Source organism: Salmo salar, chromosome 01, assembly GCF_965601325.2.
Source record: "Salmo salar chromosome 01, fSalSal1, whole genome shotgun sequence".
Taxonomy (NCBI): domain Eukaryota; kingdom Metazoa; phylum Chordata; class Actinopteri; order Salmoniformes; family Salmonidae; genus Salmo; species Salmo salar.
Window position 1 is genome coordinate 54,899,533 of NC_138291.1, and position 477,413 is coordinate 55,376,945.

The 477,413-nt window shown below is 42.3% G+C and overlaps 3 protein-coding genes and 1 long non-coding RNA gene across 6 annotated transcripts; 1 reads left to right on the forward strand and 3 right to left on the reverse strand.

The window, feature by feature from the left end:
• The first annotated feature begins 2,143 nt into the window (after nucleotides 1-2,143).
• LOC106605336 (uncharacterized) lies at nucleotides 2,144-6,060 on the forward strand. Of its 2 annotated transcripts, XR_014379074.1 has the most exons (3): nucleotides 2,304-2,444; nucleotides 2,808-3,069; nucleotides 4,739-6,060. It is a non-coding gene; the product is annotated as an uncharacterized LOC106605336 (long non-coding RNA). The 2 variants fall into 2 exon arrangements; XR_001328832.3 differs by lacking the exon at nucleotides 4,739-6,060 and having other exon boundaries at nucleotides 2,144-2,444; nucleotides 2,808-3,414.
• Nucleotides 6,061-24,602: 18,542 nt separating this feature from the next.
• vox (ventral homeobox) lies at nucleotides 24,603-25,903 on the reverse strand. The gene is made up of 3 exons (XM_014200847.3): nucleotides 25,486-25,903; nucleotides 25,123-25,355; nucleotides 24,603-24,995 (listed from the first exon to the last, which is right to left on the reverse strand). The coding sequence occupies exons 1-3, from the start codon at nucleotides 25,766-25,768 to the stop codon at nucleotides 24,750-24,752; spliced, it is 762 nt and encodes a 253-aa protein (XP_014056322.2). The 5' UTR covers nucleotides 25,769-25,903; the 3' UTR covers nucleotides 24,603-24,749.
• Nucleotides 25,904-29,951: 4,048 nt separating this feature from the next.
• LOC106604928 (kinase non-catalytic C-lobe domain-containing protein 1) lies at nucleotides 29,952-109,989 on the reverse strand. The gene is made up of 30 exons (XM_014200072.3): nucleotides 109,459-109,989; nucleotides 104,738-104,936; nucleotides 91,227-91,285; nucleotides 89,457-89,603; nucleotides 88,787-88,904; nucleotides 87,893-88,674; nucleotides 86,173-86,287; nucleotides 85,831-85,902; nucleotides 85,557-85,618; nucleotides 85,292-85,450; nucleotides 84,754-84,831; nucleotides 82,133-82,220; nucleotides 81,811-82,003; nucleotides 80,874-81,631; nucleotides 80,438-80,576; nucleotides 78,593-78,864; nucleotides 72,338-72,690; nucleotides 58,969-59,062; nucleotides 58,766-58,863; nucleotides 57,601-57,800; nucleotides 57,149-57,265; nucleotides 53,611-53,758; nucleotides 53,219-53,389; nucleotides 52,402-52,617; nucleotides 46,943-47,025; nucleotides 46,561-46,714; nucleotides 43,053-43,175; nucleotides 36,108-36,167; nucleotides 33,922-34,079; nucleotides 29,952-31,194 (listed from the first exon to the last, which is right to left on the reverse strand). The coding sequence occupies exons 1-30, from the start codon at nucleotides 109,561-109,563 to the stop codon at nucleotides 30,963-30,965; spliced, it is 5,553 nt and encodes a 1,850-aa protein (XP_014055547.3). The 5' UTR covers nucleotides 109,564-109,989; the 3' UTR covers nucleotides 29,952-30,962.
• A 28,509-nt stretch (nucleotides 109,990-138,498) lies between these two features.
• Nucleotides 138,499-425,759, reverse strand: adgra1b (adhesion G protein-coupled receptor A1b). 2 transcript variants are annotated; one of them, XM_014200092.3, is made up of 20 exons: nucleotides 424,938-425,759; nucleotides 386,223-386,294; nucleotides 352,611-352,682; nucleotides 349,138-349,209; nucleotides 348,887-348,958; nucleotides 348,566-348,729; nucleotides 336,675-336,888; nucleotides 315,594-315,758; nucleotides 314,189-314,408; nucleotides 313,733-313,882; nucleotides 309,306-309,467; nucleotides 308,545-308,751; nucleotides 207,460-207,667; nucleotides 206,740-206,948; nucleotides 178,124-178,251; nucleotides 175,418-175,541; nucleotides 162,070-162,215; nucleotides 156,620-156,661; nucleotides 142,826-142,921; nucleotides 138,499-142,217 (listed from the first exon to the last, which is right to left on the reverse strand). In XM_014200092.3, the coding sequence occupies exons 1-20, from the start codon at nucleotides 425,153-425,155 to the stop codon at nucleotides 140,780-140,782; spliced, it is 4,179 nt and encodes a 1,392-aa protein (XP_014055567.2). In that variant the 5' UTR covers nucleotides 425,156-425,759; the 3' UTR covers nucleotides 138,499-140,779. The 2 variants fall into 2 exon arrangements, with proteins under 2 accessions (XP_014055567.2, XP_014055577.2); XM_014200102.3 differs by lacking the exon at nucleotides 156,620-156,661.
• Between the last annotated feature and the right edge of the window lie 51,654 nt (nucleotides 425,760-477,413).

A 477,413-nucleotide genomic window follows, 5' to 3' on the forward strand; every position in this document is an offset into this window, starting at 1 on the left:
TTGACCCGTTCAGAGTTCCTCTCAAAGGGGACAGTGTACAACTGCTTCATCCTGATTTGATGTTGTTTCAGGACTCTAGAAATAGTTGTTATGCTTACATTGTGAATATTTCCAAATGTAATGTTGGCTGCCAACTGTCCCGAATCTCTGTGAGTTTTATGCCATTCTTTCTGATGACCATATCAACGATTGCAGTTTCCTGCACAGCAGTGAAAATCCTACCTCTCCCGCCTATGGGAGGTAACTGTTGGGTCCTAAGCCGAAATGCAAAAACAATTACACACAAGTGGGTTTGGAGGCTTTGCTCAATTTACTTCTGTAATGTGCAGTTCAGTCAGATGCCCTTGCAAAATGCACATCTTACTTGTTGTTTTGCCAGAAATTTCTCACAATAGATGCCACTGTTGAGCGTTACAGATTTGGATTGCACTCTCAGACCAGTGTCGCTCATTGATAGACCATGATTTATTACATGATAAATTATAGTAGCCCTAATCTCACCTGAGACTACAGCTCTTGATCTTCCTCTCAGTCTTCTTCCACCACGCATACGTACTCCTCTCCCTCTCCCAGCCACTCTTCTTCCTCTGGCAGCCACTTCTCTATCTCTGTCTGGGTCCATGTTTACATTACAGTACAGCATTATTCCTAAGATGTCCCCTTTTGTATAGATGGTAATGAAATTGAAAGAGTAACACCTGGGTAGGTGTTCAGCTACAATGGGAATCAGCCGTGGTTGGTCTAATTGTTTTGATAGTATTTAATTTTTTATATTTGAATAGATTTCAATACGATATTACTGTAGCAGATTGCTGTCTTATTCAATTTTGTATAATGTTAGGTTTTGAACTTAAGTTTAACAGTTTTGAAAAGAGTATGTAAACATGTGCAAATTGGCATGTAGGTACATAGAGTTTTGGTGGTGGTTGTGTCTGAGTGAGAAAATAATTCATGACATTTGAAAGATGTAGTCATTGAATGCATTTTGTGCCAAAGCAATGAAAAATGATCCACAGTTTAGCCCAGATAGACTGCTGTTGTGCGCGCTGTGTGAAGAGTTTTGAAAAAGTGACCTAAGTATTGAGGAATGGGTCCTAGCAATAAAAAAAAAAAAGAACTGTAACGCTGCAATTTTTTCCAGAGAATTTTACACTCTGCATAAGAGCAACGCTGTTATCCAGGGCTTGAAGCTGCTGCCCCCTAGTGGTGCTCGTGGAAAGCTGGGTCAAATGTTGAACATTGTGGATGGTGGAGAATGAGTTCAGCCAAGTGGTTTTCACAACATGGTATATGTGTCTTACCAAGGGTCTTATTAAGTTCCTGAGTAGACTGACACATTCATATCTGAAAAAGGTATTCAGATACAATGTAGTTGTATTATTCTATATGGGGATATTTTCCCAGCTTGTTATGATGCACACAAATGTCCACTGTGAAATCGAATAAATCTACATATCACTACAATAGGCCTTAATATATTGACTCCAAGACATGGTATGCCCATAACTGTTTAAACCCTGTTCTTAGTCTGACAGAGTTAATTCTAAAGAGTTCCCCACACTGCGATTCAGAAGCTAAACTTGGACATACTTTACTGGACTGGTTAGGCAAGGGTATGGTCATGTAAGGATATGGTCATGTATGACAGGACTTCCTTTATTAACTCCTATGATACATGTCCACCTCCCTTAGTGCAAAATCAGAAGAGGAGTGTGGTTTCACACAGTTTCATTTCTAGCTGGTAAGAGGGTTTGTACTGGCCTCTGGCCTTGACATGCCAGAACATCCCACTTTTACAGTGTGTGTGTGTGTGTGAGAGCCTCAGTGCGTGTGCAATGCATGTGTGTCTGTGTATGCTTGAGTGTACATTTGTCTGTGTGTGTCTGTGTATGCTTGTGTGTACTAAGTTGGTGTGTGTGTGTGTGTGTGTGTGAATGTCTCACTTCAGCACACCCTGAGAGTCCTTGTCTGAAGACCTTGAGGAGGCTAAAGCATGGGGCCCCTCCTGGGAGAGGGAGAGAAAGAGACCCTGAACCGATAAGAAACTTTTCACTGGTAGGAACTAGGTGTTCTAACTTTTTCCCTCTTTCCTCACTGTGCTGTTGACATCTGAGAAGAAGATAGCAGCTCGTTATGTAGCAAGTTCACCCTGCGCTACAATGGTGAGCAACGACAGCCAATCAACCTTAGCCGAGACACTGAGGCTTTGTCATGTTTGTTGCTTGTTAATTTCTAATGTTTTTTTATTTTTTTTTAGAGGGTTGCGCTGGCCCCTGCAAGTGCATGATATGCCATGGCCTGAAACCAAGGAGGTGGGCTGAGTGCTGACAGAGAACAAAAAACAGCTACTCTATCTTTCTCAAACATCTTCAAGGTCTCTGGGGAGGAATAAATGCCCCTGAGGAGGTGTTTGCTTTAGGGAGACAGCTCTGGAGCTGTACAGGGTAAGTCAGCTTTATTTATAGGATCTTCACCTGATGCATTTTATAGAACTAAAACCTCAAACAGGCTCACACAGAATATAAAGTCTCTTTAATGTTTTTCACATTTGCTGTTTAGCAAATGATTAAAGTATAATTATTAAATGATTAAGAATTTGTCAATTTGCAGTTATTGTCTTATCCAAATGATTGAAGTCCTGAAAATATTGTTTTGCGTATTCTAAAGTATAAGTTACTTGTGCAAAATCAGCTGTACATGATAAAATAGGAATGACTTGTTTTAATGTTTTTCTTTAAATATCATTGTATAAGGTTTAATATTCAAAGTGTTCATTCTGTGAGGTTGTCTGTGTCTCTCCCTTTCAGGTTCACAACAGCAGTGGATTCGAGAGGGGTATCTGCACTCGCTGTTCCTTTTTCCTATGCATATACCGCTTTGAGATCTAGCTTTAAAGAGGCATAGGGCATGGGAAAATGGGGCTGCAGAGGTATTTCACCGACCAAACTACCCCTGATTGGTCAACTACCACAGCCCCGAGTTCTCCCTGTTGGACCTGATCTAGAGGACTCCAGAATAAAAAGACCGCAACAAGACCACACCCTGAACTCAGTGGAGAGACCATACCTCGTAAGGAGAGACTGGATTTTACAATGTCCTGAAACGTTCTGTTGTCATCGGATAGCTCCTTTATTTATGATGATAGTGCTGTAGTACATTTCGTAGCTGTCCAAGCTGTTGCTGTATTGCTGACTTTTTATACGAATTAATGTTTTGCAGTGTTTGTTGTCCACCTAGTGGGTGGAATTGTCTGCCTGTTGATGTTCAGTAACAAAGTGTGTAAAAAAAAAAACAAAAAAAAAAAACAATTAATGATCTTCAAATGTTTGTCTTATTTTCTATTATAGTACAGATGTATCCTTTAAACTGAATGACCCTGAATAGTTAGTGATAATAAAATCTTTAAAAGATTTACATTGTAGTTATTCTATGACTTAAAAATAAATACCACCATACGACCTTGTATTTAAAGTATGCAGGAATTACGATATAAGGTTTTTAACGGAACATTTTACCGAACAAGATTTCAAAGAATGGCAACCCTTTTAAGGTCAAGGGCTTTGCAAAAGATGGTTTAGATCCCAGTAAAGTCCCCCATTAGCTAAGCTATGGAAAGGTTATACTTGAATAATTATACAGTCATTTTTCCTCAATCCTATGAGATTTTAGGAAGCATACCCACATAAAGAGGTAATGGTAAAGAGAAACGTTTGAAATAGTGTGGTTCTGATCTTATCAGTCACATTTCCCACAAAACAGGAATTTCAGTGATTTGCCAAAATGATGTGAAGTTCTAAAAACTATGCGAGGTTCTAAGAACTATGCATGGTTCTCAGAATCTTGCCTTTTGATTCTGATAATTCCGATGGCACTAGTTGATTGTACTTGCAGAATGTCTCCTGTATCAGAGCATCTGTAGCCTAGGATAAGATGGAAGAGTGAATGATGGGAAAAAGACAAAAGTGTACATTATGCAGCAAACAGCCATTGGGTCTATCATTGGGTCTATCAGCCACAGAGCTCTTAGCAGGGCAGTTAGCACATCCTCACCTGATTGCCACTAACATGCCGTTCACTGAATAAAAATGTACAGTAATCCCTATTTCCCGTCCACATGTATGAAGGCGTGCATTAGGCATGTTTGAATAACAACTGGGGGACTTTACTGGAATCTAAACCATCTTTTGCAAAGCCCTTGACCTTAAAAGGCTTGCCATTCCTCAAAATCTTAAATAATGTTAAAAACCTTAAGGTCATTTCTGCATGCTTTAAGTACAAGGTGGTATTGTGGTATTTTACCTGCAATGTATCGTCTGATTATTCCCTAACTATGGATCACTGAAACAGTTATTATTCAAACATGCCCAATGTATGCCTTCATACATGTGGATGGGAAGTATGGACTACCATATATTTTATTCGGTGTATGGCTGTGCGCTAATCTGTCAATTAGTTATGTAAAATTGTGGACATCATGTCCCTGCTTGGGAGGGTGGAGGGCAGTTTGTAGTATCTGTCATTTACTTCACTATATTGTAACGTGTGTGCAGGGTTGGGGAGTAACGGATCACGTGTAAGGGATTATTTATGCTGCAATATTTTGTGTCGGGGGGCTAGTGTCATTCTGTTATATCTGGAGTATTTCTCCAGTCTTATCCGGTGTCCTGTGGGAATTTAAGTATGCTCCCTCTAATTTTCTCTTTCTCATTGTCATTCTCTCTCTCTCTTTCTCTCGGAGGACCTGAACCCTAGGACCATGCCTCAGGACTACCTGGCCTGATATGACTCCTTGCTGTCCCCAGTCCACCTGGTCATGCTGCTGCTGCTCCAGTTTCAACTGATCTGCCTGCGACTATGGAACCCTGACCTGTTCACTGGATGTGCTACCTTGTCCCGGACCTGCTGTTTTGGACTCTCTCTCTTCCGCACCTGCTGTCTCTAACTCTGAATGATTGGCTATGAAAAGCCAACTGACATTTACTCCTGAGATGCTGACCTGTTGCACCCTCTACCACCACTGTGATTATTATTATTTGACCCTGCTGGTCATCTATGAACATTTGAACATCTTGGCCATGTTCTGTTATAATCTCTACCTGGCACAGCCAGAAGAGGACTGGCCACCCCTCAGAGCCTGGTTCCTCTCTAGGTTTCTTCCTAGGTGCTGGCCTTTCTAGGGAGCTTTTCCTAGCCAATGTGCTTCTACATCTGCATTGCTTGCTGTTTCAGGCTGGGTTTCTGTACAGCACTTTGTGACATTGGCTGATGTAAAAAGGGCTTTATAAATACATTTGACTGATAGAAAAAAAACGGTAACTGTATCCATTAAGTTACCAGCATAATGTTATAATCAGATTACAGATACTTTAGAAAAACTAGATTATTTCGAGGATTACTTTTAAATTCAGAAAGGATGTTTGGGGGAAAAAATCTTTGACACTTCTCTGTCTTCTCGGTGACATTCAAATCAGCATTGAAAAAAGCCAAAAGTTTACATTTGTTCCACCTGAGCAAGTCTTAACACAAGTCAGAGACCACTATGATGACACACCAAATGTGTTTGATGGATCACGGGAAAAGAGCAGGAATAGGCTTTTGTAGGGTACAGTCCAAGGCATGTCTTCCAATGGTGTGACTGCTTTCAAAGATTATCCATCTTGAATTAACGCTTGGAGGTAAGGATGACAGCAGTGGTGTGGTCTACAGCGATACGGCTTTAACTTATTATTAATGTCTACATAGCGTATTGATGTGAATCACACTGCTGCTCTCTCATTTAGTTATTTGCGCTTTAAGGATTGTGGTTGTTGTGGATGGCTATTCACAAATCTTAATGTGTATTTGAACCCAATGATGGTTGAATTCAAGTCGTTTAAGTTGCCTATCAATCATTGTTTTTGAAACCAGTGGACAGCCAGTGAAAAATGCGCTCTTGCAACAGCTGCATAGTGCGGATCCCAGCATATGGAATTAAAGTGGGGATTTTATTGCTCAATCTAATTAATGCTGATAAAAAAATATTATCCACAGGCCTAATGGACAGATGCTCAAACTCGCACTGTCCATTAAGGGGCAATCTGCAATTATAAGTCCATTATTGGATTTATATATTGTTATATATATATATATATATATATATATATATATATATATATATATATATATATATATATATATATATATATACAGTTGAAGTCAAAATAAAATTTCCACCTCCAGAAATGGGCCAAATAACATATTGGACCATGTACAGTTGAAGTCGGAAGTTTACATACACCTTAGCCAAATACATTTAAACTCAGTTTTTCACAATTCCTGACATTTAATCCTAGTAAAAATTCCCTGTCTTAGGTCAGTTAGGATCACCACTTTATTTTAAGAATGTGAAATGTCAGAATAATAGTAGTGAGAGTGATTTATTCCAGCTTTTATTTCTTTCATCACATTCCCAGTGGGTCAGAAGTTTACATACACTCAATTAATATTTCGTAGCAATGCCTTTAAAATGTTTAACTTGGGTCACACGTTTCGGGTAGCCTTCCACACGCTTCCCACAATAAGTTGGGTGAATTTTGGCCCATTCCTCCTGACAGAGCTGGTGTAACTGAGTTAGGTTTTATAGGCCTCCTTGCTTGCACACGCTTTTTCATTAATACCCACAAATGTTCTATAGGATTGAGGTCAGGGCTTTGTGATGCCACTCCAATACCTTGACTTTGTTGTCCTTAAGCCATTTTGCCACAACTTTGTAAGTATGCTTGAGGTCATTGTCCATTTGGAAGACCCATTTGAGACCAAGCTTTAACTTCCTGACTGATGTCTTGAGATGTTGCTTCAATATATCCACATGGTTTTGCTTCCTCATGATGCCATCTATTTTGTGAAGTGCACCAGTCCCAACCGCAGCAAAGCACACCCACAACATGATGCTGCCACGCCCGTGCTTCACAGTTGGGATGGTGTTCTTTGGCTTGCAAGCCTCCCCCTTTTTCCTCCAAACATAACGATGGTCATTATGGCCAAACAGTTCTATTTTTGTTTCATCAGACCAGAGGACATTTCTCCAAAAAGTACGATCTTTGTCCCCTTGTGCAGTTGCAAACTGTAGTCTGGCCTTTCAGGTTGTGTTGATATAGGACTCGCTTTACTGTGGATAAGGATACTTTTGTACCTGTTTCCTCCAGCATCTTCACAAGGTCCTTTGCTGTTGTTCTGGGATTGATTTGCACTTTCCGCAACAAAGTACGTTCATCTCTAGGAGACAGAATGCGTCTCCTTCCTGAATGGTATGACGACTGCGTGGTCCCGTGGTGTTTATACTTGCGTACTATTGTTTGTACAGATGAACGTGGTACCTTCAAGCGTTTGGAAATTGCTCCCAATGATGAACCAGACCTGTGGAGCTGATTTCTTATGATTTTCCCATGATGTCAAGCAAAGAGGCACTGAGTTTGAAGGTAGGCCTTGAAATACATCCTCCAATTGACTCAAAAGATGTCAATTAGCCTGTCAGAAGCTTCTAAAGCCATGACATTTTTCTGGAATTTTCCAAGCTGTTTAAAGGCACAGTCAACTTAGTGTATGTAAACTTCTGACCCACTGGAATTGTGATACAGTGACTCATAAGTGAAATAATCTGTCTGTAAACAATTGTTGGAAAGATTACTTGTGTCATGTACAAAGTAGATGTCCTAACCGACCAAAACTATAGTTTGTTAACAAGAAATGTGTGGAGTCGTTGAAAAACAACTTTTAATGACTCCAACCTAAGAGTATGTAAACTTCTGATTTCAACTATATATATATAATATTTATATCCATTTATTCTTGAAGAATATAACTTATAAATGCCTCATGAGCTTAGTTCAACTGTCACACTCCATAAGAACCCCAAAAATAAGTTTGTTTTTCCTCCAACGTTTGTAAACGTTGTAAATGTAAAGAACACTGTATTGCCTCATAACATGATTAAAACAATAATTTTGATATCATGGATGGTCAGTCCTTGCATCCATAGCTATGTCTATTTTCTTATTTTACCTTTCTTTAACTAGACAAGTCAGTTAAGAACAAATAATTGTTTTCAATGACAACCTAGGAACAGTGGGTTAACTGCCTTGTTCAGGGGCAGAACGACAGATTTTAACCTTGTCAGCTCGGGGATTCGATCTTGCAACCTTTTGGTTACTTGTTCAACACTCTAACCACTAGGCTACCTGCTGCTCTGACCACTCTATTAATCTGAGAGTGGTTACATTTTGGGGCGGCAGGTAGCGTAGTGGATAGTGTGTTGAGGAAATAACCGAAAAGTTGCTGGATCGAATCCCTAATTTCCAAGTGCTATTCTTGAAGATCAAGAGGTATAACATGGAATTCTGTTTTTTTTTATGTAAATATAGAATTTAATCGTATTATATTTAGTAGAAAGCGATGAGTTAGAAGAAGCCTACATAACCAACCCATAAAGTAAAATTGTACATCCATATATGGCCAGCTATGTGAACTTTAACATTGATTTATCCTGCAATAGATGTCGGTCAATTGGTAACATACATTTTTGTCTTCGAATGCCTCTTAAGGGTAAAGTAATCTAAAAGTAACTGAATAATCAGATTACGTTACTGAGTTTGGGTAATCTGAAAGTTACGTTACCGATTACAATTTTGGACAGGTAACTAGTAAATGTAACAAATTACATTTAGAAAGTAACCTACCCAACCCTGCGTGTGTGCATAACGCAATTTTATCAAAACAATTTTATCAAAACTAACAATACAAATACAGTCACTTTTATTTTTACCTAAAGACCTACGCTTTACATTTAGCCAATACAATACTATCATATTTTATGGCTGCGAATGAATGTCAATCAAAGTTACTTTCAGTAGCTAGCCAGTTTTCCTTGAGTGCCGCAACACCACTCTTATCTGCAGATCACAATTGCCATTTTAGTCATGTACAAAAATAGTTACTCTCAGTCTACAGACAAGAGGGGAAAGGAACAAAAGATTGACTCATTGGTTGTTATCTGTGTCAATCCAAACGAATGCAAGAAGCTGAACTATAGAAAACTGTTTATGAGATTTTTTTTGCAGAGCCCAATACCAGTCTTGTCTTTAATGGCCCAATATCCAATTGCAATAGGTGTCAGTATCCCTCAGATCCATCAATGGTTTATGCAAAAAATATCATTTAGGCCTATTGTTTGGAAACATGAAACTCAACATGTGTTTGTTTAACTGAGTGCACAGTCAGGGACTCAATACCAGAGCTGTGATTTTGCAGGACTGCCCACTTGTCCATAACATCATATGTAGGCTACAAAATGTACAGTGCATTCGGAAAGTATTCTACCCCTTCCTTTTTTCCACATTTCGCTACATTACAGCCTTATTCTAAAATATATATATATTTTTAAATCCTCATCAATCTACACACAATACCCCATAACGTCAAAGCGAAAACAGATTTTTAGAAATGTTTGCACATTTATTAAAAATTAGAAAACAGAAACATATTATTTACATAAACTTTGTTGTGAGACTCGAAATCGAGCTCAGGTCCATCCCGTTTCCATTGATCATCCTTAAGATGTTTCTACAACTTGATTGGAGTCCACTTGTGGTAAATTCAATTGATGGGACATGATTTGGAAAGGCACACACATGTCTAATGTCTGCAGCATTGAAGGTCTCCAAGAGCGCTGTGGCCTCCATCATTCTTAAATGGAAGAAGTTTGGAACCACCAAGACTATTCCTAGAGCTGGCCTGGCCGGCCAAATTTAGCAATCAGGGGAGAAGGCCTTGGTCAGGCAGGTGACCAAGAATCCAATGGTCACTCTGACAGGGCACTCTGACAGAGCACCAGAGTTCCTCTGTGGAGATGGGAGACCCTTCCAGAAGGACAACCATCTATGCAGCACTCCACCAATCAGACCTTTATGGTAGAGTGGCCAGACGGAAGCCACTGCTAGTAAAAGGCACATGACCGCTCGCTTGGAGTTTGCCAAAGGGCACCTAAATGACTCTCAGACCATGAGAACCAAGATTCTTTGGTCTGATGAAACCAAGATTGAACTCCTTGGCCTGAATGCCAACCTACAGTGAGGCATGGTGGTGGCAGCATAATGCTGTGGGGATGTTTTTCAGCGCCAGGGACTGGGAGACTAGTAAGGATCGAGTGAATGATGAACGGAGCAAAGTGAGATAGATCCTTGATGAAAACCTGCTCCAGAACGCTCAGGACCTCAGACCGGGGCAAAGGTTCACCTCTCAACAAGACAACGACCCTAAGCACACAGCCAAGACAATGCAGGAGTGGCTTCAGGACAAGTATCATTGTCCTTGAGTGGCCCAGCCATGGTCGGACTTGAACCCAATCGAACATCTCTGGAGAGACCTGAAAATAGCTGTGCAGCTACGCTCCCCATCCAACCTGACAAAGCTTGAGTGGATCTGCAGAGAAGAATGGGAGAAACTCCCCAAATACAGGTGTGCCAAGCTTGTAGCGTTATACCCAATAAGACTCGAAGCTATAATCGCTGCCAAAGGTGCTTCAAAGTACTGAGTAAAGGGTATGAATACTTATACTCTACGGGATTGGTGTCCCTAACCCGGGACAGTTGTTGCTCAATATGTGACAATGAGACTAGAATGACATTGTATACAACAGCTAACTTTCCGGGAAATAGACATGTATTTTATAGGCAGAAAGCCTAAATCCTTGTTAATCTAACTGCAGTGTCTAATTTACAGTAGCTATTACAGCAAAAATAATACCAAGCTATTGTATGAGGATAGTGCACAACAACAAATCACTTTTATCATGGCAACTGGTTTGATACATTCACCTCTGAAGGTAAATAATCTACTTACATTCAGTAATCTTGCTCTGAAGGCACAAGGCGAGACCCAAATGCAGACACAGGAGGCAGATGGTTGGAGTCTTACAATGTTTATTAATCCAAAGGGGTAGGCAAGAGAATGGTCGTGAACAGGCAAAAAAGGTCAAAACCAGATAAGTGTCCAGGAGGTACAGAGTGGCAGACAGGCTCGTGGTCAAGGCAGGCAGAATGGTCAGGCAGGCAGGTACAAAGTCCAGAAAACAGGCAAGGGTCAAAACCGGGAGGACTAGAAAAAGGAGAATGCAAAAAATCAGGAGAAAGGGAAAAACGCTGGTTGACTTGGAAACATACAAGACGAACTGGCACAGAGAGACAGGAAACACCAATTGACTCTGTACCGGTACCCCCCTCTATATAGTCTTGCTATTGTTATTTAACTGCTGCTCTTTAAAAACTTGTTACTTTTATTTGTTATTCAGATTTTTTTTTAAATGTTTATCTGCATTGTTGGTTAGGGGCTCGTAAGTAAGCATTTCACTGTAAGGTGACCTGTTGTGTTTGGCGAATGTGACTAATAAAATGTACATTTTACATTTTAGTCATTTAGCAGACGCTCTTATCCAGAGCGACTTACAGTAGTGAATACATACATTTCATTTTCATTTCATGCATTTTTTTTCTTTTTTTGTACTGGCCCCCCGTGGGAATCAAACCCACAACCCTGGCGTTGCATATACCATGCTGGCGTTGCAAACACCATGCTCTACTAACTGAGCCACAAATTTGATTTGATCCATTATGAATGATATTCCTGGGAGTGTGTAAACTTCATTTTTTTTATTACCATAGCATTGTTGTATGTTCTCTATAGTTATGTACTTGAAAATGTATAAATTGACCAATTCGGCACATTTGGGCAAACTCCTGGCAGACTTGATACAAAATATTGTGTAGTGATGTTATTCTTCCCTGGATCAGTCTGAAACGTTGCACACACATTGCTGCCATCTTGTGGACAACATCTAAATGACACCTATAATCCTATCTCAATGTATGACCTTTCTCTTGCATTTCAAAGATGATGGAACCCCCCCAAAAAATTGAAACCGCATGTTTTTTGGTTTGTATTATCTTTTACCAGATCTAATGTGTTATATTCTCCTACATTTTAGGCGGAAATTGAAAAAAAGGGTCCGATCCTTGTAAATGTGATAATTTCATATTTTTTCTTTTTTTATAAATTTGCAAACATTTCTAAAACCTGTTTTTGCTTTGTCGTTGAGGTATCGTGAGTAGAATGATGAGGGGGAAACAATTTAATAAATTTTAGAATAAGGCTGTAACCTAACAAAATGTGGAAAATGTCAAGTGGTCTGAGTCCTTTCCAAAACCAATGTAAAGTTTTCAGGCCCCTTGACTTTTTCCACATTGTAAATAAGGTATTTCTGTTTTTTGTTTTTAATACATTTGTAAACATTTCTAGCCTGTTTTCGCCTTTGTCATTATGTGGTTTTGTGTGTAGATTTGCTGAGGAAATTGTTTTATTTAATCCATTTTAGAAGAAGGCTGTAAAATGACAAGGGGTCTGAATACCTTCCGAATGCACTGTACCTAGGCATGCCTTAAACATAGCCCCCGGCCCTGATTCCTATCTGGGTAGGCCCTGATTCCTATCTGGTCATGTTTGGCCTCAGATGCACTGCGCGCCTTGAGTGTAGTGTAAGATGTTTGGGTGTTTTAAAACAACTCCACTCAGAACTGGTTGAGATACATTAAGCATCATCCGATAAGAGGTCACTTAATGAGACCTGTTTCAACATGCATTTTCCATTGGTGAATGGTTTGGACAATCAAATAAGTCCAGAATTGTTTATGACTGAATGACACAATCAGCCACCTATTTAGCTGGTATCAACTAATGACATTGAGGTGAGGCAATATAGTCCTATACCTCTTGCAGACATTAGGGCGCCGTTCCCTGGTGTCTCTCTAGTAAGTGCGAATCTTCCGATTGAGAGACAATAAAGCTCAATGATCTTGTAGTTACCTCCTCTTTGATGTCTCTTTCAGCCTCTCTGAAGATGCAGTCAAGGCTCGGTGCCACAACACCCGACGCCATCGGGAAATATTTGCCTACAGCATTAGGCAAACAGACGCATCCAAATGCAGCTACATGCTGCTCTTAACAGACGGAATGAACCATACTGCCATATATCAAACGTTGAAGTGCACCCTTAAAGTCGGTATTAGATCATGTAACAAATTGCTATTTTCTTGAGCTGTGAAATTGCAAATATTTAGTGTTTTTGTATGTGTTCCTAAAATACATAACATAATTTGTTACAAAAATAATACATCAAAAAAGATATCCATCAATATAATCCGTTATTGATAGGTCCTCTCTTACCATTGAGGATAATTATGCTCATGTGTCCGTAAAAAGGTGGGTTGAAGAAACGCACCACATACACCCGCCCCCCACTTCATTCTTCCCTTTGAGAAGGCACCCAGTCATGCCAGCTGGACATTATATTTGCTAAACCTATAGATGCCATGGGCGATACAAAATCAGCATAAGATATCAAGACTGTTTCAAGGACAGCTTTTTTCCATCTATGTAACATTGCAAAAATCCGAAACTTTCTGTCCAAAAATGACGCAGAAAAATTAATCCATGCCTTTGTTACTTCTAGGTTGGACTACTGCAATGCTCTACTTTGCGGCTACCGGGATAAAGCATTAAATAAACTTCAGTTAGTGCTAAATACGGCTGCTAGAATCCTGACTAGAACCCAAAAATGTGATCATATTACTCCAGTGCTAGCCTCCCTACACTGGCTTCCTGTTAAGGCAATGGCTGATTTCAAGGTTTTACTGCTAACCTACAAAGCATTACATGGGCTTGCTCCTACCTATCTTTCCGATTTGGTCCTGCCATACATACCTACACGTACGCTACGGTCACAAGACGTGGGCCTCCTAATTGTCCCTAGAATTTCTAAACAAACAGCTGGAGGCAGGGCTTTCTCCTATAGAGCTGCATTTTTATGGAATAGTCTGCCTACCCATGTGAGAGACGCAGACTCAGTCTCAACCTTTAAGTCTTTACTGAAGACACATCTCTTCAGTAGGTCCTATGATTAAGTGTAGTCTGGCCCAGGGGTGTGAAGGTGAACGGAAAGGCTGGAGCAACGAACCGCTCTTGCTGGCTCTGCTTGGCCGGTTTCCCCTCTCTCCACTGGGATTCTCTGCCTCTACCCCTATTACAGGGGCTGAGTCACTGGCTTACTGGTGTTCTTCCATGCCCTCCCTGGGAGGGGTGCGTCACTTGAGTGGGTTGAGTCACTGGCGTGGTCTTCCTGTCTGGGTTGGCGCCGTGGCGGAGATCTTTGTGGGCTGTACTCGGCCTTGTCTCGGGATGGTAAGTTGGTGGTTGGAGATATCCCTCCAGTGGTGTGGGGGCTGTGCTTTGGCAAAGTGGGTGGGGTTATATCCTACCTGTTTGGCCCTGTCCGGCGGTTTCATAGGATGGGGCCACAGTGTCTCCTGACCCCTCCTGTCTCAGCCTCCAGTATTTATGCTGCAGTAGTTTATGTGTCGGGGGGCTAGGGTCAGTCTGTCACATCTGGAGTATTTCTCTTGTCTTTTCCGGTGTCCTGTGTGAATTTAAATATGCTCTCTCTAATTCTCTCTTTCTCTCTTTCTTTCTCTCTCTTGGAGGACCTGAGCCCTAGGACCATGCCTCAGGACTACCTGGCTTGATGACTCCTTGCTGTCCCCAGTCCACCTGGCATTGCTGCTGCTCCAGTTCCAACTGTTCTGCCTGCGGCTATGGAACCCTGACCTGTTCACCGGACGTGCTACCTGTCCCAGACCTGCTGTCCCAGACCTGCTGGAACCCTGACCTGTTCACCGGACGTGCTACCTGTCCCAGACCTGCTGTTTTCAACTCTCTAGAGACAGCAGGAGTGGTAGAGATACTCTCAAAGATCGGCTATGAAAAAGCCAACTGACACTTACTCTTGTGTTACTGACTTGTTGCACCCTCGACAACAACTGTGATTATTATTATTTGACCATGCTGGTCATTTATGAACATTTGAACATCTTGGCCATGTGCTGTTATAATCTCCACCCAGCACAGCCAGAAGAGGACTGGCCACCCCTCATAGCCTGGTTCCTCTCTAGGTTTCTTCCTAGGTTTTGGCCTTTCTACGGAGTTTTTCCTAGCCACCGTGCTTCTACACCTGTATTGCTTGCTGTTTGGGGTTTTAGGCTGGGTTTCTGTACAGCACTTTGAGATATCAGCTGATGTAAGAAGGGCTATATAAATACATTTGATTACTTATGGCGATTACATATCAAAAGTTTGCTGAAATTATACAGTTTGTTGCTTGACCTTATTCATGGCGGTAATGACAGGGGTTTATTAAACACTAAGGCATTGTGTTCTTTCATACACGACCAATCCAGGATGCAAGCAAACTTCTTTTTTTCATTTAAGGAGATAGTAATAATAGAATTAAGGAGATTGTAAAAATACAATTAGGCTATTTCAAGGACTGAACCGAAGCTAATGTGGAATAGTCCATGCATAATGGCGAAAACAAGCAAAAACCAGCAAGCTAGTAAAAATGCGCATTTCCAAATGTTTACATATATTGATAATTATATAAATATAACTTAGTTCTTTGCAATTAATAACAATGTCTAAAATCCTCTCAAAAAGGAAAATGATGAAAACACATCTAGATTCTAGATACGAATTCCCCCAATCAACCAGATGTGACTCAAATAATAAAACAGAAGTTCAATAATAAAACAGAAGTTGAATTATAAGAATCCGTCTTTAGGATTGCAGTCCAATCAGTAGTAAAAGGGCGCCAGCATCATGGGGTGGATTGGCTGCATGGGAACTCGCTCAATGTGATGCGGGTACAGCACTTGTGTGCTCTGGGCGAGGGTCGGGAGCTGTCCACCAAGCGCAATGTGCTGTAATGACGGAGCGGCTGCGTAGACCAGTGGTGGAAGCAGAGATGCTGGAGGAGCGAAGAATTCTGGGCCCATGTCTTGGACTTCGCGCTTCAGCTTCATCCTTCTGTTTTGAAACCATGTTTTCACCTGAAAGGAAGGCATACCATTATGATACATTGGTGAATGCTAACTTTGTAATGTTGTTCTTGATCATATCATACATCCAAGTCTTGAAGACATTACATCGCTTTTCGTGCTCTAGCGTCTGTCTTCGCCTGAGTTTCAGAGAGATTCAGTTTATCAGCATTCTTTCTCCTCTGAGTTGCACCGAGGTACTTGTGTTTGTTGAAGGTCTGTTCTAGCCTGCAGATCTGATCAGAGGTGAACTTGGTTCTCATCCTGCGGTGTAGTGCAGACTCGCCCTCACTATCGTCCCCCACCTCGCTCTCAGAACCTGTCGTGTAGCCACAGCTATCTGGAAAGGTTTTAAAAAAAACATTGTCAATAATCCAGAAATCACAAGTGCCTATTGGAACACACTCCACCATGAAATGCTCAAATTGATTGTTTTGACAAGGAAAGTATACACTTACTGTTTGGAGATGATGGAGTAAGTGTACACTTACTGTTTGGAGATGATGGAGTGTAGTCTTTAGTCGACTCTTTAGCAAGTTCTTCAATGTTGACATGAAGTATCACTTCAGTAGGTACTTTCGGCTCAACTGAAACCTCTTTATAGGTTGATGGAAGCCGAGGAACAACTACACAAGGCATGCGAGACCTTGTAATGCCATGTCTGCCATATTGTGTGCCTTCTTCGACGTCCACTCGTTCCGTTGAAGTGTTGTAAAAACGTTTGAGATAGCCATTCTACTGAGAATTTCGCCATGGTGTGCGGCGTGCGGTCTAGTTAGCTCGCAGGTGGTCTGTTGTAGGCCTCTTGACTCGGGACCTCGCTCTATATAGGAGACACCCCACAGTATTTGCATATGTAAAGGGTTCTCAACGGAACGATACAAACTTGGTCGGTGTAACTGAAATGAATAGATGTTGCCGTTGTGGGTTTTCACACGTTCAATAGCCTCGTTGATATCACCCGGCGCCACCATGTCTGTGCAGGCTATCAAATTCCGTTGTGCAGGTATAGCCTCTTAGTTGCCCATCTGATAACTACATTATTTATGTATGTCAGTCATTTCTTTAAGAGTATGACTTCATTATAGGCCTATACGAGATTCGAGTAGACTGGGGTGTGAACAAAGCTATATATGATTATAATACATTGTTTCATTTGGAAAAGTAAATAAAATGTGTCAATAGCATTGGCATGATTTATTGATAGGCTACATTCATCTTATTTTTATAGGGAAGGTATGCCCATGCAATGCAAATATCACCTAAAAATGCATTGCTTAATGTGACATACCCTTATGCTGGCATATGGGCTTTTTTCTATACGTTAAATTCTCTTTGCGACTGATATTCTATGGGACCATGAACGGATCAATTAAAGTGTGTTCATTTTAAGGAGGTAGGCTAGGATCACAAAACCACCCATACAGATAAATACTGACATATAGCTAAAATGTGGAGGGCAAATACAGTAGGCTATATTATGCAATTATGAAACATTATAGTGATTTTGGTCTACTGATGAGACCGGCGATGCCTTTGTGAGACCATTGTTCCAGATGTAGACAGAAGCGCCCAGCGGTCTGCTCGCCAACGTGAAGCTGATTGCTGATGAAGACCAATTGGCTCTCTGACAAAGTGGGTATGATTGCTAGCAGCACGCCTAAACGGAAAGTGAGAGAACCACATTTGATCTCTGTTTACTTGTGAATTTGAATAGGCATTTGCTATAAGCCCCCGGCGCATTGTGAAACTGGTGACCATGTTCCATACCAGGCTTTAATGCAGTTCCTAAATTTAATTCATCGCCGGTCTCATCAGGACACCAAAATCACTATAATGTTTCATAATTGCATAATATAGCCTACTGTATTTTCCCTCCACATTTTAGCTATATGTCAGTATTTATCTGTATGGGTGGTTTTGTGATCATAGCCTACCTCCTTAAAATGAACACACTTTAATTGATCCGTTCATGGTCAACTAGACAATGGCTGGTTTTCACATTTATTTATATAGACAAAGGTGTGCTATCAATTCCCTATTTCAAGGCACAGGGGCTCAGCAATCATATCACATAATCAACGTGTGTCCTCAGGCTGAACATCAAACCTGAGATCTGGCTCTCCAGCACACAAAACCCCAGACTCTATGGAGCTGGTCCCTATGGCTCATGTGGTAGGTGTAAACTCGTCAATGACCGGCTCAATTAGAACTAATTGTTGAGCATAATCTTCCTGTTAGCTAACCTTTGAAGTACCGCATTGGAGACAAACAGACGCACACATTAAAGCACAGTATGGTGTCACTGCTGTGGTGGACAAGAGGGAGGTGACGTGCGTGCACCCACACCCAGTAGAGTTTCTGGGGGTGTGTCAGGAAGGCACAAATGTAGCATATATAATTGGGTGCTTACATCACTAGGCTATTGCACTGGATTGTGAATGATTGCTCACGATATAGGTATAGAATAAACGTATGTAAAGCATATTGTAACGATCCTCGCTATATTTGTCACTTTAATAATGTTTACATATCTTGCATTACTCATCTCATATGTATATACTGTATTCTATGCTATTCTACGGTATCCTAGTCACTTAATATTTACATATCTGGCATTACTCATCTCATAAACTCAATCAAAACTCATCTCATAAACCTCTCACTGTCAACTGCGTTTATTTTCAGCAAACTTAACATGTGTAAATATTTGTATGGCCATAACAAGATTCAACAACTGAGACATAAACTGAACAAGTTCCACAGATATGTGACTAACAGAAATGGAATAATGGGGGGCAAAATCAAAAGTAACAGTCAGTATCTGGTGTGGCCACCAGCTGCATTAAGTACTGGTGGCCACATGGACTGGTCCTCCTCATGGACTGCACCAGATTTGCAGGTTCTTGCTGTGAGATGTTACCCCACTCTTCCACCAAGGCACCTTCCCGGACATTTCTGGGGGGAATGGCCCTAGCCTTCACCCTCCGATCCAACAGGTCCCAGACGTGCTCAATGGGATTGAGATCCGGGCTCTTCGCTGGCCATGGCAGAACATTGACATTCCTGTCTTGCAGGAAATCATGCACAGAACGAGCAGTATGGCTGGTGGCATTGTCATGCTGGAGGGTCATGTCAGGATGAGCCTGCAGGAAGAGTACCACATGAGGGAGCAGTATGTCTTCCCTGTAACGCACAGCGTTGAGATTGCCTGCAATGACAACAAGCTCAGTCCGATGATGCTGTGACACACCGCCCCAGACGATTTATTGCCCTGGCCACATCTGCAGTCCTCATGCCTCCTTGCAGCATGCCTAAGGCACGTTCACGCAGATGAGCAGGGACCCTGGGCATCTTTCTTTCGCTGTTTTTCAGAGTCAGTAGAAAGGCCTCTTTAGTGTCCTAAGTTTTCATAACTGTGACCTTAATTGCCTAACGTCTGTAAGCTGTTAGTGTCTTAACAACTGTTCCACAGGTGCATGTTCATTAATTGTTTATAGTTCATTGAACAAGCATGGCAAACAGTGTTTAAACCATTTACAATGAAGATCTGTGAAGTTATTTGGATTTTTATGAATTATCTTTGAAAAATGGGGTCCTGAAAAAGGGACGTTTATTTTTTTGCTGAGTTTATGTATATACTGTTTTCTATGCTATTCTACGGTATCTCATTCACTTAATAATGTTGACATATCTTGCATTACTAACCTACTGTATCTTGGTCTTGTGTGTATTGGGTATATGTTGTGTAATTTGTTAGGTATTACTTATAGATATTACTGCACTGTCGGAGCTAAAGCATTTCGCTACACCCGCAATAACATCTGCTAATCACGTGTATGTGATTTATAAAATTTGATTTGATTTGATGAGCCACGTTACAATCTCACAAGTGGGATTTTTGTATTTCAGTTTTATTAATTCAGGGAAACCCATTGAGACCAGGGTCTCATTTATGCTGCCATGAGGACAACAATGCAAACAAAATGATCAATACAAATAAAATAAACTACAAATTACAGATTCAACCATACAGCTTCAAACACCACAGATACAATTATTCACATTCAATCCAAACATTTGCAATTCTCATTCAATGAATTCAACATTTGCGTACTAAACTGCCCTAAAGTCACCAGCGAGTCAAGATGTAGGGAGTTTTGTAGGCTATTCCAAAAATTGGGGGCACTAAAACTGAAGGCGGATTACCTAGATCACTATGTACTAGTGGAACCTCGAGTTAACCGTCCCTGTGAACACGTTTGGTGTCTCATGTTTAAAAAAATGAACAGTGAAGTGAGGTTGGTCGGAAGCTTGCAAAGCTCTGCTTTGGTGCATAATAGGGCTTTTCAGGCATGGTTCCCTTGAGCGCATTTAATATGTTTAATTCAACAGCTGAAAACCCTCCCACTTGCTGGCCAACAGATTATCTCGTGGAGTTTTCATTCAGTAGGGTTTTCAGTACATTTATCTTAAACCATCCTTTTAAATATGGTCTGCCTTTTAATTAGAATTTTGTCAACAGACTCACTAGAATACATTGAGAGAAGGGGTTCAGAATGTAGGGATCAATGATATAAAGCCATCTAAATATATGCATATTCGTCTCTGTTTCAGCACCAACTGGTAGATTTAAAAATACTTGGATCTTGTATATTATTATTTAGGCACATTTTTGGGTTAGGAAAGTATGTATTGAATCATAAGGAAAACAATGGTTTGAACGGTCTTTACACAATAAATATATTGAGGAATCAAAACTTAGTGGTTTGATTTATCCTGAAAGTTGTCACATTCAAGTTCCATGCATGAAATATTGGAACATGGAAAAAAGTGTACAATAAGGTTTGAACAATTGTCCTATAAATCTACCCTAATCCTTTCTAATCATCAGTTGTATGACAAAGGTCCAATCATCATGAAACGTGCTACATGTGGTCTGAGTTCCATGATTCAAATAGGCTACAAATGATTGCACAACGTTAGCCTAATATGATCCATTAATGCTAGCATCCTTCAGGAACAACTACACAGACTTGACAGAGGAAAGAAAGGTCAACGGAATGGAATGACGCCAAATGTAAGCTACAAATTGAAGAATACTGACACTAAAGTGACAGCTATAAATGTATGTGGGTACTACTGACAGTGGTTCCCGATAGTGGCTAATACTGAACATGATACAAATGGTAAAAAGCCCCGGAGTATAATTAAAATGTTCTAAACCACAAACATCAATTTGGCAGGTTCAGCTCTAAAGAAGCCTATACCTTGGGTCTCCAATTTTCATCAACGCAAATTATCAGGGTACACAGTTAATATTCTGGATAATGGCACGACTATTTATAGCCTACTTCACTGTGTAAAATGGGCAGCAATTACATATTACGTTGATATATGATTTTCAGTTTGCGTCCATATGGCTGGTTTCACATTCATCATTAGGGATCATAAGGAAATTACCATTCCAGTGTTTTACTTGCCATATTGTATTTACTTTGCCACCATGGTCTTTTTTTGCCTTTACCTCCCTTATCTCACCTCATTTGCTCACATTGTACATAGACTTATTTTTCTACTGTATTATTGACTGTATATTTGTTTTACTCCATGTGTAACTCTGTGTTGTTGTATGTTGTCGAACTGCTTTGCTTTATCTTGGCCAGGTCACAATTGTAAATGAGAACTTGTTCTCAACTTGCCTACCTGGTTAAATAAAGGTGAAATAAAAATAAATAAAAATAAAAAAAGTATCTAAAACAATTATGTGTATTTATAAACGCCTTCTCAAAATGGATTACTAATTTACCTAGCTCTTATCAATAGTTCTTATCAATTTATAATTTACAGTTCATGAAGAATGCTATTATTTCTATCAGAAAAAATAAAGTAGATGCTTTTCCCACTTAGACAGGCATGTTTGCTCGACCTTATTCATGGTTCCTCCATGTCTAAAGGTGGTGGAGTTATGAGAGAATTAAGTCAAGGTCAGAATATGGCATCTGTAGACACAACTCTGCCACACCTTCATTTCTTAGATCTCCACCCCAAACATTCTATTCTCATGATTAAATTCAAGGTCACATGACTGGGAATACAGAACTTAAAACAAAGGTAGGGGCGTGGATCAGAAAACCAGTCAGTATCTGGTGTGACCACCATTTGTCTCATGCAGCGCGACACATCTCCTTCCATAGAATTCATCAGGCTGTTAAATGTGGCTTGTGGAATACTGTCCCACTCCTCTTCAATGGCTGTGCGAAATTGCTGGATATTTGCGGGAACTGGAACACGCTGTTATACACATCGATCCAGAGCATCCCAAACATGCTCAATGGGTGACATGTCTGGTGAGTATGCAGGCCATGGAAGAACTGGAACGTTTTCAGCTTCCAGGAACTGTGAACAGATCCTTGCGACATGGGGCCGTACATTATCATAAAGTGATGATGGGCATGACAATGGGCCTCAGGATCCCGTCAGGGTATGTCTGTGCATTCAAATTGCCATCAATAAAATGCAATTGTGTTCATTGTCCATAGCTTATGACTGCCCATACCATAACCACACCGCCACCATGGGGCAGTCTATTCACAACATGCACATCAGCAAACCGCTCTCCCAAATGACGCAATACCTTCCCGGTACAGTTGAAACCGGGATACATCTGTGAAGAGCACACTTCTACAGCGTGCTAGTGGCCATCGAAGGTGAGCATTTGCCCAGTGATGTCGGTTACAACGCCAAACTGCATTTAGGTTAAGACCCTGTTGAACATGCAGCTTTCCCTGAAACGGTTTCTGTGGAAATGTTTCAGTTGTGCAAACCCACAGTTTCATCAACTGTCCGGGTGGCTGGTCTCAGACGATCCCGTAGGTGAAGAAGCTGGATGTGGTGTGGTTACACATGGTCTGCGGTTGAGGCCGTTTGGATATAATGCCAAATGCTCTAAAACTACGGCGGCTTATGGTAGACAAATTAACATTAAATTGTCTGGAAACAGCTCCGGTGGACATTCCTGCAGTCAGCATTCCAATTGCACACTCCTTCAAAATTTGAGACATCTGTGGCATTGTGTTGTGTGACAAAACAGCACATTTTAGAGTAGCCTTTTATTGTTCCCAGCACAAGGTGCACCTGTGTAATGATCATGACTGTTTGATCAGCTTCTTGATATGCCACACCTGTCAGGTGGATGGATTATCTTGACAAATGAGAAATGATCACTAACAGGGATGTAAACACATTTGTGCACAAAATTTGAGAGAAATTATATTTTTCTGTGTATGGAACATTTCTGGGATCTTTTATTTCAGCTCATGAAACATGGGACCAACACTTTACATGTTGCATTTATATATTTGTTCAGTGCATTTCTACTACTGTACATTGTATTTTAGTTCAACTGTTTTGTACAAACAGCATATGTATTTATATACTGGATTGTTGACATAGCTCACTCTAATCGCTCTTGCACTGGCTCTATGCACACTCACTAGACTCTACCCACACACTCACACATACTACACTGGCACTCCAACACACACTACATACGCTCAAACACACACACACACATGCATATTGACGCCACACACACACACACACACTCACACACACACACACACACATACACACTTTTCACATATGCTGCAGCTACATGTTTATTATTATATCCTGATTGCCTAGTAATTTTTACCCCCAACCAACATGTGCATACAGTATTACCTCAACTACCTCCTACCCCTGCAATATCTACTTGGTAGTCATTGTATATAGCCTCTTTATTGTTATTTTCTTGTGTTATTATTTCCTTTTTTATTTAGCTTTTTTCCCCTTACTTTTTAACTCTGTGTTGTTGGGAATGGGCTCATAAGTAAGCATTTCACTGTTGTATTGGGCGGCATGTGACCAATACATTTTGATTTGGTTTGATTTCATATATCTACTGCTGTACATGTCATATATCAAGTTCATCCGGTGTAGCTATGCAGAGATTGCATTTGGATTACTGTTATAGTGCTATTTGTGTTGTTAATTGGATTTTTTCTGAAATGTCTTAATTTCTTTCTTTTTAATTTTGGGATTATATGTGTATTATTTTGTACTGCTATGTAGCCTATTACTGCATTGTTGGAGCTGCACCTGAGTTAACATCTGCAAATCTGTAATTGGGAATAATAAACGTTGATTTGGGTTTGATTTATCTTACACTTATCAGAATTAAATTAAGCTATGCACATGCCCGTACAGAGAAGATTGCCGATGTACATACTGACAAACAATAGGTTACATCTAAACCACAACATTTGTGTGTGTAACCGATGTGAAATGGCTAGTTAGTTAGCTGTGGTGCGCGCTAATAGCGTTTCAATCGGTGACGTCACTCGCTCTGAGACTTGCAGTAGGGTTTCCCCTTGCGTTGCGAGGGCCGCGGCTTTGTGGCGCGATGGGTAACGATGCTTCTTGTGTGTCTAGTTGTTGATGTGTGCAAGGGTCTCTGGTACGAGCCCAGGTTGGGGCGAAGAGATCGACGGAACCTACACTGTTACATGTGCATAAGCAAATTGTTCAGCTGGAAGTTGTTATGCAGTGTTGTAACATTACACACGAGTAAGACTAAATAGAAAAGAAAGGTTGTGATATAAGATATACTTGAATGATAAAATAGACTTTAATCTCTGCACATCTTTAAACAAATTATTTACAAACATCCCACCCAAGATTTAAAAAAAAAATGGATTGCACTTTGGATTTGTAATTGTTTGAGTCGAAAGTTCAGTCTGTAGTCTATAGTCTTTAGTAGAAATGTGCGTTGGACATCATTGGGTGGGGGTGCTGATGATAAGAAACCATCTGTTGCACCATGTACATCGCGTGGTTGGCAGCGGTGTATGATAGGTGCTGTCCACCGAAGCCGTGGTACTGAAATGGGCGTATGGGCTGGAATATCATCGGAGACTGGGCGGGAGCGAGGTACTCAGCGCGGAAGTCTTGGACTTCCCGTTTCTGTTTCATCCTCCTGTTCTGAAACCAAGTTCTCACCTAAAACACGAAACACAACATAAAAGCCATTAGAACCAAAGCAGCACTAGTATAATCGAATGAAATAGTCTTACAGCACAATGTATAATGTGCATAAATTACATTGAGTTTTGTATTCTAGTTTTACCTGAGTTTCAGAGAGGTTTAACTTCCGTGCCGTTTTGACTCTATTTCCAACATCTGGATATTTGTGCTTGTTGAATATCTTCTCCATCTTTTCAATCTGCGACGGTGTGAACCTAGTACGCACACGTCGTTGGGCTCCGTCTCTCTCTTCCTCGCTCTCCTCTTCCACCGAGGGGCATTCCGAGGAGGCAGCCTCACTATCATACCCCGAGGAGTACTCACTGTTTTCTGAAACTGTGAAAAAATATCAGTCAATAAAATGTTCTTCAATAAAAAAAAACACGATTTAAATGTGTTGCAACACCACGTTTTTACATGTAAAATGAATATAAATGTTAACGTATAGTAGCCTACTTTAACTTACGATTTGGGGAAGAGCAGCTTGACGGATGCAGAGGTGAGCTCCATCTGGATTCCAGATTTGTGGGTTTTTCAGTGGAATTCGTGAATTCGAACCTTGTGGTCTTTGGCTTTGGCTGGAGGTAGACCTTGTTATAAGAGGTTGGCGGTCGAGGCTGGACCATGCAAGGAACATGGGGTTTGAAGTGGGTTAGCATAGTATCCATAGGTTCTTCTTTCCTGATGGTGTCGTGATGGCTCTTCGCCAACCAGTCTACAGTGAAGTTATTGAATATGTTTGCTTCCATGAGCTCAGCAAACTGTCCGAGGATGGTCAGAGAATATTGTGAGATGGCCCGCCATATATAGACCTGGCCCTCTTCAAGATTTGCATTTGCAAAAGCGCGTTAACGCCTGATCGATTCCCAATGATTAGGTCCTAATGGGTCCTTATTGAAGTCTTCACATACTGTGAGTGTGTGAAAGCCTGGCGCCACCAAGTCTGTGAGAACCAGTAGTAGTGCTCACTGGGCTAAGACGTCAGTTCAAGGACTAGTTTTGATTTACATTTGGTTGAGTAGTCACTAATGTGAAATCAACTAGGAAAACAACGTTGATTCGACCAGTTTTTGCCCAGATGGGTTACATTTGTCCACCCCAGCTGAAAATATACAGAAATATCACATTGAGAGTCCACCTCTGCTTCAGAGTTCTAAGGTTATGATATGTTGAGGCAGATAGGCCTACAATGACTTGACGTTTAAATTGTAGCCTATTCCAGAACTAAGATCACACTGAAAACAGCAGACCAATTAAAACCACTTTCTAATCAAGATAACAGGCTTTGCCACACACCTACTAAAACAGAAACCTAAATATGACTGAACTTGTAACATCATGCTGCAACATGTCAGTGTCTATATCTGAACACTCTTAGGAAGAAAAAGGTGCCATCTAGAACCTAAAACGGTTCTTCGGCTGTGCCAACCTGTTGAAGAATCATTTTTGGTTCAATGTAGAACCATTTTGTTTCCAGGAAAAAAAACTTTGTGTTCCATGTAGAACCCTTTTCACAGAGGGTTCTACCTGGAAACAAAAAGGGTTCTATTTTGAACCAAATAGAGTTCTCCTATGGGGACAGCCAAATAACCCTTTTGGAACCATTTTTTCTAAGAGTGTACCTTGTGATAATTGGCCTAAACTTAATTTCCAGGCAATGACTGTCTGTAGCCTCTATTTACTTCTGATTTAGGATTGGAAGGGAATACTATTTTATTATAGTTGACCGTTCTGATATAATAATCAACATTGCCAAACTTGTATAAGCCCATTGTATGGTAGTCTGATCATCTGCATAATGCCTTTCTAAATGTCAGCCCTTTCCCCTACACTAAAATCAAATGTAAAATAAAGGCAAGTACAACACTGCTCTTATGGTTTAGTATTAACACCTATTTGATACCCCGGTGAGCACTGGCGCCACTGGCCCAACAACCAGCATTTTGCGCAGTCGGTTGAAACATTACAGATCAAAGGTATTACAGTAGCAACACCATTGTCTGCCAGTTGAAATGTAAATTGTGGAGAGCAAGCTGTAAATAAGTCGGAAAAACGGCTATAATTGCTACATTTTTGGTTATGCATACTACTAAGTAAAGTATCCCCAAATAGGCCTATCCAAAATGACATGTTCTGGAAAAAGAATGTGCCAAAAAATCAAGAAATGGAACGTTGAAGAAATTATCCAACCAGGCCAATGTTGCCGGGTGTCCTTTCTCTGTACGTGAAACCCTTCAAGTGTTTCTGCCTCTTCAGATGGAATTCCCCCAGCAGCTGTCGGACAATAACCCTAAAAGGATCGCTTAGCTATGACAGTGCAGATAAGGATATATTGAACGTCTCCTTTGTCGATGATCTGACTGTTCCTGTGATGGCTTGGGTTCTCAGCCTCCCAATTACGACCATTTATCTCGTGTGCTTTGAAGATGCGTCCTGGGCCCGTCAGATAACAATACAAGCTGTCTGGTCGTCACGGGATGCCGCCGGGGGAAGTCCCCTTCATACAGAGCATTTCCTCGCCTCTATGGTAAGGCCCTATTAATAGTCAGAGACAATTTGGAACCCCATCTATCACACATCAACACACGCGCACAGTGAGTCTGCCACTGTGATAAGCTCTCCTCTCCGATCTTCAGTGATCAGGTATATTTATATAAATGCATACAACAACATAAGTACAACACTTCTACAATACATAATTTTAATAGATTGAGTTTGCTACACATTTTGAGCATGGTAGGCCACATCCTTGTCCTTGGTTGATTATTGACATAACATCGTGAGAAAAAAAAATGTTACGTCACAAAATATGTGGAAAAATACAACAAATAGGCATAATCATACGAACATATTTAACACATTGACATCTTATTAAGTTATATTAATTGCCATTAAAATGATGTATTTAACCTATATGGTAATTAGTAGTTACAAGTGCAGTAGTTACAAATGTATGCCTCCTTGCACAATGTCAAGGATTTAAAAAATTCAAAGTAAGCTACCTTGTAATCTTTGATGTTTCAGACAATTCATTTCAATTTGTTTACAAATCACACAAATGTCATCTTTGCAAGCGTGCCTATGCAGCAGTTTGTAGCGTATACTGTAGTTTCATTCCAACATGACCACAGTTCGTTTTAGAAAAACTATAGCAACTATTCAGGCATTTGTATTCATTTAGTCCAGGGATGGTCAACTTTGATGGGGGTGGGGGCCACAAATAATCTGAACTCATGAGGGGCCTCAGTGGCTTGAGCACCCACATCCATACCCACACATAGTCAGAGCTGTCTTTAGCCGTCTTCTACACGTTTTGCTATAGGGTGAAGAGAAATGTTTGCAGTTTTAATATATTTGAGTTAGAGTGAATACAAAAATCAATAGCTGGCCACTCGACTAATTTACCAATCAAATTTTTTTGGGCTGACATGGGTTAATTGAGTGACTGTCAGTGACTGAGAAAAACTCCTGATGCACAACCAATTTTTGAAATTGAACTTATCTATTCTACTATTCTAACTCTCAAGAGTAAGCAGAGACCCCGACTGAGTTCCAATATATACAGTATTCCAGGGTTTTTCTTTATTTTCGAAAATGTTCTACATTGTAGAATAATAGTGAAGACATAAACTATGAAAGAACACATGGAATCATGTAGTATCCAAAAAAGTATTAAACAAATCAAAATATATTTTATATTTAAGACTCTTCAAAGTAGCCAACCTTTGTCTTGATAACAGCTTTGCAGATTCTTGGCATTCTCTCAACCAGCTTCATGAGGTAGTCACCTGGAATGCATTCCATTTAACAAGGTGTGCCTTGTTAAAAGGTAATTTGTGGAATTTCTTTCCTTCTTAATGCGTTTGAGTCAATAAGTTGTGTTGTGACAAGTTACGGGTGGTATATAGAAGATAGCCCTATTTGGTAAAATACCAAGTCAATATTATGGAAAGAACAGCTCAAATAAGCAAAGAGAAACGGTATGAAGGTCAGTCAATCCGGAGAATTTGAAGAACTTTTAAAGTTTATTCAAGTGCAAAACTATCAAACACTATGATGAAACTTGCTCTCATGAGGACCGCCACAGGAAAGGAAGACCTAGAGTTACCTCTGCTGCAGAAGATGAGTTACCAGTCACAGAAATTGCAGCCCAAATAAATGCTTCACAGACACATCTCAAAATCAACTGTTCAGAGGAGACTGCGTTAATCAGGCCTTCATGGTTGAATTGCTGCAAAGAAACCACTACTAAAGGACACCAATAAGAAGAAGAGTCTTGCTTGGGCCAAGAAACACGAACAAAGGACATTAGACCGGTGGAAATCTGTCGTTTGGTCCGATGAGTCCAAATTTGATATTTTTGGTTCCAACCTCCGTGTCTTTGTGGGACGCAGAGTAGGTGAACGGACGATCTCTGCATGTGTGGTTCCTACTGTGAAGCATGGAGGAGGAGGTGTGATGGTGCTTTGCTGGTCACACTGTCAGTGATTTATTTAGAATTCAAGGCAAACCAGCATGGCTACCATAGCATTCTGCAGCGATATGCCATCCCATCTGGTTTGTGCTTAGTGGGACTGTCATTTGTTTTTCAACAGTACAATGACCCAACACACCTCCAGGCTGTGTAAGTGCTATTTGACCAAGAAGGAGAGTGATGCAGTGCTGCATCAGATAACCTGGGCTCCACAATCACCCAACCTCAACCCAATTGAGATGGTTTTGGTTGAGTTGGACTGCAGAGTGAAGGAAAAGCAGCCAACAAGAGCTCAGCATATGTGGGAACTCCTTCAAGACTGTTGGAAAAGAGTTCCAGGTGAAGCTGGTTGAGAGAATGCCAAGAGCGTGCAAAGCTGTCATCAAGGCAAAGGGTGGCTTCTTTGAAGAATCTAAAATATAAAATATATTTTGATTTGTTTAACACTTTTTGGATACTACATGATTCCATGTGTTATTTCATAGTTTTGATGTCTTCACTGTTATTCTACAATGTAGACAATAGTAAAAATAAAGAAAAACCTTCGAATGAGTTTGTGTGTCCAAATGTTTGACTGGTACTGTATATATATTTAGAAATTGATCCCAGGGACTACAAAAGGGCTGCGGCACGCGACCCTCCAGTTGGCCCATCCCTGATTTAGCCGTAATAGCATATTACATCATGAGTTTGATCAATTTTTAGTATCTTGAAATACTAATTATCATGTCAAGTAGCTATTGGCAATGCATTTAGATGGTGCTCCGGAGAGTTGAAAATGGTAATTACCCATCTGTGGTTATATCAAAATATCGCACTTTTCAAATCTAGTTGAGCTATAATACACGACGCTCAGTGAATTAAAAGACCTGATGTCATCTCTTTATGAAACATTATCATTATTATGTTGTCTTAGAGACTAGCAATCAAAATGGTGTACATGAGAGAGAAGTGTGATCCATATGCCTCCACCAGATGGATTTTAAAAAGTCCAATACTGTTTTCCCTCTTCTCACTCCAATATCAAAAGAAACAATTATATTTTTCAGATTACTTTGTACTCTACTTTGGAGATAATCAAGGAGTTGGAGGTGTGCAGTGGGTTGTCAGGCTATGGGGTGCAATGTGGGGGATTGAGCTGGACTGCTCACTGTATAAAATCAGAGTGAAGTCAAAATGAACCACCTTGGATGCCTTCATGTGGCTCTGTCATTGTGTTCAAATAAGACCGTCCTCATAATGTCTAATCAAAGTTATTACCAATAAATAGACACCCACCCAGTCTCTGCTACCAAAGTAACTCAGTGGGGTATGGGAGGTTTGGGGTCTGTTGAGTAGTTGTCTGACCAGGGCCTAATTTCATAAAGCATTATGAGTACTGATATAGAACCAGGTCCCCTCTGTCCATATCATCATATTCATAATGATCTGAAAGACAAATCTGATCCTAGATCAGGCAAGGCTGTAGTTCATTGGAAGGTGGCCTTCACCCTCTTTAGTGTGTCCTGGATCCTGCGGGTGTGTCGTTCAGTGGGGGTGTGGTGGAAGTTGGCCTCGTTGTCTGCAGCCAGCAGGGGGATGTCACAGCCGCTGAGGTGGGCGATGCGTAGTCTTAGGTAGGCCTGCAGCTCCAGGTCAGGAGTGAAGGAGTACACTGTCTCCTGGAACGCATGCACCTGACTCACCACCTTCGCTATGGTCCTGGAGAGTGAGGAAGGAGAGAGCGGGAGAGAGATAAAGATATAGGGGGGGGGGGGGAGAAGATAGAGCGGTAAAGAAGGGAGACAAGAAAGTACATAAAATTAGGACAAAAGCAGAGGTTGAAGTTGCAGCCACCATGGAGTTGGAGGACAAGACAGAGAGAGTGAAAAGGAGAAATATGAGTTTGCTATTGTTAATCTGCGGCAGGAGCATACTCATAATTTGGCACCACGTTACTAAACACTTGCATCATATACAGTACAATAAGTGACCTGATTTCCACAATAGTGGGGGAACCTAGGGTCTGTCATAACCAGCTGTGACGCTGCCTCTCACCGTGACCCTTTATGACCCCAGCATCTGTCAACATCAATGCATCTCAGAACACCTGGCGTGCCACATCTCCCAAAATCACACACCATCCCGATACACCATCTGGCTGTGTGCTAGCTTTAGTAGAGGAACCCAAATCCTACACGACCGCCATGGAATGAGCAGCTGTGTCATTACCGTCCGCCACAACTTTCTGTGAACCCAGCATCTGGCCGCCATATTTGAGTGGGTAGAAGGACACAGGGAATCTCGTTTGGTGGCAACTTGGCCCACTTCATTACATCAAGGGAGAAAGTTAATATCAAGTTTACAACATTAAAGAATGAGTGTCAGGTTGATATCCATGTCATTGCAAAAGGCGACCAGAGTAGATTCATTAATCTCAATTGCAGATAAGTGCAAATGAATGCTATAGGCCAGTAGTTGGATGAGTGTATAGGCCTAGTGTAGGCTATAAGATTTTCCAGACCCAGATCACAAAGCATCTCAGAGTAGGAGTGCTGATCTAGGATCAGGGTATCTCTGTCCATATAATTGACTTTGGTTCATTGAAAAGAGCTATATACACTACATGACCAAAAGTATGTGGACACTTGCTCGTTCAACATCTCATTCCAAAATCATGGGCATTAATATGGAGTTGGTCCCCCTTTGCTGCTATAACAGCCTCCACTCTTCTGGGAAGGCTTTCCACTAGATGTTGGAACATTTCTGTGGGGACTTGCTTCCATTCAGCCACAAGAGTGTTAGGGCTCCTGAGTGGCGCAGCGGTCTAAGGCACTGCATTTCAGTGCTAGAGGTGTCACTACAGACCCTGGTTCGATTCCAGGCTGTATCACAACCAGCCGCAAAATTGGCCCAGTGTCATTGTAAGTAAGGGGCGGCAGGTAAACTAGTGGTTAGAGCGTTGGACTAGTAACCGAAAGGTTGCAAGATCAGATCCCCGAGCTGACAAGGTAAACATCTGTCATTCTGCCCCTAAACAAGGCAGTTAACCCACTGTTCCTAGGCCGTCATTGAAAATAACTTTTTCTTAACTGACTTGCCTAGTTAAATAAAATTAAAAAATAAGAATTTGTTCTTAACTGACTTACCTAGTTAAATAAATCCAAAATAAATAAAAGTGAGGTTGGGCACTTATTGGGCGATAAGGGCTGGCTCGCAGTCGGCGTTCCAATTCATCCCAACAGTGTTCAATGGGGTTGAGGTCAGGCCTCTGTGCAGGCCAGTTAAGTTCTTCCACACTGATCTTGACAAACCATTTCTGTATGGATCTTGCTTTGTGCACTGGGGCATTGCATTGCTGAAACAGGAAAGGGCCTTAACCAAACGGTTGCCACAAAGTTGGAAGCTCAGAATTGTCTAGAATGTCATTGTATGCTGTAGAGTTAAGATTTCCCTTCACTGGAACTAAGGGGCCTAGCCCGAACAATGAAAAACACCCCCAGACCAATTTTTCCTCCTCCACCGAACTTTACAGTTGGCATTATGCATTGGGGCAGCTAACATTCTCCTGGCATCCGCCAAACCCAGATTTGTCTGGTGGACTGCCAGATGATGAAGCGTGATTCACCAATCCAGAGAACGTGTTCCCACCACTCCAGAGTCCAATGGCGGCGAGCTTTACACCACTCCAGCCGAAGTCTTGTGTGCGGCTGCTCGGCCATGGAAACCCATTTCATGAAGCACCCGACGAACAATTATTGTGCTGACGTTGCTTCCAGAGGCAGTTTGGAACTCGGTAGTGAGTGTTGCAACCGAGGACAGACAATTTTTACGCTCTACGCACTTCAACACTCGGTGGTCCCGTTCTGTAAGCGTGTGTAGCCTACCACTTCGCGGCTGAGCAGTTGTTGCTCCTTATACGTTTCCACTTACAGTTGACCGGGACAGCTCTAGCAGTGGAGAAATTTTACGAACTGACTGACTTGTTGTAAAGGTGGCATCCTATGACGGTGCCACATTGAACGTCACTGAGCTCATCAGTAAGGCCATTCTACTGCCAATGTTTGTACAATGGAGATTGCATGGCTGTGTGCTCGATTTAATACACCTGTCAGCAATGGATGTGGCTGAAATAGTTGAATCCACTAATTTGAAGGGGTGTCCACATACTTTGTATATATAGTGTAAGTCACATTTATTAATATTATTCATTATGATCTAAAAGGCTACATTTATCCTAGATTACCACTCCTACTCTGAGATGGTTTGTGAATATAGGCCCAGGACTTTATGAGCTGGTTTCCGCAGACTCTGAATAAGCCTAGTCCTGGACTTAAACCACGTACAATTCTCCATTCAGATCCTCCATAGAACATCCTTTTGATTCCAGGACAATCCTAATCTCTTTACAGAAAACTGGCCCTGAGATGTTGCATTACGCTCAATCACCTAAGTTTTGGCCACTTATAGGCACCGCTGGTCAGAGTGAAGGCTCCAATCTCCAGCTGCTGGATGTGCATGGCCAGGATGTGGGCAGCAGGGAGGGTGGGTCTCCTCCTCACATGATCTCCTCCCATTAGACACAGGTTATCACTCTTCAGAAAGACCTGACAAAGATGGAGGGGAAAGGTGAGAGATAAAAAAAGAAGGATAGAAAGAGAAAGAGGGGGAGAGATGACTTACTCTTCCCTTGATTTATAACATCTTGAAGTTTTCATGAAAAAACAAGATATGAAGTTTGGCAAATTACTTTTCCTCATCTTTGCAGTCGGCATATGTGTTCTTTGAGAATATATCGCATCAAGTCTACAGTTGAAGTCTGTTTACATACACCTTAGCCAAGTACATTTAAACTCAGTTTTTCACAATTCCTGACATTCAATCCAAGTAGGTCAGTTAGGTCAGTTAGGTTCACCACTTTATTTTAAGAATGTGAAATGTCAGAATAATAGTTGAGAGAATTATTTATTTCAGCTTTTATTTCTTTCAACACATTCCCAGTGGGTCAGAAGTTTACATACACTCAATTAGCATTTGGTAGCATTGCCTTTAAATTGTTAAACTTGGGTCACACGTTTCAGGTAGCCTTCCACAAGCTTCCCACAATAAGTTGGGTGAATTTTGGCCCATTCCTCCTGACAGAGCTGGTGTAACTGAGTCAGGTTTGTAGACCTCCTTGCTCGCACACACTTTTTCAGTTCTGCCCACACATTTTCTATAGGATTGAGGTCAGGGCTTTGTGATTGCCACTCCAATACCTTGACTTTGTTGTCCTTAAGCCATTTTGCCACAACTTTGGAAGTATGCTTGGGGTCATTGTCCATTTGGAAGACCCATTTGCGACCAAGCTTTAACTTCCTGACAGATGTCTTGAGATGTTGCTTCAATATATCCACATAATTGACCATCTATTTTGTGAAGTGCACCAGTCCCTCCTGCAACAAAGCACCCTCACAACATGATGCTGCCACCCCCGTGCTTCACGGTTGGGATGGTGTTCTTCGGCTTGCAAGCGTCCCCCTTTTTCGTCCAAACATAACGATGGTCATTATGGCCAAACAGTTCATTTTGTTTCATCAGACCAGAGGACATTTCTCCAAAAAGTACGATCTTTGTCCCCATGTGCAGTTGCAAACCGTAGTCTTTTTTATGGCGATTTTGGAGCATTGGCTTCTTCCTTCCTGAGCGGCCTTTCAGGTTATGTTGATATAGGACTCATTTTACTGTGGATATAGATACTTTTGTACATGTTTCCTCCAGCATCTTCACAAGGTCCTTTGCTATTGTTCTGGGATTGATTTGCACTTTTCACACCAAAATACATTCATCTCTAGGAGACAGAACGCATCTCCTTCCTGAGCGGTATGACGGCTGTGTGGTCCCATGGTGTTTATACTTGTGTACTATTGTTTGTACAGATGAACGTGATAACTTCAGGTGTTTGGAAATTGCTCCCAATGATGAACCAGACTTGTGGAGGTCTACAATGTTTTTTTCTGAGGTCTTGGCTGATTTCTTTTGATTTTCCCATGATGTCAAGCAAAGAGACACTGAGTTTGAAGGTAGGCCTTGAAATACATCCACAGGTACACCTCCAATTGACTGAAACGATGTCAATTAGCCTCTCAGATTCTTCTAAAGCAATGACATCATTTTCTGGAATTTTCCAAGCTGATTAAAGGCACAGTCAACTTAGTGTATGTAAACCTCTGACCCACTAGAATTGTGATACAGTGAGATATAAGTGAAATAATCTCTGTAAACAATTGTTGGAAAAATTACTTGTGTCGTGCACAAAGTAGATGTCCTAACCGACTTGCCAAAACTATAGTTTGTTAACAAGAAATTTGTGGAGTGGTTGAAAAACGAGTTTTAATGACTCCAACCTAAGTGTATGTAAACTTCTGACTTCAACTGAATATAGCCTCCAGCCGTTCTCAAAAGAGAATACGGTGTGATGTCTGGTAGCATAATAAAAAAAAGCATTTAACAAAATGCTGGCCAGCTGTGAGTGTGTCACAGAATTTCACACACAGATGTGCTGCTTGAAGGTGTTTTTCTTTTGGCATATTTGCCTGAAGCCCCACACGTGTCTCTGGTACAGCAGAAGGCACTCACACACACACACGCCTTACCTGCACGGCTCGCAGCTCCTCTAGGACCTCACACACCTTGGTAGACAGATGTTTCCAAGCCTATCGGCAAGAGAGGAGGTGTTTAATTTAGCAAGAACTAATACATCTGTCTCACGCTTACGGAAGCTTTACTCCCATTAAGAGTTTTTTTGTATCACTTTGGTGCAACTTTCACAAGCACCTGGTATATTTTCACAGCTCTTAGTACACAACTCAAAACAGATCATCAAAAATTCAGTTGTTTCACAACTCTAAGCACATTTTTAACCCTTGTGTGGTGTTCATGTTTTTGTTATTCATCCAATGTTTGCGGGTCTGATGGACCCACAACATTATTGGGTTTTTAAAACAATACAGCCATAACCATTTATGTAAAAATACCAAACGTGCTTTTGCGTGGATTCCGCGAGTTCTAGCTGGTTGTACTACAGACACCTGTCGTCGTCCTGGGAAAGACTCATTGTTATCTTTTCGTAAAACAACTGGTTGCAGTAAAGAGCCAAACTGGATACTAAGGAGATCCTGAGGGAAATCGACGAGTACCAACAGCTTTATGTTATGGAGGAACAACCTATTCCATCATGGAAAGATCCGACTACCTCACTAAATAACTTTAACCCGACAAAAAAATGAAAAACAGATTAATCTACAAACACGGACGATTTACTTACCGGTGAAGTAGAGGCTAGTGCTCTGGCTGGAATACACGCAACACTGGAAAAGTTGTGTGAGGAGGTAGCAGGGCTGAGGGGGAGTTTGGAGTTTAGCCAGAGTGAAATTCTCACGCTCCAAGGAGAGAACAAGGCACTCACAGCCAAGGTTAAAATCCACGATTCCAACATGGATTGTCTACTCAGGGAAAACAGGGTGATGAAGGAGTTGCTACTAGACATACAAAGTCGTAGCATGGGTGAAAATCTATTTTTTTCTAGGATTCCTGAGGACGCATCCAATAATCCAGAGGATTCATGAGAATTCATGCAATCTGCCTTGAAACTGTAAACAAGGTGGCTTTCCACTGAGTACACAGACTTGGAGCTCAGAGCGACAAGACCAAGGGTCCCCAACTGATCATCGCAAAATTTGAACACTACCAACAAAAGGAGCTGATCAAAAGCAGGGGAACGAAGCTAAAAGGGACCAAATTCGGTCTCAATGACCAATTTCCAAGGGAGTTAAACGAACGTCGTAAGAGACTGTATCCGCTACAGAGGCAACAGAGGGAGAAGGGTAAGCATGCCTTTCTCATTGTGGACAAACTCTTTATAGATGGACAGCTATTCCGAGACAGCTCCATAACATCATGGCTGTACTAAATTCTACAGGGACTTCAGGTTAAGAAAGTATGGGAACTGTAAAAATATCTGAACACTATGAAGTGGATATGAACACACGTACTCAATTACATGCTCGCTTACACATACGGATTTATACATACACACACACCTAATCTCGCTCTCTTCTCTCACTCTCTCTCCTTCTCTTCTCTCCCTCTATTGTCGAGAACTGTTTTATAATTGAATATGTTTCTTGTTTTTCTATCTTTTTTATGTATTTGTCTACAAGTAATATATGTTTACAACAAGCAAGGGGAAGATATCAGAATAGGGGCATTGGGGAATAATAACATATTGTACGGGATACATTTGTACTGTAGTGAAGCCGTCTCTAAAGTAATGCAAGGCCTCTTTCATGATCATGTGAAACGTCAATTGCTATGGAAATGCTGGGATGTGTTTTTTCAATAATGTAATTATGATGCAACTTTGACGGTGATACGATATGGATACAACTATCATCATGAATATTAAGCCTATACGCACTACATGTTACACACATAGACACTCAACCATGCAAATTGGCAGAGTTATTATTTATTTGAACAGCACACATTATAGTCATACTCTTATACAGACATCGTACAAACTCTCACTAAATCACATCCAGTATCATACACATCAACCTACTCAGATTTACAACACACATAATACCTTGTCTCAATTTGCTAACATCTGTGGCACTGGCTCACAAGCAAACAGGCAAGGGAATAAAACAAATATTGCTAGGACCTATTTCTTGAATTCTAAATATCTGACATTTGAAAGCTCAAAATTTGACCGTCATAATACCTCTGATGGCAATAACTTTACAAGCACTAATTATGGTCAATTTAGACTAACAATAGTATCTAGTTATGGTAAGGGGTGAAATAAGTATAGCCAGTTATAATTGTAAGGTTATATAACCTTTAGAAGGTTATAGAAAAAGAAGATCAGTCTTTTCGTGGCTAAAAGAAAAGGAATATAACATATACTGTATACAGGAAACTCACTCTACATCCTTAGATGAAGTTGCGTGGAAAAAGGAATGGGGTGGTGAAATAATTTTCTGTCATGGACAAAAGAACTCAAAAAGTATGATGATATTAATTAACAAAAAATTGATCTGAATGTGCAAATAGTCAGGAATGATTCGCAAAGGAAGGTGGATCTTTTTGAATATGAAAGTGGATGAAAAAGAGATTTGGCTCATTAATCTATATGGTCCAAATCAGGATGATCCATACTTCTTCAAAAATATTTACACCAATTTATTAAACTTACAGGTAACAAATGATTAAATCATTATGGGAGGAGACTATAACACAGTGTTAAAGAAATCACAAATATTATGGACACATTAGAAATAGTGGATATTTGGAGACTAAAAAACCCCGACCTAGTGAGATATACATGGAGGAGACTTAATCAAGCTAGTCGTCTTGACTACTTTCTTGTCTCTTTCTCTCTTGCATCAAAGGTTAAAAAAGTTTTAATAGGAGACAGAATGCGATCGGATCATCATCTAATTGTCCTTCATATAACTCTTATAGAATTTCCACATGGACGGGGATATTGGAAATTTAATCGAAGATTACTGGAGAACAATTTATTTTTAACAAAGACAAAATAATTTCTAACTGAATTTTTCCAGTATAATATACAGTTGAAGTCTGAAGTTTACATACACCTTAGCCAAATACATTTAAACGCAGTTTTTCACAATTCTTGACATTTAATCATAGTAAAAATTCCCTGTCTTAGGTCAGTTAGGATCACCACTTTATTTTAAGAATGTGAAATGTCATAATAATAGTAGAGAAAATTATTTATTTCAGATTTTATTTCTTTCATCACATTCCCAGTGGGTCAGAAGTTTACATACACTCAATTAGTATTTGGTAGCATTGCCTTTAAATTGTTTAACTTGGGTCAAATGTTTCAGGTAGCCTTCCACAAGCTGGTGTAACTGAGTCAGGTTTGTAGGCCTACTTCCTCGCGAAAACCCTTTTTCAGTTCTGCCCACACATTTTCTATAGGATTGATGTCAGGGCTTTGTGATGGCCACTCCAATACCTTGACTTTGTTGTCCTTAAGCCATTTTGCCACAACTTTGGAAGTATGCTTGGAGTCATTGTCCATTTGGAAGACCCATTTGCGAACAAGATTTAACTTCCTGACTGATGTCTTGAGATGTTGCTTCAATATATCCACATTTTCCATCCTCATGATGCCATCTATTTTGTGAAGTGCACCAGTCCCTCCTGGAGCAAAGCACCCCCACAACATGATGCTGCCACCCCCATGCTTCACGGTTGGGATGGTGTTCTTCAGCTTGCAAGCCTCCCCCTTTTTCCTCCAAACATAATGATGGTCATTATGGCCAAACAGTTCTATTTTTGTTTTGTCAGACTAGAGGACATTTCTCCAAAAAGTACAATCTTTGTCCCCATGTGCAGTTAGTTGCAAACCGTAGTCTGGCTTTTTTTATGTTGGTGTTGGAGCAGTGGCTTCTTCCTTCCTGAGCGGCCTTTCAGGTTATGTTGATATAGGACTCGTTTTACTGTGGATATACAGTGGGGGAAAAAAGTATTTGATCCCCTGCTGATTTTGTATGTTTGCCCACTTACAAAGAAATGATCAGTCTATAATTTTAATGGTAGGTTTATTTGAACAGTGAGAGACAGAATAACAACAAAAAAATCCAGAAAAACGCATGTCAAAAATGTTATACAATTATTTTTATTTTAATGAGGGAAATAAGTATTTGGCCCCTCTGCAAAACATGACGTAGTACTTGGTGGCAAAACCCTTGGTGGCAAAACCCTTGTTGGCAATCACAGAGGTCAGACGTTTCTTGTAGTTGGCCACCAGGTTTACACACATCTCAGGAGGGATTTTGTCCCACTCCTCATTGCAGATCTTCTCCAAGTCATTAAGGTTTCGAGGCTGACGTTTGGCAACTCGAACCTTTAGCTCCCTCCACAGATTTTCTATGGGATTAAGGTCTGGAGACTGGCTAGGCCACTCCAGGACCTTAATGTGCTTCTTCTTGAGCCACTCCTTTGTTGCCTTGGCCGTGTGTTTTGGGTCATTGTCATGCTGGAATACCCATCCACGACCCATTTTCAATGCCCTGGCTGAGGGAATGAGGTTCTCACCCAAGATTTGACGGTACATGGCCCCGTCCATCGTCCCTTTGATGCGGTGAAGTTGTTCTGTCCCCTTAGCAGAAAAACACCCCCAAAGCAAAATGTTTCCACCTCCATCTTTCACGGTGGAGATGGTGTTCTTGGGGTCATAGGCAGCATTCCTCCTCCTCCAAATACGGCGAGTTGAGTTGATGCCAAAGAGCTCCATTTTGGTCTCATCTGACCACAACACTTTCACCAGTTGTCCTCTGAATCATTCAGATGTTTATTGGCAAACTTCAGACGGGTATGTATATGTATTCTTGAGCAGGGGGACCTTGCGGGCGCTGCCGTTTTCAATTGTTTTCTTGGTGACTATGGTCCCAGCTGCCTTTAGATCGTTGACAAGACCCTCCCGTGTAGTTCTGGGCTGATTCCTCACCGTTCTCATGATCATTGCAACTCCACGAGGTGAGATCTTGCATGGAGCCCCAGGCCGAGGGATATTGACAGTTCTTTTGTGTTTCTTCCATTTGCGAATAATCGCACCAAATGTTGTCACCTTCTCACCAAGCTGCTTGGCGATGGTTTTGTTGCCAATTCCAGCCTTGTGTAGGTCTACAATCTTGTCCCTGACATCCTTGGAGAGCTCTTTGGTCTTGGCCATGGTGGAGAGTTTGGAATCTGATTGATTGATTGCTTCTGTGGACAAGTGTCTTTTTTACAAGTAACAAGCTGCGGTTAGGAGCACTCCCTTTAAGAGTGTGCTCCTAATCGCAGCTCGTTACCTGTATAAAAGACACCTGGGAGCCAGAAATCTTTCTGATTGAGAGGGGGTCAAATACTTATTTCCCTCATTAAAATGCAAATCAATTTATAACATTTTTGACATGCGTTTTTCTGGATATTTTTGTTGTTATTCTGCCTCACTGTTCAAATAAACCTACCATTAAAATTATAGACGGATCCTTTCTTTGTCAGTGGGCAAACGTACAAAATCAGCAGGGGATCAAATACCTTTTTCCCCCACTGTATGTACATGCTGTCACTGTGGGGACGACATCATCGATGCACTTATTCTGTCTCTCACTGTTCAAATAAACCTACCATTAAAATTATAGACTGATCATTTCTTTGTCAGTGGGCAAACGTACAAAATCAGCAGGGGATCAAATACTTTTTTTCGCTCACTATACCCCAACCAGAAGCCATGTATTACAGGCAAAATCTGCACTGAGCTAAAGGCTAGAGCTGCCGCTTTCAAGGAGCGGGACTCTAACTCTAGTTACTTTTATTTTTTTTATTTTTTTAAACTGCATTGTTGGTTAGGGGCTAATAAGTAAGCATTTCACTGTAAGGTCTACACCTTACTTGTATTCGGCGCATGTGACTAATAAAATTTGATTTAATATTTCCTCATGTGAAAATAGTGTAATATACTGTAATTTACCGTACTGTAGCATACTACATTCAAGGGACAATTTTGAAACATGTATCTTACATTTTTTGCTATTGAATGAACTGGTTGTTAAAATGACTAAATTGAGAAGATATCATTTAAGTTGTGTTTTGGTGACTAAACCAATCTACTCATTATATTTCACAATGAATGCACAATGAAAGGTTTTTAATGTAAGACTGGCATACTCCTTTAAAAGACCTTCGCTTGAAAAACAAGAAAATAGCAGCAATATTACTGTTTGTCCATTTTGAGAACCATAGCCAGTATATACTAATCTCAAGAAATAGATGACTCAATATATCTGTCATTAATTATGACGTTTTTGCAGAAGAGATCTTCGTCTCACAATTTTACTAAGATGTTTGGTGCAGTCTCTCATTGAATTAAAACAAATAATTTATTGAAGAATCCCTAATGTTGACCAATCACTGACAAAGGGGCATAGACTTCGGCTCCAAACTTCTTGTGCCCGTGCAGCCCAAAAACCCCTCACCGAAGTCCAAAACGAACAAAAATGTCACAATGTCACATCACATAACATGTCACATAACGAGCTCTACCAAACTGTTTTGACTGAGAAGCATGCGAATGCCTTAACAAGTGTTACCAGTTTGGAGTTTTCTACTAATAGTTTAGAAAATTCACCACATACTTGTGAAAATAGTACCAAAGCGATATAAAGTTCAGTAATAACAAGAACAGGGAGAGTATTATTAGAACATGGACAAACAACAAGAATACATAATTTCAGTTGTTACACTTTATGGCACTTCATAAGGTAAGCACCCATTTTAGGTGCTGTTACGTCCACCTAAATTTGATTTGAACACAAATTCTGATGTTCATCTAACTCAGAAAGGAATAAAATATCCACTGGATCCCATAACAGCAGCATAAAACCTACATTTCACTTAAGGGCCAATGAGTATGTTATTTATTTCATGGGTGCTCCCTACATGACTCTGGTCAAAAGTAGTGCACTACAGTATATAGGGAATAGGGTGCCATTTCAGATGCAGGCATGCAGACTTACGGGTAATTGCCTGACAAAAACATTCTCCAGACCTCCAAGGAACTGCATGGCTGTGGCGAAGTCTCTCGATTCATAGCAGTGTTTGGCAATTAACAGAAACTTGGTGAGCATAGCCGCTTGGATCTGCAGCAAGAAAAGAAGAGGAGAGATTCTATGGTCAAGTATTCACACAAATCATTGTAGAAATCAATTAAAACATCACAGAAGTGCATCTGATGGCTATCATGTAATTAGATTTAATGGACAATGACTGACTTTGAAAATAAATGAATATTAGTGTTATCAAATCAAATTTTATTAGTCACATGCGCCGAATACAACCTTATAGTGAAATGCTTACTTACAAGCACACAACCAACAATGCAGATTAAAAAAAATACAGACAAGAATAAAAGATAAAAAGTAACAAGTAACTAAAAGCAGCAGTAAAACAACAATAGCGAGACTATATACAGGGGGGTAACGGCTAGTTGAGGTAGTATGCAAATCTAGGTAGAGTTATTGAAGTGACTATGCATAGATGGCAAAAACAGAGAGTAGCAGCGGTGTAAAGGGGGGGGGGGGGGCAATGCAAATAGTCTGGGTAGCCATTAGATGAGATGTTCAGGAGTCTTATAGCTTGGGGGTAGAAGCTGTTTAGAAGCATTTTGGACCTAGACCTGGCGCTCCGGTACCGCTTGCAGTGCAATAGCAGAGAGAAAAGTATATGACAAGGGTGGCTGAAGTCTTTGACAATTTTTTGGGCCTTCCTCTGACACCGCCTGGTATAGAGGTCCTGGATGGCATGAAGCTTGGCCCCAGTGATGTACTGGGCCATTCGCACTACCTACTGTAGCACCTTGCGGTCGGAGGCCAAGCTGTTGTCATACCAGGCAGTGATGTAACCAGTCAGGATTCTCTTGATGGTGCAGCTGTAGAACCTTTTGACGATCTGAGGGCCCATGGCAAATCTTTTTAGTCTCCTGAGGGGAAATAGGTTTTGTAGTACCCTCTTCACGACTATCTTGGTGTGCTTGGAGCAGGTTAGTTTGTTGGTGATGTGGACACCCAGGAACTTGAAGCTCCCAACTTGCTCCACTGCAGCCCCGTTGATGAGAATGGGAGCGTGCTCAGTCCTCTTTTTCCTGTAGTCAACAATCATCTCCTTTGACCTCCTCCCTATAGGCTGTCTCGTCGTTGATCAGGCCTACCACTGTTGTGTCATTGGCAAACTTAATGATGGTGTTGGAGCTGTGCCAGGCCATGCAGTAATGAGTGAACAGGGAGTACAGGATGGGACTGAGTATGCACCCCTGAGGGGGCCCTGTGTTGAGGATCAGCGTGGCGGATGTGTTGTTACCTATCCTTACCACCTGGGGGCTGCCCGTCAGGAAATCCAGGATCCAATTGCAGAGGGAGGTGTTTAGTCCCAGTGTCCTTAGCTTATTTATGAACTTTGAGGGCACTATGGTGTTGAATGCTGAGCTGTAGTCAATGAATAGCATTCTCACATAGGTGTTCCTTTTGTCCAGGTGGGAAAGGGCAGTGTGGAGAGCAATAGAGATTGCATCATCTGTGGATCTGTTGGGGCGGTATGCAAATTGTAGTGGGTCTAGGGTTTCTGGGATAATGGTGTTGATGTGAGCCATGACCAGCCTTTCAAAGAACTTCATGGCTACAGACGTGAGTGCTACGGGACAGTACTCATTTGTGCAAGATTTCTTTGTGTTCTTGGGCACAGGCACTATGGTGTTCTGCTTAAAACATGTTGGTATTACAGACTCGGACATGGAGAGGTTAAAAATGTCAGTGAAGACACTTGCCAGTTGGTCCACGCATGCTTTGAGTACGCGTCCTGGTAATCCGTCTGGCCCTGCGGCCTTGTGAATGTTGACCTATTTAAAGGTCTTACTCACATCGGCTGCGGCGAGCGTGATCACACAGTTTTCTGAAACAGCTGGTGCTCTCATGCATGTTTCAGTGTTATTTGCCTTGAAGCGAGCATAGAAGTAGTTTAGCTCGTCTGGTAGGCTCGTGTTACTGGGCAGCTCTCGGCTGGCTTCCCTTTGTAGTCTGTAATGGTTTGCAAGCCCTGCCACATCCGATGAGCACCAGAGCCGGTGTATTACGATTCGATCTTAGACCTGTATTGATGCTTTGCCTGTTTGACGGTTCAAAAACAAGGACATTTCTAAGTGACCCCAAACTTTTGAACGGTAGTGTACATACGATCACTGTGGGGACGAAATCATCGATGCACTTATTGATTGAGCCAATGAATGATGTGGTGTACTACTCAATGCCGTCGGAGGAATCCCAGAACATATTCCATGTCTGTGCTAGCAAAACAGTCCTGTAGCTTAGCATCTGCTTCATCTGACCACTTTTTTATTGATCTAGTCACTGGTGCTTCCTACTTTAATTTTAACTTGTAAGCAGGAATCAGGAGGATAGAATTATGGTCAGATTTGCCAAATGGAGGGCGAGGGAGAGCTTTGTATGCGTCTCTGTGTGTGAAGTATAGGTGGTCCAGAGTTTTCTTCCCTCTGGTTGCACATTTAACATGTTGATAGAAATGTAGTAAAACGGATTTAAGTTTCCCTGCATTAAAATCACCGGCTAGTCAGAGGCGGCTCTGGGTGAGCGTTTTCTTGTTTGCTTATGGCGGAATACAGCTCATTCAATGCTGTCTTAGTGCCAGCCTCTGACTGTGGTTGTATGTAAACAGCTACGAAAAATATAGATGAAAACTCTCTAGGTAGATAGTGTGGTCTACAGCTTATCATGAGATATTCTACCTCAGGCGAGCAATAGCTCGAGACTTCCTTAGATATTGTGCACAAGCTGTTATTTACAAAAATACACAGTCCGCCGCCCCTTGTCTTACCAGATGCCGCTGTTCTATCCTGCCGGTATAGCGTGTAACCACCCAGCTGAATGTTGATAGTGTCGTCGTTCAGAAACGACTCCGTGAAGCTTAAGATGTTACAGTTTTGAATGTCCCGTTGGTAGTTTCATCTTTTGCGTAGCCCGTTGATTTTATTCTCCAAAGATTGCACGTTTGCTAGCAGAATGGAGGGAAGTGGGGGTTTATTCGATCACCTACAAATTCTCAGAAGGCAGTCCACCCTTTGGCCCCTTTTTCTCCGCCTCCTCTTCACGCAAATCAAGGGGATCTGGGCCTGTTTCCGAGAAAGCAGTATATCCTTCGCGTCGGGCTCATCAGAGTCGTGAAAGGAAAAAAAGGATTCTGCTAGTCCTTGTGGAGTAATCGCAGTCCTGATGTCTAGAAGTTATTTTCGGTCATAAGAGAGAAATTATAAGTTACAAACAACGCAAAGAAACGAACAAAGACACAATAGGTTGGGGACACGTAAAACATCTGCCTTCCTCTCTGGGGCCGTCTTGTGTGTGTGTGTGTGTGTGTGTGTGTGTGTATGTGTGTGTTGAATAAATGACATACATATAGATATAGAGATCAAACAGTAATGTCCAACATAGTTGTATCCCCATTACTAGCAGATCTCACCTTTATCGAATCACAGATGACAATTTCAGCAGAGACCCAGTTGGAGACGCTGTCAGCATATCTCAGTAGCTGTTGGAGGTGGCTGTTCTGTGGCATCTCCTCATTAACAAATAAACTGCAGCCCTCTACTGGAGGTATAGAGTGTGACACATGTCTGTGGGATAAGAGAGAGGCAATCAGACTAGAGATTGAGCTGTGAATGAACGGTTGATTTTATGTCAGAGATTGTCAAGGATGCAATGGCTGACTGTCACATACGTCTCATAATCTAGCAAGTGATGTTTGTTTCAGATTATGCATTCTGGTATACCCATTTTGTACTTTAAACAAATATGACGAGAATGCCACTGCAATATTTGAACCAAAGGGAATATTTACTCACTTGGTGACACTAAAAGCTTTGTCCCCGACTCCTTGAGCTCTAGAGTTGAGGAAATTATTGGGGTGACAGCCTTGAAACATTTCCTGCATTTAAAAAAAACAAAACAAGAACTTATGTTTCACATTTATATATACAGTTGAAATCGGAAGTTTACATACACATAGGTTGGAGTCAATAAAACTCGTTTTTCAACCACTCCACAAATTTCTTGTTAACAAACTATAGTTTTGGCAAGTCGGTTAGGACATCTACTTTGTGCATGACACAACTAATTCTTACAGCAATTGTTTACATACAGATTATTTCACTTAGAATTCACTGTATCACAATTCCAGTGGGTCAGAAGTTCCAGTGGGTCAGAGTTTACACACACTAAGCCTTTAAACAGCTTGGAAAATTCCCAAAAATGTCATCATGGCTTTAGAAGCTTCTGATAGGCTAATTGACATCATTTGAGTCAATAGGAGGTGTACCTGTGGATGTATTTCAAGGCCTACCTTCAAACTCAGTGCGTCTTTGCTTGACATCATGGGAAAATCAAAAGAAATCAGCCAAGGCATCAGAATATTAATTTTTTTAGACCTCCACGAGTCTGGTTCATCCTTGGGAGCAATTTCCAAACACCTGAAGGTACCACGTTCATCTGTACAAACAATAGTACACAAGTATAAACACCATGGGACCACACAGCCGTCATACCGCTCAGGAAGGAGACGTGTTCTGTCTCCTAAACTGCCCTCCCAAGCAAAAAGGCAGTAACTGCTCAAAGTTGAACTGAGAAAAATAGCTTCAAAGTTGAATTGTCCAGCCAAATGAATTCTAGGGAGATCATTGGAGATGTAATGATCTGTTGCCTTACTATAAGTATATATATTTTTTTATTCATGTTGACCCTGACCTCTGACATGACCTTTGACCCTTAAACGGCAGTTACTGCCTTCTTCCTTAGCATGTGTTATAAATTGCAGGGTAATACCAAAGCAAAGAGCAGTATCTGCCATTTTCCTTTGTTAGTTTACTATACTTCTCATTTATGCTATTAATATAAGAGCAGTGTAATTACTGACAGTGTAACAGAGTTGAAACTGCATCCTTTGTGTGTCTTCCACTAAGATACCAGTTGCATTTACATAGAGTTGTAGGTTCTGCGTCAGTCACATTACATACTGTGTGACAAGTAGCCCATGTCTTGTTATAAGAATAAATGTGAAAAGCAGCACTGAAATTGTTTGAATTACATTAAATGATTACCTGTCTTGTAATATATAATGATGGAACATGATAGAAGTATGACGTAGGGTAATACAAATGATAAAAAATGACCATGAGATTGCTAATTAAAACATTTTATTTGTATTTTTTCAAATTACACATTTGAATGAATGAATAAATAACAGCTTTAAGAATACATTTTAAACATATTTACATGTTCATAAGAGGACCCAAATGAAATTTAGCTACAATTGATAAAATGCTGAATAGTTACATTTCATTTTCCAGTAACATTTCATTTTTAAGTAAAACTTCTTCAGTGCTCTTCCATATCACTCCTCATCCTCAGCAATGCTGTTCACAGCCAAGGCATTCCAGAACTGCCTTCGATTTGCAGGCATCAGAGGACACAGCTTGGTGATTATGTCCATCTTCTTGGACTCTTCTATCCCTCTATCCTGTGTACGTAGCGTCGTGGGTGTCTCTAGAGTGACTTTCTTCATGATAAAGTCAAGCTCTTTGAAGTCCTTTTCTTCATGGGAGACTTTGTAGAAGAGGCTCCTGGATCCACCCCTCACCTGGATCTCAGCCATCTCTGCCAGCTTTGGTGCCGCTGCCTTCTTCAGCTTGACGATGGAATGGCCAGCTTTCCATGCCAGGATGTTTTCCTTTTTCATGTCGACCACCTCCACCTTGCCTGCATTGGACGTGGCGACCACATGGAGGAAGTCCCCGAAGTCGTACACCACACCTCCAGGTCGAGCTTTCATTTCCTGTTCCACGCCATGGTGGAAACTGTCTGCACTCATGAAGGTGTGTCCTGGCTCGAAGAACTTGAGGGTGATGTCCTCCATCAAAGTTGAGTCAGCATTGACACTCACCAGTGATGTTAGGAGGCACCAGTTTTTGTTTTGAGAAGTGCAGTTATCCACCCAATACACTGCATGCTTGACATCTCTCTCCCTCTCCAGTGTTGTTACGTAAGATGAAGTAATCTCCTCTGCCTTCCGACCAGCTGTTCCTTCATACTATACCACTGAGATTGTTTTCTACTTCTTTTGAGACTTCTTTGCAATAGTGGCGAATGTCTCGTGATAGGCAACGATTCTTCTTGTGAACAATGCTGTTTTCACACCTGGCATGCGAGGGAGCATGATGACTTTTTGCATATCAACGCTCCTCACAGACCAGTCCTCAGGCCAATCTTTCTGTGCATCAGTCTGGTAATGGCTTCTGCTCTGCCCTGCAGACATCTTATGTTCCTCATATTTCCTACATTGCATGCAGTCGGGGATGGGGATGGTGAATTCACGTGCTGCTTGACTGTTGTCTTGGCAGGCTTGGGTTTCCACGGCCTCATTCTCCCTGTGCTCCATCTTCAGATGATGACCCTGCAGCAAACAGAGCTCGCATTCCTTTACCGCCTTGCGATAGGTTTCATAACCGCAGCTGGCATCTTTGTTCTTCTCCATCTTTGTTCTCCTCACTAGGGAGGTAGAGGCGATATGGGGCATGTTCTCGTCTGTAGTGGCTGATTTGGGGATGGAAGGACTCAATGTGTTGTAGGATTGGATTCATGTTCAATTTGCTCGCTGAAGCTTTCTTTCCCCTCTGATCCTTTGGTGGAATCAGTTTGGTGGTGATTGACTTGCCCATCATCATGACAATCAGCCTGTCTAAGGAGTCAGAGACCACCCACTGGTTCTCCATTTCTTCAAATAATGTTGACACTGTGACTTCAGTTAAACGGGGTCGATCAGGAATCTTTGTTGGAATGTGGCCCTCAAACTCAACTGAAATAAATAGAGCAAATAATCAGGGACATGCATCCTAATGATTCTATTCTGTCATGGATGATAATAATACTGACATTTTGTGGTGTGCAAACATATAATCATAATCCTTTTCAGTTATTCTATAATATAGGATATAATCAATGTTGATTTTAACTTGTGCAAATATTATCATAATCATTTTCACTGTCATAACTCAGTTCATCTATTCATTTCATACCTGCTCGCAAAAAGGCTCTTAAATGTATCTTTATTTAAAAATATAAAAAAATTGCATGGATGGACATTGACAGGAATAAAACCTAGTATTGACGTGGGTGCACTGTCCAAATACACCCTCACATGGCAACTTTGATCCACATGGATACTAATCATCTAGACCACAGGGATTGGTGGAAGACATGCAAAACCGTTTTTTTTTCTGCATTCATGTAATGATGGCACTGAAGCAGACACATTGAGCACACATTTGGCATGTCAAAGCTTGTACTAATTACATATGCCACCAACAAAGGTGGTGGATACAATTTGGGATTTTAACTTTCCTGACCGGGACAGTCACGCAATACTGGAATATAAAAAAGAACCAGAAACCCTGAACATTTGAGTAGATATAGTATTAATGAGCTAGCAATGCTGTGTGTGTGCTCATCTGGAAAACGAGTGTGCGGGGCATTTGACAATTCAGTATGGGGTGCACGTCCAACTGACCGTCAGCTGGCTAGAGATCGTGTGTGTGGTGTAACGTTACAGATTCAAATAACACATGGAATGTCAACCATAATTTTCCCACGGGAATGCTGTGCCATGGTGTTGTATCCCTAGATTAGCTATGTGTGTGTGTAGCTGTCAGTCAGTGTCATACAGGTTCGATTGCATCAGTATCAGAATAAAATGATATGAAACCAAGGTCAAACGCATTAACTGCAGCCAATGGCAGGTTGAAACCAAGCTAAAAGGCAGTAAGTTCAGTTACTGCCATTTACCTTGGTTTCACAGTAACTTTTTGCAGTTACTGCTAATACGACCCCCATTTTCTCCAAAACACAATAGAGGCAGGATACTTGTCCACATGATTAAGCATGCATTTAATGTAACAAAAATGACATTAACTCATTTTCGACCAAATGAGCAGTTACTGCCTTTTTTCTTGGGAGGGCAGTAAAGATGAACATACTTTGGTGCGAAAAGTGCAAATCAATCCCAGAACAACAGCAAAGGACCTTGTGAAGATGCTGGAGGAAACAGATACAAAAGTATCAATATCCACAGTAAAACGAGTCCTATATCGACATAACCTGAAAGGCCACTCAGCAAGGAAGAAGCCACTGCTCCAAAACTGCCATAAAAAGGCCAGACTACGGTTTGCAACTGCACATGGGGACAAAGATCGTACTTTTTGGAGAAATGTCCTCTGGTCTGAGGAAACAAAAATAGAACTGTTTGGCCATTATGAACATCGTTATGTTAGGAGGAAAAAGGGGGAGGCTTGCAAGCTGAAGAACACTATCCCAACCGTGAAGCACAGGGGTGGCAGCATCATGTTGTGGTGGTGCTTTGCTGCAGGATGGACTGGTGCACTTCACAAAATAGATGGCATCATGAGGGAGGAAAATTATGTGGATATATTGACGCAACATCTCAAGAGAGTTAAAGCTTGGTCGCAAATGGGTCTTCCAAATGGACAATGACCCCAGGCATACTTCCAAAGTTGTGGCAAAATGGCTTAAGGACAACAAAGTCAAGATATTGGAGTGGCCATCACAAAGCCCTGACCTCAATCCTATAGAACATTTGTGGGCAGAACTGAAAATGCGTGTGCGAGCAAGGAGGCCTACAAACCTGACTCAGTTACACCAGCTCTGTCAGGAGGAATGGGCCAAAATTCACCCAACTTATTGTGGGAAGCTTGTGGAAGGCTACCTGAAACATTTGACCCAAGTTAAACAATGTAAAGGCAGTGCTACCAAATACTAATTGAGTGTATGTAAACTTCTGACCCACTGGGAATGTGATGAAAGAAATAAAATCTGAAATAAATCATTCTCTCTACTATTATTCTGACATTTCACATTCTTAAAATAAAGTGGTGATCCTAACTGACCTAAGACAGGGCATTTTTACTAGGATTAAATGTCAGGAATTGTGAAAAACTGAGTTTAAATGTACTTGGCTAAGGTGTATGTAAACGTCCACCTTCAACTGTAGGTCTGTGAAATTGTTTTCAGTTCATAAAGTAGTGATTTGTCTCCCCCCAGTGTCTATAAATAACAATGTGTTTGTGAGTGAGTGTGAACGCATGAGAGAGGGAGAAATTGTGCAAGTCTGTTTATCTGTTGCTGCAGGATGATTTGGTGGGCTGTGTGTGCGTGCATGTCAATGTGTGTGTGTGTGTGTGTGCGCGTGTGTGCATGCAGTGTGTGTATGCACATTCGTGCGTGCACATGTGTTTACCTGCTGCAGTAGAGTGAGTTGCTGTGCCGTGTGTTGGGCGCTATGTTCACTCTGACTAAAAGGGTGTCTTTCCTCGCTTCTGAGGCAGCCACTGGAGATGTCATCCATAAGGGAGGTGTAGCAGGGGCGCGGCAGGGCTGCTGCTAATGAGTAGGCCTGGTCTTTGGTCTGGGTCGCCTGGGGCTCCACCACCCTGGATATTCTCCACTGGAAACTCTACAGAGATACATCAACTTAGAAAGGTTCCATCTATGAATGCATATACTGAACTAAAATATGAACGCAATATGCATCAATTTAAACAATTTCACTGAGTTACAGTTCATATAAGGAAATCAGTCAATTGAAATAAATTCATTAGGCCTTAATCTATGGATTTCACATAACTGGGCAATGGTGCAGCCATGGGCCCACTCAATCAGAATGTGTTCCCCCACAAAAGGGCTTTATTACAGACAGAAAAACTCTTCAGCCCCCCGCCACTGTATACACCATTGTCGTACTCATTAGGTCCGACTGTACTAAAAATGATAACAAAAAGTGGTTCTTATTGGACAAGGCAGGTAGTCTCTCCTGGATTCAGTCTGGTTTCTTCTGTTTGGTGCTTATGTTTGGTGTTAATGTAACGTATTCATTCATGTAATGAATATGACACAGCTCTGATGGTCTCCGTCAGTTAAAATATATATTAGTGTAAATGGGTTCCTTTTGAGCCGGACAAACTTCCAGTACTTTGGACCAATCAGATGCTTTTTTTCAGGTAAGACAAACAACATCACCAACATAATAGTACACGTATAATAATCCTTATATGGACCTTCTTTCCAGAGTCCTCAACATGTGATTTTCTGCATATGGTATGGGCAGACAATGCATCATCGTCTTCCTGCATGCTGATTGGGCTCCCACAGCTTTGGCTCCACCTCCTCCTGGGAGAGCTCTGAAGAGTGGTCAGAAGCCTCTCTCCTCTGCTGTCTACTGGAGATACCTAAAGAAGAACCAGATCATCACAAAAACATTGTTTAAGAGTATTGTATTTATAAATACTCTGAAATCGACAACAAAAGCAACCACAAAAACAACAACTATACTGCTACAGATTTAGCTGATAAGTTGAGACATTCATTTAATGATGAATTGACTTGCTTGAGTGATTGGTTTTATCATTCGATTACTTTGTCATTTAATCGATGATTGATCTTTAATTACTTCATTGGTGAGGAAGTTTTCCAGTGTGATCAGCAGGATGGACTTGGGGCTGAAGTCCACCAGTCTGCAGTCAGTCAGCCAGGTTTGCAGCACATCCAGACTCCGATGGTACACCTTAGCACGGTCCCCTGACACATTTGGACCACCTCTGGTAGAAAAAGGATAACCACAAATAACCACAGAAATATAATTACTAGACCTGACATTCTAATTACATAGATTATGATGTGAAATATGAAAATGAGCTATATTCGAGCCTAATATATTTAAATCTTTGGCATACATACTTTTACTCTCTCGGACATAGCTCAGTTGTGGTTTTTGAGAGATTAAAAAAGCTGTCATTATTACAAAAGAGTAAAATAAATTCAGGACAGCTATTTCTCAGAACTCCCCTGGAAGTTTTGATTTTCAGCCCGGGTCAGGCCTGATATTCTGAGAACTGATTTGGGCCTGGGCTTGGATTATTCGACATCATTCCATGTTTGGAGACCAATGCTACTGTAGTAAGAAATAAAGGTGTGCCTGTAGCCTCTCTCTCTCCCTCTCTGTGCCAGACATGAGCCTGCAACTCCCTCTCCAGCTATCCATCCAGCCCAGAACCCAACTTGCTGTAGAGCAGCGTTTCTCAATCCATTCCAAGAGGTGCACATTTTTTGTTCTTATCTATTCCAGACCAAAACCCCATCTAGCTGGCGTCGCTATTGTCCATTTCCGGAGTTAAAACTATGTAGAATAGACTCCCTCCAGTTCTCTCTCAATGTCTCTGAGGAGGTGGTTACGCCTGAGCACTGTAAGCAGGAGTGGAGCCCAGTCTGGTGCAGGAGGATGCAGAGCCCACACATATTAAGGAGGAACTTAGGACCAGTCAGGAAGAAGAGCAGCTTCAGGGGCTTTTTGAAACCAAAGACTCCATATTCACTCCTCTCTTTGTGAAAAGGGAATGTGATCAGGGGAACAGAGTGAGTGAGTCTAAACCATTGGATCTCAAACCCTTTCGCACTGTGAGCCCCCTAAATAGATCTCGACATTGCCTGTGACACTCCAGATAATCAAAGCAATAAGCAGTGACCCAGTAGGACTTGACATCAGCCTACCATTGGATCCCAACCCACCATTGGATCCCAACCTAGCATTGGATCCCAAAACACCATTGAGGAAACCCAGCACTAAACCCAGCCTCAAGTCTAAAAAAATGGCAACAAAAGAAATGCTTCACTTAGATCGGTATGCTGAAGACCCATTTGAAGATTCATTCAGATGACAAGCCATTTAGCTGTGGTTACCGTGAGAAATGCTTCAAGTATTTGTGAAACCTAACCAAACAAATAAGGACTCACACAGGAGAGAAACAATTTATTTGTGGTGACTGGGAAAAGCTTTAATTGCAAGGGGACCCTGAACAGGCACATACTGATTGTCCACAAATAAAGAACACATGACAAAAACGGGAACTCTGTATCATTTTTCTGTGGGTGTCAGATAAATGTACAGTACTCATTCAAGGGGATTATTTATATATTTTTTAAACATTTGTAAAGTAATAGTGAAGACATCAAAACTATAAAATAACACATATGGTATCATGTAGTAACCAAAAACGTGTTAAACAAATCAAAATATATTCTTCAAAGTTGCCACCCTTTGGCTTGATGACAGCTCTGCACACTCTTGGCATTCTCTCAACCTGCTTCATCAGGAATGCTTTTCCAACAGTCTTGAAGGAGTTCCCACATATGTTGAGAACTTACTGGCTGCTTTTGCTTCACTCTGCAGTCCAACTCATCCCAAACCATCTCAATTGGGTTGAGGTCGGGTGATTGTGGAGGCCAGGTCATCTGATGCAGCACTCTCCTTGGTCTGATGCATCACTCTTCTTGGTCAAATATTCCTTACACAGCCTGGAGGTGTGTTGGGTCATTGTCCTGTTGAAAGAAACAATGAGAGTCCATTGCACAAACCAGATGGGATGGTGTATCGCTGCAGAATGTGTGGTAGCCATGCTGGTTAAGTGTGCCTTGAATTCTAAATAAATCGCCAGCAAAGCACCATCCCACCTCCTCCTCCATGCTTCACGGTGGGAACTACACATGCGGAGATCATCTGTTCACCTGCTCTGCGTCTCACAAAGACACAGCGGATGGAACCAAAAATCTCAAATTTGGACTCATCAAACCAAAGGACAGATTTCCACCAGTCTAATGTCCATTGCTTGTGTTTCTAGGCCCAATCAAGTCTCTTCTTATTATTGGTGTCCTTTAGTATTGGTTTCTTTGCAGCAATTTGACAATGAAGACCTGATTCACGCAGTCTCCTCTGAACAGTTGTTGTTGAGATGTGTCTGTTACTTGAACTCTGAAGCATTAATTTGGGCTGCAATTTGTGAGGCTGGTAACTCTAATGAACTTATCCTCTGCAGCAGAGGTAACTCTGGGTCTTCCTTTCCTGTGGCGGAAAGGAAGGAAGTTTCATCATCGCGCTTGATGGTTTTTACGACTGCACTTGAAGAAACTTTCAAAGTTCTTGAAATGATCCGGATTGACTGACCTTCATGTCTTAAAGTAATGATGGACTGACGTTTCTCTTTGCTTATTTGAGCTGTTCATGACATAATATGGACGTGGTCTTTTACCACAAAAATGGCTATCTTCTGTATACCACCACTACCTTAATAACACAACACAACTGATCAGCTCAAATGTGTTAATTAAGAAGGAAAGAAATTCAATAAATGTACTGTATGTTTAAACACCATTTATAGAGTATGACATACACTTATAGATGATTTGTGAAGCATTTATGTAGTGCTTATACTGTAAGTTGTACTTCATTCAAAATGGAACCTATCCTATATAAATACAGTTGGATTTTAATTATGCAATGATCAAACAGTACAGAGTTTTGTTGAAATTCTGGATCCAGCTGAATGGCTAGTTTAATTGTATGGCCCAATCCAACTTTGATAATAACAGTCTATTATTGCAACAAAGGACTTCCATTTTGGATTCATACTCAAGAGGGTAACAAATTCATAACATTTCAAACATGGTGGAAGAATGTTGGACTTATCCCAGGAGCAGGTTACTAGTTCTGAATGATGTTGTCATAGTTAAACCATTCTGTTCAGTTTTCTTGAAGTAAAGTGAATATGAAAAGTATGATAGACTGCAGTTAAAAGGTAGCTTTCATGCCAATATAATTTTATGTGAACAAAAATGTGATCCTCATTTATACAGGCCCATGTTTACAGTTTTCTTACTTGACAGTTATAGTAGTACTGTCATTTTGACTTTTATTTTGAATTTTTTACATGAGTGACCACTCATTTTCTTATTGTTTCTGACAAAAGCCAATTATATTATCTCAATTAACATTTTACCATAGAACTAGAATTACTTGACCAGACATTCTAATTCCACAGAATCAAATAACCATAGAAATAGTATGACTAGAAATGACACCATCCAAAGAGCATGAAATGAATTTGTGTTTTATGTCTGTCTGTCTGTCTTTATTTCTGCTACAGTAGCCTACATACCCTGCTGCTACAGCACTGGTGAATTTTTCCATCAGGAACTGAAGGAGTTCTTGAGGGGTGCAGAAATAGCGGTATGTGTACAGGAACTGTTGGATGTAGCCCTCCAATGGAGCATTTCTGTCAGAGGAGATAGAACACAGAGTTTAGTATGGTAGCTGTCTAAAATAATTAGGACAAATCACAATGAAACACGTTTGGGCACAAATCTAAATAAACAGAAATGTCTGTTTGTGCCATATGTAGGATATAATGTAAAATGTTCAGCAATCATAGGCATGATGGTGGACAGTAAAATGTGGTGCTCAGTTTAATAACACATTGTCCACTAGAGGGACACTATTTAAACCATACGTGCTGATACACTGTTAATCACACTCATGGGTTTAATAGTTCATGTTTTACTGTAACCTAAACGTGTTACTGTAAGCTAATATATAGTTCATTAGTGTTACCTGGCATAGAGGTAGGACATGAGACCCAGGGGTGTGGCGGCCTGCAGGCTGCTCTTCCCTCTCTCTGCCCCAGACAAAGACACCAATCCCAGCACGGAAGGCTCCTCTGAGGGCTGGAGATCCAGAGGGCTCCCTGGACCAGATACTGCCAGGGAGGGGAGGAGGGACATATCCATACCCCACTGATCCACACTCAGAACCTGACCAAAACAACCAGGCAGAGATGCACACTAAAAACAAATGGTTACATATAGTGCCAAATAAGGGTTATTTGGCTTGCAACCATAGCGGAAAACCTTTTAGTGGAACTTTCTTAAAACGTTCTATAAAGAACCATGCTCATAAGGTTCTAAATGGAACCTGTATGTTGCTATAAAGAACACTTTCCTAAGGTTCTATAAAGAACCATAAAAAAGGTTCTATACTCCGCTATGGTCACAACCCTTTTTGGGGCTATATAGAATCATTTTATATGCTACTCTATAAACATTTAAGGGAGAATGGTTCTATTAAGAACCTCTCTCAATCTCAAAGGTTCTTTGTAGAACCATACATGTTCTTTTATTCTAGTTTAATAGCCATATTATATTGTTAAAATTCCATAGGTTTTATTATTGTGTTTATTAACAAGTTGAATCTAATGATGGGTCATTCGCTCCCTGATTTGTATACTGCTACTACCGTTTTTATAGCTTAAAACAACTTTTTTCTCCAGATAAGTTACAAAGTAATTCTCTAAAGAGAGTGAATCCTCACTGCAAAACAATAAATAGTGGGGAGAGCGGATCAATCTGGCCCACTTAGATTGTTTCAGTGCGTTTAAAAAAATAATAATTGTAAGCCAAAAACATTTAGGCTTTACATTGGAGATCTGCAATTTTTTCATGGTTCTAGGTTGATTTTTAAGCATATTTTTTTAAATTAAGAGTTGTTTGGGAGCCAAATGAGCCGGCTCATTTACGTGAAGCCGACTCAACGAAAAGACTCGGAATGCTGATGACTAGTTGAATCAGGTGTGCTAGCTATGAAACGGTTGGGGGTCCCTGAGGTAAGAATTGAGAACTTGTAATTTAGTCAACCATTCTCTATTGACACAAGGCCATACATAAGTCTTTCACAAGACACAGGGCCGGATTAAGAAATCATCTGTTCAACCTGTCCGCACCTCAAGATATTTCTTTACACAGTCTAGGAACTCCACTTTGGACCTCAACTCCTCAAGCTGGACCTTGAGTTTGGACAGCATCAATCTAGCCTCCGAACCTTCAGAAGAAAAACACATAGAAATATTACATTTATTTATTTCTTTATTTATCAACCAATAGTAGACATTGGGAATTATAAAAGTGATGAGGGATTGATTTGTACCTTTATTTTTTCTCTCTTGGTGGAGCAGCTTTTGGTAGAAATTCCGGGTCTTTTTCAGATTCTTCATCTCGATCATGCGCTGCTGTTGAAGCTCCTACAAGGAGAAAATGCAATACATTAAATATAAAGTAGACACCAAGCCATTCAGATCACACACTCTATAAGGCGCCACTCGCCTGCCCACTAGTCATTCGCAAAACATGCCTCTCTTCCTTGCGCACTGCGAGAAGGGAAATGTGGTGATACATCTCACTCATATATGACCCGATTCAGGAAACTAGGTGTATGTCGCAAGTCACGACTTCACAGGAGAGCCGTTTGAACGTAAAAAATATTTTTGTTTATCAAAATGCGTTTTTTGGCAGAAATACCTTCTCGAACATGTGAACTTTTATGTGCCTTAATAACAAATATGTATGCCATCTGTAAATATGAATAAAATCATTAAATTACGAGCCTTGTTGGTTTAGCCACAGAAAAAGTCAGCAACCTTCCCACTAGCCATGATTGGCTGAGATAATGAGTGTGCTGGACATGCCGAGAGAGGAGTATGGATTGGTCTACCATACAGAAGGCTTCTGTCTATTTGAGCTGGTCAGTCTGTGTTGGTAATCTGTCGAATGTATTGTGTAGTGGAGCTGCATAAGTGATGCTCTCCACTTTCTGGAGGATCAAGTTTTGAAATCAGTGGAATTAGAGTATGATAGCTAAAGAGATGGAGAAAACACCTGTCTCCGGATTACATCTTCAAACTAAGGGCAACCGTGGCATGGCATTTGTGACAGGGAGACGCGTCCATCATGCATGATGATGTATACAGGTAAGATAGTCTATAGCTAGCTACATTTTCAGATATTACACATTTCTAATTTTGACAGAAAGTGATTTCATTTGTAGCTAAAGTGTACTGTTAGCTAGCTAGTTAACCTGTTGGGTCTAGGGGGCAGCATTTGCACGTCTGGATAAAAAAAATGTACCCGATTTAATCTGGTTACTAATCCTACCCAGTAACTAGAATATGCATATACTTATTATATATGGATAGAAAACACTCTAAAGTTTCCAAAACTGTTTGAATGGTGTCTGTGAGTATAACAGAACTCATTTGGCAGGCAAAACCCTGAGACATTTTCTGACAGGAAGTGGATACCTGATGTGTTGTATTGACTTTAAACCTATCCCATTGAAAAACACAGGGGTTTAGGAATATTTTGGCACTTCCTATTGCTTCCACTAGATGTCACCAGCCTTTACAAAGTGTTTTGAGTCTTCTGGAGGGAGATCTGACCGAACAAGAGCCATGGAACGATGATGTCCCATTAGACACCTGGCGCGCGAGTTCATGTTGGGTACCCTCGTTCCAATACGTTATAAAAGAGTATGCATTCGTCCACCTTGAATATTATTCATGTTCTGGTTAAAAAAGGCCCTAATGATTTATGCTATACAACGTTTGACATGTTTGAACGAACGGAAATATATTTTTTCCCCTCGTTCATGACGAGAAGTCCGGCTGGCTTAGATCATGTGCGAACAAGACGGAGATTTTTGGACATAAATGATGAGCTTTTTTGAACAAAACTACATTCGTTATGGACCTGTGATACCTGGAAGTGACATCTGATGAAGAGAATCAAAGGTAATGGATTATTTACATAGTATTTTCGATTTTAGATCTCCCCAACATGACGTCTAGTCTGTATCGCAACGCGTATTTTTCTGGGCGCAGTGCTCAGATTATTGCAAAGTGTGATTTCCCAGTAAGGTTATTTTTAAATCTGGCAAGTTGATTGCGTTCAAGAGATGTAAATCTATAATTCTTTAAATGACAATATAATATTTTACCAATGTTTTCTAATTTTAATTATTTAATTTGTTACGCTGACTTGACTGCCGGTTATTGGAGGGAAACGATTTCCTCAACATCAATGCCATAGTAAAACGCTGTTTTTGGATATAAATATGAACTTGATAGAACTAAAAATGCATGCATTGTCTAACATAATGTCCTAGGAGTGTCATCTGATGGAGATTGTAAAAGGTTAGTGCATCATTTTAGCTGGTTTTATGGTTTTGGTGACCCTGTCTTTGACTTGACAAAACATTACACACAACTCTTGTAAATGTACTGTCCTAACATACTCTAAATTTATGCTTTCGCCGTAAAACCTTTTTGAAATCGTAAAACGTGGTTAGATTAAGGAGATGTTTATCTTTCAAATGGTGTAAAATAGTTGTATTTTTGAAAAATTTGAATTTTGACATTTATTTGGATTCAAATTTGCCGCTCTTGAAATGCACCTGCTGTTGATGGAGTGCACCACGGGTGGCACGCTAGCGTCCCACCTAGCCCCAAGAGGTTAACACTAGCTGGCTGGCTTCCTAGCTGACACTATTATTTGTATCCTAGAGCCATTTGCTTTTCTAGCTAGAGCCTAATGTTAGCTAGCTAACATTGAACCTGGTTGGTTAGCTCCCACCATATTCATGCAGGGTAGTAACGACATGATTTGGCACTGTGTTCATTGTTGTTTAACTAGCTAACGTTAGCTGGATGGCTCGTTAGCTAACGTTACGCAACGTGTGTGATCTTACACAATGTTTACCTAGCTAGGTTCATTGTTTAGCTAGCTATCTACATGTCTTAAGCTAAAGTGTACAACACCAATTGAACATGGCCAGTGTCAATAAACGTCTGCAAAAAAGCGTAATGAAATTGTTGCCAACAGAGCTGGTTAGGCTGTTTTCATTTTTTTTTTTGTCATTTTAGCAGACGCTCTTATCCAGAGCGACTTACAGTAGTGAATGCATACATTTCATACATTTTTTTCCCCCCGTACTGGTCCCCCGTGGGAATCGAACCCACAACCCTGGCGTTGCAAACACCATGCTCTACCAACTGAGCCACACGGGACCACATGTTATCCATAGGTAAACAAATCATCGGCCAGAGCGTCAAGTGTGCGCTCTGAACGCTCTGAGAGCAAAACGAGATGGGTGGGGCTAAAGCTTAAGAGGGTGTGAACAATGTTGAATGGGTGTAGACAAAGAGCTCCTCACTAGATACCAAAACATTCAAAGGCCATTTTCTCAAAAGTGAGTTTACAAGTTTATCAACATTCAAAGCAGAATTACTTTCCCATTGTTCCTCAAAAATGCAGTGTATGATATACTATTTTGTAGCTCTGAGTCTCTACTTTTATCCAATGTATAAAACACCATTTCAAATGTTGCTACCTAAGACCCGAATCCAAGTGGTGAGTAACATATCATATAACCGGGGTTAAGAAATTAACCTTGAGTTCTATTTAAAATATTTGTTGAGATGTATCACTTATGGTATATGGCCAACTCTCGTATCATAGACATGCCTTTCGAACACAGGTAGTCATCCAACACATTCCTCCCTCAGAGATTCTGACACTGAGGACATTATGCAACAACGAAGGTGCAGTAACATCCAGTCGGCACAACTTAATAAAAGTATGAGGGGTAGCCCAACAAGCCATATCACAAATGCCTTTAAACAGTGCCCAAGAGGTAGCCATGCCTCTGGTGGAATGAGCACTCAGGCCCTCCAGGGGCTGTAAACCTTTGCTATTATAAGCCAATATAATAGCCTCCACTATCCAATGGGACAGTCATTGACCCTTGAGGGGGGCACTCAGGAAACAAAGAGCTGGTCGCTCTTGCGTAGTGCTCTAAATCTATCCAAGTAAATGCACAACACGCGTACTGGACACAAACGGTGTGAAGGGCGACGGGTGGAAAACCACAAGCTCTAAGGCGAGACAATTCTGTTTTGCAACGTAAGGGCAATCAGTAAAGCAGTTTACATAAAAGATATTTCATCTCCACGCTTTCCAGCGGTTGCTGTGAAATAGCCTCAAACACAATAAACAGGTCCCAAGACGGGGCTAAAGGTTTGGAGACTGGGCGTAAGCAACTTGCTCCCTTCATAAAATGACATAACAGAGGGTGCTGTGTTGTATAAGCCTATATGGCAGACCGAGATAGCAGCTAAACAGACCTTTACAGTGGAGAAAGCTTTCACTCTGTCCAAAAGGTCTTGCAAAAAGCATCAAATCATGATACAAAGCACTGGTAAGGAATTACAGTTGAAGTCAGAAGTTTACATACACATAGGTTGGAGTCATTAAAACTCGTTTTTCAACCACTCCACAAATTTCTTGTTAACAAACTATAGTTTTGGCAAGTCGGTTAGGACATCTACTTTGTGCATGACACAAGTCATTTTTACAACAATTGTTTACAGAGAGATTATTTCACTTAAAATTCACTGTATCACAATTCCAATGGGTCAGAAGTTTACATACACTAAGTTAACTGTGCCTTTAAACAAGCTTGGAAAATTCCAGAAAATGATGGCATGGCTTTAGAAGCTTCTGATAGGCTAATTGACATCATTTGAGTCAATTGGAGGTGTACCTGTGGATGTATTTCAAGGTTTACCTTCAAACTCAGTGCCTTTTTGCTTGACATCATGGGAAAATCAAAAGAAATCAGCCAAGAAATCAGAAAAATTAATTGTAGACCTCCACAAGTCTGGTTCATCCTTGGGAGCAATTTCCAAACACCTGAAGGTACCACGTTCATCTGTACAAACAATAGTAGCAAGTATTAACACCATGGGACCACGCAGCCGTCATACTGCCCAGGAAGGATACGCGTTCTGTCTCCTAGAGATGAACGTACTTGTGAAACGTGCAAATCAATCCTAGAACAACAGCAAAGGACCTTGTGAAGATGCTGGAGGAAACGGGTACAAAAGTATCTATATCCACAATAAAACGAGTCCTCTATCGACATAACCTGAAAGGCCGCTCAGCAAGGAAGAAGCCACTGCTCCAAAACCACCATAAAAAAGGCAGACTACGGTTTGCAACTGCACATGGGGACAAAGATCATACTTTTTGGAGAAATGTCCTCTGGTCTGATGAAACAAAAATAGAACTGTTTGGCCATAATGACCATCATTATGTTTGGAGGGAAAAGGGGGAGGCTTGCAAGCCGAAGAACACCATCCCAACCGTGAAGCACGGGGCTGGCAGCATCTTGTTGTGGGGGTGCCTAAAACAGGGAATTCTCATGAGGATTAAATGTCAGGAATTGTGAAAAACTGAGTTTAAATGTACTTGGCTAAGTGTATGTAAACTTCCGACTTCAACTGTATCTGTCTCTGGTCACACCACTTCTCAAAAACACATTTACATTTTAGTAGACGCTCTTATCCAAACACGGCACTTGATTCAATAGAGTGAGCATGTAGAAGGGGCTCTTGCACTCTGGATAGCCTCAAAGCCTGTTGCATTCAGATTCATCCTTTCTCGGGCTAGACCCGGGGGTTACTGGATGAGGATGGAAAATCTTTCCATTTGCTTGGGTCATCAGGACCCTGCGTAACGGTAGTTTCTCTGACTGTAGAGGGGCTACCAGAATGAGGAATAAGCCTTGGTCACTCGCTCTGACCAAATGCCGTCCATATTATCTCCGAAGAGAATTCTCTTCGGGTTATTGTCACAGCAGCGTATATCCCCCCTCAAGCCGATACCACGACGGCTATCTAGGAACTTGAGTGGACATTAACTTGAGTGGACACTGGACATTATGAAAACTTGAAACCATATATCCTGAGGCTGCATTTATTATAACTGGGGATTTTAACAAAGCAAATGTGAGGAAAAGGCTACCTAAATTCTATCAGCATATCGACTGTAGTAATCTCGCTGGAAAAACACTCGATCATTGTAATTCCAACTTCCGGGATGCATACAAGGTCCTCCCCCGCCCTCCAGCAAATCTAACCATGACTTCATTTTGCTCCTCCCTTCCTATAGGCAGAAACTCAAACAGGATGTATACGTGCTAAGGACTATTCAACGCTGGTCTGACCAATCGGAATCCACGCTTCAAGATTGTTTTGATCATGCAGACTGGGATATGTTCCGGGTAGCTTCTAAGATTAATATTGATATGTACACTGAGACGGTGACTGATTTCATCAAGAAGTGTATGGGAGATGTTGTACCCACAGTGACTATTAAAACCTACTCTAACCAGAAACCGTGGATAGATGGCAGCATTAGCGCAAAACTGAAAGCTTAAACCACAGCATTTAACCATGGCGAGGTGACTGGGAATATGGCAGAATACAAAGAGAGTAGTCATTCCCTCCACAAGGCAATCAAACAGGCAAAACATCAGTATAGAGACAAAGTGGAGTCGTAATTCAATGGCTCAGACACAAGACGTATGTATGTGGCAGGGTCTACAGAAAATCCCGGACTACAAAAGGAAAACCAGCCATGTCGTGGACACCGTCGTCTTGCTTCCAGACAAGCTAAACAAGTTCTTTGCCCGCTTTGAGGATAACGTTTACATATCTTACAAAATAAAGGAGCCGATTGTGGACTACAGGAAACAGCAGAGGGAGCACCCCCCCATCCCCCAAAAAGATCATCAAGGACAACAACCACCCAAGCCACTGCCTGTTCACCCCACTATCATCCAGAAGGAAAGGTCAGCACAGGTGCATCAAAGCTGGGACTGAGAAACTGTTTTTCAGTCTCTATCTTAAGGCCATCAGACTGTTAAATAGCCATCACTAGCACAGAGAGGCTGCTGACTACATACACAGAAATCCTTGGCCACTTTAATAAATGGAACACTAGTCACTTTAATAATATGTGCTCCTAAAACCCGACCCATTGTGCAGCGATTCATTCCTATGCGTACGGAGGGGGCTCACTCTTTCCTCCAAGTGCCCTCGGTGTCACAGCTCTCCCTTTGGCTCTTCTCTAAGTAGCTGAGGCAGGAAGACCATTTGTCAGTCGCCACCAAGCAGTGTCCCCCGTTGTGATGGGGGGGTGTCTGTGCTCCACCAGCAAGAGGACAGGCCAGGACATCGTGTGAGCTGTGCACTGTCCATCTCTGCTGCTGGGGACTTACCTATGTCGGGCGCCCCTTCTTCCCTCCAGGGGAAGGACTTGGCAGGAATTGCAGGAAGTCTGTTTTCTCCTTGTCTGACAAGCTGGACAAGTTGCGCCAAAGGGCTCTCTATCCTACCACACCAAGGCTCCTGGAGTGCACACAGGCTTGAATGGCACTTCTGGAGGATGAGATCTGTAACCACACAGATCTCATCCCAAAGGTCTGTGGCCGGATGTGATTTTGACCAAGAGTTTGCCCATCTCTTGTAGCAAATCAGCCTGGTAAGCCAGCAGCAGGGATGTTACATTTAATGGCCTTTACTGAATGTGCCACAGACACTAAGACCTTCTGGAATAAGGAGGAGGTGAAGCGCTCCATCTTTCCAGGGAGAGTAGTGCCGGCTGTAGCCGAGGCATTGGGGTTGAGGTGGCTAGCCAATGAAAGCTCGACCACCGGCGGCTTGCCGAAGTCAGTCTCCTCCATGCCCTGAAAATCCATGCTTACAAAGTGTCAGGTTAGGACTTTACTGGACAGGGGCTTGTCCCAAGATGGGACCGCTGGGAGTAGTTGCTTCCCCAGGATGGTGCGAGAGGGGAGCTTCCTCCCGTCGATCCAATCCCTCTATGTGCTGCCACCCCCCATGGTTGCGGGCCAGTCAATACCAAGCATGGACGCTGCCCATTTGGAAACATCGACAATCCCGAATATTTTCATCGAATGCAGATGCTCCGCTGAGTGAGGAAGAGGGCCTCGTGCTATGGGGTTGGGCTTCCTCTTTTTCCTCGCTGGCTTTAAGGAGTTCGTATTCCTCCTCCATTGCGAATATCCAAGACCCCGCCTACGCTGCTTCTGTCTGAAACAGAGGACAGAGATAGTCCAAAACCTCGTCCCAGGAGGGCTGGGTAGCCTCCAAGCCCGGAGGCTGTACTGGCGACGAGTCTGGTTTAGGGGCTGCTCTGCGCGCTCGCCGTTTGAGGACACTCGCAGGCTGTGCCCTAAAATGCACACATGACTCTGGGATAGCGAGAGATGCTTCTGCGTCCTCAAGCCCCATGCAGGCGGCACACAAAGAGTGTGTATCCTTGCCGGAAATAGTAGCCTTGCATGGACACAGGCGTGCCGGTGCTGGGGCAGGAGTCCTGCTCGTAGTAACAGGCTCCATGGCTACGAGATTCACTTTTGCCATAGTTCTCATGCAAAGCTAGCTAGCATTCACCTCGTGAGCTAATAGCCTAGCTAGTTAGCACAATACTAGCCGGAGAAAGCTCATGCTTTCTTTGTCTCTCGATGAACAATGTGTTTCTCTCGGCTGTCAAACTGTAAAGCTAAGGACGGACAGTCTAGTCAACACGACACAAGGGGACATGGGTCGAACTAAACGAGAGAGAGGAGAGCTAGCGATTCTACCTCGCCAGGAGAAAAGCCAGTTGTATAGCAAGCTTTCCAGCAAGCTAGCTAGGTTAGCCAAGCCTTCTGGCGAGAGCTAGCCAAGTTTCAGCAACTAGCCATGTGACGATAGCTACCACTGGAGACGTAGTGAGTAGAAAATTCTGAGAATTCTACACGAAGCAAAATAACTTTCCTTACAGTCAGTCAATAATAGGACTGAGGTCGAATGTTCAACAGTGTTAACCTCACGGTTCGACTAGGAACTGTTTAGCAGGAAGACAGGTTCAGGTCGTGCTGAGGAGAGCTTCAGGAGCATAGTGACTCTTTGCAAGGAAGAGAGTGCGAATGACTAGTCGCTGGGCAAGTGACGCCCTATTCACCACTCGACCTGTCTCCGACAGACACTATGTGATTGGTTTCTAACATTGTGGATCGCTGCTCTTACCATACCATAAGTGATATATTTCAAATACTTTTTTCGATGTAACCCTTTTTGGTTCCAGGTAGAACCTTTTCACCAAAGGGTTCTTTAAGCGTTTTTTGTTGGGTGAAAATGTTGTCCTAGTAGGGATAGCCGAAGAACCCATTAGGGTGTAGATGCAGCACACAAAGAGCCTTTTAGAATGTCTCCAATGTATGTACAGGGCTGGCTCTCTGCTTGCATCACTCACTATGGTAACAGAAATCAATAGATCTTTTGAAGTGAGAAACGGGGCACATCTAATACCGATTTGGAGCCATGGCTCTTAATGTGTGAGAGTGGGGCGGTCAGACTGTTCCAGTGAAGGAGCAGATAAAAGCCCACATCATTACCATCAAAGCATACACAGACAAATACAGCTCATTGTTATTCTATTACACATGATAATGACCTTTCTGTCGAAGGTCGGAAATATATCATATTAATATTCAATAACAGTTTGGAGAACATAATGTGTCAATTACCCTAAAACCCCCAACTCCTTTCTTCCTATCCACCTCAAATCATGATCATACCATGATTTGCTACAGCTATTAATGTCGTTTTGCTTGGTTTTAAACAAATAATCTCGTAGACTTTTCATGAAATCCATGCACTTATCCAATTTGACTGAAAGTGTAATTACTATATAATCATAAATGTATAGTAATTTATTAAAACAATGTTATTTGGTGCATGCTGACAATAAAAAAATTATATTATAATGTAACTCAAACAGAAGGAGTTGCAAGGCAGTGGTACATTCTCTACTATAGGCCATTACTCAATCCAATAATTTTAAATTAAGGCCGAGGCTGCGGATCTGAAGGCAACCACCCCATTCCGCCCGTCCCACCCCCCCTGGAAGCCTCTTCCCCAGAGTCGAGAGTCTGAAATCACGTTCCGCTCATGTGTTTCTTTACCTCTACTTTACGCACTATTTTTTATGGTCACCCTCTCTTCACATTTCTCACTGTCAATCGTGAATAATAATTCTTTAAGTTTTACCATGCAGCATCCACATGCCAACCATTTGATCTCAATCAGTGTCATGGGAATATGCATCGTCTCGAGTTATGTACAATGTTGTTTTGAAGTACAATGTTGTTTTGAATTATGTACAGTGAGCGAATTTTAGAGCGGATGATGTTAACAAACTGTAGCATACCTGTGTTTTGTTTCAAACAAAGCACATATTTTGACTAGTGGCTCGTGTGATGTTGAGTTTTGGGTGCTTGAGAGAAAGTTGCGACCATTCGCACAATGATCCCAAATTCTCATAAGAAATTAAGTGGTGTTTTTGTCTTACAGTAATGTTACACTATGCTATTACAATTGATTCTGTTATGGAGAATATTACCATTATGTGTTCTTGCAGACATTGATTCAGCTTTAATATAACTTTTCTAAACAAATAACTCACTTTATTTGAATTAACTTTATTGGGTGTCTTGAAAAGTGCATAAATTAAAATGTATTATTATTAAAATAATAGCACCATTCTCCATTCATCACTGAATATTCGCCAGAGTAGCCTGTTTTCCGGGTAGCTGAAACGAGCAGAGCAGAGACTGTGCGTAAAGTAGAGAATCCCGAACATGTGCACAAACTTTGGACCTTTAGCTGTCGGGAAGAGGGTTGCAGAGAATTCGGATCCACAGCCACTCTGTTATATCAAAAATGCCACTCCTATGTAACTGACATTACACAATGTCTGTATCGTCATAAGAAATGAATACAGCTTGACCATTGGCTGCAATGCAACAAACAATGCCAGGATAAAATTGTGTTCAAAGAGAGAGGAGGCCTTTTAATATAGTGAGTTGAACAGTAGAATTAGAACAGCCTTAGGCAATGACACTGTATTACAGTTTTTTACAATCGCTAGGACCCATTTCTCAATACTTAGGTCACTTTTTAAAAACTCTTCACACAGCGAGCACAACAGCAGTCTATCTGGGCTAAACTGTGGATCATTTTTCATTGCTTTGCACAAAATGCATTCAATGACTACATCTTTCAAATGTCATGAATTCTTTTCTCACTCAGACACAAGCACCACCAAAACTCTATGTACCTACATGCCAATTTGCACATGTTTACATACTCTTTTCAAAACTGTTAAACTTAAGTTCAAAACCTAACATAATACAAAATTGAATAAGACAGCAATCTGCTACAGTAATATCGTATTGAAATCTATTCAAATATAAACAATTAAATACTATCAAAACAATTAGACCAACCACGGCTGATTCCCATTGTAGCTGAACACCTACCCAGGTATTAGTCTTTCAATTTCATTACCATCTATACAAAAGGGGACATCTTAGGAATAATGCTGTACTGTAATGTAAACATGGACCCAGACAGAGATAGAGAAGTGGCTGACAGAGGAAGAAGAGTGGCTGGGAGAGGGAGAGGAGTACGTATGCGTGGTGGAAGAAGACTGAGAGGAAGATCAAGAGCTGTAGTCTCAGGTGAGATTAGGGCTACTATAATTGATCATGTAATAAATCATGGTCTATCAATGAGCGACGCTGGTCTGAGAGGGCAATCCAAATCTGTAACACTCAACAGTGGCATCTATTGTGAGAAATTTCTGGCAAAACAACAGGTAAGATGTGCATTTTGCAAGGGCATCTGACTGAACTGCACATTACAGAAGTAAATTGAGCAAAGCCTCCAAACCCACTTGTGCGTAATTGTTTTTGCATTTCGGCTCAGGACCCAACAATTACCTCCCATAGGCGGGAGAGGTAGGATTTTCACTGCTGTGCAGGAAACTGCAATTGTTGATATGGTCATCAGAAAGAATGGCATAAAACTCACAGAGATTCGGGACAGAGTGATGGCAGACAACATTACATTTGGAAATATTCACAATGTAAGCATAACAACTATTTCTAGAGTCCTGAAACAACATCAAGTCAGGATGAAGCAGTTGTACACTGTCCCCTTTGAGAGGAACTCTGAACGGGTCAAGCAACTCAGGTCCAATATGTCCAGGTAAGATGACTATAAAATACACAACTGGTTTTGAACAAAACCAAACAGGGCAGAGTTTTTAGGTATAATGTAAACTACCGTAATAGCCTAACTCTTATGTTGCCTTGTGGATTTATTTTAGATAGTCATGGAGATTGAAGCCAGGCAAACACCCCACATACTCATCTTTGTGGATGAGGCTGGTTTCAACTTGGCCAAAACATGGTGGTGAGGAAGGAATGTGATTGGGAAACGAGCCACAGTGGATGTCCCGGGCCAGAGGGGTGCCAACATCACAATGTGTGCAGCAATATCCTCTGATGGATTGCTGTTACACAAACCGCTAATTGGGCCATACAACACCGAGTGTCTCATTTCATTCCTGGATGACCTCTATGGAAGGGTTGTGCCAGGTGAGTAAAGGGTTGCAGTGAGGCGAAATCGGCCAACGTTTGTAATTGTATGGGACAATGTGGCATTTCACCACTCCCGTGCAGTCACAGAGCAGTATGCAACCCATCCCAGGATGGTGTCACTTTTCCTCATGGAGGTGGAAGGTTTATGACCACCATCCACATGATCAAATGTCCCTCCTGGACACAGTGAATGCTGGATGCCTGGACATATCTGCAGAAGATTGCCAGGGATGGACCAGGCATGCCAAAAGATTCTTTCCTAGGTGTATTGCCCAAGATGACATAAGATGTGATGTGGATGAGAACCTGTGGCCAAATGCAGAAGACAGGGTTGACTAGCATTGCTACTGTATCTGTATCGGTAGATGGTGTATATACAAATTCTTGTATTTTTGAATCCCTTAATGCCAAAGAATGACATAAAACATATTGAAGCATATTGCATCATGTCTGATTCATTCCTGTAACATATACTGCAGTGAATTCTAAACAGTAGAGAGGTGTCATTCTTGTTTTGTAAAGGAATTTGACAAAAGAAAACATTGTGTAATGCTACCTGTTGTTAGTGTTTTTTTAGGTCGTTGTTTTATGAGTGACAACGTGTGCTTGTTGGGTGACAACCTTTGCTAGTGTTATGGAAGAATGAGTTGATTTGAGACATGTATGAAGTGTTTTGGTAGTTTTAGTGCGTTTTGGATGTGAAATTAACTGCTGTGCCGAGCTGAATGTTGGTTAGGAGAACAGGGTGAAGAGTTTTGAAAAAGTGACCTAAGTATTGAGAAATGGGTCCTAGGGATTGTAAAAAACTGTAAGACATAAACATGATTATGCTTTACTTTGGTCTACTTGTATGTATATAGACTTACATAATAAGTGCTTCTTATTTATGTCAGATAAATGTAATCAAACATCATTATGTGCCTCTTTCATTACATACCATTTGGTAGAAAGTAGTAACTAATTATGTTGTAATCTTTGAAGCAACAGACAGTATACATTGTTGCCATATGTCTTCTAAAATCAGCTAAAATGAGAGTATAATATAAACACATTTACAATAAAGCACTATTCTAAACATTGAGACCATGGTATACTATATGGTCAGTCACGACTCAGCTGGTCTATTCTATTTAATCTCAATAGCTTTTCCTCCCAGTTTACCCACCTGTGTTTTCAGCTCCAGGCACGGTGACTCACTGTGCTGTCCCAGGGTTATAGCATATTCCACCACATCATGACTAAAACAGTCTTCTCCATAGAAGGCCAGGCCCCAGGCTGGGCTGAGGCTGTGGCTAGACTCCTCTGCTCCGGAGCAGGGGGAGAGGAGACGCTCAAACACCAGCGATTCTGTGTCCTCCATGTCCTTGGAGCAGCTCATCTGGCCTAGGTGGCCCACCCTCAGTGGCTCGTCCATCCCACACAGAGAGTCAGCTTCAGGGGGGCTTTCATCACTGACCCACACTGGACGCTCAGCACTCTCCATGGCCTCCTTACCCAAACACTCAGCTGCTCTCAATCCTGGACCAGGAAACAGGCAGATAAGGAAGAGAGAGAAAAAAAGGGATGGGTCAGGCAGTGTGCGTGTGTGTGCGCGGGCAGAGATTTTGAGAGGTGGCATTCTCTCAAGGCTGAAGTTTCTTTCATTAAAAGGCTCTTTTAAATTTGTTTGTTGCCAAGCAGTTAAATGTTAATCTTGCTATATTGTTAGATTCTGCATCACAGGCGTACTCCACCTACCAATGTGAGCAGCCTATTTTTGCTCTGATTAATCATCTCAAACATAACGTCTTTTGTGTGAAACTGAAGAGTTATGTTTGTGTGTATGTGAGTGTGCAGTGTTTGTTACCAACGTGTCGTTGGTGTGAGTGTGTATTATGCTAAGTGCATGTATTGGTGTGTGTAGATGGAGAGGAAGTAACTGTTACCACAACAACCCTCTCCAGCTGAGGAGATCATTGTGACATCGCAACACGATTTGGGCTGTCTTGAATAAACTGTGCTCTTAACAATTTAATCCAACAGCCAGTCATTCCTCTACCAACTTGATCCAACTGCCATTCAAAGCTGGATTTGTCACAACATCTCGCTTCAGTAGACCTATACAACCTAATCTAACTACGTCATCTCACAGACGTTTATCATGATAACGGTAAAAGTGATGACAGTTGTGAAGTAATGCTAACAGCCCAGCTAGCACATAATGTTCTGACAACAATATGTTTCTTAGAGCTTGGTAAGAGTGTGATTGTCCTATGGTTATTTTGCATGCAACCTTCGAACAATATTCTGGGAATGCTGCAGGATACCCAGCTAACACATAACGTTCTGAGAACCATATCTTTCTTAGGTGGGAATTTCAGTACTTCAGCATAACGTTTCCTACATGTTTCCTCATCGTTCTATTTAAAGTAATGATCTCAAATTCTTCCGAAAACATTAAGAAACGTTCTTCAGTGGGAATTTCAGTACTTCGGCATAATATTTTCTACAGGTTTTCTCATGGTTCTATTTAGTCATGTTCTCAGAACTTTCAGAGTACGTTAAGAAACAACAATCCTCTGTGGGAATTTCAGTACTTCAGTATAACGTTTTCTGCAGGTTTCGTCATGGTTCTATTTAAAGTCATGTTCTATGAACATTAAGAAAACTTTTCATAAAAACCACAAGAAAACATTAGTAATGTTCAAATAACGTTCTAAGAATGTTATTTAAAAACATACATTCCGTTCTCAGCGTCAACAAAACTCTCTCTATTGTTAAAGGAAAAATCCACCTAAAACCAATCATTCCTATAATTTACAGTATTGCATAACACTAACATGTGGGAACAATATGTTTTTTTTAACACATTTTTCCTTTTTGCGTTATAATAAGGTTGGTGGCAAAATGTGAAAATCATTGTTGAAATCTGCTGCAGCTCAAGTTGACTACAAAAGGAAGCTAGCTACCAAACATAGCTACACACAATAATACCAAAGTCAATATCAGTATGTGACATAGCTAGTTAGCTGTAAAATCACCTAAACAAATTGCACTATAAATTTAAAAGTCTACAATTTCACCATGTTCAACCTGCAGATCGATGTGCCTCACAGTGTGTGACATTCGCAACGGCACCATACAATGCACCCTGGACCGAAGAGGCAGACAAATAGGAGAAATGTGTTAGACCCTCTGTTAAATTACACATTTCTCGAAGTAGGAATATCGCAAAAAATATTATTAATGGCTTATTCGAGAGAGAAGGCATCTTCTCGCGTTATGACATCAGCCAGTATTGAAATTAGACGTATGACAGACGTTTTCGCGATCTAAAAGTCATATTCTTATTAACTTCCAGTAGTGAGAGCAGCTTTATCTCAAATCTACGTCATCCCGGACAAATTTCTACCTGCTCAGATGGCAATAGCTCAGATATACAGTACCAGTCAAAGGTTTGGACACAAATACTCATTCCGGGGTTTTTCTTTATTTTTACTATTTTCTACATTGTAGAATATTAGTGAAGACATCAAAACTATGAAATAACACATATGGAATCATTTAGTACCATGAGGTAGTCACCTGGAGTGCATTTCAATTAACAGGTCTGCCTTGTTAAAAGTTCATTTGTGGAATTTCTTTCATTCTTAATACGTTTGAGCCAATCAGTTGTGTTGTGACAATGTACGGGTGGTATACAGAAGATAGCCCTACTTTGAAAAATACCAAGTCCATATTATGGCAAGAACAGCTCAAATAAGCAAAGAGAAACGACAGTCCATCATGACGTTAAGACAAGAATTTTGACATTTTCTTCATGTGAGGTATCAAAAACCATCAAGCGCTATGATGAAACTGGCTCTCATGAGGACCACCACAGGAAAAGAAGACCCCGAGTTACTTCTGCTGCAGAGGATAAGAACATTAGAGTTACCAGCCTCAGATTGCAGCTTCACAGAGTTCAAGTAACAGACACATCTCAACATCGACTGTTCAGTGGAGACTGCGTGAACCAGGCCTTCATGGTCGAATTGCTGCAAAGAAACCAATACTAAAGGACACCAATAAGAAGAGACGTTCTTGGTCCAAGAAACATGAGCAATGGACATTAGACCGGTGGAAATCTGTACTTTGGTCTGATGAGTACAAAATGTGAGATTTTTCTTTCCAACCGCCATGTCTTTGTGAGACGCAGAGTAGGTGAACGGATGATCTCCCCATGTGTGGTTCCCAACATGAAGCATGGAGGAGGTGTGATGGTGTGGAGGTGGTGGTGACACTGTCGGTGATTTATTTAGAATTCAATGCACACTTAACCAGCATGGCTACCACAGCATTCTGCAGTGATACACCATCCTATCTGGTTTGCACTTAGTGGAACTATCTTTTTTTTTTCAACAGGTAAATGAAACATATACATCCTGGAGGGGTTAAGGGCTATTTGACCAAGAAGGAGAGTGATGGAGTGCTGCATCAGATGACCTGGCCTCCACAATCACCCGACCTCAACCCAATTGAGATGGTTTGGGATGAGTTGGACTGCAGAGTGAAGGAAAAGCAGCCAACAAGTGCTCAGCATATGTGGGAGCTCCTTCAAGACTGTTACTTCATGATTCCATATGTGCTATTTCATAGTTTTGATGTCTTCACTATTATTCTATAATGTAGAAAATAGTTAAAAATAACGAAAAATCCTTGAACGGGTAGGTGTGTCCAAACCTTTGACTGGTATTGTACATTAAAAAATATTAAATGAACCAGGGAATCAATAGAACATCACTCAGAGATGCAAAAAAACAATACAACATTCAAAATAGGTTAATCTTTTCTTTAAATGTGTTCAGGTGTGTTGGCCGTGCCTACTAATTGGCCACACTTGATCTTAATGAGCGCTTGTTTCCTTTGAAACAATGTCTGTTTGAATAGACACAATTTAACAGCTTTTTATTAGTTAAAAAAAACATGGCAAGCTAGCTCCATCCTAGTGGCGCAGTGGACTAATTCCATGGATGGAAAACAGAAGATCATAGGTTTGAATCTCACTGAAGCTGTGCAAAACAAAAAAATAACTGTTTGCATGATTAATGCCTAAGTAAATGACAGTAAACACAAACTAAGCTATCAGTGTTATTAAAAGCCTTATTGAAAAATTATTTCAGAATGTTGTTTAATTACCTTCAAATAACCTATCATTTCTGTTCTCAGAAGGTTAATAAAACCTCCCAGGAAAACTTTCAGGGAACCATAATAAAACGTTCTCAGAACCTCCCTGCAACCTAAATATTAACGTTCCAAGAACAGGCTAAATTTTCTACTTTTAAACTCAGACAAAACAGAGATGCTAGTTTTAGGTCCCAAGAAACAAAGAGACCGTCTGTTGAATCTGACAATTAATCCTGATTGTTGCACAGTCATCTCAAATAAAACTGTGAAGGACCTCGGCGTTACTCTGTCATAAATACATTTCATTGATTGATGTTCTCGTCTGTCCTTAAAAAACATTATCTCTCTTTTGACGAAAATATCAAGACTGTTTCAAGGACAGCTTTTTTCCATCTACGTAACATTTCAGAAATCTGAAACTTTCTGTCCAAAAATAACACAGAAAAATTCCTCCATGCTTTTGTCACTTCTAGGTTAGACTACTGCAATGCTCTACATTCCGGCTACCTGGATAAAGCACTAAATAAACTTCAGTTAGTGCTAAACACGGCTGCTAGAATCTTGACTAGAACCAAAACATTTGATCATATTACTCCAGTGCTAGCCTCTACACTGGCTTCCTGTTAAGGCAAGGGCTGATTTCAAGGTTTTACTGCCAACCTACAAAGCATTACATGGGCTTACTCCTACCTATCTTTCTGATTTGGTCCTGCCGCACATACCTACACGTACTCTACGGTCACAAGACGCAGGCCTCCTTATTATTCCCTAGAATTTCTAAGCAAACAGCTGGAGGCAGGGCATTCTCCTATAGAGCTCTGTTTTTATGGAATGGTCTGCCTATCCATGTGAGAGACGTCTTGTGAGAAGTCTTTATTGAAGAGACATCTCTTCAGTAGGTCCTATGATTTAGTGTAGTCTGGCCCAGGAGTGTGAAGGTGAACAGAAAGACACTGTAGCAACGAACCGCCCTTGCTGTCTCTGCCTGGCCGGTTCCCTTCTCTCCACTAGGATTCTCTGCCTCAAAGCCTATTACAGGGGCTGAGTCACTGGCTTACTGGTGCTCTTCCATGCCGTCCCTAGGAGGGGTGCTTCACTTGAGTGGGTTGAGTCACTGACGTGATCTTCCTGTCCGGGTTGACGCCCTCCCATTGGGTTCGTGCTGTGGGGAGATCTTCGTGGGCTATACTCGGCCATGTCTCAGGATATTAAGTTGGTGGTTGAAGGTATCCCTCTAGTGGTGTGGGGGCTGTGCTTTGGCAAAGTGGGTGGGGTTATATCCTGCCTGTTTGGCTCTGTCCAGGGGTATCGTCCTACGGGGCCACAGTGTCTCCCGAGCCCTCCTCTCTCAGCCTCCAGTATTTATGCTGCAATAGTTTGTGTCGAGGGGCTAGGGTCAGTCTGTTATATCTGGAGTATTTATCCTGTCTTATCCTGTGTCGTGTGAATTTAAGTATGCTCTCTCTAATTCTCTCTCTTTTTCTCTCTCTTTCTCTCTCTTTCTTTCTCTCGGAGGACCTGAGCCCTAGGACCATGCCTCAGGACTACCTGGCCTGATGACTCCTTGCTGTCCCCAGTCTACCTGCTCGTGCTGCTGCTCCAGTTTCAACTGTTCTGCCTGCGGCTATGGAACAATGACCTGTTCACCGGACGTGCTACCTTGCCCCAGACCTGTTGTTTTCAACTCTCTAGAGAAAGCAGAAGCGGTAGAGATACTCTCAATGATCAGCTATGAAAAGCCAACTGATATTTACTCCTGAGATGTTGACCTGTTGCACCCTCTATAACCACTGTGATTATTATTATTTATCATCTATGAACATTTGAACATCTTGGTCATGTTCTGTAATAATCTCCACCCGGTACAGCCAGAAGAGGACTGGCCACCCCTCACAGCCTGGTTCCTCTCTAAGTTTCTTCCTAGGTGACGGCCTTTCTAGGGAGTTTTCCTAGCCACCATGCTTCTACACCTGCATTGCTTGCTGTTTGAAGTTTAAAGGCTGGGTTTCTGTACAGCACTTTGTGACATCAGCTGACGTAATAAGGGCTTTATAAATACATTTGATTGATTGATTGATGTTCTTGTCCGTCCTTAAAAAACATAATGTTTTACCAGTCAAGAAACGTATGGCTTTGTTCCCAGAACCAATGGGAAACCAAAAAGGTACGTTGCCACAACTTCCAAGGAACCAAATGTGCTTGCTGGGAGACATGAGAGTTGTGAAGTAAGGTAACAGTGATGCCAGTTGTGAAGTTAATGTATATTCTTTCCTACCTGGGCAGCCATTATGTTGACCTTCCTCTGATACGGCATCTCTATGTTCAGGTCTAGTCTCTGTTACTCTGTATGTAGACAGGGGCTTCTGGTCTCTCTGAAATTCCTCCCATGCATCTGAAGCTACAGGTCCACTGTGGTGCAGGTTGCCATTCAGGTCGACATGACCATGCCGGGGTGCATCCCTCTCCTCCCCTCTCCAGCCAGCAGCACTCAGGGGTGAGGTGGATGCCCTTTGCCAAGGCTTTGATGGTGACTCTTCATTAGAGCCTCTGCATGTGGCACACCAGCAGTCAGAGAGAGAAAGAGAGGGAGACCGAGATCACAACACAACAGTCAGCCAGTCACAGCTAGCCACAACCATCACAGCCACAGACAGACAACTAGACAGACACATAACAAACACAGACAAAAGCACAAAGAACTCAGACAACTTTCTTAGACAAAACACAGGGAACTTCGACAAAGCACACTAATTCAATAAAACAGAACGCAGACTACAAGAGCTCAGACTGAAAAGTAATTGAAACATCACAGACCGTAATTAGACACAACATAAACAATGCAGACAAAATAGTGAGAATAACAACTCAGTCAATATGAAAACACAGACAAATAATCATATTATGAGTAATCTAGACATACAATTGAGACTAGAACACTCCTCACAGGCATAATCAAAATAGTTAATTAGGCCAACACATATGAATGAATCAAAACAAACCAATCAATAATTAGCTATCAAAACAAACAAATCAAACCCTTAGTGGCTCCTTTAGCAGCTTCCTGACAACTGAGGTTGAGTTGTCCAAAACGGTTTGTATCCAAAGCAGAGTGTTCCAGCAGCATCAGGACTTCTCCATGGACCTACCCTGGGGTGACAGTCTAATCCAGTTTACAGTCTAGAAGTCCCACTCAGAGGAGAGTATCTGTCTATTTGTCTGTCTGTCTGTCCAAGGCTGTGATGTCTGTCTGTCTCATTACCACAGCAGATTAAAGGTTCTCTCAACACACTGCCCCATGTGTTAAGAGCATGGCAACCATGGGACAAGCTGCACATCTCCTCAACACACTCTCATGTGCCCCTCCATCTGTCTTTGTCTACAGATTAGTTAACAAAAAGGGGCAAGTCCTTATTTCACCTTTTCCTTCATTTATGTACACTCCTCCAGGATCTTTAAGATTGTTTCAAAGACAAGGCAGGAAGAACCATAAGCAGCTCATCAATGGTGCCAAGCCAATATTCTTGAGACAAACAAAAACACGAGATGAGCTATTACCACAGGGACATTTCTTGCTGGAAAAAAAAGGAGCGACCGGAAGTGTGTCTGAAGTGAATCTTCTGTGAATGCTGATTATGAGTGGAGTGTCTGAGTTTGTGTGTGTGTGTGTGTGTGTAAGGGGGGAGGGGTGGTAGAATCTAAATGGTTTATTGTTGTTGAGGACTCACATGAGCGAAATTAAAATTCTAAACACAAACACCGCCAATTTTGGGCTTCTCCCCTGCTCATAGAGACAAACTAAGCTTGTTGACTGGATAAGCTTGTTGACAGAGAATACTTTTGAGGAGAGCAAAAACCTTCTGATACTATTGACAGTCAGTTAAAGGCAGTTTTATAACACAGGCATTATTGTTTGCTTAACCAAGAGTGTAACTTAAAGTGTTACTCGAGATAAAGTGTTGTCCAAAAGAACAGGATCAGTGGTTGCTAATGCTTTCTGTCTATATAAATGAAAGTGTGACTTTCTTTTTCACTTGTACCGTTTTTCTTGTTAGGCTTCTGTTATTGAGAGAAGACCTGTGTTTGTATCACCAATAAAACAGGCAATCATTGACATACTCACAGAGAGAATTGGCTGTAGTTGATCACACAATGTAGCACTCCCAATAAGTCCTCATCCCAGTAAAGGTCACAGAACTTCTCTTTCACAACATTGCAGAACGTCTGGTACTGTAGGTCCTTCAGAGACAAGATATACTCCCCTTTGAACACATAAACATGAGAGACAGAAAGTTTGTCATACAAGTTCACAGCAGTGATCATGTATTTAATGACACAACTGTAGTATCTCTCTACAAACCAATTAACCGAACCAAATCCACCAGGGGGGAAAAAAACAGAGATCGTAGGCTACTAGCCTGATGCCATATCTGTTTGTTGTGTCTTACCAACTGGCGTGACGAGAACCGTAGGAATTGGCAAAACAGCCTAAACAGATCTGGGACCATAAGCTAAATGTGATGTTAGAGAGAGTGAATATTCATCTCTATGTTACTTACCCATTGCTAGATCCTCCAAGCCATTCTCCAGATAGCCATCAAAGGCAAACTCTGCCCTGAGCAGGCCAATAACTTCCTGTAGGGAAGGGTGCATCAGATGGGAGTCTCCCTGAGGAGGTCCATGGGACTCTGATAGGGGTTCATCCTCACGTTCTCCTGTCTTTGGACCTTCCTCTCCATTATGGGACTGGGACATTGACACTAAGGAGTCCAAGGCTCTGCTGCAAGCGCTTCCATTAAGGCAAGACAGCAGGGGTTCAGCTCCCTGACCAGGGGTCAGATGGTCTCTAGGGCCCCCTGGATGTGTAGGTTGACCCTGGAAGAAGCTGGAGCTTGAGGTCAGGGGCAGATTGAGCTCCAGTCCATGGAGGGAGTCAGCGACTGTTATCTGCACCGGCACCAGGGTTAGGTCCCCTGTTAGTGGGTCATGTCGCAAGAGGAAGTTGTTGAAAACACCACCACCAGTCAGATGAGAGCAGGATGACAATTGGCAAGAGGAAGACAAAGACAATTGGGTGGTCAGTTCGGGGGAGGCGGGAGGTGGAGAGTTGACCAATGTCCTGCTGCTGCTGGAGGCAGTGGAGGAGGAGTGACGTGTGACCACATTCTTTTGATTGACAGGGCTGTCCTGTCCGTTGTCCTGTAGGTCTCTATCTGACTGAGGTAGGGGTAGGTCTTCAAGGTGTAAGGGGGTTTCTGGGTGCTTGGCCTCTTGCACAGGCTGGATCTCACTGCCTCTTGTGACTTCACTTATAGTTCTGCAACACAACATGTGATAATTCAAAATGCATTCTTGAAATCAGTGAACAAATGGAATGACATTTCAATAATCAATAAATAAACTATGGTTGGATCCATCTTTCAAAGACATCAATGGTGCTTGAAATAATGCCATGACTGGTACCTTATCTCCATAGAAAAGAAGCAAACTGCTTACCCCTCAATGTCTGAAGCAGACAGGGGAGTTTCTTCCTCAGTGTCCCCCTCCCTGGTCAGGACGATGGGGGTGAAGTGTGTGGCAGGGGAGGTGAAGGCCTCTGGAAGCTGGGGGGCTCCACTGATTGGATAGCTATGGGGAACAGGGCCAGGTACGGGAGCCAATCGGCTCTCAGTAGCCATGGGCACAAACCCTACACACAGTTAACAACCACAGTTAAAATATCAATACAATTTGATCACAAATCTGTATGTAGATGTACTGATAGTAAGGTCAACAAAATCGCTTGAGCATAATGTCTGAAAAGATGAATGAATCATACCACTCATGATGTGTGTTGATTCCTGACTTGAGCTTCCCCTACTGTCCAATCCATTCTGATCCTCTGCATCAATGTCCTTTGTGAGTGGCTGAAAGGTAAGGGAGTTATCCTCGACAGACAAGAATGGAATAGCAATGTGTCCTCCCGTTCACTTTCAATGGGCAGTATGTGTCTCACTACCCCTTTCAAACAGTTGCTACAGTCCCAGCTAGCACATTGTATTCCATGGAAGTTGTGGGAACGTACATTTTTGGTTTCCCATTGGTTCTGGGAACGAAGCCATAAGTTTCCTGACCGGTAAAAGTTTCCTGACCAGTCTCAACGTGAACAGTGAAGAGGCGACTCCGGGATGCTGGCCTTCTAGGCAGACTTCCTCTGTCCAGTGTCTGTGTTCTTTTGCCCATCTTAATCTTTTCTTTTTTATTGGCCAGTCTGAGATAAGGCTTTTTCTTTGCAACTCTGCCTAGAAGGCCAGCATCCCGGAGTCGCCTCTTCACTGTTGACGTTGAGACTGGTGTTTTGCGGGTACTATTTAATGAAGCTGCCAGTTGAGGACTTGTAAGGTGTCTGTTTCTCAAACTAGACACTCTAATGTACTTGTCCTCTTGCTCAGTTGTGCACTGGGGACTCCCACTCCTCCTTCTATTCTGGTATACAGCATTGTACGGGATCTTTAGTTTCTTGGCAATTTCTCCCATGGAATAGCATTCATTTCTCAGAACAAGAATAGACTGACGAGTTTCAGAAGAAAGGTCTTTGTTTCTGGCCATTTTGAGCCTGTAATCGAACCCACAAATGCTGATGCTCCAGATAATTAATAAGTCTAAAGAAGGCCAGTTTTATTGCGTCTTTAATCAGAACAACAGTTTTCAGCTGTGCAAACATAATTGCAAAAGGGTTTTCTAACGATCAATTAGCCTTTAAAAATGATAAACTTGGATTAGCGAACACAACGTGCCATTGGATCACAGGAGTGATGGTTGCTGATAATGGGCCTCTGTACGCCTATGTAGATATTCCATAAAAAATCTGCCGTTTCCAGCTACAATGGTCATTTACAGCATTAACAATGTCTACGCTGCATTTCGGATCAATTTGGTGTTATTTTAACAGGCAAAAAATGTTATTTTCTTTCAAAATCAAGGACATTTCTAAGTGACCCCAAACTTTGAACAGTAGTGTACATACGGTCACTGTGGGGATGACATCATCGATGCACTTATTGATTAAGCCAATGAATGATGTGGTGTACTCCTCAAAGCCATCAGAGGAATCCCAGAACATATTCCATGTCTGTGCTAGCAAAACAGTCCTGTAGCTTAGCATCTGCTTCATCTGACCACTTTTTTATGATCTAGTCACTGGTGCTTCCTGCTTTCATTATTGCTTGTAAGCAGGAATCAGGAGGATAGAATTATGGTCAGATTTTCCAAATGGAGAGCGAGGGAGAGCTTTGTATGCGTCTCTGTGTGTGGAGTAAAGGTGGTCTAGAGTTTTTTTCCCTCTGGTTGCACATTTAACATGCTGATAGAAATGAGGTAAAACAGATTTAAGTTTCCCTGCATTAAAATCACCGGCCACTAGGAGCGCCGCCTCTGGATGAGCGTTTTCCTGTATGCTTATTGCGGAATACAGCTCATTGAGTGCGGTCTTAGTGCCAGCATCGGTCTGTGGTGGTATGTAGACAGCTATGAAAAATACAGATGAAAACTTTAGTTAGATAGTGTGGTCTACAGCTTATCATAAGATATTCTACCTCAGGCGAGCAAAACCTCGAGACTTCCTTAGATATCGTGCACTAGCTGTTGTTTACAAATATACTTAGTCCGCCCCCCTTGTCTTACCAGACGTCGCTGTTCTATCCAGCCAGCTGTATGTTGATAATGTCGTCGTTCAGTTATGACTCCGTGAAGCATAAGATATTACAGTTTTTAATGTCCCGTTGGTAGTTTAATCTTCCTCGTATGTCATCGATTTTATTTTCCAATGATTGCATGTTAGCTCGTAGAATGGAAGGCAGTTGGGGTTTATTCAATCGCCTACAAATTCTCAGAAGGCAGCCTGACCACCGTCCTCTTTTTCTCTGTCTTCTCTTCACACTAATGAAGGGGATTTGGGCCTGTTCCCGGGAAAGCAGTATGTCCTTTGAATGTTAGTAATGTTTTCTTGTGGTTTTTATGGAAAGTTTTCTTAATGTCCTGAGAACATGACTTTAAATAGAACCATGAGGAAACCTGTAGGAAACATTATTCTGAAGTACTGAAATTCCCACAGAAGAATGTTATTTGTTAACGCTCTCTAAACTTTCCCAGTGTCAAACCAGTTGAAGAACATTCCTAGAACATTACCAAAATGTTTTATTAAATGTTTCCAGGTTTGAACTTTTAGGAAACGTTCTGTTAAAGTAACGAAATACCAATAAAATAACATTGTTTTGTCAAGTTCCTTAAATGTGCTGAGGATGTTCCAAATCCAAGCAACTATCCTGCAACATTCCCTGAACGTTGTGGGAAGGTTGTATGCAAAATAACCATAGTACAACCACACTCTCACCATGCTCTAAGAAAAATTTGGTTCTCAGAACATTATGTGCTATCTGGGGTAGTACAATGGAGTGGTACCGGGTGGACTCTGTTGATCAGCTTCGTCCACACTGTCTCAGCGTTCGTTCCTTGGCATGATAGATAATCACGACAGCTCTGTAACAGCAGAAACATAATGAAACACATGAACATCTGTTACCTCAGCACCTAAGCTACTTCATTCATTCACTTATTTATTAATTCATACCTTTGTTCATCAAATCAAACTTTATTTAAAGTGCATTTAAAATCGCAACACACTTTACAGTAAAGACATTTTGCTAATTTGTTCATTCATTCACTTTATTTCATTCACCAGGATAGTCCATTCAGTAACAATTGCCACTGCTTTCCTACAAATACTTTCATTTCAAAGTGAGATAATTGAATTATTAGTAGTTTCAATACAATCACTTTTACAAATTAAAAGGTGAACAGTACAATATTTTGTCAGGATTGCTGTCCATTAAAATGCAAAGATGTTACATACGTAAATAGTGTTACTAACACATTGATCAAAATAAGAATAGATAGATGTGCTTTCAATAGAGTGGTTGACAGCTGAAACTATTAATACCTTTTTAGCTATGACAATGGAAGGTCTCTCGAAGGGCGTCTTCTTGGCCATCTCCAGCAGCAGCCTCTTCAACTTCCTGGGCATAGCAAGTTTTTGGTTGGCTGACAGATTGAACTTGGCAGTGGCCCATAGGATGGCAGCCACCCCATAGACACAGGCCTGAACATACAGACAGATGAAACCCACTTAATCAGTATTCAGAAACATCTACTTGATGGAAAAAAACATTTATTTAAAAAAATGATAGTCAGAAGTTGAGGCAAACCTTTTCAGTTACGATTCCATGCTCCTGGAATTCAGGGGCCAGATAAAATGCATCACAGGATCCTACAATAACATTCATGTTGAATTATTGAATGTGATAACATTTCAAAGAAATATTGCCTCAGACACTTTACTCAAGAGCACTTTTGAATATTTTAAGTCAAAACAGTTGTAAATAAACAGAGACAAAGAATATATGGAAAGTGCTGAAGTAACTTTATCATTCCAGACAGAGACAATTGCTGACTACTGTGGATAAGCAAAAAGAGCCATACCTGTGTTTTTAGGTTTCAAGAAGAGAACTTCTCCCTCACAACCCACGTACATTGTGTCCAAGCATAAGTATGCTTTCAGAGAGGAAATAAAGAAAAGGAAGAAGAAAGAACAGTAGGCCTTAGAGGTTAATACATTTGTAAAATGTATGTCAAACTGAACAAAGTTCTGAATGATTCATTGCCACTGCCATATTGACGTTTCTCATAATAATTTAATCAACAGAAAAGTGGTTTACAGAGACCAGAGAATGTGAGGGATTGGATGCTTACGGCTTAGTAAATAATGTAATTGGTTTACACAGAGCAGAGTATCAGTGGAGGGTAGACAGATGTGTCACTAACCTGGGTAGTCTATGTACGTCTGCAGTGTGGAGAGGCAGGTATGACACAGGGCCCATAGCTCATTAACAGACAATCTCTGCCCACTCCGTGTGAGTAGATCCCTCAGAGAGATCCACTATGTCACAATCAATCACAAACACTGTTAACATCTCCCTCCCTCCCAAAGGGCACACTACAGTAGAAAAATAAGTGCCAGTTTCCTTGACCCAGATTAAGCCTATTCCTGGACTAAAAAGCATGCTCAATAGAAAATCACCACTGAAAGTGCTTTTTAGTCCAGAAATAGGCTTAATCTGGGCTGGGGAAATCAGCCTGAAGAGTTGAAACAAGGCATTTTCTGAAACTAAGGCATGTAAATCTATGTACAGTGTTTCCGGAATGTATTCAGACCCCTTTACTTTTTCCACATTTTGTTACCTTACAACCTTATTTTTTAAAATATCCCTCATCAATCTACACACAATACCCCATAATGACAAAGCAAAAACAAGTTTAGATATTTGTGCAAATGTATTATTTAAAAAAAAATTAAATACCACATTTACACAAATCTTTACTCAGTACTTTGTTGAAGCACCTTTGGCAGCGATTACAGCCTCGAGCCTTCTTGGGTATGACACTAGAAGCTTGGCAAACCTGTATTTGGGGAGTTTCTCTAATTCTTCTCTGTAGATCCTCTCAAACTCTGTCAGGTCGGATGGGGAGTATCGCTGCACAGCTATTTTCAGGTCTCTCCAGAGATGTTTGATCGGGTTCAAGTTCGGACTCTGGCTGGGCCACTCAAGGACATTCAGAGACTGGGTGCGAGGCCACTCCTGCGTTGTCTTGGTTATGTGCTTAGGGTCGTTGTCCTGTTGGAAGGTGAACCTTCACCCCAGTCTGAGGTCCTGAGTGCTCTAGAGCAGGTTTTCAACAAGGATCTCTCTGTACTTTGCTCAGTTCATCTTTGCCTAGATCCTGACTAGTCTCCCAGTCCCTGCTGCTGAAAAACATCCCCACAGCATGATGCTGCCACCACCATACTTCCCCGTAGGGATGGTGCCAGGTTTCCCCTTTTGGAAAACTCCAAGCGGTCTGTCATGTGCCTTTTACTGAGGAGTGGCTTCCGTCTGGCCACACTACCATAAAGGCCTGAATGGTGGAGTACTGCAGAGATGGTTGTCCTTCTAGAACGTTCTCCCATCTCCACAGAGTAACTCTGGATCTTGTTCACCTGCCTGACCAAGCCCCTTCTCCCCTGATTGCTCAGTTTCCCCAGATATGTGCCTCGCCACAATCCTGTCTCGGAGCTCTACGGACAATTCCTTCAACCTCATGGCTTGGTTTTTTCACTTACATGCACTGTCAACTCTGGGACCTTACATAGACAGGTGTGTGCCTTTCCAAATCATGTCCAATGAATTGAATTTGCCACAGGTGGACTCCAATCAAGTTGTAGAAACATCTCAAGGATGATCAATGGAAACAGGGTGCACCCGAGCTCAATTTCGAGTCTCATAGCGAAGGGTCTGAATACCTATGTAAATAAGGTATTTATGTTTTAAATGTTTAATACATTTGCAAAAAACATCTAAAAACCTGTTTAGACTGATGAGGATTTTTTTTCAATTAAATACGTTTTAGAATAAGGCAGTAACATAACAAAATGTGGAAATAGTCAAGGGGTCTGAATACTTTCCGAATGCACTGTAGATGTTCAAAGCAGATCAATTGAACTCACCTCATCTTGTGATTCTTCATTGAGGCACAGCATGCTTTTAGTCATGTGATTATTTGGAGTGTAAATGTTTGAGTTTAAAGTCACGTTGCAGGCAGAGTCAACCGACACTTCTGGGTCTTGAGCTGGGCGGGACAAAGTGGAATCATCACGTGTTCCACTTTGACCGTCTGAATCTGTTTTACCACCACATATGGGCATGTGAGAATGTCTGTCCCCTTCTGACATTTCATTGTCTCTTACTGAGCCCCATTGCTTGGAGTCACTGCACTCATAAGGGGCTGTCTCTCGATCCCCTCTCTTGCTCCAAACAGACCCGTGCCCCATGCATTCCTCAGCTCCTATCTCCGTGAGGTCCGATACATTGACACTGATATCCTCGTGGGGCGTGGGTGGGAGTGTGGGGGGATTATTGGAGTCTGGGACAGAGCAGGAACGATTCAGAACCCCCCTTACCCTCCCAGCCCTCTCCTGAGCCCTCCTGCGTACAGGGGAACTGTTCTGAGATCTGCTATCCAACTGCGAACCAAATATGTCCTCCTCTATGACACATCCATCCTCTTCCACATCCCCCATACCATCAGCCCACAGGGTGGAGTCCCAGGCCCCACATACATGATGCCGGAGAATTCCGTTGGGGTCGTTTGGGTCCTGATTCTCAGCCGTGGTCTCTGAGACAATGCACTGGTCTTTGAAGCTACTGTCCTCAGAGCTGATACTCTTGTGGAGCTGCCAGTTGGGTTTGGGCTGCTGCCATCGAGCCTCCCAAGAACCATCCCACCCATCTGTGGATGGTGGATGGATACACAGTTAGTATGGTTATGGCCACAGCGGACTACAATAGAAATTGATTTTTGAATAGAAATACACAAAGATATCTTATGCCTAAAGGCAAACCTTGAAATGTTGCAACGGATTCGATTGACAGGACTCTTCTTCCTATAGAAGAGAGTTTCCGGCACAGGGCTGTGGAAGAGGTATGTTCTAGCTTTTCCTCTGCAAGGGATAGGATGTCCTGAGGGCGAGATACATATAATATTGTAGCTATATTAGCTAACACAAACATACGTATTCTATGACGCAACTTGTCTTTATTACGTTTCATTTCATCGTTGATGCTTCAATGTTGAGGACTCAGTGTTGAAACAGTTTAATATGTTTCCCAAAAGAAAATACATCCTGTAACTGGTATACACTTAATGTTAAAGTTTTATCCCCTGTGTAGTATTCTGGTTTCATGCATGACTGTAACATCATCAATTTTTTATGTTTTTCCCTATCTGCATTGCACTGTCATTGCTCTTCCACACAGTGCTGCTCACGTTCACTGTCTGTGCACATCTACAGTATTACAGTTGCATATCAGTTTGTCATGTCTCTTGTATCTGGTTGCCAAAGGGTCTATAGTAGGCCTATTACTATTCATACTACTATTGATAGTGCTATCATTACTACTTGAGAGAAAATCCATTCTGATATTTCTTACACCATATTACCTGTAATAATTTGTATAATAAGAGTGTAAAGACAGCACTACATTAAAGGTCATCCATGATGGTGACCTTACCTGGGGGTGTGGCCTGTCCTCCGGGCCCTCCTCCTGCATCTGCTCCAGCAGTCTCTGAATCTCCTCCCCCAGCTCTGCCTCCAGTTCTGGCTCAATGACGAAGTCCAGCGCAGCAGAGAGGGTGGAACCTAGAGAGTACATGTGTCCCTGGAGGAGACACAGAGAGTCATTGACCTTAAACTGACCCCTAGAACCGGACACATGCAATTGTTTATCATAAAATATATCGACTAGACACTGCTTGGACATGTTTGCCTTCAACATAAAATATGTGTCATTTATGATCTCATGTCAGCGCCTTGTGTACCAAACAAACAGCCATAAAGCACTACTGTATCCCGTGATCACTGTAACCTCAAATTATTAGTATATGTAGCACAAGTCCTTTGGGCAACTCTGTGGGGTCTTACTGGAAACCGAGCCTAGTTGGCATGCTGTTGGTTGAGGAAGTAATTCATCAGGCCATTAAGAAGTAAATAAAGCTGCAGCAGGCCAGGCCAAGACCAGGGCCAAGTTGCTCCCTCATTTGACCACCCTCAGATGAATCATGTCTGACAGGCAATGTATTCTGGGGCCTTATCTAACAAACACATAATCATCCCTCTATATTGCCTTGGATCTCATCTCATTGGATGAAAGGCTGCAATACCAGGAGTCAGTGGAGATGAAATTACAGCGCGTATATGGGAATTTCACCAGAGCCTGTCTCTTTGTATGCCGTGAGAGTTCCCTTTTCTTGTGCTTTACTTGGGGGAATGGAGCTCTTTGTTGCAATTATGGCTTACTTGTTGGCTCCTGAAAGAATCTGAACTAGGTGTTTTTAGGCCAAATCTCAGACAAGATACAAGATTCCAACCAATTAAAAGGAATGTGACCCGTACTTATGTGTTGGATATGGGAAAGGCAGAAGATCCAGATCTCAAAGTGTGAGACATAACAAAAATAGTTAGCTGAAGCCTCTCTAAGTCAAAATGTCTGTCTCACATAAACAGAGCCAACATGTTAAATCCACCAGCTGCGGTAAGGACATGTTTAGTTCCTGTTGTGTGTACAAGCAGGTCCCAGCGATAGAAATAGAATTACTATAATTAATGGCATATCTATGGCCTCAGCTGCTCCACTTGGAGTACATACATTGGAAGACCAGATAAATTAGACAAACATAGACACACAATGGTTTATTTAGTACTCAATGACACACACATTAAACCTGCAATTGATCAACTGATAAATGTAGTCTAGGCAGGAAATCAATTTATAGGGCTACATGGTTACAATGAGTGACAACGCAGAGGGAGAAATTACAGAGAGGGAGTGAGGGAGATCTGAATTAGAATAAGTGAACGCGAGAGAGAAGAGAAGAGATTATTCTTTATTTATTTTCCCCCCTTATTAGCTCTGACTTTGCTTATAGCTACAGTACTTTATTGAGGGAAAAGATGTACTTACTATGACTGCGATATGTGGTTGTCCCACCTAGCTATCTTAAGATGAATACAGTAACTGTATGTCGCTCTGGATAAGAGCGTCTGCTAAATGGCTCAAATGTAAAAGTAAATGTAACGAGTTAATATGACAGAATGAGAGCGATAATAAAAAGAGAGTGAAATCCTTTCTTAGTGAGACATATTGTTATCTTCTGTATTTGCTGCTAAACATAGAGAGGATTTAGATTTCTTTGATTTCTCCCATGTTTGTTTTGAGCATCTGCTATAGTGAGAGGCAATACAGACTGCGAAGTAGCCATTCATAGTGAAATAATCCACTTACCTCAAAGGTACTGCCAGTCTTGTCAAACTCTGGAGGTATAAACGATCCCTCAGGATCATCTGCAAGACAAACATACAAAAGTATATCTAATTTTTCTTTTAAAAAGTATATCTAAAGTCTTTTAAGAACAAATTCTTATTTACAATGATAGCCAACCGGGGAACAGTGGGTTAACTGCCTTGTTCAGGGGCAGAAGGACAGATTTTTACCTTGTCAACTCAGGGATTCGATCAAGGAACCTTTCGGTTACTGTCACAACGCTCTAACCACTAGGCTACCTGCCTGACTGTGTGATACATTTTTTATTATATGTGGTGTTGGTAGGCCTACTGTCCCTCAAAAATATGATGAAGGTGCTAAGCCAATGAAACCACTTGTAACCAGTCATCGACATAATTCAGTCCAGCAGAAATAGCACACAACAATACAGCTCGTTAAAATGTTTAATAAATGTGTTATTACATGTGGTGTTGGTATCGGTCTAAATTGACAATATGGGGCCTATTATAAAACCATGTGCTAAGCCACAAAACATTAAGAACACCTGCTCTTTCCATGACAAAGGGTTTTTCACGTTCAACAGTTTCCTGTGTGTATCAAGAATGGTCCACCACCCAAAGGTCATCCAGCCAACATGACACAACTGTGGGAAGCATTGGAGTCAACATGGACCAGCTTCCCTGTCAAACTATTTAGAAACAACTCAATATTAGGAAAGGTGTTCCTAATGTTTGTAAACTCAGCAAAAAAAGAAACGTCCTCTCACCGTCAACTGCGTTTATTTTCAGCAAACTTAACATGTGTAAATATTTGTATGAACATAACAAGATTCAACAACTGAGACATAAACTTAACAAGTTCCACAGACATGTGACTAACAGAAATGGAATAATGTGCCCCTGAAAAAAGGAGGGGGGGGGCAAAATCAAAAGTGACAGTCAGTATCTGGTGAGGCCACCAGCTGCATTAAGTACTGCAGTGCATCTCCTCCTCATGGACTGCACCAGATGTGTCAGTTCTTGCTATGAAATGTTACCCCACTCTTCCACCATGGCACCTGCAAGTTCTGGGGGGAATTTCTGGGGGGAATGGCCCTGGCCCTAGTCCTCACCCTCCGATCCAACAGGTCCCAGACGTGCTCAATGGGATTGAGATCGCGGCTCTTGGCTGGCCATGGCAGAATACTGACATTCCTGTCTTGCAGGAAATCACGTACAGAACGAGAAGTATGGCTGGTGGCATTGTCATGCTGGAGGGTCATGTCAGGATGAGCCTGCAGGAAGGGTACCACATGAGGGAGGAGGATGTTTTCCCTGTAACGCACAGTGTTGAGATTGCCTGCAATGACAACAAGCTCAGTCCGATGATGCTGTGACACACCACCCCAGACCATGACAGACCCTCCACCTCCAAATCGATCCCGCTCCAGAGTACAGACTTCGGTGTAACGCTCATTCCTTCTAGGATAAATGGGAATCCGACCATCACCTCTGGAGAGACAAAACCGCGACTCGTCAATGAAGAGCACTTTTTGCCAGTCCTGTCTGGTCCAGCAACGGTGGGTTTGTGCCCATAAGCGACGTTGTTGCCGGTGATGTCTGGTGAGGACCTGCCTTACAACAAGCCTACAAGCCCTCAGTCCAGCCTCTCTCAGCCTATTGCGGACAGTCTGAGCACTGATGGAGGGATTGTGCATTCCTGGTGTAACTCGGGCAGTTGTTGTTGCCATCCTGCACCTGTCCCGCAGATGTGATGTTCGGATGTACCGATCCTGTGCAGGTGTTGTTACACGTGGTCTGCCACTGCGAGGACGATCAGCTGTCCGTCCTGTCTCCCTGTAGCGCTGTCTTAGACGTCTCACAGTACGGACATTGCAATTTATTGCCCTGGCCACATCTGCAGTCCTCATGCCTCCTTGCAGCATGCCTAAGGCACGTTCACGCAGATGAGCCGGGACCCTGGGCATCTTTCTTTTTGTGTTTTTCAGAGTCAGTAGAAAGGCCTCTTTCGTGTCCTAAGTTTTCGTAACTGTGACCTTAATTGCCTACAGTCTGTAAGCTATTAGTGTCTTAACGACTGTTACACATGTGCATGTTCATTAATTGTTTATGGTTCATTGAACAAGCATGGGAAACAGTGTTTGAACCCTTTACAATGAAGATCTGTGAAGTTATTTGGATTTTTCCAAATTATCTTCGAAAGACAGGGTCCTGAAAAAGGGACGTTTCTTTTATTGCTGAGTTTATATTATTCAATAGCTCAGAGACAAACTCAGACTAATGAGACTGCAGCTATCTCCTGATCAGAGCCTTGGTGTCACGATGCGGAGCCTTTTCAGTCTTAAGTAGGCCATTGTTTGTGCTGGGTTGAAAGTAGGGATAATGCCTCTTCCCACAGCTAGAGACTGTTTAGTAGGTCAGGTCTAGATTTGGGGCTTGTCAAGTTGACCACGCGGTTGAATTTTAACAGTGAGGAGGCAACAATGCAGATCTGGTTCTTCATGCCCAGAGTGAGACTTTTTATTAGCAAAGTGAGGATTAGACTTAGCATAGCTGACAAGACTGTACAAGTACAGTGGCAAGAAAAAGTATGTGAACCCTTTGGAAATACCTGGATTTCTGCATAAAGTGATGGTAAAATTTGATCTGATCTTCATCTACGTCACAACAATAGGCAAACACAGTCTGCTTAAACTAATAACACACAAACAATTCCACGTTTTTATGTCTTTATTGAACACACCGTGTAAACATTCACAGTTCAGGGTGGAAAAAAGTATGTGAACCCTTCGATTTAATAACTGGTTGACCCTCCTTTGGCAGCAATAACCTCAACCAAACATTTTCTGTAGTTGCGGATCAGACCAGCACAACGGTCAGGAGGAGTTTTGGACCATTCCTCCTTACAAAACTGTTTCAGTTCAGCAATATTCTTGGAATTTCTGGTGTAAACTGCTCTCTTGAGGTCATGCCACAGCATCTCAATCGGGTTGAGGTCAGGACTCTGACTGGGCCACTCCAGAAGGCGTATTTTCTTCTGTTGAAGCCATTCTGTTGTTGATTTACTTCTGTGTTTTGGGTCATTGACCTATTGCATCACCCAACTTCTGTTGAGCTTCAATTGGCAGACAGATAGCCTAACATTTTCCTGCAAAACGTCTTGAAAAACTTGGGAATTCATTTTTCCATTGATGATAGCAAGCTGTCCAGGCCCTGAGGCAGCAAAGCAGCCCCAAACCACGATTCTCCCTCCACCATACCTTACAGTTGGGATGAGGTTTTGATGTTATTGTGCTGTGCCTTTTTTCTCCACACATAGTGTTGTGTGTTCCTTCCAAACAACTCAGCTGTAGTTTCATCTGTCCACAGAATATTTTGCCAGTAGCCCAGTGTGTCACGTCCTGACCAGTAGAGGGAGTATTTGTATTGTAGTTTGGTCAGGATGTGGCAGAAGGGTATTTGTTTCTTATGGTTCGGGTTGTGTGTGTTATTAAAGGGGTGTTATATTTATGTGTTCCGGGGTTTCAGTGTATGTTCTGGTTCTGGTTTTCTGGTTTGTCTATTTCTTTGTTTTCTGTGTGGCTCCCGATCAGGAACAGCTGTACGTCGTTGTTCCTGATTGGGAGTCATATATTAGGAGCTTGTTTTCACCTGGGGTTTTTGTGGGTAGTTGATTTTGCACTGCTTATTGTTAGCCTGCGAAACTGTTATCTGTCGTTCTTTGTTTTGTTGTTTTTCCGTGTTCTCTTTACTTAATAAAGATGAGCATTCACATTCCCGCTGCGTTTTGGTCATCGCTACACAACGACAATCGTGACACAGTGGAACATCCAGGTGCACTTTTGCAAACTTCAGACGTGAAGCAATGTTTTTTTGGAGAGCAATGGCATCTTCCGTGGTGTCCTCCCATGAACACCATTCTTGTTTAGTGTTTCACGCATCGTAGACTCGTGAACAGAGATGTTAGTATGTTCCAGAGATTCCTGTAAGTCTTTAGCTGACACTCTAGGATTCTTCGTAACCTCATTGAGCATTCTGCACTGTACTCCTGCAGTCAACTTTGCAGGATGGCCACCCCTATGGAGAGTAGCAACAGTGCTGAACTGTTCTCCATTTACAGACAATTTGGCTTACTGTGGACTGATGAACATCAAGGCTTTTAGAGATACTTTTGTAACCCTTTCCAGTTTTATGCAAGTCAACAATTCTTAATCTTAGGTCTTCTGAGATCACTTTTGTTGGAGGCATGGTTCACATCAGGCAATGATTCTTGTGAATAGCAAACTCAAATTTGGTGAGTGTTTTTTATAGGGCAGGGCAGCTCTAACCAACATCTCCAATCTCGTCTCATTGATTGGGCTCCAGGATAGCAGACTCCTGACTCCAATTAGCTTTTGGAGAAGTCATTAGCCTAGGGGTTCACATACTTTCCCCAACCTACATTGTGAATGTTTAAATGATGTATTCAATATAGACAATAAAAATACAATAATTTGTGTGTTATTAGTTTAACCACACTACGTTTGTCTTGTTGTGACTTAGATGAAGATCAGATCAAATTTTATGACCAATTTATGCAGAAATCTAGGTCATTCCAAAGGGTTCACATACTTTTTCTTGCCGCTGTATTTACAAACAAAAATAACAAACTGGTGGTTGATCAAAGCCAAACTGAACTGAATCAAAGAAAACCCAGGCTCAATAACGCCTGTCAACGGCAGCATGCCAACCTTACCCTGTCTCTCTCTCAGGGGCGAAAATCTGATATCAACTTTGGGGGGGACAATTACATGACATTTTCTCAAGAGCAATTCCTGAGGGGGACACCAAAAGTAGTGCTGTAACACATAGCCTACATTGTAATATGGTAAATGTATATTGAGGAACCAAAGAAATAAGGTGTTTGCCGTACTCCTAACTACCGGTACCCAAAACTACACAACTACTCACAACAGCAATACCATTGCCTTTAACAAATCTTAGTTCAGTCACCAGTTTAAGTTGAGAGTGGGGGTATCCATGGCATTTTCCAATTATGTTCCTATTTTACAAGTAAAAAAATGGAGAACCTTTCATAATGTTGCCAAACAAAGACTCAACAAACTTACATGAGACTCCCTGTCTCTGCCAGTCTGTCCCTGCATATCTGTCCCCAACTCTGCTGTCTGTGTGCCATCTGTTGCCTAATCTGCCTAATGACATCATTGTGAAACATTTCCATTAGAATTTCATTTCTTTCTTATGAACATTTTATCAACTAGTCTTTGAGATATTAGGCTACTAGGGTTCTTACTTTGCGTTTTGGTGTACTGAAAAATACTCTGATGTCCGTCTTTTATTTTTCTGCCATTTTTCTACCTGGCTGGCTGGCTACACACACACACAGTGTGTAGGCTATTTACAGTAGGAGATGGGCTTCTATCATCTTGTCTTTTATCATTCTATTTGGGCTTCGATCTAAAAGGTAGCTAGCAAATGTGAAACGGATTAAAATGACAAGAGTTGACAGCTGTATGAGTTCACCATTTACACAACATATGCTGCAACCTTTTGTAATTTTAATAGTTTGTTTCATATTGGCTGGCTTCCAACAATAGCTGAATTTGCAAAGCTAGCGAGCACCAATTCAGTTTCAGTGGTGTTTGCTATAATCTTTGCTACCCGGGTTAAATAAAATAAATAAATAAAAGTTCCCTTCTGACAATTTAGCTTTTGCAACGAGACCATTAAATATATTTAAGACAATGGTAGAAGAGAGTGTAGTTCTGTTCAGTTTGGACTTCAGTTTATCGCTAACCTTATCACAGGGACTTTGAAGCACTAACTTACAGTAGATACACCCCTCTGTTACCTTGCCAGTGGATCAAACCATTGTGAGGAAAAGGGTGGGGGGGGTCGCAATCTTTTGAAACTTAAAAACGCGCTATTAAGTGTCTATAATCAGCATAATTGCTTTCATTGCGTATTATTAATATTATTTAAATTACATAGTTATGTTTCAGTGATATATTGGGGGGGGACAAATCATATTTTTCCCAGGATGGGGGGGTCGTGTCCCCCCCGTCCCCCCCGCGATTTCCGCCCCTGCTCTCTCTCTCAAACAATGAAAGGACAGGGTTTAAATAGGACTACCCGTCATGCCTCTGACCAATGAGAACAAGATGTCATTTCACATCATGAAAACTATCATTCATAAGTAATGAAATACAAATACATGTTCAGATCATACATATCATAAGCAAAGAACTCAAAGTGCTAAACCATGCTGTCACGGTTATCGTCGGTAAAGGAGGACCAAAATGCAGCAGGACTGTGTTTGTTCATTTTGAACATTTATTAACTCAAAATGAATACAAAAACAACAAAACAAACTCACGATCACCGAACAGTCTTCTCAGGCTCATACACGCTAGACAAGGAACAATCTCCCACAAAACCTACACCAAACAATTACCCATATATAGGACTCTCAATCAGAGGCAACGAGGAAACACCTGCCTCCAATTGAGAGTCCCAAACCCCAAAAAACCTAACATAGAAATACATAAACCAGACTACACATAGAAATACATCAACATAGACCATAACTCAAAACCCGGAAATAATAAATCAAACGCCCTCCTAACTAACACACCACCCCGAACCACATAAAACAAATACCCTCTGCCACGTCCTGACCAAACTACAATAACAATTAACCCTTATACTGGCCAGGGCGTGACAGTACCCCCCCCTAAAGGTGCTAACCCCGGAAGCACCTCAAGAAAAACAAAAAAAACCAAACAACAACAAAAAAATCCCCCTAAACTAAAGGGAGGGAAGGGAGGGTGGCTGCCGTCACTGACGGCACTTGTGCTACACCCCCCCCCCCCAATCCACCTATGCAGGTGGTGGTTCAGGCTCCGGCCTATTGTCTTCCAGAGTGCCGACCGACCCGATCAGCCTTGGACCGTAGGCAGACTCCCCCTGCTCTGGATCATGGGCAGACCTCCACCTCTCCACCCTGTATGCAGACTCATTAATGAAACCGTTAATTACTTTAAGTTCTGAAATGTCAGGCTTACTCAGTTTAGGGTTGCTGCTAGACTCCCTTGATTCTTGGTCATCAGCAGGCTCTGGGCAGTCGTGCCACTCTGGCCTCTCCGGGCATTCGGGCCACTCTGGCCTCTCCGGGCAGTCTGGCGACTCCTGACTGGCGGGCGGCTCCGGGCAGTCTGGCGACTCCTGACTGGCGGGTGGCTCCGGCGACTCCTGACTGGCGGGCGGCTCCGGCGACTCCTGACTGGTGGGCGGCTCCGGCGACTTCTGACTGGCGGGCGGCTCCGGCGACTCCTGACTGGCGGGCGGCTCCGCCGACTCCTGACTGGCGGGCGGCTCCGGCGACTCCTGACTGGCGGGCGGCTCCGGCGACTCCTGACTGACGGGCGGCTCTGGCGACTCTTGACTGACGGGCGGCTCTGGCGACTCTTGACTGACGGGCAGCTCTGGCGACTCTTGACTGAGCCGACGCACTGGAAGCCTGGTGCGTGGTGCCGGTACTGGACGTGCCAGACCGGGAACACGCACCTCCAGGCTAGTGCTTGGAGCAGGAACAGGACGAGTCGGACTGGGCTGACGCACTTGAAACCTGGTGCGTGGTGCTGGTACTGGACGTGCCAGACTGGGAACACGCACCTCCAGGCTAGTGCGGGGAGCGGGAACAGGATGAGTCGGACTGTGCTGACGCACTTGAAACCTGGTGCGTGGTCCCGGTACTGGACGTGCCAGACTGGGAACACTCACCTCTAGGCTAGTGCGTGGAGCGAGCGGGAACAGGATATATAGGACCGTGGAGGCTTACTGGCGGTCTCGAGCTTAAACCTGACATCGCCCTTTCTGACTGAATGCCCACTACCCCCTGGTAAATACGGGGCGCTGGTATAGCGCGTACTGGCCTAAAAACACTTGGCCTCGCCATAACACCCATTACCCCGAAGCACGAGACCTGTCCATTAACTGGCCTCCGAGAAACAGTCCGGGGATTTGGCCTGGGGCTCCAAACTTGCCCCGCCAAACTACCCATATGCCCCCCCAAAAAAATTATTGGGGCTGCCTCTCGGGTTTAATCGCCAGTCGTGTTCCTCGGTAGCATTCCCGGTCTTTGCGCCATTTCTTCCATGGGCCCTCTCCGGCCATAACTTGCTCCCATGTCCATTTTTCCCGTTTGTCCAATTCAAATTCCCTCTGCTCCTTACAGTCCACCTGTCGCTCCTTCCTCTGCTGCTTGGTCCTTTGGTGGTGGGAGATTCTGTCACGGTTATCGTCGGTAAAGGAGGACCAAAATGCAGCAGGACTGTTTGTTCATTTTGAACATTTATTAACTCAAAATGAATACAAAAACAACAAAACAAACTCACGATCACCGAACAGTCTTCTCAGGCTCATACACGCTAGACAAGGAACAATCTCCCACAAAACCTACACCAAACAATTACCCATATATAGGACTCTCAATCAGAGGCAACGAGGAAACACCTGCCTCCAATTGAGAGTCCCAAACCCCAAAAACCTAACATAGAAATGCATAAACCAGACTACACATAGAAATACATCAACATAGACCATTACTCAAAACCCGGAAATAATAAATCAAACGCCCTCCTAACTAACAAACCACCCCGAACCACATAAAACAAATACCCTCTGCCACGTCCTGACCAAACAACAATAACAATTAACCCTTATACTGGCCAGGACGTGACACATGCTTAATGCATAAATATAACATAGGGCTTCAAACATGACCTTCCCCTCTGGGAATTATCAACTTCTGTATTACCCATACTCCTGAATAAACTATGCACTCTTGAACACGCCCACCGTTTGACGATGGAAGCACTAACCAGGTAATGGCCAGATAACCCTCTGCAATAAACAAGTAATACAAGGTAATAATTTACATTTCTACCTTCACATTTAAATTTTTACACATTATCACAATGTAGTAGTAATGTTTTCTCATCAATTGCATGAACAGAAAGAGTTAGGCTATATTCACTGGAGATGCACAGCAAAAGCTTTTAGCGCCAAACCATTTGTCTGAGTTCGACCACCAACTCTAAACATGTTCCTTTCCTTTCACGGGTGATCAACAATCAAGACATCGGATTACATGACTACCCCACATTATTACAATAAATAAATGTACTTCTCATAATAGCTTGATTTCTATCATGTGTGCATACAGTACATGATCAGGCAAGATTTTAGACTATGTGATGGAGGACATAAGCCAATCGTCACGGTGCCATCTCGGACTACTGGAGTTATGACTGAGGTGCTCCCAACCCAGGTGGAGGGCAAACCAGAGACACTACAGAGGGTTAGAACGAACGGCCAATGAGAAGTGAACACTACTGGGTAGAGACAAAGACAGAGGGAAGAGAAGAGAGGAGAGGTCGGGATGGAATTGTGGAGAGAAAGAAAGAGGGGAAAAGGATGAGAAAGGGAGATGGTGAGAGGAAAGAAAGAAATGGAAATATGAGTGGATTGTACTACTGCAAAACGAGCAATCCATAAGAAAAGAGGGAAATACCTGTATAAAGTGCTGTTAATTATTTGGTTATAAAAAATATTTTATTGAATAACGGCAATTGCAAATTCACTCAATCTGAATATAGCACTTTACTCTATTCCAGGTGCATCAAGAGCTACAAGGTAAGGCCAGATCACAAGTTAGCTCGGTCTATAATATAACAAGAGAGGCAAACACATACATATTGTAGGAAGGAGACTACAGTGAACTCAATGAGTGAAGGAATACTCCCTGCTAACAATATGATTGCAAAAAACAACCTACATTAAGGCTCTCATATTCTCTCAGATGGGACTGGAGAGAGCTAATATTAAAAAATGTATGACATTGTGTAATGCCATTTTCTACCAAATCTGACCATAATTCTATCCTCCTGATTCCTGCTTAATAGCAAAAACTAAAGCAGGAAGTACCAGTGACTCACTCAATACGGAAGTGGTCAGATGACGCGGATGCTACGCTACAGGACTGTTTTGCTAGCACAGACTGGAACATGTTCCGTGATTCATCCAATGGCATTGAGGAGTATACCACCTCAGTCACCGGCTTCATCAATAAGTGAATCGACAACGTCGTCCCCACAGTGACCGTAAGTACATATCCCAACCAGAAGCCATGGATTACAGGCAACATCTGCACCAAGCTAAAGGCTACAGCTTCCGCTTCTGCTTTCAAGGAGCGGGACACTAATCTGGAAGCTTATAAGAAATGCCCTCAGACGAACCATCAAACAGGCAAAGCGTCAATACAGGACTAAGATTGAATCCTACTACACCAGCTCTGACGCTCGTCGGATGTGGCAGGGCTTGCAAACTATTATGGACTACAAAGGGAAACCCAGCCGTGAGCTTCCCAGTGACGCGAGCCTACCAGACAACCAAATGCCGTTTATGCTCACTTTGAGGCAAGCAACACTGAAGCATGCATGAGAGCACCAGCAGTGTACTCAGAACATGTACGGACCAACTGGCAAGTGTCTTCACTGACATTTTCAACCTCTCCCTGACAGAGTGTATAATACCTACATGTTTCAAGTAGACCCCCATAGTCCCTGTGCCCAGGAATGGGAAAGGTAACCTGCCTAAATTACTCCCGCCCCACAGCACTCACATCAGTAGCCATGAAGTGCTTTGAAAGGCTGGTCATGGCTCACATCAACACCATTATTCCGGAAACCCTAGACCCACTCCAATTTGCATACCGCTCCAACAGATCATGCAATCTCAATCACACTCCACACTGCCCTTTCCCACCTGGACAGAAGGCACACCTACGTATGTGAGAATGCTGTTCATTGACTATAGCTCAGCGTTCAACACCATAGTGCACACAAAGCTCATCACTAAGCTAAGGACCCTGGGACTAAACACCTCCCTCTGCAACTGCATCCTGGACTTCCTGATGGTGGTAAGGGTAGGCAACAACACATCTGCCTCGCTGATTCTCAATACCGCGGCCCCTCAGGGGTGCGTGCTTAGTTCTCTCCTGTACTCCCTGTTCACCCACAACTGCATGTCCAAGCACGACTCCAACACCATCATTAAGTTTGCTGAAGACACAACGGTGGTAGGCCTGATCACCGACAACGATGCGACAGCGTATAGGGAGGTCAGAGACCTGGCAGTGTCGTGCCAGGACAACAACCTCTCCCTCAATGTGAGCAAGACAAAGGAGATGATCGTGGACTACAGGAAAAGGAGGGCCGAACAGGGCCCTGTTAACATCGACGGGGCTGTAGTGGAGCAGGTCGAGAGATTCAAGTTCCTTGGTGTCTACATCACCAACAAACTATCATGGTCTAAACACACCAAGACAATCGTGAAGAGGGCACAACACATTTTCCCCCTCAGGAGAATGAGGAGACTGAAAAGATCATCTGACCGACTGGGGCCAAGCTTCCTGCCATCCAGGACCTATATACTAGGTGGTGTCAGAGGAAGGCCCCAAAAATGGTCAAAGACTCCAGTCAACAAAGTCATAGACTGTTCTCTCTGCTACCGCACGGCAAGCGGTACCGGAGTGCCAAGTCTAGGTCCAAAAGGCTCCTTTAACACTTTCTACCCACAAGCCATAAGACTGCTTAACAATTAATCAAATGGCCACCCGGACTATTTGAATTGCCCCCCCCCCCTTAGTTTTTTACACTGCTGCTATTCACTGTTTATTATCTATGCATAGTCACTTTAACCCTACCTACATGTAGAAATTATCTTGACTAACCTGTACCCTCGCACATTGACTCGGTACCGGTACCCCCTGTATATAGCCTCGTTATTGTTATGTAATCTTATTGTGTTACTTTTTATAAACCATTTGACTAGTTTATTTAGCAAATATTTTCTTAACTCTATGTCTTGAACTGCATTGTTGGTTAAGGGCTTGTAAGTAAGCATTTCACGGTAAGGGCAATTCGGCGCATGTGACAAATAAAATTTGATTTGATTTGAATGGATACTGCTCCATGAGTAATACCACTGCTGCATACTGATTGTTAATTGGTCACGTAAGGTCACTCTGAATGCTCAGTTCCTAAGGGGACACGCGATGATGTCCCACACACATCAGTATTCAAAAAACAGCTTGATTAAACCTAATCAGTGCAGGGGAGAAAAGTAGTATTGGGGTATAAGTGCTGCTTAGTATTCCAACATGTGCACAACAAAGGACATGTGACAGCACATCTTATTGCGTCTTAAACAAATTAACTCAATTAGTAATCAGCAATAGATTCTAATGTGAATCCAGGGTGAGTCAAAGGCACTGACAGCCAGCTGACCGCCAGAATATCGGTTACCAGGGCAACAATCCCCTTGGCAACACGGACACTGTTGATCTCATCAATACTTATCAATTACTGATGTTGACAGGGAGAAAATGGGAGGCTATCCCTGAACTGTTATGTGTGTGCGTGCGTATGTGTGTGAGCGTCCGGTGTGCATGTATGTCTGTGGATCCATGCATACGTGTGTGTATGTGTTGGCGTGCCTGCCTGCCTGCCTACCTACCTGTGCACGTTTGTGTGGAAGGGACAACAGGGGTGAGTGTGACAGGCGGTGACACAACCTTGTTTGGTAAAAGACAGATGATTGCGGTTCCCTGAGAGGAGAAGAAGCTAGCCTGTTGCCAGAAAGGATTTCTCAGTATGTCTGAGGGACAAGGTGAGACAGAGGCATAGTATCCTGAACATGAAGGATGTGACTGTTTCACCAACCCTTTCCATCCAAATGAGATGAGGAGCTGCAGACGACTGCAAAATCATATCACACAGATGTAATCACACAATAGCTCAACATTTTAAATGCAGCCATTTTTTTCATTTTTATTATTTTGGGAACAGGTGGAACTTTCTAGTTTGAAACGTATACTGCTGACCAAAAGAGAATATGATGAGGTTTGTAAACAAACTTGTCATGGGGAGAATCTGAGGTCCTATTCATTAAGCATCTCAGAGTGGGAGTGCTGATCTATGATCAGTTTGACCTTTGAAGTCATAATAAATAGAAGGGGGGACCTGAATACGGGCCCTGATCTTCATGACCCTTTGACTTCCGATAGGGAGGACAGATTGACCTGTGACCTCAGGATGCCATGATTTATCAGATCAGACTGATTGATCAGTGGAGAGAGTGCTGCCTCAGTCTTTTACAATAGCAGACAGCACTTACTAACAGATTAACTGTATGAGACGAAACACCATAGAATCCACTGAATAACTGACAGACCTAGGTTGTGTTCAATATGCACTAAATGGAAGAAAATAAAGTGAAGCAGGGAGGGAGTACTTGGACTACTTGAAATACTTGCAAAAAGGATAACTATTTTTTGTTTCTTGTTACAAAACGTTTTTTAAAGCGTTTTTGAGTGCCCTAATGAACATGACCCTGAATGGACAGGGAGACTGGATCATCTCTGAGGTAGAGAGGGCTGTGTTGACTCACCACTGAGTTGCTCCATAAAGCACACATTGCCATGGGCGTTGAAGGCCAAGGTGTCGGGTGTGATGCACAGGGTGTGGAAGAGGGGCGATGGGGCGATACTCTGCAAGGCCAGGACACACTCCACACACACTGCCCACACCTCCTGCTCTGTCAGACAGGTGTCCCGCAATGACAGGATATCTGCCAGGGACACGTTCTCCTGTGGACACATGCATGCACACACACACACACACACACACACACACACACACACACACACACACACACACACACACACACACACACAAGAGTAACACACATGCACACACAGGCACAATTAATACGGTATGTGTCATGCAGCAATACACACACTTACACCCACACCCTCATATGTCATGCTGCAAACTGTGCAAAGCCAAGCAAGCACATTTCGTCTTATGAAGAAGCCTTATTACATCAATGAATACGAAACAACTCATGGCATGTTTGACATTTTCAGTGCTGAACTTCTGTGTGAAGAAGAGAGGATCTTTTGTTGCCTTTGCACATGAGCACAAAAGCCAGTCTTTGATGGCACTGAGATAGAGAGACTCCATTGTGATGATGTGTCCCGTACTCTGCATTTCCATTACATGCATGTGACTGAACAGTGGAACAGACCACTGTCTTTTCACAAAAGTCTCATGGAAGTCTCATGGAACATAGGCATTCACATGTTGTAATTTTAAACACTCTTCAAAGTCCTATCTAGAACCTAAAAGGGTTCTTCAGCTGTCCCCATCGAATAACCCTTTGAATAACCATTTTTGGTTTAAGATAGAACTTTTTTGGTTCCAGGTAGAACCCTTTTGGGTTCCATGTAGAACACATTCCCGCAGAGTGTTTTACATGGAACCCAAAAGGGTTCTACCTGGAACCCAAAAGGGTTCTACCTGGAACCAAAAAGGGTTCTCCTATGGGACAGCCGAATAACCCTTTTTTTTTTACCGTTTTTTTCGAACATTTAAAAAGATGGAACTGGGGTGAAGACAGAATATTCCTCTTTAAAGTACCTCTTCAATTGATCTGAGAGAGATCTAAAAGATGGTTGTCTGTCAGTTACAAAATATTTGTTTCGGAAGGTGAATAAAGCGCACCTACAATGCTGTAGAATATGGCACAATAATAGGGCAGAAAACTGTCACTTTAAGCAGCAGCAAAAGGCCATAAATAGACTGTTTCCCTTGAGAACAGTGCAGAGAAACATTGAGTCTCTCCCTCTCTCCTCAAGTTAAATTTGCAGGTCTGCGTAACTTTCCCTCTCACTCCAAGAGCTCTAAATGAGACCAAATCTGCACTGGTGGAACTCCTCAAAAGTTTAGAGAAGGAGAGAGAATGTGAGGGAAAGAAAAGAAGAGTGAACTAGTGAGTGATTTTTTTTGTGGTTGGGCTTCTAAGTGGGTGACTAAGTAATCGAGGGAAATCATGGTGAATTGTTAGTGGTTTAATTCATCCCATAGTACTCAAAGGTCAAATGTGACTAAGTTTACACTTGTTCCCCTTGTGTGTAGGCTACAGCTGAATGCATCTGGCAGGCTGACCCCACACATACCGCCTTCCACTCAAGATTACCCTGCAGTGTCTCTGCGGAGTCGCCACACTTGCAAAAGCCCTTGCAGCTCAAAACTTCCAGAGTGAAAAACTGTGAATAACTGTTCTGCACAGAATCATACTGCACACTGTACATTGCTTAACATTGGAACTATAATTACTTACAATATGAGTGAAATAGTTTTCCTTCCAAAAAATGCTGCTTCAGTATGTTAAAAGGTAGCTTTTCTGTGTTGGAATGGTGTATGCGTACCCTGGGGCGGCAGGTAGCCCAGTGGTTAGAGCGTTGGACTTGTAACCAAAAGGTTGCAAGATTGAATCCCCAAGCTGACAAGGTAAAAATCTGTCGTTCTGCCCCTGAACAAGGCAGTTAACCCACTATTCCCCAGTAGGCCGTCATTGAAAATAAGAATTTGTTCTTAACTGAATTGCCTATAAATAAAGGTAAAAAATATATATATATTTAAAACAATAGAATGGTGTGGACATACAGTACCAGTCAAAAGCTTAGACACACCTACTCAGTCAAGGGTTTTTCTTTATTTTTACTATTTTCAACATTGTAGAATAATAGTGAAGACAGCAAAATCATGAAATAACACATATGGCATCATGTAGTAACCAAAAAAGCCTTAAACAAATCAAAATATATTTTACATTTTAAATTCTTCAAAGTAGCCACCATTTGCCTTGACGACAGCTTTACACACTCTTGGCATTTTCTCAAACAGCTACACCTGGAATGCTTTTCCAACAGTCTTGAAGGAGTTCCCACATATGCTGAGCACTTGTTGGCTGCTTTTCCTTTACTCTGCAGTCCAACTCATCCCAAACCATCTCAATTGGGTTGAGGTCAGGTGATTGTGGAGGCCAGGTCATCTGATGCAGCACTCCATCATTCTCCTTCTTGGTCAAATAGCCCTTACACAGCCTGGAGGTGTCCTGTTGAAAAACAAATTATAGATCCACTAAGCGCAAACCAGATGGGATGGCGTACCACTGCAAAAAGTTGTGGTAGACATGCTGGTTAAGTGTGACTCTAAATCTAAATAAATCACTGACAGTGTCACCAGCAAAGCACCCCCACACTATCACACCTCCTTCTCCATACTTCACGGTGGGAACCACACATGCGGAGATCATCTGTTCACCTACTCTGTATCTCACAGAGACACGGCGGTTGGAACCAAAAATCTTAAATTTGGACCCCCTCAGACCAAAGGACATAATTCCACCGGTCTAATGGGTCTTCCCATTAGGCACAATGTTTTTTTTTATCAATGTCAATGCCAGCTTCTTTTTGCTCTGATGAATAGATTCTAAGAAGGCCCTGACATTATTTCAGATAACAGAAGGAGCAATGAAAGGGGGTCAAGGATAGAGGGAGAATGACAGCACTGGAGATGACATGAAAACACTAGAAAAGCCTTCAAAGAGAGAATGTGTACATTATATATTTTTTTGTGTACATTTGTGTACATTTGTGTACATTTTTTTTTTTTTTGAAGAAATTTAAAAAAAGTACAATAAAGCCTCTGAAATCAGGCCAAGCGCCACTGCGGGAAAACAAGTGCAATTGATTCCGGAACATTCAGCTTCAAAGAAGACAGACCATTGATTAAATAAAGCGACATTACTAGTAGTGCCTTCTATGGCGGTCCTCATGAGAGCCAGTTTCATCATAGTGCTTGATGGTTTTTGCGACTGCACTTGAAGAAACTTTCAAAGTTCTTGAAATGTTCTGCATTGACTGACCTTCATGTCTTAAACCAGCCTTCCCTGTAGCTCAGTTGGTAGAGCATGGTGTTTGCAACGCCAGGGTTGTGGGTTTGATTCCCACGGGGGGCCAGCACAGAAAAAAAAAAAAATGTATGAAATTGTATGAAATGTATGCATTCACTACTGTAAGTCGCTCTGGATAAGAGCGTCTGCTAAATGACTAAAATGTAAAAAATGTTAAACTAATGATGGACTGTCGTTTCTCTTTGCTTATTTGAGATGTTCTTGCCATAATATGGACTTGGTCTTTCACCAAATAGGGCTATCTTCTGTATACCTTCTGTATACCTTGTCACAACACAACTGTTTGGCTCAAACGCATTAAGAAGAAAATAAATTCCACAAATTAACTTTTAACAAGTAACACCTGTTAATTGAAATGCATTCCAGGTGACTACCTCATGAAGCTGGTTGAGAAAACGCCAAGAGTGTGCAAAGCTGTGATCAAGGCAAAGGGTGGCTACTTTGAAGAATGTAAAATATGTTTTGATTTGTTTACTACATGATTCTATGTGCATTATTTCATAGTTTTGATGTCTTCACTATTATTCTACAATTTACAAAATAGTAAAAATAAAGAAAAACCCTGGAATGAGTAGGTGTGTCCAAACTTTTGACTGGTACTGTATATCATATATGTGCGAGTAGACCACTGATTGGCCAGCTCATTCTCCTCAGGGAGATGACATCATGTTCTATGAGGAAATAGCAAGCATTTTTTTAAACGGTTAGTTTGAGATACAAGGTAAAGGTAGGGTTTTTGTGTTTTTTTTCCTCCAATTTATGCTTTGGCCACAAATATGAGTATAGGACGAGTCAACCACATTATTTGGATATGAGTTAACAGAATATTAACTTTGAAAAGTTAGATTTTCACGGGGCAGGTACTTTAAAACTAGAACTGGGAGATGAAAACAGGACAGGGTAGTATTTTAATGTTGTAATGAATCTCCAGATTATCAATTTAAAGCCATGAGAGGACACAGCAGTGGTCAATACCTATGTCCCACAGTATAATTATGGTCTTTGATCACCATGAGAGTTATAAGGAAAGATCACAGACATTAATCTGATCTTAGTGTCCTGAGACTGAGAGCATGCTGTTGATTTGATCAGACCTTATAAAACAACATGTCTTCTTCAATCATTAAATCACTTGGTGAAGAGCATATAGGTTAGCCTATCTATTGGGACTGCACAAGTAACAAAGCCCAGGTGCATATATTTCACAGACAATAAAGTCTGTCCCTTGGGGACCCTCAGTCCACAATATTGTTGGTAGCCTACATTATTCAAGCTTAGTTAATATATGCCAATGAGAGAACAATAATATTTATGATGATAATAATGTAAACATAAATATTCACTCTCACCTCATCTTCAAGGAGTGCAGGTAGATGCTCAAATTCATAGTATTCCTCCTCTTCTTCCTCATCTTCCCCTGAGAATTCGAATGCATCAGTTCCAGATGTCCCCATTGTATTTAGTTTTGAACAAGACTCTGGATATTTGTAGAATTGGGTGTGTGCAGTTTCACACTCATAGCCCTTAGCCTACTGTAGCCTAAAGCGTTTCCTCCCTTGGTGTCCTGGCAAAACTGTATTGAGTCAGGAAAGATTACATGCCTGAATACGTGGTCCAAACACGAACACTGCGGGCTACTTTTTTAGAATGTTCCCCGTCCTTCCACTACCACCCGCAACATGATGCGTCATTCAACAAAACGGTCGGTGTCACTGCAGTTATTTTCATTCCAAAACAAGCGAAAGACAGCGTTTGAATGTGGACTGCCAATAATCAATAGCAACAAGGGAGTTTGCCAACTATATGCTGTCATGGCAACGACTGCCACACCTCCACAAAAATAACCGACATTGCGATAATGAACTGCAGTTCCCAAGTCCTCCTAGTAAGGGCTACGAAGCTACACTATGTACTATAATTTGTTTTGAAGAAGGGTAGCCTATTTACATGATTCCATTCACGTACGGCGCCGCGATCTGCATCAAAGCAATAGTGGAATAGCGTGCCATTAATTTACTTAGAACGGTATAGCCTTTGCTGCAAATTCTGTCCTACATTTTTTTGCACTCATTCTCATGAGTGACATTAATTGCAAACTGCGTTGTTAAGGTGTTACTCATGTATCGCCAAGTGCAAAATCACACCTGCTTGCACTGGTTACTTATGCTGCACTGGTATTATTTAACATTTAATTGCCGAAATTGTAGGCTAAGTCAATATAAATAAATATAATAGGCCTAAATGGAACATTGGGATACATGCACCCAGGGGCGAAAATCTGATATCAACTTTGGAGGGGTCAATTATATGAAATTTTCTCAAGAGCAATTCCTGAGGGGGACACCAAAAGTAGTGCTGTAACACATATCCTACATTGTAATATGGTAAATGTATATTGAGGAACCAAAGAAATAAGGTGTTTGCCGTACTCCTAACTACCGGTACCCAAAACTACACAACTAATCACAACAGCAATACCATTGCCTTTAACAAATCTTAGTTCAGTCACCAGTTTAAGTTGAGAGTGGGGGTATCTATGGCATTTTCCAATTATGTTCCTATTTTACAAGTCAAAAAAATTGAGAACCTTTCATAATGTTGCCAAACAAAGACTCAACAAACTTACCTGAGACTCCCTGTCTCTGCCAGTCTGTCCCTGCATATCTGTCCCCAACTCTGCTGTCTGTGTGCCATCTGTTGCCTGCTCTGCCTAATGACATCATTGTGAAACATTTCCATTAGAATTTCATTTCTTTCTTATGAACATTTTATCAACTAGTCTTTGAGATATTAGGCTACAAGGGTTCTTACTTTGCGTTTTGGTGTACTGAAAAATACTCTAATGTCCGTCTTTTATTTTTCTGCCATTTTTCTACCTGGCTGGCTGGCTGGCTGGCTACACACACACACACAGTGTGTAGGTTATTTACAGTAGGAGATGGGCTTCTATCATCTTATCTTTTATCATTCTATTTGGGCTTCGATCTAAAAGGTAGCTAGCAAATGTGAAACGGATTAAAATGACAAGAGTTGACAGCTGTATGAGTTCACCATTTACACAACATATGCTGCAACCTTTTGTAATTTTAATAGTTTGTTTCATATTGGCTGGCTTCCAACAATAGCTGAATTTGCAAAGCTAGCGAGCACCAATTCCGTTTCAGTGGTGTTTGCTATAATCTTTGCTACCCGGGTTAAATAAAGGTGAAATAAAATAAATAAATAAATGTTCCCTTGCGACAATTTAGCTTTTGCAACGAGACCATTAAATATATTTAAGACAATGGTAGAAGAGAGTGTAGTTCTGTTCAGTTTGGACTCCAGTTTATCGCTAACCTTATCACAGGGACTTTGAAGCACTAACTTACATCATCTGCATGCTGATCTTGGAATAAATTGACGATAGCAAAGATTCCATCTTTGACGAGGCCACATAAATGGAATAGGTACTAGCTAGCTTAATAGTTAATATTTGCGCGCTAGCTCTGCATATTCAGCTAGTGTGTGTGCGCGATTGACTGGATTAACCTCACCTCTGTCACGGTTGTCGTTGGTAATGGAGGACCAAAACGCAGCAGGTATGTGTATACTCATCTTCACGTTTAATAAATTCAAAATGAACACCAAAATAACAAAAGAACGAACGATCAACAAAACAGTCTGGCAAGGCACAAGGCTAAACACAGAACAATCTCCCACAAATGACAAACAAACACACCCTAATATATGGGACTCTCAATCAAAGGCAAAGAGAAAACACCTGCCTTCAATTGAGAGTCCCAACCCCAATTAATCAACCATAGAAACACACTAACTAGACTCCACATAGAAATACATAAACATAGACCATAAACCAAAAACCCGGAAATACTAAATCAAACGCCCTTTTACCAAAACACCACCCCGAACCACATAAAACAAATACCCTCTGCCACGTCCTGACCAAACTACAATGACAATTAACCCTTATACTGGCCAGGACAAGACAGTACCCCCCCCCCCTAAAGGTGCTAACCCCGGAAGCACCTCAAGAAAAACAAAAACCCCAAACAACAACAAAAATCCCCCTAAACTAAAGGGAGGGAAGGGAGGGTGGCTGCCGTCACCGACGGCACTTGTGCTACACCCCCCCTCCCCAACCCACCTATGCAGGTGGTGGTTCAGGCTCCGGCCTATTGTCCTCCAGAGTGCCGACCCCGATCAGCCTCGGACCGTAGGCAGACTCCCCTTGCTCTGGATCCTGGGCAGACCTCCTCTCCACCCTGTATACAGACTCATTAATTGAACCGTTAATCATTTTAAGTTCTGGATTGTCAAGGCTTACTCAGTTCAGGGTTGCTGCTCGACTCCCTTGGTTCTTCGTAATCGACAGACTCTGGGCCGATGGGCCACTCTGGCTGATCCTGGCCGATGGGGCAGTCTGGCAGCTCCGGGCAGTCTGGCCGCTCTGGCATCTCCGGGCAGTCTGGCGGCTCTGGCGGCTCCTGACTGACGGGCGGCTCTGGCGGCTCCTGACTGACGGGCGGCTCTGGCGGCTCCTGACTGACGGGCGGCTCTGGCGACTCTTGACTGACGGGCGGCTCTGGCGACTCTTGACTGACGGGCAGCTCTGGCGACTCTTGACTGACGGGCAGCTCTAGCGACATTGGACTGGGATGACGCACTTGAAGCCTGGTGCGTGGTGCTGGTCCTGGACGTACCAGACTGGGAACACGCACCTCCAGGCTAGTGCGGGGAGCGGGAACAGGACGAGTCGGACTGGGCTGACTCACTTCCGGGTCCGCACGAGAGACAGGAACTGGAAACACCGGGCTATGGAGGCGCACAGGCGGTCTTGATCTTACCTCCTGCACAACCTGTCCTGGCTGGATGGAACTAGTAGCCCTGTACGAGCGGGGTGCCTGTACAGGGCGGACTGGGCTGTGCAGGGGCCTGATGGTAGCCGTGCGTAGAGCGGGAGTTGGGTAGCCTGGTCCTCGGAGCCGTACCGGCGACCAGATGCGCTGCGCAGGCATCCTCCTACCAGGCTGGATGCCCACTCTAGCACGGCACCTGCGAGGGGCTGGAATAACGCGCACCGGACTTTGCGTGCGTATGGGTGAGATAGTGCGCTCTTCAGCGAAACATGGCGCCCTCCACCTCATACGCTCCTCCATATAACCACGGGTAGCTGGCTTCTGGCTCTTCCTTGACCTAGCCAAACTACCCGTGTGCCCCCCCAAAAACATTTCTTGGGGGTGCCTCTCATGCTTCAACGCCAGTCGTGTTCCTCGGAAACGTTCCCGGTCCTTACCAGCCATTCTCCATGGGCCCTCTCCGGCCATAACTTGCTCCCATGTCCATCTCTCCCATTTGTCCAATTCAAAATCCCTCTGCTCCTTCCTCTGCTGCTTGGTCCTGGTTTGGTGGGAGATTCTGTCACGGTTGTCGTTGGTAATGGAGGACCAAAACGCAGCAGGTATGTGTATACTCATCTTCACGTTTAATAAATTCAAAATGAACACCAAAATAACAAAAGAACGAACGATCAACAAAACAGTCTGGCAAGGCACAAGGCTAAACACAGAACAATCTCCCACAAATGACAAACAAACACCCTAATATATGGGACTCTCAATCAAAGGCAAAGAGAAAACACCTGCCTTCAATTGAGAGTTGTAATAAAGATAATCTAACGTTTTACCTAATGATATATAAGGAGGGCATTTGCACAACATGTTTCACAACAGCACACAACAAAACTCCAGAGACATATTGAGCAACCAACTGATACCAATCACGACCACACCCAGAGACTGATGGCGGACTAAGCACTCACACAAAAATGTCAAGACATGAAAGCACCCTAGCCACACGAACTGACCACTGGTGTAAAGAACAACATTCCATGAATATCGCAAGCACCCAGACACGAATTACCAGAAATACACACACACACACACACACACTTAGGTGTGTTGGACTCCGAGGACAAAGGACACTTTCAAGGGCCAATGGGAAGTCGACACCACCTGGAGAATGGACCGTCCCTCCACTCATCGACCAGTCAGGAGAGCGGACCTACTAGACTCAACGTCAACACACTGTTATTTCATTGTATAAATTGGATGTACACTATGTTTCGGGGCTCTCTTCTGCTAGTTCCCTATGAGCTAAACGAAGGAGTCCGTGCACGCTTTGCCAAATATCTTTGTCTCATAATAAACTGCCTTACTATAAACTGAATCCACCCGGTCCAACGTCTTGACTTGGTCTCCTTCTCAAATAACTAATCATCAACAGAGTCCCAACCCCAATTAATCAACCATAGAAACACACTAACTAGACTCCACATAGAAATACATAAACATAGACCATAAACCAAAAACCCGGAAATACTAAATCAAACGCCCTTTTACCAAAACACCAGCCCGAACCACATAAAACAAATACCCTCTGCCACGTCCTGACCAAACTACAATGACAATTAACCCTTATACTGGCCAGGACGTGACAACGTCAGTTACGTTCATTGAGTGCCTTTCAGACAGTGGATGCGACCCCTCTGTTACCTTGCAAACTAAGGAACTGGCAGTGGATCAAACCATTGTGAGGCAAAGGGTGGGGGGGTTGCAATCTTTTGAAACTTAAAAACACGCTATTAAGTGTCTATAATCAGCACAATTGCTTTCATTGCGTATTATTAATATTATTTAAATTACATAGTTATGTTTCAGTGATATATTGGGGGGGACAAATCATATTTTTCCCAGGATGGGGGGGTCGTGTCCCCCCCGTCCCCCCCGGGAATTCCGCCCCTGCATGCACCACTGTCAACCTCATTGTGCTGTAATTACTAAAAACGTTTGAAGAAACCAGTTGCACTTAATATACAGTTGAAATCGGAAGTTTACATACACCTTAGCCAACTACATTTAAACTCAGTTTTTCACAATTCCTGACATTTAATCCTAGTAAAAATTCTCTGTCTTAGATCAGTTAGTCAGTTAGGATCACCACTTTCTTTTAAAAACATGACATGTCAGAATAATAGTAGAGAGAATGATTTATTTCAGCTTTTATTTCTTTCATCACATTCCCAAGTGGGTCATACATTTACATACACTCAATTAGTATTTGGTAACATTGCCTTTAAATTGTTTAACTTGGGTATAACGTTTTGGGTAGCCTTCCACAAGCTTCCCACAATAAGTTAGGTGAATTTTGGCCCATTCCTCCTGACAGAGCTGGTGTAACTGAGTCAGGTTTGTATGCCTCCTTGCTCGCACACACATTTTCAGTTCTGCCCACAAATTGTCTATAGCATTGAGGTCAGAGCTTTGTGATGGCCACTCCAATACCTTGACTTTGTTGTCCTTAAGCCATTTTGCCACAACTTTGGAAGTATGCTTGGGGTCATTGTCCATTTGGAAGACTCATTTGCGACCAAGCTTTAACTTCCTGACTGATGTCTTGAGATGTTGCTTCAAAATATCCACATAAATTTCCTCCCTCATGATGCCATCTATTTTGTGGAGTGCACCAGTCCCTCCTGCAGCAAAGCACCACCACAACATGATGTTGCCACCCCCGTGCGTCACGGTTGGAATGGTGTTCTTCGGCTTGCAAGCGTCTCCTTTTTCTCCTAACATAACGATGGTCATTATGGCCAAACAGTTAATTTTTGTTTCATCAGACCAGAGGACATTGATTGGGAGTCACACATAAGGAGCAGGTTTTTCCTTTGGGTTTTGTGGGGGATTGTCTTCTGTCTCGTTCGTTTTTGACCAGACAGGACTGTTAGCTTTCGTTGCTGTTTGATGTTTTGTTTATAGTGGTTCATTTTATTAAATATTTATAATGAATCCACAACCTCCGCTGCATCTTGGTTTTCTTGCGACGACAGCCGTTACAGACCCACTGGGAATGTGATGAAAGAAATAAAAAATCTGAAGTAAATCATTCTCTCTACTATTATTCTGACATTTCACATTCTTAAAATAAAATGGTTATCCTAACTGACCTAAGACAGGGATTTTTTTTTTTACTTGGATTAAATGTCAGGAATTGTGAAAAACTCAGTTTAAATGTAGTTGGTTAAGGTGTATGTAAACTTCCGACTTCAACTGTGTCAAAACCCACATTTATTCAACAAAAATGTTTCCCTGCCAAGAAGTTTCCTTTGTTTGAACGTTTGTTTCTTAAATCCTTTGTTGTTGTTTTAATGAATTGTTTACAGTCAGGTTTAAAAAAAATCGTATTTCAAAAAGCTTGTAGAAAATACACTTTGGGTGTGTTCGTAAATTCACTCTGGAGTGCCCGAGTGTGCTCGGTGTGCACCCTGGTCGTTGTAAATTCAGAGCTTTGTCAGATTGTCCATTGGTAAATTCAGAGTGTTTTGCTTTGGGAGCGTTCAGAGCGTCAACGGCAGTCAAGCACCCAAGCTAACTGGCTAAAGTTGGCTAGCTTTCTAGCTACTTCCAGACACAAATGAGAGAGCACCTCACTCTGACCATTTGACTTGCCCTAGCAGAGCTGGTTAGGCTGTTTTCATGTTATCTAGAGTGTTGGTGATGGTAACTGTGCTGCTGACCACAATTTAATTAAGTTTTTTTGCTGATGTTCACTGACACGGCCATATTCAACCGGTCTTGTGGGTTCGTAAATGCATCAGTTATTCTACGAACACACCCTTTATGACACTGTCATGAAGCATTATGACCATCCTGTGTCACTTTACTCGGACTAAGAAAATACCTTTTATGACACTGATAAGAAGCATTATGACCATCATAATCATATAAGCCAGATAGGCTTATCACAAACATGCCCTTATATCAGTTATCAGTCAAAAAGAGGGTGTCTTCTCCTGCTCCTGAAATCTGCTCCTGCATTCATCCCAGTCATCAGCAACAGAGCATTGGGGTAGGTGCATGTCTGACATCAATGTGTGTGCGATTACAATGATAATTTAATATGGTAAATAAAAAATACAACATAAACATACTGTTGACAAGTAGGCTATGGTGTAACGGAATGTTTTGTCTTGTGTAGTAGGTTTTGTGGGGTTTTACATTCTTATGTAGGTGTCATAACCAGCCATAAAATAACATAACAGGTCTAAATAGATGTGTCATGACAGTGTTATGACACATATTTTAACAGGTTATGACACGTTTTGTTGGCTTTTATGACATATTATGACATGGTTATGACTGTGCCATAACGTGTTATGATGCTGGGTGTCAAGTAACGTGTTACCAGTTCACTTGTATAACTGCTGACACAACTGTCACCTCACTGATACAGTAGCCTACGTCAAAAGTCTTCATTATGCCATGATGACATATCATCAGATCCCGTGGTATGATAACTCCCTCCCTCCCTCCTCTCCCTCTCTCTCTCTCTCTTCCTCTTTATTGTCTCCATCTCTCTCTCTTCTCCTTTGTCTCCTTCTTTCTCTCTCACCCTCCTTCTCTCACACATCTTCCCCCTCTATCTAATCAGCTCTGCCAACTGCCTCCCTGAGTCACTCATCCTGTCAGTCACGGCTCACCCTCATGTTGCACTAAACAAACACACCAATCCCTCTTTAGAACACTGCCTTTTCAATATGGGTCATGGCTCTGAAGCAGATCTGAGCCTGGCTGTGTGGATTCATTACTCACTTATGTACCAGTCTTGCGGAACCAGACATCACACCGAATTCTCGTTCAAGAAGCAGGGAATACCAACGCTGTAAGCACCTGACACCAGCCGCCAGCTGATATGACAAAGCCTACCATGATTCGGCCTTCATATCTAACCAGTGGTACATTGTTTCCGCAATCCATTGAGGTGCATGGCATACATTGTAGAGGTAAAACGCCTTTTCGCAAGATCATGATAGCCAACATCATTACAAAATCCATTTGAGCATAATCCCGTGCCGTTTTTTGTGGATTGAAGTCGAGTCCGTGCCTTCCGAGATGGGGGTGGCAGGGCAGGTGGCAGGGAATGAGATTGCAATTATGTTGGCAGTGCCCTGTAGCTGCTCAGCAGTGATGTATAGGTCTGCCCTGGCTGGACCGGGGAAAACACTATTAGATTTGTTGACTGTTCAGCACTCTGGCATGTTGAGATATTGGGGCAACACTTTTTATGAGGTTAGCTGCCAGACAATTAATGGGGAACACACACATCTGCACATTACATTAACTGGGTAATTCATATTTTATCATAGCTGGCACCCCTCCGGCTACAAACTCAAGTCTCATATTCACAGCATATTTCCTCATTGGGATTATGGCTGTGAACCCAGGAAATGCTTCAGCTGCTCTGCTGCTCCCTTTGGGAGCCACAGTATACAAATGAGCCAATACTTGGCAGGCCTGAATTCAACAATGGCAGCTGGAGGCATCTGATAACACTGAGGCAGTCTATGGCGACCTTTCTGATATCCTAACCAGGGATATATACACCACATCCAAACACAAAAGATGAGCCAGTGAAATTGTTGTGTTTTTGTGGTTATGCAAGGGCACGCATGCACCCTGTGCGTGCACGCACACACAAATCTATTGAACCAAAAGGAGAAGAGCAGATACATTTTAAGTAGGAAAGATAAGTGATTAGCTGAACAGAACTCTCCGGTTTAGTATTTGGAGGAAGAAAAAAAAGTCATTACTGCTCATGGCATCCAGACCCAAACTAACACTATTTCCTCTCCTTGAAAATATGTGCCGTGATTTAGGACAAGTAATCTAGTCCACAAATCAAACCATACAGAAACATCTGGTTTTCAAACATCTGGTTTCCGTAAACAAGGTTCAATGTGAATGAAAATCCATTCTGCTTTCTTTACCGCTAGCTCTGTGGTGGGATCTCTCGTTACAGCCAGAGTCTTGAGGCTCCCTAATGTTTTACGCAGTATACTGAGCTGTGACTTATAAACTTTTAGGGCTCCGACTTTCACTCACTGTGATGAGATAGCTCCCGGTAACATCTCGGGTATTACATAATTAAAACTGTTGAAACTAATTAAAACAATTACATCTGCCAGACTTGATCATTCTGGGAGTTAGCGCTCAAATGTGAAATTCAGGTCAAATCATATCTTGCTTCAGGGTTCTGGCTAACATAAGATGGCGAGGATCAATGAACACAGCCCCTCCATCTGTATATCCATCTTATCAGAGTGTAGTAATAACTGGTGATGGCATATTCCAAATAACTCTTGTGTACCCTCTAATAAACCACACATAATGTATACGCATGATAGCTTCTCTGTTTAACTGAGTACTACTGATGTTTTGCTCTGTTTAGACCAGGTGTGCTGATGTTAGATGTGTGTGAGTATATTTTGTGTCTGTGTGTGTTTTCCTCTGGGGTGTTTTTACAGCTTTAAAGTCATACTAGCATGCACGCAGGAAAAAACAGAGAACAAGGCTACATATTCATCAGGCCTTCCAGAAAAATCTGTCGAATTGCCCTTCAGCAAGGTACTTAACCCTAATTGCGCCTGAAAGTCACACTGTATAAGAGCATCTGCTAAATGACTCCAATGAGATGCGACATCCAACTGCAAACTGCCTTAGGGATATTTTGCATGGGGACAAACATGTTGTTTTGTGGAAGGCCCTAGAATGCCCCAGCCCCAATGTAATGCGGGAGGAGAGGGAGAAGGAGGGAAGAGGATAGGGAAAAGGAGGGGGTGAATGAGTCTCAGCAGCAGCCTCTGGAGGTGGTTCGGGTCCCAAATTGTTCACATTCATTGGAACACTTAATTACTTCAGCTAGCTAATCTTTCACTTAATAAAATCTATTAAATTAGGCTGTCAGCGTCGTTAGTGGGCAGTAACTTAGAGAACTGGAGCACTGCCCTGGTTTTTCTGCCACACTTGGCCAAGACATATTTCATGTGTTCTAGTAGCTGCTGCATTTGCCACTGGAGTCATTTTACCTCAAAAAGCACAAGAGGATTTTGACAGCCACCATCTGAAATTGTTCTGAAATAATTTCTGTAGTTAGAGACAGATGAGATTAGCATTCCTGAAACATTACTTTGTTGAAATATTATTTGATCCATTAGAAATTAAGCTAATTGTTTGCACCCAAATTGGCCATTTAATTTATAGGATTCCTATCATATTCAATAAATATAGTACCTAACATCCAATTTGGACGATAATTCTTCCTAGCAATGAGAAAGACACAATCAAAATAATAAAATATCAAAAGCCACCCACAGACACCCAACACCCCACGCCTATCCCACCCTAACAACCAGTATACAGTATCTGTTCTCAATGTCTGACAAGTAGTATGGAGCTGCTGCTTGGAGTATTTCTTATTTTTTTCTTATTTTTATTTTATTTAACCTTTATTTAACTAGGCAAGTCAGTTAAGAACAAATTCTTATTTACAATGACGGCCTACCAAAAGGCAAAAGGCCTCCTGCGGGGACGGGGGCTTGGGATTTAAAAAATAAAGAAATAAATACAATATAAATATATGACAAAACACACATCACAACAAGAGACACAACACTACATAAAGAGAGACCTAAGACAACAACATAAGGCAGCAACACATGACAACACAACATGGTAGCAACACAACATGGTAGGAGCGCAAAAACATGGTACAAACGTTATTGGGTAAAGCCAACAGCACAAAGGTCAAGAAGGTAGAGATTACAATACATCATACAAAGCAGGCACAACTGTCAGTAAGAGTGTCCATGATTGAGTCTTTGAATGAAGAGATTGAGATAAAACTGTCCAGTTTGACAGTTCTTCATCCTTTTGTAATGTATTTCCTGTGAATCTGGAGATGTTTTTTCCCCCTGTTCAGAGAAATTAGCCAATGAAGTCGCTTGCATTATTTACTGCACAGCCCACAACCGCAGGGCTCTCCAGAGGGTTGTGCGGTCTGCACAACGCATCACCGGGGGCAAACTACCTGCCCACCAGGACACCTACAGCACCTGATGTCACAGGAAGGCCAAAAATATTCATCATGGACAACAACCACCCGAGCCACTGCCTGCTCACCCCGCTATCATCCAGAAGGCGAGGTCAGTACAGATGCATCAAAGCTGGGACTGAGAGACTGAAAAATTGCTTCTAACTCAAGGCCATCAGACTGTTAAACACAGAGAGGCTGCTGCCTACATATAGACTTGAAATCATTGGCCACTCTAACAAATGGATCACTAGTCACTTTGTTAATGCCACTTTAATAATGATGTTTACATATCTTGCACTACTCATCCCAGATGTATATACTGTATTTTATACCATCTACTGCATCTCGTCTATGCAGGTCGGTCATGGCCCATCCATATATTTCTATGTACATATTCTTATTCCATTCCTTTACTTAGATGTGTGTGTATTGGGTAGTTGTTTTGTGGAATTGTTAGATTACCTGTTAGATTTTGCTGCACTGTCGGAGCTAGAAGCACAAGCATTTCATTTCGCTACACTCGCAATAACATCTGCTAACCATGTGTATATGACCAATCAAATTTGATTTGATTCAACATAAATTATTGTGAAAGTACCACATTTTGCCCAGTAGATGCCACTGTTCCTGCTACTGCCACCACACCCTTTTATCCATGTTGCTGGTCTCTTGGCTGTAGCAGGAATAGCGGCGTCAAAATGGTGTGGTGGCAGTAGGTGGCTTTTGACTATTTTATTGGAATCCTCATGTCTTACTCAATGATTGGAAGATTTTTTTGGTGCAAATTGGATGTTTGGCACTATTCTGTTGAATATTATGTGAACCCTATCAATTAAAAGGGACAATGTGGGAGCAATCAATTAGCTTAAGTTCTCAGAGATCAAATTACATTTCCACAAAACTATGCTCGAGGAATGCTAATCTTACCTGTTTCGAACTACAGAAATTATTTCAGGACCATCTGAGATGGTGTGTGTCATGGCTTGCTGAAATGACATGGAATGACCCATTGTGTATTATGAACAGTGTCCACTTTTTACTTTTTACTTTGGCCCTGTCCAGGGGTATCATCGGATGGGGCCACAGTGTCTCCTGACCCCTCCTGTCTCAGCCTCCAGTATTTTATGCTGCAGTAGTTTATGTGTCGGGGGGCTAGGGTCAGTCTGTTATATCTGGAGTATTTCTCCTGTCTTATCCGGTGTCCTGTGTGAATTTAAGTATGCTCTCTCTAATTCTCTCTTTCTCTCTTTCTTTCTTTCTCTCAGAGGACCTGAGGCCTAGGACCATGCCTTAGGACTACCTGGCATGATGCTGCTCCAGTTTCAACTGTTCTGCCTGCGGCTATGGAACCTTGACCTGTTCACCGGACGTGCTACCTGTCCCAGACCTGCTGTTTTCAACTCTCTAGAGACAGCAGGAGCGGTAGAGATACTCTCAATGATCGGCTATGAAAAGCCAACTTACATTTACTCTTGAGGTGCTGACCTGTTGCACCCTCGACAACTACTGTGATTATTATTATTTGACCATGCTGGTCATTTATGAACATTTGAACATCTTGGCCATGTTCTGTTAAAATCTCCACCCGGCACAGCCAGAAGAGGACTGGCCACCCCTCATAGCCTGGTTCCTCTCTAGGTTTCTTCCTAGGTTCTGGTCTTCCTAGGGAGTTTTTCCTAGCCACGTGCTTCTACACCTGCATTGCTTGCTGTTTGGGGTTTTAGGCTGGGTTTCTGTACAGCACTTTGAGATATCAGCTGATGTAAGAAGGGCTATATAAATACATTTGATTGATACTGTTAATCAAAGCGCTTTGCAGTTATCGGCGGTAAATGTAAATGGAGATGGTTCTGATTTATATGACTATTGCATACACATATAAAACAAGAAAACAAATGTATTATTTTATTGCTGTGGCTGGTCATATACTACTGTAAGCTGACCCGACTGTTAACCTCAAGTCAAACCCACTGCTGCTGATATATAAGTGACAAAAGATACTGTAACAAATCTTTGACAATACTGTACTGTAACAGCATGTTATTGTGCCTCTTCACCACCAGAGGGAAGCACGTCACAGCTTTTACTTTAACATACGTGTTTCACCAAATATGCCGGGTTTTTATGCAATGTGTTTGACTTATTTGAACCATTCAAAACCCATCTTTGCCTACTGACATCATTGGTAATTTCATAATTTTTACTGATAATATGAATCAAAGACAGTTTTTGTTTTATGATTCCTATGAAGGACCAAAATGATCGTTTATTTAGTCATCCCTGTCTCCAAAAATGCACTTAATGACTAAAATAATACTTCTGTATGAAACTCACTGAGACTGACTTGTCTCCTTACAGCTGTGTTGACATGACCTCTGCACATCCTTTAAACCCACCAGTAAGAGTGAGAGTGACGGAAAGAGAGATGGAAAAAGAACAAGCGAGAGAGAGATCGACAGTCAGTCAGAGAGAAATGGGTAGAGAGAATGAGAGAGAGAGAGAGAGAGAGAGAGAGAGAGATAGAAAGAGAGACAGCAACAGCAGCACAATTAGACCCAACCAAATCATGAGAAAACAAAAAGATAATTACAGGCCGCCGTAGGCAGACCTGGCTCTCAAGAGAAGACAGGCTACATGCACACTGCCCACAAAATGAGGGCAGTGTGCTGCACTTCCTAACCTCCTGACAAATGTATGACCATATTAGAGACACATATTTCCTTCAGATTACACAGATCCACATAGAATTAGAAAACAAACCCGATTTTGATAAACTCCCATAACTACTGGGTGAAATACCACAGCGTGCCATCACAGCAGCAAGATTTGTGACCTGTTGCCACAAGAAAAGGTCAACCAGTGAAGAACAAACACCATTGTAAATACAACCCATATTTAGGTTGATTTATTTTCCCTTTTGTACTTTAACCACTTGAACATCATTGCAACACTGTATATATATACATAATAAACTCAGCAAAAAAAGAAACGTCCTCTCACTGTCAACTGCGTTTATTTTCATTCAGCAAACTTAACCAATGTAAATATTTGTATGAACATAACAACATTCAACAACTGAGACATAAACTGAACAAGTTCCACAGACATGTGCCTAACAGAAATTTAATAATGTGTCCCTGAACAAAGGGGGGGGGGGGGGGCTGGGGGGTCAAAATCAAAAGTAATAGTCAGTATCTGGTGTGGCCACCAGCTGCATTAAGTACTGCAGTGCATCTCCTCCTCATGGACTGCACCAGATTTCTGGGGGGAATGGCCCTAGCCCTCACCCTCCGATCCAACAGGTCCCAGACGTGCTCAATGGGATTGAGATCGGGGCTCTTCACTGGCCATGGCAGGACACTGACATTCCTGTCTTGCAGGAAATCACGTACAGAACGAGCAGTATGGTTGGTGGTATTGTCATGCTGGAGGGTCATGTCAGGATGAGCCTGCAGGAAGGGTATCACATGAGGGAGGAGGATGTCTTCCCTGTAATGCACAGCATTGAGATTGCCTGCAATGACAACAAGCTCATTCCAATTATGCTGTGACACACCGCCCCAGACCATGACGGACCCTCCACCTCCAAATCGATCCCGCTCCAGAGTACAGGCCTCGGTGTAACGCTCATTCCTTCGACGATAAACGCGAATCCAACCATCACCCCTGGTGAGACAAAACCGCGACTTGTCAGTGAATAGGGCACTTTTTGCCAGTCCTGTCTGGTCCAGTGACGGTGGGTTTGTGCCCATAGTTGACGTTGTTGCAGGTGATATCTGGTGAGGACCTGCCTTACAACAGGCCTACAAGCCCTCAGTCCAGCCTATCTCTGCCTATTGCAGACAGTCAGCACTGATGGAGGGATTGTGCGTTCCTGGTGTAACTCGGGCAGTTGTTGTTGCCATCCTGCACCTGTCCCGCAGGTGTCATATTTGGATTTACCGATCCTGTGGAGGTGTTGTCCACTGCGAGGACGATCACCTGTCCGTCCTGACTCCCTGTAGCGCTGTCTTAGACGTCTCACAGTACGGACATTGCAATTTATTGCCCTGGCCACATCTGCAGTCCTCATGCCTCCTTGCAGCATGCCTAAGGCACGTTCACGCAGATGAGCAGGGACCCTGGGCTTTTCAGCGTCAGTGTTTTTCAGAGTCAGTAGAAAGGCCTCTTTAGTGTCCTAAGTTTTCATAACTGTGACCTTAATTGCCTACCGTCTATAAGCTGTTAGTGTCTTAATGACCGTTCCACATGTGCATGTTCATGAATTGTTTATGGTTCATTGAACAAGCATGGGAAACAGTGTTTAAACCCTTTACAATGAAGATCTGTGAAGTTATTTGGATTTTACGAATTATCTCCTGAAAAAGGGACATTTCTTTTTTTGCTGATTTATGACATTTGTAATGTCTTTATCCTTTTGGAACTTTTGTGAGTGTAATGTTTACTGTTCATTTTATTGTTAATTTCACTTTTATTATATTATCTACTTCACTTGCTTTGGCAATGTTAACATATGTTTCCCATGCCAATAAAGCCAGTTGAATTGAATTGAATTGAGAGAGAGAGAGAGAGAGAGGAAGAGGGAGAGGGAGAGAGAGAGATTGACAGTTTGAGAGAAATTAATAGAGAGTCAGGGAGAAATGGACAGAGAGAGACAGAGGGGATGGACACCAGTCCATGGCAATGCTGTCAGATTGTCTCAGCACTGCTAACACACTAGAGTAGTAATCTCCTGTGCATTCCCCCCACCACCCCACCCAACCACACAGTTCTCAGCTGCCCAGGGTCCCCTCAATGACGTGGCCCTGGCTGGCACTGCTGCTCACTGGATATTATTGTGTATTAATACACACTGCATGATTAATACGTTTAAATTATATATTTACATTAAAAACCAAAGTCTAGCATCACCACATTGTTATAAATAACATGGGTAGGGATGAGGGAGGGAGGGAGGGAGGGAGGGAGGGAGGGAGGGAGGGAGGGAGGGAGGGAGGGAGGGAGGGAGGGAGGGAGGGAGGGAGGGAGGGAGGGAGGGAGGGAGGGAGGGAGGGAGGGAGGGAGGGACGGAAGTGTGGGGGAGGGAAGGAATGGGCTAAGGCTCAGACAGTGCAGCAGAGACTGAGACTGGCAGACGATTGGTTCAGTGGTAACCCTGCTCACAGGCTTTAGGTTAGATAGCAGTATTCACATGTACATGCGTATGCATAGGCTCACATAGCAGTATTCACATGTGCATATATGTTTTGGCTTACATAGCAGTTATATAGCAGTATTCACAGTGGATTTGATAAACTAACTGTCTGTATAAGGTAATATAATAGCACAGTAGGAGGCACCAAGTGCTCTGTCAGGACTACAATGACGAGAGAACGTTTGAACTTGTCACCTATTGAGACGCCCTTCATCCGAAGTGAAGTTAGTCACCTTGTTATGTCCTACAATAGAAAGATAAGGTAATGCATTGCAAAACAGACACAGTAAAGAAGTAAAATCTGACAAAACAGTGAAGGGTAAGTGAGCAATGTAAAATAGGTTGGGTAGAATTATGAATTTGGTTCATTCCTTGTGTTTACTGAGGGAGTATCTCTCTACTGAGATCTCCTCAGGGTAAGCAGGGAGAGAGACTAACTGGGTGGCAAAGGCTGCCAAATAAGAAATACTAGGGAAGAAATCTAACAGAAACCACATTTTCATCACAGTTTTTATGCGAGTACAGTAATACTGTATATAAAAAAAGCATAACAACTGTGATGGAAACAAACAGAAGCCCTGAAGCCCATGGCCCCCCCCAAAAAAACAAAACACTTAAACTCCTGGCATTATCTCGTTTGAACGATTAAGTATCTTGTTTGAACGACTTAGTCTAGCTCAAACGAGACACTAAGTCGTTCCAACGAGATACTAAGTCGTTTGTACGACGAATTATCTTGCTTGAACAACGCAACTGTTCTTTTGTCTAATTTAGCCTCATTTGTTGTGCAGCTTGTCAGACTGTGTAATGGTTGCTGTAGCCATTCATCCACTGAATCCATCCATTTATATGATTACTCATTGCCGTTCTTTGATAGCTTAAAGCCGGGCTGCTTCTGAATGCCAGAGCATGTAAGTGAGTGTGGGGCGAGGAGCTGAGTGTAATTCAAGCAGATTTTAAAAATGGTGTTGTCCTTCTCTCCCACTCCAATTTCACTCTGGTACTGCTAAGCCACAAGCTCTGGGTATGCCCTGCCTAGTATTTTTGTTTCCTTTATCACTATTCCTTTAATTAGGCCTATTTGGTTGTAATTATTTAGCCTACCCCATCCACAGTAGCCTATATCTAGTTAATATTTTACTTTCTAACATTAGGATATTTAGTTTCTATTTACTTTTGTTTTTCTTGGAATAGAAGCACCATAATATAAATCAATTTACTTAACATAAAATAGCGGTCAAATGCAGGGGTCAAATGATTTGCTCGCAGAACCAAGCATCAACAAGCTTCACATGTGCATTGAGTGTGGGTAATTCACTCTACAAATGAAATAGTATTATTATTATTAGAAAGACCGAGAAAATACACATGTAAAATCTTAATTACCGGTACATAAAGGAATATTAGTGGGAATATAGCCATAAAATAAACAAGAGAAAAGAGAATGGAATATATTTGAAAATCCTTGATTTAGATTTGACTATTCTTTAAGATGGTTCCAACAGATATGGCAGCTCTGCTTTTAGCTCCTAAGAAACATTGCAGTATTTTGTTTTTTTTGTGTGTTATTTCTTACATTATTAGCCCAGAATTTTTGGGGGGCTATTACATACATCCGGAAATATCTTTCGGATATCAGAGCGGCGGTAACTCACTAGCATTACGACCATGAATACATCTTTTCCGAATTGGATCCTTTGTTCATACCCCCCAGGGCAATTTAACTTATTCCAGAGGCTGCTCCAAAACACAGCCGGCGGAGAAAAGGTATTCGGAGTAGACTTCGAGTCCGACTCAGGATAATAAAGTAGACGAGCTCAGGGCAAGGATCTCCTTCCAGAGAAATATCAGGGATTGTAACATACTCTGTTTCACGGAAGCATGGCTCTCTTGGGATATACTCTCCTCGTCCATTCAGCCATCTGGGTTCTCAGTACATCGCACAGACAGGAATAAAGAACTCTCCGGTAAGAAGAAAGGCGGGGGTGTATGTCTCATGATTAACCACTCATGGAGTGATTGTGATAACCAGGGTTGGGTAGGATACTTTAGAAATGTAATCTGTTACAATTATTAGTTACCTGTCCAAATTGTAATCAGTAACGTAACTTTTGGATCACCCAAACTCAGTAACGTAATCTGATTACATTCTGTTACTTTTAGATTACTTCCCCCTTCAAACGCATTAGAATAAGACAAAAATGTATGTTACCAATTGAACAACATCTATTGCAGGCCATATATGGATGTTTTACTTTATGGGTTGGTTATGTAGGCTTCTTCTAACCCATCGCTTTCTACTATATATAATAATACGTTTAAATTATATATTTACATTAAAAACTAAAGTCTATCAGAATTCCAGTCATTCCAATAAATGTTATACCCCTGGATCTTCAAGAATAGGACTTGGAAGTCTAGATTAGCCAAATTAGAAATATGGAAGTATAGATTAGCCAAATTGTTTTACCTGAGCATAACCCCAAAACTAAGGACTTATTAGCCAGCCCTACTCTGTTGTTTATGATTTTGATGTCATGGAGGACTGATTGGGCTCATTGATTGATTCAAGTTGAAAAATAAATACTGCGCTCATGGAATGGCATGCTTTGAGCATGACTGAAAAGTGCTATTTACATGTGAAAATGAATGCAATATGCTGCATTTGCTAAAGGCCTATTGTTCACCTTTTTATTTGTGACACTTTGATATCTTGATTATATGCAGGTGTTTAAAGGGCAAATCCACAGATGAAACAATAACAAAATGGCCGCCCTGCCTCTGTTTTGGTAAAAAGCTGAGGGATGGGCCTGGACAAATATAACCACTCTCAGACTAATAGACAGAGCTATGGATGCAAGGACTGAAAGCTTGTTTTAACCATGCTATGAGGCTATACAGTGTTTGTTTACATTTGCAATGTTTACTAACATTGGAGAAACACAAGTTTATATTTTGGGTTCTCATTGAGTCTGACAGTTGAACTAAGCTAATGAGGCATTTATAAGTTATATTCTTCAGGAATCAATGGATATACAGTACTAGTCAAAAGTTTGGACACACTCATTCCAGGGTTTTTCTTTATTGTTGCTCATTTCTACATTGTTGAATAATAGAGAATGCCAATAGTGTGCATGTCACGCCCTGGCCATAGAGAGGTTTTTTATTCTCTATTTTGGGTAGGCCAGGGTGTGACTAGGGTGGGCATTCTATGTTCCTTTTTCTATGTTCTTTACTTTCTATGTTTTGGCCAGGTATGGTTCTCAATCAGGGACAGCTGTCTATCGTTGTCTCTGATTGGGAACCATACTTAGGTAGCCCTTTTCCCTCCTTGTGTTGTGGGAAGTTGACTTTGTTTATGGCACATAGCCTTTAGCTTCACGGTTTGTTGGGTAGTGTTTATTGTTTTGTTCGGCGTCTTTTCTAATAAAAATAATATGTACACTCACCACGCTGTACCTTGGTCCTCTCCTTTCAACTGACGTGACAGTGCAAAACTGTCATCAAGGTAAAGGGTGGCTACTTTGAAGAATCTCAAATATAAAATATATTTTGATTCGTTTAACCATTTTTTGGTTACTACAGGATTCCATATGTGTTATTTCATAGTTTCGATGTCTTCACTATTATTCTACAATGCATAAAATAGTAAAAATAAAGAACAACCTTGGAATGAGTAGGTGTGGTACTGTATATATATAGTCCTTTTGTTCACCCAACCTAAAATACCTCACAATCAAATGCCGACCGTATTACCTCCCAAGAGAATTCTCTTCAGTTATAGTCACATCCGTGTATATACCCCCTCAAGCCGATACCAAGACGGCCCTCAAAGAATTACACTGGACTTTATAAAAACTGGAAACCACATATCCTGAGGCCGCATTTATTGTAGCTGAGGATTTTAACAAAGCAAATATGAGGAAAACACCACCGAAGTCCTACCAACACATTGACCGTAATACTTGCGCTGGGAAAATATTGGACCACTGCTACACAACTTTACAAAAGGCCTACAAGTACCCTCCAAGCTTATCATTAAGCTCGGGGCCCTGGGTCTGAACCCCGCCCTGTGCAACTGGGTCCTGGACTTCCTTACGGGCATCCCCCAGGTGGTGAAGGTAGGAAACAACACCTCCACTTTGCTGATCCTCAGCACTGAAAAACAACTTCTATCTCAAGGACATCAGACTGTTAAATAGCCATCACTAGCCGGCTTCCACCCGGTTACATAACCCTGCACCTTAGAGGCTGCTGCCCTAAATATATACTGTACAGTGGCAAGAAAAAGTATGTGAACCCTTTGGAAATACTTGGATTTCTGCAATAATTGGTCATAAAATGTTATCTGATCTTCATCTAGGTCACAACAATAGACAAACAGTCTGTTTAAGCTAATAACACGCAAACAATTATACGTTTTCATGTCTTTATTGAACACACCGTGTAAACATTCACAGTGTAAGGTGGGGAAAGTATGTGAACCCTTGAATTTAATAACTGGTTGACCCTTCTTTGGCAACAATAACCTCAACCAAACATTTTCTGTAGTTGCGGATCAGACCTGCACAATGGTCAGGAGGAATTTTGGACCATTCCTCCTTACAAAACTGTTTCAGTTCAGCAATATTCTTGGGATGTCTGGTGTGAACTGCTCTCGAGGTCATGGCACAGCATCTCAATCGGGTTGAGGTCAGGACTCTGACTGGGCCACTCCAGTAGGCGTATTTTCTTCTGTTGAAGCCATTCTGTTTTCATTTATTTCTGTGTTTTGGGTCATTGTCCTGTTGCATCACCCAACTTCTGTTGAGCTTCAACAACTAACATTCTCGTGCAAAATGTATTGAGAAACTTGGGAATCCATTTTTCCGTCGATGATAGCAAGCTGTCCAGACCCTGAGGAAGCAAAGCAGCCCCATACCACGATGCTCCCTCCACCATACTTTACAGTTGGGATGAGGTTTTGATGTTGATGTGCTGTGCTGTGCCATTTTTTCTCCACACATAGTGTTGTGTGTTCCTTCCAAACAACTCAACTGTAGTTTCATCTGTCCACAGAATATTTTGCCAGTAGCGCTGTGGAACATCCAGGTGCACTTTTGCAAACTTCAGACGTGCAGCAATATTTTGGGGGGACAGCAGTGGCTTCTTCTTGTTTAGTGTTTCACGTATCGTAGACTCTTCAACAGAGATGTTAGCCTGTTCCAGAGATTTCTGTAAGCCTTTAGCTGACACTCTAGGATTCTTCTTAACCTCATTGAGCATTCTGCACTGTGCTCTTGCAGTCATCTTTGCAGGACAGCCACTCCTAGGGAGAGTAGCAACAGTGCTGAACTGTTCTCCATTTATAGACAATTTGTCTTACCGTGGACTGATGAACATCAAGGTTTTCAGAGATACTTTTGTAACCCTTTCCAGCTTTATGCAAGTCAACAATTCTTAATCTTAGGTCTTCTGAGATCTCTTTTGTTCGAGGCATGGTTCACATCAGGCAATGATTTTTGTGATTAGCAAACTCAAATCTGGTGAGTGTTTTTGTAGGGCAAGGCAGCTCTAACCAACATCTCCAATCTCGTATCTCATTGATTGGACTCCAGGTTAGCTGACTCCTGACTCCAATTAAATTTTGGAGAAGTCATTAGCCTAGGGGTTCACATACGTTTTCCAACCTACACTGAATGTTTAAAATATGTATTCAATATAGACAAGAAAAATACAATCATTTGTGTGTTATTAGTTTAAGCACACTATGTTTGTCTATTGTTGTGACTTAGATGAAGATCAGATCAAATTTGATTACCAATTTATGTAGAAATCCAGATAATTCCAAAGGGTTCACATACTTTTTCTTTCCACTGTAGTGTAGACTTGGAATCACTGGCCACTTTAATAATGGAACACTAGTCACTTTAATAATGTTTAAATAATGTTTACATTCTGCTTTACTCATCTCATATATATATATATATATATATATATATATATATATATATATATATACTGTATTCTATTCTACTGTATTTTAGTCAATGCCACTCCGACATTGCTTAATCTAATATTTATATGTTTCTTAATTCCATTATTTTACTTTAGATTAGTGTGTATTGTTGTGAACTGTTAAATACTACTGCACTGTTGGAGCTAGGAACACAAGCATTTCACTACAACCACAATAACATCTGCTAAATATGTACATGTGAGCAATACAATTTGATTTGATTAGATTTGTATTGATTGGAGAAAGAAAACAAGTACACCCTCAGGTCATGATACAATACTGCCATCTGCAGGAAGATAACGAGATTCCACCATGCCATAGTACAGTAGTACTACATTACATTTAAGTAGGGACTGGCACAGAGTCCAGTAGGATAGTGTCACAAAGCTATATAGTCATAGGCCTAGACTTCACTGCTGGAGGGAATATACAGCCACCCTTGATTGTGAGCTACAATTAAATGTTGAAATAAATGTTTGCGATGTAGAGAGAGGTAAGGTGATATCACAAGGGAATCGCTTAGACTTACCAGTAGGACTAGACCAGTTATCTCACGCGATCTCGTAGAGAAGTAACCTATGTGAGCGCTTTAATAGTAGCCTAAACATACAATTAAAGTCTCCATCACCAATAAATTAATGAACTTCAGCGATAATAGGCTGGTTTATGCTGCGAACAACATGCTTTTATTAGCCTACTAGAATCGCCTACAAAATAGGTTTGTGATAGGCCTTCAATTGAGAGGTTTAACGTGTTATATGTATAACAGGAACAGGAACAAATAAATGTAATCACCAAAATACAATTAAGAGATAATAATTACGAGATAATAAACTTTCATGATGACACTTCGTTTCAATCTTTGAAGTGTTGGCTAATGTTTTACTCAAACATAAGGAAGCTATCCGATTTTCAATAGCACCGATGACAACAATCTAGCTCCTGAGAAAGAAGCGCTCGACAGAAAGAACCATGTGCAGTGGATGGATTTGGCAGACGGGTTGCAAAATAAATCCTCACAATGCAGGGATAAACTTGCTGTGGCAGTTTTATAATCTGCAGTTTTAAAGCCAGTAGTAGCAATAATAATAGTAATAATAATAATAATAAGAAGAAGAAGAAACGATTACTACCTTACATGCTGACCACACCACTCGTACCGCATGTGCTCATGTTGCAAAATAAATGTACACATACATGTTATTCAATCATTGCACCCACACTGCTCCCGTGCGCCAACGAGTGTCTGCGTTGCCAGGCACTAAAATAGAAGTCAGTTCTATTTGTGACGCTGAACGCGGTGCAAGTCCTGACTCTCCCGTCTCCTCATTGGTTTATAGAAGCAGATACCCATGTGCCATCTCCTCATTGGTTATACCCACGTGGGTGATTGAAAGATGAACTGAGGTCGGTTGTTCGTGGTAATACACCTTACTATGAAAGTAGATGCCAATCGCCATATAAAGTCCTAAGAAGAAAAAGTCAAAGGAGGAGAGAAGACTAAAAAATGATTAGGTTGACCGTTTTATGTGTGGATTAATTGTCGGAGTAGAGGACCTTGTGCATTTCAGGTAAAATAACAACTCAACGTTTATATCCCAGGACAAATTACTAGCAACAGCAAGCTTGCCAAATAGGACAAATTAGCTAGCAACTGCAAGCTAACTAGCTAAATTGCCATAAATGTTTAATGCTTTTCGACCTGTCCCCAAATTAATATAATTGGTTCAGAGTTTGATATTTCAACATGCATGTCATGATCCCGTTTGGTGTGGGGGAACAAAATCAATTTGCGCACGATGGCGCGCGTCCGGTTTGGGCATGGTGTGAAGCTACCATTAGTCAAAAGCCACCTACTGGGCAGAAATGTCTGAGGTGCGCATGGATTATATGGACAATACTGTTGTGTGGAGTCTTTTTTATTAGCAGGAATAAGTTTAACTAATGTCTAATTGTGGGGTCTTTGGTAAACAAAAGTGTCACAATACATATTTATTAATCAGGGCTTTTGCAGCCTAGCAGAGATGGGGGCAGCTTCATCTCAATGTATTTTTGGATTTTAGTATTTTCAAATATATTACATTCTCCTTTCTGTTGTTTATATTGATGGCTATATTCTCACTGATATTCCTTGATTAAGCTTTAACATATGTATTTTTCTGTCTTTATAATAAAAATTAATTTTAATCATATAACATTTGTAGACACTGGTTGAATCAACGTTATTTCCACATAATTTCAACTAAATTACCTTGACCCAACATTTTTTTATATTTACATTTTAGTCATTTTAGCAGACGCTCTTATCCAGAGCGACTTACAGTAGTGAATGCATACATTTCATACATTTTTCATACAGGTCCCCCGTGGGAATCGAACCCACAACCCTGGTGTTGAAAACACCATGCTCTACCAACTGAGCCACACAGGTTCAACATGGAACAGACATTGAATTGACATCTATGCCCAGTGGGAATCTTGTTGGTGCTTGCCTCTGTGAGCAAATAATTTGACCGCTGCAGTTTGAGATGATTTATTCCCTTTTACGTAGGATAAGTTGAAATAAGTTGATACTGGCCTTTATTAGAAAATATACATATATATTGTAGCTTATTTAAATGTATTTATATTATGGTGTTTCTATTCCAAGAAAAACTAGAATACGTTTTACAGTACCCTATGTATTGCCTACATAACGTTTAAAAAAATAATAATTGAAACGACATATCCTAATGTTACAAAGCAGAATATAAACGAGATCTAGACTGCTGTGGGTGGGATAGGAAAGATGATAAAGGAAAATAAAAATGTTCTGCAGAGCATGCCCAGAGCTTGTGGCTGAGCAGTACCAGAGTGAATTTGGACCAATTTTTTTTCTTCATCTGCTTGAATACTGCTCTGTTCCTCGCTCCACACTCGCCCACTTACATGCTCAGGCATTCAAAAGCAGCCCTGCTTTAGGCTACCAAAGAACTGTCATTGAATAATCATATCAATGGATGGAATCAGTGAATGAATGGCAGCAGCACAGACTGGCAAGATACATAACAAATGAGGCCTAATTAGACAAAATAACAATTAAGTCTTTCAAATTAGATAAGTCGTTCAAACAACTTAGTATCTCGTTTGAACGACTCAGTATCTGATTTTTTTTATATATAGGTTTTTTTGTCACTCGGGAGGCCTCCATCGAATTTTCTACTTTTTGTCTTATTGTCTTGGGCTTCAGGGCTTTTGTAGAGGATTGTTTTTTGTTCAAACGAGATACTAAGTCGTTTAAACGCGATAATTCCAAGAGTTGCGTTTAAGTTTAATTTTTTGTCTTGTTCTTCTATCGGTAAAAGTAATTATGCGAGAAATGGGGGTGGAAATGCCTTTGTGTGTAAATATTGATATCATAATCATCATATCGAAGTAAACTTGGGAGTCACGCAATGACATGTTGTGTGGTTCTCCCACTATGACTCGCGAAACCATGCAGTTTATTAGCCTACAAATTAAATAAGTGATGAACTTCACAGGGGTGGTGAAAGTGCAGTGATGAGCTTGATGCTCATTTCCAATAAATATTGAGGGTCTTATTCTGGTGACATGATGATTGAAGCCTAATTGCCGTTTGACAAATAAAACAATTCTCGCTCTTATCCATAATAATCTCATCATGTAGAGTAGCGTACCCACACACCCTACCAGTGGAGTTTCCTCAGAGGAGGAAGGAGAGGACCATCCTCCTCATTGAATTTCATAAAATAAAAATAGTGAAACATAAAAAAAAGTTATCCTTTTTAAATAAAACTATACTAAATATATCCACGTCACCAAATAATTGATTAGAATTATGGTGTAGCCAGAGGACAGCTAGCTTTTGTCCTCCTCTGGGTACATTGACTTCAATACAAAACCTAGGAGGCTCATGGTTCTCACCCATTCCATAGACTTACACAGTAATTATGACAACTTCCAGAGGACGTCCTCCAACGTATCAGAGCTCTTGCAGCATGAACTGACATGTTGTCCACCCAATCAAAGTATCAGTGAATTAATCTAGTACTGGAAGCATAAACTACAGCTAGTTAGCACTGCAGTGCATAAAATGTGGTGAGTAGTTGACTCAAAGAGAGAGAAAGACAATAATTGAACTCAACCGCCACACAGGCTGATAGCTACTGTACTGTACAGCTCAGTGGGGAAAATAAACAACCTGTTCCTCTCAAATCGGTAAGAAGCACGAATGCATGAAATAGCAATGTGCCTCGTGCTTATTACCATCATCATTAGCAGTAGCAGAGCAGCAAGAGCATTACAAACGGTCAGATCCCAGCACTAATGATCATTCATATGCACACACATGCAGATACCGTGTGTGAGATGCTATAAACACAAAAGCAGTCACATATGCAGAGTTTTCTCCCAAGCTTCACTGTTACTCTGTGGAGCTGATGAGCTGTCGTCGTGACAGCAGGGTCATTCCCTTTCTCTCTCTCATCAACAAAATGAAGTCTTCCCATCACTATTCTCTCCCTCATCCTACTTCCTACGTTTCCCATCTCTCTCTCTACATGTTGCCTGCCCCCCTCTCTCCCTCCCTTGTGTGTACATTGAGTCAAGGATGACATTAGCATGGTAATCACAGTGTACTGTCAAGAGTCTTTCAGAAACATATCTCTAGTATCATGAGGTATACCTACAAGCAGAGGAGGCTGGTGGGAGGAGCTATAGGAGGACAGGCTCATTGCAATGGTTGGAACGGAATCAATGGAATGGTACCAAACACATGGAAACAACGTGGTTGACTCCATTCCATTGATACCATTCCCAGCCTATACAATGAGTCCCTCCTCCTATAGAAACTCCCACCAGCCACCTCTGCTACAAAGAGACAAAAACAATTATGCTTTGAGTGTACATGATGCCATATCACTGTGGAGGGATACGGCAGAAGTAATACAGCAGTTACGGTGAGATATGAACATGCATAAAGCCTGTAGTCTCCGTAGCAAACCTGACTGTTGTTGTTGAGCACTTGACAGCATTCGTCGGGAGCTGATGCCCAACCAGGAAAACACAACATGCCTTATTGTATCATAAACATCATATTTGTCGTTTCTTAAATCAGATGTATTTTTTTACGAAACAGAAGCAACTGTCTTGGAGTGGAGGGCTACCGCTGCATGTTTTCCTGTGGGTTGAAATGCACCCTTCGTCCTCTGTCTGTTGCTCTCCATCTCAGACAAGGATTAGGGTACTGCAGTCTGAGGTTCCATCAAAAGCAGATTCAGGAAAAGATTAATTGACTCAGATAACCCCATCTAATTGAACTGCAGGCTGAAGTCCTACCAGCAAATCCCTCCACCTCATGCCCTGCATTCAGTATCTCCATAATCATCAACACTTGACTCATCTGGCAGTGAACCACTTACCACCCTGTCGTCATCAACACACGCACGCACGCACGCACACTGTCATCAACATCGCACAACAAATATTTACAGTACTGTATGTTCCCTGTTGGGTGAATCAGATCACCTCTCTAGATATGACTCACCATATACACCAGTGATCGACCTTGAATGCCTCCCACAAGGTCACACAGAAATCTCTGTCAGAGTCTGTCTTCACAGCTGAATATAAAGCCAGGGCCTGGGTTTTAACTTGCTCGAAGTTACAGGAATAATCTGATGGTGGGGAGGGGGCTGAGTGGCGTGTGGCCTCCAGCTGCATATTAAATGTGCTCTGGCGTTTCATGGCCCGTCAGCTCTGGCCTGCTTTGTGATGCACAAAAGACACACATTCTCATTTTCTCGCACTCACTCCCTCACATACCGTACATATATACACACGCACGCTAACACACACGCACGCTACACACACACACACACACACACACACACACACACACACACACACACACACACACACACACACACACACACACACACACACACACACACACACACACACACACACACACACACACACACACACACACACACACACACACACACACACACAGCAAAATATGCTGTTCATTACATGGTGAAAAAAAGTAATTTATTGGTATCTGTGTTGTTGATGTAGAAAAAGGTGATAATAATGGCAGAGATCTGACAGGCTAATCCAGCTAGCTAAATAGGCAGTACTACTGCTGAATGATGAGACAGGTGGTAGATAGAGGCCTATGGTACCAGGTCCACATACACGGAGAGCTATTTTTGCTTCTAAGAACATATTTTAAAGTACAAGAAGTACAGAAATTAGACCAAAGCAAAATACTCTCGCATAGACATGTTTAATGCAGGATGATTTTAAAAAGGAGATACCAAGGATGTTAGGTGTTTTTAGTGAAGCTGTTACAAAGCTCATTGATCCAGACAACATAGCTATGACGTCAAGCTTCATCTGACGTAGTCTTGAAGTCTCATGGGGGCTCATTACTTTCATGCATGTATCTCTAAGAATGCTCTCTTTCAGAAATGCTAAAATATTTCATATTCAAACATCACTTTCTGGAATCAAGTCACTTGTTGAGGAGACACACTTTGAAATTCAATTCACAATTCAAACACAGTCGACATGTGTGACACCAAGTCCTGGTATCCCTTAGCTGTTGGTGCATTTGTGTGTCAAATATAGCAAAACATATGGCCAGTTTGCATACCTTATGAAAGATCAGAGCAAAAAATATAAGCGAACAGAACAACGCACCAAAAAACAAATCACATTTTCTAAACTCAGATACTGAGCATTAACATTGAGGTCAGTCTTTCCCATACATTTTCTTCACATATAGATTTATTTACTATTAAATATCGTAAATCTTTTATAAAATAATTCCTCGGAATTCATTCTATGTACATAGACAAGAGTGCACAAGATGGATTGATGGTGTGACATGCCAAGGTGTTTTGGCCAGGCAGGAGTTGCTGTATTCTTGTAGATATTGATTGTTTCTCTCTTAATAACCTGGTCTGTTCTCTCTCACTAGGGAATGACTGGTTTCCATACCATAACTACGGTGGCCCTAAGGGGCAAAGTAGATTTTTTAAAGCTAATTTAGCTCCTTAGGGCAACCGTACATAATACCACTAATAAATATTAAACTCAATTAACTTCCTGCATGCTCTCAGCCAAGGGACAACACTTCAACATGACGATGACCAACTCGGTGACAATAATAGCAACACTGAATCTCAGCCCTGTCCTCTGTCCCCTCATCAGAACATGGTTTCAGGACTATCCACAATAATGGATACTAAAACCGTGTAAAAATATTATTGTTTGTTTTTCCGGCATGTTATAGCTCGATCAGCTCCATAGACAAACAGAGATGGCGTTTTTCATTAATGTGCATTGAAATACAAGGCAAAAACACACAGCACATAGCTACATACAAGGCCTGCATGCTCTGTTGCCTATAAAAATAAATGGTTGCGCTTTAGCATTGATCTCTGATATGACCTCCCACCATTTTTCTCCATTTTGTGGATCCTTACCAGAAATGGGAGATGTCGGCTTGGGTTATTTAGACGATGGCAATGCTGATGCTTGGCACCGGAGCAAAGTTTCTCCTAGTTAGAGATCTAGGCTCAGCTTGCCCTCCCACAATCCTAACCTTTAGTGGGGAAAATGCAAAACTGACCAAAGATCAGTGTTTGGGGGCAACTTCAACCTACACCTGTTGGCTCGGTCATGGTATACAATGACATGAATGGCACTATTGCTCCAACACTGCAAATATACACAATGACAATGTGATTGTTGTTGTTGTTGTATACTTCTCTCCAAAAAACACAACAGTAAGACATCATACAGACAAGAACATTCAATATCAACCTGTGACAGAATACTTCATGTGGTTTCGGGTTTTCTTTTGGGTTGTTAAAAAAAAAACAAATCACAACGTATCGGCATCCACAGAACTCTGACGAGAGCAGATATCTCTGTATATTACTAAGAAATGTTTAGCTGATAATCACAGTATATTATAGTAAGTATGCTTGTTGTTCAAAATGGCAAAAATACTAATGACTCTAAATTGCTGGTGTGTTTGCCTAAAACACTAGTACTGAGCTTCTTGAAGCACTGAAGGTACACATCAGAGAGTAGCCGATGGATTTAGTGACTCACAAAAGAGAACGCAATCGCGTGGAGCTTTTGCTTTGGGCGAGGAATAAACGCGCGTGTTCTGTTCACACACATCCGTATTGTTTAGATTTGTAATGATAATATCATACTATAGCGGTAAACATACCTTCAACAAAAGGTGCTGTATCTTGTGGTGTGGGACTCACATTCCTTTAATTAAGGAGAGAAAAAACGGTTCTGTGTACGGCTGCTCGTTGGGGGGGCTTATACGACGATGTCGAGAATGCATGAAAACAAAACAAAGAATGAAAGTTTTTAAAAAAACAACTAAAAAAACACACAAGTCGTGATGGAATAGAGCTATTCATTATTATTTGTTGTAGTTCCTAAAAAGGTGGTGAGGTTTAGAGGGAGGGATGGATGGAAGGGAGGCTGGGGCTGTCTCTCTCTTCCCCCAGTCTTTAGACTACACAGTAGTTTCATTTCTCCAGGGTCCAGTGCGTATATTCCCTGTGCTGTCTGATGCGAACACAAAACCCTCATGCAGGCCGCCTTTAAGGATCCCATTCTGATTGGGCGGTGGGTTCTGGGGGTAGGATTGTCTGCGCGGGTGCATCTCCAGGTGGTGATGCGGCACGATCAGATCCTCCTCATTGGCTTTTTTGCCACAGCCGCACAGAAAGGTGCCCGTGTCGCCCGCCTCCGCCTGGCACAGAGTGGGGAACAGGTCCGCCTTGGCACAGCAAGACACGTGCCGGTGGCAGGGGGCGTGGCACGCCAGCGCCGCCTCATGAGCCACCGCCGCTGCGGACGCATGGCACGTGTGGTGGCCTACTTCGTGGGGGGAAGCAGCCAGGTGGCAGATGTGTCCGAGGCGCTCGTGTGTGCTGTGAGGGCTGTCTGTGTGGGAGCTGTGGATAGAGCCTCCGTCTACGCTAGAGGGGATGTGGTAGGCGTACTCCCTCTCTGCCACCCCTCCTGTGCCAGCCTGCCGGTGGCGGCTAAAGTGGCGAGGCTTAGTCCTAGTGCTGCCCTTCAGGCAACGATGCAGGTGGATGCCTGGCCGGTAGCCCTCTGGGTCAGTGTGCAGGAGCACATGCGCCGTAGGCTCCTCCTCCATCAGCTGCTGGCTGTGCAGAGCGGTGCAGCAGGGCGCCACGGGGGACAGGCATGTCACATGGTTCTGTGCCGGCGTCAGGGTGCCATGCTTACAGTGACCCAAGGTGCCACTTTGGGCGTGTCCTCCCAACAGGGCCTTACCTGGGCACGGCGAATCCAGGTGGCAGTGCCCGTGCCCATGCCCAATTGTATCCCCATTTACATTAACTTTTGGACACGAGTGACCATGACCGTGGCAACCGTGGTTGGTGCGTCTCCCAGGGCAGCAGGCGCACCAGCAATGCCACACGTCGTCCCGCTTTGCACAGTGGTGGATGAGCACGAAAAGGCCCAGCGTGACGGAGAAGGCACCGTACAGGCAGCTGAAGATCATGTCCAAGAAGTGGCCCTGCGACACAGCCAGCGCCCCGAAGGCCCACGTGGCCACGAACAAGAAGAGGGTGAAGGCTGCTGTCCTCAGCTGGGCCTTGAACGAATGCTCGTTGGCCAGCAGAGAGGGGTTGATGGCAATGGCTGAGTGGCAGCCTGCGTGGCACTGCCCTCTGTTGGGCGGTGGTGGCAGTGCTCCGGGCTCTCCTCCCCCTCCCTGGTGGCAGTGCCCGCCCATGCATGTGACAGACGCCAGTCTCTGCTGCTCCTGAGTCAGGGCTTTCAATTCGTACTTCCTCTCTGGGTGGCGCCTCAGCTGGATGAAGGTACACAGGAAGTAGACACAGGTGACCAGGACGATGAAGGCCACAGGGCCATAGAAGGCTCCCAGGCTGGACTCCCACGCCATCCAGCAACTGCAATACACACACACACACACACACACACACACACACACACACACACACACACACACACACACACACACACACACACACACACACACACACACACACACACACACACACACACACACACACACACAGTAGGCTAAATTAACATCACTGTATGACCTCAGTGTGTTTTTAATAAACACTGAAATACATAAACACAGAGAAGAGCCATAGGCATCTTGAAGCGATAAATGACCTTCAGTGATAAAGATAACAAAGGGGGGTGGGCAACATACACTGAAGTGTGACTCATATCATCAGATCTATCTGCATCTAATCCATTTTGGAGGAAAATAGTCGTTGCAGGATATCGGTACATGGAGACTAGACACAGCTGTTGATGAGGCGTCCACATTTTCTAATTTCCACTTTAGAACGTGGAAAAAATATATCTACCCTTACAAAAAAATGTCCTTTAATTTTAATCCAAATCATAATTCACATCTCCTATTGCTGCAGGATTATTTTCCTGCTGTAGCAAACGGGCTAAAATTAAGATCCTACCTGTGTGTGTGCGTGTGCTTAAAACTGTGACTGTGACCTTGAGAATAGGGGACTGCTGGGTGACTTACTAGGGTGACGTCTCCCCACTGCCATAGTTGTCAATATTGACGCCTGCTGTGATTCCACAGATGATGAAGGGCACTCCGCCACTGACTAAATAAAACCTGAAGAAAGAGAGAGAGAGATTATAAAATGTGTGACATATAAAAGTCACTTTACAACACCAATATCCTCTGTTTTCTGGGCTGTACTGCCAGTAATCAATAGCAGGGAGCCAGAGAGAGCCAGAGAGCCAGAGAGAGAGAAAGAGAGAGAGAGAGTCAGTGAGACAAATAGTCAGTGAAAGAGATAGTCAGTCAGAGAGATAGTCAGAAAGAGAGAGAGAGAGAGAGAGAGAGAGAGAGAGAGAGAGAGAGAGAGAGAGAGAGAGACAGAGAGACAGAGAGATAGTCAGTCAGAGAGAGAGAGAGATAGTCAGTCAGTCAGTCAGAGAGAGAGAGAGAGAGAGAGAGAGATAGTCAGTCAGAGAGAGTGAGAGAGAGAGAGAGAGAGAGATAGTCAGTCAGAGAGGGATAGAGAGAGAGAGCATGAGAGAGAGAGAGAGAGCGAGAGGTCATGATCAGATGAGCTCCTGCATTTTTCAGCATGTTCTTAAAAAAAGATAGATTTAGAGTTAGATAGACTTGGATTTTTTGTCAGGAACATATACAGGATGCTATCCTCTACAAAATACCCTTCACTCCAAATCAAAACTCAAAACCTTCAACCTGATTTTGGACGGAATTACGGAATCACCTGGAAGGCTTAAAACTACCAAAGATTACTATTCCAACGCTATACAGCAAATGCTATGGAAAACAACAGAAACCGGAAAACACCATCCAACCTGGAACTGAGTGAGTCATGTTTAGTCTGAAGCTATATTTTATTTCCAAAAGCCAAGAAGAAAAATACATTACATTACTTTATAAGGACTGAATGCTAAATTAAGACTGCCAAGCCTGATACAACTTAAATTAGCACTGACGTGTCAAGCGAGAGGTGTCAAAGCCCTTTAGCCCAACAATGGCAGGAGAGTCGCACAGTCTGCTCCAACCAAATGCAGAGGACTTAGAAGCTGCCTCCCGCCGCTGTTCAGAGGTAATTCAAATACAGTACCCTGTGTATGTAAAGAATGATAAGTGAAGAAAAGGTCACAAAATGAAGCTCCTTATGGAAAATCAAGAGACACTTTTTGCTGACTATTATAAAAATGGGAACATCAGCAACTTCATCTTCCACTCAAACCATCCCCTGGCATGGCATAGAGCTATATTATCACACTACCCCTCTGTTAAGAGAGGGGGTGTTAACGAGGGGTGGAAACTCAGGATACTAGACAACGAGGACACAGTCAGCTAATATAAATCTCTATAAGTCTGGAACAGTAATGGTACAGGGCAACCCCAAACAGTTTCAGCTGGACTTTCACCTAATCAAAGAATTAGCCCAGTAGGAGAAGATCTCCCTTGAGAAAGATACCTCCACCCCGAGCGGGTCAGACCAGACCTCTTCATTATGTAACCCCACAGACGAGCAACCCCAAGCAGAAAGTCAATCTCCCAGCACAGAGTACTACCTCATTGAAATGAAGGATACATTTACCCAGCTGGAGGTAAGGCAGGTGGAGCTGGAACAGCAGGTGATTACACTCCAGTCAGCACAGACCCAGACAACAGTCCAGCACAACAACACTCCTTTAACCAGACCCAGAGAGCTGGAGGTGGAGAGAGACATATCTGCACTCTGGACTGTGGTGAGACAACTTCAACAATATAAAAAGCAAGAGCAGGAGAAAAACAGAGCACTAGAGGAAAGGATCAGTGCTGGAGGAGAGGTTGAGGGGGATGGCGTGTGACAGAGAACAACCCACTAGAGAGGTGGCCTCCCCCTGCTGGCTTCTCTGCGGACAGCCCACCTCAGCTCCCAACAAAAGTCTCGACACCACAGCAGAACAGTCCACACCAGATCATGAACATGGCGTCGACATCACAGCAGAACAGACAAATAAAGAACCCCAAGCCCAGGGGATCTCACCCCCTCTGAGCACCCCCCCTGACAGCCACCCTGATAGCCCTCCTGACAACCCCCCCACACCCACTGAGGACAAACACAAGACACAGATTGTACTGCTTATGCTCAAATGGAAAATATATACAAGTGTGTCTAAACTCTGGTGTCCAAACACCCAGCGCACCGCAGACCTTTTGTCTGAGGACAAACTAAGTTCACCTAGCCACATAATAATACACACAGGCACAAATGACCTGAGAACACAGCAGGAAAGAGTGGCCACAGCACTGAAGGGAGTGATTGAAAAAGCTTTTTCTACTTTCCCCAATGTACAAGTGGTTATCTCCACCCTGCTACCATGAAAAGACTTCCACTCTGCTACCATACAGCGGGTAAACGCAAGTATTTCCCATGACTGTGCCTCAAAACCAAATGTTTTCCTGGCCCACTCCACCCTGGACTTGAACAGTCTCTATGACCAGGTCCACCTATACAAGGCAGCAGTGCCCACCTTCGCCTGGATTCTGAAGGACATCGCTCTCAAACGCAGCCCCAACACTTCACACAGAAGCGACAGCTCAATAGACACCCCGCCCAGACCAGCGAGATACTCTCCCAGACCCCACCCCCACACAACCCACCCCCACCCCCACCCCACCCACTAGCCCAAGCCATTGGCATGTACCAGATGCTCAGCAGGCTCTGCTTACACTTACTGGCCTGAGGCCAAACCACACAACCAACAACATTGGACACTTTATGGAACACAAAGCACAACTATGACAACATAACCAACAAAAACGGGTTACAACTCCTGCAGCTCTGTCGCACGCTGGGTATGTTCATAGTAAATGGTAGGCTTCGAGGGGATTCCTATGGTAGGTACACCTATAGCTCATCTCTTGGCAGTAGTACTGTAGACTGCTTTATCACCGACCTCAACCCAGTATCTCAGAGCGTTCAGTCAGCCCACTGACACCCCCATCAGACCACAGAAAAATCACAGTCTACTTGAACAGAGCAATACTCAATCATGAGGCATCAAAGCCAAAGGAACTGAGTAATATTAAGAAATGCTATAGATGGAAGGAAAGTAGTGTGGAAACCTACCAAAAAACTATTAAGCAACAACAAATTCAACCCCTTTTAGACAACTTCCTGGACAAAATGTTCCACTTTAATAGTGAAGGTGTAAACTTGACAGTAGAACATTTTAACAGTATATTTGACCTCTCAGTTTCCCTATCAAATCTAAAAATCTCAAATAGAAAACCGAAGAAAATTAACAACAATGATAAATGGTTTGATGAAGAATGCTAAAATCTTAGAAAGAAATTGAGAAAACTGTCCAACCAAAAACATAGACCCAGAAAACCTGAGTCTATGCCTTCACTATGGTGAATCACTAAAACAATACAGAAATACACTACGGAAAAAGAAGGAACAGCACATCAGAAATCAGCTCAATATAACTGAAGAATCCATAGACTCTAATCACTTCTGAGAAAATTGGAAAACACTAAACAAACAACAACACGAAGAATTATCTATCCACAATGGAGATGTATGGGTAAACCACTACTCCAATCTTTTTGTCTCTATAACAAAGAACAAACAGCAAAAACATATACATGATCAAATTAAAATCTTAGAATCAACTATTAAAGACTACCAGAACCCACTGGATTCTCCAATTACCTTGAATGAACTACAGGACAAAATTAAAACCCTCCAACCCAAAAAGACCTGTGGTGTTGATGGTATCCTCAATGAAATTATCAAATATACAGACAACAAATTCCAATTGGCTATACTAAAACTCTTTAACATCATCCTTAGCTCTGGCATCTTCCCCAATATTTGGAACCAAGGACTGATCAACCCAATTCACAAAAGTGGAGCCAAATTTGACCCCAATAACAGCAACCTTGGGGAAATCGTCTGCATTATCTCAGCGTACATTTCCTCAGTGAAAACAAATGTCAAATTGTCTTTTTACCAAATTATCGTACGACATACCACGTATTCACCCTGCACAGTCTAATTAACAAACAAACAAACCAAAACAAAGGCAAAGTCTTCTCATGATTTGTTGATTTCAAAAAAGCCTTCAAATCAATTTGGCATGAGGGTCTGCCACACAGTGGTGTTGGGGGAAAAACGTGACATTATAAAACAACAAGAGTGCGGTTAAAATACACAAAAAACACACATTTCCAAATGGACGTGGGGTGAGACAGGGATGCAGCTCAAGCCCCACCCTCTTCAACATATATATCAACGAATTGGCGAGGGCACTAGAAAAGTATGCAGCACCCAGCCTCACCCTACCAGAATCTGAAGTCAAATGTCTACTGTTTGCTGATGATCTGGTGCTTCTGTCACCAACCAAGGAGAGCCTACAGCAGCACCTAGATCTTCTGCACAGATTCTGCCAGACCTGGGCCCTGACAGTAAATCTCAGTAAGACCAAAATAATGGTGTTCCAAAAAAGGTCCAGTCGCCAGGACCACAAATACAAATTCCATCTAGACACCATTGCCCTAGAGCACACAAAAAAACTATACATACCTTGGCCTAAACATCAGCGCCACAGGTAACTTCCACAAAGCTGTGAACGATCTGAGAGACAAGGCAAGAAAGGCATTCTATGCCATCAAAAGGAACATAAAATTCGACATACCAATTAGGATCTGGCAAAAAATACTTAAATCAGTTATAGAACCCATTGCTCTTTATGGTTGTGAGGTCTGGGGTCCGCTCACCAACCAAGAATTCACAAAATGGGACAAACACCAAATTGTGACTCTGCATGCAGAATTCTGCAAAAATATCCTCTGTGTACAACGTAGAACACCAAATAATGCCTGCAGAGCAGAAATAGGCCGATACCCGCTAATTATCAAAATCCAGAAAAGAGCCGTTAAATTCTACAACCACCTAAAAGGAAGCGATTCCCAAACCTTCCATCTTAGGGATCGGCGTCCCGTTAGCGGGACAGTTGTAAATCATGCAGCGCCTTGTGTCACGATCGCAGATTCTAGGGAAACAAAATGTCGGTACATATAAGTGTCTTATATTGTCTGAAAACTTAAATTATTTTTAATATAACTGCACTGTCCAATTTACAGTAGCTATTACTGTGAAAAAAATGCCATGCTATTGTTTGAGGAGAGCTCCTAACAACAAAACACTTTTTTCATCACGATAGGTTTGATAAATTCACCTCTGAAGGTGAATTGTGTACTTACATTCTGAAATCTTGCTCTGATTTATCATCCAAAGGGTCCCAGAGATAACATGAAGTGTCGTTTTGTTAGATAAAATAATTTTTCATATCCTAAAAAGGTCCATAAGCATGCACAATCGATTTTGTATTTCCACTCGTTCAGTTTGTAAAGAAAGGAATCTGTGTAAATCTAACCCTAAATGTTGTTTCAACCAGTCAAATCACATTTGTATGTATTCCTCAGAGATCCTAGAACGTAACCAGACTTCACTATATCATTAGGGGTGTAGTATATCCTATATGACACCAAATTTGGTCAGAGAGCAACGCCTTCATGGCACGCCGATGACGCAGGCAGTCTTCACTTGATCGACTCTATCTTTGTCAAAGCTAGCTTTGTTTGACCGGGGTCAAACAAAGCTAGCTAGATAGCCAATAAGCTGGGCTTTATGGGAGTATCCCATAAATCCTGTATCTGTCGCAAAATGTAGCTGCTAACCTTGTGTGACAGCATGCCTTTTCCTTTTTTGACAAAAATTTGAAGAATATTCAGAGTTATGAAGTCATGAAAACTGGTTGTTTTGCAAATGTTGAACTTATAATATGGCTACTAATACTGGAAAAGCTAAATCAAAGTCCAAGTATACAGATTTGACGATATTCTTGCAGAACAATGTAATATGAATGCAAATGTCTCCTTCATGATTTGTCCAAATGTACCTCGGTGACTTCACACTAAATGTCATGTAGTTCGCTCATACTTCAAGTTATCCATCTGAAACTTTGCACATACACTGCTGCCATTTTGTGAACACCATCGGAATTACAACCAGAAACGGTTGTTTTTTTCTTTGTATTTTCTTCTACCAGATCTATTGTGTTATATTCTCCTACATTCAAAGTGTTTCCTTTCAAATGGTACCAAGAATATTCATATCTTTGCTTCAAGGCCTGAGCTACAGGAAGTTAGATTTGGGTATGTCATTTTAGGTGAAAATTTAAAAAAAGGGGGGTATCCCTAATTACAACAAAGCCATCACCTACAGAGAGATGAACCTGGAGAAGAGTCCCCCTAAGCAAGCTGGTCCTGGGGCTCTGTTCACAAACACACCCCACAGAGCCCCAGGACAGCAAAAAAATTAGACCCAACCAAATCATGAGAAAACAAAAAGATAATTTCTTGACACATTGGAAAGAATTAACAAAAAAAACAGAGCAAACTAGAATGCTATTTGGCCCTAAACAGAGAGCCTAAACAGAGACCCAAACTTAAGGAAAGCTTTGACTATGTACAGACTCAGTGAGCATAGCCTTGCTATTGAGAAAGGCCGCCGTAGGCAGACCTGGCTCTCAAGAGAAGACAGGCTATATGCACACTGCCCACAAAATGAGGTGGAAACTGAACTGCACTTCCTAACCTCCTGCCCAATGTATGACCATATAAGAGACACATATTTCCCTCAGATTACACAGATCCACAAAGAATTAGAAAACAAACCCGATTTGATAAACTCCCATATCTACTGGGTGAAATACCACAGCGTGCAATCACAGAAGCAAGATTTGTGACCTGTTGCCACAAGAAAAGGTCAACCAGTGAAGAAAAATTGTAAATACAACCCATATTTATGGTTATTTATTTTCCCTTTTGTACTTTAACCATTTGTACATCGTTACAACACTGTATATACACATAATATGACATTTGTAATGTCTTTATTCTTTTGGAACTTCAGTGAGTGTAATGTTTACTGTTCATTTTTATTGTTTATTTCACTTTTGTATATTATCTAGAGAGAGAGAGAGAGAGAGAGAGAGAGAGAGAGAGAGAGAGAGAGATAGTCAGTCGAGAGAGAGAGAGATAGTCAGTCGAGAGAGAGAGAGATAGTCAGTCAGAGAGAGAGATAGAGACTTTGACTTTTTGTCTTTCTTTAATGAAATATTCTCATTTCATTAAAACCTCACCCCCCCCAAAACACCAAAAAATATCCTGTACTGCATACATGTACCACTCACCTTGCCCTCTACCCCACGATACAAAACAACACCACACATCACAATAACCAAAATCCTCACCACTTCTACAACCGTATATCCAAAACATCTTCCCCAGCTATACAGACAGCCCCCCCAACACACCATATCTCCCGAAACATCTCCACACTTTTTATAATTTTATAGAACTCAAATTCTACCCTAAGGCACGCAGAGACCATCCCCATTAAATACTAGTAAAGGGTCTGTTATCCCCCCACCTTTGACCCTGTTCCCCCTTGTTAGCCAAATAGCCAACTTTGCCTGAGCAAACAGAAAATTCAACAAAACACATTTGGCCTTCACCTTATTTGAATACTTGTACCCCATTATAAACATCCCAACAGTAAAAACCACCCCCAACCTCTCACACAGACATTCCAACAGAGACATTAATGGCATTAACCTGGCGCACACAGAAAACACACAAATCACAGTTTCTCTCATAACACAGAAAGGACACACCTGACCAATTCCTGGTTCAACCCATGCCCACCAGCTGTTAGTGGCCAGGGCTCCGTGTATAAAACCCTCCACCGGAGGTCCCCTAAAACCTAAAACCCACCATACTCTCCGCCCCACATACCCCCTGCCACCGATGTGCCTTCACTCCTGTTAGGCTCCTAATGTTGCTTAACTTAATGCAGAGGTTGTAGAGGGCTTTACCTCCCCACCCTTTCTAACTCCCCCAGGCTCAGAGTGTTAAAATCTAACAAGTCCTCCAGACCCCCTTGCCAGTCCCCAGTCTCTGCCGTCACCTGCAGTGGTGGAAACATTGGTGGCCCCTCCCCCTTTGGCCGCTCAAACATCCCCCTTACCGGCTCAGACAGTGCCTCCTGGACCTCCTCCAGGAATTTCTCCAGCAGCCTAAGAGACGTTATTCCTGTTTGTTGTGCCAGGACTTCCGGGGATTTCCACCCCACCCGCTGCCATCAGTTGCCTCTGCAGGGTGGCCGACTGAACTGATCTCTAAGGGATGGCTGGGTTGTGGAAGATAGACTCCTCCCACACCCACAGCCCAGGCTCCACACCCCCTTCTCATGTGGGCCTTAGCAGCTGCCAGGCCCTCAGCACTGCAGAGTAAAAGTCGGAGAGACCTGCTGTACTCAGCCTCTCCAGCTTCATGAGGAACAGCTGCTGGTCCAACCCTAATCCGCCAGCTCTTTTCAGCAGAGCGCATGCTGGTTCCCTCCAGCCGACATCAGTATGGTACAGCAGTCTCTGCACTGCCTTTAGTCAGAAAGCAGCCACCCTGCTCTCCAGTTCCACCAGGCCCTGTCCTCCTTTGTGAACGGTCATGTACAATATTGCCGCCCTCAGCCAGTGATGGCCCGACCAGAAAAAGTCCACCAGCTTGCGTTGCAAGTCTGCAAGCAGACCGGCAGGGGGGTTGAGGACAGCCAGTTTATGCCAAAGGGAAGATGCCACCAGGTTGTTGATTATCAGCACCCTCCCTCTATATGACACTTGGGACAGGAGCCACCTCCATCCACCTGGCCAGTCTTGACAGCACTGCCTGTGACAGCCCCTCCCAGTTCTTCCTTTACCCACCTCTCCGAGCCCAGGTACCACCACCCCCTCCCAACATTTTAAGCCCTTCACAACCCCACTGCAAACTCCCTGGAAGCAGAGGGGGGGCCCTATCCCCCCATGCCCCAGTTTACCTTAGCTGACGAAGCTTCCTCGTACACCTTCAGACTAGTCTCTAGTGCTTGCATATCCTGACCATCACAGAAACATCATCTGCATATACTGACACTGCTATGCTTGTTAACACACCCATGCCTGTCCAGCACACTCCCCGCAGTCTCCAAAAATGGCTCAATGGCTAGTGTATATATCTGCCCCGATAAAGGGCATCCTTGTCTAATGCCCCGTCTCACCCAGACTGGCTTACTGAGCCCCCCTTCCACCTTGACCATACATGACGCCCCAGCATACAACATCTTCACATAGGTCAAAAAACATTTCCCAAACCCAAAATAAGACATCACATTAAACAGATACTCATGGTCCACTCTATAAAAAGCATTCTCTTGATCTAAAGAGACCAGTCCAAAGTTCACATTAGAACCTCTCGATAAGTCCAACATGTCCCTGATTAAGAACAAGTTGTCCGTGATTGACCGGCCCGGTACACAATATGTTTGGTACTTGTGTACTATACAGTCCAGATGGGACTTCAGTCTGTTAGTGAGGACCTTGGCAAATATCTTGTAGTCCACACAGAGCAATGCCAGAGGCCTCCAGTTCTTAAGTTCACACAAGTCCCCTTTTTTGGGCAGGAGAGTCAGAGCCGCCCGACGGCAGCTCATCGGCAACTCTCCTACTCCGACGCATTCACGCAACACGCAAAAGAAGTCCAGTCCAATTATTCCCCAGATTTTTTTATGAAACTCCACTGGGAGCCCATCGACCCCCGGTGCACGGCCGGGGGACATCTGGGTTACGGCCTCTGCCAGTTCATGGGACAATAGAGAAATGTCAATTTCATCCCTCTGTGCCAGAGGGAGCTTAGGGAGTTCTGCAAACAAGACCTGGGCACACATAGGATCACACAGTTCTGCCCTATACAACTCAGTGTAAAACTCCACAGTACGCTCCTGCATCTCCCCCACCACAGAGGTCACCCGCACATCAGACAGCCGTAGACAATGCATACCCTTGGCTTCACCGCTCTGTCTTTCTAAACCAAAGAAGAAGGAGCTGGGAGCATCCATCTCCTTGAGCATGGAGAACCTAGCTCTTACAAGTGCTCCCTTTGCTTTAACCTGGAAAAAACTGCCCAGGATCCTACGTAATTCAGCTAAATTAGCCTGGAGGCCTACATTGCCTTGCCCCACCATCTCTACCTACAACGCTCAAGTTCCCCCAATACTCTCCTAGCCTCTGAGGATGAGAGAGCTGTATACTGTTGACAGAAAAGCCGAATTTGGACTTCCCCACATCCCACCATTGACTCAGAGACTCATACTCCTCTCTTTGCTGCCTCCACTTTTCCCAAGAAATCTGAAAACCTAAGCAAAAAGTAGCATCTTGTAAGAGCTTTACATTAAACTTCCAATAGGATGCATGCTGAGGCCCTGGTGAAATAGACAGCCAAGCCATGGTTATGTGGTGATCTGAAAACCCCATTGGGAGAATGGTAGCGCCCAACAGCCTATTGCTCTGATTCCTGGACATGTAAAAACGATCATGTCGGGCTGCACTCACCCTAGCTCCAAAGACCTTCACCCATGTATCCTGTCTTGTGTCAGGATGTTTAGTTCTCCAAACATCTACTAGGTCGAACTGATTAATGATGTCCCTTAACACTCCCACTGACCCTGAATGAGGCTCTTCCCCATTTCTGTGTTTCGTAAAATCCATTGTACAGTTCCAGTCCCCGCCAACCAACAGCTTCTCCTCATGCGCTACCTGTGAGAGTTCCTGTCTAAGACTCCCAAATAGAACCCCCCCCTCTCTTCCTGTGTTAGGTGCATACACATTTATTAAACCCATGTTGTTCATTTCTGCTTTTTCAACAAGCAGCCTAGCCCTACACACCTCCTTTGAGGAGCAAATTTTTACAGACAGACCCGGTACAAAAAGGACTGCCACCCCTGCACTAAAATTTGTCCCATGGCTCAACACACTTGCCCCTTTCCAACAGAGCCCCCAATCAATTTCATTCACCATATCACTATGCATCTCCTGCAGAAACAACACTTGTACTTTTTTTGTTTTTGTTTTGTTTTGTTTTGTTTTGTTTTACATATTCACCCAAAACACTCCTCTTTCCCGCATCTCTGGCGCCATTTATATTAAGAGTCTCCATAAGAAATGGGAGAAAAGAAAAGCCAGCAAAGAAAGAGATCAATAGCAAAGCTAAAAAAAAGAGTGCCAGAAAGAAACTATTCATCTAAACTGTGTCTGAAGATAAACCTTTACACACTGTTGTGACCCACTTTCTCAACCTAAACCATTTCCTGGGTAAGAGGACACCATGCCCCTCATTTTTCATAGCATGTTTTACTGATCTTACAAACTTTCTCAGATCAGAAAAAAAGCCTCAAGATGAACTTTTTCCCCCTTGGTCTCATTCAGGAACCTTGTCAGTTCCCTCACCATATATTTTGACCCCTCTGCTTGACTGGCTGTCAGCTCTGGACCCATTGAAGAGGGTCCAGAGCTTGACACCCCCCCCCCCCCCCCCAGTTTCTTACACTTCCCCACAATACTCTCCTCATCCACTAGCATAACCTGACTAGGCCCAGCCTCAGCTACGCCACCATCTCTAGCCTGACTAGGCTCAGGCTCATCTACACCACCATCACTGGCATGACTAGGCCCAGCCTCTGCTGCCTGCATCTCATTGTCCCCTGCACATTGACCTCGATTTCCCCCACTGGGGGCGCTTGTACCCTCACCTTGTCTATGGCCTTTATGTGGGCACGCTAAGCTCTTATGCCCCAAATCTCCACACTCAAAATACTGTAGACCATCTGTGCTGGCAAACCCTGCGTAGAGCCCCTCCCCATGCCTTACTTTAAAATGCACATTTAGCTGTTGCTCATTGTTATTCAGAAACATGACACTTGCCTCCAGAACAAAACAACATGCTTAACGGCATCTGCCTGAAAACCTGCCGACAGTACACGAAAACCGCGAGCAAACTTACCAGAACGACTCACTCTTTCCTGATTTGATCATCCGTAATAAACGGAGGCAAATTTGCAACTACCACCCTGGTCGAAAGGGGTAGAAAGAGGCGAAATTTGCACCAACACACCCCTTACAAATATTCCACTAGCAATTAGCCTAAGAACCAAATTTGCTCTTTTCATGAACACAACCACAGATTTGTTCATTCTAGAAGCGGAATGTATAAATTCAGCTCCTACCTGTTCACCGACTGCGAGCAGAACCTCCTCCACTTTAACTCCATTCTCAGGAACACACCTGAATCCATGCCGTATCAACAGCGTCTCCTCTGCGCTAGGCTGAGAAGCCATCGCGCACACCACACCTTCCAAACCCCAGGAAACTAACTCTATCCTCTTCCACCCTAACTTTGAAAAAACCTGTGAATACCGCTAAAACAAATAGTGCATTAACCCTCCTCCAAAGAAAATACAAATTGAAAGAAAAGACAAAGGACAGAATCAAGAAAATAAGTAAGGACAGAGCCCTCCACATCAAACACTCAAACTCCCCCAAAAAATAGTCAGCGAGAGAGCGACAGTCAGAGAGAGAGAGAGAGAGAGGGAGAGAGAGAGAGATAGTAAGTCGAGAGAGAGATATAGTCAGTCAGAGAGAGAGAGATTCAGAGAGAGAGAGAGTCAGTCAGTCAGTCAGAGAGAGATAGTCAGAGAGAGAGAGAGAGGGAGAGAGAGAGATAGTCAGTCAGAGAGAGAGAGAGAAAGATAGTCAGTCAGAGAGAGAGCGATAGTCAGAGAGAGAGAGAGAGAGAGGGAGAGAGAGAGAGTCAGTCAGAGAGGGAGAGAGAGAAAGAGTCAGTCAGAGAGAGAGCGAGCGAGATAGTCAGTCAGAGAGAGAGATAGTCAGAGAGAGAGAGAGGGAGAGAGAGAGATAGTCAGTCAGAGAGAGAGATAGTCAGAGAGAGAGAGGGAGAGAGAGAGATAGTCAGTCGAGAGATAGTCAGTCAGAGAGAGAGAGAGAAAGATAGTCAGTCAGAGAGAGAGCGATAGTCAGAGAGAGAGAGATAGAGAGAGGGAGAGAGAGAGAGAGAGATAGTCAGTCAGAGAGAGAGAGAGAGAGAGAGTCAGAGAGAGAGAGAGAGAGATAGTCAGTCAGAGAGAGAGATAGTCAGAGAGAGAGAAAGGGAGAGAGAGAGAGAAAGATAGTCAGTCAGAGAGAGAGCGATTGTCAGAGAGAGAGAGAGAGAGAGAGGGAGAGAGAGAGAGATAGTCAGTCAGAGAGGGAGAGAGAGAAAGATAGACAGTCAGAGAGAGAGAGATAGTCAGAGAGAGAGAGGGGGAGAGAAAGATAGTCAGTCGAGAGAGAGAGATAGTCAGTCAGAGAGAGAGAGATAGTCAGTCGAGAGAGAGAGGGAGAGAGATAGTCAGTCAGAGAGAGAGAGAGAGAGAGATAGTCAGTCGAGAGAGAGAGAGAGATAGTCAGAGAGAGAGAAAGATAGTCAGAGAGCGATAGTCAGAGAGCGAGAGAGAGAGGGAGAGAGATAGTCAGTCGAGAGAGAGAGAAAGATAGTCAGTCAGAGAGAGAGAGAGAGATAGACAGAGAGCGAGCGATAGTCAGAGAGGGAGAGAGAGATTGTCAGTCAGAGAGAGAGAGAGAGAGAGATAGTCAGTCAGTCAAGAGAGAGCTAGTCAGTCGAGAGAGAGATAGTCAGTCGAGAGAGAGATAGTCAGTCAGAGAGAGAGAGAGAGTCGAGAGAGAGAGAGAGATAGTCAGTCGAGAGAGAGAGAGAGAGATAGTCAGAGAGAGATAGTCAGTCAGAGAGAGAGAGAGTCAGTCAGTAGTCAGTCAGTCAGTGTGAGAGAGCGCGAGAGACACGAAGAGAGAAAAATAAGAAAAAGAAAGAGACCTGAGGATGTGCTTCACTCTGTGTGCCGGCTTGGGTTGTAGACTGGAGATGAAGGGACAGAAAACAGAGGGAGAGAGAAAAAAGAGAGAATGAGAGACAGCATGAGAGAGAGGAAGAAGTACAAATTGACCTCCAACTCTCCTCTCTCCTGTTCTGCACAGTATAAACTCTACAACTCCTCAACATGAGAACAGCTCTGAGACACAGTATAACACATGACAAGTAGACAAACAGCTTAATTCGTGCTGGAGCATGTTCACACTGCTTGGTACATCCACTTCTCCTCAAATCGGAGATGTCTCTATTACTGTTTGAGATATTTTCCTATCACTGTTTCAGCCCTGGAAAAAACACAAAGCAGGAACATGCAGTCCCCACCCTCTCTCCCTCTGTCTGTCTTGCTATTGCTCTCTCCCCTTTACCCAACCCCTTCTGTCCCCACCTCTCTCCCTCTTCCCCCATCCCAAAATTCTATTACAATCAAGATGTTTGGGCAGGCAGGTGGAAGCGGGAGCATCACCGGGGCTGTCATTATCTGAGTGGGAGTGATTCCCTCAGGACACTCCAACAGAAAGTCATTTACACACATGACAAGGAGATAAGCATAAAGACGAGAGGACCAGGGGATGTTAAAGCCTAGTGCTTTATGACCCCTATTCCCCGTCTCTATCTCAACCAATCACCAGTCTACAACTCCAGCCTTCCATGCCAGGCTGACACACACATAATCACGCATGCACAGATACACGCACGCACGCACGCACACACACAGGAACACATCCTTACTGTAGGTCTTTCTCTCTCATTCCCCCCCCCTCTCTCTCTCTGTGTCTCGCTCTCGTTCTCTCTCTTATCGTATTGCTCTCCATTAAAGAGTCATTTAAACTCACGACACAAAATGGCAGACAGTGCAGAGGGCGGCCACTTTTGAGATCAGTTTTGGGGAGCAGCAGTAATCATCAACTGATATAAATAGACATCCAAAGACCCCGGAGTGAGAAGTGCCTCCTCCTGCTCTCCTCTGTCTATGTACTGTCCTCTGTCTATGTACTGTCCTCTGTCTCTGCTCTCTGGCCCTGGACATACTACAGAGAGTGGAGCACTCAGGCCAGTCCACATGTTGTGATATTAACCGATGATGGAGGAAACTGGTGCAAAAACGGGTGAATAAAGCCGCATTGTGTAATTGGTTGCTGTGCTGCTTACCGTAACGCGCTCTATTTTTGGGTCACTGAATACTGATGCAGACACTGCATACTGACACAGACACTGCACCACTGAAGTTATTACTGTATTGCAACAACAACAAAAGAGAGAATATAGCCCAGTTCAACTGCAATTTTTAATGAAGTGAAGTGAGTGTTCAGTGAGTACCCTATCTCCTGTACTTATTTGCATCCTAAGCATTAAACCAGTGGGGCCGACACATCACACACAGGGGTCAATTGGACAAAGGTCACCGTGACAGAATGCCGGATTATCTGACAGCCTAAATAAACCGCTGCCATCAGATTCTGTCACCTGGCTTTTTCTGGGCTGAGGAGAAGGGGGGATAGGAGAAGGATGAGGAAAATGGATTTGTCTCCAGAGGCTAAGTCTCATTGCCTGGGCCCCTCTGATGGCAAGCATTAGACACACACCTCCAGAAAATTCCAGAAATCCCCCTCCCTGTGCTGCGCAGGTGGTCGAGGAGTGTGAAGAGAGGCTGAGGGTCCTTGTCCTCAATGACTTTCACTGGCATCCAGCTGCAGATGGTTCAGGAAGGAATGTGCACCGAATACCTAATGTTGACATTACAGGCTTCCTGGATTTCATATATTGTACCATACAATAATTGAAAAGGAGGGTGTAATCAACTTTTTATTCAAGATTTTCCATGAAGCTTCTTCAAAAGAAAGAATGATGCAAGAGGAAGGTTCCCAGAACCAAACTGATACCATAAACAGATGAACATCCAGAGAACGTAACGTGCCAGCTGGGAAGTTACTTCAGCACTTTCTATTTATTCTTTGTCTCCGTTTATTTATTTACTGTTGTGACTTCAAATGTTCGACAGTTCTCCTTGAGTAAAGTGTCAAAGCCTGTGGCAACATATCTTTAACGCTACAATGACATTGCCATCTTCAAGATTCTATGGTAAACCTGGTGTTGGTGTGCTATCTGTCCGTCTGTCTCCCATCACCACGCATCAACCTATCTTAGACCAACAGGCTTTCCTGTCGAATTTGCTCAAATTGAGTTACACAGTAGAGTTGTGATCGGCAAAGCGCACACACAGCACTTTCCTCCAGCGAGCAAGGAGTGTCTCACTGTCCCAAAGCTGATGCCAAGCATAATGAGTAATGTTGCGTTCACGTGCTATCGGAGTTTTCGGGAAGCTCTGAGAAAAATAAAGGACACACCAACATAAAAAAAGGTGTCTTAATAGGGTGTTGAGCCACCACGAGCCAGAAAAGCTTCAATGCACCTTGGCATAGATTCTACAAGTGTCTGTAATTCTATTGGAGGGATGTGCCATCATTCTTCCATGACAAATTCCATCATTTGTTGATGGAATTTTACACACACTGAGCATTTTAATACATGACCCTAAGCATGATGGGATGTTAATTGCTTAATTAACTCAGAAACCACACCTGTGTGAAAGTACAGTACCTGCTTTCAATATACTGTGTCCCTAATTTACTCAAGTGTTATCTTTATTTTGGTAGTTACCTGTAGCTAAACTTTATTATTAGCAATGTTAGCAAGCTTATCAAGCTAGCTAAAATCGGATTGGTTGAAGAATTGTTCAAACTTCAAAAGCACTTGTTCGCAATCATGTCGGACCTACCACTTCTTAGTTCCCAGTTTCTATTTCCCACAAGCACGTGAAGCCAGCATATGCAGAAACAGAAATAAGTAAATTAATATAACACAGGAAGTGACGTTAAATCGGATGTGTGCACTTAAGCGGATATGAATTAAAGCCATGATCAAACATTAAACAGATTGAGATTTGTGATAAGGTCACAGCTCTGAAAGCTGACGTACAATGCAGGCTCAGCAGGCTCAGCAGGCTCAGCAGGCTCAGCAGGCTCACAGGCGATTGAGGCAATTGTGTCGAGCCTTGGGTGGGCACCATGGTAACAGGTAATAGTTTAAGTCTGCTCTCTCTCTCCTTTCGCCGGATCAACACTATTTCCTCTTCTCTCTCTCTCTCTCTCTCTCTCTCCACTATTGCTCTTCCCTCTCCCACTCTCTCCCAGCGAAGCAGTCTCAGCCAGAGGACTCAGCCAACACACAAACCAAACCCATTTATCATCATCGAAACCAAACAACTTCCTCTGTCTACCTCAATAGGTACTTGGACTCAAAACCATAAGAAGAAAAAAACGGAGGGTGAGAGTATGAGTACCTCTATAGTTTACTCTGACCCATCAGTCACCTACTACTTGGCACAGACTCTCAGACTTTTCCCCGTATTTGAGTTTGGAATATAATTCATTGAGTCATATGTGTAACACGTCAGTTTGCAAACCATCCTTGCACAGTCACCGTAATTTGTTATCCTGCCAACGAACCGACACGTCCTGTGAGATACATTTTCCCACAGCGGCTTCCCCTCCATTTCCTACGGTTATATTGATGACAAGACGCTGAACAGTGACTGTGAAAGCGATAATGACCGGGAGATGACGATGATAATGCATATGATGATGTTAATAAACACATGTTCCCTGGACAAACGTCAGTATCTTCTCCCTCCCTACCTCCATGCTTAGTGATAGTTGCTAAGCAGCAGACAGCTCGTTGAATGGCATCTCTACCACACTAACAGGAGTCTCTAAATTGAACAGGCCCCATTTCTGAAATGGGTTTGATTAAAAAGAATATCCTCGGCTCCCAGCAATCTAGGGTATTTATCAGAGTCATTTCCAAATGGTGTGTCATATTATTCAAACTAAAAGTTCTTCCCTAAAGCAGAGAGTGACTCAAGTTCAACATTTTACTTCCTGACATTAGTAAGTGTAAGAGAAGCACTAGCTAATGAGGAGCCAAACTGTATACATTTGGTGCAGTGACAGTAATATTACAATAAAGTGCATGAAGTGAACAAAGCCAAAAGGCAGGGAATGTAAACTAGCTACAGACGCCTCTTCAGATAAATGAACCAGTAACTCTCCAAGTGAAACCCATGGTAATTGTGCTATTAGAAGAAAAGACAAAAACAGACACACACAACTAAGGTTTATACAGAATCTACCAAGCATGTCTTGCTTATAATATCCTTCATTTCAAGTAACCTCCAAGTTCCTTGGTGTCCACATCACTTAGGACTTATCATGGCCCTCACACACCAGTACCGTCGGGAAGTAGGCACAGCAGTTCCTCTTCTCCATCAGGAGGCTGAAACGATTTAGCATGGCCCCTCAGATCCTGAGGAACTTTTACAGCTGCTCCATCGAAAGCATCCTGACTGGTTGTATCACCTTCTGGTATCTATTTATCCTTCTACTGGTCACTATTAATCCTGTTTACATGTATATATTACCACTAATATATTGCCATAAGTATTTACATATTCCTGCTACTAGTCACATTTCAGCCCGGTTTACATGTATATCTGCCTATCATGCCTACCCGTACAGTCTTGCGCGCACACACACACACACACACACACACACACACACACACACACACACACACACACACACACACACACACACACACACACACACACACACACACACACACACACACACACACACACACACACACACACACACACACACACACACACCTTATGCTGCTGCCATACTGTTTAGTATTATTATTTATCATCCTTATTTATCATCCTTTATCATGTACATATCAACCTCAAATACTCCAGTATCCCTGCACATTGTACATTTGGTATTGGCACGGACCCTGTATATAGCTGCCTCTCTCATTTCTTATTTCTTGTGTTTTCTTTACTATATATTTATTTATTTATTAGCTATGCTATTTTGATATTGCTTAATGCACTGTTGGGTAGGGCTTGCAAGTCAAGCATTTCACTGTACTTGTGCGTTTGACAATACAACTTGAACCTACTAAACTACAAGGCTAATGATCATTCTCTCTGTAGCTAACAGCGTTTCAGAAACAGAACATTAGAGGAAGGTTAAGACAAAGGTTCAAAATCCACACCCTCTAATAAAAGAGAAGCAGTATCCAAAGGCTTGAATTAAGTGGGAATGAAGATTTAATAAGCACTGGCAAAAAAGAGCAGGCCAATACTATTGTGTACAGTATAGCAGGGAAAGAAATTAAATAAGAAAGCATAGAATTGTGCACCGAACCAATCTTTGACCTAAAAAAGATACCAACAGCACATTCACAACAAGCACGATCAGCTGCACGTGCACACACACACACACACACACACACACACGGGGTCACCCAGAGAGGAGGATTGTGTTTACCTCAACATGGGCTGTTTGGGGTGAGCAGGCGGGTCACTGTCCTGGTGTTGAAGGGGCTTTTTGGTCACCTGCTTGTAAATGTTCCGGGCCATCACCCCCAGCCACAGCATGGTGGAGAGGGACGAGTAGTGTAACACCACGCCAACCTGCACCAGGGGACACAGACAGACATGGGTTACTCACTGTATCTATCTTCACATCATAGAAGGCTCGTCTTCACATTCTTCATGTCCCTCTCACTTCCACTTGTTCGAACCCAGTTGATTCACAGAGAGAGTTATTTTCCGGACACAAGGAGCATGTCATGAAATGTCACTTCAAGTGTCTTTCCAGAGATCAATCCCAGCAGGAGCAGGAAGACTGTGACTTTTTAACTCATGCAAAATGGTTTGCGCGCCTGCGTACTCGGGGACACACCCGTCATCAATACCGTTAGAGGACTCAGGACAGTTACCTTGAGCCGTCAACAATAAACAACAATATGAATGTCAGTCACGTCTACAATGGTCTTTACAAAATGCGATGCTAGTTTTCTAAACAGACATTGTATTCCATCCTCTCTTGTTCTTGTATTCATGAATTATGCTTGAATGTGAATTGATCTCGCATTGTTTTGAGGCTTCATCAGGAGAAATAAAGACAGCTACGGGGAGAGGAAAAGAGTGAGAAAATAGGAAAGAGAGAGAGAAAATTTGAAATTCATTGCGTCTTTCTTTTCCCAATCACACTCCTCAGTTTGCTCAGCAGACCCAACACTAAGAGGCATCCAATCAAATAACTCGCTCCAGTCTGCTAGGCTTAACCAACTCTACAGGGACTAAAGGAGCCATACAGGAGTCAGACATGATACTGATTGGAAATAACCTTGAGGCTGGTTAATGGTGGAAGAAGCTCACAGTGAGTAGGTGGTGGTCTGTGATTCAATCATAGCTCTAACCCACACGCTTTGGACTGAAAGGAATGCTGGCTGAATGGACAAGCAACCACTAAGGTAGGATGGAATGGAACCCAAGTAAAAACATTTCAGGGAGTGAGTCTTATTGCCACACACTGAACCAGTCCTTGACCTCAAGAAGATATGAACAGCACATTCACAAGAGAGTGGCACAATTACCGTATAACCGATGGTTATGGATGGAGACCGTCATGAAAATAAAAGAACCGTCATAACTGAATAATTTTTATTTTTGTCGAACGAACATCTGACTGAAGTGACCACAATGTAGCAACAGCACACATAGAAATAAAAATGAATAGAACAGGCTTGGAACCTCTAACCCTTGCAATTTGACTGTTAAACTCATGGGTACACTAGCAATGGCTGCCTGATATTGTGATGCAATAATTTCCATGGTAATGTAGAATGTCATAAAAATGATGTTAACTGATGACGTTAGCTCTTGCAATAGAATGTATTTTTTGTAATGTCAGTTGAGTTGAATCAACAAATCAGAGCACAAATTTTACTTCCTGCTTTGCTCCTATGGTAGAGTGTTAGGTCACGTGACAAAATCTGGACGCTGAGTGAGAATTATACTGTTTGACGCTCGTGCTTATTATGATAAACACTGATTTAAATAGATTTGTTTTGCATTAATATTTGTTTTTATATGTTGTGAATACTTTTTTCTTCCCAATTGGTAGTTACAGTCTTGTCCCATCGCTGCAACTCCCGTGCGGACTCGGGTGAGGTGAAGGTTGAGAGCCATGCATTCTCCGAAACACGACCCTGCCAAGCCGCACTGCTTCTTGACACACTGCTCGCTTAACCCGGAAGCCAGCTGCACCAATGTGTCGGAGGCAACCGACGCCAGCGTGCATGCGCCCGGCCGCCACAAGGAGTCGCTAGAGTGCGATGGGACAAGGACATCCCAGCCGGCCAAACACTCCCCTAACCCGGACGACGCTGGGCCAATTGTGCGTCGCCTCATGGGTCGCGGCCGGCTGCGACACAGCCTGGGATTGAACCTGGATCTGTAGTGACGCCTCTAACACTGATCAGTGCCTTAGACTGCTGCGCCACTCGGGAGGCCCAAAACTAAAATAAACTTCAATAAACTTAAACCTCAGATTCTTAGGAACAATTAGATATGCAGCAATTGAGACTGCATTTAGAATCGCTGTTTTTAGCTAGTCCGCTAACGTAGTTGAGGGGGAGAGAGAGAAATGTTGCTTAGCGCCTGTCCCTCGTCTCTCTCACACACACACACACACACACACACACACACACACACACACACACACACACACACACACACACACACACACACACACACACACAGGAGAGAGAAAGGAAGGAACAATGGAGAGTAGGGGAAAGAGAGTAGTAGGCAGAGAGGGATGAGGAGAGATAGAAAGATGGGGGAGAATAGATTGGAGGGAATAAGAGGACCACTGACTGATAAATTCCCTCAGCAAGCACTACCAGTCCACCCACCCACCAACCCACCCACCCACAAACACACACGTAAAATTACAAATGCTCATTCTGTTTGTTTGATATTAATAGGCCTGTATTCTTCCCATGTTTAACACATATCTTGGTTGTCTAGATGGCTTCTTCTACCCCTCTTCTGACCAATTAGTCTGTATAATTTAAGTATACACAAACCCACACACACAGTAGCCTAAGTCTATGTGAGGGAGGGGCATAGCCGGTGCTTCCATAAACTGAATTACATTGATAATAAAGCCTAATTAGCCTACTCCTGTCTTCACAGAACTAAATCAAATCAATCCAAATAGGCTACTACACCAGAAAGCATGATTTGGCCACACAAGACCATAACCTTCTTTAATAAAAGAAAAATAAGCTGTGGATTGATTTAAATTGCATTTCCTACATTCTGAAGGACATTTGAAGGAAAACATAGTTTGGAAAATTGCTATTGCTGTAAAGTGAAGACAATGAAAATACTGTAATCTGTCTTTTACCCACATAAAAAAGTATATAATATGGTATAAATACTGTAGTATACACTGTAGTATAGTGCAGTATTTACAGTTAACTATAGTATAAATACTGTAGTATATACTATAGTAAATAATGTGGTGTTTTTGCAGATTGTAGTATACTGTAGTATTTACTGTAGTGTTTTTGCTGACATTACTGTAGTACTTGTACAGCGTTTTTGTTTTATTATTTTTGACATAGAAGTAGAGGCTTTATCCTTGAGGAAACCTACTGGAGAAATACTAACATAACACATTTTCCATAACCTGTAGGTATGTAGGTAGGTAGGACTGGGGTCTGAGCAGATAGTTTTCTATAACCTGTAGTTAACAAAACATATGCTCTATACTTGGCATGTAGGTCTATCAATTAAGGGTGGCACAAATTGGGATATGAGGGAGGGAAATGGGCAGGGTATATGCAAATTAAATACAGTAGTATTTACTATAGTTAAAGTGTAGTGTTTTTGCGGACATTACAGTGGTATTTCCTATAGTATTATATAGTTTACTACATGATTTTATAGTAAGTACTGTAGTATTCTATAGTAAACTATAGTATTTTTTTCACATGGGATAGTTATCAAATTTGTCGACTTAATTGAGCAAACAGTATCTTATTGACACCAGCAGAGAACATCGGCCATATCCCCGGTGAGTGCACACATTTACGCTTTATCACTAGCTAGGTTTCCATCCAATTGGTGACAGATTTCCATGCGAATATTCTAAAATCTACAGAAAACATTTCCCCACCAGAGGTGTTCCCATCATACTGACTTGTTGTGGATAAAACGCTGTGCTTGATGACGTTGTGCACATAAAAATAACTTTTGTGGTTACAGTCCCATGTACCAAATAAACATTTTTGTTAAATGGGTTTCCATTGCATTTTCAACTTTACTGATGGTTTTGTCACAAAAAACTAGAGCGTTAAAAAAAGTGCCCACTCCGGTATTGATACGTGCGCTCTTGCCAACAACTCGCATATACAGTACAGTGTGGGTATTGCCTACCTACAGTTGAAGTCGGAAGTTTGCATACACCTTAGCCAAATACATCGAAACTCAGTTTTTCACAATTCCTGACACTTAATCCTAATAAAAAGTCCCTGTCTTAGGTTAGTTAGGATCAACACTTTATTTTAAGAATGTGAAATGTCAGAATAATTGGAGAGAGAACGATTTAATTTCAGCTTTTATTTCTTTCATCACATTCCCAGTGGGTCAGAAGTTGACATACACTCAATTAGTATTTGTAGCATTGCCTTTAAATTGTTTAACTTGGGTCAAATGTTTTGGGTAGCCTTCCACAAGCTTCCCACAATAAGTTGGGTGAATTTTGGCCCATTCCTCCTGACAGAGCTGGGGTAACAAGTCAGGTTTGTAGGCCTCCTTGCTCGCACACGCTTTTTCAGTTCTGCCCACACATTTTCTATAGGATTGAGGTCAGGGCTTTATGATGGACACTCCAATAGCTTGACTTTGTTGTCCTTAAGCCATTTTGCCATAAATTTGGAAGTATGCTTGGGGTCATTGTCCATTTGGAAGACCCATTTGCGACCAAGCTTTAACTTCCTGACTGGTGTCTTGAGATGTTGCTTCAATATATCCACATAATTTACCTTCCCCATAATGCCATCTATTTTGTGAAGTGCACCAGTTCCTCCTGCAGCAAAGCACCCCCACAACATGATGCTGCCACCCCTGTCCTTCACGGTTGGGATGGTGTTCTTCGGCTTGCAAGCCTCCCCTTTTTTCGTCCAAACATAACGATGGTCATTATGGCCAAACAGTTCTATTTTTGTTTCATCAGACCAGAGGACATTTCTCAAAAAATTACAATCTTTGTCCCCATGTGCAGTTGCAAACCATAGTCTGGCTTTTTTATGGCGGTTATGGAGCAGTGGCTTCTTCCTTGCTGAGCGGCCTTTCAGGTTGGGTCAATATAGGACTCGTTTTACTGTGGATATAGATACTTTTGTACCTGTTTCCTCCAGCATCTTCACAAGGTCCTTTGCTGTTGTTCTGGGATTGATTTGCAGTTTTCACACCAAAGTACGTTCATCTCTAGGAGACAGAACGTGTCTCCTTCCTGAGCAGTATGACGGCTGTGTGGTCCCATGGTGTTTATACTTGCGTACTATTGTTTGTACAAATGAACGTGGTACCTTCAGGCGTTTGGAAATTGCTCCCAAGGATGAACCAGACTTGTGGAGGTCTACAATTGTTTTCCGAGGTCTTGGATGATTTCTTTTGATTTTCTCATGATGTCAAGCAGAGGCACTGAGTTTGAAGGTAGGCCTTGAAATACATCCACAGGTACACCTCCAATTGACTCAAATTATGTCAATTAGCCTATCAGAAGCTTCTAAAGCCATGCCATAATTTTCTGGATTTTTCCAAGCTGTTTAAAGGCACAGTCAACTTGGTGTATGTAAACCTCTGACCCACTGCAATTGTGATACAGTGAATTTTAAGTAAAATAATCTCTCTGTAAACAATTGTTGGAAAAATTACTTGTGTCATGCACAAAGTAGATGTCCTAACCGACTTGCCAAAACTATAGTTTGTTAACAAGAAATTTGTGGAGTGGTTGAAAAACGAGTTTTAATGACTCCAACCTGAGTGTATGTAAACTTCCAACGTCAACTGTATATTATAATGGACAAAAGAGCGAGAGTATTTTTATTTGTCAAATGGCAGCCAAGCATCAATGATCATGTCACCAGAATAAGACCCTCAATATTTATTGGAAAGGAGCTTCAAGCTCATCCATCACCTTGCACTTTCACCACCCTGTGAAGTTCATCATAACTTATTTCATTTGGGAAGTGGGAAGACCACACAACATGTCATCGCGTGACTCCCAAGTTTACTTCGATATGACGGTTATTTTATAAATATTTGTGAATAAAAGCGTTTACACCTCCATTTCTCACATAATTAATTTTACAGACACAAAAAGATCCCACCTTGTCTAGCGCGTTTTGTTTTGTCGACATTTGGAAAGTGTGCCGACACATTTGCTGTTTACATCAGGACTGTCGTGACATTTTTTTTAATGCAACATGTACTTTACTCGCATAAAAAGGTTGGAGAGAAACCTGGTTAGTCTTGGGTGAGTACCACTTGAAAATGTATTTTTGGACTCTTAATGTCCTCCTCCAGGTTAGATTGATGTCATATTGTATTTGTGTCTTCCCTTCTCGTAGACATATTATATGGATCAGACAATGTTGTTTTTATTGATCTGTTTGTCAGTGTCAGCAGAGCAGACAGGCCTGTAATTTGTGTCATATTATAAAACGATTCTGCTAATGTCTCCAGTCATATAAAGTGTAGTAGAATTGCATGAAATATGCTTATAAAAAGGCAACAAAAAAAATCCTGTGCAAACAAAGGAGAAGAAACGTGTCTGATATAGCCTATAGGCTATAAAACGTCACAATAGCGTTCGTTTTGGCTGCTGGGGGGCAAGGAGACCCCCCCCCCAGCTTCGCTAAAACCATTGACAACTACGTGCTGTTTGGTTTTAATAACTATTTTGTTTTAATACCATCAACTCTTGAAGAGCATAGTCAGAACTACACATTTCTGAGTATTCCACATTTAGCTCCATCATCGGAGTTTTACTGCAATCAGTAAACATCAATTGATCATAGGGCGGGGCGGTATTACGTTTTTTACTATATACCGGTACTGACGCATGGACCGGTTTGGGTTTTTACTTTACCTTCTATAATGGTATTTCAATGTTTGGTTTGTTAAATGTGATACACAACTCCAGTGAGTGCAATGTCTGTTTTTATAGTTTACTCCCTTGTCTTTCTCCCTTCTGCTACATGCCGCTTTCCACTCCAAGCCCTGCCCACTGTCACTCAAGGAGAGAGTATTTGCTCAGCAACAGAGTCAGGAACACTTTCTTGCCGTTCACTCTGCAGTCTACATGGTCAGATAGATGTAACAAGATGTTGGAGACAACAATGCTGCTTTCCACAAGCGTTCTATAATTACACTAGTAGTTTGAGTAGCTTACTGTCTGCAAACTGTCTGCTAGTTTGTCTTTTCTTAGCAAGTTGTGGCTATAATAAATACTGTTAGCTGCTAATTCTACTCGCTAGTTAGCTGGCTAGCTTTGGTTCCTACGCTGTCAGTAATTCCTTCCTGGCTTATTCATTCGTTGTCATGTCAAACAACAATGTATTCAAGGTGCTGCTAGTGCTGTGTCGGCCATGACATTTTGTCAGCCGGGTTATTGTCATGTAAAATAATGCAGGTCTCACGGTGATTGACTGTTAATTAACATAAACACGTTAAGCATCTCCAGGCCTCCATGCATACAAGCCGCTGATACGTGTGTCTACATTTAAAAAAGTTTAAAAATCTATTTAATATACACCATAACAATAAATCCATTATTTATTGTAGGCAGGGCATTATGATATGAAGAAAATGTAATTCAGAAGAACAAAATATGAGTTGGCCTACTGTATGTTATCTGGCTATGCACCATGCCATAGGCTGTAGGCTTGTTCATTTAGCAGACAAAATGTGTTTATAAATCCTTTGCGACTATTTTATATTATATGCTTTTATAGTAAGAAGAATATAATTGAATTTAGCTGAATACAATATGAATTATATTTTCCCCATTCCAGAGCGAGTGCGCACACATGTGGCAATGTTGGGCTTAAAAGTCATCATTTGTAACAGGTCCTCTACACTAGATTTAGCGTTATTTGGAAACTTTAGTTGTGAATGATACAAACCTTAGTATGTCTTAGAAATCAAAAACATATATGGCCTGCATGATGCGACTTGCTATTGATGATTTGAGAAAAGTCGCTAAAAAATCCTGCTCTCTGTTCCTTGCCTCATGATGCACAGGCCAGGGACAGTGACATCCATACACCCACAAAGTTTTTTAAGATTGCAGTTATGTTGTACAAAAGGTAATCTTGGCTGGTTTTGCTTGTAAATACTTTTTACATGAGACTATTCTCAATTTAATCTTGTCTTTACTAATATGTAAAATTAGTTTTAATTTACAATGGCCCATTATCAACTGGGCAGAAAGAGGGGCAGGGGGAAAAAGAACTGCCATCCGTATGCACTCAAATAACTGATGGAGCCACTTGCCCGCTGGTTCCTTTTCGTACTCATGACAGTTAGGTGACCACATTTAAAATACCCAAATGCGGGTTGGATGGCGAGCGTTGCTGCACAGCTATTTTCAGGTCTCTCCAGAGACGTTCAATCGGGTTCAAGTCCGGGCTCTGGCTGGTCGTGGTCCTGTTGAAAGGTGAACCTTCGCTCCTGTCTGAGGTCCTGAGTGCTCTGGAGCAGGTTTGGTTTTCATCAAGGATCTCTCTGCACTTTCCTCCGTTCATCTTTGCCTCGATCCTAACTAGTCTCCCAGTCCCTGCTGCTGAAAAACATCCCCACAGCATGATGCTGCCACCACCATGCTTCACCCTAGGCATGGTGCCAGGTTTACATACTTGACGCTTGGCATTCAGGCCAAAGAGTTCAATCTTGGCTTCATCAGACCAGAGAATCTTGTATCTCATGGTCTGAGAGTCTTCAGGAGCCTTTTGGCACAGCTGATTGGTGGAGTGCTGCAGAGATGGTTGTGCTTCTGGAAGGTTCTCCCATCTCCACAGAGGAACTCTAGAGCTCTGTCAGTGACCATCAGGTTCTTGGTCACCTTCCTGACCAAGACCCTTCTCCCCCAATTGCTCAGTTTGGTTGAGTGGCCAGCTCTAGGAAGAGTCTTGGTGGTTCCAAACGTAATCCATTTAAGAATGATGGAGGCCACTGTGTTCTTGGGGACCTTCAATGCTGCAGACATTTTTTGGTACCCTTCCCAGATCTGTGCCTCGACACAATCCTGTCATGGAGCTCTACAGACAATTCCTTCAACCTCATGGCTTGGTTTTTGCTCTGACATGCACTGTCAACTGTGGGACCTTATATAGACAGGGTGTGCCTTTCCAAATCATGTCCAATAAATTGCATTTACCACAGGTGGACTCCAATCAAGTTGTAGAAACATCAAGGATGATCAATGGAAACAGGATGCAGTTGAGCTCAATTTCGAGTCTCATAGCAAAGGGTCTGAATACTTATGTAAATAAGGTATTTATTTTTTTATTTTATATTCTTCAAAGTAGCTACCCTTTGCCTTGATGACAGCTTTGCACACTCTAGGCATTTTCTCAACCAGCTTCACCTGGAATGCTTTTCCAACTGTCTTGAAAGAGTTCCCACATATGCTGAGCACTTTTTGGCTGCTTTTCCTTCACTCAAAATCAAATCAAATGTTATTGGTCACATACACGTTTAGCAGATGTTAATACGAGTGTAGCGAAATGCTTGTGCTTCTAGTTCCAACAGTGCAGTAATATCTAACAAGTAATCTAATAATTACCCAACAACTACCTAATACACACAAATCTAAAGGGATGGAATAAGTATATGTACATATAAATATATGGATGAGCGATGGCCGAGCAGCATAGGCAAGGTGCAATAGACGGTATAAAGTACCGTATATACATATGAGATGAGCAATGTAACATTTTAACATTATTCAAGTGGCATTGTTTAAAGTGACTAGTGATCCATTTATTAAAGTGGCCAGTGATATGAGTCTATTTATTTATTTAATTGTGCATCTGTAAAAGTTTGTCAGGGTTTTAGGTGTCAAGAGAAATTACTTCAGCACTGTTGCGCCTTCTTCACCACACTGTCTGTGTGGGTGGACCATTTCAGTTTGTCTGAGGAACTTAAAAAACTTGCCTCCTTCTCCACTACTGTCCCTTCGATGTGGATAGGGGGGTGCTCCCTCTGCTGTTTCCTGAAGTCCACGATCATCTCCTTTGTTTTGTTGACGTTGAGTGAGAGGTTGTTTTCCTGACACCACACTCCGAGTGCCCTCACCTCCTCCCTGTAGGCTGTCTCGTCGTTGTTGGTAATCAAGCCCACTACTGTTGTGTCATCTGCAAACTTGATGATTGAGTTGGAGGCATGCATGGCCACACAGCCATGGGTGAACAGGGAGTACAGGAGGGGGCTGAGCATGCACCCTTGTGGGGCCCCAGTGTTGAGGGTCAGCGAAGTGGAGATGTTTTTTTTTTCGACCTTCACCACCTGGGGCTGCCCGTCAGAAAGTCCAGGACCCAATTGCACAGGGCGGAGTTGAGACCCAGGGCCTCCAGCTTAATGATGAGTTTGGAGGGTACTATGGTGTTGAATGCTGAGCTATAGTCAATGAACAGCATTATTACATAGGTATTCCTCTTGTCCAGATGGGATAGGGCAGTGTGCAGTGTGATGGCGATTGCATCGTCTGTGGACCTGTTGGGGCGGTATGCAAACTGAAGTGAGTCTAGGGTGGCAGGTAAGGTGGAGGTGATATGATCCTTGACTAGTCTCTCAAAGCACTTCATGATGACAGAAGTGAGTGCTACGGGGCAGTAGTCATTTAGTTTAGTTATCTTTGTCTTCTTGGGTACTTGAACAATGTTGTCCATCTTGAAGCATGTGGGGACAGCCGACTGGGATAGGGAGCGATTGAATATGTCCGTAAACACACCAGCCAGCCGGTCAGAGCATGGTCTGGGCCAGTTGCCCTGCAAGGGTTAACACGTTTAAATGTCTTACTCATATCGGCCACGGAGAAGGAGAGGGGGGGGGGGCAGTCCTTGTTAGCGGGCCGCGACGGTGGCACTGTATTATCCTCAAAGCTGGCAAAGAAGGTGGCAAGTTTGTCTGGAAGCGAGACGTCAGTGTCCATGACGTGTGGTCCAACTACCATCATCTAAAATTCCATGACCATCACAGCCCTAACAGTGGGTGGAGGAAGGGAGCGAGAGAGGAGGAGGAGACGCAGAGAGAGAGAAGAGAGAGAGGTATGGGAGAGAGAGAGAGAGAGAGAGATGGAGAGGGGCAGGGGATATAATTGGTGGAAGGAGGTTGGTGGAGGAAGGGGATTTGCATTTTCTTTAAGTGCTGACTGAGGTTTCCAGAGTCAGTTCCAGGGCTCCTTGAAGTTTGCCTGTCAGAGGAGGTGGCGAGTAGCAGTTCCCATGTGGGAAGTGGATCCCTGCTGGACCTGAGAGGGATCTATCCACAAGTGGGGCAGAGGTTGGAGGGGTGGAGGAGGGTGGTAGGGTGTGTGTGATCACACATATCCTTACAGCCAGCTCCTCCAGTGAATGACCATGTAATCATCCCAGATACTGCCACCACTGCTGGGAACAGGGGAACAGCCTCAAACCCATCGGGATGAGAGGAGGGGTGGACCCAAAGAATCAAACTGGACCCAAAGAATCGACTTAGGCTGTTACCCATTAAAAATGCAGTGTTTCTACATTAGGCAACCTGATTAAATCAGAAAAATAGCCAGGGGTGAGGAGCACCAGAGGCATGTGCAGAATAAACACCTGCTGTGATGATTACATTGAGAGATGGGTAATATTTACATGTGTGAGAGAAGCATGGAGATTTGATCGATTGCAGTAGTTTCTTTACAGGCATCTCTCAAGCGGTGGCATCTCGGCAAGATGGCTGCTCATAAACGTGTTGCTAATGCATCCATGTAGACAGCGAATCTGATGGGGAATATGCTAATTGTCCCGTAATAATGCGCCATTACACGGCGGGGGAACAGGTGGGTCAATAGGGGGGGGGGCGCGCGTTTCATGCCATTACACCGGCCGAAATGTGTCATTGGTAGACGTCAACACTCGCTTGACGGGCGTGACATGAACCAGAGGCTCCTAGCCTAGCTAGCTGTCTCTCTGTGATGCCAAGACTCCTGACAGGCAGCCAAAGCACGCCAGGCACTGTTGGCTTCCATAAGATAAAGTGAGCTACAGAGATCTGTGCAGCTCTATATTGAGGTGGACTCGTTATATTTTAGAACAAGACGATGTCTAAACTTCTCGTGGACGGGATGGAGAGGCAGCAGCCTCAGCAGTGTCCCAAGTGACTCTGCCTGGTTCTGAAGAGAGAAGAAGAGCCTTGATGATATAAATAGAGGATGAGTTGGAAGCCTTTGAAACCTCAACTGAAAGGTAGAAAGAAAGAAAAAACAGAAATCTCTCGCCAGCTAAATGCCCACATGCTGAGGAGAGATATCCTCTCTCGGCTGACATGTTCCAATTGATGTATCAAATTTATTTTGAAAACCTACAGTATCATCTAGATATCAATCTCCCAAAACTTAACAATGTGTCTGGTCTTCTTACTCCTTATTTTGTCAAGACACGATTGAGTCTATCGCTAACCCTGACATTTTAACACCAACCATTATATCCATCTACCTATCATCGTCCTATCAATCTTCCCAAATCAACAATATGCATGCATACCGGAGTTTGGTTTTCTTAAGACTTCAGCATCAGTTAAGCCAACGATTGATGAAGAGGTTAGCATCTCTAGATGTATTTAAAAGCTGGAACATCTCTTACCTGGTGTCTCCAATGAGCTGCTTTATCTAAGTAAGGACTCAAGGACGCCCCTCATGCCCCAATTAGCCAACCCAACGTTATCCTGCTCTTGCTGCCTCCACACTCTCCTCTAAAAACAGTATATATGGCAGGATCCTCTCACAGTGACACATCTCCCATGATCTCTTCCGTTTTAGAACGTCTCAGAGCCAAGCGGTATTGCACCCAGCAGGAGAGAAAGCACTCCCGTTAGCTAACCTACACAGGCATTCAGGCCCCGCAGTGCTGGCTGGTGCCTCTGTGTCTCTCTCTCTCTCTCCCCCTTTCGCTCTCCCTCACTATTTTCTCTCTCTCTCTCTTGCCCTCTCTCTCTCTGTCTTTCTCTCTCTCGCTCACAGCCTCAGGCTAAGAGATGGAGGTGCCAGCCACAGAGGCAGGCAGAGTCAACCAGTAGGCGACAGCAGTAACGGCAGCCATACTCCTACTCCCCCGGAGAACGACAGCAAAACAAAACCCTCATTAGGACAAAAAACTGCTAGGTACAAAGCCCCTGGTGGCCGGGGCGGGAAACCTGGAGGGACAGGCAACATCACAGTATAGGTACGGCCAACCAGGAAGACAGCTAGCTAGCTGTAGCATTCATGTGTGTACCATAGTGGTTGGGTATTAAGCTGTGTGGACTGTATTGTCTCACACCGTGTGTAGGGAGTCGTGCCGAAGCCTTGGTGGAGCCTATTCATCAGAGCATCAAAGAAGGACAATAGAGAGAGAGAGAGCAAGCGAGAGAGAGAGAGAGAGCGAGAGAGGAGGAGAGCTTGGAGTACTACACCGTGCACACAGAGCATCACAACCACCGCCACAGTGCACCTCAATAGACATTCATAATCAATTCCCCCAGAGAGCTTTGAGAGGGCAGGAATGAAAAGGCAGTGCACTTACTGCTTGACAGATGATGGGGTATTTGATTCGATTGATGCCTCCGGCAAACACAGTGAAGGTCAGAGCTGTGTGGAAACAGAAGTTGAGGAGCATGTGCCATCCCTTCCGACTGATGCGGATTGTGCTGCCAAAAGAAGAGAAACCCACACCGAATAAATAGTCAGTCAAATAAATATGAATGGCACAGAATATCAGGGGAATGGATTAAACATGGACGCAGAGGACGTTGAAATTATGAGCGTTTAAAAAAAGAGCCGGTTCATCATTCAGATCATTTACGAGGATACAAGGGGGGCGAGGTGTAAATCTGGTGGAATGCATTGCATCGTTTGCAAATGAAATGTTGTAAATAATCTACATATCCATTTTGATTCAATGAATGTACCGACTTCAAAGCCCAGCCATGTCATACGATTCATCGTTCAGATCAGGGATGAAGAGACAATAGGGGGATGAGAAATAAGGAGATGAAAGTTCAGTCAATTGGGTCCGCTCAATATTAAAAAAATATATATTAAAACTGATTGATTCCAGTAGACTGAGTCAATTGACATGCAACACAATAGAACCCCATATTGTGAAATAGGAAATCAACTAGTGTTATGCACCCTTGGGCATGCCACTTAACCTATATTGCTACTCCTTGTCCAGCTGTTGCAAAAAACACTAAGGCTATATGGATCAGCCAATCCAGACGCAATATCCAGGGCAAATAAACTAGATAGAAACAAACAACATAAACAATTATCCTGACATCTATCCAGTATCCTAAATCAGCATTATCCTCATCATGTTCACCAGTGTGATTATAAATCAGGGGGGAAAAGTGTACAGGAAAAAACCTCTGTTGTCTGTGAGAAACAAACTGGCAGAGAGGGAGCGAGAGAGAGACCAGAGAGTGAGATAACAGAGAGAGAGAGAGAGAGAGGCCAGGGAGAGAGAGAATGAGTGAGAATGAGTGAAAACAAGCAAGAACAAGAGCGAGATAGGCAGATAGACAGATATATATATATATATATATATAAAAAGTGAGAAGTAATGAGATAACGAATGAGAGGGAGAAAGAGAGAAAGCAACAATAACCTACGAGGCGTGTCTGAGTGTTATGTGCCAGAGAGGAGAGGAAGAGCTGCTGTTCAGGTGCTGAACTCGACCCAGGAGGCTCCAGGAGAGGCCCATAAATCACTGCAGCCTCTACCTGCCTCCCAGTGTTTTTCATGAGCTTGGCTATGGGCTTTCACAGGTTCAAGTGCATTAACCTGGCACCCCTCCACTTCATCGTTTCCCCGAGAAAGCATGTGGCTAAACTGCCCTCCCGCTTGTTCTCCTTGGCCGAAGGGAAAGGAACGTTCTGAAGGGTGAACTTGGAGTCCGAATGGAATGGGATCTTGATAATAGGCTCACCAGCATCGCTATTCAGTATAAACACTCCCTTTGCTTGAAATACACTAACGTTCTGAAATTCAGTGATGCTACATTACACACTCCCTTGTCTTGGAATACACGTTATGTCAGAAAGTGAAGTTATTTTCAACATATTTAGGACGTTATTCCGATTTGAGATCTGCCTGCACAACTCAGACTTTCACATAAATCATTCATTGATATCAAAGGGGAGACTGTTGTGCATGGATCTCAATTCCGAATGTGGCCCTTAGAGCATTTCTACTGTAAGGAAGACACGGCTTTGGGGATGGAGGGAGGCAAAGCGGTTGGAGTGTTGTACTCCTGCTGCAGCTGTGAAACGACCACTTGTTTCCTCTGACAACAAGTGTCTCCTGACTGAAATCATAGAGCCACTGACACCATCACTCCTCCCAGACTACAGTTACCATGTGTTTTCATAACCCCTCAATCCCTACAGCCCTTCATCCTGTCAATGTCTCTTTCTCTCTCTTTCTTAGAGTCGCCTCATACTGATGCCAACCGTAAAATGTGTTCATACATCTTCATGCTTCATTACAGTCTATCTATTCATCTGCTTTCCATCAGAACCAAAAGTAGTATAAAAAAATGTATAATTTAATTCATCTGTCATTTCAGAGACATTGAATAACTTTCTTTGGGGGGGGGGGGGGGCTTTTATTCTCAGCATAGTGAAAGTATAAAAGGACTGAATGATCGATCACATTAAGTTTCAGTCACTAACTCCATTGTTCGTGATCTAGTGAGTGCCTAACAAAGGGAAAATGAGGCCCCCAAAAAATAACACGCTATCCAGGTTGCCTGGAGACCACACTGGATCATCAGTAGAGGACGACTAGATGAACTGAAAGATAGCACACAGCCCTCAGGGTTCGGAGAGAGGTGACCAGATGTGGTCAGGATCTTATAGACATCAGATTGAGCCATCTCTTTGAGGCAAGCGGTAGTGGGTTACTCATACAGAGACACACACACACAAATCGTCCTCAGATGTCTGAGTCAGACAGACTGCAGAGCTTCATGCAGGCCCACAGCGGCTGACTAACAGCTCAGAAGCATGACGGAGGGAAATAAAAATAAATCCTCAAAAGTAGGAGAGGTGGTGTGTGGCGTGTTATGACGGATACATGACCTGGATGTGTGTGGTTTTTACTAAGCTTAGTTAGTTAACTAACTGTGAGAACTCACTTCAAATCCTCTGAACACAGACCTAAACACACACACACACACACACACACACACACACACAGACACATACACACAGTTTTGAAGGGTTTTTACCTGTGGTGCACGATATAAGTGATGATGGAGGCGAAGAGGCAGAGCAACATGACGGCCGTACAGGCATACACGACCGGGTGCAGAAACTCCCCAGGGTACGGGGGGAAAGACAGCACCTTCTTCAGATCCTACATGAGAAAGAGAGAGAGAGAGAAACATGAATTGTTTAGAAACAATGTACACGACTATGCAATTGGCCTCAATGCTTTGGCATAATCTGCATGACAACAAAGTTATTTGAATTGAATTGAGAGAGAGAAGAGATGAAGAGAGAGAAAGAGAGACAGTTGGGGGAAGTAATGGAGAGGGGAGAGAGAGAGACAAGAGACAAGTTGAGACAAGTTGCCACAAGAAAAGGGCAACCAGTGAAGAACAAACACCATTGTAAATACAACCCATATTTATGTTTATTTATTTTCCCTTTTGTACTTTAACTCGCACATCGTTACAACTCTGTATATAGACATAATGACATTCGAAATGTCTTTATTCTTTTGGAACTTCTGTGAGTGTAATGTTCACTGTAATTTGATATTTCACGTACCATGTAGACAAACAATGTACAAGAAAACGGTTCACCCTATATGGATGAAAATACCCTCAAATTCAAGCTGATTAAATTAAAGCTGCAGCTTCATAGTCATTGTATCATTTCAAATCCAAAGCACTGGAGTACAGAGCCAAAACAACAAGCAATGTGTTAACTTTTGGAGCTCACTGAATATGGATAGTGTATAAAGATTTAGTTGGGTATATATGGATTTTTCTAAGCAGGAGGCTACTAGTTTAATCCAATAAGGTATTTGACGAGTAGTTTTGATTGGTTCAGTGAAGATAGTAAGTTGTCCTGTCAAGTGGTAAATGTTTGAATATGGTGTAAAGGCTCAGGGGCTAAGAGTCAGAGCTAGTGTCGGTTACCCTTAGAGCCTCAGTGATGAGGATGGTGATGGTGATATGTCCAATGAGACACTTTGACCCTGAGAACTTGCCCTTCTTTGTCATCGTAACCCCTCTGGACAGATAAAGGTCCTGTCGTTTACACATTGCCATTACGAAAGCTGAGAATTGCAGTTGTACTTGCAACCTGCCCTCCCTCTTCCTTTTGCCTACTTCCCTCTCTTTTCCTTTCCCTCTCACACTCTCTCCCCATCTTTCCACATACACATCCTCTAGCTCTCTCTCTTTTGCCCCCTTTTTCCCTCTCCCTCTCTTCAGCTTCCTCTCCATCCCTATTTTCTCTCCCTCTCTTTCCCTGCTCTCCCTCTGCCTCTCTCGGTTCAGGCTCCATTAGACTGACTGGTGATGTTCTGAGTGGTCGTCTCTCCCTGTCACACTGTTACATATCTGTAAGAGATCTAGATCAGCCTCTGGTCACAGCCCTCCATCCCTCCCTTTCCCCTGCTCTTCTCTCCCCTGACTGGGCCTATTAGTGCTCAGCACACAGGGCAGCAGAGGTCACGGGCCCCTACAGGCCCCTGAATAAGCCTGTGGGTGAGCCCAGGGAAAGGATTCCGCATGGCTGGTCAGGGAAGTTGTGATAGAGAAGGACAACTGTGTAGAATAGACTTACAGCCATGAACACACACAGCCCTGGGGGACAGCCCTGTTCACTACCATGCATCTTCTATCTGTAGATACCTCAGCAGCAGTGCCCATTCAGTTCTACTGGTGTGATGATCACAGTGCAGCCAAATCAATGGCGCTAGCTTTCGTGTGTCTTGATGGAAGGGATGTGAAAACATCGCTCCAACCCCCCTATCCCATGCAGTTGATGATCACAGTGCAGTCAAATCAATAGAGCTAAGCTAGCTTTCAGATTTCTTGATGGATATGACGTGGGGAAAAAAACATGTTTACCCAACCCTGAAAGAGGAGCAAACCATTCCCAGAGAATGACGCACATACTGTAGTTGTCACGATGATGTGTGTGTTCTCATTGTAACGTGACAGCACAGTAACGCCTCTGTGTGAGCCCTGTAAAGGGCAACATATGCTTCCAGATGTATAGCTCAGATGTAGGAGAGATGCAACTCGATGTTGAAACGTTCTTAATGAGCATCTGCTACTTTAGCAATGTGACATTAAGAGTGAGATTCATTCTGATTATCCATCTCCCCGGGAGTGCTACGTATGTTTTGTTAATTCGGAGAACACATTGACTTGATTGTTTGCGTGACATCATTTTTTTGGGGGGGGGGGACCATTGTTCATCTAGTAATGAGCATTACGAAATGTATGTAATTCTGTGAGTTGCTTTTCTTTCGGTTGCCCAGACACAGCATGCACAATAGAAATGTATGGTATAACAATCTATTGTGTAATTTTTATTGTAAATAAGAATATATTATTTGTCTTAAAACACTTAAAGTGTAACTGACAGCTTTTTAGCAACATGAAATCTCATTAAAATCTGATCATCAAATAAAATGGTATTTGTCACATGCGCCGAATACAACAAGTGTAGACTTTACTGTGAAATGCTTACTTACAAGCCCTTAACCAACAGTGTAGTTCAAGAAGAAGAAAATATTTACCAAGTAGAATAAAATAGAAAGTAAAAATAAAAGTCACATAATAAGAATACCAATAACGAGGCTATATACTGTACAGGGGGCACCGGAGTCTCTGACAATTTTATGGGCTTTCCTCTGACACCCCCACGAAGAATGACACTTTTTCTTAAAATGTTCTGACAAGCAAGCACTTAGAAATGGTAATTTTCACATTTTCATAAATTCTTAGAATGATAAATATTAACGCAACATGTAAAGTGTTGGTCCCATGTTTAATGAGCTAAAATATAAGATCCCAGAAATGTTCCATATGCACAAAAAGCTATTTCTCTCAAATTTTGTGCACACATTGAGCATTTCTCCTTTGCCAAGATATCAAGAAGCTGATTAAACAGCATGATCAGTACACAGGTGCACCTTGTGCTGGAGACAATAAAAGGCCACTCTAAAATGTGCAGTTTTGTCACACAACACATTGCCACAGACGTCTCAAGTTTTGAGGGAACGTGCAACTGCCATGCTGACTGCAGGAATGTCCACCAGAGCTGTTGCCTGAGAATTTTATGTTCATTTCTCTACTATAAGCAACCTCCAATGTCGTTTTAGAGAATTTTGCATTATGTTCAACCGGCCTCAAAACTGCAGACCACGTGTAACCATGCCAGCATCAGGACCTCACATCTGGCTTCTTCACCTGCGGGATCATCTGAGACCAGCCACCCGGACAACTGATGAAACTGCCTGTAATAAAGCCCTTTTGTGGGGAAAAACTCATTCTGATTGGCAGGCCCTGGCTCCCCAGTGGGTGGGTCTAGTAGGCTATCTGTCCCTATATGCACATCAACAACAACAAGTTCATCAACTAATGCTAGCCAGAGCAAGATGAGAGAAAGATGAGCTAAAAATCGAACAAAGGAACATTAGATAAACCCTCTCAAACCTTTCTCGTTGGCTGGCCTTCAAAATTGCACTGATAAACAATGGGGAATAGTAAGTAGCTTGCTCGTCCTTCTGCAGCTTGCCTGCCAATGCATGCTTGTCCAAACCAAGCACCTTAGCTAATTGGCTGAAGTTGGCTAGCTTGCTAGCTAGCTACTTCCAGACACAAATGAGAGAAAACCTCACTCTGACCATTTTACTCGCCCTAGCAGAGCTGGTTAGGCTGTTTATAAGTTATCTAGAGCATTCGTGACTAACTATTCCTTTTTTGACTACGCTTACTGACACCGATCATATTCAGCGGGTGTTGTGCGTTTGTCAATTCATCGGTTATTCTGCTCTCTGGCACACTCAGACGAGAGTGCTCAGAAATCGGAGTAGAGCGCAATAGTGAATTTGCGAACGCGAGAGATATGCTAACTGGATGACAGTCGTTCTGAGTTCAGCATAGCTTGCTAGCTAACCAAATGACACCTGCATCTCTAGCTGTGTAGCCACCAAAAAACGTTATGAGGGGAAAAATTCAGTCACTCAACCACTCCTCCAATGACATGACATCCTCTAAGCAGCTAGCTAGCTATAACATTAGGCTTAGTGTTTTTAGCTTGCTACATAAATATATAAACTAGCCTTCACAGCCTTAGCTACATTTGTCAATTTATGTCCGAAATATTGAGTCATATAATATTGAGCAATATTTTTTGGACTACCAAGAAACCGATTGGTGAATTATATTAATCATGCATTGAACTGCATCCACCTATTCTGCCAAAAATGCCTTACTGTACGTCATGGAATGTTGAGTCAAATAGGACCTATTTTAAAAACCTCTTATGAAGTTGATTTTGTAACATGAACTGTTTGTTTCGTTTCTGCAAAGTTGTTAAAACGATTTCAGTTCCACTTTAATAATTGAACATGTTTCTAAACACTTCTAAATTAATGTGGATGATACCATGATTATGGATAGTCCTGAATGAATAATGAATAACGATGAGTGAGGGGGGGTCTAAACTTGAATGCTGATGGGTTAAAACCGCATTTCAGCCAGTGTCTATTCCACAAGTTACCACCGGCTAAATCTATGACGTTACAATGCCTATTTACTCTGTTCCATCTGACTGTGCAATCCACTGTCTCGTCAGCCCAGCCAAGCAATTTATAAATTTGATCTCCGCTATAAAAAGCATCTAGACCTTCTGACATTTCTTTTAGACTAACATTTAGTTTTCAACAGTGGAGATTTCTATAAATCTTGCTGTCGGTCTCTCCAACATTTGCAATATTGAATTTGAATATTGAAACAATCTCCAGCTGTCCCATAGTAATGAACGTGTCAGGACGAGACAGCCAGGCAGCGATTTTCAGCTAGTCGAAATCATGAATCAGCTGGCATCATTTTTATGGATATATATATATATATATAAAGAAATGTCATTGAATAAAGGTAAAACGAAAGAAAGTGCAGCTAGTTTGCAGTCTTTCCAGCTTCAGTTTGAAGTGATTGTGTTAGCTATGTTATTGGCTAGCTCCTCTGAACAACAGTGTCCTGACAAGTGAGCACATTTTCTATGCCAGGCAAAATCGTACCTCATTAGGTCATTGTTCAGGATGTATCCAAATAAATGTCACTAGAAAACAGCTAAACAAATGCAAATGCGGCTGCTTTGCTGTTATTCTGGCTGCACTTTTTGAGGTGACTGTAAGTTAGCCGTAGTTGGCTAGCTAGCAAGCAATGGATAAGAACCTTGCCAGCGAGTATGGCAACGGAACATTTAAAACGAACCACTGGGTCACGTCCATAGATACAGAACAAAAAGACTGAACAACTGGGTTGCATCTCTTGCAACTGAAGGGGTTAAACCAACACATCATACCTTTTAAAGGGTTAATCAATTGTGTTATGATAAACTGTAAGGTCCTGAGACCTCTGTGTGTGTGTGTGTGTGTGTGTGTGTGTGTGTGTGTGTGTGTGTGTGTGTGTGTGTGTGTGTGTGTGTGTGTGTGTGTGTGTGAACACCTGTTTTGAGTGTTGTGCCCTTCAGACACTATCAGAAGGTGGAAACCGCCTACGTTCATACTCCTCCTGTCTGGGCCCCACCTGGCTATCTGAGGCTCTGAGAATACAACTGGTTTCCTTAGAACACAGGCCTGATAAAACCAGCCACTTGTCAGAAGATGCTTGGACTCGTTCACCTTGTTATGACCCTATACTTGTGATGGAAGGTCAAGTTTCAGTCAAACCCACTTCTGAGCTTTTAATTGCTGACAAGATGGTTGCTGCTGTCAGGGGGAGGTTAGATTTATGAAAATGTTGTTGCCAGGGATACTCACGCAAGGAGGGCTGGGAGAGGTTATATGAGTTACAGGATGTCTTAGACATTTTGCAGAACCTGGGGAGAGCTATCATATACTGTACTCTGTACCAACTTCTGCCTACAATTGTATTACAAAAGGAGAATTTTTAATACTTAAACAAAGAGTATGTGTTTCCTTTACATTACTAATGTATGTTTGATAACTATTTAGAACTGATCAGAAATTGACCAACACAACCGAACCGATAGAACGAATGACCAGCCGACTTGGGTAGCAACCCTACATTTGTATCGGGACTATATAATTAATCAAAAATAATGTTTTTAATGTAAATATGTCAATCATTATTTAAATATGTTTGTAACCCATTGTATAAAAGTGATAATGCCTGAGAAGCCGGTGTTTGGAGGATAAATTGGCACGGGCCAATATATCGTCCAAACACCGGCTTCTCGGGCATTATCACTTAAATATCAACCGCTAACCTCCCCTGTTATTCTAATGGTGAGCGCTTAGCATGTCTTGGGGGTATGATATTTGTACGTCTGTAACAATAACATTATTTACGATTCATTCAGGACTATCTGTAATCATGGCAGCATCCACATTAATGTAGAAGGGTTTAGAAACATATTATATTCTTATTTGTTTGGTCCCATTCTGAATTTACCACAGGTGTACAGTGTACGGCAAGCAGTTTTGCACTTACACTGGTGGGCCCCGGTGACAATAAATTAATGAAACCGAAAGCTTACAGTGCCTTCAGAATGTATTCATACGCCTTGACTTCTTCCACATTTTGTTGTGTTACATACTGAATCCAAAATTGATTAAATCAACTTTTTTTCTCACTCATCAACACACAATTAAGTGATAATGCCCGAGAAGCCGGCTTCAAAGACATTATCACTTTTATACAATGGGTTAAACAACATATTCATTAAACAACATTCATTACATATTTCAACTAAAAACGTTATTTTGATGAATTTAGTCATACTACTTCATCCTTCCACAAGATATAGTCCTGACACAAATCTAGGGTTGCTACTCAAGCCGGCTGGTCGTTCATTCTATTGGTTCGGTTGCTAGAGACGTAACCCAGTCGTTCAGTGTTTTTGATCGGTATCTATGGATGCGACCCAGTCGTTTGTTCTAAATGTTCCATTGTCATACTGGCTGGAAATGTTCTTATCCCTTTCTTGCTAGCTAGCCAACTACGGCTAACTTACAGTCATGTCAAAAAACAAAGCTAGAATAAGAGCAAAATAGCCACGTTTGCATTTGTTTAAGCTGTTTTCTAGTGACATTTATTTGGATACATCGATAACAATGAGCTAATGAGGTACGATTTTGCCTGGCACAGAAAATGTGCTCACTTGTCAGGACACTGTTGTTCAGAGGAGCTAGCCAATAACATAGCTAACACAATCACTTCAAACTGAAGCTGGAAAGACTGCAAACTAGCTTCACTTTGTTTTGTTTGACCTTTTTTCAATTACATTTCTTTGTATATATCCATAAAAATGATGCCAGCTGATTCATGATTTCGACTGGCTGAGAAACACTGCCTACCTGTCTGTCACTTCACAACACGTTCATTACTATGGGACAGCTGGAGATCAAATTTGAATATTGATACAATGTTGCAAATGTTGGAGACAGACAGCAAGGTTTATACAAATCTCCACTGTTGAAAACTAAATGTTAGTCTAAAAGAAATGTGAGATAATGTTTAGATGCTTTTTATAGCGGAGATCAAGTTTATAAATTGCTTGGTTGGGCTGATGAGACAGTGGATTGTGCAGTCAGATTGTAACGTCATAGATTTAGCCGGTGGTAACTTGTGGAATAGATACCGGCTGCAATGTGGTTTTAACCAATCAGCATTCAAGATTAGACCCACCCGTTGTATAATAAACCATAATGACAAGTGAAAGTGAAAACATGTTTTTTGAAATGTTTGCAAATTTATTGAAAATGAAATGCAGAAAACTAATTTAAGTAAGTATTCACACCCCTTACATGTTAGAATCACCTTTAGGAACGATTACAGTTGTGAGTTTTTCTGGGTAAGTCTCTAAGAGCTTTGTGCACCTGGATTGTACAATATTTGCACATTATTTTATTTTTTTAATTCTTCAAGCTTTGTCAAGTTGGTTGTTGATCATTGGTAGACAGCCATTTTCAAGTCTTGTCATAGATTTTCATGCTGATTTAAGTCAAAACTGTAGCTCGGACACTCAGGAACATTCAATGTCGTCTTGGTAAGCAACTCCAGTGTATATTTGTTTTATGTTATTGTCCTGCTGAAAGGTGAATATATCTTTCAGTGTCCATTGGAAAGCAGACTGAACCAGATTTTACTCTAGGATTTTGCCTGATTTTGTCTGTGCAAAATTGCCTTTTCCGTTTCTTTTCATCTTTAAAAAATTACTTGGTCCTCGCAAATGACAAGCTACCCATAACATGATGCAGCCACCACCATGGTTGAAAATATGGTGTGGTATTCAATGATGTGTTGTGTCGGATTAGCCCCCAAGATAGCACTTTGTATTCTGCACCTAAAGTTATTTTTGTTACCACACTTTGCAAGGCATTGTCTTTGTGGTTGAATCTGTATTTGAAATGTACTGCTCAACTGCAGGACCTTACAGATAATTGTATGTGTGGGGTACAATGATGAGGTAGTCATTCAAAAAACACTACTATTGCACAGAGTGAGTCTATGAATCTTATTTATATTTAACCTTTATTTTATCAGGGAGTCATACTGAGACAATGGTCTCTTTTTTCAGATGAGTCCTGAATTGCATAAAACTGAAAATACATACATCAAAAGGTAAATACAAAATCCAAGCAGAAAGAAAAACATGGTATATATGATGTCGCCAAAATCTAGGACCAATAGAAACATCAACTGAATAATCTGCTTTCTACTATTTAGCGAAAGGCAGGACCTATTTCTACAGAAGAAGCCCATTTTTAGTCTCAGCTTCTTAACTAACTCAACAATATTATTTTTAAAAGACAGCTTTTCATCTATCCAGATGACCAGATATATGTAAGCACGGACACAATCAATATGGAAACCATCCAAAGTACATATGCTTAAAGCAGACATATTTTTATGCACTCTAGAGAACAACATATACTTAGTTTTACCTGCATTCAGTACTAATTTAAGGTCAATAAAGTTTTTCTGTAATACAATGAAGACAGACTGTAATTCAGATAGAGCCTGGTCGACTGTGGGGGCAATAGCATACACAACAGTATCGTCATCTTAATTTATAAGTCGATATTGTTCATGTAAACAGTAAAAAGTACAGGACCCAGAATCAACCCCGGCGGGACACCTTTTGTAATATCCAGGAAACCTGATTTAACATCATAAGTAGAAATACAAAGAGTTCTATCTTTCAAGTAATTTTTTATCCAGTTACATGCAGCCTGGTCTAGGACAATTGAGGAAAGCCTCTGAATTAGCAGAGTAATCAACAGTATTGAAAGCCTTTGACAGGTCAACGAAGAGGGCAGCACAATGTTGCCTTTTATCAATACAGTTAACCACATCATTTAGAACTAGGGATGCAGCAGAGACAGGGCCGTGACCAGGTCCAAAACCCATGATGTACATTTAGAATACATTTCAATTATAAGAAATATCTTAGCTGAGAATTAATCAGAAGATTCTAATATTTTAGCTAGGCAAGAAAGTTTAGAAATAGGCAGATAATTATATACACTACCGTTCAAAAGTTTGGTGTCACGTAGAAATGCCCTTGTTTTTTGCAAAGAAAAAGCCATATCTCAGACTGGCCAATAAAGAGAAAAAATTAAGATGGGCAAAAGAACACTGGGCAAAAGAACACTGGACAAAGGAACTCTGCCTAAAAGGCCAGCATCCTGGAGTCGCCTCTTCACTGTTGAAGTTGAGACTGGTGTTTTGCGGGTACTATTTAATGAAGCTGCCAGTTGAGAACTTGTGAGAAATTCCTGCCTTTGCTCATGTAGCTCCTGCAGGTCCTGCATGTGGCTGGTGTTGACTGTGCTGGACAGTTCCTCTCTAAGTCTGCAAACTTAAACATTTTTCATTGCACACTGCAGCTCCCAGATCTCATCCCTATGCTGACGCACCAGGCTGATCCTCTCTGTAAGATGCTGTGGTACTGCAGGTGTCACGTGTGAGAGGCATGCTCAGGGCTGTGTCTGCTGCAGGCGAAGGAGGGAGAGGGACGCTGGGGACTACATACTGGGGCACAGAGGGAGTAGAGGCTGTTGTAGGTAGTGGACAGCAACAATAGGTTTTATTTGGTTGAGGTAGCGAACAAATTTATCCAGACTGGCCTCCGAACCTTGAACCATCACAGTGCAGTTATTAAAAATATGAATGCTATATTTGCGGGTTGCCTCATTATTTTGTTTTCTGACATTCGAAGTTCATTGTTGGTCTTGTGGAGAGCTCTGTGCCAAACATTAGGATCATCCATGTAGAACAGAAGGTCTCCTTTTATTTCCTTGTTCGCTTTTAGGATGAAGTCTGCCCTCAGAGTCTCTGGGGATTCTCTTAGTAACTTAAAAAAAAATCAAAACATTTTCAGGATGTGAAATGATTTTCTTGCACATGATTTTATTATGCGACTTGTTAAGCAAATGTTTACTCCTGAACTTATTTAGGCTTGCCATAACAAAGGAGTTGAATACTTATTGACTCATGACATTTCAGCTTTTCATATATGGCAGCGGTAGAGTGGAACAAACTCCTGTGATTAAAGCCGTTTCTGCCAGTCATAGGTTCAAACACTCCTGCAGGGCTGTGCTAGTGGAGTGATTTGCTAGTTGTGTATATTTTCCTTTTTATATATATGGCAAGGGACCTTTGGCAAAGTCTCATCTCACTCAACAAATAGCTGCAGATGACCCTATATACACATATATATATATATATATACATGCATACATATATACACACACACACACACACACACACACATATATATATATATATGTGTGTGTGTGTGTGTATATATGTATGCATGTATATATATATATATATATGTGTATATAGGGTCATCTGCAGCTATTTGTTGAGTGAGATGAGACTTTGTGTGTGTGTGTGTGTGTGTATATGTATGTATGTATATATATATGTATATATATGTGTATATTTGTATATAGGGTCATCTGCAGCTATTTGTTGAGTGAGATGAGACTTTGTGTGTGTGTGTGTGTGTGTGTGTGTGTGTGTGTGTGTGTGTGTGTGTGTGTGTGTATGTATGTATATATATATATATATATACATACACACACACACACACACACACACACACACACACACACACACACACACACACACACACACACACACACACACACACACACACACACACACACACACACACACACACACACATATATATATATATATGGACCACAATGGAAACAAGTCTTTGACTTTGTGTTCAGATCCTCAACATGTTTGGTATATGTATCTGTTATCGGGGGGGTGTACAATTTGTATGTATTTTAAATGGTCAAGCAAAATAAAATCAAGATGATGAAAAAGAGAGACTAAAGCATGGTTTGGAGGAAGATAGGAGAGGAAAAAGGAGTCCTGGGTTGGGGGGGGTAAACAGGAGGAATATGGAGGAGTGGGGGTGGACGGAGATGTCACTTTCACCAGACCGATGCTACCGGAGGAAAAAATGGTGAAGCAAGCTGCAGGGTGCCTGACTGCCTGCCCTGAACAAATAGTTTGTAGTGTTGCCAGTCCCAGTGTTTATACTCCAGGGGAGATGCAAGGAGAGAGACAGACACAAACCCTGCCTCTAATACTGAGCACAGGGAAACAAAGACTGCTGGGTGATTGATGCCAAATACTGACAGACTGTGTCTGGCATCAACATGATCTCACAACCAATTGCTCCCACTGCATATTCTCTCAATTGCAAAACATCCTTTCATCATTATCATCGCTGGTGTTGTCTCTAGTAGCATAACATACACATCATGCAATATCCAATCATCATACTTTGCCTGCAGGGACATTAAAACAAGCCAGTATATCCCTATTTGTTTATATAGCAGTGATAATGAGTGATTATTGCAATACTTTTTAGCACGAGGCTCTGAACAATTCCCATTCCTCTCATATTCTTCCCAACCCAGCCCTACTCTCAGCGTCAGATAAGGACAGCAGCCAGCCAGCCTCCAACATGATACCTCCATCCAGACCACTCATCATTATTACAATCTTATTACATCACAGTGAGCGCTGCCTGGCTGCCTGTGTGGACTTTATTACTGCGTTTAGCGGTGCCATGACAGCACAATTCATTACAGACTGAGCCGCAATATTACTGTGCCCAAACCGGCTGAGCCTATTCTGGATTAGCTGCCATACTCCGTCTAAACACGCCCCATTGTCCCTCTCCCCTCTGCAGCCAAACAGCCTCTTTATCCCGTGTCTGTGTTGTTGCTACACGTTTAATCCACACGGCACACGTTCTACCCCAACATCCTCAAAATCAGATTACTAGTGTCAATTAAACCTGGCCCAATCCAATCCATAATCTCAGAAGATCCCAGTTACATTGAGAGATTACGAGTCGGTTGGGTCTGGGAGGTGTTGTGCTATGTCGTTGCTGGAATCACTCACCTCTGTATACCAATATTTATTTTTATAAAGATTTAGGGATTATGGTCAAATTGTAGCGCATGCGCTCAATAGCTCTTCCTTGCTCTCTCTCCCTCACATGCATACGACAGAGATAGAGGCTCACACACACACACACACACACACACACACACACACACACACACACACACACACACACACACACACACACACACACACACACACACACACACACACACATTAAAATCCCTTGGTGGACTGCCTGAGGGCTCCTGACTCCATCCAGCACCATGCTTTATCATCCTTGAGCTGCCGTGCTGGAACCAAACTGGAGTGTACAAATCAAACCCATCTACAGCCACCCAATAACACTCAGGGGAGCAGGCTAGTCAAACTCCCTAGACATGCAACATTCATTAACCCCTGTAGGTCTAAGCCCTTAGATTGCAATATCTACTAAGCTAACATATGGAATTGTTTAAAGATGGTCATGAAATTGATAATTTATCCATTTGATATAGAATTTCAGGACCCCTGTAGGTATAAAAAAAATGTATATAAAAAAAAAAAAATGATGAAACATTAAATTTGGGCTTTACTGCTATTACCCATAGAAACACATTGAACAACACATTTGTTAACACAAAAAATGAATCATGTTAACACAAAAAATGAATCATAAGGAGTAAGGTTTTGAAGTGTCTGTCCTATATCTGAGAGATATAAGAAACATTTTGACCTATGTTTGGTCACATTATTTGTGGCACATTTTACCCCCATGCACATTTTTACAGCCCGGTCCTTGTCCGGATCCTCTCGTGTAGAAAAAAGGGAAACTATATCGGCCGAAAGAGAAGATTGAGCTGCAGCCATTCCAATAAACGGTGAGTCTCAAGCATAAACACACAGGGAGCTATTAAATATGTGACCCATTCAGGAAACTAGGCGTATGTCGCAAGTCACGACTTCACAGGAGAGCCTTTTGAACTTACATTTGTTTTTAATCAAAATGCGTTTTTTTGGCAGAAAGGCCTTCTCGAACATGTGAACTTTCATGTGCCTTAATATCAAACGTGTATGTAATCTATAAATACGAATACAATTGTTAAATTACGAGCCTAGTTGGTTTAGCAGTGAAAGACAGCAACCTTCCCGCTAGCCATGATTGGCTGAGATAATGAGTGGGCTGGACATGCCGAGAGATGACTTTGGATTGGTCTGTGGCGTTGCAACTTGTGTCTATAAAATTAGCTGCTCGTAATGCCTACATAGTTCTTTCTACAGCAGTTTTTTCGAAAATATATCACTTTAGCCATGGAGAACTGCAAATATGTTGCTACTTCTCTCAATAACATTGCTGCCCTGAATTTATCAGGCGCTATCGACAAAGGTCAGTTGGATAAAGTTGTGATGATGGACTACTTTGTGGACGACGATCGTGCCATGCAGTGCTGACTGGAACACAACCGGTCAAACAAGCTATGCAAACTAAACGGCAACAACACAGTATGTCTTATAAAAGGGGTTGCAGTCTGCCGTGAAGCTTTCATCAATGTATACAGGTAGGAATCTAGCTACAGATTCAGATATTATGCGTTTCTAATTTTGTCAAAGTTGTTTTAATTGTTAGCTAAAGCTTGCTGTTAGCTAGTCAGCTGGAGTTCGATGGCTGGCTTGCAAACTAACAATTAACTTTAGCTTGCTATGAAAATCGGTTTATATTGTTAGTAACCTTACTCTATGGATTGGGATTATATTTCATATTTTAGCTAGTTAACGTGACAAGTCTAAACAAAAGACCAAGTTAAAACTTGCTGTTAGCTAGCTAACGTCAGCTGAGGTTAGGTGGCTGGCTAGCTAACACTAACTTGTGTATGAACTGTGTGTAACGTTAGTTCTCAGAATGCCATTTCACATTGCTAGTTATTGCCTAATGTTAGCTAGCTAACATTGAACCTATTGGTTAACTTTAGCTAGCTATGACAATCGGTTTGTATTGCTTGTTAAAGCCTGCTGTTAGCTAGACAGCTGACATTAGATGGCTGGCTAGCTACAGTAGCTAACATTCCCTGTATGAATTGTGTGTAGTGATATCTCAGATTGCCATTTCACATCTATTGTATAATAATGCTAAAATATTTGTATCTGGAATTTCTCTTTCAGCATCAATCAGAACACGCCTGACTCTAATCCACAAGTCATACAGTCATCAAAAAGAGAGCTGGTGCAAGCAAAGGCATCAGCTACATGGGAGAACACGTGTGGACCTGACTTGTGATAACTGCAGTGGCCAAAACAAGAACACGTTTGTGCTCTGGTATGCACAAGCTCCACCACAATCTGGACCTTCACTTCCTGATCACAAGTTTGCCTGACTGGTGCTTCGGCCTCACTTTAAGCAGCGCTTCAGAAAGACCAGAGTGAACACTTTGTCTGAGATTGCAGGTGTTGTGAAGGACAGCACTGAGGGGTCAACATCCCACAGCTGGTTGGACTGGAGGATGGTATGGTGCTGATAGAAAGCTTTGGCTGGCAACTACACCTGACTCTGTACTTCAGGCCACTGCCACAGATCAAGCAGTACCAGCACTTCAGGTAAAAAAAATATTTTCATTGTATGAGGTTATTCTTATCTAAACTTGGGAGGTGAATTGATGTTGTGCAGGGTTGTAATGTCTTCAGTTTTTTTTTTGTTCTGTGTTTTACAGCTTCAATGCTCTGGAGCCTGGTGTTGTCGCCAAGGCGTTATCGGACTGTCGGGACCAGGTTTCAGCTGCTGCGCATCCTTCCTCCCATAGATGGTCTGCCTGTGAAAACACCACCTGGACTGGACACAGCTAGACAAACTATATTTGACAAGCTCAGGGAGTTTTGCGACAAATAGGCTATGGACGTCACATGTCCTGCACCAAAGTCAAGGGCAGGACAAAAACAGTCTCTCCGAATATAGATTCCCTTGTTCACGCATGGTTTGGACGGACCAGTCATCAGCACTATCTGCAGTGCCTCTATTCACATGACTCCCACCTAACATATGTTGCTGATACTATTTTTTAAAAATATTTTTTAATCTAATTGTATGCATAACTACCTCGTCTATCACTGATATCGTTACTGATATTGTGTATGTTATTTATATTGACACTGCCTATTTCTGATATTGCTACTATGCAAGTAACCATCTGGCTGTACCGTTTACACCTTCTGTAGAGACCATCCACTTCGCAAAATATTGAGGTGTGTGTGTGTGTGTGGTCGTAACATGATTTTGTGACATACCACAACACTATCAAGTGTCCACCACATAAATATCTTTATGTACTGTACATGTGCACCTCACTCAGGTTTCAACTCCGGTTGATTGACCTTAACTTAGTATTCCATACATGTGATAAGTGCATGTGTAACAGTATATAAAGTATGCTAATGTACTGGTGTGAAGGCATTTGGGCAGTGGTGTGAAAGTACTAAAATTGTTTTGTGGTATCTGTACATTACTTTACTATTTTATATTTTTGGCTACTTTTACTTCACTACATTCATGATACTTTTTACACAATACATTTTCCTTGACACCCAAAAGTGCTTGTTACATTTTGACAGGAAAATGGTCCAATTCCCACACTTATCAAGAGAACATCCCTACTGCCTCTGATCTGGCCGACTCACTGAAGTCAAATACTTTGTAAATTATGGTGGAGTGTGCCCCTGGCTCACGCTAATAAAAGGGAAAAATAATTGTGCTGTCTAGTTTAATATACGGAATTTGAAATTATTTATACTTTAACTCTGCCAATTTAGTACTTTTTCCACTACTGGATGTGGCTGGGGGTCATAACATTTATTTCACATGACCCATCAATACTTTTTATCTGGACACTATTTTTACCTGTAATTGTTCCTTATTGTATGCTACTACCACTTTTAATCTTTACTACACCACACACTGTTTAGCACATGACCTCTCATGTGAATCCTTAGAGATCGGTGGGGCTGGTTTTCGAGGGTGTGAACTATGCTGAATGGGTGTAAACAAAGGAGAGCACTCCAGTAGGTACCACAACTTTCAAAGGCCCTTTTCTCAAGTGTTTTGATAAATGGATCAACTTTCAAAGCAGAGAATTACTTAATTGCAGTGTGTGATATACCATTTTGTAGCTCGGAGTCTACTTTTATCCAATGTAAAAAAATAATCAAATTTTGCTACATAAGACCGATTTGAGCTGGTCAGTCACAATTTCAAAACGACATCACTGTGTGATGCATGGGTGCGTCAAACGACTCTATAAAACATTTCACTGAGGCCCCCTGGCTGCTAGTTGAATGCTCTGATAAGCTTGGAGACGGAATAAGACAGGAACACGCTCATCTTCACTCACTACCACTTAATGTTGACCGAGCCATGCACATAAGCACACTGTTGTTTAAGAGTGTAATGAAATCAAGTTCAATCAAATACAACCCCATCATATTAAGGTCCATTATGAGATAATGAATCTCATTTGATATACAGTGGAACGTCCCTCCAGACAAACATCGTTATTTAAGGGTCGTGTGTATAATTTGTGCTTTATTTATCTACTTACACATCAGAGGATACGGTTAACATCACGTCCCCAGAGTCTCTTCCTCGGCCTTAGATTAAAATGGGGTAACATTTGCTGTTTATCTGAATTATAGCACTAGTTACTGCAGTGTCTTTTCCCAATAGACTTCAAGCTCTACTAAATGCTCTGTGGCGTGACCTTGATCCCGTGTGTGTGTGTCTGCATATGTGCAGCACAGCCCATTCACTGTTCAGCATTACATAAATGTTACTGAACCTTGATGACAACTAAGGGATTATGAGGGAATGGAACTAGATGTATAAATGAACAAAAGAAACAACTTGAACACTGAAGGAGGTAATAACTTTCAAATGACTAGATACTGGATGAAATGAGACTTTATGTATCATGCTTAAGTTACTCATCTGAATGTGTCAATAGAAATACATATATGGAACGGGGAAATGGGGAGGGGTTGGCTAAGGGCTACTTACTGACTTCCAAACTTAACTGAGCTAGGGCTCTCAACCTACATAGAACACACATTATTTGTTAAATACCCTGCCAGACTATTATAACATCTAAAGGTCTACTTGAACAATGCAGTGCTTTTCGAAGAGCATAAACACACACACACACACACACACACACACACACACACACACACACACACATGCATGAATGTATGTGTGCATGTACACGCATGTGCGCACACACACACACACACACACACACACACACACACACACACACACACACACACACACACACACACACACACACACCACACACACACACACACACACACACACACACACTGCCCAGCACCATACCAGTGTCACCATACCAGTACATTTCATAACAGCGCATTTCTATGTTCTGCAGTGAAAAAGAAACAAAGAAAAGGTCCTAATAAAATCGCTCCCTACGATGTCATTGGGGGTAATTATATCAAAATAAGTGATTTTCAGCCAGGGGGAGGGCATTATTACATTAGTAGACACTGGTATGTTGCTGTAAATAATGAATATAATGTTTAAAAGGTGGTGAAGTGTCCGTTTAACAACTCTAAATGCTAGTGCAATCACAAAGCTCACCAGAGAGACTTCCTCACATCTGTTCCTGTCCAACATTTGTTTTCGCTGTCTCCTGAACCAATAGAGCCCTCCAATGGCATCAGAGTGCCGCCACCCATAAAAAGCAATGTAATGTCAGAGCCCTGATTACTATTACGATTAACATAAAAACCACATTGTTTCCAAAGCACTTCAGAATAAATTTGGCTGGTGCAGATGAAGGACTTGCCAAAGACAACCCTCAGCAATGCTGTTTAACAATACCACAGACTAGATACTGCTGAATCGCCATCAGGGCCAGACCATAACTGTGCCTACGATGATGTGTGGATCCAATTCACAACTTGATAGGTCTGGAAGAGAAGAGAGGAGGGAAAGAGAAAGAGCTTTTCTTTTGCTTGAATGTGTCCTATTGCATTTCCATATGTGCAGTATGTCTGTGTGTATTTACAGTGTGCGTGTTTACAGTGTGTGTGAATGTGTGCACGTGTGTGTGAGTGAGGTATAACTATCTCTGAGAAACCAATGTGTGCCTCAAGTTCTGACCCCTTATGTATTCCCATTTCCCACCCCTCCCTCCTTTATTCTGCAATCTTCTCTACCATTTTTTGATTATGGATTGCATGACAACGCCGTCCAATCCCATTTCACACACCGAAAGCTCTGCTACCTGCAGCCATTTAGGCCTAAGTGACCGCTCCATCTCATCCTGCCGCCATTTACATGTTTGGGTCTCATTATGACATTTGTAAGGCAGGCAGGCTGCCACACAGTGTCTGAATGAGCGAGGGGGAATTTCCCTGACCAGATTAGTATTCACCTTTGATACGGGAGCGTATTGCTGACCCAGTAGAATGGGATTCGGGGTGGAGGGAGAATTGAGTGAGTTTTAAAGTTAAATCGCGGCGGTGCAAAGCCTTACCTCCAGAGAAATACAAAATGTGCAACATGACGCCGTCCTCCGCCCACAAAAACGTCCCCGTCTCGCAGATAGCCAGACACAAGAACAAGCACACACGCACGCATGGATGAAATGGCAAGAGAGCTGTTCAAATTGAAGAAAAATGATCTCAGCATTTTACCAAAATATTGTTTTTATTATGAGCCACTTTTATTCCAACCACAGCCATGCCATTTTCATTCATGTAAACTATTACTGTCAGGTCAATGAACATCAAAAGGTATTGCCATAATTATTACCATATGAAATGCAAGTCAATACATATTACGATAGTAAGTCTGTCTGGCTGCTTTACCCATATCGCATTACTGCCTGTGTGTGACTAGAGAAGAGCTACCCACGTGGAATCAAATAGCTATGCCTTGCCTCGGCAACCCTTCTCATTAAAAAAAGAAAACATTTCCCAATGTCATACATTATCTGAGGGCAAATGCCATTAGTTCACATCCAATCATTGTTTGAACAGCTTTAATTATATAAAAAGAGCCAGGGTAAATGAAAGCTCCAGAGCAAGCCTAACTATTGATGCTTCTGAAGTACGATGAGACTTTCAACCTAATGTCAGATCCACTGTAACTAGGAACACACACACACACACACACACACACACACACACACACACACACACACACACACACACACACACACACACACACACACACACACACACACACACACACACACACACACACACACACACACACACACACACACACACACGCATTAACCCCTTACACTCATGGAAATTGGCATACCGGTATATGGACAGGGCCAAATTGAAATGTTTCTAACAGAAAAACTATACACAGAGTACAAAACATTAAGAACACCTTCCTAATATTGAGTTGCACCCACCACCTCCCACTTTTGCCCCCAGAACAGCCTCAAATCGTCGGGGCATGGACTTTAAAAGGTGTCGAAAGCGTTCCACAGGGATGCTGGCCCATGTTGACTCCAACGCCTCCCACAGTTGTGTCAAGTTGACTAGACCTCTCCGAACTGTGCACAGGTCTAAACTAATTTCAATGCACTTTTTTGACTGAAGGAAAATAGCCATTGTCACAGAATGGCACTTGACCCAGAAAGATAAACTCAGCTCTTCCTCTGTTCAATCGTTGGGAATCTATTGAGTTCAATATCATTACATTTGCCATTTTTTATGTCCGTTTTTTAGAGACAGACATGCATGAAATAATGAATAAATTATACAATCAATTTGACTTTGTTTTTACCAATCTAACTACATAACCACATAACGGTAATAATTTATTTGAAAGGTAAATCTTTATTGATAAACTGGGTAAATCAAGATGTAGCCTAGGTCTATTCACAATATAGGTGAATGCATATTATTCAATAGGAGTGTGATTTTATGGGGCTACAGGTGACAAGCAATCCCTTCCATTTAGGACACATTTTATTGGCAACTGATAGGAGACATTATTTTGTTGTATTGATCAACAACATATTCATAGAAGAAGCAATCTATTTTATAAAAGTGTGCGTTGTCTCTTTAAGAAAGTGATCATTTGCGAGGCAGAATGTGGCTGTGGAGTCGAGTGGAAACAAGACGGGAGGCAAGGGAGGTAAAAAGTGAATGAGTTTTTACTGGCAAGAGAGACAAAGTGGATTAATAAAGTTTTTGGTGACAATCGGCTTTGAAATCAGCATCTTTTGCGTTATGGTTTGCATATTATCACAAACAAAGCACTAGGGTAGTGAATTCTGCAGTAAGCTAGCAATGAAAGTTAGCCTACAATTAAAGCTGGAATCTACCAGTATCGTCTTGCATTGTAAAAGTGTTCCAGCCGTTACGGACATTGTTTTGTGAACAGTAATGAACAGTTTCGACATTTCTACATGCTGTGTGGCATTATTCAAGTGTGTTAACTTCTGTGAAGAATGAGTGGGGAGCTAACAATGCAGCCCAGACAGCTCTAGCAGTGAATGAGTAGGTGGAGCAGGCACGTGCTATAAAGGGCCTGCGCTGATAGACAGACTTGATCCTCTCAATCACATGAGACACATTTGACAGAAGTACTGAAAGTAACAAAAACGTACTACCGAACCATTTTTTTTGTATCGGAAAAGTACAGAAGTTTCTGTATACCGTGCTGCACTAGTCAAAATCCATACAGCGCTTGTGAACCAGAGAACCTGAGCTCTGACGTCATGTGTAGCACATTACTGTACAGCCACTGGGTTCCAAGGCACTTATCAATGACAAAAATCGTACATTTTCAAACCATATACGGGATGACGGGCTGTGAGTGGAAAGGGCTATCGCCACCATGAAAAATGAAATATTAGAAATCTCGCTGAGTGATAAGACATTCAAAGGGTGCTTAATGGACCTAGCCACAGATATACTCCCCCTTATCTTTCCCCCTTCAAATTACACAAGTCTCATTTCCTACTGTCCTTATCGGCATTAAGAAGAGTGAACGGGGTGATAGCGCATCAATACACATGCTCTAATTACAAGGCAGCATCCAGCTGCCCACGCCTCCTTACAACATTGTCCAAGCGCTGGCCCAACATTGTCCAAGCGTTCCGAGGGAGAAGAAGCACAGAGCACAGTCCTGGCCTTGCCTGCTGCACACAAGGCATTCAACAATCAAATGGAGGAGGTCAGAAGGTCAAAGAGGACAGGTCACGCTGATGTTGTTGTGGAGATGTTTAGTTCCACTGCTCTGTAAATTTTGATTCCTGGTTCAATCTGATTCATGTGCACTGGAGTGGGGGTTGTGCTGTAGAATTCTTAGACGTTCGCTATTCCATATCAGTTACAGGAGCTCAAATACCCCTACTCAGTACAGTAGCCATCATGTCCGTTCAGCCCCAGCCTTGCTGAGATACTGTCTGCGGTGATATTCCCTGCTCAGTGCTCAGGCCTGGCAGCAGCTACAACCAAAACGCATCAGGAGGGGGGCATTCTGGAAAACTGTCTTGGCAGATGAGACAGGCAGACCTGCAGCCAGCCAGCCACCAAGCGTTGAGCTGGATCACACTGTATATGGCCCTAATCGATGCAAAATAAGCTCTAAATGTGTTTGTCTAGACCAGCCAGCATGTGCAAATAAGGTGCTGTCCGTTTCGGTTAAAGCGATACACAGTAACGAGAAGAGCAATGTCCAAGACCTCCTCCAATCTCCTGTCCTCATTTAGACCGGGGCAGTTTCTGGAGTGGAAGAGAGGTCAAGTGGCCATTGCAAGGAGGGCTGCTGGTGGGTAGAGTAACCTGCAGATCAGCAGGTTACAGTTCACCTTAAATCATCATGATGACGTGTGTGTGTGTGTGTGTGTGTGTGTGTGTGTGTGTGTGTGTGTTAATGTGTGTGTGTTGTTCCATATGCTAAATGCTTCCTCTATTTTTGTAACACTGTTAAAGTTATGCCAAGCACATCACATCAGAATAAAAATGTAATTTAACACCATTATCTTTTATAAGCAGTGTTCATCAGCATGGACAGTTTTCCAATTGAAGTGAACGCAAAGGTGCTGTCCATAAAAGCCTGTCGCTGCATATAGTTACCAATTAATCAGTTACTTTCTATAAACAACATCAAAACTGTGAAACCATTGAATAGCTCATAAACTTTCTTTGGAGCGTTCCAACTATGATTGTGAGCACAGACATATTAACTCGAAACCTCCTTCTTGCTAGAAGCAGCACCATTATAATCCTTCATATACTGTACTTAGCTGAGGACGGGGAGCAACAGTCATTTGAATAACAATAGGTTAAAGTAATGCCATTTGTTACCAAAAGAAGGGGAGGATAAAATATGGGAGGGAGGCCAATTCCATCCAATATGTTGTGTCAGGGGAAAAGAAGCCCCAACAGACTATTGGCTGACTACAGCAAAGCCGTTGATGGTTCAAATTAATGGCAGGCTGTGCAGAACTCATTATTCAGGGCGAAAACAATCTGCATCACATGCCAAATTGTTAGCAAGCTGTAATTTGTTATGGATGGTGACTATTAAAACAGTACCCAGATCAGAAAAGAGACCTCGTCGTTTAATCAGGATCCCTATGTGGCCCGGAATTTGTCCTGACCTTGTGACCTGACCAGGATAAACTCTGTGCCCTAAATGTTCTTGATCAGGTCGTATGGTCAGGAATAACTCCTGGCCCTGGTGTTTGGTTTATTCGGCTCCCCATTAGCTTTTGCCGATGCAGCAGCTATTCCTCCTGGGGTACACAAAAAAAACACTGCTAGGCAAGGACTGTCACACAAAATACAACAATATACAAACAATACAACAACAACAAAAAGATTGTGTGTGTTACAGTGTGTCTGTGTCCCCTCACAGTCCCCGCCATCTTTTTTTTAAAAAGCTGTTTACTTGAGTAATTGGAGATGGAAGGGAGTTCCATGAGATCATGGCTCTGTATAATACTGTGCATTGCCGCAAATTCGTTTTGGAATTGGGGACTGTTAACAGACCCCTGGTGGCATGTCTTGTGGGGTATATATGGGTGCCTGAGCTGAATGTTAATTGATTATTCAGACAATCTGGAATTTTCATTACAGTAGTACTTCTCATAAAAACCAGAAGAGATGCAGTTAATCTCTCGTCAACCCACAACCAGGAAAGACTAGTATGCATGTTGTTGATGTAAGTTCTGTATGTGCAGTTAAGGGCGTGCTGCTCTGTTCTGAACCAGCTGCAGCTTTGCTAAAGCTTTCTTCGCAGCACTTGACCAGATTACCAGACAGTAATCAAGATGGGACAAGACCAGAGCCTGAACAACTAGTACAGTTGATTTTTGTGTCATAAACACAGATATTTTTATGACAGACATATGACAGACCATCTTCACTACAACTTTGTCAATATGACTTGACCGTGATAATTGAACATCCAATGGTACACCTAGGAGTTTAGCTTCCTCAACTTGATCAATGGTCACACACTTTGGGTGATGACATGAAGAGTGTGGAATCTCCGCGTACATAGTCATTCTAGCTTTGTGTAAGGCCAGTGGCAAATCATTTGTAAAAATAGAGAAGAGTAACGGCCCAAGGCCAAACACTTATTTCAACCCACAACTCAACACTTCAGTGGTACTGTCATACAACCACAGACAACACACACGGCCTGATTATTCATCCACCCAACAACTTCGTATGAAGAAACCTACTTCCTATCATACCAACAGAATGGCATCTGAAATGAACCTGTGTATTCATTTGATTTTCATAATTGTCTAAATGTTATAATATTGTTCAACTGAGTGAGAAACTAAGTCACCTTCTAATCCAAAGGATCATTTATCCCCAGGTGTCCTCAAGCAGCTTCAAAACTCTTTGGAAATCTCCTCTCAGACAGTGCAAAAGGAGAATTGATTCTATGTTCCGGCACAGCAGACTGAATGAGTCTCTCAGTCAGAAACCAGAAGGCGTAGTGATGCTGATCTCCTACGCATACATGGGAATGGATTTGTGCTCCTCTCCATATGCATCCATCTTTAAAACAAGAGTGGGCGAGCCAGAGGTCAGAGTTAAGCATGGGTAAAGTGGCTCACAAATCGTTAGTGGTGCCCTAACCCTCATCGTTATCACGCAGTCTGACACCAACACAAACATGGTGGGGTTGTGGGTTTTTTTTGGGGGGGGGGATTGTGTGTGTGGGTTTATTTGTGTGTGTATGTGTGTGTGTTTGTGTGTGCGCGCATGCGTGTTGGGGTTGGGAGAGTCAAAACATGCATAATTCCACCACAATGATGCCAACAGATAAGGATGAGACAAAGAGAGTACATGTACACAGTCTCTCCTGCTTGCCATTGGTATACTCTCAATACAGATGACTATCCTCCCAAAAAGTATTTCCTTTAGCCACAGTATACATAGTTTATTAATTTGCATGTTTTTGTTATTAGATGGGTTTTGTGCACTACGTGGTACAAAGGTGTATTCTAGGACTTAAAATCCCACGGCTCTAGGCATTGGGCGGAATCCAGATTGTCATACCTTCATATTGACCTTGTGCCGACGCAAGATGTTCAGTAATACCAGCACTGAACAAAAGGGGCACTATTTTCAAACCCCACTGAGCTAACTAGCATTAGCGCAATGACTGGAAGTCTATGGGAATCTATTAGCATGCTATGCATGTCCGCTCAGCATCACACAGTCCGTCTCCCCTACAGGCTATAGAAGTGCATCTCTCAATAGATCCTCTTTCTGTTGGCTTACGACTTTGGAGCCTTTGTCATGGTTGGATACTGACAAATCCAGCTTTTCCCTGCATTCTGCTCTCTGTAAAGGTCTGTCCTTGCATATTAAACATGTGGGAGCACTAGAGCAATAACATGGAGAGGACTTTGGCTCCCAGACTATACCTTATGTTTAGCCCCGTCTAAAAATGCCATCATGGTTGACAGTGATAGACACACACACACACAGGTTAAAAGGGGAAAAAAATACTGTCACTGATGAAGATGAACGATCAGACTGCAATGCTGTAAATGAATGAGTCAGCCTTGCCCTCCCTACAGACACAGGCCTAGTGGGCTATAGTACACACACAAAGAAGGCAAGGGAAGGACTAGAGCTGGAGCTATCCATGGTGCTGAAACCAAGAGCATGCATGCCACAGCATGTATCTTCAATCTGAGTAACTCAAATGCAAACATATTTTATAATATAATTTGGCATTCCCAAAGGATACTGTGTGCAGGGGAGACTGGATCTGTCCATGGTTCTGAAACCTGGAGAGTCAAGCTACAGCATATCTTTCAGTTATTAACACAAACAAACATATCGCACAATATATTGTTATGTAGAGAAGTAGATTTAGCAAGGCAAGGGGATAACTGGAACTGTCCCTGGTGCTGAAACATGGGGTCCAGCATGCTACAACATGTAGCCTATCTTCAATTTCATTTAGGTACAAAAACAAACATATTTTAAATAGAATTTGGTGCTCATAAGGAGGCTAGGCTGGGGGTGGTGGAACTACCAGTGGTGCTGAACCTGGGAGCTCAGCATGCTATGTGTCTCCTATTTCTCAGATTTACTCAAATACAAACAAATCGGTGTCTTCAATAAGATGAGATTCAGCAGGAAGCTCCAGAAGGAACTGTCCATGGTTCTGAAACCTGAAAGGTATCACGCTTTGAGTCTCCTATCTCTCCGATTTGTCAACATATGACTCAACAGTCAACACAGCAAGGGTGCACACCATCTCTTCTTTAATGAACCCAATACCAATTACTATCTTATAATATAATTTGGTATTCACATACTATAAGGAAATAGGTGCTATTAGTAATCTACCTGCTGTCTACTCCATGAACCAAAAGTTGTTATACACGTAATAATCTAATGTTATTCATATCTATATTTATATTTGTATCTAGGGGCTAATCCAAACAGAAACAAAAGCTCCTTCAATGAAATTGTCCTTCTTCCTTTCATTTAGCATTCTGGTCACAGGTCTACGAGAGGGACTCTCTAGCATTAAATTCTCCTAAGCCAAGTCAAAAGAATCTCATTAAATTGCTTTCAATATAACAAACCATAACTGGATACCAATCCCCAGGGAAAATTGTATTGGACCGTCACACTTTTAGTGGACTAATCATCTCCACACAAGCCCCAAAGTGCTGAATGAGAACTGCCTACATTATTCGAGCTGGAGATTGCTAGTGTGCCTTTCAGACGAGATGATGGTTCTCGCTTTGCCATCTCTCAAAACTCTCTTTGATTGTTTGCCCCTGTGTCATTCTGTTCAAAGTTGTAGATTTATCCTCTAATGGTTTCTTGTCTTGTACCTGGCAGAGATTTGACTGTGGCTCATTTGAGGGCAGACAGTGCCATGTTGGCACTACTTTATTGCGGTCCAGGCAGTGGTTCAGCTCAGAGGTGAATACTGTATCATCTGATTACACTGTGCTGCAGAACTGCCCATGTAGGATATCTGAGATGATCATACCACAGCTACATAGACTATGACCATTTCTGAAATAAATGCTTGTTTTTTTCTAATTGTAACATTACATCTATCCAGCATGACTTGTATATGCAATGACCACACTAAAAAGTTTGGGTAGAGTTTACAACTTGTTGAGATCACTAGATATAGTATTAACACAGTTGTTGTCATTCTGTACATCAAGGCAGCTGTGTTCAAGTTTTTGGGGGTGATCCAAACTTGCTTCAATGACCATGCTGGAGTCACTAACATCAGTTTATAACACATTACAAGATAACATGTGGTGGTAGACAACACATGACAAGAACAGTTCCAGCTTACCATGAGGAGATCACGCAACAAGTTCAGTAATACAAAGTCAGACAGGAGGGAGAAATCATACCGCAACAGAGAGTGCAGAAAAAAATAGTGATGTCACGAGTCCGTAAATAAGGGTCCTTTTCTCGGGCACTGCAGATACTACTGCGGGTGTGGTGCCTGCATTAGTAAAGCGCGCGCGGTCTCCACGCAAACACAGGAACAATATAATCTGCTTTCATTGGAGAGACCAGACGGCAACAGCTACCCGCCCACCACAACTAGCACTTCCAATTGACGTGCCCAGAAGTTCAAATCATGAATCTGTTGTCAGGTCTATTCACTAAATTGCCTTGCGATCTCACCTTCCTTGTGCGCTGACTACCACCATCCCAATACAGCTTTGTAATCAAGCGAAGTGAAAAGAGTCTCCCCTAGCCCAGGTGGTATATTAAATACATAGCTTACATTGCCACAGCCCACGCAATGACAATATGACATCTGCGCTCAATCTGACAACAGCTTGATATTCCATGCACACCATCCCTTGCTCTCATTATGCCGCTTTTTCTCCCGTCTGCTTTGTAACCGGCATATTTCTACCCACTGGAATAAGAACGAAATTAAAATATTCCGATAAAAGCAACTCGGGAAGACACCAACATTCCACAGAACACCACTTTCATGCACTGAAAGGACTAACCTCCCAATCTAGCGAATCCCACTCTTCGGTAAACATCCGGAGGATTTCTGTCCTTCCAAACGCGGACTAGGCAAAGAGGCACTACGGAATGACTGAGCGATGCGATGCCATTGCGCTCTCGGTATTATCCTCATGAAATCAATTTGAATAGGGGACGTCGACTGGAGAAGGTATTCGTAAATACACACCGCGACGACACCACGACCAACTTGAGCGAGATAGATTTAATGATAGCTTGCTTTACAATCGAACATTTCGGTGGAAGAAGGTTGCAACCAATTACTACACCACTTGCGCTTGACTTGCAGGCGAATACTGACAAGGCGCTCGTTCTATTGAGCATCGTTTCGATTTGAGCTGCCGTACTGCCTTTAGCAGAGGTGGCAGACAAGAAAACCAACTTCGTATTTCCAAAATGTAGAAAAAACGAGTAATACAATCCTCAGCCATGGTTCCATTGCGCATCTCCCCATTACATTTTCCTCTGTGGGAATAGGCTACAACAATAAAGCAAGATTTTGAAAGGTCCCTTATATCACGAAGTGGTTGGCAAGGCACGTGACTACTCCTTTGTGCAAAATGATGTATTGGATTCATTATAAGCAACAAGCCGCGAGATAGCCAGGGAAAGGGTGTCCTGTGAGAGGATTGGAATAAGGTCACTTCTGTACTCACCATTAGCACCGCAAAGTTATTGTGATGAGTGCAATGAATGGTGGTCGTGTTGCCCGTGGAGCCTGTTATGTGGCACCCCTCTGCCCGCCAGCCACCGTGCCCATCGAGCAGGTCAAAATCCCAATAGGCTGCAGTTGGGTCTACACCCAGCGCGAAGTGCCTGAGAGCAATGGTAACCGAGTGCACGGCGCTCCCGATGCTGCACCCATCTGCAAGAAAGCAACACATTAAATTAGGGAAACCAAGTGGAAAGTCTAAGTGCAACATCCAAGAAACGAACACACTGTCACACACACACACACCCACACACACTTTACTGTCCGACAACCATACATAATTATTAATTCTGCCTATTTTCATAATGTATATCTATCTTTCATTGACATGTTTGTGTTTAAGATTTAAAAGCTATTAAACATCTGCCACAGATATCATCAGGAGGATGGTAACGACAATATATTATAACATGAAAAGAAATAGCACGCATATAAAGATTTGTCAAATGTGTTGTGAATTAGGCTATGTGTTTAGGATAACAAATATTTAGACATAGTTGTGTTTTTAACAAACATATGTAATATGGATCAAATCTCTACAGGCTGCGCACTTTTTCATTTTTGCATGCATGTGCGTGTCCCTGTGTTTGTCGACAGCCGATCATACTTTTAGACAACGTTGACATCAGAGCCATGATGATCAAATGCATGCATTTCCTCTTACCTAATTTGGTGAAAGCAACTGGTGTCGAAACGCTCCTACGTTTTCCATCATCTGCAAGGTTTGACGAATTCCCTGTGCAAGGAAAGAGTTTCCCATTTCGAAAGACAATAAACTGCAGCTTGCAAGTCGAGTTATCAACAGATTGCAACGCAGAGGGGTTAGGCGTACCAGCCAGCGGTAAATGGATTGCGGCGACTGCCACGGAGTTCTGCGGATGGAATAAAAAAGGACAAAATACAAATTGAATAATGCCATTCGCTAGAGAGAGGCTGAAAATTATCACTCCAGTAGCTTGTAAGATTGACACATTGCCTCTCTCTCCAATATTGGTAGCGAGCACAAGTAACCATGGGAATGGGTTTCACTCGGTAGGCTACGTCGTCTGAAGAGCTCTCGTGCGCCTATTTGGTAAGGTTTCCTGCCGCAGAGGTGGAAATGGTTCTTAACATCTCAGCTCGAGGGCACATCAACACTGCAGCGTTGATTTAAAGAGACAACCGGCCTCACTTTATCTTCCCCCCACAGCCTATAAACGCCATGGAACCCCCTGAAAATGACATTTTGTGAGCTCTGGGAAGGATAGACAGTTTCTAAAAAAGTATAGTGGCATTACATTGTACGTGGGTGTGGTTCCAGAATGGATTGAGTGCACTTAGGTGGACCAGACCCAGAGCAAGCACTCCTCATATCTGAGTTCATGTCTAATCAAATAAAAAGGTCCCAAAGTGCTAGTCATCAGCTTAGGGGCATGGGAGAACGTAGCCTACACATAAGTGAATGTGCTCTGATTAATATGTTCCTGATAAATGTTTAATAAAAAATTATACATTATTATGACAACATAATTTCATATTTTTGCAATGGAAATGGGTTTCCACTCCAGTACGACAAGATATACCTAGTGATGTGTTTTTATCCATCCATTTATTTGGACACCCTACTCATTCGTCATTGAGAGCATTCAGGGAGAATAACCAACACAAAACACTGTTGGGTGAAACCATGATTCTACAACAGAATTCAAAGCATTGAAACGTCCATAGGTGCATGAGGTCTGTTATGGATGTATGTGACGTCAAAGGAGCCCGGCATCAGCTAGTCCCCAGGGAAAGAGGAAGAGTTGGTGAGGCAAGGGAAGGACAAACTGTCCGTGATGCTGAAACATGGAGAGATTCCCATCCTATTCCCATCCAATTCCCATTGTTATTTCTATTTGCATCCCAGATTCACAGATACTTTAAGTAATGGATATTATCTACATAGGTCTATCATCCAATTCTCTGGCAATGAATGGCTCTCCTCAGGCAACGTGGCCTAACAAGATTCAAAGTTCTTCAGCTCTCTGACCATTACATTACCCTGGAGCAGGCCAATCCTGTAAAGTGACATGAGCCAACAGAATACTTAAGCACCATCTCTTCTCTTTACAACCAACGTGTGTAAGGAGCCCATGCTAATTTATGACCCGGGTTTGTTAGCTATTTGTTTCTGCATTGACTCGCACTTGAAAGGCTATTGATTTTCATCCTGCAGAGAGAGATGAATCTCTGCCTTGAAATTTATGTTACATGGTTTTCCTCCAGAAAAGCTTAAGCAAGCAGTATATTTCTCAAAAGCACTGGGATACAGGCATCCCTGACCGTGTCAAAGTGGATTTGATCGGTGACGTCATCAGGGACAGGTGAAGGATACAGTGGAATCCTTGAAGGAGTGGCTCAAGGATTTGGGCTCCTATTCACAAAGTGTCTCAGAGTAGGAGTGCTGATCTCGGATCAGGACCTCCCTGTTCATATATAATCTACTCCATTATGATCTAAAATACTAACCTGATCCTAGATCAGCAGTCATACACCAATACGTTTTGTGATGGGCCCAGATCTCAAACAGTGAGGAATACCAGGTGACCTCACCTCACAACACAGATCCTTTCAAATGCCACAACACTGCATGAACATCTTATCGCACAAGCCCATCCTCTCTCTGCAGCTTTTCATCCTCTTTATCAGCCTTTTTGAAGGGATTTATAGCCTAGAGGGTGTGCGGTCTGTGGCATGCACAACGCCTTGCTTTAACAAACGCTCTAAGTCCGTCCGGAATGGCCTAAGAAGGTAGTAAGGCTACATTCGCATGAGGAACTCGCTGGGGACTTCACACTTCAAAGTTGATTTTGCCTGGGCCCACCGTGTGATCCGTGTGATCTTGCCTGGGCCCTTCCCCTTTCTGAAACATTGCATGCTTTAGTCTTACAGATGTAGGATTTTAATTTGAGACAGTTTGCTACCACAAGAAAATAATCCTGCAGCAACAGGAAATGTGAATTATTATGTGGATTATAATTAATGGACTGTCAAGTCTACTCCTGCTCCTCCTCTCCAGCATTCGATGTCGCCGGTTTACTCACCACCGGCCCTGGCTACCCATCATAGTTTCTGCATTGACTAGCACTTGAAAGGTGTAGTGCTTTGAAAGGCTGGTCATGGCTCACATCAACACCATTATCCCAGAAACCCTAGACCCACTCCAATTTGCATACCGTCCCAACAGATCCACAGATGATGTAATCTTCATTGCACTCAACACTGCCCTTTCCCACCTAGACAATAGGAACACCTATGTGAGAATGCTATTCATTGACTACAGCTCAGCGTTCAACAACACAGTGCCCTCAAAGCTCATCACTAAGCTGAGGACCCTGGGACTAAACACCTCCCTCTGCAACTGGATCCTGGACTTCCTGACGGGCCGCCCCCAGGTAGGTAACAAAACATCTGCCACGCTGATACTCGGGGGCCCCTCAGGGGTGCGTGCTCAGTCCTCTCCTGTACTCCCTGTTCACTCATGACTGCATGGCCAACACCATCATCAAGCTTACCAATGACACAACAGTGGTAGGCCTGATCACCAACAATGATGAAACAGCCTATAGGGAGGAGGTCAGAGACCTGGCCGTGTGGTGCCAGGACAAGAACTCTCCTTCAACGTGATCAAGACAAAGGAGATGATTGTGGACTACAGGAAAAGGAGGACCGAGCACGCCCCCTTTCTTATCGACGGGGCTGCAGTGGAGCAGGTTGAGAGCTTCATGTTCCTTGGTGTCCACAACACCAACAAAGTATCATGGTCCTAACACAATAAGACAGTCGTGAAGAGGGCACGACAAAGCCTATTCCCCCTCAGGAGACTGAAAATATTTGGCATGGGTCCTGAGATCCTCAAAAGGTTCTACAGCTGCACCATCGAGAGCATCCTGACTGGTTGCGTCACTGCCTGATATAGCAACTGCTCGGCCTCCGACTGCAAGGCACTACAGAGGGTAGTGCGTACGGCCCAGTACATCACTGGGGCCAAGCTTCCTGCCATCCAGGACCTCTATACCAGGCGGTGTCAGAGGAAGGCCCTAAAAATTGTCAAAGACTCCAGCCACCCTAGTCATAGACTGTTCTCTCTGCTACCGTAGGAACGGTACCGGAGTGGTATCGGAGCCCCAAGTCTAGGTCCAAAGGCTTATTAACAGCTTCTACCCCCAAGCCATAAGACTCCTGAACACCTAATCAAAGGGCTACCCAGACCCCTCTTTTACACTGCTGCTACTCTCTGTTTATTATCTATGCATAGTCACTTAAACTCTACCTACATGTGCATATTACCTCAATTACATCGACTAACCGTTCCCTTGCACATTGACTCTGTACCGGTACCCCCTGCCTTGCTATTGTTATTTTACTGCTGCTGTTTGATTATTTGTTACTTTTTATTTTCAATTTTTAACTTTTTTATTTTTGTACATTTTTTTCATAAAAACTTCTTAAAGCATTGTTGGTTAAGGGCTTGTAAGTAAGCATTTCACTGTCAGGTATATTTATGAAGGTAATACGAGACATTAAATTGGACAGGACAAGTTATAATGCCTTCCAATCCTTCCAATTACCACATACATGCATGGCTTTGTATTATAACTTAACTCAGTCGGTGACAGGTGGTTATATAAGATTGTTAGGGGTTTGTATGCAGATAAGAGTTTCAAAGAGTGTCCAATAGGTAAAAAGTTTTGCTGTGTTGTATGTACCATTACCATATGGTCCTGTTCCTTTATGCACACGTACGAATGTCCTATATGTACACAGCACAGGGGCTCAAATGCAGCATATGTGGCACTTTCATTTTGTTTGCTGTCGTGGACATAAGCATGGGCATTAGTGTTTTGTCTTGTGGGTTTCCCGGGAGACAGGAATTAGATCAACCATTTATCTACAATATGACAACATCCAACTCCCATGATGCTCTGTGGCACAACCCCAATACACCACATCTCCTCCCCACCTACTTTAATTGTCCCCACTATGAACAACAGTCCTGAGAAGGTGACTTTAAACCCCTAGGTGACAACTGCTGGGTCAGAGTGTCACCCAGTAACAGTTCTGGACCACTCACGACTTGTGGTTCTGTCAGTGTTGCTTTTCTCAACAGTAACTGATCTGTGTGGCTTTTCCAGATGACGTCCTCTGCAGTCTGGACAGTGTAGGACACAGGACCAGTCTGAGCAATGACTGTAGCAGGAACCCACTTTGGTCCGTTGAGGTAGTTCCTAGCATAGCAGTTTCTCCAGGATTGAAAGCTCTGTCCTTTGCTCTCAGTTCACAACATTTGACTTGACTCTCCTGTTGACCTAGGACTGTCTCCTTTGAGTTTGGATGTTTGAGTAGGTGCCACATATGCTTCAAAAATAATAATATATATAGCACTCTGTTGTTATTTCCCATCAAGCGTTATTCACACAGTGAATCAGAAGCTCAGAGTGTGCCCATGCTTTACACTGGCCCAGCCCTCAGGTCCACAAGGGATTATGTGCCATTTCTGATAGCCGGAAGACGTTTACACCGAGAGGCCCAACAAACAATAGGAGAGAGTCAGCTGTCTGTATGAACTCTACTGCCATGTAATCATATAACTCAAATTAATGTCAAGCTAAAGTGCCAAAAAAAAATATCTTAAGAGTGTCAAATCACAGTGCAGTTCAGCAACTTGACATAATCAGGTGTCTCTGTGCATAAGCCCGGGTTCCTACCGCCACCATGAGACTGCTGACTACGGGAGCAGAGATTTATATTGCATAGGCAGTTGGTATTCATCTTCCTCAGTGACAAGCTTTGGAGGAGATGTCCTCACCTCATTGGCTATCAAAGAATGAGTGACCAGGAAACAGATACTCTAACCTAGCAGTGACTCATCCTCATTTTAGTCTGAACCAAATGTGAGTCAGAGAAAATGCATCATTGACTTTGTTCGCTTGTTTATATGTTTGTTTCTGAAAGACTAATGTCATGCACAATGTTTACTGATAAGTATAATAATTACATTTTCTTACATGCAGCATAATGAGAACATGGGAATTCCTTCTTAGAAGTGTTTTCTAGCAATTTTTAGGCTGCAGCCTAAATTTAAAATGATGACTCCACATCAAAATGTAATAATTATTTCAAGACGATTGCCATGTTTGAAGCTTAAATGGCCCACCACTCTTTAGTTGTGTTCAGTGTTGTGTTAGCATTACTCACCTAGTGAGAAAAATTAAAACAGGCTACATGGTTTCCATGCCAACCAGCTGCTTCGCCCAGACAAGGTTTGGATTGAGAGCAGATTGGAGCGAGGCAGGAAATACAACTGGCTCTGTGGAGACAGAACACTGTGCCTGCTTCGTCTTGGAGACAGATTCCTCTTCTTACATGGTCTTACGCAATTCTGAACTGTCTTCCAAAATGTTTCTCTCACATTTGAGAGAAATACACTATAAAACGACCTTAGCACACATTTAAATATGAGGTAAATAACATATTGTTTGATTAATCCAAAGGCAAACTGTTTTAAATGAATAACAGTCTAAGTAAATCGGAATACACTGTGCCTGGATTGAGATAATCATTCCTAGTCAATAAACATTATTTTTTTTAAATAATTAATTCAAAGACAAACTGTTAGAAATGAAGCCTTCTGTACTGTAGGTATATTGAATATTCTGTGCGTGGATTGAGATAATTCTTCATTGTAAATAAAACAGCTGGGGTGACGGGGCTGTTTGCCCTGAGAGCATTTCTCTTATAGACTGTAGTGTAGTACTGAGATGGATCTTAGCAGAACAGAGACAGATGCTTCTCTAATGGCACAAGGGAGAAGAGCCTATATCAGTACTGTAAATGTTGTGATGCATTAAAACACTCCGTACTAATTGCACAACAAAGGGAGTGAAAGGCGGACTGTGTGCCTGAGAGCATGACAAAAGCTGTCATCTAAGAGAGAAATAACAGACTCAGTTGTTCATTCAGTTATTCATTTCATTCACTAAACCACTCAGTACATGATGCATTCACTGATAATAGAGCTGAATGACTTGAGTGGCAAACTACCTTATTAAACTGAATGATTTGCAATCAATTTTTTTCTGAAATAATCTATGTACAATTGAAGTCGGAAGTTTACATACACTTAGGTTGGAGTCATTAAAACTCATTTTTCAACAACTCCACAAATTTCTTGGTTAGGACATCTACTTTGTGCATGACACAAGTAATTTTTCCAACAATTGTTTACAGACAGATTATTTCACTTCTAATTCACTGTATCACAATTCCAGTGGGTCAGAGGTTTACATACACTAAGTTGACTGTGCTTTTAAACAGCTTGGAAAATTCCAGAAAATGTCATGGCTTTAGAAGCTTCTGATAGGCTAATTGACATCATTTGAGTCAATTGGAGGTGTACCTGTGAATGTATTTCAATGCCTACCTTCAAACTCAGTGCCTCTTTGATTGACATCATGGGAAAATCAAAAGAAATCAGCCAAGATCTCAGAAAAAAAATTGTAGACCTCCACAAGTCCGGTTCGTCCTTGGGAGCAATGTCAGCCGTCATACCGCTCAGGAAGGAGACGCGTTCTGTCTCCTAGAGATGAACGTACTTTTGTGCGAAAAGTGCAAATCAATCCCAAAACAACAGCAAAGGACCTTGTGAAGATGCTGAAGGAAACAGGTACAAAAGTATCTATATCCACAGTAAAACGAGTCCTATATCGACATAACCTGAAAGGCAGCTCAGCAAGGAAGAAGCCACTGCTCCAAAACCGCCATATAAAAGCGAGACTACGGTTTGCAACTGCACATGGGGGCAAAGATCGTACTTTTTGGAGAAATGTCCTCTGATCTGATGAAACAAAAATAGAACTGTTTGGCCATTATGAACATCGTTATGTTTGGAGGAAAAAGGGGGAGGCTTGCAAGCCGAAGAACACCATCCCAACCGTGAAGCACAGGGGTGGCAGCATCATGTTGTGGGGGTGCTTTGCTGCAGGAGGGACTGGTGCACTTCACCAAATAGATGGCATCATGAGGTAGGAAAATTATGTAGATATATTGAAGCAACATCTCAAGACATCAGTCAGGAAGTTAAAGCTTGGTCGCAAATGGGTCTTCCAAATGGACAATGACCCCAAGCATACTTCCAAAGTTGTGGCAAAATGGCTTAAGGACAACAAAGTCAAGGTATTGGAGTGGCCATCACAAAGCCTTGACCTCAATCCTACAGAAACTTTGTGGGCAGAACTGAAAAGGCATGTGCGATGAAGGAGGCCTACAAACCTGACTCAGTTACACCAGCTCTGTCAGGAGGAATGGGCCAAAATTCACCCAACTTATTGTGGGAAGCTTGTGGAAGGCTACACAAAATGTTTGACCCAAGTTAAACAATTTAAAGGCAATGCTACCAAATACTAATTGAGCAGTTGTCCTACCAGCGGTGATGGAGCCAGTCAAGATGCTCTCAATGGCGCAGCTGTGGAACTTTTTGAGGATCGGAGGGCACATGCCAAATCTTTTCAGCCTCTTGAGGGGGAAGAGGCACTGTTATGCCACTTCACGACTGTGTTGGTGTGTTTGAACCATGATAGATCCATAGTGATGTGGACACAGAGGAACTTGAAGTTCTCGACCCACTCCACTACAGCCCGTCAATGTGAATGGGGGCGTGCTCGGCCCTTCGTTTCCTGTAGTCTACAATCAGCTTTTTTGTCTTGCTGACGTTGAGGGAGAGGTTGTTGTCCTGGCACCACACTGCCACGTCTCTGACCACCTCCCTATAGGTTGTCTCATTGTCGTCGGTGATCAGGCCTACCACCGTTGTGTCGTCTGCAAACTTAATGATGGTGATGGAGTTGTGCGCGGCCACTCAGTAGTGGGTCAACAGGAAGTACAGGAGGGGACTAAGCATACATCCATGAGGGGCTCCTGTGTAGAAGGTCAGCATGGCAGAGGTGTTTTTGCCTAACCTCGCCACCTGGGGGCATCCTGTCAGGAAATCCAGGATCCAGTTGCAGAGGGAGGTGTTCAGTCCCAGATCCTTAGCTTAGTGGACACTATGGTGTTTAACACTGAGCTGTAGTCAATGAACAGCATTCTCACTTCGGTGTTCCTTTTGTCCATGTGGGAAAGGGCAGTATGGAGTGCAATAGATATTGAGTCATCTGTGGATCATTTGGGGCGGTATGCAAATTGCAGTGGGTCCAGGGTGTCTGGGATGATGGTGTTGATGTGAACATGGCTACATTTCATGGCTACAGATGTGAGTGCTACGGGGCGATAGTCATTTAGACAGGTTACCTTGGCGTTCTTGGGCACATGGATTATGGTGGTCTGCTTGAAACATGTAGGTATTACAGACTGGGTCAGCGAGAGGTTGAAAATGTCAGTGAAGGCACTTGCCATCTGGTCAGCGCATGCTCTGAGTATGTGTCCTGGTAATCCATCTTATCCTGTGGCCTTGTAATTGTTAACCTGTTTTAAGGTCTTACTCACATCGGCTATGGAGAGTGTGATCACACAGTCGTCCGGAACAGCTGGTGCTCACACAAATGGTTCAGTGTTGCTTGCCTCGAAGTGAGCATAGAAGGCATTTAGCTTGATTTGGTAGTCTCGAGTCACTGGGCAGCTCGCGGCTGGGTCTCCCTTTGTAATCTGTGATAGTTTGACGAGGGTCAATGCCAGTGTAGTAGGATTCGATCTTAGTCCCGTATTGATAAGTTGCCTATTTGATGGATCGTTGGAAGGCGTAGCAGGATTTCTTATAAGCGTCTGTGTTAGTGTCCCACTCTTTGAAAACGGCATCTCTAGCCTTTAGCTCAGTACGGATGTTGCCCATAATCCATGGCTTCTGGTTGGGATATGTATGTACGGTCACTGTGGTGACATCGATGCACTTATTAATGAAGCCGGTGACTGATGTGGTAAAGTGGGAGTGCTGCCACTAGACTTGTCTTGAAAGGTGAAATAAAGCCTTGGATTAGGCTGACATAGGGATGTGTCTCTATTTGGCCCAATCCAGAGAAAAACAAATAATAAAATGGACCCCCTTTTTTCCATTCAGTCCTTTCAGTACAATCTCTGTATTACATTACTCTACGATTGGTTTTAACCTTCAGCAATTTAGTCTGGAGGCTGTGGGGCAAAAAGAAAACAAGATAGTACAATAAAGCAGATATGCTACTGGTCCCTGATTCAGTTATGGGTCCTAATTTTTCTGCCAGCGAAATAAGAAATGGCATTGTTTCAGACATAAAGAGGGTCTCTGTTGCCAGAAATAATAGAACAGGGGAAATTCCAAATGTGTCACTACTACCAACTTTAGCAGCATCTGTCAGAGTTAATACTGAATATGAATCTTCCCAGACAGTAGGGCTGGGAATTGCCAGGGACCTCACGATACGATATTATAATGATACTTAGGTCCCGATACGATATGTATTGTGAATCTATATGCATCACGATTCTATATGTATTGCAAATATACAGTATATTGCGATTTGATGTTCCAAACATATTTCTCACCATATGTCTGCTGCAGAGGGACATGAGAGAGCCATGAGAAAACAGGTTTTGATAAGTCATATTAATAAAAGTGCTGAAAACATGTAAAAAGATTGTGGAAAACAAGTTATGGAAGAACAAATACCGGAGTTATGGCGAAGGTACAGCCGACAAGCACTAGCTAACGTTAACTACCCTTTTTTTATACTCGTTGTCAGAGAATCGATATAATATCATCCCCCAAAATATTGCGATACACCACTGTATTGATGTTCCTCCCCATCACTACCAGACGGCGTATTGTACTCGAACAATGTGATTCAACTTGATATTCATTTGATGAGAGGGGGAAAAAAATAGTGACTGCTTTGTGGCCGTGCAGATTGTAATTTGAGATTTGGCTTGGAGGTGGAATGAGTGTGTGACCTGGGGTGTACTCTACAGATCAACTCATTCAATTACCCTTTCAGCTACTATTTCACTTTGTGTGTGTGGTCTTTATGACAATCCCCTCAATTGTGGTTGGTCCATTGATTAAAATTGAAGTCATTTGAGTTACTGAAAGGGCTATAATTTCAGTGAGTGTAGCGTTTACATTTATCATACAATTGCATACACTGAATTCACAACGCCTGAAATTGACTGCGTTGTAATTATCAGCACAGTACATACATCATAGATTGTGATTCCACTTCTATTAAAGTATGAAATTAATCTCAAGAGGTTAGAAGAGGACATGCACACGCACCAATGCACAGGCACACACATGGAAAAAGACAGACACATACACACAGACACACACCTACTCTACTGATCCATTTAATCAATTTTTTTCATGATGTATTGGCCGTCTTCTTTTGTAGTAATAACCTTTAAGAGATGTTGGCCCTTTTCCAATTTATGATGCAGCAGCAAGGAGGAGGTATAGCTACAGTGCTTTTAGTGTATCCATGGTAACCTGGTTATGAAGCTCTGTGACTTAATTTCCTTGCAGGGTGCTGAGCACTGGAGTGGGAGTTAAGGGAGCAACTGGTCTCATAAACTACCATCACATCAAAGTGTAGAAACATGAATGTTTATGTTGATGACTGGTGGGGGGCTTGAGAAATGTAACCACTGTTAAACTCAAAGCGGGAGCTATGTAGGAAAGGACTGACCATCCATGATATCAAAATGATAGTTTGAACCATGTTTAGTGTTTGTTTACATTTACTTTGTTAACAAACACTGGAGTATAACAAGCTTATATTTTGGGTCCTGATAGGGTACGACAGCTGAACTAAACTCATGAGGCATTTACAAGTTATATTCTTCAAGAATGAATGGGTATATACTGTGCATTTGGAAAGTATTCAGACCCCTTGACATATTCCAAATGTTATTATGTTACAGCCTTATTCTAAAATGTATTTTAAAAAACAATCACCTCATTCATCTACACACAATAAGCAAAAAAAAGGTTTTAGAAATTTTGGGAAAATTATAAAAATATTAAACTTAAATATCACATTTACATAAGTATTCAGACCCTTTACTCAGTACTTTGTCGAAGAACCTTTGGCAGCAATTACAGCCTCGTGTCTTCTTGGGTATGACGGTACAAGCTTGGCACACCTGTATTTAGGGAGTTTCTCCCATTCTTCTCTGCATATCTTCTCAAACTCTATCTATTTTCAGTTCTCACTAGAGATCGATTGGGTTCAAGTCCGGGCTCTGGCTGGGCCACTCAAGGACATTCAGCGACTTGTCCCGAAGTCACTTCTGCTTTGTCTTGGTGTGTGCTTTGGATCATTGACTTGTTGGAAGGTGAACCTTCACCCCAGTCTGAGGTCCTGAGTGCTCTGGAGCAGGTTTTCATCAAGGATCTCTCTGTACTTTGCTCCAATCATCTTCGCCTCGATCCTGACTGGTCTCCCAGTCCGTGCCGCTGAAAAACATCCCCTAAGCATGATGCTGCCACCACCATGCTAACTATAGGGATGGTGCCAGGTTTCCTCCAGACGTGACGCTTGGCATTCAGTCCAAAGAGTTCAATCCTGGTTTCATCAGTCCAGAGGATCTTGTTTCTATTGTCTATTGGTGCCTTTTGGCAAAATCCAAGCGGGCTGTCATATGCCTTTTACTGAGGAGTGGCTTCCGTCTGGCCACTCTACCATTAAGGCCTGATTGGTATTGGTGGAGTGCTGCAGAGATGGTTGTCCTTCTGGAAGGTTCTCCCATCTCCACAGAGGAACTCTGGAGCTCTGCCAGAGTGACCATCGGGTTCTTGGTCACATCTCCCTTCTCCCTTGATTGCTCAGTTTGGCCGGGCGGCAAGCTCTAGGAAGAGTCTTGGTGGTTACAAACTTCTTCCATTTAAGAATGATGGAGGCCACTGTGTTCTTGGGGACATTCAATGCTGCAGACATTTTTTGGTAGCCTTCCCCAGATCTGTGCCTCGACACAATCCTATCTCAGAGCTCTACGGACAATTTATTTGACCTCATGGCTTGGTTTTTGCTCTTACATGCCCTGTCAACTGTGAGATCTTATATAGACAGGTCTGTGCCTTTCCAAATCATGTCCAATCAATTGAATTTATCACAGGTGGACTCCAGTTAAGTTTTAGAAACATCTAGAGAATGATCAATGGAAACTGGATGCACCTGAGCTCAATTTCAAGTCTCATAGCAAAGGGTCTGAATACTTATGTAAATAAGGTATTTTTGTTTTTAATTTTTAATACATTTGCAAGAATGTCTATAAACCTGTTTTCGCTTTGTCATTATGGGGTATTGTGTGTAGATTGATGAGGAAAAACATTTATTAAATCAATTTTAGAATAAGGCTGTAACATAACAAAATGTGGAAAAAGTCAAGGGGTCGGAATACTTTCTGAATGGACTGTATATAATTTATTTCTAAGTCAAAACATGGATGTAGCAACTAAGGATTCTAGCTTTAAGCAGGAGACCATGTCTGCATCCCAAATGGCACCCCATTATTGCACTACATTTGGCCCAAAGGGAATAGGGTACCATTTAAGACACAGCCGAAGTCATGAATCCCTCACTTTGCACCTACACACCCAAAACATATGTAAATAAATGAGATGTCAGAAAGGTAGAGGGATACGGCTGTCTGCATAGCAAAGACAAATAATAATGAGGACCCGGAACAAAGCCTCCAATATGAATCATCTCCCATCGCACATCTAAACGGCATAATGGGGGTTCTGCGATTTCATCACGGTGTTTGATGATGCGACAAGCTGACTGATTCCAGCTGAACCCTTGCTTGCAGCAGTCAGCTAGTCATCAGAGAGGAGAAATGAGCACACACACAGGCACGCATGAGCATAGAGAGCCATGCAAGTACGCACACAAACCCGCACACACACACACACACACACACACACCACACACACACACAGACACACACAGCACGAACGCACACACAGCAGACAAAAACACACACACACACACACCAGCCCTGTTCCACCAGCCTATACAGGTGAAATATATGTGACTTGTCTGAGGAAAGTAGGCGTGTGTCGCAGGTCACTACTTCACAGGAGAGGCATTTGAACGTAAACATTATATTGTTCAATCAAAATGCATTTTTTTAATAACAAACTTGTATTCCATCTGTAAATACAAACAAAATTGTTAAAGCCAAGTTTGTTAACCTGTTGGGGCTAGGGGGCAGTATTTGCACGGCCGGATAAAAAACGTACCCGATTTAATCTGGTTACTACTCCTGCCCAGTAACTAGAATATGCATATAATTAGTAGATTTGGATAGAAAACACTCTAACTTCTGAGCCTGAGTAGCAGGCAGTTTAATTTGGGCACGCCTTTCATCCAGACATCAAAATACTGCTCCCTACCCTAGAGAAGTTAAGCCATGGAAAAAAACAGGAACCTTCCCACTAGCCATGATTGGCTGAGATCATGGATGGACTGAACATGCCGGGAGATGAGTTTGGATTGGTCTGCCATGTAGCATGCTTCTGTTTATAACGTGATCTGCTCAGTATGTGTTGATACTACTTTCTACCACACCGTTTTTGAAATATAGAATGTTAGCCATCGAGAACTACAAAAGTTTTGCTACTTTTATCAACAACATTGATGCCCTTAATTTAGCAGGCGCTATCGACAGATCAGTTGAAAAAAGTGATTTTCTACTTTCTGCACATGCCACGGTCAGTGTGAACCGGAGTGACTTGACACAACACTGGCCAAACAAAACAAAACAGAGTTAAATGGTCCAGTCTGTTGTGAAGAGGAACATGTGTACATGTCAAGATAATTGGGACCCATCCACTTAGCTAGATGTGGCTGGGAGTAGTTATAGGATTTCTTCACATAACCCATCAATTTAGACAAGCATGTCAGGTAAGTGTCATCTAATAATTATAAAATATTTCTAAAATATTTTTAACTGGACACTGTCTGTTTTTTATATTGCTACTATGCAAGTAACCATGTCACTGTACTGTTTACACCTTCAAAATCAAATCAAATGTGTCACATACACGTGTTTAGCAGATGTTAATGTGGGGTGTAGCGAAATGCTTGTGTTTCTAGCTCCAACAGTATAGTAAAATCTTACAATTTCACAACAATACACACAACACACACAAATCTGAAGCAATGGGATGGAATTAATAATATTTAAATATTTGAACGAGCAATTTCAGAGCGGCATAGACTAAGATACAGTAGAAAAGGATAGAATACAGTATATACATATGAGATGAGTAATGCAAATATGTAAACATTATCAAAGTGACTAGTGTTCCATTATTAAAGTGGCCAGTCATTTCAAGTCTATGTTTATAGGGCAGCAGCCTCTAATGTGCTAGTGATGGCTATTTAACAGTCTGATGGCCTTGAGATAGAAGCTGTTTTTCAGTCTCTCGGTCCCAGCTTTAATGCACCTGTACTGACCTCGCCTTCTGCTCAGGTGGTTGTTGTCCGTCATGATCTTTTTGGCGTTCCTGTGTCATCGGGTGCTGTAAGTGTCCTGGAGGCCAGGTAGTTTGCCCCTGGTGATGCTTTAGGCAGACCACACCACCCTTTGGAGAGCCCTGCGGTTGCGGGCAGTGCAGTTGCCGTACCAGGCGTTGATACAGCCCGACAGGATGCTCTCAATTGTGCATCTGTAAGAATTTGTGAGGGTTTTAGGTGCCAAGCTAAATTCCTTCAGCCTCCTGAGGTTGAAGAGGCGCAGTTGGGCCTTCTTCACCACACTGTCTGTGTTGTTGGACCATTTCAGTTTGTCAGTGATGTGTACACTGAGGAACTTGAAGCTTTCCACCTTCTCCACTAAGGTCCCGTCGATGTGGATAGGGGGGTGCTCCCTCTGCTGTTTCCTGAAGTCCACAATCAGCTCCTTTGTTTTGTTGACATTGGGTGAGAGGTTATTTTCCTGGCACCACACTCCCAGGTCCCTCACCTCGTCCCTGTAGGCTGTCTCGTCATTTTTGGTAATCAGGCCTATGACTGTTGTGTCGTCTGCAAACTTGATGATTGAATTGGAAGCGTGCGTGGTTACGCAGTCATGGGTGAACAGGGAGTACAGGAGGGGGCTGAGCACACATCTTTGTGGGCCCCCAGTGTTGAGGATCAGCGACGTGCAGGTGTTGTTTCATACCTTCAACACCTGGGGGCGACCCGTCAGGAAGTCCAGGATCCAGTTGCACAGGGCGGGGTTCAGACCCAGGGCCTCGAGCTTAATGATGAGCTTGGAAGGTACTATGGTGTTGAATGCAGAGCTATAGTCAATGAACAGCATTCTTACATAGCTATTCCTCTTGTCCAGATGGGATAGGGGAGTGTGCAGTGCAATGGCGATTGCATCTTCTGTGGATCTATTTGGGCGGTAAGCAAATTGAAGTCGGTCTAGGGTGTCAGGTAAGGTAGAGGTGATATGATCCTTGACTAGTCTCTCAAAGCACTTCATGATGACAGAAGTGAGTGCTACGGGGCGATAATCATTTAGTTCAGTTACCTTTGCTTTCTTGGGTACAGGAACAATGGTGGACATCTTGAAGCATGTGGGGACAGCGGACTGGGATAGTGTGACACGGAACCCAAACCGGCTGCGCACGTGCGCCATCCTCCATAAATGTATTTGTCCCCCCGACACGCAGGTTAAAATATCAAACCAAACTCTGAACCAATTATATTAATTTGGGGACAGGTCGAAAAGCGTTAAGCATTTATGGCAATTTAGCTAGTTAGCTTGCACTTGCTAGCTAATTTGTCCTGGGATATAAACATTGAGTTGTTATTTTACCTGAAATGCACAAGGTCCTCTACTCCACCAATTAATCCACACATAAAACAGTCAACCGAATCGTTTCTAGTCATCTCTCTTCCTTCCATGCTTTTTCTTCTCTTGACTTTATATTGCGATTGGCAACTTTCCAAAACTGAGGTGCATTACCGCCACTGACCTCGTTCGTCTTTCAGTCACCCACGTGGGTATTACCAATGAGGAGTTGGCACGTGGGTACCTGCTTCTATAAACCAATGAGGAGATGGGAGAGGCAGGACTTGCAGCGCGATCTGCGTCAGAAATAAAACTGATTTCTATTTTATCCCTTGGCAATGCAGATGCTCGTTGGCGCGCGCGAGCAGTGTGGGTGCAATAATTGAATAACATAGATTTCAAAATGTATTTTGCATGTGGTCAGCCTGTCAGATTGAATATGTCTGTAAACACTCCAGCCAGCTGGTCTGTTCATGCTCTGAGGACGCGGCTAGGGATGCCGTATGGGCCAACAGACGGGTTAACATGTTAACAAGCGAGGGTTAACACGCTTAAATGTCTTACTCACGTCGGCCACGGGGAAGGAGAGCCCACAGTCCTTGGTAGCGGGCCACGTCGGTGGCACTGTGTTATCCTCAAAGCGGGTGAAGAAGGTGTTTAGCTTGTCCAGACGCAAGACGTCGGTGTCTGTATCCTGTGCATGTGAAAAATCTACGTATTATTATATTTGATATAGTGTGTGTTTGCCAGAGACGGTAATGTGAAGAACAACATGACCTGCACCAAAGTCAGATTAAGATATAGGACAAGGACTATATAAAGTGTACTTTTAACTGGAGTATTTCCTTATTGTAGGCTACTACATTAACCACTTTTAGTCGTGAAATCATTGGTTGTTTACTAAACTAATCACTTGGTTTAGCAAATGGCCTCATGTGAATCTTTAAAGGGATGGGTGGGGCTAATGCTTAAGAGGGTGTGAACGATGCTGAATGGGTATCGACAAAGAATAGCTCTCCATTAGGTGTACCAAAATATTCAAGGGCCATTTTCTCAAAAGTGGGGATACAATTTATCAACTTTCAAAGCAGAATTACTTTCCCACTGTTCTTCAACTGCAGTGTATGATATACCATTTTCTAGCTCTGGGTCTCTACTTTTATCCCATGTAAAAAACACTTAAGCATTTAAAATGTTGCTACATAAGACCGAATCGAGACGGTTGGTCACATATAGGCTTTGATTAAAGCTTGATGTTAAATAAAAATCTCCCTACCATCATATTTAAGTCTATATGACACCAATGTCGATGAACATTTGCAAATCAACTTGATTGGATGTACGCAACACACTCCCCACCATGAGCCGTCTGGCCGTTACCGAGAACCACATACCGAATTTTTAACACAGTTGTTAGCTCAAATTCTAGACGTCGGATTAAACCGAGACTAGTGTCCATAAAGTGATCATGGATTTAAACATTTTAGAATTGACTAAGTTTGTAGGTGCAACAGTTTTTATACAATTTATTGCTCTCACGTGCACAGTTCCATCCATTAAGAAAAACAATGTGCTACCTTTCAGAGTTCTATAAAACCGGGGCAGCAACTCAGTCGCTCAGCAACTCAACACTCGCCGCTTGAGCCAGCCAGGTAGGAGCCATGCATGATAGAAATGGTTGAGGACAAACCTAGGCTACTATAGATGCATACAGATAATTGTCCAACATGAAAAATTAGTTGGTTATTAGTGAGCTGAATGTGGTTTTGTTTTTATTAGCTAACGTTAGGTAGCTAGCTAGCTAGCCAGAAGCTGTAACGTTAGCTAACTAGCTGGTAACGTTATACCACAAATAGAATAGCAGCCAGATGAGAGCTAATGCTAACCAACAAGTGAGGAAAGATAGCTAGCTGTACAATGTACAATTTAGACTTTTGCAAGGACAATAAACCATAATATGTTCTCATTTTTCAAGCAAACATTCCCATTGAAGCACCAAGTCCAATCTGTTCTACCTGTTGTATTTTTATGTACTTGAGCGTAAAGTGTTATCTCCGCTCTGAGAGGATCTCGTGCCAGACATTCACTCTCTCCCTTTAATCTCTGAGATAAACTAATCTCCAATAATGACTCATAAAACAATGAATCATCACCATACAAAAAAATGTGAAATATATTTATCAAAATATGTTTTACATTGTATTCCAGATTTGCCAGATTTTTCTGATATAGCTCAGTTTAAATAGTTAGCAGGTCTGAATTGATTTGGCGTAGGCTACTAGCTAGCAGCTAGCCAGCTAGGCCTATATATGGGCCTAGTAGGCCAGAATCATCTTATTGAAGAATTAGATTCAACGACCTAGATGAGCCTTTACAGGTAAGTTAAACACAGACAGTAGATATATGTTAGTAGTAGGCTATGTGTCAGTCTCACCAGTTAGACCTAGACAGCCAACTAGTATGCAAACAGACCAGTGGTGAGCGACTGATAATGAGCATTGCGAGTAACAAAAACATTGGCCACAGCACGGCAATGTTAGATGTCATCCAGTCAGAAATGATGTTTGATCCGTTTTAATGGGTAGGCTACATGTTAATTATTTGTGTATTTTCTAGGAGCTTGCTCGATTGTCTTGTTAAGAAAGATCAGGGAAAAATGTTACAGTTTACTCCATAGTGGCTTAAATGGGTTGCTGGTTTTTTGCTTCCCTCTGGAAAATCAGCTGTTAATATTAAATAAATACAAACTACATTATTTCTGTTGCCATTTCTCATTATTGTTTACTATTACTTAACTATTGATGTGTTATGCTGTATTATAATATTGTATTATGCGGCCCGAGGAGTATGGCCCGAGGAGTTATGGTATATGGCCAATATTCCATGGCTGAGGGCTGTTTTTAAGCACGACGTAACGTTGAGTGCCTAGATAGAGCCCTTAGCCATGGTATATTGGCCATATACCACAAACCCTGAGGTGCCTTATTGCTATTATAAACTGGTTACCAACGTAATTAGAGCAGTAAAAATATTTTTTGTGGTATACTTTCAGCCAATCAGTATTCTGGGCTCGAACCACCCAGTTTATAATGTTGCATAATCACCTTCCAGTGTAAAAACTATGGCAATTAAAAACAGAAGTAGATGTTGGTCTGAAGCCGAAAAAGAAAGGAAATTCACATGAGCACCACCTTTCCTATTCCACCCATGCTCTACCAAGGTTTTCCAGCACACAGCTTTGTCCTACAACAGTAGCTATTGTACTTCCAGCTATGTGTAGGCTGGTTGCTTAGGATTCAAACCTTCTCAAACAGCCTAATTCATACTTCTCAGAGGGATAATGGATTTACAGAGAGACAAACATAACTTTAAGCTATATATTATTTTGACAGAGGTAATGCACTGATCAGCATAGCCATTGATAAAACAGGACCATGTTTGAAACACAAGTGGTTCTGAGCTTATGTCAATATTACACAGGTAAGCTAACAGTTACAGAAATCAGGAATGCAGACAGACTCTACCTATCTGAGCTACTGTGTCCAACACATAACCTGTTGTTATAAGAGCACCTTTTTTTATTTTATTTAACTAGGCAAGTCAGTTAAGAACAAATTCTTATTTTCAATGACGGCCTAGGAACAGTGGTTTAACTGCCTGTTCAGGGGCAGAACAACAGATTTGTACCTTGTCAGCTTGGGGATTTGAACTTGCAACCTTGCAACGCTCTAACCACTAGACTACCCTGCCGCCCCACCTACTGACATGTATCGTTAAAATAAAGGTTTAAGGAAATACAGGCATGCACCACATTACTAAAAGAAAAAACAGTCAATCATGCTCGATGGTCTTGTAAGTATAAAAGCAAATCTTGCTTTTCATTTAATAAAAAAAAGCTTGAAAAGGTAGCGTAATGGGATTATGTTTTAATGTGGTATGTGAAGAATCAAATAGTTTAACTTGTATGCAGTACAAATCACATTAATGTGGAAGCACCTCTAAGATAATGAATTAGACTTAGGTTAGGTTTATTTTTTAAATATATTTTTTAAATCCCAGGCCCCTGTCCCCGAAGGAGGCATTTTTCCTTTTGGTAGAATGTAAATAAGAATTTGTTCTTAACTGACTTGCCTAGTTAAACAAAGGTTAAATAAAATAAATAAATACAATAAATAAAGGCTGTTTGAGGAGGTTTTAATCTTAAGAAACCAGCCTACACATAGCTGGAAGTACAATACCAACATAGCTACTATAGTAAGTCAAAAGAAAACCTTGGTAGAGCATGGGTGGAATAGACATTGTGGTACTTATGTGAATTTCCTTCCTTTTTCGGCTTCAGACCAATGCCTACTTTTCACTTAAAATGTCGTTTTTAGTTTTTAATAGAATATAGATTTTGCTAAGCAGATGAAGTTAATGATTTGAGTTAGGCAGCCAATTAATAATCAACATTAAACAATGGGCATGCAGACAAAACTGTAGTATCTCTCCCTATAACTGATTCAGATTAAACTGAAAACAAAGCTACCATAAACATAATTTAACACTACTGTTGTGTCAAATGGTGTGGCTTTGTCATGTGTGCTCCCTCTCCGGCCTCTAGGTCACCAGGCTGCTCGTTATGGCACACACCTGTCACCATCGTTATGCACATCAGCGCATTATGACACTCACCTGGACTCCATCACCTCCTTGATTACCTGCCCTTTATATGTCACTCCCTTTGCTTCCTTCCCCAGGCGTCATTGTTCCTGTTTCTATTTCATGTCTGGGCGCTGTTAGTGGTTCTTGTTTTGTAATATGTTCTGTTTATTTTATTAAAACACTCACTCCCTGAACTTGCTTCCCGAATCTCAGTGCACATTGTTACAGGCTTGTTTAATTTGTATTTACCTCATGCTCCTAAACGACTAGGGTTTTGCCAGGTTGAATTGAACAGATCTAGAGAAGAGACTGCTTTATATTCCTGTTATCATATATTCATTCTTCCCACTAATCCTTTGGCTCCACCAAATAAAACTGCGATGGCTTGGTCATCTTTATCACTCTGTATGATGATGAACTCACGGGCAACAATGACAAAACAACTAGCAGCCCAGGGGGGCATTCATTATGAGTTCCCAGAGAGTGTGTCAGTGGATGATGATCTTCCTTGAACTACATGCAGATTCTGTATGTGACAGCAGCACGGGGAGGATGAGATAGGGAAGATTCACATTTCCAACCCGTGGGAAAGAAAAGTCAATTGAGATAAAGATCCAACAATACTTGTGCTAAATGAAATTAGCGAGATTCTTCAAACGATGTAGGCTCTTATAGCTCCTCAAACACTGAATAAGGTTCAACGCTACTTAGTCACATCCCATTTCTTCCACTTTTAGGTCACCCTAGATCCAGAGCAACTGTTTGGCATTCTGTTAGGCACCCCGTAGTGTCTTGGCCACATTCATAGGTCTAGGCCTCTTACTACAGGGAGCAGTCGGGATGGATTTATTGCTATGTTCCTGTGGTGCAAATGCACTCTTTAATCGATCCAGCATTACCATGGACCCTGGTCATTCAAACTCACTTCTCCTCCCCTTCCCCCTCATCAATTTATATCCCATGGCCAACCCCCTCTCCAACAGCAGCACTGTGGAATGGCTGGGACTAAGACCAATATATACAGATAACAGCTCAAACAAAGGAAACACCAACATAAAGTGTCTTAATAGGGCATTGGGCTACCACAAATCAGGAACAGCTTCAATGCCCCTTGGTATAGATTCAATAAGGGACGCAACACCATTCTTCCACGAGACATTCAATAATTTGGTGTTTTGTTGATGGCGCTGATCCAGAATCCAGAATTAAGTGTTGAATTGAATTGAGATCTGGTGACTGAGACACACACACACACACACACACTCTTTAAACCCCTCTTTCAAAGTCACTGATATCTCTTCTTCTAGCCAAAATAATTGGCAACTGGACATTTTTATACATGGCTTAATTAAAGACATGCTCCGGAACATTGGCGACTAGTATTTTCTTTTAAACCTCCTGCTTTGGGCTGGATGTGTCAATGTTCATACATGCACAATCTATGAGCAGATCTAGGATCAGGTCCCCCTGTCCATATCATTTTATATAATATCAAGATGATCTACAGGGGAAAACTGATGCTAGATCAGCACTCCTACTTTGAGACACTTTGTGTATACAGGCCTCATAAAAAGGATCCTAAAATAAGTAATATTCTCTCTTTGGATGATAGATAAATGGATGCTGCTGAAGATCTAAGTGTTGACATTCTCTTAATGATATTCCCGAAGGACGTGTCCTGGACTCAATCTATGGATGCCTGATCTGTTTAGCATCTGACAATGACAGTTGAACGCTGTAAGCAGTAAAGTAGTTCTCTATCCCTTATTGCAATTATGTAAATGAAGTTCAAAGCAGTGATGCTGTGGCAGCATTCTGAAGAAATCTGTGGCAGCATTGTGGAGAAGTGAGGCTGTCGTAAACATCACAGTCATTTAACCTTTATTCATACTGGTTATTCTCATTAAGATAACATCTCTTTTGCAAGAGAGACCTGTTCGCGTCTATGCTGATGTCATAGTTCATGGTCAGGTAGATAGCGATGATGATGATGATGACAGGTACTGGAGGTTCTAAGCAGAGGTGTATGATCTGACAGCCCCAACTTAAGCCAGCTGCTGTCATTTTACTCCCTTAGCCAGCCGGGTTAGCTGGCTTCATCTCTGCCCTGCTAATACACAGCCTCCACATGACCTTGATCAGCATCAGAGGAGAAGGCACACTTTGAGACCTCCCAGTCTCAGAAGGGTTGGCATGTGGTCTAAATCGTAAACCAGTGGTGTTGTGTTAACAAGGCCATTGACTGTACAGGAATGCACAGAGAGGGAGAACATCCATTCACTAAACATGTGTTTTCATTGTCATTCAGTCAACCTGGTCTCAGAGCATTTCATATTATTATTTACGTAAATCCGGGACACTCCATTTAGTATGATATATTACACATTTGCAAAATGTACAATATGTTACGAATTTACTAAACGTATGATATGTTAAGAATTACAATTTGTTGTGGCTAACATTATCTAGGTGGCTAGGTGACTAGCTGGCTAACATTAGCTAGGCTAGGGGTTAGGGTTAAGGTTAGGAGTTAGGTTAAAGGGATAAGGTTAGGGTTAGGGAAAGGGTTTGTCTTGGCTAAGAGTTGGGAAAAGACTGATTGCATCACTTCTTGTTTTTATAAGAAACAATGTGTTGGAAAATCCAAATTGTTTGCATAGTCAACTTACACACAGCACTGACACACACCACCAGGGGTCTTTTCACAGTCCCCAGGTCCAGAACAAATTCAAGGAAACGTACAGTATTATACAAAGCCATGAGTGCATGCAACTCCCTTCCCTCTTATGTAGCACAAGTGAACAGCAAACCTGGTTTCAAAAAACAAATAAAGCAACGCCTCTCCCCCATGTGACCTAGTTGTTGTTTGTCTGTTCTGACATGTATGAGTAACTGATAGATAAACACACACACTACATGTTAATGTTTTTAAATGTTTGTAAATTGTAAAGTATTTTGTCTGTAATGTATTTTTCGTTATATGTTGGACCCCAGTAAGACTAGCTGTGATGTGTGGATCCTAATGAATCAAATACAAATAAAATCAAATAAAGATGGAGAAAACCCCACAGACCTAATTTCTGTGTTTACTAACTGTTAGGAAACATCAGAAGTATCGCAACTTTATTTTTACGAAGATTGAAAAGATCAGGGATTTGGTGCCATTGAATCTTGCTTATTGATTTTCCTCCTTGTTCCTGCTGGCCCAAGCAATTCATTATTTAGCACTCTGACATAAACTCAGCAAAAAAAAGACACAGTTGACAGTGAGAGGACGTGTTTATCTTCAGCAAACAACATGTGTAAATAAGATTCAACAACTGAGACATAAACTGAACAAGTTCCACAGACATATGACTAATAGAAATGGAATAATGTGTCCCTGAACAAAGGGGAGTCCAAATCAAAAGTAAGTCAGTATCTGGTGTGGCCATCAGCTGCATTAAGTACTGCAGTGCATCTCCTCCTCATGGACTGCACCAGATTTGCCAGTTCTTGCTGTGAGATGTTACCCCACTCTTCCACCAAGGCACCTGCAAGTTCCCGGACATTTCTGGGGGGAAATGGCCCTAGCCCTCACCCTCCGATCCAACAGATCCCAGACGTGCTCAATGGGATTGAGATCTGGGCTCTTCGCTGGCCATGGCAGAACACTGACATTCCTGCCTTGCAGGAAATCCCGCACAGAACGAGCAGTATGGCTGGTGGCATTGTCATGCTGGAGGGTCATGTCAGGATAAGGCTGCAGGAAGGGTACCACATGAGGGAGGAGGATGTCTTCCCTGTAACGCACAGCATTGAGATTGCCTGCAATGACAACAAGCTCTGTCCAATTATGCTGTGACACACCGCCCCAGACCATGACGGACCCTCGACCTCCAAATCGATCCCGCTCCAGAGTACATGCCTCGGTGTAATGCTCATTCCTTTGACGATAAACGCGAATCCAACTATCACCCCTGGTGAGACAAATCCGCGACTCGTCAGTGAAGAGCACTTTTTGCCAGTCATGTCTGGTCCAGCGACGGTGGGTTTGTGCCCATAGTCGACATTGTTGCCGGTCTGGTGAGGACCTGCCTTACAACAGGCCTACAAGCCCTCAGTCCAGCCTCTCTCAGCCTATTGCGGACAGTCTGAGCACTGATGGAGGGATTGTGCATTACTGGTGTAACTCAGGCTGTTGATGTTGCCATCCTGTACCTGTCCCGCAGGTGTGATGTTCGGATGTACAGATCCTGTGCAGGTGTTGTTACAACGTGGTCTGCCACTGCGAGCACGATCAGCTGTCCGTACTGTCTCCCCGTAGTGCTGTCTTATGCGTCTCACAGTACGGACATTGCAATTTATTGCCCTTGCCACATCTGCAGTCCTCATGCCTCCTTGCAGCATGCCTAAGGCACGTTCACGCAGATGAGCAGGGACTCTTGGCCTCTTTCTTTTGGTGTTTTTCAGTCAGTAGAAAGGCCTCTTTAGTGTCCTAAGTTTTCATTACTGTGAACTTAATTTCCTACCGTCTGTCAGCTGTTAGTGTCTTAATGACCGTTCCACAGGTGCATGTTCATTAATTGTTTATGGGTCATTGAACAAGCATGGAAAACAGTGTTTAAACCCTTTACAATGAAGATCTGTGAAGTTATTTGGATTTTACGAATTATCTTTGAAAGACAGGGTCCTGAAAAAGGGACGTTTCTTTTTTTGCTGAGTTTAACTTAGGTCCTTTTCGCTTGCATAAATAATCACATTACCTTCTGCCCTCTCCCATTGCTAAACCTACCATTGATGTACTAGAGCAGGGGTCTTTTCTAGCATGAGAGTTACTTGAAAAAAATGTCGCTAGCTACTTATTTTTTTCCAGCTTTCAAATAGGCACATTCTTCTCTTCTCCGCTCCAACTCTTAGGGTACAAGAGAAAGTAGTGAACTATGTTTTCTGTCAAAATACCTGGTAAAATAATGGTTAATAAACAACTCTAAGGGGGGGCCCTATAAAATCAGTGTTTTTTTCTCCCAAATTCTGTTTCATATTTTCCTGGTTTGAGATTATTATTTTTTAATAACAATTGTTCATAGAGAAACAAGGAAATTGGATGTTCTGAGTCCATGTCAATGTTTAAATCACAAAATAATTGTTTTTTATGTCTGGAAGAAAACAAACAAAAAAACTATTTTTGAGTGTAATTCCCCTTTAATTGTGCACCTGGCCCTTTAACTGGGCATCTAGCAAGTGAGAAATGTGCCACCTAATGTGCTGGTCTAGCAATGGTTCTGTACTGCTGCTGCTCATTTCATGGCAAAGTTTGCAAATAACAAATGATATACTTACTTACTATACTTCTGCCAGGTAAGCCTACCTTGCAGTTAACATTTATTGAGAAGGTTTTGGGGAAAGTAATTCTGTCAAACCACAAGATGGTTATCACATCAACTGGCTACACACAGACTGACAGGCAAATGCCCCCACCACATAGCAGGGGGCAATGTTACTGGAAATGAATTGGCAGATATTGTGTTAGGTTTGGATTTTTAAGCCAATAGTTGCTAACCAAGGGTGGGATAATGTCAATGTTGCGTTGATTATATAGCTGGGAGTTTGCAGTGTCTGATACTTGTGAGATTTGTTTATGACAGTTTGCGGTGGAACACCTGAAAATTGCATGTACTTTCAGAATTGTTTGGCAAGCTACTCAGGTGGGTCGTGAGCTACTGGCAGCTCGTGATCGACCTGTTGGAGACCCCTGTACTAGAGTATTAGCATAGTGTTTGAAAGGGCTCAACTCAGTGGCTCTGATCCTAACTCCATGCCATGGGGACTGAGTCAAGAAGGATGACAGCATTAAGGCCCAGAGCTCCTTGACTCTTGCCTCTTTTATCCTGTCTCCTGCTGTTAAATATCAGTTGAGATTCAGAGGGGGTCAGATGAGTAACACATGTTTTGAGCCCCAGGGAGTGATTTATATTATTGTCTCTATCCTCAGGGAAGCCACTGCACACACACACACACACACACACACACACACACACACACACACACACACACACACACACACACACACACACACACACACACACACACACACACACACACACACACACACACACACACACACACACACACACACACACACACACACCTTTCCATCAGGAGACTGAAACTCTCTCTCATCTGCCTATGTTGCTCTGATCTCCTGCTGCCAGAATAATCCAGGCCCAGACCATCCCTCTCTCCCTCTCCCAGATGAAAAAGGCCCTTGTTGCACCACTAATGGCCTTTTTCTAATGTCACAGTGATGGGATCTGCATCGGCCACCTGATGTATAGTCTAATTGGTCACTTAGGTCTCATGACATCTGCTCTAATTGGTCACTTCTAGGGGTGAGTGCCGCTGCTTTGTGTTCTAGTCTCTCTAGGATGGAAAGGATGGTACCTGTTATTATAGTGACTGGCAAAACTGGGTCCCATAGAAACCCTTGCTGGAACCTCCAGCCCCATCCACTCAACAGCTGATCTGACTACAGTAGCTAAGACCCCTTTATACCCATCAGGCAGCATTACATTACTCTTTGTGCCAAATTCCGAGTCCCTATAGCTTCTACAGTACATGCATGTCACATGCACCCAATGGCAGTGTAAGAATATTCTAAGATAAATACACAACACAGAGGACTAAAGATCAAGAGGAAATTAATAATCAATGGAAATAGTTGTTTCTGTAATGGGGAACTGAAGATTAATGGTTCAGGGACACGGGAGGAATTTCAGTCCAGGGCTCATAGTTACATGTGGCAAGTTATCATTGGTCCAAATTGTTTATACATTGAGCCTGAAATGGGATACTTGTTATTTGGCCATTGGCCCAATTTTACTGCAAGGAATTCTAATTGGTCAACCACAGGCTAGGGTTGGGTTATAAACTACATCCTGTCTCTTTGTTCAGAGGAGAAAACACTGAGGACAGGGAAGAATGACCATCTACCATCTACTTTCCAGCATAACAACTATGATTTGTTCTCTTTGAATAAATATATTTTTCTCCCCCTGACATATTTTGGGGTCTGTGTTATTGAAGAATAACATCAACTGCTAACAGTTGGGGGCTCCCGAGTGGCGCAGCGGTCTAAGGCACAACATCTCAGTGCTAGAGGCATCACTACAGACACCCTGGTTCGAATCCAGGCTGTATCACAACCGGCCGTGATTGGGAGTCCCATATGCAGCGCACAATTGGCCCAGCGTCGTCCGGGTTTGGCCGGTGTAGGCCGTCATTGTAAATAAGAATTTGTTCTTAACTCACTTGTCTAGTTAAATAAAGGTTAAATATATATATTTTTTAAGTGTCAAAAGCAATGCTCATCTCACCACACTAAACCAAATGCCTTAAGAGTTTCCAGATATGTACCCATTTTTCTTACATTTAGCATCTATCTGGGTTTTCCCATAGCACACCCTTTAGAATGGGTGTCACGTACATAGCCTACATTCACATTAATTATTCCTGAGAAAATGGGCATTACAACTCATTACTTTTTTATTAGCATATGATGTTGGTCTTGGGGAGACCCCTCCCACTCCTCGCTATAGCTGTCTGAGACATAACCCAGAGAATGTATTAATAGTAAGTAAATTATTAGAGGGAGAGTTCATGCTATGAGCGCCTCCCACTAAGCATATGAGCACTGGAAAAACAAATGAGGTGCTAGAGGAATGTGTTCATCTTAAACGCTCCGGTGAGCATATTTCTTATTTTCCATCGATTTACATTCGAATGCTGAATTCATCATCAACTAAAAAATGCTTCAAAAGCAGTTTGTATTAAATATTTATGGACATGTTTTAATGACATTCTCTAATCAGAGTTTTTGCTAATAGCAACAGGACAGCCAAACGGGGGAGAGAGAGAGAGAGAGAGAGAGAGAGAGAGAGAGAGAGAGAGAGAGAGAGAGAGAGGAGAGAGAGAGAGAGAGAGAGGAGAGAGAGAGAGAGAGAGAGAGAGAGAGACAGAGAAAACATGAGTCAGTGCTAGAGAGACAGAGGACCTACAGTGCCTTCAGAAAGTATCCATACTCCTTGACTTATTCCACATTTTGTTGTATAAAGCCTGAATTCAAAATGGATTGAATATTTTTTTTTCTCACCCAACTACACACAATACCCCATAATGTCAAAGTGAAAACATGTTTTTAGAGAATTTTTGCAAATGTATAAAAAATGAAATACAGAAATATCTCATTTACACAGAAAAAATATATAAACGCAACAATTTCAAAGATTTTACTGAGTTACAGTTCATATAAGGAAATCAGTCAATTGAAATAAATAAATGAAAACCTAATATATAGATTTCACATGACTTGGAATACAGATATGCACCTGTTGGTCACAGATACCTTGAAAAAAATGTAGGGGCGTGGATCAGAAAACCAGTCAGAATCTGGTGTGACCACCACTTGACTCATGCAGCGCGACACATCTCCTTCACATAGAGTTGATCAGGCTGTTGACTGTGACCTGTGGAATGTTGTCCCACTCCTCTTCAATGGCTGTGCAGTTGCCAAGTTGCTGGTTATTGGCAGGAACTGGAACATGCTGTCGTACGTGTCCATCCAGAGCATACCAAACATGCTCAATGTGTGACATGTCTGGTGAGTATGCAGGCCATGGAAGTACAGGATCATTTTCAGCTTCCAGGAACTGTTTACAGCCCCCGACATGGGGCCGTGCATTATTATTCTGAAACATGAGGTGATGGCGGCGGACGAAGGGCATGACAATTGGCGTCAGGATCTCGTCACAGTATCTCTGTGCATTAAATTTGCCATTGATAAAATGCAATTGTGTTTGTTGTCCGTAGCTTATGCCTGCCTATACCATAATCCCACCGCCACCATGGGGCACTCTGTTCACAAAGGTGACTTCAGCAAACCGCTAGCCCGCACAATGCCATACACACAGTTTACCATCTGCCCGGTACAGTTGAAACCCGGATTAATCCATGAAGATGGCCATCAAAGGTGAGCATTTGCCCACTGAAGTTGGTTACGACGCCGAACTGGAGTCAAGACCCTGGTGAGGACGACGAGCACGCAGATGAGCTTCCCTGAGACGGTTTCTGACCATTTGTGGAGAAATTCTTTGTTTGTCCAAACCCACAGTTTCATCAGCTGTCTAGTTGGAGAAAGCTGGAAGAAGTGAAGAAGCTGGATGTCGAGGTCCTGAGCTAGCGTGGTTACATATGGTCTGCGGTTGTGAGGCTAGTTTGACATACTGCCAAATTCTCTAAAACGACGTTGAAGTTGGCTTATGGTAGAGAAATTAACATTCAATTCTCTGGCAACAGCTCTGGTGGACATTCCTGCAGTCAGCATGCCAATTGGACGTTCCCTCAAAACTTGAAACATTTCTGGCATTGTGTTGTGTAAAAAAAACACACGTTTTAAAGTGGCCTTTTATTGTCACCAGCACAAGGTGCACCTGTGTAATGATCATGCTGTTAAATCAGCTTCTTGATATGCTAAACCTGTCAGGTGGATGTATTATGTTGGCAATTGGAGAATTCGTCACTAACAGGGATGTAAACAAATTTGTGCACAAAATTTGAAATAAGTAATATTTTTGGGCATATGGGAAAGTCTGGGACCTTTAATTTCAGCTCATGAAACATGGAACCAACACTTTACATGTTGCATTCATATTTTTGTTCAGTATACATAAGTATTCACACCTGAGTCAATACATGTTAGAATCACCTTTGGCAGCGAGTCTTTCTGGGTAAGTACAATATTTGGCCACTGTTCATTTCAAAATTCTTCAAGCACTGTCAAATTGGTTGTTGATCATTACTAGACAACCATGTTCATGTCTTGCCATAGATTTTCAATCAGATTTAAGTCAAAACTGTAACTCGGCCACTCAGGAATATTCACTGTCTTCATGGCAAGAAACTCCAGTGTAGACAGACATGGCAGCTCTGCTTCTAGCTCCTACGCAACTTTGTTGTATTTTTTAGGTGTTATTTCTTACATTATTAGCCCAGAAATTTTATTACATTACCTACAGCCGGAAATAACTTTTGGATATCAGAGAGGCGGTAACTCACCAGAATTCCGACCAGAAATACGACTTTCCCGAATGAGATCCTTTGTTCGTACCCCCCAAGGCAATTTACCTTGTCCCAGAGGCTGCTCCAAGACACCACCGGTGGAGAAGAGGTATTCGGAATAGACTTCTAATCCGACTCAGGAGGCATGCACACCATTCACCGCTTCCGAGTATATTGCTTGCTAATGTTCAGTCCCTGGACAATAAAGTAGATGACCTCAGGGCGAGGATCTTCTTCCAGAGAGACATCAGGGACTGTAACATACTCTGTTTCACGGAAACATGGCTCTCTCCGGATATACTGTCCCTGTCCATATAGCCAGCTGGGTTCTCAGTACATCACGCAGACAGGAATAAAGAACTCTCGGGGAAGAAGAATGGTGGAGGTGTATGTTTCATGATTAACTACTCATGGTGTGATTGTGATAACGTACAGGAACTCAAGTCCTTTTGTTCATCCGACCAAGAATACCTCGTAATCAAATGCCGACCGTATTACCTCCCAAGAGAATTCTCTTCGGCTATAGTCACAGCCATGTATATTCCCCGACGGCCCTCAAGGACCTACACTGGACTTAGTGCAAACTAGAAACCACATATCCTGAGGCCTCATTTATTGTAGCTGGGGACTTTAACCTCTCTAGGGTAGGGGGCAGTATTTGCACGGCCGGATAAAAAACGTACCCGATTTAATCTGGTTATTACTACTGCCCAGAAACTAGAATATGCATATAATTATTGGCTTTGGATAGAAAACACCCTAAAGTTTCTAAAACTGTTTGAATGGTGTCTGTGAGTGTAACAGAACTCATATGGCAGGCAAAAACCTGATAAGATTCCTTACAGGAAGTGCCCTCTCTGACCATTTCTTGGGCTTCTACACTCTCTTTATTGAAAACTGAGGATCTCTGCTGTAACGTGACACTTCCTACGGCTCCCATAGGCTCTCAGAAGGCGGCAAAACGGTGAATGATGTCTTTGCAGGCCCTGGCTGAAAAACAGTAGCGCATTTGGATAGTGGTCGATCAGAGAACAATGAGACTGGGGCGCGTGCACGAGGCGACACCATGTTTTTATTTTTTCGTCTTTGAACGAAAACAGGGTTTCCCGGTCGGAATATTATTGCTTTTTTACGAGAAAAATCGCATAAAAATTGATTTTAAACAGCGGTTGACATGCTTCGAAGTACGATAATGGAATATTTAGATTTTTTTTGTCACGAAACGCATCGGGCGCGTCACTCTTCGTCACCCTTCGGATAGTGTCTTGAACGCACGAACAAAACAGAGGATATTTGAACATAACTATGGATTATTTTGAACCAAACCAACATTTGTTATTGAAGTAGAAGTCCTGGGAGTGCATTCTGACGAAGAACAGCAAAGGTAATCCAATTTTTCTTATAGTAAATCGGAGTTTGGTGAGGGCCAAACTTGGTGGGTGTCAAAATAGCTAGCCCGTGATGGCGAGCTATCTACTCAGAATATTGCAAAATGTGCTTTTGCCGAAAAGCTATTTTAAAATCAGACATAGCGATTGCATAAAGGAGTTCTGTATCTATAATTCTTAAAATAATTGTTGTTTTTTGTGAACGTTTATCGTGAGTAATTTAGTAAATTCACCGGAAGTTTGCGGTGGGTATGCTAGTTCTGAACGTCACATGCTAATGTAAAAAGCTGGTTTTTGATATAAATATGAACTTGATTGAACAAAACATGCATGTATTGTATAACATAATGTCCTAGGAGTGTCATCTGATGAAGATCATCAAAGGTTAGTGCTGCATTTAGCTGTGGTTTGGGTTTATGTGACATTATATGCTAGCTTGAAAAATGGGTGTCTGATTATTTCTGGCTGGGTACTCTGCTGACATAATCTAATGTTTTGCTTTCGTTGTAAAGCCTTTTTGAAATCGGACAGTGTGGTTAGATTAACGAGAGTCTTGTCTTTAAAATGGTGTAAAATAGTCATATGTTTGAGAAATTGAAGTAATAGCATTTCTAAGGTATTTGAATAACGCGCCACGGGATTCCACTGGCTGTTGAGTAGGTGGGACGATTTCGTCCCACATACCCTAGAGAGGTTAACAAAGCAAATTTGCGAAAAAAACGCTACCGAAGTTCTATTAAAACATTGTAGTATTCGCGCTTCAAACACTTGACCATTGTTACTATCCCTTCTGGGATGGCTACAAGACCCTTCCCACTCTCCCTTCAGCAAATCGGATCCCAACTCAATTCTGCTCCTCCCTTCCTATAGGCAGAAACTCAAACAGGAAATACCCGTGCTAAGGTCTATTCAACGCTGTTCTGACCAATGCTTCAAGATTGTTTTGATCACGCAGACTGGAATGTGTTCCGGGTTGCCTCTGAGAATAACATTGACATACAGTGCCATCGGAAAGTATTCAGACCCCTTGACTTTTTCCAAATTTTGTTAGGTTAGAGCCTTATTCTAAAATGGATTAAATAAAAACATTTCCTCAGCAATCTACATCCAATACCCAAAAATGAAAAATCGAAAACAGGTTTTTTGAAATGTTTGCAAAAAATAAATAAAAAAATCCCAACTTATTTACATAACTATTCAGACCCTTTGCTATGAGACTTGAAGTTGAGCTCAGGTGCATCCTGTTTCCATTGATCATCCTCAAGATGTTTCTACAATTTGATTGGAGTCCACCTGTGATAAATTCAATTGATTGGACATGTTTTGGAAAGGCACACACCCGTCTATATAAGCTCCCACAGTTGACAGTGCATGTCAGAGCAAAAACCAAGCAATGAAGTCGAAGGAATTGTCGTAGAGCTCTGTGACAGGATTGTGTTGAGGTACAGATCTGGGGAAGGGTAAAAACAAAAATTCAGCATTGACGGTCTCCAGGAACACAGTGGACTCCATTATTCTTAAATGGAAGAAGTTTGGAACCACCAAGATTCTTCCTAGAGTGGGCCGCCCGGCCAAACTGAAAAATCTGGCGAGAAGGGCCTTGGTCAGGGAGGTGTCCAGAACCCAATGGTCACTCTGACAGAGCTCTAGAGTTCCTCTGTGGAGATGGGATAAACTTCCAGAAGGACAACCATGTCTGCAGCACTCCACAAAATCAGGCCTTAATGGTAGAGTGGCCAGCCGAAAGCCACTCCTAAGTAAAAGGCACATGACAGCCTGCTTGGAGTTTGCCAAAAGGCTCCTAAAGAATCTCAGACCATGAGAAACAATATTCTCTGGTCTGATGAAACCAAGATTGAACTCTTTGGCCGGAATGCCAAGCGTCACGTCTGGAGGAATTCTGGCACCATTCCTACGGTGAAGCATGGCCGTGGCAACATCATGCTGTGGGGATGTTTTTCAGCAGCAGGGACTAAGAGGCTAATCAGGATCGAGGCAAAGATGAATGGAGCAAAGTACAGAGAGATCCTTGATGAAAACCTGCTCCAGAGCTGGGGCGAAGGTTCACCTTCCAACAGGACAATGACCCTAAGCACACAGCCGAAACAACGCAGGAGTGCATTTTGCTATACCTGCAAGACCATCTGCTAAATATGTGTGTGCGACCAATAAAATTTGATTGGATATTGTCCTGATAAACTTCCCAGTCCTGAACAATTACAAGCATACCCATAACATGATGCAGCCACCACTATGCTTGAAAATATGGAGAGTGCTACTCAGTAATGTGTTGTATTGAATTTTCCAGGAGAAAAATGTAATTGTTTTAACAATTTCTTTTGCATTGTTGCAAACAGGATGCATGTTTTGTAATATTTTTATTCTGTACAGGTTTTCCTTCTTTTCACTCTGTCAATTAGGTTAGTATTGTCGAGTAACTACAATATTGTTGATCCAGCCTGAGTTTTTTTCTTATCACAGGCCTCATGATGAAATCCCTGAGTGGGTTCCTTCCTCTCTGGCAACTGAGTTAGGAACGACGCCTGTGTCTTTGTAGTGACTGGGTGTATTGATACACCATCCAAAGTGTATTCATAACTTCAACATGCTCAAAGGGATATTCAGTGTCTGCTTTTTTTTACCATTCTACCAACAGGTGCCCTTATTTGCAAGGCATTGGAAAACCTCCTTCTGTGTTTGAAATTCACTGCTCGACTAAGGAACCTTACAGATAATTGCATGTGTGGGGTACAGAGATGAAGTAGTCATTCAAAGATCATTTTAAACACTATTATTGCACACAGAGTGAGTCCATGCAACTTATTATGTGACTTGTTAAGCAACTTTCACTCCTGAACTTATTTAGGCTTGCCATAAGAAAGGGGTTGAATACTTATTGACTCAAGACATTTCAGCTTTTTATTATAATTCATTTGTAAAAAAAAAAAAAAAAAAATACAATTCCACTTTGACGTTATGGGGTATTGTGTGTAGGCCAGAGACCAAAAACCTAAATTGAATACATTTTAAATTCAGGCTGTAACACAACAAAATGTGGAAAAGGTCAAGGGGTGTGAATACTTTCTGAAGGCACTGTAGATCTTCTTAGTCAAGGGTAAATCAAAACATAATGCACATTTAGATTCTAATTGGGACGCCACATAATGCAATCTCATCTGTCAGAATCAAGCAGATAACAACAAAAGAGCAAAAGAGCCAATGCAGTATTTCTGCTACATCAAGTTGCATCCACTTACAGACGGAGAAGATAGAAGACAGAAGAGAGGGGGAGAGGAGGAAAAACAGCATGCTGAGGCAATGGGAGTCGCACACCTTACTTAAACAAAAAGCCAGAAAAGTGGGGCTGCAAAACTGCAGCCTGCCAGGAATTGCTATCTGCATGAAAATGCCTATTTCAGAGAGGCTAGCACCAGCCTAGCTTTGGTTACGCTCCAGGGATAGACCTGCTTTCCCATGTCAGTATAAATATACATTTCACCCAGTAAACCGCTCAAGGCATCTTCTCCCCTTGGATCCCGGATTAAGGTGTGAGACTGTGTCAGAGGTGCATGAGTGTGTGCATGCATGTGTGTGTATAAGACATATTGACAGACAGGCAACAGATATGTAAAGGCCTTTTCATTGACGCAGCAACAACTGCAGCAGCTCCCTATCTCCTTGGCTGAACACCATTCTGCCTTATCTCCCTGACAATCCACAGGTAGAGCTCCATACCTCCGTCCCAGCAACCAGAGAGAGCGAGGTGGGGATGAGACGGTACTGACGCTGTGGCATGCTTCGCCTCACAGTACAACACCGACCGACCTTCACAGGGCCGGCCCAGAGGGAGGTCTGGGTATAGTCCTATTTCAGAGGAAAGGTATCTTTATCTCTGATCTATAGCTACGTGCTTTCGCTTAGCACATGCATCTATAGCACATACACGTTGGCTACAACACATACAGATCTAGGTCAAGGCTAGAAAAAAGGGCTGACTAAAACAAACATGTGGTTTAACATCTTCTACCTCTTGTAGTATTTTAGGTCTATAATTATCATATACACACACATTTCAGTCTCAAGAAATGAGAATGCATAAGCAGAAAATAACCTCTTGAAATCTTTGGTTGTTCACTAAACTACTCACTCTGTTTAGCACATGGCCTCACGTGAATCGTTAAAGAGATGGGGCTAAGGCTTAAGAGGGTGTGAACAATGCTGAATGTGTGTAGACAAAGAAAATCACTCCAGTAGGTGTACCAAAATATTCAAGGGACAATTTCTCAAAAGTGGGGTTACAAGTTTATCAACTTTCAAAGCAGAATTACTTTCCCATTGTTCCTCAACTGCAGTGTATGATTTTCCATTTTCTAGCTCCGAGTTTCTACTTTTGTAAATGTAAAAAAACACAATTTCAAATTTTGCTACATAAGACCAAATCGAGGCTGTCGATTTTGCTTCCACTGGTCCTGGGGCTCTTGTTAAGGTCAATGCCATCTTTGAACTTTACACAGTAGCAGGACATTTTAGCCAAAAACCTGGTTGCCTCTGCCAGGAGGCTGAAACTTGGCTGCAAGTGGATCTGGAAGCAAGACAATAACCCCAAGGACACATCAAAATCCACAGAGAAATTGTTAATTGGCCACAAAATCAAGATTTAGCATTGGCCATCTCAGTCTCCGTACTTTAAACCTATTAAAAACCTGTGATATGAATTGAAGAGGGCAGTACATATGCGCAGACAAAGGATATTAAGGATCTGGAAGGATTCTGATGGAGGAATGGTTTAACCCTAACCCAAACCCTCCCAATGTGTTCTCTAACTCATAAAACATTTTAGAAAATGGCTCAGTGCCGTTATCCTTAAAAGGTAAGGTATTGAAAACAAGGGTGTCAATAATTTTTACCCCTACCCTTTTGAGAAAAAAGGTATTACTTGTTAAACAAAATCTCTTTCTCTGAGCAACTGTATTAGTATAAATTATATAATTTTCCTCTTTTTTGCATACTATATAGCCCCTTATTTGAATTATGGATTTTATACAGTCATTTTTGTTCATCTTTATCAAGGGTGTCAATTTCGGACCCCAATTTAACTTAAATTATCAAAAACTGCTGAGAATATCACAGAGTGGGCCTTACATGGTCACTATCCTGGAAGATTTCTCGCATTAGTATCTGGAAGATTTCTCGCATTAGTATCTGGAAGATTTCTCGCATTAGCTTGGCAGCAGCTACTCTTCCTGGGGTCTAAACAAGATTAAAGCAATTATATACAAAATAAAACAGTGCATCACACAACACATTATTACACACTACTCTATCACAACCTATTTATAATACAAAATCCACAATACAGCAATATAACAATATTACAATGTACATGTGTGTAGAGTGCGTGTTAGCATGTGTGTGCGTATGTGCCTGTGTGTGTCTTCACAGTCCGCGCTTTTCCGCAAGTTGTAGTTTTATCTGTTGTTTTTTTTTTTATCGCATTTTACTGCCTGCATGAGTTACTTGATGTAGAATAGAGTTCCATGTAGTTATTGCTCTATGTAGTACTGTGCATTTCCCATAGTCTGTTCTGGATTTGGGGACTGTGAAGAACCCTCTGGTGGCATGTCTTGTGGGGTATGCATGGGTGTCTGAGCTATGCGCTAGTCGTTTAAACAGCCGTTTAAACAATGAGATAGGGTGCAGGCCAGGCAGCATGCTGTTAGCCAGCCTGCCAGCTTAGTGGAGTCTGCCACTAGCACAGTCAGTGTAGTCAGCTCAGCTATCCCCATTGAGACCGTGTCTGTGCCTCGATCTAGGTTGAGCAAAACAAAACATGGCGGTGTTCGCCTTAGCAATCTCACTGGAATAAAGACCTCCTCCATTCTTGTCATTATTGAAAGAGATTGTGATATCTCACATCTCAAAATTGGGTTACTTAATATTACACCCCTCACTTCCAAGGCAGTCATAGTCAATTAACTAATTACTGATCATAATATTAATGTGATTGGCCTGACTGAAACATGGCTCAAGCCTGATCAATTTACCCCAAAAAATGACAGCATTTTCGTCTTTTGAGCTTCTAGTCATGAAATTTATGCAGCCTACTCAATCACTTTTTATAACTACTGTATACAGGCCTCCTGGGCCGAATACAGCGTTCCTCACTGAATTCCTATCGGACCTTGTAGTCAATTTTTGGTGACTTTAATATTCAGATGTGATGGATTCTGTCAAAATGTAAAATGTTTCATGTTAAACTGTAGTTTGTTTGTATCCTGTGTAGTGAATGATTACAGTGAGTATTAATGGAGTTAAGGCCATGAAACTGTGTGTATGCTAATTTAGAAATGTTGACCTAATCAGATAAGAGGAAATTGCCTAGGATAAGAGAGCAGGGTCAGGCCAAGAACAGAAGATGGGCAGGGTGTGCCAAAAAAAATACCTCCTGTGCCCCATAAGGGCCATCTACCTTTTCTGTTCTATCCCTCAGTCATGTTTTTTGAGGTTGCTGAAAAAAAGCATCTGTAGGAGTGTGAAGTTTCAATTTGTTTACATGAAACCATTGTTGTTGGGAGGGGTATCCCGAAAGAAAGTAAGGGCGCAGACTATTGTTAGTAGTTTCGGGGAAGGACTGTGACATATCTGGACTGTCTAGCACAGGTCTATAGAAGGTCTCCTGGTGGGGGCCTAGGTGCTCCAGCAAAGGCATTACGGTCGGAATCTAACTCCGCAGTCGTGAGAGGGGTTAATATAGCCACAGTGAAATTCACTAACGGTGGTTTTAATGGCCAAGTAAAGACAAAGAAACATTGTGAAAAAACATCAAAGCGTTCACATTGGAAGAATGCATGTAGAGCGGTAATACAGCCTACTACACCTGGTGCATTTGGAGGGAATGCAGCAATGTAAGCGGTTTTTTATCTTTGACAAAAGAACAGCAGCAAACACTGTTAAAGGCAGCGGAGCAGGAAACTTTTAATTAGCGGCGTATGGCATCGGTTCAATCAACAGTGGTTCATAGAGATGACGTTACATGCGAAGGGAGACATCTCAGACAACTTTTTAATAGATGCCTGGGATCTATTAACCATGTCTTTGAACATAGGTCCAGTAACAATACACAGATAATTTTACATGTATGGAAGTGGAGACGATTTTGGGGTTGGAAAATCCTTGCGAAAATCAAAGACATTGGAGGGTAAAAAGGTAACAAGTTGGAATCGGAACGGGAAAAATACTCCTTGTAAACTCAGAAAACATTGGGGGTTTCTAATCTCATGAGACATTTTATTTAGTCTTATTCTGAAATAGATTTATCGAATTGATGAAGGGTGGATGGTGGATGGTCACGGGAAATTAGATGAGATTTAATTAGAGTTGGGGTTACCAAACCTAAAAATACCTTTTTAAAAATATTGTAGTGCCGTGGTTATGGAAAATCATGGAGAAGAGAGACCAGTCATTACGGGAGTGAACCGTTGGACTTGGTGGTGAGATAAATGTTGTGTCTAAGGGTAGTACATGCTAAATTAAGCACATATAAACAATGGGGTGGATTAAAACAAACGATTAATGATTGGAGGGATGACAGTGGATTTATCATTATCGAGTTTGGTTTGAAATTAAAATGTATGAGTTGCTGATTAACCTCTCTGGGCACCTACTCAACAGCCAGTTGAATCCTGTGGCGCATTATTCAAATCCTTAGATATGCTATTACTTCAATTTTTCAAAAATATGACTATTTTACACCATTTTAAAGATAAGACTCTCGTTAATCTAACCACACTGTCCGATTTCAAAAAGGCTTTACAACGAAAGCAAAACATTAGATTATGTCAGCAGAGTACCGAGCCAGAAATAATCAGACACCCATTTTTCAAGCTAGCTTATAATGTCACATAAACCCAAACCACAGCTAAATGTAGCACTAACCTTTGATGATCTTCATCAGATGACAACCCTAGGACATTATGTTATACAATACATGCATGTTTTGTTCAATCAAGTTCATATTTATATCAAAAACCAGCTTTTTACATTAGCATGTGACTAGCATGTGACTAGCATTCCCACCGAACACTGCCGGTGAATTTACTAAATTACTCACGATAAACGTTCACAAAAAGCATAACAATTATTTTAAGAATTATAGATACAGAACTCCTCTATGCACTCGATATGTTCGATTTTAAAATAGCTTTTCGGTGAAAGCACATTTTGCAATATTCTCAGTAGATAGCCCGGCATCACAGGGCTAGCTATTTAGACACCCAGCAGGTTTAGCACTCATCAAAGTCAGATTTACTATAAGAAAAATGTTCTTACCTTTGTTGTCTTCGTCAGAATGCACTCCCAGGACTTCTACTTCAATAACAAATGTTGGTTTGGTCCAAAATAATCCATCGTTATATCCAAACAGCGGCGTTTTGTTCGTGCGTTCTAGACACTATCCTAAAGGCTAAATCAGGGTTACGAGCATGGCGCAATTCGTGACAAAAGAATTCTAAATATTCCATTACCGTACTTCGAAGCATGTCAACCGCTGTTTAAAATCTATTTTTATGCCATTTTTCTCATAAAAAAGCGATAATATTCCGACCGGGAATCTGCGTTTAGATAAACAGACAAAGGAAAAGAAACCATTCGGTCGAAGCGGGCACGCGCCTAAGCCCATAGTACTCTGAGTGGCCACTTGCCAAAAGCGATAAAGTGTTTCAGCCAGAGCCTGCCTCGATATCGTTCAACGTTTTCCCGGGCTCTGAGACCCTATGGACGACGTAGGAAGTGTCACGTTATTGCACAGATCCTGAGTCTTCAATAAAAAGAGCCAAGATGAAACACTACTTCTCAGACAGGCCACTTCCTGCTTGAAATCTTCTCAGGTTTTGGCCTGCCATAGGAGTTCTGTTATACTCACAGACACCATTCAAACAGTTTTAGAAACTTTATGGTGTTTTCTATCCAAAGCCAATAATTATATGCATATTCTAGTTACTGGGCAGGAGTAGTAACCAGATTAAATCGGGTACGTTTTTTATCCGGCCGTGCAAATACTGCCCCCTATCCCCAACAGGTTAAGATGTAGCATAGTGAATGCCAACGAAATGTACACTTTCTCTTCCAGGAGAGGAGGGGTGTCATATTTTTTCTCTTTGGAAGGATTAGGCCATAAAATGAGCTCCCAGATAAGTAAGACCTGGCCAAGTGTGTGTTTTCGCCATACGGTTTACCATACACACACCAGCACGCAAACACAATTGACTGATTTTATATATATATGGGTTAGTGGTGTTAATATCGTGGGATCTACTGTCGGGGTCTTTTCAATTTGGTTTTAAATTGGGTATGCAGAATGATGAAAATGTTTTAAATGGTTTCTGAAGGAAATGGAAAGAAATGGAAAGGAAATACTTAACTTCTTAAAGTGTAGGGGGCAGTATTTTCACGGCCGGATGAAAAACGTACCCAAATTAACCTGGTTACTACTCTGGCCCAGAAACTAGAATATGCATATTATTAGTAGATTTGGATAAAAAAACACTCTGAAGTTTCTAAAACTGTTCGAATGGTGTCTGTGAGTATAACAGAACTCATATGGCAGACAAAAACCTGAGAAAAATTCAACCAGGAAGTGGGAGATTTGAGAATTGTAGTTCTTCTTTCTAATCCCTATCGAAACTACAGTGTCTGTGGGGTCACGTTGCACTTCCTAAGGCTTCCATTGGCTGTCAAAAGCCTTCAGAAAGTTTTTTCATCCGTCTCCTGTAACCGGGCAGAGAATAGGAGCTCAGTCAATGAGTGGACTGCCTGGGGACAAAGGGATTGATGATGCGCGATCCCGCGAGCGCGCCGTTCCTTTTTTTCTTCTTGAATGAATACGCTATTGTCCGGTTGGAATATTATCGCATTTTTACATTAAAAATACCATAAAGATTGATTTTAAACAACGTTTGACATGCTTCTAAGAACGGTAATGGAACATTTTGACTTTTCGTCTCTGGTCCTGCGCTCGCGCGTTATTCCTTTGGATAGTGATCTGAACGCACGAACAAAACGGAGGTATTTGGATATAAATATGGATTATTTCGAACCAAAACAACATTTCTTGTGGAAGTAGCAGTCCTGGGAGTGCATTCTGATGAAGATCAGCAAAGGTAAGAGAATATTTATAATACTAATTCTGAGTTTAGGTGACCCCAGAACTTGGCGGGTGTCTGTATAGCTTGCTTTGATGGCGAGCTATGTACTCAGAATATTGAAAAATGTGCTTTCGCCGAAAAGCTATTTTAAAATCTGACACAGCGGTTGCATAAAGGAGTACTGTATCTATAATTCTTAAAATAATTGTTATCTATTTTGTCAATGTTTATGAGTATTTTTGTTAATTGATGTGGTCATTCATCAGAAGTTTTGGTGAGAATACATTTTCTGAACATCACGCGCCAATGTAAAATGCTGTTTTTGGATATAAATAGGAACTTTATCAAACAAAACATACATGTATTGTGTAACATGATGTACTAGGAGTGTCATCTGATGAAGATCGTCAAAGGTTAGTGCTTCATTTAGCTGTGTTTTGGGTTTTTGTGACATATATCCTTGCTTGGAAAATGGCTGTGTGGCTATTTTTGTCTATGTACTCTCCTAACGTAATGTAATGTTTTGCTTTCTCTGTAAAGCCTTTTTGAAATCGGACAATATGGTTACATTAAGGAGAAGTGTATCTTTAAAATGGTGTAAAATAGTCATATGTTTGAGAAATTGAAATTATGATATTTTTGCTGTTTTGTATTTCGCGCCATGCTCTTTCACTGGCTGTTGAATAGTGTGGGACGGTTACGTCCCACCTTGCCCAGAGAAGTTAATGGTGGTGAATGGCCTTTGTCCCGACTTTCTGGTGAGGCCTGATCAATCTTACTAGAAATAATGGACAATAGGATATTTAAGTACAGTCTATTTTACCATTACCTTACCGGATAAAATTATTTTCTTATAGAGTTATCAAGAGTTGTAATTCTAATTGGATGTTAATAGCTTAAGTTGTTTATCTTTGATTTAACAGGCAGTGTTATTATGTCGGTTAGTGTTTCTGTATTTGCTTTGATACAAACTTTCACCAGATTGGGGATGCTGTATTGTTGGGATATCTTACGAGAGGTTAGCGATATAACTCCTTGACCTGGTATCTGCTGTGAGGTAGACAGTATGACAAGGGAGTATAGGACAATTCGGAAAATGGTTTCAACAGTGTGTGGTTATGCTCTTTGGCATTATCGTTATAGGGAATTGGGAGAGCAGAATGGAATGTGACTGGAGGTGGCTCATAAATTCAGGAAGTGGGTAATAGAGTCTCTGGGAAAAGGTACCACTCTATGTATATTGTTACAGGAGATAGCTCGTAGGAGAGGACAGCTAACTGCACAATATAGAATATAGAGACTAGTATGACGTGAATTGAATGTCACACAGACCCAGATGATGGTGATAGTAGCAGAGATAGTATTGTCAGAAGGGCCACATCAACAGAAGGGAAGTTTGCTGTAATAATATCATCACATCTCCTGAAGAGTGTGATTAAGGAACATATTACTCAGAGTTGTTTAGGTTGGATACCATTCCAACGCCACCACAGGACTCGTGCCTCATGAAGGGGTTACTGGATGGGAGTACCGGGTGCTGTTATTCATGTCACAAATTAGTGAATTGGCCATACTGGGAGAGTCTATTTTGTCCTATTGTCAGGAAATTACCCATGCGTTGCAATGTGTATCTTCCCAGGTGAAAGGGGCCCACCCGGCTCTAGCACACTCACCAGAGCCGGGAGACGAGATGTGCTTGAAAATCCATCAACTGGTTACCTTTCAGCCCAGGTGGACCGGACCCCACTGTCCTACTAGTGACTGACACAGCAGTGAAGGTGTCGGGGAGGAAGGCCTGGATCCATGTGTCCCAGGTGAAAGCTGCACCAACACCTACTGACTTGGGAGAGGCAGAGCAAGATGGAGAGGCTAGAGCAAGTTTTGATAGAGGTGGTGATGATGGAAAAGAAGAAGGAATGTAGAGCACACTGTAAAAGGACAATAATTTGGGCCTAGGGACATTTTTAGTTGGGGTAGTGTTTATGGCAGCTGCTATAATCACTACCACTCCAAGGGGAGAAGATCAAATAACACTTTATATAGAGTGGATAGCTCGATACGAAGATACTCGGGTTCATTGTGAGAGGGTAACATCCAAAGTTGCTGAAGCCGTGAGCGTAACTAAATCATAAGGGCATGGTGATATGGGTGGCTCCATTATAAAATATGTCTAGTGTCCTAGATGTAGGATGTTCTGATAAGGGGATGGTTCTCTTACAAACAGGAATTTGGAAAGAATGCAATGGAACAGATAGTTTGAGGAATGAAACTAGAATCTCATCCCTCCCTCAACATTGTGTGCAATAGACTCCAGTTAAAAGAACAGCAGTTGCTAACATTCAAGTTAGTGTGGGCAGAGGACAAAACTTCTGAGAGTTCTACGACACAGGACGTCAAGCCAGGTGAAGCTACAGAAACGAAAGAGAGGGGATTTTATCGGAGCAAGAGGTTTTACATACCGTACTCCGTATTACCCAACACCAACAGGAATGAAATGGTCTGGGAAGATTTTAGATAGTGAGAGACCGAGGACCTGGGGAGGAACAGCTTGTTGGGGCAATCAGACCCTGGACGATATTATGCGAAGAGAGTATAATGACCAGATAGTCCTTATTGTTAAACGGCATGAGGTTAGCGAGGGATATGAGCAGATGAAGACTTATTTACAGGCTCGGTTATCCCTACTTTAGTTAATGAGACAAATATACTCCAATGTCTGTGGCAGAGTGGGGGAAGTACAGGACATTCCTATGGAGTGTTGGTGTCGGATTTGGGGGTAACCCATGTAAGCCCTCTCCAGGGTATTCTGAAAACCAAGGCCATAGTATTTACAGGGGCAGGAAATAGAGGAATAAATGTGACAGAGGCGTTGGGATGCCTTGCCAATAAATTAAGAAAATGGGTGATAGACTCATTAGAGAATGACACCACTCCACTGTGTAGAGTTATACAGGGAATAGTGTGTAGTGTGGGAAAGACAGTGGTCTGCGCAGAGTGGAAGGACTACTATGAGGATAAGCTCAACATGGAGGACTCTATGAGGGTGGTCATAACCGTTGCTGAAATATTTTAGAATTTCAGACTTTAATATCCACATTTGGAGAAGGTTTTACTGATGAGGGAACAACTTTGTAACATCTGCTGATGTAAAAAGGGCTTTATAAATACATTTGATTGATTGATTGATTGATTGATGAGATTGATTGCTGCTTTCAACATGTCAATACCTCTCACAAAGACAAGTACTGATGCAGTCAATCTCTCCTCTACCTTGAGCTAGGAGAGCTTGCCATGCATGTTATTGATGTCAGCAGTCCGTGTACATTTAGGGGCCAGCCGTGCAGCATTGTTCTGGGCCAACTGTAATTTGCCTATGTCCCTCTTTGTGGCACTTGACCATATGACTGGGAACTAGTCCAGGTGTGACAAAACTAGGGCCTGTAGGACTTGTTTTGTTGATAGCGATGTCAAGAAAGCAGAGCAGTGCTTTATTACGAACAGACCTCTTCCCATATTATCTACCGTTGCATCAATATGTTTTGACCGTGAGTTTACAATCCAGGGTTACACCAAGCATTTTAGTCTCCTCAACATGCTCAATTTCGACATTATTCATTACAAGATTTAGTTGAGGTTTAGGGTTTAGTGAATGATTTGTCCCAAATACAATGCTTTAAGTTTTTGAAATATTTAGGACTAGCTTATTTCTTGCCACCCATTCTAAACTGGACTGTGTTGCAGTGATTTCTCTTGCTGTGGTAGCTGATGTGTATAGTGTTGAGTCATCAGCATACATAGACACACAGGCTTTACTCAGTGCCAGTGGCAGGTTCTTAGTAAAAACATGCTTTACAAGTAAGGGGCATAGACAGCTGCCTTGGGGAATGCCTGACTTATGTTGGAGAGGATTCCATTAAAGAACACCCTTTGTGTTCTGTTAGACAGGTACAGTGACTTGCGAAAGTATTCACACCCTTGGCATTTTTCCAATTTTTTTGCCTTACAACCTGGAATTAAAATAGATTTTTTGGGGGGGGTTGTATCATTTGATTTACACAACATGCCTACCACCTTGAAGATGCAAAATATTTTTTATTGTGAAACATACAAGAAAGAAGGCAAAAAATTTCAAACTTGAGCATGCATAACTATTCACCCCCCCAAAGTCAATACTTTTTAGAGCCACCTTTTGCAGCAATTATAGCTGCAAGTCTCTTGGGGTATGTCTCTATAAGCTTGGCAAATCTAGTCACTGGGATTTTTGCCCATTCTTCAAGGCAAAATTGGTCCAGCTCCTTCAAGTTGGATGGGTTCCGCTGGTGTACAGCAATCTTTAAGTCATACCACAGATTCTCAATTGGATTGAGGTCTGGGATTTGACTAGGCCATTCCAATACATTTAAATGTTTCCCCTTAAACCACTTGAGTGTTGCTTTAGCAGTATGCTTAGGGTCATTGTCCTGCTAAGTCTCAAATCTCTGGAAGACAAACAGGTTTCCCTCAAGAATTTCCCTGTATTTAGCGCCATCCATCATTCCTTCAATTCTGACCAGCTTCCCAGTCCCTGCCGATGAAAAACATCGGTTTTCTCAGAATGATGAGAGGTGTTGGGTTTACGCCAGACATAGCATGGTCCTTGATGAACAAAAAGCTAAATTTTAGTCTCATCTGACCAGAGTACCTTCTTCTATATGTTTGGGGAGTCTCCCACATGCCTTTTGGCGAACACAAAATGTGTTTGCTTACTTTTTTCTTTAAGCAATGGCTTTTTTTCTGGCCACTCTTCCGTAAAGCCCAGCTCTGTAGTGTCGGCTTAAAGTGGCTCTATGGACAGATACTCCAATCTCCGAGGTGGAGCTTTGCAGCTCCTTCAGGGTTATCTTTGGTCTCTTTGTTACCTCTCTGATTAATGCCCTCCTTGCCTGGTCCATGAGTTTTGGTGGGCGGCCCTCTCGGCAGGTTTGTTGTGGTGCTATATTCTTTCAATTTTTTTATCATTGATTTAACGGTGCTCCGTGGGATGTTCAAAGTTTTGGATATTTTTTATAACCCAACCCTGATCTGTACTTCTCCACAACTTTGTCCCTGACCTGTTTGGAGAGCTCCTTGGTCTTCATGGTGCCGCGTGCTTGGTGGTGCCCCTTGCTTAGTGGTGTTGCAGACTCTGGGGTCTTTCAGAACAGGTGTATATATACTGAGATCATGTGACAGATCATGTGACACTTAGATTGCATACAGGTGGACTTTATTTAACTAATTATGTGACTTCTGGAGGTAATTGGTTGCACCAGATCTTATTTAGGGGTTTCATAGCAAAGGGGGTGAATACATATGCACGCACCACTTTTCCGTTTTTATTTTTTTTAAACAAGTCACTTTTTAAATTTCACTTCACCAATTTGGACTATGTTGTGTATGTCCATTACATGAAATCCAAATAAAAATCAATTTAAATTACAGGTTGTAATGCAACAAAATAGGAAAAATGCCAAGGAGGATGAATACTTTTGCAAGGCACTGTAACTCTCAATCTATAATATAGCAGGAGATGTAAAGCCAATGAACACATTCTATATTTCCAGCAGCAGATTATGATCGCTAATTTCAAAAGCTGCACTGAAGTCTAACAAAACAGCTCCCACAATCTTCTTATTATCAATTTCCTTCAGCCAATCATCAGTCATTTGTGCCGTACATGATGAGTGCCCTTCCCTAGAAATGCTGAAAGTCCATTGTTATTTGTTTACTGTGAAATAGCATTGTATCTGGTCAACAACAAAAAAATTCTCCAAAACGTTACTAAGGGTTGGTAACAGGCTGATTGGTCGGCTGTTTGAGCCAGTAAAGGGTGCATTGCTATTCTTGGGTAGCGGAATTACTTTTGCTTCCCTCTAGGCTTGAGGGCACACACTTTTCTGTTGGCTTAGATTGAAGTAATGGCAAATAGGAGTGGCAATATAGTCTGCTATCATCCTCAGTAATTTACCATCCAAGTTGTCAGACCCCTGTGACTTGTCATTGTTGATAGTCAACAATAATTTGTTCACCTCTTCCACACTCACTTTATGGAATTCAAAATTACAATGCTTGTTTTTCATAATTCGGTCAGTTATGCATGGATGAGTAGGTACAGAATTTGTTTTTGACATGTAATCCCTAAATTTGCTAATCTTGACAATGAAAAAATAAAAAAAGTAGTTGGCAATATCAGTGGGTTTTGTGATGAACGAGCCATCTGAATGAATTAGCCTTTTTCCCAAAATGTATTTAAGCTCCAAAGCTTACAAATAATTTATTTGTTTCATAGTACAGTTTGTTTTTATTTTTGTATAGTTTAGTCACATGATTTCTAAAATTTACAGTATGTTTGGCAATCGGCTGTGCAACCAGACTTATTTGCCATTAATTTTGCTTCATCCCTCAACCGTACAATGTTTCAATTCCTCATCATTCCACAGGGATTCAACAGTTTTTACTGTTATTTTCTTAATGGGTGCATGCTTGTTAGTAAATGGAGTAAGCAATTTCATAAATTTGTGTGCAACATCTGTGCAGCATCTGGTGGCTCGTCATTACACACCACAGACCAGCAAATATTCTTTAACATATAAGAATCACTACAAAAACTCTTGTATGATTTCTTTATACGCTTTCTTATACACTTTTTTTTCCTAGATATGGCTATTATAGTTGAAGTCGGAAGCTTACATACACTTAGGTTGAAGCCATTAAAACTCGTTTTTCAACCACTCCACAAATTTCTTGTTAACAAACTATAGTTTTGGCAAGTCGGTTAAGACTTCTACTTTGTTGATGATACAAGTAGTTTTTCCAACAATTGTTTACAGACTATTTCACTTATAATTCACTGTATCACAATTCCAGTGGGTCAGAAGTTTACATACACTAAGTTGATCGTGCCTTTAAACGGCTTGGAAAATTCCAGAAAATTATGTCATGGCTTTAGAAGCTTCTGATAGGCTAATTGACATAATTTGATTCAATTGGAGGTGTACCTGTGGATGTATTTCAAGGGCTACCTTCAAACTCAGTGCCTCTTTGTTTGACATCATGGGAAAATCAAAAGAAATCAGCCAAGACCTCAGAAGAAAAATTGTAGACCTCCACAAGTCTGGTTCATCCTTGGGAGCAATTTCCAAAAGCCTGAAGGTACCACATTCATCTGTACAAACAATAGCACGCAAGTATAAACACCATGGGACCACACAGCCATCATACCGCTCAGGAAGGAGACGCGTTCTGTCTCCTAGAGATGAACGTACTTTGGTGTGAAAAGTGCAAATCAATCCCAGAACAACAGTAAAGGATCTTGTGAAGATGCTGGAGGAAACAGGTACAAAAGTATCTATATCCACAGTAAAACGAGTCCTATATCGACATAACCTGAAAGGCTGCTCAGCAAGGAAGAAGCCACTGCTCCAAAACCGCCATATAAAAGCCAGACTACAGTTTGCAACTGCACATGGGGACAAAGATCGTACTTTATGGAGAAATGTCCTCTGGTCTGATAAAACAAAAATAGAACTGTTTGGCCATAATGACCATCGTTATGTTTGGAGGAAAAAGGGGGAGGCTTGCAAGCCGAAGAACACCATCCCAACCGTGAAGCATGGGGGTGCCAGCATCATGTTGTGGGGGTGCTTTGCTGCAGGAGGGTCTGGTGCACTTTACAAAATAGATGGCATCATGAGGGAGGAAAATTATGTGGATATTTTGAAGCAACATCTCAAGACATCAGTCAGGAAGTTAAAGCTTGGTCGCAAATGGGTCTTCCAAATGGACAATGACCCCAAGCATACTTCCAAATTTGTGGAAAATGGCTTAAGGACAACAAAGTCAAGGTATTGGAGTGGCCATCACAAAGCCCTGACCTCCATCCTATAGAAAATGTGTGGGCTGAACTGAAAAAAAGCGTGTGTGAGCAAGGAGGCCTACAAACCTGAAACAAACTCAGTTACACCAGCTCTGTCAGGAGGAATGGGCCAAAATTCACCCAACTTATTGTGGGAAGCTTGTGGAAGGCTACCTGAAACGTATGACCCAAATTTAACAATTTAAAGGCAATGCTACCAAACACTAATTGAGTGTATGCAAACTTCTGACCCACTGGGAATGTGATGAAAGAAATAAAAGCTGAAATAAATTATTCTCTCTACTATTATTCTGACATTTCACATTCTTAAAATAAAGTGGTGATCCTAACTGACCTTAAACAGGGACTTTTTCACTAGGATTAAATGTCAGGAATTGTGAAAAACTGAGTTTAAATGTATTTGGCTAAGGTGTATGTAAACTTCCGACTTCAACTGTATATTATGATCACTACATCCGATGGATTTGGATACTGCTATAGAGCCGATTTCTGCAGCATTAGTAAAGATGTGATCAATACATATGGATTATTTCCTTCCTGTGCTGTTTGTAAATATCCTGGTAGGTTGACCGATAACCTGAACCAGGTTGCAGGCACTATTTACAGTTTGAAGCTTTTTCTTGAGTGGGTTTGATGAAAGCCAGTCAATATTTAGGTCAGCCAGAAAATACACCTCTCTGTTGATATCATATAGATTATCAAGCATTTCACACATATTATCCAGATACTGACTCTTAGCACTTGGTGGTCTATAGCTTCTTCCCACAAGAATATGCTTTAGGTGAGGCAGGTGAACCTGTAGCCATATTACTTCAACAGCATTTGACATGAGATCCTCTCTAAGCTTTACAGGAATATGACTGAATATAAACAGCAACACCACCCCCATTGGCATTTCTGTCTCTTCTGTAAGTGTTGTAACTGTTTACCTACTTGAAAGCAATTTTTTTTATTTGGCTGCTGTGCTACTTATGAGTTGCCACACACACAGTGTTTCCCATCGGAAGGCAAAACCAATGCAAATAAGCTGCTGTCTTTCCTAACGGGACAATGTTTACAAGGCATTCCTGGCAGAGCAGCCGATAAAGGTTTTTGGCTCTGCCAGTGAACACGGACCCCCAGCCACCCCTCTTCTTTGAACTTCAGGAAACTGGCGGATGCATTGTGCTGTACTGATTGATAAATGTAGATTAACAGCTGTATACTAAGCCTGCAGCAGACCATCAGTTAGCCGAGCAAGGTCCAAGGTCGAACTCAAATGGAATCACATTCAAAGAGGGTCAGATAGATGCAAAGCCAATCAAGAGTAAAACGAGAAATCAGTTTGAATGTGAGAGCTTTACACTCTGCTTTCCTCTCACCAAAGAATCTTTCTCACTATATAGAAGTGGAGGGGTTGTGGAATGCAAAGAGGAGCCAAGACCATATCACTGTCACTGTTGTCAGTCTGGGGTAAAAATATAATATATGCCATTTAGCAGACACTTTTATCCAAAGCAATTTACAGTAGTGAGTGCATACATTTTCATAACAGTGAACCCAGCAGGAATCAAACCCACAATCCTCATATTGCAAGTGCCATGCTCTACAAACTGAGCCACACAGGATCAAAGAGGAGGACATGATGAAAAGTGGAGGCAGATATACCATGATGCATCACACTGTTGTGATCTTAATCATCATACCACCACCAACCTCAGATGGGATGACGCAAGAGGGCCATTTCCCCCTGAGCTTTATACAGTGCAACGTTAACAGTTCAATACTGGGTTCAAGAGGACTCATTCATCTTCAATGTGCTTGACCCTGAATGAGCCAAAGAAGCGCTAGTGAGGACAGGGGTATCACACTGAACACGAGCCACCAGACCTCCTACTGTTGGAAAATGCTGCACCTACCCCAGTTCTAGCCCTGGAAATGGATTCATGTTAGAACTGGGACGAAAATCCGAAAATTATCGACACCGAGCACTTACCGCAGGCATTTCACTGATATCATTCATTATGATAAGTAGCCTGTACTAGAGAAATGTGAAGTTTGAAATGAAATAACTTTGCTAATATGGGTAATTGTTAATGGGACAATTGGTGGCTACAGCCATCAAACTAGAAGTAGTAGTTTAAAAGATAATAACAAAAAAACTGTGGCACACATTAATGTAATGAACTTATCGTTTCATTTATGGTTATCGCATCAATTATTGTTGTCCATATCGTCCAGCTCTAGTTAATGTCCTAATTAACTACCCCAAATGCCTTAGTTACAATGCCACTAACACCAGACTAGTCCCATAGAATTACCGCAAGTACTCGGTAGGGTTGCGGCGGTCATGACATTTTGTCAGCCGGTTATTGTCATGCAAAAGACTTCCGGTCTCACGGTAATTTCATTAACATAAATGTAAGTTCATTAACATAAAAATAAGTTCATTAACATAAACATGTTTAGCCTTTCCAGGCCTCCGAGCATACAAGCCGCCGATGTGGGCCTTTGGAACATCTACATTTTAAAAAGTCTAATAAATCAATGTAATACATACCATCACAATACATCCATTATTTATTTTAGTCAGAAACATTATGATATGAAGAAAATGTATTTCAGAAGAACAGAATAGGAGTGGGCCTAGTGTAGGCCTATGTTATTTGGCTATGCTCCATGCCATAGGCTGTAGGCTTGCTCATTAGCTGAAAAGATATGCTTAAGGGAAAGGGAAAGGGAATGCATTCAGTTGTACAACTGAATGCATTTAACTGAAATGTGTCTTCCACATTGAGTCCAGTGCCATTATTTTATTTTGGGGGGATTTTATAGTAAGAAGAATATATAATTATAAGAACAATAATTAAACTTAACTGAATAAAATAGAAAGGATATTTTTCCATAAGTGTGCATATGAGCCTAAAAGTGATCATTTGATACAGGTTCTATATGCTAGATTTAGAGTTATTTGGCAACTTTAGTTCTGAATAATACAAAACTTAGACTGTCTTAGAAATCAAAACATGTATGGGCAGCATGTGCGACTATAGGCTGTTGCGACTATAGGCTGTTGATGATTTGCGCTGTGTTCCTTGCCTCTGGCTACACACGCTGTTCTCTCATCATATTTTCACCCATCAGGCTATTTTCAATTTAATCTTGTCTTTACTAACATGTCAAATTAGTTTAGATTTAGAATTGCCCATTATCAAATGGGCAGGAACAGGGTAAGGGGAAAAAAGACATCATCTGTTTGAACTCGAATAGCGAATTGGGGACCCTCGCTTTCCGGCCGGTCCATTTTGTAGGCTACTTGGGTTTTATAGTGGAGAATGTGCTTAATATGAGAAGCTGAGAAATAAATATAAGAACAGTTATTTCACTCCACGCATCAACCACTGTTTCACCCCACGCACTGTTTGAGGAGCATGCTCTCGCTGCCAGACAAATGATATTCCGCCCAAACTCTGTGTGCCATGGGCTCGCCAACCTTGTTCCCGCAGCTACCCAGTGATTAATTTGGGAAATCAAGTGAAATCTCTTGGGGAAAACTGATAGTAACATGTTTTCACAACAAAACATATTTCATTAAACTGTTGACAGCCCATCCGTGCACTTGAGAAAAGAATAAAGGAGAGAGAGGAGATGGAAACGCATGGTGGTGAGATATTCTGTATAGCTAAAGGTAATGTGTCACCTAATTAATTATGAAAATATAAAAAATTCCCTTTTACCAGGCTATTCAAAATCAAATACAAATTCCCTAATTGTAAGCTAACTGTAAGTCGCCCTGCACAGTCAATGAACCAACAGCATCCCCTAAGGCTATACGTTCTATCCCAGATTCATGGATAGACATTTTGGAGCATAGCATAAGGTAACAGGTGAATCCAGTATGCATAATAATACAGTCCAAACTCAAATGCGATTACTCAAATTTGTACCAAAGACCTCTTAAATCAGTTCTGTTTGATGTTTTTGTGCCATGTGTAATACACGTTAGGCTTTGTATTGTATAACGGCACAATCATTATTTTAATTCAGGTTTTTCTATCGGGCTCATAAGCCTATGCATACTGTATGCATCAGCTCTAATATGCGTATGGGTGCAATGAATTAATCACCACCTTAGAAAGCGCTGTTCATTTCGTTGTGTTAGGCTTTGAAACATCCACGACAACAATGTTTTACACTGTTTCAACCTACTTTTGAACTTCTTTCTTCAAATTGAGCAACACAGTGAGGTGAGTTTTAAAAGTATAACAGGCCTATTGTTTTGATGATGAGTGTTTGATGTGATTTTCGACTGCATTTGCATTGATATCAGAGTGGTTAGAGGGACAATAGAGCCCTGAGTACCAGGCCATTAGAATCTGATGGTAGTTAGCAAGTTGGGTACTACCAGAGTGCATAAAAGGAAATTACCGTGACTCAACAGTCACGTGGACTGTAGCATTTCGCTACACCCGCAATATCATCTGCTAAATATGTGCATGTGACCAATAACATCTGCTAAATATGTGTACGTGACCAATAACATCTGCTAAATATGTGTACGTGACCAATAACATCTGCTAAATATGTGTACGTGACCAATACAATTTGATAATAGGGCCACCGCAACAGCCCTAGTACTGGGTAATGTTTATTAGGGCCTGAAACATACATATATTTAAACAATTTTGAAACAAAAAAGTGAAATAAGTTTTTCTTATTGGAATCCAGGTGGTCTCCTCCCTGTTTAAGTCAGTTTTGGCTTCCGGTTGTTGCCTTATGAATAAGGACTCTGTTCTTCCCCTTGCAGTCAGTGAGATACTCCATTGGTATTGAGACCTCGATTCAAAGTGAAAGAGAGATGAGCCAAGTACTGTAGTGGTGCTATAAATTAGGAGACAATGAGTATGAATTAGACAGAGAGCATTAAGTTAAATATAGAACAAAGACTTTAGTTCTTCCAGTCAAAGCAAAAAGTGTGTCAGCAAAGGTACAGAGAGAAGAGAAAGTAAAATATGTACCTGGTTTTCTGAAAGTGTGTTTGTCCACACTTATTCAACCTCAGCTCAGTTCTTTTCCAGGGCTGGGTCACAGAGGCCCTAGGTGTGTGTGTGTGTGTGTGTGTGTGTGTGTGTGTGTGCGTGCAAGCGCAAGCATTTGTGAGTGACCCAAAGTCTTGACCCCTACCTCTTCTCCAAAGGACAAGGAAATACCTCAGTTAGGCCACGACTAGGCAGCTTGTGTACTGTGTTAATTGTCAGTTTACAGCTAACGGTGCTAACAGAATGTTAGTGCTTTCCGCCTGTACATTATTCATGCTCTGAGAGAAGCCTGGGCACTTGTTTTGGCGCCTGCTTGTTTTTTTGTTTTTTTTGCTTCCCTGGTACACAGCCCCTACCCACCCCCTGTTCCCACATTTTTAATTCTTAATCAGAGCCTTTCATTCAACAACCCTGTTCGGCATCTTGTCATCTTCCGAATCTATTTACTGAAACAGAACACTGATTAATTGATATAATCTGATAATGGCGTTTAATGAATAATGAAGCATAAGTTGGCACCTGAAGCACCAACCATCTCCAGAAGGTAAAATTGTCTATGAGTCTTACTTTATTTGCTCATTGAACTACATTTTTTGTAGGACAGTCATATACAGTGCCTTCGAAAAGTGTTCAAACTCCCTGACTTTTACCACATTTTGTTGTGTTACAGGCTGAATTTAAAATAGATTACATTTAGATTTTGTGTCACTAATCTACACACAATACCCCATAATGTAAAAGAGAAATATTTACAAATTAATTAAAAATGAAAAGTTGAAATGTCTTGAGTCATTAAGTATTCAACCCTTTCACTATGGCAAACCTAAATAAGCTCAGGAGTAAAAATGTGCTTAACAAGTCACATAATAAGTTGCATGGACTCACTATGCATGCAAAAATAGTATTTAACATGATTTTGAAATGACTACCCCATCTCTGTACCCAACACATACAATTATCTGTAAGGTCCGTCAGTTGAGCAGTGAATTTCAAGTACCGATTCAACCACAAAGTCCAGGGAGGTTTTCCAATGGTTCGCAAAGAAGGGCACCTATTGGTGCAGTTATTAATTACACTTTGGATGGTGTATCAATACACCCAATCACAACAAAGACACAGGCGCCTTTCCTAATTCAGTTGCCGGAGAGGAAGGAAATCGCTCAGGGATTCCACCATGAGGCCAATGGTGATTTTAAAACGGTGACAGAGTTTAACGGCTGTGATAGGAGAAAGCTGAGGATGGATCAACAACATTGTAGTTACTCCACAACACTAACATAAATTACAGATTGAATACAAAAGTTTTATGTTTGGGGCAAATCCAACACAACACTGAGTACCACTCTTCATACTTTCAAGCATGGTGGTGGCTGCATCATGTTATGGGTAGGCTTGTCATCGGCAAGGACTAGGGAGTTTTTTTTTGTTGATAAAAAGGAATAAAGCTAAGCACAGGCAAAATCCTAGAGGAAAGCTTGGTTAAGTGTGCTTTCCAACAGACACTGGGAGACAAATTCACCTTTCAGGACAATTACCTAAAACACAAGGCCAAATATACACTGGAGCTGCTTACCAAGAAGACCGTGAATGTTCCTGAGTGGCCTAGTTACAGTTCTGACTTAAATTGGCTTTAAAATATATGGCAAAACTTGAAAACGGCTGATATTATATCATGTGCAAATATTGTACAATCCAGGTGTGCAACGTTCTTTGACACTTACCCAGAAAGACTCACAGCTGTAATCACTGTCAAAGGTTATTGTAACATCTATCGACTCAGGGGGTTGAATACTTATCTAGTCAAGGTATATTAGTGTTAAATTTTTCCATTAATAAATGTTTTTTTAAATAGTTTTTCTTCCACTGACATTACAGAGTATTTTGTGAAGATTGTTTGTAACACAACAAAATGTGGAAAAACTCAAGGGGTATCACTTAAGTATTCAGACCCTTTGCTATAAGACTCAAATTTGAGCTCAGGTGCTTCCTGTTTCCATTGATCATCCTTGAGATGTTTCTACAACTTAACTGGAGTCCACCAGTGGTAAATTCAATTGATTAGACATGACTTGGAAAGGCACACACCTCTCTATATAAGGTCCAACAGTTGATGGTGTATGTCAGAGCAAAAAACAAGCCAGTATGTCGAAGGAATTATCCGTAGAGCTCCGAGACAGGATTGTGTCGAGGCACACATCGAGGCTGTAATCTCTGCCAAAGGTGTTTCAACAAAGTACTGCGTAAAGGGTCTGAATACTTATGTAAATGTCATATTTCAGTGATTTTTATTTTGTCAATTTTCTAAACATTATGGGGTATTGTGTGTAGATTGATGAGGGTGAAAAATCGATTTAATCCATTTTAGAATAAAGCTGTAACGTAACAAAATGTGGAAAAAGTGAAGGGGTCTGAATACTTTTCGAATGCACTGTACGTATGCATTTGTGTGAGTACTAGAGTGGATGAACATGCACGTGTGTGATACCCCCTTATCAAACCAAAACAAGTCCACCATGAAGCTTTTCCAGGGAGGGGCTGATCCGGCAATCAATGCTGAATCAAGTTAAACCGACATCATCGGGAGCCAATTGACTTAATTGAAAAGCCAATGAGTGCAGACCGCCGTGCGCTATAAAAAGCTACGGACCATATTGAGAGCCTGATTGAAGTGCACTCGCACAGATGTGCGATGGGATGGGAACCAGCCTGGTGGAGTGGACTAGCTGGTGGCCAGGCTAGTGGTTGCTACTGTCTAAAACAGATTTTTATTTGGACCATTAAAGCCTAGTGCCAAACCCAATTTGAGGCTTTTGTTTCCTCGCCACCGCTAGCTACTAACAAAAATCTGAACCTGGAAAAGAGGGACAACAAGCCAGGTTAGCCAGACTGAATGCTGCACTCAGCCACTCACCATAGTTTCACTTGAGCATAGCCTTCAGCCTGGTTTAACCTGCTTAAACCAAATATTTAGAGAGAGGGAGAAAAAGAGGGGGAATGTGGAAGGTATAAATGAAAGCTGAATGACAGGGGAAAGCCCCATCACCATAAAATGTAATCTATTAAAGTTTAGCCCCAGACAGGATACCTCCATCTAAATTCATCTGGGACTGTCAGTCCCTATTTTGCGTAGAATCTTGCAGCATGTAATGCGACTTGACAGGACATTTCAGGGGAGTGAAAGAATGTAAGGGTATCAGTGTCACCAAATGGATATGAACATGTCCATAATATATCCAACCAACTCACAGCACCCTTGGGACAAAGTATGATATTGTGTGCCATATTGGGAACTCATATACAGTCAAATCTTTAGCAGTATAATAATGAAAGGCCACATCACAGACATTTCCACTAAATACACAAATACCAACATGGTATCATTAGAATATGTCAAAATAGTGACATTTTGTAAATATATGTCACCTAAGCTGACATATTAGTTATATGTCACTTATCAAGACCAGATACTATCCCAATCAATCAATCACATTTTACTTGTCACCAAATACAACGGGAACGGATGTAAACTTTACAGTGAAATGCATGCTTACAAGCCCTTCCCAACTATACAGTTAAGAAATAAGAAAAATGTAAATACTAACACAAGAGGAATAAAATACACAAGAATTAAGCTATATACAAGGAGTACTAGTACCATATCACTGTGTAGGAGTACAAGGTATTTGCGGTAGATACAGTGCATTCAGAAAATACATTTTAGGAATTTAGCAGACACTCTTATCCAGAGCAACTTACAGTAGTGAGTGCATACATATTCATAATATTTTCATACTGGTCCCCTGTGGGAATTGAACCCACAACCCTGGCGTTGCAAGGGCCATGCTCTACCAAGGGACCAATATTCAGACCACTTGAGTTTTTCCGCATTTTGTTGCATTACAGCCTTCTTCTAAAATGGATTAACGAAAAAATAAATCCTCATCAATCTACAGTCGTGGCCAAAGTTTTGAGAATGACACAAATATTAATTTCCACAAAGTTTGCTGCTTCAGTATAATTACAAGCATGTCATAAGTGTCAAAGGCTTTTATTGACAATTACATGAAGTTGATGCAAAGAGTCAATATTTGCAGTGTTGACTCTTCTTTTTCAAGACCTCTGTAATCCACCTTGGCATGCTGTCAATTAACTTCTGGGCCACATCCTGACTGATGGCAGCCCATTCTTGCATAATCAATGCTTGGAGTTTGTCAGAATTTGTGGGTTTTTGTTTCTCATTTTTTACATTTTAGTAGATGCTCTTATCCAGAGCGACTTACAGTAGTGAATGCATAGATTTCATACATTATTTCTACATACTGGTCCCCCGTGGGAATCGAACCCACAACCCTGGTGTTGCAAACACCATGCTCTACCAACTGAGCCACACGGGACCCACCCGCCTCTTGAGGATTGACCACAAGTTCTCAATGGGATTCCTGGCCATGGACCCAAAATATCAATGTTTTGTTCCCCGAGCCACTTAGTTATCACTTTTGCCTTATGGCAAGGTGCTCCATCATGCTGGAAAAGGCATTGTTCGTCACCAAACTGTTCCTGGTTGGTTGGGAGAAGTTGCTCTTGGAGGATGTGTTGGTGCCATTCTTTATTCATGGCTGTGTTCTTAGGCAAAATTGTGAATGAGCCCACTCCCTTGGCTGAGAAGCAACCAAAAACACATGAATGGTCTCAGGATACTTTACTGTTGGCATGACACAGGACTGATGGTAGCGCTCACCTTGTCTTCTCCGGACAAGCTTTTTTCTGGATGCCCCAAACAATCAGAAAGGGGATTCATCAGAGAAAATGACTTTACCCCAGTCCTCAGCAGTCCAATCTCTGTACCTTTTGCAGAATATCAGTCTGTCCCTGATGTTTTTCCTGGAGAGAAGTGGCTTCTTTGCTGCCATTCTGGACACCAGGCCATCCTCCAAAAGTCTTCGCCTCACTGTGCGTGCAGATGCACTCACACCTGCCTGCTGCCATTCCTGAGCAAGCTCTGTACTGGTGGTGCCCCGATCCCGCAGCTGAATCAACTTTAGGAGACGGTCCTGGCGCTTGCTGGACTTTCTTGGGCGCCCTGAAGCCTTCTTCCCAACAATTGAACCGCTTTCCTTGAAGTTCTTGATGATCCGATAAATGGTTGATTTAGGTGCAATCTTACTGGCAGCAATATCCTTGCCTGTGAAGCCCTTTTTGTGCAAAGCAATGATGACGGCACGTGTTTCCTTGCAGGTAAGCATGGATGACAGAGGAAGAACAATGATTCCAAGCACCACCCTCCTTCTGAAGCTTCCAGTCTGTTGTTCGAACTCAATCAGCATGACAGAGTGATCTCCAGCCTTGTCCTCGTCAACACTCACACCCGTGTTAACGAGAGAGTCACTGACATGATGTCAGCTGGTCCTTTTGTGGCAGGGCTGAAATGCAGTGGAAATGTTTTTTTGGGGGTTCAGTTAATTTGCATGGCAAAGAGGGACTTTGCAATTAACTGCAATTCATCTGATCACTCTTAATAACATTCTGGACTATATGCAAATTGCCATCATACAAACTGAGGCAGCAGACTTTGTGAAAATCAATATTTGTGTCATTCTCAAAACTTTTGGCCACGACTGTACACACAATACCCCATAATGGCAAAGCGAAAATCGTTTTTTAGAAATGTTTCTACAACTTAATTGGAGTCCACCAGTGGTAAATTAAATGTATTGGACATGATTTGGAAAGGCACACACATCTCTCTTTGTAAGGTCCAACAGTTGACAGTGTATGTCAGAGCAGAAACCAAGCCATGAGGTCAAAGGAATTGTCCGTAGAGCTCCAAGCTTGGAGTTTGCCTAAAGGCACTTAATGGACTCTCAGACCAGGAGAAACAAGATTCTCTGGTCTGATGAAACCAAGATTAAATACCAAGCATCATGTCTGGAAGAAACCTGGCACCATCCCTACGGTGAAGCATGGTAGTGGCAGCATCATGCTGTGGGGGTGTTTTTCAGCGGCAGGGACTGGGAGACAAGTCAGGATCAAGGGAAAGATGATTGGAGAAAAGTACAGAGAGATCCTTGATGAAAATCTGCTCCAGAGCGCTCAGGACCTCAGACTGGGGCGAAGGTTCACCTTCCAACAGGACAACCACCCTAAGCACACAGTCAAGACGACGCAGGAGTGGCTTCAAGAACACAGTAGCAGCAGCAGCATATGATGAGTGTACATTACAGCGATGAAAGAGGAGAACTCCAATATCACCATAACTACAGCTCTCCTGTAACTCACCTTGGATAATCACTTGGATCACACCAAGTGTCCTCTAACACTGCTTCAAGTATAATTTCAGAGAATACTGTTATCTAGCTGAGCACTCACACTTGCCTTTTCATATCTCTCTCTCTCTCATAAACTCTAATTCTCAAACTCTCATTCTCTCGATTACACTCCCTCTCTTTTTATTCCTTTCTCCCTCTCTCACACACTCCCTCTCCTTCAATCTGCCAGACAGCCAAAGCCCAAGTGCCTAGAAACAATGTACCAATGATCAGACAAGGACTGGTCATCACGCCGGTTCTAATCCTTTGGGATTGACCCACCAGTGCTGTGAGCTCAAAGCTGTCCTGGAAACAGACATAAGAAAGACCACTCCAGCCAGGAGCAAACGGCTTTAATGACCACCCCTTGCAGTACCACTGAAGCAGAGCCAGAACCACTCAGTCAGGTGGTGGGAAGAAAGCCTTAAATACAGTGAGCATAGCAAACATTAGGAACACCTTCCTAATATTGAGTTGCACTCTCTTCTATTAATTCAATTCAACTCAAGGGGCTTTATTGGCATGGGAAACACATGTTAACATTTCCAAAGCTGTTACTATTATTTCTCTTCTCTCTGACTTCTATTACCTGCTACGAAGTCTGACAGGAAATAAATTATCTGACACAACGACATATGAAACTAAGGGAATGGTATGGTCTAGTATGCGTTTAAATTATTAAATGATTGGTTGCTTGGAAGTTGTGGGAACAAACGTTTTTGGTCCCCCATTGGTTCTGGGAACGAAGCCATACATTTCCTAACCGGTAAAACTGAACGTTTTTTTAAATGTTCTGAGAAAGGAAGTGAAAATTTTACTTGTTCTGGGAACATACATTTTTAGGTTGCAGGGAGGTTCGGAGGACATTTTACTATGGTTCCCTGAAAGCTTTCCTGGGAGGGTTTATTCATGTTCTGAGAATAGAAAATCTAGGTTATTTGGAGGTTTTTTAATAACTTCCTTAAAACTGTCCCTGAATGTTTCAAAAAAAACTTTTAATAACACTGTTAGCTTATTTTGGTTTCAGTTTTTTTAACTCCAAGCATAGATACACTAGGACACATGGAAATGATTGTGACCCGGCATCAGTGAGATTCAAACCTATAATCTTCTGTTCTCTATCCATGGAATTAATCCACTGTGCCACCGGCACCGGGATGAAGCTAGCTTCCCATGTAATTTTAACTGATACAAAGCTGTTCATTTTATAGACCCCATTTCAAAAGGAAACACGCACTCGTTAAGATCAAGTGTGGCCAATTAGTGGGCACGTCCAACACACTTGAACACACTTAACTAAATAGTTTTGTTGATGCTGAGAACGGAATGTATATGTTTTTAAATAACATTCTTAGAACGTACTCTGAACGTTACTAACGTTTTCTTTAGATAAAAAAACAAACGTTTTCTTAACATTCTTGGAACAATTTGAGAAGATGACTTTAAATGGAACCTTGAGGAAACCTGTAGGAAATGTTATGCTGAAGTACTGACATTTCCACCGAAGAACATTGTTTCTTAACGTTCTCTGAACCATTTGAGAACATTCCCTATGTCAAACCAGTTGGAGAAAGTTTCAAAATTTGAATGAAATGTAACCACGTTTGAAATTTTCGGAAATGTTCTGTTTAAGGTAACAAAATATTTGTTTTGATTGTTTTGTCAAGTTCCTTAAATATGCACAGAATGTTACAAAGCCAAGCAACCATCCTGCACAGAAAGAAAGTATTGGGAAGGTTGTATACAAAATAACCATAGGACAACCTCACTCTTACCAAGCTCTAAGAAACATATGGTTCTCAGAACCTGTCACACTCTTTGAAAAGTATAACTCAATCCAGACATGGTTTTTGAATTCTTCTACTGAGAAAACTGAAAATGCTTTGTGATACCTAAGAGTGGTTTGTTAAAAATTCAGAAACAGCATTCCATGTCCAAGGCTTTCTGATGCTGAAAAATGTATGGTGCTGTTATGACTTCCCCAAGCAGGTTAGGATTTATCGCAGTTCTGAGAGGTCCAATATTGGGGTCTGTGTCTAAAATAAAATGAGATTTGTCACATGCTTCGTGAACAACAGGTGTAGACTAATAGTGAAATGTCGTACTTAAGGGCCCTTCCCAACAATGCAGAGAGAAAAATATAGTCTGTGGATTAGGCTGGGCTGGTATGAATTAGAGGTCTGGGAGCTGTTGGTTCTCTTCAGAGAAACATATGAGCTAGACTGGATTACAGCCAAAGAAAAGGTTACACACTCCAGTGACTGTGAGAGAGGGATGAGCTCTGAGAACAAGCTTATACGGAGGAGCAGGAATCATTTCATTACAGATACAGTACTTCCCTCTTTTCCCCAAACACTGCCTTAGAGAGAGTAATGGCTGGTTTGGGAAGAGGGTGCTGCATGTAGATATAACAGAGGCTCCAGAAGCCCCCCAACAACAATGTCAATTTTATGACACCCTCAGCCTCAAGCTTCACCCTTCCTTGAGTCAATTTTCAAGCCTCTTTGAGTCAACCATTCGGCCATCATATTTGCCACCAATTCTCCTTATAGGGCGCATCACTGTACTCTATACTCCTCTGTAAACTGGTCATCTCTGTATACCCGTCGCAAGACCCACTGGTTAATGCTTATTTATAAAACCCTCTTAGGTCTCACTTCCCCCTATCTGAGATATCTACTGCAGCCCTCATCCTCCACATACAAGACTCCGTTCTGCCAGGCACATTCTGTTAAAGGTCCCGAAAGCACACACATCTCCGGGTCGCTTGTCTTTTCAGTTCACTGCAGCTAGCAACTGGAACGAGCTGCAACAAACACACAAACTGGACAGTTTTATCTCAAACTCTTCATTCAAAGACTCAATCATGGACACTCTTACTGACAGTTGTGGCTGCTTTGCGTGATGTATTGTTATCTCTACTTTCTTGCACTTTGTGCTGTTGTCTGTGCCCAATAATGTTTGTGCCATGTTTTGTGCTGCTACCATGTTGTGTTGCTACCATGCTGTGTTGTCATGTGTTGCTGCCTTATGTTGTTGTCTTAGGTCTCTCTGTATGTAGTGTTGTGTTGTCTCACTGGTCCTGATGTGTGTTTTGTCCTATATTTATATTTTATGTTTTTATTTTTAATCTCAGCCCCCGGAGGAGGCCTTTTGCCTTTTGGTAGGCCGCCACTGTAAATAAGAATTTGTTATTAACCGACTTGCCTAGTTAAATAAAGGTTAAATAAATAAATGATCCTCACCCCTTATCCCTTGGGCCCTTGCGGGGTGTCCTAAAATGGAACCTGTACATCACCTGACCCAACTCGCGAGCTCTGCTCCCTCTCTCAGGGACCTTGGTGGGTCTCCTCTGCACTGCTACACTGCTGTGGGAGTGAATATGCATAACAGAGGCTCCAGAGTTAGGCGCCCCACCCAAGCACACCCCATAGTTTTTTCAGTGAACTATGCTTCCTTTCTGAGGGACCCTGGCAGGCTCTCCTCTGCACTGGGGCTGATAAGGTATTAACATTCCAGCCCTGTGTAGAGGATCAGCCAGGACCAGGAGCCTGTAATTACTGCAGTCCACTGCTGCTCCACATACAGCAGACGTGTGGCAATTGGACTGAACATGTATGCACACCATTTGGATGCATGGGAAAAATAAAAAATAATAATGAGTAAACGGGGTTGGGAAGATATGGCAACAAATGTGTGTAGTGTTTAATGATGGGAGTTAATAGGAATTATCCCCTGAGGTGGGATTTCAAGCTGTTTAATATGTGTTGAACTAGCCACCGTGCTTCTTTCACATGCATTGCTTGCTGTTTGGGGTTTTAGGCTGGGTTTCTGTACAGCACTTTGAGATATCAGCTAATATACGAAGGGCTATATAAATAAATTTGATTTGATTTGAACAAAGAGAGAGTAGGTGGTTAGGGAAGATAGTGTGTAGAGATGTATGGAATTGGTAATTGTCACGACAGTTGAAAGGAGAGGACCAAGGTGCAGCGTGGTGAGCGTACATATTCTTTTTATTAGAAAAGACACCGAACAAAACAATAAACACTACCCAACAAACCGTGAAGCTAAAGGCTATGTGCCATAAACAAAGTCAACTTCCCACAACACAAGGAGGGAAAAGGGCTACCCAAGTATGGTTCCCAATCAGAGACAACGATAGACAGCTGTCCCTGATTGAGAACCATACCCGGCCAAAACATAGAAAATAAAGAACATAGAAAAAGGAACATAGAATGCCCACCCTAGTCACACCCGCGTGACAGTAATTGCAAGAGCAGTGAAATGTTTATGTTTGTAGCTCCAACAGTGCAGTAATACCTAACAATTGAAAACATTCGCAAAAATAAAAAGAAAAGGAATTAATATTATATCAGAATGAGCTACGTCAGAGTATGGAATATAAAAACACTGAACAAAAATAGAAACGCAACATGTAAAGTGTTGGTCCCATGTTTCATCAGCTGAAATAAAAGATCCTAGAAAAAAGCTTTGCATCCAATTTTTTATATCCCTGTTAGTGAGCATTTCTCCTTTGCCAAGATAATCCATCCACCTGACAGGTGTGACATATCAAGAAGCTGATTAAACAGCATGATCATTACACAGGTGCACCTTGTGATGGGGATAACAAAAATACTGTGATGAGATCCTGAGGCCCAGGTGTCTGTTTCTCAAACTAGACACTAATGTACTTGTCCTCTTTCTCAGTTGTGCACCGCGGCATCCCACTCCTCTTTCTATTCTGGTTAGAGCCAGTTTGCACTGTTCTGTGAAGGAAGTAGTACACAGCATTGTACTAGATTTTCAGTCATTTCTTCCTGTCTGCGCAATGGACGGAGAACCCCGCTGGCTGAAAGGACGGGGACAGTATATCCGGAGAGAGCCATGATTCCATGAAACAGAGTATGTCACAGTCCCTGGTGTCTCTATGGAAGGAGATCCTCGCCCTGAGCTTGTCTACTTTATTGTCCAGGGACTGAACATTAGCGAGTAATATACTCTGAAGCGGTGGATGGTATGCACACCTCCTGAGTCAGACTAAAAGCCCACTTCTTATTCCATTTCTCCGTCGACGGCGTCTTGGAGCAACCTCTGGGATGAATGGAATTGCCTCGGGGAGTTCAAACAAAGGATCCAATTCAGGAAAGTCAAATTTCTGGTCAAAAGGTTGGTAAGTGTCCGCCAATCTAATATCAAAAAGTTGTTTTCGGCTGTAAGTAATAATACATGAAACATTCTTAGCAAATAATTTAAGAAATAACAGCACAAAAAAATACTGCCAAGTTGGCTAGGAGCTAAAAACCGGGTGATGATGTCTGTCGGCGCCATCTTGTTCCACACACACAGAGACACACACACACACACATCCAGAACTCAATGAGGTGTTACAGTAATTATACTGCCTGTAGAATTCCAGATTCTAGGCTGTGAACACTGCGAGTATTGGAACATTCCAATCTCGTTAATCTAAGAATTTAAATTGAAGGAACTGCAAAAGCTCAGAGACGGTGCACGTGCAAACACTGCAGAGCGATTAGGGTTAGTCATTTTCTCCAAGTCTAGAGTATAAGGGAATGCTGCTACTCCGAGGTCAGACCTTGTTGGATCTGATGAGGGGGCGCTAGGGAGGAATTTCAAAAGAAATGTCAAGAGACTGGTCTATTAAGAAAGTGTATTAATTAATTTGACTGTGTGTGTGTGTGTGTGTGTGTGTGTGTGTGTGTGTGTGTGTGTGTGTGTGTGTGTGTGTGTGTGTGTGTTTGTGCTACTCTGCGTGACCTTCATCCAGACTGTTCCTTACAGCATATGTAATGCTTTGTTAATTTAGCTTTAATTACCACACAGGCCCAGCAAGGAATGCACGAAGAAAGCAGCTTGTAATCGCATGTAGGGAAGGATGGAGGAAAGGATGGAGGGATGGACAGAGGGAGGGAGGTAGTGGAGGGAGGGAGAAAGACAGACACAGAATACAAAAGAGACAGTATGAAACCAGATCGCCAGCTGCTCCCTGCTTGAAGGAGGCTGTAAGGCCTGGGGTGAGGAGAGGGAGCTGAGGGAAGGAGGGAGGGTGGGAGGAGGAGAGGAGAGGATAGGATAGGAGGAGAGGAGAGGAGTCAATGGAGCTGTGATTTGAAGGCCAGAAGCAAAATGTGGAAGATAAAGCCAGTAAGCACAGATTAACTAGCACAGGGGAGGGAGCCCTGTGGTGCTTTTAGCGATATAAGGGAGAGACAGCTAGACAGAGAAATGATGAGACAGTGTGTGTGTGTGGGGGGGGGGGGCAGAATCGTATAATGTGGAGAGTTGCATTGGTCAAACCAATGAAATAACACCAAGGTGACAGGTCAAAAAAGTTACAAAGAGAGGGTTTTTGATGATACATGTCATGTCATTGATTCACATAAGGGAATTGAAACTCATGACTAAGTTGATATTACCTAATATCACAACTAACCTGATGTCTCAGACTCTAAAATAAAAGGTTAAGAGGTTTTGCACCAAATTTGACGATATATGACTGAATGCCAACCCGGGGCTTCAACAACCCCTATACGTCACATGCAGTTGAAGTCGGAAGATTACATACACTTAGGTTGGAGTTATTAAAACTTGTTTTTCAACCACTCCACAAATTTCTTGTTAACTGTCACGTCCTGACCAGTAAAAGGGGTTATTTGTTATTGTAGTTTGGTCAGGGCATGGCAGGGGGTGTTTTTCTGTGTGTTTTGGGGGTTTTGGGCATTCTATGTCCTTTTTTCTATGTGTTTGTATTTCTTTGTTTTGGCCTGGTATGGCTCTCAATCAGGGACACTGTACATCGTTGTCGCTGATTGGGAGCCATACTTAGGCAGCCTGTTTTCCTTTGGGTTTAGTGGGTGGTTAATTTCTGTTTAGTGTGTTAGGATACCTGACAGGACTGTTTGGCTGTCGTTTGTTTTTTCTTTGAAGTGCCTTTTTTCATCCTAAATAAAAGATGAACAAATTCCACACTGCACCTTGGTCTACTCTTTCAGACGGCCGTTACAGTTAACAAACTATAGTTTTGGCAAGTCGGTTAGGACATCTACTTTGTGCATTTGTTACAACAATTGTTTACAGACAGATTATTTCACTTATAATTAATTTACTGTATCACAATTCCAGTGGGTCAGAAGTTTACATACAGTGAATTTAGTGTGTCTTTAAACAGCTCGGAAAATTCACAAAAAAATGATTTCATGGCTTTAGAAGCTTCTGATAGGCTAATTGACATAATTTGAGTCAATTGGAGGTGTACCTGTGGATGTATTTGAAGGCACACCTTCAAACTCAGTGCCTCTTTGCTTGACATCATGGGAAAATCAAAAGAAATCAGCCAAGACCTCAGAAAAAAAATTGTAGACCGCCACAAGTCTGGTTCATCCTTGGGAGCAATTTCCAAACGCATGAAGGTACCACGTTCATCTGTACAAACAATAGCACGCAAGTATAAACGCCATGGGACCACGCAGCCGTCATACCGCTCAGGAAGGAGACGCGTTCCGTCTCCTAGAGATGAACGTACTTTGGTGTGAAAAGTGCAAATCAATCCCAGAACAACAGCAAAGGACCTTGTGAAGATGCTGGAGGAAACAGGTACAAAAGTATCTATATCCACAACCTGAAAGGCCGCTCAGCAAGGAAGAAGCCACTGCTCCAAAAATCGCCATAAAAAAGCCAGACTCCGGTTTGCAACTGCACATGGGGACAAAGATTGTACTTTTTGGAGAAATGTCCTCTGGTCTGATGAAACAAAAATAGAACTGTTTGGCCATAATGACCATCGTTATGTTTGGAGGAAAAAGGGGAAGGCTTGCAAGCCAAAGAACACCATCCCAACCGTGAAGCACAGGGGTGGCAGCATCATGTTGTGGGGGTGCTGTGCTGCAGGAAGGACTGGTGCACTTCACAAAATAGATGGCATCATGTGGGAGGAAAGTTGTGGACATATTGAAGCAACATCTCAAGACATCAGTCAGGAAGTTAAAGCTTGGTCGCAAATGGATCTTCCAAATGGACAATGACCTCAAGCATACTTCCAAAGTTGTGGCAAAATGGCTTAGGACAACAAAGTCAAGGTATTGGAGTGGCCATCACAAAGCCCTGACCTCCATCCTATAGACAATTTGTGGGCAGAACTGAAAAAACTTGTGTGCGCAAGGAGGCCTACAAACCTGACTCAGTTACACCAGCTCTGTCAGGAGGAATGGGCCAAAATTCACCCAACTTATTGTGGGAAGCTTGTGGAAGGCTACCCGAAACGTTTGACCCAAGATAAACAATTTAAAGGTGATGCTTCCAAATACTAATTGAATGTATGTAATCTTCTGACCCACTGGTAATGTTATGAAAGAAATAAAAGCTGAAATAAATCATTCTCTCTACTATTATGACATTTCACATTCTTAAAATAAAGTGGTGATCCGAACTGACCTAAGACAGGGAATTTTTACTAGGATTAAATGTCAGGAATTGTGAAAAACTGTTTAAATGTATTTGGCTAAGGTGTATGTACATTTCGACTTCAACTTTATCTGTGAATCAGCTATGTGTCACTGATAATGCCTTCACCGCAATCCACCTTCTATAAGCAGAATTCAACCTACAATCTACAATAAAAACATGCCTTGCTATAAGGAATGTTGAAGCACTGTATGCACAAAGAAAAGTTGTCAGTGCAGTGCAGCAGAGTCCAAAGTGTCAGATAAATCATTATGCAGCAAAGTAATGTTCTGGCTGCATAGCATAGGACAGCCAGCAGCAACCAGATAAGGAGGTGCTAGCTTCATAATACTGCATTGTACAGCCAGCAGCACAGTACATGAGCGTGGTAATGCAACAGAGGCACTTGATGAAGCAGTGTGAGTGCTGTACTGCGGCATGGCAGGACCGGGATGGGGAATGGAGTGGTGTGTGTGTGTATGTGTGTGTAGGATGGCAGAGGAATGCACAGCGAGAGGAGGGTAAGTGCTCTCTGCTCCAGTGAAAGGGTCCTGTGTGAGATGGTGGCTTCCAGGCCTGACCCTCTCAGGGAGGCAGGCGTGACAAAGAACAGCCAGGGTCGGAGTTAGTACAAAATCCAGTCAGCTAGAAAGACTAAGCTCCAAAGGCACAAAGAGAACCAAATTTCCTCTGTCCCCCGTTCAGCGAAAATGGACAGATCTCCCTAAGGGCTGGGCGACTCGCTATCTCTATCCCTTGTTGGAAATATTTATCTTTCTCAATTTCTCTCTCTTTCTCTCTATCCCTCTCTCACACCCTCTCTCTGTCTGCTTCTAAATTTCCTTTCCCCTCTTTTTATCTGTGGTGTTACCCTGTCTCTCACAAGTGGCGGTCGGTGCCGTTTAAGATTAGGGAGGGAAGTCATTTTTTTAATGAGCATGGCCTTATGCATATTGGATGACTGTCATTCATATTCCATTCACCCAGCTCAATGTAACATCGATTGGTTTATGCTACCTCATGATACTCACATTTTCCATATACCCATCATGAGGTTGCTACAACCTTGCCCAATAATGAAAGTTTATAATGTAGGTGCACAGGTCGAGAGACAAATTGGAGTAATCAAGGTGACAGACAGTGACACATTCAATACCGCCATGCACACTCTTGCCTGCATCTAACTGATCTAGGGTGGAATCAGTAGTCTAAACAGTTGCACACCATAGTATCTATTGGAAAAATTGAAGTAGGTTTATCCCCGTGTCATTCCGTTTGCTTTGCTTAAGAAACGTTTTTCAACATAATTGATGGAATGAATACACACCTGATCACCACACTGTCATAGCAGCCACATACAAACAGCATCATCACTTTTCTCATTGTATAATTCCTTCTCGCATCTATGTGCTCTCCTCCGTTCACCTTTCCCTTCGCTTGTGGACTTCAGTGCAAAACACATCTGTCTATGACCAGGCGAGAAAACCTTTCCAAGCCAATACTTCATACAATAACTGCTCCACACAGCCTATTTCATTGTCACCATATTAGCTAATGTCATAGTCAACATACACCAAAAGTATGTGGACACCCCTTCAAATTAGTGGATTTGGCTATTTCAGCCACAACAGGTGTATACAATCTAGCACATAGCCATGCAATCTCCATAGACAAACATTGGAAGTAGAATGGCCTTACTGAATAGCTCAGTGACTTTCTGCCTGGTACCGTCCTAAGATGCCACCTTTCCGACAAGTCAGTTCATAAAATTTCTGCCCTACCAGAGCTGCCCCTGTAAACTGTAAGTGTTGTTATTGTGAAGTGGAAATGTCTAGAAGCAAAAACTGCTCAGCCGCGAAGTGGCTGGCCTGCACTAACCTCAACCTCATCCCCCTTTGGGATGAATTGGAACGCCGAATGCGAGCCAGGCCTAATCGCCCAACATCAGTGCCCAACCTCACCAATGCTCTTGTGGCTGAAGGGAAGCAAGTCCCCGCAGAAATGTTCCAACATCTAGTGGAAAGTCTTCCCAGAAGAGTGGAGGCTGTTATGACAACAAACGGGGGACCAACTCCATTTTATTGCCCATGATTTTGGAATGAGATGTTCGACGAGCAGTTGTCCACATACTTCTGGCCATGTAGTGTTTCTACTAGAACTAACGCGTTAGTAAACCAGCTACAATCACACAGTACAGTGTACAGCAACCAGTTTAGCAGTTACAACGGTGGGCCTTAGTGGCAATAAATTAATAAAACCAAAGCTTACCTTGACACGGAAGAGATCCAGTGTTGGATAGCCGTAGCCAGCTAGCTAACATAAGTAGCATTCGTCTCTGTTTGAGTAAGCCAAATTAGCTAGCTGCATTAGCTGAAAGGAATTCAACAAAATATAGCCATCTAGTGCTCTCTCTTATTTTTTTATTTAATACATTTGTTCAAACTGTTCAACTATTGTCTCTCTCTCACTTGGAGTCAACTACTCACCACATTTTATGCACTGCAGTGCTAGCTAGCTGTAGCTTATTTTTTCAGTTATAGAGTCATTCTCTGATCCTTTGATTGGGTGGACAACATGTCAGTTCATGCTGCAAGAGCTCTGATAGGTTGGAGGACTTCCGGAGGACGTCCTCCAACCTGTCAAAATGACTAAGTCTATGGAAGGGGATGAGAACAATGAGTTTCCTAGGTTTTGTATTGAAGTCAATGTACCAAGAGGAGGACGGAAAATGTCTTTCCTCCGGCTACACCATGGTTCTACCAAAGAGAGTGCTGTTGAGGCTACTTTAGACCATCATTGCTAAACAGTGTTTTAATCAGTTATTTGGTGACATGTGACAAGTATTCATACAACTTGACTTATTCCACATTTTGTTGTGTTAGAGCCTGAATTCAAAATGGATAAAGTATTTTTTTCTCACCCATCTACACAGCCATTTTCAAGTTTTACCATAGATTTTCAAGCCGATTTAAGTCAAAACTGTATCTAGGCCACGTAGGAACATTCAATGTCGTCCTGATAATCAACTCCAGTGTAAATTTGGCCTTGTGTTTTAGGTTATTGTCCTGCTGAAAGGTGAATTTGTCTCCCAGTCTGTTGGAAAGCAGACTGAAGCTGGTTTTCCTCTAGGATTTTGCCTGTGCTTAGCTCCATTACGTTTCTTTTTATCCCAAAAACTCTCTAGTCATTGACGATGACAAGCATACCCATAACATGATGCAGCCACCACCAAACTTAAAAATATGAAGAGTGGTACTCAGTGATGTGTTGTATTTCTTTGACAATTTCTTTAGCAGTTTTACTTTAGTGCCTTATGGCAAACAGGATGCATGTTTTGGAATATTATTATTCTGTACAGGCTTCCTTCTTTTCACTCTGTCATTTAGGTTCGTATTGTGGAGTAACTACAATGTTGTTGATCCATCCTCAGTTTTCTCCCATCACAGCCATTAAACTATGTAACTGTTTTAAAACCTGTTGGGGCTAGGGGGCAGTATTGAGGAATTTTGAAAAAAATATGTGCCCATTTTTAACTGCCTCCTACACCAACTCAGAAGCTAGGATATGCATATTATTAACACATTCGGATAGAAAACACTCTGAATTTTCTAAAACAGTTTGAATGGTGTCTGTAAGTATAACAAAACTCATATTGCAGGCAAAAACCTGTGAAAAATAGATTTAAAAAAAATGTGAATTTTGTGACTGTACTATTTAGTGTCATTGTTTTATAGATACCATAGTGAGAAAGGATTCATTTCGCAACTCCTACGGCTTCCACTAGATGTCAACGATCTTTATAAAGTTGTTTGAAGCGTCTATGATAAACAGAGAGCAAATTAGAATGCAGGGAAGTTGACATGTCGTCACTTCATTTTTTTGCGCCTGCGCATAAATCTGAGAAGAGGGAGTTTGTCATAATCGTTTATCTAGACACTTAATAGGTTGTGTGAAAATATTACTGATGTTTACTGATGTTTCACGTTAAAAATGGACCAAAAGATTAATGCTAAACAACGTTTGACATGTTTGAACGAACGTAAATAGATTATTTACTAGTTTTTTTTTAGCTTTTCGGCGTGATTTTACACCCCCCCCACCACGTTTTGTGGGAGCCTACTGAACGCTAACTATTTGGTGTTATTTGGACATAAATTATGAACTTTGTCAAAAGAAACCACATTTGTTCTGGACCTGGGATTCCTGGCAGTGCCTTCTGATGGAGATAATCAAAGGTAAGGGGATATTTACAATGTTATTATCGATATTAGATGATGCTAACTGTATAGCATAGCCTATTGTTCTTAGCATAGTACCCCGTTTATTGCAAAATGTGATTTCCCAGTAAAGTTATTTTGAGATCTGGCCATTCGGTAGCAATTACGAGATGATAATATATTATTCTTTGAATGACAATATTATAATTTACCAATGTTTTCGAATAGTAATACCGTGATTTGTAACGCTGGATTCACTGGGAGCATTCGAGCCGAAAAAAAATCTTCATTTCACCGCGACTGTAAATGCTGTTTTTGGATATAAATATGAACTTGATGGAACAAAAAATGCATGTATTGTATAACATAATGTCCTAGGAGTGTCATCTGATGGAGATTGCCAAAGGTTAGTGCATAATCTTAGCTGGTTTCTGCTTTTGGTGACGCCTGACCTTGAATTGAAAATGGATGTTTGTACTTTTGTGGCTATGTACTGTCCTAACATAATCTAACTTTATGCTTTTGCCGTAAAGCCTCTTTGAAAATCGAACAATGTGGTTGGAATAAGGAGATGTTTATCTTTTAAATGGTGTAAAATAGTTGCTTGTTTGAGAAATTGAAATTATTCAATTTTTGATGTTTTGAATTTCCAGCCTTGTTAGCAATCCCGTCTCGGGGTTCATTGCTAACCTGTAGCCCCAACAGGTTAAAGTGGAACTGAAAGCTTTTGAACTACTTTGCAGAAATGAAAAAAAATAGACAATCATAATATCAGTAAAAAATACAAAATTCTGCATTTATGCTACAAAATAAAATTTATAAGAGGTTTTAAAAATAGGTTATATTTCACCAAAAATTCCATAATGTACAGTAACATGCTGACCACACCGACCATGTCGCATGAGTGAGCTTTGCAAAATACATTTCCCATACATGTTATTCAATCATTGGACCCACACTGCTCGCACGTGTCTGCGTAGCCAGGCGCTAAAATAGAACTTGGTTCTATTTGTGATGCTTGACGAGCTGCAATTCCCGCCTCTCCCATCGCCGCATTGGTTTTTAGGAGCATATACCCACGTGGGTGATTGAAAGATGAACTGAGGTCCACACTACAGTACAGTTGGTGGTGGTAATGGACCTTAAAGTTGGTTGCCAATCACCATATAAAGTCTAAAGAAGATGAAGAAGCCTGAAGGAGGAGAGATTACTAGAAACTAACTCGGTTTACCACTTTATCTGTGGATTAATTGTCAGAGTAGAGGACCTTGAGCATTTCAGTTAAAATAACAATCCAATGTTTATATCCCAGGACAAATTAGTTAGCAACAGCAAGCTAGCTGGCTAAATTGCCATAAATGCTTTTTGACCTGTCCACAAATTAATAATCAACATGCTCTCGAGCGGTGTGGTCAGTATGTAAGGCATTGTTGACAGAATAGATGGATGCAGTTCAATGCATTATTAATATAATTCACCAATACATTTCTTGGTAGTCCAAAAAATATTGCTATCAGGTTGTAAATCAAAGCTGGCCTGGTACATTGCTTGCTTCCTCCACCAATTCGGGATGCACTGTTTTTAAATATAACCTATGCCCTGCGACAAACCATCAAACAGGCAAAGCGTCAATACAAGGCTAAGATTGAATCATACTACACCGGCTCCGACACTCGTCATATCTGGCAGTGCTTGCAAACTATTACAGACTACAAAGGGAAGCACAGCCGCGAGCTGCCCAGTGACACGAGTCTACCAGACGAGCTAAATCACTTCTATGCTTGCTTCGAGGCAAGCAACACTGAGGCATGCATGAGAGCATCAGCTGTTCCGGACGACTGTGTGATCACGCTCTCTGTAGCTGACGTGAGTAAGACCTTTAAACAGGTCAACATACACAAGGCTGCGGGGCCAGATGGATAACCAGGACGGGTGCTCCAGGCATGTGCTGACCAACTGGCAGGTGTCTTCACTGACATTTTCAACATTTCCCTGATTGAGTCTGTAATACCAACATGTTTCAAGCAGACCACCATAGTCCCTGTGCCCAAGAACACAAAGGCAAACTGCCTAAATGACTACAGACCTGTAGCACTCACGTCCGTAGCCATGAAGTGCTTTGAAAGGTTGGTAATGGCTCACAACACCATTATCCCAGAAACCCTAGACCCACTTCAATTTGCTTACCGCCCCAAAAGATCCACAGACAATGCAATCGCCATCGCACTGCACACTGTCCTATCCCATCTGGACAAGAGGAATACCTATATGAGAATGCTGTTGATTGACTAAAGCTCAGCATTCCACACCATAGTACCCTCCAAGCTCATCATCAAGCTCGGGACCCTGGGTCTGAATACCGCCCTATGCAACTGGGTGCTGGACTTCCTGACGGGTTGCCCCCAGGTTTTGAGGTCAGGAAACAACACCTCCACTTCGCTGATCTTCAACACAGGGCCTCCACAAGGGTGCATGCTCAGCCCCCTCCTGTACTCGCTGTTCACCCATGACTGCATGGCCACGCACACCTCCAACTCAATCATCAAGTTTGCAGATGACACAACAGTAATAGGCCTGATTACCAACAATGACGACACAGCCTACAGGTAGGCGGTGAGGGCCCTGGGAGTGTGGTGCCAGGAAAATTAAATCTCACTCAAAGTTAACAAAACAAAGGAAGTGATCATGGAGTTCAGGAAACAGCAGAGGGAGCACGCCTCATATCCACATCGATGATACCGCAGTGGAGAAGGTGGAAAGCTTCAAGTTCCTTTGCGTACACAACACTGACGATCTGAAATGGTCCACCCACATTGATGGTGTGGTGTAGAAGGCGCAACGGCCTTTTTAGGCTTGGCCCCTAAAACACTCACAAACTTTTACAGATGCACAATTGAGAGCAACTCACTGCCTTCCTGAAGACAAACAATGTATACGAAACGCTTCAGTCTGGTTTTAGACCCCATCATAGCACTGAGACTGCACTTGTGAAGGTGGTAAATGACCTTTTAATGGCGTCAGACCGAGGCTCTGCATCTCTCCTCGTGCTCCTAGACCTTAGTGCTGCTTTTGATACCATCGATCACCACATTCTTTTGGAGAGATTGGAAACCCAAATTGGTCTACACGGACAAGTTCTGGCCTGGATTAGATCTTATCTGTCAGAAAGATATCGGTTTGTCTTTGTGAATGGTTTGTCCTCTGACAAATCAACTGTAAATTTCGGTGTTCCTCAAGGTTCTGTTTTAGGACCACTATTGTTTTGACTATATATTTTACCTCTTGGGGATGTCATTCGAAAACATAATGTTAAATTTCACTGCTATGCGGATGATACAGAGCTGTACATTTCAATGAAACATGGTGAAGCCCCAAAATTGCCCTCGCTAGAAGCCTGTTTTTCAGACATAAGGAAGTGGATGGCTGCAAACGTTCTACTTTTAAACTCGGACAAAGCAGAGATGCTTGTTCTAGGTCCCAAGAAACAAAGAGATCTTCTGTTGAATCTGACAATTAATCTTGATGGTTGTACAGTCGTCTCAAATAAAACTGAAGGACCTCGGCGTTACTCTGGACCCTGATCTCTCTTTTGAAGAACATATCAAGACTGTTTCAAGGACAGCTTTTTTCCATCTACGTAACATTCCAAAAATGTTGTTACTTCGAGGTTGGACTACTGCAATGCTCTACTTTCCGGCTACCCAGATAAAGCACTAAATACACTTCAGTTAGTGCTAAATACGGCTGCTAGAATCTGATCATATTACTCCAGTGCTAGCCTCCCTACACTGGCTTCCTGTTAAGGCAAGGGCTGATTTCAAGGTTTTACTGCTAACCTACAAAGCATTACATGGGCTTGCTCCTACCTATCTTTTTCCGATTTGGTCCTGCCGTACATACCTACACGTACGCTACGGTCACAAGATGCAGGCCTCCTAACTGTCCCTAGAATTTCTAAGCAAACAGCTGGAGGCAGGGCTTTCTCCTATAGAGCTCCAATTTTATGGAATGGTCTCCCTACCCATGTGAGAGACGCAAACTCGGTCTCAACCTTTAAGTCTTTACTGAAGACTCATCTCTTCAGTAGGTCCTATGATTGAGTGTAGTCTGGCCCAGGAGTGTGAAGGTGAACGGAAAGGCTCTGGAGCAACGAACCGCCCTTGCTGTCTCTGCCTGGCCGGTTCCCCTCTCTCCACTGGGATTCTCTGCCTCTAACCCTATTACAGGGGCTGAGTCACTGGCTTACTGGTGCTCTTCCATGCCGTCCCTAGGTGGTGTGCATCACTTGAGTGGGTTGAGTCACTGACGTGGTCTTCCTGTCTCGGTTGGCGCCCCCCCCCCCCCCCCCCCGGGTTGTGCCGTGGCGGAGATCTTTGTGGGCTATACTCGGCCTTGTCTCAGGATGGTAAGTTGGTGGTTGAAGATATCCCTCTAGTGGTGTGGGGGCTGTGCTTTGGAAAAGTGGGTGGGGTTAAATCCTGCCTGTTTGGCCCTGTCCGGGGGTATCATCGGATGGTGCCACAGTGTCTCCTGACCACTCCTGTCTCAGCCTCCAGTATTTATGCTGCAGTAGTTTATGTGTCGGGGAGCTAGGGTCAGTCTGTTATATCTGGAGTATTTCTCCTTTCTTATCCGGTGTCCTGTGTGAATATAAGCATGCTCTCTCTAATTCTCTCTCTCTCTCTCTCTCTCTCTCTCTCTCTCTCTCTCTCTCTCTCTCTCTCTCTCTCTCTCTCCTCTCTCTCTCTCTCTCTCTCTCTCTCTCTCTCTCTCTCTCTCTCTCTCTCTCTCTCTCTCTCTCTCTCTCTCTCTCTCTCTCTCTCGGAGGACCTGAGCCCTAGGACCATGCCTCAGGACTACCTGGCATGATGACTCCTTGCTGTCCCCCGTCCACCTGGCCGTGCTGCTGCTCCAGTTTCAACTGTTCTGCCTGCGGCTATTGAACCCTGACCTGTTCACCGGACGTGCTACCTGTCCCAGACCTGCTGTTTTCAACTCTCTAGAGACAGCAGGAGTGGTAGAGATACTCTCAATGATCGGCTATGAAAAGCCAACTGACATTTACTCTTGAGGTGCTGACTTGTTGCACCCTCGACAACTACTGTGATAATTATTATTTGACCACGCTGGTCATTTATGAACATTTGAACATCTTGGCCATGTTCTGTTATAATCTCCACCCGGCACAGCCAGAAGAGGACTGGCCACCCCTCATAGCCTGGTTCCTCTCTAGGTTTCTTCCTAGGTTTTGACCTTTCTAGGGAGATTTTCCTAGCCACCATACTTCTACACTTGCATTGCTTGCTGTTTGGGGTTTTAGGCTGGGTTTCTGTACAGCACTTTGAGGTATCAGCTGATGTAAGAAGGGCTATATAAATACATTTGATTTTGATTTGATATACTGTATTCTATTCTACTGTATTTTAGTCAATGCAACTCCGACATTGCTCGATCTGATATTTATATATTTCTTAATTCTATTCTTTTACTTTTAGATTTGTGTGTATTGTTGTGAATTGTAAGATACTATTGCACTGTTGGAGCTAGGAACACAAGCATTTCACTACACCCGCAATAACATCTGCTAAATATGTGTATGCCACCAATAAAAAATAATTTCTCACTGTAATTTTGATGGCCAACTAGCTGAAAATGCTTGAGATGGTTTATCTAATGTTCTCGCATTAGATTTTAGTTCATCTCATTCTGGCTAGCATTAGCTAGTTGTTGATCTTGTTGTTGTTGATGTGCTGAAGAGAGAACCTACCTTTTCATGGTGGTTTGATCAAGTTCCCAAATATAAGAGGACAAACATGGTATTTACATATTTGCAGAAATCCATCTATTATTTTGTGGATTTTGGCAAATGTGTTCTAATGATCTAAAGTCATGCTGTTGCTACTGGCTGTAACACACAGTCCAACTCAAAGTGAATGATGGCAGGCCAGTCCTGGACAAGACAGATGTTTTATTATGTTTTATATACTGCAGTGTCTATTAATTATCAAAACGCAAGGTCGCCTTCCCACTCTATATTGGTATATAATTTTCACAAATGCCTAACTATACGTCATTCCCAAACATTCTATCAATTTGTGCAAACGTGAAAATGACCATATCTAAGTACTCGCTTGACAGTGTCACATTCTTCCTGGAGCTGTATATGATCGGATTTTAATAGGATTTAGTGTTGCTAAAACACTGTCAGTTCCACTTAAAAGTCACCAATGGCCTAAAGGTAAATTCTCTGAGCAGTTTCCTTCTTCTCCGGCAACTGAGTTAAGAAGGACGCCTGGATCTTTGTAGTGACTGGGTGTATTGATACACCATCCAAAGTGTAATTAATAACTTCACCATGTTCAAAGGGACATTCAGTGCCCTTCTTTGCGAGGCATTGGAAAAACTCCCTAGTCTTTGTTCGACTGAGAGACCTTACCGATAATTGTATGTGTTGGATACAGAGATGAGATAGTCATAAACAAATTATGTTAAACACTATTATTGCACACAGAGTGAGTCCATGCAACTTATTATGTGAATTCTTAAGCAAATGTTTACTCCTGAACTTATTTAGGCTTGCCATATCAAAGGACTCAAGACATTTTAGCTTTTCATTTTAAATTAACATAATTCCACTTTGCCATTATGGGGTATTTTGTGTAGGCAAGTGACAAAACATGTAAATACTTTCTGAAGGCACTGTAGTTGTATCTATACTGAACAGAAATATAAATGCAACGTGTAACAATTTCAAAGATTTTTCTGAGTTACAGTTCATATAAGGAAATCAGTCAGTTGAAAAATGAATTAGGCACTAATCTATGGATTTCACATGACTGGGCATGGGTGCAGCCATGGGTGGGTCTTGGAGAGCATAGGTCAACCAACTGTGGAGCCAGGACCAGCCAATCAGAATTAGTTTTTCCCCACAAAAGGGCTTTATTACAGACATAAATACTCCTCAGCAACCCTCCCCACCACCCCTCAGACGAACCCACAGGTGAAGAAGCCGGATGAGGAAGTTCTGGGCTGGCGTGGTTACACGTGGTATGTGGTTGTGATGCCGGTTGGACGTACTGCCAAATTCTCTAAAACGATATTGGAGGCAGCTTATGGTAGAGAAATTAATATTCAATTCTCTGGCAACAGCTGTGGTGGACATTACTGCAGTCAGCATGCCAGTTGCAAGCTCCCTCAAAATTGGAGACATCTGTGGCATGGTGTTGTGTGACTAAATTGCACATTTTAAAGTGGCCTATTATTGTCCCTAGCACAAGGTGCACCTGTGTAATGATTATGATGTTAACCAGCTTCTTGATATGCCACACCTTTCGGGTGGATGGATTATCTTGGCAAAGGAGAAACGCACACTAACAGGGATGCAAACAAATTAGTGCACTTTTTTTTGTTGAGAATTTTTTTTAATTTTTTATTCCAGCTCATAAAACATGGGACCAACACTTTACACGTTGCGTTTATATTTTGTTCGGTATAAAAATGATAACTTTTTATGTTTTACTATTTGTATTTTTATGAACTTCACTAAGTTGGATGGTCCTCCCCTTCCGCCTCTGAGGAACCTTCACTGCCTCTCGATCTCTCTCAAATTTTTTCTCAATTCCAGTTGTCCTTTTGCTTCCCTCTTTCCCCTTCCCTCCGCCATTCCTCTTCTTATTGTGAGGAGTAGAGAAGAGGGTTTCCACAGTGTTTAGCATTCAGCACCTCTCACTGTAGCGTCACAGGCCCGTTTGCATCAGAGACTTACTCCATGAAAAACACACTTCTTGGAGGGAAATCTTTTTTTACAGTTTGCTTTTGCAGTTATGGTGCACGAATGCACATGCACTCAAACACTACATGGCCAAAAGTATGTGGACAACTGCTCATCAATAAAAATAGAGTCACACACTCCATATATAAACTACTAGTAATTTATTGGGTAAATCCCCAATGTTTCGGCATCACTGTGCCTTCTTCAGGGTAATGTCATGAATGCTTGAACCAGGTTATGTAGACAAACAGTGCAATTAGTGCAACCAATGACAATAATGAGGGGTGTGTCATAATTATGAAGTTAATTAGAATGAATTGAGTGAAACTGTTAAAAAACAATAGTTTATGGCATATTGAATATATTAGGCTATTGTTATTATATGGAAACATAATTGAATATTGTACATAATATTAACATCAACATACATTATTGTTTAATTCAATTTCACATATACATTTAATTGTTTCCTATTTCATTTCATTATTTTGTTGCATGTAATCTTTTGGTTCAATCATAATAAGCATCAACAGGGGGAACATATTGGGTGTACGCTGATAAGCTGTAGAAAGAATATACCAATTTATAAGACTTGTTCGTAAAAGAGAGATTTGTTCATACAGTGGGGGAAAAAAGTATTTGATCCCCTGCTGATTTTGTACGTTTGCCCACTTACAAAGAAATGATCAGTCTATAATTTTAATAGTAGGTTTATTTGAACAGTGAGAGACAGAATAACAACAAAAAAATCCAGAAAAACGCATGTCAAAAATGTTATAAAATGATTTGCATTTTAATGAGGGAAATAAGTATTTGACCCCTCTGCAAAACACGACTTAGTACTAGGTGGCAAAACCCTTGTTGGCAATCACAGAGGTCGGACGTTTCTTGTAGTTGGCCACCAGGTTTGCACACATCTCAGGAGGGATTTTGTCCCACTCCTCTTTGCAGATCTTCTCCAAGTCATTAAGGTTTCGAGGCTGACGTTTGGCAACTCGAACCTTCAGCTCCCTCCACAGATTTTCTATGGGATTAAGGTCTGGAGACTTGCTAGGCCACTCCAGGAACTTAATGTGCTTCTTCCTGAGTCACTCCTTTGTTGCCTTGGCCGTGTGTTTTGGGTCATTGTCATGCTGGAATACCCATCCACGACCCATTTACAATGCCCTGGCTGAGGGAAGGAGGTTCTCACCCAAGATTTGACGGTACATGGCAGCGTCCATCGTCCCTTTGATGCGGTGAAGTAGTCATGTCCCCTTAGCAGAAAAAACCCCCCAAAGCATAATGTTTCTACCTCCATGTTTGACGGTGGAGATGGTGTTCTTGGGGTCATAGGCAGCATTCCTCCTCCTCCAAACACGGTGAGTTGAGTTGATGTCAAAGAGCTCCATTTTGGTCTCATCTGACCACAACACTTTCACCCAGTTGTCCTCTGAGTCATTCAGATGTTCATTGGCAAACTTCAGACAGGCATGTATATGTATTCTTGAGCAGGGAGACCTTGCGGGCGCTGCAGGATTTCAGTCCTTCACGGCGTAGTGTGTTACCAATTGTTTGCTTGGTGACTATGGTCCCAGCTGCCTTGAGATCATTGACAAGACCCTCCCGTGTAGTTCTGGGCTGATTCCTCACCGTTCTCATGATCATTGCAACTCCACGAGGTGAGATCTTGCATGGAGCCCCAGGCCGAGGGATATTGACAGTTCTTTTGTGTTTCTTCCATTTGCGAATAATCGCACCAAATGTTGTCACCTTCTCACCAAGCTGCTTGGCGATGGTCTTGTAGCCCATTCCAGCCTTGTGTAGGTCTACAATCTTGTCCCTGACATCCTTGGAGAGCTCTTTGGTCTTGTCCATGGTGGAGAGTTTGGAATCTGATTGATTGATTGCTTCTGTGGACAGGTGTCTTTTTTACAGGTAACAAACTGCGGTTAGGAGCACTCCCTTTAAGAGTGTGCTCCTAATCTCAGCTCGTTACCTGTATAAAAGACACCTGGGAGCCAGAAATCTTTCTGATTGAGAGGGGGTCAAATACTTGTTTCCCTCATTAAAATGCAAATCAATTTATAACATTTCTGACATGCGTTTTTCTGGATATTTTTGTTGTTATTCTGTCTCTCACTGTTCAAATAAACCTTCCATTAAAATTATAGACTGATCCTTTCTTTGTCAGTGGGCAAACATACAAAATCAGCAGGGGATCAAATACATTTTTCCCCCACTGTAAGGGCCTGAGATCAAAGTCAATATTCAGACCACTAGGGGTCAATGTTTTTAGAAGGGATATCCAGTAAGCCTCGTTTTGTAGTATTAGGATCTAGATGTTACCTCCTCTCCTTGGTAGAGCAACATACTCAATGCCTGTGTATTTGAGAGAGGAGATGGTTAGCTTCAGCAAAGTGAGCTGCTACTGGTTAGTCAATGTTCTTACATGTGATGGAGCTGCGATGTTCAGCTATGCGTTGTTTTAATTGTCTTTTAATTTGTCCTACGTAGGCTTTCTCACATGAACAGGTGATGAGATAGATTACTCCCTTGGTCTTGCATGAGATGATCCCCCTAACAGGGATTTTTCGTCCTGTATGTGGGTGTCTGAAGAAGGATGTTTTTGTAGTGCTATTGCACTGTGCGCATGAGCCACATTTGTAGTTCCCATTTAGAATGGTTGTCAAGAGTGTCTGAGTGGGCTCAGCAGGCATTTCAGATCTATCCAAGCTATCGCCAATATTGTGACCACGCTTATAGACCACCAGTAGGGGTTCCTTGAAGAGCTGTGCAATTTTTTTGTCTTATTGCAGAATATGCCAGTGCTTTTTCAGGATTGCTTTAAATTTTCTCCGAACACTTGGAGTGCTTGGTGCAAAAGACTGTTGCATTGTTTTTCTTCATTGGTTGAGTTTTTAGCAATTCCTCTCTTGGTTTTTGAGACAACTGCTCGTCGAACATCTCATTCCAAAATCATGGGTATTGATATGGAGTTGGTCCCCTCCTTTGCTGCTATAACAGCCTCTACTCTTTTTGGGAAGACTTAGATGTTGGAACATTGCTGCGGAGACGTTCTTCCATTCAGCCACAAGAGCATTAGTGAGGTCGCGCACTGATGTTGGGCGATTAGGCCTGGCTCGCAGTGGGCGTTCCAATTCATCCCAGCGGTGTTCGATGGGGTTGAGGTCAGGGCTCTGTCAGGCCAGTCAAGTTCTTCCACACTAATCTCGACAAACCATTTTTCTATGGACCTCACTTTGTTCATGGGGGCATTGCCATGCTGAAACAGGAAAGAGTCGTCCAGAAACTGTTGCCACAAAATTGGAACCACAGAATTGTCTAGAATGTCATTGTATGCTGTTGCATTAAGATTTCCCTTCACTGAAAATAAGGGGCCTAGCCAGAACCATGAAAAACAGCCAAAGACCATTATTCCTCCTCCACCACCCTTTACAGTTGGCACTCCTGGCATCCGCCAAACCCAGATTTGTCCGTCGGACTGACAGATGGTGAAGCGTGATTCATCACTCCAGAGAGCGCGTTTCCACTGCTCCAGAGTCCAATGGCTTTGCACCACTCCAACTGACGCTTGGCATTGCGCATGGTGATCTTAGGCTTGTGTGTGGCTGCTCGGCCATGGAAACCCATTTCATGAAGCTTCCAACAAGCAGTTCTTCTGCTGACGTTGCTTCCAGAGGCAGTTTGGAACTCGATGGTGAGTGTTGCACACCTTTTGGACACTCCCATTCTATGAGGCTGTGTGCCTGAGCAATCTTTGCTCCTAGACTTTTCCACCTCACAATAACAGCACTTACGAACACACCCACAGACACAATAAGTATATGTAATGAACACCATGAAATTAGTGGATGAATGTTAATACCTTAAACATGGCATTCGGCACACATACGATTAACCTTGAGTAATTCAGATATGAATCGTGTGGGGAAATTTGCATGATCTCCTCTGTGCTTCCTCAGGTCAAAGTGCTAATGAACAGCCTTCACTCTGTCAATACCTACTGGCTTAATTCCTCCATTGGTTTGTGCACATAATTCTCAACAACACTGTTAGTCTGTATCTACATTATGATGGAATTATTAAGAGAGCATATTCGGAAAGTATTCAGACCCCTTCCCATTTTCCACATTTTGTTACGTTACAGCCTTATTCTCAAACAGATTACATTTTTTACAAATCCTCATCAATCTACACACAATACTCTACAATGACAAAACCCAAAAAGTTTAGAAATGTTTGCACATTTATTACCCCCCAAAAAATATATATATATTATTTACATAAGTATTCAGACCATTTCCTATGAGACTCGAAATTGAGCTCAGGTGCATTCCGTTTCCATTGATCATCCTTGAGATGTTTCTACAACTTGACTGGAGTCCACCTGTGGTAAATTAAATTGATTGGACATGATTTGGAAAGGCATACACCTGTCTATACAAGGTCCCACAGATGACCGTGCATGTCAGAGAAAAAACCAAGCCATGAGGTCGAAGGAATTGTCTGTAGAGTTCCGAGACAGGATTGTGTCGAGGCACAGATCTGGAGAAGGGTACCAAAACATTTCTGCAGCATTGAAGGTCCCCAAGAACACAGTGGCCTCCATCATTCTTAAATGGAAGAAGTTTGGAATCACCAAGACTCTTCCTAGAGCTGGCCGCCCGGCTAAACTGAGCAATCAGGGGAGAAGGGCCTTGGTCAGGGAGCTGACCAAGAACCTGACGATCCCTCTGACAGAGATCTAGTGTTCCTCTGTGGAGATGGGAGAACTTTCCAAAAGGACAACCATCTCTGCAGCACTCTACCAATCAGGCCTTTATTGTAGTGGCCAGACGGAAGCCACTCCTCAGTAAAAGGCACATGACAGCTGGTTTGGAGTGGGCCAAAAGGCACCTTTTGGACAACTACAAACCATAATAAACATGGCCAACTCAGGCCATGATAAACAAGATTCTCTGGTCTGATGAAACCAAGATTGATCTCGTTGGCCTGAATGCCAAGCGTCACACCTGAAGGAAACCAGGCACTATCCCTACCGTGAAGCATGGTGGTGGCAGCATCATGATGTGGGGAGGTTTTTCAGCGGCAGGGACTGAGAGACTAGTCAGGATCGAGGGAAAGATGAACGTAGCATAGTATAGAGGGATCCTTGAGGAAATCCTGCTCCAGAGCGCTCAGGACCTCAGACTGGAGCAAACAGGACAACAACTCTAAGCACACAGCCAAGACAATGCAGGATTGGCATCAGGACAAGTCTCTGAATGTCCTTGAGTGGCCCAGCCAGAGCCCGGACTTGAACCCAATCAAACATCTCTGTAGAGACCTGAAAATAGCTGTGCAGCAACGCTCCCCATCCAACCTGACAAAGCTTGAGTGGATCTGCAGAGAAGAATGGGAGAAACTCCCCAAATACAGGTGTGCCAAGCTTGTTGTGTCATAGCCAAGAAGACTTGAGGCTGTAATTGCTGCCAAAGGTGCTTCAACAAAGTACTGAGTAAAGGGTCTCAATATTTATGCAAATGTCCTATTTCATTTTTATTTTTTTATACATTTGCAAAACTGTCTAAAAACCTGTGTTTGCTTTGTCATTATGGGGTATTGTGTGTAGATTGATGATTTTTTAAAATCCATTTTAGAATAAGGCTGTAATGTAAGAAAATGTGGAAAGTAAAGGGGTCTGAACAATCTGGCATTATGAAAATTATGAAAATAAGAATTTGTTCTTAACTGACTTGCCTAGTTAAATAAAGGTAAAATAAAAAATATATATATAATATAATTATGTGGCATTCATGGCTCCGCTGCTAAGAGCATGCTGCTAACAATACCAGGGTTGTGAGTCCAATTTCTGCTGGGTTTACATGCTAAAATGTATGCACTCACTGTCACTTAGCATAAAAGTTAATACTAAACTCAGCAAAAAAAGAAACATCCTCTCACTGTCAACTGCGTTTATTTTCAGCAAACTTAACATGTGGATATATTTGTATGAAAATAACAAGATTCAACAACTGAGACATAAACTGAACAAGTTCTACAGACATGTGACTAACAGAAATTGAATAATGTGTCCCTGAACAAAGGGGGGGTAAAAATCTAAAGTAACAGTCAGTATCTGGTGTGGCCACCAGCTGCATTACGTACTGCAGTGCATCTCCTCCTCATGGACTGCACCAGATTTGCTAGTTCTTGCTGTGAGATGTTACCCCACTCTTCCACCAAGGCACCTGCAAGTTTCTGGGGGGAATGGCCCTAGCCCTCACCCTCCGATCCAACAGGTCCCAGACGTGCTCAATGGGATTGAGATCCGGGCTCTTTACTGGCCATGGCAGAACACTGACATTCCTGTCTTGCAGGAAATAATGCACAGAACGAGCAGTATGGCTGGTGGCATTGTCATGCTGGAGGGTCATGTCAGGATGAGCCTGCAGGAAGGGTACCACATGAGGGAGGAGGATGTCTTTCCTGTAACGCACAGTGTTGAGATTGCCAGCAATGACAACAAGCTCAGTCCGATGATGCTGTGACACACCGCCTCAGACCATGACGGACCCTCCACCTCCAAATCGATCCCGCTCCAGAGTACAGGCCTCGGTGTAACGCTCATTCCTTCGACGATAAACGCGAATCCGACCATCACCCCTGGTGAGACAAAACCACAACCCGTCAGTGAAGAGCAGTTTTTGCCAGTCCTGTCTGGTCCAGTGACGGTGGGTTTGTGCCAAAAGGAGACGTTGTTGCCGGTGATGTCTGGTGAGGACCTGTCTTACAACAGGCCTATAAGCCCTCAGTCCAGCCTCTCTCAGCCTATTGCGGACAGTTTGAGCACTGATGGAGGGATTGTGGATTCCTGGTGTAACTCGGGTAGTTGTTGTTACCATCCTGCACCTGTCCCGCAGGTGTGATGTTCGGATGTACTGATCCTGTGGAGGTGTTGTTACATGTGGTCTGCCACTGCGAGGATGATCAGCCGTCTGTCCTGTCTCCCTGTAGCGCTGTCTTAGGCGTCTCACAGTACGGACATTGCAATGTATTGCCCTTGCCACATCTGCAGTCCTCATGCCTCCTTGCAGCATGTCTAAAGCACGTTCATGCAGATGAGCAGTAGAAAGGCCTCTTTAGTGTCCTAAGTTTTCATAACTGTGAACTTAATTTCCTACCGTCTGTAAGCTGTTAGTGTCTTAACGTCCGTTCCACAGGTGCATGTTCATTAATTGTTTATGGTTCATTGAACAAGCATGAGCATGAGGTATTTGGTGGGTGTGTTGTCCTGCCTGTGGTTGTGTATTTCCAGCAGCAACAGTTCCCCAGGTGAGGTAGCATAGCTCTAACCTGCAGGGTGACTGTTTAGCGACTAAGGGCTAGCAGTAGCGTAATTCAAAATCACTAAAGCTCTATGAAGCAGGAAGGCTATTAAGAGAGGGAGGTTAGAATATACCACCAGATCAGCCACATACCCTCACTATTTATGGCTCAATGAGTAAGGGGGAGAGAAGTGATTGATAAATATTGTCCTAACTGGCCTGTCCACTATGCCTACAGTAGGATGTTACTGGGTCGCTGTGGCTTAGCTATGCAGTTAGTTTTTAACTGTTCTTCCATGCCATGAAAAATGATGCAATACATTAGCAACGCGCATGACCGCCCACCTGAGAATATTTTATTTTCAGCCCCCTATTTCCTGTGTTCGAGTGGTGCAAAATCCTCGTCACTTAAATTTAGCTGGATTGATATCTTTCATTTTACTCTGGCGATTCTTTCCCAGTCTTGCTTGTGCCATTTGTTTTTTCCTGTTAACGTAACGACCACAGAAACGTTTATAACGACCTGTCAAACAAACCAGTCATAGCTGAAATGGGTTCAATGAAATACTGTACATTGGCTTAACGTTGCATCTATAAGAACGCTTTGTCGGGGATTTTGTCAAGGGAAAACTTTATTTATTTTCGGTGGTGTTCATTTTTTGTGCAATTGAAAAAATTCATGATTTAATATAGTTGAAATGTTTATAAATGAGATCCGCTTAAATGACTTCTGAAAATGAACACTGGTTATAGTGATATTATGTCTGATCTCACAAACAATGTAAAGTATGAATAGATAGGTGTAACCTAGAGTCAAGTGTTTTGAATTAAAATTGTATCGTTATCCTTCTCTTGACAAACTGGTTGAATTATGCAAGATAACGTGACAATAACATTATTAATGAAGCAGTCCAGACGGCACAGGTGAGCGAGTGCAGGTAGGCCTAGACAGAGCAAGTTTTTGGTTGTTGCAGCTCCGTTCCTCCCCTTTATATAAATGTTTTCATGTATGCTAATACAACCAGTATATATAGTGCCTTCGGAAAGTATTCACAAGTATTTGACTTTTTCCACATTTTGTTAGGTGACAGCCTTATTCTAAAATGGAATAATACAAAAAAAATCCCTCATCAATTTACACACAATACCCCATTATGACAGAGCAAAAACAGATTTTTAGACAACATTTCAGGCCACTCTACCATAAAAGGTCTGATTGGCGGAGTGCTGCAGAGATCGTTGTCCTTCTGGAAGGATCTCCCATCTCTACAGAGGAACTCTAGAGCTCTGTCAGTGACCATCGGGTTCTTGGTCATCTCCCTGACCAAGGCCCATCTCCCCCGTTTGTTCAGTTTGGTCTTGGTGGTTGCAAACTTCTTCCATTTAAGAAAGAATGAGGCCACTGTGTTCTTGTGGACCTTCAATACTGCAGACATGTTTTGGTACCCTTCCCTAGATCTGGGCCTTGACACAATCCTGTCTCGGAGCTCTACGGACAATTCCTTCGACCTCATGGTTTGGTTTTTGCTCTGTCAACTGTGGGACCTTATATAGACAGGGTGTGCTTTTCCAAATTATGTCCAATCAATTGCATTTACCACAGGTGGACTCCAATGAAGTTGTAGAAATATCGAGGATGATCAATGGAAACAGGACGCACCTGAGCTCAATTTCGAGTCTCATAGCAAAAGGTATGAATATTTATGTAAATAAGGTATCTGTTTTTTATTTTTAATACTTTTGTAAAAAAAAAAAAAATCTAAAAAACTGTTTTTGCTTTGTCATTATGGGGCAGATTGCTGAGGATTTTTCTTTATTTAATCAATTTCAGATTAAGAGTGTAACGTAACAAAATGTGGAAAAAGTCAAGGCGTCTGAATACTATCCGAAAACACAGTATATGCAAATGAGGCACATATAATTGTCTTTATTTTATCACACAGTATAAAAAATAACTGATATACCATTGATATTTTACAATAAATGGAATACCTGAATTCCGACCAAAATGCCTGAACTCTGTGCTTGTACATTGTTTTACAGTTGAAGTCAGAAGTTTACATATAGCATAGCCAAATGCATTTAAACTCAGTTTTTCACAATTCCTGACATTTAATCCTAGTAAAAATTCCCTGTCTTAGGTCAGTTAGGATCACCACTTTATTTTAAGAATGTGAACTGTCAGAATAATAGTAGAGAGAATTATGTATTTCAGCTTTTATTTCTTTCATTACATTCCCAGTGGGTCAGAAGTTTACATACACTCAATTAGTATTTGGTAGCATTGCCTTTAAATTGTTTAACTTGGGACAAACGTTTCGGGTACTCTTCCACAAGCTTCCCACAATAAGTTGGGTGAATTTTGGCCCATTCCTCCTGACAGAGCTGGTGTAAATGAATCAGGTTTGTAGGCCTCCTTGCTCGCACACACTTTTTCAGTTCTGCCCACAAATTTTCTATAGGATTGAGGTCAGGGCTTTGTGATGGCCTCTCCAATACCTTGACTTTGTTGTCCTTAAGCCATTTTGTCACAACATTGGAGGCATGCTTCGGGTCATTGTCCATTTGGAAGACCCATTTGCGACCAAGCTTTAACTTCCTGACTGATGTCTTGAGATGTTGCTTCAATATATCCACATAAATTTCCCTCCTCATGATGCCATCTATTTTGTGAAGTGCACCAGTCCTTCCCGCAGCAAAGCACCCCCACAACAACATGATGCTGCCACCCCCGCGCTTCACAGTTGGGATGTTGTTCTTCGGCTTGCAAACCTCCCCCTTTTTCCTCCAAACATAACGATGGTCATTATGACCAAACAGTTCTATTTTTGTACGAAAAGTACAATTTTTGTCCCCATGTGCAGTTGCAAACCGTAGTCTGGCTCATTTATGCCGGTTTTGGAGTAGTGGCTTCTTCCTTGCTGAGCGGCCTTTCAGGTTATGTCGATATAGGACTTGTTTTACTGTGGACATAGATACTTTTGTACCTGTTTCCTTCAGCATCTTCACAAGGTCCTTTGCTGTTGTTCTGGGATTGATTTGCACTTTTCACACCAAAGTACGTTCATCTCTATGATACAGAACGCGTCTCCTTCCTGAGCGGTATGCCAGCTGCGTGGTCCCATGGTGTTTATAATTGCGTACTATTGTTTGTACAGATGAACGTGGTACCTTCAGGTGTTTGGAAATTGCTCCCAAGGATGAACCAGACTTGTGGAGGTCTACAATTTTTTTTATGAGGTCTTGGCTGATTTCTTTTGATTTTCCCATGATGTCAAGCAAAGAGGCACTGAGTTTGAAGGTAGAGCTTGAAATACATCCACAGGTACACCTCCAATTGACTCAAATTATGTCAATTAGCCTATCAGAAGCTTCTAACGCCATGACAACATTTTCTGGAATTTTCCAATCTGTTTAAAGACACTGTCAACTTAGTGTATGTAAACTTCTGACCCACTGGAATTGTGATACAGTGAATTATAAGTGAAATAACCTGTTGGGTCTAGGGGGCAGCATTTGCACGTCTGGATAAAAAAAATGTACCCGATTTAATCTGGTTACTAATCCTACCCAGTAACTAGAATATGCATATACTTATTATATATGGATAGAAAACACTCTAAAGTTTCCAAAACTGTTTGAATGGTGTCTGTGAGTATAACAGAACTCATTTGGCAGGCAAAACCCTGAGACATTTTCTGACAGGAAGTGGATACCTGATGTGTTGTATTGATTTTAAACCTATCCCATTGAAAAACACAGGGGTTTAGGAATATTTTGGCACTTCCTATTGCTTCCACTAGATGTCACCAGCCTTTACAAAGTGTTTTGAGTCTTCTGGAGGGAGATCTGACCGAACAAGAGCCATGGAACGGTGATGTCCCATTAGACACCTGGCGCGCTACTTCATGTTGGGTACCCTCGTTCCAATACGTTATAAAAGGCTATGCATTCGTCCACCTTGAATATTATTCATGTTCTGGTTAAAAAAGGCCCTAATGATTTATGCTATACAACGTTTGACATGTTTGAACGAACGGAAATATATTTTTTCCCCTCGTTCATGACGAGAAGTCCGGCTGGCTTACATCATGTGCTAACGAGACGGAGATTTTTGGACATAAATGATGAGCTTTTTTGAACAAAACTACATTCGTTATGGACCTGTGATACCTGGAAGTGACATCTGATGAAGAGAATCAAAGGTAATGGATTATTTACATAGTATTTTCGATTTTAGATCTCCCCAACATGACGTCTAGTCTGTATCGCAACGCGTATTTTTCTGGGCACAGTGCTCAGATTATTGCAAAGTGTGATTTCCCAGTAAGGTTATTTTTAAATCTGGCAAGTTGATTGCGTTCAAAAGATGTAAATCTATAATTCTTTAAATGACAATATAATATTTTACCAATGTTTTCTAATTTTAATTATTTAATTTGTGACGCTGACTTGACTGCCGGTTATTGGAGGGAAACGATTTCCTCAACATCAATGCCATAGTAAAACGCTGTTTTTGTATATAAATATGAACTTGATAGAACTAAAAATGCATGCATTGTCTAACATAATGTCCTAGGAGTGTCATCTGATGGAGATTGTAAAAGGTTAGTGTATCATTTTAGCTGGTTTTATGGTTTTGGTGACCCTGTCTTTGACTTGACAAAACATTACACACAACTCTTGTAAATGTACTGTCCTAACATACTCTAAATTTATGCTTTCGCCGTAAAACCTTTTTGAAATCGTAAAACGTGGTTAGATTAAGGAGATGTTTATCTTTCAAATGGTGTAACATAGTTGTATTTTTGAAAAATTTGAATTTTGACATTTATTTGGATTCAAATTTGCCGCTCTTGAAATGCACCTGCTGTTGATGGAGTGCACCACAGGTGGCACGCTAGCGTCCCACCTAGCCCCAAGAGGATAATCTGTCTGTAAACAATTGTTGGAAAAATTACTTGTGTCATGCACAAAGTAGATGTCCTAACCGATTTGCCAAAACTATAGTTTGTTAACAAGAAATTTGTGGAGTGGTTGAAAAACGAGTTTTAATGACTCCAACCTAAGTGTATGTAAACTTCCGACTTCAACTGTATGTGCTATAATTCAGTCAATATCTGATGGATTTTTTTATTCAAAAAGTTACAAGTCTATTCATCATTGTCCAAATGTTGCATTTATTAGGATAGTCTTTTAAACCTTTAAACAATTTAGATGATCGTTGCTAAATACATCTTTGAAATATGGGGCACTTCAATGTGTTCAAAATCTGTTCCACATAGAGGAGCACTACCATGGTAAGCAAAAAAGACATCACTGGGATTCTAGCAGACATTTTTAATCTCACCTTCACAGTGCCTGAAAACACTGTATTACTCACAATACTTGTAGGTGTGATATTTTGAAACTGCTCTTTTAATGCTGTCATTTAAATTAAACAATGTCAAAATGCAAGGCAAACATCATGAGCAACAGTATTCCAAACATATTTGGGATTATTGCAATGCCCCACTATTCAAAACTGTTATTTACGCATGAGTGTGCGATTAGGCGGAAAATGTCTGCCTAGCTGTCTAATTGTCAGACTTTGAACCAAAACCTATTCAGGCATTTTCGAAGAATCAGATTCACTGTCAAAACAAAGATTGATCAGCATTTAAATTAAGGACATAACATAAAACAACGTAGAAAAATGCTTGTGGGAAATTACATCAGATGAGATGAATTATGTTTACCAGATGGCACTGAAAGATAATCTGCTTTGATGATAAGTAGGTAATAATATGAACGATGTCAAGTTAAACTCAGGTGAGCTTATCAAAGACAGTATCATTAGCTTTCTGTCACAGATTGAGTCCCTGAGAATGTTTCTCCTCTCTAAAACTAATCTCTATTAGGCATGCAAACTGTTTGAAATTAAACTAAATGCATGATTATAGCCATTTTTGTGTTTTCATATGAAATAGTACAGTAGTTTATTGGCAGACTCTATACGATACTGTATGATGCACCTGATATTCTGTTATTAGACATTCTGTTGGAAGTAAAAAGGCAAAAACTAACTGTGCAGCTTGGCAGAGTGGTATGGGGGGGGGAGTGTGTGGTCTTTGAGTGGAATTCTTTTGAGGAAATCCACAAACCAGAGTCCTCCTACTTCACTGTTATCCAACCCAATTAGCAACCAGCCAGACATTTGAAACCATTTGTGTTGGATGGAGCTGGTGGCTGTGGTCTGGCATCTAGCATGTGTGTGTGTGTCTGTGCGCATGCATGCGTAGTGCAATGCTGACGCTATGCCTCTCGTTTGGATGTGCATGGGCTTTGTGCCATAGTTCAGTTTAACCTGGCACAGCACTAAACGTGCATGAGACACAGCTAGTGAGAGAGAGGAGATCAGACACTCAGAGAGCGGTGGATAAAAAAGCACTATGGCTTAACACTAGAACAGCTGGGCGTTGATGGACCCCCCTTCAAGCTAAAGAGCAGTCAATCTGACAGAAACATTCTAACAGAGTAATTCATATATTTCATATATGCTATAGCAAAAATAATCATTTGTTTGTGAAGGCCTTGGGTAACATTAGAATATAATTTGTACTTCATTTCAAATAGCACAATAGCATTTTCATTAGTTTATGTTACTGTAGGCTATATGTTCAATAAAACATTTTTGTGGAGTGCCTTTGTTAATACTATGAAACAGAAAGCATATGCGTTGGAACATGGGAACAGCTTGTTTTTACAATGACAAAATCAAATAAAAATATCCCAACCACCAAGAAGTACGGTCAAAAGACACTCGGTCAAATTATGAAAACATCAGTAGCCTAACATGCTGACCAGACCGCCATCGTGCGCATGTTGATTTTGTCCACCCACACCAGACGCAATCAGGACACGCACGTTGAAATATCAAAACAAATAGAGGACAGGTCGAAAAGCATTAAACATTTATGGAAATTTAGCTAGTTAGCTTGCTGTTGCTGGCTAATTTGTCCTGGGATAAAAACATTGGGTTGTTATTTTACCTGAAATGCACAAGGTCCTCTACTCTGACAACTAATCCACAGATAAAAGGGTAAACCGAGTTCATTTCTAGTAATCTCTCCTCCTTCAGGATTCTTCATCTTCTTTTGACTTTATATAGCAGTTGGCAACCAACTTTAAGGTCCATTACCACTACCAACTGGGCTGTGGACCTCAGTTCATCTTTTAATCACCCATGTGGGTATATGCTCCTAAAAACCAATGAGGAGATGGCACGTGGGTATATGCTCCTAAAAACCAATGAGGTAATGGGAGAGGCGGGACATGCAGCGAGTCAAGCGTCACAGACAAAACCAAGTTCTATTTTAGTGCCTGGCTACACAGATGCTCGTTGACGCCCGCGAGCAGTATGGGTGCAATGATTGAATAACATCTACAGTACCAGTCAAAAGTTTGGACACACCTACTCATTCAAGGGTTTTTCTTTATTTTTACTATTTTCTACATTGTAGAACAACAGTGAAAACATCAAAACTATGAAATAACACACATGGAATCATGTAGTAACCAAAAAAGTGATAAACAAAGCAAAATATAGTAGCCACCCTTTGCCTCGATGACAGTTTTGCACACTCTTGGCATTCTCTCAACCAGTTTCATGAAGTAGTCACCTGGAATGCATTTCAATTAACAGCTGTGCCTTGTTAAAAGTTAATTTGTGGAATTTCTATCCTTCTTAATGTGTTTGAGCTAATCAGTTGTGTTGGGACAAGGCAGGGGTGGTATACAGAATATGGTCTTTTACCAAATAGGGCTGGCTCCATATTATGGCAAGAACAGCTCAAATAAGCAAAGAGAAACGACAGTCCATCATTACTTTAAGACATGAAGTTCAGTCAATGTGGAAAATTGCAAGAACTTTGAAAGTTTCTTCAAGTGCAGTCGTAAAAACTATCAAGCGCTATGATAAAACTGGCTCTCATGAGGACTGCCACAGGACGGGAAGAACCAGAGTTACCTCTGTTGCAGAGGACAAGTTCATTAGAGTTAACTGCACCTCAGATTGTAGTCCAAATAAATGTTTCACAGAGTTCAAGTAACAGACACATCTCAATATCAACTGTTCAGAAGACACTGTGTGAATCATCTGTGATCACTGTGGAAATCTGTCCTTGGGTGTGATGAGTCCAAATTTGAGATGTTTGGTTCCAATTGCCATGTCTTTGTGAGACGCAGAGTTGGTGAACGGATGACATCCGCATGTGTGGTTCCCACCGTGAAGCATGGAGAAGGAGGTGTGATGGTGCTTTGCTGTTGACACTGTCAGTGATTTATTTAGAATTCAAGGCACACTTAACCAGCATGGCTACCACAGTATTCTGCAGCGGTATGTCATCCCATCTGGTTTGCGCTTAGTGGGACTATCATTTGTTCTTCAACAGGACAATGAACCAAAACACACCTCCAGGCTGTGTAAGGTCTATTTGACCAAGATGGAGTGTGATGGTGCTGCATCAGACGACCTGGCCTCCACAATCACCCAACATCAACCCAATTGAGATGGTTTGGGATGAGTTGGACTGCAGAGTGAAGGAAAAGCAGCCAACAAGTGCTCAGCATATCTGTGAACTCCTTCAAGACTGTTGGAAAAGCATTCCTCATGAAGCTGGTTGAGAGAATGCCAACAGTGTGCAAAGCTATCATCAAGGCAAATGGTGCCTATTTGAAGGATCTAAAATCTAAAATATATTTTGATTTGTTTAACACTTTTTTGGTTACTACATGATTCTACAATGTAGAAAATAGTAAAAATAAAGTAAAACCCTTGAATGAGTAGATGTGTCCAAACTTTTGACTGGTACTGTATGTGTAAATTTATTTTGCAACGCGAGCGGTGTGGTCAGCATGTAAACATCATTATAAGCGGCAAGTCACCTTGATAAATAGTGAAACTTGGCAAAAAAGCAATAGCAATTGCATTATAACGTATAACTGTTGATATGACAGCAGTCAAAAATAGTAAATTATTGTCAGCTCGTGCTTGTGTGCATCTTCACCCATTTGTAAGGACCGACGCTGGAGATGGGAAGCAGGTACAGGGAGTTGAAAATTTTAATGAAGAACAGACAGGTAACAGGCCCCCGGCTGAGGCACGGGTGCTGGACAAGCCGGCCGGGCGTAAACTCCCGACGAACCGGCAGAGGCATGGGAGCCTGGCAAGCCGGCTGAGGTATAGGAGCCCGACAATCCGGCTGAGGCGTAAAAGCCTGTTGATCCGCTGAGGCGTGGGAGTCCGATGATCCGGCAGACGCGCAGCAGCCTGACGCGCTGGCTGGGCGTAAAAACCTGGCGATCCGGCTGAGGCCTGACGTGTTCTTCATTCACAATTGGTGATTACACTTCTTTCGCTTCTCCTCGCTCATTAACTTACCCATTCTCCCTATGATCCTTTACTTCATTTATTAAAACTGTTGTTATGTGTATGAAATTGGTGTGAAAATATGTGTGAAATTGACAATAGCAGTGTGTTATATAGACTTAGTTAGGAAAAGTCAAGGACGGAGGGCGGCATGAGCTAAAAAATGGCAGAGGAAAAAAATCAAAAATAAATAATCACGAGCAGTAAAAATTACTGCTTTAGTGGTTCTACAGTTAAACACCAGCAGAGTACACTGAACTAACCACAGCACAGAAAGGGGGTGTTCTACAATTAATCCAAACGTGCGGTGTTCTATGCATGAGACAATATACTGCGGAAAGGAGGGATGGGAACGGTGATATGAGTGGAAGCAGCCTCTCCTCCTAAAGGATGTTGGAGGTCTGAGTCGGTTTTACTGAGCAGTGGGACAATCAAAGGGAACCGCTGAGCCCTGCAACTCCCCTGCACCTACACCTCCAGCCACCGGGAGGCACTACACCCAGAAGTTGAATTGCCCCTCAATGGGAGAAGCCTTGCCTAGGGACGTGCCAGTACCCACCATATTGGAATTCAAAGGGGGGAATCCCAACATAACTGTTGTCTACATCAGGATGACTAGCTGTCCAGCACTTTCATCCCTCATTTGGTGAGAGACACAAACAATTGCTATTGTCATGTAGCAATAGCATATTGCAGTTATTCCTGGTTGACTGCCATTGTTTTCCACAAGAAAATAACCCAATAACAGTAAACTGATTTCTCCAGGATTCCTATTCTAATCCTGTAAATGGCATTCCTATGCACAAAACAATCCTACCAGATGCCTACATGAGAAATTACTGGAGTGGAAAAGCGCCCTCTAAACAGTGGATGTGAGGGGCTGCCAGGGCGGCTGTTATAGTGAAGTGAGAAAGGGCCTGTGAGGCTGTGCCAGATCAGCAGTAATTGGAGGGGCCTTCGCATATGCAGTGCCACGTCGGAGGGTTGTACTCCCAGAGCAGAGGAGAGCAAGGAAGAGTCCAGTGCCAGGGTTTAAAAAAGTCTAGTTCGGAGAGAGAGGCAGAGAGAGAGACAGAGAGAAAGAGAGAGAGAGCTGAGAAAGAGGGCTGAGAGAGGTCTGAGAGTGAGAGGTCTGAGAGTGAGAGGTCTGAGAGTGAGAGGTCTGAGAGTGAGAGAGGGCTGAGAGAGAGAGAGGGCTCTGAGAGAGAGAGGGCTCTGAGAGAGAGAGAGAGAGAGAGAGAGGGCTGAGAGAGAGAGGGCTGAGAGATGGCTGGCTGGCAGCATCCCCCACCCTAAGTAGCCTCACTACTGCTCTGAGTGCCCCTCACAATCAATGACAATCACTCCCTGTCTATCAAGCCACACAGGTTTGGTTTGGAATTTGTTCACTTCTATAAGCCTTGTCATACTCTCAACCTCTGTCATTGATAATCACAAAGGGACAGCTTAGTCATTAAAGGACTATGTTGCTTTTCTCCCCATGGCTATTTTATCTCAGAACCCTGCATAGCTGCACTGGGCCCTCCGACCAAGCTAAATAATAGCTGAACACAGTAGACTGGCTAATCTAATCTGAATAGGACATAGTTAACAAACACACAGAAACACGCAGACACACATCCGCACGCGCACACACACACAGTAGCTGAAGGGTATAACTACCTACTGAAATATTGCAAAACAATGCCCCTTCAATGCCAGAGGAGTGTTTTTCCCTGTCTGCATCTGTAGACCGTAAGCTGTCATCTGTCAATTGGGATGGGCCAGCAGCCGTTATGACAGGATAACAGTGATTTAGTGTGACAGGGATACAAGGCCACAGTATCCATCAGGGGGGAATGGCCTGCATACTCTGACTTCAAAACTACCCCACCAATCCCCACTCCTCCCACTTTACAGCGCAGCCTATCACGGCTGATTTACACCATGCCATGGCACCAAAACAGGATGTCAATTTATGGAGAGTAATAGACACCATCAACTCTGCCAGACAGGAGCCCTGCCCTGTTATTCTTCCACAACGAGCAGTGGGTGCATTTCATTATTTACCATAATAAGCTGCATTATGAACAAAAATATAGACAGAGAAACTTTTGGACAGAAATAAATGTCCAATCTGTGATTAACTCTTACTGTACCATAGAAGTACAGTATAATTCCTAGAACAGACATCCGCATTCATGTCAACAGTCTTTAATAGGGGGACCAGCGGCAATATTGAGTGGATGCTATACCCATTAACCAGGGAGTAAAAGCAGGAATTTCATCATTCAGAGTGTGCTTTATTATCAAGCCATTCTATTTCTATGTAGTGTACCTTGCGGAGTTGGCTGGCAGGGGAGCCGCTGCCGTTGACCGGGTGACATTTGAAGTTGAGCAGCAGGTCCCCGATGGCATCCTGGTCCCCATCGGCCCTCTGACTAGAGAGGGGTGGAAGGGGAGCTCTCTGTCCTGCCGTACACGAAAGACCCTGGAAGTTAGACGGCCTGATCAAAAAGGCCTCCAGGGCTATGTTAGGAGACACCTGGATGGAGACAGAGTGATAGGGAGGGTGGAGTGAGGTTATCCTCCGGGTCTGAACAGAAATTGCTGATCATTGAAATTGTCATTTTGTGTTGAATCAACCAAAAAAAAAGATGTTGACGAAACAAAACCAAAGTGCTGCTCATGCTGAGTTGTGAGACTAAAATAATGATGAACTAGCTTTGATTCTGAAACCAATCTTGGTAACACTTTATAAGGTGCAGATATTGGATCTTAATTTGATCACTCTGTTGTCGCTGAGAATTTTCCCGGGGTTGCAGGAATTACAGAAATTCATTGAACACCCGCACTAACACACGGCTACATTAACAGTACTGCACTTTTCATGAAGCCTAATTTTGACCAGCTAAAAGCCTAACCACGATCAAGCAACATTACATCTGCGGAAAAGTGTGAATGGACTAAACGTTAAAATCCTATTGCTGCAGGATTCTTTTGCTGAGACAATACTGGTCAGATCCAACACCTGTATCCTTTAAGGGGTTAAAATGTAATTTATAGACATTTAAGTGCATTTGATGTTTGTCTACCTACCTTTGATATGACCTGCGTGTCTATGGTGAGAGCCAGGTCGGCGATGCGTTCCACACACTGGACGATGCGAGTACATGCCCTGGCCTCGTTCTGAGCCATCCACAGGATGTGTTCCTCCACCAGCATCATGTTACTGGCTATGTCAGAGATATAGTCCCCTAGCTACATGATTCAGGTAGAGAGAAAGTAGATCTGTCATTAACATCTATCACATCCACTAAAGAAAAGCCATTTATTATACCAAAACGGATTGCTGAGGGTGGTGATGGTGACTTTATTCATTATATAAAGATTTAATTTAGATTAGCGGCTCCAATGGGGCATAATCACTTCATTGTGATGACAGTTGAACTATTTACATCAACGTCAGAGTTTTTTAATCTAACTGTTCTGTGGAGAGATTGGGTTGGCATTAATCATTGTGTATCTGGGAATCCAAGTGTTGGTAGGTTTTCTAGTATGACTGTGTTTAACCTATGGCAAGTGGCTCGGAGATGAGAGCTCCAAATAATGATCTTCTCACAGAAAAAGCCAATTACAATTCCAACACACTCCTCTGACCTGTGTGCCCAGACCCTGTAGTTGTCTTAAATCGTATAGAGGAAAGACATTTTGAATTGGTTAAGGGGGTATTATCTCTTAATCACCACACCTCTCAGGTGCATTATTGTCACAACCAAGAAAAAAAGTAAGATGTAAAGTGCACCGCTTTTCAAAATATATTGAAGGCTAGTATAGGCTGTATGGTGGCAGGATAAGACGCCTTTACTCCTGAACTGTGAGTACATGAAGCATAAAGTACAGTTTCTCAAATCGGGATATATGTGAATCTGCTGCTACTTCCATTTAAGCTACCGACTGATCAGTTTCATACAGCGTGGCCTACACACAATACCACATCGTCGAACATCTAATTTCAAAATCATAGGCATTAATATGGAGTTGGTCACCCCTTTGCTGCAATAACAGTCTCCACTCTTCTGGGAAGGCTTTCCACTAGATGTCGGAGCATTGCTGCGGGGACTTGCTTCCATTCAGCCCCAAGAGCATTAGTGAGGTTGGGCGCTGATGTTGGGGGCGATTAGGCCTGGCTCGCAGTTGGCGTTCCAATTCATCCCAAAGGTGTTTGATGGGGTTGAGGTCAGGGCTCTGTGCAGGCCAGTCAAGTTCTTCCACACCGATCTCGACAAACCATTTCTGTATGGACCTCACTTTGTGCAAGGGAGCATTGTCATGCTGAAACAGGAAAGTGCCTTACCCAAACGGTTGCCACAAAGTTGGAAAAATCGTCTAGAATGTCATTGTATGCTGTAGCATTAAGATTTCCCTTTACTGGAACTAAGGGGCCTAGCCTGATCCATGAAAAACAGCCCGAGACCATTATTCCTCCTCCACCAAACTTTACAGCTTGCACTGCATTGGGGCAGGTAGCATTTTCCTGGCATCTGCCAAACCCAGATTCGTCAGTCGAACTGCCAAATGGTGAAGCATGATTCATCACGCCAGAGAACACGTTTCCACTACTACAGAGTCCAATGGCAGCAAGATTTACACCACTCCAGCAGATGCTAGGCATTGCACATTTTTATCTTAGGCTTGTGTGCGGCTGCTCAGTCTTGGAAACCCATTTCATGAAGCTCCCGACGAACAGCTCTTCCGCTGACGCTGCTTCCAGAGGCAGTTTGGAACTCTGTAGTGAGTGTCGCAAAAGAGGACAGACAATTTTTACGCGCTACGCACATCAGCACTCGCCAGTCTTGGTCTCTGAACTTGTGTGGTCTACCACTTTGCGGCTGAGCCGTTGTTGCTCCTAGATGTTTCCACTTCACAATAACAGCCCTTACAGTTGACCCGGGCAGCTTTACCAGGGACGAAATGTGCTGACTGGCCATTCTACTGCCAATGTTTCTCCACGGAGGTTGCAAGGCTGTGTGCTCGATTTTATACACCTGTCAGCAAAGGGCGTGGCTGAAATTTCACACAATCTATACACAATACCCCATAATGACAAAGCGAAAACAGGTTTTTAGAAAAAAATTAAGAAACTGACGTATTCAAACCCTTTGCTATGAAACAGGAAATTGAGCTCAGGTGCATCCTGTTTCCATTGATAGCCCTGGAGGTGTTACTACACTTGGAATGGAGTTCACCTATGGTCTTGATTGAACATGATTCGGAAAGGCACACACGTCTATATAAGGTCCCACAAGTCATGAGGTTGAAGAAATTGTCCGTAGAGCTCCGAGACAGGATTGTATTGAGGCACAGATCTGGAGAAGGGTACCAACAAATGTCTGCAGCATTGAAGGTCCCCAAGAACACAGCGGCCTCCATCATTATTAAATGGAAGAAGTTTGGAACCACCAAGACTCTTCCTAGAGCTGGCCGCCAGGCAAACTGAGATATTGGGGGAGAAGGGCCTTGGTCAGGGAGGTGACCAAGAACCCGATGGTCACTCTGACAAAGCTCCAGAGTTCCTCTGTGGAGATGGGAGAAACTTCCAGAAGGACAACCATCTCGGCAGTTATCCACCAATCAGGCCTTTATGGTAGAGTGGCCAGACATAAGCCACTCCTCAGTAAAAGGCGCATGGGAGCCCGCTTGGAATTTGCCAAAAGGCACCTAAAGGACTCTGACCATGAGAAACAAGATTCTCTGGTCTGATGAAACCAAGATTGAAGTCCTTGGCCTGAATGCCAAGCGTCATGTCTGGAAGAAACCTGGCACCATGGTGAAGTATGGTAGTGGCAGCATAATGCTGTGGGGATGTTTTCCAGTGGCAGGGACTGGGAGACCAGTCAGGATCGAGGAAAAGATGAATGGAGCAAAGTACAGAGAGATCCTTGATGAAAACCTGCTCCAGAGAGCTCAGGGCCTCAGACTGGGGCGAAGGTTCACCTTCCAAAAGGACAACAACCCTAAGCGACACAACGCAGGTGTGGCTTCGGGACAAGTCTCTGGATGTCCTTGAGTGGCCCAGTCAGAGCCCAGACTTGAACCCGAATGAACATCTCTGGTGAGACCTGAAAATAGCTGTGCAGTGACGTTCCCCATCCAACCTGACAGAGCTTGAGAGGATCTGCAGAGAAGAATGGGAGAAACTCCCCAAATACAGGTGTGCCAAGCTTGTAGCGTCATACCAAAGAAGACTCGAGGCTGTAATCGCTGCCAAAGGTGCTTCAACAAAGTACAGAGTAAAGGATCTGAATATTTATGTAAATGTGATATTTCAGGGGTTTTTCTATATACATTCCCAAAAATGTCTAAAAACCTGATTTTGCTTTGTCATTATGGGGTATTGTGTGTAAATTGATGATACATTTTAGAATAAGTCTGTAGCGTAACAAAATGTGGAAAAAGTCAAGGGGTGTGAGTACTTTCTGAATGCACTGTAAATTGCATGGACTCACTCTGTGTGCAATAATAGTGTTTAATATGATTTTTGATTGACTACATCATCTCTGTACCATCATGTTATGGGTATGCTTGTGAGGACTGGGGAGTTGTTTAGTAAAAAACTAAACGGTATGGAGCTAAGCACCGACAAAATCTTAGAGGACAACCTGTTATTATCTGCTTTCCACCAGACACTGGGAGATAAATTCACCTTTCAGCAGGACAATACCCTAAAACACAAGGCCAAATATACACTGGAGTTGCTTACCAAGAAGACCGTGAATGTTCCTGAGCGGACGAGTTACAGTTTTGACTCGTGAAAATCTATGGCAAGACCTGAAAATAGTTGTCTAGCAATGATCAACAACCAATTTGACAGAGCTTGTTGAATTATGAAAAGAATAATGGACAAATGTTGCACAATCCAGGTGTGGAAAAATGTGGAAAAAAGTGTGGAAACGTACCCAGAACGACAGCTGTAATCACTGCCAAAGGTGCTTCTACAAAGTATTGACTCAGGCTGTGAATACTTATGTAAATTAAATATTTCTGTATTTCATTAGTCGTCCACAATTTTACATAATTGCAAGGCACTGTATAGTTTCCCTTCAAATGGCATGATACCAAGTTGACGCACTGATGACATCTCAGCGAAATTAGCACCCAAAGTCTAGCATTTATGGGGCTGGAGTAGACTAGCCAGCTACCGGAGCAAAACGAGACAGCCATTCATATGTTCCTTTCATTGGACTATAAACCGCTCGTCCAAAGAAAACAGCTTGGGTTCTTCATTGTATCATTCCTTGAACTTAGAGTGTGTGATCAAACACATTATAACGTTTTAGTGGACTGCTGGATGGATGCTAAGGCTAAGTGCTGTGTGTGTTTGTTATTTGTGTGTTTGTGCGTGAGCGCGCATAGGTGTGTGTGTGTGTGTGTGTGTGTGTGTGTGTGTGTGTGTGTGTACGTGAGTGCGTGCGTGCAACCTTCTGTGTGTGTGAGCAGCAGATAAGTGCTGCTATCATACGTACGTCTCTGCGCTGGCCCACTAGGCGAGTCAGCCTCTCCACCAGGTGTGTGACAAAGACGACATCCATCACATCGCTGAAGTCCCCTGCCCTGCTGGTGAAGGCTACCAGCTGCTGGGCTAACGGCTGGGCATTACTGGTGTTGATGGTCATCTGGAAACAGAACAGTGGTTGGGTTAGAAGAGACTAGATCACTTGGATTTTGATGCATTTCATATATGCATATGGGCATAAATTAAGCAAGATATTACCTTAAATAACATTTCAAAATGCTAAGCACGGACATTATAATTGAAGATTGTTCAGTTTTCAACCCCCCCCCTTGTCTCGCTTTGTTTCTGCTAGTGAGAAAAAGCCGGAAATCGATGTTTCAGATAATAATGTGGATGTAAGGTGAGAGTTCCGTGCCTGACTCTCCTGGGTTAAAGGTGAGATTTGCGGAGTGAATTGCTGTCCTACCTGGGTGAGCTCGTGCAGTACACGGGTCACCTCGCTGGCATACGGGCACTGGGTATAGTCGTCCTCTGCCCACTGGCCTGCCCGGTCACAGCGTCGCCAGGCCTTCTTCTCCCTCTGAGTGAGGTGGTGTGAAGAGGCACCGGAAGGGTGTGGGGCAGATCCAAATGTAGATGGAGCACAGGGCAGGAAGGCCAATAACCCTGCCAGGGTCTTTGGCCACCTGTCACAAGACATGGTATCAATATCCTTGTCACCATGATCCACCATAAACCTTGATTTCCCGATGACATCATATGTGACACTTTGCTTTGTTATTACTAAGTTATCATATACTGTTGATCTGCTGTTGATATGCATAACAAGTAAACAATCATAATGGCACTGCATATTACATTTTAATCTTACTGCAGTCTATACCCTGAAAATACCCTAAAAAAACAAGCTTATTTCATTTCACAATGTACATTTGGCCATTTTTCATGAAGTGAAAACAAGAGTAAATTGAAGAGAGACTGAGGAGAAATCTGTTGTGTTCGTGAGGAATCTGTCTGGCATTCTCCCCTTCATCACGGCACCGGCTACTTAGTAATGTATGGCACTAATTTCCCCCCAACAAAAAAGGCTCTCATTTTCCAGCCCATTACGTCACTGCTGGGCAGAAACAAAGCCTCTCTGCTCGCTGCACTGGAAGTGGGCTGTAAAGTACAGGAGAAACGCACAACAATGGAGCATACCATACACGAAAACAAGACAGGAGGGAGAGAAAAAGTAAACTTCTCAAGTCTTCCAGATAGACAGGGAGGAAGACGGAGGGAGAGGTGGAAAGCAGACCTGGGTTCAAATACCATTTGCAATCTTTTCAAATACTTTTATCTGTAATTGACTGAGCTTGCCTGATGCAATGGCACCAATTGAATAGTCCCAACATAGTAAAACCCCTCCCATATGGCACTCCAGGAAGACTGAAGCAAATACTCAAAGTTTTTGAACCCAGGTCTCATGGAGAGCCAGTCAAAGACTAATTGGACTGTTTTATAGGCAGCTATAAAGCTCGGTACATATGTATTTGCCTTTTGTTGATTGATATGAAACACAGAGCTTTCCTAATTTGTAGGGATAATTGCTAGCTAAACAGTACTTGCATTCCAAGGATATGTTTTTCATTTGACTGTTTACTTTCTTTGTTATCTAACATTCTACAGTAGTTTCCTATTTGAGCAGAGCTGAGTTTAGTGAGTCATTGGGCTTTCACATTTCATTTTCTCATAACACTCTGTCTTCTTGAATGCCCACATAAGGTCAGGCATGTTTTTAGCCACCTTGCTGCACTGTAGCTGATCTTTGACATTAACATTTAGCCTTGACCCGAAGAGGTCCTTGTGTCTGGTCTGGTCAAAGCACTTACCTGAAGTCTCCCTTGTTGTTGCTGACCCTGTCTGCTGAGCAATAGGGCGCTGACGTCTCCAACACAACGATCTCCATCTGTCTGGACCTGTTGCCACGGGAACTGGTCACTTGGCACTCCCAGTTGCCAGACAGGTTGTGGTCGATGTTGGAGAGGATGACTTCACTGGAGGAGAGAAGAAGAAAGATTTGTGTGCATGCGTGCGTGCGTCTTTCTGCTAACCGCACAAGAACTACTCAGTTCAAGAGACAACTGTGAAACTTAGAATAGTGATGTTATGATGACTTATAGCTGTGGTCGTGACATGCCATTGGTGATTGATACTTAAATGGAGCATATCTCCTTTGTAAGGAGGATATCTAATTGAATCGGACATCCATGGTTATATAAAGGATGCATACATGACAATTACAACAGACAAATTATATAAATGATTGGATTTATGCTATTTTTTAAATACATCAATTGAGAGAACGCACCTTGTGATACATGTGAAAATAAACCCAACAAACTGCTAAGCAAGAACCACTATCTCCATGGAAATATTTCTCAGCGTCAAGCCAACTGTATTTTTTATTAGTTATGCATAATATTTGCCATAAAATCTACATTTCCATGTGGCACCTCAGAGCATTGACTGCTTTGCTCCACACTTTTGTTAAGCAGCGTTCAGTGTTGCTGAATAATAGCAGCCGCGCTTTCCCCAAAAAACATGACTTGTCAAATTCGACTTAGGATCAACACTATGCCATGGGTGTGTGACAGTTGACATTCAAATTATAAATGACAGGCAAGAGAAGGCACTCAAATCTTCCACAGTAAAAAAATGATTAGTTGTTGAGTGCCGGAGAATAATCCTTGACAGTGCTTCTGAACAGAGGATATGCAAGAAATATTTATTCAGCGACATAATCTATAGTTCCCTGTGGCTTTTTCCACCAATACTCTCAAATGGGATTTTTTTTTTTTTACTTAGCTCTTGCTGTTATGTTTCCTGGAATTCATTCAGTAGCATCGATCTGAATCCCATAGACATGATGACACTAATATTTGAAATACCCTTTTCACACTATCGTGCTGATCTGAACCCAACTGTGCTGGCTTGGACATCTTTTTATATTGTCCCCTTCAGCACGGTTCCAGACACTATGGTGGATGGATGTGGATGGATGTGTACCCCGGCCAAGTTAGTACAGTTTGGCTTGGTTTGGCTTAGGGCTGTGGAGGTCATGAAATTGTCAGCCGGTGATTGTCAAGTAAATAACTGCCTCAACTGTCTCAAGAACATTGACTGTTAATTAACATAAACACATTTAGCATCTCCTGGCTTCCACGCATAGCCTACAAGCCACTGATGCAGACCTTTGGAACCTCTACATTTTAAAAAGTCTAATAAATACATTTAATATAGCATACACAATCACAATACATTTTTTAGACGGGTCTAAAGAAACATGATATGAAGAAAATGTAGTCTATTTCAGAACAACAGAATAGCATACTCTTGAGTTGTCCTTATGCTCGGCCCTGATCTGGCTATGCCATATGGGTGTGGGCTACACTAGTTCATTTAGCAGACAAGATTTGCTTAGAATTCCGTGGCCCAGTTGATAGTATGAAGAATAGAATTGAACACAGCTGAATAAAATAGAAAGGATATTTTCTCAACGATTTCTGAGGGTGTGCGCACATGTGACTTCTGTGTTGAGCGGTTAACAAAGAAACAGGTCCTCCTATATGCTTCATTTAGAGTTATTTATGCAACTTTAGTTGTGATCAAAACATATAGCCCAACGTTTGTATTTTTAATACATTGTATGGCTGCATGATATGACTCTAATGATGATTTGAAAAAAGTCGCTTGAAAAGGCATGAGCTCTGCTTTGTTTCTTGTGCAAGCTGCGCACACTTCCTCAGTCTCTCGTTCACAATTTTGACAAGCACTTGATAATCCCCTGAATTTCCCGGCAACATCCCCCTTGTGTGGCCATAACGCCCCCTAAAAAAATCCATGCCTTTTGCGGCCAATGGCCATTGTGCCCCTGGGCTTAATATAATAATTAGAATTCCCTTCTCCCGCCTGCATGCCCTGAATCACCTCTCACTCACATGGCGCTCTCAGATATCTCAATTCTTGTTAGCTGATACCCGTCACAGGATCGGGTCCTTCTCACAGGCATCTCAGCTCCGAAGTAGGCTACAAGTGAAGACAGACACATCGGGGACGCAACTGTGCACGTCCTTCTTATCAAATTCCGAGGCGCATATGCTAGAAGAACTGTCCACATTTACTTTGTCAGCCAATAAGATGAGTAGGCCTAACAAACAACAAAAGCACTAGCCTATGTCAATATACTATCCCCCATAGTACAAAAGTTGACCTATTCCATTGGTCAACTTGTCCTTCTGTGCGAGAAATAAATATTCCAAACATAGTCTGGGAAGGTTGTGGGATTCGATAGATCCCAAATGAATACAACCACTAACATCAATTTTTTTTTTTTAAACCAATGAGGCTGATGCAACAGATGAGAACGTTTAGCTTAAATGTTGATAAACTATTACGCTATTTCTTCAAATTATAAGCGCAGCAATGCGCAAACAGCAGTAGGCTATAAGCGCAAATGTTCCAAAATGCTATCAATTAGCTGGAAAACACCATTCTCAAAAGTGAGCGCAAATGCGATTATGCATGTGATGCTTTATTACAAAGGTGCATTACTTATTTTTTTGTGAACAATAGTTTTTTAAAATTTTTTTATAAAGGTGCATTTTTATGGTGAAAATTATCTTCCCCAAACTTGAAACTCACCTATGTATGCCAGTTAGGCTCTACACCAGTTTTAATGCGGATTAATGTGCTTCATTTTAAGAAGTTATTTGTTATTTAGTTGTGATACAAACCTATGGGCTAGGCTACATGCGGTGTGTGACTATGATTTGAAAAAGTCGCAAAAAAAGGCCTGCACTGTTTCTTGCCTTACTGCACACAAGCTGGGCATCATTCACAAGTGATAATATATCTGTCACGGTCGTCGTAATGGATGGACCAAGGCGCAGCGGGTATGTGAATGCTCATTTTTATTAAACACGAAACAAAACAGGGAAACGATGAACGGACGACAAACAGTCTTGTAGGCTCACATAGCAATACAAAGAACAATCTCCCACAATCCCCAAAACAAACAAACTCCTAATTATAGGACCTTCAATCAGAGGCAACGATAACCAGCTGCCTCCAATTGAAGGCCCCAATCCCAAATACTAAACATAGAAATAAACACCCTAGAAACAGACATAGAACGGTACAACATAGAACTAAACCAAAAACCCCGGTAACATAAATAAAACGCCCCTCTACATAAACACACACTCAAAACCATATAAAACAAATACCCCCTGCCACGTCCTGACCAAACTATAATAACAAATAACCCCTTTACTGGTCAGGACGTGACAATATCATTCACAAGTGATAGGCTAATATTGTCACCCATCAGAATATTCTTGATTTAATTTTGCCTTTACATTAATTTGGATTTAGAATGGACCAGTAACATGCACCTGTCTCGGAACAGGGGCAGTGGAAAAAAATACCTGTCATCTATACACTTAAATAGCGAATGGAGGACGCTTTTCCTGTGGTTCATTTTCATGCCAGCCAGGTAGGATATACTCCTGTTGTAAAGCGAAGCAATATGCTTAATATTAGGAAAGTAAAATGGAGGGGGAGTCGAGAGCTGAGAGAGAGGCCAAACTCCTGGATGTTTCGCAGGTCTGTTAGCTAAAAGCTTTGAACACTGATCATTATTTCATTGGCTGGAGCAGAAAGAAGAACCTGAGTGGCGTTTGGGATTTGAGTTAAAACTTGCTCTGAGACACAGTTTGCCACAATGTTGTTATTTTCTGGATGACAAGATGTCAAATAACCAAATTACAACCAATGTGTCTCTATTACAACCAGGTAAAGGCGTCTTTTTCATGACTAAGAGCGCATTTTGGTTGCTATCTGGTCAGATAACCAGATTAAACCAGATAAAGACGTCTTCTTCATCCTGAAACCTACTGGTGACCCGGGCTACTTCTCCTCCCTTTCCCGCTCAGGAAAACATCCTTATACATCGAGATAGATGTAGTTACATGTAGCTAGATTAATTATTCTTTCCTCTTCCCTTGCTTAGCTCCCTTGGCTATGCCCAGTAATAAACCACTCTACATCAGAGTGACTGATAAAGTGAGCACTCTGTGTGAGTCCAGTCCAGTGATGTTGAGTAACCCTGTATTAGCATGGGCAACTCAGTGCTGCTGCTGCTACTGCCACTGCCTCGGTCATCTCCACCACCACAGGCAGAAATAGAACACAGCTCTCTCTCCCTAAAACAGCAGTGCTCCTTCTAAGGGACACAACCACAAAGTAGTGTATCAACTCTCCAGTCAGGTTCTAAATAGAAACCCTCTGAGCTTAATCCAATATCCGCTTGTCTGATGTCTCCATGCAAGCAGCTTGCTTGTCTTTAATTTCTAGGAAAGAGAAAACTGAGGAGAAGGAAGCATTGAAACATATTATGATGATGATAACGACATGATGATGATGTTGATGATTATGATTACGTAAAGACTTGATGATGGCAATAATGACCAGTCAATAATGAAATAAAGTGCCGTGTCTGTCTGTCTGAGTGTGTGTTCATGTGCAAGTCTATGTGTGAGAGACTGAGACATGAATAGTATGCAGAGGACTGTTACAGTACATCACTGGTGAACAGGCCAACCAACACATACAATGGGAAATAAAGTATCTCTTCCCCTCCTCTCACCCCCTACTCTCCCAGCTCTAGCCCCCCAATCCCCCTTTCCTTCCTTAATTTCGCCTTCTTCTCCCTACTGCCTGAGCAAAGCAAACTCACTGCTGAGGACTTAAGCAACAAAGTGGAAGCTAGATTAAATCAAATCATATTTTATTTGTCACATACCCATGTTCAGCAGGTGATAATGCGAGTGTAGCGAAATGCTTGAACTTCTAGTTCCGACAGTGCAGTGATATCTATCAAGTAACCTAACAAATTCACAACAACTACCTTATACACACAAATGTAAAGGGATGGAATAAGAATATGTACATATAAATATATGGATGAGCGATGGCCGTGCGGCATAGGGAAGATACAATAGATGGTATGAAATAGAGGTCGACCGATTAATCGGAATGGCCGATTAATTAGGGCCGATTTCATGGTTTCATAACAATCGGTAATCGGTAATTTTGGCCGCCGATTTGCCGATTAATTTTCTTTTTTTGGGGGGCCATTTTTTTTTTGTTTTACACCTTTATTTAACTAGGCAAGTCAGATTAAGAACACATTCTTATTTTCAATGACGGCCTAGGAACGGGGGTTAACTGCCTTGTTCAGGGGGGATTCGGGGATTCGTTTTTGCAACCTTCCGGTTACTAATCCAATCTAACGCACGAGGAGCCTGCATGGCAGGCTGACTACCTGTTACATGAGGGCAGCAAGAAGCCAAGGTAAGTTGCTAGCTAGCATTAAACTTATCTTATAAAAAACTATCAATCTTAACATAATCACTAGTTAACTACACATGGTTGATGATATTACTAGTTTATCTAATGTGTCCTGCGTTGCATATAATCGATGTGGTGCCTGTTAATTTATCATTGAATCATAGCCTATTTCGCACATTTGCGAAAAAAGCACTGTCGTTGCACCAATGTACCTAACCATAAACATCAATGCCTTTCTTTAAAATCAATAAACAAGTATATATTTTTAAACCTGCATATTTAGTTAATAATGCCTGAAAACATGAAATTGTGTCACATCTCTAGCGTTCATTGCACGCAGAGTCAGGGTATATGCAACAGTTTGGGCCGCCTGGCTCGTTGTGAACTAATTTGCCTGAATTTTACGTAATTATGACATAACATTGACATAACATAACTCGTAAGCATTCATTCAGACAGCACTTTCGTGCATTTGGCCAGCAGCTCTTCGCTGTGTTTCAAGCTGTTTATGACTTCAAACCGGGTGGGTATAATTTGTGGAACGTTCCAACAGGAATCTATTCCAAAAACTTCGTAAATAACAAGGTTGCCAAAAAACAACGCATACAAAGTTGTATAGCGGCAGAATAAGATACCGGGTAGTGAGTGGTCTATTTCATTGCGTTTTTTACTCATCACGTTTATTCCGAAAAATGTCTGTCCTCACTCTGGTTGCCTATAGACAAACATTAAGAATAAGCTACGTGGTGAGTTGATGCCTATTCGGCAGCTAGTTAGCTAGGTTTGTATGCGTTGCTACTTTGTATGCATTGTTGGTTGGCAACCTTTTACTTTACGTTTTTTGGAAAAGATTTCTAAAACTGTTTGAATGGTGTCTGTGAGTATAACAGAACTCATATGGCAGGCCAAAACCTGAGAAGATTCCATACAGAAAGGCCCTGTCTGACAATTTGTTGTCGTTCTGTTGCATCTCTATCGAAAATACAGCATCTGTGCTGTAACGTGACATTTTCTAAGGCTTCCATTGGCTCTCTAAAGCCGCCAGGGCGAAGAACAGCAGGAGAATTTGTAAGTGGTCAACCTGGGGACAGTGACACTGGAGATGCGCGGTCACGAGACTAATGCATTTTTTCTTCCAGCCTTTGAATGAATACAACGTTGCCCGGTTGGAATATTATCGCTATTTTACGAGAAAAATAGCAAAAACATTTATTTTAAACAGCGTTTCACATGCTTCTAAGTACGGTAATGGAATATTTTTAATTTTTTTGTCACAAAATGCGCTCGCGCGTCACCCTTCGGATAGTGACCTGAACGCACGAACAAAACGGAGCTATTTGGATATAACTATGGATTATTTGGAACCAAAACAACATTTGTTGTTGAAGTAGAAGTCCTGGGAGTGCATTCTGACGAAGAACAGCAAACGTAATCCAATTTTTCTAATAGTAATTCTGAGTTTAGGTTGTCCCAAACTTGGTGTGTGTCAAAATAGCTAGCCGTGATGGCCGAGCTATGTACTCAGAATATTGCAAAATGTGCTTTCGCCGAAAATCTATTTTAAAATCTGACACCGCGATTGCATAAAGGAGTTCTGTATCTATAATTCTTAAAATAATTGTTATGTATTTTGTCAACGTTTATCATGAGTAATTTAGTAAATTCACCGGAAGTTTTCGGTGGGTATGCTAGTTCTGAACATCACATGCTAATGTAAAAAGCTGGTTTTTGATATAAATATGAACTTGATTGAACAAAACATGCATGTATTGTATAACATAATGTCCTAGGAGTGTCATCTGATGAAGATCATCAAAGGTTAGTGCTGCATTTAGCTGTGGTTTTGGTTTTTGTGACGTATATGCTTGCTTTGAAAATGGCTGTGTGATTATTTTTGGCAGAGTACTCTCCTGACATAATCTAATGTTTTGCTTTCGCTGTAAAGACTTTTTGAAATCAGACAATGTGGTTAGATTAACGAGAGTCTTATCTTTAAAATGGTGTAAAATAGTTGATTGTTTGAGAAAATTGAATTCTGGTATTTTAGTTGGTTTTGTATTTCGCGCCGTGCGATGCCATTGGTTGTTGGCTAGGGGTTCCGCAGGCAGAACGGGGTTCCGCTAGCGGAACGTCTGTCCTCAACAGGTTAAGTTAACCTGTTAGGGATAGGGGGCAGTATTTGCACGGCCGGATAAAAAACGTACCCGATTTAATCTGGTTACTACTCCTGCCCAGTAACTAGAATATGCATATAATTGTTTGATTTGGATAGAAACGTTTCTAAAACTGTTTGAATGGTGTCTGTGAGTATAACAGAACTCATATGGCAGTCAAAACCCTGAGACAAATCCTGACAGGAAACTGAAATCTGATGTGTGGATATCACTTCAAACATTTGCCATTGAAACACACAGGGGCTTGTGAATCATTTAGCACTTCCTATGGCTTCCACTAGATGTCCCCAGTCTTTACAAAGTGGTTTGAGTCTTCTATGGTAGTAACTGACCCAAAGAGAGGCTGTTGATATTGGTCACAGGGGATGGGCCATTACCATTGTGACGTCGGCGCCCATGGCTACTCTCCCTTTTCGAAACGTTTTGAAAAACAATGCAACCGTCCCAATGGAATATTATTGAAGCCCTGGTTGAAAAAGCCCCTAAAGATTTATGTTATACAACGTTTGACATGTTTGAACGAACTGAAATATATTTTTTTTGCTCATTCCTGACGACAAGTCAGACGCACACGGTACATTTTCACTAGTCTTCGGAGCACGCTAACACTATTGGGACATAAATTATTAACTTTTTTGAACAAAACTACATTTGTTATGGACCTGGGATTCCTAGAAGTGCCTTCTGATAAAGATAATCAAAGGTAAGGGATTATTTACAATAGTATTTTTGATGGTTGATCGTTCCAAGATGGCTCCAACATTTATAGCCTAGACTTTTTTTCTGGGCATACCACGTCGTTTATTGCAAAGTGTGATTTCCCAGTAAAGTTATTTTTAAATCTGGCAAAGCGATGGCATTCAAGACATGTTAATCTATAAGTCTTTGAATGACAATATTACATTTTAACAGTGTTTTCGAATAGTAATTTTGTAAATTGTAGCGCTAATTCACCGGAAGCATTTGAGGGAAAAGATTTTCTGAACGTCATGCGCCGATGTAAAATGCTGTTTTTATATATAAATATGAACTTTATCGAACAAAAAATGCATGTGTTGTGTAACATGATGTCCTAGGAGTGTCATCTGATGAAGGTTGTCAAAGGTTAGTGCTGCATTTAGCTGTGTTTTGGGTATTTGTGATGCATGCTAGTTGCTTTGAAAATGGCTGTGTGATTATTTCTGGCTGGGTACTCTGCTGACATAATCTAATGTTTTGCTTTTGCTGTAAAGCCTTTTTGAAATCGGACAACGTGGTTCGATTCAGGAGAGGTGTATCTATAAAACGGTGTAAAATAGTCATATGTTTGAGAAATTGAAGTTATAGCATTTATGAGGTTTTGCATTTAGCGCGATGCGATTCCACTGGCTGTTGATTAGGGTGGGACGCAAGCGTCCCACTGGCCCAGACAGGTTAAAATAAGTGTTCATTCAGTATTGTTGTAATTATCATTATTATAAATAAAAAAATTAAAAAGTTAAAATAAAAAAAGTTGGCAAAAATTTTTGGGCCGATTAATCGTTTTTCTTTGGTCCTCCAATAATCGGTATCGGCATTGAAAAATCATAATCGGTCGACCTCTAGTATGAAATACAGTATGAGATGAGTAGTGTAGGATATGTAAACATTATTCAAGTGGCATTATTTAAAGTGACTAGTGATACATTTATTAAATTCATTAATTAAAGTCGCCAGTGATTCGGGTCTGTATGTTGGCAGCAGCCTCTCCATGTTTGTGATGGCTGTTTAACAGTTTGAAGGCCTTGAGATAGAAGCTGTTTTTCAGTCTCTCGGTCCCAGCTTTGATGCACCTGCAGTGACCTCGCCTTCTGGATGATAGCGGGATGAACAGGCAGTGGCTCGGGTGGTTGTTGTCCTTGATGATCTTTTTAGCCTTCCTGTGACATCGTGTGCTGTTGGTGTCCTGGAGAGCAGGTAGTTTGCCCCCAGTGATGCGTTGTGCAGACCGCACTACCCTCTGGAGAGCCTTGCGGTTGAGGGCGGTGCAGTTGCCATACCAGGCGGTGATACAGCCTGACAGGATGCTCTCGATTGTGCATCTGTAAAAGTTTGTGAGGGTTTTAGGTGACAACCCAAATTTCTTCAGTCTCCTGAGGTTGAAGAGGCGCTGTTGCGCCTTCTTCACCACGCTGTCTGTGTGGGTGGACCATTTCAGTTTGTCTGCGATGTGTACGCCGAGGAACTTAACACTGTCCACCTTCTCCACTACTGTCCCGTCGATGTGGATAGGGGGGGTGCTCCTCTGCTGTTTCCTGAAGTCCACGATCATCTCCTTTGTTTAGTTGACGTTGAGTGAGAGGTTGTTTTCATGACACCACACTCCGAGTGCCCTCACCTCCTCCCTGTAGGCTGTCTCGTCGTTGTTGGTAATCAGGCCCACTACTGTTGTGTCATCTGCAAACTTGATGATTGAGTTGGAGGCGTGCATGGCCACGCAGTCAACGGTGAACAGGGTTTACAGGAGGGGGCTGAGCACCACCCTTGTGGGGCCCTAGTGTTGAAGATCAGCGAAGTGGAGATGTTGTTTCCTACCTTCACCACCTGGGGGCGGCCAGTCAGAAAGTCCAGGACCCAATTGCACAGGGTGGGGTTGAGACCCAGGGCCTTAAGTTTAATGATGAGCTTGGAGGGTACTATGGTGTTGAATGCTGAGCTGTAGTCAATGAACAGCGTTATCACATAGGGCAGTGTGCAATGTGATGGCGATTGCATCGTCTGTGGACCTGTTGGGGCGGTATGCAAACTGAAGTGGGTCTAGAGTGGGAAGTAAGGTGGAGGTGATATGATCCTTGACTAGTCTCTCAAAGCACTTCATGATGACAGAAGTGAGTGCAACGGGGCGAGTTCAGTTATCTTTGCATTCTTTGGTACAGGAACAATGGTGGCCATCTTGAAGCATGTGGGGACAGCAGACTGAGATAGGGAGTGATTGAATATGTCCATAAACACACCAGCCAGCTGGTCTGCTCATGCTCTGAGGACACGGCTAGGGATGCCGTCTCGGCCAGCAGACTTGCGAGGGTTAACATATTTAAATGTCTTACTCACGTCGGCCATGGAGAAGGAGCAGGGGGGCCCGCAGTCCTTGGTAGTGGGCCGCGTCGGTGGCACTGCATTATCCTCAAAGCGGGCAAAGAAGGTTTTTAGCTTGTCTGGAAGCAAGACGTCGGTGTCTGTGACGTGGATGGTTTTCTTTTTGTAGTCCATAATTGCCTGTAGACCCTGCTACATACGTCTTGTGTCTGGGCCGTTGAATTGCAACTCCATTTCGTCCCTATACGACATATCACTTGTTTGACTGCCATGCGGAGGGAATAACTACACTGTTTATATTCAGCCATATTCCCTGACCTCTTCCCATGGTTGAATGCGGTGGTTTGCGCTTTCAGTTTTGCACGAATGCAGCCGTCTATCCATGGTTTCTGGTTGGGGTAGATTTTAATAGTCACAGTGGGTACAACATCTCCAATGCCCTTCCTAATAAACTCACTCACTGAGTCATTGTCTGAGGCTTCCCGGAAATTATCTTTGTTAAAATCCCCAGCTACAATAAATGCAGCCTCAGGATATATGGTTTCTAGCTTACATAGAGTCCAGTGAAGTTCTTTCAGGGCCGTCGAGGTATCTGCTTGGGGGGGATATACACGGCTGTGACTATAATTGAAGATAATTCTCTAGGGAAATAATGCGGTCGGCATTTCATTGTAAGGAATTCTAAGTCAGGTGAACAAAAGGACTTGAGGTCCTGTATGTTGTTATTGTTACACCATGAGTCGTTAATCATGAGTCATACACCCCCGCCCTTCTTCTTACCAGGGAGATGTTTGTTTCTGTCGGCGCCACACTTGAAGAAACCCGGTGGCTGTACCGACTCTGACAACATATCCCGAGTGAGCCATGTTTCTGTGAAACAGAGAATGTTACAATCTCTGATATCTCTCTGGAAGGCAACTCGTGCCCTAATTTCATCCACCTTGTTGTCTAGAGACTGGACATTGGCAACTAATATGCTCGGAAGCGGTGGGTGCTGTGTTCGCCTTCTTAGTCTGACCAGGAGGCCACTCCGCCTGCCTCTCCTGCTGCAACAATGTTGTTTTGGGTCAGCCTCTGGGATTCGATCCAATGTCCAGGGTGGAGGTCCGAACAAAAGATCCGCTTCGGGAAAGTCGTATTCCTGGTCGTAATGTTGGTAAGTTGACGTTGCTCTTATATCCAATAGTTATTCCCGGCTGTATGTATTAACACTTAAGATTTTCTGGGCTAACAATGTAAGAAATATACATAAAAAAAATAATTACTGTATAGTTTCCAAAGGACTTGAAGCGAGGCGACCATCTCTGTTGGCGCCATCTTGCCAGATCACAAACTCTCCCAGATATCTGCTACACAGAGCTTAACTCAGACCCAGATAAACAGATTGTGTATAGAGGGTTTGTCCAGCTCCAGCAGTCAGCTTATGGGTGGTTTGGTGGTTTGATAGAAAACATTTTAGGAAGGTCGTCCTCAAAGGCTCACAACTGAATAATAACTATGAGAGGGAGCTTGGAGCTTGGAGCTGGGAGCGCAGCCCTGCAGCACTGAGCGGGACAGGGGCACAACACAAAGTAATGACCTAAATCCACACTAACACTGCGCTATTGTGGAGCTGTCTGCACCCAACGCTTCCCAAAGGCCTCGTTAGGAATTCTTACGCTCTTGCGCAGATATTTAACAATTTGTTTACATAATGCCTGCTTACAAGCCTGTAAACTTCAAAAGCGTCCCCTCCCCAACAACAAACCGAAATTCCAACTCTCAGGCATTTTACAAGAGGCTCTACGCCACAGAGTTGGTTTCCTACTTTCTCTTTCTCTAAGTAAGTGCGTGGGTGCTTCCGATCATAAATTCAGTTGAACAGCTACTGTATTCTTGCAAACAAATAAACATACTGTAGAAAACATAATCAAGATAATTTTTTTATATGGGGACCATAGTTAGCGAACACACAGACACACACCCACCCACACACCCACCACTGCAGGCCTCTGTGAAGGACTCTTGCTCAGTGATGATAACACTTTAATAGGGAAGGCTAAATCTGGGTATTAATGGTCGGACTTAAAGCATTATTGTGTGATTTGGGAATAAATAAAAGATCCCTCCTCCATAACAAGAGAAGCAGCTTCTTCCAAAGACATTTGTTCTCCCCCTCTCTTAAACCACTCCAACCAGTGTTGCGACCCCATTTAGCTTAACTTCATCCACTACAGATCATAGCCATGTGTAAATAGGGCAAAAGAATCCATGGGCTACGGGGCCCAATTAAGAACACTATTCATTCAAGAACCTTGTGAATGAAAATTGAGTTTAAAGGGAGCTGTTTGTATTTCTTTGCATTGTGTACATCGAAAAAACACTTTATAACAGTGTAACTCTACCAAAGCTTTTATGTGCAAAAATGTTAGGCTCTCACTTTGCCACTATCTACAGTATGTATTGTCTCTGTAATGCCATCAACAAACCTATCATCCCTCTGGCAATCAGAATTACTATTCCCTCTGACCTTGTCACAACATCGACGGAAGGTGGCGCCCCTCCTCGCCCGGGCGGCGCTCGGCGGTCGTCGTCGACCGGCCTACTAGCTGCCACCGATCCTCTTTTATTTTCTGTTGGTCAGGTCTTGTTTAGTTGGCACCTGTTTAGTATTAGTTCATTAGTGGGGGAGGGTTATTTAGTCGTTCTGTGTAGGTTGTTCTTTGTGCGTGATTATTTTTGTTCAGGTGTTTGTTCTGAGGTACAAGTGTTTTTCCCTCTGCCTATGGGTTTTGTGGCAGCGTGTTTTGCGCTGCGTCCCTTCGCTGCGTGCGGGCTGTTATTTGGGCATTTGTGTTGCTTTGCCCTGCCTTACCTGTTTTCTTGGCAACATGTGGATTATTTATTAAAATGACGTGTGTTCACGGACTTGTGTCTCCTGTGCCTGACTTCGACCCTCCTGCTTCCTTGAGCACACTGACAGAATCACGCACCACCGATGGAGTCAGCAGGAGCCGCAGCGCCGACCCCGTCCATGGAGGAGAGGGTTGCCCAACACTCCACCATCCTTCATCGTCTGGGCAACGCCATGGACCAAGTATTGGGGCGCCTGGAGAGCTCCCAACCCATTTAACGCGGCTGCTCAACAGCCAGTGCCACCACCAGCGCCGACAGCACCCAGTTCCAGTGGGGTTAAACTCGCCCCCCCCCGAGGGAGTACGATGGGACGGCCGCTGGGTGTAAGGGTTTCCTACCTGGCGACCGTCCGTCCTCCTCCCTCGGGAGAGGAGAGTGTCAGCGTCCTCGTCTCGTGTCTCACGGGTAGAGCCCTGGCATGGGCCAACGCCATTTGGGACAGTCCGGACTCAGCCAGGGACCACTACCCGGAGTTCACCCGCCGCTTCCGTGCAGTGTTCGATCATCCCCCGGAGGGGAGAGCGGCGGGTGAGCGATTGTGTCACCTGACACAGGAGACGAGGAGCGCGCAAGACTTTGCCTTAGAGTTCCGGACCCTGGCGGCTGGAGCGGGGTGGAATGAGAGGGCACTGATAGATCACTACCGTTGTAGTTTGAGGGAGGACGTTCACCGGGAGTTAGCTTGTCGGGACACCACTAGCACCCTGGACCAGCTGATAGATCTGTCCATCCGACTGGACAACCTGCTGGCCGCCCGCGGGCGTCCGAACCGGGCCCTGCTCGTTCCACCTCCTAGCCCTCCTGCTCCCACGCCTATGGAGTTAGGAGTGCTGCATCCAGGAAGCCGGTAGGGGGAGCCCTCTCCTGCACCCACTGTGGTCGCAGAGGGCACACTGCTGACCGGTGCTGGAGGAGCTCGCCCGGGAGTCCAGACCGCAGGCAGAGCACTCCTTCGACATCTCAGGTGAGTCAGCACCAGTCTCACCCAGAGCCCCCTGTCAGTCATATGTATGTGTTAGTTTCCTTCCCTGAATTTTCCCCTCACTCCCGGCTTAAGGCGCTAGTCGATTCAGGCGCGGCGGGGAGTTTTATGGACCGTGGGGTCGCCAGTAAGTTAGGGATTCCCCTGGTTCAGTTATACCAACCCTTCCCCGTGCACGCCTTAGACAGTCGACCACTAGGGTCAGGGCTGGTCAGGGAGGTCACTGTGCCACTGGTCATGGTAATGCAGGGGGGGTCATGAGGAGAGTATCCGTCTCTTTCTCATTGATTCCCTGGCATTTCCGGTGGTGCTAGGGATCCCCTGGCTAGCCACTCACAACCCTAAGATTTCGTGGAGACAGAGGGCTCTTAAGGGGTGGTCGAAGGAGTGCTCGGGCAGATGTATAGGGGTTTCCATCGGTGCGACGACGGTGGAAAGTCCAGACCAAGTCTCTACCGTGCACATTCCCACAGAGTATGCCGATTTGGCTATCGCCTTCAGTAAAACGAAGGCGACTCAATTACCACCTCATCGACGAGGAGACTGTGCGATAAAACCTCCAGGTGAACGCTACACTTCCCTGGAGTCACGTGTATCCCCTGTCTCAGGAGGAGACAGTGGCTATGGAAACATACGTCACTGAGTCCTTGAGGCAGGGATACATTCGGCCATCCAAATCACCCATCTCCTCGAGCTTCTTTTTTGTGAAGAAAAAGGAGGGGGGGTTGCGTCCGTGCATTGACTATAGAGGTCTAAATTCCATCACGGTGGGGTTCAGTTACCCGCTACCTCTCATCACCAGGGCGGTGGAGTCATTTCACGGGGTGCGCTTTTTCACAAAACTGGATCTCAGGAGCACGTACAATTTGGTGCGTATCCGAGAGGGGGACGAGTGGAACACTGTATTTAGTACCACATCTGGCCATTATGAGTACCTCGTCATGCCGTATGGGTTAAATAATGCCCCCGCCGTCTTCCAATCCTTTGTGGATGAGATTCTCCGGGACCTGCTAGGTCAGGGTGTGGTGGTGTACATCGACGACATTCTGATCTACTCCCCCACCCGCGCCGTACATGTGTCCCTGGTGCGCAAAGTGCTTGGGCGACTGTTGGAGCATGACCTATACGTCAAGGCTGAGAAATGTGAGTTCTCCAAACAAGCAGTCTCTTTCCTTGGGTATTGCATTTCCACATCCGGGATGGTGATGGAATGTGACCGCATTTTGGCTGTGCGTAATTGTCCGACTCCCACCACGGTGAAGGAGGTGCAGCGGTTCTTGGGGTTTGCCAATTACTACCGGAGGTTTATCCAGGGCTTTGGGCAGGTGGCGGCTCCCATTACCTCACTGATGAAGGGGAGCCCGGTGCGGTTGCGGTGGTCGGCAGAGGCGGACAGGGCTTTTAGTCGGCTGAAGGCTCTGTTTACCGATGCTCCAGTGCTGGCGCACCCGGATCCCTCTTTGCCATTCATAGTGGAGGTGGACGCATCCGAGGCTGGGGTGGGAGCTGTGCTATCACAGCGCTCGGGCGAGCCCCCGAAGCTTCGCCCCTGTGCTTTCTTCTCTAAGAAGCTGAGCCCGGCGGAGCATAACTATGATGTGGGGGACAGGGAGTTGCTGGCTGTGGTAAGAGCCCTGAAGGTGTGGAGACATTGGCTTGAGGGGGCGCGACACCCTTTTCTCATCTGGACCGACCACCATAACATGGAGTACATCTGGGCGGCAAGGAGACTGAACCTTCGTCAAGCCAGGTGGGCAATGTTCTTTACGAGATTTCAGTTTACGATCTCGTACATCCCAGGTTCCCGAAACACTAAGGCTGACGTACTGTCTCGTCTCCATGACACCGAGGAACGGTCCACCGATCCCACTCCCATACTTCCAGCCTCCTGCTTAGTGGCACCGGTGGTCTGGGAGGTGGATGTGGACATTGAGTGGGCATTACGGGCGGAACCTACTCCCCCTCAAGGTCCCGTGGGTCGTAAGTACGTCCAGCTCTGTGTCCGTGATCGGTTGATCCGGTGGGCGCACACGTTACCCTCCTCGGATCACCCAGGGATTGAGCGGACGGTGCGGGGTCTTAGTGGGAAATACTGGTGGCCCACCTTGGTGAAAGATGTGAGACGCTATGTCTCCTCCTGTTCGGCGCTATGTCTCCTCCAGTGTAAGGCTCCTAGGCACCTGCCTAGAGGGACATTACAGCCCCTCCCCATTCCACAGCGACCATGGTCTCACCTGTCGGTGGATTTCCTCACCGATCTCCCGCCGTCTCAGGGGAACACCATGATCCTGGTCGTTGTGGATCGGTTCTCTAAGTCCTGCCGTCTGCTCCCTTTACCCGGTCTTCCTACGGCCCTGCAGACTGCGGAGGCTCTATTCACCCACGTCTTCTGGCACTACGGGGTGCCTGAGGACATCGTCTCTGATCGAGGTCCCCAGTTCATGTCCCGGGTGTGGCGGGCGTTTATGGAGCGACTGGGGGTTTCGGTCAGTTTGACCTCAGGTTTTCACCCCGAGAGTAATGGACAGGTAGAGAGGATTAATCAGGATGTGGGCAGGTTTCTGCGGTCCTACTGCCGGGACCGGCCAGGGGAGTGGGCGAGGTTCGTGCCATGGGCCGAGATGGCACAGAACTCTCTCTGCCACTCCTCTACCAACCTATCGTCTTTCCAGTGTGTGTTGGGTTACCAGCCGGTCCTGATGCCCTGGCATCAGAGCCACACGGAGGCCCCTACAGTAGAGGACTGGGTCCAGCGCTCTAGGGAGACCTGGAATGCCGTTCAAGAATCCATTGAATGGGCCAGGGGACGACAGAAGGAGACCGCAGACCGTCGCCGCAGTGAGGCCCCCGTGTTTACCCCGGGGGAGAGAGTCTGGCTCTCAACCCGGAACCTGCCCCTCCGCCTGCCCTGCCGGAAACTGGGTCTGCGGTTTGTGGGGCCATTTAAAGTCCTCAGGAGAATAAATGAGGTGTGTTACAGGTTACAGCTTCCCTCTTATTATCGTATTAACCCCTCGTTTCATGTGTCTCTCCTCAGGCCGGTGGTAGCTGGTCCGCTGCAGGACGCTGAGGTACAGGAGGTCCCTCCGCCCCCCCCGGACATCGGGGGGGCCCCAGCGTACACAGTCCAGTCCATCTTGGACTCCAGGCGCCAGGTAAGGGGCCTGCAGTACCTCGTGGACTGGGAGGGGTACGGTCCGGAGGAGAGGTGCTGGGTACCGGTGGAGGACATTTTGGACCCATCGCTATTTCGGGAGTTGCTCTACGTTCTCTCATGTGCTGGTTTAGAACACAGTGGCAGGAACATTCCAGGAGCCAATCAGCTTGAGGAGAAGTGTGAAGTTAAATCAAGGGATGAGGAGAATGAGAAAGTTAGAAATAGAAATGGGAGAAACAGAACAGATTTAAAAAAAATGCCTGGAGAGCGAAAGGTGCGAGGGAGAAAAGAAAAGGAGAGCGAGAGAGCAGAGAGCGAGAGAGAGAGAGCAGAGAGAGCGAGCGAGAAACCCATCAGAGAACGAGGTAGAGCTTTTCCTCTCAGTTCAGTGGCATATTAGGGTGATTAAAAATGGAGGGGATTAAGAAAGATACCTCCGAAGCGGCAGCTAGCTACAGGCTTTCAAGTGCTTGATTAATGGGGCATGATTCACATGCTGGTCCCATGTCCTCCGCTAGCATCAGTTACTGAGAGTTTAGCCTGGCAACATTACACAGTCTGCAGCAGCCTGGGCCAGCCACACACACACACACACACACACACAGCACCGGCATCAGTATTCAGGGACCATTATTTGGGGTCAAAATTCTGAATGAAATAGGGAAATGGAAGATCTTATCATCCTGTGCCTGTGAGCGTCACCCCAAATGTCCTCAGTGACAGCAAGACTACGTAACATATGCTGAATGTTTACACTGGCACAGTGTAACATGGCACCCTCTGAGGAATGGGCAACATTGGTTTGTGACCACACTCAATTGAGGTGAGAGAAAAGCTATGAAAACATTTTGGGAACACCTTAATAGGGGGTCATAAAATCCAAATTCAATATGACTTCAGCGTGTCTGATCAAAGAACACATCGGGGGGGGGGGTTTAGCTACATCTTAAATCCTGTGTTTTTAGACTTTTCCTCTCCAGTGGGCCATCATACAGGGCTAGAGGTACTGACTCACACAGACACACACTGCTAAGAGAACGTTATTTCAAAGTGAACTCCATCAACAGAGAGAGCATAACGATTGAAAATACGGCCTCATGTCATTAAACTGGCATTGACTCAGGCCTAGCTGCTGGCATGGCGGGCAGGTCAGAGCATTACTAATCCCTGATACTTTATTTAATGAGAGCACCAGGGCCAGAAAGTCCCCCCTCTCTCTAATTCCCTACTTGTCTGTCGACACACTTGTTGATGATATAGGAGCTCAGACTGGGCTGAGAGCTGTGTTTTTGTTGGATGGGACGTTTTATACACTCAACAGTCTGCAGTGGAAAACAAGGCAGTTCCTCAGTTCCAGCTTGCCTTTTTTCACTCTGCTGGGAAAGCTTGACTGTGCCTGTGGCTGCCAAGAGCAACATGACCGTATAGGTTCCACTTCGAGGGAGAAAATTGCATAATTTGTGTATACAAGGGAAAGCGCCGGCTAATTGCGAGTCCTAATCAGAATGAGAGTGAGGCTAAATCCATCACATTCCGCACAGGGACGCAGTAGTGGAAAAGGAGAGTTGGAAGTGTTTGTGTGTGTGTGTGTGTGTGTGTGTGTGTCTACACGTGCATGCTAGAGTGTGTTCCTGAAGTGCGTGCGTTGCTGTGAGGAGTCAGAGGGCTCGACTCACACTGATGAACGTCACAAATCCCCCTGAGCCACTTAATGGAGTTAGATTGCGTAAGGACGTCCCATTAGAACAGAACACCACCTAACAATGGACACTGGGTTGACTCTCTATCAGGCCCGATCCACTCTGCTCTGTATGCTGTAGAGTACACAGGCATGTGTTAATCACTCTTCAGCCCATTCACACATACAAGTGATTCATTCACCAGAGCAGCTTGATGGGCTTTTGTGTGTACACACAATTCACAACTTAACACTACAGCTGTTAGTTACTATGAGCTGCGAATGATCCACAGCCATTAGCCAGTTCGGAATGAGTGGCCAGGTGTGAATTACAGACCTCATTGGAGAGGCAATGCTGTCATTCCATTTTGGCAGTCCGCAACAGAACAATCTGTCAATACAAACTAAATGCAGGAAGGAAGGGTAACACTGAATGCCGTTAGCCTATTGAGATATTTAAGTGGACACGCAACATATCTTTTCAGTAATCCTCATACTAGGAGACAATCAACTCAGCCACAAAGCTATAGAGAATATAACATAATAGTACACGTCAACATCAAGTGGGAATGTTGGTCAAATCAGGAGCAGTGGGAGCGACGGTATTCCGGGACGGTATCCTTCCCAGATCTGGGAAAGGAGCTGGCATTCCGGGTGCTATGTAAACCGTGACAATGAGTGTTCCGGCCCTGTTGACACAGGGAAAAAATATTTCTGTCAACACTCCATCAATATTTATGTTAGAGCCCCCGGCTCAGAGCATAGCAGCAGTTAAACTAATCAACAGCAATGTGCTCTTCCATATGAGCCTGCTTGCCGCCAAGCAGACCTGGATTCAAATACCATTTGAAAATTGTTCCAATACTTTGAGGGTTCGCTTTAGCATGTCTAGAGGGCCAGATGGGCGGGATTTACCGGTTTGAGATGATTTGATTGGTCCAATAAGCCAGGCAAACTCAATTGAGCACATATAAAGTGTTTTAAATGATTTCAAATCGTTTTTGAATCCAGGTCTTCTGCCAAGCTAACAGAAACAGTAGCCTGAAGAGGAAACAAAGAGAGGAAGAGGATGTGTTGGGACGGGCCCCAAAAATGTGAGAAAAGCAGCGCTGCTGACCGCATTATCACTGTAATTATGCTTCCGCATCTGTTCCTGTCAGTGTGTGATCACCGAATGCTCCGACAACGTTCCCGGAGCGCTCTGAAAACCTCCAGAGGGGCACAGATTGGCTCTCAGAGGTGGTGGCACACTGCCAACCCAATTCTGTCCCTGTCCTTTCAGATCCCTATCAAGAGTGGACGATACCATGAAGTAAATCACGGCTACAATAAGGGAGAGAAAGGGGATGGTGTGTGAGTGTTTGTGTTGTGTATGTTTGCATACAGATGTGTGTGGTTGTGTGTCAGGGCATGTGAGCATGATAAGCGAGACGCAGTGATGTGGGTGAGTGTTTGTGTGTGTGTACTGCACAACTGTACCGCATGAGCACAGACACGTGCATGCGTGTGAAAGTACTGCACAACTGTTACACATGAGTGCATGCGTGTGTGTGTGTGTGTGTGTGTCAGCGAGCGAGCGAGAGCGATTAGCTCTCCCCTCATGTCCCCAATACCCCCTACCTGGTTAGCAGGCAGCAGTCATGGACCAGGGTTTCCTCCACGTAGACACCCCTGCCCTCATTGCTGTGGATGGCGTGACCATTGTGGCGCCAGCGCAGCTTGACCGAGGGGTCCAGGTATGACACGGTGCACTGCAGAGGTAGCCGGTCCCCACGGAACACCACCTGTCTCTGGGACGGGATCAGCTGGAACAGGGGCAGCTCCAGAGGCCCATCTGAAGAGGAAAGGCAGATATCAGGGAGAGAAGAAGAGAAGGGGAAGGGGAGAACTCATTCATCCAGAGGGAAGGAGATATTGGTGGGGGATAGGAAAGGGATTGATGATTCCCCATGGTTGAAATATCAGTTATGAAGTATTGACAATGTTACCACACAAAAATACACATACAATATCCACAAATACACATACACACACAAACACATACACATCAGCAATCAGGAGAAAGCAATATGCTTGTAGGAATGAACGAAAGCTGTGGGGAACATAGAGGATTTTCAGCCAAGCAAATCATTTAATACCAGATGAATTATGATTTTTGTGGTTGTTGGCTATATAAAAAGGCTAGTAAAGGGTTTAACAGCTTTCTTCAGTTACAATCTTAGAAAAGGCTAGCGCTGTACCTGGAGCTGTTTGCGTCGGCCACGCGTCTGCATACTGATCTGAGATTATCGTAGTAAACTGGCTAGCTGTGGTACCTTGGGAATTCCGAACACAGGGAACATGTTTGATTGGCCACATAAAAACATTTCCTTGGACATGCTCCAAGAAGTCGGCTAAGCGGCCTTCAGTTCCATTCAGATCAATGGGGAGACCTAGCAGTGCTTACAGTGTGACGGGCCATTCAGTACATGGGTCATAAAGCTCTCCCATTTATAGATGCTGATACATTCAGTTCAAACTCCAACGTCTCTAGCTATATTACATCTCTATTCTAAATGCTACATAATGGATCTGACAGAGACAGTGAGATAGCGAAGGCACGGCACCATTCCATCTCTCTGGAGATGGTTTAACTAAGCCAATAACACAGCCAATAAACGTTTCTTTTAATGTATGATCTGGGAAACGATCAAGGCCGATTTAGTGAGACGTCGCCTGACCTTGATTTTATGTACGCATACTCTAATGCAGGGGTGTCAAACTCATTCCATAGAGGGCCTAGGGTCTGCAGGTTTTAGTTTTTTCCTTTCAATTAAGACCTAGACAACCATGTGAGGGGAGTTCTTTACTAATTAGTGACCTTAATTCATCAATCAAGTACAAGGGAGGAGCGAAAACCCGCAGACACTCCTGTTAAACGCATTCCATGGAGGAACACGTGCTCTAATACATATAGAAATAGAAATAATGCATACTATTAACATAAATAAGACATACGTGCTTATGTACTAATGTATGCAATTAACATGCTCATCCACTAGGCTAACACCACATTACTTGATATTAACACGCTCATCTACTGGGCTAACACCACATCTCTTGATATTAACACGCTCATCTACTGGGCTAACACCACATCTCTTGATATTAACACGCTCATCTACTGGGCTAACACCACATCTCTTGATATTAACACGCTCATCTACTGGGCTAACACCACATCTCTTGATATTAACACGCTCATCTACTGGGCTAACACAACATCTCTTGATATTAACACGCTCATCTACTGGGCTAACACCACATCTCTTGATATTAACACGCTCATCTACTGGGCTAACACCACATCTCTTGATATTAACACGCTCATCTACTGGGCTAACACCACATCTCTTGATATTAACACGCTCATCTACTGGGCTAACACAACATCTCTTGATATTAACACGCTCATCTAATGGGCTAACACAACATCTCTTGATATTTCAATTTTCATGCGTTTTAGAGAGTGTCATTTCATTTGTTGATCATTTACAGAGCCATGTATTTGTAGTTGGACATGAAGCCGTGCAGAACTGGAGCTACTGCATAACCTGTAGCTGACTGTAGCTGGTTAAGTGGTACCACATAAGAACAGCATGGGGCAATGGACTGTTGATCTGCTGTTATGCTGATACTGTTGAATCACACTCAGAGCCAAAGGATCAGAGCGGCAAAACGCCTGTCCCTATCAGGCACTGCCAGGGTGAGACTGTGTGTATGTTTGTGTAGATGTTCAATAGACAACTTTCCAAGTCAATTTTGCTCTCATTCAGTGCTGTATCGTCCAGCCTGACAAAAATCCATACAGAAATTACATTTTTTGAGGTCCAAGGTTCCTGAAAGGATTTTTTATTTTTAGCCCTTATTTGTGCAATTAAATCAAAGTGAAAATCCCAGATTATCTTTATATTTTGCCTCAAATACAATATGGTTTCCAAAATCAAATATGACTGCCATAATAATATTTGATGGAGGTTAAATCACTTGTAAATACGAATGTGTCATTTTTTCAGAATTGTGTACACCACTCATGCCTATAAAGACTGTTGGTGTGAATTTTATTCTGAATTCAATATGGCCACATGATTACACTCAAACACCTTCGCCTGCATATAAGCAGCCCGCGTTCATTTTGTGTTACTCTGTCTTTAAAATGGTTTCATAAGGTATATCTAGGACTATGAGTGGCACTGCCATTTTCTTTTCTTTTTTTAATTTTATTTAACCTTTATTTAACTAGGCCATGCCATGCCTCTGTTGTGTTTGAATAGCCGAAGCCAACCACTTTCTCAACGTGTGTGTCACATCTTCTCTTGCTTCTCCCTTCCTCTTTATCAAACGTTTCACCTGCTTTCCGACTCACAGATCTCTTATTACAGTGTGTTCGTGTTTTAATCTCATTCACACACTTACAGCATATCAACAATGGGCAATTCCACAAAATATAATAAGGCTTTCACAACACAGTAGCGTAACTAAGTTACAGGAAAGCAACCGTAATACAACAGTCAGTCAGCTACTCTAGTAGTGTATTTCCCCAATATATCTAAGTGTGCAGGGTTGATTCAAAGTCTTTGAGGTGACCAGGACATGAGTGTGTCCTTACAGGGTGAGGAGACAAGGTAGCCAGTGGTGGTTGTAGTTTTGGGGCCCTGACCTGCTTGCTCAGCTAACAGCACTTTGTGACATCGGCTGATGTAAAAAGGCCTTTATAAATACATTTGATTGATTGATTGAGTGGTCATTCTGGGCAAGGGCTAGTATCCTTGCTGTGTGACTGGCGGAGTGATCAGTTTCCATTTGTACAGTTCTCTATAGCCAGTCAGCAGATGAAGCTTGCATACCAAAGAGACCCCTTGACTAACTGGAATGTTATCCCAGCCTGAATGATGATGGGGATCATCCAGTAGTGGAATGGTTGGTCTGGTTGTGAAGGAAAGTCTGTGAAAGGCCTGTCACAAACAGACTTGCCTTTAGATCTTTTCAACGCCCAATTGCACTGTGGGTCAAGTTTTTTTTAATGTTGAATGTGGCAAAAAGTCCTGCAGGTTACATACAACATATTTCTTTGGAAGTCAGGTAGGAGGATAATTTGGCCAATGTTAACTGTGGGTGGTTGGCATTGATAACAGACTGGGGCACACACACAGCAGGAGATGTGGAGAGTGACAGAACCTGTGAGGGTGACCTCAGGTTACTTAGAGGTTAGTTATTGTATGAGCTAGCTACACTCTGACTAAGAAGTGTTGGTTGTGAGGGACATAGCACAGCCCCACACACATATACATTTGAAGATGATCTCTGAGCTTTGATGGGAAGTAAAAGGCTTGCTGAGGAGGTAGAGCTGATCAAGTATGGTGCACAAAGACCACTATCGCGGTCAATCCCCAGCCACCAAATAAACAATCACATACAGCAAGTTTGACCATCCTAAGGTGCCTCTTGTTTTCCATAAATAGCATTTGTCCTTATAGGGATATTGGGATTACTGCAGTTTCCAGACCAATACATAAGCATGAATGCTCATTCTTCCCATGCGTGTCCATTTCTGGTGTCACATGGGCTGGCCAGCCATGATTGGTAGCAAAACAGGTACATATGAGGACAATGCACGCCATCCATTTCCAGACGCTGTTGTCCTGAAGTGGCAGTCCAATTCCATGGTGTCTCCGTCTCTAGTAACTTCCCGAGGGAAGGACTGATGGTGGAGTAGGCCTATCAAGGACAGTTCTGTGAGATTCAGGACATCACTGGCATTGGAGAAGTGTAATTCCTATACCATGTGAAGGCCCAATAAGTTCTTGATCGTCAGATTGCGTTGGTTCATTGCAGTGAATACCTGTCTTATGCTCTGGTCTTGTTTGGTTGCATCCTCCCCATACACCATAACTGTCACCAAGTCAACATATATGGCAACTCCAGGGCAGACAGCCAAGATGGTGGATATGATTGTCTGGAAGAAGCAATGTGCCAGCTCAACTCAAAAAGAATAATACACCTTTCAAACCAAGACGCGTTTTCCAGCAACTTTAGCGCCCCGCCAATTTTACCACAGACCCGGGTTAAATTGGCCCAGCATCGTCCGGGTTAGGGGAGGGTTTGGCCGGGGGGGGGGGCAATTACTTGGTTCATCGCGCTATAATAACTCCTTGTGGTGGGCTGGGCGCCTGCAGGCTGACCTCGTCGTCAGGTGAACTGTGTTTCCTCTGACACATTGGTGCGGCTGACTTCCAGGTTAAGCGGGTGTTAAGAAGCGTGGTTTGGCAGGTAATGTTTCGGAGGATGCATGACTCGACCTTCACCTCCCGAGCCTGTTGGGGAGTTGCAACGATGAGACAAGATCAAAATTGGGGAAAAAATACAATAAAAATCTAGCCATTTCTATTTTCCTTTTCACTGAATCACCGTTTGCATATTGGTTAGGCTACAATTAGGCTGGAGAAAGGTTAGCTAAGTTGAGGTGAATGCTGCTCATGATCATCTTGTCTGGTTGGCTCATTTATTAGGCCTGATTACATTTACATTTATTTACATTTAAGTCATTTAGCAGACGCTCTTATCCAGAGCGACTTACAAATTGGTGCATTCACCTTATGATATCCAGTGGAACAACCACTTTACAATAGTGCATCTAAATCTTTTAAGGGGGGGGGGGGGGGGTTAGAAGGATTACTTTATCCTATCCTAGGTATTCCTTAAAGAGGTGGGGTTTCAGGTGTCTCCGGAAGGTGGTGATTGACTCCGCTGTCCTGGCGTCGTGAGGGAGCTTGTTCCACCATTGGGGTGCCAGAGCAGCGAACAGTTTTGACTGGGCTGAGCGGGAACTGTGCTTCCTCAGAGGTAGGGGGGCCAGCAGGCCAGAGGTGGATGAACGCAGTGCCCTTGTTTGGGTGTAGGGCCTGATCAGAGCCTGAAGGTACGGAGGTGCCGTTCCCCTCACAGCTCCGTAGGCAATCACAACATTTTGACAGCATGTTATGTAGCTTAACAAGTGGATTATTTTGCTCTTCACTGGCAGTCGCTTAGAAGCCTAGGCCTAGTCCCGAACAAAAGCCTGTGACTTGTCTTAATCAATCAATGTGATTTTGATTCACTGAATTTCCATCTGTATATTTGGTTAATTCTCTGGCTGGGCAAATACGTGGAGGTGGTATAGCTCATCTATTTGTTTGTTCATCTATCACTGATCAGAAACATTCAGAATGCCATAAAGTAGGCTAAATCAAGTGTAGACCTATTATTTTGCTTGATCATGTATAGGCAACTCCAAAAGCTGGCGGAGGTTGCGAAACATGAACACACAAGACTCGAATGCTTTTCGAAAACATAGATTGCTATTATTTTCAATCGGTATCATGATGAAGACACTCAACGTAAGACCCTTCGCCTGCATTTCTATTATTTTTTAAATTCCTTTTATTAGTCTTATAATGTTTATTAGGACCAACCTAAACAAAATAATAATGGATTTATTTTTGATGGTGTATATTCTCAATGGATTTATTAAAATAAACTCCCTGCCACATCCGCACACCACTACTACCATTCGTCAGCGGCATGCACACGGGAGGTATAAAAGGCGTATGTAGGTTGTAGAACCTGCAGGTTGTAGAAATGGGCCTGTTTGTAATGGGGTCATGTAGACGTTGCACCATTTTTTTCATAGGCAAAATACCGTAAATCCTATGTGAAAGTAGTATAAGAACATGGGAACATCCCAATGTGCATCACAAATGCAGTGCGCCAGCAGGTCATGTTGGATTCAGGCAGACGTTTTGGACTAGCAATAAAAAAGCTCACTTCTAAATGATACAGAGGTGAAGTAATTAAGAGCCCAATCCTGGAAGGGAACTTATACCACAGTGGGTGCTAGTTGTAGAGCTAGGGAGAGGGTGTCAGGGTTGGATTCTCTTTCCTTTTGCTGGAGCCTCACATTTGTCTCAATGATCGTCAAAGAGGCTTAAGACTAATTTAAACCACCATTTAAATGGTATTGTGGCAGCCTTATTGGATTTGATGCCATATTGGATTTGGGGTTAAATCTAGGAGGGTCCCCCTAACGTAATTCCAAGAGTAGGGGCTAAACACATACAAATCCACAGAGGAACCTTTGATTGGAAAAAATGACAGCTTTCAGTGTCTGAGCCCAACATTAGCCACTGAAAAGAGAGAGCAAATTTGACTTGGAAAGTTGTTTATTGAACAGCTACCAAAAAGTGAAGTTTACATTCATCATGACCCAGGTATCCTGGAAGTATATTGACCTCATCCCGTCAGTAGAGGATGCCTGGTTGCTCTTCAAAAGTGCTTTCCTCACCATCTCAAATAAGCATGCCCCATTCCAAAAATGTAGAAGTAAGAACAGATATAGCCCTTGGTTCATCCGAGATTTGACTGCCCTTGACCAGCACAAAAACATCCTGTGGCGTTCTGCATTAGCATCGAACAGCCCCCGTGATATGCAACTTTTCAGGGAAGTCAGGAACCAATACACTCAGTCAGTTAGGAAAGCTAAGGCTAGTTTTTTCAAACAGAATTTTGCATCCTGTAGCACTAATTCCAAAAAGTTCTGGGACACTGTAAAGTCCATGGAGAATAAGAGCACCTCCTCCCAGCTGCCCACTACACTGAGGATAGGAAACATTGTCACCACCGATAAATCAACGATAATCGGTCATTTCAATAAGCATTTTTCTACGGCTGGCCATGCTTTCCACCTAGCTACCCCTACACCGGCCAACATCTCAGCACCCCCTGCAGCAACTTGCCCATGCCCCCCCCCCCCCCACCGCTTCTCCTTCACCCAAATCCAGACAGCTGATATTCTGAAAGAGCTGCAAAATCTGGATCCCTACAAATCAGCTGGGCTAGACAATCTGGACCCTCTCTTCCTAAAATGATCTGCCGAAATTGTTGCAACCCCTATTAGCTGCCTATTCAACCTCTCTTTCGTATCGTCTGAGATCCCCAAAGATTGGAAAGCTGCCGCGGTCATCCCCCTCTCCAAAGAGTGTGACACTAGACCCAAACTGTTATAGACCTATATCCATCCTGTCCTGCCTTTCTAAAATCTTCAAAAGCCAAGTTAGCAAACAGAACACCGACCATTTCGAATCCCACTGTACCTTCTCCACCATGAAATCTGGTTTCCGAGCTGGTCATGGGTGCACCTCAGCCACGCTCAAGGTCCAATACGATATCATAACCTCCATCGATAAAAGACAGTACTGTGTAGCCGTCTTCATCGACCTGGCCAAGGCTTTCGACTCTGTCAATCACCGCATTCTTATCGGCAGATTCAATAGCCTTGGCTTCTCAAATGACTGCCTTGCCTGGTTCACCAACTACTTCTCAGATAGAGTTCAGTGTGTCAAATCGGAGGGCCTGTTGTCCGGACCTCTGGCAGTCTCAATGGGGGTGCCATAGGGTTTAATTCTCGGGCCGACTCTTTTCTCTGTATATATGATGTCACTCTTGCTGCTGGTGATTCTCTGATCCACCTCTACGCAGACGACACCATTCTGTATACATCTGGCCCTTCTCTGGACACTGTGTTAACAAACCTCCAAACGCGCTTCAATGCATACAACACTCCATCCATGGCCTCCAACTGCTTTTAAATGCTAGTAAAACTAAGTGGATGCTCTTCAACTGATTACTTCCTGCACCCGCCCGCCCGACTAGCATCACTACTCTGGACGGTTCTGACTTAGAATATGTGGACAACTACAAATACCTAGGTGTCTGGTTAGACTGTAAACTCTCCTTCCAGACTCACATTAAGCATCTCCAATCCAAAATTAAATCTAGAATCGGCTTCCTATTTCGCAACAAAGCCTCCTTCACTCATGCTGCCAAACATACCCTTGTAAAACTGACTATCCTACCGATCCTTGACTTCGGCGATGTAATTTACAAAATAGCCTCCAACACTCTACTCAGCAAACCCGATGTAGTCTAGCACAGTGCCATCCGTTTTGTCACCAAAGCCCCATATATTACCCACCACTGCGACCTGTATACTCTCTTTGGCTGGCCCTCACTACATACTCGTAGCCATACCCACTGGCTCGAGGTCATCTATAAGTCTTTGCTAGGTATAGCCACCGCCTTATCTCAGCTCACTGGTCACCATAGCAACACCCACACGTAGCACGCGCTCCAGCAGGTATATTTCACTGGTCATCCCCAAAGTCAACACTTCCTTTGGCCGCCTTTCCTTACAGTTCTCTGCTGCCAATGACTGGAACGAATTGCAAAAATCACTGAAGCTGGAAACTCCCTCTCTAACATTAAGCATCAGCTGTCAGAGAAGCTTACTGATCACTGTACCTGTACACAGCCAATCAGTAAATAGCACACCCAACTACCTCATCCCCATATTGTTACTTATCCTCTTGCTTTTTTGCACCCCAGTATCTCTACTTGCACATCATTATCTGCACATCTATCACTCCATTGTTAATGCTAAATAGTAATTATTTTGCCACTATGGCCTATTTATTGCCTTACCTCCCTACTCTTCTACATTTGCACACACTGTACATAGATTTTTCTATTGTGTTATTGACCGTACGTTTGTTTGTGTGTAACTCTGTGTTGTTGTTTTTGTCGCATTGCTTTTCTTTATCTTGGCCAGGTCGCAGTTGTAAATGAGAACTTGTTCTCAACTAGCCTACCTGGTTAAATAAAGGTGAAATATATACTTTTTTTTTTAATCATAAATATGAATCGTTGATATTTCCGCTCAATGTATCTGTGTATTCTATATTTCCAAATTGCTGTAAGATATCCTAGTGCTGTTTGTTTGTGTATGTAAGGCAGACAATTGACTACTAGTATTGAACATTTTAGCAATATCAGAGCTTGCAATATTGGGTTACATGAGCATATGTGCCCCCCCTCCAGCCAGGCATTATTCTGCACTGTTTGAGTTAAGGGGTTGTGTCAAAATATATATACATTTAGCCACTTTTTCAGTAAAACTACTTCATACAACCATCTATTACATATATAGGAGACCTTATATAGAAAAACATGGTTGTGCTTTGTTATACATCGGGTGGGGGTATCTCAAAAACTAAAGCCCTTTTTGAGGATTGGCCGCTAGCATAGAAGGATCCAATCAAATCACCACAGAACAACTCCATCTTAGCATGGTCCCAGATCTGTTTGTGCTGTCTGGCCAAACATGACAATGACCATAGGAGTTGGCAAACACAGCACAAACAAATCTGGGACCAGGCTCACCGACCCACAACTGCTAAGACAGTCTCTGAGTGAGCCACATCATTCAGGATGGGAAGCCATTAAATGAGAAACCCCTAATTAATAAAAACAAGTCCAACCCTGCTATTTCGGGGCGGCAGGTAGGCTAGTGGTTAGAGCGTTGGGCCAGTTAACCGAAAGGTTGCAAGATCAAATCCCCGAGCTGACAAGGTAAAAATCTGTCGTTCTGCCCCTGAACAAGGCAGTTAACCCACTGTTCCTAGGCTGTCATTGAAAATAAGAATTTGTTCTTAACTGACTTGCCTAGTTAAATAAAGGTTAAATAAATAAAATTTCCTCAATAGGATTAGGCCCTTTCACACACATGGGGTACACTTCTCTTATTGTATCCAGATGTTGCTTGGATAATATTCTGTATTTTTCAGAATATGGAGTTAATTCAACTTGAAACCAAGTTCTACTGGTCTGACCACAGGGTCTAAAAGGCATATAATTCTCATCATGTGCATAAGGCCTGTAGTGACCATTAGGACCCTGACACTGCCATGGCGTCATACACTAAATAATTACCCAGACACCAAAGGCCCTGGGTGTGTGTGAATCAACTCATCTCTTCTTACCGTAGGCTATGTATTCCATTTCATATGCGGCAGGTAGCCTAGTGGTTAAGAGTGTTGGGTCAGTAACCGAAAGGTCGCTGGTTTGAATCCCTGAGCCAACGAGGTAAAAAAAATTATGCTTATGTGCCCTTGAGCAAGGCACTTAATCCCAATTGCTCCTGTAAGTCGCTCGGCACAAGAGCGTCTGCTAAATGACTTAAACATAAAATGATATGCATTCTACACAGAGGCCACTGATGAGCCTTGAGGAAATCAAAGAGGGCCCTGCTCCTTATTCGTGTGTGTGGGTATGTGTCTGTGTCTCATTTCTCCGTGTTAGATGAGCTGAACAGACATAGCCTTGACCCCCATCTGAGGAAGCACCTGATCCTGGCAGGAAACTTCTCCTCCCTCCGTCCGTCCCCCCTCGTTTGAGAATGACACTTGACCCAATGTCAGACACCCCAAAGGAGGAGAGGCACTTCAAGATGTTTTCACCCTGACATCTGCTACTCATCACATCACTTTGGAGGAGAAAAAAGGACGACATGGCTGGAATAACAGGAAGATTGCACCTTGGATAGTTGTCTGGTATGAGTGAGAACTATTGTCTGGTACGAGTGAGAAGGCGAGCTTTGTCATTTGTCTTCGTATCGACTGTCATTCTCAGTAATACCTTGACCTATATCACCAGGTGCAGAACAAACGCAGCTGATATGTGATGAAATGCTGACGGCCACAGTATAGTACTGCTGCCTTCCATGACATAAAGTGAACCCATATGGAGATAATAAGCTGCAAATAACATTACAAGAAGAGGTTGTTAGAGCACTGTACAGTGTCCAATCAAAGATGGCTCTTGCCAAGCAAGTAAGTAAAGGGATTGTAGGAGGCTGTTGTTTGAGGGAGTCCTGGACATTATCACGTTAATCCCATAATGGATGTGTTAGGGTGAAAGGAGAATTCTATACTCCAACCAGTCTAATTCCACTCCTGGCTCTATGTCATAGGACTGTGTGGAATTACCCTGTAATTGCTAGGATTGTTCAACATAATGAAAGACACACTCGGGATTACATAGAATAACTTCAGAATGTCTTTAGTATTGTACATGGATTGTACACCCCCCCCCCCCCCCACACACACACACACACACACACACACACACACACAGCCATTTACATTTCTAGCAGTGAGTCGTGTTATTTTCTCATCCCAGTGCAATATCCTCTAAGCGTGTGCAGGATATGGGGAACGTAGGAGCAGAGTTGCTTTCAGACATGAGATGTGATTCCCCCCATGGCTCAGAGCACCCAGCAGAGCATATCACAAAGCAGGGACGGAAACACCAGAACACTCTAGCTAGCTACCGCACCAATCTCTTCCTCACAGGTGATTCACTCACCTGACATGCACAGAGGGGTGATCCGACAGACGGCAGGGAATATTCAGCCGTTGACTTTCAGACATACTCATCATCATCATACTTATAATCATTTCCTCCTCATAACCCGTACTCATTTATTTTGGGGGACAATACAAATTCAAACGTACACAGAAAAAAAAGATATTGAGATGCTTACTGTATGTAGGTGTTCTGTATGCCTCATGTAGTGATAGTGATGGTGTGAGATAACTTACCACATCTGAGCTGTGTCACCCTCAGGTTGCAGACCTCCAGGCTGTGGAGGTGTGTGGGGTACACACACAGGGTGTCGTTGCCCAGGCGCACACCGTTCGCCCTGGCCCACAGCAGCAGCCACTCCAGCTGACAGTCACAGAACAGAGACTCTGTAGAGAAGTGCCTGAGGGGATACGACAATGGTATTACAACCATCATCGAACTGTGTAGGTGTTATTTTGGTACAGTGTGTGTGTGAGTGATTATATGTTTGTTTGTGGGGTGTGTGTGTGTGTGTGTGTGTGTGTGTGTGTGTGTGCTGTTTCATTTTGTTTTCTTACAGGACTTTGAGAGACAGAAGGTGTGTGAATAGTCCCACCGGCAACGAAGAGAAAATATTTCCAGATAGATTCCTGTGGGGAGAACAGGGTAAATACACATCAAACTGGTTTACTTTGTACAAGTAAAACGCCACAGTATCTGCTAGTGCATTACTTTGAAAGAGCCTTATCTAAGAGAAACAACATATTTCCTACACACGCATCTCAAATTGTGCGTACCGTACTGTGTTTTCAATTTAGAGATTACTCACAATTTAGAAAGATTGCCAAGGTCTACAAACATTTCAGGAGAGAGGCAGCCAATCCGATTGTTGGAGAGATCCCTATAAGGACAAAAAGCAAACTTTAAATTGTGGCTTAGAGATAAGCCAAGCACATCTGACTTAAAGCATTAAAGGCACTGATCATAGCAGGAGAGCTGGCAGTGAGGGGACGTGTGTGTGAGAGAACACAGAACGAGCTTGGCTGTGACAACAAGTGTGTGTGTGTATGTGTGTGTGTGTCTGTTATGTGCCGTCTCGTCTCATAATAATCTATTAACGAGAGCTTAAGCAGCTCAAGGAACTGTGATGTTAAACCACCAGTCCAATGTTTATTTATTCCAACTCGCGAGATATCAACACTGACCTTCTGTAACCCCTTCACCCCTCACATCCCCATCCATCCTCGCACACACACGCACACACACTGAGGGCTGTCGTGGCTCCGTGCCCTTTCCCTCTGTAATTAAAGAGCTGCTTTGCTGGAGCAGCTGTGGGAAAATAAGCAAGGCACTCGAGTAATCACCAGTTGGGGAGCACTTAAATTAGCACTCTGCTGCTCCCAGAGCCAGGCGCACACGCCAAGGTTATTATAGTAAACGAAAACTGAAAATAAACTGAAAATAAAATAACAACGAAAATTGGAAAAACAATTTAGTCAACTGAAAATAATTAAGAAAAACATTAAAAAAACTAAAACTATACTGCTCAAAAAAATAAAGGGAACACTTAAACAACACAATGTAACTCCAAGTCAATCACACTTCTGTGAAATCAAACTGTCCACTTAGGAAGCAACACTGATTGACAATAAATTTCACATGCTGTTGTGCAAATGGAATAGACAACAGGTGGAAATTATAGGCAATAAGCAAGACACCCCCAATAAAGGAGTGGTTCAGCAAGGGGTGACCACAGACCACTTCTCAGTTCCTATGCTTCCTGGCTGATGTTTTGGTCACTTTTGAATGCTGGCGGTGCTTTCACTCTAGTGGTAGCATGAGTCTACAACCCACACAAGTGGCTCAGGTAGTGCAGCTCATCCAGGATGGCACATCAATGCGAGCTGTGGCAAGAAGGTTTGCTGTGTCTGTCAGCGTAGTGTCCAGAGCATGGAGGCGCTACCAGGAGACAGGCCAGTACATCAGGAGACGGAGGAGGCCGTAGGAGGGCAACAACCCAGCAGCAGGACCGCTACCTCCGCCTTTGTGCAAGGAGGAGCAGGAGGAGCACTGCCAGAGCCCTGCAAAATGACCTCCAGCAGGCCACAAATGTGCATGTGTCTGCTCAAACGGTCAGAAACAGACTCCATGAGGGTGGTATGAGGGCCCGACGTCCACAGGTGGGGGTTGTGCTTACAGCCCAACACCGTGCAGGACGTTTGGCATTTGCCAGAGAACACCAAGATTGGCAAATTCGCCACTGGCGCCCTGTGCTCTTCACAGATGAAAGCAGGTTCACACTGAGCACGTGACAGACGTGACAGAGTCTGGAGACGCCGTGGAGAACGTTCTGCTGCCTGCAACATCCTCCAGCATGACCGGTCTGGCGGTGGGTCAGTCATGGTGTGGGGTGGCATTTCTTTGGGGGGCCGCACAGCCCTCCATGTGCTCGCCAGAGGTAGCCTGACTGCCATTAGGTACCGAGATGAGATCCTCAGACCCCTTGTGAGACCATATGTTGGTGCGGTTGGCCCTGGGTTCCTCCTAATGCAAGACAATGCTAGAACTCATGTGGCTGGAGTGTGTCAGCAGTTCCTGCAAGAGGAATGCATTGATGCTATGGACTGGCCCGCCCGTTCCCCAGACCTGAATCCAATTGAGCACATCTGGGACATCATGTCTCGCTCCATCCACCAACGCCACGTTGCACCACAGACTGTCCAGGAGTTGGCGGATGCTTTAGTCCAGGTCTGGGAGGAGATCCCACAGGAGACCATCTGCTACCTCATCAGGAGCATGCCCATGCGTTGTAGGGAGGTCATACAGGCACGTGGAGGCCACACACACTACTGAGCCTCATTTTGACTTGTTTTAAGGACATTACATCAAAGTTGGATCAGCCTGTAGTGTGGTTTTCCACTTTCATTTTGAGTGTGACTCCAAATCCAGACCTCCATGGGTTGATAAATTGGATTTCCATTGATTATTTTTGTGTGATTTTGTTGTCAGCACATTCAACTATGTAAAGAAAAAAGTATTTAATAAGATTATTTCTTTCATTCAGATCTAGGATGTGTTGTTTAAGTGTTCCCTTTATTTTTTTGAGCAGTGTATATCTATTATCCTTGACTGCAACAAAAAAAAAAAATTAAAAAAAAAAATTACCTTTAGTTTTTGATATTTTTGGCCAAAAATCTAATAATGGGATTTTCATGCTTTTTTTCTAATGTGGTTTTCGAGCTTCTGAATCTGTCCTGTAAAGGCTGCCAGTAGATGGCACTGTTTCAAACAGGCCTAGCTTGTGCATCACTATCACTCGCTATCAGAGGGCAAGCACGGGGTGTGAACCATAGGCGTGAACAATGGCGGCAGCAAGCCCAACACCAGCAGTGGTCGGTCACAAAAGGCAAAGACCCATATGGGATTATTTTGAGTACGTCGCTGGAAAGGACAAAAGGCAAAAGTATTGTAGTGTCCGAAAATGGCAGCGTGTGTGGCACAGATATGAAAGGGAAAAACCCGACCAACCTCAAAATTAATCTGAACAGCACCCACAAAAAATGTCAGGATAAAGACAAGGTGAGACAGACGATATTTTATTTTTGGAATTCGGGTCAGAATTCTACTCTTGGTATCGCATGAACACACTTGAAAAATTTGTGAGCTTTACAAAATGAGCTTTACAATTGCACACATTTATTCTCTGCCAACAAGAAGGGTGTGAACAATTTGAACAATATCTATCTAGACCTTTGCCACCTTGGATATTTGTGTGACCGGACCGTCTCAAATAGTAATTTAGTACCCCTGCTAAAGGCCTAAAACACATAAATGTCACCTCTCATGCATAAGGCTACTTTCTGTCCCTAACACTAAAATGAAATAATATAAAAACGGAATAAAAACTAGTAAATCAAGTCTGAAAAATGTAAAATAAAATAAAATAATAAAAACTATTAGAAAATCACAAAACTACAATAAACTTGGCACACGCACCCTAAATCAGCACTGTTGCAACACCCCAGCAGCCTAAAAACCGCTAACAATCATAATGGAATTAAGTAATTTACGCCAGCGACAGAGAGAGAATGTGTGTGTGTTTTATCTACCACTTCAGGAAAGAGTGAATTTGCTTCTTCTTCTTTAATTATGATGAAGCCATCAAAGGAAGCTCTTCTGTCATAATTGCCATGTGGAATAACTCACCCCTCTCCCCGCCCTCAACTCACCAACGGCCCCCTAAGACCCTGGCCTTGTCACTCTGGGTAGCCCAACCACTATGACAAACCCCTTCATACTCACAGTCTCCTCAGAGCCACCAGTCCACGAAAGGCCCCGTGCTCCACTGTGCTAATTAAATTATTCCTCAGGTCCCTAGAGAGAGAGAGAGAGAGAGAGAGAGAGAGAGCGAGCGAGAGAGAGAGCGAGAGAGAGAGACAGACAGACAGAAACACAGAGACACACAGACAGGAGATATAGAGAGAGAGAGAGAAAGTGCGCATGAGAGAGAGAGAGAGCGAGAGAGAGAGAGAGACAGAGAGAGAGAGAGAGAGAGAGATACTTATTATGCAGCTGTGGGTTTTAAGAGTCACATTGCTGGAGACAGGGAAGGGGACTGCCCCTTAAAATGCTCTCATCTGGCAGTAGTGGTTGGCAGTTAGCAATGACATTCACTGAGCTGGGCTCTCATCAGGGACAAGCATGCAAGCTCATTGTGACATTAAGATGTAAACTCTAGCCTCCCTCCAACAAAATGTGATTCATTCCAAAATGCTATATTGCATATCCATTTAAAAACATTTTGGTAAATTAGCTTTGGTTGTTTAAAGAAATAATGAAAGATGAGTGTTTTTTTCACCATCTAATCATGGCATGGGGTTGTTCAATGACAAACGTGTATTTGTTTCAAATCTATCCCATGATGGTATACTTATTTAGAGAAACAAATAATCATGTATTTTTGCTAAATGCTATATATCCTCCTCACTCTCAGAGAAATAAGTAGTACTTCTAGGTTTTACACAGTCAAATGTTACAAATAACAACTTTTTTATAAAGAACTGTACAAATGATACATTTGACATCAGTGCATTCGGAAAGTATTCAGACCCCTTGACTTTTCCCACTTTGTTACGTTACACACAATACCCCAAAATTACAAAGCAATATCAGGTTTTTAGAAATGTTTGCAAATGTATTAAAAATAAACAGAAATTTCACATTTACGTAAGTATTCAGACCCTTTACTCAGTACTTTGTTGAAGCACCTTTTGCAGCAATTACAGCTTCGAGTCTTCTTGGGTATGACGATACAAGCTTGGCACACCTGTATTTGGGGAGTTTCTCAAGGGCACGTCGACATATCTCCCACAAGGTCAAAAACGGGGACCCGAACCAGGCCACCAGATCTCTAAGATCACCCCTCACAGTTCCCCAAGAGCTGCACCTCAACCATCCAAGACCCCCCCCCCCCCGAGAAAAATACAATTAAATTACTCCACTCCCACTTGTCTCCAATTTCACATCCCACCCCTCAGCTTCCTTCCCATTGCAACTATCTCTGCTGGCCACCCTCTTCAGATTTCTATGCACAATATAGCTTTCAACCACGTTGTGATGTTTAACATAGAATTTGAATCTATCGAATAGAATCCACAGATTGCGAGTTGAAGATAAATACTTTTACTAAGAGTATTAGTATATTAGTAATTGACTGACCCGGTCTCTCCAGATCTCCCAATATTGGCTGTGCTAGAGAATTTAAAACCTTTTGTTTAAGAACATAGTATATGGGATTGATTTTGAGAAATGTAGCTTAATTAATTTGACTAATATCATGGTGTTTCTATTCCAAGAAAATTTTTAAATTAAACCCTCAGGGTTTCTGTTAGGATGGAACGGAAAATGTGTCTCTGTACAACGTGACGGCCGGGAGTAGGCTACAGTACTAAAAGCATAACATTTCCACACCCTAATTGTAGTCTAACCGATACCCAAACGGAGATTCATTGAAAATAAAAATAAAATTGATTTATCAAGATCAATCCCCATGCTTGTCTCAGAGCAGTGCGAAACAGTTGACCATACGCGGGTAGGCTATTGCTTCAAAACCTATTGCTTCTAACATCAATATGCTTTTTAAATAAATAAGACCTACACCACTTTTAACAGCACATTACTCAACACTAGTGAGACTCATGTTGCCTACAGTAGGCCTACAGTATACCTGAAAATATTTTTTTTAATTGACGTGACTCTCCGCCAAAAATTACATTTAGAGGATTGGAGGATTCTTTATTAATATCTAAGGGGCATTTTTCATTAGAGCAAATCTGATCTGTGAGAATATCTAAGGGGCTTTTATATAATTCTAAATGAATTAATAATAATAATTATTATTATTATTGTGCGCCGCCCTATGGGACTCCCAATCGCATTCGGATGTGATACAGCCTGGATTCGAACCAAGGACTGCAGTGATGCCTCTTGCACTGACATGCAGTGCCTTAGACCACTGTGTCACTTGGAAGCCATGATGGTCGGGAGTAGGCTACAGTACTAACAGCATAACATTTCCACACCCTAATTGTAGTCTAACCAATACCCAAACAGAGATTCAGTGAAAATAATAATCTTGTTGATTTATCAAGACCAGTCCCCATGCTTGTCTCAGAGCAGCGCCGTCTTGACCTCTGAATGCTGTCTCTTCCATTCATTTTGAAAGAGTATTATAACGTTTAAGGTACGACCCAGATGCAGATAGTGTTGAAGAAACAAAAGTTTATTCCTTAAACAGGGGCAGGCATGCGACAGGTCAAGACAGGCAGGGGTCAATAATCCAGAGAGGGTGTAAGGGTCCGGAACGGAGGGCAGTCTCAGGGTCAGGCCAGGCAGGGGTCAAAACCGGGAAAGACTAGAAAATCGGAGCAAGAAACAGGCAGGAGCAGGGAAACAAATGTGATAGGTTCTACGAACAAAACGAACTGGCCACAGACAAACAGAGAACACAGGTATAAATACACAGGGGATGATGGAGAAGATGGGCGACACCTGGAGGAGGGTGGAGACAAACACAAAGACAGGTGAAACAGGTGAGGGTGTGACAAGTATTTTCCAGTAAGTAACAATTTGTTTACCTTCATTAGCCTACTTTGTTCCAATATTTCTGTCATTCAGATATATTTATTCATTATGGATCCATAAGGGAATAAACATCTGCATTTTGAAAGAGTATTTTTATAATTATTTTGTTAACGAAAGCATAAAAATGCTGATGAAGAAATACAGTACTGTAGAGTGTATGCTTTATCCGACATTTTGCGGTTGAATGAGGTCGCCTACACACACTTTAAACATTTGGATAATAAAGCATTTAACCTGTTATGGCTAGGGGGCAGTATTTTCACGGCTGGATAAAAAACGTACCCGATTTAATCTGATTATTACTCCTGCCCAGAAACTAGAATATGCATATAAGTATTAGCTTTGGATAGAAAACACTCCAAAGTTTCTAAAACTGTTTGAATGGTGTCTGTGAGTATAACAGAACTCATTTGGCAGGCCAAAACCTGAGAAGATTCTGTACAGGAAGTACCCTGTCTGACCATTTCTTGGCCTTCTTTATCATCTCTATCCATTACAAAGGATCTCTGCTCTTACGTGACACTTCCCACGGCTCCAATGGGCTCTCAGAGCCCGGGAAAAAGCTGAATGACGTAATTCAAAGCCCTGGCTGAAACACATTATCGCGTTTGTCAAGAGGCCGATCAGGGGACAGTGGGCTTAGGCTCGTGCTCTGGCCGCCCCGTCTTTCTGTTTTTCCCTCCATTTACCGAAACTCAGATTCCCGGTCGGAATATTATCGCTTTTTTACGAGAAAAATGGCATAAAAATTGATTTTAAACAGCGGTTGACATGCTTCGAAGTACGGTAATGAAATATTTAGAAATCTTTTGTCACGAAATGCGCCATGCGCGCGACCCTTATTTACCATTCGGATAGTGTCTGGAACGCATGAACAAAACGCTGCTATTTGGATATAACGATGGATTATTTTGGACCAAACCAACATTTGTTATTTAAGTAGCAGTCCTGGGAGTGCATTCTGACGAAGACAACAAAGGTAATGAAACTTTTGTAATAGTAAATCTGACTTTGGTCAGGGCTAAACTTGGTCGCTGTCTAAATAGCTAGCCGTGATGGCTGGGCTATCTACTGAGAACATTGTAAAATGTGCTTTCACCGAAAAGCTATTTTAAAATCGGACATATCGAGTGCATAGAGGAGTTCTGTATCTATAATTCTTAAAATAATTGTTATGTTTTTTGTGAACGTTTATCGTGAGTAATTTAGTAAATTCACCGGAGGTTTGCGGGGGGTATGCTAGTTCTGAACGTCACATGCTAATGTAAAAAAGCTGGTTTTTGATATAAATATGAACTTGATTGAACAAAACATGCATGCATTGTATAACATAATGTCCAAGGGTTGTCATCTGATGAAGATCATCAAAGGTTAGTGCTGCATTTAGCTGTGGTTTTGTTTTTTGTGACATTATATGCTAGCTTGAAAAATGGGTGGTCTGATTATTTCTGGCTGGGTACTCTGCTGACAATGTAATGTTTTGCTTTCGCTGTAAAGCCTTTTTGAAATCGGACAGTGTGGTTAGATTAACGAGAGTCTTGTCTTTAAAATGCTGTAAAATAGTCATATGTTTGAAAAATGGAAGTTTTCGGATTTTAGAGGAATTTGTATTTCGCGCCACGCCCATCATTGGATATTGGAGCAGGTGTTCCGCTAGCGGAACGTCTAGATGTAAGAGGTTAAAGCATTTTGTACCTGAGGGCAATACCAAAATAAATAGCCTATTGATCTGCAGAGCTGCGATGATTGTATGCCCCAAATATTAAACATTTTGTTGGTAGCAAAAATTCTGTACAATAATTTTAGCTGAAAAACACGTAATATTGATTCTTTGGTCGTTTTATATATCAACTCATACACCCTGTACCATGGAATCGGTACATCAAAAATCTCTACAACTTTTTCGCAATCTGTATGGCACAGAAAGTGTTCAGACCCCTGCCCTTTCTCCACATTTTGTTACGTTACAGCCTTATTCTAAAATGGGTTGAATAATTTTCCCCCCTCATCAATCTACACACAATACCCCCATAATAACAAAGCAAAAATTGTTTTTTAGAAATGTTTGCAAATGTATTAAAAAAACAACTTAAATACCTTATTTACATAAGTATTCAGACCCTTTGCTATGAGACTCGAAATTGAGCTCAGGTGCATCTTGTTTCCATTGATCATCCTTGAGATGTTTCTACAACTTGATTAGAGTCCACCTGTGGTAAATTCAATTGATTGGACATGATTTGGAAAGGCACATACCTCTCTATATAAGGTCCCACAGTTGACAGTGCATGTCAGAGAAAAAAACAAGCCATGAAGTCGAAGAAATTGTCCATAGAGCTCCGAGACAGGATTGTGTCGAGGCACAGATCTGGAGAAGGGTACAAAAAAATATCTGCAGCATTGAAGGTCCCCAAGAACACAGTGACCTGGATCATTCTTAAATGGAAGAAGTTTGGAACCACACAAACTCTCCCTAGAGCTGGCTGCCCAGCCAAACTGAGCAATCAGGGGAGAAGGGTCTTGGTCAGGGAGGTTACCACGAACCTGATGGTCACCCTGAGAGCTCTAGAGTTCCTCTGTGGAGATCGGAGAACCTTCCAGAAGGACAACCATCTCTGTAGTACTCCACCAATCAGGTGTTTATGGTAGAGTGCCAGACGGAAGCCACTCCTCAGTAAAAGGCACATGACAGCGTGCTTGGAGTTTGCCAAAAGGCACCTAAACACTCTCAGACCATGAGAAACAAGATTCAACTATTTGGCCTGAATGCCAAGCGTCACGTCTGGAGGAAACCTTGCACCATCCCTACGGTAAAGAATGGTTGTGGCAGCATCATGCTGTGGGGATGTTTTTCAGCGGCAGAGACTGTGAGACCAGTCAGGATCGAGGTAAAGATTAACAGAACAAAGTACAGAGAGATCCTTGATAAAAACCTGCTCCAGAGCGCTCAGAAAATCAGACTGGGGGCGAAGGTTCACATTACAAAAGAAAACGACCCTAAGCACATAGCCAAGACAATGCAGGAGTGGCTTCGGGACAAGTATATACTGCTCAAAAAAATAAAGGGAACACTTAAACAACACATCCTAGATCTGAATGAAAGAAATAATCTTATTAAATACTTTTTTCTTTGCATAGTTGAATGTGCTGACAACAAAATCACACAAAAATAATCAATGGAAATCCAATTTATCAACCCATGGAGGTCTGGATTTGGAGTCACACTCAAAATTAAAGTGGAAAACCACACTACTGGCTGATCCAACTTTGATGTAATGTCCTTAAAACAAGTCAAAATGAGGCTCAGTAGTGTGTGTGGCCTCCACGTGCTTGTGTGACCTCCCTACAACGCCTGGGCATGCTCCTGATGAGGTGGCGGATGGTCTCCTGAGGGATCTCCTCCCAGACCTGGACTAAAGCATCCGCCAACTCCTGGACAGTCTGTGGTGCAATGTGGCGTTGGTGGATGGAGCGAGACATGATGTCCCAGATGTGCTCAATTGGATTCAGGTCTGGGAAATGGGCGGGCCAGTCCATAGCATCAATGGCTTCCTCTTGCAGGAACTGCTGACACACTCCAGCCACATGAGGTCTAGCATTGTCTTGCATTAGGAGGAACCCAGGGCCAACCGCACCAGCATATGGTCTCACAAGGGGTCTGAGGATCTCATCTCGGTACCTAATGGCAGTCAGGCTACCTCTGGCGAGCACATGGAGGGCTGTGCGGCCCCCCAAAGAAATGCCACCCCACATCATGACTGAACCACCGCCAAACCGGTCATGCTGGAGGATGTTGCAGGCAGCAGAACGTTCTCCACGGCATCTCCAGACTCTGTCACGTCTGTCACGTGCTCAGTGTGAACCTGCTTTCATCTGTGAAGAGCACAGGGCGCCAGTGGCAAATTTGCCGATCTTGGTGTTCTCTGGCAAATGCCAAACGTCCTGCACGGTGTTGGGCTGTAAGCACAACCCCCACCTGTGGACGTCGGGCCCTCATACCTCCCTCATGGAGTCTGTTTCTGACTGTTTGAGCAGACACATGCACATTTGTGGCCTGCTGGAGATCATTTTGCAGGGCTCTGGCAGTGCTTCTCCTGCTCCTCCTTGCATAAAGGCAGAGGTAGCGGTCCTGCTGCTGGGTTGTTGCCCTCCTACGGCCTCCTCCACGTCTCCTGATGTACTGGCCTGTCTCCTGGTAGCGCCTCCATGCTCTGTACACTACGCTGACAGACACAGCAAACCTCCTTGCCACAGCTCGCATTGATGTGTCATCCTGGATGAGCTGCACTACCTGAGCCACTTGTGTGGGTTGTAGACTCCGTCTCATGCTACCACTAGAGTGAAAGCACCGCCAGCATTCAAAAGTGACCAAAACATCAGCCAGGAAGCATAGGAACTGAGAAGTGGTCTGTGGTCACCACCTGCTGAACCACTCCTTTATTGGGGGTGTCTTGCTTATTGCCTATAATTTCCACCTGTTGTCTATTCCATTTGCACAACAGCATGTGAAATGTATTGTCAATCAGTGTTGCTTCCTAAGTGGACAGTATGATTTCACAGAAGTGTGATTGACTTGGAGTTACATTGGGTTGTTTAAGTGTTCCCTTTATTTTTTTGAGCAGTGTATATATTATTACACCTAGTGCCATCTCATGCTTATCAGTTGTTTCCCCTTTGTTTATCTTCATTGCCAGTTCTTTCCATGTTTTCATGCAGTTTTGGTGTACTGGACTGCTGTCGTGACTTCGTGTGAAGTCAGCAAAGAACTTGCATGTTCCCAGTCTGTCAGTCCAGAGTTTGCTCAATTAATTTTCTTCTTAGAAAAGGGTTTGCAGCAGAAGCAAAAGAGGCTGTTGTTTCTTTCACTATACACCAACCAACTTTTAGGGATTTTGCCCCCGGCAAGATGCCGCCCTGGGCAGCTGCCCATGTCGCCCATACATAAATCCGCCGCTGCCCCCAGGGCTCGGTTCTAGGCCATCTCCTCTTCTCTCTATACACCAAGTCACTCGGCTCTGTCATATCCTCACATGGTCTCTCCAATCATTGCTATGTGGATGGCACTCAGCTACTTTTGATACTCAGGTGGCGACAAACATCTCTGCGTGCCTGCCAGATATCTCAGCTTGGATGTCGACCTCAAGCTCAACCTCGACAAGAGATGGACTACACCCTGTCGTTCTCTGCAAATATCAAAGCAGTGACTCGCTCCTGCAGGTTCATCCTCTACAACATCTGTAGAGTATTCCACCTGGTTCCAATCCCATTCATTACATGTTGTGTATTTAACCCTCTGTTCCCCCTCATTGTCCTTGTCGGTGATTGTTTGTTTGTAAGCATTGTGCAAGATATGTTCTGGTGTGCGACGGGTTTTGTACCCACTTGTATTATTTTGTACATTTTGGTTTTCTGAGTTTTTGAGCACTTATTAAACTGCTCCGTTTTATAAAAAGTTCGATCTCCTGCGCCTGACTTCCCTGCCACCAGCACGCACCCTTACAGAATAACCCTTTTTGGAACCAAAAAGGATTCTCCTATGTGGACAGGCGAAGAACTCTTTTGGAACCCTTTTTCTAAGAGTGTAGAGAGGTGAAACCTAAAAGTGTTGTTCCCAAAGATCACATGGTCAAGAGGACTCATTGACATGCAAAGACGGCAACTTTTACTAATGCTGTACCATCATGATGAAACCCAGTCGTGAATACACAGCTAACTCTGAATGGGTTTCTCTTTTCAGAAAGGAAATAACACTCTTTATCCGTTTTGAAGCTATCAGATATTACATACATTTTACAATGACCATCATATTCATCATCAGTGACAGTGAATGACAGTGCAATGTCAGACTGACACAAACATTAGAAACATTAGTGTTTTCAGCCAGGATCACTCTGTTCCCAATCCCCACTCCCAGTCCCTTGATTTCCACAGACCCGACGTTGCTAAAAATGGACCGGCATCATTTCATAACTCTACTTTTTGGTAGTCTCGGGCCAAAGAAAACTTCCTGAAATTGTGTCCCCCAGGTTTCCTTTGACTGGCTTGATGAGAATAACTCAGGAGTTATGAGAATCAGAAGGAGCTTGGCTCTCTCTGTGTCCAGATGTGTGTTCAGTACAATACACCAGTGCAGTATGGGTAGTCTAGTCTCCTACTCTGTGCCCAACCCAAGCTGCTGGTCACCTCAGCAGTCATATAAACAAGCTTGGCCAGCCAAAGGGAATAAAACAATACCACTAGCACTAATAAATATACTGCACCCCTTTCCCAATGTAGCCATAAAAATGTCACTATGATAGTTTTCATTTATAACTAGGGACTGCTTAGAAAACAAACAATCTTATTGAGTTGTTTAAAGCCAGAGTAGAATAATTAAATGTTTTCCTGTTGATCCAATACATGAGTTGAGTGCCTCTGTCGAATGAATCTGACAGACTGACAAAGAATTAAACCACAACTCAAACTACTAAAGGGCATGTTTTCTGCACCATTAGAGATACAGTAGGCCTGTAGACCACCGGCAGTGATTGAACGCTCTGATGGAACTGATGCTAATTCAGTCAAAAGTGTTACACACAAAAACAAAAAAAGAACAACGCACAATCATTATCGTCAGATAAATTACTCATCTGTAGTTAATGATGTGTGTCTGCTGTTAAATTGTTCCGTTAAAACACACTCGGGCCTGCACCATTAACCCAACCTCTTTACTCTACCATAGGCTAACATTATCCTTGAAGTTGCGATTCACTGCGTGCTCATTCACTTTAATATATTATTGTGCGTGCAGATTTTTTTGTGTTACACAATGATTGGCATACCGGGATTGAGGTTTGGAAATCTACATAGGCTTTCCATGGACCCGACAGTACATAGTAGGGGCAGTTTCTCTCCAACCCTCTCTCCAAGTTCTGGAGTTTCCCATATGTTGGTTTTCAAGCACTGCCTCACTATATAACAACCTAGTTAGGACAGCCGAGCTATCCTAAGATGGGCAAGCTAAGAGTAGAAGGGAGAGTGGATATTGAGTGAAGAGTGGCGTACTCTATAGACAGAGAGACAGCTACTGTATGACCAGGGTAGCTTAGATCTCTCCTCATGGCGATGGGAGCCTTTGATCATATAAAGCATGTTCTGAGGGAGAAGGTGGACTGTCCGAGGGTAAGCCTTCAATGTGCCACTTGCCTAACGCCTTTTGTTCACAGAACACGCAGCAGCCAACCACAGCCAGAGGCCACTGCTCCCTGTCTCAGAGTTAAGCAGCCAGCCGTTTCTAGCCAGGTCCCAGGCCAGAGGTCAGCAGTGAGAGAGGTCAGAGGTAGGGGAGAGGTAGGTAGAGGACACAGGTGGGCAGACTAGTGCCAACACAGTATTGTATGCTGCCATACATTGTGTCTCAAGGTACTAAGAGCACTGAGCAGACAATAATTACAGCTGTAACAGCTGTAACAGCTTCGGTCATGACATGTACTGTGGGTGTGGGGGTAATGTTGTACTGTGAGCAGACAATAAAGGCAGCTGTTGTTGCTTTGATCATATACTGTGGGTTACTCTGTTATCATGTCAATCACTATCCCACTTAAGCATAGCTCATTCTGAAGTGGAGGTTTGTGTGTGTTGTTACATTGTTGTATTGTGTTGTTAGGTGATTGGCAGCAGAGAGAGAGAAAGGCAGGATGGAAGTCCAGTTGAATAAATAAGTCTTCCTGTTTCCTGAGAGAGTTCTGTTTGTAGCTCCGGTCAGGAGGTGCTCCCGCAAACACGCACATACATACGAGCGCACGCACGCACAGAAACACACACATACTCACGCACAGACACACACACACATTCGAGCGCACAGACACACACACAACCTACTGTTACCTACAATTGAATTCCCTCTAAAACATGTACAGCTGGCTAAACTCAACAAGAGCTGGATGTTTAAACAATAAGCGGTTGCTCCTCCGAACCCTGAGCGTTTGAAGTGTGGCTGGGAATTACACTGTGCGAGGTTCTGGCTTTTGTAAAACCCTGACATAAACTCCAATATTTGTGGCTGATGTGTGAAAAGCTACTGAAGTGGTTCCCAATTAATTTTGGCTGTGCTGTAGATCTTAAACTGCTGAAGTTTGGCCCTGAGGATATTAGGCTGTTCACCATATGACACCAATGGGAAGATTCATCTGCTACTCTGGCCGTTCAGCACAAACACATGCACACACATACAGTACACAAACACGCATGCACAAACATGCACGCACACACACATGCAGACACACAAACGCACACACACACGAAAGTCCCAGGGGACATTGACCTTGGACTGTACTCTGACTGGACCACACACACACATGCTCCCAGCACGGCCCACGGACTCGGTCTTGACAGAGTACAGGATCTGATCACCCATGTCTCCGATTCAGCAGAATGGCCTTAGATTCAAAGCAGTTTACATTCTGGCATTTCATGAACAAACAAATACAATTACTGAGTGACCAGACACTAGGCACTGATCCAAGGGTATACAGGTTACATGATAACATTCCATGAAAAATGGATTTGCTCTGACCAAAAACCTTTTTTTCACTTCATGCCATTAAATATAAATTACTAATTACTATTAAGTAACTGGATCCAGAGCTTTTTTTAGTTTACTCAACTTTTCGGTTAAAGTGTTACCTGAATTTAAATGTTCAGCTGGCAAAAAATTCCGTGAAAATGTTGGCTAAAATTCAGTGAACATAAAATGATGTTCGCTTAACTTGTCTCATATGTTCATTCAACTATTATTTGGGCATCTAACTAAAACACAACCAGTGCTTTTAACATAGTGTTTTCAACATATATATTTGACAAAACTTCACATACAGTACATGATTACATTGTAAATACACATTTATAGAGTAATTATTATTCAACCTTTATTTCTTAACCCTTATTTTTCCAGGTAAGGTTACTGAGAACACATTTAAATTTGCATCAACGACCTGGGGAATAGTTACAGGGATGAATGAGCCAATTGTGAGCTGGGATATTTCTTTAGACCAGAGAAAGGGGGACCTCCTACTGGCCTTCCAACACCACCTGGTCTGAAGCCTAGCTTCAGAAGCAAGCCAGCAGCAGGAAGCAGGGTGGTATGCTGCTGTCCTCATCTGGGATTTGAACTCACAACCTTTAGGTTCACAGCATTCCAATCTTCCTACTACGCCACCATGTCTGTGTCAATCATCAGTTAATCTGGCTACTTTCTCATCACTGATATGATTCAATTATTTCAGCAACTTTAGGGTTTTCTGTATAGTTGTCTAATGTTGGTGGGGAATATTACTTTGTTTTAATGTTACTCCTTGATCACTATGATAAATACAATAGTTTTACTTGAGTGTACTTTTAACAGAGCTGAGGTTTACTTTGAAGTGCAAAGTGTAGCAATACATGTGAAATCACTCATTGACACAAACATGGTGGTATAGCAGGAAGCTTGGTTGGTCATGAACCAAGAGATTGTGAGTTCAAATCCCATATTCGTATTCCAAGATGGCGCAGCAGTTGGATGTCTGTTTACTTTGTCTTGTCCCGTCCCGTGTATATATCGTTTTTCTTCGTATATATTTTGTATATTTTTAATCTCAATTTCCATCCATCCATCCATCTAGCGACTAAATATATTCTCCTGCAACCCGCCTCACCCAATGTGATATGGATCTGCTATTTTTTTTATACTTTAGAACCAGAACCCCCTTCAGAAGCTAGCCAGCTAACAAGCTACTAGCTAGTAGTCAGTTTGCCACTGCTAGCGGTCATCACCGTTAACTCGGATATCTGCCGGCCTCAGCCCGGTCAATTCCTGCCAGTCTGCGCAGCACGATATCAACCCAGAGCAAATAGGACTGCTTTTTCTCTACCACATCTCCGGATTCCTACCGCAAGCTAAGAACCTTTACTCCGGATCATCACAGCTAGCTAGCTGCTATCCGAGTGGCTACTCCTGGCTAACGTCTCTGTCCCGAAGCAAGCACCAGATAGCCTGGAGCTAGGCCCATCTCCCGGCTAGTCGAAGAGATCCATCGGACAATTCCTGGGCTTCAATACCTCTTTTGCCAATTGGCCTGGACCCTTTGCTGCCGACACGGAGCCCCGCCGATCCATTACGACTGGTCTGCCACCGTAACCGTCCGAGGGGGTTTTATTAGGCTCTTCAGTTGCGACATCCCCCTGAGGCCCATCTGCTAGCCTGCTATCCCCGGCCTCCTAGCTGTCTGAATCGCCATGCCTCCAGCTTGCCTAGCTACTCACTGGATCCTACGATCCCTCGGCTACTCGGCCTCTCTCTAATGTCAATATGCTTTGTCTATTGCTGTTTTGGTTAGTGATGTTTGTCTTAATTCACTGTGGAGCCTCCAGCCCTGCTCAATATACCTTAGCTAGCCATTTTGTTCTACCCCCCACACATGCGGTGACAACACCTGGCTTAAATGGTGCCTCTAGAGACAAAACCTTTCTTATCATCACTCAATGCCTAGGCTTACCTCCACTGTACTCACATCCTATTATACCTTTGTCTGTACATTATGCCTTTAATCTATTCTTCCGTGCCATGAAATTGGCTCCTTTTACTCTTTGTTCTGAACGCACTAGACGACCAGCTCTTTTAGCCTTTAGCCGTACCCTTATCCTACTCCTCCTCTGTTCCTCTGGTGATGTAGAGGTTAACCCAGGCCCTGCAGCCCCAGCAACACTCCCATTCCCCAGGCGCTGTCATTTGTTGACTTCTGTAACCGTAAAAGCCTTGGTTTCATGCATGTTAACATTAGAAGCCTCCTCCCTAAGTTTGTTTTATTTACTGCTTTAGCACACTCCGCCAACCCGGATGTCCTAGCCGTGTCTGAATCCTGGCTTAGGAAGGCAACCAAAAATTTGGATTCCCTAACTATAACAGTTTCCGACAAGATAGAACTGCCAAGGGGGCGGAGTTGCAATATACTGCAGAGATAGCCTGCAGAGGTCTGGCATACCATCCAGGTCTGTGCCCAAACAATTCAAGCTTCTACTTTTAAAAATCCACCTTTCAAGAAACAAGTCTCTCACCGTTGCCACTTGTTATAGACCCCGTCAGGCCCCAGCTATGCCCTGGACACCATATGTGAATTGATCGCCCCCCATCCATCTTCAGAGTTCGTACTGTTAGGTGACCTAAACTGGGACATGCTTAACACCCCAGCCATCCTACAATCTAAGCTAGATGCCCTCAATCTCACACAAATGATCAAGGAACCTACCAGGTACAACCCTAAATCCGTAACCATGGGCACCCTTTTAGATATCATCCTGACCAACTTGCCCTCTAAATACACCTCTGCTGTCTTCAATCAGGATCTCAGAGATCTCTGCCTCATTGCCTGCATGCGTAATGGGTCCGCGGTCAAACGACCACCCCTCATCACTGTCAAACACTCCCTAAAACAATTCAGCGAGCAGGCCTTTCTTATCGACCTGGCCTGGGTATCCTGGAAGGATAATGACCTCATCCCATCAGTAGAGGATGCCTGGTTGCTCTTCAAAAGTGCTTTCCTCACCATCTTAAATAAGCATGCCCCATTCAAAAAATGTAGAACTAAGAACAGATATAGCCCTTGGTTAACTCCAGACTTGACTTCCCTTGACCAGCACAAAAACATCCTGTGGCGTTCTGCATTAGCATTGAATAGCCCCTGTGATATGCAACTTTTCAGGGACGTCAGGAACCAAAATACTCAGTCAGTTAGGAAAGCTAAGGCTAGCTTTTTCAAACAGAAATTTGCTTCCTGTAGCACTAATTCCAAAAAGTTTTGGGACACTGTAACGTCCATTGCGAAAAAGAGCACCTCCTCCCAGCTGCCCACTACACTACACTGAGGATAAGAAACACTGTCACCACCGATAAATCTATGATAATCGATAATTTCAATAAGCATTTTTCTACGGCTGGCCATGCTTTCCACCTGGCTACCCCTACCCCGGCCAACATCACAGCACCCCCTGCAGCAAGTTCTTTTTTGAAGTGACCACCCATTGAAATGCCTGTCTATGGGAAAATCAAAGGAAATCCTCCCAGATTGCAGTTCCTATGGCTTCCACTAGATGTTAACAGTCTTTAAAAAGGGTTTCAGGATTGTTTTTTGAAAAATGAGCAAGAACTTATAGTTTTTCATGGTGGCTCTCATTTTGACTGTGGTCTTGTTGCACGCGTGGATGAGGGCGCGCACTTCGTTATTTATCTCCGGTATTGAACACACTATTCTCAATCTTAAATTTTATCGTTTATTTACATATTAGGGTACCTGAGGATTGATTAGAAACATTGTTGGACTTGTTAGAACAAAATTTATTGGTAACTTTTGGGATTCCTTTGTATGCATTTTGAATGAGGGGAACAGGTGGATTACTGAATCAAGCGTGCCAACTAAACTGACTTTTTGGGGATATAAAGAAGGACTTTATCGAAACAAAACGACCATTTGTTATGTAGCTGGGACCCTTGGGATTGCAAACAGAGGAGGATCTTCAAAGGTAAGTGACTTATTTTATCACTATTTCTGACTTTTGTGACGCTGGTTTGGAAAATGTTTTTAATGCTTTTGTACGCGGGGCGCTGTCCTCAGATAATTGCATGGTATGCTTTCGCCGTAAAGCCTTTTTGAAATCTGACAAAGCGGCTGGATTAACAAGAAGTTAAGCTTTTAAATGATGTGACTATTTTTGTATTTTGAATTTCACGCTCTGCATTTTTACCAGATGTTGTCGAGGTGGGTCGCTAGCGGCTAGCCCAAAGAGAAAATAAAGGTGAAATAAATAAAATAAAAAGTTGAATAATAATATCTGTGAACATGCACGTGTAATCATGTATGTCAATGTGTGTCAAATATGTATGTTGAAAACATTGTATGTCAAAAGCACAGTGTGTTTGTAACTAGTTCTACAGCCTTAAATTTCAAGTTTCGGCCACTTTGATTGAAAAGTTGAGTAAACTAAAAAAAGACTGTGGAACCAGTTACTTAATAATAATTAGTTGAAACAACTATAGGATTTTATAGTAAGAAGAATATAATTGAACTTAGCGAAATAAAATAGCGTGTGCGCAATAAACTGGCTATGTTGAGCGTAAAAGTGATCATTTGAAATAGGTCCTATACGTTAGATTTAGAGTTATTGTACAAACCTTAGACTGCCTTAAAAATCAAAAGATATATGGGCTGCATGATGCAACTATAGGCTATTGATGATTCGTTTTTTTTTAAGTATAGCTTGCACTCTTTTCCTTGCCTCAGGCTGCACACGGTGTTTTCTCATCAAGTGATCATATTTTCACCCATCAGAATATTCTCAATTGAATCTTGAGAAGTAAACTCACGGTGGAGAGATATTCTGTAGCTAAAGGTAATGTATTAGCCTACTAATTATGAAAATATAAAAAAATGCCATATTACTAGGCTATTCGAAATCAAATACAAATTCACTATAATTGTAGGCTACATCAGAATTTGTTTAATTCGAGGGGGGGGGGGGGTTCAGGCTTGGGCTTGGGCTCAGATATAGGGCTATGCTTATGCATAAGCTCTAATATGCATATGGGTGTTCTGAACTAATAATCCCCTTAGAAAGCACAGTAAATTTAGGCTTTGAAACAACATCCACAACAACCATGTTTTCCACTCACTTTCAACCTGTTGTTGACCTCCTTCAAATTTATCAATCACAGTGAGGTGAGTTTTAAAAGCCCAATACTGTTTTGATGATAAGTGTTTGAAGTGATTTTCAAACACATTTGCATTAACGTCAGAGTGGTTAGAGGGACAATAGAGCCCTGAGTACCAGGCTATTAGCGACCTGATGATCGTTAGCGAGTTGGGTACTACTAATGCATGTACAGAGTGCATAATAGGCTGACCATATTGCGAGCACTGCAAAATATATTTAGAAATCTATGTTATTCAATTATTACACCCAGATTGCTCCCGCGCGCCAACGAGCGTCTGCGTTGCCAAGGGCTAAAATTGAAATAAGTTCTATTTCTGATGCAGATCGCACTGCAAGTCCTGCCTCTCCCATCTCCTCATTGGTTTTTAGAAGCAGGTACCCACGTGCCATCTCCTCATTGGTTATACCCACGTGGATGATTGAAAACAAACGAGGTCAGTGGCGGTAATGCACCTAATTTATGAAAGTTGCCAATCGCAATATAAAGTCAAGAGAAGAAAAAGCCTGGAAGGAAGAGAGATGACTAGAAACGATTCGGTTGACCGTTTTTTGTGTGGATTAATTGTCAGAGTAGAGGACCTTGGGCATTTCAGGTAAAATAACAACTCAATGTTTGTATGCCAGGACAAATTAGCTAGCAATAGCAAGCTAGCTCAACAGGACATATTAGCTAGCAAGTGCAAGCTAGCTAGCTAAATTTCCATAATTGTTTATTGCTTTTCGACCTGTCCCCAAATGAAATGTAATTGGTTCAGAGTTTGTTTTGATATTTTAACCTGGGTGTCGTGATCGCGTTTGGTGTGGGGGGACAAAATAAATGTATGCACGACGGCGCACGCGTGCAGCCGGTTTGGGTTCCATGTAAGAGGAGATTACCGTGACTCAACAGTCAGGTAGAATGATACTGTGGTCATGACTCATGACCGCCAGTGTGGCGGTAATACGGTCAACGCAACAGCCCTAGTGATGACAAATAGTATTGTGTAAGCCCTCTATCATGTTAGGCATGGTATGCCCCATCTAATTTGTGTTATGCATGATGGTAATGTTTTGAGTCTCCAGTAAACAGCATTAATCCTGTAGTTGTGGGGAGTGGAGCCAAAGCCTTCCCCACTGTGTCAGAGGAGAGAAGCAGTATTCAGGTCAGAGCAGTGGAGACTCTCACAAAAACAGAGGACAGAAGAGAGTGCCCAGCTAACAATTCTCCCACAGAATAAAATGTGGAGGGGGAAGGGAGAGAGAGCGCAAGAGAGAGTGCGAGAGAGAGCGAGCGAGCGTACATCTCAGTAAGACAAAAATAATGGTGTTCCAAAAAAGGTCCAGTTGCCAGGACCACAAATATAAATTCCATCTAAACATCTGCGCCACAGGTAACTTCCACAAAGCTGTGAATGATCTGAGAGAGAAGGCAAGAATGGCCTTCTATGCCATCAAAAGGAACATAAAACTTGACATACCAATTAGGATCTGGCAAAAAATACTTGAATCAGTTAAAGAACCCATTGCCCTTTATGGTTGTGAGGTCTGGGGTCCGCTCACCAACCAAGAATGAAAAAAAAATGTGACAAACACCAAATTGAGAATCTGCATGTAGAATTCTGAAAAGATATCCTCAGTGAACAACGTAAAACACCAAATAGTGCATGCAGAACAGAATTACGATTATACCCGTTAATGATCAATATCCAGAAAAGAGATGTTAAATTCTATAACCACCTAAAAGGAAGCGATTCCCAAACCTTCCATAACAAAGCTATCACCTACAGAGAGATGAACCTGGAGAAGAGTCCCCTAAGCAAGCTGGTCCACAAACAGACCCCACAAAGCCCCAGGACAGCAACACAATTAAACCCAACCAAATCATGAGAAAACAAAAAGATAATTACTTGACACATTGGAAAGTATTAACAAAAAAAACAGTGCAAACTAGAATGCTATTTGGCTCTAAACAGACAGTACACAGTGGCAGAATACCTGACCACTGTGACTGACCCAAAATTAAGAAAAGCTTTGACTATGTACAGACTCAGTGAGCATAGCCTTGCTATTGAGAAAGGCAGAAAGGCTGACGTGGGCAGACCTGGCTCTCAAGAGAAGAACAGGCTTTGTGCACAATGCCCACAAAATTAGGTGGAAACTGAGCTGCACTTCCTAACCTCCTGCCAAATGTATGACCGTATTAGACACATATTTCCCTCAGATTAAACAGACCCACAAAGAATTTGAAAAACACCCAAATATATTTTGGTGAAATACCACTGTGTGCAATCACAGCAGCATGATTTGTGACCTGTTGCCACAAGAAAAGGGAAACCAGTGATGAAAAAACACCATTGTAAATACTAGGGATGCACGGATATGACATTTTTGGCCGATACCAATATCCGATATTTTCCTTGCCAAAAAAAACCGATACTGATACTTAAAATCTTAGCGGCCTTTTAAGCATTCTTGTACAGTTAAATAGTTGAAACACACACACACATATTTTGTTGGCATTTACGTATGTCCCCATTACCAGTAAAACGTAATCAAAACCTATTTCTTTCACTTACTTGCTGTGCTGTTTCAATGTTCATTTGTTCAGTCTCAACCAGGATTTCATCATACATGTCAAGCAGTGAAGTTTCATCTTTGTCTGTCCGTGGCCTCTCTTCCTCGGTGCGCACTGGTACAAGGATCAAAGTAGCGATCCTTGTACCTAGCATCGAGCATGGTGGCGACACAGTAGAGGCTCAGAGAGAATGCCACCGAATCAGTTGTTCACAGCCTCTAGTAGAGTACTTTTCCAAGTTAACCTGATGGTCTGTGTTGGCAATTTTGTTGAGCAGGCGTTTCAATGCCATGACAGGGTATCATATCTGCTGCAGACGCAGTTGAGATTATTTCTCGAGTCAGTTGTTCGAATGGTGCTAGGAGTGTTCATGTTTCAAACATGTTCACAAATGCCATTGAAATGGCAGCAGCGGTATGAGAACCAGCACATTCTTTAGCATGCAATATGGCTTTCCCCAGTACGAAATCCTTGTCGACCCACTGTGCTGTCAGACTCATAATGCTCATGGGGCTGACATCGCTGTCAGCCCCATGTGTAACTCTGGTAGGGCAACATCTGAAGAACAGCGCCTACTTGATAGTGTGTACCGGTGCTCGACCAGTCGCCGAAAGCCAAAATCATCCACGACAGAGAACGGTTGATTGTCAAGGCCAATGAATTCCATTATCTTTGCATTAATGGATTTCGCCTTGGAGTTGTCTCGCTGAAATGTTCTTACTCTTTCAAATGACTGCTCGACTTGTTGACTGCTCGACCCACACAGCAGACATTGTGGGCTAGGTTAGGAATGCTGTGTTGTATGTGTAGCGCTGAATTTTTCGTGCCGTCATTACGGGATCTACCTACATTATATAGGTATGCACGTCAGCTTTGATATCGGTTTTGCACATCGCCGTTAAACTAGACATCGGGCCGATGCCGATGTTGGTATTTTCAGCTAATATCGGCCGATTCCGATAAGCTTACCAATATATCATGCATCCCTAGTAAATACAAGCCATATTTATGTTTATTTTTATCCCCTTTTGTACTTTAACTATTTGCACATTGTTACAACACTGTATAAAGACATATGACATTTGAAATGTCTTTACTATTTTGGAACTTTTGTGAAGGTAATGTTTACTGATCATTTTTTATTGTTCATTTCACTTTTGTTTATTATGTATTTCACTTGCTTTGGGAATGTAAACATATGTTTCCCATGCCAATAAAGCCACTTAAATTGAAATTGAGAGAGAGAGATAGAGAAAATGTAAACAGAGAGATACACTAATGAGAGTAGAGAGCAGTCTCTGACAGTGAGAAAAGGCCACAATGTAGCCTACCTAGAAAAGGCCACAATGTAGCCTAACTATGGTCATTGTATTCTGCCTGGAAAAACTGCTTCCTCTCTTCCTCTGAAGGTGGGACTGCATTTGACACTACAGAACCACTTCAGTTCAAGACATCTCATTATGTATTCCAATCCAACCACAGCACAGAATAATACGACACAAACATTCTAATTTGCCTGACATTTGATAAGAAAATATTAAAACTGAGAAGACATACTTTTTCGTTCTGAATGGTACAGTAATAACTTGTTAGTTCATATTACAAACCCTGGGTCAATTTGCTCTCCCACTGAGGAAACAAGGCGACAGGAAGTCATTTCTCATCAGACACTTCAAATTAGATAAAGCACATCTAATTAGGATGGATAACCACCTAGTGAAATGTAAATAAATATGCTTGAGATCTCTCAGAGGAGAGTAAAAGAGGGACAGATAGTAAGACAGTTCAGTCCAATTAGAGCGACTGAGGGTACACCATGTCACAGTAATAGCAACCACTGCCAGAGGATCAAAAGGCACTGGGATTCCCTCAATATCATTTACATACCAGAAAATAACATAAAAGCACCCTGGCAGGTCCAACCATCATGCATTAATAATAACTGCCTGTCAAGAAAATACCACTCGTCGATAGAACCTATTTCAAATGGGCCAAACTTGTGGGTATATGAGTTTATATTTTCATTACCTTTTATGATATCAATTCTTTACTCTTTCAGTACTTCAACACTCATTCCAATCAAACCGATGACTAAACATTTCTCAGATGCAACTCAAGCACAATTTATTCCTCACATTTTTGCAGAAGGAACTCTGGTCTCTGGTACATTTTAATGGCTTGATTGCATCTGAAATACACAGCAAAATTCTAGAATATTTTATCAAGTTTACCTCCCAGATTGGAAAAATGTGTTGCATTATGTAGAAAATGTCTACAAATTACTGAAAATGTATGATTTCAGTGTATTGGATATTGTCTAGGTCTCTATGATCAGGGCTATTTACATCTGTTTTCATTAGCATCATCGCTAACGGCCTCAAAAATTGGTAGCTACGGGCACCGCACATGGGCCTACAAAGACAGGGAAATCTCATTGTCTCTTCCGAAAGTTGCAGGAAATACTGATGATTATGTTCATGTCTTATGATAAACTTGGGCAAATTCATTCATTTTCAATACATTTAGTTGATTACCTACTAAGGTAAATACATTTTGGAAAATTGATGAATACTGTTTTATGGACTGGATTCCGTGAGGGCCCTAATTATCATATTTGGATCAGAATAAGGCTCACCACTACCTATACCAGTAGCTCATGCAAATTAGGGAGCCAAATGAATGGCTCTCTCACCGATGCGATTCGGTAGGCTACACTCACTGACAGAGGAGTCAGTCACTTTAGTGTCACTGTCTGGCAAGCCCCGACATCCTAGGAAAGGAAACCTAGGATCCCAAACGTTTTATAGTCCCTTTACCCCTTCAAACATTCAACCTCCAGCTGCGTACCCCCCTTGCACCAGGGTCAGCGCACTCTCAAATGTTGTTTTTGCCGTCATTGTAACATAAGAATGAGTGAGAGTTTGTCACAACCCGGCTCATGCGAAGTGACAAAGAGCTCTGATGGGACCAGGGCACAAATAATAATATAATAATAATGAATACTTTTGCTCTTTATTTAACCATCTTACATATAAAACCTTATAGGTTCATCGAAAATGGTGAATAACTCACCACAGGTTAATGATAAGGGTGTGCTTGAAAGGATGCACATAACTCTGCAATGTTCGGTTTATTGGAGAGAGTCTCAGTCTTACATAATTTGTCACACAGTCTGTGCCTGTATTTAGTTGTCATGCTAGTGAGGGCCAAGAATTCACTCTCACATAGGTACGTGGTTGCAAAGGGCATCAGTGTCTTAACAGCTCGATTTGCCAAGGCAGGATACTCTGTGTGCAGCCCAATCCAGAAATCTGGCAGTGGCTTCTGATTAAATAACATTTTCACAGAACTGCTTGTTGCAATTTCGATGAGGCTCTCTTGTTCAGATATCGGTATGGGGATTGGAGGCAGGGCATGAATTATTATTATTATTATTTATACTTTGCACTTTCTTCCACTACAAATCTACCACGCCAGTGTTTTACTTGCTATATTGTATTTACTTTGCCACCATGGCCTTTTTTGCCTTTACATCCTTTATCTCACCTCATTTGCTCACATTGTATATAGACTTATTTTTCTACTGTATTATTGACTGTATGTTTGTTTTACTCCATGTGTAACTCTGTGTTGTTGTATGTGTCGAACTGCTTTGCTTTATCTTGGCCAGGTCGCAATTGTAAATGAGAACGTGTTCTCAACTTGCCTACCTAGTTAAATAAAGGTGAAATAAAAAAATGAAAGGGATAATGAATCCAGTTGTTTGTGTCATCCGTTTCAGGAAAGTACCTGCGTAATTGCACCCAACTCACTCAGATGCTTTGCTATATCACATTTGACATTGTCTGTAAGCTTGAGTTCATTTGTAAACAAAAAATCATACAATTATGGAAATACCTGTGTTGTCGTTGTTAATGCAGACAGAGAAGAGCTCCAACTTCTTAATCAAAGCCTCAATTTTGTATCGCACATTGAATACAGTTGCGGAGGGTCCCTGTAATCCTAGATTCAGATCATTCAGGCGAGAAAAAACATCACCCAGATAGGCCAGTCGTGTGAGAAACTCATCATCATGCAAGCAGTCAGACAAGTGAAAATTACAGTCAGTAAAGAAAACATTAAGCTCATCTCCCAATTCAAAAAAACATGTCAATACTTTGCCCCTTGATAAAAAATACTTTGCCCCTTGATAAAAGCCTTACATGGTCGCTGCCCATATTGCATAGTGCAGAAAATACACGCGAGTTCAGGGGCCTTGCTTTAACAAAGTTAACCATTTTCAATGTAGTGTCCAAAACGTCTTTCAAACTGTCAGGCATTCCCTTGGCAGCAAGTGTACCCAAGTGGCGTCGGGAGCAACTGCTTGTACGCGAGTTACCACTCCACTATGTCTCCCTGTCATGGCTTTTGCGCTATCAGTACAGATACTGACACTGGCCACATTCAACGGGTGTTGAGCGTTCGTAAATTCATCAGTTATTCTGCGCTCTGGCAGTCAGACGAGAGTGCTCTGAAATCGGAGTAGATCGCCAGTGCGAATTTACCAACACACCCACATCACTATACCACTTAGCTAAGCTATGAATGACCTGAATAATCAAGTCAATAAACGTTGGATAGTTAGATAGCATAAAGTAAATATACTGGCAAGTTTGATGTATTAGTAGCCAACTAATGTTGCAGTAGGTAGCTAACATACCCGGTACATACTGCTGTAATGATATGCTATGTGGTTCCTATGGATAGCAGCCGAAGTCCAACGACAGCTGATACAAATTCCTTGCTTTAACTAATTATGACAAATGTTAACAGAATGTTGAGCAATGTAATAAAGTAATTACTTTTCGAATAAGTTACCTTACACGTTATGTTGGCTCACAATGTGTTAACTATGCTGTCCTTACGAACCACATAGCATATCATTACAGCAGTATGTACCGTTACGTTAGCTAGCTACCTAACGCTAGTTGGCTACTTATACATCAAACTTGCCACTATATTAACTATAGGCTAACTAACTACCCAGCGTTTATTGACTTGATTATTCCCGTCATTCTTAGCTTAGCTAAATGGTAAAGTCGTTGTGCGTTCTCAATGGACATTCGGGTGCTACTCCGATTTCAGAGCACTCTCGTCTGAGTGTACCAGAGCGCAGAATAATGAATGAGCGCTCAACACCGGTTGAATATGGCCGGTGTCAGTTAAAGTCTGCAAACAAGCCTAATTCAATTGTTGCCAACAACACACTTGGTCAACAACGCTCTGGATAACATGAAAACTGCCTAACCAGCTCTGCTAGGGCGAGTAAAATGGTCAGAGTGGTCACTCTCATTTGTGTCTGGAAGTAGCTAGCAAGCTAGCCAACGTTAGCTTGGGTGCTTGACTGCCGTTGTAAGGTCAGAACGCTCAAATCAACCCTACTCCTCGGCCGAAGCCCTAACATGTCTAACTAGTCATTTGTTATGCTAACTAGCTAGCAAGAGGTTGCATAGCAACAGCATCAACTTCCGGTAGACCGGCTAAGAGCTAGAATGTAGTATATACTCGTTAAGTATGTAGTATACAGTATGTTAGTATGAGTATTCGAACACAGCTCTAGTCAGTCTATGTCATGGAAAGAGCAGGTGTTCTTAATGTTTTGTATACTCGTTGCATGATTTATGAATGCTAAAGGGATATAGGAGATCGACTTCATTCATCAGTTCGACACCTTTTATAAACTAGTCAACACTTGCTATTCAGTTGTCAATCAACACACAGTAAATAACCTACTTTGTGCCACGACTCCGCATGGCTGGCTATGTGAAACACGCAAAAGAAAATAAATTATTGTGTCAGAAAACAATAATTAGGCTATTGGATTTCGACTTGTCGTTACCACTCATCGTTCCACATGGGATGTGTAAATTTACGAGCATCATGCGCTCTCTCGTCTGTGTAAGGAAATTTGACTGAAACCAGAGATCTGTATATAATTACGAGATGCTCATGTCTCCACCCAAACAATGAGAGTTGTTGTCCCAAAGGCGGAAAAGCAGGAGACAAGTTCAGGTCCAAAATAAGCCCATAGAAAAGAATTGGGCTTATTTTGGACAGATTTTGCGGTGTAAAACCTCGCGCTTCGCCTCTTTCTCTCTGCTTCGTTTCTCTGTCATCGCTAACTTTGTGACTGACAGGTGCCTATCCTATCAATAGATCGCTAGAGGATGCATACCGTTCATTCTAGCGGGAGAGTGCTTCTCGTCGCGCTCTCTTGTCCCTCTGCAGCAGACATATGTTGAGCAATGTTTGGACATCGAATCGCAGTACAAATGCAGTATCGAATCGCAATACATATCATATTGGCAGCTAAGTATCGTGATAATATTGTATCATGAGGTCCCTGGAAATTCCCAGCCCTACTAAATTGTTCCACAAAACCTGAGCTAAGAACATACAGTATATAAGAACATTATTCTATGATATATATTGCTGAATTAATTTCCCCTTCAACCCCGTTATATACAATGCATTCGGAAAATATTCAGACCCCTTAACTTTTTCCACATTTTGTTACTTTACAGACTTATTCTAAAATGGATGAAAGTATTTCCCCCCTCATCAATATACACATAGTACCCCATAAGGACAGGTAAAAAACAGTTATATATTTTTGCAAATTTATAAAAAATAAAAAACATTATTTACATAAGTATTCAGACCCTTTGCTATGAGACTCGAAATTGATCTCAGGTGCATGCTGTTTCCATTGAACATGCTTGAGATGTTTCTACAACTTGATTGGACTCCACCTATGGTAAATTCAATTGATTGGAAAGGCACACACCTGTCTATTTAAGGTCCCACATTTGACAGTGCATGTCAGAGCAAAAACTAAGCCATGAGGTCGAAGGATTTGTCCGTAGAACTCCTAGACAGGATTGTGTCGAGGCACAGACTGGGGAAGGGTACCAAAACATGTCTGCAGCATTGAAGGTCCCCAAAAAACACAGTGGCCTGGATCATTCTTAAATGGAAGAAGTTTGGGACCACAAAAACTCTTCCAAGAGCTGGCCGCCCGGCCAAACTGAGCAATCAGGGGAGAAGAGCCTTGGTCAGGGAGGTGACCAAGAACCCGATGTTCACTCTGAAAGAGCTCCAGAGTTCCTCTTTGGAGATGGGAGAACCTTCCAGAAGGACAACCATCTCTGCAGCACTCCACCAATCTGGCCTTTATGGTAGAGTGGCCAGACGCAAGCCACTCCTCAGTAAAAGGCACATGACAGCCCGCTTGTTTGCCAAAAGCCACCTAAAGACTCTCAGTCCATGAGAAACAAGGTTCTCCAATCTGATGAAACCAAGGTTAAACTATTTGACTTAACTGCCAAGTGTGACGTCTGGAGGAAACCTGGCACCATCCCTATGGTGAAGCATGGTAGTGGCAGTATCATGCTGTGGGGATGTTTTTCAGCAGCAGGGACTGGGAGACTAGTTAGGATCGAGGCAAAGATGGCCAGAGCAAAGTACAGAGAGATCCTTGGTGAAAACCTGCTCCAAAGTGCTCAGGATCTCAGACTGGGGCAAAGGGGCACCTTTCAACAGGACAACGACCCTAAGCACACACCCAAGACAATGCAGGAGTGGCTTCGCGACAAGTTTCTGAATGTCCTTGAGTGGCCCAGCCAGAGCCCGGACTTGAACCCGATCGAACATCTCTGGAGAGACCTGAAAATACCTGTGCAGCCACGCTCCTCATCCAGCCTGAGAGAGCTTGAGAGGATCTGCAGAGAAGAATGGGAGAAACTCCCCAAATATAGGCTGTAATCAACAAAGTACTGATTAAAGGGTCTGAATACTTATGTAAATGTGGAAAAAGTCAAGGGGTCTGAATACTTTCCAAATGCACTGTATACTGAACAAAGATATAAATGCAAAATGCAACAATTTCTAAGATTTTACTGCGTTACAGTCCATATAAGGAAATCCATCAATTGAAATAAATAAATTAGGACGTAATCTATCGATTTCACATAACTGGGCAGGGGTGCAGCCATGGATGGGCTTCACCCACTTGGCAGCAAACCACACCCACTGGGGAGCCAGGCCTAGCCAATCAGAATTCGTTTTTTCACATCAAAAGGGCTTTATTACAAACAGAAATACTCCGCATCACCCCCAAACCCCCATCCCCACCCCCCCTCAGACAATCCCACAGGTGAAGAAGCCGGATGTGGAGGTCCTGGGCTGGCGTGGTTACACGTAGTCTGCGGTTGTGAGGCCGGTTGGATGTACTGCCAAATTCTCTAAAATGATGTTGACGGCAGCTTATGGTAGAGAAATTAACATTCAATTTTCAGGCAACAGCTTTGGTGGACATTCTGCAGACCCAGGGTGATTTAACACACTTCCTGTCTGGAAACCGTAACAAATGTTGTAAATAAATAATTTTGTTCAAATGTTCAACCATAGACCATTTTGAAAAATCGTAAGCAAGGGGGAATGCTCCTCTATGTTAGGCTGAAAAACAGAGTTGATGATAGCCTTGCAGAGAGAACCACTGAGACCAGGCATCACAGAGGCAACAATGAAGAGAGAGAAGAGAAATTGGCCTCTTTAGACCATGCGTCCATACCAGTTAATTTTGGCAGCTACTTTCGATTTAGTTTTAGTCTTAAAATACCTTTTAGTCTTAGTGACATTTTGGGAAATTTCATCCATCTGATGTTTTAGTTATCAGTTGACTAAAACTACAGAACATTTTGGTCTAGTTAAAGGGACACTTTGGGATTTTGGCAATGAAGCTTTTTATCTTCCCCAGAGTCAGATGAACTCGTGGATACCATTTTTACTGCATGCAGTTTGAAGGAAGTTGCTAACTAGCGTTAGCATTATTGATAACTAGCGTTAGCGCAATGACTGGGAGTCTATGGGAACTGCTAGCATGCTATTAGATATCATAGACTTCCAGTCAGTGCACTAACGCTAGCTAGCGTTGGCTCGTGAAACGACCTCCAACTTTCTTCATACTGGATGCATACTGAAAGATCCACTCGCTGCCAAGTTTCAGCCTCCTGGCTGAGGCAACAAGGTTTTTGCCTAAAATGTTCTGGTACTTGGTAAAGTTCATGATGCCATTGACCACTGGAAGCAAAATAGCACCATAACTTCAAAGATCCAGCACCATATTTTACAGTAGGTATGAGGTATTTTCTGCATATGCATTGTTCTTTCGGAAGTCCAAACCCACCGCTAGTGAGTGTGGCCAAATGCCTCTATTTCAAGTTCATATGACCATAAAACCAGTTCCAACCCAAGTGCCAATGCCGGCTCAATGTCGTTTTCCTCACAAGGGGAGGGTGGTGGAGTATTTGAAACAGGGGATCCAATAATTCTGACCCCCTTACTTTGAGAATTTGCTATTTATTACTTGTTAAACAAAATCTCTTCCTCTGAGCAATTGTATTAATATAAAATAATTGTTAAAAATTATTTCTGAGCATATAATATAGGTCGTACTTGTATTATTTATTTTATTCAGTCTATTTTGCGCATCTTTATCAAGGGATCTAATCATTACAGACCCCACTGTTTCTTTGACAAAGCTTTAATCAATACACAGTCAATTATAGGAGGCAGTTTTATAACCCCTACATGTCACGTGATCCCTCAAATAAATAAATAAATAAATATATAATCATTGTGAAAAAAATTGCACTTGTTTGTTGCTCAATCAGGCAAAGTGATTTGTCCTTTGAAGATGTGCCATATATACATCAATCACCATCGAAGGAGACTCTACCCTAAAGAGGTGTGGATAGACGTCAGTAATATACCTCTTTCCAAAAGAAAACAACAAGAGCAAACTTTAGAGGACGAGTCACCCTCCTGACGTCCATTTACAGAGTGAAGAACGCCAGTCGCCACCCTGCATTTTGATGCTGTCTCAGAGGTGAGGTCATTTCGCTCTACTCCATCTCTCTGCCGCTCTACACTTAACCTATCGACTCATCATGACATATATGGAACATTTGGTCAAGGTTCTAACTAAGTGGCCAAAACAACATATGTCCTCTCTTAAGTAAATGCCTGTGGGCAGTGAACTCAGATTGATGCATATCACATACAATAACATGCATATAGTTGAAGTCGGAAGTTTACATACACCTTAGCCAAATATATTTAAACTCCGTTTTTCACAATTCCTGACATTTAATCCTAGTAAAAATTCCCTGTCTTAGGTCAGTTAGGATCACCACTTTATTTTAAGAATGTGAAATGTCAGAATAATAGTAGAGAGAATGATTTATTTCAGATTTTATTTCTTTCATCACATTCCCAGTGGGTCAGAAGTTTACATACACTCAATTAGTATTTGGTAGCATTGCCTTTAAATTGTTTAACTTGGGTCAAATGTTTCAGATAGCCTTCCACAAGCTTCCCACAATAAGTTGGGTGAATTTTGGCCCATTCCTCCTGACAGAGCTGGTGTAACTGAGTCAGGTTTGTAAGTCTCCTTGCTCGGAACACACGCTTTTTCAGTTCTGCCCACAAATGTTCTATAGGATTGAGGTCAGGGCTTTGTGATGGCCACTCCAATACCTTGACTTTGTTGTCCTTAAGCCATTTTGCCACAACATTGGAAGTATGCTTGAGGTCATTGTCCATTTGGAAGACCCATTTGCGACCAAGCTTTAACTTCCTGACTGATGTCTTGAGATGTTGCTTCAATATATCCACATAATTTTCCTCCCTCATGATGCCATCTATTTTGTGAAGTGCACCAGTCCCTCCTGCAGCAAAGCACCCCCACAACATGATGCTGCCACCCCCGTGCTTCACGGTTGGGATAGTGTTCTTCGGCTTGCTAGCCTCCCCCCTTTTCCTCCAAACATAACGATGGTCATTATGGCCAAACAGTTCTATTTTTGTTTCATCAGACCAGAGGACATTTCTCCAAAAAGTACAACTTTGCAGTTGCAAACCGTATTCTGGCTTTTTTATGGCGGTTTTGGAGCAGTGGCTTCTTCCTTGCTGAGTGGCCTTTCAGGTTATATCGATATAGGACTCGTTTTACTGTGGATATAGATACTTTTGTACCCGTTTCCTCCAGCATCGTCACAAGGTCCTTTGCTGTTGTTCTGGGATTGATTTGCACTTTTCGCACCAATGTACGTTCATCTCTAGGAGACAGAACGCGTCTCCTTCCTGAGCGGTATGATGGCTGCGTGGTCCCATGGTGTTTATACTTGCGTACTATTGTTTGTACAGATGAAAGTGTTACCTTCAAGTGTTTGGAAATTGCTCCCAAGGATGAACCAGACTTGAGGTCTACAATTTCTTTTCTGAGGTCATGGCTGATTTCTTTTGATTTTCCCATGATGTCAAGCAAAGTTTGAAGGTAGGCCTTGAAATACATCCACAGGTACACCTCCAATTGACTCAAATGATGTCAATTAGCCTATCAGAAGCTTCTATAGCCATGACATTATTTTTGTGAATTTTCCAAGCTGTTTAAAGACACAGTCAACTTAGTGTATGTAAACTTCTGACCCACTGGAATTGTGATACAGTGAATTATGAGTGGAATAATCTGTCTGTAAACAATTGTTGGAAAAATTACTTGTGTCATGCACAAAATAGATGTCCTAACCGACTTGCCAAAACTATAGTTTGTTAACAAGAAATTTGTGGAGTGGTTGAAAAACGAGTTTTAATGAATACTATCTAAGTGTATGTAAACTTCTGACTTCAACTGTACATACATACACATACAGGTAACTGCCAAAATAAAGGAAACACTAACATAAAATGTCTTAGTAGGGTGTTGGGCCATCACGAGCCAGAACAGCTTGGTGCCTGGAACTCTATTGGAGGGATGCGACAGCATTCGTCAATGAGAAATTCCATCATTTGGTGTTTTGTTGATGGAAAACATTGTCTCAAGCGCCGCTCCAGATTCTCTCATAAGTGTTCAATTGGGTTGAGATCTGGCGACTGAGACAGCCATGGCATATAGTTTACATAATTTTCATGCTCATTAAACCATTCAGTGACCACTCGTGCCCAGTGGATGGGGGCATTGTAATCCTATGGGGGGCATAGCCATGGTAGCCAAATTAATGGCCTGACCAGCATTTTTATACATGGCTGTAAGCATGATGGGATGTTAATTGCTTAATTAACTCAGGAATCACACCTTGTATCCCTCATTTACGCATGTTTCCATTATTTTGGCAGTTACCTGTACATATCACATGCTACATAGGTCACATACTATTACTGAATTCTCAATTTGACGACATGGGATTCAAGGAAATGAATTGCTATGGAATGGGATGGTTTACATTGTGGGAACACATTGAACTAGTAAAGCATCACATCTTGACAGAGAACAGTGGTGTGCTTTGTTCATATGCATGCTATAAATCTGACCCACTTTGACAGATAATGAGCCCAGGACTATATGGTGCCACCCTGCACAGCCAGAAGAGGACTGGCCACCCCTCATAGCCTGGTTCCTCTCTAGGTTTCTTCCTAGGTTTTTGGCCTTTCTAGGGAGTTTTTCCTAGGGAGTTTTTCCTAGCCACCGTGCTTCTTTCACATGCTTTGCTTGCTGTTTGGGGTTTTAGGCTGGGTTTCTGTACAGCACTTTGAGAATATCAGCTGATGTACGAAGGGCTATATAAAAATAAATTTGATTTGATTTGATTTGATTTGATTCAGGCCACCACCCAAAACGTCTCCTCTCTGATGTGATGAAATGTATCAATTCCAGTGTGGGTAAAACAAAAGGTAAAATAATTGCTTTGAACATGAATCTCCATTTTGAGTAGGTGGTTGCAAATATATGCTAATCAATGGTACATAGCCAGCGGCTCAATAATCAAACCATGATATAATCTTTAAAACAGAACAATATGTAGAACAATATTCCATACCCTCAAATGCTTTAGTAACCAGAAACACCAGGCAATATGCTGTATAATCATCAGCTCAGTCTCATCCCAATGTGTCTAGCTACCTCCTCTCCCCTCCCTTCCAGATCCAGGGTACAGTAATGGGGACTCTGATCACAGTGTGGTAGAATCAAAATTCCACAGCATCACAGACGGTGCTGGGTAAGCCCGTCAGTCAGCCGTAGCACCACAGCCTTCTGGGCGCCAAACGGGCAGACTCTGCAACAGCTGGGGCCCCACTTCCCACTCACTGAGGGCACCTGTAAGCGGTGCTTTGGCACACCCTGTTCGTGATAGCACAGCCAGTGTGCACTGCCAACAGCTACAGCTGGCAGGATGGACGGACTGGTCATGAGGGAGTCTTGCCCATCCCTATGTAGCCGTGAGATGTTGCCAACAATTTGTCAGTGAGATCCGCTATTGGTTCCTTGATTTGTCGCTAGAAGTGACGTTTTGCTGTTGCACCAATTTGCCTTGCTGCGGTCCCCAACGAAGTGTTTTCACCCCCTCTCCCGCCGCACACCCGCTCTTCTTGTGCTTCTCTGACTGTGTTCACACGAGCCAACTAGGTGAAAAATCTGTCGATGTGCTCTTGAGCAAGGCACTTAACCCTAATAGCTCCTGTGAGTCGCTCCAGATAAGAGTGTCTGCTAAATGATTAAAATTAAAAATGTTAAATTCTGAGAGCAGAAACTTAAAAACAGAAACCTGGCAAAACAAAACAGAAAATGGAATTTGGGGAAAAACTAAATAAATTGTATTTTATAGGACCCTATTTATTATATGATGTACACTGAGCATACCAAACATTAGCAACACCTTCCTAATATTGAGTTGCACTCACCCCTTTGCCCTCATAACAGCCTCAATTTGTCGGGGCATGGACTCTACAAGTTGTAGGAAGCGTTCCACAGGGATGCTGGCCCATGTTGACTCCAATGCTTCTCACAGTTGTGTCAAGTTGGGTTGATGTCCTTTGGGTGGTAGACCATTCTTGATACACACGGGAAACTGTTGAGCGTGAAACAGCATTGCCGTTCTTGACACAAACCAGTGCGCCTGGCACCTACTACCATACCCTGTTTAAAGGCATTTAAAAAATTTTGTCTTGCCCATTTCACCCTCTGAATGGCACACATACACACTCCATGTCTCAAGGCTTCAAAATCCTTCTTTAACCTTTCTCCTCCCCTTCATCTACACTAATTGAAATGGATTTGACACTTGACATCAATAAGGGATCATAGCGTTCACCTGGATTCATCTGGGTCAATCTATGTCATGTTTTGTACACTCAGTGTATATCCTACTATATATTATAAATGTTAAGACATTTACTCAGGCAATTGAGGTTAAATGCAGTGTCTTGAAGGTGGAAGCAGTCAACATTTGATTTGGACTAGCATTAACAACAGCTCCTTGAGCGTTACCCTAGCCCCCATGGCTGTCCCCTTGCACTGTCCCTTCCACAGCGCAGGCAGGGTCATTCTCATGATGACAGCCATTATGGCTCAGGGGAGGACAAACAGAACAATTCCCAGCAGCAGATGGCTTACTTACAGTTTCTCCAGGACTGTCAGGCCAAAGAAGGAGGCATTTTTCAGCAGCGAGATCTTGTTGTTACTGAGGATCCTGTGGACAGAAGAGTGGAAAGGTTGACTGTGAGAAGGTGAGCCTTTCGACATATTAGTAGACGTCACAAAAATACAGACAAATGTCCAATAAATGATGCATCCTGTCAATAACTTGGTGAGAGATATTAAATCAGAGATACATTTCTCTGGCGTTAAATGTCCCGTCTTGGATGCATTTTTTTTGTCTTATTTATGGATTTTTGTGGCTATTGTTTGCCATTTTTGACAGCTAGGAAATATAACCTCGTTGAAGACCGAATACGGCCCCCGGGGCAAAACATGTTTGACCCCCCTGATCTACAGCTACCACTATGAACCGCAAACAAATCAATGATGTGCATGTGCTCAACAGGTACAGTATAGGCAATAAATACATATTTGCCCCAGGACTCTATATGGATATACATTTCTGTTCTTGTTGAAGTATATAGTTAAAGGGTATTTAGTGCTTTATTTTTTAATCTGGGGAAAGGATCTTGAGTATTTATCTTGTAATATGGGTATTTGTTTGTGTATCAAGGAGGGTTAAAAACATTCACTCCAGACTCTCTGCAAAGCCTCTTAGCAGAACACACCCAATTACTCAAAAACATCAGTCATAACACACTGAGCCTCCGGAAGGAGTTCAGCTAACCACCATCACAGAAACAATTACACGAAAGCAAGGACGAATGCAGTACACAGACACACGCACATCATCCCATAGTGAAAAACAGTAGCCCATCAGTGTTGTGTCTGGAGGGTCCAGGGGGACTCGTTAGGACACAGATGGAGGGCTATGTTACCTACTGCTTTAGTGAAACAAACAAACATATCAGACAAAAGATAAAGTCCACCCACACACCAGTAAACAACCACTAGTTTGTGTTCAAGCAGACATACACAGACATATACACCCTGCCTGCCAACACTTTACGAACAATGCAGGATCTCGGCAACATTTTTCCATTGATTTCCAGTCATGGACTTGAATACAGCAGTAAATTATTTTGACTTTGAATGCTGAGATACCCAGTTCACCCCTCTCTACTGACCCTCCTTTCCTTCAGCCCTGTAGGCTGAGTGTGTAATGATTTATGTCACGCTCATTCCTCTGCCCAGATCCACATAATTTGAAATACACCTAAAATGGCATTTTGGGGATTTCATATCTGCTAAAATATTAAATCACTCTTGCCAGACCTTAGATCATCCTGTCTGCTGCAGGGCTGGCCTGGCGGTATGGCCATGCAGTGAGTGGTGGAGCATGGAAGTGAGGCCTGCTGCTTTGCATGCACCACGTTGCATGTCTCCTACTGGCACGCTCCTACAGACAGACACCCAAGGTCAAATCACTCGCTCGTCTTCCTCCTCCCCTTCCATTCTCAGGAGTAATGGCAGAGGTTTGGCAAGAGTGGTAATTAGGTTGTGTCACAAGTCACCTTCTTTTGTCACCTTCTAATGCCCTAGGATTAAGCAGTGTGATCCCACAATGCATTGTGCTGTAGAGGCAAATTACTCACCAGCCTAGCGGGGGGGGGGGGGGGGGGGTTGTAGTTATTTTGGAATTGGCATGATGTGGGATACACACAGTGACAATGTACACATAAAAAATGACATATTCAAATAATATTTTGTGAGCATAAATACAGTGTATAATGGCATTAAAGACCTTTAATAGAGACTGCTGAGCAAGTGCATATTAAATCAGTCAACGGAGAGACAAGCTACTGCATATTATGAGCACAAGTTGAGAGTTAAAAACTGAGCGTCATAAGAGTTTTGGAAGAAGTTGAAAATAAGTAGTTCACTATTTTACAACTTGATGTTAGATGGTTCCTCACCCTGAACTCCTTTAACACTAGAAAGACCTGACCTTGACAGACCTGACCTTGAAAGACTGCTCCCGTGTTGAACGCATGGAACAGCGGTTATTTAAGAAATAAGGCGCGAGGGGGTGTGGTATATGGCCAATATGTCTTTGTCTTGTCCCGTGTATATATTTTTACTTCGCATATATTTTGTATGTATTTTTTAAATATTTTTTTAACTTCAACTCCAACATACTCTCCTGCAACCTGCCTCACCCAATGTGGTATGGATCTGCTATTTTCTTTACTTTAGAACCGGAACCCCCATGTCATGACGCTGCCCTCTTTGAGTACAGGGAGGACAGTTGACCCCCTCCCCCTTGCACCATCCCCCAACCTACCTCCCCCCACCCAGGCCCTGTGTGAAGGGGTGGTAAAATTCCAGAGGAGAATCTCTTGCCACATGGCCCATAGAGACACAGGAAATTCTTCCAACTCACAGAATTGGGAAACTGAACGACATTTATGTTCTGGAGAAGGTATGGAAGATTGGTGAAGAATCCAGCTACGAACTGGTCCGCTTGGTACAATTCTGTGATACTCAGAAGAGACAATATAGCCATATTACCATAAAACTATTTATATAATAGCCTCAGCGATGGGACTTGCATCCAAATGGTTGTATAGAATGTATTAATAAGGATAAAGCTATTTTGTAATACATTGAGATGCTGTGTACTGATGTTAATGTGATAGAATGTATTTATGTTCAAAGATTAAATCAGTCATCGGCACACCCCCAGGGACACAGACAGGACCAGGCGTCATGTGACAAGCCTGTTCTATGTTCACTATAAAACCCCACCCTGATTTACTTTCTTCAGACCAGGCCTCCACTCCATTGCGAGTTGGCCAATAGGTTTTACCATCCAATTCCTCTACTGAAAGTGAACTACACCATGTGGTTAACTTTTAGACTATCGATACCGACAGAATAAGAACAAGTCTTTGATATTAATTAATAGTCTGCAGCTAAGTAAATTATATCATTAAACATGAAGACCGACGAAACATCCATTCTATGACGACATTAATGAATGTCGCTTTGAAAGATCCATTCTAACCGAGAGAGAGAGAGAGAGAACTCTCCAACAGAACGACGCTCCAACAAGGATCCCGACGACACACTGAGCGTAAATATATATTGATTGCAGTTGTTCCCGAATGAGTGAGCGTTCATGTACAAAGGATTAGCATATCATTGTTAATATTAATGAACTCTGTGTGCCTCCTCAGCTGACCGTTTATGACCCTTTGTTTAACCAGACACCAGCCATGCCTGTTTAGCCCACTAGGGCACATTACTCTACCAATTCTTTGTGACGATAATTACTGTTTGTATGCTTTCTGTGAATTACTTAGTTTAGTAAATAAATGATTTTAAGACAATTGATGTATGGATGACTCTTAGTAAAGGCTGGGTTCGTGCAGATACAACAATTTACGACGTTTGGAATGAGACTGGACGCGAGGTAAAATACACCATTTAAACCAGAAGATAAATCGGCCTATACTATAATATTATAATATAGGAAAGTTATATTAGGAAAATTATAACTTTGTAATCTGAATATTTTCCTTGGTGCCCCGATCTCCTAGTTAATTATAGTTAAACGATTAATCAGTTGAATCGCGTGATAATAATTACAGGGAGTTAATTGATAAACATGTCTTCAGTTTAATGGTACCCTAAAGACACGACACCCAATAGAAGCTAGCCAGCCAACTGGCTACTAGCTAGAAGTCAGCTAGCCACTGCTAGCGGTCATCAGCTAACCTTTAACCAGGACAAATCCTGCCAGTCTGCACAGCGCGATTCAAACCAGAGCATACCGGACTCTGCACAGCGCGATTCAACCCAGAGCTCTAAACCTTTTCATCTGGATCATCGCAGCTAGCTACTATCCGAGTGGCTACTCCTGGCTAACGTCTCTGTCCCGAAGCACGCACCAATTAGTCTGGAGCTTGCCTATGCTAGGCCCATCTCCCAGCTAGCTGAAGAGGTCAAATCAGCCACTCCTTGGGCTACAATACCTATTTTGCAAATTGGCCTGGACCCCTTTTACTGCCGATACGGAGCCCCGCCGATCCTTCACGACTGGTCTACCGACGTAATCCACCCGAGATGGTTTTCAACAGGCTCCTCCGTCACGACGTCCCCTGAATGCCCATCTGCTAGCCGCGGCCCGCTAGCTGTCTAGAGCATATCGGACTGTTAGCTGAAGAAGTCCATCAGCCAACTTTCTTGGGCTACAATACCTATTTTTCCAATTGGCCTGGACCCTTTTATTACACGGAGCCCCGCCGATCCATCACGACTGGTCTGCCAACGTAACCGCCCGAGGGGGCTACAACTGACTCTTCAGTCGCAACGTCTCCCTAAGGCCCATCTGCTAGCCTGCTATCCCCGGCCCGCTAACTGTCTGAATCGCCGTGTCTCCAGCCCGCCTAGCTACTCACTAGACTCCATGATCGATCGGCTACGCATGCCTCTCCCTAATGTCAATATGCCTTGTCCATAGCCGTTTTGGTTAGTGATTATTGTCTTATTTCTCTGTAGAGCCTCCAGCCCTGCTCAGTATGCCTTAGCTAACCCTTTGGTCCACCTCCCACACATGCGGTGACCTCACCTGGTTTAAATGGTGTTTCTAGAGTAAATACCTCTCTTATCGTCACTCATTGCCGAGGTTTACCTCCACTGTATTCACATCCTACCATACCCTTGTCTGTACATTATGCCTTTAATCTATTTTTCCTGTTCCCAGAAACCTGCTCCTTTTACTCTATGTTCGGAATGCACTGGATGACTAGTTCTTATAGACTTCAGCCGTACCCTTATCCTCCTCTATTCCTATGATCCTCTGGTGATGTAGAGGTTAATCCAGGCGCTGCAGTGCCTTGCTCCACTCCCATTCCCCAGGCGCTCTCATTTGTTGACTTCTGTAACCGTAAAAGCCTTGGTTTCATGCATGTTAACATTAGAAGCCTCCTCCTTAAGTTTGTTTTATTCACTGCTTTAGCACACTCTGCCAACCCGGATGTCCTAGCGGTGTCTGAATCCTGGCTTAGGAAGGCCACCAAAAACCCTGAAATTTCCATCCGTAACAATAACAGTTTATGACAAGATAAAACTGCCAAAGGGGGCAGAGTTGCAATCTACTGCAGAGATAGCCTGCAGAGTTCTGTCATACTATCCAGGTCTGTGCCCAAACAATGAGCTTCTACTTTTAAAAATCCACCTTTCCAGAAACATGTCTCTCACTGTTGCTACTTGCTATAGACCACCTTATGCCCCCAGCTGTGCCCTGGACACCATATGTGAATTGATTGCCCCCCATTTCTCGCCAAAGCTCGTACTGTTAGGTGACCTAAACTGGGACATGCTTAACACCCCGGGCATCCTACAATCTAAGCTAGATGCCCTCAATCTCACACAAATGATCAATGAACCTACCAGGTACAACCCCAAATCCGTAAACACGGGCACCCTCATAGATATCATCCTAACCAACCTGACCTCTAAATACACCTCTGCTGTCTTCAATCAACATCTCAGCGATCACTGCCTCATTGCATGCATCCATAATGGATCTGTGGTCAAACGACCACCCCTCATCACTGTCAAACGCTCCCTAAAACACTTCACCGAGCAGGCCTTTCTAATTGACCTGGCATCCTGGAAGGATATTGACCTCATTCCATCAGTAGAGAATGCCTGGTTATTCTTTAAAAGTGCTGTTTCAAATAAGCATGCCCCGTTCAAAAAATGTAGAACCAGGAACAGATATAGCCCTTGGTTCACTCCAGACCTGTCTGCCCTTGACCAGCACAAAAACATCCTGTGTCGTTCTGCATTAGCATCGAATAGCCCCCGCGATATGCAACTTTTCAGGGAAGTTAGGAACCAATATACACAGGCAGTCAGGAAAGCAAAGGCTAGCTTTTTCAAACATGAATTTGCATCCTGAAGCACAAACTCCAAAAAGTTATTGGACACTGTAAAGTCCATGGAGAATAAGAGCACCTCCTCCCAGCTGCCCACTGCACTGAGGCTAGGAAACACTGTCACCACCGATAAATCCACAATAATTGAGAATTCCAATAAGCCTTTCTCTACGGCTGGCAATGCTTTCCACCTGGCTAGCCCTACCCCTACCCCGGTCAACAGCCCTGCACCCCACACAGCAGCTTGCCCAAGCCTCACCGATTTCTCCTTCACCAAAATCCAGATAGCCGATGTTATGAAAGAGCTGCAAAATCTAGACCCCTACAAATCAGCTGGGCTAGACAATCTGGACCTTCTCTTTCTAAAATTATTCGCCGCAATTGTTGCAACCCCTATTACTAGCCTGTTCAACCTCTCTTTCGAATCGTCTGAGATCCCCAAAGATTGGAAAGCTGCCGCGGTCACCCCCCTCTTCACAGGGGGAGACACTCTAGACCCAAACTGTTGCAGACCTATATCTATCCTACCCGGCCTTTCTAAGGTCTTCGGAAGCCAAGTTAACAAACAGATCACCGACCATTTCAAATCCCACTGTACTTTCTCCGCTATGCAATCTGGTTTCCGTGCTTGTCATGGGTGCACCTCAGCCACGCACAAAGTCCTAAACGATATCATAACCACCATCGATAAGAGACAATACTGTGTAGCTGTATTCATCGACCTGGCCAAGGCTTTCGACTCTGTCAATCACCACATTCTTATCGGCAGACTCAACAGCCTTGGTTTCTCAAATGACTGCCTCGTCTGGTTCACCAACTACTTCTCAGACAGAGTTCAGTGTGTCAAATCGGATGGCCTGTTGTCCGGACCTCTGGCAGTCTCTATGGGGGTGCCACAGGGTTCAATTCTCGGGCCGAATCTTTTCTCTGTATACATCAATGATGTCGCTCTTGCTGCTGGTGATTCTCTGATCCACCTCTACGCAGACGACACACTTCTGTATACATGTGGCCCATCTTTGGATACTGTGTTAAACCTCCAAACGAGCTTCAATGCCATATACAACACTCCTTCCATGGCCTCCAACTGATCTTAAATGCAAGTAAAACTAAATGCATGCTCTTCAACCGATCGCTGCCCGCATCTGCCCGCCCGTCCAGCATCACTACTCTGGACGGTTCTGAATATGTGGACAACTACAAATACCTAGGTGTCTGATTAGATTGTAAAGTCTCCTTCCAGACTCACATTAAGCATCTCCAATCCAAAATTAAATCTAGAATCGGCTTCCTATTTCGCAACAAAGCATCCTTCACTCATGCTGCCAAACATCGTAAACCCTCGTAAAACTGACTATCCTACCGATCCTTGACATCGGCGATGTCATTTACAAAATAGCCTCCAACACTCTACTCAGCAAATTGGATGCAGTCTATCACAGTGCCATCCGTTCTGTCACCAAAGCCCCATATACTACCAACCACTGCGACCTGTATGCTCTCGTTGGCTGACCCTCGCTTCATATTCGTCGCCAAACCCACTGGCCAGGTCATCTATAAGTCTTTGCTATATAAAGCCCCACCTTATCTCAGCTCACTGGTCACAATAGCAGCACCCATCAGTAGCATGCTCTCCAGCAGGTATATTTCACTGGTCACCCCCAAATTCCCCAGTTCTCTGCTGCCAATAACTGGAACAAACTGCAAAAATCACTGAAGCTGGAGACTCATATCTCCCTCACTAGCTTTAAGCACCAGCTGTCAGAGCAGCACACAGATCACTGCACCTGTACATAGCCCATCCAACTACCTCATCCCCATACTGTTATTTAATTTTTTGCTCCTTTGCACCCCAGTATCTCTACTTGCACATTCATCTTCTGCACATCTATCACTCCAGTGTTTAATTGCTAAATTGTGATTATTTTGCCACTATGGCCTATTTATTGCCTACCTCCCTTATCTTACCTCATTTGCACACACTGTATATAGACTTTTCTATTGTGTTATTGACTGTATGTTTGTTTATTCCATGTGTAACTCTGTGTTGTTGTTTGTGTCGCACTGCTTTGCTTTATCTTGGCCAGGTCGCAGTTGTAAATGAGAACTTGTTCTCAACTAGCCTACCTGGTTAAATAAAGGTGAAATATTATTTTTTAAATGTTTTATATACCATGGCTCCGCAACGCGGAGTGCCTGGATACAGCCCTTAGCCGTGGTATATACCCCCAAGGTGCTTTATTGCTATTATAAACTGGTTACCAATGTAATTAGAGCAGTAAAAAAAAACGTTTTGTCAAACCTGTGGTATACGGTCTGATATAGCACGGCTGTCAGCCAATCAGCATTCAGGGCTCAAACCACCCAGTTTCTAATTTGAAATAAAGCTCACCTCTATTTCACAAAGTTAAGTGTTTTATAAACTGAAAAAACTGCTATTTCTGATACTATTTAGAAATCAAGACGTCTTACCTGCATGTGACTCTGTAGGAGGATTTGAAAAAGTTACTTTTTGCTGCACCGTTTCCCTGTCTGTGTCAATTCCAAGCTGCACCCATCTCTTCATATACAATGACAATTGATAATATTGTCATCCATCAGACTGCTGTGAATTGAATAATGTCTTTAGGCTAACTCTAACAACAAAAAGAAGAAGGAAAAAAAACATATCACCAACAGAATTTGTGTTAATATTCTAACAATGACAGTGTGCTATATAGACTTTGAAAAGTCAAGGACATGTCTTTAAATTTGGCAGAGTAATAAAAATGTAAACTCGTTTTTGTGTCCACATGACGTTATCAGCTTTTTTAGTGTTAAGGAGAATTTTGCGCCTAAGACTGATGACTAATCATGGTAGGACGTGCCATGAACTGACTGAGAAGAGGAAGTCCCCCCCACAGATCTGAGAGGGCAGAGAGTGGTGTCAAATAAATTCACATCAAATGTCCAAGAGATGTTATCTTTTGGGGTCCCTCATGGAGAAGTACTGGTATCCCTCTAAATCACATCAGCGCCAATCGTCCATAGAGACAAAGCAATCTTAGCCAGGTCAGTTAAGATATCTAAGTTCGGTCGGAAAATACTGCAACACTAACACTATGCCGGTGGGAGCCCAAAACAGAGTAAGCAGCAGTTCATAAGAACTTGTTGTTGATTTAGACATCAAGATCCTATTGGGGCTCTGTCAGTTTGGATTCCATCTGGCATAAAGGTCTGTAGAGAGGAAAATCAAAACAGTCATATGTCTATGGAGTCAATTGGGTGATTCCTCACAAAACTCAACAAAAAAAAGACCATAACCTTTTGCTTTTAACAACATTTACTCCATAGAAGGGTCCTTTGGAGGAAGGAATGTTTACATACAGTACCAGTGAAAATCTAAGGGCAGAATAATAGTGAAGACATCAAAACTATTCAATAACACAAATGGAATCATGTAGCAAGCAAAAAAGTGTTAAATAAATCAAAATATATTTTCTATTTGAGATTCTTCAAAGTAGCCACCCTTTGCCTTAATGACAGCTTTGCACACTGTTGGCATTCTCTCAACCAGCTTCATGAGGTAGTCAACTGGAATGCATTTCAATTAACAGGTGGGGCTTGTTAAAAGGTAATTTGTGGAATTTATTTCCTTCTTAATGTGTTTAAGCCAATCAGTTGTGTTGTGACAAGGTAGGGACCAAGTCCATATTATTGCAAGAACAGCTCAAATAAGCAAGTGCTATAAGCATAGCAAGTGCTATGATGAAACTGGCTCTCATGAAGACCGTAACAGAAAAGGAAGTTCCAGAGTTACCTCTGCTGCAGAGGATAAGTTTATTAGTGTTACCAGCCTCAGAAATTACAGCCCAAATAAATGCTTCACAGAGTTCAAGTAACAGACACATCTCAACATCAACTGTTCAGAGGAGACTGCGTGAATCAGGCCTTCATGATCAAATTGCTGCAAAGAAACCACTACTAAAGGACACCAATAAGAATAAGAGACTTGCTTGGGCCAAGAAACACGAGCAACGGACATTAGACCGGTGGATATCTGTCCTTTGGTCTGATGAGTACATATGACATTTCTGGTTCGAACCGGCGCGTCTTTGTGAGACGCAGAGTAGGTGAACAGATGATCTCCTCATGTGTTGTTCGCACCGTGAAGCATGGAGGAGTAGGTGTGATTTCTTTAGAATTCAAGGCACACTTAACCAGCATGGCTACCACAGTATTCTGCAGCAATACGCCATCCCATCTGGTCTGTGCTTAGTGGGACTATCATTTGTTTTTCAACAGAACAATAACCCAACACACCCCCAGGCTGTGTAAGGGCTATTTGATCAAGAAGGAGCGTGATCACCCAACCTCAACCCAGTTGAGATGGTTTGGGATGAGTTGGACCGCAGAGTGAAGTAAAAGCAGCCAACAAGACTGTTGGAAGAGCATTCCTCATGAAGCTGGTTGAGAGAAGAGTGTATAAAGCTGTCATCAAGGAAAAGGTTAGCTACTTTGAAGAATCTAAAATATGAATATATTTTGATTTGTTTAACACTTTTTTTCTTACTACATGATTCCATGTGTTATTTCATAGTTTGAATGTCTTCACTATTATTCTACAATGTAGAAAATAGTATAAAAGATAGTATTTTTTTTTTTGTGTGTGTGTGTGTGTGTGTGTGTGTGTGTGTGTGTGTGTGTGTGTGTGTGTGTGCTCTGTGGGGGGGGGGGGTTACATTTTGGTTTTAAAAAAAGCCAGTAAAATCACCAGAAATTCAGCAACAAAAAAATCTGTTCCCAAGTATTCCTATGAATAAATGTTAACAATTTGACATTTGATCATTTCTCGATGTAATCAAGGTATGAAATTATTGTTATTTTCAAATGCAAATCTCTTTTTGGGCTTAAGTGTGCAGTTAGAAAATTATTATAATTATATTCTGGGCTCCCCTGACCATCTGCTCCGACAAAACCACATATAATATATATATATATATATATGCCAAATCAAAACATTTACATTTTCAATATTCATGTTTAAATGTTTCAATATTTAAAAACGAAAGTAAGAAAATTGTTAGTGAAATCAAAATACTACTCATATTACAGAGCAAGCGGTATGACACAAATGGTTGCATTGTAGCACATATTGATGAAACATTATGGACTCTTAAAGAAGGCCTGGGTAAGGCCAAAATGAAAAAAAATTCAAATTTTGATTACTTATTTCTCAATTATGCTTTAAGATACAAATGTAAAATATATTGTATTCCTCCAAAGGACCCTTCTATGGATTAAATATAGTGAGAAAAAACATTTATCATGGTATTTTTTTGTTCTAGTTTTGCGAGGAATCAACCAATTGGGGCTGGGTAAGACGCTATTTGGAAGACACAACTAATCAATACATCAAAACCTGAAAACACAGATGTGACATTCAAAAGCTGAGCTCATTCAAAAATGTTGTATTTATTTTTTATTGGCAAACCTCCAACTGCCTCAACTCTAAACCAGGGGAGAACGACTGCCCCCTCTCATTGAGGATCTCAAGTTGAAGGTCGACGGAGGTACTGCAGGCTGTTGTATCTAGAAAGCAGAATCCCCCATTTTCTTGGTCAATATTAAGCACAGGAAATATCCCTAAGGTGTGGAAAGCAGCTTTTGTTCTGCCATTACTTAAGGGAGGTGACGGTAGTGATTTGGATAACTATCGACCCATCTCTAGGCTCCCTTGTCTGGCAAAGATCCTAGAATCTATAGTCAACAAACAGTTACAATCTTATCTTTCTGCTAACAGTATTCTTAGCACCAATCAATCTGGTTTTAGATCTAAACACAGTACCACATCGGCCACTATGCTTGTTGTAAATGATATTGCAAATGCCTTAGATGATAGAAAGCCCTGTGCTGTGTTGTTTGTAGATTTGTCAAAAGCTTTTGACACTGTAGACCCTGCTATCCTTTTGAGTAAGCTGTCATCTATAGGACTGGGCACTGATGCCTGCCGATGGTTTTATGACTATCTTAAAGATAGAACTCAGGCCGTCATGGTCGACGGGGTCAAGTCTGACCCCTTACAGTTACTTAAAGGGGTCCCTCAGGGTTCAATAATTGGCCCACTATTGTTCTCACTTTATATAAACAACATTGGTGATGTCAGATATTGTAAATTCCATTTATATGCAGATGACACAGTGATGTACTCTATTGCTCCAACAGCGGACCAAGCTTTAATGCAGTTGGAGTCTGATTTTAGGATACTACAGGTGTCTCTTTTACAGCTTAAACTTGTTTTAAACGCTAAGAAAACAAATGTCATGTTTTTTTCTAGGTCTAAACTCTCAGTTAGAAACACTTTTGTAATCACTAGCTTGGATGGTACTCAAATCAAACAGGTCTCTGCATATAAATACTTAGGGGTATGGTTAGATGATAGGCTTTCTTTTAAAAAAACATGTTACTGAATTGGGAAAAAAAGCTCAAATTCAAGATAGGGTTCCTTTACAGAAACAGGGCTTGTCTGTCCTCTGTCAATAGAAAACTAATTGTGCAGGCTACGTTTATGTCCGTTTTAGTTTATGGTGATATTATCTATATGCATGCATCGGCAAACACATTAAAACCACTGGATGCTATTTACCATTGTGCACTCAGGTTTATCACGGGTGATAGTTACAAAACTCATCACTGTATCCTATATCAACATGTGGGTTGGGCCTCTCTATCTGTGAGGCGAGAACAACATGCTCTCTTGTTTATTTATAAAGCACTTCTTTTAAATCTACCTCCATATATATCATCAATAATTTCCACTAGATATACTAATTTTAAAACCAGATCACAGATGTGGATTACATTAGAGACTCCTGCGGTCTCCACAGAGTTGGGTAGGACTGCCTTCAGTTCCTTTGCACCTTATTTATGGAACAAACTGCAGATCCAACTTAACCTCTATGGGCTAGGTGGGACGCTAGCGTGCCACCCGTGGTGCACTCCATCAACAGCAGGTGCATTTCAAGAGCGGCAAATTTGAATCCAAATAAATGTCAAAATTCAAATTTTTCAAACGTACAACTATTTTACACCCTTTGAAAGATAAACATCTCCTTAATCTAACCACGTTTTACGATTTCAAAAAGGTTTTACGGCGAAAGCATAAATTTAGAGTATGTTAGGACAGTACATTTACAAGAGTTGTGTGTAATGTTTTGTCAAGTCAAAGACAGGGTCACCAAAACCATAAAACCAGCTAAAATGATGCACTAACCTTTTACAATCTCCATCAGATGACACTCCTAGGACATTATGTTAGACAATGCATGCATTTTTAGTTCTATCAAGTTCATATTTATATCCAAAAACAGCGTTTTACTATGGCATTGATGTTGAGGAAATCGTTTCCCTCCAATAACCGGCAGTCAAGTCAGCGTCACAAATTAAATAATTAAAATTAGAAAACATTGGTAAAATATTATATTGTCATTTAAAGAATTATAGATTTACATCTCTTGAACGCAATCAACTTGCCAGATTTAAAAATAACCTTACTGGGAAATCACACTTTGCAATAATCTGAGCACTGCGCCCAGAAAAATACGCGTTGCGATACAGACTAGACGTCATGTTGGGGAGATCTAAAATCGAAAATACTATGTAAATAATCCATTACCTTTGATTCTCTTCATCAGATGTCACTTCCAGGTATCACAGGTCCATAACGAATGTAGTTTTGTTCAAAAAAGCTCATCATTTATGTCCAAAAATCTCCGTCTTGTTAGCACATGATCTAAGCCAGCCGGACTTCTCGTCATGAACGAGGGGAAAAAATATATTTCCGTTCGTTCAAACATGTCAAACGTTGTATAGCATAAATCATTAGGGCCTTTTTTAACCAGAACATGAATAATATTCAAGGTGGACGAATGCATACTCTTATAACGTATTGGAACGAGGGTACCCAACATGAACTCGCGCGCCAGGTGTCTAATGGGCCATCATCGTTCCATGGCTCTTGTTCGGTCAGATCTCCCTCCAGAAGACTCAAAACACTTTGTAAAGGCTGGTGACATCTAGTGGAAGCAATAGGAAGTGCCAAAATATTCCTCAGCCCCTGTGTTTTTCAATGGGATAGGTTTAAAGGTAATACAACACATCAGGTATCCACTTCCTGTCAGAAAATGTGTCAGGGTTTTGCCTGCCAAATGAGTTCTGTTATACTCACAGACACCATTCAAACAGTTTTAGAAACTTTAGAGTGTTTTCTATCCATATATAATAAGTATATGCATATTCTAGTTACTGGGTAGGATTAGTAACCAGATTAAATCGGGTAAAAAAATTTTATCCAGACGTGCAAATGCTGCCCCCTAGCCCTAACAGGTTAAGTTAGATACTCTGGTGTCCCTTGCCCATTTCAAAAATGTTATGGAGGATCAATATGATGTTGTCTGATTGTTTTTGTTGAATTGTGTGTGTGTTTTGTATGTTTGAAATGTTCTTGTCTGTATGCCTAAAACTGTACAAGTCAACATGTTTACACAGGGCACAGCCGTAAAAGAGATCCAGGTCTCAGTCTGTTTTCCCTGTTAAAATAAAGAGTTAAAAAAATAAATAATAATATTAGTTTAAATAAATAAAAACAATAAAGACAATCATGGTACCAGTACTTGCTTCTATTACATCAGATGTAAGTCCTTGAAACGATTATCAATTAATAATTTTTTATAATTCGCACAGAGAAGGAATGAAGGACTCTAGAAGGATAATTGAGTTGCTACCGGCAGCCTGCAGTACCCGGGTCGGCCTTCAACTGAGATCCTCAATGAGAGGGGACAGTCGTTCAACCCTGGTCGCAGCCTGTAACATCACTTCCTGTAGTAGCTCAAACTGCACATGTTATGTCATGAGACACCATCTTGGCAAGCTAAAAATGTCATCCTGATCTTCAAATGTGCCAATAAGTCTTCACATAGGAATGAATGGTGTGACTTCATCGATGGGTTTGTCCATTTATATATACTGTATGGTCATTGATCTAAACAACAAAACAAAGGTTGGTTTGAACAGAACAAGGGTATGCACACTGCACTCATGATGCAAACATCATGTGGTTTTGAGCAGCAATGTGTACTGTCACATTTCTGAGGCAAGATGGCGCCGACAGATATGGCAGCTCTGCATCTAGCATCTAAGCAACTTTGCAGTATTTTGTTTTTGTGTGTGTTATTTCTTACATTATTAGCCCAGGACATTTTTTATTATTACATACAGCCAGAAATAACTTTTGGATATCAGAGTGGCAGTAACTCACCAGCATTACGACCGGGAATACGACTTTCCCAAATTGGATCCTTTGTTTGCAAGTGAATTGATTCCAGAGGCTGATCCAAAACACCGCTGGCGGAGAAGAGGTATTCAGAGTGGACTTCTAGTCTGATTCAGGAGGCGCACACACCATCCACCGCTTCAGAGTATATTACTCGCTAATGTTCAGTCTCTGGATAATAAAGCAGACGAACTCAGGGCGAGAATCTCCTTCCAGAGAGACATCAGGGATTGTAACAGAGTCTGTTTCACGGAAACATGGCTCTCTCGGGATATCTTTGTCCATACAGCCATCTGGGTTCTCAGTATATCGCACAGACAGGAATAAAGAACTCTCCGGGAAGAGAGGCGGGAGTGTGTGTTTCATGATTAACCACTCATGGTGCGAGTGTGATAACATACAGAAACTCAAGTCCTTTTGTTCACCCAACCTAGAATACCTCACAATCAAATGCCGGCCATATTACCTCCCAAGTGAATTCTCTTCGGTTATAGTCACAGCCGTTTATATTCCCCCTCAAGCCAATACCACGATGGCCCTCAAAACTTCACTGGACTTTATGCAAAATGGAAACCACATATCCTGAGGCCGCATTTATTGTTGCAAAGCAAATTTGAGGAAAACGCTACCGAAGTTCTACCAACACATTGACTGTAGCATTCGCTCTGAGAAAACATTAGACCACTGCTATTCAGCTTTTCGAAATGCCTACATGGCCCTCCCCCGCCCTTCCATCGGAAAATCTGATCACGACTCAATTTTTCTCCTCCCTTCCTATAGCCAGGAACTCAAACAGGAAGCACCCAGGCTAAGGTCTATTCAATGCTGGTCCGACCAATCGGAATCCACGCTTCAAGATTGTTTTGACCACGCGGACTGGGATATGTTCCAGGTAGCCTCTGAGAATACAGTGGCTTGTGAAAGTCTTCACACCCCTTGGCATTTTTCCTATTTTGTTGCCTTACAACTTGGAATTCAAATTGACATTTTGGGGGGGTTTGTATCATTTGATTTACACAACATGCCTACCACTTTGAAGATGCAAAATATGTTTCATTGTGAAACAAACAAGAAATAAGACAAAAAAACAGAAAACTTGAGCATGCATAACTATTCACCCCCCCAAGGTCAAAACTTTGTAGAGCCACATTTTGCAGCAATTACAGCTGAAAGTCTCTTGGGGTATGTCTCTATAAGCTTGGCACATCTTGCCACTGAGATTTATGCCCATTCTTCAAGGCAAAACTGCTCCAGCTCCATCAAGTTGGATGGGTTCCGCTGGTGTACAGCAATCTAAGTCATACCACAGATTCTCAATTGGATTGTGGTCTGGGCTTTGACTAGGCCATTCCAAGATATTTAAATGTTTCCCCTTAAACCACTTGAGTGTTGCTTTAGCAGTATGCTTAGGGTCATTGTCCTGCTGGAAGGTGAACCTCCGTCCCAGTCTCAAATCTCTTGAAGACTGAAACAGGTTTCCCTCAAGAATTTCCCTGTATTTAGCGCCATCCATCATTCCTTAAATTCTGACCAGTTTCCCAGTCGCCTGCCAATGAAAAAGATCCCGAACAGCATGATGCTGCCACCACCATGCTTGACTGAGGATGGTCTTCTCGGGGTGATGAGAGGTGTTGGGTTTACGCCAGATGTAGCATTTTCCTTGATGGCCAAAAAGCTACATTTTAGTCTCATCTAACCAGTGTACCTTCTTCCATGTTTGGGGAGTCTCCCACATGCCTTTTGGCGAACACCAAACGTGTTTGCTTATTTTTTTCTTTAAGCAATGGCTTTTTTTCTGGTCACTCTTCCGTAAAGCCCAGCTTTGTGGAGTGTACGGCTTAAAGTGGTCTTATGGACAGATACTCCAATCTCTGCTGTGGAGGTTTGCAGCTCCTTCAGGACCTTACCTGGTCCGTGGGTTTTGGTGGGCAGCCCTCTCTTGGCAGGTTTGTTGTGGTGCCATATTCTTTCAATTTTTTAATCATGGATTTAACAGTGCTCCGTGGGATGTTCAAAGTTTCGGATGTTTTTTTATAACCCAACCCTGATCGGTACTTTTCCACAACTTTGTCCCTGACCTGTTTGGAGAGCTCCTTGGTCTTTATGGCGCCGCTTGCTTGGTGTTGCCCCTTGCTTAGTGCTGTTGCAGACTCTGGGGCCTTTCAGAACATGTGTATATATACTGAGATCATGTGACACTTAAATAAAGTCCACCTGTGTACAATCTAACTAATTATGTGACTTCTGAAGGTAATTGGTTGCACAAGATCTTATTTAGGAGCTTCATAGCAAAGGGGGTGAATACATATGCACACACAACTTTTCCGTTTTGAATTTCTTTGAATTTTTTGAAATAAGTTGTTTTTTTCATTTCACTTCACCAATTTGGACAATTTTGTGTATGTCCATTACATGAAGTCCAAATAATTGAATAGTTGAAATGCAACAAAATAGGAAAAACGCCAAGGGGATGAAAACTTTTGCAATGCACTGTAACATCGAAAAATACAATGATACGGTGACAGTGTATCAGGAAGTGTATAGGAGATGTTGTACCCACTGTGACTATTAAAACCTACCCTAACCAGAAACCATGGATAGATGGCAGCATTCGCGCAAAACTGAAAGTGCAAACCACTGAATTTAACCATGGCAAGGTAACTGGGAATATGGCCGAATACAAAAAGTGTAGTTATTCCCTCCGTAAGGCAATCAAACAGGCAAAACGTCAGTATAGAGACAAAGTGGAGTCGCAATTCGACGGCTCAGACACAAGACGTATGAGGCAGGGTCTACAGACAATCATGGACTACAAAGGGAAAACAAGCCACGTCGCGTACACCGACATCTTGCTTCCGGACAAGCTAAACACCTTTTTCGCCTGCTTTGAGGATAACACAGTGCCTCCGATGCGGCCCGCTACCAAGGACTGTGGGCTTTCCTTCTCCGTGGCCGACGCAAGACATTTATGCGTGTTAACCCTCGCAAGACTGCTGGCCCAGACAGCATCCCTAGTCGCGTCCTCACAGCATACGCAGACCAGCTGGCTGGAGTGTTTATGGACATATTCAATCTCTCCCTATACCAGTCTGCTATCCCCACTTGCTTCAAGATGTCAACCATTGTTCCTGTACACAAGAAAGCAAAGGTAACTGAAATAAAGTGCTTTGAGAGACTGTTCATTGACTACAGCTCAGCATTCAACACCATAGTACCCTCCAAGCTCATCATTAAACTTGGGGCCCTGGGTCTGAACCCCACCCTGTGCAACTGGGTCCTGGACTTCCTGATAGGCCGCCCCCAGGTGGTGAAGATAAAAAACTACACCTCCACTTCGCTGACTCTCACCACAGGAGCCCCACAAGGATGCGTGCTCATCCCCCTCCTGTACTCCCTGTTCACCCACAACTGCGTGGCAATGCACGCCTCCAACTCAATCATCAAGTTTGCAGACGACACAACAGTAGTAGGCTTGATTACCAACAATGACGAGACAGCCTACAGAGAGGAGGTGAGGGCCCTCGGAGTGTGGTGCCAGGAAAATAACCTCTCACTCAATGTAGACAAAACAAAGGAGCTGATAGTGGACTTCAGGAAACAGCAGAGGGAGCACCCACCTATCCACATCGACGGGACCGTAGTGGAGCAGGTGGAAAGCTTCCTGGCCATACATATCACTGATGATCTGAAATGGTCCACACACCAACAGCGCCTTCACCACTCAGGAGGCTGAAGAAATTTGGCTTGGGACCTAAAACCCTCAAACTTTTTACAGATGCACAATTGAGAGCATCCTGTCGGGCTGTATCACCGCCTGGTGAGGCAACTGCACCACCCACAACCGCAGGGCTCTCCAGAGGGTGGTGCTGTCTGCACAACGCAACACTGGGGGCAAACTACCTGCCCTCCAGGACACCTACAGCACCCAATGGCACTGGAAGGCCAAAACATCATCAAGGACAACAACCACCCAAGTCACTGCCTTTTCACCCCGCTATCACCAGAAGGCGAAGTCAGTACAGGTGCATCAAAGCTGGGACAGAAAGACTGAAAAACAGCTTCCATCTCAAGGCCATCAGACAGTTAAATAGCCATCACTAGGCGGCTTCCACCCGGTTACGTAGCCCTGCACCTTAGAGGCTGCTGCCCCATATACATAGACTTGACATCACTGGCCACTTTAATAACGGAATGCTAGTTACTTTAATAATATTTACATATTTTTGCTTTACTCATCTCATATGTATATACTGTATTCTATTCTACTGTATTTAGTCTATGCCACTTCGACATTGCTCATCCTAATATTTATATATTCCTTAATTCAATTTTTTTACTTTTAGGTTGTGTGTATTGTTAGATATTATTGCACTGTTGGAGCTAGAAACACAAGCATTTCGCTACACCCGCAATAACATCTGCATGTGACAAATAACATTTGATTTGATTTCTCCTCCCTGTTCCCCTGAGTCACATCCTCCCTGTACAGGCAGAACCCCCCTCTTAAGGGCAGGCAGCCAGTGGCACGTATTCATGGATGCCAAGGGAAGCCAGTCTTCCCTAAATATTTTACCAATAAAAAATTACAAATGAATGTATCTTTCGTCTCTCTGTGTTTTCATAATTTTCTTTCAATTCGCAAGTGGCTTTAGATCACCGGAGAAATCACCCGAGCGAAGGAAACAGCACCCCTCTGTCTCAGTATGTGTAGCCCAAGTATGTGATTCTGTCTGGACAAAAAGACTAGGACATGTTGCCTTCGTAGCATTTGATTGATTGATGCCAGCAAGCATTTGGCCTCCCTTTGGCAAATCAGCGTTGAGCTGAGCTCAACTGTTGGTAGTCCTGGTGCAAAACCACCCACCAAGGGAGGCCAGTTTGGATTTGGCTTCACTCCAATAAATCACATCAAAAGCAAAACGTATTTGTCAGAAAAACGTGTCTGTTTCTGGTCTGCTTGTGTTGTTCTACAGTAGCTAGATACGTTGGCCCTTTCCTAAGCCATGGATGGAGATGGGGATTTGGACTTAATTCTCTGTACAGGACAATGACAGTGATTCTAATCTAACCATAAATTCATATATTGTGCCACTGGCCTGAGACGATTGAAGTTCAATATGTAACTTAGATGTAGCCTAGTAGGCTCACGTTAGCTGGTTCATTCTTGCCCTTGCGAGGAAGTTAGGCTAGCAATCACTTTAGCCAGGTAGCCTTTGACAACAAAAACTAAAAGTGTGTACTACTGTATGACACAGTCATAGACCGTTTTGTCAACATGAAAGAGAGGATGGCAACTAGTCTACAAGTAGGGTGAGCCAAGAGTTTTTTTTTCTTGCACATGCACACACAAACAGAAATCAGTACCATGGACTGCCACATGACAATTTGTTAAAATGATTGGACTAAATTGTTTTTGGTATTTTTAAGATAGTTTTCACTATAGTGAAAACAAAGGATATATAGTAGTCTAGTTGATTTCATGAAGCTTAAATGTTTAAGTTGAAATGGTGCTGGAATAGTGGAAGCAGTGGTCCTGTTTTCTTTGTGATGACTTGCAGTAATTCTGTGGTTCTAAATCAGTAGTTGTTTAGTAAACTGTCGGAAAAACATGAACCTGCTTGACCACGCTGCAGGTGATATAACTGTTTGTTACACGCAACATTTTCATTGTGGACTTCACAGTACAGATGTTGCTCTACGGTTTTGTGATGAAACAAATGTACACTACCGTTCAAATGTTTGGGGTCACTTAGATATGCCCTTGTTTTTAAAATATATATATTTTTTTGTCCATTAAAATTTTACATTTACATTACATTTTAGTCATTTAGCAGACCCTCTTATCCAGAGAGACTTACAGTAGTGATTGCATACATTTCATTTCATGCATTTTTTGGGGGGGACGGCCAGTCCCCCACGGGGATCAAATTGATCAGAAATACAATGTAGAAATTGTTATTGTTGGAAATGACTATTGTAGCTGGAAAAAGCTGATATTTCATGGAATATCTACAGTACATAGGCGTACAGAGGTCCATTATCAGCAACCATCACTGCTGTGTTCTAATGGCACGTTGTGTTAGCCTTTTACATTATAAACTTGGATTAGCTAACTGATCATTAGAAAAACCTTTCGCAATTATGTTAGCATAGCTGAAAACTGTTGTTCTGATTAAAGAACCAATAAAACTGGCCTTCTTTAGACTAGTTGAGAATCTGGAGCATCAGCATTTGTGAGTTCGATTACAGGCTCAAAATGGCCAGAAACAAAGATCTTTCTTCTGAAACTCGTCAGTCTATTCTTGTTCTGAGAAATGAACGCTATTCCATGCGAGAAATTGCCAAGAAACTGAAGATCTCGTGAAACTCTGTGTACTACTCCCTTCACAGAACAGCGCAAACTGGCTCTAACCAAAATAGAAAGAGGAGTTGGAGGCCCTGGTGCGCAACTGAGCAAGAGGACAAGTGCATTAGAGTGTCTAGTTTGAGAAACAGGTAACAGGAAACGGGTACTATTTAACAATGTTACTGTTATTTGGTTATACCTTCCTAAATGATATCACAAAACAACAACTTATTTGACATGATTATTGTTTAGAGCTCCACGAACCATTTACCACATTATTTGAGTTAGAAATATTGTTTCAATGTCCAACCTTGTGATGTTACAGGACTGCAAAATCTCTCTGTTGTAACAAAGGGATTTTTAACTCCCATTTCTGCAGAGTGGGAGAAAGTGTTCCTGCAAGGTATTTATGACCGTCATAAAACTGGCCAAATCCGTCCCCACTTTACCCCCTTCCTCGCTGGTGGGAGAGGGGGCTCTCTCTGATCTTCACCCAGGAGGGAAAGTCATGACAGCAGATTATGAGGAAATGATCAGAAGATAGATAGGAGTTACATAGTTCAGAATACACAAGATCAAGCACACACACAAAATAACCTTTTTTTTCTCTCGAAAGTCATCTTTCACTGACAAGCTATAAGACGATTATTGATGCCCAGAGCTGGAAACACATCAGATGGCTTCCACAACATGTGAACAATATCAGGAGAAAAAAAATACCTCTCCAAAGTAACATTTTTCTGTAAATTAAATTCTGTAAACTCCAGTGCTATTACATATTTGCAATCCCTAAATTATATTTGTTCAGTGTTATGGGGTATCCAGGGTACATTCAAGTGTCCTTTTAACCTCTCCAAAGTGTCCGAATGTGGTAATTGCACTGTTTGTGCCTAAAAGTTATTGTTCACTATAAAAACAATGTTTCTACAACATCAGCCTCTCTCAAACATTGTGGTGGTGTCGGGGGACATACAGGGGATATCCAAGTGTTTTATCAACTTCTCCAATGTGCCTGAACGTTTTTCCTAGGCATATTCAATGTATTGGTCCCACATATAAATGAACTGTTTACAAAAATAATATAAAAGCAACATATATACAATAAAAGTCACAAGTTTGGACACACCTAATCACTCAGGGTTTTTCTTTATTTTTTATTTTCTACACTGTAGAATAATAGTGAAGACATCAACAATATGAAATAATGCATATGGTATCATGTAGTAACCAAAAAAGTGTTAACTTCTTTGGGCTAGGGGGCAGTATTTTCACGGCCGGATAAAATATGTACCCGATTTAATCTGGTTACTACTCCTGCCCAGAAACGAGAATATGCATATAATTAGTATATTCGGATAGAAAACACTAAAGTTTATAAAACCGTTTGAATGGTGTCTGTGAGTATACCAGAACTCATATGGCAGGGCAAAACCTGAGAAGATTCCATACAGAAAGTGCCCTGTCTGACAATTTGTTGTCCTTCTGTTGCATCTCTATCGACATTACAGCATCTGTGCTGTAACGTGACACTTTCTAAGGCTTCCATTGGGTTCTCTAAAGCCGCCAGAAAGTGGAATGGGGTGTCTGCTGTCTCTGGGCAAAGTACAACAGCAGAGTTTGTAAGTGGTCAGCCTGGGGACAGTGAGACTGAGATGTGCGTTCACGAGACTTCTCAATTTTTTTTCTTTCAGCCTTTGAATGAATACAACGTTGCCCGGTTGGAATATTATCGCTATTTTACGAGAAAAATAGCATAAAAATTGATTTTAAACAGCGTTTGACATGCTTCTAAGTACGGTAATGGAATATTTAGACATTTTTTGTCACGAAATGCGCTCGCGCGTTACCCTTTGGATAGTGACCTGAACGCACGAACAAAATGGAGGTATTTGGATAGAACTATGGATTATTTGGAACCAAAACAACATTTGTTGTTGAAGTAGAAGTCCTGGGAGTGCATTCTGACGAAGAACAGCAAAGGTAATCCAATTTTTCTAATAGTAATTCTGAGTTTAGTGAGCCCCAAACTTGGTGGGTGTCAAATTAGCTAGCCTGTGATGGCCGAGCTATGTACTCAGAATATTGCAAAATGTGCTTTTGCCGAAAAGCTATTTTAAAATCGGACATAGCGATTGCATAAAGGAGTTCTGTATCTATAATTCTTAAAATAATTATGTATTTTGTCAACGTTTATCATGAGTAATTTAGTAAATTCACCGGACGTTTTCGGTGGGTATGCTAGTTCTGAACATCACATGCTAATGTAAAAAGCTGGTTTTTGATATAAATATGAACTTGATTGAGCAAAACATGCATGTATTGTATAACATAATGTCCTAGGAGTGTCATCTGATGAAGATCATCAAAGGTTAGTGCTGCATTTAGCTGTGGTTTGGGTTTATATGACATATATGCTTGCTTGGAAAATGGCTGTGTGATTATTTGTGTCTATGTACTCTCCTAACCTAATCTAATGTTTTGCTTTCGCTGCAAAGACTTTTTGAAATCGGACAATGTGGTTAGATTAACGAGAGTCTTATCTTTTTAAAATAGTGTAAAATAGTTGATTGTTTGAGAAAATTGAATTGTGGTATTTTAGTTGGTTTTGTATTTCGCGCCGTGCGATGCCATTGGCTGTTGGTTAGGGGTTCCGCAGGCGGAACGTCTGTCTTCAACAGGTTAAACAAATCAAAATAGATTTTATATTTGAGATTCTTCAAAGTAGCCACCCTTTACCTTGATGACAGCTTTGCACACTCTTGGCATTCTCTCAACCACCTTCACCTGGAATGCTTTTCCAACAGTCTTGAAGGAGTTCCTATGCTAAGCACTTGTTGGCTGCTTTTCCTTCACTCTGCGGTCCAACTCATCCCAAACTATCTCAGTTGGGTTGAGGTTGGGTGATTGTGGAGGCCAGGTCATCTGATGCAGCACTCCATCACTCTCCTTCTTGGTCATATAGCCCTTACATAGCCTGGAGGTGTGTTAGGTCATTGTTCTGTTGAAAAGCAAATGATAGTCCCACTAAGCACAACCTGGATGGGATGGTGTATCGCTGCAGAATGCTGTGGTAGCCATGCTGGTTAAGTGTGCCTTGAATTCTAAATAAATCACCAACAGTGTCACCAGCCAAGCACCCCTACACCATGACACCTCCTCCTCGATGCCTCAGGGTGGGAACCACACATGCAGAGATCATCCGTTCATGTAGGTGTTCAACACCACTTTATTTCCATGTTCTCATTTTAGTTAGTTAATTGTTTAAGGTGTGCTATTTATGTTAATCCATTTGATGTCTGTTTATCTGTTCTAGAAGATTCCTAGTGGTTGACCTTTTTACTAGTGGTTGATATTGCTGTAAGTCTTAGGGTCAATGTTCATATGGCCAAATTCCTCATGAAGACACGAATGTTTATTTCTCAGAGTGTACTGAATTGTTTAAGATTTAAGAAAAGCCTCGGCGGTTCGAACCAAAAATCTCACATTTGGACTCATCAGACGAAAGGACAGATTTCCACCGGTCTAATGTCCATTTCTCGTGTTTCTTGGCCCAAGCAAGTCTCTTCTTATTGGTGTCCTTTAGTAGTGACTTCTTTGCAGCAATTCAACCATGAAGGTGTGATTCACACAGTCTCCTCTAAACAGTTGCTGTTGAGATGTGTGTTACTTGAACTCGTGAAGCACTTATTTGGGCTGCATTTTCTGAGGCTGGTAACTCTAATGAACATATCCTCCGCAGCAGAGGTAACTCTGGGTCTTCCTTTCCTGTGGCGGTCCTCATGAGAGCCAGTTTCATTATAACGCTGGATGGTTTTTGCGACTGCACTTGAAGAAACTTTCAAAGTTCTTGAAATATTCCAGATTGACTGACCTTCATGTCTTAAAGTAATGATGGACTGTCGTTTCTCTTTGCTTATTTGAGCTGTTCTTGCCAGAATATGGACTTGGTCTTTTACCAAATAGGGCTATCTTCTGTATATCACCCCTACCTTGACATAACACAACTCTGATTGGCTCAATCGCATTAAGATGGAAAGAAACAAATGTACTTTTAACAAGGCACACCAGAATGTGCAAAGCTGTCATCAAGGCAAAGGGTGGCAACTTTGAAGAATCTCTGTTTTGGTTACTACATGATTCCTTATGTGTTATTTCATAGTTTTGATGTCTTCACTATTATTCTACAATGCAGAAAATAGTGGAAATAAAGAAAAGCCCTTGAATGAGAAGGTGCGTCCAAACTTTTAACTGGTACTGTATTCCGCCACTGTGTGACGATTGTCTTTTTGTTGTCTCTGCCTTAATTGTATACTGACAAAAATATAAAACACAACATGTAAAGTGTTGGTCCCATGTTTCATGAGCTGAAATAAAAGATCACAGAGAAAGCACAAAAAGCTTTTTCTCTCAACTTTTGTGTAGAAATGTGTTTACATTCCTTTTCCAGTATAATCCATCCACCTGACAGGTGTGGCATATCAAGAAGCTGATTAAACAGCATGATCATAACACAGATGCACTTTGTGCTGGGGACAGTAAAAGGCCACTGTAAAATGTGCAGTTTTGTCATAAAACAAAATGGCACAGATGTTTCAGGTTTTCAGAAAGTGTGCAATTGGCATGTTGACTGCAGGAATGTCTACCAGAGCTGTTGCCGGATAATTTAATGTTCATTTCTCTACCATAAGCCGTCATTTTAGAGAATTTTGCAGTATGTCCAATCAGCCTCACAATCGCGGACCACGTATAACCATGCCAGGCCATGACCTCCACATCCGGCTTCTTCACCTGCGGGAATGTCTGAGACCAGCCACCTGGACAGCTGATGAAACTGAGGAGTATTTCTGTCTGTAATAAAGCCCTTTTGTGGGGAAAAAAAAAAAACTCATTCTGATTGGCAGGGCCTGGCTCCCAAGTGGGTGGGCCTATGCCCTCCCAGTCTCACCCATGGCTGTGCCCCTGCCCAGTCATGTGAAATCCATATATTAGGCCCAAATGAATTTATTTCAATTGACTGATTTCCTTAATGAACTGCAACTCAGTAAAATCGTTGAAATTGTTGCATGATGCGTTTATATTTTTGTTCAGTATATATCACGGTGGCATAAGAATGAATGGGTTATAGAGCAAACAACGCAATTACCACAACATAATTTTAATATGGCTTTTTTCCTGGCAGCTTCCTCTGTGATTTTACCCATGCACTGCTAATGCAAGCAGCCTCTGTTTGTGCAAACTCAAGCGTGTCCCGCACTGTGTATGCAGAGGAAACCGGCTCCTCGGCAATCCCCACATACCTCTCTTAGGCCTCTGCACAACGTCCAGGAAATCAGAGGCAAAACATAATTGTACATTATGTAAACAGCGCATGACTAAATTCTAGAGTGTCCTTCCAACTTTCTATTTACAATATCAATTATGTCCTCCTAGGATAAGCTGCTTTCAGGGGAATGGACAAATTAAATATTGTCTGGCTGGGCCGGAACAAATGGTGTATGTCATGACTCTCTGCATGTGTTTCTCTGATTAGCACTAACATGCAAAGGGTTAGGCCCTGTGAACCGCAAGAGGACATGCCCACGCGCACCCACGCAAACTGACATGGCGCATTCATACAACGTAACACAATTTCAAACTTAATGTTTTCCTTAAAGTGGCAATCAGCAGTTGAAACAATAATCAAGTGTCCACCCTGCTCCTGTTTCGGTAAAAATCTGAGGGACGGGGCTGGAGAAAATGGAACCACTGTCAAATTCATAGACAGAGCTATGAATGCAAGGACTGACCATCCATGATATCAAACGTATAGTTTTAAAGGCTATGTAGTGTTTGTTTACATATACTTTGTTTACAAACAATGGAGTAAAACAAGCTTATTTTGGGGGTTATTATGGGGTACAACAGTTGAACTAAGCTCATGAAGCATTTAAAATTTATATTCTTCAAGAATCAACGGGTACATATCATTAATATATCATTCCAAAAATGGATGTAGCAACTGCTGATTACCTCTTTAAATGGCGTGAATGATCTTTTTTTTTGAAAAAGATCCACGTCTCATTGGATTTGTGTGTTGTTCTAATTGGTTGAACTTGGTGTACAACATCCCCATCAGCTCTTCTCCTAGAGCACAACCCTGGCTTTCATTTTCCCCTCTGACCACAGACAGCTGAGATATTTCTGTGAGGTCTAAAAAGCCCTATTACAGAACGGAGACAGCCATACACCAGAGACCTTCAACTGTATTATTATAAAAGTGCAGAAACAAAAATAACTTCAATTGATGTGATCCAAGACACCAAATCATGGGGACCAAGTAGAGTAAAGATCACAATGTGAACTATTGCAAGCATTCAGATAGGCCTGGCCCCATGATTTCCAGGCACTTCTCTTCAAACATTGCAAACCCTCTGTTATTCTATAATATCCAGTTACTAGGCACAGCTAACCAAAATAACATATTTCATATAGACAAACATTGACCTTGGATGCAAAACAGACATTGCTCTGGAGTTCAAGTGGGTTATAGCAGAACTTCAAATAGGCCCTGCCTGACAGCTGAGCACATCTGCACATGTCGCTGCCCCACAGGACAAGGAAGGGAGTACACTCTGTGACCATAAAACTGTTTCCTCAAAAGGATCTGGCTTGGTTAGTGCAAATCAGTAACCTTGCAAAGCCCACTTTTTTAAGGCTAATGCTTGAGGGCATGGAACATTTGAAATAATCAATTCCATTTCCAAGACAAAATCACATAGTATGTCGATGGTTGAGCAACATGTGGCTTGAAATTGTTTGCAATTTGAGAGGGTGACACAAACACACAAACTCAAACACAGACGGAGAGGGCAGACTGAGTAAGTGGTGCTGCATGTGATGTATTGAGGCCCCATGCAGTGCAGAGCCTAGAAGCAGGTTAATATGTTTCCTACAGTTAATTCTGAGCGAATAACCACCACTTTTTATTTTTGGGGGTTATTAAACAACTAATTGACTGAAGTCTGTTCAATTACTTGAATTCCATTTACTTCGTTTTTTTTTTTTTGTGAGCCCAATGTGCCGTTTCTCTAGGGAGAAATCAAATCGATCACGATAGATATCAAGTCAAGAACTATGTCGGACGCTGGGCTGAAGGGAGTGGTAGATTTCATTAAGCAAATAACATTTTATTTGTCACATGCTTTGTAAACAACAGGTGTAGACTAACAGTGAAAATATTACTTACAGGCCCTTCTCAACAATGCAGAGAGAATAAAAAAGAGCAATAGTATTTAAAAAAATAACACAAGGAATAAATAGAAAAATAACACAAGGAATACAACATTTTTACTTGGATTAAATGTCAGGAATTGTGAAAATCTGAGTTTAAATGTATTTGGCTAAGGTGTATGTAAACTTCCGATTTCAACTGTAGGTAGGGATAAAGTGACAAGGCAACGGGATAGATAATAAACAGCAACAGCAGGGTATGTAATGAGTCAATTAGATTATTGCAAAAAGGGTCAATGCAGATAATCCGGTTAGCTATTGGTTAACGATTTAACTATCTATTTAGCAGTCTTACAGCTTGGGGGTAGAAGCTGTTCAGGGTCCTGTTGGGTCCAGACTAGGGCTGTTGCGGTGACCGTATTACCTCCACACCGGCGGTCACAAGTCATGAAGGCAGTCAAATTCCACATGACCGTTTAGTCACGGTAATTAGGCTTTTCCAAGCTCTGATGCTGCGGGTTATTAGTAATCTACCAAACTTGCTAACTGCCTGGTACTCAGCACTCTATCGTCCCTCGAATCATGCTGACATCAATGCAAATGTATTCGAAAATCTAATCAAACACTTCATGTTGCGCAACATTTCAACTGGCTATGCAATTGCGGGAGAAAACAGAGTGATGGCCGCTAATAAAAAGATGAGGATCCCATCAGCTTTATATAAGCTAGGCCTACTATATTAGTTCTCAACTTTCCTAATATTAAGCACATTGCTTATATTTACAACAGGAGTAAAGCCTACCTGGCTTGCATAAAAATAAACCATGGGGAAAAGCGTCCTCCATTCGCTATTTAAGTGCATAGATTACTTTTTTCCCGCTGCCTCTGTTTTGATACAGGAGCATGATAATGGTCCATTCTAAATCAAAACAAATGTCAAAACTATATTATTGAGTATATTTAAAGACAAGATTAAATCAAGAAAAGTCTGATGGGTGACAATATTAGCCTAAATATATTATCACTTGTGAATGATGCCCAGCATAAGAAACAAAGGCTTTTTTTTGCGACCTTTTCTCAATCATAGTCGCACACCTCATGTAGTCTAGCCCATAGGCCTGTGTTTTAATAAGGTTTGCATCACAACTAAAGTGGCCAAATAACTTCTTAAAATGAAGCACATTAATCTGCTTTACAAGGGGTGTAGAGCCTAACTGGCATATATAAGCAGCGCATGAGTTTCAAGTTTGGGGAAGATCATTTTCACCATAAAAATGCACCTTTATAATAAAAACATTACATGCATAATTGCATTTGCGGTCACTTTTGATAATGGGGTTTTCAGCTAATGGAACATTTGCGCTTATAGCCTACTACCATGTGGGCATTGCTACGCCTATAATGTGAAGAAATAGCCTAATAGTTTATCAACATTTTAAGATAAACGTTCAGATCTGTTGCGTCAGCCACATTGCATAACATTTTTTTGCTAGTGGTTGTATTAATTTGGGATCTATCGCATCCCACAACTCTCCCGTACTATGTTTGGAATATTTATTTCGCACAGAATAGAATAGGTTGACTTTTGTACTATGGGGGAATAGTAGATTGACATAGGCTAGTGCTTTTGCTGTTCATTGGGGCTACTCATCTTGTTGGCTGACGAAAAGTACATGTGGACAGTTCTTCCAATATCTTCAATATGCACCTCGGAATTGGATAAGGACACGTGCAGTTGCGTCCCGGATGTGTCGGTCTTCATTTATAGCCTGTGAGAAAGACCCGATCACGTGAAGGAGAGCCATGTGAATGAGAGCTTCCGATTGTGCAGCACACTCAGGGAGAAGGGCACAACGTAGCACGCCTGGCCGCAAAAGGCATGGATTTTTTTAGTGCCACAGCCACAAAGGGGATGCCGCCGTGAAATGTTAGGCATTATCAAGTGCTTGTCAAATTGTGAACGAGAGACTGTTGGAGTGTGTACAGCCTGAGCAAAAAACAAAGCAGAGCTCATGCCTTTCAAGCAACTTTTTTCAAATCATCATTTGAATCTCATCATGCAGCCTTACAATGTATTAAAAATCAAATCATACAGCCCAATGATTGTAGAACAACTAAAGTTACAGTAATAATTCTAAATGAAGCATATAGGAGTACCTATTTCTTCGTTTACCGCTCAACACAGAATAGGCGCGTGCGCACACTCCCTCAAATGGCTTGGAGAAAATATGTATATTTTATTTAGCTTTGTCGAGAGAGAGAGACAAAGAGACAATTCTATTCCTCATACTATAAAATAAAGCCACAGAATTATAAGCAAATCTTGTCTGCTAAATGAACTAGTGTAGCCCACAGCCATTCGGCATAGCCGCATTAGGACCTAACATAACTCACAGTATGATATTCTGTTCTTCTGAAATCGACTACATTTTCTTCATATCATGGTTCTAAATAATGGATTTACTGTGAAGGTGTAGGCTATATTACATGGATTAATTAGACTTTTTTAAATGGCTGTGTGGAAGCCAGGAGATGTTAAATGTGTTTATGTTAATTACAGTCAATTACTGTGAGACCGACAGTTATTTGCTTGACAATCACTAACTGACGAAATTCCGTGACCGCCACAGCCCTAGTCCAGACTTAATGCAAAACAAGCCCAATGCGTTTCTATGGGCCTATTTTGGACTGCGCTTGTTGTCTTCGCCCTAAGAAAAAGGTGAGAAGGCAGGCATGAGCATCTCGTCATTATACAGATCTCTGGAAGGATACACTTTTACGCCTGCTACGTTAAGTTATTAGATACACACAGACAGCATGAGAGAGGAACATACACAACACTATGATGAGAGGGTCAGAGACAGTTTGTGACAGTATGCCTTATCTACTTTGAAGAAATAGTAAAATCATTTTTCCAGACAGCTCTGCAGCATACTTAGACAGGCTAGCTAAACGGGAAGACTAAAGACTACAGTATGGGGAGCACATAGATAATGTTAGATGGTCTGGCTGGCTGACTGCTACTGCCAGAGCAGAGATTACATGATGACTTAAATGAATGAAAAATAATAAAGTAATCAAATAAAAACAATGTAATATACAGAACTGCAATATTTTATTATTTCATAGTAATTTCTTATTTTTCTATTGATATCTGTATGGCTGGGCGGTACACTGTATTTTACGATACACAGTGCCTTCGGAAAGCATTCAGACCCCTTGACTTTTTCCATATTTTGTTACGTTACAGCCTTATTCTAAAATGTATTAAATGTTTTTTTATCACCCCTCAATCTACACACAATACCCCATAATGACAAAGCAAAAACAGGTTCTTAGACATCTTTGCTAATTTATACCAAAACAAATGCAAAAAATATCACATTTACACAAGTATTTAGACCCTTGACTCAGTTCTTTGTTGAAGCACCTTTAGAAGTGATTACAGCCTCGAGTCTTCATGGGTATGATGCTACAAGCTTGGCACACCTGTATTTGGCTTTGTCAGGTTGGATGGGGAGTGTTGTTGCACAGCTATTTTCAGGTCTCTCCAGATATGTTTGATTGGGTTCAAGTCCGGGCTCTGGCTAGGCCACTAAAGGACATTCATAGACTTGGCCCGAAGCCTCTCCTGCATTGTCTTGGCTGTGTGCTTAGGCTCTATTCATATTTGCCTCGATCCTAACAAGTCTTCGAGTCCCTTCTGTTGAGGAGTGGCTTCCGTCTGGCCACTCAACCATAAAGGCCTGATTGGTGGAGTGCTGCAGAGATGCTTGTCCTTCTGGAAGGTTCTCCCATCTCCACAGAGGAACTCTAGAGCTCTGTCAGAGTGACCATTGTGTTCTTGGTCACCTCCCTGACCAAGGCCCTTCTCCCCTGATTTGTCAGTTTTGCTGGGCGGCCAGCTCTAGGAAGAGTCTTGGTTGTTCCAAACTTCATCCATTCAAGAATGATGGAGGTCACTGTGTTCTTGGGGACCTTCAACGATGCAGACATTTTTTGGTACCCTTCCCCAGATCTGTGCCTCGACACAATCCTGTCTCGGAGCTCTAAGGACAATTCCTTCGACCTGATGGCTTGGTTTTTGCTCTGACATGCACTGTCAACTGTGGGACCTTATATAGACAGGTGTGTGCCTTTCCAAATCAAGTCCAATCAATTGAATTTACCACAGGTGGACTCCAATCAAGTTGTAGAAACATCTCAATGATGATCAACGGAAACAGGATGCACCTGAGCTCAATTTTGATTCTAATAGCAAAGGGTCTGAATACTTATGAAAATAAGGTATTTCAGTTTTTTATTTTCTTAATCCATTTAGAAAATATGGCTGTAACAAAATGTGGAACAAGTCAATACTTTACGAAGGCACTGTACCGTTATTGATGCACAGACCGGTTTGGGTTTTTACTTTACCTTCTATAACGGTATTTGACTCTTTGGTTTGTTAAATGTGATTCTCTCTCTCTCTCTCTCTCTCTCTCTCTCTCTCTCTCTCTCTCTCTCTCTCTCTCTCTCTCTCTCTCTCTCTCTCTCTCTCTCTCTCTCTCTCTCTCTCTCTCTCTCTCTCTCTCTCTCTCTCGCTCTCGCTCTCTCTCTCGCTCTCTCTCTCTCTCTCTCGCTCTCTCTCGCGCTCTCTCTCGCTCGCTCTCTCGCTCTCTCTCTCGCTCTCTCTCTCTCTCTCTCTCTCTCTCTCATTAGTTTGTTTCTTACAGCAAACAGCTAGTTTGTCTTTTCTTAGTAAGTTGGGCCTAAATGTTGTTAGCTGGCTAGCTAGCTAATAAATGTACTGAGTCAGAGCAAACATAATTAGCCTCTACAGCCTGATAATACCAGTGATGGTGTAGACCTAAATCTGCATTTAGTTTGTGCAACAGTATCTTCTTAATCAAAGGAATACGTGAAGCATGAATACGTTAGCTACATGAAGTAGCTAAGAGAAAACATTAAATGTAGCCAAAGATTATAGGGTCCCCTAGGAAACACTTATCAACACTTTGGTTCCTACCCTGTCACAATAACCCCTCCCTGGCATTTTCATTCGTTGTCATGTCAAACAACACTGTATACAAAGTGCCCACAAGTATATTCTAATTATATAATATAGCTAATCATAATAATCATTCCATTTCCAGTTCACCCAAGTGTGTTGCTCTAAATCGCAAGTTAAATCATAATTGCAACATCTGGTTAAATATAAGGACTAGATTGTTTTCCCATATCGTGCAGCTCCAGGTGGCAGTGTGGAAATGATCTCAAATGAGTGCAGGAAATGGAGAAAATTATTTTTGATTGAAGTTGAATTGTATAAAACAATCAGAATGGAGAAAGAACCATTGAAATCACTTAGAATGTATGTGTTGCCACCCTAGGTTCTCACACTACTCAAAGCAAATTTATAACTTATATTATTCAAAAACATATCATATCACTGGATAGTATTTTATGTTGGCCATATTGCCCAACCCTGCACAATGTGGACCTGACAGAGACAATGGAATATTTTCAATGTTTTGGCGATTGAATGTTCACCATTTTTGCCTTTGGAATTTCCATTAAAAAGCTAAAATCATTGTAATGTCATTATTTCATAATGCATTTTATGTAATTTTTTTATTCAAAATCGAAAAACGGACCAACCTTAAAAAGACTACTTACTGTGATCACTCCCTGCAACAGAAGCTGTGCACTGCAGGCTTTTAAATCGCTGTTTTACGACATCTCCAACAACAAAAAAATGGGGAAAACAAAACATGCTTCCAAAGGTTTGGCTGCCTGCACGATAGCAGACTTATGAAAGTTTAAATAACCTTGGTATTTACTCAATGGTGAAGGGAGGAGGTAAGGATAACAGACCAGAGAGTATCCTTGGCACACATTGTATTTTTCTTCCTTAATATTTTTAGACAGTCCACATTCGCACTGCGTTTGGACACATTCTTGGGTTTTCGAGGCTATTGTGTGATTTGCAAGCTTTTCGCTCCCCCAATGGTCACGAACACTGGTGCTGTGAGTCATTATCATCTCATAATGCAAAACTGATCAGGGTGTCCTTTGAAACCACAACATAAATTATAAACAGCATTTGACACCCAACGCTAACAAGTATTTTCCAGAGAAAGCTAGCAGCTTGATATGATTCATTACTGGGCACTGTGAAGTGTGGCTTCTTGGACAGCCTAACAATTACACTATAGACCAACAACAACAACAAACCATGGATAAGCATTGCTGCTAGTAGCTTCTGCCGCATTCCCCTGTGACTGTATATAGGGTCTATTTGGCCATGTCTCTTTAGATTAAAGGCCTACATGTAGCGTATTAAACTGCTACCTTTTACGGCCCGAGAGGCATTCGTTCTCTGCTCCATCCCTGCTAGCGGGGGTCGTCTGTGTGATAATGCACAGATAATATAGAGGGGCTACTCGTACACGTCTATGAAATATTTATGATAAACCACTCAGAACAGAGAAGAGCAGAGCAGCCGCCAACATCACCTGAGGAACGATAGAGCTAGGCAAGCAAGGAAATAGGTTTATAGATAGCACGCAAAAACACTCCACGAGGACAGAAAGGCCGTATTTCATAAGCAAGGGCACCGGTGTCCATATTATACCTTGTTCCTTCAAGGTTCTGGCTCATCTGACGCATACTGGTCAATACTAGCCACAAGCCAGTCCAACATATACTGTAGGTAAACGATCACCTGACATTATGAGTGGGGAAAATAACATGAGTCATACAATGTAATATCCCCTCCAAGTCTAATTTTTACCCATCTAGAAAGTGAAAAAGCCAGAAATGGAGGTTCATACTGACCTCACATTTCTGGTCTAACACAGGTGAACAATCATAGTCATCATAATGAGTGGGGAAGACATATGCAAAAGCACTTCCTATCAGTCCCACTGTTGCGGGGTTGCCTTCCCTGCAACCCCATCTATGAATGCTTAACATTACAATGTCCTTCCCAGAATAATGTGAAGGATGTCCTTGACATGGCCTCACGATCACTGCCATCCAGACTACCAGTAACAGCCCCTCCTGTCTCCAGTGTGATCGTTGCCCACAGAGTCTACTGTAGGCCTACGCCAGACATGTCCCTACCCCAAACCAATGAACTCATTTTAATTTTCCACAAGCTTCACCTTGGGAGAGACTGGAGCCTTAGAGGGCTTTGAGGAGCTTTTTGTGGCTCTTCTGTAGAGGATGTGCAAATCTGAAAGTAGATCACCATTGGCAACTGAAACTGTAAATGCTATTTGCATGCTGATGCTACATTAGCTACATGCTTATACTGCGATGTTCTTTTAACTGAGTCTTACAAGGTAAAAAATATGACAGGACAGTTGCACTGCAAATCTCTGAGAAGGAGACATACAAAGTCCAAACTTCTTTGCTGTCAGCTATGCAAATGCAGAACATACATCTTGTCACATACAATATCTAAAAGTAGAAAGATCTTGTTCGCAGGGTAGGTTTGCATTACAACTATGACTGAGCAACAACTGCCTGCAAACAATGTTTGTGTTTCTCTGTCACGTTCCCTCTATTGCTCCTTCCATCTCATTAACCCAAACATCTCTTTTCACAACACTTCCTGTCTCCCTCTGTGTTCTGTGTCACTCTTTCCGAGTCTCCTTCCCTGTCACTTCCTCTATCCTTCTAAATGTTTCTCTGTCATTTTCTCCCTCTCGCTCCCTCCCTCCCTCCATATGCCCCCCGGCTCCTCTCTCTTACTTTCTCTCCCTCGTTCTCCCCTCTGTCTCTCTTCTCTCTTAGGTCAGTGCCATGTTCACTAGCCAGTGCTTTGCTTAAGACAGGTGTCAGCTACAATCCCTGCTACTGTTCTCCACAGAGACACAGCGCCTCTCTCTCTCTCTCTCCCCTACTTGCCACTGAAACAATTACACCAGATAGGCCTCAAGGTCAACAGAGCTGTCAGGCTCCACTCCAACGCTGGAGCAACTTCTCCCACGTTTTGGATAGGGAAACAGGCAGAGGTGTTAATAGAGGGGTTCTGCTGCTCTGGAGTCTACAGCTGCTAGGAATTATGGACATCACACACATTTCATTTTCTTTTCAATCAGTTATGTTAGGAGTTGTTTGTAACTTCATAGAAATATGTCATAAATTGAGACTAGAGATGCACATAGAAAGAATGCAATAAAGTGAAAATGAAAGTAAAGACGTATGGACAGTGCTGCCATTTCATTACAAGCTCTGCACATTTATTTATTTATGAATAGAATGCATCCACTCGGAAAAAAATACTGAAAGTGCCATAATGAAGAAGGCTACTGATACAGAACTCATTATCTGTAGAGCTGAAGTGAATAAAAGGGACAATGAAGGAGGCCAAAGGGAAGCATTAGGAGAGATCTGCTAGTTAGGGAATCCACTTGGTGTATGACACGATATGCATAGCCTACTTTCCTCTCATATCAGTTTATTTTCACAGCATGTCTAAATAAAATGGAGATGTGGGAGGCCACTTCGGCCCGACAAAGGTCACGTTTCCTAATGCATGAAAACTGCTTCCCGGCCAACCAAGGGGCCTGCTTGAGGATATTGGCTTGTTGACCCGGGGAAAGACAGGGAGTATTACATTTATCAGCTTAAATTACATTTTTTTAATCGTTTTTTTAAATTTGTATTCTTAAAAAGATTGGACTATTTTAATTGTAAACTGTGGTTACAATGAAGGATACTCCTAATATCCTACCAAGAGGCATTGATTTATTGGACAAAAGGAAGACGCTTGTGCTATTTCAGGGGACAATTAATTTAGCCTAAACATGACCAGGAACCCAAGATTGTCAGTAAAGAACAAAGCTGTATGTCCATGAGGAACACTTCCTCAAATCAAAAGGTTATATCGCATCCAGGCACAACTGCAACAACAATTGAAGCAGGTGAAGACAAGATTAGCCTTGGTGCATAAGTAACCATGTATCTCAGAGCAGCGGAATTACTCTGTTAACATTAAATATGGCCAAAGCTACTCAGAATGTCATTTAATATCCATATTGCTATAATTAATAATTACTCATCAACATTCATATTTCAACAATCTTCTGCAACGGTGTTTGGAATAGAGAAGCTCCCTTACATTTCCTATTTGCTTTTTTCTCCCTCAAAGAAATACCTTTCCATACAGTTCCCATGAATAAAACAGTCTACAAAGCTAGTAGGCCAAGTCAATTTCCACACCTGCAGGTTGAATGGGCTTGGTAAGCTCTCCACTCTAAGAACTGTAAAGTGCTTTCTCTTATTTCATCTGACAGGCCCTGTATGGTGAATAACATTATTCTTACTTGTTCCTTTTTAATCAGTTTATTCTCTTTGAGCAACCTTTCATACATTACAAATGGTGCACCACTGGATACTGGAGAGGAAAATGCTGAAAATAGCAATTTTTATAGAGCTGGTCAGTCAAAAGGAGGTAAAGGAAAGGGCACAGTATCTATAACTTCTTCAGTGACCAACATTTACAGGGAATAGGCAGAAGGGGGAAATTCAATGATTTATAATAATTTCATACTTGGTGTGTACAACTGGTCTGCTGAGTACTAAGTTGCCATTTTTGTCACAGATATCTAAGATTAATGGATGCTGTGATATTGTTCCTTACAAAAAAAGATAGCAGTTTCCTCTCATATCTGTTCATTTTAACAGCAGGTCAAAAGTGCAGTAACTGCAGTGGACTGTGGTATTTTGGATGCAGTAATTGCATAATAACTGCAAAGTACTGCAGTTATTATGCACTCCAGTTACACTGCAAAATTACTGTAGTAAATGTTTTGATTTTGGAAGCAGAATTTGCTGCATACTGCAGTTATATTGCACCCTAACTGCAGTGTACTGCACTCTGACTACACTATTTTTTCTTAAGTGGTGCCCTGGTTAATGATTTATCCATTTTTTTTTAACAACCTTTGTTCAACTACTGTTTTATTGATTGTTTAATGTCATACTCACAGGGAAACTGTTTTGTTGGGTAAGAAACTGGGTTGTAGAGTGTCCATTAATTCCACATCATCACACACCACCTTCACCAAGACATTTTGTCTGCTCAATTCCTTGGACCTCTCAGAGGTGCAATGACAGCTGTCAATGAAGAGGTCCGGGCAGTTTCTGTTCGTCAGGCATGTCCTCCACAACCCAACAACAACGCAAAGTATTCTCAGCATTTTCATTGTGAACTGAGCCTTTTATTGAATTGTTCTCAAGTTATCTCTTCCCAGTCTGTAAAGCAAGTGGAGACCATTTCACATAGGCTTCTTCTTGGTAGATGGTTAACGTTAGCTACCGACCAAGTGACTTGTTTTTGGATTTTAATCCAAGTCTGCGCGTAACTACTGACAACACCTGTTGTGTCTCATAATGTACAGGCTACCTGTACGTAAAAAATAAAATAAAAATCAATCATAACGAAGGTCTTCGCTTTGTAAAATATTGTTTCACTGCGCTGTGCCATTTCTATCATTTGTTTCTCATTTATACAGAAACGTGTCACTTTTGTCGGCTACCAAAACGTTCCTAGATAAAGGTTTGCAAGTTTGTTACCGGTATCATAAAAAGTTTGATGCATGGGAATGCAGTAGCGTATTACGCCGTCTTCGCCGTCGGCAAGAACAAGATGTTCTTTCAATGTGTCGATTGTCACTTTTGTCATAGTACTCCTACTAAGTTATCCATTGTCATAACTCCGTTATCAACAGGTTGCCACAGATATTCCCATCCACGTCTAGCGCCTTCAACCATGGGACTTGTTGCGAAGTTATCAGCGGCATGGAAGCTGAAATCCCTCCCCTCAAAGCCAAGGGGCGTAAATTGGTATTTTTATTACATGGGTAAACCTCAAATCAATACATCCATATAACCTGTTCTAAAACAAAAGCATTTCATTGTATTTAGGACCACAGTGAACATTATATTATGCCAACCATAGAAATATAATTATTAGACCTAGAATTAATAGTAATTCTATTTGTATGACCTCAACACACACCAATCTAAGTATCACGTGGTTCTGAAACTGAACGGTACAGGGGCTCAGGCTCAGACACATCTGACATCAGATGACCAGTTGGTAAACGGTCATTGGATGACCCCTGGACCCCTTATAGCCTAAATAAATATATAAATTTGTTCCCGGGCTCCAGGATTCAAACTCAATGCCATGCTGAGAGAGATGTTAGATAATTGCTTACTTATTCAGGACATAATGCATTAGCCCCGTCTCACCTTAGCAACTAAGAAAAAGCATATTCTACCTTGATAATACATGTAATCTCTTGGCAACCAAATAAAAATACCACAATGGAAAAAAACGACATTGAAGTCTCAGTCTTATAATCAATGACTGAATAAAAAATGGTGCTTCATAGAAAGCTATAGCAGTAGCAGGCTCATTATTGAATGCCTCCCGTCAAGTTGATAGGCAACAATAAGCTATCAATGGACTACTGACAAACACACAAATCGACAATGCATAGTCCATGTTTTGTATACACTCATTGGAGATGAGTAATGTGGGAGCATAGACCTACAGGCTACAATATACCTATTCACCAATAAGATCTGAACATAAAGCAAATAGATACATTCATGGCATGACTTTACACTAATAAAGTAGATATAAGATATCACTTGGTGGCTCTCACAAAATAAAAGGGGACTTGAGGGAAAGAAATGGGCCAGCGTATTAGAATTGCCAGGGCTGATTTCTGGTCCCAGTCCGCCCCTGCAGTAGGTCCATATTTTTAGGGACTGTAAGTTATTCAGTCCTGTATCCTACAGAAGATGAAATAATATTAATAATTTCCCATGCATGCCTGTAGTCAGAGCATAGTCCTGGGAGACGCAGAAGCCTAGACAGCTGGTTGGCCTCTTGAGGATGGGCGAGGTGCTTCCCCTGTGTTTGCACTGTGCTCCACACCAAATTCCACTCTCATTATCCGCATTGTCTCCGACACAGCTAGACTGGGAGCACAAAGGAGGATTTTAAAACGTCCCCTGACCCTTCTGAGCAGCCCATGTTTCTCATTCATCTCCCTGACAGGCAGTACACAGCAGTACACAGTCACAGGGCAGAACAGATTCCCTCTTCCTCCCTGTTTTCACAGAGGGAAACTAAAGCCATATGTATGCCTTATTTTCTCCCATGTTGTGCTGCCGGCCATTTGACTGCCACTCACACTTGTTTGCACAGATGTATATTTACCTTGCTCGTGAAAGTAAGGAAGCAAATCTCCCCGTCAGCTGACCTTTGGGACGCTAGTAGGAAAATAACCAAGTTGAGCTGACATCATCATTTGACATGATAAATCTTTAATGGAGCGCAGACAGAAACATTTATTTGGATGCAGGCCAGCAGTGTTCACTGGGCTACTTGCATGGACTTAATGGAAAACAGAGCCCTCGCAGCCTCGCTGTTCTGTAAATATTTTCTTTGTGGCAGGGAAGAAGATTTTCACATCGACAAGCCGTGATGTGATATCTAAACAACAAGCACATTCTAAACATATCTAAACAGTTTATGAGAGTCAACATATGCACTGTATGTTGAAAAGTTATGATAGTAATTCTATAATCATAATTTGTATTCATATCGCACTATGTTGTTATAGATTGTTATTTAAGTATGATTTATATCAACCAAACATACAGCATATTGGAAATTGTGTACATGCCTTGTATTGGATTGTATTCCAGCTGCTACTTATAGTATTCTGTACATAACCCGTTACTGCATTAAATAGAGAACAAAGAGAGAAATACTCATTAGTGCAAAATGGAGCAAGGAAGTCAGTGATATTGAAACAACGCAAACAGTCTTTCTTTCTAAGTCAGTGTTGGGCTGTTTTCTCAGTCACTTTTCTGTCAGCCCTAACTTGTGTTAGTGTTCACAGCTCTCCATTATTCCCTCATGACAGAGATTAATGAAGCATGGCTGCAAGGCAATCACAGTCCTCACTAAATATTTACATGCACCGCTTCAAAAGGCCAAAGCGCTAGCTACCACACCAGGATGACAGAAGCTTCATTGTTACTTCATGACTAAGTTGTTTTTCCTTCGTATTCTCTAGGCATTTTCCCCCTTGAGTGAGTGGATTTCACTATAGAGATTAACGTCAGTGCTGACTGCCTCCACTCAGCAATGACATAGGGTAGGCCTACGTTCAGGCTAATCATAAAATCTTTATTCACGTTACATTTCAAACAATGTCAATAGAATGCTGACTGTGCATCCATTTCAAATGAGGTCATGCCTGGTTGATCCAATCTAAATCACGATAGGAAGTCTGCTTCCTCTGAGAATGAGGTTTGCATGTGGTCTCCAGGTGATATGTACGGTCCAGACATATGTGTACTGTACAGCATAAGGATTTCGAATTATACTGCATTTCTGGCTATGGACATGGACAGTATTTTAGGGAATGCAGTGATCAAATAAGGGGGGACACAAGACACCTGTGACAAATACACTATATAGAAAAGTATGTGGACAACCTTTCAAGTTAGTTAATTCGGCTATTTCAGCCACACCCATTGCTGACAGGTGTATAAAATCGAGCACACAGCCATGCAATCTCCATAGACAAACATTGGCAGTATAATGAACTTACTGAAGAGCTCAGTGACTTTCAACATGGCACCGTCATAGGATGCCACCTTTCCAACAAGTCAGTTCGTCAAATGTATGCCCTGCTAGAGCTTCCCTGGTCAACTGTAAGTGTTGTTATTGTGAGGTGGAAACATCTAGGAGCAACAACAGCTCAGCCGTGAAGTGGTAGGCCACACAAGCTCACAGAATAGGACCTCTGAAGTGTGTAGTGCGTACAAATAGTCTGTCCTTGGTTGCAACACTCACTACCAAGATCCAAACTGCTTCTGGAAGCAACGTCAGCACAAGAACTGTTCGTCGGGAGCGTCATGAAATGGGTTTCCATGGCCGAGCAGCTGCACACAAGCCTAAGATCACCAAACGCAATGCCAAGCATCGGTTGGAGTTGTGTGAAGCTTGCCACCATTGGACTCTGGAGCAGTGGAAACGCATTCTCTGGAGTGATGAATCACGCTTCACCATCTGGCAGTCCGACGGACGAATCTAGGTTGGCGGATGCCAGGAGAACACTACCTGCCCGACTGCATAGTGCCAACTGTAAAGTTTGGTGGAGGAGGAATAATGGTCTGGGACTGTTTTTCATGGTTCAGTCTAGGCCCCTTAGTTCCAGTGTAGAAAAATCTTAACGCTACAGCATATAAAGACATTCTAGACGATTCTGTGTTTCCAACTTCGTGGCAACAGTTTGGGAAAGGCTCTTTCCTGTTTTAGCATGACAATGCCCCCATGCACAAAGCGAGGACCATACAGAAATGGTTTGTCGAGATCGGTGTAGAAGAACTTGACTGGCCTGCACAGAGCTCTGACCTCAACCCCATCGAACACCTTTGGGTCGAATTGGAATGCCGACTGCGACCAAGGCCTAATCGCCCAACATCAGTGCCCAACCTCACCAATGCTCTTGTGGCTGATTAGAAGCAAGTCCCCACAGCAATGTTCCAACATCTAGCAGAAAACCTTCCCAGAAGAGTGGATGCTGTTATAGCAGCAAAGGGGGGACCAGCTACATATTAATGCCCATGATTTTGGAATGAGATGTTCGACAAGCAGGTGTCCACATACCTTTGGTCATGTAGTGTATGTTTGCGACACAAATTTGACGGGTATACAAATGTGAGTGGAAAGGCAGCTATAAATAACTGAATGCTCAAAGTCACTGCCACTTAGGAAAAGATCACAGATATGATAAAGCTATATGGAGAGTAACAAAAAGTGAATTACTGATGATGTGAGGATTTTAATCTTTTACATGTTGAGTAAAATCAATATGTATAATCTGCATAATGTAGGATTAGAAAATATCAATGTATAATGTATATGTATGTCAATGTCAATGTATAACCTCATCCAGGGGCCAAATCATGCATATTACTGAATGTTCATCCAAACAAAATCCAGACAGTACCTATAATGCCATGGGTAGAAGACATTAGGTCTGTAGTGTTCAAGACTAGTCCTGGACTAAAAAGCACAGTGTGCAGGACTACGCATAATCTGTGTCTGGGATACTGGGTAAATAAACAAAATCCCAATAGTGCCAAGAGGAAACAGAGGAGGAAACCAGAGTTGCATTCAAACTTTCAGCATGTCAAGTGATCTGGCCTGTGTGAGCTGGCCTGTTGACGTACCCACCATGTACCCACAGTGTTCCAGTGGCAGGGCGGAACCGGCTGATCCACTGACCAACCCTGACCACCAGCCACCAGATCACTGCTTAACTACTTCACTGAGGGTTTGGTCCGGGCATAATGTTCAAAACAGAGACCATAGGAAACCCAAATGACTTCTATTGAGGGCATTTTATGACGTTCAGTATGCTATATTGGTTATTTTACCGTTGGTTGTTTGCTGAGGGATAGGCTAGGCACTTGTTTGGCAAATCTAGTTTATGAGGGTTTATGATCGTTGCATAACACACATTTTTATGAGGAGAAGATCAGTTTGATCATTAGTTGTCACTGTGTTTTTTATCTGCATACTATAGGTATTTGACACAAAATCACACACTGTCCTGCTATACACTAGTGTCAATAGTACAGCATACCCTATGACGAAGGCTTTGCTGTCTGTCAGTCATTCAATCTGTTACCTAGTATAGCTACTACTCATTTGTCACATCCTGACCAGTAAAGGGGTTATTTGTTCTTATAGTTTGGTCAGGACGTGGCAGGGGGTATTTGTTTTATGTGGTTTAGGGTGTGTTTGTGTATGTGTTCATGTAGAGGGGGTATTTGGTTTATATGGTTCGGGGTGGTTATGTATGTAGAGGGGTATTTGATTTATTAGTCCAGGGTTTTGGTTATTGTTCTATGTTAGTTTATTTCTATGTTCAGTCTAGTCGTTTGTATTTCTATGTTTAGCTCATTGGTGTTGGGGCCTTCAGTTGGAGGCAGCTGTCTATCGTTGCCTCTGATTGAAGGTCCTATAAATAGGAATGTGTTTGTCATGGGATTTTGTGGGAGATTGTTTCTTGTTTTGCTGTGTGCCTGACAAAACTGTCTAGTTCGTTTGTTTTTGTATACGTTGTTTGTGTTTTCCTTCTTCACTAATAAAAATAAGATGAGTATACATTTTCCTGCTGCGTTTTGGTCTACACCCTACGACACCCATGACATTATTAGCCTGAAGACATGCTAGACCTTCAGTTTCTGTATTGTATTTTTGCAGAATTTGAGAAGAGGGTATTTCGTTTCCTAATCGTTCTCACCCACAAGACTAATGATTGCGTCTTCATTATAATAATTTGGGGGGTGCTTATATTTGTCTTGTTACACACAAGTGTGTAATGGAAATGTATTTTTTGCAACTCACCCTGAGATACCCGCAGGGAATGGGGTCATGACCAGGGTCACCATCCACTGGGCAAACCAGTCATTTCAACATGGACAATTGGGTAATATTTGGTTGATACATTGATCAATGAGATTACGACCTACACAAAAACAGCCAAAAGTTAGTTGAATTTTCAATGTGTTATCACTATGTTGTCACGTTCTGACCAGTATGAGGGTTATTTTGTTAGTGTAGGCTGGTCAGGACGTGGCAGAGGGTATTTGGTTTATGTGGTTCGGGGTGTGTGTATTATGTAGAGGGTAGTTGATTTATGTATTCCGGGGTTTTTGGTCACTGCTCTGTTAGTCTATGTTCTTTCTAGTTAGTCTGTTTCTATGTTTAGTTGATTGAGAGTCCTATATATTAGGGTGTGTTTGTGTTTGTAATTTGTGGGAGGTTGTCACTTGAATTGCTGTTGTTCGCCTTCAAGTCTGTATTCGTCGTCCATCGTTTTGTTTTGTTTGTATAAGTGTTTTCATTAAAAAGTTAATTATGAGCACTCAACCCGCTGCGCCTTGGTCCATTCCTGACAACCGTCGTTACATATGTGTCACGATCATCGTAATGATTGGACCAAGGCGCAGCGTGAGTAGCGTTCCACATCTTTATTGTAACGTGAAACTTCAGCAAATTACAAAAACAATAAATCGAAATGTGAAGACAGTGACGTGCAAATAGGCACCTACACTAAAACAAGATCCCACAAAACACAGTGGGGAAATGGCTGCCTAAATATGATCCCCAATCAGAGACAACGATAAACAGCTGCCTCTGATTGGGAACCATACCAGGCCAACATAGAAATAAACACACTAGATCACCCACCCTAGTCACACCCCGACCTAACCAAAATAGAGAACAAAAAGGCTCTCTATGGTCAGGGCGTGACACTATGCTTTCAACGATCTAAAAGCACAACCAAATTCTAATGGAAAAACAATGTCTGATTTTTTGTTTAGTTGTCACCCAAATGTCTATCACTGCACTTTCAACCATTAAGTTCCAATGGGAATACAATGTCAGATATTTTGTTCATTAATACAACAGATTAATGTGTTAACACTGTGCTTCATCTAATAGCAGAACCAAATTACTTGGACTGCAGTTAAGATTACATTAAAAGTATATGGTGAAAGTGATTAATACCTTTCACGATTCTGCGCAGATTATTACAGAAATTGTGAAGATCTCCACAGACCTGCGACGACCTATGCACACTATGTTGAACATGTATGCTTTATGTGATTATATAAGAAGAAATGTATAGTTACTGTAACCTCAAAATGTGGCCATGCAAGTGCAACTCATTTTAAGGTAGTTTGTAAGATAGCCTTAACTTTAGGCTATTTACTGTATTGAACAGCAGGCAGGCTCAGGGTCAGGGTCAGGGAAGGTAGAATGGTCAAAGCCAGAAGAACTAGAAAACAGGGACTAGAGAGAACAGGAGTACAGGAAAAACACGCTGGAAGGCTTGACGAGACAAGACGAACTGGCAACAGACAAACAGAAAATCTATGTATAAATGCACAGGGGATAATGGGGAAAATGGGCAACACTTTTGTCTGCCTGTGACCTACCGTTATTGATCACCAGCCCCGAGAGTCAAATTTTTTATTTTACACAACATTTTTACCAAACAGCAAACATCTTACAAGATAAGCTTTGATTTGGTCTGTGTTTGAGCTATAGCTACATGAGGGGTATGAAATTAATCCTCAGGTTAGTAGGAACAAATTTAGCCTATGTTTTATCTTTATTGTAATGTGAAACTTCAGCAAATTACAAAAACAATAAATCGAACCGTGAAATCTATGTATAAATGCACAGGGGATAATGGGGAAAATGGGCAACAGAGGCAAGACACACTGAGCACGCTACATTACATTGTAAATAGATTTCATCGCTTTATTTTCATCACTTTAGCATAAAAGATGGCTTCTCAAGGGGGGAGGGGGGGGAGTTAAAACTAGGAATATCGAATTGGAAGCTAAAAATAAGGCAGCTATGAATAAGTATACCGACATAGAAGCTTTGAATAAAATACTAGTCGGACTCGGATCAGGAGAGCGATTTGGACAACGAGGATTTTGACTCGGCCGATGAAGATTGCTTTCTATAAGGATTGGATCCACTTTTAGATCACTTTTAGATCTGTAAGTAAATTGTCTTTATATAGCTAATTTACTAAATGTATTTAGTTTTTTTTATAAGTTGTCTGCATTTTGTGCTTTGGATTTAGTTTACATAGGCCTATGTAATAAGTCCTTTCAATATTGTATAATTCCAAAGTATTTTCCCTCTATGTTTCATATTAGTTCACTGTTCTAATTTTCAACATTGTAACTTTGGAGAGGCCACTAAACTCATGGTCATTGTTTATTTGTGGTTCTCACCTCTGTCTTTGTCTCCAAAGTGTTACCGCATGCATTGTGTGTGTGCTTCACACCCGTGTGAGTCACTGTGCAGATAAAGTTAAGGCTTGGTGTTTTAACTTTACAGTAATGTCAGTTTTGTAAATTTAGGCAACTGTAATTCTGTGTGTCTTACAACAATACATCCCTTTATTTTATTCACCACAGAGTGGAGGATGCAGAGGGTTTGGATGATGACGTTTGGGAGCCACCCCCCCCCCCCCAGCAACCGCCCCAGCCGGTCAAGGTCTTCATCCCCCACTGCTATGTCAATCACCCCATCGGATGGTTCTACATCCACTTTTCATAGACCTCTTAAAAAAGAAAAGAGGGGCTTGTGGCACCATTCGTCCTAACAGAATCGGTTTCCCCAAGACCAAGGTAAACAACATGACAAAGAGAGCGGCAAGGGGGACCATGCATTGGATCAGGACAAACAAGCTGCTTTTTGTGAGATGGAAGGACCCTAGGGAAGTAACCATGCTCACCACACAGCATAAGGCATTCAATAATAACCATGTCTCAACAAGGGTGAAAAAGGAATAATGTCCCCATTCCTGTTTCTGTGAAGGTCTAAAATGCCAGCAAGGAGGGTGTCAACCTATCTGATGCTCTGATAGGCTACTACCAGGTCCTCCACAAGACCAGGAAGTTGCATCATACTTTTTCTTATCACTTTGTGGACATTGCTACACTAAATGCTTTCATTCTTACAAGCATATGGCCAAAGCAAAAGGTCAAACCCCTCTCACCCAGTTGGCCACTCAAGGTTAGCTCCACTACTCAACACACATGCCAAAAGACAAAAGGAAGAACTGCAAGCATTGCACGAAACACAGGGGGGGGGGGGGGGGGGGAAGGGTGAAATGCCAGATCTTCTGTCCGAAATGCCTGTTCGCTTTTTGTTTCCTGGCAGAGGGACTGCTTCAAAGACTATCACGACATGCACAAGCAACGGTGAAAGTGAAATCTAATTATCTACACCTTGGATGTAAAATGATCAAGAATGCCATTTCTAAACAGTTCAGCTTATTTACATTTTTGCACCTTTTTAGTGAAGGACACCTGTGTAACCAAGTTTGGGTTTGTTAAGACATTTTTATATATTTTTTAATGTACAGTACCAGTCAACTACTAGTGAAGACATCAAAACTATGAAATAACACATATGGAATCCTTTAGTAACAAAAAAAATGTTAAACAAATCAAAATATATTTTAGATTTTAGATGCTTTTTTAGTAGCCACCCTTTGCCTTCATGAAAGCTTTGCACACTCTTGGCATTCTCTCAACCAGCTCACATGGAATGCTTTTCCAACAGTTTTGCTGAGCACTTGTTGGCTGCTTTTCCTTCACTCTGTAATCCAACTCATCCCAAACCATCTTAATTGGGTTGAGGTTGGGGGATTGTGGAGGCCAGGTCCTCTGATGCAGAATTTCATCACTCTCCTTCTTGGTCAAATAGCCCTTACACAGCCTGGAGGTGTTTTGTACTGTTGAAAAGCAAATGAAAGACCCACTAAGCGCAAAGCAGATGGGATGGCGTATTGCTGCAGAATGCTGTGGTAACCATGCTGGTTAAGTGTGCCTTGAATTCTAAATAAGTCAGTGAAAGTGTCATCAGCAAAACACACCCACACCATCACACCTCCTCCATGCTTCACGGTGGGAACCACACATGCGGAGATCATCCGTTCACCTACTCTGTTGGAACCAAAAATCTCAAATTTGGACTCATCAGACCAAAGGACAGATGTCCACTGGTCTAATGTCCATTACTCGTGTTTCTTGTCCCAAGACTTTTCTTCTTATTGATGTACTTCGTAGTGGTTTCTTTGCAGCAATACGACCATGAAGGCCTGTTTCACACAGTCTCTTCTGAACAGTTGATGTCAAATCAAATCAAATGTTATTGGTCACATACTGTAACGGGCGTCATATAGAGGAGACCAAGGCGCAGCATGTTGAGTGCTCATCGTTATATTTGAATGAAAACGAACACTAAACAAAATAAACAGAATGACAGCCAACAGTTCCGTCAGGTTATACAAACTAAACAGAAAGCAACTACCCACGAAAACCAAGGGAAAAACAGGCTGCCTAAGTATGGCTTCCAATCAGAGACAATGATAGACAGCTGCCTCTGATTGGAAACCATACCTGGCCAAAATATAGAAAAACAAAACATAGAATGCCCACCCCATCACACCCTGATCTAACTAAACAGAGAAAAAACAGCTCTCTTAGGTCAGAGCGTGACACATACACATGGTTAGCAGATGTAATTGCGAGTGTAGCAAAATGCTTGTGCTTCTAGTTCCTACAGCACAGCAGTATCTAACAAGTAATCTAACAATTCCACAACAACTACCTAATACGCACAAATCTAAGTAAAGGAATGGAATAAGAATATACACACTACCGTTCAAAAGTATGGGGTCACAAAGAAATGTCCTAGTTTTGGAAAAAAAAGCAATTGTTTTGTCCTTAAAATAACATCAAATTGATCAGAAATACAGTGTATACATTGATGTCGTAAATGACTATTGTAGCTGGAAACGTCTGATTTTTAATGGAATATCTACATAGGCGTACAGAGGCCCATTATCAGCAACCATCACTCCTGTGTTCCAATGGCACGTTGTGTTCGCTAATCCAAGTTTAGCATTTTAAGAAGCTAATTGATCATTAGAAAACCCTTTTGCAATTATGTTAGCACAGCTGAAAACTGTTGTTCTGATTAAAGAAGCAACAAAACTGGCCTTCTTTAGACTAGTTGAGAATCTGGAGCATCGGCATTTGTTGGTTCGATTCCAATCTCAAAATGGCCAGAAACAAAGTACTTTCGTCTGAAACTCGTCAGTCTATTCTTGTTCTGAGAAATGAAGGCATTCCATGCGAGAAATTGCCAAGAAACTGAAGATCTCATGACACCAAACTTTTGAACGGTAGTGTACATATGAGATGAGTAACGCAAGATATGTCAACATGACTAAAGTGGCATTATTAACGTGACTAGTGATCCATTTACTAAAGTGGCCAATGATTTCAAGTCTATATTTATGGCAGCAGCCTCTCTGTTAGTGATGGCTGTTTAACAGTCTGATGGCCTTGAGATAGAAGCTGTTTTTCAGTCTCTCGATCCCAGCTTTGATGCACCTGTACTGACCTCGCCTTTCGGATGGTAGCGGGGTGAACAGGCAATGGCTCGGGTGGTTGTTGTCCTTTATTATCTTTTTGGCCTTCCTGTGACATCGGGTGCTGTAGGTGTCCTGGATGGCAGGTAGTTTGCCCCCGGTGATGCGTTGTGCAGACCGCACCACCCTCTGGAGAGCCTTGCGGTTGAGGGTGGTGCAGTTGCTGTACCAGGCGGTGATACAGCCCGAAAGGACGCTCTCAATTTTGCATCTGTAGTCTGAGGGTTTTACGTGACAAGCCACATTTCTTCAGCCTCCTGAGGTTGAAGAGGCACTGTTGCGCCTTCTTCACCACACTGTCTGTGTGGGTGGACCATTTCAGTTTGTCCGTGAAGTGTACGCCGAGGAACTTAAAACTTTTCACCTTCTACAATGCTGCCCCATTGATGTGGATAGGGGGTACTCCCTCTGCTGTTTCCTGAAGTCCACGATCATCTCATTTGTTTTGTTGACGTTGAGTGAGAGGTTGTTTTCCTGGTTGTTTTCCTGACACCACACACACACACTGACCCTGACCTCCTCCCTGTAGCCTCTCATCGTTGTTGGTAATCAAGCCTACTATTGTTGTGTCGTCTGCAAACTTGATGATTGAGTTGGAGGCGTGCATGGCCATGCAGTCATGGGTGAACAGGGAGTACAGGAAGGGTCTGAGCACGCACCCTTGTGGGGCCCCGTCGGTGGCACTGTATTATCCTCAAAGCGGGCAAAGAAGGTGTTTAGTTTGTCTGGAAGCAAGACGTTGGTGTCCGTGATGAGGCTGGTTTTCCTTTTGTAGTCTTTGATTGTCTGTGGAGCCTGCCTCATACGTCTCGTGTCTGAGCAGTTGAATTGCGACTCCACTTTGTCTCTATACTGACATTCTGCTTGTTTGATTGACTTGTGGGGGGGGATAACTACACTGTTTGTATTCGGCCATATTCCCAGTCACCTTTCCATGGTTAAATGCGGTGGTTCCTGCTTTCAGTTTTGCGCGAATGCCGCCATCTATCCACGGTTTCTGGTGAGGGTAGGTTTTAATGTTGAGATGTGTCTGTTACTTAAACTCTGTGAAGCATTTATTTGGGCTGCAATTTCTGAGGCTGGTAACTCTAATGAACTTATCCTCTGCAGCAGAGGTAATTCTGGGTCTTCCTTTCCTATGGCAGGCCTCATGAGAGCCAGTTTCATCCTAACGCTTGATGGTTATTGTGACTGCACTTGAAGAAACGTTCAAAGTTCTTGACATTTTCCAGATTGACTGACCTTCATGTCTTAAAGTAATGATGGAATGTCATTTCTCTTTGCTTATTTGATCTATTCTTGCCATAATATTGACTTGGTCTTTTACCAAATAGGGCTATCTTCTGTATACCACCCCTACCTTGTCACAACACAACTGATTGGCTTAAACACATTAAGAAGGAAAAAAATTCCACAAATTAACTTTTAACAAGGCACACCTGTTAATTGAAATGCATTCAAGGTGACAACCTTATGAAGCTGGTTGAGAGAATGCCAAGAGTGTGCAAAGCTGTCATCAAGGTAAAGGGTGGCTACTTTGAAGAATCTCAAATATAAAATCTATTTTGATTTGTTTAACACTTGTTTGGTTACTACATGATACTATATGCGTTATTTCATAGTTTTGATGTCTTCACTATTATTCTACAATTTTTTAAATATAAAAATAAAGAAAAACCCTGGAGTGAGTAGGTGTGTCCAAACTTTTGACTGGTACTGTATATCTGTTGCTTTTGTATTGTTTTTGTAAACAGTTCATTTGTATGTGGGACCAATACATTGAATACACCTTGGAGAAGTTGAAAAAAACACTTGGATATCCCCTGTATGTCCCCCAACACCACCACAATGTTTGAGAGAGGTTGGTGTTGTAGAAATTTTGTTTTTATAATGAACAATAACTTTTAGGCACATACAGTGTGCAAATACAGTGTGCAAAAACAGTGCAATTACCACATTCGGACACTTTGGAGAGGTTAAAAGGACACTTGAATGTACCCTGGATACCACTTAACACCACTAGAATGTTTGAGTGAGGTTGATATGGTATAAATTGTGTTTTTATACTGAACAAATATAATTCAGGCATTGCAAATATTTAATAGCACTGGAGTTATCTAATTTACAGACATATTCCACTTTGGAGAGGTTTAGGGACACTTTGAAACGTCCCATGACCACACCTGACACCACTTACTAAAACATCTGCCCATTTCAAGTTGTTAGGTCTATTGATCCCATTTCTTTCTCCTTATATTGTTCATATGTTGTGGAAGCCATCTGATGTGTTTCCAGCTCTGGGCATCAATAATTCACTTATAGCTTGTCAATGAAAGATGACTTTCGTTATTTTATGTGTGCTTGATCTTGTGTATTCTGAACCATGTAACTCCTATCTATCTTCTGATTATTTCCTCATAATCTCCTGTCATGACTTTCCCTCCTAGGTGAGGATCAGAGAGAGCCCCCTCTCCCACCAGAGAGGAAGTGGGGGCGGAGTTGGCCAGTTTTATGACGGTCGTAAATACCTTGCAGGAACACTCTCTCCCACTCTGCAGAAATGGAAGTTAATGCTTTCACACGAACCATCACATGGGTGTGATCGTTCTACAGTGGTCCCTGAAGCGTACGATCACACCCTTGTGATTAGAACGCTTATTTAGAACGGCCAGTTTCGAATGACGCCACAATCAGCATTTGAGCTGGCCACACTTTTTTCAGAAACTATTTCCACGAACACAGTCCTTTCAAAGTTATGTCCAGAATGTGAGCAGTTTATTTTTGGATGCAATGTTCAGATATTCACAGAAGTATCTGTAGCATAACAAAATCATCCAAACCGGAAAAATGTTGGCTACATTTGTCCTAGCGCTAAGTGGTCATATTCTATAACTCTTGGCTGACATAAACCACAATATGAATTAGCTAATAGCAATTACTATTTATAATTAATCACGGGTGAGCTCACCATTGATCGAAATAATTGAGTAAAACACTTTCTAGAAATCGAAAGTAATCTGACAATGATTAGTTTCAGCGCACTGCCATGCTTTTTTTCCTTGCAGAAACCAAAGATAATTAGAGAAGACAAGATGAGTTTGGTATGTTTATAGTATGCACGTTGGAGGGGTGTGTTGTCTACCATCATTCACATTCCACCATTCACTTCCTGAAGTTCTCAAAAAATGTGTGAACCCTTTCTCACCTAATTTTGTTATAGCATCTTTAGTCCGACAGACGATTACGTGAAACCCAGAATGCATTGTATGTCAACAAACATGGCTCCACACATAGCTGGAATTAGCTTAGCTCATCATAATCAGTACAACCTTTAAAAAAGTATTTTACACACATAATATGTGCCCATTACAATCTATGCAAGAATCGGAATGCATGATTTATCACCGGTACTTCAAAAGCATGTGAATAAAACAGTAAATATATCAATAATTACCACACAAAACATTTTCTGATAGTGATTTATTGATACAAATGGCGCGTGCAGGCAGTCAATCACATAACCTCCCACTCCCACTCTGAGCCATTCAGTGTTGTTGTTTATGTATGTTTATGTATGTAGCTAGTGAGCTAAGCTGTAGCATTAGCAATGTCTTTCAAAAGAAGACAACTCACAAATGCAGAAATTCTGGAGATTTAAAAAAATTCTGACAATAAGTCTGAAAGTCAGGAATCAGATTCTAAAAGTGACAGTGGGGAGCTGACCCCCAGCCATTGAGAACCCTGAATCTGAGGATCCCTTGTCCACTGACAAAGTCCCAGTTCCCTTTGAAGATGCTGGTGGTGATGGAGGCAGACCGACAGTGGATGAAGTACAGGAGTTCTGTGCTAGCTGGCAGGCTGCTAGCCATTTCACCCCTCCTGGCCCTGCTGTTTGCTTTGATGAGTCCCAGTCTGGAGTGCAACGCCCCTTGCCATTTCCATCTGAGGCAGAGTGCTTCAAGTTGTTTCTGACAGAGGAGCTGGTGGGAGACATAGCAGAGACCAATCACTATGCCATTGAGCTACATGAGAAGGGGGAGCAAGGAGTGGGGGGGACAACCACAATTAGTGAAATGTATACCTTCCTGGTGACAGTCCTTCTCATGGGGATAGTTAAGAACAACTCCCTAAGAGAATACTGGAGCACAGATCCTATGTTTGCAACTCCCTTCTTTGCCACCCTCTTTTCCCAAGGCTGCTTCCTTGTTCTGCTGCGATGACCGCATTTCATCAACAATGCTACTGCCATCCTAAATGATCTGTTACACAAAATAAGAAATGTCAACAGCTGGCAGTAAAGTGGCATGACAAACAAGACATCCATGTCCTCCCCACTGTCCATACAGTAACCATGTCGGCCACAGGGAAGGTGGACCACTTGACGGGAGAGAGAAAAATCATACCAGACTGCGCGCTTGACTATAACCTCAAAACGGGGGCAGTGGATGAGGCGGACATGATAAACAACTTTGGGGAATGCACTCAGAAAACAACCAAGTGGTATAAGAAGATATTTTTCCATCTGATCAATGCAGCCCTCAATGGCCACATAGTTCACCTCCAACTAACAGGTGAGATGATTACTAAATCACATACAGAAACTATTAACATAATAAGGCAGTTACTTTGATAGAAACGCAGCCTGGATTTGAACCAGGGTGTCTGTAGTGACACTTCTAGCACTGAGATGCTGTGCCTTAGACAGCTGCGCCACTTGGGAGTCATAAGGCCAGGGTAGCTTCAAAATACAACAAGACAATACTTCTTTGACGCAATTAGCATTGTTTTACAGAGCTAATAGAAGAATGTAGCTAGCTACATAAGCACGATTGAATGTAGCACCATAAAGGTTATGAAATTAGTAACGTTACCTTGCGTGTCCGCGGTTATAAGGAATATACACAAAAATATTATGCTACAGTAGAAACGTCATAACACTACATGCCGAAACTATTATAACGTAATGAGGCACTTACTTTGATAGAAACGCACACATTTCCAAAGTTATTATTGGTAACGAAAACAACTATGACTGCGATGCAGGCAAAAGACGGAAAATATGAACACATGTGTGCAGGACGGGAGATGAGCAAATGTCTGCAGACTTGAACTGCACAAACAATTGGGAAGTGTTTGGGGAATTTTGTCCAGGTCAGAAATGTAAAATTTAACGCAAAAGTAAATTTTACGCAAAAGTAAAAATGACTACTTTTATGTGAATAAATGAGGCGGAACACACCTAATTTCAAACTGTTCTTAGAAAATAAAAAACCTGTTAGAAAATAATTTTAAATTGGCAAGTTGATAACAGCCTATAAATAAAAACAAGCTGCGTGCCTTGGTTTGATGGCAGCGCGGATTAACTGTACTGTTGCGTAACAATCACATTCTGGAATGGTGAAAACGTTCTAACATCACGTGCATAAAGAAACTCACGCTGGGGCAACCGTTAGAGATATTTGGAACTCACACATGAAAGGGTTTAAAAATCCCTTTGTTACAACAGAGAGAGATTTTGCAGTACTGTAACATCAAAAGGTTGGACATGAAACAATATTTCTAACGTAAATAATGAGGTAAATGGTTTGTGGGGCTCTAAACAATAATCAAATAAGTTGTTGTTTTGTGATATCATTAAGTAAGGTATAACCAAATAACGGTAACTCTACAAATGTATACGTCCCAGTTACCAGATTAACATCTAAATGTTGTGGACTTATATGACTAAATATGAAACTATTTGTGAGAAGATGAAATGTTCCCCTTTCATTGTGTAACAAGCCGTCATATCGGATTAGTCCACATTGCCTTATGTAGTAATCAATGTATAATCTATCCAGTGTGTTTATGTAATTCTGTGTGATTATTTAGTTAGTTAGTAACTAAATAATGAAGCCAATTTGTGTAAGCTAATTCATCATGGAGACTAGGGTTCGTGCAGATTTATAGGATATTACGACTTTCAGAATGAGACTGATGAGGTATGTAAGAATGAATGAATTGACTGTAACTGATGTAAGAGATATTTATATCTTTAGAGTTTAGTTGGGAGATAGTAACTCGTTAAATAACTTTTCCCTTGGTGCCCCAAGATTACTAACGAGTTAATTGTTACGTGATTAATCATTGTAATAATTAAACGTCAATTGATTTGATAAAATAACAGTCAAACACATTAATGACAACAACGTCACGACACTCCCAAGTTTTGGCATGTCAGAATCATGTAATTACACATGAATAGCAGTTACTTTTGGGTATGCCTATTTAGGCTCAATAATGACTCAATAATGTGATATATTTTTACAAAGATCATCATTAGCCCTTCTCATCATTAGCACTGACTGCAAACTACTGTCGTGGTTTAGCAATAATAAAAACTATTTCAGCTCATTATTGCTCTTGGCTGATGTTGTCTCTGTCTGTTGTGTGTTATTTTATATAGTGTAGCAGCAACAGGACTCACAGGAGACAGGGAATCCATATCTCAGCTCTGTCAGCAGTACAGCGGTGAACTTGCCCTCATAAGTATTCTGGTCCCCGGCAGTAATCCGACTTGCGTGAGCAGGGACCCAATGAGGAGATGAAGTCCCATTGGAAACGGAACATTTCTTCGGGGGGGGGGGGGGATAGAGAGTGTTTCTCTGCTGTCCTTTACTTGTCCTCTGTCTGAGTTATCACAGAGGGCTGTCTTTCCCAGTCTCCCAGTCTAAGCAAGGCTCCATAGGCTGGGAAAGGGCAACACATACACAGTATCTCTAAAAAAAATGAGGCCCCAGCCCCAGACAGACAGTCAGACAAACGCACACGCACAGCAGTCTCCAGTCACCACCCGTTGTGGCCTGTGACATCAAGATGGAAATGAAGCCACAATCCTGTCTTCTGTAAGAAGATAAAGATAAAGATTTGTTTTGCTGTCTTCTTAGAGGTCCATGCAAAGAGTGCTCATATTCATAATTCCAACAACAGCTCCAACACTTTCTTCATTCACAGCCAGCAATAATGGTGATTCATTTAAACTGCAAGTCCCTGTTTACATATCAAAAACCCAAATGGACAGGTAACAAGGGAGAGGCAAAACCATAATTAAACAAGCTAACTATTGAAAGGTCTATTTTACAACTTTTTAAAACAAAGACAAATTGTCTAAGGACATGATACTTAAAAGATCCCTCTGGGTTGTTTGCTGTGTGAACTTGGATCCTGGTGGCCAGAAAGCTAGGATAGCATGGATGCCATGCAAAGGCTCCGGTTTTGTCTTTCTTCTCCACCCATCTCTACAGCATAATTGGTGCTTGTTTTCTAAGATACTGTAGGTCATCATGGAGTCAGCCCAGAGCTCTCCCACTCACCACTGCAGAGATTTTACCATGCCATGCTATCTGACTGTCGGTGAAGCTCTCTAGCCTTACATGTGCTTTCTCTATTAAAAGGACACGCTTTAATAGAGATGTCTTCATCATAACCGCGGAGGATATGAGCTTGAAGCTAGCCTCCTGGGGATGCGTGCAAACAGGCCCAGGTTCCTAGTGCTTCTCTCTGTCTGCTACAACTCCCATGCCCTGTAAAGAGTCCTGTTAAATCTTTAATTCAACAGACCTCAACTAGTCCTTTATATGCTTCCCTTCCTCCTAGCTTTCAAGGGTAGGAACTTCAATATCCATTTTATCCTCTACGTTAAAAAGGATGCATGAAAGAAAATCAAGAAATCCTATGACTTACAGCTCACCACAGGAACCGCTATAGGAAATTCTACAGAAGGCATGATCTAGCATGGAGCTTTGGCAGAGGACTAAAGCCGTGTTGGGCTCTGGTGGTGACACATGCTCTCTGTCATCTAATGGAATGATGAGCCAGTGACCGGTTCCCCATCTCCCTCTTGTGTCATCCCACTTATGCTTCCACACGCCCTAAACCACCCATCCAATCGAAACCAGGCTTCTGAGCTCAAAGCTCTCTAATTGGTTCAAACCGCCGGTTTGGCTCGTGTGGCGGCATCCCCAGATTCCCCACAGAATTTTCCGCCGTGCTGCCACACTAAAGCCTGGGAGGATGCAACGTGTAACGGGCTGTGGGCATGGGAAGGGAGGGCAGCGCCATCAGAAACCATGACCTCAAAACCAGAGGGTCACACATGTTGAAATCCCAGATGATCTAAGAGGCAGATAGCCTTGAGAAGCTGAACATCTGTGCTTGTAAACTCAAATGCTTCTGTGAGAACTACTGTGAGAGTGGTCTCTGTGTGGAAAACACGAGACAATGTAGGACAATGTCAATGAAAAAGTGAGTATTATAACGCTTATGATTTTGTTCTAACAGTGGTGGGATTTGGTGTGATGCTTTCCTCAGACATGCTTGGCTAAATATCACAGCTGGAAAGAAGAGGCTCTCCCTCCACCCCTCCATCCCTCCTTAGCCTGCGGCTGGGGCTGTTGGAAGGGGAGAGCAGGGGCCCCAGCTGGTATAACAGTGCAGGGCCACCTCCAGCTGAGAGAGAGCGAGAGGCAAGCTCGCTAGTTGGCATGGGTCCCCACGCTGCAAGCGGATGAGTGCAGGTAAAGCCGGGTGTACACTACACAACTTCTAAAATCCTAACATCGCTAAACCTCTCACATTAAACAATGATCTGGTAGTATTTTTTTGTCTTGCTAACGTAGTGGTGCGCACACTAAACGATGTGGCACAGACAAGATTCTTCACTTGGTCTTAAGGATTCTCGATACCACACTGCGATAACAATGATGTGATGATGTTTTATTTATTTATTTTATATTATTTAACCTTTTTTTAAGTAGGCAAGTCAGTTAAGAACAAATTCTTATTTACAATGACGGCCTATGATGTGATTAGATTCAACATAGCTACAACGAGCTGTGGCTCAAAGCAGACTGAAATGTTTTCAGTCAGACATTCACGCTTGCCATACAGAGTTGAAATATCTAGCCAACATTTTGAATTGAATGACATTGTTTTAGAACTTCAGAGCTGTAACGATTTGACACTTTGATGAAAGGCAAGTACAAATGCATACTAATAGTATTCATCACACCTTCTCGAGAGTCTACACACCCTGGGTGATGCGAAACAACGTCATCATCTCACTGGCTTCTTCTCTGGCGAGCTCTCAACGGCTATCGCTGATCACCATTCTCGTTCAACATCTCACACTACAAGAGGATTGCAGATTTTGTGCTGGTAAAATCAGACTTCTTTGAAAATATTGGGACATCTGGGACTTCTCAAAGAAGATATCAGTAACTCTCAGATTGCGTCTCTGACGCTCACGTTAAATGAGTGTCGGTGACGGCCGTGTGCCACGAGTAGGCAACGACCTGGGGATTTTGTTTCCGATCTTAAAAACTTGTCTCGGACAGCTAAATCGGGGCCAAGATTGTGTAGTGAATACCCGGCTTTAGAGTGCTTCATAATATACGGTGGGAGGACCACCATTACGGCGTACGTATTAGGACATATACCATCAGTATGATGGCCAACAAACCTGATCCCTCTATGCTCTCTTGGCAAAAAATACTGCCGAAATGGTCAAATAGAAATTTGCTAAATGCAAATGTTCCTACTCAACCACTTTATTTTATATGCAAGTTTTATGGGAATATAGCTTTATACTGTAGCTGCAACACATGTAATGGGGAATTTATTAACATTATTATACAATTAACAAGGCACCATAAATGTCATACCCTCTACTTTTGGATGATGAATCTTGAAGTAGCGTCTTAGCCATACACAGAGAGATGTTAATGACTGTTTTTTGCTGTAATTACCAGGCATTGCATACTTTCTTTGCCCTCATTAAACAAAATGTTTAATGGATGAGGTTTGAAATAAAACTATTTCTCACAAAGCAGTACATATTAACTTCATTCAAGCTCTTATTTTGGACAGCCCTGTTCTTTGAGAACCCAGAAACATTCGACCTGGACTGAGAAACAGAAGGATGGGTTCAGTAGGAAGTACGGTCAGTGGAAAATACAGCTTCTCTTTGTAATAGGAATAGGAGGGCAGCAAGGGCACCCACCTGACTTTGTAAGTCCACCATCCTGTCCCTCTATTTTCAGATCATGCTTTCTCTGGTTCAAGTTAACACAGGCTAAATGATTTCTCATGTTCACTATGTCTCTGAGGGGACCTTTGAGGGAGAGCTGGATGAAACCAAACCCTGAGCCCAGATCTCATATTCCCCCTCTCCGTTCCCCAGCCCTGAGCACCTCTGCTCTGCTGTACTCCCTCCACTCTGGTCAAAAGTGTGTTTTCTCTCTCTCTCTCCTGATTTCCTGGCATTATTGAGTCATGATTACAAGCCCCGCGCCCAGTGACAGACGCTGTCAGTTGGCTGTCAGGCATTCAGGGAGGCTCCAGCTGAGTCAACACTAGGCTCAGAGAGCGGTCCACACACACGCGCATGTGTGCGTTAAATGCAGGCATATACACACACATATGCATGGACGCGCACACATAGGTGTGGATGTACGCACATGTGCGCATACTCACACACACCAATCACGCAATAGGGAAGGGGACGGCAACAGGTGGCCAAAGTATTCCCACAAATAAAAAGAGACATATGTAATCATGTCTCAATGTAATCAAGGTATGAAATTATTGAAAAGAATCTGCTTTTGGGCTTAGTTATGGTCAATTTGCAGTGTACAAATTATTCGAATAATTTTCCGGCCCCCCAGACCATTCACAAAAATCCGCCTGTGGATAAATCCAATTGCCTACCCCTGCAATAGGGTGAAAATGGAGCTGTGATGCGAATAGACGTTGAGTAGGGAAGAGTCAGAGGGAAAGAGAAAAGGACAGAAGGAGGAAAAGGGATTCATAAAAGTGTGGATGCACAGTGCTATAGAAAGTCAGGAAGAGAGTGAGGAAGGGGAAAGAAATATTCTCATCACTCCAATGCCTTTTTTATTGACTTCAGACAGTTGTAATATGGCCTTCAGGGAGGGTCCTACCCCAGAACAGGCCTCTCTCTGGCCCCCCTCAGTCCCAGTGCTCCATACATCTCTTTGACGCACAGCAGGAGTTAAAAATATACTGCCGTCTTCTTGTTCTCTTTATTCTACTCATTCCATTCCCTTCCGCCCCTTTAGTTCATGAGGCTGGAAGCCTGCCAATCAAAACGCTGATCCCGATTCCACACCGTTGGTTCGGTCGCAGAGCAGAATCCCCATTGTACAGGGCCTCTGTCCCTCAGTTCCCGCAGCCCACAGGCAGTACTGTCCTGTGATTGGCTGTCAAACAGAGGCAGGTAATTAAAAGGGCTCAGGGGATTGGCTCACATGCTGTGGCAGAGAGTTCAACAACAGCTAGCTGGATGGAGACCACTGACTATGCATGACACATCAAAACATTGCAATGCTAACCTCCTGGACAGATGCATGTAACATAAATGGTATTAGCATTTGTCGACAGACTGTGGAATGCGACGACTAACAAGCAACTTTGATCTGGTACGCAGATTTTTCGTCACTGATCATTTGGACTTATGACGATATCACAGTTGCTCGCACCTATCGAATTTCAGAAGGGGAAGGGGACATTTGTCCCATAGACTTGCCCAAAACTGTCTGAGTGTTTCTGTTTAGGTGGTTGCAGACTTCGCTAGTGTCGTTAGTATCTTTTTTAACACGTCTTCCCCCAGAACTTAATCGAGCATCTGACGCAATTACGTAATTCAATTTTGGTTCTGGGTGTCTGAGATTAATGCAATGCAATTGTTTAATTTCACTGTTACTGTCCCCAAGTCCTGAAAGTGACACTAGGGCATGGATTGCATCTTCAAAGACATGTTCTGGTATAATGTGACTGCTGCTGCTGGTCAGACATGATGGAGTTTAAGACATTCTCACAACCTGCCAAGACATTCTCAGAAAATACCTCTGTGGAAAACTAATCAAAGACAACAACAACGAAAAGGAACATCATGTTTTCCCCACCCCCTCTGGGTGATTGACATGCAGTGCAGCAACCAATTCACAAAACATCTGAGCTCCTTGAGTCAAACACGAAGGACCTCCCTCAGAAGTGTGGCTGTGCTCACCAACAAAAGGAACAAAATAAAAAACCCAGTGACAACATTTACTTCCATCTGGTAGCGCTTGAGCCTGAACTATCCCTACCTTTCCATTTACTGGGACCTGGTTACAGCACCAACCAGGCTGACAGAAAGCAGCCCAGCTTGGAGCAAAATGCCACGCTGCAAATTGGAAATGGGAGCATGACTGCCAACTACCCAGCTACCCCCTGGCACTCCGTGACATCACATCCTGTCATTGTGTCTGCAGACCTGACTGGACCGGCGACTTCCCAATCAATGCTCCCTCACTGCCCTCCAGAGCCCCCAAGAAAAACACTCACAATCAGAGGAAAACAACACATTAGGCACATGAGAGATTCTGGCGGGAGTTGTGACATATTGTAGACTCATTCGAATATTGCTTATCTGAGCAACAAAACCAGAATATAAAACATGTATTCTGATAGCACATTTTACATTAAATAACCTAATATTTTATCCAGGGGTAAAACTGTGAATAAATAAATGTGACTTAAAATATACGGATCCTGAACTTCCTGACGGGCAGACCACGGCTGTGAGGATTGGCAACAACACCTCCTTTACACTAACACAGGGCCCCCCGGTGGTGTGTCCTCTGCTGTGCTCCCTGTTCACCCACGACTGCATGGCTTTGCATGACACCCATCTCCATCATCAAGTTTGCTGACGACACTAAGGTTGTAGGCCTGATAACCAACAACGATGAGTCAGCCTATAGGGAGGAGGTAAGTGAACTGGCATTGTGGTCCCAGGACAAAAACCTCTCCCTCAACGTCAGCAAAAAAAATGAGTTGATTTTTGACTTCAGGAAGCAGAGGAGGGAGCATGCCCTAATCCACATCAACGGTACCGCAATAGAGAGAGTCAGCAGTTTTAAGTTCTTCTGCATTCACATCATTGAGGACTTGACATAGACCGACACCACCACTCTTTTAAAGAGGGCGCAACAGTGTCTCTACTTCCAAAGGCAGCTGAATACATTTGGAATGCCACCCCGGGTCATCTCAAAATAGTACAGCTTCACCATCGAGAGCATCCTGACTGGTTGCATCACGGCCTGGTACGGGAATTGCTTAGTCTACGACCGCAAGGCCCTTCAGTGGGTGGTAAAGACGGCCCATTACATCACTGGGAACGTGTTCCCATCCATCCAGGACATCTACTCAAAATGGTGCCTGAGGAAGGCCCGTAGCATCATCAAGGACCCCACACACCCTGCCATGAGCTGTTCACTCCCTTACCGTCGGACAGACGGTATCGGAGCTTGAGGTTGGATACCAACAGGCTCAAAGACAGTTTCTATATACTAGCCATCAGACTGCTGAACACTTGAACTGGACTGACTTTCTGCACTGACTTTCTGCACTTTAGTACACACACACACACACACACACACACACACACACACACACACACACACACACACACACACACACACACACACACGCTGCTACCAGCCTCTTATTATTGCTAAATACTGCACAATTTAAACATTTAACCCCCCCCCTTCCCCAAAAACATGTGTAAATATTGGACTATCAAATGTGCCTTCCTGTATATATTATGCTAAAATGTCTATTCTATTCTACTGAGTCATTAAGTTCATATTCTTATGTTTGATTATTTCTTATTGTTGTTCCATTGTCGAGAAGGAACCTACAAGTAAGGACTTTGTTGAAGAGTATACCATGTGTATCCTGAACATACGAGTAAAAAAACTTGAAACTTCAAGCTCAGCCTCATTATCACCTCATTATTACATTTCCAACTTCCTTTAATGTTACTACCTAATGTATGTCCTTGGCTGCTCAACAGTTGCTGCTCTCTCTCATATTATTGGGTTTAAATGAGCTCCTTTCATTTAAATTAGCTCCTTTCAAAAGCAGTAAATGAATATTCATGAAGACCTGAAGCACTTGATGACTCTATTTCACACTGAGGACTGTGTGGGGAGCAGCTGGCACCTACGTTTGAACCCTGACTGCTTACACCATGTCCTTACTCCAAACTGACTAAACACGATCTGTGCACTAATGTTGACCTGCAGGCTACAATAATGATTAGAAACATGTACTTGTGGGCCTCCCGAGTGGCGCAACGGTCGAAGGCACTGCATTGCAGTGCTTGATGAATCACCACAGACCCGGGTTCGATCCCGGGCTATATCACAGCTGGCCGCGACCGGGAGACCCATGAGGCAGCGCACAATTGTCCCAGCATTGTCCGGGTTAGGGGAAGTGCCGGGATGTCCTTGTCCCATCGCGCTCTATCGACTCCTGTTGTGGACCGGGCGCATGTAGGCTGACATGGTCACCAGTTGTATGGTGTTTTCTCCGATACATTGGTGAGGCTCTCTTCCAGGTTAAGCGAGCAGTGTGTCAAAAAGCAGTATGGCTTGGCAGGGTCGTGTTTCGGAGGATGCATGGCTGTTGACCTTCACTTCTCCCGAGTCTGTACTGGAGTTGCAGCGATGGGACAAGACTGTAACTACCAATTGGGGAGAAAAATGGGTAAAAAATATCAAAAAGAAAGAAAGAAACATGTACCTGTCTAACCTGTAATAGACCCCATTTTCTACCACAAATCCTCTGTCATACAAGTGCTTTTAGAGCAGTGTCAGCTCAGCCAGTGTTTGTTGACTTGTTTTCTCACCCTCTGTTCACCTAGGGTTGAAGTATGGGATAAGATGTACAGTGCATTCGGAAAGTATCCAGACCCCTTCACTTTTTCCACATTTTCTTATGTTACAGATATATTCTAAAATTAATTATATTATTTTTTCCCCTCATCGATCTACACACAATCTCCCATAAAGACAAAGCGAAAATAGGTTTTTAGATATGTTTGCAAATGTATAAAAAATAAAACACAGAAATACCATACCAAATACCAACTCTTTGCTATGAGACTTGAAATTGAGTTCAGGTGCAAATATTAATTTTCACAGTCTGCTGCCTCAGTTTGTATGATGGCAATTTGCATATACTCCAGCATGTTATGAAGAGTGATCAGATGAATTGCAAAGTCCCTCTTTGCCATGCAAATGAACTGAATCCCCAAAAAAACATTTCCACTGCATTTCAGCCCTGCCACAAAAGGACCAGCTGACATCATGTCAGTGATTCTCTCGTTAACACAGGTGTGAGTGTTGACGAGGACAAGGCTGGAGATCACTCTGTCATGCTGATTGAGTTTGAATAACTGACTGGAAGCTTCAAAAGGAGGGTGGTGCTTGGAATCATTGTTCTTCCTCTGTCAACATTTATGTTTTACATTTACGTCATTTAGCAGATGCTCTTATCCAGAGCGACTTACAAATTGGTGCATTCACCTTATGATATCCAGTGGAACAACCACTTTACAATAGTACATCTATATCTTTATTTATTTATTTATTTTTGTATTTTTTTGGGGGGGGTGGGAGGGTGAGTTAGAAGGATTACGTTATCCTATCCCAGGTATTCCTTAAAGAGGTGGGGTTTCAGGTGTCTCCGGAAGGTGGTGATTGACTCCGCTGTCCTGGCGTCGTGAGGGAGCTTGTTCCACCATTGGGGTGCCAGAGCAGCGAACAGTTTTGACTGGGCTGAGCGGGAACTGTGCTTCCGTAGACGTAGGGGGGCCAGCAGGCCAGAGGTGGATGAACGCAGTGCCCTTGTTTGGGTGTAGGGACTGATCAGAGCCTGAAGGTACGGAGGTGCGGTTCCACTCACAGCTCCGTAGGCAAGCACCATGGTCTTGTAGCAGATGTGAGCTTCAACTGGAAGCCAGTGGAGTGTGCGGAGGAGCGGGGTGACGTGAGGGAACTTGGGAAGGTTGAACACCAGACGGGCTGTGGCGTTCTGGATGAGTTGTAGGGGTTTATTGGCACAGGCAGGGAGCACAGCCAACAGCGAGTTGCAGTAATCCAGACGGGAGATGACAAGTGCCTGGATTAGGACCTGCAGACCATGCTTACCTGCAAGGAAACACATGTCGTCATCATTGGTTTGCACAAAAAGGGCTTCACAGGCAAGGATATTGCTACCAGTAAGATTGCACCTAAATCAACCATTTATCGGATCATCAAGAACTTCAAGGAGAGCGGTTCAATTGTTGTGATGAAGGCTTCAGGGCACCCAAGAAAGTCCAGCAAGCGCCAGGACCGTATCCTAAAGTTGATTCAGCTGCGGGATCGGGGCACCACCAGTACAGAGCTTGCTCAGGAATGGCAGCAGGTAGGTGTGAGATGCATCTGCATGCACAGTGAGGCGAAGACTTTTGGAGGATGGTCTGGTGTCAAGAAAGGCAGCATAGAAGCCACTTCTCTCCAGGAAAAACATCAGGGACAGACTGATATTCTGCAGAAGGTACAGGGATTGGACTGCTGAGGACTGGGGTAAAGTCATTTTCTCTGATGAATCCCCTTTCAGATTGTTTGGGGCATCCAGAAAAAAGCTTGTCCGGAGAAGACAAGATGAGCGCTACCATCAGTTTTGTGTCATGCCAACAGTAAAGCATCCTGAGACCATTCATGTGTGGGGTTACTTCTCAGCCAAGGGAGTGGGCTCACTCACAATTTTGCCTAAGAACACAGCCATGATTAAAGAATGGTACCAACACATCCTCCGAGAGCAACTTCTCCCAACCATCCAGGAACAGTTTGGTGACGAACAATGCCTTTTCCAGCATGATGGAGCACCTTGCCATAAGGCAAAAGTGATAACTAAGTGGCTCAGAGAACAAAACATTGATATTTTGGGTCCATGGCCAGGAAACTCCCCAGACCTTAATCCCATTGAGAACTTGTGGTCAATCCTCAAGAGGCGGGTGGACAAACAAAAACCCACAAATTCTGACAAACTCCAAGCACTGATTATGCAAGAATGGGCTGCCATCAATCAGGATGTGGCCCAGAAGTTAATTGACAGCATGCCAGGGTGGATTGCAGAGGTCTTGAAAAAGAAGGGTCAACACTGCAAATATTGACTCTTTGCATCAACTTCATGTAACTGTCAATAAAGCCTTTTTGACACTTATGAAATGCTTGTAATTATACTTCAGTATTCCATAGTAAAGACACTGAAGCAGTAAACTTTGTGGAAATTAATATTTGTGTCATTCTCAAAACTTTTGGCCACGACTGCACATGTCAGAGCAAAATCCAAGCTATGAGGTCGAAGGAATTGTCCTTAGAGCTCCGAGACAGGATTGTTTCGAGGCACAGATCTGGGGAAGGGTACCAAAACATTTCTGCAGCATTGAAGGTCCCCAAGAACACAGTGGCCTGGATCATTCTAAAATGGAAGAAGTTTAGAACCACCAAGACTCTTCCTAGAGCTGGCCGCCTGGCCAAACTGACCAATCGGGGGAGAAGGGCCTTGGTCAGGGAGGTGAACCTGATGGTCACTCTGACAGAGCTCCAGAGGTCCTCTGTGGATATGGGAGAACATTCCAGATGGACAACCATCTCTGCAGCACTCAACCAATCAGGCCTTTGTGGTAGCATGGCCAGACGGAAGCCTCTCCTCAGTAAAAGGTACATGACAGCATGCTTGTAGTTTTCCAAAAGTCATCTAAAGGACTCTCATACCATGAGAAACAAGATTCTCTGCTCTGATGAAACCAAGATTAAACTTGGCCTGAATGCCAAGCATCCCGCCTGGAGGAAACCAGGCAACGCTCTTCACCTGGCCAATACCATCCCTACAGTGAAGCATGGTGGTGGCAGCATCATGCTGTGGTGATATTTTTCAGGGCAGGGACTGGGAGACTAGTCAGGATCGAGGAAAAGATGAACGGAGCAAAGTACAAAGAGATCCCTGATGAAAACCTGCTCCAGAGCGCTCAGGACCTCAGACTGGGGTGAAGGTTCACCTTCCAACAGGACAACAACCCTAGGCACACAGCCAAGACAATGCAGGAGTGGCTTCAGGACAATCTCTGTATGTCCTTGAGTGGCCCAGCCACTTGAACCCAATCAAACATCTCTGAAGAGACATGAAAATAGCTGTGCAGCGATGCTCCCCATCCAACCTGACAGAGCTTGAGAGGATCTGCAGAGAAGAATGGGACAAATTCCCCAAATACAAGTGTGCCAAGCTTGTAACTTAATACCCAAGAAGACTCTAGGCTGTAATCACTGCCAAAGGTGCTTCAACAAAGTACTGAGTAAAGGGTCTGAATACTTATGTAAATGTAATATTTCCATTTTTTTTATTTGTAATACATTTGCAAACATTTCTAAAAAACTGTTTTTGCTTTGTCATTATGCGGTCTTGTGTGTAGATTGATGAGAAGAAAAAAAACGATTTAATCGATTTTGGAATAAGTTTGTAACGCAACAAAATGTGGAAAAAGTGAAGGGGTCTGAATACCTTCTGAATGCACTGTATTCTGAGAGAGACAGACAGAGAGAGACAGACAGAGAGGTCTACAGGTAACTGCCAAAATAAAGGAAAAACCAACATAAATTGCCTTAATAGGGTGTTAAATGCGCCTTGACATAGATTCTACAAGTGCCTGGAACTATATTGGAGGGGTGCAACACCATTCTTCCATGAGAAACCATAATTTTGTGTTTTGTTGATGGTGGTGGAAAAAGCTGTCACAGGCGCCACTCCAAAATCTCCCATAAGTGTTGAATTGGGTTGAGATCTGGTGACTAAGACAACAATGGCATATGGTTTACATCGTTTTTGTCTTCATCAAACCATTCAGTGACCACACATGCCCTGTGGGTGGGGGCATTTGCCAAGTTCCAAAAAACTGGGAACTCGGAACTCACTGACTTCCGTGTGTTCAAAACAACTGGGAACTCTTGAAAAAAAATCTAGCTCTGACTGGGAAAAATGTATTTGAACGGTCATCCAACTCGGGAATTCCAACTCGGAAACTCTGGCCTTTATCTAGAGCTCCGACTTTCCGACCTCAAGATCACTGAGGTCATGATTTGACCTCGTATTTTTCAGAGTTGCCTGTTGTTTTGAACGCGGTAATTGTCATCCCATGGTAGCCAAAATAATTGCCTGCCCAGCATTTTTATACATGGCCCTAAGCATGATAGGATGTTAATTGTTTCATTAACTTAGGAACCACACCTGTGTTGAAGCATCTGCTTTCAATATACTTTCAAATGTATCTCTCATTTACGCAAGTGTTTCCATTATTTTGGCAGTTAACTGTAGCTACTGGTAGCCATTGGAGACACTTCTCTAAACATCTGTTTCCATTAGTAAATAATAGATTTTGCCTGCAGGTGTGTTAAATGCTTCTACAGTACCCAAACAACATTCCTACATAACAAATGACTGTAAAGCCTAGTATTAGAGTGGTTGTATTAAGGATTTACAGTGCCTTCAGAAAGTATTCACAACCTTGACTTTTTCTACATTTGTTGTGTTACAGCCTGTATTTTAAATGGATTCAATTGAGATTTTGTGTCACTGATCTACACACAATGCCCCACAATGACAAAGTGGAATTATGTTTTCTATAAAGGTTTACAAATTCATTATAAATGAAAAGCTAAAATGTCTTCAGTCAATAAGTATTCAACCCCTTTGTTGTTATGACAAGTCTAAATAAGTTCAGGAGTAACAATATGATTAAAAAGCATGTACTCACTGTGTGTGCAATAATAGTGTTTAATATGATTTTTGAACGACTACCTCATCTCCGTGCCCACACATACAATTATCTGCAAGGTCCCTCAATCGAGCAGTGCATTTTAAACCCAGATTCAACCACAAAGACCAAGGTTTTCCCAAAGCCTCACAATGTAATGTGGGTGTCTCTTGTGTGTGTTCGCACGTGGCAAGCGTTTGTACATTCACTCTGGCAAAACAGTACACAGTTAGTCACTCACCCTTCTAGATAACATGAAACAGTCTAACCAGGTCTTGTGTCTTAAAGTCGCCAACATAGCTTCAGCCAGCTGGTGTGTTACCATGGCAAAGTTGGTTTGAGATTGGATATCCTCTCTTTGGGGCTAGTAAAGGACTGTCAATTAATGACAATGGAACATATATTCATTCACATTCATAATCTTTCAGTTGTCTCATTAAATGCTTTCAATATTTGCATATGCATTTCTACAATTTAGAGTTGGTTTGAGGTTTTTAAGTCATTTGGAGCTATTGGCATTTAAAAATATTGTACCATGTACATTGTGTAATTTACTGATGGACCCTAACTAGCCCCATAGGGATATTGAATGTCAAACCAAATTGACCATGTGTGTTATGATCCGGTCATGTGCAGCTCGCTCTTTAATTAGACTGTGGGCTGCTGGTCCGAGGGGATTTCAACACTATGTAAACATCATACATCATGATTCAGTGAGGTGAGCATGGTCCACCAGCTGCCAAAGCTTAGTGGGAGGATGACAACAAACAGGTTAGGTCAGAAGTCTACAGTGGCAGTTATGGAACCCATGATGGACTCAGGGGTCCTGTTCAATGCTGTAAACAGGACACCAGCCCTTAGCAATATTTCACTTACTGTCCACTGAGCTATTTCAATGGAAGCAGTCTGTGAACGTGTGGTGACAGTAGTGAGAATAGGTCATCTTGGCTGTCACCACAAATGCCATCTGTAAATTCTAATATTATGAATTCTTGAATTCTGCTACCCTTGAACGGTGGCTAAATAATGTTATCAATTAGGATTTAGACCCATTAACAGGGACATAGAGAGTACTAGTGTCCTGATGTTTACTATATATCTGCACATGCATTACATTACATAAGTCCTACAAATGAGACTATACAAAAGGCTCATAAGGGTATTAGCATTTTGGTGGCACATGGTCAAATAGGGTCAACATCCATTGATAATCTCTTCAATTGAATGCCAAGTATCTATATGCATCTGTTTATCACAGATACCTTAAAAAAGGAAGGTAGGTGGATCAGAAAAACAGTAAGAAACTAGAGTTGACCAGGCTGTTGATTGTGGCCTGTGGAATGTTGTCCCACTCCTCTTCAATGGCTGTGCGAAGTTGCTGGATATTGTCGGGAACTGGAATATACTGTCATACACGTCGATCCAGAGCACCCCAAACATGCTCAATGGGTGACATTTCTGGTGAGTATGCAGGGCATGGAAGAACTGGGACATTTTCAGCTTCCAGGAATTGTGTACAGATCCTTGCAACATGGTGGCTGTGCATTATCATGCTGTAACATGAGGTGATGGCGGTGGATGAATGGTGCGACAATGGGCCTCAGGATCTCATCACGGTATCTCTGTGCATTCTAATTGCCATCGATAAAATGCAATTGTGTTCGTAGTCCGTAGCTTATGCCTGCCCATACCATAACCCCACCGCCACCATGGGGCACTCTGTTCACAACATTAACAACAGCAAACCAGCCGCAAACACAACGCCATACACATGGTTTGCGGTTATGAGGCCAAAACAATGTTGGAGGCAGCTTATGGAAATGACCATTAAATTCTCAGCTCTGCCAATTGCGTGCTCCCTCAAAACTTGAAACATCTGTAGCATTGTGTTGTGTGACAAAACTGCACATTTTAGAGTGGCTTTTTGTTCGTCCCAGCACAAGGTGCACCTGTGTAATGATCATGCTGTTTAATCAGCCTCTTGATATGCCCCACCTGTCAGGTGGATGGATTATCTTGGCAAAGGAGAAATGCTCACTAACAGGGATGTAAACAAACTTGTGCACAACATGTTTGAGAAATAAGCTTTTTGTGCATATGGAACATTTCTGTGATCTTTTATTTCAGCTCATGAAACATGGGACCAACACTTTACATGTTGCGTTTATGTTTTTGTTCAGTGGAAATCCAATCATAACACTTCTCAAAACACCTGCTCATTAACGTATCACAACACAACACTCTGACTCAAACTGCCTCTATTACACAGAGTGAGGCGATAATCAGCATTAGCTGCAGATGTGTTATTTTTTATAAGTATGGGGGAGATGGACGTTTTTTGATGTTGCCCAGGCCTGGGGTCATCAGTGTGCCAGCTGGCGGCTGCTGGCCCAGCACACCCGCCCCTATTAGCATGTCTCTTTGCATGGCTCTCCCCTTCTTCTCACATCGCTGTGTGCTTTGGAGGGCTACTGACCCTAATCCCAAACTGCTGCTGTCACTTCTGCTTAGAGAGTGCCTCTGATTAGACTGCAGGGGTCCACCATAAAAAAACATTTTCTCTTTTTTTTTCCTTCCTCAGCACAGAGAGCAGATGAAATGTGATTTGAAAGAGTTCATGAATAAGTTGAGTGGGTTGGGTTGTTGTTTTTCGACTCCCGATGTGCCCTTGTCCCCTTAAGCACACTTGCACGTTTTGGATTCCATGGAATATTGGATGGTTGATTTTAAGAATGTAAATGCTTTAACTGTAGCTTAGAAGACAATACAACTAATGTCATTCTCTTTTATTTACTTCCTCTAAATTTGAGATTTTGCAATTTTGACTGAGTGATAGTTTGAAAAAAGATACAATACAATATCTGATGGTTCATACTGTAAATATGATAGTTTTTTTTAACAAATGTTAACAAGTTAAACAAGAAAATTGCTGTTTATCATAACCTTAGCATCACTTGATATTCATCTGCATTTTCTTGCTATTTCACTACAACCTTTTATACGAATGCACTGTATGCAGGAGACCTTTAAATTCTGTATATACTGAAAAAGACGGGGAGAAATGCCATATTTGACAGATCAATGGACTTCCCTGATGTACAAGATCTTATTACGATTAAAGGGGGGGGGGGGGAGACTGTCTTAGAAATCCCCAAAATAGCTTCCAACAAAGGCTGATCAAAGAGTACACAGGCTGTCTGTGTGGTTTATGTGTGAGTGTGTGTCTGTGGTGCTGTGTGCCATTGATGAGGCTCCTCAAGTCTTCAAATGGGTCTTGTATAAACATAATCAAACTCTGAGGGCCGGATGATGTTGGAGGATCAAATAAATAGAGAGCAGTCGGTACCGTAAACACTTGAGGAAGGCTACCACAGAGCCATTCAACATGATGGCGACCCATTTGGACTGTTTCATCCTGGCTGGCGCATGCCTCTTAATGTATGATTCATGGGAACATCACTTAGGGCAGAAAATAGAATGAAAATGGTTCTATGCTTCATGGGAAATATTTAATCTGCATGTATGTGACTCAAAAGAAAAGTGGACTGAATGAAAGCTTAAAAACAGTGTTTGAAAGAACAGTAATGAGTGAGCTTTGAGTATGCTTTATCATATTTAAACTGTGATGTGAGAGGCAGTAGCTACTGTATACTCTAATGAGGGTCAGAGAGAGTCCTCTCAGTGATGGCTGCCAGTCTTCAAATACCCAATTAAAATAGCATTAATCTAAATGTATCCTACCTATCCCACTGGGCAAGTACTGTATGGCAAGATATTGTGTACTGATTCATCATTTGAGCGATTCAAAACGATGACATGACAAAATAGATATTACTGTTTTATGGCAATATTTTGTTTCTTGACTGTGGTGGGCGGTGACAGGCCTTTCTTGGCACATGCTCCATATTCGATTCAATGTGACAGAAGCTGGTTGAACCCTAAATTGTCTCAATAACTTACTTTCCCCACAGGAGACTACAGTGATCACTTTCAATTCTCTCTTGAGGAATCAGGCTTAGTCAAATTGGCAACTCTGCCTTTTCCCTTTCCTCCCTGTTCACTTCTGATACTCGGTACCCCATCCTCAAACCCAGAGTCATTGATCAGAAGAGCAGAAGAGACTTGTCAGAGATGAAAAAGGCCCTTTCAGATGCTGAGCTCCCCAGCCAAACATTTTGCTGGGTCAATGTCACAACTACGTTTAGCTTCTGCAGCACAGGAGGCTAAAAAGGCTTTTTAAAGATGGAGTTTGTTGAAATAAAAGCTGAAATATACATCAGAGCGAGCTCCTCTTTTAAGATCCCCGCAGAGGTGACAAGTGCTGGAGGGGTGGCAGAATGGAAAATACTCTCTTAAGTCACTAAGCGAGATGAAGCTCAAACACAGCTTGGAAAAGGTGGTGGATAGATTGCAACTGAAGATAATTTTTGTAGCTGTCTTAATACATCAATTAAAATAACAGTAAAAAGGGACATCTGGAGCAGAGGCGTCATGCCCATAGGGGGCATGTGCCCACTCAGTTGTCTTATTTAAAACATTTCAGATGTTCAACTAATTCCTAAACTTCATCTTTAAGTCCACGTTTTATCATCATTATTTATAAAAAAAGATCTTTCAGCGGTATTTTGCGTATGGGGCACACTGACTGGACCAGGCAAACAGTAACCCCAACCCCTAGTAAGTGGTTTCTTCCAAGGTGCACCACAGAGTAAAGACATACAGAGTTTGATTTGATTTTAGCTGCCAGTGAAGAGCAGGACTCACAGGAGGTATGTTTTCATTTACTGTCTTTTTAAGCACATGGCCAAAATCATTTCCCCCTGGTGGGATAATAAAGTTGATCTGAATCGTCTTCATGAATAATTAAAACAAAAATGTTTTATTGTTTCGCTGTAATAGTAGCCACCTAGTCATTTTAGGAAGTTGGCTTTAGCTAGCCAGCTAGATAGGTTCCCAATCTCCTAACCTCATGAATAGCTACCAAGCCATTTCAGGCTATCAATCAAGTTATAGCTCGTCTAACTATCTTAGCTCGCATGCTTGCCGGATAAGATTGGTAGACTTTAGAAAAGCGAGCAATCACTAAATGTATTGAATAAGACTCACATTCCTTGTGAGATGTTATTTACAACAGTCAGAATGATACGCTCATTAAATTGACAATTGTACAGGTAAAGAGGTACTGTCACGATTGTTGTAAGGAGTGGACCAAAACGCAGCGGGAAAATGTATACTCATCTTTTTATTTTGAAGAAGGAAAAACTAAATAAACACGTATACAAAACAAACGACTCCAAACAGTCCCGTCAGGTGCAACAAACACTAAACCAGGAAATAACTACCCACAAACCCCCATAGAACAAACACCCCTATAAATAGGACCTTCAATCAGAGGCAACGAGAAGCAGCTGCCTCCAATTGAAGGTCAACCCAATAAACACCACATAGAAATAGACCAACTAGAAATAACATAGAAATACACTAACATAGAACATAACCCAAACAACCCCGAAACACCCGAAACAAACACCCCCTGCCACGCCCTGACCAAACTACAATAACAAACAGCCCCTTTACTGGTCAGGACGTGACAGGTAGTGTATGCTTAGAAAAATAGCCATATATATTTATTTTTTACATAGAATTAGGCATATTGATTATGGCTCTAGATTACAGGAAAAAAATCTGTTTCAAGTGTTTGAAAAATGTGAAATTCTGTACCTTTAAAATAGTTATAGAGTTTAATGGCTTTGATAGGAAAATTGAGGATGGAGCAACAACATTGTAGTTACTCCACAATACTAACCTAATTGACAGAGGGAAAAGGGAGCCTGTAGAGAATACATTTTTTCCAAAACATGCATCCTGTTTACAACAAGGCACTAAAGTAATACAGAAAACAATGTGGCAAAGCAATTAACTTTTTGTCCTGAATACAAAGTGTTATGTTTGTGATAAATCCAATACAACACATTAATGAGTTACACTCTACATATTGTCAAGAATAGTGGTGGCTGATTCATGTTATAGCTATGCTTGTAATTGTTATGGACTGGGGAGTTTTTCATGAAGAATAAATGCAATGGAGCTAAGCACAGGCAAAATCCTAGAGGAAAACCTGGTTCAGTCTGCTTTCCACCAGAAACAACAACATAAAACACTAGGCCAAATCTACACTGGAGTTGCTTATCAAGAAGACAGTGAAGTTCCAGAGTGGCCAAGTTACAGTTTAGACTTAAATCTTCTTGAAAATCTATGGCAAACCCTGAAAACTGTTGTCTAGCAATGATCAACAACCAATTTAACAGAGCTTAAAGAATTTTGAAAAGAATAATGAGCAAATATTGGAATCTCCAGGTGTGGAAAGCTCTTACAGACTTCCCCAGAAAGACTCACAGCTGTAATCGCTGCCAAAGGTGATTTTACAAAGTATTGACTCACTAGTGTGAATACTTATGTAAATTAGATATTTCTGCATTTAATTTTAAATTAATTTGCAAAAATGTCTAAAAACATGTTTTCACTTTGTCATTATGGGGTATTTTGTGTAGATGGCTGAGTGAGGAAAAAAAATCAATTGAATCCATTTTGAATTCATAATGTAACACAACAAAATGTGGAATACGTCAAGGGGTATGAATACTTTCTGAAGGCACTGTATGCTCGCTTCGAGGCAGGCAACAATGAACCATTCATGAGAGCACCAGCTGTTCCAGACGACTGTACAATCACGCTCTCCGTAGCCAATGTGACTAAGACCTTTAAACAGGTTAAAATTCACAAGGCCGCAGGGCCAGATGGATTACCAGGACGGGTACTCAGAGCATGCGCCAACCAGCTAGCAAGTGTCTTCACTGACATTTTCAACCTCTCCCTGACACCTCCCTCTTGAATTGGATACTGGACTTTCTGACGGGCCGCCCCCATGTGTTGAGGGTAGGCAACCACACATCCGCCACACTGACCCTCAACACGGGGGCCCCTCAGTAGCCCCCTCCTGTACTCCCTGTTCATCCATGACTATGTGGCCACACATGACTTCAACAACATCATTAAGTTTGCTGATAACACGACGGTGGTAGGCCTGATCACCGTTGACGATGAGACAGCCTACATGGAGGAGGTCAGAGACTTGGCAGTGTGGTGCCAAGACAACAACCTCTCACTCAAGGAGCTGATTGTGGACTACAGGAAACGGAAGGGTGAGCATGCCCCAATTCACATTGACAGGGCTGTAGTGGAGACGGTCGAGAGCTTCAAGTTCCTCAGTGTCCACATCACTAAGGACCTATCATGATCCAAACATACCAACACAGTCGTGAAGAGGTCACGACGACGCCTCTTTCACCTCAAGAGGCTGAAAATATTTGCCAAGATTTGTAAGCATTTGTTTGTTTTACGAAGGCTCCACCCACCCAAGTCGCAGTCTGTTCTCTCTGCTACTGCATGACAAGCAGTACCGTAGTGCCAAGTGTGAGGCCAAAATTATCCTGAACAGCATCACCCCAAAGCAATAAAATGCTGAACAAGCTAGCCGGACTTTCTGCTTTTCACCCCCCTACCTACATGTACATAGTACTTCAATCAATCAATCACCTAAGCAAACCTACATGTACATAGTACTTCAATCAATCAATCATCTAAGAAAACCTACATGTACATAGTACTTCAATCAATCAATCACCTAAGCAAACCTACATGTACATAGTACTTCAATCAATCAATCAATCACCTAAGCAAACCTACATGTACATAGTACTTCAATCAATCAATCAATCACCTAAGCAAACCTACATGTACATAGTACTTCAATCAATCAATCAATCACCTAAGCAAACCTACATATACATTGCCTCAATGAATCACCTCAACTACCTCTGACTCGGTACCGGAACTCCTTGTATATAGCCTGTTTATAGACTCGTTGTTATTTTATTGTGATACGATTTTAATTTCATCTATTTGTTAATTTTCTTTATTTTAAACTGCATTGTTGGGAAAGGGCTCGTAAGTAAGCATTTCATGGTAAAGTCTACACTTGTTGTATTCAGCGCATGTGACAAATAAAGATTTGATACAGACAAAAATGAACAATATCACAGTTGCGTCCCAGCACTGCATGACACTGTGTGTATGCAAATTGGACAGTAATGGCTCATTGAGCTTGGAGCTTTCCCTATGCCAACTGCAACCAGGCACACACCCCTCCCCCCATAAAAACACACTCAAGTCACTTGTTGTACCGTCTCCTCTGAGGAATCCCTGTCACACCCTCCCTTAATGACCAAAACAGAGACAGAGAGAGAGAGAGGAGAGAGAGGGTGTGTGTGAGTGTGTGAGCTGCTCTGTATTCCTTGCTTCCGACTGCGATGCAGAGGCTCCAGACTGAGCTATGACTCATCATCAGCGCAAACCGAGATCTCTGAAGTAAGACAGGGAAGAGTACATTGAGGTAGAGGAAGAGAGAGAGAGATAAAGAAAAATATGCTGATAGACAAAGAAAGAGAGAGTGAGCAATAACCAAAATAACATGGTCAGACTTATTCATTTTGATTATCTCCTTCAAAACACCCCCTAAAGACTGGCAACGACTCTAGCAATTTTCATGACACTTCCTCTTTACTAGATGCACAGTACTAGACACAGCTCATCTTTATACTATACTATATTCAGTATGCTATATAAACTGTATGCTATATAAACTGTATATAAACTGTATAATATATGCTGCTGACTGGTATAATAAACAGTACTTTAGCCTTTAATACAACATCTTCTGTCTGGTGGTCCCTGGTCATCGTAGGCCCATTTGGCCTGGATCAGATTGAGTCATTAAACCCAATCTGCCATGACATGACCCTCAGTATGAGCCCTTTCCTCTCTGAGTCAGCAGAAAGACAGCTAGTGCAGGACAGTAGTTGTATCACAGCGGGTCTGACAAAATGGTTACATAAACAAGTATTTACTTCAGCCTCCCATTCCAGTCCAATTGCATGACTTTTAGAGGGCAGGGAATAACACAGATTTCAGAGGAGATTGGGAGTTACTCCAACAACCCCTGGTACAGTCCTCTCAATAGGACTTCTGTGCTCCTATTCTAATCTAACGTCACAGAAGGACAGAGAGAAAGGTAGATGGTAAAGAGGGAGATTTAGGAGGGAGAGAGAGAAAATGTCAATACTGTCCCTTTACTGTAAAATAACATTCAACAGGATGTTGAATTACAAATATAAGCACTGGGGATCAGAGGATTGTTCATCAGATGACTGTAAAAAGAGACGAGGAACAATTGAAGCCAGGCATACAGTGGGATTTAAATTTCCATAAATGTAGTACGTTTGTGATAACCTACTTTCATTTATAAATCCATCTATACACTTTTTTCTCTGCACAGCGCTCAGCTGTGTTCAATTATTGCCACCAATGTCCTCAGGGAAACAACCCTGAATTATAGGCAGCTAAACAAGAAAACAAAGGCTTTAGTGACCTAAACTGCTTAAAACAAATGTATTATCAATAACGGCTGAAACTGCTTCATAGTTTTTCAATGAATAAAAATGTGTCAACTAATCTCATTGGCTCGACTGCAACAAACGGGCAGAGTTTTATGCACTCCTGCAGGTCACCGCTGGATTTCTTAAAACACTAGCCTACTAATGGGAAGGTACATGCACCTGGGAGATAAACGATGCTGCAACGATAAACCCGCAAGGATAAACCAGCAGAGAAATGTTCGTTGTTACCGCGTCAATTGATTATGACTCCACACACTACTCCCGCCCCCCAATGAAATGTCGACCTACCAGGAGCATCGGAAACCATAAAACTGACGATTATAAAAAATATATTTGAGAAGAAGGATAGAAGTCAGCTATATTTCAAATCAAATGTTTCACCTTAAATGTCATAATAATATATGCCGTGCGAAATAACTTTATAGACTACATTTTCATTTGATAAAAAAAAAAATATATGGTTATATAACTCAATCACTATACAGTTGATTTAGTTACACATTTCAAATATGGACACCATCAACATTAGTTTTCCATTCATATAACGTATCGGGTAAACTGCCACAGTAGATTGCCGTGGTAAATTTGGAAATACTTTTTCAGTTGTACTGAATGATCATCAAATATATAAATCGACTTTAGTCTGCTCATAAAGTATGACTAAATTGTTCCGATGATAATACCAACCAGAAGGCGAAATAGTCTTGAAAAATGTTGGCTGCATTCAAGACTAAAAGATAACCTCGACATCTACGATAGTGAGCGGTAAATCGCTGGCCAATGTTGATTGCAATTGAGATCAGATGTGCGGAACATTTCAGTGCATATAGACGGTTTTACGAGAGATCAACTGGCGGTTTTCGATGGTTGCAATTGGCCCATTATATTTTACTGCAAAGAGCAACTCCTTGGACTGCAGTTGCAGTTGTTTTAAATCTGCGTTACTACCGCCACCTCGTGGCCATGTTAGACAGTACATCCATACCGAGAGGATGTCTGGAGGACGACATGTTATCATATTACAGGGATAATTGGTTTACTGATTTAATTTTGCACTGTGTGTTTACAGAATTATCTTTCTATGGACATGTCACAGCTCTTAATCTCCAATACTCAAAGTGCCAGTCTTTATGTCAGACTGTTTGCTATCCAACCTACTAGATTTTTAACTAATAAAACAAATAAATTGACAATTGAATAATTTAACACTATGAATGTCATTGGGGCTATTGAATTGGAATGGCTAACCCAAACCCTATAAATGATAAAGAAATCTAATAAAAAGAAAGCTTAGCTGAATAGAATAGAAAACCTACCTGACTAAAGTAGTTGGGCTGAACCACCACAGGTCTGTCTGGTCAGAGCAGAGGTCAAGCTGTCATAAAAATGGGGGATTTATTGCACAGGTTTGTCATTCAATCACCCACCAACACATTCCATATACACTTAAGAGTTTGTGTGTGTGGTTTCTTTAAGCAAGAAAAATAACAATTGTAAGAAACATGCATAAAAGAGTAAATAACCATTACATAGCACCAGATACAAGCAAGGTACACAAGTCAAATGTAAAGGTTCACAAATAACAACATGCATAGAGGCTATGGTGCTACAGATGGGCCAAATCACATGAACATGTATAGGCCTACTGATATCTGGACTAAAGCAAGGCCTTATGATATGTACCACATTCAGAAGCTAACCAAATGCAAGAGACACATTACATTTACGTCACTCTTATCCAAAGTGACTTACAGTTAGTGCATTAATCTTAAGATAACTAGGCGAGAAAACTAAATATATATATCAGTCATAGTTAGCCAATAAATAATACGACTGGTCCTACATTATCTGTTACAGCTTGCGATAGCTGTTGATACGAGGCTGCTGTTTAAGGGTAATCAGCTAATTTTATTTCAACCTTTACTTGGCGATACTTTCTTCGTTCTCGATTCGGAAGCCACCGTTGACTTATAAACTTCCGTGTCCAGTTGCAGGTGGTATTCCAAAAAGCAGAGAATATTCAGAAAAATATAAAATCCACTTTTTGCACTGCATGAGGAGGTTCCTTGCCATCTTAGCTGCCAGAGATCTCGCATTTCCCAACATCTTTGCAGGAAGTAGCAATTTCTAAGCGCCACGAAGATGACAGCGCATCACACAGTGTGACCGAAACATCAAAAACAAAGATTTACACACACACAAGATGCCATTTTCTCTTTTCTGAAAATTCTCTGGATTTTGGAGTTCCACCTGCAACTGGACCAGGCCTGGCATTGTGGGCCGGCCATAGAGGTCCGTGTCTGCCCTACCGTGCATCCTTGCCTGTCCAAATAAAATACATAATTGAATACATTTCAGTTACCTAAAAAAAATGGTCAAATAGTGGTGTGCTTATATTTGTCCTTTTTCACTGCATGTACAAGTGGTTAACCTGTACAAGTATGAGGTGTAAAATTCAAATGTGTTTTTTAAATAACCCAATTCCCCCTGAGACGCCCGCGGAGATGGCCAAGAATAAGCCATTATTGACGGCAACCCTGGATCAATTAGGGTTAAGTTAATTGCTCAAGGGCAGATCGACAGATTTTTCCATCTCGTCGGCTCGGGGATATTACACTCTAGCCGCTAGGCTACCATTGTTAAATGAAATACAATATGTCTCAACCCCGCCTCCCCACGCCCGCCCAACTCACCACCAACCATACACACCCCATTCCCATCCCCACACATACACCCTATACCCCGACCCTACACACCCTACTTACACTGCCTTCAGAAAGTATTCACACCCCTTGACTTATTCCACATTTTGTTGTGTTACAGCCTGAATTCAAAATTTATGAAATGCCATTTTTTTCTCACCCATCTACACACAATACCCCATAATGACAAAGTGAAAACATGTTTTTAGAAATGTTAGCAGATTTATTGAAAATTAAATAGATAAATATCTAATTTACATAAGTATTCACACCCCTGAGTCGATACTTTGTAGAAGCACATTTGGCAGTAATGTGCCAAATGTAACTCGGACCCTCAGGAACATTCACTGTCTTTTTGGTAAGCAATTGCAGATTTGGCCTTGCGTTTTAGGTTATTATCCTGCAGAATGGTGAATTCATCTCCCAGTGTCTGGTAGAAGCAGACTGAACAAGATTTTCCTCTTGGATTTTGCCTGTGCTTAACTCCATTCCGTGTCTTTTTTATCCTGAAAAGCTCCCCAGTCCATAACGATTACAAGCATACCCATAACATGATGCAGCCACCACTACAGCCATTAAACCACTGCAACTGTTATAAAAGTCTCCATTGGCCTCATGGTGAAATCTCTGAGCGATTTTCTTCCCCCCCGGCAATTCAGTTAGGATGCCTGCCTGTATCTTTGTAGTGACTGGGAGTATATATATTATTCAAAGTGTAATTAATAACTTCACCATGCTCAAAAGAACATTCAATGTTTGCTTATTTTTTTAACCCATCTACCAACAAATGCCCTTTGTTGCGAGGCATTGGAAAACCTCCCTGGTCTTTGTGGTTGAATCTGTGTTTGAAATTCACTGCTCAACTGAGGGATCTTACAGATAACTGCATGTGTGAGGTACATAAATGTGGTAGTCATTAAAAAAGGAATATTAAACAATTGTATTGCACACAGAGTGAGTCCCTGCAACTTATTGTTTGACTTGTTAATCACATGTTTACTTCTGAACTTATTTAAGCTTGCCATAACAAAGAGGTTGAATACTTATTGTATCAATGTATTTCATTTTTTCATTTTTAATTCAGTTGTACAAATTCCGAAAAACATAATTCCACTTTAACATTATGGGGTATTGTGTGTAGGCCAGTGACAAAACAAAATCGGAATGTAATCCATTTTATATTTAGGCTGTAACACAACAAAATGTGGAAAAGGTCAAGGGGTGTGAATACTTTCTGAAGGCACTGTATATTGAACAATAATATAAATGCAACATGCAACAATTTAAAAGATATATAAGGACATCAGTCAATTGAAATTAATTCATAAGGCCCTAATCTATGGATTTCACATGACTGGGCATACAGGTATGCATCTGTTGGTCACAGATAGATACCTTAAAAAAAAAGTAGGGGTGTGGATCAGAAAACCAGTCAGTATCTGGTGTGACCACCATTTGCCTCATGTAGCACGACACATCTCCTTCACATAGAGTTGATCAGGCTGTTGATTGTGGCCTGTGGAATGTTGTCCCACTCCTCTTCAATGGCTGTGCAAAGTTGCTGTCAATCAAGTGTACACGTCAATCCAGAGAATCCCAAACGTGCTCATGCTTGCTGGCGGATGAATGGAACGACAATGGGCTGAATGGAATAAACCACTCGCCCACAAAATGCCATACTGCAAAATTCTCTAAAACGACGTTGGAGGTGGCTTATGGTAGACAAATTAACATTTAATTCTCTGGCAACAACTCTGGTGGACATTGTCAATTGCATGCTCCCTCAAAACTTGAGACATCTATGGCATTGTGTTGTGACACAAAACTGCACGTTTTAGAGTGGCCTTTTATTGTTCCCAGCACAAGGTGCACCTGTGTAATTATCATGTTGTTTAATCAGCTTCTTGATATGCCACACCTTTAAGGTGGATGGATTATCTTGGCAAAGGAGAAATGCTCACTAACAGGGATGTAAACAAATCTGTGCACAACATTTTAGAGAAATAAGCTTTTTGTGCTCATGGAACATTTATGTGATCTTTTATTTCAGCTGATGAAACATGGGACCAACACTTTACAAGTTGCGTTTATATTTTTGTTCAGTGTAGATACAGGCAGTAGTGCTGACACATAACATTGGCAGTACAGTACAACGTTTATCAACCATTTCTGTAACAGTGACTGGCGAGACATGGTCTCCCTAATTTTTTTACCAGCTCATGTTTAAAACAAATACAACATGTAAAAACACCACGGAGATACAACTGTCGTGACTGGCCTGTTTGGGTCAGGTTACCGGATCACAGTTCTACAGAGACATCTCTTACTCTCTTACTCGGTATAGAGGGATTGATGGGGAGGGGGCGGTTTATGACCTCACACCCATCGTAAATTATAAGTCAGCAGCCCAACTCCATTCTGTTCTCTAATGTGCGAGACTGGAATGTCTGTGTGCTTTAGGAAGAGTTTACAGCCCAAAACTACTGAACATCAAATGAATGGACTTTGGGACAATATATTTCATCAGCCAAAATGGTGGTAACAATGATAGATGGAATATGAAAATGAATGTCGGTTTTTGTTATGTTTATAAAAGTTAAATGACGACGTTATAACTAAAACATTAACTTGAAGAGTTTTCATAATATGTACATTATGTTTACATACTGTGTGTTATGTAGAAAATATCCAGATCAAAGAGAATGTTTATGTAAAGATGAACTGTAAATTTAGTTTAGTTTAGTCTAAACCAGATCCTGGTAAGTTCTGATGCCTTGCTTTGTAACGTGCTCCGCCCAGGGGAACCCAGAGAGCATGCCATGAAGACAGAAACACCCCTTTGTGACCCGAGGGTATAAAACATGTCAGTTAAGAATTTACATACCAGACGAAGTTGACCGCATGCTGCAGCCAAAGTCTATGGATAGTCGTGATCCCAAAACGTAACACGAGGAAGAGGATTGAGGAACCTCTTAACAATCAAGGCTACGGTTGATTACTGCATCTAAGAAGGTGAATTCAAGAAGAACCAACCGGTTATTCTCTTCCAGTCATCGGTTGTCTACACGGCCCTCCTACCCAGACCTGGGAGCGTCGACACAGTTGATTAGCCTCCTCAGACGTCCACTCTCACAGAACGAATGCAAGGGAACAGACCACTAAGAGAAAAGGACACTGTCATTGTGTGGACAATCAGAGACCTACACCCTGTAATGAAGGAGACGCAGCCATAGAAGAAAATTTGTCAACCGAACCTGTAACCTCTGCTTCCAACTCACACTCTCAAACATGTAGATCCCTTGAACGCAGGTCACTTTCCAGCTCACATTCTCAAACACCTAGATCCCCTGAACGCAGCTCACTCTCCAGATCCCAATCACCTGAATTCTGATCACATGTTCACTCACCTGTAAGTCATTATCACACTATTTAGTTCAGTTCTTTGCACCCCATCATTGTGAGGTATTATTTGTTTTGTGACAGACTTCTATTCGGAGCGCTGTTTTTCCCGTAATTTACTCCTCCCATGTATGATAGTTTTTGCCTGCCTCACTAATGACGCCTTTTGCATATTCCCTGCCTGTACTGTTGCCTTTTTGGACCCCCTGTGTATGACCCTCTGCCTTCCCCTGGACCCAGCTTCCTGCCTCCTCCTGTGGTCCTTTACAATAAACACCTGCTGCACACTGTGCTTGAAACCAGCTCTCTGTCTCCCATCGTGTTCATTACAGAACCTTTTCCACTGAGCGGAACTCGGTCCAACGGAGACCTTCAAGTAAATACGTTCATTATAATTCTGACCTATAAGAGCGGCAGTTCGGGGCAAGGTGTTAGGGCTAAACTAAGCATAGTTTACAAAATGTACCCACGTGCTTATCTCGTGCACTTTCTCTCTCTCTCTCTTTCTTTAAATCTCCATTTTGTGTAACATGTGTCACATTGTGTTAGTCCGCTAGGGACCTGATGCCATTATATGAAGTTCTAATTAATAACCTAGACTGTATGTGTATCTTATCATTTAGCTTGTTAGTAAATAAATAATCAACTCAATTGGTGTGGTACGGAATGATTAAGTGAGACCCGGGTTTGTGCAGATTTACGAATTATCTGACGTTCAGAATGAGACTGATTAGGAAATTAATTAATTAGTGACTGCTAGGAAATCGATACTCTGATATTCTTTGAGTTAATTTGGGAAACAGTAACTCATTAAACAAACTTTTCCCATGGTGCCCCAGGTTACTGACTCAATGGTTACCGGATTCATTTAATCACGTAATTATAAACATAGATAATTATTTGATGAATAGCAGTCGTCACATTAATAATACCGACATCACGACACAACTCACCACTATAGCTGTGTCTCTGCTCTAGCTATTTTGTTTGCCTACCTGTGTGCTGTATATCTGTCTCAACATCTTCTATGCTGTCACTGTGCTTCTTCTTGTTCTGTCTACCTGTCTGTCTACCTGCCTGTCTTAAGCCTTATAAATTAGGGAAGCCAGGCTAACGGTTAGGCTATATTGCAAATTAGTGCCTGTCATATGTGTTCCCCTGAATCAACACCTAGCCTACTGTAAGTGTTAATTACTATTACGGGGCTCCAGACTAACCTTTTCCCCTGGTGTCACTGGTGCCACTAACTTCTACAGTTGGTGGCACCAGCCCATGAGCAATCATCATAAAGTAATTCATAGTGCTTTATTACAAAGTGTAATAAATAGACTACTGTGGTATTCAAGAAAAAAGTTGTTTCCTCTAACACGTCCAAGCAGGAACACATGACTGAACATATTTTGTCCAAACAAATACATTTTGGGTTGACAATTAGACTATAGTAGCTATATTTTACTGTCAAAATAGGACTCCTTTCTTGATAATTGTTTTTTTGAATAGAGATTCATTACATACATCTTGATGTGGACTACTTAATATCACAGGCTAATTAGTTGGGTTCAACACCTGAGGAAGTGGAAACTCAAAACACATTAACAAGATTGCTAACTCTTAATACAAACTGCACACTCTGTACAAATGCTGTAGGTACTGTTATGCATATGTTCTGTAGTGACATATGCTTGGTGCTGTTCTGCACTGGTACTGGTGCTTGGTACTAATATGCATATGTTCTGGGATTCTCACATTCTGGAGTGACCATACGCTTGGTGCTGTCTAGATTGATGAGGGTAAATCTGCTGAATGATGACTCATCTTTATCTTTGACAATTATGCAATGTAGGATTCTACTAGCTGGATTTACAGCAGTAAATATAACATTTTGCAATTATGGTGGAATCCGGGTCTGGCTCTGGAAATTTACTGGATGAATGTTTTCTGGAATACTGTTCCTTTGTAATACACAACAGCAAAACTTAATAGGGCGAGGATGTCCACAGCACAGGCATGGGCAGGGATATCCTCTGCCATAAGGGACCAACTGGTGTATTTGTTTTTGACTCTATGCTATTTGAGAAGATGGCTACAGGCCTTTGGTGGGAGATGGGTGGGAGGCTTCTGATTGCCAGTAGGCCATATCAACGCATGAAACGTGACCATGGGTATGTATGCTGTGCATTTTACTGCAGGTTTAAAAGGCTCTATAACAATGGGAATTCCATTCCCACCTGTTGTATACATTTTTATTTTTGTATCTCAAAGTAGGCTGTTGGCACCTCCCTGGAAAAAACACGAGCCTCCCCTTGGAAATCCAATGGTCGTCCAACTGATTCGCTCTGGCGCCAGGCCTGAAGAAAGGAAGTATTTCCAAGTAAAGGTTAGTCGAAAATGTGCTGATTACAGCTAAACAGCAGCTTATGACCTCAGCTTATGACCTTACGACCTCAGACACAAGCTTAAGTTCTGCCACTGATTTTCCTGTTTACAAGGCTAAGTCATAGTAAGTACATTTTTCCTCAAAGTAGCTAGCTATCAGTCAGTGCTAGTAGGAAAAAGTAAAGTGCGAGTGTTAGTTCACGAAAGGGAAGGGTGTTCGTTTTATTTCAGTTTTTTTTTTAGCAAGGCACTTGCCCCAGGGGCAACATACTACTATCGCTGATGCTGTAAAACAACACATTATCCAGTGTATGTGACAATAAAAAATCTAAACATTTGTGAGGTGATTGGCCAGTATACGGAAGCAGAGATTGGCTGTCTGGCTTGTCAATAAATACCCTTCAAGGCGCAGGGCATTCTTTTTCAAAAAAAATTGCATTCACAATAGAAATGTATGGCAATATTTTATTTGCATTATTGCGCGTGAACACACACAGACACACACACACACAAACCAAAAATCTATTCAAAACATGCCTAACAAAGTTACCTTCCTTCAATAACCACAATAGACATTTATTCACGCTGATAGAATTTCACTATTCATAGCTCAGAACTCATGGGCATTGCACATTTGATTAAGCCAGTATTGTTACCCCATGGACTGTGAAGAAGATAATTGCACAGCACACCATTTCTCAGACTCATGCTTCTCCTCTGTAAAACTGTTGTATTTTTTCTGACTGTGTTAATATGCTATCCCCGACAGCCTCTGCAATTGTTTGGACAGTGTGAAACATGCCTCTAAAAGCATGGTACTCATTTCTTCTTGTGTGATAGTACAGACAGCGTAAACTCAATGTAAAGGCTTCACATACCCTCATTCTAACTTCTGAATATAGGCATGTGATATTTGACTGTCTTCAATAGTTATTACATAGATAACGAATATCTGTTCATCTGCAGTGCTACCAGCTGCCATAAATCCTACATCACTTTGTGTTCGAATTCTGTTGGAGCAGAGGTAGAGATACAAAGAATATTGCATCAGGCAAATCTAGCTATGATCTAAGGATGAACTGAGAAATATTGCATTCAATCCGTGATTTAACCTTTCAACTCACATAGATGTGAGTGGTACAAACTGTGATAATACTGCAATGATTTCTATAGCTTTTGATTAGGCACCCCTATAGTTTTTTGTGTTGTTTTTTTCTCTGAATTGTATTCATACCTTAGTGTTGATTTTTGAAAAACAGCTAAACTGACTGCTGCCTTGTATTCTGGTGGTCTAACATGACCTTTACAGCGGTCTCAGATTTCCCAAATGCTCAAGATCCTGCTGAGTCAAAACCAATCAGGGCTGGATCCTGGATAGGACTGCCTTTGTTCTCAGAGCTAAAGAGGGGACAAGTCTGCCCAAACATCTCTGACTGAGACTGAAAGGAAAAACCTTCTCTGCTTCTGAAAGTTTACTTTCTGTTTAGCCATGGGCTAAAGAACACTCATTAGATACCGCAAAACAATCCCAATACAGTAGCGCCCAAAAAGATTTTATAAACTGCAAGATTTTAGGCAGTATATTTTATTACCCTAATCAATATTAAAACATCAAATAAACATGCTGTATAAGTACCTATTTACAACAATTTCAGCAAATAAAAAGCCTATATTCAAATGTTACAGTATAAACACATTTTACAGGAAGATGTCCCAAGAACTTTGCGTTGCCTGACAATGTCCCAAACATTTAAGGAAAATTGATTGGCCAATGCTGGAACAACCTGTCTGTCAGAAGCAAGTGGGTAGGGGAGGGAGTGTAGTATAATACACCATCATTGGTCAGTTTGGTTGCCTCTGCTTGGGCTTGCAGTACCTGGACTTGTGTCCTGTGTATCATGTATCCTGCCATTGCGGTTCTATATCCAATAGTAGTAGTTAAGTCCTGGGAGAGGAGTCACATTTAGTCTGGAGTCCAAAAAGAGGGGCGTGATGATGGAGAGCATGACAACATCATAGCAAACACATTTCATGTGAATCCACACGTAAAGGGGAATTGGGAATGGGAATTTGTGGGATTCTCGAGAAACAAAAGGGAATATTTCCTTAGTGGTTTGATTTAGTGGAATCTTTGGCTCAATTTTGAATATCAGGTGACCCAACACGATGACCATGTAACAGACTGTAACTTGACTGTCAGGATTTGGCACTGATCTACGTATACAGTGAGGGGGAAAAAGTATTTGGTCCCCTGCTGATTTTGTACATTTGCCCACTGACAAAGAAATGATCGGTCAATCATTTTAATGGTAAGTTTATTTGAACAGTGAGAGACAGAATAACAACAAAAAAATCCAGAAAAACGCATGTCAAAAATGTTATAAATTGATTTGCATTTTAATGAGGGAAATAAGTATTTGACCCCCTCTCAATCAGAAAGATTTATGGCTCCCAGGTGTCTTTTATACAGGTAACGAGCTGAGATTAGGAGCACACTCTTAAAGGGAGTGCTCCTAACCCCAGCTTGTTACCTGTATAAAAGACACCTGCCCACAGAAGCAATCAATCAATGAGATTCCAAACTCTCCACCATGGCCAAGACCAAAGAGCTCTCCAAGGATGTCAGGGACAAGATTGTAGACCTACACAAGGCTGGAATGGGCTACATGACCATCGCCAAGCAGCTTGGTGAGAAGGTGACAACA

What these genes read in the sequence shown, in the direction of transcription:
- vox (XM_014200847.3), bottom strand. Translation starts at nt 25,768, where the DNA reads ATGGAAGCAAACATATTCAATAACTTCACTGTAGACTGGTTGGCGAAG. An exon ending in AAGCTGCTCTTCCCCAAATC is followed by an intron (nt 25,356 to 25,485) that starts GTAAGTTAAAGT and finishes ATTTTTTCACAG; the next exon opens with TTTCAGAAAACAGTGAGTAC. An exon ending in TAAACCTCTCTGAAACTCAG is followed by an intron (nt 24,996 to 25,122) that starts GTAAAACTAGAA and finishes TTCGTGTTTTAG; the next exon opens with GTGAGAACTTGGTTTCAGAA.
- LOC106604928 (XM_014200072.3), bottom strand. Translation starts at nt 109,563, where the DNA reads ATGGGGACATCTGGAACTGATGCATTCGAATTCTCAGGGGAAGATGAG. An exon ending in AGACTGGCAGTACCTTTGAG is followed by an intron (nt 89,604 to 91,226) that starts GTAAGTGGATTA and finishes TGTCTCCTCCAG; the next exon opens with GGACACATGTACTCTCTAGG. An exon ending in ACCAGTGCTGTAGCAGCAGG is followed by an intron (nt 53,759 to 57,148) that starts GTATGTAGGCTA and finishes TTTTTCTACCAG; the next exon opens with AGGTGGTCCAAATGTGTCAG.
- adgra1b (XM_014200092.3), bottom strand. Translation starts at nt 425,155, where the DNA reads ATGAAAATGCTGAGAATACTTTGCGTTGTTGTTGGGTTGTGGAGGACA. An exon ending in CTGACAGTCCTGGAGAAACT is followed by an intron (nt 352,683 to 386,222) that starts GTAAGTAAGCCA and finishes CTCTCTCTCTAG; the next exon opens with GGACCTGAGGAATAATTTAA. An exon ending in ATAACTTTGCGGTGCTAATG is followed by an intron (nt 178,252 to 206,739) that starts GTGAGTACAGAA and finishes TTTCTCATGTAG; the next exon opens with GATCTGAAGAAGGTGCTGTC.